We start from the raw sequence: 576,716 nt of genomic DNA on the forward strand, positions 1-576,716 counted from the left end.
AAATAAATATAGTTTCCTTTGCACTGAAGTGTTCAGACCAGAAACTGGTTGCAGGCACATGTGTGTAGATGTTGTGGGGAAACCCTAAATGGCAAAGATGTGAAGTGTTCTTCCTGCAAATCAGGTTCCAATGGTTCTGACTCAAAGGCAGTAGCTCTTTCCTGGACTATTTGGGGGTTGACAAACTTTGAAGGAAAAAAGAAGTCCTGGAATCAAAGAATGTTTTCAACTCTTTTGGATGCATTTTTAATAACACATCCCACCCATTTACGGCAACATAATAAGCTCTGCAGATTCAAGCGTCTGTAGTTTGAAAGCCAAATGGATTGTTTGAGGGAATGTGGTTTCTGCTGATAATTGGAAGAAGGATAAGAAGGTTATAAACAAACAATGGGCTGAAAACTAAACAACATTTAGAGAACAATTTTATTTGGTATCTTTACTTCTTATAATTAAGTTTCAGCTCAGTAATTTGTTTGAAACTCAACTTTCTTTTTAAAAAATATGTTTCTATTGATTTCAGAGAGAGGAAGAGAGAGTGAGAGAGATAGAAACATCAATGATGAGAAAGAATCATTGATTGGCTGCCTCCTGCACACCCTCTACTGGGGATCAAGCCCCCAACCAGGACATGTGCCCTGATGGGAAATGGAACTTTGATCTCCTGGTTCATGGGTCCACAGTCAACCACTGAGTCACATCAGCTGGGCTAAAACTCAATTTTCAATAATTTTTTGCAAGTCACAGGACACTAGATCTACAGGTATGCTAACTGTGTTAAGCTGACCTATTGAAGTTAAGGTTGAAGAAATACAGAAAGGTTGTGATGAAGTTTTAACTATTGCTTACTGTCTACATTAAAACATTTTTCATATGGAGAATAGGAGAAATAGGTGGCTTTATTTGCAGGCATTACAAAAATTCAACATTCATTCATTCACTCACTCATTCACTTAATATTTATTGAATACCTTTCATTGGCCAGCCATCATGTTAGTCTCTTAAGATTTTAGATTAGGCACATTTTGTCTTTGAAATCTAGTAAACAGTTTGCAATACTTTATAGTAGTAATCATCATGTTAGCTATCATTATTGTGTGTTTAGGCACTTTTAACTTACTGTGTTCTAGGCACTTTTCTAAGTATTAATTCATTTAATAACCTTACATGTTTTATGAGGTACTATAATAATAATGTTCCTTTTAAAACTGAGGCAACTGAAGCTCAGAGGGAGTAAAGTATTTGCAAAGGTTATACAGCCAGATATTATTCCAATGCAAGCAGCCTGACTTGGGAATCTAGACTCTTAAATACGTTGATAAATATAGTACATATCCTTTCTATCAATCAACAAAAATGTATTGAATATATCCACTTACCTGTGAACATTCTGAGTGCAGAGACCTTTTCTACATTATCTCCTTATGCTCAGCACCTCGCATGGGAACTGATAATATATACTTAATAGATGCTATTGTGCTGCCAGTGGAAATTGTGTTCTTTCACAGGATCCTGAGGAAGGCCTTCCATGGGCCCATGCATGGCAGATGGTGGTGGGGCAAGATCAGGCTTCCAATGTGCCATCTGTCTGTCCCGCCATGGAAGATTCTAAGCTTGTCTTTATCAAGGCCAAACTGGCAGGCCAGCAGAGGACATTCGGCTCAGGCGGACTAGAAAGTCCAGAAGAGGAAAGTGGCCCCAGCCTCATTTTGTGGAATAGCCTGCAGGCACCCTATCCAGCACAACAGGAGGCAGCTGCCAACCCGAAGGTGAGACAGCGGCCACTTACAGTCCACAGCCTCAACGGCCAGCACTGATCAGTCTGAAGGACAACAAAGTCCATCTACTCAGACTAAAACACCTACATCCCTCAACCTCCACCCCTTAAGGTTCTGACGCATAAAATTCAACCCCAAGAAGAGCAGAGGCTGAGCCCTAACCTTCCTCCGTTGGCTCCATTCCCCATTCCCTCTAATAAACTCCCCTCTCGCTTGCTTGCTGCAGCCGCCTAATTCCTTGAGTGACTCCAATCTTACAAAAACAAAGGCCTGTGTCCAAAGTTTCTGTTTCGTATTACAGCTTAGTCCTTGGTGGGCCCACACGGCTGCTAGACCAGCATGGTTGCATGTGCGTGTGCCAGCGAGAATGGGCTGAGCATGGGTCACCCAGTGAGAGAGGGCTCTTCTTTGTTCCCCTGGGTTATGCTCTCTCAGGCTTGGGAAAGACCAGATGTTTTCTCAAAATAACCAATCAGCTTTCCAAGCTTTCTCTGGCTTCTGATGGAACCCTGCTCTGACCAACTGTTCCCTTTCCAAGGTTATCCTGACAGACCTTCTATGGTCAAGCACCATCCTCTTGCCATTTTAATTTCTATTGTGTATGAGCTTACCTTACATGTTCCCCTGCTCCCCCGACAGTCTGGTTCCAGAGGTGGGGGGGAGAGTTGTCATTCCTGGCAAGGCAATGTTGTAATCCCTGCTTACAAACCCTGCTGGATGCTCATTAAATGCAGAGTGCTAGGCCCCTCCCTTAGAGTTGGAGTCCATAGGGCTCATGTGAAATTTCAAAGCAAGAGATCTGGGGAATCTAACAGTAACTAGTCCTCCAGGTAATACTGCTTTAGGTGATCTGAAAACCAGATTTTGAAAAGTACTGTCCTGAGGATTGGGATTCAGAGATGAGCTAGACATGCATTTATTTAATCAAAGAGTGAGGCTTTCCAGGCCTCTCTCCTTGCTCTCTTCTCCATTTGCCTGCCTGGTTCCCTGCATCAGGAGACTAGGTAGGCAGAGATGAGACTAGAGAGGCAGGAGAAAAAGAGAAGTTTCTTTGCTTAAACCACACCCCCTCCAATACACACATAAAAACAGAGAAAGGTAAGAAGTAGAAAGAAAACTAAGGCAATATATATAAAGAAAAATGCCAGAAAAGATGAAAAGAGAAAGGCTGAAAAGAGAGAGTATAAAGAAGAGAATAAATTAGGAGGGAGGATGTTTTGGGAAGAGAGATTTAAAGAAGTATTGCTGTGGGTTATGAAAGGGCCCCTCTCATAAAGAATGAGATTTCTGCCCTGGCTGGTGTGACTCAGTAGTTAGAGCATCAGCTCGGGCACCAAAGGGTCATGGGTTCGATTCCCAGTCAAGGGCATGTATTTGTGTTGCAGGTTCGCTTCTGGCTCAGGTTGGGATGTGTGTGCAGTTGGGGTGTGTGCAAGAGGCAACCATCAATGGGAGACACATTGATGTTTCTCTCTTTCTCTCTCTCTCTTTTCCCCTCCCTCTCTCCCTTCCACTCTCTCTGAAAAAAATCAAGGAAAAAAATATCTTTGGGTGAGGATTAGCAAAAAAACACCAAGAGATTTCTTTTAAATTATATTTTGCTCTTAGACTATTAAGAGTTTCTCTAATGCATTTCTGTACAGAGAGTGAGCCACACAAAGGTTCTAAAGTTACAGGAAGAAGCCGGACTGTTCTCAGGATCTTCTCTGTCAGGTTGTAGAGATAAGACATAAGTGGTTCAGGAATTGGCCTCACAGCCGGCCTTGGTGGAACTAGTCAAAAAGTCAGGGAAGAGGTCGCCAACAGCTAGTCAGTCTTACGAGCCTTTGCTGTTGTCAGGGTGAATGTTGTCAGATTCATCAAGTTGTACTGTAATTGCTATAGAGGGACCATGTCTTATTCCTATGTGCATCCCTACAGCCTAGGAGGCTGCATTGATGTCTATGCTTTCAGGAAATGTTTCCTGAATCAACATCATAATTAATGCCAAGTTGAGCTTCCCGTGAATCCTTCAGCCCTCATTTCACTCTTCTAACAAAAAGGGAAGAGCCGGACAGGCGTGGCTCAGTGGTTGAGCATCCACTCATGAACCAGGAGGTCACAGTTCAATTCCAGTCAGGGCACATGCCAGGATTGCAGGCTCGATCCCCAGTGGGGGGGGTGGGGGGGGTGGGAGTCAGCCAGTCAATGATTCTCTCTCATCATTGATGTTTCTATCTCTTTCTCCCTCTCCCTTCCTCTCTGAAATCAATAAAAATATATATTTTTTTAAAAAGGGGAAGATATGGAAGTATATTGCATACTGACAGAAAGCTTTTTAATGTCATAATAAAGAACTGAACAAAGATCCTCCTAATACCTGTTAAAATAGATCCCATGTGAATGCAGAGGAAAATATGGTAATGTCAGGTGGACTAGAGATCCCATAACAGTAATAGTTCACTCAAATGTGTGATGTTATTCTCCCATTCACATGTTTTAAATAACGGAAGCCACTGAGTAAGATAAATTTAATGACAGCTCCATCATTGCAATTACAAAAGACAATTCTTACAGGAGAGAGAGAAAGAGAGAGAGAGAGAGAGAGAGAGAGAGAGAGAGAGAGAGAGAGAGAGAGAGAGAGAGAGAGAGAGAGAGGAAAGAGAGAGAGAGAGAGAGCGAGAGAATAGGAAGAGATAAACACATTCTCCAGGACTAATTCTTACCCAGGGCACACAGTATAAGCAGCCTCTGAATCGCCTTCATTCATCTCTGTCTGTTCCTCTAATTCGGATGACAGAGTGGCTCAGTTAAATTGAAAGTGCGTTAAGTTGTCAACCAAAGAGTGGCACTGTTACTGGCTGAAAATCATTAATTTTGATTTGATCAATTCCTTTGTAATGGGGACATTTTTATTATCTCTGGTGTTTTTGTTTTGGTGACTTTTTCCAATAATGCCAATATTTCAAATAAGCCGGAGGAGAAACACAAGAGCCTAACACTTCTCTATTCAATATTATTATATTTAAAAAAACTTCTTGCCCTAGTCTGCTTAACATAAAATGAAAAATGAACAGAATCAAGAACACAACAAAATTGTGATTGTAATGTGCTGATTAATTTTGAGGTTTTATCAGCTTATACATATGGAAGCAAGTGTGAAATATTCTACATCTGGAGATTAGTGGGAAGTTTAAACCAACTGGGAATAAAACCCAGTCATCTGACAATGCTTTACTCAGCAAATGTCTACCTTTGGGAGCCTGCTGTGTAATTACTGCCTTTGTTTTCAAAGGATGCATTCTTGTTTAGGCGATGTAATGGGTCACAACCTCGGCCACCTATTGCCCTCTCTAGAACTTTAAAGAAATACTGTTGCTCCCTAGAAATTTGCATTTAATTGGCCTGTGGTGCAGCTGGGCAATGGGGTTTTTGAAATGTCCCCAGATGATTTACTATGGGGACAAATACACTCATTGAATGGGGACTTGTCTTTAGATGTGTTCAGTTGTCAACTCAGAAGGTTAGACCCAAAAGCATTAACTGAGAAATGCTTCACACCAACCGGCTGGCTGGGAGGTCTCCTCTCCATGGTAACCTGACCGATTTGAGGTGGCTGCCTGGAGTATATTTAAGAGGAAATTAAAGCCACTTGTAGCCTGGGGGGGGGGGGGGGAAGTGGTGCGATGATTCAGGAGGGACAGGAAGAGTGAGTGGTACTACAGATACCATGTATTGCCCAGCCCTCAATTTGCAAGTACAGGTGTTTAAATTATGTTTAATTCAGGTGGGATTCACATTTAATAAGTGGTCCCAATTCACCAAGGAATCAGCACATTCTTCTAATCTAGGTTTCTCCAGGCCAAGAGTCTCTCTGTGCTGATTCTTTTTTGCTTCCTCTATCTCCCTTTCTACAATTTCCGCCTCGGGGAATGGCAATAGGAAATTGTACTCTGAGCTCCTTGGAGTTGGGAGTTGTGCTTTACAACCTTTGTATCCTGAGCACCTAAATTAGGCTTTGTCCTGCGGGAGCTGATATAAACAGCCTGTGCGTGTAAATGGCTTCACTCCAACCTTTGTATCCTGAGCACCTAAATTAGGCTTTGTCCTGCGGGAGCTGATATAAACAGCCTGTGTGTGTAAATGGCTTCACTCCAGTCCTCTTTCTAAGGAAGTACATCTTCCTACCTGTAACAGCCACCTGTTTTTTAAACTGTCATTCTTCTTCTTCCCTTTGGTTTGCCTCCCTGGGCATTGTCTTGGGCCTGCTGAATGGGAGGTGTCTTTGGCCAGGAAAGCCTTTATGTTTCGGTCTGATAACCTTTCCGCACTGTCCCAGTTTCCTGTATCCTGCCACACTGCCTCCTGGGGAGTCTGACTCAACATCACAATTAATGAAGCAGGTTGTTATTCTCAAAGATGACACCACATTTCCCCCCTCTTCTCATGCTCTTCTGCACGGTGGGCTGGCCACTCCTCCACCAAGAGGCGGGTCTATTTCGCCACCTCCTTCAGTCCTGGCAGCTGCTGTGCGCTTTGACGAAAAGATATGGTGGAAGGGATGCTGTGCTTGTTTTGAGCTTAGCCCTTTGCTGTCCTGGCAGCTTTGTATTTCTCCCCCTTGGAAGCCAGCAAATCTCCGAAGACTTGTGTCTACCCTGCGGCCCCCTTGCTGTGCAGGCCCTGAGCTAGTGTGGGGATGCAACGGGGTGAGCAATAGAGAGGACAAGATGTACGAAGGTGCCACAGGTGTGAATGAAGAGACCTTGGTGGTGGGTCCTCCAGCCCAACTACCACATGGTGCAGATCCAAACTGCCCAACGGAGTCCTTCCTCAATTTCTTGCCCACTGGATTCTCTGAATAATAAAATAAAAATATTTTTAAGTCACTAAGTTTTAGGAAAGTTTGTTATGCAGTAGTAGCTAAAAGGGCCAGACTGGTCAATTCTGTCAGCCTGTGTTCCCTCCACACGCTGCGGGTTCTGCCTAGAGACCTCTGCTTGAGGACAAGTTTCAAATCTCCGACGCTGGGCTGCATGGTCATAACGACGGTATTTCTGGAATCACAGTGATCTCCTTGACTCCCAGTCCACCAAATGTGTGACTTTTGTGGACGAAAGGGGCCACACGCTGACCTGACAAGCTCAGGGAAGGCCTGTGTGGCAGCCTAGCAGACTCAGAGACATAAATTAACCACAAAGGATGGTCTGAAATTAAACTTTGACTAAAAGCAGTTATGGTGGGCAGTTATGTCCTAGGCCGGTATCTTCACTGACAAGATCAACTTTGATCCTTACTGAGCCCATTTGCCTTTTTGCCTCTAAGATAACATTCCTTTGAAGTGTCTGGGTAACTTGTAACTTCCCTTTTTCTGGAACCCCTGGGGCATAACCAAATGTTCTGGGCGCCCAGCAGATACTACAAATTCCTTCATTATCATGTTGATTGATCCTGCACCCACCTAAGTATGTGTCCATCATTTTACTTTTTATCCTATCACAGAGGTTTCCCCACTTCGCTTAATCCCACCTCCTTAAATCTGTCACCAATGAATTTCATGTATAAATACGGATGTAACCCTGCCATTCTCCGGAGCACTATCTCAATTCATTGAGGTTCTGCTTCCCGGCATATGTCGACAGTTTGGCTCAAATAAACTCACAAAAATTCTTTACAGGTTTCAATGGTTTTTTTACGTTAACACCTTGGACCTATCTTTTTCCTTTTCTGAGACGCAATTTCCTTGTTTTGTAAAGTGGAGTAAATAATAGATAAAGATAGTGTTGGGGGTTAAATAGGTAATGCATACAAAGCACTGAGTACAGTGCTCAGCTCATTTTAAATGGTCAGATAATAGGAGTTGTTACAGATGACAAAATAGTAGCAACATTTCTGCCTCTGTTTATTGTTTGTTTGTTTGTTTGTTCCTCTGACAATGCATGAGGCAACTGTGCCTCATGCATTGTCTTAACTTCATCCTAGTTACTCTGGGACACTCACATTCTCAGAATTTGGAAATATCATGTCCTCTTTAAAATCCTCAGCTTTTGGATGGTTCCTTGGTGACCACTGGGCGTGGCTCCCTGTTCCCATCATTTAGGAAAGAAGGAAGAACTCCCAAGGCAGAGTGCCCTTTGACAGGTTCTCCCTGAGGAAACATCACATTCTCTCCTCTATATTTTCTTCTTTATTATTTCATAGAATGGACCCTTCTCCCGCAGATGTGGACAAGAGAGAAAATGGTTGTGTTAAATATGAAAAAGTTATGGCTGGCATTTAAGTTTATAATTACTGTGGTGTTTAGAAGACACAGGGACAGACCAAGTATGGCTTTCAAAGGGAAGTGTTTGCTAAATTCTTTATTCTGTATTATGGGCTGTTATTTTAAGCATCTTATTTCCTCAATAGCCTGTGAGCTCTGTCAAGTTCGGGGCCATGTGGTTCATTTCTTGTGTGTGTAGATAGCCTTTTCACAATTCTGAGTAAGGACAGATGTATTTGAACAAAAGATACATTCAAAGGAATACAGAAAAAGTATCTAGTGAGACCTTCACATGTTATCTTATTAAAGGTACAGCCTCTAAAGTACCATCTTAATTTAGGCAGGCAGGACTACTGTAATAAGTAAACCCTGAAAATATATTATCAATGCTCAATCTAAGATGGCTCTTTCCATTTTGTGGCACCATCATCATCCTGGGGGTTCTGTCTACGTATCTAGTGTAACAGGAGACCTCGACCCTCTTCAAATTGCCAGCCAGTAAGCAGCACACAGCACTTCTCACTTTCTGCTTAAACACTCACCTCATAGGGCAAAATTCAAGGAGGCCAATGGGTTTGGGTAGCTCTTTGTGTAGGGCAATGCCATGTAGAAAGTTTAGATTCATTCTTGACCTCTAAACACTGACGCCAGTAGCAGCCTCCCGTCTCCTCACATAACTGTGACTCCAAAACCTGTCTCCAGATGTTGCCACATGTCCCCATGCACAGTCCTAAATTCATCCTAGTTACTCTGGGACACTCACATTCTCATCCCTGGTTGAGAACCTCTAGACGTACCCAATGTGCAGGAGTGCAACAGGGACAGGATGACCATAAAAAACTCCCATTTAAAGAGAAGGATGGTTGAGCATCGACCTATGAACCAGGAGGTCACGGTTAGATTCTGGGTCAGGGCACATGCCTGGGTTGTGGGCTCCATCCCCAGTAGGGGGTGTGCAGGAGGCAGCCGATCAATGATTCTTTCTCATCATGGGTGTTTCTATCTCTCTCCCTCTCCCTTCCTCTCTGAAATCAATAAAAAAAACTAAATAAAAAGAGAAGGATGTAAGGGAGGGGTTGAAGGGGTAGGTGAAAAAGGTGAAAGGACTAAGAAGTACAAATTCATAGTTACAACGCAGTCAGGGAATGTGGAGTACAGCACGGGGAATATAGTCAATATTATAATGACTAGATACGGTGGCAGATTGGTACTGAAAACAGGGGGAAAACTGTAAACTATGTGAGTGTCTAACCCAGCCGTGGGCAAACTACGGCCCGTGGGCCGAATCCGGCCCATTTGAAATGAATAAAACTGAAAAAAAAAAAGAAAAAAAAAAAAGACCGCACCCTTTTATGTAATGATGTTTATTTGAATTGATATTAGTTCACACAAACACTCCATCCATGCTTTTGTTCCAGCCCTCCGGTCCAGTTTAAGAACCCATTGTGGCCCTCGAGTCAAAAAGTTTGCCCACCCCTGGCTAACCACTGTGTTGTACACCTGAAGTTAATACAAAATAATATTAAATTTAAAGTGTAATTGAAAAGTAAAATTTAAATATAAAATAAAAAAGAGAAGGATGTGAAACAGTTAACAGTCTGGTCCCATGCCATGATAGGATGCTGGGAAGGTTTGTGAAGTGGACAAAGTTTCTGGACTAAAGTCATCAGACTCTCCTTCTGCTGTGTGGGAGGAGCTCTTCCTCACCTGTTTCTCCCCTGCTCACATCTGAAGTGCACACAGGTGCCCATGCTGAGCTTTTGCGGCCTGCTTGCTGCTGATGCAAGTTTTGAGCCCTTGGGATGTTTGATGACGTAAGCAGTTTAAGGCATCTTTCAGCCAGGCTTGTGGTTTCACTGGCGATATAATGCTCTCAAAGCTTTAGTAGAGTTTTGTTCTATTTGCTTCTAGGGAGTTCTAGGTAGCAGCAACCATGTCCTAAATTTTTGCCTAGATGCATCCTCCATATTCCTTACCTTCCTTGTCTCCATGCCTCATTCCCTCAAATGAATAGCACTTACCTTGAGGCTATCTGACACAAAAGACTGGGGTAGAAATATAACAACCTTAATCTATCTTTGCCCCACGGCTGAGTTCCTGTTATTTTTTAACCAAGAAGTCTTAATGGTCTTCTTCGAAATCCTCTCCTATTTTTTGCAATCTGTAAATAATTGGCTCCTAAAAAGCCTGTAAAGTTCTTTCATTTCTGCTTGCAAACCTTTGCTTGTAATCACGTGCTATAAGCAGCAAGAACAGTCAGTAAGCACTGGTATTCTAACATATTCATCTGCTGCTTCCAGAGCAACAGGCGCATGTACTTGATCTTCCTTCCCCGTGGCTGTAGAGGGCAGTTTTACCAGCCCTGTCTCCAGCTTTCTAGGCCGAGAAACCTATTTCTGTACCACCTGTTGCGGGTCCAGTGAGTCCTTCTTAGCCGCATGTTTTATCGGATTTTGGTAAAGCAGTACTACACTGGAAAATGCTAGTTCTGCACCAGGTAAGGTGGATTCACTTGCTTTCACAGGAAGTTATTATGTGGTAAGTATTAAAATATTTATATTGACATTTACTAATACTTTATTAATATTTATTAATAACTGAATTAATATATCTACCTACATATATAAATTTATATGATATATCCAAATTATATTATCTACAAAATATATATCAAATAACATAAAATGGTTCAAAAACACAAGAAGTTTATTTCTTAACACATAACTATTCAGGGCAGGCATAATTGTGGGTGGCTTTACCCTTACAAATATTGATTCTTACCATCGCGTGATTACACCATCTCTAGGGCCTCCGGAGTCACATATTTCACTCCTACTACATTGGCAAGAACTGTTACCTATTTTCTAGCGGCGGGCTGGCTGGACGCCGCGTGGTCTGGCTCTGCGACCAGTCACCTTGAGTGATAGGGATCTGGGCGGGGCAGCGGCTCCTCCACAGCCTCTGTATTCAAATGAGTCCCCATCTGAGTTTCTGACTTCATATTCAACTTGAAGGGTAGCAGAATATGATACCCTGAAATATGACTGTAGGAGTTCAGTATATGCCGCCCCAAAATATGCCCTTTTGGTATATGGACTATTGTGAGATGCAGGCACTTGAAAAATAGCAAATGCAGGCTTTCTCTGAACTCCCTTTACTTGCCTAAAGACAGATCCTCCAGAAGAAGCTCAGTTGTCCTAAATCCCCTCTCTGGGACTTCAACAGGGAAGGGACTCTTACCACAGGAGACGAGACTAGAAGTGGACGCCAAACAAAAACATTGGCACAAACTTCGAAGGGTCCGTCATCTTTCCTAAAAGTCACTTACTCCCAACTAAGAGGTTTATATCCCCTCTTTGCTTTTTCTATCAAGATGGCATTTACTCCAGAATTCTAAACCACCGTTGGAGTTGAACATTTTCCTTTGGGTCTCTCCCATGTATACATGAGGTACACATGTTAGTAAATGTCTGTTTTACTCTTGTTAATCTGTCTTCTATTACAGAGGCCTCAACTAGAACTCAGGAGAGTAGAAGGAAAATTACTTTTCCTTCTTGACAAACTCAAAATGAAATCTTGTCCTTCCACATCAGTAAATGGCATGATCACCCACTTAATGGTTCAAGCTAGAAACCTAAGAGTCCCTTCTGTCATTTTACCATCTGGTTCATTTATAATTCCTGTCTTCTGTTTGTTCATTTTAAGTACAGCTGAGCAGAATTAGATTAATCATACTCCTTGGTTCATGGCACTCTCTGTGGCTCCCCTATACTGTCTTCTTGTATCCTCCTAGTCTTCTCTTTGCTTTTCCTTATGATATTTTACCACATCTAAATGTATTCCAAAAACATGTTTAGTTGTTTTGTTTGTTTTTTAATCCTCACCCAAGGATATTTTTTCCATTGATTTTTAGAAAGAGTGAAAGGGAGGGAAGTGGAGGGGGGGGGGGGAGAGAGAGAGAGAGAGAGAGAGAGAGAGAGAGAGAGAGAGAGAGAGAAACATCGATGTATGAGAGACACATTGACTAGTTGCCTCCCAACTGGGGCCAGGGAGCGAACCTGCAATTGAGGTATGTGCCCTTGACCTGGAATTGAACCCGTGACCCTTTGGTCCACGGGCCAACGCTCGGACCACTGAGAAAAACTAGCCAGGGCTTGTTTAGTTTTTTGATGTTTATAAAAAGGAGTTAGGATGTTTGCTATCCTCTGGAACTTAACTTTTTACTCAATATTGCAATGAAAAATTAAATTTCTCCATATTATTGCACATACCTATAGTTTACTATATATATATATATATATATATATATATATATAATAAATATATATAATACATATATATGTATAATTAAATAAATATATATTTACTAAATATATACATAGTATTTGCATATATATATATATATATATATATATATATATGCTGTCATAGTATTGCAAATATACCACATTTTATTCATACTCATCTCAGTGGGCATTTGGGTTACTGTTACAAACACTATAATTTTGTACATTCTTGTGCATATTTACTGTGTGCATGTAACTGAGTCTCTCTTGGTATGCACTAGAAAAAAATTCCTTGGTTGTAGGATATGAGAAGGTTCAAATTTACATAATTATTCTAAATTGTATTTCAAAGTGATCATTCCAAGTTATCCTTCTATCGAAAAGGTTTACAAAATCTTGATGATTTATGGTCTCTCCAACATTTGGTATTGTCAGATTTCTTAAATTTTATGGATGGAGTTTGTATAAAATGATTTCTTACCATAGTTTTGGTTTGCATGCCCCAATTACTATTTAGTTGAATAGCTATTAATATGCTTGTTTTTCTGTAGAATGCTTCTCAATGATTTAAATGGAGATTCTTTTGGTTTTCCATGAATATTAATATGTAATCTGCAAATAGTAAAAATTTCTAATCCTTATGACTTAAATGTTTTTTTCCTGTCTTATTTTTCTGGCTAGGATATCCAGAACAATGCTGAATTAAATGGCGTAAATTATTTTTTAGTTATGATTTGTTATTGCTATTGTTAAATATGTCCTTTATCAGGTTAAGAACATTTTACTGTTTTAAATTTACTAGGATTTTTTTAAACCATGAATTTATTTTTAATTTTATCAAATAAATCTGCATATTTGGAGATGACATTATGGACCCCAAAACATGTAATATACATTTCAGACTATCAGAAAGATAGGAGTTAACTTGGGGAAATACACAAAAGCACATGTAAATGCACACACACAATATTCCTGTAAAACAAATGAATTCAGTAATTATTAAGCAATAAAACAATTAAAAAAACAAAACAAAACAAAATTCCGACTTCCTCACATTGCACAGGTAACTGAAAAAGGATAAAAATTAATGGAACCACAAAAAAAAAAAAAGAGAAAGTTTCTTTGAAAAATTACCTTTTAGACAGTGGCATTTAATATGGGCCTTAAAGGATGGCTGAATTTTAAAAGAAGGCTATGGGGTGGGATGAGTAGAAAGAAGGAAGATGTATTGGTTGAAATGTCTATTATAAAAAAGGGTATAGAACTGGGAAAACAAAGAAATGTTAACTAATCATTTGACCGTATCAAAGTATGCAAAGGAAATATCAGATAAACTTGTTACTATTATATTTTGGAAAGCAATACATTTCATAATGAGAATTTTAGAAAGAAATTTCACTAAATGTGCATTTTAGAAGGTATTTTAAGTAGGTAAATCGAACAAAATGTCCTGTGTTACAAGAAGAACTTGTTTCTCTCAAAAAATAGATTCTTTCATCAATAAATTTCATGAACATTGCATATGCTATCCCACAGTCTACACTATAGTGTTAAAAGCTGTAAGAATTCCTAAAGTTAAATATCTTTTTTAGGCTATATTTCTCAAACACAATTGATACTGAAAATATTTTCTTACGTAACACATATTAACATACATGGAAAATAATGACTGGTTAGGGTAGAGAGAAGTTGAATATGGGGCGATGGGGTAGAAAGCAGGTTTAATTGACCTTAGAAAATGCATTAAAGAATTTTCCTTTGAAAATAAGTAGGAATGGGCAGCAAATTGCATTATTAGGGAGGAAGGAAACACAGGAAAGGATGTAAAAAAAGATTCATATTTGATACTGGGTTTTGGAAAGTGATAATTGGGAGGGTGGGGGGAATGGAGCCATTAAGCAAAACTAGGAAAGTTGGGGTGGAAAGTTTTAGTTTGAGCTATTCCACCTTTGAGGTGCTTATGAGAATATCAGGTGATTTCAGTGGGTATGTCTATCTGTACCTCCAGGATAGACTAGGGCTTCGAAAGTCACTCCTATAAAGCTAATGATGATGAAATGAACTTGAGTACGGATTCCCAATGTGAAAATGATGAGAAATGAAACATTCAGCCATATTTAGAAAGATGAGAAGAAAAGAAGTGAGTAAAGTAGGGGGAAAAAATAACAGCAAACACACAAACAAACTAGTCAAGGAGGAAAATCTAGCATGCAGTATCCTGGAATGGCTCATGGAAGGTGACAGAAAATGATGAGGAATAGTTGAGGACAATGAATATTGTCCTTATCATTTTCTTAGAAGAATTCCACTTTAATTTTCTCTTGAAAACCTGTACTTTTCAGAATCCTCTATTTTTGTTGTGTTTGGGATTTAAAGCATGCTTTATTCTAAAGATTTCTGTTACATTTTGGGTTATGACCTAAGGATAATTATGGTTCCAAGAGCGTATCCACTTCTGTGACCCAACCATGTAAAATGTAGAGGAAGAGGGAGGAAGTGTTCATTTACAGACAAAAGCTCTTCAGTTCTTGTCACAGGAGAGTTCTGTGCCAATCTTGATATACCTGCAACTAAGCCCTGGGACCTAATTTGAATGGGGAAGTTGAACAGTAATGATCTCTTATAGCTCAGGGAACATGAAAACATTAGTTTAGTTTATCATCATCCATACCATGTCTCAGAGCTTTCCAAATGAGAGCAGGAATCACGACTGCATCTCAGGTGCAAACAGCATGTTTTATGGATAAGTGCTGGTCAGGGAAGCCTGGAAAACAGTTGAATAACTGAAAATGAACTCATTGCTGCCCAATAAACTCTCCATTCTCATTAATGATACATCTCATGAATTTCTTGCTGGCATTCAAGTTGAAGCTCATGACCTCACTGCTGTGGTGTGCATCGACACAGCCAGCCAATAAGGGATACTCTGCAATATTGTCAACACCATACGCTGTGTCAAATGATCCATTGGGACTGATTTTATGAGAATGGCTCCCAAATTCAAGCATCATCAGCTGAGCAAGTAATGCACTGTCAAAACCTTCCAGCTCCCCGGGATCTAGGTGATTTATCTCCTGGGAAACTTTTATAAATGAACATATTTTTCCTATCCAATGAAGAAAAATGAAAGGAACACTTAGACTCCTGGCTTCAGAGAATAAACAATGGTAGAGGGGCTTGAGTATGGGGAAAGATTAAAAGAGCTTAGGGACAAATGCAGCGGGAAACAATGATAGCCTGTGAATATTTGAAAGAAATAAAAACAGAAGACAGTGAAATTACAGTATTTAAAATGGCCCAGGAGGGGATAACTAAGAGTAATGGGATGAAAATAATGGAAACATTTAGGCTTATTCTCAGCGACATCTTGCTGGCAGTGTTCGATGATAGACTCATCTCCCGAGGCAAGTGACGGAATTGCTGTCACCTTGGGAATTTGAATCTGGAGTGGAAAAATACATAGATGTGGTGGCAGGCAGAGCTCTGCAGCGGCAAAGACACGGAGTCAGACTCATTTGTTCTCACTGTGTTTTCTCTTGAAATGCTAAGATTCTCAAGACAAATAACACTCAATGGCCGTCCTTGATTACCTCAGCAGCTGTGCATGCATCGTTTATAAAGCTTCACGTATGTCCTCAGAGAAGGTTTTGTCTGATTTATGCTCTGTGGAAGATGATTTTTTTTTTCTCATCAATGATGCATCTTTGCTCTAGTTACTGTATTGGTTCGATGTGTCATTTTTGACAGATGAGTCTTATGCTTTTGATCATGATAGGTATCCTCAGGCAGGTACAGAGGTACACAAGAGTGACACCACCTAAACAAAGGGGAGGGGGTGGCAAGGTACACTTTGGAAACCAAAATGCCACTACTTGCAGAGACATGTAGCACGCATAGGGGATTGGCATCTCATGCCAGAGGGTCAACTTCTAAGACCCAATGGACTCCCTCAATAGTATGATGTCCTTCATGTGAGTAAAGTCTCTTTATGGGGGGTGGGGGGTGGGGAAGAATACAGTATCTGTTGTGTACTCCAGCTTCTAAAGAGGATTCGCAAACCCCCAAATTTAAAGAATAAAAGTGAAGGTGAGCATTTGAACCAGATAATCATTGAAATTCCATTTCTATAAGTTTTGATGATGCTTGGGGAAAAAATTAAAAATATCATAGCATTTATTTCTGAGAAGAACTAAATATATTTTCATTATTGTCTAGTTCTCCTTGTAATAAATAGTCTCTGATCACAACTGTAGAAGGAAGAAATGAGTTATTTGTATGCCTCAGCTCAGGATTTGGGATACACTCTACCTGATAACATTTTTCAAATGAATTTATTTTTGTGAAACTGACACATGCTCTCATTAAGGAATTAATGAAACTTAGAAAAGCACACTGCAGAAAATTTAAAAATCGCCTAAAATGAATCCTACTCTACAGATATGACTATTATTACCATTAGGTGAATGCCATCCAAAATGTCTCTGTGTACAGAGACATACATTATTACAAACCAGAAAAACTGCAAAACTGGCATTATTATATAAATACTAATTATCAGAATGGTTCATTTAATGCAAAATTTAACAAAATAAAAGAAAGTCAAAGAAACAGAAGTGAATATCAAATGATTATTCACTATACAATGTATTGCTTTTCTCAATGATCCCTCAAAGTTAAAAAATAGTATTGTGAAAAACATTAAGAGATTGGTATCATTATTCTTTTTAAATAATATTACAATTTTATCTCTTACCTTCCTTATTAAAATATTAGAAAAATAGCATTTTCCTACTTTCTTTAAACACTACTTCCAACTTCTTAATATAGTCTTATTCTTAAATTTATTTCAGCTCTGAAATTCCTTTTTACTTATTTTTAAATTATCTTGTCTTGGAGCTCTTATTTTATTTAATTTAGTTATTTAATAAGATAATCTCTAGTACAAACATTTGTGGGGAATTTTCTTCTAATCTTTGAGTTATTTTTTTATTTCATAGTGGGTTCATCGGTTATTATTTCTATTTCTCTCTATTGGAAAATGTTATCAATCTATTACTGTGCTATTTATATTGAATTTGCTTAAGGATCTGATTGATTTAAATGGACACTATTATTCCTCATGGAAAATATTCTCTTCATCCAGACTCTCTCATATGTCACTTCCCAGCCCAGATGAGCTGCTTCTACGTCTTGTGATTCAATCATTTGTGTTCAGTGTTTAGGGTTACAGAATCAAAATGGTGATAGTTTTTGCTTAAGAGACTCCCTGGTGACTTGTCCTCTGAATATACCATGGATGAGTACTGTTAGAATGGGGTTAATGGCACAGATGAGAAATTGTCTAATATCATTGGCCTTGAAGAGGTGCAGAAAAGAGATAACCATCTCTCGTTAGCAGAAGTTTTTATTTTTGAGAAAATGACCTTGTGTTGCAACTCCCATGAGAAAGCTGTGTCTGCCCCATTCACAAAGTGATTTACAAAATATCTGGTTAATTGAATTCAGACCAATAACCAAATTTCTGTCATTAAAAAAACCACGATTCATTAAATTAAACTTTTAAGACATCCAACAACTAGCTTACATGTAGAGAAATCATAACTCATATTGTGATATAAAAATAATGAACATTATTAACTTTACTAAAGGATGATTGACAGATATAACTGTATATATATAAAGTGTACAATATGATGGTTGGATGTACACATACATATGGATACTTTTGACCACTGAAAGGCACTATGAACTGGTAAAGGCTCAGTTCGGTTAAGAGTGGAAACAATATTCTTCTGAATACTTCAGATAAGACAGAATAAAATGTGTTTTGTTTTTCATTATTAGGTTATCTAATGAATTACTCAGGAAACTCCTCTAACTCCCAAGTCTTTGTCTATACACAGAGCACGAGGGTGCTCGATATGGTAATTACCAGCCAGCTGAGTAAAACTGACACAAAACTTGTTCTTCAATCTAAAAGGAGTCATGAATCCTCAGAGCTTCAGTCTGGAAACCATCTTACTCAAATCCTTCTCATTCCGGTAAGGAAACTGAGGCTCAGAGAAGAAAGTAACTGGCTTAGGGTGCCCTGGGAGGCAGAGCCTGGCTGCTTTCACTCCCATCTAGAATCTTTCCTACTCGGCCACCCAGCTTCTAGCTCAGACCAATGTTTTCTCAAATACAGAACACCCAAGAGGCCCCTCGGCCCTTTCAGGGAAAAGAGTCTGGGAATAGGTGATTTATAGCTGCAATAATGCTTAGCCTGAAAATGCCCCAGGAAAGAAGACAGACTGTGATAGGTACTGCAGGGATGTAACCCAAGGCCTATTTATACACCTAGACATTGTGGCTCCTTCATCAGAGAGGAGAGGACAGGGGTAGAGAATAATTGAGGGACCACATAAGAGTTTACCGAGGGCATTTTGAAGTATTGGTATTGTATGTTTTTACTCTGCCTGGCACATTCAGAAAGCAAAAGAGACTCTCATGTACGCTGAAAAGACATTAATTTTAGACACAACTGGGAGCAAATATGTGGAAATTTTTTCTAGCAGGTTGAATGTACCTAAGTCAACTTAAATATTCACGGTTAAAAAAATAAATCCTTTCTAAGAGATAATAACAAATAAAATGAATAAAGAACTAATGTTAAAATATTTGTAATATCTACTGTTAGGTAAAAAGAACCACAATGCAGAATAATACGCATATGTTACATATAATAAATATACATAACAAGTATAGTATATGTCTTGGAAGCCTAAAGAAAATACTATAATAACTCCCTGTATATGTAGTTATATAAATGTTTTTAACTTTTACAAATAGATTTACCTATGACACACACATACTTATTTTTGGTTTTCTTTAAAAGTTTCGGTGAATGGTATCCCTCTGCATTATCTTTTCCTTCATTATTATATCAATCCACATGGGCACAAGCAATTCTAGTTCATACATTTGCAATGCTACATGTATCATATGCCATCATATAGATGATCAATTTTATACTTAGTATGTTTCCTTTTAAAAAACTATTCTAAATAATGTTGCAATGAACATGACTGCTCATGTAGCCTTGGCTATGTGGATGGAAATTCCTCTAAGCAAATACAGGGTGGGGAAAAAGTAGGTTCATATGGAAAATAATACAACAATTTATAAATCAGAATGCGAGAATAAACTCTGTATTTCACATACTCACAGCTATAAACCTACTTTTGCAGTGTTTCCAAAAGGGAAGCTGCTGAACATAAGATCAGCACATTCTCAGATGTTAACAGATAGTGAATAAAAACTGCTCTGCAGTTTTAGCTAATTTACAGCCTCACCCAAAGGGTATGAGTTCCTGTACCTTCATATCCTTGCAAAAACCTGGTTCTTTAAATTTTGGCAAAAATTACTCTGGTGGGTACAAAACAGTATTTCATTTTACTTTTATTTTTTCTGATTATTAGTGATTGAACAACCTTAACCATTTGTACTCCATAAGTGTCTATAGACACAAGTGGCTGACCTTTTTAAATTAAATTCAGAATATCATGGCAGTTAACTGGTTAAATCTTTTATCCAAAGTGTATATTCTGAGGACTAATCTTTTGCCTATGAAATGTGATATAAATTAACCAATTTTCCCTTTTATAGATCATTCTTTTGGCATCAAGTCTAAGAATACTTTACTCAGTTTTATTTTTTTATTTTATTTTTTCGAATTAAAGAGTCACATTTATTGCAGTCTGGGACTATGAGGGGCCATTTTGCTTTCCCAAATCTCACAGTCACTTTACTCAGTTTTAGATACCAAATATTTTGTGTTATATATTTTCTCATTATTTTTTTGTAAAAGTTTTCCAGTTTTGTGCTTTACATTTAAGTTCATGATCCATTTATAAATTAACTGTTGTATAATATGTGAGAGTAAGGCCCAAGACTCATTAAATAAAACAACAAAAACTATTGCTGTCAAATGTTGCCAACACCACTATTGAAAAGGCTATCTTTCCTCTACTTAATTTCTTTTGCAGCTTTGTCAAAAATCAACTGGGCATATTATATGAATCTATTTCTGGGTTCTCTTTTCTGTTCCATGAATCTATTTGACTATCTCACCACCTTGATTATTTCAGCTACATACTATGTCTTAAAATCAGGTACGCATATTCCTCCCAAATTACTCCTCTTTTTCTAAAGTATTTCATCTGCCCTAATTCCTTTGCCTTTTCATATAAACTATAGACTGTAGCTTATAAACTGTGAAGTTTATAATCTATAACAACAAAAAATCTCCAGGAATTTTGACATGAATTGTATTAGGCCTATATATCAATTTGGGGAGAGTTGATACCTTTATTATGAGAATCTTTTCATCTGTAAGCATGGTATGTCTCTTCATTTTTTAGAGCTTTAATTTCTTTTTAAAAAAATATATTATTAATTGATTTCATAGAGGAAAGGAAAGGAGAGAGAGATAGAGACTTCAATGATGACAGAGAATTATTGATCAGCTGCCTCCTGCATACCCCCTACTGGGGATTGAGCCTGCAACCAGGGCATCTGTCCTGACCAGGAATTCAACTGTGACCTTCTAGTTCATAAGTCAACGCTCAACCATTGAGCCACACTGGGGGGGGGGGGCGTGTATGAATCTTTAATTTCTTTTGTTAGCATTTTGTAATTTTTAGCATACAGATCTTGTACATGACTTTTAATTTTTCCTGGGAACAGTTAAAAATGGCATTGTGGTTAATTTCAGTTTCTGCATTGTTAGTATGTAGAAAAGTGATTAATAATTGCATGTTGATCTTGTATCCCATGAAGTTTCTGAACTCACTATTCTAGGATATTTTGAAGATCCTTAGGATTTTCTACATAGTCAATCTGGTCATCTGCAAATAGGGACAGTTCTATTCTTCCTTTCAGATCTATAAGTCTTCTATTCCCTTCTTCCTTGTTGTATTAGGTAAAACTTCCACCACTGTGCTGAAGTGCTGAGAGCAGATATCCTGCCTTGTTCCTGATAATTAGCGGAAACACAGTTAGCTATTGGAGCTCTTCATTAAGTTGAGGGAGTTAACCTGCATTCTTATTTTTCTGAGAGTTTTGATCATGATTGGTGTTGAATTTTGTCAAATGTTGTTCTTGCCTTGATTGATATGGTCATGTGATTTTTCTTCTGTAGTTGAGTAATATGGCAGATTACATTAATTGATTTTCAAATACTGAATTAGCCTGTATCCCTACAACAAACTCTATGTGACCAGTTTAATTATATCTATTTATTTATTTATCTATCATCTATTTATTTATTTATTTATTTATTTTTAATCCTCACCCGAGGATACTTTTCCATTGATTTTTAGAGAGAGTGGAAGAGAGAGTGAAAGACAGAGAGAAACACTGATGTGAGAGAAACACATCAATTGGTTGCCTCCTGCACGAGCCCCAACCAGGGCGCTGGCTGGGAAGAAGCCTGCAACCAAGGTATGTGCCCTTGACCGGAATTAAGCCCAGGACCCTTTGGTCCGCAGGCCGACACTATCCTCTGAGCCAAACCAGCTATGGCATAATTCTTTTTAGATATCTGAATTCTATTTTCTATTATTTGGCTAAGAATTTTTTTTCTACATTGATGAGTTATATTGTCCTGTAGGTTTTCTTTTCACTGTGTTAATTTGGTTTTGATATTAGGATAATATTAGCTTTATAAAGTAAGGTGTAAATGTGTTTTCTCTTCTATTTTCTGGAAGAGATTTTGTAGAATTTAGGCATTAATTCTTCTTTGAATATTTGGTAGAATTCTCCATTGAAACCATTTGTGCCTAGACCTCTCTTTTTTGAGAGTTTTTAATTATAAATTAAAATTTGCTAAAGTTATGGGACAATTTAAATAATATAATTTATACTAGGTGAGGTGTGCCAATTTGTGTTTTTCTAGAAATTGGTTCATTCCCTCTAAATTTTCAAATTTATATATGCAGAGTTGTTAAGAGTATTTGCTTATTATCTTTTGATATCTCCTATTTTATTCCTGATACTAATAATTTGTGTCTTTTCTCTTTTTAAACTTCTTTGTCAATCACCTTTGAGGATGATCAACTTTATTTCTTTTTAAAACCAACTCTATAAATGAATTCAGTAAAGTAGCAGGATACAAAATAAATAGCCATAAATTTGTTGCATTTTTATACACTAATAATGAATTATCAGAAAGGGAAAATAATAAAACAATCATACTTACAATTGCATTTTAAAAACACACCTGAAATAAATTTAACCAAGGATGTAAAAAACCTGTACTCAGAAAATTATAAGACACTGAAGAACGAAATTAAAGGAAGATACAAGTGGAAGCATATACCATGTTCATAGATAGGAAGAGTTAACATCATTAAAATGTCCATATTACTCAAAGTAATCTGTAAATTCAAAGCAATTCCTATCAAGATACCAAGGGCGTATTTCATAGAACTAGAACAAATATTCCAAAAATTTATACGGAACCACAAAAGATGCCGAATAGCCACAGCAATCTTGAGAAAGAAGAACAAAGTTAGAGAGATCACAATACCGGATATGAAACTATATATAAAGCCATGGTCATCAAAACAGCATGGTACTGGCATAAAAACAGACATATCGATCAATGAAACAGAATAGAGAGTTCAGAAATAAATCCCACATTTGTTAATTAATATGGGACAAAGGAGGCAAGAACATACAATGGGATAAAGACAATCTATTCAATAAATGGTGTTCGGAAAATTGAACAGATACATGCCAAAAATAAAATTACAGCACCTTCTTACACCATACCTAATAAACTCAACAAAAAGAAAAGACAACCCTCTGAATGAGAGGACATATTTGCCAATGATATGGAGTTTATACCCAAAATTTATAAAGACAAGGAGTTCATATCCAAAATGTATAAAGAACTTATACAATTCAATACCAAAAAGCCCCCAAATAATCTAATTTAAAAATAGGCAAATGACCTGAATAGATACTTCTCCCAAGAGGACATACAAATGGCTAATAGAGATACGAAAAGATGGTTCAATGTCACTAATCATCAGAAAAATGCAAATGAAAAACCACATGATATATCACCTCACACCTGTCAGAATGGCTATCATCAATAAATCAACAAACAAATGTTGGTGAGGATTTGGAGAAAAGGGAATCTGTTGATGGGAGTGCAGATTGGTGCAGCCACTGTGGAAGACAGTATGGAGTTTCCTCAGTAAGTTAAAAATGGAACTTCTTTTTGACCGACCAGGTGATTCCCCTTTTGGGAATATATCCAAAAAACCCTGAAACACTAATTTGAAAGAATATACACACCCCTATGTTCATTGCAGTGTTCTTTGCAATAGCTAAGATTTGGAACAGCCCAAGTGCCCATCCTATATAATAAAAGCCTAATATGCAAATCAACCAAATTGGCAGTGCCAGGCTGGCCAAGGCAGGTGCCATCAGGGGATCCCCTGATAGTCCCACCCATTGCCCCACAGAGAGAGATGACCAGCAGTGGTGGGGGGCAAGGCCAGTGAGTGGGCAGTGCCAGGCTGGCCAAGGCAGATGCCAGTGGGGATCCTCCCCCATGCTTGCCCCGCTGGTTGCCTCGCAGATTGGCCCTGAGTGCCAGCCAGGCCTAGGGACCTTACCCATGCATGAATTTCGTGCACTGGATCTCTAGTTAGTAGATAAGTGAATAAAAAAGCTGTAGTGCCCTAGCCAGTTTGGCTCAGTGGATAGAGTGTAGGCCCGAGGGCTGAAGGGGTCCCAGGTTAGATTCCTGTCTCTCTCACATCAATGTTTTTCTCTGTCTATCCCCCTCCTTCCACTCTCTCTAAAAATCAATGGAAAAATATCCTCGGGTGTGGATTAACAACAACAACAGAAAAGCTGTAGTACATTTACACAATGGAATACTACTCGACCATAAGAAAGAAGGAAATCTTACCTTTTGTAACAGCATGGATGGACCTGGAGAGTATTATGCTAAGTGAAATAAGCCAGTCAGAGAAAGCCAAGTACCATATGATTTCACTTATATGGAAACTAATGAACAAAACAATAAAATAGAAAAACACTCATAGATACAGAGAACAGACTGACAGTTGTTAGAGGGGAGAGGTTTGGGGGACTATGTGAAAATAGGTAAAGAGATTAAGAAAGAAAAAAAAAGACACCAAAAACTCTTAGACACAGACAACAGTATGGTAATTACCAAAGGGAAATGGGGATGGGAGAGGTAGAAATGGGTAAAGAGAGGGTAAATGGTGATGGAAGAAGACTTTGGGTGGTAAACACACAATACAATCTACAGATGATCTATTATAGAAGTGTACATCTGAAACCTATGTAATTTTATTAACCGATGTCACCTCAATAAATTTAATAAAACTAAGAAAACACAGCTCTCTGTTTCTTTTTCTCGATTGTCCTGTTTTCAATTTCATTGATTTGTCTTACCTTCATTATTTCCATACTTCTGCTTGCTTTCAGTTTATTTTTCTAGTTTCTCGAGGTAGGAACTTGTTAGAGAAATTTCTTCTTTTCCAATGTATGTAATTAGTACTACAAATTTCCTTCTCCATCTTCCTGTTTTAGCTGTATCCCACAAATTTGGATATGTTGTATTTTCATTAAGCTCAATGCATTAGGGAAAGTTTTCCTGAGACATAATCTTTGGCCCATATGTTATTTAGAGATGTATTTTTTGGTTTCCATGTGTTTGGAAATTTTGCTGTTATCTTTCTTTTATGGATTTCTCTTTGATTTTATTGTGGTCAGGGAATCTATAGGGCATCCCCCCAAAAATGTATACACACTGTAATAACTGGTAGTTCAAATTTGAAAATGAAGTGTATTTTAATAAATGCTGCTTTCTAATTATTCAAAGTGTGTGTATACATTTTGGGGGGACACTCTATATATGATTTTAATTCTTTCAAATTGGTTGAAGTTTGTTCTATGGTCAAATAAATATTCTTTTTAAAACTAAAAATTGTATATATTTCAAGTATACAATATGACGTTCGTTACACATGTACCTAATGAAATAATTGAAACAAACTAATCTACATATTCATCTCCTATTATAGTTTCCTTATTATTTTTTTTGGTGGTGAAAGCACCCCTGAAATCTCCTCTCTTAGCAAATTTCCAGCATACAATGTATTATTTTTCCAGCTTTATTGAGATACAGGGTGAAGCAAAGGTAGGTTTACAGTTGTTTGTATGGAAAATAACACAATAATCCTATACAATAATCCTATATGCAAATCGACTGAATGGCAGAACGACTGGTCGCTATGATGCGCACTGACCACCAGGGGGCAGACACTCAATGCAGGAGCTGTCCCATGGTGGTCAGTGCACTTCCACAGGGGGAGTGCCGCTCAGCCAGAAGCCGGGCTGACAGCTGGCGAGCACAGCGGTGGTGGCGGAGCCTCTCCTACCTCTGAGGCAGCACTAAGGATGTCTGAATGACGGCTTAGGCCTGCTCCCCGCACCCCCCGAGGGCTACCCAAGTGCATGAATCTCGTGCACTGGCCTCTAGTTAATAAATAATAATACAAGAATAGACTCCATGTTTCGCATACACACAACTGTAAACCTACTTTAGCCATTCCCTGTATAATTGACATACATTTTATAAATTTAAGGCGTACAATCTGATGTTTTGATACATGTATATATTGCAAAATGTTTACCATGATAAGGTTAGTTAACACATTCTTCACCTCACATAATAATTACCATTTTGTTTTATTGTTGTCATGGTGAGTACTTTAATGCTCTACTCTCATAGCAACTTTCAAGTGCATGATGATTGTGACCTATAATCATCATGCTGTAACCCCAGAACTTATTTGTCTTATATTAAAAACCTGTACCCTTTGACCAACATTTCCCCATTTCCTCACACCTCAGCCACTGGCAACCACCACTCTACTCTATTTTTCTATGAGTTTATGTTTTTAGATTTCACATGTGAGTTGATACAGTTTTTCTCTTTTTCTGTCTAACTTATTTCACTTAGCATCATGCCCTCAAGGTCCATTCACATGGTCTCAAGTGGCACGATTTCCTTCCTTTTTTATGGCTGCATATTATTCCATTGTGTGTGTGCTTGTGTGTATCACATTTTCTTTACCCATTAATCTGTCAATGGACACTTATGTTATATCCATGTCATGTATTTCCATGTCTCAGCTATTGTGAAAAGTGATGCAATGAACATGGAAAGCAGATATCTTTTTGAGATTGTTATTTTATTTCCTTTGAGTATATATCTAGAGGTGCATTGCTGGATCATATGTTAATTTTATTTTTTTCAGGAAACTACATACTATTTTCCATAGTCATTTTATCTACTGACTAGGGGCCCAGTGCACAAATTTGTGCACCTTGAAAGGAACTGTGGGCCATGAGGCTGCGGTGGGCACAGGGGTGGGTCTCAGCCCATCCTCCGTGCCCCCGCCTAGCTCCTGCCGCCACAGCCCCCCGTCCAATCTGTTGGCAGCCCTGCTCCCACTGCCTCCACTCCCATGCAATGATGGCACCAGCCCCATTCACACCTGCTGGCAGCACAGAGCAATTGGGGCAGGCGCCAGCAGCGGGTGTGAGTGGGGCTGGCGCCGTCAGTGGGTGCAAGTGATGGCTGCTGCCCCGATCGCCCCTCAGGAGCAGGGGGAGGTGGAGAAGCCCTCAAGGGTGATCAGGACCGGCAGCTGCCGCTAGCACCCACTGACACCAGGGCTGGCACTGGGCGACACCAGCGGATGCGAGTGGCAGCTCCAGCGCCAGCCGTAGGTACAAGTGGGGCTGGTGCCAGCAGCAGGTGCAAGCTCCCAGTGGGACCATGGTGCATGGGAGCAAAGAATTTTCAGTAACCACCAGAGGCTCGGCCTGATGACAGTGACTGGCGCTCCACCTTGGTCTGGCACCCCTGCTCACCTGCTCCACCATCCCGTGGCTGATGCCCACCATCTTCCACTCTGCCACCTGCTGCCGATGCCTGCCATGTTTTGCACACACACCCTGTTGGTCAGTGCATGGTATAACGACCGGTTGTTTGGCCATTTGGTGTATTTGCATATTAGGGTTTTATATATATATATAAACTAGAGGCGCAATGCATGGAATTTGTACAAGGAGCTCGGCCCCCGTCCGCCATGGTGGCCACCTCTGCCTTGGCCCCCGTCCCCCGTGGCTTTATCTGGAAGGTCATCCAGAAGGACGTCTGGTCTAATTAGCATATTATGCTTTTATTATTATAGATATTCTCAACAACACTCACCAGGCTTCTTTTGTCTACATCTTTACCAACACATTTCTTTTTTTTTATAATAGTCATCCTAACAAATATGAGGTTATATCTTACTGTGGTTTTGATTTGCATTTCCCTGATGACTAGTGATACTGAGCATCTTTTCATGCACTTGCTGGCCATTTGTGGGTCTTCTTTGGAGAGATGTCTATTCAAGTCTTCTGCCCATTTTTTAATTCTATTGTTTGCTGTAGTCTATTGAGTTACATAAGTTACTTATATATTTTGAATAATAACTCCTTATCAGAGAGATGGTTTGAGATAAGCTTAATCTATGTGTATTTGTTGAGAGTTTTTATCATAAATAGATGTTGAATTTTGTCAAATGCTTTTCCTGTATCTATGAAGATGACCATGTGGTTTCTTTTCATTATTAAGTTTAAACAATAATTTTCATATTCTAATTTCCACTGAGATTTCTTCTTTTACTGTTGAGTTATTTCAAGGTTCATTGTTGTTTTCTAAGCAGTTGGAGATTTTTAGTTATCTTTTGTATACTGTTTTCTGGCTTAATTGCATTTTGGTCAGAAAACATGTTCTAAGTGCCCCCCCCCCCCCCCTAATTTCTTGGTACTTTTTGGTTTAGCATAATGTAATGTAAATTTTTATAAATATTTGATGTGTACATCAAGAAATGCGCATTCTTTCATTGCAGAGTGTACTTTTCTATATGTGCTAGTTGATTCATATTTATTCATATACAATGTCTTCACTTTTTAATTTATTCTTACAACTATTAAAATATTAATAAACAGCTCTTCTTATTATGGATTAGTCTAATTGTAGTTTATTTTCTTTATTTTTGTTATACATAATGTTTATGATATATTTTAATATAACATTCAAATAACATTTTAATTTTCATGGTTTTATTTTATTCTCTATAGCAATATGAAATATTCTTTGTTATCTCAAGTATTACTTTATCTAAAAGTCTAATTTGTTTGATTTTAACATATTTATTTCAACTATTTTTTGGTTGGTATTTGCATGACAAGACTTTTCCTATTCTTTTACTTTTGATGTTTGTTTTCCTGTATATAAGCTGTGTCTCCTCTGAGTTAAATAGAATGTTAGCTTTATAGCCATACTGGCTATCTTTGTTTTGTTCCTCCCACCCCTCTGAAATATCTGATTTATTACATTTAACGCAATGTAATTTAAATGGATTTAAGTCTACCATTTTCCTCTTTCTATACCACATTTGTTTTTCTGTTTTATGTTAGTTCCCACACTTCTTCTATTTTGTCTTTATTATCTAATAAAACTTTAAAAATATTTTATTTTCCTTTCTCTTTATTATTTATAAAGTCTTTACACTATTGTTTTAGTAGATATTCCAAAGAGTACAAATGTCTTTCATTTAAAAGAATACAAAATATAGTAAGAATGTTACCACTTCCCAGACAATTCTTACATTTGTACTCTTTAATTTTGTTTAATTCACCTTGTTCCTTGTGTTATTTTTGTCTTTTATTTTATACACACAGATTAATTAACATGAGACATAAATCAACATTGTTTATCACAATTAGAATCCACTTAGGCTTAGCTACATTTTTATCTTGTTCAGTAATTTTCATTTCTTCCTTTGTTTCTGTGCTCTTGTCTGGGATGATTTTACTTCTGTCTGCAGTACCCTCTTTAGTATTTCTTACAGTGAGATGTTTCTGCTGACAAATAGTCAGTTTTTGCTTTCCTGGAAATATCTTTATGTTGCCTTTATTTTCAATAGATATTTCACATTCTTTAAGATTGAACTGGAAGTTTGCCATTTATTTTCTTTCAGCAAATTAAAAATGTAATTTTATTTCCTTCTGGCTTTCATAACTTCTGAGAATTCGACTATCAGTCTTGTTGCTTTGTTGAAAATGATGTTTTCTTTTCTCTGGCTGCTTTAAACATTTTTTCTTTGTCTGTAGCAAATTATGGTTGTGGACCAAATCTGGCCCCCTGCCTGTACTTTTGGAACATAAACATTCCCATTTGTTTACATATTATTAATGGCTGCTTAATGCAGAGTTGAATTGTTGTAACAGGGATAGAATGGCCCTCCACACCTAAAATATTTTCTATCTGGCCCTTTATAGAAATAGTTTGGATAACTCTTATTTATAATTTTCAGCTATCTGAAACATGCAAAACTGTGCTTATTTAACTTTTTAACCACTTGAATCTTTAACTTGCTATCTTTCGTAAGTTTGGAGACATTTTCAAATATTGTTTCTATGCCATTCTCTTTCTTCACTCCTTTTAGGATTTCTATTGCCTGTGTGTTAGACATTTTCATTATTCCCCACAGGTCTCATACTCATTTTTCTACTTTCTGTTCATTCAGAACAGATATGTTATTATTAATTCATTTTAATGAATTCTTGCTTCTGATTAATTTTTATATATTTGTTTCATTCTTAATGTATTTATGCCCTGTAATTTCCATTAATTTTTCTTTTATGAATTCTACATTTCTAGTGAAATCCTCTATCTAATTTACTAAACATATTAATTGTAATTATTTTACAGTCAATAGTATTATCTTCTAAGGATTTGTTTCTATTTTCTTTTAAAAAATTTTAATTATTTGGCCCTATCCCTTGGCGAGGCTGATAACTGTGGTTGGGTGCTTGATAGTGTATGTGGAAAAATGATTATCTGGCTGATACTATTTTCTTCCAGGGAACATTTATTCTACTTTCTGGTAGACAATTAAACTAGGGACAGAATATCTAATTCAGTTTGGGATTAAGTTTGTTTGAAATGGAATTTCAGTCTTTGTGGTAACTAATTTAATTCTTGTTCACTTTCACCCCTATGGAGTAGCCTTTTTAGAGCCCTAATTAAAAGTTTAGATCCTTAACAGACTCCTCCTTTAATGGTTGGTCCTGAATTCCAATTCTTGCTTCCCCAGCTGTGTGAAAGCTCTGGTCAACTTTTGAGACCATTACCCACTCCTCTCTAAACTGTTTCCCTAGGAACTCAGCTCTGGGTCACTTACATGGGAAATGCCTTAAAGGAAAAAAAATGTCACAGGTCTACCGATCTCTCAGAGTTTTCCTTCTCTCTGTGACACTAAGTTCTCAAGTTCTGGCTGCTTTTCTGATTCCAATATCTCAGCACATTTAAAAACTGTTTTGGGTAAATTTTCCAATTTTTAAAATAATTTAATTATTTTTAAATTTTTTATATTATTATTATTATTATTATTATTATTATTATTATTATTTGTTGTTGTTGTTGTTGTTGTTGTTGTTGTTGTTAATCTTCACCCGAGGATATTTTTCCATTGATGTGTAGAGAGTGGAAGGGAGAGGGACAGATAGAGAGAAACATCAATGTGAGAGAGACACATCGATTGGTTGTCTCCTGCACACATCCCAACCAGGGCCAGGGAACCTGCAACCAAGGTACATGCCCTTGACTGGAATCGAACCTGGGACCTTTCAGTCTGAGGGTTGATGCTTTATCCACTGAGCAAAACCAGCTAGGGCAATTTTATTATTATTTTTTAATTCTCACCCAAGGACATACTTAGGGAATTGAAAGGGAACAGAGAGAGAGGAGAGAGAGAAACCAGGGATAAAACCCACAGCCCAGGTATGTGTTCTGACTGGGAATCAAACCAGCAACCTTTCAATGCAAAGGATGATGCTCAATTAACTGAGCCACCATGACCAGGCAATTTTCTAGTTCTCACAGCACTGATCTGCAATAAGCTGCTCCACCATCAGTAGTAGTGGAATCCTTTACCTTCACTGAACTTTTCTTTAGAATTTAGGCCAAGAAACGTTGGTGTAATTATTCTGAATACACTGTAAAATTTGATTTCCAGAATCTAGGGCATGTGTTTGATTCTAATGATCATACTTTCTAAGTGATAATAACCTTTTTCTAGCTATTTAATATTTTCAATAATTTGTTACATACACAGACTTTATCCATGGTATTTTACATTAGATTGTGAAGAAGCCCATTCTATTGCTGGGCAGTACAGATTATTAGATAATGACAATTAATAAACAATCAGAATTCATGAGTGGGACAGATGATGAACATTCTAGAACTTACTTATTTAAATGAAAGTGTATTCTCTTTAATATAACACTTATTAAAGCACTTCTGTGTGATGCTTGAAACCTTTTGGGATACTATATATTTGGAATTGTACTTATAATATATTGTTGCATACATGCTTAGTGGTACAAATCCTTTTTCTTAGAGATTGTAATTAATTTGTAGAATGAAGATACAATACAATACAATACAATACAATACAATACAATACAATACAATACAATAAAGATACAATCATCCAAGCTACTTCTGGCTAGTAATACAAGTGGTCAAATTTTATAAAGTTCAGAAGTACAATCTACTAAGAGAATTGTAAAAGTGGTTTGTAATTTTTAAGGTTTAGTTCATCAACTTATCTACTGTAATAAAAGACAAAGATGCTAATTGACGGTACCTTCGCTACACCCATCAGCCAATCGGAAGAGTATGCAAATTAACCCAACAAAGATGGCCATTAAATTTGCATACTGCAGGCGGGGTGGGGCAGCGCAATCGGCCGACCGCCCTGCCGCCATCCAGGCCTGCCATCTGTGACCCAGCGCGGGATCCAGGCCTGCCATCTGCGACCCGGGGAGTGGGCCTAAGCCAGCAGGTGGTTATCTCCCGAGGGGTCCCAGACTATGAGAGGGCACAGGTCGGGCTGAGGGACACCTTCCCCCCACCGCCACCAGTGCACAAATTTTTGTGCACTGGGCCTCTAGTTTTTAAATAAAAATTTACTGAATGCCTACTATATGCCAAGTACTATGTTAGATACCAGGGAGAACAATGTTATACATAATGGATTGAATGATTAGTTATTACTTCAAACATTAATTTTTCAACATGTTAAGAGTTTACACATACGTATTATACAAACACATATAGTCCTACATATGCATGCATGTGTATATGTATATATATACATATGTATGTATATAAAGCTACCATATCAATGTATTTCTTATATTGATTTGACATGTGTGCTCTGTTGATTAGACTATCAACTTTCAACATTGTTTTGTATCTCCCGATAGTCCCATTTTGGTGTTTTACATATACTAAGACCTTGATTAATGTTGACTATCTATAAGTCAACACTTTTAAATAATAAACTCAAAATTGCCATAAGCACAAGAGTAGTTTTATTGTAATATTTCTTGCTGACAGTTTATTTCTTCTTATAATATATGAGCAAAATATTTGCTGTGAATTGTAATGCTACTTTAGAAAAGATGACAAAACTCTAATAGATGGAGACCAGGCATCATCAGGGAAAAGAAATAGCTTATGATTAATAAGAAACTGAATGAATCAAAGTACATAAGAATATTTAGTACAATGAGTACTGATTGATTTTGATCCAATGTATAGAGTCAGTTTCATATGGGCTACTTTTCTTAAAGAGAGAGTAGGTTAAAACACCCCCACATTTGGCACACCAGTCATCCATACATTCATATTTTGAAGTACTTGTGGTTTGTTTTTTTTGGCAGTTACATATAGTGAGAAAAACACACGCATTCTGCTTTTCTTAGCACTTTACTCTTTTTTTTAAAAATATGTTTTACTGATTTTTTACAGAGAGGAAAGGAGAGAGATAGAGAGTTAGAAACATCGATGAGAGAGAAACATCGATCAGCCGCCTCCTGCACACCCCCCACTGGGGATGTGACTGCAACCAAGGTACATGCCCTTGACCGGAATCGAACCTGAGACCTTTCAGTCCGCAGGCTGACGCTCTATCCACTGAGCCAAACCGGTCCCGGCAGCACTTTACTCTTAAAATAAAACAAAAAGAACAAAATGGAAATCTAAAATGATACTCAGAAACAATGAGTAGTGTTAGCTTGTTAAATTACATGCATCAGTTACAAGTAACAAAAATAATTCTGTATTTTTGCTTCCTGATCTAGTTCTATGTTCACTTTTCTAATGTTATAACTTAGTTGGTACTTATCATTGAGATATAAATGTGTGTTTGAGAAACAATTTTAATTATTACACATTAGCCAACTTTGTGACTTTGTATGTCTCTGTAGTTATGAAATAAATCTAAATCCTTAATTATTTCATTGAATATATCACCCTATCCTGTCACATACTTCCTAAACTGTGAAATACAGAAGAAAAAAATTTCAGATGATGATATAACTTCCCAAAGCAAAGTATGTGCTTCCATTTTGACAAGTTTAACTATGGACTACATACAATTGGGATAAAGTTGTTTTTGACAAGATGTAATAAGATAGAGAAAAACTATTTATAAAAGCCATTTGACACTTGATTTTTTAGAATGTATACTTGAAGCAGAACTTAATTTCATCAACGCTAGGGGTACATTATCAGGAGAAAATCAGATGGGTTGCAAATGGGGATAAAGCCTTCAAGGACCATAGAAAATTAAAAATGCTTTAGGAATAATAGATGTTTCATACATCTGTGGGAGTCAGGTGGGTCAGACTGTAATGCTCTATCCAGCTCAAATAGAGCATTATGTATCTGTCAGGACAGTCTTAAGTTTGCTTTAGTTAACAAATGACCCCCAAATCTCAGTGGCTTGTGACAATAAATCTTTATTTCTCCCTATTTTCAACACTTAATAAATAAGATATAAACATTATAAATCTCAAAGTATGCCTGGATAGTCTTTCTGGGCATTATAATATACTAGGGGCCCGGTGCATGAAGATTCGTGCATGGGGGAGGAGAGAGGGGCCCTTAGCCCGACCTGCACCCTCTCCAATCTGGGAGCCCTCAGGGGAGCCCTCTCCAATCCGGGAGTTTCTGTCTGTCTTTGCAATCATATGAGCGAATTGTCTGAGACCCCAACCCAGTTTGGTTTGTTGCTCACAGAATAATAGAGGCAATTTATTTTCTTTGCTTCATTGGTGGAGATTTCCTGGAAGTTTTAGGGTATCTTCCCTTTAGTTTTTCCTAGACACTCTGATTTTACTTATGTCTCTCACCTTTGCTTTTCTTCCATCCCCCACCACAACAGTAACGTGCTCCAGGCTCACTTTGCTCTAGAGCAGTGGTTCTCCACCTTCTGGCCCTTTAAATACAGTTCCCCATGTTGTGACCCAACCATAAAATTATTTTCGTTGCTACTTCACAACTGTAATGTTGCTACTGTTATGAATCGTAATGTAAATATCTGATATGCAGGATGGTCTTAGGCGACCCCTGTGAAAGGGTCGTTCGACCGCCAAAGGGGTCGCGACCCACAGGTTGAGAACCACTGCTCTAGTGTCTAAGAGATCTGTCTGCCACCAGAACTACCAGGATTCCCAGCATTCTTGGTGCTTCCCGCGCTTCTGCTTCCAGTCCTGGGGCTGCCATCAGAACTACTATTCCCAGAATTCCTGGTGCTCCCCGTGCTGGGAGCAAGTGAGGGAGCCACAGCCCCCCAAGCCTCCGGCTCTCCTGCTCTGCTCTCTGCCCAGCAACCGAGGGAGCCATGTCCCCCCAAGGGAGCAACCGAGGGAGCGACCAAGGGAGCCACGTCCCCCCAAGCTGCCAGCTCTCCCGCTTCTGCTCTCCACCCAGCGCCTGTGTATGCAAATTAACCCGCCATCTTTGTTGGGTTAATTTGAATATTCACTCCTGATTGGCTGGTGAGTGTAGCAAAGGGACAGTCAATTTACATGTTTCTCTTTTATTATATAGGATGCCAAGTACTTATCAATGCCAAACTTTGAGAGATATTGAGGATTTATAGTAATTTGCAGGAACCAATATATATATATATTCTATTTTTGTAATGATTTTCTTCTAGATTCAACATGGTGATTTGAGATGGAATTCCAGTTACTGGAGGACATTCAGTCAATTACAGTTTTGTTCATTTGAGATTATTTTTTTTTTTTTAGTATTTTCTTACAATGTTGAGTCTAGTATAATGATTGTGCTCAGTTATGTTTCCTACATAAATAACTGCACCTATTATGTTTAATGAAAAATTAATTAAACCCATTCCATCATATCTTAGTCTATGTAATGCATGTAATTAAAATATACAGTACTTGCAAAGGGGTTTAATCCAATTTTTTAAATTTCAGATTGTAGAAATAACCAACATCCTGCTGGAGATGAGATAATAGGTCAGTGTTAAAAAAGTAATTTTTCTAGCTCCTCTAACAGGCATCATGCCCAGTGGTGTGCTAGCTGCTAACTGCAGGTTGAGATCCCCCATCAGCAAGTGTGATAATGGGTTGGAAGAGCAAGGGGAAGAAGGGATTAATTTTCACTCTTTTTGTCTCCTTGAATAAAAATGATTCACACTCCTCATGGCTCCTGTGGATTTCAGTAGCAGCACCTTTTAAAAATAGAATTACTAAATCTCAGCAATAGAAACAATTTCAGGGGTTCAGAGCAAATGCTATCAGACTTTATAGGGATCTCTTTATGCCAGTATGGCTTTGAAACCTCTGGAAGGGGTTAATTCATAATCTTCATAGGCAGCCCATTTCATTTTATTTTGTTTCATTAAATGTTTCTATTGATTTTTAGAGGGAGAGGGAGAGGGAAAGAGAGATAGAAACATCAATAACGAGAGAAGTACTGATAGGCTGCCTCCTGCACGCCCCCTACTGAGGATTGAGCCCACAATCCAGGTATGTGCCCTGACCAGGAATGGAATCCTGACCTCCTGGCTCATAGGTCGATGCTCAACCACTGAGCAACACCGGCTGGGCCCATTTCATTTTAATTGTTTGAAATTTTTTCCTCATTTATAGCTAAAATCCGCCTTTCTGTAAATTAAAATAGTAATAATTGGAGTAACAGCTACTGATCCTTGCATTGTGGAATGTTATATTTAGTTGCATCTAACAGAATCCACCCTTGCTACTTTCAATGAAAAAAAATTTAAAAATATGTTTTTATTGATTTCAGAGAGAGGAAGGGGGAGTGAGAGGAAGATAGAAACATTATTGATAAGAAAGAATCATTGACTGGCTGCCTCCTGCATACCCCCTACTGGGGATGGAGCCTGCAATTCAGGCATGCGCCCTGACTGGAATAGAACCATGACCTCCTGGCTCATTGGTCGACAATCATTTGGCCAGGCTCAATGAAAATCTTTTTAAACAGAATTGTATACTGACAAAATAATAAAAGCAAGTGGACTAAGTTGTGGGCAAGGTTTTCAGAAATATCTCCTCGAATAGTACCGCAAAACTGGCCTACCAAGCCTGCAATTATCTCCATTCCAATCAGGAAGCGGGCAGCAAGCAGAGACTAGTTATTCCCGGATCACACCATCTCCCACTTGACCCAGACCAAAACCAACAAAGCAAAGCAAAGCAAGCCCTGCACCTGACCTCTATCTAGATCTATCTAGCTCTAGTTCCTTCCAGTGTTTTCTGTATGTCATGGTCTCCAGATTTTTTTCTGTATCTTTGTTATTGTTTTGAACTGCTGTTGTGAGAGAACTCAATGAGTCATGCTATTTTACAACTTTGGTGGGTGGAACGGAATACAGACACATCTGATACAGCAAGTTGCAGAACTATTACTTTTTGAATATCATACATAGGTTCAATCTTTGGCCAAATTTTGAATCTGTCAAAGAATCCATCAAAATAAGATTTGTTAGGGAAACACAGGAGATTTGGATAGATGAAAACAAAGGTAATGTTTGGTTTTTTACTGCATTTCCTCTAAGGAATTTAGTCTACTCTGATATCATTAATTAGTTACATTTTATAACATCTTGTTTAGTGAGTGGTGTTATATTAATTTTAATTATGAACAAAGGATCAATAAGATAAAGTGAATTCCTACAGATTACATACTCAATGACAAAACTGGGGATTAAACTGAACTCATTTTCCTCATAACCTATCTAAAAGGGTGTCCCAAAATTCACGCAAGAAGTAATTTTGATAGAAAACACAGGTTTATAATTAAAAATTGTAAATTTTTTATTGATTCATAAAGTATACAGTATAGGGTTATGTATGAAATAGCATATAGGGTAAATGGCCTCCACGGCTTTGCTGGCACATACACACTCTTTTGTTAAAATTTTCCATGACCGTTTTCATAAATGTGGCTGAATTTTGATGAGGCTCATTTTCATCTTGATGGCTTGGTTAATCAACAAAATTGTCGCAGTTGGGGTTCAGAAAATCCACGAGTGATTGTTGAGAAACAAATGCATCCACAACGTGTCACTGTTTGGTGCGGATTTGGGGCTGGAGGCATCATCAGACCATTCTTCGAAAATGCGGCTGCTCAGGCAATAACAATTAATGGTGCTCGCTATCACGACATGATAATCCACTTACCCGATATGCTATTCCATACATAATCCTATACTGTCTACTTTATGAATCAATAAAAAATTTACAATTTTAAATTATAAACCTGTGTTTTCTATGAAAAGTACTTCTTGGGTGAATTTTGGAACGCCCTTTACTCCTGCCAAGGAAGGGAAAGAATAGCCTATTTTTTCATATTGAAGAAACTGAAGATCACCACACTTTTGTTTGTGCCAGTGGTGTACTTAATGGATTAGGCAACCGAACAGATCATCTTTAAAAAATATGTCCAGCCAGCATGGCTCAATGGTTCAGCGCCGACTTATGAACCAGGACGTCATGGTTCTATTCCCGGTCAGGGCACATGACTGGTTGCAGGCTCGATCCCCAGTGTGGGGCATGCAGAAGGCAGCCTATCAATGATTCTCTGTCATCACTGATGTTTCTATCTCTCTCCCTCTCCCTCCCTCTCTGAAACCAATAAAAATATGTTAAAAAAAATATCCTCTCTCCTTGCTATGAGAAGATAAAAATCTTAAGTGAAATTAATAATGACCAGGAAAAAAAAAGCAGAATGTGAAACATTCTTTGATTGAACTTATACATAAATTATGGTTTAAAAAATACAGATTATAGGCACACAAAATAAAAGAAAAAAAGGTAAAGGATTAATACCTTTAATTACATTAGTATACCTTTCTTTTTTATTTATTTTTTAAAGAAAAAAAAAAGAGAGAGAACTCATGGACATGGACAACAATGTGATGGTTTTGGGGGTGGAGGGTTGGAGGAAGAAGAGGGCATAGAGGGGACAAATGGTGATGGAAAAATTTTTTAAAAATTAAAAACATATTACTTTTTAAAAGGGGAAACCTTATACCTCATTTTGGTTTGCACTTATGAATAATAATGTAAGTTCAGTTTTTGAAACTTCTGCACATTTATCAATGACTTTATCAAAACTAGAGACCCAGTGCATGAAATTAGTGCACGGGGGAGGCGGGGTGTCCCTCAGCCCTGCCTGTACCCTCTCCAATCCAGGACCCCTCGGGGGATGTCTGACTGCCTCTCACAATCAGGACCGCTGGCTCCTAACCACTCGCCTGCCTGCCTGATCGTCCCGAACCCCTCTGTCTGCCTGTCTGATCACCTCTATCCACCTCTGCCTGCCTGATCACCCCTAACCACCTCTGCCTTCCTGCCTGATCACCCCTAACTGCTCCCCGACCGGCCTGATTACTCCTAATCGCCTCTGCCTTCCCCCACACCTGGGACCCAGGATTCTCTCCTCTGGCCAGTTGCAGGCACACAGGACCTGGGCCAGCTTCGCCCAGGCCAGCCGCAGCCACAGGGGACCATGGGCAGGCGGCTTTGCCTAGGCAGCAGCCTGAGGCGCCCAGGACCGAGGGGTAGGCAGCTTGTCCCTCTCCCAGGCCTCAGATGCAGGCACAGCCGCTGGTGCCCGGGACTGCAGGGCATGTGGCTTGTCCCTCCCCCGGGCCACAGGTGCAGGTGCAGCTGCTAGCGCCCAGGACCATGCGGCAGGCGGCGTGTCCCTCTCCCTGGCTGGTATCATTTAGCAGCCTGGCTGGTCCCCACTCCTCTCTCGCAAGCTCATTTGTGCCTGGCTGGTCCCCACTCCTCTCTCGCAAGCTCATTTGTGCCTGGCTGGTCCCAATTCCTCTCTCCCCAGTGTTGAGTGTCTGAGCAGTTCCGGCATGAGGGTGTGAGGGCATGAGGGTGTGAGGGCGTGACGGCCATTTGCATATTAGCTCTTTATTATATAGGATAAATCTTTGCACATTCATGTTCAATAGATAATATTGTCACATTGTCACTCTACCTTTACTCTTAGTTGGTCAAAGAAAAAATTTAATAAATTTTTATTTTGAAAACTATTTTTCATATAAAGCACATATACACTAATTGGGAAAATCAATATAAAATATGTTTGTCAGAAATTCATGAAAATGTTATTTAATAATAACTTCCAGATTTTTAACAAAAATAAAATTTCAAGTGGTCCCACAGAATGAGAGAATAAAAACAATGAAGTTTCTGTTTCTTCTCTTTTTCCCCCATCACTGTGCTTTGTATGTAAAAATCTATTGTTTTAAATGCAGTAATACAGAGTTCACAGGAATAGTTGAGGAGAAAGATAGAACGAAGGAAGGAAGGAAGGGAGGAAGGAAGGGAGGAAGGAAATTTCAAGCCATTACAAATTATTGTGAACTTATTTTTGAAACAAGTTTATGTTAAGTACCTTAGTTTATGTGCATCATGGATTATATAATTATACTAATTACATAGTTAATACTTACTGGTGGTTCCCTAGCTCTCTAAATGTCCATTCTCCTCCTATTCCTTATTGAGAATTTGTCCACCTAAAACATTGCATTTCCTATCCTCCCATTCTGCTGATATGATCATGCAACTGAGCTTTATTCAATGACATGTATTCAAAAGGACACACAGTACAGTGCTCCTGGGAAAATTCTTTAAAATGGAAATAGATTACACTTTTATCCCCTTCTTTCATCCTGGAGGTGATAGTCTAATGGATATGTACTGGCATGTCTTTTTTGGTTTAATTTGCATTTCCCTGATGACTAATGTTGCAGCATCTTTCCATGTAATTATTCACTATTAATATCTCTCCCTTTCCTTGTGTCCCTATGTCTCTTGTCTCTCTTTAGTAAAGTGCCTTTTGAATTTTTTGCCTTAACATTTTTTGTTTGCCCTCTTATTTTTTAGTTGTAAGAGGATTGTATATATTCATGATATAACTCCTTTAGTGAATACATTTGTTGTGAATATTTTTGTCCAATCTGTGGCTTGTCTTCTTGTTCTTAAATACTATCTTTTGAAGGGAAACATTTTAAATTTTGATGAAGTTCCATTTCTCATTATTTTAATGCTTTTTACATTTTAAAAATGTTTTCTAGATGTACAAAATCTTTGCAAACTCTAAAGGTCGCATAGATTTTATTCTATATTTTATTACAGAAGCTTTATAGTTTTAGGTTTTACATTTAGGTCTATGATTAAATTTTAGTAAACTTTTACATGGTATAAGGCAAAGTTCTATGTTTATTTTTTAATGTATGCATATTCATTTGATTCAGCCCAATTTATTATTAAGTTTTTCCTTTTTCTATTGAGTTGCCTTGGCACATTTGCCAAAAATCAATTGATACATAAACATGAGGTCACACATATTTCTGGCTCTCTATAATTTCCTGTTAATCTGTATTTATATTGTCTCGGTTACTATAAATTTCTTTTTGGTGGAGTGTTATTGGCATACAATATCCTATTAGTTGTTGCAGGTGTACATCACAGTGATCCAATATTTATATACATTACAAAACGATCCCCATGATAAGTCTAGTTACTATTTGTCCACATACAAAGCGATTACAATATTATTGCTTATATCCCCTATGCAGTACACTACTAGTATATCCACATGTCTCATTTATTTTATAACTAAAAGTTTGTACCTCTTAATCCCTTCACCTATTTTGCCAACTCCCCTAATCCCCTTTCTTTGTTAACCACTATTTTGTTTTCTGCTTCTATGAGTCTGTTTTTGTTTTGTTTGTTTGCTTCATTTGTTTTGTTTTTAGATTCCACTTATAAGTGAAATCATACATATTTGTCTTTCCCTTCCTGACTTACTTCACTTGCATAATACCCTCTACATTTAGCCATATTGTTTGAAATAACAAGGTTCTTTTTTCTTCTTTTCCTTTTTTTGGCTGAGTAATATTTTATTGTATATGCCACACCTTCTTTATCCATTCGTCCATCGATGGAAACTTAGGGTACTTCCATATCTTGGCTATTCAAATGATGCTGCAATGAACATAGGGGTTACATATATCGCTTTGATTTAATGTTTTCATTTTCTTTGGATAAATACCCAGAAGGGGTATTACTGGCTCAAATGATATTTCTGTTTTTTATTTTTTGAGGAACCAACACACTGTTTTCCATAGTGGCTGCACCAATTTACATTCCCACCAACAGTGTACAAGTGTTTTCCCTTTGCTCCACATTCTTACCAATGCGTGTTATAATTTTTCTTCTTAAAAATATGTATCTTTATTATTAAAAGCATTACAGATGTTCCCTTTTTTCCCCCACTGACCTCTTCTATCCTGCACCTGCCACCCCCACCAGGCCTTCCCCACACTATTGCCTATTCTTTGGTTAATCTCGTCCCACCAACCCTCACCCGCGCCCTGCCTTCTTGCCTTTCTTATAATAGCCATAAGAGATATCTCACTGTGGTCTTGATTTTCATTTCCCTTACGATTAGCTTTAAAGTAAGTCTGAAATTACATAAAGTCTAGAGGACTGTTCTTTATTTTACCGTTTTAAATAACTTTGGTTATATTAGGGCCCGTGCATATCTTAATGTCATTTTATCCACTAAAAAAAAAGACTGCTAGAATTTTGATTGGAATTCCACTGAACCAAGTCATGAGTCAGTTTTAGGAGGATATTTATATTAATAATGTTAAGTCTTCCAATCCATGAACTTGGTGTATTTAAAAATTTCTCTCCGCAATGTTCCGTAGTTTTCAGTTAAGCAATTTTGGATGGCTTTTTGTTATGTTTATTCCTAGGTATTTTATGGTAATTATATCATCTGGAAATAGGGAGTTTTCTGTTTTTGCTAAAATTGTCACTGTTTTCTTGCTACTCACTTTTTTATTGAATTTATTGGGAAGGAATGCAGACTGGTGCAGGCACAATGGAAATCAGTATGGAGTTTCTTCAAAAAATTAAAAATGGAACTGCCTTTTCACCCAGCAATCCCACTTCTGGGAAAATATCTGAAGAAATCTGAAACATGAATTCAAAAGAATAAATGCACCCCTATGTTCACTGCAGTGTTATTTACAATAGCCAAGATCTGGAAACAGCCCAGGTGTCTATCAGTAGATGAGTGGGTAAAAAAGTTGTGGTACATTTACACAAGGAAATATACTACTCGGCTGTAAAAAAGAAGAAAATCTTGCCTTTTGCTACCTACTTTTATGATGGCTGCCTTATATTCCCATGTTCTGCCAAACATAAAACCATTTGCTTGTCCTGTCTCTCTTCAGATGAAACTGTTGTTCTTTTTGTTTTTTAAAATATATTTTATTGAATTTTTACAGAGAGGAAGGGAGAGAGATAGAGAGTTAGAAACATTGATGAGAGAGAAACATCGATCAGCTGCCTCCTGCACACTCCCTACTGGGGATGTGCCCGCAACCAAGATACATGCCCTTGACCAGAATCGAACCTGGGACCCTTGAGTCTGCAGGCCGACGCTCTATCCACTGAGCCAAACCAGCCAGGGTGAAACTGTTATTCTTTAGAATTTGGCTAATCTGTTTATCTTGTGACTTTGGTTCTCTGATGGTCTCAAAAAAGGCAATGCTTTTATAAGTAATCTGGCTTTTTCATTATTAGATTAAAATATTATTTGTTTTCTGTATCCAAAGGAAATAAAACTGTTCATAAATTTTGCTGTTACATTTTCATACAAAAATACATTCTAATTTTCATTGTGAATTTTTCATTGACTTGAGAGATTTTTTTAAAAGCATCACTCAATTTATTATTTGAATATTTTACACCTTGTTGTCATTGATTTTAGTTGAACTCTATTGTGTTAGCATATTTTGCCTGTTTTTAATTGATTAAAATGTAGGTAGGCTTGCTTTATGGTAAACTGTGCTGGTAAAAATTTCCTTTGCACTTGGCTAGAATTTGCTTTCTAAAGCTGCTGGCCATAGTGCCCTAAAATATAAATTAAGAAAATTCAGTTAGTAGCTTTGTGCACATCTTGTATATACTTATAAATATTTTAAATGTGTGTTATCAATTTTTCTACTTCTCTACCAGTTCTCTATGTATTTGTCTCTTGTATTTTTAGCTATGCTAGTAAATGATACATATTACATACTGTATATTCCTGATGAGTTCACCCTGCTATAATTTTGAAAAATACTCTCTCTCTGGCAATGCTCTTATTTTGAAGTCTACTTTGTCCCATCTATACTAATAAAAGAGTAATATGCAAATTGGTCACGATACCCTCACAGTCATGACCAAATATGCTAATTAGTCATGACCAGTATGCAAATTGACCATCACTCCAGCACACAAAGATGGCCGATCCCATGTGGTCAAAGATGGCTGCTCCCCTGTGGCCACAAGATGGCCAGCAGGGGAGGGTAGTGAGGGGTGACCAGTCCAGCAGGGGAGGGCAGTTGGGGGCAACCAGGCCGGCAGGGGAGGGCAGTTGGGGGCAACCAAGCCTGCAGGGGAGGGCAGTTGGGGGCAATAGGGCTAGCAGGGGAGGGCAGTTGGGGGATAGGGCTGGCAGGGGAGGGCGACTGGCTGGCAGGGGAGGGCAGTTGGGGCTGATCGGGCCAGTAGGGGAGGGCCATTGGGGGGGACAAGGCCAGCAGGGGAGGGCAGTTGGGGGCAACGAGGCCGGCAGGGGAGAGCAGTTGGGGGTGATCAGGCCGGCAGGGGAACAGTTAGGCGTCAATCAGGATGGCAGGGGAGTGATTAGGGGGTGATCAGGCTGGCAGGCAGAAGTGGTTAGGGGCAATCAAGCAGGCAGGCAGGCCAGCGGTTGGGAGCCAGCAGTCCTGCTTGCTTTCAAACTACCTGAATGTATTAGTCATTGTTCTACTAGATAAACAGAACCAGTAGGATAGATGAACAGCAATCAATCAAACACTCAAATTTTGCTGGCCTTGGGGTCCTTTCCATGTCATTATCCATCTACTCCAATATTTATTAAAGGCCAGTACGATAGCTGTCACTCAGCTACTACTTGGGAGAATATCAGTATCAATGGGAACTCCCTCCCGGTAGAGTGTTTCCCAGCATTTGGCATTACACAAAGGCCCCTTGACACAGAGACTCAAGCGTCTTACTAGTAGGTCCTCCCCAAGGTCAGCCACATTGCTGAGCTGAGGGTGCTACCTCTGTCTCCCACCTTTTCAGTAAACTTCCTTCTTAATTGAGTGCCTCATTTGACTGCGGGGAGCAGACAAGTTTCATTTTATTTCTCACAGGTTATGTCAACCAAGTGAGCTTACAAAAAAGAACTCTAAAGTTAATCAATATAATATTTGCATACACAGTTACAGGGAGCAGACATAGTTAAACTAGTCAGGGTATAATTTAGCCACAAGTCTGCAATAAAAGGGAGACATAGGCAGTCTTTTAAAAAATAAATATAGCATTACTTTAACTTCACAATTTAGGTGTAAGGTATGTAGTCATTAATTTTGGCCTTAAGAAGTGTATTTAATAAGCAGACTATAAGATCACATAATTACTATGCAGACTAAGAATATTTAATAAGCACATAGTTATTACACATAGTTATTATGGTTTTACAGTATTGAGTAGAGTTCCATTTTCATCTGAGAATTAGCTTTCCTCCCACACAAATTTAAAGAATTGGTTCCTTACTGATTCAACCATTGTTCTCTCTGTTTCTGAAACGGTAGCAGCTTACTTTTGATTATCCTCGCTTAATGGTACTGACCCAACCAATCTTCACACTGTCATATTTCTGTGTGTGTGTTAAGAATGTAGAAAGCTTCAAGCTAATTTTCCTTGAGTAATTCTTTATCGATATTTTCAATGCCACATGTGCCCTGAGACTGCTGAGGAGGTGCACTCCTCAATTGCCCCTTAGATCATGAGAAAGCTTAGGAAATCTTAAAAATGCATTGCTATCCTTCACTTAAATTTGTTGGTTGCAAATCTGAAATCGGGTGTCACTTTACATTTAATCCAGGAAAAAGTGCCATAGAGAATCCTTCAACACTGACCAACAGCAAGTATTCTGTGCAGTCTTTGTCTCTCTCTAAGCCTGAGGTGGCAAGTGTGGGAGATTACATTCAAGCCAAAGCAATTTTCTCTTTTTTATTAAAATTCCATTTAAAAAATAATTTCTCTATACCTTCTCTGTAGATACATGTGGCTTCCCGTTCTTATAGAGCTTATGTTTTGTAGAGTGAGGCAAAAATAAACAAACAATAGCATTTCAGATCATTATGATCCAAAGACCAACAAAAAGTGATTACATAGAGCAAACAGCTGGGTGGTGGACGGGAACCCAGGGAAAAATAAAAATATGGGGCCCCTTAATAAAAAGTTATTAGGAATTCCAAGACGACAATAGCAGAACATGAAGCCAGCCCTTAGAGAGTGATTAGGGATGGGTCGGTAGCAGAAAATTCATAAAGGATATTCTCTCTCTTTAGGAGAACATTAGGAATTTAGATGATAAGGAGGAGCCATTCCTACTTGCCAGATGGAGCGAACTGTAGAAGGGCACCCTCTCACCGGCTTGAGAAGCAGACAGGCCTGTGGAGCTAAAGCTTATGGGCTGAGGGAGAGAAGGATATAAGACGAAGCCCCAGAGAGTGTTGGGGTAGGGAATTCATGAAGGGCCTGTTGGGCCATGGCAAAGAATTAGAATTTGACAAGTAAGCCTGACAAAAAGCTTTGAGGGTTGATAATTCGTTCACATGTTTGAGGGCTTGCATAACTCACACTGATTCTTAAAATTGTCAATGCTCCATCTCTACAGCTTTAACATACTTTCTTCTGAGCTGCCTGGTGGTCAGGAAAAGAATATGACTGATTGTCTATGTCTTTCATCCTCCCCTCCCTTTCTTCCTCCTCAAAGTCCTGTGTATATGAAATGCAAAAAATTAAATAAATAGTTTAGGATAATTTACTCAATTGTTTGATTCTGTGAAAGATTATTCAGACTTTTGGACTAAATAGACTTATTAATTTGAGTAAAACAGAATAACCACTATCTCTCTAAAAACCACTTGAAAGAAATAAGGGAAGAATCAATGACACTATATACATATAATATATATTATATTTATATGTATAGATTATATATGTACATATATACAGACTGTATATATAAACAAATAATTTATGTATGTGCATTTAATGTAAATATATAATACATTTGGTATAATACTGTCTTTAGTTCCAATGGGGGGGGCGGGGAACAACTACCATTCTTTCACCTGGAAAACTTTTTTTCCACTGGAGAGCTAAATAAAAACTTCTTGCTTTAAAGTAAAAGTAAATCAGATTATTATTGGTTTTGTATAAATTCATTGGTCATCAATATTGATAAAATTAGATGGCTAAAGCAATTCCATTCATTTCATTAAAATGATTTTAGAATTTATTTATCCTTTCATTATTCCTTTATTTACTCATTCATTTAATATCTATTAACCACCATCAATGAACCAGATATTTGCCAAACTCTGAGGTTTCTGAAGATACAAAATTATCTACTATAGTGAATAAGAGAACCCAAATAACATTTCAAAATGAGGGATCATTGCTAACAAGACAAAAAAATGAGCTCACACAATTCTTAAGTTCCAGATTGATCACAGAACAGATCATTCTGATATTCATAATAACATGGCTGACAAAGGATTTCTTTTTTTCCTCTTGGATTTTGAATTTCCAAAAAAAAAAATCAGAACGTGTTCATGGTTTTTAGAGAGCATTTCAGAATAGATGAAATATTATAAGGTTCGGTGAAAATTTTATTTATTTTTTAAAAATATATTTTTTATTGATTTCAGAGAGGAATGGACAGGGAAAGAAAGATTGAAACATCAATGATGAGAGAGAATCATTGATTGGCTGCCTCCTGCACACCCCTATTCGGGATCAAGCCCGCAAGGCGGGCATGTGCCCTCGATCGGAATTGAACCTGGGACCCTTCAGTTCACAGGCTGACATTCTCTTCACTGAACCAAAGCAGCTAGGGCTGAACATGTTAAGTAAATGATTACTTTTTAAAAATCTCTAGTCCAGGGCTACCATGGTGACAGAATCTGTCACTGTCTATCTGTGTTTTGTCACAGGTAAGTGTGGTGAAGTCAGGAACTCACTTGTTTCCTCCCTATGGACGGTGGGGTTCTTCTTGCCAGTGGAGAATGAGCACCTGAAAGTGACATCACTCATTGTTTTTGCTTTGCCTTTGGCTGATGTGGTTATTGGCAACCCTAAACATCAGCGCTATTTTCTTTCTTTTGGTGTTTTCCTTCCCAGAACTATTAGGGGGGTGTAAGGGGCCTTTCACTGTGGTGTTGACTGATGAAGTAACATGTTTCCAGATTTTGAAGATCCAAGCTGACTGATAACATTTGAAGACAGAATACCTTACGGTGTTATGCTCTCTACTTCCGTTAAGACCCATATATGACTAGAAATTGTTTATGTGCTGCATTGTAATAGCAGTCCCTTTTCTTATGCGAGAGCAAATTCTTAGCACTACAAATAAAATTCAAATATATGTATGTATTCAAGTGTGGTTAATGCTATTATTATATTTGGGTCTTGAGGGAAATTGTAAAGCCAGAGCCCATTTCTCACCTGGTTTCAAAAATATTAGATGTTTTGTTGTAATAAAATACTAAAAAAAGATTAATTTAATATATTTTGACATGATAGGTATTCAGAATGTTAGAATAAATGCCCATTTCATATGAGTAATGAGGGAGATTATCTCTTAAGCTCTCAATCAACTTCTGATAATAACTGCCTGCTCTTATTAGCACATGTAATAATGTCTGGGCAAAATAAACAGTTTCAATAAAACACATAGACTTATGGAAATCTGAATACTTATTTTCCTGCTAATATGTCAACATAAATATTGCTTTTTATTTATATAAATTTTCTATAAATTGGTACATGAGGTAAAAAAATATGATTGCTGCACTTGCTAGAAGCTAATGACAGGTACAGCATCCTATGTACATCGCTGTGGAGGCAGTAGGAAGTCCCACCCATACAAAGTCCTCAGAAATGTCCTAGTTTATAATATTGGCTTCCAAACAAAATGATCTCAGTAAATTACCCAACTTCTTTGAGGTTCAGTTACCTTGCCTATAAAATAAGAAATAATATAAAAATATATGTTGTGATACAATGACTCATTAAAGTGACAGACCCAGCCCTGTGGTCTCCGCTTGTGAGAAGCCAAGTTTTATTAGTCAAGAGGCAACGAGATAACATATATTGTAAGTATTAGATGATTATATCTGAAAGAGCCCCATTACCGTTATTCAAGTGCTTCCCTTTCCAATTAATTTCTATCTCACCTCTTTGTTGTATAATGTTAAATTGAAAATATAAATGACTTGATATCTTTATGTGCAAACCCAAATAACTTATAATATAGATCATACATCAATGCTGGAAAGCTACCAGCTGGGTTTTGTTTTATTTTTAATGGAGATTTCCCAGGGCTATTTTAAGAGCTAGATTATAAACTATGTATGGACAGCAACTGTGTCTTATTGATCTCTCTATCTCAGCCCCAAGCACAGGGTTGGGAATATAGATGGTGCTTAGTGTATGTTTGGCCTGAAGTAGGAGCCATGAGCAACTCTAAGGGTAGACTATATCCATGATGAGTTTGTATAAAGTCAGTGCCAACTGTAGGATGTCTTTAAGGACAGAGATGCATCTCACTCTCCATAATCCCTTTGGCCAGGCATTCTGGTAGGGATAAAAAGTCAGGAAGGGGGAGAGTTCACATAATAGTAAGCATTATTGTCTGAGAAAAGCACAGATTTGGAACCAGTTTCACAGTTTCATTGATTAATCAAAGCATTTTAGTTGGAACTGACTTTCTTCTTTTCTATTTTAATACTTAATTTTCACATGAAGTGAGAAAGTCTATTTTAAAACCATTTTGAAATTTCATAACACAATCTGGAAGCTATTTTGGAGATGTGGCATTCCCAGGAGAATAAAGTAGATTGAGTAAATGTTAAATGAGTATATTAAAAAATAGATTGCTTTAAAGGCACTCAGGTGTCACCACCATTTTGAAATAATCACTTAAAATTACAACTCACTTGTTTTACAAGTCACGTTAATAAATACATAAAGAATGAATCACTAATAAGGCTCTTTTTTATGTCATTTAAAAGAGATTTGATGGCATGTGGAAATGCAGTGTCTGCTAACTAGTATGTATTTTCTAAGGGACTCAGAATGACAAATACATTGATAGGAATTAGATGCCATTTACCAAGTTCAAAGAAATAGTTATTTTTCAGTGGTCTCCCAGGACTCTTAAGGAATAAGGCCAGCTTCCTGGAAACAACACATAAAAGACCTAACCCAAAAAATCGAACCCAGGAGATGGGATTTTCTGAACTATGTATGATCTTTACCAGTGATTCTTCACGTGTTGCACCTGAGAGATACCTGGGAAGATTTACAAAGATAGTGGCATGTGGGTGCATCTAGAACAATCAAATCAGAACCTTCTAGGGTAGAGACAGGACATTGGTATTTTTAAAAGCTCCCCAGGTTAATGTGTAACTAATATGGAGAATCACTGACTTAGCTAGAATAAGGATAGCAGGTACGTGAATCCTGGCTTATCATTTTCCATGTCCCCTGATAGAAGATGATGTCAATATATCTAAACATTTATTCTTACTGAAACCAGAAACATTTTAAGTCTGTCTCCAGATAATCATGTGAACCAATCAGCATAGGCACTCCAGTGAAAAAACCTCCAATTTCTGAGAAAGGTGTATGCTAATTGCTGGGTGCACAGAAGATACGCGAATATGCGATAAAGATGTAGGGATTGATCAGATTGCCCTGAATATCTCAGTGGCACATGCCCTTTTACCCAATTTGTTTATTGGCCCAGGTTGGGCTAGTGGCTGTGAGCAGAACAAAGATGAGGCATTCCTCTTTTACTTCAAAACTTTACAGGCCCACGCCCAGAGCAATTTGGAACTACGAAGTTTATTTTTAAAATAATCTCTGAACCAAACTGGAATCCTGTTCTATATTTCTTTCTTATACAGTTAAAACCTGTAAAATAATTAAAACTTGCATTGATATTAAACAGATGCCATTATAGTTAATGTTATGTATTAAAAGGTATAGTTGACCAAAAGAAAGATATCTTGGGTTAAACTGAGGCATTTCTTCCACACTATATAACTAATCTCTACCTGAGGATCATTGAGTCAGTGGCATCCAGGGCCCTAGGTTCCCTGCCGAAGGATGACTACAGCACTTCAAAGGCACAAAAGTTAAAGAAGCAATGTCCTCCAGGCTTCATCCACTGAAGAGTAATTTGTATAAATTTGCTCCTCTTTATGTTTAAAAATCTTTACCCTCAACTTTTACAAAGTTATACTGTTTCTCTTTCTCAAAATAATAAATGCAATTCCTAATTACATCTCCTATTCAATTGTATTATGTATGTCCTTCATAATTTCTATCTCAGTTGTTCTACAGTCTCCTTAATTACCTACAAATACAGAGAAAGCTTGCAAATATTCTCATTAACTCTTGGAATAAGGAGTCCACAGTGTCCTCCTAATTGGCAGCCTTTCTCATACTATGCTGTCCAGGCTCTCCCACGTTTCCTTTTCTGTGGAGACGGCTTTGGGGAAACCGTGAGTCTGCTATAGGAGTGCTAGTTAGCGGTAATAAGAAATGTAATATGCTTTATATGCCCGATGGCATTCTTGAGAAAGACTCTCTGGCATAAATCCTGACTCTGGATCCACCTGTTTCTTTGAGACATGGCGCATCTATACAACATTCTGCAATTCACTTTAAAATGACAGATCCAAAGGAAGCAGCTATAGCACATGTTTAAATGCTCTGGAAATTAGCAGATGTTGAGGAAACTTCAAATTCATTGTAGGTATCCTGTTCAGAAACTATAAGATTTAGTCTACAGTTAAAGAGGATGATTTAGTGTGTCAACCCAAGTGAGTTAACTGACATGATATTGTTTCACTTGTTCATACTTAAAAAATAAATAGCAGGATAGTATGACAGAGAACAAAAGTACTTGACATTGTTTGTAGGTGATAAGAATGCCATAGTGAACTCATCTTCATGGAAAGAAGTTCTCTGCAGGCTGCTAGTATAGACATCCAATGGAGATTGGGTTTGTTTGTTTTTTTAGATCTAAATAGCCCAGGTTCTAAATGCTTTAATTGCTCAAAATCTGAAAATATGTGGACCAAATACCATCTAAAAATATCCGACAGATCCTGTTCTCTCCTTGCTTGTTTCTACTAAATCAGTGTTTCCGACTTTGGTCACGTGCACACAACCACAACTATTACCATTCTTGCATACCACCTCTACAATCCCAAAGGCATTTTTTTTAAAGCTGGCTAATTTTTTATGTCATATGGACTTATTTTTTTTAAGTTACAGCAATATGTATGGAATACTGTTATATATTTTTTAATCTATAATTAAAATAAGTTATTAAAACAAATATTGCTTCCCAACAATTTACATAAAACAATAGTGAATCACTGGGGATACAAATAGCACCCTTTGAAAATTACTGAAATAAAGCAAATCACTCTTTTTATTATTCTTCCATTTTTTTTCTGATTGATTTTTTTATATTACAAAATCTACTTAGAGGAAGTCACTTTTTGTTTATACAGGTAAAATGGAGCGGAAGAATAGGACACAAGTCATGGCAATTTGATCAAACCAATGAGAAAAAATGTATCTAACACTTAATATGTGTCTGGCACTACTGATCCCTCCTTTAGTAGAACACCTATCTAGCCACTAAATAAGATAATTTGCTTATTTGGATGAGAAACCAAAATGCATTTCCATCAGTGCTATTGTGCTCCCCATTTTTTCTCTCCTTTTGAAGTTCAGTATGCCCAGGCAGAAAACTTGCCCTTAACTTTGTAAGAACAAGCAAGTACCTGCATTTCTTCCTGGTAGGTGCAGGTTTCACTTCTTTCCTTCACCTTATTATTCTCTGAATGGAGCAGGATGTCATGCCCCAGAACAGACGGAGAGTGGGTTTGGCATTTGATGCACTGACATTTTCTACAGAGCTAAACATTCTAGTATGGATTTGTGAATTAGGGCAACATCCCACCTTGAACACCAGATGGCATATTCTTAAATTATCCCCTAAGCAATTATTTTTTAAGATGGTCTTAGTCTATCTAAACCAAGGAAGATGCTCACAGGGTCACTTTCTTCTTGAAGGGTAGCATCCTACAAATGACAGAAGTACTGATATTCCAAAGCATTTGGAAATCTTTTTTACTCACTCATTTGATTACTTGTGTAAAATATAAATGATATCTGCATTAGTATTACTGTGTTCTGTGTTAGAAAAATCTGATTATTAAATTTAGGACTTATAAATTCACAATTTGGTATGCACTGCCAAGAAATTTAATTTTTTTAAGATCTAATCTATAAATTTATTTATAACAAGTCCCCACATGTTTTGTTCAAAACTTGTTTTGCATACTTTTTTCAGAAAGACATAAATTGCTTAATATATTGTGGTCAAATTTTATGTCTTTAAGATTTGGGTTGGGGCCCTGACTTGTTTGGCTCAGTGGATAGAGTGTCAGTGTGCAGCTGAAGGGTCCCAGGTTTGATTCCAGCCAAGGGCATATACCCTGGTTGCGGGCACATCCCCAGTAGGGGGTGTGCAGGAGGCAGCTGATCGATGTTTCTCTCTCATAGATGTTTCTGGCCCTCTGTCCCTCTTCCTTCCTCCCTGTAAAAAAGCAATAAAATATATTTTTTAAAAAAGATTTGGGTTGGGGATAAATTAAGCAAGTGATTTAAGATACAGGTATTGGAAGATGTAGTCAATCATTTATTTCTTATGTTTTGAGTGTAAATAGCCTAAACATCCAGGAAACTATATTATTCTTTTTTTTTAAAATATATTTTATTGATTTTTTACAGAGAGGAAGGGAGAGGGATAGAGAGTCAGAAACATTGATGCGAGAGAAACATTGATCAGCTGCCTCCTGCACACCCCCCACTGGGGATGCGCCTGCAACCAAGGTACATGCCCTTGACCGGAATAGAACCTGGGACCCTTCAGTCCACAGGCCGACGCTCCATCCACTGAGCCAAACTGGTTAGGGCGAAACTATATTATTCTTGAAATAAATATTTCAACTCTAATTTTCATATTGGCTTCTTGGCTTTTTATAGTCAACAGATTCTAAAGAGCCCATTCATAGTGAAGATGATATTACACATTTCCTGACTTAAATGTCAAGGGACTTTATTTCCTCTCTATGTGATCCTGTTTTGTTTTTTTGCTTCTTCACTTCATTATGTAGTGATTTCTAATTTTCCTCTCTCATAGGACTTGGTGATTATATTGATCTCTCGCAGAAGGCAGGGACTCTATCAAAACCATGTATATATGGGAGAGAAGGGTGGAGAGAGCATGGAGGATGAGATATGGTCAGCAGAAACTCTAGCTGGTTTCCTTTAGGTAGCATACTATAGAGTCCAAGGAATTTGCCAAAGCCATGTAGGAAAATTTGCCCATTTTGCTTAAGACAAGCTAGACACAGCTTTATGTCCAGTAAAATATGTCCAATCATTTGGGTATTTTTCAATCATTTGAGTACCTTGAAGAGGATTGATCAAGATTATAGTAGATTTAAAACTTATGCTCACTGCCTATTCACTACCATGTTGCTTTGCTCTTTTTAAGGATCCACAACCAGGATGCACTTGAAGAAAATACAAGGAGTGGTTCTCGATTCTCAGACTGGTGACTGATGTAAGATTAGTGAGCTATGACATGGTTATGTCTCGCCATGGAAACAATATGGGCTGTCCTTTCTATAATGGCCCCAAAAATCCTGATTGGAATGCTGGGGATAACATTAGGCCATATATCAAAACTTCACATAATCTGACATTAGTCAATCCAACCATGTGCAGAGACATGTAAAACTGTGGGGTTTCTTTATTTAGGATCAGTGAGAATGTCATTGGTTGTACTGTTGTCAGATTTCTACATACAGCCTTTACATACTGGATGAGATATTGGTCTCAAAGTCCTTGTGTGTTTATACCACTAGATTGGACTCTCAGAACCACGTTGTCATGAACAAATCCTTCCCTTTGACACAGAACGTAACTTATAACCACTAGAGCAACAGAAAGCATCTTATTATCATGGCGATTTCCCACTATCTCATTGAAGCTGCTGGTTTTCCTCAGATATCACATCTGATCTCACTGCAGGCAGTGAGGAGAAAGTGTCTTCACCAAGTATATCATATCAATATTTTGTTTTATCTACAGCCTTTTCCTCATTGGTTGGTAAATTTCATATTCATATCTACTGTAGTTTTAAAATGTGTTCGTTTGGTCCTCTTGTCGGAGTTAAATATGAAATGCAACAGAGGGAAGATGTTCTCTATGTGCTTATTTCTCCTCCATATCATGAGTGAGAGTTGTAGGCTACCCTGGGTCAGGGGTTCTCATCCCCAGCTCCACACTAGAATCACCTAGAAAGCTTGTAGAAGACTCTGATGCCTGGGCCCCACTTCCAGAGATTTAGATTAAATGACAATGGTTGAACACTCTCCAGGTAATTCTAACAGCATCCCGGTGAAGAGCCACTGATCTTAATTAATTCTGTTAAAGGTGCAGCCAGAACACGAATAGTGCCTTCTGTATTTTGATGAGCACAAACTATAATGAAATGTTTGCTGGCGCATATGTTACTCTTCTTTTGGGGGGCAGTTCATAACCTGATTATTAAAATTTCTGTCAGAATGAAACCATCTATAAAGAAGGTGCCGAGGAACAGAAGTGTCAGCAACTAACAGTGTCAAAAGTGCAGCATTTTTTTCAGCAGGGGCACAAGGAGTTAAGGTACATTGTTCTCCAAGTCAGTGCTGAAAGCGCCAAACACCTGTGTTCCTATCTGTCTAAATGCTCAACAATATTTTTTTTAAAAATGATTTCAGAGAGGAAGGGAGAGGGAAAGAGAGATAGAAACATTAATTAATGATGAGAGAGAATCATTGATTGGCTGCCTCCTGCACGTCCCAACTAGGGATCAAGCCCACAATCTGGGCATATGCCCTGACTGAAAATCAAACCTTGACCTCCTAGTTTATAGGTCGATGTTCAACCACTGAGCCACACCGGCTGGGCCCCAACAATCTTTACTCCCTAGAGCTTTCAACCTATAACCTGTCACTTATCTATATTCAGGCTTTCACTTATTAATCAAATGTCAAATACCTTCAAAGACTGGGGAGAAGAGACATCACGTGTAATGATCTTCAAGTCATGATTACCACATTCTAGTTCTAGGACTTTGAACAAGTTACTTAAGTTCTCTAATCTCTGTTTTTTAATATGAAAATCTGACAGTACTTACTGTAGAAGGTTGTTGTAAAGATTAAATGAGACTAGGCATGCATGTAACTGCTTAAAGCAGCCCCAGGACACAAATCCCTACTTTATTTTAAGTAAGAAACGATGATTAGCTACAAAAAAGTAAGAACTATGATTATTTACTGTGGACCAAATCAGTTTAACTTCACAGATGGAGTGAGAATAATTTGGGCTTTGCAAGACACAGACAGAAAAGGTAGCCAATGAAAATCCAGGGTGAAGGAATTGTCTATGCCAGCCGTGGGCAAACTATGGCCCGCAGGCCGGATCCGGCCCGTTTGAAATGAATAAAACTATTGAAAAAAAAAAGACCGTACCCTTTTATGTAATGATGTTTACTTTGAATTTATATTAGTTCACACAAACACTCCATCCATGCTTTTGTTCCAGCCCTCTGGTCCAGTTTAAGAACCCATTGTGGCCCTAGAGTCAAAAAGTTTGCCCACCCCTGGCCTATGCAAAGGCATGTGATTTGTAGGACAGAATAGAGCATAATAGGTAACTGCTAATTAGTGAAGCACTTAATAGTGAAAATAACAGCTGGCATGAGTTAAATGCTAATTCTGTGCTGAGCACTTGACCAGTGTCATCTCAGTTATTGCAGAAACAATGCTCCCATTTTAGAGATGAGTGATAGCAGATGTTGAAAGATTAAGTAACAGCTGTGAAAGAGTTTGGATTTGCACTGAAATTCAATGGGTAGGAAAGCCTGAGATCTGATTCTAATCTGCTATGGTGCTTCTACTTTAGCCATCAGAGTGCCCTGAGCAAATGACAATCAATGGGGGAATCAGACACTGGGGGCACAGGCACAGAAAAGGAATTCTGAAGGTATCCGAATACACGTCTTTATTTTTCTTACGGCTGACCCAACAGGATTTCCTTTGCCTAGAATCCACATAAAGAATCCTAGTCTTTGATTTGTGTAGAACTTTGTTAGCAAAGCACTTGCATATGAAGACTTATTTCATTCCAATCATGCTGATGTTTTTCATCTAATTCAAGGAGATAATGCATATTCAGAGTGAGGGATCTCCAGAGAAATAGAACTAATAGGATGTGTGTGTATACACATATGCGTGTGTGTGTATGTGTATGTGTATTATGTATATATACATATATATTCATACACACATATATAGCATATTAGTTGTGTGTGAAGAGAGAGGAGGGAGGGAGGGAGGGAGAGAGAGAGAGAGAGAGAGAGAGAGAGAGAGAGAGAGAGAGAGAGAGCGCGCTACTTTAAGGGATTAGCTCATGTAATTGTGGGGACTCACAATTCTGAAGTTCATAGGGCAGGCCAGCAGGGTGGAAGTTCAGATAAGAGTGGATTTTGCAGTCTTGAGTTCAATCCCACATGGCAGGAGGCTCAAAAACCAGGCAGAGTTTCTATGTTGCAATTTTGATAAGAATTCCTTCTACAGGAAACCTCAGTCTTAACTCTTCAGGCCTCCAACTGATTGGATGAGATTCACCCACATTACAGATGGTAATATACTATACTCACAGTCTATTGGTTTAATGGTTAATTACATGTAAAAAAATAACTTTATCAGAGAATGGGGAGACAAGCCACAGACTGGGAGAAAATATTTGTAAAAGACCTACCTAATAAAGGATGGTTATACAAAATACCCAAAGAACTCTTAAAACTCAACATTAAGAAAATAAACACTTCAATTAATAAGTGGACAAAAGACCCGAACAGACATTGAACCAAAGAAGATATATAGATGGTAAATAAGCACGTGAAAACATGCTCTATATAGAACTAGGAAATAACAAATTGAAATCCACCAAGTGAAGAGACAAGAGAAAAGATTTCAAGCTAGTTAGGCAATAAGAATGGAATAAAGAAAGAAGGAAAGCAAGAGTCAAATATACAAGGGCCTTTTTGGTCATAATAAAGAGTGCAATTTTAAGCAAAATGTGTTAGCAAATGAATTTTGGCAAGGGTGGAGACCCTGAGAAAAAACAGAGGCAGAGGCAAGAGCTAGGGAGTAGAGATAAATGTTTAGGAGGGTATAAAATGTATTTTGGAGGGTTTATTTGATAAATGGGATATGTGGAGTCACAGAGAGGAAGGAGCAAAGGCTCATTTGATTATTGTTTATAAACTCAGCCCCTCCCTACAGGAATTTATTTTTTATTTTTTTTAAATATATTTTATTGATTTTTTACAGAGAGAAAGGGAGAGAGATAGTTAGAAACATCGATGGGAGAGAAACATCGATCAGATGCCTCCTGCACATCCCCCACTGGGGATGTGCCCGCAACCCAGGTACATGCCCTTGACCGGAATCGAACCCGGGACCCTTCAGTCCGCAGGCCGACGCTCTATCCACTGAGCCAAACCGGTTTTGGCATCCCTACAGGAATTTAGAGGAAGGGTAATGGGTCAGAAGTCGTGGTCCGTCAAAACCGGTTTGGCTCAGTGGATAGAGCGTCGGCCTGCGGACTGAAAGGTCCCGGGTTCGATTCCGGTCAAGGGCATGTACCTGGGTTGTGGGCACATCCCCAGTAGGAGATGTGCAGGAGGCAGCTGATCGATGTTTCTAACTCTCTATATCTCTCCCTTCCTCTCTGTAAAGAATCAATAAAATATATTTTAAAAAAAAAGAAGTCGTGGTCCAAGAATTAGTTTTGCACTGCCTATGAATATAAGCAGCGTAGGAGCATGCTTTTTTGGTAGAGTTGACAGACATCATGAGTACAAATCCAATGATTTAAATACAGCTGCATCATTTATGTAAAGGTCACTTTCTTGAAGGATTGAGCTTAGTTGGTGATAAAAATAAATCAGAGCCAAAAGGATATTAATCATTGGATCCACTAGCTCACTGGTAAGTGTGAGGCTCTGGAGCATCACATGGTGACAACATTAGCATAGGCTGATGTGTCTCAGGTCTGGAGCGTAAAGTGACTCATGTCTCTTATCATTTATATCGTGTCCACCGTGCACCAAGAGAGGTTACCATGCACACTCCCAAAGTCACGATGGGGACAAATATAGCTACCAATTTCTTCTCCTCCAGATCTTGGCTTCATGCAGTGCTTTTTTTTTCTCTTGCTCTACTTCATTCACACATAGTACACCCACTCAGCAATTAATTATCTCTGGATCCTTGAAATTACTCTCCAATCAAGTAAGTATAAAAAGACAGAGTGTTACAAAAAATAATTCCTATTTGGTCTTCTCATTAGGTACCAATTAGGTAACAAAATATGATTTGCTTCTTGGATGTGAGTTCAGCAGACATGAAGTCAGGCTGTCTCCAGGCTATTCTGATAAATGTCCTGTTGGCTTTCCGGGATTTTATTATGTCACATGATGATCTTTTAACTTCTTGTTCCCATAGCATATGGTACCACAGTCATTGTGTAGCCCAGATGCAAGATTCCACTTTAAAAAAAAAAAAGTGTCAGCCTCCAAGGTCATGTGACCTTGTAGATTAATTTGGTTCTCAGGAACATTGCAAAATCCCATAAAAATTAGCTTAATGAACCTTTAAAGCAGTATATTATTTTCAGAATTTTAAAGATACTGATAGGTAATAGAGACAAGGAATACAGCTTTATTTGTAATAGAATAAATACCTAGAAATTTAGGTGGTATACTTCATGCATTTTTATGTTGGACTTTATTTTATTAGTAACATTTTTATCATAAGACAGATGAAAGTATGAACTACTTTCTATACCTGAGAAGTGACAACCAAAGGGAGAATGAACTGGATTCTAATACTAGTATTATTAATAATACTACCATTGATATTTAACAATACAGTGGGGCCTTGACTTACGAGTTTAATTCGTTCCGAGACCGAGCTCGTTAAGGAGCTTGTTAACTCAAATTACTCTATCAACTCAATGCAAAAAATCAGCGGAGAGACAGCTGGTATCTTGAAAAACTCATTAGTCGGGACACTCGTAAGTCAAGGCCCCACTGTAGTTTATAATGCCTTTTATTCTCATATTTTTGGAATGTATGTGAAATGACTTGCCTCAGATCATATAGCTTGCACATTTGGAATCAGGACTAGAACAGAGCTTTGAATTTAGGGTTTTTCTTAATATGCCATGAGTTATGCTCAATTTAGCCATTACAACCCAAACAACTGGAAAGTTGGGCCCGCCATCCTTGGCCATTATTGTTTGTTTTTCTGTGGACATAATTATTTCCATACTGGTTAAGTTTGAAAAGAGCAGTTAGGAATGAAGTTTGTTTTCAAGCTTTACTCTGAATTACCTGGTTGCCAAAGCTGAGGCTGAGTTGAAGATGGAAAAACCTTGTTGCTCTGTAGTCATATTAACGACAGAGATTTGATCACACCCAATGTATCCACAGTAGGATCATACCCAGCAGTTAAAACTAGGGGTTGTACATAGAGGCCAACTAATCTGACCTCATCAGAGCAGACACGGCTAGAAACTGCTTTGCAAAATACACAAACATTACAATAAAACAATTCGGCCTCGTGTGAAAAAGGGGATTAATTAGCTCATATAATGGAGATGTGCAGGGAGCGGATTCGCATATACTATGTGATTGGATCCGAGGCCTCACACCCTGTTATCAGGACCCAGTATCTTTCTCTATCTCTCACCCCTACCTTCCTTAGTTCTCTGGCACCTCCAGATCTACACCTTCACAGCATCAGGTCAAACATTCACTTTGGAAAGTCAAAGGATTTGGTCTACTGTCCTTACATGCTGAGCCCTATACTACTCACTGAGTCACATGCATACTAGGGATCCAAGGTGCAGCCCCCACCCAAACCACATGAAACAAGCGTGGATGACAGGAGTGTGGGGAATTGTTTAAAAAGAAAAAAAAGGTAAAAGAAAAGTGGATGCTCGTTTGAGGAGAAGCCTGAAGTCTATGTCCAAGATTGAAGGAGCAGGAACTAACGGCCATGTAAGAACTAGAACAACACAGTTTTGCCTCCTCAACACCTCACAGCCTCTATGGGGAATAATTACAGGCTTGGAGGTCCCCAAATCACCACCTGCATGGCCTTTTTCAATTTCCCTTGAGATGTAGAAAATGAAGGAAAATTGATGGTCTACTGGACTCGCTGTGGTGAAGGAATGTGAGTGTAGCATGAATTGTGTGGGGTTGTAAATAAGCTTGAACCAGGTTTGGCTCCCAGAGAACTTTCTTCACTGACCTTCCTATAATATAAGGGTGACAGCTTTCACTTAGATGACAGATTCCTTCCCGAGGGTTGGGGATAAACATAACTTTTCTTTAAGCCTGTCTCAGCATTCTACTATCTGTCTTGAACCAATAAAATAATCATGATTGTGGAGAGAACAATAATGCCTCTTTTCTCGTCACATTCAGGATGGAGGCTCTGATGTCTGTCTTTTCCCCATCCATCGTTTCGGAGTCTCTGTTTTTTTCTGTTTCATTTGTCTGTCTCCTGTGGAAGTCACCTGCCAAAAACTACATCATGGCAGACTGAATGATAGACTTTATTACTCTTTCCTGGCAGCTGCCTGTGTTTTATTTCCTTTGGGGACCAGAGAGGAGAGACATGCTCACCCTATGTTCTTTGCTTCTGAGGTTTAAGTGGGAGAGGAGGGCAGGAGAGGAGCAGACAGGGTTTGCCATTCTATTATCAGGGGAGACAGGAGTAAAAGCAGGAGTAAATCTGCTCATAATTCTGATCACTCCCCAATCCACGCTGGTCTTGTTTTAGCACTGTGGGTGGAGTTCCCCATCAGGCATCTCCATTCGGAATTCTATCCGTGAAAAATCAGTTATGAGCCAGCTTTGCTTAGAGTTAGCAGCCAGGTTTATTCCAATGGCTTTGTTTATACGATGGATCCAAGGTTTTAATGATCTGAGCTATCTCTGAATAGAAGTGAATTGTCTGCAAGAAAGTGCAGATATTTCATATTTAGTTTGACAAGATTAAAAAACACCAAGTAGGTTTGACCTACTTGCTCAGAGGACCCAAAGCACCAGTCCTGGGGTCATTGGAGAGCCCTGGAAGTTTTACATGGAGGCAGAATATTGGCATTGCCCCTTGGAAGCTTTGATTTTATGGTGACCCAAAAGAGCATGCTGGTTTTGTGCAGACTGTACTTCATAAAGATGGTCACAGCAATAGGTCCACATGGTTTCCCCGAACTCGGGCACCTCCCCACAGAGAGATGGAATTTCTTCCCCTCCTCTTGAAACAAGGTGGGCTTTGGCGACACCTCAATGATGAGAACGGAGCAGAAGTGGACTGCATGACTTGAGGCTAGGTCATAAAATGCGATACAGGTTTCCCTTGCTTTGTGAAGATAGAATGCTGAGACAGGCTTAAAGCATTCATTAAAAAAAAAATCAAAAATGGTCCGGCCAGTGTGGCTCACAGATTGAGCATCAACCAATGAACCAAGAGGTCGCTGGTTGGATTCCCAGCCAGGGTACGTGCCCCGGGTTGCAGGCTTGATCCCCAGTAGGGGGCGTGCAGGAGGCAGCCAATCCATGATTCTTTCTCATCATCGATGTTTCTATCTCTCCCTCTCCCTTCCTCTCTCTGAAATAAAAATATATTTTAAAAAACAAACAAACAAAAAATGTTGTTAAGCCGAAATAAAACAAGGAAGTAATTACATTAATTTATATGGAAAAATTTTTGAGCATCTACAGACCTAAAAAAAACCCAACTCGCCAAATCATACTAAATATTCTTAATGACATCCTATTTTACTCTAAGCTTAATATCCTAAGGCGTTCTCGGGTTTTTCTGATGTTAGGACACACCTTGCGAACAGATGCACAAAATAAATGGCGATAAAGCACAGATGTTCCCAGACAGTTCAAAGCTATGGTGCTTGATGCTGAGATGCTATGTAGTTCCCGGGGAAGGAGCGTGGCAGGGCCACTCTTGCTGCTCGGGGTAGGGGTGCACGTGGCCACTATAATGGCTGCTGCAAAACAATTGCTCAATGCTATTTTTTATTTTATTTTCTTTTTTTTGTAAAAGCAAAAGTTATCTTCAGATTTCTTTCAGTTAGCTAAAACAGACACGAATGTAGCTCTTTTGGAAAGGAAAGTGGCATAAGGCGATCTTTTGAAAAGTGGGGGAGACCCACGCTGCCTTCTCCTGGATCTCCTTCGTAGGACACTTGCTCTTAGACCCCAGCCACCATTGGGGAAGAGGCTCAGGCAGCATGGAGAGGACATGTGTCAGTGTTCTGGCCACAGAACCACCGGAGGTCCAATGAACAGCCAGCATTAACATCAGCCATGTAAATAAATCTTTAGATGAGTCCAGCAGGTCCCCCACCCCCAGCCTTTAGTCACCCCAGCTGGTGCCAAGTGGAGCAAGGACTAGCCCCTATCAGGCCCTCTCAGATTGTGGATGATGGCAAATGTTATTGTTCTAGCCACTGTATTTGGGACGATAAGTAACTGGACTGGGTTTAGTTTTTAAAATAGTGAAATGATGTTATGTTCAGTGTCATGAATCTGGAATTGATATTTAGGAGAAAATATTAAACTCCTGTATTAATGATGTCTGGCATATTATTCTCCCTCCCTTCTTTCCTCCCTTCCATCTCTCCATTTCCCCCCTTTCTTCCCTCCCTCCCGTCCTTCCTTCTCATCTGTCAGGCTGCCCCCTTTGTTGCTGGAGATAACAGGAAGAAAATATCATCAAAGTTCCATATTCTCTTAGGTGTGAATAAGACAGCTTGGTGTGGGATCAAAGTGTCCCCAAAGAGTTAACGAAACTTCCCAAAATATATTCCACGGTAGATATATTTTATAATGCTTCACAACAAGCATAAAAATGTAATTTGGTTGTTCAAAAATAGGACATTTTTCTCCTCAGTTTATTTTTTGGGAAAGTTTACTGATATCACTTCTTCCTCTGACACATATTTTTAAACTTCAGTAACCTCCTGTGTGCATTACTGTGAAATCTCCAAAAGGACAATTTCTATTAAATCTTTTCTATTAAATCCAACCATTTATCCACCCATCCATCCAGTAATCCACCCACTTAATACATATATATTGAATGTCCATTATGTGCAAGGTACTGGGGATCCTAACATAAGAGTTAGATAACCTCCCCTTACAAATCTCATAGTCTCATTAGAGAGACAGAAAAATAGACATATAATTTAGTTGTTCAATGGAAGGGAAATATACAGCCTCTGTCCTACAGACTAGAGATTAGGACACAAAACCAAATAATAGCCGTGCAGAATGCAATCAAGAGTTCAGGGAAGTCCTCTCAAAGGAAGTGCAGTCTGATCCGAAGTGTCAGCAGGTGAAAGCAGATTTGGGGCGAGCGTGCATGTTGCAGAGGACAGCAAGAGCAGAGATGCAGAGGTGAGGGAGAAAACGGAACATATGTTAAAAAACAAAAGAAGTTCAGTGTGGGAGAACAGTGTGTGGGGAAGGCAGGAAGGTGGGAAATAAACCTGGACAGGTAGACAGGGCCCAAAGGATCTTGGTCAGAGTCGATAGTGGCTTGGATGAGGATTGCAGTAATGGGTGAATAAGAATGGACATTTTTGAAACGTTGGAGGTATAACATGCAGGACATGTTTATTGACAGGTTAGATGTCAGGGATAAGGATGAGAGAAGGGTCAGAATAAGTTCCAGGTTTCTAGACTGGACAACTGGGTAGGTTTTGGTGCCACTAAGTAAGAATGTCCTCCTCAGGAAGGACTTTGAGCCTGGAAATTAGATAATGGATACAGTTTTGGTCACACTGAACTTGAGGTTCCTCTAAGATATACAAGTCAAAATTTAAATATATATTCACCTGGCCAGTATGGCTCCATAGTTGAGTATTAACCCATGCACCAAGAGGGTTGCTGGTTAGATTCCTGGTAGGGGCACATGCTCAAGTTGCAGGCTTGATTGTCGTTGCAGCCGACTGATGTTTCCTCTCTCATTGATGTTTCTCTCTCTCTCTCTCTCTCTCTCTCTCTCTCTCTCTCTCTCTCTCTCAAATCAATAAAAAAATCTTAAAAATAAATTTCAATATATATATTCAATATAGCCAAGTAGGGATCCAATACATAGGTCTGGAATTTAGCAGGAAGAAATATACTGAAGATAAGAATCCAAAAACTATCAACATACAGAAGATAACAGAATCTCTGAGAGTGCAAGAGATGCCCCAAAGGGAATGTATAGGGTCACAGAAAAAAGGCCTAGGAAAGAATGCAAAATAACATTAACATATAGGGGGGATGTTGGATCTGGATGGAACCACTGGAGAAAAGAAACCAGGGGAATACACTACCTAAGAAACCAAATGCATTGCAAATATATTAATAAATATAGTTAGAAAATTTAAAAGTGAGTTTTAGGAGCATCATTGGCCAGAGATTTAGAGCTCTAGTCTAAACTAAAGTAGTGACATTGGTGATGGAGAGAAGAGATAGCTCTTGGGAGATAAAATGGGCAGGGATTAGAAATGGTTGGCTTATCCTATATAATAAAAGAGAAACATGTAAATTGACTGTCCCTCTACTATGCCCACCAGCCAATCAGGAGTGAGTATGCAAATTAATCTGACAAAGATGGTGGTTTAATTTGCATACACAGGTGCTGGGCAGAGAGCAGAGCAGGAGAGCCGGCTGAGAGTGGAGTGGCTTGGGGAAATTGGCTCCCCAAACAGCCAGACAGAGAGCAGAGAGGGAGAGCTGGTGGCTTGGAAGACTTGGCAGAGTGGGAGGCCATGGGACGGAGACAGAAGAGGAAGGGAAAACCAAGGCCATGGGGAGCACCAGGAATTCTGGGAATAGTAGTTTTGGTGGCAGCCCCAGGACCAGAAGCAGAAGCCCAGAGCACGGAGAGTACCAGGAATGCTGGGAATCATAGTTCTGGTGTCAAACAGATCTCCTAGACCAGCGGTTCTTAACCTGTGGGTCGCGACCATTGGAAAACACATATAGCATATCAGATATTTACATTATGATTCATAACAGTAGCAAAATTACAGTTATGAAATAGCAACAAAAATAATTTTATGGTTGGGGGTCACCACAACATGAGGAACTGTATTAAAGGGTCGTGGCATTAGAAAGGTTGAGAACCACTGTCCTAGACACTAGTGACTATAGCAAAGTGAGCCTGGAGCAAGTTACTGTTGCAGTGGGGGATGGAAGGAAAGCAAAGGTGAGAGACATAAGTAAAATCAGAGTGTCTAGGAAAAATTAAAGGGAAGATATCCCAGGAAATCTCCACCAATAAAGCAAAGAAAAAAATGACTCTATTATTCTGTTAGCAACAAACCAAACTGAGTCGGGGTCTCAGACAATTTGCAAAGACAGACAGATTGCAAAGACAGACAGAAACTCCCGGATTAGAGAGGGCTCTCCTGAGGGCTCCCAGACTGGAGAGGGTACAGGTCGGGCTAAGGGACCCCCACACCCCCCCCCAGTGCATGAATGTTGTGCAGCGGGCCTCTAGTCTATATATATAAAAGGTGAATATACAAAGTGTCCCCTAGGGAGTTTGAACGGAAGATAGGGAAGTTTGATCACTCGCTATGACATGTGCTGATCACCAGAGGGCAGTGCGGAATGAAGGAAGGCCCAGGCCGGCAGCTGGAATGCCCAAAGGATCTTGGTCAGAGTTGATAGTGGCTTGGAGGAGGATTGTAGTAATGGGTGAATAAGAATGGACATTTTTGAAACGTTGGAGGTATAATATGCAGGACATGTTTATTGACAGATTAGATGTCAGAGATACGGATGAGAGAAGGGTCAGAATAAGTTCCAGGTTTCTAGACTGGACAACTGGGTAGGTTTTGGTGCCAATAAGTAAGAATGTCCTCCTCAGGCCCTGATCTCCGGCAAGGCCTAGGGACCCTTCCTGTGCATAAATTTCGTGCACCGGGCTTCTAGTAAGGAATCAAGGAGAAGAAGAAGTAGAAAAGGAACTCTCTGTTTGTTTCAGGCTTTAAGGAAAATTATGAAGGCTTCCCCACCAGTCAGGTCTTATCAGTGTTTGTTCACGCTGAGTATTTTTAAACACACAAACAGGGTGTTTATATATATCTCTGTGGATCCTTCAGAAAGAGAGAGTCTGCTTTTAACATGGCCAGTTCTCACTGTGTGACCTTTGCAATAGTAAGAGAGTTACACAATGAGGTGCTTACAGGTGCTCTGTCGAAGGGGCCTGGCAAAACTGCAGGTCTCTAAATGCATTGTTTCCTGATAGTTTAGGTTGGCTTTGGATGTTAAACGTTGCATCCCAAACAACACAATCTGTTCTGCTGTCTTCTGACAACCAAATATAATTGTTCAAAGACAAAGGAATTGTTTGTGATTCCTCCACCAAGCTTGTCTTTCACATGCTAATTTGGACTTAATTAAAATCTTATGTGACCTTAAAAGCTAGAGAGTATTCTGAGTTTCTTACAAGTTTGGGTCTAGTTGTCACACATTCGAGACATGGGATTCCTTCCTCCTTCCCCTCTCACTCCCTCCCTCCCTCCTTTCCTCTTTCCTTCCTTCCCTCCTTCTCTCCTTCCCTCCCTCCCTCTACCCCTCTCTCCCTCTCTCTCCCTCTATTCCTCCCTTCTTCCTTCCTTTCCTTTATCCTCCTTTCTCCTCTGCTTCATCCCTACCCCCTCTCTATCTCTCAATGATCATAAATGAATGTTGTAATATCAGGGGCTTAAGTAAACAAAGAGCAGAGGAGAACATGGCCTGTGCATACAGAAAGAGGGTTTCTGGCCTGATGGGTCGGAGAGCACGGCACAGCACTGGATTTGGCTACTTCTCTTTGTTTCGGATGGAGCGTTGAGCACATTTGCAGGAACTCGAAGCTTTAAGACAGCCTCACTTACTTCAGCATTCTGTTCAGCCAATTAAGCCAGAAGATGGTTTAGCAACTAAGCACATAAAATGTTCTAACCTGTTTGTGCACAGAGGTCAACTTTATTGTCACGCAGACCTTAAAAGGAGAAGAGAATTTGCCTTACCAATCAATCACCAACATTCAGAAACCTTTGCAAACCAGAACTCTCTCCCACAAATAACAGGCGGTCCAAGATCATGCACTTTAAGAGGATTTCACTTCAGGACTGGAAATACGTTTGTATCCTTGGTCAGTGTCAATTCTTTTAATTCAGAAATTACATTAAATTTCATTAAAAATGTGCAAAAAGTAGATTTTGCACAGTATCTTTTCATATCCACAATCCACTTTATTTAATATCCTTATCATAAACACTTCATGATTTTAATGACTCACATGTACTGCCAACTAAAACGCTTTATTAGACTGGATTTTTTTATTACTGCCTAGTATTCCGATAATTTATCAGGCTTTCTTTTCTCTACTACCTGCGTCAGTCCTTGGTGTCTAACTCATCATTTCTTACAGCCTCAGTGATTTTCTAAGTGCACCATGGGCAGGATGTCATGAAATTCTACTGTGTGCAAAGCATATATTGCCCAACAACTGAACCAAGAGAACATTACCTTGAAAATGAGCAATGCTTTATGTTTAGTGGGTACAACAGAACTCCTTTCCAGAAAGTCAAACAAAATTGAAAACTGAAAAGCATGACTGTTGGAGATTAAAAAAAAGAAAAAAGAAAAAAACAAACAAAAAAATAGAAAAGAAAAAAACACAAAACATAAACCAGTTAACTGAAACTCCAGGTGATGAAGGAGAAAATTGAAATGCAAAACACCTTTAATACATTTGAGAGATTCTAAAATTTAAGTCCAGTAAATATTTGACAAAATTCATTATTTTTTCCTGATGAGGCCAATATACTGGAATAAAGTACTTCGTTAGGTTTGGATTTGATCCCATGGGGTGTATTAAAGGGGATACTTACTTTCTATTCCTGCTCTATTGAAATAACTTGTGAAAAGAACATGAGTGCCTGAAGTTCAAGTCATTCATTCATTCATTCATTCATGTAGTCAATAAGTATCTACTGAATGCTACTTTATGTCAGACTCTGTGTACTGGGGATGCTGCAATGGATAAGAGTGTCCCCTGCCTTCATGGAGTTTCCTTTGTAGAAGGAGCCAACAGATAATAATGAAGTAAAAACATAAATAAAGTATTTTAAGGAGACAATAAATAGATAAATTTAATACTTTAAGAGTGATAGAGGAATGAAGATAAAACCTTGCTCTGGCTGGGTGGCTCAGTGGGTTGCAGCGTTGTCCTATACACCAAAAAGGTGTGGGTTTGATTCCCTGTCAGGGCACATACCTAGGTTGCAGGTTCAAGATAAACCCTTAACTCCTCACAGCCTCCATTTAATCCATTAGTAAAATCTAATAGCTCACCCTTCAAAATATATCCAGAATCTGACTCCCTCTCAACTCTGATCATCTCCACTCTGGTCCGAGCCAGCATTGTCTTTCACCAGTGTTACCACAGTGGCCTCCAGTGGTCTCTGTTCCAGTCCTTGCCTTTCCTATAGTCTATTTCCATGTAGCCTGAGTAATACTTCTATCATCTACATCAGATCATGCCACTCAGTTCAATGACTTCTGACTTCGGAGTAAAAGCCAATGTCCCCTCAATGGCTTGTCTAAGGCCATTCATCTGCTCCCGTCTCTTCCTCTGCTCACCCCCTCGGTGACCTGATCACCCAATGCTCTTGTTTGCCCACATCAGTCTAGAACACTGGCTCGCTTGTAATTCTTCATCACAAAGACTTGGTCCTGCCTTAGGCTCTGCGGCAGACAAAATTCCAGGATGGCCCCCAAGTGTCCTGTGTACTGATGTACACATATCACCTGCCAGTCATATAATCAAGCACGAAATAGGTACTTATATAAAAGAATTTTACAGAAGTGAAATCCCAAATCAGTTGACTTTAAGACAGGGGGATTACCTGGGTGGGCCTGACCTGATTACATGAGACTTAAATTTGGGTCTAGAGGTCAGACACAGAGGTAGTCATAAATTCAGGGCATGAGGAAGATTTGAGGAATTCTCTTTTGCTAGTTTGAAGATGGCGGGGGCTGTGTAGCTGTGAATATGAGGCCTCTTGTTGCTGAGAGCAGTGCCCGGGACAGCCAACGTGGAAACAGGACCTGATTCTGGTCATCATCAGGAACTGAATTCTCCGAACCACCTGAATGATTGGGAGAGGACCCTGAGCCTTAGCTGACACAGTAGCCCAGCCAACACCTGGATTTCAGCAGTGTGAGACGCAGAGGAGAGAATCCAGCTGACGATGCCCAGACCTGAGCTAGGAGCTATAAAATAATACACCTATTCTGTTTTAAGGCATTATGTTTGTTTTGCTATGTAGCAACACAGAACTAATATAGCTTCTTTGCATTTGGTGTTTTTCTTAATAGTGTTTTTCCTAGCTATCCCTCTGCTTGTTTCCTCACTTCCTTTAGGTTTCTGACTAATTACCATCTTCCCAGGCTTCTGGCACTCATCTATTGGGTAATTTGAGGGCTTGAGTCAAGTGAATATTAAGGAGAAGACAAGTTTTAGAGAAACTACAGGGGAAAATGAAGTATCCTGGGATTAATGAGGAAGGGCTCAAAGGAAAGAAACAATGGCCAGAACTTGGGGCATGGCTCGGCGGTAAGGACCATCTAACAGGAGCCATGCGCTCCCATTCAGGCAGTAGCCAGCTTCTGAAAATGCCAGAGGGAGCAAGCCAGGAAAATAATGCTCCCCAGTAGCTCTCCTTCCTCCTTGTTTATTGTCCATCACTCTCAGAGAATATAGGTATCATGAGGACAAGTAGTCGGCCAAGTTAATGCCCTGCTTTATGGGCCTAGGTCAGTACTGGAACATAGTGCTCAACATTCATCAAATGAATGAATGAATGGATGGATGGATGAATGGGTGGGTGGATGGATGGATGGATGGATGGGTGGGTGGATGGGTGGATGGATGGATGAATGGATGGATGAAGAGCAGTGTTACTGTAGAATGGGAAAAAAAAAGAGATTTCAATAACTTTTGATGAGAAGGAGCTGGCCAAGAAAAGAAAAGGGAGATAAAAGTCCAGGTGGAAGAAACAGCAAATGCCCAGACCCTAAGGCAGGGATCCTCAAACTTTTTAAACAGGGGGCCAGTTCACTGTCCCTCAGACCGTTGGAGGGCCGGACTATAGTTTAAAAAAAAAACTATGAACAAATTCCTATGCACACTGCACATATCTTATTTTGAAGTAAAAAAACAAACGGGAACAAATACAATATTTGTATTTGCATGTGGCCCGCGGGCCATAGTTTGAGGACCCCTGCCCTAAGGTGTAAATGGGTTTGCTATGTTTGAGGAACAGAGTGTCAATGGCGGATGTGTTAGGAGTTGCGGAGTGTTGGAGAGGCAGACCCCTGATGTGGAAGAGGTAGGTAGGGGCTAGATCATGGCAGATCTAATAGGAAATAGTAAGGGGTTTGCATTTTATTTCAATGCAACGGAAAGATGTTGCAGAGTTTAAAGCTGAGAAGAGAAGGGACACTGAATATTTTATAATTTTAATATCCAGAGAAAAAGTTCAAAAATAAGGAAATAACTGAATTGTTATGGTTACGAATCTACTCTTTGCTTCTCTAGTCTACTTAATTCCTTTATTTGACATAACATCTTTATGAAATCTCTCAATTTTAATATGCTCTGGTCGTCAGTATTTTCCTGTAATCTACACCTAACAGGGGAGTTCATGTGGCTGGACACTGTAACTGTTTAATTAGAACCTTCTGAGTTTACCCCTCAGATTCCCCACAAGTAAGTGTTGTCCTTGGTGCTGCACAATAAAGGCAGAAATGCCTTCTTTTTATCTCAGGGTCGAGAAGGATGCCAAGATCATTGCCTGGGGCACAGAAAATTCTCAGCACTCATTTATTATGAAGGTATTTTGTTATTAGCTATTATTGGTCCAGCTGAAGTGTGATTTATCCTATATAATAAAAGCCTAATATGCAAATCGACTCAACAGCAGAACAACCAGTTGGTGGGGGGTGGGGCTGAAGAGTGGGCAGTGCTAGGCCAGCTAAGGTGGGTGCCAGCGGGCAGAGAGAGGGGACAGCAATTGGGGGGTGGCGGTGGCAGAGGGGCGATTGGGTGATGGGGCCAGCCGCTCGCAGGCTGGCGCTGTCCTCTGATCGGCCTGCTGGTCGCCTCCCACAGAGGGAGGCCAGACTGTGGCAGGCCCGCTCCCCACGAGGACATCCCCCGAGGGCTCCTGGACTGTGAAAGGGTGCAGGCCAGGCTGAAGGGGAGCCCCCGCCCCGAGTGCACGAATTTTTATGCACCAGGACTCTAGTTAGGAATAAAATAACTAGAGTCAGGGAGTCCATGATCAAATCCCAGCTCAGGATCTTCCTAGCGAGGCATCATTGGCAAGCCTTCAATTTCTCTGGGTTTCAGTTTGTAATCTGCAAAATGACATGAATAACACTAGTCCATTAATGAGCTGATGAATTAAATAAGATAATATCTGTAAAGTGCCTAGCACCTACATATAAAAGTCTAAGTGACTGTGAAGACCCGTCGACCGAATGACTGGTCAACCCGTTGCTATGATGATGCATTGACCACCAGGGGGCAGACGCTCAATGCAGGAGCTGCCCCCAGGTGGTCAGTGCACTCTCACAGCCAACCTCCTGTGGCCAGCCAACCTCCCGTGGTCCCTCCCCCTGGCTGGCTGGTCCCAATCGGCCCTGATTGCACCCTGATCACCAGCCAGGCCGAGGGACCCCACCTGTGCACAATAAACTTGAAGCCTTATTCTTGGCTGTTATTAGATAATAGAGGCCCAGTGCATAAAACTCGTGCACTTGGGGGGGGGGGGTCCCCTCAGCCTGGCCTGTGCCCTTTCGCAGTCCAGGACCCCTTGGGGGATGTCTGACTCACGGCTTAGGGAGTGGGCCTAAGCCAGCATTCAGACATCCTTCGCGCTGCTGCTCATGCATTGAGTGTCTGCCCCCTGGTGGTCAGTGCATGTCATAGCGACCGGTGGTTCCGCCGTTTGGTTGATTTGAGTATTAGTCTTTTATTATATAGGACTGTAGGAGGAACAAAATATGATTTTTATGACTTCTTCCACCAACTCACCCCCACCCACAGGAAAGGGGGCTGGCATTGGTATTCCTAGAGGCTCATTGAGAAGACAAGGGAATTCTCTTAGAAGACTTGATGGAGGAAAAGGCAAAGTTGAAGGAGATTGAAGTCACGCAAGATTCCTGAAATGCACACTTCAGTTCTGGAATGGTTTCCACTTCCACATGTCACTGCTTTAGAGATGATGTGGGGGCTTGGGGCTGCTAGGGCCTAAATCGTAAGAGCTGTGGCCTTGATGATTTTATTCAAATAGTTTTTGGGCTGCCCAGCTGGTGTGGCTCAGTGGTTGAGCACTGACCCATGAACCAAGAGTTCACTGGTTCAATTCCCAGTCAGGGCACATGCCCAGGTTGCAGGTTCAATATCCAGTAGGGGGCATGCAGGAGGCAGCCAATTGAGTTTCTATCTCTCTCTCTTTCTTTCTCTAAAAAATAATAAAAACATATTTTTTTAAAAAAGAAACAGTTCTTGGACCAATAGAAGGCCAGCCTATCTCCAATGGACCCCACTGGCAAATTCTCATATTGGTGGTTACTGGATAAGATGACAGGTCCTTCATTTATTTTCCAAATACTGCACATGTCCCTGGATCCTTATACAATGATATAAGTGTAACAGACACCTTAAAACATGAATTATTGCTTTCTTATTTTGATTAGTGGGGTCTCTAAATCAGATTTAATTTAATGTAGAGAAATAATCTATTAGAGTAAAAGCAAAAGTATTTCAATGATGATGACAACATAATAACTAGTAAATAGTCACAAGAATGACTCTGCATGACCCATTCTCTGCATGCCATTTCAAACTTTTAACCGATAACATTTGTGAGTCTCAGGACGAAAAATTTCTGGAGAAAAGGGATTCAAACAGAGCTAATGGATGGAGATGGAGGCTTTTCCTGCCTATTCTTTTTATCATAGGAACATTGAGATGGAAGGGATCTCAGAAGGCATTTTAATCTCTCTACTTGTCTCTGAGAATGGCTGAGAGCATTATTTCTTCCTGGTATTTCCCTCTGGGATTTTTCCGCTTTCTGAAATCTGCTATTTTCTTTATAGGTTTGCACAATAAAACTATTTAGATAAACCGAAGTGCAGCTCCTTTAAAATATGTGTAATTCAAGTTGGACTTTTAAATGGCTGTCTCTGAAATGCAGAGATGCATAACAAAATCAACAGTGTTTCAAAGGGCAGAAATATTGAATGTTCCTTTGTTACACTGGGCATCTTTGAAAAACTGAAATGCATTTACAGAGCTTGGCAGTCTCCCGAGAGACATGCATCAAACCGACAGTGGGCTGGTTTCATGACATAGAAGCATTCTTATGTTTGAAGCATCTCAGTAGTTTTATAAATAAAAAATGTGATTTTTCTTATAGTGAAGAAACAGTTATTGTTTTCTCCCAATGACTTCTGATCTAGTTTATGAAGTTCTTGGACTAGATTACTTGAGACTGAACTTTTCAGCTCCTCCATTATGTAGGGCAAGGATCTGCAGCCTTTAGAGGGAGGGTGACATAACAGAAATGAACACAGGCTGTGGGGCTGGATTGCTTGGATCCGGAATAGATGTTCAAGCTGTGTAGCTTGCATTCTCCTGAAAGCCGACCGGACACAGGAACCTGGATACAGGTAGTTCATCCAAAAGGGGATCACAGGAAGCACAGCTGAGAGAGTAGGGAAATGAGACAAGGCAGGGAAAATGGCCAGTGGCGGTCTGTTAATTAGCCCGGCCAGGGCCTCTCTGAGGTTCCCTGTACAATGTGCTTTGGAATCGTCCCATGGAAAATGGGGAAGCTGAACCTGTTTCTCATGAACTGAGAGCTCCGCTCCCTCCATGTGTTAAATCCCAGGTTCTGCCTGACTGCCCCGCCCAGGAACTTCATAAACTCCCAGAAAGCCCACAGCACGCAGGGAATCCGAGGCAGGCTGGCACTGGATGGACAGGGGGCTGCCACGGTGAACTGGTGAACTCAGGGATGAGTCAGGGGATGTGGGACGTGCATCCGCTTTGTGTGCTACGGGACTTAACAAGCATGAAAAAAATAACTGATTGCGATCAAATCCATCTGTGAGGAAAGTTATATACACCACATTCTACCAACTTCTGGAGAACACGCATGGGTAATACAATACTGTGTTTGCTACCTGAGGAATTCAGACCCAGTAACCGATGCCTTCCCATGAACTCAGGTAGCTGGGGAATAAAACTCAAGGAGTTAGAAGTGTGATACCACTGTGTTTTTGGACAATGTGCCCTGGGATGGTGAAGGGATGTCAGGTGCTCGAGAATGATCCTGGAAGGCTGCGAGTCTGTCTTCTCAGCAGGGAACTGGCTCTGGAAAGCAGGAGCTTGGCCTCTCCCTGCTTTCTCTCCACGTGGATCAGAGTGTTCTGTTCTGTGACTGTGATGATCACCTGCTGTGTTGATGAGCTGCTGCTTTTATGCCCCTGAGGTAGGGAGAGGCCTTTAAGATCAGAGGAGAACGGAAATGGTACCCCCTTCCCTGCAGCTTCAGACACTTGTGTATAACACCATTAACCACCCTCCCTGCAGCCTCAGCCTCGAGGAAGCAGGCGGCTGTGGCTAAGAACTGCATGTCCAACATAACGTGGGGCTGTGTCAGGAGCTATTAAGCCCGTTTACAAATGAGGCAACAGAGGACCAGACCCTGATCGGTGCCTCAGAATCCCCCGCTGGGCTCTCTAACACTGATGGCTGGGCCTACCCTCAGCATTTCTGACTCAGCAGATCTGGGGTGGCACCTGAGAATGTGCATTTCTAATTCGTTCCCAGGTAACGCTGCTGCTTCTCAGGGGACCACGCTTTGGGGAAATACTCTACACACACTGTCTGTCATTTATGTTTATCTCTGTGACTGGACAATCTAAGCCTGTGGTTCTCAACCCTGTCTGCACATTAGAATCACCTGGGAATCTTTCTAAAATCCTGATCTCTGGGCCTCATCCTCCGGAAATTCTGTTTCTTTGTTATAGGGTGAGGCTACAACATGAGTAATAAAAAAACAGAATTTCCGGAGGGTGAGTCCCAGAAATCAGGATTTTAAGAAGATTCCCAGGTGATTCTAATGTGGAGCCAAGGTTGAGAACCACTGATCTAAGCACTAGAGACCATATCTATCTTATTCACAAGTCTTTTGGTAGCTCAGGCTCTGGCACCTGGTGCCAGAACAGTTGTTGAATGAGGCGTTTGAATCAAAGATCCAGGTTAAACTATTGATTGTGAATAGGTCCTGTGTCCCCTAGAACCCCTTCTTTGAGCTCTGGTTTCCCAGACTCTAGTCTTCTCCTTACCATTGCTACCTGCTCTTCAAGCCAATTGTCCTTCCAGATGTCTATTGGCTTCCTCGTCCCTTACATGACTTATTTCCTGGGTGAGCTGAGCTCTAAGATCCACATCCTTTCTGTTGACCGACTTGCTTTTCCTTCAGACCCACTGTCTCTTGTCTTTGGTCAAAGTGTTGTCTCTCGTCTCCAGTGAACCTGTGGCTCCTAAGCAGCATAAAAGATTGGTTTCAAAAACTGCAGCCTGCCTTAGCTTGTTTGGCTCAGTGGATATCATGTTGGCCTGCGGACTGAAGGGTCCTAGGTTTGATTTGGGTCAAGGGCACATGCCTGGGTTGCGGGTTCGATTCCCAGTGTGGGGCATGCAGGAGGCAGCTGATCAATGATTCTCTCTCATCATTGATGTTTCTATCTCTCCCTCTCCCTTCCTCTCTGAAATCAATAAAAATATATTAAAAAACAGAAACAAAAAACCTGCAGCCTGGCTGGGTCTCATCTCTAAAAGCCCATCTGAATGAAACAGGAAGAAGCCAATGATTTTCTACTCCCTTTGATGAAGTGCCATTACTAAATAAATTAAAAAACAAAACAAAACCAACAACCTTGGCTTTTATTTTTGTCTTCCTAACTGCAAGTGCCCTTAAACTACCTTCCAACACAAAATGCTGTGTTAAAGAAAAATCCAAATGAACCGTATCAAGACTCTTCCTTAGAGTATTTTATGAGGAAGATACAATTTTCCTGAAGTGTGGGCTTTGGAAGACATTCATAGAAGCACCTGTTGAGGTTTTCAAATGGAGACCCCTGGACCACCTGCTGTTACTGCCAGGCTTATTGAATTAGAATCCTCTATCTGTGGAGGCCCAGGAGTGTCTGTGTGTTACAGAACCGCTGGTATCCAAGTGCTGTACAGGGTGAGAACTGCTCTTCATCCCCTTATAGGGCTACCTACCATTCCCATCATGCGAGTTTCACTTCCATGACCTCATCCAAGTCTAATCCCCTCCCAAAGGCCCTACCTCCAAACTGAGGCTTAGGCTTCAAATATGAATTTTGGGGGGTCAGGTGGGGGCACAGACATTCCGTCCACAGCAAAATTTCTCAGACAAAGCTTGGCAATTAAACTATACTGCCGATTTTGAGGCTTAGTGATGCTTTTGTTACTTTTCATCAAAATCATAGATGGTGTTGTTATGAGAAGATGCAGAATCATGGTTTTGGAACTCTCTTTCCCTACAGCTCTGATGGGATTGACTCTAAAGGCTAATCTGTGCCTGAGGTCTGTTCCCTGGGCTATGTGATTGATGTATTGGATATAACAATCCAATCAGAGCAAATGGCATGATCTTACTCAGACAATGCAGGGACAAAAGACAGGTCATCTATACTGACAAATCTGAACCTGAGAAAATGCAAGCCTGGGACTTTAGTAGCTATGTGGGTGGTTAAGGGCAAGTGTCTTTGAGAATGAAGTCAACCCAGCTCCTGGAAAGGGAGCAGGCTATGAACAGAAAGGACCATCAGACTTGACTGAAATCTTCCCTGAAGTGATTCCATTACATAAGCCAATACATGCAGCTCAACCAAACAAAGAATTCATTGACTTATGTAATGAGTAAGATTTTCTGTCAGTTACAATCCAGAGAGTCTTCATTTATATAACCCTCTTCTGGTTCAAACGTTCTAGAATTCCCTGTCCTTGGAACCAACTTTGAAAACCGGCCCACAAAGTCAGCTGTTCCCTGTCACACTGACCTGAGCAAAAGTGGCTGGAACTGAAGAAACACAACAGTAACTACTGCACTGAGAGGATTGTCCATTTCCCTATTGTAATGGCAGTTCATTATTCCTATCCAAATGGCATAAGGTGAATAAAAGGCACACAATTCTTATTTCCTATAAATGCAGGAATTGGCTGCCGTAGTAATAACACAAATGGATCCTCAAGGTCTCAATTATCGCAGGGGGAGATGTGGGGATAGGGAGGAGAATGGCATTCGTTCACTTATTTAAGTAAGGTTGTCCTGTATTATTGTCCAGGTTTTGTTTTGGGGGCGGGGGGGGGGGGATATGAGCCTGATGATTGCTTTGCACGTGTGAGCTTCTGAAAAAAATAAAACCCTATTTTTTAATTATCATTTGTAACTGTAGAGATGCTTAAGAGAGCTGATGTCTTTCAAAACCACGGAGAGAGAGCTGTGCACAACAAAAGGCAGAGTTCATCCAAACCACCCAGCTTCCCAAGGACAATGAAATCGGCACTGAGTGTGAGGTAGCATCACAGCCTGCAAGCCGTTGAGCCTCGGGCCCTGGAGCATCCAGTGTGGTAAGATGGGTGAGCACCTCTGCTGGCTGTATGGACATTGGCCGTGCATTGTATAAGGGCTGATACCCGAGGAAAGCAGTGCATCCTCCAATTCTGCTCTAGAGGGTCAGATTCCACCGAAATGGGTTTTGAAATTGAAAAATAGAGCAGGTTTTCTTCCTTAATGTTATGCTCATAGTAAATCAATTTAAATAAGGGTAACCTGGTTTTTTCTTTTTAACACAGATTCTTAATTTTTATTCTGTGTGATGGTGAAGACACCTGCAGAAGGAAGTATGTGTTCAGAGAATAGCACGACTTGAATAAATCTCAAATTCTAGTATTCTCCAGGACTGTCCTCCCTACTCGGCCCCTTTTTCCCGTCCTGGAAAACTCCTCTTGGTCCTTCAAGATGTACTTTAGAGGTAAGTTTCTCTGTAAAGTCTTCAGCAATTTTCCACCAACATAATTGTCCTCTTTTTCCAACAACATTCTGTGTACACTCACAAATGGGAGAGAGTAAATAATAGTTTTCACCTCCTATATCAAACTGTGGTCCTCTCAAGGACACCGTGTGTTATTTATTTCTAAACCTTCCCGTGTAACAGTGCTTGCTTCAGAGTAATTGCTCAGTCAATATTCGCAGTATTTGTTGGTTAAATGAATAGATTACTGGGATGCTGTCTGTAGCATTTAACAGCTTCTGTATGGTAACTGTAGAACCAAAATATAAGAATGGAAATTGAAACTTATTTTAAAAATCATTTCCATATTACTTACAAAAGCAACAAATATTTATTGCATCACTGTGTCGGAGAGTTGGGAATCCACGAGCATCTTAGTTGGATGGTTCTGTCTTAGAATCTCTCCTAAGGTTGCAGCTAAGATGCTGACCGGGACTATGGTCATCTGAAGGTTCATCTAGAATATGATCCACTTGTAAGACGATGACCTCATGTTTTGTTGGCTGTGGCCTCAGCTCCTGGCTGGTTCTTGGTGGAAGGTCTCAGTGCCTTACCGTGTAAACCTCTCCATAGAGCTGCTTGAGAGTTATCAGAACCTGACCACTGGCTTCCCCCAGAAAAATCAATTCAATATGAAGAGCGAGGCATTAGTTACAATGCCCTTTAAGACCTAGCCTCACACACAGCCTCACTTCTGCTGTATTTTGTGAGTCACAAGACCAACCCTGATACCATGGCATAAACGCCAGGAGGCAGGTGTCATTGGGTGCCATCTTCGAGGCTCGCTGCCATCCATCTAGACAGCTTTTGGTATTGTTTTTATAAAAATACAATCATGCTATCTACATTTATTTGCATGTTTTTGCTCCACATAAAAATAGTTCACTATCCTCCTCCAGATGGGTAGACATGAATCTCGGTCATTTTTACACTGTAGCTGACATTAGATTCAATTTAATCTTCCCCTATGATTCAGGTTGTTTCCAGTTTTCTATCAGTGGAAATCCTATATAATAAAAGCCTAATATGCAAATTGACCAGTGGAACAACTGGACGCTATGATGTGCACTGACCACCAGGGGGCAGACGCTCAACTCAGGAGCTGCCTGCAGCCTACAGGCCCCAGGCCAGCCAAGGCGGGTGCCAGTGGGAGAGCTCCGATCGCCCCACCAGTTACTCCACAGATCAGCCCTGATCGCCGGCCAGGCCAAGGGGACCCTACCCATGCATGAATTTGTGCACCAGGCCTCTAGTAAAATAATAAATATCTTTGTACCTATATTATTGTTTTCATTTCTATAGGGGCTACCAAAGTGGGATTGCTTGATAAAAAATAAGTATTTTAGTTTTCTATTCCCGCAGACACGCCTAGATTTCAAGAGGGACAGCATTTACTTTGCACCAGAAATGCACAAAAATACTTATTTTCCCAAATCTTCCCCAGCACAGTATTATTGTTTATGTAAATTTTGTCATTGTGATGGGCACAAAGAAATACTATTTCATTTCATTTACATTTTTTTTCCTATTAGTAATCATGAGCATCACTTCCTATGTATATTATCAGCTTCATGCCTTTCTCTTTTCTGAAAATTGCCTACTGACACCTTTTCTTGGAAATATGTCTAATTTTCTCATCAACTTATAGTGAATTTTTGGTGTTTGCATGCAACTAGAAATATAATTTGGTCATTTCTGGTTTGGGAAGTTCACAGTTTAGTATTTTCAAAAGAGTACCGGGTTTCCATTTTCTCACCTTTTTGACTTGATATTCCTAAGGCCCACCAAAGTTCATAGACATCAAACATAAACAAAATGTTGGACATCATATTTCTGAAAACCTTTAAAATTATGTGAGACACTGGCTGGAGACATTACTGAACTGATACCACTGCCCGAGAAAGTGGTAAATTACGCAGTCTGTTGACTTTAAGATTACCTTGGAGATAGGTTGTAGAATTTAAAATGCAGTCACTCAGAAAGCAAAATTGCTTGGGAATAAAACGCAGTAATTACTATCACTCTTTCTGTAACTAGTGAAATAAGGGGGAGAAAAAAACCCCTCCCACTCTAAACTTTGAAACCTCAGCAAATATCCAGAGACTACTCTTCAGATGACATGTTGAGATTAAAGCTGCAGGCCTTCGGGTAAGCAAAAACTTTAAACTTCCCTCTCTATGTGTGTTTAAACCCAAGCTACTTTGATTGCTTTTCTGTCTAAACACAATAAACACCCTTGACCTTGAATTATACTGTTAGGAGATAAAAATCTGGTATCTGAAAGAGCACTAAAAATGAATTCCTTGCTCTCTGGCATTTTAATGAACAGTGTGGCCAATAATAAATCAATAAAGATAGTATGACAAGCTATGATTGATTTTAAGCTAAAACCCCCAATACAATCAATGCTTACTATATTGGATACCTAGAAGCACATCTCTTGGATTACTGCTGCACTATTTAGAAATCAGTTTGGGCTAATTAGCACTGGGGATTATTTAGGAAAAGACAGACAACAAAAGTTTTTATATTCCCAGCAATGCTTTAAAGGATATCCTTAAATTTCAAGTTCCAACTGCCCTCTTTTGGGATAGAAAGTACCTTAGGTAGAAAGTACCTTGGTATGAATTATTTGGCAAACATGGTCTGTATTTCCCTAGAATAGTTGCATATGTTATCACTGAAGATCAGTGAGGTCTCACAGACAATCTCTTTTCTATTCTAACTGCTGTGTCATCAAAAGACAGCAGAGAAAACAATGATTGTTCACTGATTTGTTGCCTTTTCAGTGTTCCAACAGAAAACAGATGGTGCACCCAATTTAGGACAAATCCAGGTGTTGTTATTTACACAGGGATTATTTACAAAGGGTGGAATATAGTTTTAAAAATAGTCTAAAAAGTTAGGGGCACAAATGTGGAGGAGCCGTTCCTAAGCCTGCCATTAAATCACTGCCTCTCACTTTTCCAGTTAAGGCAGTTTACTGTAATAAATATCAAACTGCTTCTGAAGTATTAGAAAAGCTCTGTGAATTCAAGCAATTTCAGGATGCAGGCTGGCCCTTTTTAAAAAAAACAAACAAACCATATCTACAATTATCATATTATTTAAAACCCAAAGTCAGTTAAAAGAAAATTATTGTTTTAAAATAAAAAATTCTTTAACATACTTCAGTGGATAGGTTACTTTGAAACTGTATATTTGTAAGCTCTTTATAAGGCTAATTTCAAACTCTGAGGGTATAGCATATAACCATGAGTTGAAATACTTCTGTCTCAAGCCACTGAGGTTCTTCAGTGTCTACCTACTGGATGGGCGTTAATTTAAGAGGCACTATTCTCACCCAGCATGCGTGGGTAGAGGACTCAATTCTTGGGTGGAGAGGATTCTAGTAAACAGAGAAAGGTATCCCCGGCCTTCCTGGCAGCTCTCAGGTCTGCTTTTAAATGGCTGATTGTGGCAGTTCCATATGTGAGCTTTGGAGAACTTTTTTGGAGAAGGGCCTGGTATCCTGGCTGTTTTAATGCTGGTTTGTTTCCTTATTTATAGAATGGGAATCAATGTAATGAATGTGCATCATAGGTTAACGTGATGGTTAAGTGTGTGTGTGTGTGTGTGTGTGTGTGTGTGTATGTATTTTTTAAAGTATTTTTATTTATTTCAGAGAGGAAGGGAGGAAGGCCGGGAGGGAGGGAGGGAGGGAGGGATATATATATATATATATATATATATATATATATATATAGAGATAGAGAGAGAGAGAGAGAGAGAGAGAGAGAGAGAGAGAGAGAGACATCAATGGTGAGAATCATTGATTGGCTGCCTCCTGCATGCCCCCTACTGGGGATAGAGCCCACAATCTGGGCATCATGTGCCCTGACTGGGAATGGAACTGTGACCTCCACACTGGCCAGGCAATAAATATATATTTTAAAGCTTGGAGAACAATGCCTGGCAACTGGTAAGCTCTCAATAGATGGTAGTTATGATGCTGCCACTGCTGCTGCTCCATCGAAGGTGAGGATTCTACACAGACTCTCTGTGCGCATAGCATTGCCATTAAAGCATGCACAACAGTCTGAAAAGAAAGGCCTGCCCACTTTCTCACGCTTGAAACACACAGTCTAGAGGAGGATCATTGAAATATGGGTTACGGATCTGGTGTGACCCATTCATTCAGCTGAGTCGTTAATGTCTGCCACACTGATTCATGCTTTCCTCCTAAACATTGATTGACCATCTATCTGTCAATATCCCCAAACCTCTCAGGGGTCATCTGGAAGAAAGACAGATAAGTCACTAATTGCTGGGGGGCGGGGGTGGGGAAGACAATGCATTTGGTCCCTGTGATAAATTGGAGAGGAGTCTTACTTTTGGGAAAGTGAGTGTGTTGGGGGCTCCTGTTGGAGAGATCAGAAACAGGGTTCTAAAACAGACTCTCAGGGGCCCCTTGCGTGTTATTGGGCTTGGTTTCCAGTGGGCTCTCAGCCGGACACCTTCAAAGCATTGCCACTTACAGCACTGCGGCTCCCAAACTTCCAGTCACTGCCACGTGATAACTCTGGACACTCACCAAAGGTGAGATGCATTTCAGCAGCTCGAGCATTAGTCTTACAATGTCTTCACATATTACGTGTAGGAGGAGGACTTAGCTTATTAAAGTAACTTATCAGATCCTGAATAGACATTAAAATACACACACACACACACACACACACACACACACACACACACACAGAATTAAATACCATTCTCATAATTATTTTCAAAGAGCCTGAAACATGGCCATGTGTTCCCTGTTTCCTGCTTTGAATCTCTGATGGATTTAAAGCCACATTAAAATATTTTTCTCAGAGGAAGAATGTTTTTTTATGTTTACAGCAATAAAAAGTAGTGTTTTGAAATCAGAAAAATGGCCCTACTTCTTCCAAAGTTTTGTCCCCTGAAGACTCATTTGGTGTTTTGGAAACTTTTATTAGACCTTAACTTTTGGAGATGGTCTAGTTTGCTTTACAGTAACATAGATACCTTCTTTTGTGATTTATGTGGGAATCTGCTGGTCATAGAGGACCAGCTGTCAATTTTGTGTTGCACTAAAAGTGTGATTGGTAGGATGCAACTTCCTATGTGGTACAGAAATGGAAGGTAGATCTGTAATAGTCAGGTTAAGTTAGTCTTCTGCTGGATAACATACCAACCTTCAAAATTCAGTGGCTTGACACATAAAGGTGTGTTTCTGGTTCACACCATGTCTGCTTTGGGTCCTGCTGTTGTAGATCACTTATCACCAAAGAAGTTCACATCTGCTTCCATCTTGTGATGCCATCTTCTCAACACTTGACTTTCAAGATTGCCATTGTTTTTCATGGTCCCTGCTCTTTCCTTCCATTATCTTTCTTCGCCATATTTGAAGTTGACGTTATGCTCTATTGAAGCCACACAGATGCTCAACTTGGGGATCACACAGCTTTCTCATCCCACAAGAACTGGTGGACCAAGAACCATTTAGATTTCATGTTAAGGCATACTCTTTTTTTTTTTTTTTAACTCCAGGCTCAGGTTTCTTTGGCAACCAAATGATCTAAAAAATCTTGTAAATTTTTCAAACATCTACTTCCAGTATGTGCCACTGACGACACAGCATTTGTTCAAGACCGTCTTAAATTATTTATTTATTTATTTATTCATTTATTTATGTTTTCTCAGGCCCATGCTTCCCCATTTAACAAGATTATTGGCTTTTGGAGCACCAGTCCTGAACCTGACCTTTTTTTCCTGATGGAGATCCTCTCCAGGTGTCTCCCTTCCAAGCAGTGCTATCTAAACACACAGCTTCTGATTGCTGAGGCACAGGAAGAGAGAACCTGAAGTTTTCTTATGTGTCACTTTCACCCCGTCCTTAGAACTAGTCACATGGCTCCCACCTATCCCCATGGTAGGCTGGGAGGTCTGGTGTTCTGTGAGCAAAGAACTGCTTTAATTTCAGAGTCATGAAACGTCAAACCAAGGAGGGTGTTTATTTGTGTGTGTGTGTGTATGTGTGTGTGTGTGTGTGTTTTGAGGTAATCTAGTCCAATGGTTTTAGTTTAGAGATGAGAAACGGAGATGCTTAAATGTTTGTCTGGAATTGTAAGTGTTTAAGAAGATGATCCAGGACTAAACCCAGGTTCTCTTGAAGTTCAGGCCAAGATTATAGCTACCTGCCTTCCATTCCTAACGTTCTCATAATAATTTCTAAATCATTAGATCTAAACAACTAGATTAGCATTTCAAGGCAGCATTCAAATAAGTATATAAATGGGTATGTGGATATTAGCCATTTTTTTATCACTCACTCAGCCACTGACTCACTGACTCATTTATTCAATGTGTGACCCTGTGCTCAACAGAAAGTGGTATATATGCAAATCCCACCCTCCTTGTCTTTAAGGAAGAATAAAAATGTTGGAAAACATGGATGAGAAAACAGAAAGTAATAATACAATATGAAAGTGCTAGAATAAGCTGTACACTGACACAGGAGAAGTAGATATCTCAGAATTTGACAATTTTTGGCCATGTGCCTTTGACAAATTTCTATCTAAGCCTTACTTTTCTTAACTTTAATGGGGCTAAAAATAACTGCCCTGCAAGATTGGGGCATGGAACAAATTTATATATATGTAAAGTATTAACCAAAATTCGGCATTTAGTAGCATTCTATAGATTATAGCAATTATTGTTATTCATGATTTTACTTAATCATAGGATTCAGAACACTGAAATGTCACACTCTTTACTAATCATGGAATAGTATGTTAATACCAGATGCAACTAAAGCACATAGAAAGGCGATCAATTCTATAACTGGAAAAGATATTCTCATACCACCTCTATCACCACGACCACTACCACCACCACCACCACCACCATCATCATCAAGACATTCATAGAAATAACAACAGTTGATAGCATGGATTCAGAACTTCTATGTTATGCATAGTATGCTTTATGAGGTTGATCTCATGAACATTCACAGGAAATCTATGGGATAGATACTATTAGGCCCACTAACAGGAAACTGATATCCAGGAAGTTTGAGTAATGTACACATATTGATGGAAGAATTACTCATTTATTGTCACAAATGGTGCCTTAAATACTCCTAGTATCAAAGGTGATATATATAAATGCATGTATGAATATGACTATATGAATGAATGAATAAATGAATATAAGGTCTGGATATTATATACATGAGATAATATCATAAAATATGAAAGAAAACAAAAATAAGAATAAGGACTATGAAAAAGGAAAAAAAACTCCAAAGACTGGAAATATATTTCCACACATTTTACTAGCAGTTTAAAATGATACCAGGGCCCAAGACCTGGTAATCTGCTGGTAATCCATGGATAAGCTGGTACTTGCAATGCCTTTGCTTTCAGCTCAGAAAATGTTTATTATAAGAGTGGTAGGCCAGGTTTAATGAAGATTAGACAAGTACACTTGGAACTATAACACCAGATTATGGCAAATGAAGTTAAAAGAAACATGTGTTATAACAAAGGTTCTAAGAAAGGAAAATGTATACTTGACATATTAGTGCTCTTCTTTCAACTTCTGCTACCTCACCACTCACTGAAGGGATACAAATCCAACTCTGCACCTCCTCAAGGCTTAATGGCAGAGGTAGGCAGTGCCTTCTGCCTACTCTCCTAGCCTCATGTCCTGCCACCTTCCCCCTTTCCTTCTACTACCAAGCTGCACCGGTCATTTTCAGTTCATTAACTATACTAACTTCCACTTCTCACCAATATTTTGCACATGCTGAATTTACTATGTGGCTATACTCTTTTACCCAGCTTCCATATTCTCCCCTTCCACTAGTAAATTCTTTACATTCTTTGCATCTTAGCTCTAGAGTCCATTCACCAGTGAAGCCTTCTCTTACCTCATCTAGCTCAAGTACCTTTGCTATGGTTTGAGGGACTATGTTCACTTCTTTCAGAGCTCTCATCTCCATTTACAATTGCATGCTTGTAATCAATGTAAGAGTGGGCTGGACTCAGTAGGGTGCCAACAGATAGCCTCTTCACTGCAGACTGCCCTACAAAGCATGGAGAGACGGACATTTATTGCAAGCATTTGTGCCTGTTGGTGGAAGGGCTGTGCATTCATAGTCGATGTTTTCATCAATCTTCTTCACCTTTACCCCCACTGCACCTCCACCAGCTACATATGCCTTCTCCTCCCCACCTATGTCCCATCCACTTCTCTTTGCATCCTGCTGTGGAACAACCAGCAGGTCTTCCTCCAACTGTGGTCTCCTCTGCCTCGCCCTCTTGGATACCCTTGGCTCCTCTGTCTTGTATCACACTTTTTACTGCATCGAAAACACCTTACCCCCATCTTCACATATCAAAGCCCTACCAAATTCAGTTTCAAGTTGATGGCAACTAAAATACCAGGGAGAATCATAAAAAAAGACAAGAGTCCAGAATGGCATGAAAAACTAAGACACTCAGCTAACCTATGGCACCAATTAGGGGGCAGTATCCGCCATATAAAATGAAAGCACAGATATATGCTAATTACATAGCTCAAACATCACAATGGATTTTTGTTTTTGATGAAGCAAAAGTAATTAATATCATGCCACTGGTCTGTTTGACCAGCCACACAAATAATTATGTTAGCTTGCTATAGAGCCATTAACCTAGGGGAAGCTCAGAAAATGGCAGAAGAGAATAAAACGCTGAAAGTAAATTATCCTGAATTCAAGCTATTGATCACACACAACTTTAAAAAAATGTGCCAGGTTCAGCTGCCATTAAATTATGAAGAAGCATTCAATCTACTATATATTTCACTTGAGGCTTTCAATAATAGGGGGAAAACATAAATAAAAGCTATTAGATACATGATTTTTACTTTCACTTCTATATCCGATAACTGTACTGATTTCAGCTCTGTGGACAACAAGCTTGACATAAAATGTTTGCAGAGTTACTGAGAATTCCAGCTCCAGAGAAGTAATGCCTCAAAGAATACTTCTCTAATTAGAATTGCGGCTTTAATATCTAGAGTAATTTAAATTTCATTTTGTTAGTGGTAAATAATGAATTTTCTTCATGGCAACAGTTGGCTACATTATGGGATAATTTGAGTTCTGGATACAATAGATAGTAGAGCTAAGCTACTATGAAAGGAAAATTGCTGTTTAAGTTAAAAATACATCAGATATAGTTCTCAACAGTTCCTTAAATGCAGTATGTTAATTTAAAAACTTTGTTGCACAATATCCTCTTGCATTATTTCACATGGTAAGTATTGTGAGTGCATTACAAAATATTGAGTGAACAGTGGGTTGAATGATGGCCCATAAAAAGTTACGTCCGTGTCCTAACTCCTTCAACCTGTGAATGTGACTTTATTCAGAAAAAGGGTCTTTACAGATGAATTAAGGATGTTGAGCTCAAAAGTCATGATTTTGAGGCTTATTATCTGGGTGGGCCTTAAATCCAAAGACAACTGTTCTTTTAAGAGAAAAGCAGAGGGAGATTTGAGTCGACAAAGAGGAGACACAGAGAAAGCCAGGTGAAGGCACAGGAAATCCTCCCCCTACAGACTCTGGAGGGAGTACAGTCCTGCCAACAACTAGATATTGAACTTTGGGAACTGTGAGAAAGTAAATTACTGGTTTTTTTAAGCCATCAAATTTGTGGCAATTTGGTACAGCATCCCCAGGAAATTAACACAGTACCAATTCTGTATATTCTGATAGGTTTTGAGGTAGTGTTTTCTTATTATGAGCCATTATTATGTTTATAATATAAAATTTATATTTAATTATTAATATTACTATTTAAATATCCTATTAATTTATGTATTTCAAAATGATTTTTTCAGCTAGAGTAAATAATAGTTTAAGATATGTTCATTCAAAAGTATTTATAGAATGTCTACTGTGCACCAGGCCCTGAGTAGCCAATCATAGGCAAAGACAGTCTCAGGCCCTGCTCTCACTGAGCTTACATGTAGTTTTTACATAGTTGGAGAAACTAAGACTTACTGCTTAGTAACAAGGTAACTAAGTAACAATGAAACTAAGTAACAATGTATTGTTCAGTAGTTGGGGACATCAGTTAACCTGGTATTTTCTAGGTGGATCTCTTGCCAGATTATTGGGTTTTACTCTATGAGAACTAAAAGCAAGATTACAGATCACACACCACATTGTCACTTCAAAGGCAGTCAGTAAGCCTGCCAAAACACTGGTTATCCAACCTATATGCACGGATGTTGGTTTTTGAAGCAACTAGTTAGACTCATGTCCTAATACTTATACTCTTTCCTTTACTTGAAAACCACAACTCCTAAAGATAGTAGGGCAGGAAGGAATAGTTTCCAGATTATACAAACTATACTCTGTAAGATGTGCATCCAATAATTAAGTCACCAGCATGAGAAGCAGAGAACAGAAGTATATAAATAATGTAGGGAAGAAGTACGTTTTTAATTTTTAATTTTATACTAGAGGCTCGGTGCACAAAAATCTGTGCACTGGTGGGGGAGGAGAGGAGGGGGGGGTGTCCCTCAGCCCCACTTGTGCCCTCTCACAGTCTGGGACCCCTTGGGAGATAACCACCTGCTGGCTTAGGCCTGCTCCCTGGGTCGCAGATAGCAGGCCCGGATTGCAGCAGGGCAGGCGGGATGGCGCTGTCCCACCCTGCCTGCAGAATGCAAATTAGCCATCTTTGTTGGCGGTTAATTTGCATACCACACTGATTAGCCAATGGGAGGCGTAGTGAAGGTACGATCACTTACCATGTTTATCTATTATTAGATAGGATTGTATAATCTTTGAGCATCAGAAAAAGAAGCAGTGGGCAAGGACTCTGAGAGGTAAAAGGTACTAATTTGTACCTGAATTGGTACTAATTCAGGTTAGTTGTCTTAGATCAATATTGAATGAGGTAAGAATGCATACAAAATATTAAAATGAATTTGAAAATTCATTACTTAAGCATTTCCTCTGGGAAGGGCACTGTTCTAGGTGTGTCAGTATGAAATTATACTCATGGCTTATGAACCAGCCAGATTACATATTTTACATGACATCTTTTCTTTCTGTTTAATAACTTCCATGTCTTATTATTACAAGAATCACTTGTGACCTATGCAACTAGTCAGGCACTCCCAATCTAAATGGCAAGGCCTAGTGGCAGTCAGCAAAGAAGACAGGGAATCAGGAAATCATGGCTCAGGTTCTGGTAATGGATACATGTCTTTGCACAGCAATCCACCCTCTGGAGAACTACTACTCTCTCACTTTACATAATCTATGAGATGATCAATATAGAATCCTACCATTTTCTAGTAAATGATCTGCATGCTGAAATGTTTGCAAAAAGTCTACTGAGGTTTGCAACTGACTTTTAAAGGCTTAACCATGAGAAGGATTAATGCATGGATAGAGGTACAGATAGCTGGATAGATATGTAGAAAACAAATTTAGTAAAATATTAATGGTAGAATGTAGATAGTAGGCATTTTTATGTTCACCGGAATTCTTTCAACTTTGCTGTATGTTTGAAACATTTTTCATTTAATCCTGGAAAAATTCTACTTGTGCCTTTTTTTGTGCTGATTTGAATTGTAAGTGATATATCTTCTCAAATACCTCATTTCAAGAGCAAGAAGAACTGAAATTTGTCTCAGAGAAGTTAGGGCCCAGCTTCAATGAGCTGGCCACAAACAGAAGAATTATTTACGGAAGGTTAATTCTGAAGGGGAAGAAACCACCTGGTACTTTGTTTTTTGATCTGTGACAATAGTGGTTTTGATATTCATGCAAATGGTACAGACACTTAAATTTGTCACCACTTCCTGATACAGTACTTTTCAACACAAAATTGACTTAATTTTTGTGACTTCTTTTGAAGGTATTTTTAGTTGATTTAAATAACAGCCCTTTTGGTACCTAGTAGGGATCTCAGGAACCCATGCAAAAATAGCCATTTGCAGGACTGGGTTACCTCCAGGGAACAACTGAGAATGTGCTTACGAATGACTGTCTCTTTCAAGTTAAATGATAAAACTGTTCCCTTTGAAACACTAGCTGTATGTGCAAAGCCTCATTCTAGACACTGGGAGTTCAAAGATGAATCAGACATTGACTTTGTCCTTTAGTAGGATTCATGTAATGGTCTGACTGTGCTGCTTATAGCAGGACAGAATGTTAATTGGGCCATGAGTAAAAAATGTTGAATAAATTAATGGCAGGAACCTACATGGAAGGCACCACTTTTTCTCTCCATTTTCATCCATATCTCTAGGAATTCCTATCCATTTTACTAATATCGCCTATCCAAAGAAAGTGAGAATATTCTCCAAATCTGTAACTCTAAACCCATTTAGCTTCTTCTATGCTGGCTCTGGGTTACCATACTAAGGTTGTACCTGGAAGTGCATATAATCATACCTCTTTGTTACAGAGAAATTTCAGTGACCTAAATCAAAGTCTTGATTCTTATAAAATAAGGAAATACCCACTGAGGTAAATGATGTGCTCAGGTCATATAGGACCTTGTTTGCCTTTCAAGTTGCCGCATCCTGAGAATGACTAACCAAGCCCTTACCGTTCCAGAGTAGAATTAAAATCCACGAATGGACATTTTAAATTGCTCTAACACTTACATTTCAGATATAAATTGTAGAGCATTATATTGTTAATTTGATCCTCTAATTCAAAGGGAATCAGATCCAAAGTGGTTGGTTATTAATTTGTTCATAGATGGCATATAACCCAACAAAACCTATGCATTATAACAAAACTGGCTAGAATTTCTGAGGCCTGTCATTCTCCTGGACTATAGGACTGAGAAAGTACAAAATCTGAAAATAATGTAGCCATGCTGGTGTCTTACTTATTGGGTGCACATCTTGCAGACAGGAGGGGAGGGGATGGGAGGGAGAAATGGCTCGTGTTTTGTTTAGTAATATGCTAAGCACTGTTCTCAATAGTTTGTTTTCACGACTATGTCGATCTCTTCTATGTGGGGTGATTTTCAAAAGAAAAGTTATATATCAGAACACAAGTCATGGAAAGTCCTTTCCAAAGCACACTGTCGGTATTAAAGGTTATTATTGATGTCCTGAGGGAGGCAGGGCCATAGATGCAGTGAAAGTCCAGCCTGGCTTTTCCTAACTTACACTAATATTAAGTGTAATATCTGTAACGTATTAAATTCTTGTTGACTTTCTCTGTAACCTCATCTCATAACTGTGGTGACTTCAGAATACAGAATCTCCCATGAGTTAGTGGAGCTTTTTCTGATAAACCCACCCACTCATCCTGGCTGGGAAACAGTGTTTGAGTTCTGCTTCAGTCCCTTGCGCCATCTCAGTCTCCATGACTTGGTAACATTTAATGAGTAACCAGAGACCATTTTCCCTGACACCCGGCTACCAGGAGAACATACCTATTATACTCCATCTCCCCACTGCTTTCAGGGTATTTTCGCTGTTCCGGAAGGCATTTCCTTTCATGTCCATGCATTGTGAAGTGGAAGCTGAGTCTGACTGGCCTTTTAAGCTCTGATTCTGGAGTTATTATCTGCTGCCCTGAGGCAAGAGTGGCTAGCAGCCCCTGATGGCAGCACCTGCGCGGAGGCTCCGGGCTGCCGTAATTGGCTTTCTTGCCTCTGCTTCTGCCTTAATGAGGATACGCCACGTTGGGCTTCACCCACCTGCCACTTTTCAGTGGGGCAGGTTCCCACTCCACGTAAAGTTGATCAAGGAAAAGCTTCAGCGGCATAGGGAGGAGTTGTAAATAGAACCAGCCCATTGGAGGCTAGAGCAGGTCGCCGGTGTGCAGAAAGGAGCAGCTGCAGATCAACAGGGGGCTCATGAACACAGGGACCAACTGTTCTGCTTATGAAGACTTGACTTCCTGGATGATCTATTTGCACATCTTTCACATTTTATTCAGTGCATCGAGTCCTTGTCTGAAAATGCTACTTTGGCCACAGAGTTTTTTTATTTTTATTTTTTGGTGCTTTTAATAACAGCTAATATTGATTTAGTGTTTACTTTGTGTCAAGTATGACTCGCAGAGTTTTAGCTCTATTAGCATCTTTAGTGCGCGTAGAAACCCCAGGTGGTAGTTAGCATCATTATCCCCACCTGCAGGAGGAGTTAACCTCGGAGCCACAGAGCTAACAGAGGATGGACCTAGGCCTCACATTTAGGTAGTCTCCTTCACGGCAGCGCCTCAAAATGAAGTCTGATGCCTATTCGTTTTCCAAGCCCTGGAGCGAGGCCGCGCTAAGATGTCCCTTATTTCTTCCCTGGCCACCTCCTCTTCTCGGACTCCCCTAGGATAAGGGCACACTGCCCCTTCAGGTGCAGCTGCCTGTGCATACCTGACCCATGGATATCCCGACCCAATTCTCTCTGTCAAGAACTGGAATTAAGAAATGGACATTGAGGCAATCGGATGTGCCCACCCTGGAGCCATAAGGTCTGGTGGAGATGAGGTTTGGGACCATCGTGGCGACAGAGTGGACCCTGAACTCACTTCCTCCCATGAATGCACTGAATCTACAGCTACATAGGGAACACTTTCCTCTGAAAAATAAACTAAGAACTGGCTGAGTGACTCCTACACATCCAGCAAACGAGCGAAGGCCCGAGCGAAGGCCCACATCCAAGTGGGGGGAGAGGCTGGGACGCAATCTCACCATAAACCGCCCTGAGCAGTGACTGACAGCTGGGAGGGAACACATAACCCAGGGCTTCTCCCGAGGAGTGAAGGGCTTGACGCAACATCGGCACCCCCAGTTTTTAAGACTTGCACCTGTGAGATGAACCCCCAAAAACACCTAGGCCTGAAAATCAACGTGGCTCATGTTCACGAGCCCCACAAGGGTATACGGATCAGAGAAACACTGTGACAGGGCTCGTGTGGTCCGACTCACCCGCTTCTGGGTCCAGTGGAAGCACAGGGGCGCAGTGACAGGTCCAGGGGGTCCAGGTCCAAAGGAAGCTACGGGGTCAAGCAGAAGCTGCTGGCTGGGGGGGGGGGGGGGGCGGGGGGGTGTCCAGCGGAAGCTGCAGGGGATGCAGAGGAATCCCGAGGTGCACCGGAAGCTGCGGAGGGTCCGGCAGAACCTGCAGGGGGTGCAGCGGAAGCTGCGGAGGGTCCGGCGGAAGCTTGGGGTGCAGCGGCAGTGGGTGAGGAGCTGCGGTCTCCGTGGGAGAGGCCGCCTCACTGTCTGGAGCGAGGCCGGAGGGACAGGCCTCTCCGTGCACCTGCAGGGCCGCCGGGCTGGCTGCTCCCTGGGCAACCCGCGCGCCGCCGCTTCTCCCCGCTGTGCTCCTGCCGCCCGCGGCGTGGCCCCCCGGAGCTTTGCGCGGGTCTGGAGGGGACACGGCCAGATGGCCCGGCTGGTGGCCAGTGGTCTCAGGCTCCTGGGTCCCGCAGGGCTGTAACCTAACGGACGCCTATGGAGAATCCTCATGGACACCCCCCCAGGGTGCGGCGGGCGGCCCTGAAGAAAGCCATCAGCTTATCCCGCTGCGGGCAGAGGGCCCGAGGGCCGAGGGCATGGCCCAGGGCTGGCTGCGAGCTTCCCGAGGCCCCGGGGCAGGCGCAGTCTCAGGCCCTCCCTCGGCCCCCGGAGCACCGCGTCCATGGAGGAGTCTCAGGGACCAGAACGACCCAAGAGCCGGTTCCTGACGCTGCGCGTCCAGGGCGCTGCACGGACAGCCGGCCCGACCCAGAACAGCCCTGTCCTCCTGGGAAAGCTTGTCCAGGAGCTTCAGCCCTAGGGGCAGCTTCGGGTTTGGTTTGGGGACATCTAGGCGCCTGCGACCTGCTCTCAGGGGACCTGGGACGGCGACACCATCTTTGCTCTCCCTCCGCCTCGCTCCAGCTCGCCCATGTTTCCCATGAAGGAGCTTGTAGTCATCAGCCCCGGGTTTTTTTTTCAACTATCGCCCAAGAGACGTACCCAGATGGGCTGGCACCGGCGGCCAGCAGGGCTCACACTTGGATCCCACAGGATTCCATATATCTACACACTGTAAACCTGCTGCCTCAAGGTCTGGCTTCCAATCAGCCTGAATTTAGATGCTGACTGAGATCCTCCCCTGTGCACACTCACAGGTTTGCACACCCTCAACTACTGGGGCTATTGAATATAAAATAGGCTGCTTGGACAGTCACCACCCAGAGCTGGGCAGGGTTGAATGCTAAGGTTCATCTCCCGCACAAGGCTACTCCTTCAAGACTGGCGGTTTCATCTACGCAGAGACTCCGACACAGAGGGTCAAGCAAAACGAAGAAACAAAGGAACATGTTCCAAGTGAAAAATCACATGGAGATGGGGCTGGAGTCAGCATCTTTGTATTTCCGCAGTCACCGACAACACACATTTGGGGGGTGAGATGTCAGAAGCTTCAGAAATACCATTTCAGTAGCAAGTTACACAAAGATAGATATAAAAGGAGGTAGAAGCCCTATTTTTATCAGCAAGAGAGTGAACGTTCTGATTCCTAGGATAGAGAAGAAGTTGGCCTGCAGAGAAGAGGGTGCAGATGTAAAGACAGGAGACTATAAAACCCTAGATAAGCTCCCTGAGAAATCCCAGTTCTCGTTTGAGACTCAGCCATAGTTGCTACCCTTCTTGCCATGTGATTCCCTAAGGTTCTTCTGTGGACTTTTCAAAGTCACCTCGAACTTAAACCAGCTGAAATGACTTCTGTTCCTGGCAGACACATGATGACTGGCTGAGATACCCAGTGCAGAATTTGGTGAGTAGTTTTATGTATAGTCTTAATATTCCATGTTAAAGTTAACCCTCCAAGAATGAGATACAAAATTATGCTGTATTTTTGTTGTTGTTCAGAGGAATCTTATGTTTTCAGATTGACTTCCATCATTTTGCGTGCTTCTGAGATCTTGGTTATTTGGGGCAACCCTGTGTTTGTTTACCTTATTACTGGTACCGATCCTTTTCAGATTTTAGGTTGGGGAATCCATCTTCATTTCATTCCCTCACGTTTGGAAAGGCTGAATACCCAGTTCAAAGGGCAAAGCTCATTGGGGGATTGACACAGCCTTATCTATTGGGATTTGTTGAGGGACAAGCAGGTGGCCTATGTCAGTTCAATCTATGTGAGAGAGTGGAAGTCTAGGGAATATTGGGATAAAAGTACTCCCACTTCTGGTTGATAAAAATGAACCAGGGAAGTATCCTTGGGTCTCCAAAGGCTACTTTGTGTCTCCTTAAGGGAAAAGTCTAAGAAAAGAGTCATTGTAGAAGAAGTTAGGGGTAAAGAGTAGTTGATTGAGCCTCTATAACCATCCATACCTGAAGCTATAGTTTTCATTGGAATATTCAATGATTTGAGCCAAAATTTTTTCCTTTTTATTTTTTAATACCTTTTAATGTGGAGGAATTTTCACAGAGAAAAGGAAGATGTAGAGCAGGGATTCCCAAAGTGGGCGCTACCGCCCCCTGGTGGGTGCTGCAGCGATCCAGGGGGGCGGTGATGGCCACAGGTGCATTTGTTTTAACTTTTTTTGTATTACCTTTCTATTCTGAGTTCAATAAATAGTTTCATAATTTCAAACTTCAATGTTTCTAATTTACACCTTTCTTTACTATATTTTTACGAAAAAGGTAGAAACATTAATACATATATGTTTCTGTTTAATTGCTATTAAAATTTTAAAAAAATTCATTTCCAGGGGGCGCTGAGAAATATTTTTTCTGGAAAGGGGGCGGTAGGCCAAATAAGTTTGGGAACCACTGATGTAGAGTAATGTGTATATTATGATCCCATTATCATAACATAATTAATACCAAGAAACCACCACTCCCTTTCTCTTTCTTCCTCTCCCCCTCACCTCCCTCCTTCTCATCTATATAATCATGAAAAGCTGCACACCAAAATTTTTAAACATTGGTTATGTAGGAATATGTGTTGGTGCAGGTAGTTACTAGTAGAGGAAAAGGAGGAAGGGTGGGGAGAGTCATGATGAATCCTCCAGGGATAATATTTGGTTTATGCAAAACCATTTGTAATTGCATGTAGATAGGGATAGAGATATGTGCTAGTGTGAACAATGAAGTGTTGATTGTGGTTGTCCCAGGGCTGTGGGATTTGTGCTGATTTTTATCTCTATACTTTAATGTATTTTAGTATTTTTTAACAATAAGAAGATATTATATTAAAAATTAAGCTATACATGGGGAAAATCGGCAATGAACTATTGTTCAACATTTTCTAATTTTTAATCAACTAACCATTACCTCTTTGATTTATTAATAGCTCCTTTTGCAACACAAGTTTAATAAATGCTTTATGATGATTCCTTGGAAAATGTATTGGTCAAACACTGGGTTAAATGAAGTTGAATGCATTTCTTTACAGACTGTATTTAATATGGATGAACACTGTAAATCTCCAAGAGAAGGATTGAGTATTTAGCAGTTCTCAAATTTATTGGACCATGAAATATCCCATGGAAGTAGTATAATATGGAATACATTTTGGGAAACAAAAAGTAAAATAGAACAGCGCTTGGAGTCCCTTCCGAGACAAATGAGTTATCTTAAGTGGACTAGTCACTCTTGCCTTCTCATGCCTCCTTCCCAGGGTCATTGTGAGAGTCAACTACAATATGTGACAGCATGCTGTTTAAAAAAACACACCTGTGGACTTGCAGTTTATCTATATTCTTTTCTTTGGTTGTATATTTTACCAAAACTTACAAAATAAGAGAAATGACTTAAATGCATTTTGTATTATTTTGTACACCCTTTCCTACTGTGGCTAACATACCCTTTCCCCGTACAAACAAGACACAAACAAGTATATTCAAACTTTTTGTTCTGCTTTTAAAGAACAGGCATTGTATTTTTTTTCTGGGACATAAAGTATAATTTATTTTTACTGGGACTGAAAAAAAATGAAATCCCTTAAGGAAGCGATCAATTTTATGAATTAGCAGGGAAAAGGAAAGTGGCAAGAAAAATTGATTTGTTTATTTAATTTGGTCACACCAAACAGAAACTTAGTTAAATTGGTTTAGGCAAAAATGGGGGAAATTACTATAAGGACTTGGGTCTTTTCTACTAAACTAAGACAAGAAGTACAATTGATCCCCTTGAAGACAGAAAATGGAAGTGGGTACCTGGGAAACAGAGGCACAGGGCTGGCATTCTTTCAGGTTCTTGCAAAATATCCCTTTTATTCCTCTTCATTCTTCTCTTTCTGGAGTCCTATCCACAGTAAAATATACATTTCTTGAATTTAGGTGACCAAGACAAACATCTAACTTTGTCAGTTCTAATTAAAAATTCTCAAAGGATTGATCTTTTTATTGGTCCAGTTCCACTTCAATCCTATTAGCTATAGGAATGTGCCAGCAAATAAAGGACATTTAGCTACTATTTATGCCCACCCATGAGGTTGGGGTCGGTCAAGAGCTCAGAGAAGTGTGTTTGTGTCCTAGGCACCCACCCAAAAAGACATTTTACAACTGTCAGTACTTTCCCTAAACTTAACCTCTATCTCTCCTCTCCCTCATCTGGGCTGGGGGTGCATGTTTGTTGGTTTGTCTGTGCCCTTCCAGATCTGTGTAGTCTTGTCAGAGTGGGGACAGGGCTGTGGCAGCAATCTGGATCCTCTGCCCCTAGTTCAGATTTGTCTCAGTATCAGTATGAAATTTTCTTAACTATCAGTTCACCATAGTAGCGGGAGAGAAGCAGTGACTAATTAAAAAGGGTGGATAATACAACATCTAGTTTCTTTTGGTTTTGAATGCATTTTTTGAGTATTATACTGGCAAAAATATTGACAACCTGTACCAATTAATTTGTATTTGCTGACCTTCAAACCAAGCACATAATACCATAGGCATCTCTCTATATAAAAACCTAAGCGACTGTTAGGACCGGGACAACCGGTCAACTGGTCACTATGATGCGCACTGACCACCAGGGGGAGACGCTCAGTGCAGGAGCTGCCTCCGGGTGATCAGTGTGCTCCCACAGTGGGAGTGCAGCTCAGCCAGCAGCCGGGCTCACGGCGGGCGAGCGCAGCTGCGGCTGCACAGGCAGGAGCAGCAGGGCTGGGATGAGCAGCAGCGGAGCTGCACCTGGCCCCGGCTGTGGTTCCTCCCCGGCTGCCTGCTGCTTCGGCACTGCTACATCCCTCGGGGTCCCAGATTGCAAGAGGGCACCGGCTAGGCTGAGGGACCCCACCCATGCACGAATCCGTGCACCGGGCCTCTAGTTTGTAATAAAAGGAACACAGTCGTTATTTGTGATGAGATATGTAAAAAAAAATTGGAAAGAAATCACTAATAATGCATAAATACTGAAATAAATATATTATGTCCCGAGTGCTTAATCTATGTCGGACATGGTACGAAATGCCTTACATGAATTGTCGCATTTAACCTTCACAATAATCTTATGAGGAATGTATCACTTTTATTCCGATTTTATAGATGATGAAACTGAGGCTGAGATATTCAGTAACTTACACCAAGAGCACACACATCTAGTTATTTTTTAAATTTATTTTATTTTTCAATCATAGTTTACATTCAGTGATTTCACTTACACGTGGAATCAAAGGGCAAAATAAGCACACACAGTTCTTAATAGTTTAGAACCCAGATTGGTTTGGGTCTAGGTCTGAGCCCAGATGATTGAGAGACAGTGGGGAGCGAACCACTATGAAGGATAGTGATCTGAGACTCTGCAAAACGAGAGAACGTAGTGGGACTCAAGTGGAGCCATACACAGTACTGGTCACAAATTTATATGATGCCCCTGGACACTCTTGCTGACCCAGCTTCTGCAGAGGCTAAGCTTTGGCAGCCGTGCACATACAGGCTAAGCTCTGCTATTTGGAAAGTTGACAGTTCATTTCTCTCATTGCTACCAAGTGGGCTGGGGAAACAAAACATAACAAAAACACACTGCAATTTGCCCCAAGAAACTGCAATTCTAGATGATCCTAAATTCAGACACAAGTAAGAGTGTAAAATAAAGACAAAGAAATAAACAGCGCCCAAATTAACGGTTCTATGCCATACAGGAAAGATGACTTGGAATAAAACCAGATTCATTGGGTGAGGTTAAAGTCTAAGGAGGTAGAGCTCTGAGATGTTGCAAGTAACATTCCTAAAGAAGCACTGACATCAGTGCATTAGAATGTCGTGTTTAGTGCCATCTTAAAGCACTCACTTTGAATGTGAATCACTTTAAATACTTGGTTCCATATAAATAATTGGTCTGTTACTTTAGGAATACATAAATGTTAATAAACCTTTTAGAATGTCAAAAGTTAGCAGTATATTAAAATTGTACATTTTATAGCCTATGGCAGTGGTCGGCAAACTGCGGCTCGTGAGCCACATGCGGCTCTTTGGCCCCTTGAGTGTGGCCACGAAGTTTCAGTCGCACTGTACGTGCACGCCCACATATGGTATTTTGTGGAAAAGCCACACTCAAGGGGCCACAGTTTGCCGACCACTGGCCTATGGTATTTAGCAGACTAAATCACGTGGATTTTTATTATTTGTATTTAACTCTAATTGACTTGCTACAAATACAGAAACCCAAATTCGATTCAGATGGATATTAAATTATATATTTAAATAACTATTAATGCTCAGTATTTGCTTTTTTATTTGATGAAATCATCAGTATTTTAAATTAAAGGGACTTGGAAACATCTGACAATTACAAAATAAATTAATGGCATACTTTTACATTCCCCTAAAAATTATACTAATTTTGGTCCAGTGTCGTTTAAATTTTACCTTGTTCCTGGATACATATTAGATTTTTAAGATCCTATATTAAAATCTCCTCAGGTGCTAAATAATGTATAAAATTGCTTCCTCATTATCTATGAGTAGATTATATATTAAGTAGAAACTCCACTATTAGTTTCATATAGCAGATAAAGATCTCTCTCTCTTCCTCTTCTTCTTCTGTTTTTTGAGCTCAAGAAGTCAAAGAATTGCAAGTAACTAGGGATTTTATTTACATTAAGTAAATGCCAATCTAAATATGAATTGTCTTTATATTATCTTCTATTGGAGCCTCAGTGCCTATTATCAATATTTGACTATTTGTTTAAAAGGTAGCCAGTATTTTTTGTTTTTTAGACGCTTCTCCCACATCAGCCACTATTTTGATAAAGTTTTTACACAGATATAATTTCTCTCAAATTTATTATATTAACTAACTTGCCTTATATGTGTTTTTCTAAAATAAATGACTAGAAAAATCATATTGTTTGGACTAAAAAGGTTCTGGTACCAGTTCCAACACCTGCCCCCTCATTCCCTTCTCCCCCCCCACCCCCCCTACACAGACACAATACAAAGCAATTGTCAGACACCAGCAGGATATCCAAGAATTTAACTCCGTCTGGCACTATCTACCTGGAGATTGCATTAGGCCGGTCCCACAGATAAAGGGGCTCAATCTTGCAGTCCATCTCCCAATTCAAATACCATCCCAAATCCAGGTTATCATCTGGGCTTCTGACCAACTGGCTGCAAATTAGAGGTTCCCATGACCCCTTCCTCAGTTTGAAGAACTCATAGAACTCAAAGAGACTATGTCACCGGATTTTTGTGTGAAAGAGTATAACTCAAAAACAGCCAGATGGAAGAGATGCGGAGCACATAGGACAGGGGAAAGGGCGCACAGCTTCCTCTCCAGGTGCGCCACTCCCAGCACCTGCACATGCTGACCAAACCCAAAAGCTCTTTGGGATTTTATGGAGGCGTCACTGCATAGGCATGATGAGTAGTTAAATCTTTAGCCATTGGTGCTATAACTCAGTCTTTAGCCTCTCTCCCCTCCCCAGAGCTCAGGTCAAGGGTGGGGGCTGAAAGTTCCAACCCTCTCACCACTAGGCTGGTTCCACTAGCAACCAGCCCCTATCCTTAGGCGATTTTCAAAAGTCACCTGATTTAAATAACAAAAGACACCTTTGTTCTCTATACTTGGAAATTCCATGTATTGGAACTCTGTGTCAGAAATGGCAATGAAGACCAAATACATATTTCTTATTGTAAATCACAATAACACACACACACACACACACACAAAGTTACTGGACAAAGAGGAGGTAAATTTTAAAACCCAGAATTCATTGAATAATTCAAAGTTATGATCTTAGCCTCAAGATTTATAGACTTCCCAGGAAATGTCATCCTACCCTTTCATAATATGCTTTTGACTTAGCCATTTTAAAATGAGCAATTCCAAGTTAGTTAGAAACTAGACTCTTCTAGAATCTTGTGAATAGCACCGCAGGGAATACCCAAGGATTCTGTTCCATGACCGATAGCAAAACACATGTCTGTGTAAGAGATGGCTTTATTTTGAGAATGCATCATATAGAGAATCCAGAATCATTCCTCAGTTGTAAATAGAGGATTCTGTCACTGAGACTGTAAGCGGCTGGTGGAGCATTGCTATCTCTTTTCACAGGTGGCACTACCCTGAATGCTGGATGAAATAGGATACTTCTTATTTTCTTTCAGGAAACCTGAAGGCTAAGAATATCACCTTTTTGCTCTTCTTGTGTATGAATGTTTCCTCAGCCATGTCTGAAGTTGGAAATTGCTAGTTTATATTTCACTGTAAGTGGAACCTTCTGAGACAGAGTACTGTTTTTGGTGAAAAGTGTCACCTAAGAAACCTTGTGCCTTCTAATATGAGGGGTGAACCACAGTCTATATTTAATATCTGGAAAGCTTCTAACTGCTTTGCATCAATACATTAATTGGTCAACTGAACAATAACTTCTTGCACCCCCTTATCCATCTATACATTTGCTTTTCTGGAATTTCTTTAACATTTGGGTTTCTTACTGAGAAACTGCTACTGAAAGCAGTTAGAGCCTCGGTGAGAGAATCAAGAAAAAGGATGAGCCAGAGAATTAGCAAATTAATCAACTGATAAAGTGAAATTTGTCCTCAACTTTCACTTTGAATGCTGAGGATTTCTATTATGGAATGTAAAATCAAGGATATTGGTTCATTTATTGTGTGTGAAGCTAACCATGCGTGGTTCTCTTCTATAAGAAGACTCGGCAACTGAAAAGGTACAAATTAATGCAATGAATAAGCACTGCTTTTCTTTCAGAGATTGTACAAGGATGAGTCTTACACTTTTGACATTTCTGGAAAGTAAAGCCACCTGATTAAAATCTTTGGTAATGTTGCACCTGACAGGAAGACAAATTCCTCTTCCAAAACACGTTTTAACAGAGAAAGGATAATTAATTTTACTTCCCTTCTTCTCCTTTCCCCAGCCAATAAGTATCTGTCTGTAGCTAAGAAACCATCAATGACATGAACTTTTCCCATTGTGACACACAGAAATAATACATTTTCTTCTGCATATTTGCATAATGGTTGTTCTAATAGAAAGTAGAGGCCCTAAAAGACACAAAGGGATCCTATCTTTATATATAAAAAACCAACTACCTGAACGACCAGTTGCTATGATGCCCACTGTGGCCAGTGAACCTGCCAGATCTGGGGTGGGGGGAGGGGGAGGCGGCCGGCCAACCTCCTGGGACCTCTCTCCCTGGCCACGGAAGCATGCTAGAGAAATCTCCTGAGAGTCAGTATAACTGATAAAAGAGAAGATGACCTGGAGAACCTGAACACTTCTAGTGTGTGGCCCTGTTTTTGTAAGTGTCCATGAGGTTTCATAGCCTGGATATATATTTTAGGTCTAGCTCCCAGCCCTGAAATTATTCAGGTCCCTGTTTTTAGTCACATGACTTATTAAAAAATCATTTTAAGAAAAACTCAATTCCAAAATTTCAAATCCATTCCCACCCCAGCATACATGTCGAGCTGTCACCTATCTCCCTCTTAATTGGAACCAATCTGGGTTAGCATATACAGAATGCATATTTTGCTATTTCTTCTTTACTCCCTCAGGTGGAATTAATTACTCCTTTTCTAGGCTCTCAGTATTTTGGAAGACATATTTGTTTATTACAGTTCCAGTTAGTTTTCTCTTTGACTGAGTGATAGGCACTAAATGAATAAATAAATAAATAAATAAATAAATAATAAAGTCCCTCTTTTGCAAGCTGCCTGCAGTTGTTTCACTTCTCCAGGAATAATGCAAATTCCAGAGGAAGAGAAAAAAAGCTGTTTTTGGGGGGCAGGGGTGGGCGGTGGAGAGGAGGAGGACTTCTAGTACAATGGGTATTTGATTATGCCAAAGCTAACGCCACAGGCTGTTCTGAAAACAAAGTAGCAAAAATGAGAAGCTAAAGTGTCCTATAGTATCTCCTAAAGTGTTGTCCTCTGTTGGGGAGGAAATTGCTATAATATTAGTTGACTTTGGGTTCCTACTCAGCAGAGTGAACATAAGGGGACATGGAGAAGATAAGAGAGAAAATTTATTGATTCCCACAGAAGTAGGCTACAGAAAAATGGACATCCCTTGGGCTAGTGAGAGCAGAGGTAATATCTGGAAAAATGCTGTGGGGAGAGAAGAGATGGAGGACTTCTAAATGAAGGTATGGCTGATGGGCTAACCACAGGCAGAAACACATATGTGGTGTTCAGTCTATCTTTCTTGCATTGTAATTTTGTCATTCGGTACATTTTGGTCTCTTCTGCAACCTAGAAGTGTTCGTGATGCTCGAAGAATTAAAAGAAAAGCTTTGTCCAGAATGAGTCAAGTAAAAAATAGAATTCTATTGAGGCAGTTATGAGATGGACAGAATGATGAGAGAGCGAGCTGGAAGTAGAATTTTGTCACGAGATGAAAAACAGCTGGAGCAATGCAGATTGTTTTATGGGGCTGGTCCTAAGCACTGGATTTCAATCAGTCACATAACAGGGGAAGCAAATTGTGGTTTGTTAGAAATTAAAGAGAGGGAATGCCCCAGAATCCTGGGACACATCATGTGGTGGGTTTTACCTCCTTTCTTCTTTGCTTATGGGTCTTGAAATACTACATGTGCTCAATAATTATCTGTTAAGCAAAAGAGGGAAACATATGAATGTCAAAAATGTCAATATTGAATTTCCAGGACCATCTTCCAGTGCATAAAACATTATTTATAGTGTGCCGTTATTTTTCCTGATTAATTGGCCATCTATATAATTGATTGTTTTCAGAAAATCAATCATAATGAGAAAATAGGGAAGTATGAATAGGTATTGACATTTACTTAGCAGGTTTTCAGAACTAAGAACAAAAGGAGGAAGAACAGACTGGAAATAATGCTAAAGGCAAGAAAAAGAATAAAGAAAATCAAGGCAATTACATTCTGGGCTAAATTCTTGGTCCAATGGAAAAGTCAAAATCTTCTCAACCATATAAAAGTGCTCCCTAGGTGTGGTGAGTCAAGTGTATGTCACCCTTAAAAACAAAAAGATAAAATAACAACAACAAAAGTATGTATGCTTACCTGAAATTGGCTGATATTCTGCATCATGGATTAGGTACACTGGAAAATTATTAATTTTCTATGTTGCTAGTCTAGCAGAACCTGATAGAAGAGACCAAGCTAAGCCAATTTACATCAAGTGACTTAATAACCAGCAGCAAGTTTTTAATTACCTGACAAAATTAAGATGTCTGATACCTAGTAAACTCTATATTTTGTTTCACTAAACCTTTAGAATTTATTTTATTTTATATTATTTTTGAAGAGCTAATTTTCCTTTTCTTTTTTTAATTCTTTGTTGTTGAAAGTATTACATACATCTCCTTTTTCTCCCATTGACCTCTCCCAGCCCACTCCTGACCCCAGCATAGGCCCTTACCTCTCTATTGTCTGTGTCCAGTGGTTATGCTTATATGCATGCATACAAGTTCTTTGGTTGATCTCTTACCACCCCCTCCACAGACCACTCTGCCCTTTGATGGTCTGTTCAATGCTTCTGTGTCTCTGGATCTGTTTTTGTTCATCAGTTTATGTTCATTATATTCCACATGAGTGAGATCATGTGATACTTATCTTTCTCTGATTAGCTTATTTCACTTAGCATAATGCTCTCCAGGTCCATCCATGCTATTGCAAATGGTAAGAGTTCTTTTCTTTTTTACAGCAGGGTAGTATTCCATTGTATCCATGTACCAGTTTCCAATCCACTCATCTGCTAATGGGCCCTTAGGCTTGATGCCTATAGATATTCCCTGCTTGAACTTCATGTGGTCGCATTGGCTAGGCCCGGGGTAGGCAAACCACAGCCTACTAGTAGTCTGATTAGACAACCATTTTTATGAGTAAAGTTTTATTAGAACACAGTTGTGCCCATTAATTTACTTATTCTCTATGGCTTTTTTAATACTACAAAGGCAGAGCTGACTAGTTGGGGCAGAGATAATGTTTATGATGTGGCTCTTTATAGGATGTGTTTTCCTATTTTTGGTCTAGGTTCCTGCTACTCAAAATGTGGTTCATTGACCAGCAGCATCATCTGGACCTTGTTGAAATGTAACATCTCAGGCTCCAAGCCAGATCTATTATATCAATCTCTTTATAAAAAATTCTCAGGTGATTCACATGAAGTTTGAAAACCTGTGACCTGGAATACAGTCTGGGTCTTAGTAAATCCCAATAAATAATTGTCCAGTGAGTGAATAACTAGGTCAGTAGATGTGTATTTACTATGTATGATGTACCAGACCCTTGGCTATGTCGGGAAAAGGAACCAGAGAAATGGTTCTTGATCCTCAAGGAGTTTAAAATTTTATTTAGGACAAAAAAATGTAACAGAGGTGAAACAATTAGAGAATATTAGATCAAGGCTCACCTCCTGATTGTATGCTGCAAATGGTTAAGTGATGAAGCAGGAATCGTATTGGAATCTGAAAGGAATAGAAAGATGCATCAGATATGAATGTCTTTGGATGGACTGGCAGTGTCTCAGATGTGGTTCATAAATACAAAACTGGGGAGTAAAGTGTCCCTTAGTTTACTCAGGGGTTTTTGAATTACGAGGAAGAGATGGAATATGCTCAGACAAATGGTTCCAAAGCTCTTAGTGAAGTGGATAAATGCCTGAGCACATGTGTTTTTATGGAAAGTAAATTGGGCTATAAATCAAGGAACAAAAGATAGAGCTGAACATTCCAGCAGTTAAAATGTGACAAGAAATACCTGAACAGCCTCTGATGAGATAATTGATATGACATGGTAAATTGAATATCTACAGTAGAATTAGCTATGGCAAAACCTCATCTTTTTTCATGTTAAATGCTAGTCTTGTAAGAATAAGACAATTACAAAGTCACAATCCTCCTGCCTTTTGTTTTTGCTACTGAACTGTTTGTAAGCACTTAATTCAGTGGTTTGATGTCAGATTCGTTCCTCTTATAATAAATAGCATTTCTCAGAAAACTCAGATACATTTTAATTTTCAGAAGACTATTCTCTACTTGACATAATCATATTCAAGAAAAACAGAGCACCCAATCTTTAGATAAAGAAACCCCACCAATCTATTTGTCTTATATTTGTTTAAATAAGATTCTTAGACTACAATTTTCCATGCAGAATCTCAGAAGGCCACTAATCAATGTGGCATCTATTTGGCTTTCTGAATTGAGAAAAAAACCCTCTTTTTTTTGTAGCTTTTATAATCAGGGAGGCAGAAAAGAACCATGTACAGGTGGGAAGACAAACTTGATTCATAACTCTGTGGATTGGACAGCTCCAGAGTGCTTGAGTCACACACTTCCAAGTCCTGAAATTTAATATTTCAACAATCTCACTTCCTGTGCTTATATTCTAGTTTTATATGCTGTGAAACACAGTGGCTTCAGCAACAAGGAAATGGAGGGAGTCCATAGTTTGTAAACAGGAGTGAGTTTTCATATGGCCAGTGCTAAAATCAGCACAGGGTGTCATGATGTCATTGTGTCTCAGCTTCCCCTACTTTCCTAGGCCTGGAGTAAAGTATATGCACACGTCTAGGGGCTGAATATTGTGGCCAGAGACTCCTACTTCACTCTTATCACCTCAGCTTCCCACTCAGGGAATATAGCCCCAATCTGAAAACTAGTATTAGAAATTTAGCATCTGGAATTCAGGAATGGATTCCAAGAGATCTTGTGCCTCTCACTTCTGTATTTGTTGTCCCTCCATTTGAATTCTGGAGCATGAAGGAATCATATCTTTCAACTGTGAGTGAGTTGTCTATTCCATCAAAAGCACGGTCTGTGTGTTTAGGGTACTGACCCAGAATTTGATAGTGTGGTATCATGGGGAGAACACTTGAGTTATGATCCTGGTGACAGTAAAATGTCATCTTTTTATACAAACAAGTTTTGCCACTGGGTGCTGTTTTCTTATCTGTGAAATTAAGGAGGAAGGCAAAATGCAGAGGTTCCCAAACTAGCTCGCCAACAGAATCACCTGGGAGAATTAAAGATACAGATCCCTTGCCCTCATCCCTCTCTCCCGGACTCTCACCCCAAGATATTGATTTGCTTGTTCTAGGTAGGGCTCAGGAATCTGTATTTTTACCGTAAATGTTCCTGGAGGGTTCTGATTTTCAGAAGGATTTGGGAATCCATGGTTTAGATAATGTCAGTGGTTTCCTATACTGAAAAAAATATTTGTCATGATTTTATTTCAGTGAGCTAAGCAGGTCTGATGAGTATGGTTTCTTTATTTCTCTTACCATGTTATGTTGAGCTCTGTTTCTTACCTTTTCCCCCCTACCTAAACATAATTTCCTAGAAACTTAGTTTTTATTCAATATCATATCTGTAATTTTGACATTACATAACTTTCTTGTTTACCACTGAAGACATTATAAAAGACAAATATGAAATGATAGCTAGATTTTACTGATTTCAAAGTAGCTTGTGACTTATGTTGTCTATAAAATCCTGCATCCTTTGTTGTTCATTTAAAAGTGTTTAGTGGGTACTTATTGCCAGGCACTGTTTTAGGCACTTGGACTGTTAATAAAATAACCCCAAATTCTACCTTTATTGAGCTTATATTTTCTCTTCTCTTCTCTTCTCTTCTCTTCTCTTCTCTTCTCTTCTCTTCTCTTCTCTTCTCTTCTCTTCTCTTCTCTTCTCTTCCATTCCATCCACTCCACTCCACTCCACTCCACTCCACTCCACTCCACTCACTCCACTCCACTCCACTCCACTCCACTCCACTCCACTCCATTCCATTCCATTCCATTCCATTCCATTCCATTCCATTCCATTCCCCGCTCAGGGAGCCCATGCACAAATTATAGACAATATTATTCTGCTACCAAATACCCTTGGACCATCTTCTGCATGCTTGTTTTTACCATGATTTGATTTGAGGTTCTCTTAGTTTCTGTTCTGTTTTTTAGTGACTTTACTTTTCAATAACTGCTACTATTGACCTCTCTCCACCTTTCCTAGGCCGAACTTACTTCCTGAGGCTTATCCTAGGCTTCTGCTCCAGAGAGCTCTAGTTTCTTTAATCCAATATCTACTAAGTGACACAACTAATTAGATTTTGAAATGTTAAGAGATATTTAGCCCAGGGGTATAGCTCCGTGGTTGAGCATCAACCTATGAACCAGGAGGTCACAGTTTGATTCCAGGTCTGGGCACATGCCCAGATTAAGGGCTTGATCCCCAGTGGGGGGCATGCAGGAGGCAGCAGATCAATGATTCTCTTTCATCATTGATGTTTCTATTTCTTTTATCCTTTTCCTTCCTCTCTGAAATAAATAAAAACATCTCTCTCTCATCATTGATGTTTCTGTCTCTCTTCTCCTTCTCCCTTCCTCTCTAAAATTAATAGGAATATATTTTATAAAAAGAATAGCCCAGCTGGCATGGTTGAGCATCGACCTATTAACCAGAAGGTCAATGGTTCAATTCCTAGTCAGGGCAAATGCTGGGGTTGCGATTCCCAGTGTGGGGCTTGTGGGAGGCAGCCAATCAATGATTCTCTTATCATTGATGTTTCTATCTCTCTCTCCCTCTCCCTTCCTCTCTAAAATTAATAAAAAATATATTTAAAAAACAATAAAGATATTCTTTTTAATATAAATATTTAGATAACAAGCTGTATAAGCTGATCCTATTTATGGTTAAAGGTAAAAGAAAAACCCATTTAATCTGACTTACGCATGAAAAAGAATTTATTGGCTTGATAAGTAAAAAGCTCAGTCATTGTGTTTGGCTTCAGTTTCAGCTTGATCTGGGTGACCAGGAATTCAGTCAGGAATCTGCCCCTGCATCTCTCTCTTTTTTTTAAAGTATACATTTTATTGATTTTTTACAGAGAGGAAGGGAGAGGGATAGTTAGAAACATCGATGAGAGAGAAACATCGATCAGCTGCCTCCTGCACAGCCCCCACTGGGCATGTGTCCGCAACCAAGGTACACGCCCTTGATCAGGATCTAACCTGGGACCTTTCAGTCCGAAGGCCGACGCTCTCTCCACTGAGCCAAACCAGTCAGGGCTGCCTCAACATCTGTTGATTCTTTTCCTCTGCATTAGCTTTGATCTCAGTAAGACTCTCTGAGCCATGTGGTGGTGTATTGAGGGTCTCCCAAGACCACTCCCAGGTTCAGTGATCTGCTGAGGACTCACAGGTATCAGCATATAGTTGTCCTCATGGCTATGATATCTTACAGTAAAAAGATACAAAGCAAAATCAGCGAGGGGAAAAGCTGCCTGGGCCAAAGTCCTGAGGAAACCAGGTCCAGAATCCTCTCCCAGGGGAGTCCACAGGGTGCACACATTGCCCTTAGCACACTTGAAATATTGTCTACCAGGAAAGCTCACTATACACTCAGTGCCTGAGGTTCTTGAGGGACTGCTAGGTAGGCACCCTCTGCCTAGCACATACTTAAATCCCAGACTCGCAGAGAAAAGCAGGTGTTGAGCATAAACCACATTGTTTCTTACAAACATCCGAGGCACCAGAAGTTAATCTTATTAAGGCAGTGGGAACCTTCTGAAATCTAAGTTCTTAGATGTAGCCCAAAGGCCAAGGTCCAGCCTTGCAAGCAGGCTGTTTTGAGGATAAGCCACATCAGGACTGGCTGTTTACTCTGCACAGGTGGCAACTATAATACCATTGGCTCTGGAAGTATAGGCTCCAAGATTGGCAACTCCTCCCAAAAGATGCACCCTTTTCCCAGTATGTCTAGAATGTCTCCATGTCAGAGACTGACTAGATGTTCCTCACATCCAACTTACCTCCTTCATGGGCCCACAGGAAAGACTATATTTATGAGCCCCACTCTGAGTTGACTGTAATTAGCATTCTAGTCACTGGAATGTGAGCAGAGGTGATGCATGTTTAATCCAGGCTGGCCCACATAACCTCTCCACAGGTGATTCTCCATGTTCTTCACCTTGAAGCCAGGTGAGACTTTGGATTCCAGAACACGGATAGAGCCTGAGTCCCTGAATCACTACTTTGTGAAGAACTGCCTACCAATCAGGAATGCCGTTTTGGATTTTATTTGTATAAGATATAACCTTCAGTTTGTTACAATAATTCCATATTTTTAGATCGATTTGTAATAGCAGTTAGCATTATATTACCTAATATATTTGGAACTCACTCTTGATTGGCTTTTTGGGGTCACATGCCCCTCCTAAAACAATTGCCATTTCTCGTTTGTGAATATGTTGGGGGTGTTCTCTCATCAACTAGGCTTAGGTCATGTGCTCATCCTGAAAAAGGCTCAGTCCTTCTCATGGCATCTGCAATGAATAAGAGTGAGGAAGCAGAGGGGAAGTATTTCTTGGAAAGACCACTGAATTACATCTACACAATGGAATTCCACGCTGCTGTAAAAAAGAAGGAATTCTTACCATTTGCAACAGCGTAGATGGAACTAGAGAGCATTATGCTAATAAGCCAGTCAGATAAAGATAAATATCACATGATCTCACTCATTTGTGGGATATAATGAACAACATAAACTGATGAACAAAAATAGAACCAGAGACATAGAAGCATTGAACAGACTGTACAACCTATGGGGAAGGCGAGGGGTGAGGGAGGAAGAGATCAATCAAAGGACTTGTATGCATGCATATGAGCAAAACCAATGGACACAGACAGTAGGGGGGCGGGTGAAGGCTTGTGCTTGGGGGAGGAAGTAGTGGGGAAGAGGTCAATGGGGGAAAAAGGAGACTCATGTAATACTTTAAACGATAAAGAATTTTAAAAAGACCACTGAATTGTGTTAGGAAGAAAAAACAACACAATTTAAGGTCGCCTGAATACAACTGTCCAATATACAAATCATGTCTTTTCAAAGTCCCCTGACATCTACACTCTGTTTTACCCTGCAGCCTGAGTAATTCTGGCTTTCGGTCAATTTGTTGAATGCATGAATGCATGTAAAGAAAGAAATCAGAATATCAGCTCTAAAACCTTGTCTTTCCTTTAAGTGCAGCATTATTAAAAGAATTTTATATCTCAACTCTCTCTCTCTCTCTCTCACTTTGCCCTTGTTCAAGCAAGCATAAGCTAAACTGCACTTTAAACCCAGCATGAATTTAATGAATCAACACAAGTCCCTTTGCATTCTGCTTCTGTTTGGGCTGTGTCTATAAAGTATGCAGATCCTTTGGCATCCTTGGAACTAAGGAGTGAAGGCACAAGCATGGCAAACAACTACAGCAGCAAATGATTTATATTGGTAAACCCAATGGTGGTAAATAGAAAAACTGACTGCAGTATATGTGCTGTCAGTTTGTGTTTTAACTTAGAAAAATTATCATTAATAGTAATACTGCCTGGCTGGAGTGGCTCCGTTCCTTGAGTGGTGTCCTCTGGTTGTGGGTTTGGTCCTGGCTCGGAGCACAAGTGGAGGGTAGCCCGTCCATATTTCTCTCTCCCATTGGTGTATGTCTTCTCTCTCTCTCTCTCTCTCTCTCTCTCTCTCTCTCTCTCTCTCTCTCTCTCTTCTTCCTTCCCTCCCTCCCGCCCCCTTCTTCTCTCTAAGCATGTCCTCGGTGAGGATTAAAAGGGAAAAAATAATAATACAAGGAGGAAAATAATAGTTACTCAGAAACTCACTACCAGAGATAAGCAATATGAATATGTTGGCCTAGTTCCTTCTAGTTCTTCATCGTGTGTGTGTGTGTGTGTCCGTCCTACTTATTATGTTCCACCACATCTCGGAGTTGTTGCTGGCACAATATCTATAATAATAAAATATGCTAATTAGACCGGACAACCTTCTAGACCAGTGGTTCTTAACCTTGGCTGCACATTAGAATCACCTGGGAATCTTTTTAAAATCCTGATTTTGGGGCCTCATCCTCAGGAAATTGTTTCTTTGTTACTAATGTTGTGGCCCCACCCCATAACAAAGAAACAGAATTTCTGGAGGATGAGGCCCAGAAATCAGGATTTTAAAAAGATTCCCAGGTGATTCTAATGTGCAGCCAAGGTTGAGAACCACTGTTCTAGACGAAGCTGGGGCTGCGAGGGAAGCCCAGGTCCCAGGTGCCAAAGGGAAGCTGGTGCTGGCAGCCAGAGGAAGGAAGGCCTACTCTTGCATGAATTTCATGCATTGGGCCTCTAGTATTACCATAAAGATCCTGATCACCCTAGGAGCTGACAAGTAGCTGTCTTATAACCCAAAGTATGGTACAAAAATATTTTTTTACTCTTGTTTTATGGAAATTTTTCAATGATATTAAATCTCTTTAATTAGGTACTCAGAGACCCTTTCCCAATTGGATTTCCTTTTCTATCCCTCCATATTTCTTCTTTCCCTCCAAAATATATTCAGGTCTCCAGACCCTTCCCATACTTTCTACATCTCTTGTGTCCATGTTAACTGTTCCTAAAATGTCTCCCGCCCCAACCTAGGAGGGCAACAGCAGATACCTACAGTTTTGAGAGTGGAGCATATATAAGGTAAAAATAGGACTTATACCATAAATTTATTATAAGTAATTATATGTAAAGCACATAGAATAGTGCTTGGCACATTGTAAGAACGTTGCTATTATTGTTGCTCTTACTGTTGATTTCCTTTATAATAATTTTATTTCCTCCACTCCCTATGTGATTTCCTTTAAAAACAATGTGAATGCATTAGTGTTCTAAAGTCTCCCTCCCCATCATTTACAATGATGAGATAAGGTGATAAAGAGAACAGAAATTCTATTTTTTCATGCATTTACATTTTTATAAAGTTGAGTTCACAGTGGATATAAAAATGTATTCCATGCATTATCATTTGGGTTTTTTTCATGAGAATTTTCTCATGTAATTGCAGAATCTCCATGTGAAGTCTCAAAATCCAGCAGTAATGGTGTTTTAGGTATTCAGGTGGAACTCTGAAGTCCTATCAGCTCGAGGGTCAGAAATTGTCTATTTCCAGCAGGAAGGACACTGTTAGGAATTACTGTTTACCTCAGCTTAAATAAAAAAACCAATGCATTTGCTACATTTGTGCATTTATGTATTCAACTAATATTCATTGACCCCTATTATGTATTGGGTACCATGGTAGGTACTGAGGATACCAAAGAGAACAATTTAAATATGGCTTCTGCCTCCATGAAGCTTACATTCTGAAGAGAGAGGGAGTCATCAAATAATTACATAAATATATTGATATTAGGGGCCCAGTGCATGAAGATTCATGCACTGGGGGTGTGGTGGGAGGGGTGGGAGGGGGTCCCTCAGCCCGACCTGTACCCTCTCCAATCTGGGAGCCCTCAGGGGAGCCCTCTCCAATCCGGGAGTATCTGTCTTTGCAATCATATGAGCTAATTGTCTGAGACCCCCAACCCAGTTTGGTTTGTTGCTCACAGAATAATAGAGGCATTTTTTTTAGTTTGCTCCATTGGTGGAGATTTCCTGGAAGTTTTAGGATATCTTCCCTTTAATTTTTCCTAGACACTCTGATTTTACTTATGTCTCTCACCTTTGCTTTCCCTCCATCCCCAACCACAACAGTAACGTGCTCCAGGCTCACTTTGCTCTAGTGTCTAGGAGATCTGTCTGCCACCAGAACTATCATTCCCAGCATTCCTGGTGCTCCCTGCGCTCTGAGCTTCCGCTTCCGGTCCTGGGGCTGCCACCAAAACTACTATTCCCAGAATTCCTGGTGCTCCCCAAGCTCTGGGTTTTCCCGGATTGAGGGAGCCACGTCCCCCCAAGGGGGCGACCAAGGGAGCCATGTCCCTCCAAGCTGCCGGCTCTCCCACTCTGCTCTGTGTATGCAAATTACCCACTGTCTTTGCCAGGCTAATTTGCATATTCCTCATTGGCTTGTGGGCATGGCTTGAGCATAGCAGAGGGATGGTTAATTTGCATTTTTCTCTTTTATTATATAGGACTAGAGGCCCGGTGCACAAAAGTTTGTGCACTTGGGGGGGGGTCCCTCAGCCTGGCCTGTGCCCTCGCTCAGTCTGGGACCCCTCGGGGGATGACCACCTGCTGGCTTAGGCCTGCTCCCCGGGGGATTGGGCCTAAGACAGCAAACAGACATCCCTCTGGCAGCCCGGCAGCCCTCGGGGGATGTCCACTTGCCAGCGGGGAGCAGACCTAAGCTGCAGTCGGACATCCTTAGCGCTGCTGCAGAGGCGGGAGAGGCTCCCACCACCACTGCTGTACTGGCAGCCATCAGCCTGGCTTGTGGCTGAGCAGAGCTCCCCCATGTGGGAGTGCACTGGCCACCAGAGGGCAGCCTCTGCATTGAGCATCTGCCCCCTGGTGGTCAGTGTGTGTCATAGTGACCAGTCATTCCCAGTCTTTCTGCTGTTAGGGTCAGTTTGCATATTACCCTTTTACTATATAGAATAGAGGCCTGGTGCATGGGTGGGGGCCGGCTGGTTTGCCCTGGAGGGTGTCCCGGATCAGGGTGGGGATCCCGCTGGGGTGCCTGGCCAGCTGGGTGAGGGGCTGATGGCTGTTTGCATCTGGTCACACCCCCTTTAGGGTGGGGGTCCCCACTGGGGTGCCTAGCCAGCCTGGATGAGGGGCTGATGGCTATTTTCAGGCTGGCCACACCCCCTTTAAGGTGGGAGTCCCCACTGGGGTGCCTGGCCAGTCTGGGTGAGGGACTGAGGGCTGTTTTCAGGCTGGCTGGCGACTGAAGCTCCCAGCCTCTCCTTTTTTTCTTTTCTTTCTTTTTTTTTTTATTCTGGGATTTATTTACCTTCTATAATTGAAACTTTGTTGCTGTCACTGGAGCTAAGAGATGGCTCCAGCTCTGAGGCCGCGGCTGGCTGAAAGCAGGTATCTGGGGTTTGTTTAGCTTCTATAATTGAAACTTTGTTGCTTTCGGAGCTCAGAGCCAGGCCACGGCAGGCAGGGAACCTTGGCTTCCTCCATCACTGGAGCAAGTAAGCCTCCTGCTCACTTCAGCTGCATGGCTGCTGGCTGCCATCTTGGTTGGGTTAATTTGCATATCTCTCTGATTATCCAATGGGAGGCGTAGCAAAGGTACAGTCAATTACCATGTTTGTCTATTATTAGATAGGATAGTCTGCAGTAGAGGAAAAGCATAGAGCAATAAGAGATAATACTTTGGTGATCTTATCTAGCCCTGTAGCTGGCATGGTGGGAGTGATGATAAGGAAGGAGTCTTCAGGGAATTATCTGAAGGAAGTGATATTTGAACTGAGCATTGCACAATGAATAGGAGTAATCAAGTTACAGGGGCCAGAAGATATAGGGTAGAGGGAATATCATGTGCAAGGACCCTAGGATGGGAAGCAGAAAACCTGTTTGAAAAACTGAAAAGATAGCCAGGGTTGTTGGAATTTTTAGAGAAAGGACAGGAATAGGGATAGGTGAAGGGACTGCATGGACAGGAAAAATCCTTCTTAATTCTATAAGGGATTTTGCATCTCTTGTCAAAGCAGTGGAACTCTTTTGAATAATTGCACCCAGATAGTATACCTGTGCAAGACACTGTTAGCAGAATAAAGAGAAGAGAAATCTATATCCTTTGAGATTGTATAGATCATATTAAACAAAAAGAGGCATTTCCAATATGTAAAATGTTTCTGCAAGAAACCATAAGTATACACGTGAAATGGCCATAAAATACTGTAATTGTAAAATAATTCTGGGGGAATAGTTGGTAACTAGTGAAAATCATAAGTTTGATGGACCTCTTTATTATGTCTTTAATAGATCTAAGAAAACAAAATTGTATTGCTTAATAGATCTTGCTAGACAAAATCCTGCAATTTATGCAGTCATTTGTGGGAATAGGATAACATAATTAAATGGGTTGCTTAATGATGAACCAAGTTTGGGAGGCACCAATGTATAGTGAGAATTCAATTGGGGAAGGAAGTTGAGAGATGTTAGAGATTGGATTTTTTAAAGTTTTTAATAAAGGGAGGACAATTAATGGAAAGCAAATGGATGAGAGCTACCCATAGCCTCCAGCCATCCCCCAGTGCCTAAGGTTTTAGGATTTTACCTATAGCTGGTCACACAGTTCTTTAGGAAAAACTAATATGGCCTGACCGGTTGGGTCAGTGGATAGAGCGTTGGCCCCTCAGACTGAAGAGTCCTGGGTTCCATCTCGGTCAAGAGCACTTACCTCAGTTGCAGGCTGGATTCTTAACCCTGGTCAGTGCTTGTGCAGGAGGCAGCCAATAGATGTAGTTCCCTCACAAGTTGTTTCTCTTTTTGTCTTTCCCCCTCCCTCTCACTCTCTCTAAAAATCAATGGAAGCAACCTCAAGTGAGGATTAGCAAAAAATAAAGAAGAAACAAAAGAAAAGAAACCTAATATGATTTTATGTGTTTTTCCTTTGTGATAGGACATTCTTGGAAGAACCTAAGTTCCTAGTTCATTTCATAGATCCCTTCAGATACCTAAACACCATGAACAGTGGTCCTCATCCTTTCGTGTACATCAGTGTCACTTAGATGAGCTTTACACCAGCACACTGGTGAGCTCTATTCCCCAGAACTTCTGATTTAATAGGTCTGGGGTGAGGGCCAAGTGTTTCCATTTTTAACAAGTTCTCAAGTGATGCTGCTGGTCTGAGGACCATGCTTGCAACCATCCAGGGAAAAATTTGACTTCCAGGCAGAAGCAAGGGGACAAGAAAATGTTCTTGCTAGCCTAAATGCTCGGACGCAGGGAGGTTGTTCAGCATAGAAGTGATTCACATTCTAGTTCAAACTCATTTTATTCAAACATAATAATATTGATTTTACCAATCACATTTGCTCTAAAAGTGCTATATTTTAAAAGTGGAGATGAACTGAAGTTAATTTCATTTTGAAAATGTCATGGAACATTACAGTGGTGTTACAAACCAAAGTCTGGGAATCACTGTGACACTGACTCAGCTTCCTGTTAAAATAAAATGAAAAACATTTGTCCCACATCTCCAAATTTGGAGGGTTTCCTTTGAATTCCAGAGCAAGTGTTTTTATTTATAAGCTTTTAGATTACTTTTGTTCTGAGGCATGGGGCAGACAGCCAAATAACACAGTTTTGCTTAACTTGACATAAGATGTCTTAAGTTAAGATGTATGAAGGTAGAATTGAAATAAATTTTTTTGTGTCCAGAAACAATATTGATTTTTTTCCTCTGAAAAGCTCTATTTTAATATCAGTTTAAACTAAAGAGCAAATAAGGGAGACTAGGAAAATACCGTGGCTTTGGAACTGTAAAAATACATCACTCTGTTTTTTACTGTAGATTATAGAGTTTTCTTGTTCTGCTTTGTTTTTCTTAAGTAAGTTCAATTTTCACTATTATTTGTGTGAGCAGAGGAAACTGGGGTTAGTTTTAATTTGTACAGTGTTGAAGTTGAATAAGATTGATTTTTAAGTTTTATTCTATTCTTAACATTCCATATTTTTTCCTTCCCTTTAAAAATATTTTATTAACGTTAACTCCCAAGTATTCTATTGCTCTAACCATACTTGTAAAGAAAATTTAAACATTGTTCTTACCTTCAAAGAATTTACAACCTAGCCTGATAGTACAACAATGCTATTTCTTAATATATTTTCTATAAATTCTCAAATCCAAACTGTGTCACTATGAATGCAGATAAGTGATTTGCAAGTAAATGGTTTACAACCATCTTTCTGAAAGTAAGAGGTGATATAAACAACTAAATAAATACTGATTTGTTGATTTCTGTAGCATTTGTTGATTTCTATGGCATATATACCCCTATTGTGCCCAATTTCAAATCACTAATGTGACATTGCTGCCCACAGAGAGATGTGTGGTAGAACATCATTGTATAGGGTCTGCATCATTACAAATAAGTACTTCAAGATCATAAGTAATAGAAAAATTTAGTAAAATTAGAATATTACAAGTTTTGAATATTCGTGACTTTTATTTTTAGTGGTTTACTTAATTATAAATTTATATAATTTAATTTTTGATAATGGGATGTTTAAAAACTAGCTTGTAAAATTCCTGAAAATTTAGTTGTTGCTTCTCATGGGTTTGTATGACTCTCACCACTGGTCTTTCCTCCAAGCAGATGCCAAGACAAGATAAAACGCATAAGAAATTTTTGGGGAGTCATGCTCACAAATGAAAATGAGAAAGGAGCCAGGGGAGGCTTGGAGCATCATCAGACTATGATGCAGATTTGACCCCCAGGGAAAGCGAATGAGACTGGAGGTTGTCTGGAAGTGTCCAAGTCTGCCCTGCATCTGAGGGTAGTTCTTTGAGCCAAAGGCAACCCTCAGAGTTATTCATGCTTCCAGGATAGCTTGGTGTTCCTGCCATGCTCAGCCAGCCCCTGTGAGTAGCCAGTGGGAAGCATGGACTCTAGATGGCTGCCAGGAAGGATTTCAGAGGAAGCTGGGGCTCTTGGTCAGTTTGGTGTCCTATTCTTGGACATATGCCAGGCACAATGCTGTCACACACTCAATAGTGCTGTCTTACGTCTTCCTCACCTGGTCTATTACCATACGTTTCTTTTTATACCCATGTATGATCATGTTATTCCTCTCCTCAAATTGAGTGGCCCCCAAATACTTTCAGAAAGTCCTCAAACTTCCCAACACAATAGAGACTAAGCTTTTCTTACCATTTTCAACTCTCTTCACCTTCTAGGCTCTAACTTCACCAGACTTCCTGTTCTCCATTACACCTTTCCCACCTTGTACATCTGTCCACCCACCCATCTAAAGAGTATTTTGTGAGAATCACATATATATATAAGAACTTTGCTAATTATGGTGTTAAAGGAACATCTTAGAGACTCATGGGAGATAGACACAAGTAAGCAGATAAATTTGAGAAAGGTAGGAACATTGTTAGCTAATATCATTAGGATACATACTTAGTAATTTAAATAATTTTTTACTAATGAGTAGATTAATAGAATTTACATATATATATATATGAGACACACCACACATATATACATGTATATGCATACAAACAGATATGTACATATATGTATATATGTGTGTATGTATATATAATTTCTATTAATCCCCTCATTAATAAAAACTGCTTATATGTGCAAATATATAAAACATTTTACTTTAAGTTAAAATAAACATATGTGCAAACATTTGTTATTTTTTCAGTGTGAGCTATGGATTGGATTCCACATCATTTTTAGTTGTCTCACTTTTATTGACTTTTAAAGCATGTTGTAAGCATTCATGTTAATTTATATTCTCATGGATTTGGCACTTATTTATTTTTCAGTTTATTCATGAGTGAGTTAGGTGGAGTCTGGCTAAGAGGAAGACAGTATAGACAAGTGGCCAAGAGCACAGACATTGTAGATAATTTGTGTTTGAAACACAACTCTCTTGCTTAACTGTGTGACCTTGGGAAAGTTATTTAACTTCATTACTGCACAGTTTTCTCTTCTTTAAAATAAGAATCTATAATAATAAAGCATCATGTGCAAATTGACCAAATGGCCCATCCAGACAACCTTCTGGATGAAGCAGGGGCTGCAACTGTGGGATTGAGGCAGCCGCCGGGGCTGTGAGGGGAGGATGGAGGCAGCGCTGTGGCTGCAAAGCCCTACTCTTGCACGAATTTCATGCATCAGGCCTCTAGTGTAATAATAATAGTAGTTACCTCACAGGTTTGTAAGGATTAAATGTATTAATGTATGTAAAGTTGTTAAAAAAGATACTTGGCATATAATAAACCCTATATGAATATTAGTCATCATTATCATTGTCATTGCAAAATAAAAATATAAGTTGCTATGGAAATACTGAAGCTGGACCAATTCTAGAATGACAGGGAAATCTTATGGAAAAAGAGATGACCTAGCTCTGTGGTCGGCAAACTGCGGCTCGCGAGCCACATGCGGCTTTTTGGTCCCGTGAGTGTGGCTCTTCCACAAGATACCACGTGCGGGCACACGTACAATGCGATTGAAACTTCGTGGCCCATGCACAGAAGTCGGTTTTCGGCCTGGGCGAGTCTGTTTTGAAGAAGTACTGTTGATATTTGGCTCTGTTGACTAATGAGTTTGCCAACCACTGACCTAGCTGGTTTGGCTCAGTAGATACAGTGTCAGCCCGTGGACTGAAGGATCCCACGTTTGATTCCAGTCAAGGGCACGTACCTCTGTTGTAGGCTCAATCCCGGGCCCTGGTTGGGGCATGTGTGGGAGGTTACCAATTGTTGTGTCTCTCCCACATCAATATTTCTCTCTCTGTCTTTCTCCCACCCTTCTACTCTCTCTAAAAACAATGGGGGGCAGACAAGAGACACAAGAACTGAGGCCTTGTAACATAATAGCAAGAATATGTCTTGATTGCATTTGTAGCTGCCCTGGGGCCTACCACAGAGCATGGCACACAGCAAAAGGTGGGTAAGTGCCTTTCAGTTGTTAACTGAACAAAGTTGGAAACTCAGCAAAGGCTACTGGCTAATACAGGGCCAGAAGAAAATGCAAATCAGTTCTAACCAGGAAGACAAAAATAATGAAATAATATAAAATAATAAAGGAGTGGGAGACAAACACTGACATTAGTCTGTACTACTAAAGCATGGCATTTAACTCATTTTCAATAATTTTTCTTTCATCTGCTAGATGCATTGTTAGACATTAATTGGTGGCATACACCAATTAGAGCCAAATTGCACAAGCCACCTCCTAAGAAAACTAATTTTTCACATGGATAATTGCTATTGAGCTGGATTAGTTCTTTTTTAGGCCTATATTAACAATTCAAATAATATTCCATAATTTCTGTGCCTATGCAAGCATATGAAATTAACAGAAGAGAGTCAAGGTTTAATGCTTAATTGAAAAATATACTTTTAATGGATTTGGACTGTACTTTTATTATTTAATGGTACCTGTTTGACCAAAAACTTTATTTTACATCTCAATGCAAACCTCATAGTTAAGAGTAAAACTTACTTATTTTCTCCACTACCTTTTTTGTAGACACACCAAATGGAAAATAATTTGTCTTCTGTAAATTTAGGTAATGTACGTGTAAAAGATGATTTCCCTGTATTTCAAAATGTAATCTTTTACACAATGTTAGGTATTAATTAATTTGCATCTTAGAGTCAATCTTCCATAGCTTCATCTCTTGTGCTTAGTTCAAGTGGCTTCAGGTGGAATTAAAAGTAGAATCTACAGTAGCTGAGTAATGATCCTGAGTAGAGCTTCATTCCACCTGCTATGTTCAGGATGTATCTATAATAATAAAAGTGTAATATGCTAATTAGACCAGACATCCTTCCGGATGACCTTCGGATGAAACTGGGGCTACGAGGGAAGCCCGGGACCTGGGTGCCAGAGGGAAGCTGGTGACAGCAGCTGGGGGAAGGAAGGCCTACTCTTGCACGAATTTCGTGCATCGGGCCTCTAGTGTTAACAGAAAAATAGTTATGCCCTTGCCTTTTAAAAAAAATCTTGCATCTGAGGATGGTTCGGGTAGCCTCTTTAAGAATGAGTTCTCTAGTAAAATGTTCTGAATTTTTATCCCAATTATATTATTTCTTTGCTAGACTGGCTCTGTAAAACATTATGCACATAAAAGCTGGTATTATAAATTATCATTAACATTCTTATCGTTTTAGATCAGATACATACGTGTCTGAAAGAAAGGGAAATGACTGCATTTACAATATATTGAAGTAATTGTGGTAAAAAATATACTCAGAGTAGAGGACTTTGATTTTTACAGTGCTTGAGCAGTGCGCCTCAACCTTCGGGCCCTTTAAATACAGTTCTTCATGTTGTGACCCAACCATAAAATTATTTTCGTTGCTACTTCATCACTGTAATCTTGCTACTGTGATGAATCGTAATGTGAATATCTGATGTGCAGGATGGTCTTAGGCGACCCCTGTGAAAGGGCCGTTCGACCGCCAAAGGGGTCGCGACCCACAGGTTGAGAACCGCTGGCTTAGAGTGTGATTTCTACTTGAGCCTTCCCACCACTCTGGAGTCCAGAGTCTGGAGGACGTGTGGGGTGCTCATTGCCAATGGTGCGATGCCACAATTGAGAAGACTGGCACCAGTGAGCTTATGCATTATTGGAACTCTTGATTTCAAGTGAAAAAAATTAAGCTTACATTTTCCTAAAGGAAACCATTGGTTTATATTGCTAAGAATCATCTTGAGACAGCTCCCAGGTCAGGGAAGAGCTGTGTGCATGTGTGCCTTAAGGACTGGACCTGGGAACTCAATTCATTTTGAACTTTCTCCTGCCTCTGTGATTCTTTGCTATTGTAGAGGGGACTTTTTCACAGGGAGAGAATTTCTTCCAGTGCAATATGTAAATCTCAGGAAAGGGTGCTGACTGGCCCTGCTTGGCTCACATGACCACTGATACCAAGCATATACTGTCCTGTGATTGATCAGGCCTGGGTCAGGTGCTTCCTCTGTGGTCAGGATTGAAGATCTGGAACCACTAGAAGTGAGATGTAAAATGCTGGGCAGAGGACACCTACTGAGCGCCCCGTCCAGGATGACCAGTGTATGGGCTGTGGTGAAGCCAAGAGTGAGATACTTATCTGATCTCACATTTCCTCTTCACCTGTCCATCCTTTCTTGTCTCTTCCCCACTGTCATATTCCTAGCTCAAACTTTAGTTATTTTTCCTATGGTCTAGCTCTTAATTCAGTAGATGCTGTTTTTTTCTTTTCCACAGTCCTCTTTTGTATGCTATGCTGCTACATTGTTCTCTCTAAATAGCAATTTCCTGCTCGAAAATCTTTTAGTGGCCATGAAACTAAGAAGAGTCTTGTCACCCTTGCATTAAAAGCCCTCCAGAGTATGACTCTACTTTAACTTGCTACTTATTTTGTCTAGCAACTCCATCCTTCTCTGAAACTGCGTTAGCTATGGGGACCTAAATGTAATTTAAGCTTGTCTATCTTCAGTTTTTCCTCTGGTTGCTCTTCTTTCCCTCTAAAATATAATTTCTTTCATTAATGCTCACTTTAAATTGTTCCTTAATGCAAAAAAAGAGCACAGTTTAATACAAAATACCTTCCTGCTAGTGAAATCAAATTCTGTTAAAAGGAAATTCTTGGATTTAAGATAGTTCACAATCTGTAAGCAGTTATTGTCAAATGTATAAAATGGGTATTTATTCTATTTTGTAATTTTTAATGATTTTTCCCTGTTAGTTTTATCAAGATGTTTTGCACATTTTTTATGGTAAGTTGCGATTTACTATATATTTCTATAAAACTCATATTCCTTTCCACTGTCATATTTTTTTATCTAAAAAAGTTATTGTAGTTTATTTTAGGAACTAGAGGCCCGGTGCACAAAAATTTGTGAACTCGGAGGGGAGGGGGGTCCCTCAGCCCAGCCTGTGCCCTCTCACAGTCTGGGACCCCTCGGGAGATAACGACCTGCTGGCTTAGGCCTGCTCCCGGGTGGCAGAGGGCAGGCCTAATCCCTAGGTGCAGCCCCTGGTCGGGCTCAGAGCAGGGCCGATTGGGGAATTGGGGCGCCGCCCCCTGTCATGTACAGAGCAGGGCAGATTGGGAGGTTGCGATGCCACCCTCAGTCACACTCAGGGTAGGGCCAATTGGGGGGTTGGGGCACCGCCCCCTGTCACACTCAAGGCAGGGTCGATGGGAAGGTTGTGGCGCCACCCCCTGTTACACACAGAGCAGGGCCAATCAAGGGGTTGGGGCGCTGCCCCCTGTCACGCACAGAGCAGGGCCGATCAGGAGGTTGGGGAGCTCCCCCCTGTCACGCACAGAGCAGGGCCGATCAGGGGGTTGGGGAGCTCCCCCCTGTCATGCACAGAGCAGGGCCCATCAGGGGTTTGGGGAGCTCCCCCCTGTCATGCACAGAGCAGGCCGGATCAGGGGATTGGGGCACCACCCTCTATCACCCACAGAGCAGGGCCGATGGGGAGGTTATGGCTCTACCCCATCACACACAGAGCAGGGCCCATGGGGTGGGGGGGTTGGGGTGCCGCCCTCTATCACCCACAGAAGAGGGCCGATCAGGGGGTTGGAGTGCCACCACTCTCACACTCAGGGCAGGGCCGATGGGGAGGTTATGGCTCTACCCCGTCACACACAGAGCAGGGCCCGTGGGGTTGGGGGGTTGGGGCGCCGCACCTTGTCACACACAGAGCCGCAGGGCGATCAGGAGGTTGGGGAGCTCCCCCATATCAGGCACAGAGCAGGGCCAATCAGGGGGTTGGGGCATCTTCCCCTGTCAGGAACAGAGCAGGGCCGATAGGGAGGTTGTGGCTCCGCCCCCTGTCACACAGAGAGCTGCAGGGCGATCAGGGGGTTTGGGCGCTGCCCCCTGTCGTGCTGATCCCGGTGCCGGGAGACCTTGTGGCTCCGCTGATCCCGGTGCTGGGAGGCATATTACCCTTTTACTATATAGAATAGAGGCCTGGTGCATGAGTGGGGTCTGGCTGGTTTGCCCTGAAGGGTGTCCCGGATCAGGGTGGGGGTCCCCACTGGGGTGCCTGGCCAGTCTGGGTGAGGGGCTGAGGGCTGTTTTCAGGCTGGGACTGAAGCTCCCAACTGCTCCTTTTTTTCTTTTTTCTTTTTTATTCTGAGCCAGCTTTAGCTCTGAGGCTCCAGCTCTTAGGCCTCTGCTCCTGAAAGCAGGTATCTGGTTTGTTTTGGTTCTACAATCGAAACTCTGTATCAACTCCAGCTCTGAGATCCCCGCTAGCTGAAAGCTGGTTTCTGGGGTTTTGTTTAGCTTCTATTTTTGTAACTATGTTTCAAACTGCCAGCTTGGAGTCCTGCAGTGGCAGGCGGGGAACGTTGGAGTCCTCCGTCACTGAAGCAAGCAAGCCTCATGTTAGTTTCAAGCTACCTGGCTGCCGGCCGCCATCTTGGCTGACAGTTAATTTGCATATTGCCCTGATTAGCCAATGGGAAGGGTAGCGGTCGTATACCAATTACCATGTTTCTCTTTTATTAGATAGGATACTTTCTACTTAAGAATGTGTTGATTATGGTCAGTATAGGTGCCTGTATAGATGATTGTTGCTATTTTACTTAGAACATATTTATGCTCTTTATTTCTTCAGTGAATATTTAATTAGTGCCTTAACAGTGTCAGATTCTGTCCAAAGTACTAGGCATGAGACAGGAACAAGACAGACAAGGTGTCTACCCTCCTGGGGAGAAGATTAGAAACAAACAAATATATTATTTCCTCTGATACTTTAAACTGACCTAATAGCTTTCAGAGTTAATTTAGCTAATGAATTCTCTCAAGTTAGTGTATAGTTAAATGTGTCACTTGGAACAGAAAGCACTCTGAAAATGCATCTCTTTCCTCAGTTATGCCATGTCAAAGATGGTAGCAATGACTGCCCTACTCATCTCCAGGGATTTTGTAAAGATTGAATAGGAAATTACACCACAATGAGTGACTATGTCTTTTATTTTAACAAGATACCATCATTGCCAATAATAACAGTAGTGTCTCTTTACTGTACTATTTATTTATTATGTAGCTATAATATGAGTAAATACACCCAGCACATGCATTTTGAAAATATACAGAGGACTGCATGGTAAGTAACATTTAGAGGGTGCCTGATAAGTGAGGACAACTATCTTTCCATCTTCCAGTCCATAGTGTTTTGTTTCCTTTAACCTTCAGGATATCACAGTTAGGACAGGCCTGGGAGACTGTCAATCTCATTGTTTCATAGTCATTTTATTTTAGTTGTTATACCAAATCCAGCACCCATCCCCACACCCAAGCAGGACTTTTGGATTTGTTTCCAACTGGTTCTAGCATTCACTCTCACTATCTATATATATGCACTAGTAGCCCGGTGCATGAAATTCGTGCACGGGGGTGGAGGGTGAGGGGTGGGGCCAGACCCCTCAGCCCGACCTGCACCCTCTGTCATGTTCCGGGACTCCGGCCGCTCCGGGCCTAGGCACAGGCCTACAGGCTTGGGGTGGCCTGGCTCCCGAGGCCCCATTTTATCAAGAGAACAAAGTCAGCGTTAGTTACAGCCCTCACAGAACCCAGTACAGTGCATCTGTGAGTACAACTGCCTCGTTCATGTGCCTGCTTCGCCCTACTGAATTACTGACATCTTGAGGACATAGCTCTGTCTTATCCTGCTTCACCTTCAGTGCCTGGCCTGGTGCCAGGGACCTGAGAGGGTTTGCTGAGTGAGTGAGTGAATAATGAGTGAGTAAGTGAATGAGTGAATGAATGAGCGAGTAAGTGAATGAGCAAGCAGCTACGGGGCGGGGACTTCTGCTGTGTTGCCATGGCAATGCGGCAGAAGTTCCCGCCCCATACGGCTGCCTGATGCCCACCCCGGGAAGTTCCTGCCCCGCTCCCAGTGGCCCAGCACCCCTCTCTCGGCTGCATAGTTCCCACCCCACTCCCAGAAGCCTGGAACCCCTCTCCTGGCTGCTTAGTTCCTGCCCTGCTCCCAGTGGCCTGGCGCCCCTCTCCCAGCTGTGTAGCTCCTGCTCCCAGCGGCCCGGCACCCCTCTCCCGGCTGCTTAGTTCCCGCCCTGCTCCCGGCGACCCAGGCCCCCAGCCACTCCTTCAGCAGAGGTCAGGGCAGGCAGGAAGCTTGGCTTCCTCCATCGCGGGGGCAACCAAGCCTCCTGCTTGCTCCAGCTCAGTGACTGCCGGCTGCCATCTTGGTTGGGTTAATTTGCATATAGTTGCTCTGATTGGCTGGTGGGTGTGCTTGGGCATAGTGAAGGTATGGTCTATTTGCATGTTTGTCTTTTATTAGATAGGAAGCTTAGCGACCTTTACGGCAGAATGACTAGAATGACCGGTTGCTTTGACACGCACTGACCACCAGGGGGCAGACACTCAATGGAGAAGCTGCCTCCTGATGGTCAGTGTGCTCCCACAGCAGGAGTGCCCCTCAGCCAGAAGCCAGGCTCACGGCTGGCGAGTGCAGAAGGGGTGGTGGGACCCTCTCCCACCAGCGTGGCAGCACTAAGGAGTGGCGAGCCAAGTGGTAAGGAGTGAGCAGGCGGGCACGAAAGAGCAACATCCCCTGAGGGGTTCCGGATTGCCAGATGGTGCAGCCCAGGCTGAGGGGACACCCCGCTCCCCGCCCCCCCCCCCCCCACACACACACAAATTTCATGCATTGGGCCCTAGTGGGTGTATAAGCCTTCCATCTGAAGCAGGCCAGTCTCATCCTAGCCTCTTCACTCCCACCTGTGTGGCACCGGGCAAAGTTTAGGCTATCCAAATGCTTCAGAGACTGGATTGGGTAACTACTCATTTGTCCAGATTAACTTTCTTTTCAACTATCAACATATTGCCATTCTCTATGAGCATTTTTCTATCCCCCCATTTTGTCTTAGATGTGAGCGGTGGATAACAGGCCAAAAATGTGTAGGGAATGCTCCATCTTCCATTTGGAAATTCATGATGCACATTTACATTAAAGATTCTGAAATGCCTTGTTAATGAACAAATACCTCTTTAAAGTTGTTTAAGTCAATTACCCAGTTTATTGATCATGGAAACTTCCCTCTTTTTCCTCACTAAGTATATATGTTAACATTCTTGGAATCCCTGTTGGGGAACGTTAGATCATACAGAGACTCTGATTATTTCATGGATATTTGTTTTGTTTGTCAGTTCAGTTCCCAATCTCTAGTTAGGGAGTTTCTCTTCTGATCTTTACCAGTGGTTAGTTTACTGGCTAAATGCAGCATGTAATCAGCTGGTTATAATTGATTATTGAAAGCATGAAGAAGCATTAAGGAATGACCCTGATCCCTGATTTTGCATTGTAAATCAAACTTTACCGCTAATTAGTCATATTATTTTAGGCAAAGGACCTAATATCTCCAATAATTACTTAGTGACCTTTATAATGGGGAACCTATTTACCACTCTAGCGTTCTAAAAGAGCTATTTAGCAGAAGGCCTAGGTGCTTGATAAAAGTTGATTCTCTTTTTTGTATAAAGCTCAGTGAAAAAAAAAACATTTTTAAGTTTAGTGAGAGCAATTTACTTTGTAAACTGCATTGCTAAATTCAGTGGAGAACTTGCTCTTGTTTTAAATGACAAGATAACCTGTCTGAATCAGTGGCATACCATAAAAATAACTCAGGAATGTGTTAAATATACCAGTCCTTAGACATCACCCAGATGTTCTGAATCCCAGACTCCAGGAATCAGGCCTCTGTTTTAACAAATTTTCTAAATGGTATTTGTAGTGGTCCAAATCTTGCTTTTGGGGCTCCCCGATCTAAGTGTTGGAATGGCTAAATCTTCCTTTACCTCATTGATTCCCTATGCCTTGAATCACAGTTTTATTTCTTTAAAACTTTAGTCATTAAAATGTACAAGGCTGTCTTTGGATTAAGTATGGCACAAGAACACATGTATTTATCTCCTCTGATTACTGCTGGCACCCCAGTAAAAAAGTAAAAGCCATTAAATAAATATAGAACTACCAGGACAAGAAAGGGAGAAGAGACAATAGAGATGAGAGCTGCCAACATATATTGGATGATGGAGCAGAGACAAAGGAATGGACCCGATGAGATTGAACACAGGACAGACAGCAGAAGACTAAGTGCTTGCATAGGAGGGTCCTGAGGAAAAGGGGACAGTTCATTTTCAGAAACTCAGAAATTCTCAGTCATTGGAAGCACCAATCTGTATAAAAAAATTAAATACCAAGTTTCCAGCCTCACTTCTTGATGTAACCGACTGCCCTTTCTTCTCTCAGAGAAGCTCTGGGAGACCAGATACAGTGGATAGCATGACTGAGGCACCAGTCTGATTAAAGAGCAATTAGACACATATGCAGAGTTCTAAGATTCTCTAGTTCTCTTTCCCTAAATGCCATGACCAGACCATACTCCCTATCGATACCTCTACCCCCTCCAACTGATGCACTCACATTGCCAGGTTATTGGTGTGCATAGTCCATCGGTTGGCCTACGTGCAGCGGGGCTCTCAGTCGCTTTAGGCCTTCCTATTGAATTTACCGCCACATATTTGCGGTCAGCCTTTAATATGAAAGGGTGAGATGAAAGCTCAAAAAAGTAAACAGGAAAAGAAAAGTCAAGAAGGATAAAGGTAAAGAAAATAAATTGCATTTTAAACTGATGTTCTTGAAGAAATAAGAGAAGCTCATCTATCCATGAAATAAGATGACCTTTTGAGAGAGAAAAAAAAAAAAAAAAACCACATAAAACTCTTGGTAGTGATACTTTTAGCAACTGAAATTTAAGCAAGTAAACGGGTTAGAAGATAATGTCAGAAACATAAGGTAGGACTGCAGCAGAGAAAAGGCAAGCATTAATCTAGGAGCTCCAACATCCACCCAATAATGTTAGAGGAAAAGAGATGGAGAAAACACAGGGAGTGCCAAGGAACTAATCTCTCAGACTTGAGACTAGGAAAGATAAAGGGACAGAGAGGAAAGCAGGGCAGTGAGGCGGGCCATGTACAAAAGATCAGGCATCAGTTACATTCAGCGAACACTGAAAGGTAGAAATATAAAGAGAAATACTCTATACTTAGGGAGAATATTAAACTCTTACTTAAGAGAATGTGTTTAGTAAGGACACTTGAAGACAAAGAAAACCTCAGACATTTTTGCTTGTTGCACCCTTCTCAGGAAGCTGTAGATATGTTCTCTGTCAAAATAGGAAAACACACGAAGCAAGAAGAAAGCATGGGATTCAGGAAACAGCTTTCTCGAGGGGACGTTCCAGTTAAGAGTGATGGGAAGTCCCAGAAAAGAAGCTTTGTAGCAGACCTAGAGGAACACCAGACCATTGGGAACAGGAGGGCAGAAGGCTCTAGGGGGCGTTCTCTAGAAGGGAGAGATGGAAATCATGTGTTTGACCTCGTGGAAATCCATCTGGAGAGGCTCCTGTTTGTTGTGGGAAGAACTAGCATAGCTACACTGAAAAATATGGAGGTGTTAATGTAGGTGACCAAATTCTGATGGTTTATTTAATTGGTAATTATGATAGAAATATGTTTGTTTATAAAAGTAGATGTTTATGGGGAGGGTGGAGAGTGACCTAAGGAAAGTAAACCTTCATGTACTGTAATATAAAGTCAATAGATACTGTCTACAATGAACACATTCAGAAGTAGCAACAGGAACATATGATGATGTTCCTGTGGCAGTAAATAACAGAAGAGTTAAACATGGTTAACTGGTTGGATGAGGAGGGTGACAGAAGGGAGTTGAATGGAAATATTTATTTTTAGTATACCTTTTGTTAGTGTTTCTTAATTGCCTATTAAAATCTATGTATATTACTATGATTAAAAATAAAATTTATTTAAAATGTACAGGTCCATTAATTAGTAGCATCACATACTCTTTTATTTCCTCTTGAAAAATATAAAAAACACGAAGGAAAAAAAAGAGAATCATGACATTTTATTTTTGCTGGGAGGTTTTTAAAATCTGTGGGTGTGTTGATCTGCATGACACAGTTCACAGCTGTATTTATTTTTAACGATCATAAGATCTTGTTATAAATGAAAAAATACTTCAATAGAGGTTCTTAAGGCAATTGTACTTTGGAGATGATATCTACAAAATGTGATTATCTCTAATGGCATTATCCTAGGAGGTAATAAACCAGAGCCGGGCTCCTATTGAGAGACTTCTGAAAGGTGATTTAGAGAGGAAGATGCATATAGTTATCTCCAAAGTAATGGAGGAAGCGTTTAAAAATTGGTCATTCAAGGCACGTTTTCTGAGTTCTGGAAAGCAAGATTGAAAACTAGGTGAGGAAATGAGAATCAATGGATACAGAATGGCAAGATGATTTAAAATGTAGGTTTCATTATTATTCAGGTATGGCGAGGCTAACAGATCAGGAGACATTGCAGAGATCCTTTGTTACTCACAGTTCCCAAGAGGGGACTCATGCCACACCATGCAGGAGGGCACATGGGGATGCACCAGGGCCACTCAGGAGACAAAGGGAGCAAGGGGGAAGCATAAGCTGGAACTCTCACTGTGTTTCCATTGGAAAGGACAGGGTAAGCAGGCTTAGGATTGGCTAGTTTGAAAGACTTCAGCAAGTGGTGGCATACAGGGTCTATCTCTGGTTGTCTGGTACCTGGCCCTGGATGACTAGGGCAGAGGAATGTTGCCTCCTGAAGTGTAAGAGCCAGGTAGACGGGGTGGTTTGGAATATGGACTCTGGTTTGCTTAGTTTGCATGTGAAAGGCACACTCCCAGGGTGTATTGTTTACTATTTCTTTCTTTTTTAAAAAAATTTTATTGAGGTAACATTGTTTTATAATATTATAAATCAATATCTGTAAGTACTACATCATGTTCTGCTGGGGTCCAACCCCAGCGGGTCCAGGGGTCCCCAAAGGTGTTGACAGAGTCGGCGAAGAAGGAAAGACACGCAGACAGCGTTCAGTTGATCAGCAGCCCAGTCAGTTTCTCTAGCCAAGTTCTGGTCTGGATCTCCAGCGAAGTTCTGGTTCGGATCGCCAGCCAGGTTCTGTGTCCATGTTCTCTTGCTAGGTTCTCCAGGTTCTCCAGCCAGGTTCTGTAGCCATGTTCCCTCGCTAGGTTCTCCAGCCAGGTTCTGTCCAGGTTCTCCAGCCAGGTTCAGTCACCAGGTTCTAGTCAGGTTCTCTTGCCAATTTCTGTAGTCAGGTTCAGTCCAGGATCTTTTGCCATGTTCTCTCCAGCAAAGTTCTTCTGTCTCTAGGTTCTGTGTAGGTTCTGTCTTCTAAGTTCTGTCTTCTAAGTTCTGTGTTGTTACATCTGTATTTATACCAGTTGATTCCAATCCTATCAATCTCTATTCCAAAGGTTAGGGCGTTTCTTATCTCCATTCCAGGGAGTAAAGATTATGTAGCTTAAGCATGATTGTTCGTAGTTAAAGTGATTAATTACCTGCCTGGCACTTAGTTAAGAGGTTTTATTCCCTCCCTAACTTCAGGGGAAAATCCCTACCTGGGGAAACAACCTTTCTCAGAGACCTTGGTTAAAACACATAGTGCCAAGAAGGTGAGCAAACATTTTAAGAACAGTATGCCATATATGCCAGGTCCTTTGAAACAGCAAGGATGGACCGGCTCCCAGCAATGTTCACCAGCAAAAGTCTAGTTCCATGCATCACCATGCAATTAGAGGTCCCTTCCCATTTCACTTTCTCTCTACCCTCCTACCCCTCTTGTAACCACCAATCTGTTGTCTGGCTCTGTTGTTTGTTTTTGTTTTGTTTGTTCATTTATTTTATTTTAGTTTTTGCTTTTATATCCTACATATGAGTAAAGTCATATAATATTTATCTTTTTCCATCTGACTTATTTACTTCACATAATACACTTTGCATGATCCAGCCATGTTGTCACAAATGGCAGAGTTCACCTTTTTTATGGCTGCACAATATTCCACTGTGCTTATATACCTGATTTTCTTTTTTTCTTTAATATATTTTATTGATTTTTTACAGAGATTAAGGAAGAGGAATAGAGAGTTAGAAACATCGACGAGAGAGAAACATCGACCAGCTGCCTCCTGTACACCTCCCACTGGAGATGTGCCCGCAACCAAGGTACATGCCCTTGACTGGAATCGAACCCGGGACCCATCAGTCCGCAGGCTGACGCTCTATCCACTGAACCAAACTGGTTTGGCTACCTGATTTTCTTTATCCATTCATCCATACTCTTTGGTTGTTTCCATTTTATTGGTTATAGAAATTCCTAAAGACTCTTCTAAAAATACTATTAGAAATAATAAACAAATACAGTAAAGCTGCAGAAATAGAAACAAAAAATTCTCCCCTGAATAGCCAAAGCAGTCCTCATAAAAAAATGATACTACAAAGCTATAGTAACCAAAATATGTAGTATGGTTCTGGCAGAATAGCAAGCACTTGGATCAATGGAACAGTTATTTGCTATTTCTAAGAATTGGCTAGCCCTGGGAGGCACAGTCCCCAGTTAGTGAAGCCCCAGATGGCCCAGCATCAAGAATATAGAATATAAGAAACTATAGTTAATTGACAAGGGAATCAGGAGGATGACAAAGTTGCAGATATAGGACAAAAGGTAATTACTTAGAGTAATTATAAGTTTTACGGGTCTTTCAGAATTAATTGGACCTTCAGCCTTAGAAGACACAGGTCCAAGCAGAGCAGGATTGCATGTGGAGGTAAAATGGACCCAGTCAAGGTCTCCTGAGTAAAACCTTACTGGATCAGACATGAATCAGTCTCAGGGTGAAATAAGAAGTGAGTGTATTTAAATGAAGAGAATGTGAGATTGGGCAACCCAGACTAATTAAAAAAATATCTGGCACATATGGTATGCCAGACTCTGTGCTAGACACTTCAGGGTTACAGATTTGAGTAAAATGGAGCCTATTCCTTCATGGAATATGAAATACGTTCAAAGAGATATGAAAAAGATCAAAGTTGAACATAAAACAGCAGTTGAATAATTCAGATGTCTTGGTAATTATACAAACAGGAAAATGGGTAGAGATGACAAATAAATTCTGTCTTCCATGCTACACCCATGGCAGACATAACTAATTGATCATGATACTTTTCGTCTCTGAGTCAGATCTGATTTCTGACTTCCTCTTAACAGAGTCTCTATGAAGCCACTACCAATGAATCAAAGTTAACACACTTGCCATTCTTTAGTCGATGCTCTAAGGGGAGATTGAGCACCAGAAAAAGTTTGCCTAGGAAGGATGAATGAGTTTTCAGAGATATCTTAACTGGGAGTTGTGAGTAGAGTGGTTTTAATAGCCCAGGCAGCAGAACAAATGTATGGCAGCTGGACAGTTTGGATAACCGATGAGAAGTAATTAAGCGGTCTGGCTGGAATTTGGGTTATATGTAAGAATGGGCTGACAGATAAAGCCAGAAAAGGATGGTTGGGTCACATGAAATGCCAAATACAAAGGTTATAAAATTAAAGTAGCTAATATTTCTGTGTGCTTCCAATGTTCCAAGCAATGTAATATTCTAAGGTACACATACACACATATCTTACATACACACATATATGCATACATAAATATGTTATAGCAGATATATATAAGTGAAATATAGTATACATTATGTATTCATGTATTTATTATTTAATTATAGTTACTTGTTAATATATATTAAATATATGTATCTTGCTTATATATAATACATTTCTGTATATACTATATACATACATATATAATATACATCTTGTTTATATGTTATATAAAACATTGTTATAATTATCTACACAGGCAATAAAGGGCAGGATCTAGATTTAAAAGCAAGAAGCCTGTCCTAACTGGTTTGGCTCAGTGGATAGAATGTCAGCTCAAGGACTGAAGGGTCCTGGGTTGGATTCCTGTCAACATCACCTACCTCGGTTGCAGGCCAGGCCCTACCTCGGCTGCAGGCTCCATCCCTGGCCTGGGTCAGGGTGCATGCAGGAGGCAACCAATTGAGTGTCTCTCTGGCATCGATGTTTCTCTCTCTCTCTCTGTCACTCCCCGTCCCTTTCTCTCTAAAAATCAATGGAGAAATATCCTTGGGTGAGGATTAACATAAAAGCAAGCAGTCTGACTTCAGAAGCCACACTTTTAAGCATTATACCATACTGCATCCTAACATTTTATGGTACTATTTAATTTGTAGATACTGAGGAGCTATTGATTCCCAAGGTGGATATTGATGCCATCGAACATGAGCTTTAGGAAGATCTGCCTGGAAGTAGTGTATAAATAGTTAGGTAGTGATGGTGATGGAAGGAAATCACTGGATTTTTGCATATTATGATTTCGCCAGGCTGTAATATAGAAGTGCTTTTCCGAATTGTCTTATGAATAATTAAGAACCTCCAAATTCTATTTCCCCCGGGAATACTATCGCATGCATAAAAATAGGAGCAAGCCCTAGTAGCACATACTTGAAAATGGAATCGAAAAGCATCTGTTATATCTATGCGCAGCGTGAAGTGAATGCCTGAATCTCTGAACTTCTAATGACATGAGCAATATTTGTGGCTGCAGAGTTGGCCTATTAACATGCTTCATTCAGTCAGATGAGGGAGCCATGGGGGGGAGGGGTGGCGTTCAGCCAATCTTTAAATGACAGTGTTTCTAAATTTGTGAATGTAATAAGGAAGGACAATCACTTATCCCAATGGAAGAAAACATTATCCAGATTTTCTACTTGGAATCACACACTCAAGAACTCTTTTTCTTTGACTACCCCTTTAGCATTCTTTCTTCAGGTGAGTAAGTTTGGGTAATTGTCTTCCCCAGCAGTTTTGGAAAGCCTGAATTGATCTCCCTGAAACCATAGCTTTAATATATAATATATATTATTTTAAGTATATATGTAAAGGGATAAGCCCTTTGAGGTGTACCCCTTTTTTAAAAATATGTTTTTATTGATTTCAGAGAGAGGAAGGGAGAGGGAGAGATAAAGACATCAATGATGAGAGAGAGTCATTGATAGGTTGCCCCTACTGGGAATTGAGCCACAACCCAGGCAAGTGCCCTGACCAGGAATAGAATCATGATTCATAGGTCGATGCTCAACCACTGAGCTACACCAGCTGGGCAAGAGGCATTCTTTTATCTCCCACTCAAAAAAACTTCCTTGAGTACAAGTGAGGACCGTGTTACTACAGAAATAACTCTGAATATATTCTGATTTATTAGATGATGATAAAGCTTTCACAAACTTCAGAACTTTGACATAAAAATAGTTGGAGCACATTTCCTACTGATTGTAACTTATGGACACACTAGAGAATCATCAGTGAAGAGCTGCTATCTTCTTTGGTGTCAGGTGTAAGCACGTAGGATTCTGTCTATTCATGTCCTCTTATATCCACTTTTTCTACCATTGTGTCACTCAGTCTTTTCACATTTGTCATAGAAACTGGCTTTCCACTCCAAATTCTCCTTTATCAAGCCTACAAGCAATTATGGCCATACCCTCTAACTGAAGAAAATTATGCATTTTCAATATTCAGTATGTCTCTTCATGGAATACCCATTGCAATTTCCTAAAGGATTTACTTTTCTCCTGTGCAGGCATTAATAAAGGCACCAATATCCCTTCTTAATTTTAAAATAGGAAATTGATCAAGAATGGAGACCTTTTGACTAAGACGTTTTCAAAGCTGAATTTGTCAAAGAAAACAGGATTTTTTTTGTTTTGGTTTACTTATTCTTATTAGAGAATGAATAAAATTAGAAGGAATTTTTTTATAGCATAAATGTTGATTATACCCTGTGAGATTCAGTGAAAGTATTCCTTGAGTATTAACATGTTTTTATTCAGAGAAAAATGACCTCCAATTCAGAAAAAAGCCAGACAAGGTTTATGCTCTGCAGTTTATGTTTCACATTGTAGTAAGATTTGAATGGGGATGCAATCACTGACTATACATTTAGGAAAACATTTGGCATAAAGTTTAACATAGAACTTTTACACATAAGGGGGCAAAGAAGGCATAGTGCATGCCATCCAAATGGTGGTGTTGGTGAAGCACTTCCTAATAACCTTCCACCTCCTGGCCTGGATTCAGCTCTTTATTAAAGGGCCACATATTCATCAGCTGGCTGGGTCTTAGTTGTTTGCAGGACTTCTGTGGGGACTGGTGATTCCAAACACAGGGTTCTCTTTCTCCCATCTTCCCAGGAAATGAAAACGGGGGACTCTGTTGACCATAAATTTGGCAGTAATATTCTGAACTTTACTGGTGAAAATTGGCTCAGGAAAAAGTTGCCTAAGTCACTTAACATTTGCAAAATTTTACTTAAATTGTAAAGATTTGCAACTGATTTATGGTCCCCGCGTATTCCTCTTGGGTCCTAAATAAGGATGCTGGGAATCATAGGTCTACAACAACTACGAAGTTATTTCTTTTGTTCATGTGTTGTTGTATTATTGTTTTTATTATATTTTCATTGATTTGAGAGAGGAAGGGAGAGGAGAGAGAGATAGAAACAACTGATGAGAGGGAATCATTGATTGGCTGCCTCCTGCATGCCCCTTACAGGGAATTGAGCCCGCAATGCATGTGCCCCAGAACCGAACCTGGGACCCTTCAGTCCGCAGGCCGACGTTCTATCCACTGAGCCAAAGCAGCCAGGGCCGTGTCTTGGTTTTTATTTTCCTCCCTTGCAGACTCATTTCCAGTTTAACACTTTAGTTGTTTTTACTGCTGTGTTTACCCGGTTTCTGGACATCAAAATACTTTGCCAACGTATTTTACTGCCTATGAGTAACTACACAGTACTCTTTTGACCAAAGTAGTGATTTAGAAAGCTCTAAATGTTCAAAGAATGTACCTTGGGCATTAGAGGATATAATTGCTAGTTAAACAATATTCTGGGCAGTTATTTAACCTATACTGATAAAACTAATATGAGGGAAAAAAGCTTATCTGTTTACATGAAATGGATTTTCAAGCTTAGCTAACCCTTGTGGGAGAAATACAAGGTGGTGGTATAGACCATATAGTGTAGTGATTAGAGTCAGATGACCTAGGTTGGAATCCTATCTCTCCCTCTTTCAAATGTATGGGTCTTAGAATGTTACTTTACTCTCTAAGATTTCCTTTCTTTTTTGGTAAATAGGAAATGCTAAGAATATATGCCCATCAGCTAGGGCTGTTCTGAATATAAAGAGGTTAATCATGGAATGCCTTAGAATTCAATAAATATTTGTTATAATTCTGAAGTTCAGAAATCCACAAACATTTTTTTTCATCAAAAAACTACATTATAACTTAGAAATATATCCACTTACATTTAAGCTCCTTATATTCTAAAGTTACACAAATTTTGAATTGGACCATGTCTTAGATATTTAGAATGAAAATAACCTTATTCTTTTCATTGGCATCTGATTGTTGCTCCTCTAAAGATGCTTTCTTTTTGTTTGCCTTGAATGTTTTTCTTTATCTGGTTCTTATAAAAGTGCTAAGTGTTCCTTGCTAATCTAGACCTTCTCTGAAGTTTGTGAAAGTTAATGCTCTTAGGTAGTAGGTCTAGGGAACTGCTGGTCAAGAGAATAAGTTCTTCTGTGGATTTGAAATTAAACAAAAGCAAACAAGTAACTAAAAAATACACACTGTCATACTCCCAGTAAACACAACTTAATCACATGACCTTGACCTAACTGCACAGGTAGCTAAGTCTTCTATTGTTCCAGAGAAAGGAAAATCCAATGGGATTTGATGAACACTTAGCATTTTCTCCTCCATCTTCTTCTTTTTTTTTTTTTCCAAACTGCTGCATCTTTAGTTGTTATCCTAACTCCAAGCTTATATTTTATGTTCACGACAAGTTTTTAACATCTGTAGTTTTCTAGGTCTTGTGAAGACATTAGTTGGAATCTTTAAATTTCTGTGTGATCTTTTTTTGTTTGCTACCAGCTATCACTAAATCATGTATTCATGTATTCATGGTAGCAAGAGTTCTGTGACACTCTTTCATAAAGCATAAGTTGTTATTGGTTATGAAATATGAGGTTAAATATTATTGACTTCAATATATAACTTTGACAAAATTACATTATGGCTTTAAATTAATGATACCAAAAATACTGATAAAATCATATTAAATTACAAAAAGAGTGGAGTTGGCTTCAGATCCCAGTTCATTTATTTCTCCTTTTGTCTCTTCACAAGCACCTAAAAATTCTCACTTCATTATCCTTTAAAATCTATTAATTTCCCATTGCCTCTATTTGCCTCAGTTTGTTAATAAAGATTTTCTTTCCCTTGACCCAACCTTGATTATTTCTTCCCTTCCCTCCCATTATTTCCCTACACAAAGCCTCCCTTTAGTTATGCCTCTGTTTGAGAGATTCTACCTACTCTACTAGGAATGTCCTCTCCAAAACATGTCTATCTGGCAATGTTTTGTTCAAGATGCAACTCTGTATGTGGTCTCCCTCCAAGATTCTCAAGTCCATGTTGCTTTCTTATTTTTCAGTTTCTTGGAGATAAAATCTTGTCCATAATTTTATCCCCAGAATCAAGCACAAGTCCACATAGAATGTGTCCAATAGCTATTAATGTTGGACAAATTAATGCATTTATGTATTTGCCCATTATTTTTGTTTCACTTATTTGGGTACTGTATTATTCAGAATAGGGCAAGTTTTTCTGTGATACCAAACAATGTCAATCGCTAATAAAATAAAAGGACATACATGATCTTTGTGGATCAGCTGTGGCCCTGCTTCATGTTGTATTCATTCCAGGACCTTGGCTGGTGGAACAGCTTTTATTGGGAACATTTGATTGTTGTGTTAGCAGGTAAAGAAGCATAGTACTCATATCCAGGCTCTGGAGCTTCTGCTTGGAAAGGATAAAATTCATTTCAGCCTTTTTGAATAAACAAAATGCAACATCCTGAGTTCAACGGAGTAGATATGTAGAATTCATCCTCAGGGTAGAACATACTAAAGAGGGAATTTTGGGCAACTAGTAATATAATCTACCATATATTATATAACCCATTTCTTTAATCACTTTGGTGGCATTTATTTTGCATACCCAACTATAGTGTAAAATCACATACATGAGTGAGAAAATTTCTTTCGAAAGTTAGCAGCAGGCTTTCTACAACGAATACATAACAAGAACTTCGAGAATTATGAGTTAGGGTAGGCGACATAATTTCTCATAGCCTGGACTGTAGGTGTCAAGTCATCCCTCAGATGAAATATAGACCTAGAGGCGTTCTTGCTTGCCTTTGGTATGAATAACCTTGTTTCTGATTTCATATATTCCCAAATCTGAAGACTAGGGAGTTGAATGTATTACCTTCCTTGGTGACGACTTTCCAGTTTGGTGCATTTCTCCACAGTCTACGCCCTCCTTCGAGTCTTGCTGTTTTAGCACCAGCCATTTCAGATATCTGAACATTGAAGCAAAAATTTCCATAGTGCAGAACAATCAACAATTAAGTGCCATCATCATTTGTTTTTCCTTCTTTGATCTGTGTTAGCATCATTAGCTTTAATTTAATAACACTATCTTTTATTATTGAATACATATAGAATTCACTTTGTTGGTTTAATTTTTTCCCTTTTGCAGAACCTCCAAAATGATTTGTTAGAATCTACTGACTTTCTTTTTTGTTGTTGTTGTTGTCTAAAATTTTACATATGTCTCCTTTTTCCCCAATTGACCCCTTCTCCCAGCCATTCCCACCCCGGGGAAGCCCCCACCAGCCCGGTGTCTGTGTCCATTGGTTATGCTAATATGCATGCTACTGACTTTCTGATGCCCACTTTACTTCCTCTTTTTATTATCTCTCCTTCTCTTTTCCCCTCCATTTCTTTCCCTCTCTCCCCTCCCTTCCTCTCTGTCTCTACCTTTCTCTCTCCCTTCTGTCTTCCTTGCATGCCCTCTTTCCTCTCTCCATTCTACACTCTGTCTTAAAAATCTACTAATTTCCATTTCGTTATTCCTTTCTATCTCTTCCTTTCTCTTCCTCTCTTCTTTTCTTTTTTCCTTTTATTTTATGGCCAACAAAAAAGAAAGAGTTGGGCTTAATAGAATCTTCATTTACTGAATGTCTACTTGACACCAGGTACTTTGCTAAGTATATTGTGCCTTTTGTAACATTTGGATCAGACTAAAGATGGCACGCTTTTGTATACACAATATTGGTTCTGCCTTTAGTACAAAAGATTGTAAACTAGTGGTTGAAAGGCATTTGGTGCCTTATCTGGAGGATTCAGACATCCTTATTTCTTTTATCCATCCCCAGCAAGAATAAAAAAGGAATGGCTCTACCATTCCATGTGTACTTATTCTCAATGTACCTGAAATAACTTATCTTTAATAGGTCCAAGCAGCTCACAAATTTGCTTTTATCACTGACATTATAGCTATAGCACCACCTTGGGCCCCTTAAATAGTATAAAGTACCAGGCACTGTAGAGTTCCACCCAAGGCTCTTTTAAACCGAAGTAATAGCAGCTGTCCTCACATGGATTTCAAGCTGATTATGAATGCTCTGGTCCTCATTCCTCCTCATACTTGTAAATACAGTAGTGCTGGGGCTTATATATAATTCTTCTCCTTATCCAGATGCATGACCTTATTCTGTCTTCTCTGGAACTCAGTAAAGTTCATGTCCTAGGAAGAATTCATCCACTCACCCACTCACTCCACAGATATTACGGAGCACCTCCTACCTGTCAGGTACCTTGTTAGGTGCTAAGGCTCTGCAGTTAAAACTCAGTTCCTGGTCCTGGCTGGTGTTTCTCAGGGGTAAGAGCACCGACCCACTCACCAAAGGGTTGCGGGTTCAATTCCTGATTAAGGGCATGTACCTGGGTTGCAGGTTTGGTCCTCGGCCCTAGTCAAGGCATATGCGGGAGGCAAACAATTGTGTCTCTCTCGTATGGATGTTTCTCTCCCCCTGCTTCATAACCCGCTTCCACTCTAAAAATCAGTGGAAAAAATATCCTTGGGTGATGATTAACAACAACAACAAAAGACTCAGTTCCTGCCCTCAAGGAAATAATCACGTTGCATACAGGGGGATAGATGCTACAATCCAAATAAGCCCTGCGATAGAAGAGGGTCTGCAACTCACCCTTGGAGAAATGGTCATCAGACAAAGAGAGACCCTGCCTTGGTTCATCTATATGTATATACTACTGCCATCATTTCTCTGACTTGAGGCAGTAGCTCGTAAAATGTGCTAATGAGTCTTTTATATTTCTTCTAGGAGAAAGACACAGTTTGTAGCTAGTGTGTATGTTTGTAGAGAAGATGTTTTTAAGCAAAGATTTCTTTGACATCTAACATATATACAAGAAATGTATAATCATAATTTTAGAGCTTGATGCATTACGTACAATAACCATGCCATGTCCTGACTGGTATAAAGAAACATTAGCTTGCCAGCCCCCACAGGTCCGTTTGTGCCCATGCCTAGGAGGGACGCTGTGCTGACTTCTGCCACCACAGATTAGTTTTACCTGGTCTTGAGCTGTATCTAAGTGCCATCATATACCTGGTCCTCTTTTGTGTCTGACTTTTCTGAGCTGACTTTATGTTTGTGAGATTGATCCATGTTGTAGGGTGCAATTGTCATTTATACATTCTTTTTCATTTATAGGGTTTGATCTCATATTTTATTGTATGACTATTCCACAACTTATGTATCTATTTCATGTTGACAAATATGTGGGTTCATGGGCTTTCAATACCATTCTGATCTCTCTCTCTCTCTCTTTCTCTCTCTCTCTCTCTCTCTCTCTCTCTCTCTCTTCCACCCTCTTTCCCTCCCTCCCTTTCTTCACCCCTCCTTCTTTTCTGCCTGCCTTGTCTTGATTACATTTAAAATCTAGCTCTTCCTGAGTTCCTAGATGGCTATCTGATCTGCTAGGGTCATGTCTTTCCTTTGCACACAAAAAAAGAAAGAGAGAACACCTTTGTGCCCGCACTCTCAGCCAAAAAAACAAAACAAAAACAACCACACACACACACACACACACACACACACACACACACACACACACAGAAAAAAACAAAACAAAAAATAAGAACAGAATTTAAAAGAGAAAATAAATTCTCAGTGACTGAAACAGGTTAGATCATATGCCCACTACTGTCTAGTAAAACAAGAAGCTTATCTTTCCTAGACCATACCTCTTGCTTCTCCCTCTCTCTCTCTCTCTCTCTCTCTCTCTCTCTCTCTCTCTCTCTCTCTCTCTCTCTCTCGATTTTCTGAAACACACTGATTCCCACACATATATCAGGAGCCTTCAGAAGGAAGACCAGTTCTTGTATGACAGAGAGGCAGCCAGCCAAATGAACACCTAGAGAGAGAAGGGAGGTTTTGCCAGGGATGCAGAAGTGATACATAAGACCACAAGGCCAGTTCCTTCTCATTTAGGAAGCTAAAAACTGAAATCCATTCCATTATAATTAGTCTGTCAGACCAGCTTCGCCATGTGGTAGCTGCATTTTCTACTTGTGTGTAAGGGTACATAGGAACGTTGAATATAAACATTTTAAGGACACTTAGGTTGCTTTCACATCTTGGCTATTGTAAACAATGCTTCAATAAATATAGGGGTGCATAGATCTTTTTGAATTGGTGTTTTCAGTTTCTTTAGATAAATACCCAGAGGTGGAATTGCTGGGTCATTTGGTAGTTTTATTTTTAACTAGAGGCTGGGTGCATGAAAAATTATGCACTGGAGGGGGGGGTCCCTTGGCCCGGCCTTCCCCTTCTCATAGTCTGGGAGCCCTCAGGGGTGGGAGGCGACCCAGTGATCAGGGGAAGGCAACACCCCCATCACACCTCTGCTGCCACTGCCGGCAGCGCAAGCCTCAGCCAGTCCTGTTTGCCTGAGCCTTGGGTGGCCCAGGGCGGCTGGGCAGCCACCATCCAAGGCTTGCCTGAACCTTGGGCTGGCCCTGGGCAGGTTGGGGGGCTGAGGGGATTGGGGGACTCTGGAGGCAGGTTTCCTGGCAGGGCTGAGGAGACTGGGTGCCACCATCTTGTGGCTGTGGGTGCTGCCATCTTTGAGGGCAGGGCAGTCAATTAGCATATTCCCTCCTTATTGGCTGTGGGCGCCACCATCTTTGCAATGGCTTGAGGGTCAATTAGTGTATTCCCTCTTAATTAGATAGGATTTTTTGAGAAGCCTTCATGCTCTTGTTCATAGTAGCTGCACCAATTTACATTCCCATCAAGTGTCCATTGATAGATGAATGGATTAAGATATGATAAAAGGAATAAAATAAAAAGGAATGAAATCTTGCCCCTTGGGACAACGTGGCTGGACCTAGAGCAGAAATTTTCAACCAGCAGTCACACTGCTGTGCCACAATAATTTTTAAAACATGCAATACCTGACTATTTAGTCAAGGGCACTGACCATTTTTCCCTTAGATTGTCAAATTAAAAAATGACAACAGCCAATGCAACAATAGCCGTCTGGGGTGGATGAATCAAAATTTTACCTACTTTTTTGTCTGATGGGAAAAAATATATTTTTTGGTGTGCTGCAGTATTTTAATAATTAGTTTATATGTGCCATGAGATGACAATGACTGGCCTAGAGGGCATTATGCTAAGTGAAATAATGCAGAGAGAAATGAAATACTATATGATTTCACTCATATGTGGAATCTAAAAAACAAAATAACTAACAAAACAGAAAGAAAACGCATAGATACTGAGAATAAATTGATGGTGGCCAGATGGGAGGGGTGGGGGCGGGGGGGAAAACATGAACGGATTAAGAAGTACAAATTTGAAGCTCACAGGGAGGTGAAGTACAGCTTAGAGAAGACAGTCAATAGTATTATAAGGACTATGTATGATGTCAGGTGGGTACTATACTTATTGGGGTGATTACGTCATAAGTCATATAAATGTTTGATCACTATGTTGTACATGTGAAATTAATACAATATTGTATGTCAACTGTAATTTAAAAATAAAAATATTTTAAGAAATGGAAAAATAATACAAAAACGTTTTATGGGATCTTGATCTTTGCAATATGACACAATCAGTGAAATACTCAATGAAAGGACTATAAGATTTGTTTATAGTATTCTCTTTCTGTGTCTTTCTTTTCTTGGTCTGTTTTGTAGGGATTAAAACACTTTTTGGAAAAAATTATTTGGCAAGACTCCATATGGACAGTCAATCTTTTTTTTTTCTTCTAGCTATTATTTCTCACCCAAATGACAGATTTTTTTTTTCATATTTCCTTAGAAAACGTGGTAGTTGGAACAGTGAGAAAGTGACAGTCTTCTAGGTTATATTTCTATTTATAAGATCTTTCAAGTCCTGATTAAACTCATAGCCAAGGCAATATTAACCAGTTGCCAATAACCAACTCTATGCTGGAGTTTACATATGTTTCTCATCAAAAATAACATATGCTTGAATGAAAACTGCAGAATTGTACCCACTAAAGACATTTGTTATTAAGAGTTTCATTATGTTGCCCTGACTGGTTTGGCTAAGTGGAAGAGCATTGGCCTGTGGTCTGAAAGCTCCCAGGTTCGATATTGGTCAAGGGCATGTACCTTGGTTGTGGGCACATCCCCAGTAGAGGGTGTGCAGGAGGCAGCTGATTGATGTTGCTCTCTCATCGATGTTTCTGACTCTCTATCTCTCTCCCTTCCTCTCTGTAAGAAATCAATAAAATATATTTAAAAAAAAAGTTTCATTATGTTTGTTTTTTTTTTTTTTTTTTTTTTTTTTTTTGTCTTACCTCAACTACCATTTAATCATAAAACGTCAATTAGTAGTGGGAAGAAAAAAGATCGGTTAATGTTTGCAGTTAACGTCCTGGTTGCTCTGGTTGCTGATTCCACAGAGGAAGAAGTATGGTAATCTAGTCTCTGAATTCACACTTGGCAAAATAACTTAATAGTTAATAAGAGTATTGCTGAAGTCCTCTTAACCAAATTCAAACTGCCATTATTCCATACTAGTTGTGTGATTACAGTTAAACTCTCCAACCATATGAAATGACAACACTGATGTTAATTTTTACCTTATAGGATTGCTTAAGGTAAAAAAATGAGAAAACACATTTAAAGTATTTAGCACAGTCCTTGATATAGAGAAAGCAAGCACTGAATATAGCAAATATCATTATTGTTTTTTCATCTGACCCTCACACCGATTTTTACAGGTGAGGGAACTGAAGTTTAAAGAGGTTAAATGACTTGTACAAAGTTTTGAATCGAAGGAGTGACAGAGTCATATTAGTTTCCTAAACACTTTTTGTTTCATATTGTACACTTTTGGCATGAGTGATTTAGTTCCCAGTTTTAGCTGTATCTGTCTCCCACTGAAAGCAAGATTTATGAGGAAAGAGCTGTGACTATTTTTTGTACTGTTTTCCCAGAACTTAGCATAATTCTGGACTTATCAGAATTCTTATCTCTGATAAGAATTTATTGAAAAAATAGGAATTTTACACACGTAATTTTCCATGATTAATCCCCATAATAGTTATAAAATGATAAACATTATTTTTTGAAGTATTTCATATCTGACTTGTAGGTGCATTCTCTATTTTATGCAATTAGTCTTTAATCATTCATGGGGTATATGTTAACTGCACACACGTTTGCAATCATTGGATTCATTGTGAATTGTAGCACTAATATTAGTGGTTTGCTTCTGAACTGGGTCTGTGGAAATTTCTGCTGACAGACTATCTGAATTCTCAGTCTGGCAAAGCAGAGAGAATCATCACTGCTATGTGAAAATTTGCGATGTAACATTATATATCCAAATGAAATAAATGTTGGCAAAAATAATTATTGTTGCTTACTGGAGGATTAATAGTTACAGTCTGCCTTGTTGTCTGTTGAGGATTAATTTAATTCTGTGGTATGTATTAACTGAGGGAATTAATTTGGTTTAATTATTGTGTGTGGCTGTTAATGTGCATACTTTTGATGAATATTTAGTTACACTAAACCCAGCAGCTATGTTTATGCTAATCTATTGATAGGGAGTATTTTATGGAGGAGTTGGTTTGTACCAGATGGATTACAGTGCAGTGTCATGGGTAGTGTAGATGACTGTGATTCAAGGGGAAAGGTATTGGGCTTGGAGTTGGAAGAGCACAGGATTTGGGTACTGGCTGTGCTGTTAAGAAGCTGTGTATAGCCCTAACCGGTTTGGCTCAGTGCATAGAGTGTCACCCTGTGGACTGTGGGGTCTTGGGTTCAATTCTGGTCAGGGGCATGTACCTTGGTTGTGGGCACACCCCCAATAAGGGGTGTGCAGGAGGCAGCTGATCGATGTTTCTCTCTCATCCATGTTTTTAACTCTCCATCCCTCTCCCTTCCTCTCTGTAAAAAAAAAAAATCAATAAAATATATTTTTTAAAAAGGAGAAGCTGCGTATATCCCTAAGTTTCAACTGGAGAGTTTCTGTAGAAAACCTTTCTCTAGGGATTTGTTTTGAGAATTAAATGAATCAATGCATATGAAAACAGATTTGGGAACTGTAAACTTCTGCTTTAAATAAATGCAATGTCTATAGTAAACTTTTCATTTATCCACTTAATGACAAATTCATTAAAAAAGTAACAGATTTAAACAGTTAACTAAGAGGCACTCAAGAAAGCATTTGTTGATGAATAAAATGTACTTGATTGAGATTACAGATAAACATCCCTTCACCACAAATATTACCATAAATAAAAGATTTCATGCAGCAAGCACAATGGTCTGGAGGTTTGCTCATTTCAAGAACTAATTAACACCACAAAATTCCTGTATGGCTGTAAGTTAAAGATTAAGATACGTGCATTCTGGGACCAGGCTAACTTGGCATACCAATAGCATAGCTTGCCAGTTGGGTGATTGGCCTGTTTATTCCATGTGTCTGCGCCTCATTCTCCTTATCTGAAAACTGGGGTCATAACACTTCCAAGGGCTGTTGTGAAGATTGAATGTGGCAGTGTATGCAACGTGCACAAGTACTGGCCCATGAGAGTTTCTCCATAAAGGTTAGCTGTGCCTCCAATAGAAGAGCTTGACATTTTAATAGGGTTCTTTGCAATGGCATATCACTCGAAATGAAACAAAAGACAGCTAATATCTCCGAACGAACAACGAGGATTGTTGACTCTGAGCCTGGGTACATTTCATGTTCATACATTCAAGGCCTTTTCTCTTCTGTTCTCTCCTTTCACCAGGCCTACGGGCTTCCTTTGAGTGAGTAAAATAATATTGAGCTGTCTCATCTCGCACTGGGGTTCTGTTAGCTCCCTGGGGGCAATTGCACCTCTAATTCTCCTTTGTTTGTTCTGCTCATCTCTGTGATGTCAGGGAAGTAAATGTCTGGAAAGAGGTACATGCAAGAGGTACAATGGGAAAAGCTGACCTCAAGCTAATGGAATTGGGATTTTGAAAGAATCCATTGCTGGAGAAGCCTGCTGTATTCATTCGACAGAGAGACTTTCTTCCAGTCTTTACATGTGTGTGGTTCTCATCCTCTGGCCGCAGAGTGAAGGCCCAGCAGCACTTCCCACAAAGCAGGTCAATGGGACAGAGGTTAACCCTTCCATGCCTTTTACACCTGTCTGGCATGGAGGAGATTTGGCAGGTAGAACTTCATAGGAAAAAGCATTTTGCAACAGTATACTAGGAATAAACTCATGCAGTTAATCAGGAGATATTTATTGATTGTATGCTTTTTGCCGGCTATTGTTCAAAATGTTGGACAGTAGGGAAAACAGACAATTGATACCTAACTTTTGTTGGGTGCTCTTACACTAGTCACTGTGCTCAGGCTCAAATGGTTAATCTTCACAAACCTTATAGGGTAGCTCTCAGTAATAGTTGAGGAATCTGAGACTTAAGGAGCTTAAATAACTTTCTCAAGGACATATAGTTAGTGAGTGGTAGAGCTGGAATTTGAAACTATCAAGTCTAACTTGCATTATAAGCGTTATTCTGTAGCCTCCACAATGGGAGCTAAAAATAGCAAAGAGATGTTATAAACCTCACAGAAGACTTACGTAGTTAAGCAGATAGAAGCACATTTAAAGAATTCCTGTGATATATATATCTGTACATATATATAGACACACACACACACACACAAATACACACACATGGATTTTTTCAAGATTCAATTTCTTGTCTTTTAAAGGTTCTGTAATACTCAGTTGACACTTAGCACATCTTGCAAAATATAAACATCTCTGAGTGGCATTTTATTTATTAGTAAAAATGAAATATTTTATCCACCCACGGGATGGTTCAGAGGTGATAATATGCATCAAGTGCCCAGTGCAGCGCCCAATACATGTTTGTCAATCAAAGTTATTCCCTTCCTTGGGGTTATTATTTCCCAATGCAGATGTGCTGCTCTCCTCTGCTGTACTCAGTGCAAACTCTTTATGAAAAAGAACAACACCTAATAATTACTTAAAGCCATCCCAACATTTCTGACCTCTTTCTTCATCTTCACGCCCCCCCATGCCTATTCTAAATTTGGACTACCCTGTAAAGATTGATTCCCGCCCCCCCCACCCCCCCATGATGCAAAATACTACTTGACAGCATTTTCACTTTTACCAGATTTGGTGGAAAGAATTGTTTTCAAATTTCTAAACACCAACCTTATACCTTAAATGGGGGATTGACCTGGATGAAGAGCTCGCTTGATTATTTTGATCATTAAAGAAAATTTCTGCCCTAACCAGTTTGGCTCAGTGGATAGAGCATCAGCCTGCAGACTCAAGGGTCCCAGGTTCGATTCCGGTCAAGGGCATGTACCTTGGTTGCGGGCGTATCCCCAGTGGGGGGTGTTCAAGAGGCAGCTGATCGATGTTTCTAACTCTCTATCCCTCTTCCTTCTTCTTTGTAAAAAATCAATAAAATGTATTTTAAAAAAAAGAAAATTTCTAAAAATCTATTTTGTACTAGATCTTCTAATCTCTCATTACCCAGACAAAATTCAGTGTCATCACATTTTCTCCTCTCTCTGTTGTGGAGACAAACTTACCCTCCTACTTGAGCCTGGGAGTACAACCAAGGTTTGAGTGTGGTTTCTATGACCAGCACCACCCCCCCTCAAAAAATGTAAACCACTTTATTGAGGTTATTATTGAAATGTAAAAATAAACTGTACATATTTAATATACACAACTCCATGAGTTTGGGGCTAAGTATACACCTATGAAAGCATCATCACCATCAATGCCATTAATGTATATATCACCCCCCAGAGTTTCCTCCTGTCCTCTTTATTACTATTTGTATACATTCAGTGGTAGGAACACTTAATGTAAGAGCTAGCCTATTAGTAAATTTTAAGTATACAATGCAGTATCATTACTTCTATAGACACTGTGCTGTGTAGTAGATCTTCAGAACTTACTTACCTTGTACAACTGGAACTTCACACCCTTTAACCATTACCTCCACACTTTCACTTCCCTCCAGCCCCTGGCTACCACTCATTCTAGGAATCTGACAACTTTCAGTTTCTCCCGAGGTTGTCTTCCTGACCCTCCACGGATCTTCTTTAGGGGTTGTCAGACCAAATGCGAAATGTTACTACCTGCAGCTGGTAGGATGGATTCATGATGATACAGCGAATGCCTCTTGACTTTTCTGAGCATCTAAAGAATGATCCTCTCTCCCCTTTCCTTCTTCCAGTTAAAATGCAGACTGAGCTTGTTAAGAGAAATAGGCAGCAGCTTCAAAAGCTCAGGCCCCCTGGGCCTTCTGGAACTTGAGCTTTGCTGGCTGGGAACTTACATTGTCTTATGAATTCTAATGAGGCCTTTGTGTTTGAGAAACCTGAAAACTAAATTCCTCTTAGCTTTTCTTCTTTTTATTAACTTAAAAAATTTTTATTCCTTTAATTTTTAGAACTCTGCACTACACAGATTTCTACAGTTATTCTCTGTATCCTGCTTATATAGAGAGCACACTGAGAAATGTATTTTGAGAATTGAGACTGCATTATTAGAGATCGACTTTCTCCCATTCAGAAAAGACACAAACCCTTGACCTCAGGTCTTCTTAACCCTGTAAACAAATTACAGTTCTTAAACATTCCTTGGTTCCCACCCTTTCCTGGGTTCTTAAACATTTCTGACAATAAAAAAGAAGCAAACATAGAAACAAACAAACAAATATGGCATTTGGGTACTTAGAAAACTTAATTCAAAGGCTTGGAAATAAAAAAAAACATGATATATTGAGAAAAATCTTACAAATAAAATGACATTTACTTAATATCCTTCAATAAATTTAATACTCTCACTCATCAGGTTATTGTGAGAAGTAGATTATCACAGACCTCCTTTCCAGTTTAATTTAAAAAATATTCCAGATGGCTACTCATGCATTTTAAACTTTAAAGCACCCACATGAAAACATACAACTAATAACTTGTACTAAGATAACTGTCATCACATAAATCATATACATGATCCTTCCTCCCTCCATCCTTCCCTTTCTCCCTTCCTTCTATCCTTCCTTCCACAAGCAATTATTAAGAACATCATATGAGGACACATAATAACCCTGAGGATGTGGACAAGGCATGCTGAACCTTAATATAGGCTTTTATGGAAGATTCCAAAGTCTATGCCTCTTTAAAATAGGATAAGGGAATTAGTGCTGGGTTCCCATTTGCCACAGTTTCCTCCCTGCGGAAACATCACGTGGGTAGGAACACATCCCTTCTTTGACTAGTAGCCCAATGGCTGTAGCAGGCTAGCAGGCACTGTATTGCTGGCAGCAATCACTGTTCTGTCTTCTGCCACAAAAGTTCCAAGGGAACTCATTGATTTTAGGTAATTGAAGGCTTCAAACTTCCCATAGTAATATAGGAATAGAAAGCATGGAGAGTAATTGGTCATGGCTTGGCACTGGATACCATGAAGAATAAAGGGAAATGTAAAATATATGTGTGCATGAGAGAGAAAAAATGAAGAGAGAATGAATGAGAGGTATTTTTAACCTAGGGGAGACTAAAGCATTTGACTATGAGTACATGTGAAATAGATAATGAAAATTAAAAACTGGCTTGATATCACCCTCCTGTAGAAACATAGGAAAGGAATGAACTGCAATGGCCCTGGAGCACACTTGTGACTTAGTTGTGCTCAGTAGCTTAAAAGAATTGTACCTTGTGTTGATCATAGAACTCAGAGAAAAAGAAATATGGTAACACTGGACTTGAAGGGCTCAGGAACAGGTAAAAAAATGTAGCAGCCAAACTTGTTTATTTGGTTTGTTTCTCTGTCTGTGTGTCCTGAAATTTAATTCCATGGACTTCAATAAGTTGAAAGAAAAGTCTCGCCCAAATGGGGTTGCTATGACAAATTTTGGTAGAATTTATCTTGGAGGAGTAAATAACTAATAAATGGTTAATAATCCCTTTTTATAAGGGGAATAAATAAGTAAGTACGTAAGTAAGTAAATAAATGTGTGTGTGTTCATATGCATACTAGAGGCCTGATGCACGAAGATTCATGCAAGAATAGGCCTGCCTTCCTCTGGCTGCCGGGAATGCCTTTGAGCCACCTTTCTGCCTTCTTTCTGGCCCAGATACGCCTGTCCACCTTCCCACACTACCCAGAGGCCCAGAGCGGCTGGGGTGGGGCAGAACACCTGCATCATCGCCATGACGACGATGCAAGCATCCTGCCCCACTCTCAGCCACTCAGCATCTGCACGCGTGCACGTTGCCCACACGCCCACCATCTTTGTCGGGTTAGTTTGCATACTCATTCCTGATTGGCTGGTGGTCATCATGAAGGGACGGTCAATTTACATCTTTCTCTTTTATTAGTGTAGATATATGTACAAACATATATACAATATTTATGAAAGAGGCAAACTGAAAATATATAGTAGGTACAAATAGAAATCAGTTAGCACCAATGAAATTAGAGCTAGATTTAAAGAGAGAACCATGAAGGCTATTCCAGCTTTTTTTCCCCTCACATTTCCTAGACCTGTGGTCAGCAAACTGCGTCTCGCGAGCCACATGTGGCTCTTTGTCCCCTTGAGTGTGGCTCTTCCACAAAATACCACGTGTGGGCGCGCGTACAGTGCGATTGAAACTTCGTGGCCCCTGCGCAGAAGTCGGTTTTCGGCCTGGGCGAGTCTATTTTGAAGAAGTACCGTTGATATTTGGCTCTGTTGACTAATGAGTTTGCCGACCAGTGTCCTAGACCCTTTAGCAATAGGATATATTGGCATTGAACAATATATTGGCATTTTTCTTTTTATTTATTGACTAGAGGCCCAGTGCATGAAATTCGTGCACTTGGGGGGGGGGTCCCCCAGCCTGGCCTGTGCTCTGTCACAGTGTGGAAGCCCTGCAATCGATTGCCCCAAAGAGGTAGGCCCTGCCCACCCATCGGGGCTTCTCCATGGATTGCCCCAAAGAGGTAGCCAGAGCCGCAGACCCCCAGGCCTCCGCGCTGCACTGGGACCCGCCGGCCCCGCCTCCTCCACGCCATGCAGAACTGCAGGACCCCCAGGCTTGGCCGTGCACAGAGCTGGGAGGAGGCAGGCTCCAAGCTGTGCACGCAGCATCAAGCCCATCTCCACCCACCTGCACGTGCCTGCTGTGCGCACAGCCATCTTAGGACGGCGTGAGGGCATCACAGCGTGACAGTGTGAGGACCACCGAGGCTTTTATTAGTAAAATATTGAGAGAGAGAGAGAGATGTTCTTTTACCCATTTATACATTCATTGGTTGATTCTTTTTTTTTTTAATATATTTTATTGATTTTTTACAGAGAGGAAGGGAGAGAGATAGAGAGTTAGAAACATCGATGAGAGAGAAACATCGATCAGCTGCCTCCTGCACATCTCCTACTGGGGATATGCCTGCAACCCAAGTACATGCCCCTGACCGGAATCGAACCCGGGACCTTTCAGTCTGCAGGCCGACGCTCTATCCACTGAGCCAAACCGGTTTCGGCCATTGGTTGATTCTTTATGTGAGAAGAGAAAAGAGAAAAGCTCTGAAAGAACTCAGGGCTTTATTTGAACTCTGAGGAGAGCAAGAGTCTTGTCTGCAAAGTGAAATGGCTGGTTTTAAGCTTTTAATGAAGCTTGGAGGCAAACAGTTTATAACCCTGGAAATATTTAATTTAGGGAGGTTTATGTTAAGATAATAAAATAATTAGCTTTTCCTCATTAGAGGCATGCAGAGCAGTAGGGTTGTGTGTTCTGGAAAATTACATTCTGCTCTTTCACTGACTCACCACATGTGGATTGATGCAGATCAGATAGCTAACTGACAGGCGCTTTAACACGTTTACCTTGTTTTAACTAATTGCCTGTTCAGAGTCACTGGAGGTTCCATTTTAAATTAATGACTTCGAAGTAATAAATGCAAACATGTATCTACTGAGAAATTAGGAAAGAATAACAAACTCTGCATTGTTTTTTTTATCTGTGCTCTTAGTTCTGAGTTGCCTGATACAGTAAAGAAGCAGTAGATAGAAACCTGTGGACCCTCAATCAGATCCGGCCCACTGCCTGTTTTTGTAAATAAAGTTTTATTAGAACATGGCCACACCCATTCCTTAGTGTTATTTGTAACTGCTTTCCCATGACAAAGTCAGAGTTGAGTAGTTGCAGTAGACACCAAGCACCCACAAAGCCTAAATTCTTTATTATCTAGCCCTTCTAAAAAGGAAAAGGTTTGCAAACTCCTGCCTTAGATGATACCTACTTCACTACTGTATTCTGCAGTAGTTCTTGGACAAACATTGTTTTAGCAAGAGGCCTGTCTTCATATGCTCATTGGTTACCAATGGAAAGCACATATAGTTAGAAAATAAAATGCAAATTTATTTCAGTCCTTTAGTTCAGTCCTTTATTTTAGTCTATATGACTCCCAGCACATTTATTTGGACACAGTCTTGCATGAGTTGATGAAATTCAGGATTAATTTTGGTGACTGATGAAACATGGCTTAATTTGGCTTTGCTGTGTTTCACAATTCATGCTTTCTTTGCCAGTGGACTTTATTTAAATTATACTCTTGGTTTATAGCAGCTATAAGGAATTGATAGGAAATCTACATTGTTCATTTTTCTTATACCAAGATATTGTTAATGTGGCATGAAAAGGAGAAAATAATTTTAATTCACTTCTAAAACTAGAATCTTTGTATAAGGCCAGTTTTCTCTGAATAAAGAAGGGCACTGGCCTCGTTGGCCCCTAAGAACATAGTGTAATTTTCAGATTTTGAAATGGAGGAACGTGGCTGGCAATGGAGCCTTTCTTGGCAAAAAGCAAAACAAAACATAGAATTCCATGCTAATGAATTAGTGAAGTGTCTTATTTAGTTTTTCATAATATTTCCTGTTATTTTGAATGGACCTTTATTTTTATCTGATTTACCTACTCTTTTTAAGGTAAATATCTTATTGTTTTATTTTATATCACTGTACGCTGTACTTTCTTTGTGACACCACATGCAAACCTAATTCCAGAAAAGTTTTATTATTTTTTTTAATTTATTGGGGTGACATTGGAGGTAATATTATAAAGGTTTGAAGCATACAATTCTATAATACATCATCTATATATTGCATTGTGTGTTTACCACCCAAATTCAAATCATCTTTTGTCACCATATATTTGACCCCTGACCCTTTACTACCCCACCACCACCCTTCCTTCTGGTAACCACCATATTGTTGTGTGCGTCTGTAAGTTTTTGTTTGTTTGGTTGGTTGTGTTTTTTGTTGTTGTTGTTCACTTGGAAACATGGACAGGGTTGAAGGTTACCCAGGGCAACCTACAAGATTAGATGGAGTTAAAGTCCTCTAAAGGTACAAGTCTAACTTTTTATTCCATTATGATTAGGCATAGCAGTTGTAGGGCTTTTGTGGCAGAGAATCACCTTCATGATTCAACTGAGCTGCTTTTCATTTGAAAATACAGTTCTTGGAGGAAGATTCCACTTAAGCCAGTCATCATCTGTGTCTGCTTGTGATGTACTTCCCTAACCAAAAAATTCACAGTGTCTCTCCTATACAACATGGCGTTTCCAGGTTAACCCTATATCCTTGTATTCATATAGGTTTTGTTAAGAGATTTCCTCCCATTTTCTAGCTACAATGGAAAGTTGCTTTTTTTTTTTAACCCTCTTTAAAAAGAAATGGTGTTCAGAGTATATAGAAATTGAACAATTATATTTTAACACCCAGGAAAGGAAGGATTGTAGGCACTCTGTTTATATATACATCCCATGTGATTTATTGCATTTCTGATTTACCTCAAGCCAGAATGGAGAAATGCTGAAAAATTAGGAACAATGGAGCAATAAAGGCACTGGGATCATCTTTCATACAGAACTCTTAGGGGAAGTGGTGTGAGGGGTGTAAATTAGTCCTGCAAAGTTAGATAAATGGCAGCCATGGAGCTGTATCCTATCCTACGAAATTAAATTGGAAAAAAAGTAAGAAAAAACCCCTCAGAACTTCTTGTGCTAAAACACATTCAGCCTTCTATTCCTACATAAATGCAAACATATCCTTAAAAGCATTTTTTTTTTACATCTCTGGGTACTTTACCTTCTTATAAATGCATTAAAATCATTTTCCCCCAGGAAAGAGGCTGGTTCTTAGTTTTGGAACCTTGTGGGTGGAACAAATGGTAACCTCCACGGAGAACAGCAGGAATATAGCCCAGGGCACACACCCTCATCTGCTTGAAGCTCTCCGGAAGACAGTGATTTCTGCCCTCATTGTCTGTCTCATTTGCTGTTGTTCCTCTTTTCTTCTTAGAGCGAATGATAATGATAATTTATTTCTCTGCCTCATAGGACATTTACAAACAATGACATTGTACTTTTTTCTCATGCAGTCCAGACTGTTAGAGACTACTAGAATCTAGAAACGTACAGAAGAAGGAAGCCTGAAAATTCAACTGGTCCAGCTCGTCTCCACTTGCAAATGAGGAAACTGAGGTTCAGTGGGGCAAGGCAACTTATTCAGGGCAGCAGAACCACAGGCAGACACGGGTGTTTGTACTGTGGCATTCTCCCCAGGCAGCCCTGTTCCTCAGACCTTGGGGACAGGCTTGCCGGATATGCCCAAATAAACACACACAATCTAAAAAAAATTTTTTTAATTGTTTTTATACATTCAGATTTAGCTGAGAAACAGCCTGAGACTGTGAGAGCCTGTGCTATTAGATAATGGGAGCATTTCTATAAATATACACCAATGACTATGCCACAAACCCAGAATTTTCTCTTGATAGCTGTGTGTCTTTTTTGTTGTGGTTTGTTTTGGTTCCATGGCTTGAACACCAGGAATAGAGCAAAAGTGTTAAAAATAATTGAGGGTGCACAGGGACACATTTTCAGTTAGAAGTCTTGGATTCATTGGTGAGTCTTACCAATGAATCGCCATTGCATGAACGAACCATTCCCCAGTCCCCTGAAGGGTAGGGGGAAGTAAGCAGTGTGGTATATTCTCATATGCATTCTTAGGACATGACAAATTCTTTTGGAAATTGTGTAATTGTTATTTACTTTGCTTCATTAAAATAGTCCTAATTCTGCCTGGCTGATTGTTGAGCATCTACCTATGAACCAGAAGGTCACAATTCAGTTCCCAGTCAGGGCACATACCTGGGTTGCGGGCTTGATCCCCAGTGGGTGGTGTGCAGGAGGCGGCTGATCAGTGATTCTCTCTCATCATTGATGTTTCTATCTCTTTCTCCCTCTTCCTTCATCTCTGAAATCAATAAAAATATATTTCAAAAAAAGATTCCTAATTCTTCTACAAGGAACGTCAACAATCACTTAAGAAAATAGAAGTTTAAAAAGAAAAGTTAAACTGTAGTCATTTATAGTTTATTCATTAATGTAGTCATGTATCCTACAATCATTATTCCTTTTCAATTCCATGCTTTACCCAGGTAACATGATACTGGGCCTCTGCTATAAGAAAACTTGCCTCCTTATTGTTGCTAGAACTAGTCTAATGTGGATGTGGCTTTTGTTAATCTCCAGAGCTTCTGGACTAATCAAATGTCTTTCCAGAAATAAATGATTTACCGCCTATGTGGACAGGTTGCTACCAGTGCCCCACAAATGAAAACCTGCTTATGTTCTAATGCCTTAGGCAATCTCTCCAAGTGTAATACTACCCAACCCCTAGACATGTGGTATGAACTTGTTTGCTGTGTTTCTCTTTTGTTAGTGGCGTCATGTAGTTAAGAGCGCAGACTTAGGAGCAAGGCCGATGGATGTGATCCTGGTTACATCACTTAGTTTCTGCAACTCTATTCCTGTTTTCTCACTTGAAAATAGGGAGAATAAAAGGAGGGTAGGGGGATTGGAAGAGACTAACCAAAGAAAGTATAACTTATATACACTTATGCATAGCCCATGTACACAGACAATAGTGTGGTGAAGGCCTAGGGCAGGGTGGGGGCTGGTGCAGGGGTGCAAAGGGGAGGAAAATGGAGGACATCTGTAATGCTGTCAACAATAAAAAAAATTAAAAATGAGAAAGAAGAGAGGCCAGAGCTCTCTTTCTCTGCCATGTGAGACTACAGTGAGAAGGTAGCCATGTACAAGTCAGGAAGAGAGCCCTCCCTCACCAAGAACCAGATGCACTAGCACCTTGACCTTAGACATGACTTCTCAGGCCTCCAGAACTCTGGGAAAATAAATATCTGTTGTTTAAAAGGAAGTGCCTCCCTCATAGCCTTCTTGTGAGGTTTTTACATGAGGTGCTATGTTTAAGTTAGAAGTGAGCAAGGCCCTTAAACAACCTGATGTAATCATTAGCTATTATTCTTTTGTCTCCTTCCTTCTGTCTGCACATCATGCCACCCAGGACCTTTGAAATTATTTTTTTCTTTGCTCAGCTTCAAGGTTTTCTGTGGTCACAACATTCCCTTTGCATTGAGTGCTGACTTGGGGATATCCATGAGTCTTAACTCCATAGCCATGAGCCTAACCTTAGCCCACTTTGACACCAGGCCATACCTGATGGGACATAAGCCCTGGTCTAACTCCTAGGACTCTTGCTTACATAAGAAGGAGTTTAGTGAGGTGAACCCCTGTCTGTATTGTTTGCCACTTTGTCCCAGCTCCTAGACTTTGCATGGTTATGTTATTGGTGAGGAGTTCTCCTTGCCCCCACCAGTTGATGGTGGGAGGAGGCTACTTGCGATGTACTGAGGAACAATTTTCTGAGACTCACACAGAGACTCCCACCATCCCGCCATGGAAGAAGTATAGATATGACTTCAAAGGGCTAGAATTAAAGCTATTGCCCAGAGATTTCATTTCATGCTTGCACAGTCCAATACCGCATCAGGCTAGCTTAGCTTGTATTTCCCACTGCAGTCCACCAGTCCATTGCGTGTGGGGTCCACATAGCTGTGGATCATGTGGCTATAGGGGGACACAGACTAGTGCAAGAGAGCCACAAGAGTGCCAAGAGCCAAGAGAAACAATTCCTTTGTTTGGGGATTATGTATCCCCAAATTTTTGTGGGCTTGCAGTGGCCCTGCCACCTCTAGTCAATGATTTCAGTTTCCAAGTTTGACTACAGGCAAGTACCTTCCCTATGTTATACCAATACACTGCACATGCTTCCACCTTCTCCTTTGTCTAGTGCCTTCCCCCAGTGATCTGCAGGGAATGGGTGGGGGAGTGTGAAACTGCAGCTTCCTGGTAAAGCTGCTCAAATGACCACGCCTATAGTGTCTGGCCTCCCTTTTGCTCCTGTCCTATTATTAATAACTAACTGATTAAAATGGTACCAGTCATGATGTAATACATATTTGCTAAATGAAGTAAGAAACACTTTTAAGCACTTAAGATTGATAAAGTATTTTTTCCTAGACCAAGAGAAGCTATTATAGTTAATTGGATGCATTACCATTAAAGAGAAATCTTAGAGTAGATGATCAACTTCCTTAAGATCTTGGTGTTGCATGTACACATGGGAAGCCCCTCTGACCATTTTATTTCTCAGTTCCGTCAATTGTATGATGTCACTCAAGTGATGGGTTTTTCCAAAGTCTTTAAGATTCTCATTTCCTTTTACTAAAAGAAACACTTACGTTGAAAATAAAGTTTTCTTCTGTTGGCATTATTGCTTATTTTCTAATGGATGAAGGGATTGAGTCTTGATATTTTCCCTCTCTCACTGATGAGGCTACCGTCTAGACTTCTTTCTTGGGCAAAGAACCTTAGAACTTCTCTTTTCTGTTAGATCATTCTATTTCTCATTTACTTTTATTTATTCTCTCAATATCTTCTTAAGATTAATTTTTAAATTCTTAAGATTAATTTTTAAATCAGAATTACAGAGCTACAAAAGGTTTTCTTTGTTTAGCAGAAAAGACGAAAAGATCTATGACAGTGCACTCTGATATCCAAATGAGCTTCTTAAGTCTTAATATCAGTGGTGGTTTCAAGTTAAATTTAAAATTCATCCCTTTTTCCTTTGATCTTATATCTTCTATTAGCTCCTGAGTAAGTGGAATGCTTGTGCGTTCTAAAGGAATGCCAGTCAGGTACTTGAATTTATTGCTTAGCCATACAACTAAAGGTAGAGCATTTTATGATCTAATCCTAGCTCCATATATTTTATTCATTCTAGTTGATCCTCCTGGTATAAAGTTTGTGTTGCAACTATTATTATGCAATGGAAATACTAATAAAGAGGGTAAGAATTCATTGAACACCTGAGAGCAATTCATCTCTTCTCTATCCAGACAGGCCTATAAGTCCTCAGGTTTATAACATTATCCTTCTTAAGTCATTTGCTGGTGTTGGAACTCAAACATCTCTCTTTCTGTAACTCAGGGCAGATATTATGACTGTTTGTTGGTATTTTTTTTGAAATATTTATGAAGGCTCCTCACAAAAAGTATAGTTCTCTCCTTCCATGAACACAATGACATTAAAGTTTTCCTCCTCCTTTAAAGTTACCTGTGACCGTGTGACTTGCTTTTGATCTTTTAGCAAAAGTGATATGAAGACTGTATGAAAGTGCATACAAGCTTCCTCCAGTTCTCTTCTCCCTATTGAAGTTTGTTGGGCAATACTCCCTAAGTGGCTGTTCTGTCAACCTGGGTTCGGAAGTGACAGCAATGATGACATAGAGTTGACCTCCCAGCTGCCAATGATGGAAGATTCGTAAGAGGTAAACATTTGTTGTTTCATGCTACTGAGATTTGGGGATCATTTGTTATCACAAGAGAATATACTCTATTCTGACTAATACACTTCTGCAAAATCCATTCCCCTTTATTTCCTTATTAGCCCCTGGTTTTTATTTGTGGGTTCATGTTGTTTCCAGGAAATGGACTTCTCCTGCACTTCAAGGTTTGTGGGCTAAAACAATTGGCACATTCCATCCCCTGGAGACAAATAATTGATTCAGGATTGGGCATATGCTATAATATTGTTGAATCAAAATGTCTCTCAGGAGATTTTTTAAGATCGTTAGGATGAAGCAGCTTCTTTACTATTCAGTGTGAAAGAGGAACCATGTATTTATAGATGTTTATATTTTCTTTCTTGGGATATTGAAAGGGCAAGCTTTGGGATGAAATGGACATTGTAGGTAAAGAAGAAAGATAGAGAAAACCAGATCTTGGATACATTGGGCTTGGGAGTCAAGGCTTCTTGAAAGTCTATCAATATAATAATTTTGTGTCCCAATAAGTTGCCTTCATTATTTGACCTATTTTAGCCCATTTTTCTGATACATGGGGCTACAGTGATTTCAACTGACATGGTGTTTGAGTGTTAGCTCTCTGATATGGTATGTTTGAAAGGTGTATAACCATTACCACTGACCTGCAAAACCAAATCATGCTCTATTATGTCAACGAGGAAGAACTGATAAGTAGGGGAGGGTAAATGTGGATGAGAATGAGTGGCCAGAGGCAACCTAGTATCCCAGAAAGATGTATTGTTCAAATCCCGTATTGTCTGTTACAAATCAAGCTTTTGTTCTGCAAAAGTAACTTGGCCTCTTGGAGCCTCAGCTGCCCCATCTATAAAATAGTGATAATTTGATACCAGTTATAAATGAGATAACACACAAAGTTCTAAGTATGCAGAGTAAGCTATTTTCACTCATGAACTTCAGGAATCTTTTGGTCATTGTTAACCTCAAAAGAGCCGTTCTGCCTGTTCTATGACAATACAATGAAGAGATTTTATCACTTGTACCTCAGAGTATAGGTATGGAACCCTTCCTTATCACTTTGTATTTAGAATAAGTTATCCCACCTAAATTAAAGCCTTCTTTTAATTATTTGGTATATAGTGTGTGTGTGTGTATGTGTGTGTAAAGACAATTACAAATGCTGGAAAGACAGCTGGAGTATAGTTTAAAATACAGTCAGTATTTTAAAGCAAAAATCCTATTTATTTGCACATTTTTCCTCTTGCCATAATTTTGGTGATTTTATTCACTATTGTTTTAACTCACATATTTCAACATCTTTTTAAATTGGATTTATTGAGGTGTCATTGGTTTGCAAAACCATACAGGTTTCAAGTGTACAACTCAACGGAACATCATCTGCACACTGCATCATGCACTCATTGCCCCAAGCAAAGTCTCTTTCGGTCCCCATTTCCCCCCTTTCCCTCCTCCACCTGCCCTCCAGGCCCCTTTCCCTTTGGTTATCATCACACCGTTGTCTTTGTCTATGTGTTATGTATATAAACTTTTTGGTTAATCCCGTCATTTTCTTTCATCCAGTCCTTCATCCCTCCTCCTCTCTGACCGCTGTCAGCCTGTTCCATGTATCTATGTCTCTGTTCCTATTTTGTTCTCCAGTTTATTGTGTTTGTTAGTTTCCACATATACTAGTAAGTGAAATCATATGGTATCTGTCTTTCTCTGACTTGCCCAGTCTCTTGTACATCAAAATCAGGATGTAGTCTTTACTACTTCCTCTACTTTATCACATTGAGTGATTTATCTAAGCTTGTTCTACAGGTCTAAATATAAGGCAGAGAATTCCTATAGCACTGTGATTACAAATAGTTCATGACCATTTCTTTCTAATTCTTGTATCCCCTTGTATTTTAGGTGTTGATCTACAGCAAAAGTTAGGTTCTGTTAAATATATACCTAGAAAAGAACAAAATGTATTTCATTCAAAAGCAAGGCTGGAAAAAACAATTATCCGTTTTTCTCATTTTGACCTTTATTGTAAAGTCTTTATGGAGGAAACAAAAAAAGGAAGGGGGAGCATAATCATGGCATAATGGAGTATAGCAATCTCATGCTCATTTTAATTAGCTTTGCAGTCCCATGGGAGCCATTTAACTCCCCAGAGTCATCAGAAAATCCTATAATATTTTATTTCTGTTTCATAGTAACATGGAGATTGGTTTGCTTATCCCATGGGATCGGAGACATTATACACAAGGGATATAAAGCACCATTAAAATTAATGATTTTGAAATATCAAACATCATTGGAAGCAGCGCTAAAGATTTATTAACTTGTTGGTACATAGTCATTACGTGCAGAACCACACTGGGTTTTTATATATCATACTAAACACTTCTCATTATTTTCTCAAAGTTATTATTAGAGCATGACTAGAGCTCAATGCATGTTAAATTAAAATAATGTGATGAGGCATATTTGCTTAACAATATTGTTTTCCTAAAGATGTGTTCACTATATAAATTAAGGAATGAATACACTGGTAGGGAGACTATCGTGAAGAAAATGGTTAAGGTTTTGGACTTTGAGGTCAGAGAGATTTGAATCCCGGGTACTCAATATGGAATCATAAGCCCTTGGGCAAGCTGCTCACTTCTCTGAGCTTTGGGTTAGAATATGCTCCCCACTTGCCTTCTGTGGATAGAACTCAGTCTATGAGGAGGCTCTGGAGCTGGGGCCAGCTTTTTCTGTTAAGGGCCAGTGTTAGTCAGCTTGGGCTGCCATCACCACATATGATAGACTGGGTGGCTTAAATAGATGTTTATTCCTCACAAGCTGAGGTCTGAGGTCAGGGTGTCAACATACTTAGGTTCTTGGTGAGGGACCTCTTCCTGGCTCGCAAATGGTTGCCCTTCTTGTGTTTTCCCACAGGCGTGGGTGTCGCTCTGGTTCTCTGCCTCCTTATAAAGACACTGATCCCATCTTGATGGTCCTACCCTCATGGCCCACTTAACTGTAATTACTCTCCAGGGCCCCACCCACAGATACCATCACATTGGGTGTTAGGGCTGCAACATATGAACATTCCATTTGGGGGTGCACATTCAGTCCGCAGCAATCAGACAGTAAATAGTTTTTGGCTTTGTGAGTCAGAGACTCTCTGTGGCAGCTCCTCAGTTTTGCCATATGGAAGCAGATGAGCATCACCAAGTTTCAATAAGGCCTTATGTAGGGGACATGAGATATACATTTTATTTAATTTTTATTTCACAAAATATTCCCTTTTCGTTTCTACCACTTACAAATGTGAAACATATTCTTAGCTCATAGATTTTTAAAAAACAGCTGGCAGCCAGGGTGAGCCCACAGGTCAGAGGTTGCTACCTTGGTTGCAGGCGATTTTGGACTATCCAGATGGAAGGAGCCTTGGTTTCTGAGTCACCAAATGGAGGAAAACTGCCAATGGACTAGGAACATCTTCCTGATTTTTTTCTGTAATAAATAAATCTCTATTATGTGAAATTCTGAATGTAATTCGTGAGAGCTGCCAGAATTACCTTAACATACCATATCAAAGGAATATGTGAATTTACAATGGATAAAGGCAGCACAGGGCTAGCACGTAGTGAGGATTGTTTAATGTCATGTTCTTGCACAGGTGCAGGCAGCATGCATGTGAAGGCACTATTCCCACCAATTCTGAGATTCCACGCCAATGTTGGGAAGTTCATGCCAGGGTACTGGCAGACACCCATTAGACTTAGGACATTCTGGTTTAAAATAAAATTTCCTCAGGGGTAACTTCATATTCCTAAAAGTGTAAGATGCAAGTAGCCCACAGGTCAAGCTCTCCCTATCATAGACAGCACACTGTTTCATTTTTATAGCCAAGTTTACATTTAATATATGATATGAAAGTTCTACACTTATAGAATATCTCTTCTATGTGTAGAGGAGGAAACTAAATGAATTAAGTTGTCTTTGTCAATACAAGTCATGGCTTATTATACAGTTAAAATTAAAAATAACTTTATGTGAAAAGTATGTTGAACATTTTATCATTATTTGTTTCATACATATTCTTACAATGATTGTATTCTAACAGTTATCATAGAATGCTAATTATCATCAGCTTTCCAGTTTGATGATTTAAAAATCTCAATAAGTAATAAAGGGAATGGTGGATGGGGAAGAAATCAACCAATGAACTCATATTCATATATGCATAACCCATGGACACAGACAGTAGGGTGGTGAAGGCTTGGGGTGGGGCATGGGAGCAGGATGGAAGAGGTCAATGGAGGAAAAGGGGACATATGTAATACTTTCAACAATAAAGGTTTTGAAAAAATAATATTAAGAATATTTTTTAAAAACAGTAATATGAAAAAGAGCTCTAAACCTAGAGTCTGGAGACATGGTCTTTTGGTCCTCTTGTTAATTGATTATAATTTAAGGAAATTTATGAATGTCTTTGAGCCTCATTTAAAAAAAATCTATAATTTGGAGACATTAATACCTACATGACAGGTGCATAGTGATGATGAAATAATATTTGTGAAGTGCTTTGTAACTACAAATAATCAGCAATGTGAGCAGCTGTTTTATAGTAAAGACCTTACTAGTTTATAAGTTTATTAGGTTTTTCTTAATCAGGTACTAAATGGATGTTTTGTTGTCCAAAGACAGAGGAGTAGGTGAAGAGAGAGGAGAGAGAGAAGAGAGGAAAGAAGAGAAAGGAGAAAAAGAGAAAACATACACACACACACACACACACACACACACACACACACACACACATCTGCGCGCTGCTTTGGGAGAAACATTTTGTCCAAAGCAACTTCTGACCATATTTCCTCTTTCTCTATGGGTGGAGTGAGAAGAAATATCTGGATAGGGGTGTTGAAAAAGGAGACAACTGACTGAATGTTGACATGCATTCACTGAAATTTTATTCCTTCTGTGTAAATCTGGAGAATTTGTTTTGCTAACAGGCAAAATTGAGTTTCTCCAAGAGTTTCAGGGGTTATCAGTTTGAAACAATATATCTGTGTTGGGAGATGCAATAAGAAATAGGCAGACCATCAATTCTGGAGCTCTTTTGAGAATTAGATGTTGACAAAATGAGTATTTTGTCATATTTTCCCTACGACCCTATCTTCACAGTTCTTCCAGGCATTATCTTTACTGTAGCTCCTCTTCAAACTTTCACTGAAGAAAATGTCATTTGGTAATTTTGAAATTAGTAAACCATGTGACCTGTACTTTCTCATTGGGATTAAATAATTTTCCATGGTTATGTGTAATGTGAAGAAAATTTACTAAATTAAACCCCATGGAATTAGGGCTTTGGCCCATTTTTAGCTGTAAATCACCCACTCAAACACCTAACTGGCCCAGATAGAGAAGTGATCTGCGAGATGGCCCAGATACTGGGGTTGAATGAAGAGACAGCTCTCATTTGCTGACTTCGAAGAGGAGTCCTTTTCTTGAGAGGTCCCACTCTCTGAAGTCAAAGCTCTCACCTCAGTCAGCTCATTGAAGGAAGGACTTGCTCGAACCACTTTGGGAACTGAACGCTCCCCTGGGCCTCTGGGCAGTGGGCTCTCACTGATTCAGAAATTCAGTCCTCCTGGGACGTCACTAATAGCCTCCTTCCGCTAAGGGAGGGGAAGGAAGGTGCTCCGGCTGTTCTGGCCTGACGTCAGTAGTCTCAAGGAACTCAGTGCTTCCCTCCAGGTGCTAGTTTGGAAAAGTATGGGCGCTATTTTTCTGTTGTTACAATAATCAGGGTGGAGAAGCATTTAATGGATGGAAGCCAAGGATGCCAGGTGATTTAGAATGGAACCAGGAATAAAACACACACACACACACACACACACACACACACACCCCCAAAAAACAACAACAACCATTGTCTTCTATCTTGAATAACGTTTTAGTATCACCTGAATGACTCTGTTTATAATCATTTGAACTTGGAACCTTAGCTAATAATGCATATGAACAGAAAGCAGTTTGGCCTGATTTCAAAATATACTGAATTTTCCAAGAATGAATTATTCTGTCAACTGAGATAAGATTGCATTCTGTTTTGCTTGGGAACTTTACCAAGAGCTGTTCACTGTTACAGAAAATCATGTTACAGATGGTAATGCTGCTTATGGATTTTAAATCACTAATACAGTACTCTGGAGTCTGCCCTGACTGGTGTGGCTCAGTGAGTTAGGTGTCATCCCATGCACTGAATGTTGGCGGTTAGATTCTGCATCGGGGCACATGCCCAAGTAACAGGCTCAATCCCCAGTAGAGGGAGTGCAGGAGGCAGCCAATCAATGATTCTCATCATTGATATCTCTCTCTCTTGCTCTCTCTCTCTCTCTCTCAATAGCAAATAAACTATATCTTAAAAAATACTCTGGAATCAGTGTGCATGTGTTACTGTCACATGTATGGTGATTCTACGTGTAGGACATAAATCTGATTACTTCTGTGTGTCTTTAGTGTAGTTGCACCCATTGATTTACATATTGAAATGCAGAAGGAAGGCCCTGGCCAGCAGCTGGAAGGCCCCCATCGGCCCTGATTGCCTGCCAGGCCTAGGGGCCCTATCCATGCACGATTTCGTGCACTGGGCCTCTAGTATATATATGGTGTATTATCCATGAATCTAATTTAGGATAGTGAAAGAACATTATAAGAAATGTATTGTCAAAAGAGGCATTGAATCCAAAAGATTGAGAACCACTGGGATTCATTGTCCTGAATATAATGCTCACATTTCGGGGGAGATTCAGTGGGACCCAAAAGATGTAACCAAAACTTGAAACCAGGGATTCAGGCATTTTAAAAACTTCCAAACCAAACAATATCTTTTTTATTAATCATTGGTAAGTACAGATGGGTTTTATGCCCAGGCATCTCAGAGAAATTGTATTTTCTTTCCCTGGCAACCAATAGCTTTTACAATCTATATTAATAAAAGAATAATATGCTAATTAGACTGGACATCTTCTGGATGACCTTCCGGACATTCTTTCAGACAAAGCCACGGTAGCGGGGCCAAGGCAGAGGCAGTTAGGGGTGATCAGGCCAGCAGGGGAGAGCAGTTAGGGGGATCAGGCTGGCAGGGGAGCAGTTAGGGTGATCACACTGGCAGGGGAGCAGTTAGGGGTGATCAGGCATGCAGGCAGAGGGGTTAGGGGCAATCAGGCAGGCAGGCAGGAAGGCAGGTGAGTGGTTAGGAGCCAGCGGTCCTGGATTGTGAGAGGAATGTCCGACTGCTGGTTTAGGCCCAATCCCGGCAGTCAGACATCCCCCAAGTGGTCCCGGATTGGAGAGGGCGCAGGCCAGGCTGAGGGGACCCCCCTCCCCCCATTCATGAATTTCATGCACCGGGCCTCTAGTAAATTAATAATAGACTTTTGTCCTAGCTTCTTAGAAGTGGACAGGGCCTCAGAAGACATCAAACAACCTTTCTCACAGGAGAAGAAACTCTTATACAACATTATCTACAAGTCAAAAGCTGTTGCTTTAATGCCTCCTGGAATGGAAAACTCACTATCATACAAGACAATTTGTTTTCTGTGTTGAATGCTTCTTTTTAGAAAGGTCGAGCTAAAGTCTCTCTGCTTAAAATACTACCCTCTAGTTCAAGTGTGTTCTCATTAGTAATACAGAACCAGTTGTTTTTACTCCCTTATAGCGCAGCCCTGCATGTGTTTGAAAAGAAAGCTCATGTAGTATGGAATGAAGCCAGTGCTACAGCCAAGGTACCAGGTGAAGGTGTGAGCACTGTGCTGGTAGAGGTGAGGAGTGGGAGCTCCCCAATATGAGTCTGAGTTGAGGCCACCAGCCAAAGACAAGGAGCATTGTTCTTGAACTCCAGCGTCAATTGCTTTAGCACCATTAGAGTTGGCATAGTTAACTCCACCCCCTTAAGGGTTAGAAGGAAGTTTCCAGAAGAGATAGTTTAGGAGGAATAAGGAGCACACAGGGAAAACATTTCAGTAGAGCAGTGATGGCGAACCTATGACACGCGTGTCAGGTGACACGCGAACTCATTTTTTTGGTTGATTTTTCTTTATTAAATGGCATTTAAATATATAAAATAAATATAAAAAATATAAATCTTTGTTTTACTATGGTTGCAAATATCAAAAAATTTCTATATGTGACACAGCACCCGAATTAAGTTAGGGTTTTTCAAAATGCTGACACGCCGAGCTCAAAAGGTTCGCCATCACTGCAGTAGAGACTTTGAACTTCGTGCGGCTCTAGACTCTTGTGTATCAGTTCACTGTGCTTTCCTTGAAAGCCAGAAAGGCACAGGCTCCATCTCCTTTGGAAATCTTTGGGGGCTCATAAACTCAACTATAGAAGGAAAAAGAAAAAAATTTCCTCCTTTTCCCCCCATTTATCCTAATATCCAAGAACCCAAACCTTACCTAAGCAAATAGAACCTTTTCTAAATCATCCAACTGCTCTCCTTGTCAGCACTGTTGTACTAGCTGGGCTCCCCTGCCTGAAATGCTTTGCCCTTTCCTCCAAGCCTTGTGTGTCGGGCTGTGTTTTCTCATTCAGATGCCAGCTTAAATGTCGCCTCCTCAGCAGGACTTTCCTTGGCAACATTTATATAAAGCAGGCTCCCCCAAACCCAGTCCTTTTGTATTAGATTAGCTGTTTACATCTTTTCTAGCACTTAATGATCTATCTTATTGATTCATTTTGTTTTCTTACTAAAAGTTAGGTTCCATGAAAGTTTGGAGCCCATTTGTCTTATTCCCTGCTGTAAGCAGTGCCTGGCACATGGCACATATTCAATAAATATTTGCTGGATAAATAAGTAAGTGAAGGGAAAGAATAGAACTCTTTCTTTTGTACGCTGTGATGTCATTGAATTTTAGATTGGGGTCCATTTGTTGTTCTCGTTGTGCTGATCCTTTCTCCAGGTTGTACGCTCTCAGTTCCTTGCAGGAGACACTTTTCGTCTCCCATCTTTTTAAATGCTCTACTTTTTCTTCAGTTTTGTACTTAAAATATGACTCATAGCATTGGGGCAAAATATGCCTTCAGCTTAGAATATGGTTATGCAGATGCTATGCTTCAGACTTAGTTGTCCAAAAGGTTTAGTGAGGATGTGGAGCTTCCCAGTTTTATCCCTAAGCATACTTAAACTCTGGAAACAGCTAATTAAGTCTAGCCTTGTGCTTTGTTATGCTTTTCATATGGATAGATTTTAAATTATCTTAGTGTTTTTGGATTTCTGCATTCTGTCCCCCTTGTGTATGCAAATTATTAGCTATGAGTTTGTTTAAGTAAAATAGTAGCATTTATATAGTAGTTCTATGTGTCTTTGGCATAGAGTTCCTTGTATCCATGGTCTAATGCCTTTCATCATCACCAACAAAAACACTATATTTTGATTTTTTAGGAGAGAACAACAACAGACAGGAGACTTTTAATTTGCACTGGTATTAACGGTTGTGTTTTTGAGGTTCACATGACAGTGACAATTGTCAGACCACTCTTCATATGTTTTGTAGCCGGATTTTTGATTTGTATTGTCTATACACATATCATGTTATCTGTCATTCCCCACATGGAAAATCTTTTTGTATCTTCTGTCACTATGATCAAACAATTTTTATGAGTTTGACATTTCTTCTAACTTTATTGACCTGGAAAAATGCCATCCTTTTTTAGTTTGCCAATTTTTTCTCACCAGCCTTCCCCTAGCTGCCAGTTTAGGCACATGTAGAAAGATTTTATTTGAGAACTTAACTCAGGTCTTTCCTAAAATCAAGTCCCTATTCTAGGAGAAGTAGTTTTTATTGATTACTGTGTGCTCATCAGTATATTAAATTTTTAGAATAGATTTTTTTCTCAATTAATATCCTTAACCCTATAGAGAAGCAGAAATTGAATATGTAAGAAATATGCTTACATATCAGTGTCATACAGCTATTTCATAGCAGTCTGGGATTGAAGCCCAGGCAGTATGATTCAGTGTTCCTGACCATGTTAATCTTGGAAAACCCATCTTGTTTTATTTAAAAGGCTGCAAGTGCTCCCCCCCCCCACACACACACACAAACTTAAGTTGGATAAATACATAGAGCATGGAGTAGCCATGCGTTTGGTCATTTTTATTGAATTAAAACAGAGAACATAATGAAATACCAAACAAATTACTAGACTGCATTTTTCACTTTCCATTTGAGCATCTCAGCATTTTATTGCAAGAATCAGGAATACACTTAACATAACTTCAACACAGCTGACCTGCTTTATGTCTCTGAGCAAGTCATGTTCATTGAGTTATGTGGTATTTGGAGGAAAACTTAACAGTGTGTATGAATTTATATGAAGTCTTTCAACATAGTGGGACCTATAGATACTTTAATATAAGAAACAGGAGAAGATAGAGAATCTGACCAGGGATTAGCAAGGAAACAGGATTTTGTCCAAGATAATTGTTTCTGAAAAAAAAAAAAAAAAGATGGTAAATTCTTTTGCTATGTATTCACATATGCAACCCCAATAGAATGGAGAAAGCTTTTAATTTTTATTTTTATTTCCTTTACTTATACTGTGCACTTACCATATACCAAAAGTTAATGTCTGAAAGTGCATTATAATCTTGTTATATCCTCACAGTAAGTATATATTTATTTATTTCTGTTTAACATATGAGGGAAGTGAGGCACAGAGGTTAGGTGGCAAAAAGATTGCAGTCTCCAAGTGATTGTTCTTTAATTTAAAAAGAGAACACTCAGATCTCCAAGCCATTATTTTTTTAAAACATATTTTTACTGATTTCAGAGAAGGAGAGAGAGAGACAGAAACATCAATGATGAGAGAGAATCATTGATCTGCTGCCTCCTGCATGCCCCCTACTGGGGATCAAACCCATAACCTGGGCATGTTCCCTGATGTGTAATCGAACCGTGACCTCCTGGTTCATGGGTCAATGCTCAACCACTGAGCAACACTGGCCAGGTTCTAAGCCATTATTTTTAACCAACAGCCATCACTATATCCTGAAATGTGGATTTCTAGAGCTGCAGGTAGCATCTTCCACTTTATAAAGGCAGATTGGATTTTGAATTCTGTATCCCTGAGTTCCAGTTCCCTTAGCTGTAAAATGGGGACAATAATGCTTATTTTGAGAATAGGCATTATGGAAGAACAAATACATTTCCCAGTACCACTCACAGGATCTGAAAATACAGCATATGATTCAAAATATTTATTGACTTGAATATGATATAGAGGAACTATTTCACACCATTTTTTTTTTTTTTTTTTTAGCAAATCTCAAGGAGATGTTGAAATAAACTCATAGACATTGTGACTTCAACTTGAACATTCACATCTATGCCAAATCTGAAGTGAATGTAGTGAAACCAGGCATCAAGAATGCTATGAGCCAAAAGATAACCCACCCCATCAAACTTAATGGAATTCAGAAGGGCTGCTTGATGAGCAAGATTAAATGATGTAATGACTATGACAACCTATTAATAGGGTTAGATCTCTCTCTCTCATAACAGATATTTCTTTTATAAACTGGAGCACAGTATACTTGACTTGGTTCATAACTATGTCCCATGAGGAATGACACAAGGTATCAGTGACATTTTGCCTGGTGAAGAGAAGTCTCAGGGGACACAAGAGTTTTGTGCAGAAACATGAAACACTGTTATATTACAAAGAGAATCCAGTTCCATGAGGCCCAAGAAGTAAAACTAAACTAGGATGCCGGATGGAAGCCACAAGATGGCAGATTTTAGTTGAGTGTAAGGAGGAGTTTCTTAAAAATTTCACATGTCCAAACATGCCTCAGGAAGTAGTATATTTCCAATCTCCAATATCTGGATAGGTTTAAGTAGAAAGGATACTGGGCAGCTAAAGGGACATTGTCTCCTCAATGCTTCAGGACTTCTGAAGACCTTATGTCTAAGCCAGAAGCTGACAGAAGGCTTTCTTCTCCACTTTGCCCACTGTGAAACCACGGTGAATTTGGATTTCTAGAGCTGGTGTTTTGTCTTGGCTAATCAATCCTTTGTCCTAGAGTATAAGCCATTCACTAGCCAGACTTTTCCATCTTGTTTGGATGGCTTTCCTAATCTGTTGGATCTTTACATATTATTGTTCCTTACAATTTATCTTTGTGACTCTTTTCCCATTCTACTTTTTTACTCTCAGTGAGTTCATATACCCTTATAACTTTATATACTACTTAAACCTTAAAGACTTCACTTATATGCCTTCTGAGTTTGAAACCTATATGATCCAACTGTCGATTTAACATCGACATTTGTCTGTTTTAGAAGCATTTTAAACATTATGCACCACAGATCTAATTTCCAATTGTCCTCCAGTAATATTGTTTCTCTTCTAATTGCTTCCTGTCAGGAAATTGTACTATTCAAATACTCATGTGGAAAACATAGGGGTCCCTTTCGATAGACCCTTTTTACTCATCTTCCTCACAAAGGTTCTACTTTCCATCTCTACCTCCAACACCTTCACCGAGCCACCATTAACCCTAGCCTAGACCACTGTGATAGCCTCTTAACTGCTCCCCATGATTCCATTTTACCATGCCCCCAAACTTCAATTTATGGTTTAGTAAAAAGAATATTTTCTGTTCCTTTGTACCTCATTAAAAAAGAAAGAAAAAGTAAAGAAAAGCCTTTAACTTGAAATAATTACAAACCCACAAGAAATTGCAAAACAATTCCAGAAAGATCCCATTCAAAGTAATATTTTTAAAATGCATAACTTGTAATGTCACTGTCTTGCTTAAAGTCCTTTAGAGGTTTTTCTAATTGTCTTAGGAGCATAAATGTTGCTATCATAGCCTGTAAATCTCAGCGTGATCTTTGTTTTCTGTCTATTCCTTCAAATTCCATTTGATCTGTTTTCCCCTCTCACTCATGGGACTTCATTTATTCTGGCTTTCTTTTTTTTAAAACCCTCATCCAAGGATATATTTTTATTGATATATGTGCCTGGGGATAGAACCAGCAACCTAGGTATGTGCCCTGACCAGGAATAGAACCTGCAACTTTTTGGTGCATGGGATGATGTTCCAACCAACTGAATCACCTAGCCGGGTCTGGCTTTCTGTTTTTTGCTTATCAGAAACTTTTTGTAGGCTTATATCCTCTTTCCATGTTGTCCTTCAAGCATCAGTACAAATGTCACATAATCAACTCATTACTTACTAACTCCACGATCTGAATTAATAGGTCCCTCTGTTATGGCCTTTCATTTATGTCTAATTTTCTACATAGTACTTATTAACATTATTTGCATAATTACTTGTTTAGCATCTGTCTCTCTAACCATCTTGTTCATTGTCTTAAGATTACTACCTTGCAAATAGTAGATTCTTTACAATTTTAAAATAAATGATGTCTAGTGTATTCAAAAAGAAGAATTCTGATTGGTACTTAGAATATCTTTTTTAAATATGTTTTTATTGATTTCTTGAGTACTGAGAGTTCTGTAACACTGAGTTAGACTTGAATTTAAATATTAGTTCCATGAATTACTTAATGTATATACACTGAGTGGCCAGATTATTATGACCACCTGACGTTTGTAGGCAAATTAGCCGTACACTGCATCATATGGGATATGGAAGTCGAAGGCCTGTTCTAACACCTTTGCTGTCTGCAGTTACCAAGATAAAATGTCTCCAATTTGCACAGGAACACAAGGATTGGACAGTCGAGCATTGGAAAAAAGTCATGTGGTTCAATGAATCATGTTTCCAGTTGCATCATGCAGATGGCAGAGTGAGAATTTGGCAGAAACAGCATGAAAGCATGCACCCCACATGCATGAGTACAACCCTTCAAGCTGGTGGGGGTGGTGTTATGGTTTGGGGCATGTTTTCCTGGCATGAATTGGGCCCTTTAATTCGTGTGGAACAACGTCTGAATAGCACAGCATACCTAAGTATCGTTGCTGATCAAGTTCATCCTATCATCGAGATGGCTTCTTCCAACAAGACAATGCGCCATGCTACGGTGCTCGTATTGTGCAGGAGTGGTTTCAAGAACATGAGGGAGACTTTACCTTGCTTAGGTGGCCCCCGCAATTACCAGATCTCAGTCCAATTGAGCATTTGTGGGATGAAGTTAAAAGAGCCATCAGGCAGCCACAACCATCAAATCTCACAGTACTGGACAATGCTATTCATCTGGCATGGTTCCTCCCATCACCTATCAACATCTCGTGGAGTCATTGCCAAGAAGAATCATGGCAGTATTGAAGGCAAAAGGTGGCCCAGTGAAGTACTGATGGGGTGGTCATAATAATCTGGCCACTCAGTGTATATATTTTAAAAAATATTTTTATTGATTTCAGTGAGACAAAGGGAGAAGGAGAGAGAAAAACATCAATGATAAGAGAGAATCATTGATCAGTTGCCTCCTGCATGCCCCCTACCAAGGATCAAGCCCACTACCTGGGTATGTACCCTGACCAGGAATCGAACCCTGATCTCCTGGTTCATGGGTGGATGCTCAACCACTGAGCCAAACTGGCTAGGACTTAGTGTATATTCAGTTTAATCATTCATAATAACATTACCTTTAATTGGTTTTTAGCAAATATTAAATGAATAAAGACAGAAAATTATCTAGAATGATACCATTGGCTCTGGCAAATCTTAGACACAGTGATTCTTAAACTCTGCATATTAGGAAAACAGGCACATGCATGACAACACACACGCAGAAACTCCACGACACAGTGTCTGAATATTCCCCAGAATACAGGGTATGCTTTTCTTTACTCTCCAAATGATATTACCCAAATTTGTGAATATAGATTGTTTGTCACATTCTTTATATAATTCTTTTCTTCCACATTTTTAAAGGTTGATTTTAATATGTAAAATATAGCTTTGGGTTTTTTTTTCCTCTTGCCTTCAACTAACTATAAAATACACGATAAAAAAAAACATAAATTCTCCTGGGTAAGCTTCTTTTCTATATTTTTAACTTCAACAAGCCTGCTTCCTTTGAAGAAGCTTGGAAATTAGGACTTGTATAAATTCAGTGTTACCCCTTACAGCAAGACAATGAAACATCTTAAGAGACAGAAAATATGGCTATCATATAGAAGCCTGTTTTTACCCTTGTCACTGGATGAGAGAATTTTATTAATATTTTGGGTGATAGCAACAAAAATGTCAGAAAAATGACTTCTGAAAATTCTTTCCTCCATAAAAGCAATGAGAACACTGATTTTTTTAAAAAAAAAGTCAGAATAAACTTTTTCAGAACTTTGGAAATTAACCAAAGGCTCTCATCAATGCAAGGAGTGGAAATTCAAGAAAAATAGCATTTTTGAAAAACCACAGTAAGAAAAGAAGGGTTGTGGCATTTTAACTTTCCCTATTCTTATTTCCCCTTCTCAGTTCTAAAGGAGCCCTGGAAAACTATAACTCGCAATCATGATGGAAACTAGCATTCCGGAAGCCACAGGAGGTGGCAGGACAAAGCATTTTCTCTGACCACAGTGGAAAGAAAATTGAAATTAACAGGAGGAAGTTTGAGAAATCCACAAATATGTGGAAATTTAAATACATACCCCTTCCCACCAACAGTGCATGAGGGTTCCCTTTTCTTCACCACCTGGCCAGTACTTGTTGTTTGTTGGTTTATTGTTGACTAGAGGCCCGGTGCATGACATTCATGCATGGGGGGGAGGGTTCTCCCATCCCGGCCTGTGCCCTTTCACAGTCCAGGAGCCCTCAGGAATGTCTGACTAACAGCATAGTCCTGTTCCCCACGGAGGCGGGCTGCTGTGCTCGCCAGCCGTCAGCTCGTGTGACCACCAGGGGGCAGGTTCTGCATTGAGCATTTGCCCCCTGGTGATCAGTGCGCATCATAGCGACCGGTCATGCCACCGTTCAGTTGATTTGCATATTACCCTTTTATTATATAGGATAGCCATTCTGACAGTTGTGAGGTGATATTTCATTGTAGTTTTAATTTGCATCTCTCTGATGATTAGTGACATTGAGCACCTTTGAAGAAGTGTCTATTCAGGTCCTTTGCCCATTTTTTAATTGAACTGTTTGTTTTTTAGTGTTGCATTTTATAAGTTTTATTTTTATTTTTTTTAAAGTATATTTTATTGATTTTTTTACAGAGAGGAAGGGAGAGGGATAGAGAGTTGGAAACATCGATGAGAGAGAAACATCGATCAGCTGCCTCCTGCATACCTCCTACTGGGAATGTGCCTGCAACCAAGGTACATGCCCTTGACTGGAATCGAACCTGGGACCCTGCAGTTTGCAGGCCAACGCTCTATCCACTGAGCCAAACCTGGTCAGAACATAAGTTTTAAATAAATCTTGAATATTAACCTTTTATCAGATGTATCATTGGCAAATATGTCCTTTCATTCAGTGGGTTGTCCTTTAATTTTGAGTATTCCTCTTTTTTTTCTATTTTGCTCAATCCCTCCACACACATACTTCCAACCCAATCCCCAGCCCCCTGCCCCCAGCTGTCACCCTGCTATCTATAAGTCTGTCTCTGTTTTGCTTCTTAGTTCCTTTTGTTCATTAGATTTCACATATGAGTATGAAATCATATAGTACTTGTCTTTCTCTGACTGGCTTATTTACTTAGCATAATGCCCTCCAGGTCCATCCATGCTGTTGCAAAGGGTAAGATTTTCTTCTTCTTTATGGCCCAGTACATTGTATAAATGTAACACAGTTTTTTTATCCACTCATCTACTGATGGACACTTGGGCTGTTTCCAAATCTTGGCTATTGTAAATAACGCTGCAATGAACATAGTGGTGCATATATTCTTTCAAATTAGTGTTTCCAGATTTTTCAGAGAAATTCCAAGTAGTGGAATTGCTGAATAATAAGGCAGTTCCATTTTTTAAAATGTATCTTATTGATTCTTTACAGAGAGGAAGGGAGAGAGATAGAGAGTTAGAAACATCGATGAGAGAGAAACATCGATCAGCTGCCTCCTGCACACTCCCTACTGGGGATGTGCCCGCAACCCAGGTACATGCCCTTGACCGGAATCGAACCTGGGACACTTCAGTCCGCAGGCCGACGCTGTATCCACTGAGCAAAACCAGTTTCGGTGTCCATTTTTTATTTTTTGAAGTAACTTCATACTGCTTTCCTCAGGATGGTATAGGAGGAATAAATGGAGATGGAAGGAGACTTGACACTGAACACACAATACAGTGTGTACAGATGATGTGCTGTGGGATTGTACACCCAAAATCTGTATAATTTAATTAACCAGCATCACCCCAATACATTTAATAGAAAGGGAAAAAAAAGAAAAACACATACCCCTAATTAGGCTCATATAGAAAATCATAAGTAATTAACTAAAAACTATTAGAGCTGATGAAAAACGTCAGCAAGGTAGCAAGATATGGGACGAACATACTAACATCAATTATATTTTTTATACACTACTAATCCAAAAATAAAATTAAGAAAATAATTACATTTGGGCTCAAGAAAGCATTATGCTAAGTGAAATGTCAGAAAGAGAAAGGCAAATGCCATACGATCATTCTTATAAGTGGAATCTAAATAAAACAAACACAAAAACAGAAAACATGTTCATAAATACAGAGAACAGGTTGGTGGTTCCCAGAGAAGGAGGTGGGGAGTAGGAGAAATAAATAAATTTAAATTTATTTGCTTAAAAAATAAATAAAAAGAATAATATCTATGGTATATGAATATTATCTCAGTTTTAAAAGAATAAGCAAAAAGGATTTTTCTAACTGCATATACTCTCTTTCTTCGGTGTTAGATACTGTTACAGCTTTATTTCTTCACCTTCCCCTACACGTACTACTTAACAAATGCTGAATATGAGGCTAAGGAAGGTGAAATGAGATGACTAAAGTCAAACTAATCATTCTAATAAACCACAGAAACATCTCCAAAATACTACTTAATTTGATTCCTTAGCATGTTTAATAAACCAAGTTGATCCTTAAAGCTGATAAATATTCACTTAATAATTAATAAGTTTGGTTGAGGCGACCAAGGAAATTTGCAAATGTGGACAGCTTTACCACGAAAAGTGTATGTATTTCATAATCTTTTGTTGAGAATCTGCTCAATTCTAAGTGCCCCTGTGCATTTAACTAACATTTGTTAAGATCAGCAAGTGTCCATTGCTTTGGTTTCAGGATACGACAGTGAGTGACACACATCTATTCCCACCGTCATGGAGCCTGTAGCTATTATCAATGCCCTGTTAGATGTCAGGTGATATGCTGGGTTCTGAGACTATGAATGTGAGTATACCTTCAGCACTTCTTTTGAGGGATTGGATTTTCCACTTAAGGAAGAGGTTCCAAGAATGAAGGGGAAAAGAGTTAGTGGTTGGAGTGAAGAGAAGAGACATTCTTCTTTCCTCTCCTCAATGGTGGTTGATGTGTTAGTGGTAAAAATCTTGCAGAGTTGATCATAGCACACTGTTATTTCCCCCAGGCCTCCTTTATTTCTGTTGAATTTATCATTCATGGATAAAAACATATTGGCCTATCACTTTGTACAATCCAACAGGAATAGATTTAAACAGAAAAATGACCATATGCAGATAATAATTTTTTATCAGCCAGTGTTGACACTTTCAAGAGGAAATATGTGAGGAGGCTGTTGGTGGACTGCCTGTGAATACCAAGCCAGCATTTGGCAAAACCCCTTAGCTGATACCCAGCTCTGAAGTATTATGGCATCTTAGCTATTTCAGTTTTATCCTTTGCTTGGATGATGCTACCACAGGTGAATGAGTCCTTTGAGGGCCATTTTGGACCATTATTTATGTACTGTCTCTGAGTCACCAATTTCATTTTCATTTTGAGCTCTTTATTTCTTTATTTCCCTCACTGGAATCAGAAACTTGGAATTTGCTTGTTTGATATTTTGGCTATTTCCTTGCTCAGCTAAATTTTTTGCAATGTGTTCCCAAATACTCTTCGAAGAGTCAGACAGTGGGAAAATTCATTTGCAAGTTTCGGCGTTCTCCAAAAGGAAATAAATGATTTAGCCAATGTAATCAATGACTACATTTGCTAACACAAACTCTGGTATATGATGGATTAGTCAGAATGTTTTAGGCTGCAAGTAACAAAACATAACTGACACCAACTGACCTATTGATAAAGCAATTTATTGTTTTCCAAAACTAGGATTTTCAAAGGTAAGGCAGGTTCCAGGCATGGCACCAGTAATGGCTTCAGGACACCATCAAGGACACAGATTGTTTGGCTATCTTCAGCCACCTTCTAAGGCTGGTTCCTCTCCTGGTTGCAAGATGACTGCCAACACATTATTCCCTGCAGCCTCACTGAGCTGATTTAGGACAAATATTCCATTCCCCACCCCAGCCCCCATGTACTAATTGATTTAATCTCATCTGGCTTTATTTCTGGGCCTGAGCAACCTTTTTGTGAGTTACTAATTTTAATGCCTAAAAGAAGAGATTTGAATTGGTGATCAAAAGCCTTTGTCACATATGGTTTGATTCTTCATTTGAAAACAGGAATTTAAAGTTTGAAGTAATTGAGATATAAGGTCTAAATATGTAAGGAACTATTAAGTTTAGCCTTAACTAAATTTAAGTGTAGGCTTAATTCTGAAAATGAAGTCCGGGAGAAATCAGATTGAACTCATAGAAACATTTTATTTTATAGCTTGAGAGGCTGAACCCTGCGGTAATCTGGCTTGTTTTGAAATATTAATTTTCAGATGTGTTTGTACTCCTTACCGTCTGCATAGCTGTGGGAGAAGGTACTTCAAACCTCAGTGTTCACATCTGTAAAATGGGGAAATTGTGCCTAACTCATTAAGTTGATATTTGACAATTGTCAAGTTACTGGCACATGAAAAGTTTTCCCATTTTGCAAATCTAAGGACTGATCCAAAAATCATCTTTAGTTTTAGGAATCCTCTGTTGACAGGTAGCGAAGACTCCCTGTGCTTATGTAAATCATTTCACAGAAAAGCTGCATGGTTTCCTTCCCAGAGCGGGAACAGATGTTTGTTCTTATCACACGGACACTGTAATGTGTGAACTGCATCCCAGCTCTCCAGCATTTTCTACAGTGATGTGAGGGGATTGGGCAATGGAAGCACAGCTCCATCTGACAGGTGGCCATCATATTGACATCTCTAGAAGGCACTGTGCCTCAGCTATCAGTGGAAAGCAAAAAAGTGGCTGGGCTTCCAATTATATATTTAAAAGAAAATGCTTTGCAACATGGATTCAGGGATATGAATTACTATTTTTCTCTTTGCATTCAATTTAAAATAATAAAGAACAATATGCTTTGCTTTATGTATCTTAAAGTAAAAATTTTGTGTCTTACGAACTATGTTAATTTTAAATTTTTTTTTTTTAAAGTATATTTTATTGATTTTTTACAGAGAGGAAGGGAAAGAGATAGAGAGTTAGAAACATCGATGAGAGAGAAACATCGATCAGCTGCCTCCTGCACATCTCCCACTGGGGATATGCCCGCAACCCAGATACACGCCCTTGACCGGAATCGAACCTGGGACCCTTCAGTCCGCAGGCCGACGCTCTATCCACTGAGCCAAACCGGTTTTGGCTAAATTTTGCTCATTTAAAAAATCTGTACCCTCCAACTAGTTTGGGCGGGGGGGAGGGAGATTGGCTTTTACATGGTGGCTTGTTAGTTCTTTATTTTGAAAGCAGCTTTGTGAATGAAGTCAAATAAAACTAAGCATAAGTTAGTAATTACTTAAAGCCTCAGCGATGTAGCAGTTTAAAAGTCTGTCTGATCCGCCCCCACATCACAGCTATTTTGCATAACTGGCTTACTTGGACACACCGAAAATACTCAGTTAGAGACGAGACCCCGGGAAGAAAGCATCCTATACTTTAACGGGAGGAGAAGCTCACGCAGGTGTTAAACTTCCTGGTCCTCAAATTGAACCCTAGTCTACAGGGATCCATGTAGAACCAGAGTCATTGGTACCTGCTCTTCCTATTCCATTTTGCAGGTGTAAATTTTTGCATAGAATTGTTCTGTTATTCACCAGCACAACCTGTTATTGGTAGTGAAATGTTTATATTCTCCTGACCTTGTTCATTGCCTAATAATACATGTAAGAATATTAAAAATTGATTAATTTTTATATCTGCATAAATCAGCTAAAATAGGTCTACCATAATTGAAACATTGAAATATATTGAAATATATGTATATATTACCATTGTATATGTATGATATATATATATATATATATATATATATATATATATATATATATATACACACACACACACACATCTATTAATATATACATAAATATACTCTCGGGAAAATTTAGGGGAAGTGGAATATATAAGAGAAAATTGTAAACATATAAAAAGAGAGTGTACTACTCTATTGATACATGCTAAAACATGAGTGAACTTTGAAAACATTATGTTAATCAAATAAACCAGTCACAGAGGACTGTGTGTTGTATGAATACATTTATATAAAATAGGCAAATCTGTAGAAATAGAATGTATATTAGTGATAGCCTAGGGCTAGGGGGATGGCTAGATTGGGGGATGATGGCTAAAGAGTATGAGATTTCTTTTTGAAGTAATTAAATACTCTAAATTTGATTGTGGTACAGATTGCTCAGATCTCTGAGTATACTATAAACCATTGTATTGAACAGTATAAGAATGTAGAAAACAAATCTTCAAAATTTAATAAGTTATTAATTAGAAATTATATTGTTGAAACTTCAAAAAACTTAAATTATTTAAAAATCTTTAACTTTTGAGAAAGCAAAAGGAATCCTGTCTGCATGAGAGCAACTTCCATGGGTCAAAACTGCAACTTCTCTAAAGAGAGTCCACTTAGCTAACTAACAGAAGTTCAATCTGTGGCTTCACTGATTACTTCAGAAAATGGATACTGGTTTTGGTTATTGGGGGTCTTCAATGAGGTATCCTCAAACAACTTGGGAAATGTAAAAATCTGACTCTATTTTGCACATAAGATAGGAGAAGAGACATATTCAAAGTAACAAGAATCTAGCAGATAAAAACAATGAAGGCAATTGAATCTCAAAAAAATTCCAAAAGCAAAATACAGTCTTTGGACCAATGGTTCTGCATGAGCTTGTCCAGGCAAAGTGAGGACAGTCTAATCTAAAATTTCTAATCTATAAGTCTTGGTAATATGACACTAACAGTGGATGAAAAAGCAGAGACTTGGCTCAAGTGAGAAGAAAAGCTAGGATTTAAATCAGGGTTTTCTGACCCCAGATCTCCTTTCTTCTTATCTTAAAACCTCACATAGGATCCCTGAATATCAGCAGTGTTGGAGCAGTTCATACAGATTTGGGTTCTGCATCTGTGCTTGTGTGATCTTAATCTCTCAGAGGCTCACTCTCCTCTTTTATAAAAGCTAGACTTTTTAAACTTAATTTTTATTGTTGACACTATTGCAAAGGTCTCGCCTAGGTTTGATAAGTGAAATTTTATTCAGAATACTGATACAAAAGAGTTAAATTTCAGAATGACTAGTGCTTTCAGTCACCACTGGTTTACATTGCCTTAAGGATTTAAGAAACGCTTTCAAGTAGTACAGCCATTTAGACAGTTTAAACCTACATTTAACAGCTCTGAGCTTTTTTTTTTTTTTTTTTTTTTCTATTGAGGATGCACTTTGTGTGGGAAACTGAACACTACAAAAATTCCTGAAGGAAGATCTTATCCAAGCTTATCTGACCCAGACATGAAAGTGACATGACAAGGGAAAGCTAAATAATAATGTTTTGCTCTTGAGAAATGAACTAATGATTTGAGACAGATCTGTAATGTAAGCTACAGACGTTGTACAAAAGGAAAATTTGCCAGCTCTGTGCCTGGAGGATAAGAAATTTGCTGTATGTCTGAAACTGGTAAGGAATGGCATTGAATGCAAACTGTGGTTGAAAATGAACAACTTAATTATTTTAAAAAAGAAAACTAGTTTAATGAGTCATTAAATGATGTGCTCTTTAGGTTTGGGGAATGACTAGGTTAAACATATATCTTTAATTAAGTACTTTTCGGAGCCTTTAATATTCTCACAATCATGGTAATTTCACAAAAGGATTATTGTTATGAAGAGTTTTACAAGTTTATTTTTATGTCTAAATGCAGCTAACATTTGTTGAGTATTGAATTCATGCCTGCCACTGTTCTACGAACTACACATGTATTGTCTTATTTAATCCTTGTAATAATCCTATATGGTAAATATTATTGTTAACCATATTTCACAGTGGAAAATATAGATACAAGGAGGTAAAGGGATACATGGTTAAAGTTTAGCATAAGCTGGGTCTCACACTCAGGTGGGTTTGACTCCAGAAATAATGCTCTTAACTAGCACATGGTTTTTTGATGAGTTTCTATTAATCAGAGAACTGTTTTAGGGAATTTTTCTTGAAAGGAGTGCTCTAAAGAGAAGAATATGTTGGAAGCATTTACCAGATAGAATTTAACAAGTTTGGGTCATTATTTTCCAGAATTTTGTTTATAAAGGGAAGATTGTGTCAGTGAGAGTCTACTGGGCAAATCACCATAAGTCAGGTGTCTTCTTGGGTCTCCAACTTTTGGGTCCTCCAGTCCAGCTAAATTCCATCTTACTTAGTCCTTGCTATGTATAGGAAAGGATGATTTCTCAAATCTCCTAAAAGAATCCCAGACCCAAAGCATGCAGACCAAGAGATCCCATCCCATACATGGCTGCCTAGGGACAATTACTGGGCACATTCTGATAATGACAAAATGTGATCTCAACATCTCTAGCCTGGGGATCGATCCATTTAAATTTCCCTGGAGTCTCTCCTAGACAGATTTTCCAAAGCTTAAATTGCCCAAAGGCAATTTAGTCTTAGCTTTTTCTTTAACAAATATATGTTCTACTTTATGAATCCCCAAAAATGTGCCACTCTATCTCAGTAGTAAGGCAGCTTCAAAATTTGGGATATAGTGTGACACAGAGGTGCTATGAACTTTCATATTTCCGTGATTGGTGATAGAAGAGATGGGGGATGTTCAAATAGGAAGGCACATCTTTGTATCTCTAAGACTTTCATTCTTAATTATTTGTGAACTATAATAATGTCACTTTGGGGGTAAGTTTTTAACATATATTAATCTATTTCTGTGTCCTTTGAAAAACTATAAAATGCATTTACTTATTTTAGAAATTGAAACCAATTTAAGTTTTATTTAGAGAATTCACTAGGTGTGATTTGTGCAGTGCCTTGAGTTAGTTTAAGACAGATTTGAACTACTGATAAATTAAAGTTCTTGGCTCTAAAATATTTTTAAAAAATTACTTCTCCAAACATAAAATCCCACAGGACAAATATTTTGTTTTTGTTGTTGCAATAATACCTAAAGTATTATGAACTTATAAGTAGCTAAAAATATATGATAGCCAACATATTCAGTATGTGTGAATATGAAAAGCATAATTATTCCTTTTAGACTTATTACATTACATATTTATGAACTCATATCAGCCTCAGGAACATAGACAATTTTATTCTGGATACATTATTTATAAAATGGTATAAATAAGATTTTGTCACTCAACAGATGGTGAAATAAATATTCAATTTAAATTGATATAGGTACTAACTTAGTATGAATGGGTATGTGGGATAGATATATCTCCTTATCTTAGAAATCTACTTTATTAAAGACAAGACATTGTTATTAAATAGCATAACATAATATCCTTTAAAGAAATTTGATTTTGTAACATTAAAAATAAGCAGATTTATAATCTGTCATTGGAATTCTTCCACAGTATAGTCCCAGTATATATAAATATGTATGTATATGAACGTTTTACTGAGATTTAGTTGACATATAACATTGTGTAAGTTTAAGGTGTACAATATGCTCATTTTATACATTTACATAATGACTGCCACCTAGCTTTAATTAACACCTGTATCATCCTATATAATAAAAGCCTAATATGCTAACTGTCCAACTGTTCATTTGACCGTTTGACCAGTCGCTATGACACACACTGGCCGCCAGGGGGCAGACTCTCTGAGGGGGAAGGTTAACTTACTACTGGGGTCCGACCAATTGGGACTGGGTGAGATAGGCTGGACATGCCCTGAAGCCCTCCTGGGCCCCCTCCCCGTTCCCGATCACCTGGCCTGCACCCTCTTCCAATCCAGGACCCCTTGGGGGATGTCAGAGACCTGGTTTCAGCTTGATCCCCGCAGGCCAGGCCAAGGGACCCCACTGGTGCATGAATCAGTGCACTGGGCCTCTAGTATCATCTTTGAAGCATATAATGCAGCATTGTTGCCTGTAATCACTGGGCAGTGCATTAGATTTTCAGAATTGTCATCTAGTTGCACATTTGTACCCTTTAATAGCATCTGTCTAATTCTCCTACACCCAGCCTGTGGTAACAACCTTTCTATTCTGTTCCTACCTGTTTGGCTTCTTTTAGATCAGCGGTTCTCAACCTGTGGGTCGCGACCCTTTGGGGGTCGAACGACCCTTTCACAGGGGTCGCCTAAGACCATCAGAAAACACATATATAATTACATATTGTTTCTGTGATTAATCACTCTGCTTTAATTATGTTCAATTTGTAACAATGAAATTGGGGGTCGCCACAACATGAGGAACTGTATTAAAGGGTCGCGGCATCAGGAAGGTTGGGAACCACTGTTTTAGGTCCTACGTATAAGTGATATAATACAGTATTTGCCTTCCTCTGTCTGCTGTATCTCACTGAGCATAATGTCCTCAGGCCCATCTATGTTGTAGTAAATGGCAGGATCGCATTTTTTCCTCACGGTTAAGTCATGCTCTATTGCGCATCTGCACCACATCTTTTTTACGTTGACAGACTCGGGTTGTCTCCATGTCGTGGCTGCTGTAAATAATGCTGCGGTGACATGGGGTGCATATCTCTTCCATATCCTGTTCTCGTTTCCTTTGTTTGTGTACCAAGAAGTGGGATTGGATTGCTGGACCATATGGTATACATATTTTTTAATTTTTTCAGGAACCTCTATAGTGTTTGCATAGTGGCTGTGCCAATTTACTGGTGCATTCCCAGCAATCAGTGCACATGAGTGCCCTTTCTCCCACATCCTCACCAATAGTTGTTATCTCTTGTTCTCTTGATGATAGCCCTATCCCAGGGGATGTCTCATTGTTGTTTTGATTGGAATTTCTCTGCTGATTAGTGAGGTTGAGTATCTTTTCAGGTTGGCATTTGTATGTCTTCTTTAGAAAAATGTCTATTTGGTTCCTTTACCCATTATTTTAATCAGATTTCTTGTGTTTTTTGCTGTTGTTATAATTGAGTTGGATGATTTTTCATATGTTAAAATTTTTTTATTATTCTTCACATTAGCTAGAAAATTTTGTTCATTGTTCAGTGAAAGCCTTGGCTGAAATCTTGTGAGCATTATTTTTTCATACATTATAATTACAGCACCTTTAGGATAAAACACCAAAGAAAATAACTTTCCTTTGTTCAATCCCTATTGACCATCTAATTGTTGGTAATGGTTTGAGTTTGGCTCGAAGAGAGAAATAAAGCTATGTGTTAAAGAACATTAAGGAGCACAAAGTTCAGGGAGGGAGATAATATCTGAGCATTAATCATCATAATTCAAAGTATAAATAATGTAAATGCCACTAGAAAGTCAGAGATGAATGTTACAGGAATTTATAAAGGAGAATAATTATTTCAGACTGGAAGGAGACAAGAAGTATTTGTGCTGCTTCTAATATGAATATTCTTCAATTGTCAATTAGTAAAACCTGTTATTATAGCCAGAGTTGATGACATGAGAATTTAAATATTATATAAAAAGTGTCCCTGTTTTAAGATGCAATACTTTATTTAAAATAAAGTGAAATCTTTACGGTTCATTGTTTATCTGGGCTGAGAGTAAACTGACTTTTATATTAGCAGTATTGTCGGAGGGTCTTAGTGCAATCCTTAAAGTAGGGTCAAATCAGAAAATTTAATCCTAATGTGAAGTCAGTTGATTATTATTGCCAAGAATGAAAATAAAAAATTGATTGCTGTACCATTTATTTAGGTGACATTTGAGAGTGTACTCCCCTAAACCTCAGCACTTTGTGTACTGTTTTTTAAAAATATTGTTTTATTGATTTCAGAGAGGAAGGGAAGGGTAGAAAGAGAGACAGAAACATCAATGATGAGAGAGAATTATTGATTGGCCGCTTCCTGCATGCCCCCCACTGGGGATCAAGCCCACAACCTGTGCCCTGACTGGGAATGGATGATGCTCAACCACTGAGCAACACTGGCTGGGCTGTATACTATATTTTATTCTCAAATGTCTTTTGAAAGCATTGCAGAAGGGAATTCACTTGGCATTATGTAATGTATATATAAGTAAGATATCACTTTCAAAATAGATCCTTTTTTATATCATGTACATCTAAGCTTATTATGATAATACAGTTGAGGATAATGAAATTTTAAATTATGAGAAGGACATTACAGCAGTCATCACTAAGTCATGTTTATATTTTATTTATTACATGATTGGCATAGTTCAATACAATTTCTAATTTCCAGAGATTAAAATATTAGCTATTTTCTTTTTTCCACCTCCCCAACCCCCACACACAAAGGCATCAATTATTGAAAGTTTTCTAAGATTCCTTCAGTATCATACTTTCTGTCATCAGTCAGCTAGTCTGGAACATTACCAGTGGGTGTATTTGTCATGGAAATGATTTAATGTCGAAAATATTGGAAAAGGTTGAGCTATGGTATGAGGAGTTTCTTATATTTCAAAATTCTCTAACAAAATCTGTGTGGAAAAGGTATCATATGTTCGGAGGCCGTGAGAATAATCACTTCAAAATCGGGGAAACTGTTGTAAGTCATAACCACCACTCATCCAGTGCTTACCTGCTGCAAAGTACTTTGCTAAATTCTCTATGCATGTTTGTTTATTTATATATATATTTACTGTTACTGATTGAAATGTCACTTGTGTGATTGTCCTCCTCCTCCTACCTCTGTGGAGTTTGTTTACACATCCATGCCCTCTGATTCATTGAATCCCTAATGTGTGAGATAGTATGTGAGCATGTAATATGTGCAAAATGACCACATTTTCTGTACTCCAATTTAGAAGAGCTGAGGTAATATTTAAAATTTTGGTAAGTTTCATGCTTTCATAAGAAAAAAATACAGGCAGTCCTTATTTTTGCATAATCCATCCACCGAAGGCCATCTGTGTTATTGCCATTTTGGGCTATTATAAATGAAGCTGCTATATATATTCATAGGACTTAGGTCTCCTGTGAACCTAAGTTTTCATTTGTCTCAAATAAATGCCCAAGAGTTTAGTTGCTATGTAATGAGTATCACTGGTATTTTTTTAAAAAATATACTTAAATAGAAACATCAATGATGGGAGAGAATCATCGATTGGCTGCCTCCTGCATGCCCCACCCCCATTGGGGATTGAGCCCACAACCCAGGTACATGCCCCCGACCGGAATCAATCCTGGGACCCTTCAGTCCCCACTCCTACGCACTATCCACAGACCCAAACCAGCTTGGGCACTGGTATTGTTTTTAATTTCAGGAGTCCATGTGTTCATTCCAGTATATAGAAATGCAATTAATTTTTATATGTTTATCTTGTATACTGTGACCTTGCTGAACCTGCTTCTTAGTTCTAGGTGGCGATTTTTTGTGGATTATTTGGGATTTTCTATGTAGACAATCATATCATTTGTTAATAGGGACAGCCTTATTCCTTCACTTCTGATCTATGTGCCTTTTATTTCTGTTCATTAACCTCTTACACTAGCTAGAGCATTTTGCACTGTGTTGAATAAGAAACGTGAAAGCAGACCTCCTTGTCTTGCTCCCAGTCTTAGGTGGGAAAGCATGCAGTCTTCCACCCTTAAATACAATGCTGGCTGTAGATTTTGTGTGTGTTCTTTATCAAGTTGAGGATAATTTTGCCTATTGCTATGTTCCTCAGAGGTTCAATCATGAATGGGTATTTTGTCAAATGATTTTTATAACAATTTTTATTGTCATGGGTTTTTTTGTTAATATATGGGATAACATTGATTGATTTTTAAAAATTATTAAACCTCCCTTGCATCCCTGGAATAAACTCCACTTGGTCATAGTCTATAATTAATTTTACATACTGCATATAGCAAATTAGATTTGCTGATATTTTTAATGATTTTTGTGTCTAAATTCATAAGGGATATTGATCTGTTTGGTATCAGGTAATGCTAGCTAAATAAAACAAACTGAAATGTATTTCTCCACTCTTATTTTCTGGATGAGATTGTATAGAATTGGTGTTAATTCTTTAAGTATTTGGTAGAGTCTTCCAGTGAAATCATCTTTCGTAGTCCAGAAGCTTCTCTTGGGGGGAGTTTTAAATTAAATGTGTATTTAAATACTTTGAGATGTATTTTTAGTATTACTTATCCTTTCCATTATTCCTCTTTCTACAAACATATACTACACACTAGAAATGTTGCAGTGCATCAGGTATAGAGAGGACTAAGATAAAGGTATCATTACCTTCCTAGAGTTCATGGTCAAGTGGTAAATGTAGGCTCTTTCTGGTGGAGAAAATATTAAAGTTTTGGGATTAGTTTATTTTTTCTCTACTAGTACTGAAGTATATACAAACATAAACCATGATACAAACTGCAAATGTAGGGTTTATGTAGTGATAATACGAATGAACTCAGTGTAGCTTCAGAAATGCATAAAAATGCAAAACAGGGCCAAGGAAACAAATGAATAATAATAGTGATATTTATGACATGACATTGATTGAGCACTTGCCACATTGCCTACACACACTATCTTCTTTAATGTTCCCCCAGCAGACTATGATGCAGGTGTCATTATTAACCCTTTTGGAAGTGAGGCCATTCTTAAATTTGAAAGATAAACCCCACTCCAGAAATGTGGAGCATCTTGCCCCATAAAAAGTGTTTCCCTGTGTGCTTCTGGGGTCAGGGAAAGTCAGAATGTTTTTTGGTGAGTTGATAGGTAGGATTTACTTGCTAACTATTTATTGCTTACATGTATCACTCTGTGTCATAACTGAGATTGGCTCAGCGTGCCTCTATCCCCACAGCTGCTAATCATATACCCCCATCCCCATCCCCACCAACAGGTTATAAACTTTCAAATTTTCTCCCACCTCAAAAATCTCAAAGAGTAAGAAAGAACTCTTCTTCAGCCTGTGTTCAGTCTCATTTTATCTTTCACATCCTGGTTCAAATGTCACCACTTTCATGAACTCTCAAACTAGTCAAATCAAATTCTTCTGAGTAATGATAATAATTTGTTTTGTTATCACAGTAGAATTTATTTTATTGCTTGGGAACCAATTTGAGGTCAAAAACCTTGCATTCCCAACTTAAGCATAGCCCTTGGCACATAGTAGATACTCAACAAATGCTTGTGAAATGGAATTGAGGAATATTTTTTTCAGTGGCAGCTGGGATGCCTCTCCCAGATGTATTTTTATCATTCTATTGTTATCCTCTTTACTTTATGCCTATATGCATTTCAGTTATTGAGTACAATCCAAAGGTGACTGTTTCCTGTAACATGTTCACACGTGTTTAGCAAAGACATATTATTTTCCTTTAATAAACAAAAATTCTTTGTTGATGTAGACTTATTCTAGGATGTTTCTCATGATGTATATGGCTTTTATCAAATTAACTTCTAGAAGAATGGACAAAGAGAAACTATTAAATGGTAAATTCAGCAAGTAAGTATTAAGTGCTTTTGTAATATTTAAGATGTACATAATTCCAGCGGCAATTGAAGAAAGCAAATATTTATATGACAGAGTAACTTCAGTTTCAGAGGGTTTTTAGCACCTGTTGAACTATTACCATCAGCAGATGCCAAACATGTTGTGGAAGAAAGCCCAAGGAAAAAGGGTTGTAGGCATAACATATTTATTTTCTTATTTTGATTTTCCAAGAAAAAAATGACATTTGAGACTTATAATTACACAAGATAAATGTCATTCAAAAGCATGGGTGTCCCACTAGGAAGACTGGAGTTAAAGACATCTGAGATGACATGATGCCATCCTAATATGATTAAATGAACCTCACTTACAGCAGAACACTTGTTTATTAAAGTCTCAGTTCACAATACAGTGTGGGTGCCTTCAGTGTTGTCTTCATGAGCAAGAGCATGCACTTTCAAGGGGGAATTCCTATAAAAATTTAAACAGCACTCAAGTTTTATTTTCTTATATTCTCAATTCATCCTTTAGTAGAGCGGCTTATTATTAATAGTGAATTGGTTCTCGAGATAATAATTAGCCTCATTTGACTTAAATAGATGTTCGTAGATACTAAACACACACACACACACACACACACACACACACACATACACACTCATACACACACATACACACACACACACACTAATGGCTTAGAAGGCCTGATTTAGTACCAAAGACCCATCTCTTACTGAGGCTGGACAGTATTCCTTAAATTCTTTGAGTTCTCTTTCCCTCATCTATTTTTAAAAATATGTTTTTATTGATTTTATAGAGAGAGAAAGGGAGAGGGATAGCGATATAGAAACATCAATGAGAGAGGACCATTGACTAGCCATCTCCTGCACACCCCCCACCAGGGATCCACCCCACAACCTGGGCATGTGCCCTGACTGGGAATTGATTTGGTGACCTGTTGGATCATGGGTCAATGTTCAACCACTGAGCCACACCAGCTGGGCTATTTTCCTCATCTATTGAATGATAATAATAATGCTCTCACTGGCTATATCCCACAGTTGCTATAAGAATCAAATGAAATGACAGCTTTAATAACTTATTTAATGAGGTCATAAAAATATTTCCTGTTCACTAAGTAAGGTCTGTTTCTATATTATTATTGTTATGTAGAGGTTTTTTGCAAACTCTAAAATTGTCTATAAATTTGAGGTAGGGACCCTGGCCAGGTGGCTCACTCAGTTGGTTAGCGCATTGTCCTGATATGCCAAGGTTGTGGGTTTGATCCCTGTTCAGAGCACATACAGGAATCAACCAATGAATGCATAAATAAGTCAAACAGTAAATCCACGTTTCTCTATCTATAACTCTGTCTCTATCTATTTCTATCTCTCTTTCCCTCCCTCCCTTCCTCTTTGTTCGTAAAATCAATTTAAAAAAGCGAGGTAGCATTGTTCTCTTAGTCTTCTCAGGGAATTACTCCAATACCCTGGTCTGTCTTACAACATTGCCTGACCAGGAATTCTGCATACAGTAGATACTCAGTAAATGCTATCAGAACAAGTTGCGTCATAGGCTGTCCCATCTGTATACTAAGGATCTTCCATTCTTCACACAACTTGCATTTAAGAGCCTCCCCTTTCTTATTCCTTTTGCTTTATCATAGTGATCCTTTCCTAGAACTCTCTAGTTATTTGATCATTATATTGTATAAATGTAAGTCCTACTAGGGATGACCTTGTCTTTCTTGTTTACTACTAAGTCATTAGTGCCTTTTCAATGCTGGCACACTAGCCAGCACCAAATAAATATTGTACGGAGTCATGAAGGATGGATGGATGGATGGAAAACTTTCCCAGTAAGGCTGTGAACTCATCTAGAGTAGAGCTGGCCTTTATTAATGTCTATTTAAGTCACCCCCCTAATGAGCAAATGTTATAGTAATCCTCTCTGGTGATATATGATCATTTCTAATTAAATAAAGTAGTAACTTAACCCAAAAATAATAATTAAGAGAAAGAAACTTTAAAGCAGGTCTTGGAGCACCTGGTAGATTTTGTCATGTAAATATTTTCATTTTCTTTTTCGGCCTAGGATCGGGGGCCACTGAAATGTTTAGCCTGGAGAAGAGAGTACTCAGAGCAGTCACAGTAACCATAGCTATCTTTAAAAGTGCAGTGAGAGGTCATGAGAAAGGTCCGATTGCGCCTGTTTGGCCTTACCTGCAGCAACTATAAGGTGGAAAATTGTTTAATGTGAACCTAAACCTTGTAGTGATTATAACTCAAACAATTATCCTGAAGTTAGTGAGTTAACTACCAGGTACATCAAGTAGAAACTGCATGGCCATCTGGTGGTCTTTAGCGGTATGTTGCAAGAGGTTGGCAGAGGAAGAGACCAGTTGGTCTCCAAATGTATTCCTAGTTAGAAATAACTCGCCATAGTTAAAGCAACAGAAAAACAAAACTACAAACTGAAAGCTTTATTTTTGTCCACATGTAAGTCCAAGAAAACCTAATACTAATGAAAAAATTTTGTTTCTATGACTTTGACTACACTAAAACATTCAGTGGGATTTCTCAAATCCTACTCATATTATACATATCCCATTAGCTTCATCCCCAAATTTGGCAACTGCAGAGACACAGCCACTGATAATTATGCATTATGTAAACAGTTGAAGGGCTATGAAGAGCTGCCTTCCAAATGTGGGCATTCCTCAGAGATGTTGTCGGTTCGGATGTAGACCACTGCAATAAAGCAAGTCTCGCAATAAAGTGAATCATAATCTTTATGCTGTTGGCAGGGCTTGCCTTCAATTTGTTAAAAATGCAACATCTGTGAAGCACAATGAAGCAAAGCATAATAAAATGATGAATGCCTGCATCAGTTCTTGATTAAATTCAGGTGAAAATACTTACCATCTTGCCTTTATTCTCCTCTCACAATGTGGACAAGTTCTGTCTGCTACATAAACTCTCAAGTAAGAGGAAATACTACTCTGACTATTTCTCAGCAGGTCCTTGACAATACGGTATCATAGAAAGCTCTCTAGATCCACTCAATGGGAGCCCATAGAGGGTAGATTCTCTATCTTAGTTTTATATATGGCAGCCAAAGCAGAGTCTGGAACATAGTGGATGCCCAGTAAATGCTTGTTGTTTGAGAGCTATGAACATAATGTATCAAGTAGGCTACAGCTTTGAATAAAGAACCAGGAGGTCCTATAGGGTTTTTGTTTAAGCTACTTTCCTCCACATGACATGATGCCTTTTAAAATAGTGTTGATTATGGCAGACAAATGCATGAGGACCATCTACCTTCCTGAACACCCAGACTAGCTTCAGGCGAGTAGGAAGGCAGACCAGGAAGCCATGGTGTTGTGACTGCTTCTTGGATGGCATGTCCCTTGAACAAAGGTTCCTGCTGGCTTCAAGAGGACAGTAAGTTGGTCACCAACTGACTTAGGAGGAGATCGAGGAAGGAATTGCTCATCGGGTGAAGTCATACTCGATCCAGGCTAACAGTATCGTCAAAATGGCTGTCACAATTTGATTGGGGACGGCTTACCTTTTTATTGGCTAATTCTGCGTATCAGATTAGCCAGATGGGCAGATGGTCTTGACCCTGGGTGTAGGTCTCCCAAGAATAACCCAATAAATTCATGCATTTTATATACTATCACTACCAATATATTTCACATATTTAGTTATGTAAATCATTGTCAGAAGGGTCACCTTTTACATTGTAAATCCAATATTTTTTAGGAATTAATACACACAATTACTCTTTGCAATGAAACTCGTTATATTTGAGTAATATTCAAAAACTCCTGCTAATATATCGTTTAATTCTATTGATCAAAACAATATATTTACAATTTCAGCAGTTACTGATGATCCTTGAAAAACATCTCTGAGGAAGTGATAAAACATTTTTCTTCCAAGGAGTAAATCAGTGAGTGTGTGAATTATCTAGAATTGCCTCAATGTGAGCAAAATCCTGGCTTCTCCTCTAAGCTTTGCCTCTCACTGTTTGACTTTACATAAGCCATTTAACCTCACAAGGATTGGGCTTTCATTTTAAAAGTAGGAGATTGGAGAATATAGACCCACTAGATCCGTTTAGTTCTAAAGCCATGAGTCTGACTTAAATCACTCAAAAATGGTGAACAAATGGCAATCCGACGGGTTCAAAGTAGGATGGGCAAGTGTGAGCATTCACCAGAAGTACCCAAGAGAATATTAATAACCTGTTCCTTTGGCAGTGGAGGTTCAAATGGCTCTTGAAGACACACTCCAGTCCAACAGAGTTTCAACCTATTGTTATTTTTAACAATTACGTAAGTGGGGGGCATTAGCATAGGTTTTTCTGTGCTGTCAGGGTTATAGAGGGATTTTTTGAGCTGAGCAAAGGAAAAATGACTGACTGGTACATTTAATTTATTACCTTTATTGACTTCTGTAGCTCCAGTGCAGTTGTACTCAGAAGGCCCATACCAGCTAATAAAAGAGGACTTTAGAATTGATGTAGCAAATAAAATGCCAAATAAGAATGCCATTGTTATTAAAATGTAGTGACACTATCGATTTAAAATAAATATATTAGCCAGTTTGTTGTGCATTTAGGACTGGACCCAGCCGGTGAAGGCACCATTTGGGTTACAGGTTTACATGACAAATGAAAGGCCTCTTACCAGGAAGAGTAATGCAGTTTTATGTAACAGAATTGCCATGGAAACAGAAATAAATCCTGAAGCTAAATAGGGCTGTGAATATCCTGTCTTCTGAGTTCAGATCCCCATGCTCCATAAAAGATATTCACGTGAGGTTTACCATGGTTTCCCTTTTAAATGAAAAATTATAGACTTGGAATTGCTCAACTCATTTCATTATTGAATGTTTTCTTTTCATCGTAATTGATGTGAAGATGGCAGGCTTAGACAAAACAGATTCTGCTCTGCCTCTCACACCTCCACTCAATTTTACACACACGCACACACACACACACACACACACACACACACACCACCTCTCACTTCTGCTTTCCAACTCTAGGTAGTGTATAATAAAATATTTGTCTGTACAAGATATAATACAGGCATGATCCCGAGTGAGTCTGAGACATTCATATATGGCTTCTTAAATGCCAAAGTCATGTGTTGACCAGGGTCTATATAGCTACCAGAGACCATACACAGATGGGAGCAGTAAATTTCCCTGCAGTTCAGTGTCTTTGGTATAAATGTGCACGCTCGTGTGTGTGTGTGTGTGTGTGTGTGTGTGTGTATCATTTTCTTAATAATAAACCAATTAGTAAGTTCTTGGTATTCTACTCTTAAATTCAGACAATTAAGAAAGCCTGATAGATATGTAGTCTTTCCCCCCTTTTTTGGTTCTGAATGCTCTTGGAATGGCCTGTCTTCTATAAATAAATGCCCATCAACCTTGATAATCAGCCCAAAATGTCCTTTTACAGGCAGCCACTAGAATCTCTTAGGACAGTTTTAAAACAGCCCTGAGCATTAAAAAGTATCCCGGAAACAGTTTATTTTTCTGTCTGTTTAAAACTAACTCAGTGCAAGACATGATCAGGGTCTTGTTTGCTTCCATGAAGGCAAGAATCAAATCTATCCTGTTTGTTACTGTGGCAACAGTGCCTAAAACTCTGATTGACACATAGGTACACAATGAGTATTTCTGGCATGAATGTATTGAGTCAAACCAATAGTTTCAACAGTAGAATTGCTCTTGTAACAATTTCAATATTCATAGAAATAAAAAGGAATACTGTAGTAGTCTGGAAGCAAAGATTGGCTGGGATAGTTGCTATGGGCTGAATATTCATGTCCTCCCCTCAAATTCCTGTTTGAAACCGTAATCTCCATGTGATGGTGTTTGGAGGAGGGGACTTTGGGAGGTGCTCAGGTCATGAGGAAGGAGCCTTCAAAAGGGAGGTTAGTGCCGTTGCAAGAAGAGGCAGAGTACTAGCTAGCTCCCCTTCTGCCATGTGAGGGCACCAGAAGTGGGCAGTTGGCAGCCTTGCAGAGGGTGGGCCCTCACCAGAACCCAACTGTGCTGGCCTCCTGATCTTGGACTTCTAGCCTCCATAACTGTAAGAAATAAATGTCTGCTGTGTAAGCCACCTCGTCTTAGGTGCTTTGTTATATCAGCCTGAACTGAGTAAGATAAGTAGTCTTATTTCTCATTGCCTATCACAGTGGTTCTCAACCTTGGCTACACATTAGAATCACCTGGGAATCTTTTTAAAATCCTGATTTCTGGGCCTCATCCTCTGTAATGAAATCAGGATTTTAAAAGATTCCCAGGTGATTCTAATGTGCAGCCAAGGTTGAGAACCACTGGCCTATCAGCATGTGGCACAACTGCAGAGCTGTAGTAAGTGTGGGTCTTAACTCAGTTCCCAGCAGGAATTTCAGAGTACAAGGAATCATTTTCCTAGTCAAAAATTGTTCATGGAGACCAAGTTAAAGATTGCACCCTCCAAGTATTAAATAAAGAAACTGATACTCTAGCAGCTTCCTTATATCTTTTATCTCAGTTATTTATGTATTTTAGATGTGAGGGTTAGGAAGAACCAGAAATATCCAGCAACTTTTTCCTGTTTTCTAATTTGCTTTGAGTGACTAGACATGGCCTTGAATATGGAGAGTGTTTTGCTATTGTGTGGATCTAAAGCTTTGAGTGGTTTTAAAAATAGATGAAAATCAGATTTGCTATTCGTCCTCTACATTTCAATTTATAGCTTTTACATAAAATTGCACTGAAGTTTTACTTATGACTATATTCAGTGTCTCAAAATAATTTTTGACCTTGAGTTGATGAATTGCCTATTTCTTTTAAATAGTAGTATTTTTAAAATCCAATTCAAAATACAATTTCTGAATAGAGGCTTTAAAATTAATTAATTGACATTTGCTTATTATGTGTCAGACACCGAAGTCACTGAAATAGAGAAATGCTTATAATCTCAAGCTCACCTAAGGCATGTGAGCCCCTACTATATACCGAGCTCTATGATTTATGAGGCAAGTTTAAAGTGCAGATAAGAGCTGATAGGATAGTTAATGAGAATAAGACAAAGCAGGATGTGGTGAAATCCATGGTTTTCACTGATTAAGGGCTTGAACATCTTTCATAGGCAGAATATTTGATGTTGCTGTGGTTAGAAATTCTAGCAAGAGTGGCCCCCCTGTCCCTTCCAAAAGGGATCTCCTTTTCAAATATGTTGCAATGCAACTGAAGGTAAATTATTTCCAGCTTTAAGAAATGAAATACATTTTATAGTTGGCTGTCTTCTTGAGAAGCCAGTATCAGATGCTTTGTAAGAAGCTGTTGGCAGAAGGTTTGCATGAAAATCACGGAGCCTTGTCTAAACTCACTACGAAAAGCATAGACACTCCCGAGTTTCAGTTTTTTGAGCCAAATGGTACACATATCTGTCTTTGGGGCCTGGGATCTGAGCCCAAATATTTGTGGATCTTAACTCAGTGCCCAGGAGGAAGAGCTCTTCTGTTCAAGCCATAAACAGATTTGCAAAAATGGCAGCGTCTGCTCAGGGGATGTCAGAGAAGAGCAGCTCACCAGCTAGGGTTGCTTCTGCTTTGTGGGAAAGGCAGGGAAAGCAGTCTCAAAAGAGCTGTGGGAGATGACAAGTGAGGGGTTGGAATGGAGTAGAATGAGGTAAACACTGCACTAGGTGTCAGGTGAGCTGAGTCAAGCTGATGCTGAGGAGATAGCCAATGGAGGCATCAGATTCTCTGTTTTTGAAAAGATAATAACAGTATCTGCCTTATAAAGTTGTTGTGAGTGCTACAGAGAAAAAGGTAGGTGTGTGCATATGCATAAATAAATAAACAAACAAATAAATAAGTACACACGTCAGTTTGTTTAAATATATTTTATTGATGTCAGAGAGGAAGGGAGAGGGAGAGAGAGAAATATCAATGATGAGAATCATTGATTGGCTACCTCCTGCACAACCCCTACTGGGGATTGAGCCCAAAATCCAGGCATGTGCCCTGGCTGGGAATCGAACCACGACCTCCTGGTTCATAGTTTGATGCTCATCTACTGAGCCACACCAGCCAGGCAGCACATACCAGTTTATACACAAGCACAAACACTGCCACCTTGCCACAAATATAAGACATCAGTAAAGCTGTTGGTTGCATTTATTTAAGTTTCTGCTTTTGAATCTCTATGTCAGGGGTACTAACAACTGTAGAGGTTACAGTTCACAGCAAGATCCCTGCCCTAGAGGAGGCCAGAACCACTTGAGTAGTGGTCCCTGTATAGTGAAACAGAACCCTGAGGACAAAGTACCAATATAGGACAGTCTTATCCTTTGTATCACATCTGCAGAGTACTCCAGACCCATCACAATCTGGTCTTCAGCCTCTTGTCCAGCGTTTTCTTGACTTAAACTTGACCTGTAAGGCTGGTCCGCCAACCACACCACAGTTTTATTTCCTAAGATTATCCTGACCTTCTGGCCTTGAAGTCTTCCCTTACATCGTGCCCTCTGACTCTAACTCAGATTGTGGAAATCCTGCCCTCAAAAGAATCTAAGTTTGAATGCCGCCTTTGTCAGGGATTTTCATCTACATTCTGCATTATTTAGATATACTCTTCTTCCTTTGATTATATTTCATGACTTTATCAGTCCTGAGGGTTTCCTTTTCTATGAACTGTCTGTTTATGGCCATTACATTATTTTTCTTATTTTTGTCCTATATTGTCTGGCTATCAATTCTAGGTCCCCGAGTGACCACCAGAAAAACCTGTTGATGAAGCAAAGCTAAGTGTATTAAACCTACTTTATAAGTGAGAATACACATTGACAGAGTGTTGGTTGAGTCTCAGAAGAGGGATTTCAGGGGTTCTGGGATGTTAGGATCTGTCCTGGACAACTCTCAGACAGCTCATGCAAGGTGGAGAACTTCTCACAACTAGGCTGAGCTTATGAAATAATGGTTGTTTTGGTGCTTGAAGTGAATATTGATAAGCAAACTGCTAGTTTTGAACAGGAACCTGTTTTATTTAGTGGAACGTCTTATCATCCAGAAATGTATTTTCTGGAGCAAAGAGCTAAGTTGTTTTTGCTTGTCCTCAGTCTTGTTTTACACAGGGGCAGTGAAACTGTGTCATTAGTTTTGAATCTCAACTCCAATATCAGTGGTCTTTGTACACTTTATAAAAGTGCAACTTCTATTTTTTTTTCTCTTGTTGTTTTAAAAACCCTCCTTCCAAGATATGACTTTGGGAGAAAATAAGTGACTAGGCTGTCTGTGTTCAAGGTGATCCATTTGAGGGAGTCTGAGTCTCTAGCCAAACAGGAACCCTTACGTAAACCTGGGTGATCCTGGGAAACAGTTTTCCAACTCAGAAAAAGGCAGCAAGGGGATGAAACTGGACTGGACCCCAGGGAAGAATGGGATGTTGGGAGGGAAAGCAGATGGGAGCTGAAAACATAGAGGACTTCAGTTAGGCATACGTGGCTTTGATTGTACCCAGGAACAGGGTAGAATGTGAACAGTGTCAGTTACCTTATCTATTGGCCTCCAAGTGATTTTTCTGTTGTGGCTATAAACAGGTTATTTCTGGTGATGGCAGCTTGCAGGGTGTCAGTATTTTACAATTTAACTCTGATCTCTCAGGAATAAAATTAGTGCCTTCTTGAAACCGTGGTATTTACGAATGTATAAGAATGTAAATGAGCTCACTAGCTTGCAAATATTGTTTGGAACAAGCTAGCCATTAGTAACAGTAATTCTCACAATGTGCATCTCTGATTGAAGTTATGCTGCAGTATACCTGGGATTATCTAGACATTTCATTAACATGGATTTTTTAGTAATGAAACATGTGCAATAATCATATGGTAACTTTTAAAATACTGGAGATAACCAGTGCTTTAACTTGTGCAAGGCCTTGCAAGCTTCAAAATGAAACTGCTTCTTCCATCTGGAAGCATATTTTTGAATTTTTATTTTTAAATGTAGACATTGGAAAAATCGTAGAAACGTGTTTTGTTTTTTTAAATCTTGGTAATCTTTTTAAATCTTTTGCATATTTACTCACTTCAAAATTGCATATCCACTCATACAAAATTATATAGTTTATGGGCATTACATTCCTTAAAATGTTATGCTAAACTCAGGCCCTTTATCTGTGTTTTAGAAGTGCCTTGTCAGTACATGTCAGATTGTATTCTGTAGAGTTTCAGCACTTAATTTAATTTTTAGTGCTTTTTATATAACTTATACTTAGGAAGTGAAATGTGTTAGATATTTTTAATAGACATGTTTGAAACAATAACCCAAAATATTGCTATCCTTTCAGGCATCTAATTCAGTTAATTGAAGAATATCCTATGATTGCAAATTAGTTGTTTAAAAAAAAGTAAAAAAGACTCCATTACCATTGCCAAAGAATATAAATAGCATAGTAAATACAGAGAGTCTTATACTATACAAAAATCACAAAACACAATAACTAGAATACTGAGCCCAAAAGAGACTATAGTTTTCATCCAAACTCCCAAATTCAAAGTTTGTGTTTATTAAGATTCCCAATTTATGAATGATGCAATGGTATAATTCATAAAATGCGTTTATCCTAATAGAATATTGTTTTCTTCTGTTAAGACTTCAATGAGAAAAAAATAGTTTGCCATAGAATATTTAAAGACCACTGGCTCTGTGGATAGAGTAAGGAGATTCCTACTGACTCTGACTACCCTGTAGGGAAACAAATTCAATCAAAGGGACATGCCAGAGCTGTGAAGGAATAATATTCCAAAAGGCCTGCCTCTGGCCTGGGCTACAAGATCTATAATATTTTAAAACAGTCATTCTCAACCTCTATTGCCAACTTGAATTATTCTCTAGGGAGCTTTAAAATATATTGATATCTAGGTCTCTACCTCAGAGAACTTCATATATTTGGTTTGATGCATATAATATATATGGTGTCTTTTTAAAGCTCCCTGGTTGATTCCAACATGCAGATAAGGCCAAGAACCACTTTTTAAATGGCTCTTAATTATCAGGCCATACCACATGCCTCAGTTTATATTTGTGCTAAAATCTCTGTTGAAGCAGAATGTTGACCTTACAATAATGATAAAAAATCTATCACATAATGGTTACATTTTGAGGTTTTCCCATGTGACCTGCACAGGACTGTAGGCTGTACCTACTTTATCTCAATTCATCTTCTTAGGAACCCTATGAGGTAGTGATTAACTTCCTGTTACTGATTTTTAAAAAATATAGGCTCAGAGAGCAAGGCCACCCAGCTAATAAATAAATGGTGGTGCTTAGGTTTCAACCCAGGTCTGTTTATTCCATCGGAATTTCTAATCAGAAAACGCTATCTGGTTTAGAATCATGTACAAGATAAAACATCATTAGACAGGGCTTAACAAAAATTACAGGAAATGTTGGCAGATAAAAACAGAATCCTTATCTTTCTGAAGAGAAACTAACTTGTTTCTCATGAGAAACCATGTGCTTGAGTAAGTCCTGTTCCGCATCAACTAATGCCTAAAACACTCTCTGGGCATGGGTATCGACTTGAGTGCTGATTTAGAAGGTAACCGTGATAAGTAATCAGCACTGACTATATGGCAGCAAATATTAATCAGTGCCTTTTATAATGCTCCTAAGAGACTTTGTTACTAGTTTTCTAAATACTTCAGTAAGGGTAGGCTAATCAATATTATAAGAAAGACAACACAACCAATATATCTTTGTCTTCATGTAACAGCTAAACAGATATGCATTAAACCCTGCCTGGTGATCTGGAAAATAATGTCATTCTCATTTGCTGGGGCAGGTTCTGGAAAAGTTAGAACAAAAACAGTGTTATCCACATCGGTGTCTATGTTTTCTGCCCTATTCTTTTGCTATCTTCTCTTTCCACTGCCCCTACTCCTATTGATTTTCCCTGAAAGTCCCACTTTTACTTTAGTTGCATCTTAACCTTTTTACCTCTTTATATCTGAGCCTTAATTCAAAGAACAATGGTGTATGAGTGGGAGGTGTTTTCCTTGTTATTAGGCAACAGTGTATAAAGAAACCTGGACTCAAGTTACTCTTCATTCTGAAGATGGTATTGTAACCTTCCAACCACTACTGTGAGGTAGAGACAAAACTGAGTTTACCCTTTTAATGCCAGCGATTCTGGAGTAAAGAAAATAAGGGGATATTTTCCCTTCTGTCTGTGGTCTTTGGGTAATATTAGAGCTGCAGGGTCAGTTATTCTGACAGGACCTGGAGAGTAGGTGTGACAAATATTTAAGGAAAATCCTCTGAAGCTAAGCCCTGGATTTCAGAGTCTGTGATTGGGCAAGACACAGGTTATGACTGTCAGACTATAGATCAAACAGGCCAGGGATGATGAATTCAGAGAGGTGCACCTGATTTATACAAAAGTGGTCTGGTCGCTCTGGCGCTTAGTCATGTATGAAACGGAGGAACTTACAAGCCAATTGTGTGTTCGTATTTCTGATTAGCTGGCCTCTGACTGTCAAACTCTGCCTGAAAAGCAAACACTGTTAATATAGTAGGGGACCTTTTGGTCAAATCAAGGCACTTGTGACTTTGCAAAAGTCTTTGGATAATATAGAGAAAAAAAAAAAAACTGATTCAAGATGCATTGCCATTTTAATCTTCATAGAAAGAGCTCATGTCCTTGCTGGTAGGTAGGCATGTGAACCTGGCTGGTAATCAAAAGTTCAGTTATTTTCAGAAGCATCAGTGTGAGAGTATAAGGAACTTCATCCCAGGATTCATAGGTGCCGCTGCAAGTGCCACTGGGGATCCCAGCCAGGACACTTAACCACACTGAACTCTAGTCATCTGAATTGAATCAGTAGATTATTTTACAAAAAAAGCAAAAGATAAAAATGCTTTACGACCTCCTATAAATGTAAAGCAGTATTTTTATCATTGATAACTAATGAAACTCACTATGTGATTGCCAGGGCTGACCAGCAGCCCCTGAACGACAGATGAACAGATTATTCCAACACAATTTCTCTGTGAAAAAGAGGGCTAAGGGGCTCCTGGCTCTAGCGGCCAGAGCAGCCTCTACTGCCTGCCTCGTTAGCCTTTTATTGCTGTTGTTATCTTTAGATACAATCAGTAGGGTGAGTAATCTTGAGAGGACACATATTTACATTGTCCTCTAGGCAAGGGCATCCAGGGATTAAGCATAAGGATTCCAATAAATACCTGGGGGTCCAGTAAACACATGCACAGACTTGTTTGGAAAGGTCAAGGAATAATTAGGGGCGCCACCTTTGACACTCCCCTAAGTCTCCCCTAAGTCGGAATTCCAATAAAACAGGGCAGGCAGCCTTCCACACACTTCCCTTTTCTCAGAATGTCCTCCTCACAAACTTTCCAACCAAGTCTCATGCTCCCCAACAGTGATAATTTTTCCAAGGAGAATAACAGCAGCAATGTCGCAAGACAGGTCAGTTAGCTAATCCAAGGAAGACTTGTCTAGTCAAGGCGAGCTCTTGACCTCTGTAAAACGGGTGCCAACTTTCTTCTCCCTCCTCTCTGAGAAGTACTGTTTACACAGGGAAAAACTGACTGAGGAGGATGGAAGTTGTGGATTTCCTCTATCTCTGCCTTTAATTTACTTTGTGTCTGTGGGCCCACCTCCCATTAATAGAACCCCAAGCCTGTGCCCTTAAAGCCAAGGCGCCAGGGCAGATGACTCCCGTGGCTTGTTCCCACTTCACAAGTCGGATTGAAACCAGTACTTTCAGATGGTGAATGCACAGGGCAACACCGAATATCCCACTGCTCTTCTCACTCTAGTCTTCCAAAATATTGGTGTGAAATGCCAGGAAAATCCTGTTAGATATTTGACAAGATTCAATTCTGCCTAAACACAAGGAACGTATCATTGAATTTACAGGTTCTTATAGGTTAAAAAAGTTTCTTTGGCCCAGCTTGTGTGGCTCATTGGTTGACCATCGACCCAGGAACCAGGGGATCACAATTCGAATCTCGATCAGGGCACATGCCCAGGTTGGGGGCTGGATTCCCACTAGGGCACATGCAGGAGGCAGCCGACTGATGATGTTTCTCACCGATGTTTCTATCGCTCTATCCCTCTTCTTTCCTGTCTCTCTAAAAAATGTAATAAAAACATTTCTTAAAAAGTTTCTTTGTGTCCTAGAAATTTGATATAGAAGCAGCATTCACTAAGTATATGGAGGAAAATATTAAAATTTATGATGAACGTTTGAAGCTATTTCCTTAAACAGCTCAGGCAGTCATTCAGTCAGGAACCTGTTGCTTTGTAGCATATTAATTTGTCGTCTGCACGCCAGCTCCATGTGGATACAAAATGCTCTGCAGGAATTGGTAGTTTTAAATTACAGCATTGCTCAGGCAAATGATATATATTTTTTACTTCACCTTCTCTTGGCTCTAACATTAGACACATACAGGGAATGATAATGCCCACTTCAGGTTTCCCAAAGTATAAGCAATTTTTGTTTATGGATTTCCCTCTAATAATGTGGGAGATTTTTACACAAACATCTTCCCAGGGGCCTCTGCAGCACATGTGGCCAGAACATTTTAGTTTATAAACCTAAACACTTCAATAAAATGAGATTATTGTCACCCACAAGGAAAGGGATTATATTTCTTTGGTTTCATACAAACAGGCTACACTCAGTGTTTCTCTAAGTGAGTTCTGTGAACAAACACTCCTCTCCCTCCCCCCAGCATCTGAAATGGTAGACATGGTTCTTAAAAAGTCAGATTTCTGGACTTTATTCAGTTTCTAAATCAGAATACCTGAGAATCAGACTAGGAATAGGGTTTTAAGCAACCCCTGGTAGCTTATAGAACAGCAATGTTGCTGAGAGAACAAGGATATGCACTAATGATTATGGGTGGATTGAATATGTGAATGCAAAAAAAAAAAAAAAAGAAAAGAAAAGAAGAAGAAGAATAAACCACAAGAGAGAAAAACTTAGGGAACCTCTGACCAGCTCCTTGGCTACGTCAGTAAGGCTAGCAAACTGCCCTCACCTGCCTCTGTGTAATGTGCAGCTAGGTCTCAGACATGCAATGCTTTTTGCCTCTTACATACTGTCTGAGTGGCTATCCGGTATTTTCTAGTGTGTTCTCGCTGCTCATCGCCAAGAGTCTTAGAACTGACATGTGGAGAGGCTATTCCTCATATTCCTGTTTTATAAGCAAGAGAATAGTGGATGAGAGAAGTAAAGTGAGTTGCTTAACTTTGTAGCTATTTGTACCAGAGCAGAAACCAAACCATTGATCTATGACTTTAAATCTCATGTTGTAGAATGTAATATAACACTTTGGGATTAAATATAAGACTTACTAGAGGCGCAATGCACGGAATTCAGGCAAGAGTAGGCCTTCGCAGCCTCAGCAGCTGCCTGGATCCCTCCCTCGCAGCTGAGGGCGGCTGCCTCTATCCTGAGGCTACAGCCCCGGCTTCATCCAGAAGGATTTCTGGTCTAATTAGCATATTACTCTTTTATTATTATAGATTGCACTAGAGTTCTGGTGCCCGAAATTCATGCATGGGGGAGGCAGGTCCCTTAGCCCAGCCTGCACCCTCTCACAATCTGGGACCCCTCAGGGGATGTCCGACTGCCTGTTTAGGCCCAGCTTGTGGGATCAGGCCTAAACAGGCAGTCGGACATCCCTCTAGCAATCCAGGACTGCTTGCTCCTAACCGCTCGCCTGTCTACCTGCCTGATCACCCCTAACCACTCTGCCTGCCTTCCTGATCGCCCCTAACCCTTCTGCCTGCCTGCCTGATCACTCCAACCTCTCGCCTGCCTGCCTGATTGCTCCAACCGCTTGCTTACCTGCCTGATTGCCCCTAACTGACTCTGCCTTGGCCCCCGCCATAGTGGCTTTGTCTGGAAGGATATCTGGAATGATGTCTGGAAGGTCATTCAGCTGTCTAGCCTAATTAGCATATTATGCTTTTATTATTATAGATGTGGGGCCCTGCATATTCACATTGGCTTTTATTGCAGAATTTTAAATGTTTTGTTTATAAATTCCCCATCCCCAAACTGGAGATTTAGGTTTTCAAATTATTGCTGCTGGACATCTAATGGGAGGAGAGAATGATCCTGAGAACCCAGCCCAGAAGTCCACGTGTCCATAGTCCGGTATTTACATGCTTGGCTGCAAATGCAATGTGACTCTCTCTAAAATGTATGAGAATTGGGTAGAAAGTAAAAGCCATAGAGTGATAAAGTTCAGTGACTTCTGTACTCATTATTAATTGAAAAAAAAGGGGGGTAAGCATTTTGATATTTAGGTTTTAAGTGGTAGAACAATTCAAAGAGACATAACTAAAAAGAGGGATTTATTGGGTCACCTTACATAAATGTGTCTGAGTAAGTGACTTCAGATATGGCTGGTTCCAGGAGCTCACAGGCCTGAATCAGAAATCTATTTTATTTCTTGGTCATAGCTTCGTTTGTTTCATCTCCAGACAGGTTCTCCCTGTGATATGAGGACAGGCATGCCAACAAGTCAGACTGGTTGCCTCCCACGTGTCAAATTGAAGGAAAAGAGAATTTTCTTATTCACATTATTTTTAGGAAAATCATCAGACCTAACTTGCCAGGAGGATGGAAATATGCAAATTAACCAGGCATAGATCAGATATCCCTCCTCACTTGGCAGGGACAACCTGGACCACCCTCACTGAGAAGGAAGAGAAGGGGTGTTTGGTGTCGGAAGGGCAGACACCCAGAGGACCACGGTGAGCTGCAATAGCCTCTGGCATGGGTCAGTGCTTGTTCAGTATTAACTTACTCTCATTATCTGTAACATCATCATTGTTATGCTAAAAACAGTAACTAGCACTACTGGTTATGTCTTTCTTATATAAAAAAGTTATTTTTAATAAAATAAGGAAGAGAAAAAGGTTTGATTGCAGGGTTATAAATGAGGACTACACTTTGGTTGGACATCATAAGTTCTGTCATCAGTTAGACATGTATTACTAGATTTCAAGTCAATTTTGCCTTTTCAAGCATTGTCTGTCTGTCTAGACAGGGCTGGAGGTTGACTTGATTTTACTTTGTGACATCTGGGTTCTCTATATCCCTCCAACTCATGAAGAGGTTTTAAAAAATGTTAAAAATGTTATATAAAATAAACTCTCACCCTGGCTGGTGTGGATCAGTGGGTTGAGTGTCGACCAATGTTGAGGGTTCGATTCTCAGTCGAGGGCAGGCACCTGGGTTGCAGTTTATTTCTCTGGCCCTAGTCAGGGTGCGTGCAGGAGGCAACCAGTTGATGTGTCTCTCTCATATTGCTTATTTTTTTCTCTCTTTCCCACTTCCTCCTTCCCTTCCACTCTCTCAAAAATTCAAAGGAAAAAATATCCTTGGGTGAGGATTAAGAAAAAATAAAATGAAATAAAATAAACTCTCATAAATGAAGTGTAATGTGTATGCCATGTTGATGGAGAAATAAGAGAAAATGTAAATGCTTGAGCAACACCCGCATTTCTGGAACTTTTATTTTCTCATGTCACTGATATTAAGAAGAGAAAATAGCCCTCAAGACTTCACCTTGTGCTTAAGTTTTGAAAGCGGACACATATCAGAACAGGAAATCAAGCTCAGGACTTGTTATTAAGAAATGTAGAATTAAAAATATTTGTCATGGCCCTGACCAGTGTGACTCAACTGATTGGAGCATTATCCCCGAACATTGAAAGTTTGTTGGTTTGATTTCCGGTCAGGGCACATACATAGATTGGTGGCTCTATCCTTGGTGGGGGCATGTACTGGAGACAACTGATCAATGTTTCTCTCCCTCTCAAAAAAAATGTTTGATCATGGACACTGGTTCTCCAACTTGGTTACATGTTGGGATCATCTTGGATAAATAAATAAAAACTCATAGGTGCCTGGGTCCTAGCCCCAAATACTCAGAATGATAGCACTTGATTGTGTCTTGGGCATAGAAATTTTTAAAGGCTTACCAAGTGATTCTTTTTTTAAAAATTCTAATTCAAGCCAAGTTTGAAAACTATTGGCTTAGGTTGAGGAATAATACCAATCAATCAATCCAACACACATGAAGGGTAGGCAAAAGTAGATCTACAGTTGTTAGTATGGAAAATAACACAATTATAAATAAACAATAATACAAGAATAAACTCTGTGTTTCATGTACTGACAATTGTAAACTACTTTTGCCCCACCCTGTACACGCGCGCACACACACACACACACACACACACACACACACACACACACACACACATTGGGATCAGGAGACATGGATTTGATCTCAGCTCCATCAATGATTGGTTTGTAACTTATGACAAGTCCTTCATTCTGTGCTTCGTGAGAGAATGGTCAGTTGGTTTTAAACATTTTAGAGCCATAAAACCTTCTTCAGGTGAAAAATTCATGGAAGCCTGATGTAATAACACACATATAAGAGCAGAGTTGCTGTGGTTAAACAGAGGAAAACGCCAGAAGGTTCAACATTCTGTCTGGATGCTACAATATGATGTGGCAGCACATTTCAGAAGGTTCCATGCTCTACAGAACCCACAGGGCATTATGATTCCTAGAGGTCTATTTTGTTTCCATACTGCTATTTGATTGGCTAAAGCTACATACTTGTCAGGAGATTTGTTTGTATCTGATTCCATGTGACCTGCTTCACAAGCAAGTTCTATTTCTGTTTTCCAATACAAAGCGACTCTTGACCTGAGATCAGTTGTACTGATGAATTAGTTGTTTCCTTCTCACCAGGCAACTGCAATGCTATGATAGAATTTTCTCCAATGTTCTGTCTCACAACAGTAGGACAAATTCTTTTTAAGTGAAGGTCCATTTCACATAAATATTTTATATCACGACTGGAGCTGAAGGGTGGCCTTTGAAACTTTGAAAACTCGGGCCACAATTGGTTTGACCTGAGTAAATTCATGAGAGGCCACATCATCAAGAAACTGTTCTCCCTCATTGTTTATAAGAACACAGAAGCAGATGTGCAATTGTTCCCTGTGTAATTCTCATGCACGAAATGGAATGTACATGAAGAACACTGTCAGATGGCATAATGCACTACATTTATTTCAAAGATGGAGTCTTCTCTTTGTCATTGTGTTTAGTAAACACACTTCCATTATGGTGAGCAGATGGCCGTTGGTTCTGTTTCCTTTGCAAATATCCAATGGCTTTCAGATTGTTGCCAATGTCTTGTCTTGTTTTGTTTTCAGTAAGTTGCTCTTATATTTATTTTGGTGAACTTATCCTTGACACCAGCAAAAAAAAACCCACAAAGCTTTTCATCAGAGACTATTTCTCCTCCTCAGTTTTCTGAAATCTACCAGTCGTATAGATTCACATTGCTGTGTGTGAGCAGAAGATGCCGGTGGCTCTTCATCCCATCTCCCCAGCATTCTCTCTCATTTGAAATAAGTCCTAAAATGCTGAGTATTTACATAAACAGGTTAGTTTTGTTCCTCACAAAGTCCTTATTCTTTAAAATATGGACTCTATATCCATAGAGCCGTTTGTCCAGTCAGACAAAAGGTAAAAGTACCTGACTCACAAAACCCAATATAAATAATCCTCATTGCTCAATGTAACTTGGAAAGAGAAAGCCTTTTAATTAAATTTAAAAAAAGGTTCCCATGGATGAGGATGCTGAGACAAATTTAGAAACGTACAGATCTAGCTTCCTTTGCTGTGCATTTCCACAATTGGAGAGGCACTCTTCCCTCGTCTTTTATTTCCTCATGATGAGACTTTTCAGATAGCATTGCCTTTGTTTTTAAGAGATGTCCGGGCTGAGTCATTTATATATATATATATATATATATATATATATATATATATATATATATATATATATTATATTATATTATATTTATTATAAATAATTTATGTGGATTTTGTAATTTTTCAAGCAAAGTATATCTGTATGAAGCTTTCTGAGGATTCATGATATGATTCCTCTTGTTTCCTAAAAGTGCCCAACACAGGTCAAATATCTTTTCACTGTGCAGCTTTCTGGATTATGCTAGAAGAACAATTTGCTAACTGTACTATACTCCCATAGTATTATTTAAATGAATTTTTTAATAATTTTTTTTATTGTCTAAAGTTTTACATATGTCTCTTTTTACCCCAATTGACACCCCCCCCCCCCCGCCGCAACCATTCCCACCCCAGGCAAGCCCCCACTGCCCCAGTGTCTGTGTCCATTGGTCATGCTAATATGCATGCATACAAGGCCTTTGGTTGCTCCTAACCCCCAATCCCTGCCATTTGTCTCTGGATCTATTCTTGTTCATCAAATTATGTTGATTATTATATCCCACATATGAGTGAGATCATGTGATATTTATCTTTCTTAAAATAAATTTTTATCATTGTTTACAGTAATTTTATTTGCTATATTAAAATGTGGAAAGTATGTATCTTAATGTATTGATATAGAAACATTTTGTAATTCCTTTGTAATTTAACATGGTGTTTTTTAGTATCCCTAAACTTTTATAGAATTTATGGTCCTTATACTGTAGAATATACAAAATTTATAATGTTTGTCTTCTATAAAAACCTACTTCCTCTTTTTAATTTTTTCCCTTATTTTATCCTATATAATAAAGAGGTAATATGCAAATTGACCATCACTCCAACACACAAGAAGGCCGCCCCCATGTGGTCAAAGATGGCCACCTTCATGTGGACACAAGATGGCCAGCAGGGGAGGGCAGTTGTGAGGGACAAGGCCTGCAGGGGAGGGCAGTTAGGGATAACTGGGTGGCCGAGGAGGGCAGTTAGGGGGACCAGGTCTACAGGGGAGGACAGTGGGGGGAACCCAGGCCTTCAGGGGAGGACAGTTGGGGGGGACCAGGCCTGAAGGGGAGGACAGTTAGGGGCAATAGGACTGGCAGGGGAGGGCAGTTAGGGGCAATAGGACTGGCAAGGGAGGGAAGTTAGGGGTGACCGGGCCAGCAGGGGAGGGCAGTTAGGGACAATCAGACCGGAAGGGGAGCAGTTAGGCATCGATCAAACTGGCAAGGGAGTGGTTAGGGGGTGATCAGGCTGTCAGGAAGTAGCAGTTAGGGGCAATCAGGCCGGCAGGCAGGTGAGCATTTGGGAGCCAGCAGTCCTGGATTATGAGAGGGATGTTCTCATGGGGTTCCAGATTGGAGAGGGTGCAGGCTGGGCTGAAGGACACACCCCCCATGCATGAATTTCATGCACTGGGCCTCTAGTTAAGATATAATTGACATGTAACATTGTATTAGTCCAAAATGTACACATAATGATTTGATATATGTGTAAATGAGCCTCCTGAGGGCAAGGGCTGTTATTTCAAACTAGAGGCCCGGTGCATGATAATTCATGCACTGGAGGGGGGAGTCCCTCAGTCTGGCCTGCCTCCTCTCACAGTCTGGGAACCCTCAGGGTTGGGAGGCAACCCAGTGATCAGGGGAAGGCAACGCCCCCATCACACCTCTGCTGCTGCCACTGCCAGCAGCACAAGCCTCGACTGGCCCTGGTTCCCTGAGTCTCAGGCTGGCCCTGGGTGGCTGGGCAGTCGCCATCCGTGGCTTGCCTGTGCCTCGGGCCAGCCCTGGGCGGCTGGGCAGTCACTATTGCGGCTTGCCTGAGCCTCAGTCAGTGGGGGGTGCAGGAGGACCTGAGGCCCCCGGTGGGGCTGAGGGTATTCTGGTGGCAGGTGTGCAGAGCATCCGGCCCCTCCCCCGCCCCCTCCCTGTAGGCGCTGCCATCTTGTGACAACATGGCGGTTAATTTGCATATTACCTCTTTATTATATAGGATGTGTATATTCTTAGCATTTATTATAATTCCTGGTTATTAAGTAATTAGCAATAAATAGCTTATAGAATTATTAATGAAATGTAAACATTTGCGCAACACCTTAAATGACTCTAACAACCCTGAGAAGAAATAAATGATTAGAAGGGACTCCCTCACTTAGTTATAGCAGCATAAGAGATGCTAAGATTGTTTTCTTCTGCCCTGGGATCTTCTTTCCCCAGATGATTCTAGCGCTTCTTCTCTCAAGGTTCTATCTATCCAAATTAGTCACATGACCAAGGACAGATCTCCTGAGACTCTGTCTTCACTGACCACAGTGTCGCCTCCTTCTTAAGCAGGGGTGATCAGCATGGTTGTTTTTTTGTTTTGTTTTGTTTTTTCTCCAGAATCCATAAGGTCTATCTCTTTCTGAGGTCCAAGCTAAAAGAACTATATAATCTTGAAGCTTATGGGGAACATGTTTTCTACCACAGCAGTAAATCAAATTGGGGAAAGAGAAGCAGGGCAGTAGGGTGGGTATGAAGGTAGGGGAATGGGAAGAGGAATTGTCAGAAAGACAGAGGGCAGAGGAGAGAGAGGGAAGAGATCATTGAGAACTAACTCCTCAACACTTGGTTTGAGTACCTGGTTACAGCCTTGCAGGTAACCACTCAAACAATCCATATATAATTGTTTAATTACAATAGTGAGTAATTTATCTTTCTATTCTCTCTTCCTCCCTCCCTTCTGTCAACCTCCTTCTCTTCTTTCTTCTTTCTTTTTATCTTTCTCTCTCTCTTCTCTTTTTTTTAAAAAAGAGTATGGCTTGCATTTCAGACCCTGCAAACAAATGACACTTGATAATGATAAAATATTTAATTATGGACAAAACCTGAAGAAAGTTCATATGTTTGTTTTTTAAAATAGGTAATAGCATATAAACGAGAAAACTTACCTTTGATGATAATAATGATGACAAAAGTGGTATTTTGCAATGACACTTTTTTTCCTTTGAAAGCTATTTCAATTTTGTTTACCCAGAAATGTGAAGTCATTGGCACAAAATATTTGGGCATTATCAGAAGAGCCAAACAGCCAACCAAATGACTTTGGCCAGTAAAATGGATAGATGACTATTTTCCTTATGCGTAGAAAGTACATACATTTTTCCAGTTTGTTACTTCTTCTTACAATGATCAGTAATTATCTCTCTAACTTCAAGGGTGATTGATCTTTTGAGATAATCATTATGGAATTACAAGGAACTATTTAAAAAAATTTAATACATGTGAAGAGTGTTTCCTTAATCTCACTGTCTTTGCCATGCTACATAATCCATGAAAAACTTCATTTCTCTGGAATCAAGTATTAAATATCAGCAATATTAACTCTTGGGAAAGAAACCTGGTCAAATAAGTTAAATGATGGTGCCTTTTTGATGCATCATTGTCTTCTCTATCTTTTGCTTATACTAGCACTCTTTAACATTTCATTGTTTTTCAAGATAAAGTAATAAAAAGGGGAGTTTGCCTAATACACAGAAGGAAAGAAATGGCTGCAGATCTTCGGCCAGGTTGGGAAGTAGACGATGCAGTGTTTTGAATTCTGCTCCCATCTTCTGCACTCAGTCCCTTCTGAGGAGCATTGCCTTTTCCTTCTTGTTCACATTGAGTAAAATATTCTCACGAGTAATAATTCTCTTTAATCTCAGTCTGATGTAGCCCAGCTGAGAAACTTCATCATGGAGTTCTGCTTTTACCCGAGGGAGGCAGAATAACACAGTGGATAATACTATGGGCTGTGGCATCAGGCAGGTAGAGGTGTGCATTCAGATTACTACTTAATGTGTGATTTTAAGAAAACGACTTAATTCCTTTATCCTCAAGGCTCATTAAAGTGGTAATAACAATGTTTCCTAGCATATAAAATTATTTAGAGGTTCTTATGGCAATATTTAAACTTAATTAGGGACAGGATCTATCACATGATAAGCAATCAATATAGTAGATAATTTAAAATTCTCCCCCACTTTCTCAATTTCCCCTCCTATTTCATTATTGTCATCATGTAGTTATTGAGTTACCAGTATTAATGGAAGGTATCATCATCCTTGAGGTGAATTGAAGAAAAAAATAAGCTTATAGCCCAGTCAGCCTTGCTCAGTGGTTGAGTGTTGACCTATGAACCAGGAGGTCCTGGTTTGATTCCCTATAAGGGCATGCAGGCTCGATCCCCAGTGTGGGGCATGCAGGAGGCAGCCGATGAATGATTCTCTCGCATCATTGATGTTTCTATCTTTCTCTCCCTCTCCCTACTTCTCTGAAATCAATAAAAATATATTTAACAAAAGGAAGAAGCTTATAAACCTACCGAACCTGTCCTTAAAGCCCCCTTTTCTCTGACTTCTTAATGAGCCGAAGCAGACCAGCCTAGGCTCATTTCTTCAGCCCTTCCTTGTTTCACTGTCCCCAGCTTTAATGAACGTCCTCTAAAATTAAAAAACAACAACATTATAATAAGCTAAGCCTCATAAAGGAAAGATTTTATTGGTTAAATGTTACCACACCAGTAATTTCTATTTAACAATAGCTTTTGAAAATGGTAAAGCCTTCATGCAAAGGCAGATGGACTAGAAGGACATGCTTATTTACTAAATCATGGTCCCATTGATCCTCCAGGAAAGAATTTTTTACCCTTCAGCAGGCAAGTGTGAGTAGTTCTTCTATTTCCCCTTGAATTACCCCTTAGACAGTGATGTAGGGCATAGGAACTGACACACACTGCTAGTGCCTCAAGGAAAGCTTCAGTCCAACTCCATACATCCCACTATGCATAGACCTGTCTCCCAAAGTATTCAAAAAGTTTGGTCTAATTATTTTAAAATATATTTTATTGATTTCAAAGAGAGGGGAGAGGGACAAATATAAACATCACTGCTGAGAGAGAATCATTGATCCACTGCCCCCTGCGTGCTTCACACTGGGGATCAAGCCCACAACCCGGGCATATGCCTTGACTGGGAATCGAACCATGACCTCCTGGTTCATGGGTCGACGCTCAACCACTGAGCCATACTGGCTGGGCTAGATTAGTCTAATTCTTTGATAAAACAACTAACCAAATGGTCCTTTAAGCAGGAGCCCTCTGTAATTCACTGGAACTCTATTATATGCTTGAATGAGCCCTGGAACAATACTGTTCTACTTTATTCAGAGAGTTATGCATGATTACACTAAGAACAAGTATCAGCAATACCTTCTGCATAAAGTGTTATTGCCTTATTAAGGTATCTACTGGACATATGCAAGGCGTAAAAGGTTCAGCCTGGGTGGTCTGCTGGGGAGGCAGATGAACACTCTGCTTGGTATGCAGTCAGAATCTGACCAGAGCTCACACATTCGGCTGTAAGTAGAACATTCACAGCCTTTGAATAGATTGGAAATATTCCCTTTTCGCTCTACTTCCTTGTAATGCTCAGACACCTTTGTATTTGCCTATTGGTTTCTAGAAATAGATCTGTGTACTGTAAAAGGGTCTCTTGGGGACAGTTTGGTGTGTAGTGATAGACATTAAGAATGCAAACTGTATAGTCTGGTGTTTGAAGCTCTCCATAATATTATCCCAAGCCCCCTTTTCAGACTTATTTCCACCAGCCATTCTCTTTCCTGGACCCTGCACTCCAGCTTTCCTGGGCTCTTCAAAATCCTCTCCACTCGGGCTTCCTTCATTCCATCACCGAGGGTCCTCGGCATGATTTTCCGTTCATTGAGATGAGATCCTGCATCTTTGAGGACTCCCCCAATGTCATCTCTTTCACCTGAGGGAGAAGGATAATAGAAGCCATCGCTCTGGGTACTTGGGAAAGGGAATTGAAAACAATATTTAAAAACACACACACACACACTTCTATTCCCAGGGGAAAGGCCAGGAATATATGCAGGAGGAACTACAGTCTAGGCAGGGCTGGAGCCCTGAACAGGCCATGCCGTAATTCCAAGAACACAGTGCCTCCCCCAGACTGAAGGTAAAACACATGCTCAGGATTCTCCCTGCTCCCTGCCATCGGCCAAGGAGCATCAGTAACAAGCAGCTGTGGAATACTGTGGGCATAGTTGGAAGATATAGACTCTCACTGAGGAGAAGGGAAGGCCTGAAAGTGAAATTCAAAGAGGCATTAATTAAGTCTTTTGGGAAAACCAGCCCCTACCCTAAACACAGGACATCCCTAGATGTCTTGAAGCCTGTGGTACGCTGAGTGTAACCATAGCAACAACAAACCTTAAACCCAGACTAACTTTTGACCAAGAGTTAACAGAAAAAAACTAACACTGAAGTCCTAGCAGAAGAAAAGACATGACCCTTTTCCAGCATAAAAACTACTTTCCTCAGCCTGTACTTCCTGGCACCATCTGTCTGACCTGCAACAACAAAAAGCTGCAAGGCACAGCCCAGGCTCATGGTCCCTATCACACAGCTGCCCTTGCTGCTGCTCACCCCGAAGAGTTCAGTCCACCCCTCTGTCCCAAGTCTTCATCCAGGATTCCATCCAGGATACCTAATTATCTTTAGTCATCACACCTCATTGAGTTTGAACTGCAATGAATTTTCAAAGTCATTCCAGTCCCAGTTAGGGGAAGTAGATTATAGCCGAATTTGACAGAATAAATCCATTCCAAAATGCAAAGGAAACTCAAGTCAAGCTGCAAAGCCCTATAGATATCCTGGTTGTGGATGTGTGGAAGAAACCTACAAGCAAGAAAAGCCTTCACTGCTACCTTCTCAGTTAGCATTGCTGCAGTTGCTCTTCAAGTTTTTGTTGTTGCCTTTTCGGTGAAGCCTGATAGCATCCCTACAAGTAAGGTAGAAAGTTCTGCTTGTTGAAGTAGATAAAGAGAATTCATGCTTATCTCCATGGTATCTAAGTACTCTACAAGTTGGGGAATTGAATACATCCATGTACAAATAGGCAGTTCCCACTACGTGTCGGCGCTCTCTATTCTGTTCTCAAAAAGTAAATTGTGATAGACTTTATAAAAATAGCAAAACTGTTGCTGAGATTAGTATTTTACTGATTCTTACGAAGTAGACTGTTATCAAGCATGTCCTTCTCTGATTTTACAAGAAGAACACAAAGGAAAAACAATTCAAACTTCCCCTGTGATTACACTTAGGAAATTGGATAGTAATTAATAAGCAGCCCTTGGAGGAGGAATTTTCTGTGTTGCATTTGGATTATTTTTCTCAAACTAACAAACAATAATTCACAAAGAGAGATATACATCTTGGTGGATTATGAAACCTCAGATATGCCGATTGATAAAAACTCCCTTAATGATTCCAACATGTATTTAATTATGTATAGTTTTTCTTTTTAAAATTTGATTATGAAGATTCTTGTCCTTTAGAATCACATAATATCTTTTCATGAAAAATCCTCCTGATTACTCCACCATAATCTTTTGCCTGTTTGTAGTGGACATAGAAACTGAAGGATGTTACTTTAGCCAGAACTTTGTACCTGCCCATTTCAAGTTTACAAAGTGCGATGTTCTAGTTCAGTGGTTGGCAAACTGCGGCTTGGCAAACTGCGGCTTGCGAGCCACATGTGGCTCTTAGGCCCCTTGAGTGTGGCTCTTCCGCAAAATACCAACTTCTGCGCATGGGCCACGAAGTTTCAATCGCACTGTACGTGCCTACCCACACGTGGTATTTTGTGGAAGAGCCACACTCAAGGGGCCAAAGAGCTGCATGTGGCTCATGAGCCATGGTTTGCTGACCACTTTCTAGGTTATTTATGACTACATGACAAGTTGCCCCAAAATTTAGTGAATTAAAATAACTTTTACTTTTCTCATACTTTAGAGGGCCAGGAACCTGGAAAGCAACAATGCTTTCTCAGATGTTGCCTAAACCTGCCCTCAAGTGAAGGCTTGGTTGGACTAGAACGTTCGGGATGACTCAGTCCCACAGCTGCAGGGAATGGCTGGCTGCTGGTTGGTGCAGCTCTAAGTGACTTCTTCCTGGGTAATGGGCGTAGCACAGCAGGACAGTTTGGTTCAAAGAGAGATAGTCCCAAGGGGGAGCATCTGCAAAGCAAGTTGTTTAAGGAAGTCAAAGCAGGAGCTGCCAGGTTTCTTCTAACCTAAATTGAGAAGTCTCACTGCATGGTTCACATGCAAGGGGAGAAGGGATCGTCTCCATCCCTCAATGGGAGGAATATAAAAGGATTTAAAACCATCTTTAATGCACTACATATGGTGTGCCTTACATGACAACATGGACATTTAATATTCATCAATTTAGCTAAAGAATTATCAATGTACCATCTGTATCTTCTTACAGCACTGTCAAAAATCTTCTTTATGCTCACCTCCTTTCTAGTTTCCCAGTTCATTTTATATACCTTAACATAAATATAATTAAAATATATATCCAGACATTGGCAAAAGTAGGTTTACAGTAATTCATATGGGAAAATACACATAAATAAATAAATCTACAAGAACAAACTGTGTTTTGCATACTCACAACTGTAAGCCCACCCTTGTGTATAATCAATGACATTTATTGTAGGAAAATGTCAATAGAATACATATTTCCTCAATATTCAAGTGATAGCCATATTTTGCATTTTTGTTGTATTCACTCATTTTATATAATTTTGTAAGATTGTTTTTTAAATTTAATAGAGTTAAACATTTCACGATATTAAAATTGTCTACTTTATTTACATATTTGAACATTTATATTATTTTTTAAAATTGCATTGTCTTGCTTATTTCTTAAACAGGATAGAAAGCAAAATTTAGCTTGTCTCTCTTTAAGGCCCCCATCCATTATTGACATGATACTGATGTTATATGGAAAAAATGCAGATAAAGATGGCAGGAAACTTATGATTAAATGAATCATTTTGTCACATACATGGTACTAATAATGGTGTAGGTCCAAAATCCTTTATCAGAATTCTAAAATTTAAAAAGAATCTTAAAACTATTTTTTTTTGTTTTGTTTTTGTAACTTTCTTGTCAATTAAAACTGATCTAATCTACTGAGAGACAATAATCTTTATACATATACAGTGGGGCCTTGACTTACGAGTGTCCCGACTAATGAGTTTTTTGAGATACGAGCCGTCTCTCGGCTGATTTTTTGCTTTGAGTTGCGAGCTAAAATTCGGGTTATGAGCCAGCTTCAGATACCCCACCGCTAGTTGGCGCAGCGAACATCACAGTGAAAGCCACAACATCAGCCCAGCATCACGTGTCTCACTCGTTCACTTTAAGATTTGACATATGAGTAATTTGAGTTACAAGTAATTTGAGTTACGAGCTCCGTCACGGAACGAATTAAACTCATAAGTCAAGGCCCCACTGTATATTATATATATATATATATTCCTTCTGCTGCAGAAATACTAGTATTCAACATGGGTTGTTGCCTTAGACATCCCCCCACCCCCAATGGTGACTATAATAATTTTCTGAAATCTGAACATTTGAATTCTGAAAATACATATATGTCTTCAATGTTTTCTGGGGTGGGGGGAAGCAGCAATTAAGATTATTGGGCCAGTGTTATGCATTCTAAGCCAATAATATGCATTTTGTTTTCATTTTATCCCCTAAACAAATGGTATGGATTATTATTCATCTTTCAAATGACATTAAATAGTTATTAGCAAGTGGAAGACCTATTATTTAACTTGACCCCTAAGCCTCTGTGCTTATCTTTTACATCACTTTGCTTGAGTTATTTATTGTCAGATGTCTTCCAAACTGCAATGAAATGCCTTTTTCGGGGCAAACTGATGCCTTTAGCAGTTTTCCTCTCCTCCTCTTGAGTATTTTCTAAATTTCTGTAAATTCAAAGAATTCCAAAATAGAGTCTTACCCCACGGTTACCCTCTTAAGATTGTTTCTCCTCAATTTCTTTACTTTTTTTTTTCTCTATTGACAATTTCTTAAATTTGAATCTCCCCTACCAAAGACATTGATTAATTCTGTCTTTTATACTCCGGTTTTAGTTCAACATAAATATGGCAAGCCACCTTAACATAATGTGTCACATCCAAAAATAAATTCAAATGGGAATTCATAAGGCCTTGAAAAAAATGTGAATATTCACAAAGGCATTCTGGACAAGGTAACCAACGAGAAATTGCATCATATAGCACACAGAAGGTCTTTCTAAAAATAGTTTTCTAAAAAAAACCCAATCATTCTCCAGTTGTACTTCTCACAGGAATTGCTTACTTCTCTTTATTCATTGCTTTACCTTCCTTTGTTGTAGTCATCTGGCTCCCTCTTTTTATCAGCTTCCTAACTCTTCTTATACCTCATGTGCTCTTTTTGCATTCTGAACCTATTATTTCCTTCCCAGGTCTTTCATGTCATTTCTCATGTCAGGTGACTCAACCCCTCTTTCAAACAAAATTTTTCTTAGAGGGTTGAAGTAGATGTTGGAGGAAGTTTGCTTAGGTGATTTAGTTTCAGACAGGCATGTTTTTCTTAGGATATTGTGTATGCATTTCAGTTTATGAAATAACCAACATTTATATACTAGTACATTGAAAGCCAGTCAAAGTATTCAAGCTCTAACTCCTAATGATTTCTTTTTTTCTCAAAAACCTACTGTTTTGACATCTGGTCAGACGTATAATGCTCAGCAAAAATATTCTTTGCTTGTTTTATATATAATCTAGTTCTAATGTGATTTTAATTTCATTGAAGGCAAACAGAGAAATTTAGTTATCAACTTGGATAAGAGTAAAGCTGACTTTTATAGAGGGATAGTCCCGATTTTTTTCTTACTTTTTGAACCACTCCCATCATGTCCCTTTTGGAGTGCCCGCCATACCTTTCCCAGATGAACTGCTTAGCAAATATTTGAACAGATACCACACAGCATTAATTCTTTCTTAAAAGGACGTGGGCCCCTAAGATTTGCTTGCTAGCCAATTTCTAATCCATTCCAACTGTTCATTACCATTTCACTATTTAATATTTATACTATTTTATATTTTTCTCAATCCTTTTACGCTTAGGAGGCCGGTATGCCCCAGATTCTATAATGGACATCTCTCAACTATAGTTTATAAAAGACAGGCTGATTGAATATGATACTTGTGTCTGAAAAAATACTTATATTAATGGAAATCTGCTAAAATTCACATTCCCAAGTGTCTCAAATATTGGTGGCTACAAGTTAACCTACCAAGGTAGTCCACTCAACCTGATGCCAGGAACACTGTGTTCCTTGGCAAAGGGGAGAAACAGCAAAATGTGTATCCGGATCTGAGTTCTGACACCATTTGAAACTCACCCCAGCCCCCTGAAGTCAAATGTACCATGCTTCATTATTCTTGATTTTGAATGAATTTTTAAAGCAAGGCTGAGTTTGTAATGTATAGCGGGCTTGGAATATGATGGGGGCAAAATAATGCCAACCGACTTGTATGTGCAGTTTTGAAGGAGGAAGAAAATAATAGGAGGGTTTTTTTTCTATCAAAATCTACTTTATAGTCAATATATTCCTCTTGCATGCACAAGACACTTCCAATTATTTCTGAGAATAATGTTTTCCCAACAATGAAGAACATTTCCCTGTGTCCGGGGCCAACTATGTAATGGATGGGGATCCATATGAAATTAAAATGCAGGTCTTATTTTAAAAAGCATGTAAACGTGCCACTAAAGACACTAAAGCCCTACTGAGTTGGCTCAATGGTTGAGTATCAACCCATGAACCAAGAGGTCACGGATCGATTCTTAGGGCACATAGCCAGGTTGCGGGCTCCATCCCCAATTGGGGTGTCTGTGTGTGTGTGTGCAGGAGGCAGCCTATTGATGCTTTTATCTCGCTATCCCTCTCCCTTCCCCTCTCTCTAAAATCAATAAAAATATTTTAAAAAGAAAAGACACTAAAATATAAAGCTTTCCCCCTTCTTTTGTGATCTTATTTTGTCCTAGTTTTTGATATTTTAGTTCTATGTAAATAATAATTAAAATTTTATATAATTAACATGACTTTTACTATTCATATGTATATTGGGAAGTGCTAGTTTTAAATGAAAATATAGGAGCATTTAATCCATAGGTAGAAACATCAAAATTATCCTATTTTCTAGCTTACATAGGCATGTGTATTTCGTTCTTAATAGAGCAATAGAAGCACTGCACAAAACTAACTCAACTTTTTTACTTCTCTTCTTGACCAATGACTGTTCTACCAACACTATCTTTGGCTTAGAGTAAGTAAGGAGGGGTGAAAGGGAAAGAAACCATGGGGTGCCCTGTGTTTTCCTTTTCTGCTGTGTCATCATTTTCGTTTAAGTGGTTGGCTGATACAGGGAAGTAGCAAAAGGAAATGTCTGATAGGCGATTTTAGCTGTTCATGTTTCTAAGAATAATGTTTTCTTTCTGTCTTCAAAGCATGTTCTAATTTGAACAGAAGGGTCGTCTCTCAAGTGTCAGCACCCTGCTTACTCACTCATGAAAGGAAATGCTCGCCTTGTACTACCTTTGACTCTTGCTGAAGTCCCACATACGGTGGAAACACAGAATTTTGTGTCTATGGGTCATCAATATGGATGTGAAGGACTAGCAGCAGACATGAATATGTATGTATCTCCTCTGTCCACATGCACACTCCATTGAACCATGGAACCTCATCACAAAACACAGGTGCAAAAATCATATTATTAGTAATTTCAAGATGGCAGCAATAGGGCATTAAATCAAAAGTGAGGTCCTTCTGAGTCTGACTTCCCAGGTTGCACACCCATGAAGTCACCTCTGTCTACATCTCACTCTTGAACCCTGGAACAACTCTAACTCAAGGATGAATAATGGGGAAAAGAAAGGAAACATGACCCCAAGGCTTAGGCCTCATGCCAGGATTTTTTAATAATGTGGACACCTGAGCCCATTATTGGACTTACGTTTCATATTAAAATAAATCCTACTTTGAGAAAAATCTGTCTTATCCTGGAGAAAATAAATAAACGAAGAAAGAATGAATAAATAAATAAACAAGCAAACCTACCTGGAAAATACATGGTGCATAAGCAGGTGTTGCCGAAGTGGTAAGCTTTAAAAAATCATTAAAGAAGGACATCAGATGGTTTCTAAATCATAAACCTAAATTTAGATGATGTTTAATATTTTTTTATTTTTTTCTCTTCCCCCTAGTAATTTCAAATGCTGGAAAAATAATAATCATGTACCTGACTCTCAAAGCTCTTCCTGCCCTCGATATGAGTTATGTTTTACTTAAGGAGATGCAGCCAGTGAATGAGGGAAGGTGGCAGGGGAGATGTTTGGAGCCCCAGACATCTAACCATTGGGTCAGCTTATTTTGGGCATTTCTGATCCATGATTCTGAAGATGGATAGTAATCCAGAAATGGATTTGTACCTTTTACACCTCATTAGCTTACGTTCTCCCTGCTTGTCAGGCAGGGTGAAGATTTATGATTCAGGAATTCTCTGCCTCACTGCTTCTCTTTCCCTCCTGGGGATTCATATTTATTTTTACCTTCCGCCTTTGACCATTGCATTTGACTCAGTGAAGCACATATGACTGAATCTTGTGTAGCCCTCCATCTAAGTACGATATCTAAAGAGGGCAAAGTGGCGATACAAAAATTAAATAGCATGTCACAACCATTTCTATAAATTTGGGGATTTTTCTCTTCTTTGGGGATACATCAGTACATTTTGGAGAATTTATCTTGCCTGTGAAATCAAAGCTAGTGAAATGCAGGTGCCTGGATAGATAATGGTTAGGTCTTAAATTTCAAACATTCAAGCAATTTTCACATATTTCTTTTCAGGGAAGTCAGTTTTCTTAGGTTACTGAAAATGATAAGCTATTCTGAATACCTTTACTTCTTCAATTTTCAAGTGAAACTTGAGGTGGGTGAATTTCTATCAAATTTTTGATATGAAATATTTATTAGCTGTGGTAAAATTCTGTTGCATTTGCAGTAGTTCAATAGTCAAAGGAGCTTGACCCTGTTTATTATCAAATGCAATTTTTAGCTGCAGTGTAATGGGCAAAGGAATAGGGTGTGAAGTTAGAGACATTGTCTGAGATCCAGAGAGTCATTATACTGCGTCAGTCTTACAGAGCCTCAGTGGCCTTGACTGTAAAATTTTCATAATCAGATATTGTTTGTGAACACTGAAAGAAAGATTGTTGGACATTGAACATTGAAAGAGACAGAGCACCCTGACCGGTGGATAGAGCATTGGCCTGCGGACTGAGGGGTCCTGAGTTCTATTCCAGTCAAGGGCATGTACCTCGGTTGCAGGCTCAATGCCAGCCCTGGTTGGGGTGTGTGCGGGAGGCAACCAATCAATCTCTTTCACAATGATGTTTCTCTCTCTGTCTCTCCCCCTCCCTAAAAATCTCTCTAAAAAATCAATGGGAAAACTATCCTCAGGTGAGGATTAACAAGAAAGAAAGAAACAAAAAAAGGAAGGAGGGCAGGAGGAAGGAAGGGAAGGAGGCTTTGGCATATGCATTGGCTATCATCATGGACTAGGGATGGTATATGCAGAAACACACTTGACCTTCACAACCATCCCATGAGTTTGATTCAATTCAGTGTGTATTACTCCATTTTAAAAGGAGACTACAGAGAAGTTCAGTTAATTTTCCCAAGTTCACACAAACAGGAAGTGGTGAGATTAGGATATTTTGTTGGAATCCAGAATCTGTAATCATGTCTTTCATATTACAACAAATTAAATGCTGAATTTTGTCTTTAAACCTTCATAAGTAATTTTGTGCTTATTCTAAATAAATAAAAGTTCTGTGTTTCATGGGCATTTACTAGTAATTTCCCTCAATAAAACATGACCACAAAATAATTTATTTTTTGAATAAACACAAGGGAGAGGTCAGAATAATGCAATAAGTTATGATTCCAAATATAGCAGATTACTAACTGCGAATAAATTGGTAGTTGTTTATTTATACATATTTATGATTCAATGTAATTTCAAGAACACAATTTTTGGTCTGTTCATAGATGTGGTGACATTTTAAATTGACTTTCTCACTTGTAAAAACAGCCCTGAAAATAGGCAAGCGCAATATTTCAAAGTGCATTTTTCAAATTTAAGTCATTTATTCACACAGGTGCAAAGTCCTTTGAAGACCACATGAAATATATGTTGGCTATTTTTTAGAGCTGGAGTGAAATGGTTAGGAAGGACTTATTTGATGTGAATACATTTTAAACTTAAATAAAGAGTGGTAATATGTCATATACCCCAAACTAATGTCAAATTTCATGATATAAGAGATGATCTGCCTAAGAGACTAAAATCAAAACCTCCAGGAGAAATGTTTCCATGACAGTAAAAGTGTTTACTCCTGTTTTGGTATAATACTTATTTTAGCATAGCAGTACGGTAGGCACTGAGAGAGGCTTTAGAAACAACAAAGGTTACTTGATTTCTGCTACTTTTCTCCACCACTGTCAAGGGCAGATCATTCACTTAGCACATTGATAAATACTTACTGGACAGTGGTGTGCCAGATACTATACCCAAAAATGGACTAATGGCTTGAACCAAGTGGACAAGTGGATGTGGTGTCAGTAAGTGGCATTTTAAGACTGGACATGATATGCAGTGGGAACAGCTCACCCTGGTGCAGACTGTAAATGGATGCAGTGCATGTAGAGAATTTCAAAATAAGAATAAAACTCAAGATAATCAGTCTGCTTTTCATCATTGTATTTTAACAATTCTATACAATGTCAGTGTTAAAATAGCCCTTCCTATTGGGGACAGACTTTCCTATGCACTTTTGCTCCCCTTTTTGTAAAATATCGTTGGGTGCTTTATTTAAAAAAAAAATTGGAACACCCCAAGTATCAAATAACAGATAAATAGGTAAACAAACTATAGTATGTACATATATTAAAACACTACTTAGCCATAAAAAGGAACAAATTACGTTCACATACAATAATATGGATAAACCTGAAAATATTATTAACTAGAAGAAACCCTACCTTCTGTATGATTACATCTATATAAAGATCAAGATTGGGAAAACTAGTGTACCATTATGATGGGAAATGGTGAGAAAAGTGGTTGCCTCTGGAGTAGCATGGGTGGAATTTGGGAAGAGATCTGAAAAATCTTTCTTGGATGGAATGTTCAACATCTTTTTTTAAAAAAATATATATTTTATTGATTTTTTACAGAGAGAAAGGGGAAGGGATAGAGAGTTAGAAACATCAATCAGCTGCCTCCTGCACACTCCCTACTGGGGGTGTGTCCACAACCAAGGTACATGCCCTTGACCGGAATCGAACCTGGGACCCTTGAGTCCGCAGGCTGACGCTCTATCCACTGAGCCAAACCGGTTAGGGCCATGTTCAACATCTTGATAAGGTCTTGTGTTACAGAGATATATGCATTTGTCAAAGTGCAACAAATATATTAAGATTTGTGCATTTCATTGCCTCTAAATTTTATATTAAAAGAAGAAAATAAATTAATTACATAAATGTGTATTAATTATGGTAAAATTCATTGATCTCTGAAATTTCTTTTGAAATCACCAAAAATAAGATGGGTTAATGGATAGATAGAAGAATGGATAGATGGTAAAGTAAAAGATATTAGTGGTAGAATGTAGGTAGTAGGGATACAAGTTTAGTGTAAAATTCTTGCAATGGTTTTCTATGTTTGATAATTTTCATAAGATGACGCTTGGAAAAAATAGATAGATAGATAGATAGATAGATAGATAGATAGATAGATAGATAGATAAAAAATACCTGCAGTTCTGGTAATTATTGAAACTACGGTGAATCCTAGGTACTGATTGTTTAATGATCTGAACAAGACACTGTTTCCATAGGGGATGACTTACTGTTCCAATGTACACCGTAAGTTGTCCTAGGCCAATTGTCATTCACTCCAGAAACTGAGGGTAATATTCTTCCAATGCTCACTGCAGTCCATTTTATTTCTAAAAATCTTTTTCCTTCTCTGTAGCACATTTTGCCTGCCTTTAGCATTCAACTCCAAACCCAGGAGACAGAAGGATGGTGAGCTTGGTTATCATCATTTGCAAGCAGAGGGATCCAAAGGTCTTCAGGTCAGAACCATGCAATGAGCTGAATGGGTCCTCTAAAGTGAATGGTTCTCTGATTTGTCTTTCAACTCTCTGAGTCAAGCAGCCTCTGGGGGGCGGGGGGGGATGGTGAAAGAAGACTTTTCCATTTTTATCCCTGAGTTCTGAGAGTGCCTTTACAAAGTTACCAGTCAATGATTCTTGATCTTTGCATCTTTCCTTTTCAGCATTTGTTGTATGTGGTTCAAGGTCTGAAATAGAAACTCAGCAATCTCCAACTCCCTAATGACCCCTTCATGGCTTTTGTTAGTTCATAGAAATAAGCCCCATCATTCAGCAAATCACATCTTGCTGGCTGGACCAGGCAGGCTTCAGGATAAATAGATCTATTTGTTTCCTCGAGTTGTCCTTTTGGTAGCAAAGACTCTAAAATATATGCCCCAGTATGTTTCCAGCACCTGAAACCCTGAACTGCCTTTGGCTGGTTCACGGCAATATTTTAGAGTCTGCATGACATCTTTGTTCCACGTTTGAAAGCGTTAACTTTACTAAATATAAAATACTTACTGACAATATACTTTTACTTAGAGAAGAGCTCTGGGAAGTTTTTAAAAATAAACAAAAATCTAGCTCTGCCATCTGCTTTTTCTTTTTCTTTTTTCTTTTTATTGATTTCAGAGAAGAAGGGAGAAGGGGAGAGAGATACATCAATGATGAGAGAGAATCATCTATCGGCTGCCTCCTGCACAGCCCACACTGGGAATCGAGCCTGCAACCCGGGCATATGCCCTGACCAGGAACCGAACTATGACCTGCTGGTTCATAGGTCAATGCTCAACCACTGAGCACACTGTCCAGGCTATCTCTTTCTTAACAAGAAAATTTTTTCTTATATTAGAAGATTAGTTTCTTAATATAAAATATAGAAGGTATAATTTGCCCAATCTTTTTAATGGACTGTGTATTTTTGTATGTACTCTAAGATTCAATATTCAGTCAAATCCTCTAGTGGGCAGAAATGTGGAAATAAGAACACTGCTGTTCCGCTTATTGCACCTAAAGAATTTTTGGGCTCAGAGTTTCATTTTCATTCATTGTTTAAATATGTAAATCTGATGGACATTTTTCAGTTAACAGACCAGTCTGTACTAGACTCCATGGGACAGAGGTTAGGAATAGTCAGGTGCAATAGCCTATAATAACAAAGGCTTTGACACTTAGCAGAAGAATCATCTGGACAGTTTATTAAAAATACAAAATTTTAGGCCTCAAAACTGCTTTAGTAGGCAGAGGTGAGTCCCGAATCTGAATTTTTAACAAGTAGCAGAGGTGATTTCAAGGACTCTACTTAAGGAATACTGCTTAGAGTCCAGTTCAAAGTCAGTAACTCAAGAATTTATTCCAACCTAGGGCAGTAGTTAGAGAGAGAACTAAGTTTGCATTCTAACTTTTTCACTTATGTTTTGAGAGACAATAGCCCAATTACTAGCCCTTCTGAGCCTTGGCTTCTATAGCTTTATCAAAGGAAGAATGCTGTTATCTGCCCTACAGTATCCTGAGATGCTTAACTGTGATTAAACACATAAAACGCAATGCCAGTAAATGTGTACTATTTTTTATACACAAATTTGTTTAAACCAGAATCATCGATCTTCAATTTGTGGTGACCTACCTCTCCAGAATTTAACCTGAGAAAATTTCTAACAGTACTGGCTTGTGAATTGGCATGAAAAAGAAAGAGAAAGAAATCTATTGCTCATTGGGCACATCATTATATTCTAGACATAGTGCTGGATACTCTAGAATAGTTACCTAATTTTATCATTGCAGTATTATCACTATGTGAGGGATACAAGACACAGAGAAGTTAAGAATCATGCTAAATGGTGCAGTCTTTTTTACTCTACAGCTATTTGATTCCCAAATTCTTCAAATAATGGGAAGCGTTTCCTTTTCCAGTCATGTTAGCAATCTTGGAGGGTTTATCCTAAGAATAGAAGCCCCATGAACTTGAGGCGGTGATGCAGTGTAGAATAGAGAAGCCCCAGGATATAGAAAGAAGGGTGAAATAATTCTAATGAAGCTCTCTGTGATACTATAAAGTGTCATTTCTTCCCTGAGCGATGTCTATTTTGTTTATGCTCAGGTAGAGAGAGCTGGTATACCAGGAGTCTCAACCTCCCAATGAGGAACAATGTGCTTCAAATGGGCCCTTACCATCTTCCACAAGCCAGTCTGATTCTAGGTTGGAAACCAGGAGGCTCTGTCAGACTTATGTGGAGTAGAGTGCCCTATTATTAAGTATTTATTAAAGTCATTCCCAATCTACTAGTACATTCCTATGGTTTACCATTGGAGGAGGCAGCTGAGCAGGAATAACGTGGGGTGTAATTATGATTCATTTAGGAGATAGAAAGTTCAAAATTGTCACGTTTCTGTATTTGCCTCTTGGGCCAATATCAGTTGTTATTTCACGGTTATTTCTAAGAGTAAGCCCAGGTTGTCTGTGCTAATTTATTCTTGGCTGGAGTAGATTAAATTGGGAAAAAGACCTGGTTGACTATAGTCTGATCATTCACTTAATAAGTTCTTTTGTAATATGATTTTTTTTTTAAATCAGGAGAAAACTGATTTTTTGCCAAAATTGTATTTCCATCCGAATTTTCATGTCTTAACTTTCAGGATTGAGCACACAGATTGGTCCATGGGACAATCATAATTCTTTCTGAAATGTTAGTTTTGCTTGAATATTTTAGAAGAAATTTACTTTTATGATCAAACAAATAGAGATGTATTATGGAGTTGAATATAAAAATTACTTGGACATAGGGCTGTGTACTCAAATGCTTAATGTTTGTTTTATTTTTTTATAGCTGAGGCTCACCAAGAACTACTCTGTGCCAGGCAATGTAGCCAGTGCTCTGTCTGCCCCATTTCCTTTTGCCTTCATAAGATAATTAGGTAAATATTATTGTTATTATTTTACAAGTAATGAAAAAGGCTGACAGGCTAAAATAATTTTCTCACAGTTGTGTAATAAATATCACTACTGAGTCATAGTGAATGTTGATGTTATCAGTTACCCTGCACTTGTAATTTAAGAATTACTAACTTAAGAATGAAGGAATAGCCAGTTACACAAGTAGTTTCACTTCTGGAAAGCCTGTGTGAAGCTGATTTTTTAATTCCCAGAGTCTCAATTGATACATTTCTTTGTTTAGGCTTTAAAAGGCTTATTGGGAGAATCAAAGAGAAACGGCATATTTTCTACTCCACCTTAAAAATCAACCACCTATTTTTAAAAGAAAGACAAATAGTGGTAATTCTATAGGGTACTGTCTTTTCTTTCAGAAACTGAGATACACAATGATGTCTGGTTCATAATCAATGCATTACCTGTGCAAAGAGAATTTTATGTTTTTTCTCACAATGGGGGATTTCAGAGTTAAAACATATTTATTCTTGTCAGCAGATCTTTTCTCCATTTCCTCCCCCAAAGCAATTCTTTGTGCCCATCGGGTTTCAAATTTCATCAACAATCCATGAAAGTCAAAGACAAATAGTTAGCTCCTTTGTTTCAGAACTAACAATACACTATAATTTTCCAAATTATACATATGAGATCACGGTGAGAAACCTCGCAGTTGCAGGGCACAGAAGTGTGAGTTTGGCTTTGAGGAAGTTAGATTGTCTTCCCTGGAGAATCAGTGATTTTCAGTGTGGATTTCATGTCACTGAAGTGTTACTTCAGTAGTGACCTCTCCTATCTGGGCTGGATTGAGTCCATAGGTAACAAAAAAACTTTGTGGCAGCAAAAATTAAACCAATAGAGAACTGAAGAGATACATCTTAAAAGATTTTCTAGAATGATGTTGAAGCCCAATCGATCCCTTCCCCATACATAGTACAAAGCCTATTGGGGATGGTGTAATTTAAAAAGAGAGAAACTCCAAAATGGGATATATTATACTGATAAACCACTGATATCATATGGAGAATTGTGATTACTTAAGATTAATAAAATAATATGATTGGTTTTTCTAGAAAACAATTTGTGAAGTGGTTCAAACAAGTTAGATTTGAGGTCAACTCCATAAATTATTTCTCAGTGTCAATTACCTTTATCTTGGTGGTGGATGACTTCTACCAGGGAAGATAGTAACTGGTCTGGGAGGAGGTGAAGTAGGTGATAACATCTTCTAACTTAATATTTTATAAGGGACGAATTACATTTCTTTTTCCATAAATTGGCCCTCTGAACGCCTGGCATGTATCATGTAGTTAAAACTACGAAAAGGGCCTAAGGTGTAGCGAACACCTAATCAACCAATTATGATCTATTGCAATTACTTTTAAATGTTAATTCTTATATAAGTGGCTCTGACTAGAGATATTCATCTCTGCCATTAACCCTCCTAATGTGCAGTAATGAGAAGAAATATGCTGTGGCATATTTCGTTTTCTGACAGGCATTATTTGATTGCCTCATTTCTCTTTCATTGGTTTAGGGCATTTGGTTTCAAGATGAATGAAAATGTGCAGTGCCCAAGGGTCTAGGGTAAGAGTTGGACTTGTAATAGGTAGAAAGGAATTTAGGGCGTCATCATTCATAAGAAACATAAAATGTGCTTTGTGGCTGGATTTTTTTGGATTCACAGAAGGAAAACTTTAAACAAAACAATACAAAAACTCCTTATCCTATTCTGAACAAACTGAATGTGTAATTAGTTATCGTCTCAATCTGAGTGTTTCAGACGAATTTGTCCTAGTATATGGCATTGCGTAGTAAAGACCTGTGAAAGCAGCAGCCTCTGAGCTGATTACCTCTACTTGAGGAAGCTTGAAATAATTCCACCTGATTCAGAAGGGCTCATAAATAGCATGACAAATGTGTTAAGTGTACAGATTTTTGCTGTTTTTCCCTCCGTCTTAATCATTAATGAAACTTCTTGCTTTGCTAGTGCATTTTCTTCCTGACACCCGTTCTTCACAGATGGCCCTTTCCGGACTGATTTGTTCTTTGGGTGTAATGGAAAATTGAGGATTGTGGGTGGAACACAGGACCAGATAGGTAATAGAAAAAGGGCAGGACTTCACAAAATAAGTTTTCAATCTATTTGTTTAGAGTGGGTGAAAGATTATTAAAAATGTGGGAAAGAGATAAGGAGGAGTTAAAAGCAGGAGGCCTGGAAATAGATAAGGGATTTTTCGCGAATTTGAAAATAGAGGAGTGATAAAGCATTGCAATGTGAATACAAAGTAAAGGGAGAACTATCAAGAATTTGCTGTGATATAAACCTTCCTGTTATAGTATTAAAAATTCAAGTTAAGGACTTATTATTTTAAATTTATTTTTTGGTTTCTGACCTTTCTCATCCATTGCAACTTACCTCTAGGTCAGGACCAGGTATGTGATGCTTCTAAAAGTTTACATATAATTATCTTCCTAGGGGTTGTTTAATTAAGGAAAGGGGTCTGCAAACTGTAGGGCCTGAGCCAAATCCAGACTACTGTCTGTTTTGGTGAATAAAGTTTTATTGAAACACAGCCATGTTCATTCATTTGCTTATTGTATACATTGCTTTCACACTGCATGGCCAGAGGTCAGTGGTTATAACAGAGACCTACAAAGCCAAAAATATTTACAGCTTTTTTTTTCTTTTAAATTAAACTTTTTAGTTTGAGATAATTTTCAGTTCACATGCTGTTATAAGGAACAATACAAAGATATCTCAGGTAGCCTGCACAACCATAGCATCTTTCTCCACTCATAGCATCTTTCAACACCATCGCACAATGTCACGACCACGACAGGGGCAATATCACAACAAAGAAAAGTTCCATCACCAAAGAGACCTCTCATGCTGCCCTTTAATAGCCAACTCTACATTCTCAGTTCCCACCCCTGTCTGCACCTCTGATAACTGCCAATCTCTTCTCCACTTATATAATTTTATCTTTTTAAGAATGTTATACATATATGGAAACTTACAGAAAGTTAACTTTTGAGAATGGCTTATTTCACCTAGTAAAATTCCCTGAAGAGTCAGCAGGTGTATTATATGTATAAAAATTTTATTCCTTTTTTTATTGCAGAGTAGTACACCATTGTAGTATACATACTGCAGCTTGTTTAACCATTTTCCCATTGAAGTACATCTGGGTTATCCCCAACTTTTGGGTATTACAAATAGAGCTGCTTTGAACTTTTGTGTACGGGTTTTTGTGTGACATTTGTCTTTATTTATCTGGGATAAATGTGCAATTGCTGGGTCATAAGGCTGTTGCATGTTTATGTTTTTAAGAAACTGCCAAACTGCCTTTCAGAGCTGCTATACCATTCTGCAATACTATAAGCAATATATGAATGATTTCATTTTTCTGCATTCTTAATAGCATTTGTTGTCATGTCACTAGTTTTTATTTTAGCCATTCTGATAGGTAATAGTGCTGTCTCATTATGGTTTTAATTTGCATTTCTGTAATGGTGAAATATGTTTGATTTCTTTTCATGTGCTTTTTTTTTTTTTACATCAGTATATTCTCTTTGGTGAAATAATTATTTAATGTCTTTTGCATATTTTTAATTCAATTGTCTTTTTTGCTATTGAGTTTTGACAGTTCTTTTTTCCTAGATACTGTTGCATTGTCAGATATGTTGTTTGAAAATATTTTCTCCCACTCTGTAGCTTTTCATCCTCTTCACAGGGTGTTTTTCAGAGCCAAGGTTTAGATTATTGACGAGGTCTATTTCTTCTGTGGAACAGGCTTTTGCTGTCAAGTCTAAGACCTCTTCATCTAGCCCTAAATCCCCAAATTTTTCTTAAGATTTTTTACTAAAAGTTGTATATTTTTACATTTTACATTTGAGTCTTTGATCTGTTTTGAGTTAATTTTTGTACAAGGTGAGAGTTTTGTCTAGTTTCTTTTTGTTTTATGTCTATGGATGTCTAATTCCTCCAGAACCATTTGTTGAAAAATACTGCCAGACACTTTATAGAAAAGGTTTGCTGACCCTTGAACTAGATACTATAAAATGTGTTTTAGAAAATACACTTTTGAAAGAGAACCCAATCTAATTTGCTAAATATCACTATAAGCATAAATATACTCAACAAACCTTAAAATGATATGAAGTTTTTGTAAAAATGACTGTTCCTTTTTCACTAATAAATGAGCAAAAAGATACAAGATACATAAAAGTCAATAGAATAGAGCCTAGTTTTATTCCATTATTCTCTACCAGTATTGTTCGAGTGTAGTTGAACAACTTCTGAGGACTCCATGGGCATTCTCTTTTATATTGTGCAGGACTTTGTTTATTTTTGTATCAGGATCATTTTCAAGATTTGCAAACAGTTTTTTAAAAAATGTCTTTACTTGTTTGTGTTCAAAGTTCAGTTTGACCTCTGGGTTTTAGTCACCGAATGTTTAACTGAGTGCATGAAGCTCTGAAAATGCAGTGTGCCTGCTTCTCTCATTTTCCAGGATGGCTTCACCCTTTTCTAGTCTGAGTATTCCAACAGCTTGCATTCGAATCCCCCTTGCTGCATTGCTGTGAAGGAGAGGCATTTAAAGCTCCCTGATAAAATGGATAGCCCTTCAATAAAAACATGGGCACCCTGACACTGTGAGTAAACATTATTAGGAAGTAAGTTCTTCCCGTCTCAGCAATAACCCTCCAAATGATATTCCACAGCAACGGTTTAATAACTAATGTTATGAAGGTCACAGTCTTATTAGCAAGTGTTTTCTTTATCCCAGGAAAGTGGGCTTTTATAAGTGAATTTTACAGATAGCCACCACAACCTGCTCTCACAGTACACCTTGATATGAACATCTTTCCTGAAGGAATGACTCCTTTCTGTCTTCAACAGGCAAGGCTGCATGGAGTCTAATCTTCCCTTGAGAATCAGAAATAGTGTGCCAGTATATCAGTTATTCTGCTAGATGCCAACACAGTGGTTTTCTCATCAGCCATAGAAGTATAAACAGGGTGTTAACCTCTCCGCTAATTAATCCCACAGGGCTGGAATTTTGAGATCTTAGAACTGGTTGCAATCGTTTTATAGCTCCTCTTTCATTGGCACCTTGTTGCTGTCTTTGCCCTGGCCATCCAATGCATTGTTTCTACACTACTGTGTGGTTGGGGGCGAGGATAGCTTGGAAAAATTACAACAAAAAATAAAATTTTTCCTGTAAAGTCGTATTTAAAAAATCTTGCTGCCATCTTTTGGAGCTGCCAAATGAAAAAAGAGAAGGAGAAATGCACATTATTAAATATCATGGTTATATGAAACACAGAGTGCCTACTCCTAGAGAACTTCTAATAAGAGAGAGAAGTATGACCTACCACTAGTTTTCCTCTTTTCCTTCTTTCTCTGCATAAATGTATTAGACTCTCCTCTGGGAGCGTGCCCAGCATTCTGTGCTAGTGGGAGTAGAATTCAAGGAGAGGTGCACCAGTCCCTTCACAATTCAAAAGAAGCTCCTATCGCTTCCTTTTATTGAGACAGATAATATTTTTTAAGTTATTAAATGTCAAAACATTGCTATCCAAGCTGACATAACTTAAATGTTTATATTTAACATAAACAATTTTAACATAAGATAGAATACATTATGATGACTGTGCAATTCACAGGATAATTACATAATTATTACAAATTAGTACTAGTAGAGTGGTGGGGTCAGGTAATGGAACACAAGTTTAAAGATGTATGATGAACACATCATTCACTTCTGCAAGTGTATCAGTCCTGAACATTTATCTCCAGTTTTGGAGATAATGTCAAAATTTTAAAGTTGAAACCCTTCATGAGTGTGAGGTCCAAGCTGGTGCTCTCCCTTGACCTGATATTTGGGATACAGTTCAGCCTCTGCAGAGCTGAGGGCCCAAGCTAGACAGTAAAATCTGCAAGCAAGCAAGTCCCAAGAGACACGAGGGTAATCCAGCCCTGTCATAGGTAAGTACAAAAACATGTTCAGAATCCCCCGGAGAATAGCCCTGGGCCTTTGGAATATATGAACAGGAAGAAGACACCTAAGCAGGTGGAGAGATGGGATGCCTCAGATAGAATTCTCCCTGGTGCTGTGTGTGGTTCTGGGGACAAGTTGATACCTCTAGGCCAGTGGTCGGCAAACTGCGGCCCCTTGAGTGTGGCTCTTCCACAAAATACCACATGCGGGCCCGCACGTACAGTGAGATTGAAACTTCGTGGCCACACTCAAGGGGCCAAAGAGCCACATGTGGCTCACGAGCCGCAGTTTGCCGACCACTGCTCTAGGGACAATTTAGGCTTTTTGGAGTTGGTACTTAACTAAAGTGACTCCTGGAAGATAAATCCTGACAGGCACCTCTATACCACACCAGTTTACTCAGTAAGTAAATATTCAGATTGAGATAGTACAGCTTACCCATTTAGACTGTTACATAGTAGATAGAGATAGACCTGGGTTCATATCCTAGTTGTGAACTAAGTCACAATGGATTTAACATTTTTGAGCAAACACGTTTCATCATCTGTCAAATGGACATATTAATATTACAACCTACCTTATAATTTTTGTGTGCATTAAATGTGATTCTTCATATAGAGCATTTAGCACTATGCCTGGCACAAAACATTGTAAGGTATAAATTATTTATGATTATTATTTACATTACGTTTTAGCGTTTAACATTTTTATAAAAGGGATCTTTGCTAAGGTATGAATAGGCATTACAATGACTAGTTATAATTTGGTAGAATTTTGCAATTCATAGATTGATGGTTAGATTTATTCAATAATTAGTCGTTTAACATTTATTATATTCAGAAACTGTACACATGTAAAAGATTAAGTTTTTAAAACGTAGTTCTTTTGTTTTTTCTAGTTTTTTTTGCTTTATTCTATGATGTTTATCTCTATATAAATGTCTACCTTTGCATTTATATTGGATTAGAAAAAGCTCAACATTTTATAATTGTTCAAATTTCTCAAAAATGAGAAAGACCTTATTTTTAGTGGTTATCAAAATTATCAGTTAAAAGTCATAAGCCATTTCCCATATTTTATGCTGTAATTATGATAGTACAACCTTGATAAAGGTGTCCAAATAAGATTGTGCCTACCACATCTTGGGCATTGAGCCAAGCCACAGGTTTGTTTTAAAGGCATGTTTTTGCCCATTTGGAAGTTCTGATGATGCCTTCCAAATCATTCTCATTCTGGTCTAACAGTCCCATGCAGATTGCAGCTTGGCTCTCAGTGGAGGAGGTGGAAATCAGTGGCGAAATGTCTTTCCCTAATGGGGCCTAAAGGAACGGAAATGCAGGGATGCACCTGCTCCCACAATGACAGAACCACAGAGCTGACAATTTCTAAGATGTGGTGCTGCAGAAGAGCAGGATGCCTGGAGTTCCCAGTGACTCGTGTAACACACATTTACATGGCAAATTACTTTTCTCAGAGCAACTATGCAAATAGAAGCAAATAATCCCCCCAAAGGAACAGGAATTTAAGTTTATTTTCTTAGTAGAAAATATCAAGATGCAAAATAAATCTCTCAAAATTGGCGAACTATCGCATTTTAATGACAAGAAAGCTGGTCAGTATTTTAACAGTTTGAACACCACTTTTGACAAGCTATTGCGGGAAGACAATGCTTAAAAGAGGCCTTTTAAAAAAGAAACTAAATGGAAAAGTAGGAGGAGGAAAAGCAAGAGGTAGTATAGATATAAACACAATGGGCATATTCTTAAATTTGACAAGGACATACAACTAAGGCTGGTCTTTAGTAAATTAGCAAAATTAGCAGGATTTTGCAACCTTAGCACCACCGAGGGCTGCCCTGAGTAATGTAGGATATTGACCAGCATCCCCAGGCCCTACGTACTAGGTGCCAGTAGCAACCCTGAACCTTGAATGTTGACAACCAAAAATGTCTGCAGACATTGTCACGTTCCTCTGGGGGGAGAGCAAAATTATCCTCAGAATGATAAAGACATCTAAAAATATTAACAGAAGGCCCTCTGTCAACACAAACAGCATAGTATTAAATAACTTGAGGTTTACTTAGGTTCAAGGCCTAGCTTGGCCTCTCTACAAGCTCAGAAACTTAAGTTACTTAAATTTTCTGAGATGTACTATCCTTATATGTATAAGAGGATTATAATGCATGCTTAGTACATGATTTTGATAAATTGATGAATGAAATGATACAATATACTATATAAAAGCATTTCATATTCCATATAGCCTGGCATATTCATGTTCTCTTTTGCCCTCTCTTTATGTACATATGTACATTTTTCATAAATATATATACACTGTATACACATTTCCTTGCATGTCAATACATTTATTTGCTTTGGAGTGCTAGTATTTAAGAATGCCATTTTCTTTTTTGGGGGGGCACTCAAAATCTGCCACCCTATAAAGTTCACCCATTGACTCCTAGTCTCACTTTTAGAGCTGCTTAGAATGTCTACTCATTCTTCAGTGAGATAGTTGGTATAATTCTAGAAGGCAGCTTTTCTGTGTTGACTTAATTGTTGCTTTTATTGCACATGTCACATAACTTTTAATTGCCAAAAATTTATACTTAATTTCATGTAAATGTATAGTTAGATTATTCTCTTTCTGAATAAGACCCTGATGGAATGACATGGGCATGGCTTCTATTATTATTAATATTATTAATAGTAGTAGAAATAATAACCAGTGACTATTTCAGTCACTAAGGAGAGCACTTTTCATGTATGAGCTTGTCTTTCTTCATTGCAGTCTTATGATGTAGGTACTCATTATCCTCATTTTGTATTGCATTAGGAAACTGAAGCACAGATGGTTATAAAACTCTTCCAAAACAATGCCTAAAGTAGCCAAAGCCGGTAATGAAACCAGTTCTATCTGGTGCTGACACTTGTCTTGTTAACCACCCTTGCTATTTTGTCCTGTCTGGTCATTCTCTTTTTTTTTGTTTGTTTGTTTGTTTTATTAAATCGTTATTGTTCAGATTATTACATTTGTTCCTATTTTTTTCCCCCCATAGCTCCCCTCCACCCAGTTCCCACCCCACCCTCTGCCCTTACCCCCACACTGTCCTCATCCCTAGGTGCACAATTTTTGTCCAGTCTCTTCCCGCATCTCCCACTCCTCTTTACCCCCCAAGAATAGTGAGTCCATTCCCTTTCTATGTCCCTGATTCTATTATAATCCCCAGTTCATTCTGTTCATCAGATTATTTATTCACTTGATTCTTAGATTCACTTGTTGATAGATGCATATTTGTTGTTCATAATTTGTATCTTTACCTTTTTCTTCTTCTTCCTCTTCTTAAAGGATACCTTTCAGCATTTCATATAATACTGGTTTGGTGGTGATGAACTCCTTTAGCTTTTCCTTATCTGTGAAGGCCTTTATCTGACCTTCAATTCTGAATGATAGCTTTGCTGGATAAAGTAATCTTGGTTGTAGGTTCTTGGCATTCATCACTTTGAATATTTCTTGCCACTCCCTTCTGGCCTGCAAAGTTTCTGTTGAGAAATCAGCTGATAGTCGTATGGGTATTCCCTTGTAGGTAACTGAGTTTCTTTCTCTTGCTGCTTTTAAGATTCTCTCTTTGTATTTTGCTCTTGGCTTTTTAATTATGATGTGTCTTGGTGTGGTCCTCTTTGGATTCCTTTTGTTTGGGGTTCTCTGCGCTTCCTGGACCTGTAAGTCTATTTCTTTCACCAGGTAGGGGAAGTTTTCTGTCATTATTTCTTCAAATAGGTTTTCAATATCTTGCTCTCTCTCATCTTCTGGCACCCCTATAATTCTGATGTTGGTACGCTTGAAGCTGTCCCAGAGGCTCCTTACACTATCCTCGCATTTTTGGATTCTTTTTTCATTTTGCTTTTCCTGATGGGTGTTTTTTGCTTCCTCGCATTTCAAATCATTGACTTGATTCTTGCGCTCCTCTGGTCTGCTGTCGGGAGTCTGTATAATATTCGTTATTTCAGTCCGTGTATGCTTAATTTCTAGTTGGTTCCCCAATATAACATCGAGGGTCTCATTAGATTTCTTGTAGATCTCAATAACTTTATCGGCGGCTTCTAGACAATTCTTGAGAGACCTTAAAAGTGTGGTTCTGAACTCAATATCCTCCACTGACAGTTTTGTCCTGTTTCTTTGTCTCCGCATTTTTTATGCTTTCTTGGTGCACCCCCTAGTGGTCGTTGTGGGCAGTCTTGTTGTAGTTAAGCCTTGATTGTTGTAGTTAATACTAGGGGGATTTGACCTCCAGGCCAACGGGCTGTGAGAATCAGCTGTGTCTGCAGTGGGAAAACTTCTGTCCTCTAGGGAGGTGCTAATCTAGCCTTTGCCTGAGGCTATCTGGCAAATGGCTCTGCGCAGGGCTTGGGCGGGGCAGGTCGCAGGGGATCAAACAGGGCGGGCAGAGGGAGCAGTTATGGCTGCTCTCAGTCCAGTCCCCAGAGGCTCTGCCTCTCAGAGTCCCAGCAACCACTGCAAACCTCGGAGAGAAAGCTGCCCTCTCGTTCCGACCGATGCAGGCAGTCCCGCTTCTCCCGTTTGAGTCTGGGTCCCTAGAGACTCGCCCAGAACTGGAGCTCAGAATCTGAGACTCCCTCCCGATTGAAAACGACAACCGCGCCCTCAGCTACCAGCCTGCTCTGTGCGCACCTATGCACCTTTGTATTTTCCACACTGCGCCTCCTCTGAGTCTCGTATGCTGTTCTCTTTCCTTCTAGTTGAAGAATTTCCCCTCAGCCAGCTTTCCTGTGGTTCTGGGTGATGTCCGTTCCGTCTTTTAGTTGTATTTTTGAAGTGGTTGTTTGAGGCAGCTAACTCTGGTGTTTACCTATGCTGCCATCTTGGTTTCTCCTGTCTGGTCATTCTCATTAAAGAAGTGGGCGGGCGCTAAAGCCAGAACCAGAATGGCATTATCTCAAGATCTGAAGCAAGAGCTTTGTTGTACCAGTCACAAATCAGGATGCATTGTGGAAGAGAAATCCCACACAGACAGTGCCAGTGTCCCAAAGGGATTTTGTCTCCGAAGTAGACCTCAGGGTGGCTTTTCATGTTCGTTGATTATTTCTCTTTGAGGATAACTTTGTTCTCTCTTACTCATTAGTAAAGGTTATTTTTGAGTTAAATACCAAGATAATTTCTGTTGAGATCATAGATAAAGTTTAGGGTTTGGGGATTTTTTTTTTTTTTCTGTTCATAGGGTTGCTTGGGTTTTGTCCTTTACTGTCCTAGATCTAAGAATGAGCACTGAGAAACAACAGCCCCTTCCTGAACTCAAAGGTGGTTGTGCATGCCCAAGAATGCACACATAAACACACACACACACATACCACAAAGTGAATGAATGGTTCCTTCTGTTTTTCTGACCCCAAGAGCACTGCTTCTCAATCTCTGTTGAAACTCTATTTTTCTTATTTAAAAATTTCTTACAGACTGATACTTTTATAAGATATAAAGAGCATAAAGCACCCTAACCGGTTTGGCTCAGTGGATAGAGCGTCAGCCTGCGGACTCAAGGGTCCAGGTTTGATTCCGGTCAAGGGCATGTACATTGGTTGCAGGCACATCTGCAGTAGGGGGTGTGCAGGAGGCAGCTGATGGATGTTTCTCTCTCATTGATGTTTTTAACTCTCTATTCCTCTCCCTTCCTCTCTGTAAAAAAATCAATAAAATATATTTTAAAAAAATAAAATAAATAAAAAGCATAACGCAATAAAACAATGGAATTAAAACTTGGTACATAAAACACAAACCAGTGTTTTAATTGTTATGTTGAAAATAAATTAATTTAAGCTTTCGAATTGCTGTCCAACGTTCTAAACCCAGCTCGCGTTCTGTCCTTATCTATAGCAGATACTTGCGTAGCACTTCCTCAGAGGATTTTTGTCTCAGAGAGTGGCAGGTGACTATGTTTGTGTATAAGGTAGGTGGTAAAATAGCTTGATTTTTACTCTGTTTCTTATTTCTAAGTCCTGTAAAAGAGGAGGCAAATGAAAGAAAACTATGCAAGAAGGAGAAGAAATTAGATCAGCATTCCCACCTAATTTTTTAGATATCCTTTTAATATTTTTATTTTCCTCTTTATGTTTTTCCTCATTTCTATTTCTTATTTCCTAGTCATAATTCTACTTCTCTTAACTACTTGCTTTATTTTATACTATTACACTTACCTTTTTTCCTCTCATTTCCTTTCCCCTTCCCTGTTTTGTTGACACATGAAAAAATATCTGGAGAAATACAGAACGACATCAATGGGCCAATCCTAGTTTTAAAATATTAATAGTTTAAGAAACATTGTAATGATATTTTGTGGAAATAAAATATTTGTTCATAGAGCAAACTGGTTTAAGTTCTTTTTCATACCTTTACTGGTAATGACTATGCTGAAGTTGAACTTTTCTTCTTGTCTGGGTCTTAGATCTTTCTCCATAGGGGCCTTTCGGAGACCAAAAGATAATACTGTTTTATTTCCTTTGTCCAAAAACTGGTGACATGGTATAAATATCATTATGACAACTCCCTTTTTAAAATTTTAACATTGTGCATGTGGATCATTCAAGCAGACACACGTAGATTGAGTTCTTTCATGGTTTTTCCTACAGAGTAAGTATTTGATTGCATGGATATAACACAATTTGGGTATTTGGTTAGCTTTTCCTCTTAGATGGATGATAATATTGTTTAAATTTCTACTATGATAAAAATTGTTGCAAACAGTATCTTTTTACACATCTCTACATGGACTTTTGGAAGTTTTCTGAGCACAGATAACATAGAGTGAGACTAGATAGTGGCAAGATATTCTCTCAAGAATTTGTGGAAATGTATATAACCTACATGATCACTATTCCTTCATTTTATTCATCCCTTAGTGGTGTGAGTTTCCTTACATTTTTTCTAATAATGGAAGATAAATGTTTCTTTTTAAAACTTTTGCATTTTCCTAATTACCACTGAGATTAATATTCTTTGTAAATGTATTGCCCAAACAGGAGGATTCTTCATCTAAAAATTGTTCATTCATTGTTTGCTCATTTTCCTATTAAATCATCAGTCATTTAAAATTAATTTGTATGAGTTCTTCAAACATGGCAGTCATTAATTGTTTGTCTATGATATGGGTTACAAATATCTTCCCCCAGACTTGATGCTCACTTAGGGGCTTGATAAATTTTGTCCTTTGTTCTCACAATAAATATTTAATTTTTATAGTCAAATTCATCATTAATTTTCTTTGTGTTTGTGTTTTTTATGAATGTTTTAGAAAATATTTCCCTATTAGTGATGTCTTAAGCATATTTTCCTATATTTTTTCTAGAGCTTTACATGAGGTTATTAAATATTTAAATGTATAATCCATCCAGAATTAATTTTTGTCTCTTTACTTTTCAGTTTTTTATTTTATTTGCTGTCTTTTGCGTTTTCTCAGTTCTCTCATTTCTTCTCTTCTTATTTCTTTATATCCATCAAAACCTTCTACCCACCTATTAGGATATTTGTTAAATAATGAAATTCTGCCATGTTTAACTTTTTAAAAACTTTCTAGAATGTTGTTTATGTCTTCTACCTCTAATATTTTTGCTTTCAACATTATATTTATTGTGCATATTTTTTCTTGGCATTACTAGGCTTGTCAATGATGTGAAAGTAGAAATATGAAAGGTGGATAATTGAATGCAGCTAATACTGAGAAAAAATTTATTCTTGCTTTTTTTAAATATTAGATAAGGATACGTTAGATAGTATTCGTCCATTGGCAGATGAATTAATGAAGTCTTAAACATACATTTATTACCCTCTTTCTAAGTACTAGGAACTTTAATATAACTTGCCCAGTTCAATTCTTACAACAACCCTGTGAGAGAACTGCTTCAGTTCTCTTAGTTTGACACACAAACTTTCACCCCAATTCCCTGCATTTGGAGTTAATGCTTCCTTTTCTGTCCCACTCAAGAAAGCAAAATCATGAATAAGAGATATATGAAATGCAGTGGACTATATTCAAGTGTGTTAGAAAAGAGAAACCTACCTTACTTACCATTCATAAAATTTGGGACTTTTTTTTACAATGCATGACATTTAAAATCTAAATTCAAAAGAAAATCACTTCCCTCATATTTTACAAAAATATTTCAAAGGCTGGTTTTGAAACATAAGCAACACAAAATGCTTTAATCCTTAGAAGATGGTTAGAAGTTGATGAATCTGAAATTTGGTAAATGGTTCCTCAGTAAATTGACTACATGACAGGTCTTTGAAGAAGTGGTCATTCTGTTCATTGGTATTTTCATGAATTGACTTTGGCTAATTGCTTTCAATGCACTGATTATTTGGTGTACTGATTGGGTTTTCTCTCTATGAATATATTTTACTCCCACTTAATCCCAGCCTCCATTGAGCTATTTACTTGTCTTACCTGTCTTTTCCCTGTCAGCACTGGGCTTGCAGTCTTTGGCTTACATTATTTTAAACATGATCAACTGATTTAGATTTTTAAAATATACTTCCTTATTGTTCAAGAGCTGACTACATCATTATAATTTCCAAGATTTCTATGGTTGAAAGGCAGTCAGAGAGCTTTCTCTAGTTAAACTCATTTTATAGTATTAACCAATCTAAAATTTAGCAACACTTTTCTTTGAGATGAAAGATGATATTTTATTGATTCTAAGAAAACATTTTATTATTGAACAATTTTGAATCCGTGGTTAATTAAACCCAGGTGTTTTGTCTGTCTTCTTCAAATAGATTGCTACCAAACCATGAGGTCTCCTTTGTCCTGCACTTACTAAATTTTTTATGTTATAGGATGAAATAATTTGTCCTACCTCCTTCTAACTTAAATTATTTTTTAAACTATATTTTATTGATTTTTTTACAGAGAGGAAGGGAGAGGGATAGAAACATCAATGAGAGAGAAACATCCATCAGCCGCCTCCTGCACACCCCCTACTGCGGATGTGCCTGCAACCAAGGTACATGCCTTTGACCGGAATCGAACCTGGGACCTTTCAGTCTGCAGGCTGATGCTCTATCCACTGAGCCAAACCAGTTAGGGAATAACTTATTTATCTGGTTTAGATTTTGTCCAATTATGTACATTGTGTATGATTCAGTGGAATACAGTATTGGCCATTTATAATGTATAAATACTTTATTCATGTATTCACAATATATAGAACATTAGGGTTTGAACGAATCTTTTGAGACCATTTTATTCAAATTCCTCTTACATAAATATTACTTGTAAATCCCTTACAAGTGATCAATATCATCTCACCTTATTTAATTCTAGCATCTAAGAAAGCCAAGTTTTTGAGAAAAATAACATATGTTTAGAAAATAGCTATACCTGGGTTGAACTCCATTTTCCATTACTAGTTCCATTGCTGGTTCCATTTACCTCTTGGACTAGTTTCTTTATATTTGCAAATGGCCATAGTTAAACCATTTGAGTATAACTGTAAAAGTTACAACAGATAAGGATGCACATGCTATACATTTCCTTAGAAGTCAATAAATATTAGTCCCTATTTTATTTCTTGACATATGCAGTGTAATGCAAAAGATCAATACATGTGGGATTTTGTGAACTCATTCAGATGAAATTATTTCCCTTAAAAACAGTACAAGAGTGGGACCTAGCAATTCCAGATGTTAAATAGCACAGCAACTGAACTGCATATGAGTTAGATTCTGGGAATATATACTAAGAAACCCAAAACACTAAAGAAAGACTATATGCAATATATTCTTGAAAGAATATATGCACCCTATGCCAATTGGAGCATTATTTATAATAGTCCAGATCTGGAAACAACCCAAATGCCCATCAGCAGATGAGCAGATAAAAAAAACTCTGTTTTACAATGGAACAATAAGTGGCCGTAAAAAAGATCTTGTCTTTTTCAACAGCATGAATGTACCTGAAGAGTATTATGCTAAGTGAAATATAAGCCAGGCAGAGAAAGACAACACAAATACCATATGATTTCATTTAGGTCTGGAATCTAAAGAACAAAATAAACTGACAAAGAGAGACAGATACATGGAACAGACTGACAGTTGTCGGAGTGGAAGGGGGTTGGGGACTGGATGAAAGAAGGTGAAGGGGTTAAACAAAAAACATATATGCATAACACACAGACAACAGTGTGGTGATAGCCAGGGGGAAGGGGGTGGGGACTATGTGAAGGTGGGCAAAGGGGGGGAAATGGGGGTGGAAAGAGGCTTTGCTTGGGGTAGTGGGCGCACGATGCAGTGTACAGATGACGTTTTATTGAGTTGTACACTTGGAACCGTATGGTTTTGCAAACCAATGTCACCCCAATAAATTCAATGTAAGAAAAGAACAAATGTGAAAATTACAGATACCTCTTGCCATCCCTAGCCATGTAGACATGGGAGGCTGTCTGTTTAAAGAGTGAATTTACTTTGAGGTAGGGTAATCGATGCTGAGAAGCTGAGCATCACTGTTGCGAAGCTGGGTGTTGTTGTTTTCCATCAGTATCTACAGAGACATATTGACAGTTTGTTCTTCTTTGCTGTGATAGGAAGAAAGGTAGTACAGGCAGTGCCCCGTGAAGACTGCACAGGAAATAAATTGGGCATCAAATAGCCCACAGGTAGAGGATGCCTTGCCGAACCTCTATCTTGATGTCTGAAGAAGATAAATTGAATAGGCATTTTCAGATTGTGAAAATGATCATATTGTTTTCTGAACCCTATCTAATGGGCCCTACCTAGTAAAGGAAGCATTCTCCACTCTGTATTATTTCTCAGGCCTTCAGTGATGAGCCCATTAGCTTTGAAATTAAACTGGCAGGAGAAGTCTGCCGAAGGCAGCACGACAATACTAGATCGTACAGTGGTGTGCAAACTTTTGTACCTTGTCCTCCAAGGGTAGTGCGTGGGCCAGCAGCATGGGCATCACCTGGAGCTTGGAGAAAGGCATCCTCTCATGGCCTACCCCAGACATTGTGCATTGCAATCTGCATTTTAAACAAGTCCTATGCATGTCAAACCTTATAAAGTCTATGGGGACACACACACACGATTTTGATTCTTGCATAGGACTCAGGAATCTGCACTTTTTACAATGCAAGTTTTCTTCTGATTACATTATGAAGGAATCAGTTCACTCTACCCTTACAATGTGGGCAAATCTTTGAGAAAATCTGGAAGACTGAAAACTTAAGATGTCTATACTGTCAGACCAACAGCACCTTTATGTCAATGAGTATATGGGCTTTAATGTCTAGCTTTGAGAGTAACACTGATATCCTATATAATAAAAGCCTAATATGCAAATCAACCAGAGGGGGCAGGGCCAGGGAGCAGGCGGCGCCAGGCCAGCCAAGGTGGGTGCCAGTGGGCAGAGGGAGGGGATGGTAATCAGGGGGCAGCGGCAGGGTGATCCGGGAGTGGGGCCGGCCACCCGCCAGCCAGCACTGCCCCCCAATTGGGCCACAGGTTGCCTCCTGCAGAGGTAGGCCAGACTGTGGCTTAGGCCTGCTCCCTGCTAAGCTGTCAGTCAGACATCCCTAGAGGGCTCCTGAACTGTGAGAGGGTACAGGCTGAGCTGAGGGACCCCCCCTCCCCCGCGAAATGTACAAATTTTTGGGCACCAGACCTCTAGTATCCATATTCTATATATATAAAGAGGTAATATGCTAATTGGTCCTAACGGTGTCACAGTCACTACCACTAAGGAGGAGGCTGCCTGCGCGTGCTCCTGGAGACAGGGCGGAAGCGAGAGGCGCCCGGAGGATGCCTGTGCCCTAGAGGGCGGGGGTGAGAGCCCATAGCGCCCCCCTCACCAGTCCTTCACCACCCACCGCTCGCACTCAGAGCACCCCGCCGCTCACCTGCCTGGGGAAGGAGCACAGCACAGCAAGCAGGAGGTTTCCATGCTCTCCTCCAGCGCCAGGACAGGGCAGAGCCACTAAGTTGCTCTGGAGACAAGGCGGAAGCTGGGAGGCACCCGGAGAAGGTGGGACCAGCCCGAGGCAACGCCAGGGACTGAGGGCGGGGCTTGAAGCAGCTAGAGAAGGCCAAGGGGGTCTGGGGCTGGGCCAGGCACCCTGGAACTCTGTGTGGAGAGATTAGGGTGTCACGGCAGGGCAGCGGGTGGGTGGGCAGGCCACACGATTTCATGTGCTGGGCTCCTAGTGTGTGTGTGTGTGTGTGTGTGTGTGTGTGTGTGTGTGTGTGTATATATTTGTTTATGTGTGTGTGCGTGCACGCACAGGCACATACATTCACTTTGGTTTGGTTTTTTAAATTCTCTAGATACCTGTAAAGATTACTCTATAGTAACTGAAACAAACAGAAACATGATCTTTTGTAGAAAATAAAGCTCTGTTAAATAAATGGAAACACTTCTTTAAATGTTGGAAGCTCCCTTGGAGTCTGTGAATGCCAGTAGAAGCAGCACTTGTCTCTGCAAAGTAAATTGAATGTGTTTAATCAGTTACTCCAGGGAGATTCCCCAGCTAGAATGCAGGGAGGTGACCTTATGACAGGGCTTCCGTTTGCTTGCTAATGCTTGCCGTGTGTGTGTGTGTGTGTGTGTGTGTGTGTGTGTGTGTGTGTGTGTGTGTGTTTTGAGAAGGGTGGTGAGAAACGATTGATTTTGGAATATCTATGCCAATCTTCATTTGCAAGTCTTAAAGGGAAAAGGAGCAGAATATGAATTAAAGGGGAAGAAGGAGAAATGCATTACCGCAGGGAGAAACCCAAAGGAATTACACTGAGAAAATGTGCAGAAGGGTAAGTTTACTTATTGAGAGATATATTTAATTTTTTAAAAGACAAATGTGTGTGAAAGGGTGCATCCCAATATGCATATGCAGCAACAGAAATGCAATTTAGAATGTAGAATGTCAAAGGTGGCAGGGTGCTTAGACCATTCTAGGTCCATTTTTTTCTTTTACTTTTTAAATATATTTTATTGATATCAGAGAGGAAGGGAGATGGGGAGAGAGAGATAGAAACATCAATGATGAGAGAGAATCATTGATCAGCTGCCTTCTGCATACTCCCTATTGGGGATCGAGCCCCTAACGTGGGCATGTGCCCTGACCAGGAATCAAACTGTGACCTCCTGGTTTATGGGTCAATGCTGAACCACTGAGCCACACCAGCTGGGCTGGGTCCATCTTTTTTCAACAGATAAAAGATAGGGGCCCAGAAAAGTGATCTCACTAAAGATATTTAAGAACTTAAAACTAGAGTTAGAAATTAAATCCTTATCTTCTGGGTTTGTGCTAGAAACTTGAGAGGCATCCCTGTCTCCTTCCTCTCCCTCACAACTATTTAATCCGTCCGTAAGTCCTGCCACTTGGATTTTCAAATTTACCTGTGCCTCCCATTCTCTATGCTAGGACCTCCAAGTCCAAGCTACCTTCCCTGTCTCCACTGTAAGTTCCAGACACATAGAATGATCTTCATTTCCTCAAACCTGCCAGTTTATAACCACAGGCCTTTGCATAAACTATTTGCTCTGCCTCCTTGTCTGCTGGCCACACTTACACTTTAACTTAAATGTCACTTTTGCATGGAGGCCAGCACTAGAACATCTTATTAAGTGTCTTCCCTGTTATTTTCTGTCAATGCATGCCTGCCATTTGTTGCAGCTTATGATACATAATTTTCAGTCTGTTCTGCAACAACAGATTGGTAACTAGGAAATAACTAGAGTGATCATGAAATTTATTGTTTAAATTCAGATACTTTTGAGAATAAAAAGGATGCTATTAATACTTATGCCAAGACAGTAGGCTTAAGCCAGAGCCAACTGGGAAAATCAGACAGGAGGAGAGTCTTTTCTTTTAATGGTATTCTAATGTGTAAGTAGTGTTTGTTCATAAGTGAGTTTTTCCCCAGGCAGTGAAAGCCAGAATAACTGAGGACCACAGCTTAATACTTCACCAGTAATGAGAAGAAGCTCTAAGCTTGTCCACGGCACAGAAATGGTTCAGCTCTGCTAAGGCCAAAGGCTTTTCAGTTGATGGGCTTTAAGGAAGATAAGAATATTTAAAAACATATTTGTCCCTCCCCACAGAGGCGCAGCCCCCAACCTTGCATGGCTTCTGCAAAGGCGCGTTCCACCTCCTCCAGCTTTCACCTGCCCAGCGGCCCTGCTCACGCCACGCTCACCTCTCTCTGCTGTGGTTCAGCACCTGCCAGCCGCCTCCCAAGACTCCTGTTTGTGTGTACCTTTAAAATTCTCCAAAGTAGCTTGTCTTGTGGAGACTATCTGAGCTATCAATAAGGTTATACATGATTGTTTGGGGTATTGATCTGGTTACAAAATTCTATAGGCTTTGAGGGATCTGGTCTGATTTTTATTTTTTCTGTAAGCCACTCTTTTGTGCTCATATATTCCATTGGTTTTCAAATATTTTTTTTTACCACACTTGTAAAATATTATTTTGTACACTGTCTCATTACACATGTATATATATTCAAATGTCATATATAAACATATACATATTTATGCATATACAGGGGTGGGCAAAAGTAGGTTTACAGTTGTTTGCATGGAAAAAGAAATGCAGGTTTTGATTATTAGAGTAGCTTTATTAACTCCGTATTTCATGTACTTACAACTGTAATCCTACTTTTGCCCACTTTTGTATATATATACATGAACAGATACATACGTTTACTAGTATATAGACACACACACACTGCACATACATAAACAGAAATGGTTTTACCCTGAAATTTTCCCTTGCTATGTATGAGGGCACTCATGGGAAGAAGAGAGAAGCTTTTATTACAAAGTAGAGGCCCGGTGCACACGTTTGTGCATGGCCGGGGTGGGGGAGACTCGGAAGGTTGGCCAGCCAGCCCACCCCCTGGTGGAACTCCCGGTTAAGGGGACAATTTGCATATTAGCCTTTTATTACATAGAATGTTGAGTGTGAAGTTTGGGATGGATATCCAAATGGAATTATATAGCAGGCAATTGGTGAAAGGTTTGAGTTGGGACAATTTGGGGTACAGTTCAACGTGTAAGATTTGATGAGATATCCATGGGTGGGAGCAGAGACAAGACAACTGAAACTTGGGAAATATTTATGTCTGGGTGGAGGCAGAAATAGGAGCCAACAAAGGAACTGAGAGACGTTACTGAGAGGTAGAGAGAGAAAGGAGAATGTGGGCTATCAGGTAATCACTTTCGAGGAAAGGAGAATGGGCAGTATTGCATGTTTATTCGTTCAATAGCTACTGAGCACAAGCTCCCTGAAAGCAGAGTGTTTGTTTTGCTCCCTTTTAATCACTGATAGGGAGTACTCAGCACACCAAAGGAACTCCCTCCCTGTCTGTCTGTGAGCTTCTGTCTTTTTACAAACGCACACAGACTTTTTTCCCCCTTTTTTGAGTGGGAGAAAAAATTGAGTGCCACTTTGAATTTGGCACCAGGCTAAATACCTAGGAAGCAGGAGTCAATAAGAAATGTTACTGCCTTGAAGTCTTCTGGATCAAGTGGAAACCGAAAACATCAAGGAGGGTGTCCAAGTTATTAAACCACAGACACTCCAGATTCATTCTACTGCATACCCGTGGCTTCGTGATGCTAGAGCTGCAAGTTTGACAACCTCCTTCCTGCCTTTCCACCTGGCTCTCTGTTGGGCTCTGACTACTAGGGATGCGAGAGGGGAAGAAGGGACTTATTCCTTCTTTTCTTCTTCTTCTTGGCTTCCAGCAGGCTTCATGTCCGCTCCTGCCCCTGAAACATGCTCCTGTCAGCATCACTCAGGCTTCAACCAGCAATGCACATCCATTCCTAGAGCAGTAGCCGGGCCCAACTCACACTTGTTTTCAACATGAGCAGGTTCAGCCTCCTTGTGCATGTCTCACAGGCATCAGCGTCAGTCATTATCCCACCCTCACGTGGGTCCCAGCCCCATGGGGCTCATTCTCTGAGCTCAGAGGCAACAGCACGCACTGAGTGGTGCCTCCTTCTGGAAGCTCTGTCTTCTTTGTTTCTCCAGTTTGAAGGATGACAGCTGTTTCCTACGGGTGTTACCTCCATGATATTTTGGTGTTTTCATTTTGCCTTCTCAGTAACCTAGAAAACAACCGCATCCTTAGTTCTAATGTGTCGTCATAAATTAGCTCTGTCAAAATAACTGATGTGCTTTCTGTGCCATGATTGGACCTAGACTACTATAGAGATTAGTAATAAGAGTAGTCCTAGGAAATAAGACACTCACAGATGGGCCCAAAGAGAGGTTCCTGGAGAGATAGGAAGTTAGTAGTTTCCAAAATCAAGTGTACTATTTATACCAAGGAGAAGGGCAGCGAGTTTTGAATTTCTGGATACATCTCTTTAATGTATGTGTCTGCAAAGACAGTGTTAATGTGCAGGGCTCTAGAGGATACAGTGAATACAAATTAATCCCAAGACAATCAAAGCGACATGATTGCATTATTAGTGATAAGTAATACCTATCAGATGATTTTTTTGACTAATGAATACATGCTACAATTTCTAGTGCCTAAGTAGAGTCTAATTGTTGGGTTTAATTAAAATGCAACAACAATTCCACTTATGTAATATATTTATAACACTGTCTAATTATTTTCATCATTATTTGCAGAATCATCATTTTAGAATAAGGACTGTACAATTATGTTCTCAGTTGAGCTGTGTGTGTGACACAAAATGATCTGATGTAGATAGTGATTAGAGACCGCCGCAGGAAGAGGAAATTGCAATTTATCCTTTTGCCTAAATGCCCACCCCTTTCAACTATCTCTCTCCACTTATCAACTTGCTTAATGAGAGTTTCTGTATCTTCTCAGTTATATAGAAAGGGAATGCATGTTTTTATTACCTGGATTTCACCCATAGTTTCAGCTGCTCATCAATTCTTTACAGTATCTGTGTGTGGCATTTTATTTTGGCTTTTGCTACAGCCCAGTAAGCATGATTGGTGTATGTTTGGTTACTTTTTTACTTTCTCTAATGATAAAATAGTAATGTTCCAGTGGTAGATTTTAGAGGCAAGTACTATATTTTATAATCAGAAAATTTTGTTCTGTTTTGCTTCTGCCACTGAATGGCTTGGTATTACATGATCTTGGATATAATTTAAGCTGCAATTTTCAATATTGTAATTATTATAATGTAAATATTAATATTACCTCATAGTTTTCTGTTTTTACTAATTTATTGTCCAGTTATCATTTACATACAATATTTTATTCGCTTAAGGTGTGCTTCACAGTGATTAGACATTTATATGTATACCTTACGAGGTGATCACTCAGGTAAGTCTAGTACCCATCTGACACCATACATAGTTATTACAATATTATTGACGATATTCCCTGTGCTGTACTTTACATCCTCATGACTATTTTTATAACTGTAATTTGTATTACATAATCCTTTTCACCTTTTTTCTGAAGGATTCATTCAGAAGATTCATGTGAATACTATGCATAAAGCCTGACATGGAATTATTATGAAATAATATTACATTATTTTGGCACTAAAATCCTGAGGAGTTTATTTTCTTATAACAACCAAGATCAATCATTAACTTATGGCTTAGCTCATCTGACAGAAAACCACTGAATTCCATGTATTCACATATTTATTTTTATATTCCACATTTCTTAACAGTGGAGAATCTTAATATGTACTGAGATTAATATACCCAATGATATAATATAAGGAAGTTAATAGTCTATAAGCTCTAAGACATCAGAGGAAGTGTAGTTCTACAGAGGTGATCAATAAATTTTTAATGAAAGAAGAAGCATGTGAGTTTAATCTTAAAATACAGATACGATAAATCACAAGGAATTATTTGATCAAAGCAAATATATAGGAAGAGGCATATACATTGCTTTTTTTGTAATTTGAGGGGCACTATAAGAAGTGGTAGAAGATCCTGAACACCTTTTTTCTGGAATATTTTATATTCTGGTTTCATGCCTATCTGTTAAAAATTCAAGCAGTCCTGGCCGGGTGGCTCAGTTGATTGGAACATCCTCTTGTACATCAAGGGGTTGCAGGTTTGATCCCATTTAGGGTGTATGCCTGGGTTTTGGGTTTGATCCTGTTCAGGGTGTGTATGGGAGGCAACCAGTGGATGTTTCTGATCTCTCTCTCTCTCTCTCTCTCTCTCTCTCTCTCTCTCTCTCTCTTTCTCTTCCTTCCTCTCTCTCTAACAGTATCCTCAGATGAGGACTGAAGGTGAAAAAAAGAGAAAAAACAACCAACCAACCAGATAGGACAGTGACCATGTGAGCTCTGAAATAAACATAACAGTATCAAAAGTAAACATCAGTTTCTATCTCAATATTAACATCTTTTCAATAAGAATACTTATTTAATAACTATTTCACCTCTGAGCAACTTCCTTGGATTAGTAGGAACTAGACATGGAGCTGTGTTGAGATAGGTACTGGAGAGCAGTAGGAAAGAGTATAAAAAAGGGAACATTTGTCTTTATAAATCCAGAAAATTGAGTCCAGATCTAGCTCCACTAAAATCAATGGAGTGATAGTTACATTAGTTGAGCTACTAAACATTGGAGTGATGTTGGTGGAATTCTTTACCCCCCATATCCACATCACGTGGATCAGAGACAAGCCATGCCCACTGTTCCCTGTCTGAATTCCTGACCCACAAATCATGAGTAAATAAAATTAGGCTAGTATATTTTAGGGGTAGTTACTTTTACAACAACATAAAACTGAAATGGAAATTAGAACCATCTAGTAGGGTACTGTGGTAACAAGCTAAAGCATGTGGTGTTGGCTTATGACTGGGTAGCAGGCAGAGTCTGGTGGAATTGGAAAGGCAGCATGGTTACTGCCATAGGAATTATAAGAAGGCCTAGGTGATGTGCTGGAAGAACAAGTAGTTAACCAGAATTAGCAGTCAGTGTCAACAACTGTCCCTTAGCTGCCTATGAATTCTGCGTATTTCCTTTAGAATAATTTTCATTAGACTTCCATTCAACCCATGAAGAGGTAATTGCTATGAGAGTTGTCTGTCCACCATAAACAAGTAAACATAAAACAAATTACATGAAGCAATGGTTTTCAGAAATTGGACAAAAGAAGTACAATACTGTGATCCCTGAGAGAAGGGAAGCATGACTCACCGAGCCTATACCTGGAGTCAGTTTCCAGGCTGCAGTGCAGGGACGTGAACCAAAGCAGACTCAGCTGTGATTCCAACATGTATGTGTAACATACCACCATCCACCTGGATTTAACAATGTGCTGGGTCTCATAAATATTTTAATTCCTATTTCCCCATCTTATGTGCTATTGTTTTAACATGCTCCCATTTACATACATTATGTATACCATGATGTTTAAATTGTTTAACTTCAGTAGTCACTTGATTTCTAAAGGAATTGAGACAAATACATTCTTTTATATTTGCTATTTATCATTTCTGATGCTTTTCTTTTTATTTTTCTTCCCTATACAGTTTTCATTTTGTATTATTCCCCTTCATCGTGAAGAAGCATTTTTTAGACTTCTGGTCAGCTGGTGATGGGTTCTCTCAAGTTTAGTTTTTCTAAAACTCTTTATTTTACTCTTATTTTTAACTGTGTGGTTGTGTTTTTTTTTTCTCTTCTGCACACAGACTCCTGGATTGATGACTTCAGATTTAAAATATCCTGTTTCATTGTCTTCTAGCTTTCACTTTTTCTGATGAGGTCAGCTAACATTCAAATTGTTGTTCCCTGTATGTAATAACTCCTTCTTTCTGGAAACTTTCAGTAATTTTCTTTGTCTTTGGCTCTCAAGTTTCACTGTGATATACTGAAGTGTGCCTTTCTTTGTACTTATTCTGCTTGAAATTTGATAAGTTTCTTGGTTTTAAAGTTGGTGTTTTTTCACTAATTTTTTCCATTAATTCAAATACTTTTCCTCTACCTACTCTCATTTGTGTCTTTTTGGGGGATTAAACATGTATTAGACCATTTAAAATTGTCTTAAAGGTCACTGACTCCTTGTTCATTTTTTTTTCATTCTTTTCTCTCTGTGACACATTACTTTATCTTTGTTAAAATTCACTATTCTGTCTTTTTAATCTCAAAAATGCTTCTAAGCCTATCTAAATTATTTTAATTTTAAAATAACATATATTTTCCATTCTAGACTTACATTTTATTTTTTATAATTTCCATTTTTTACTAAAATGTGATTTCCTACCTGTCCCTGATACTTTTAAAATCCTGAGCATACTTCTAATAATAGCATTTTAAAGTTCTTTCCTGCTAATTATAGAATCTGAAGCATCTTAGGGTTTATATTCTTAAATTTCACCCTCACCCCCTGAATGTATCAGACTTTTTGCTTCTTTACAGGTCTAGTAGTTTTTTAAATATATTCTAGATATTGAGAATGTTGTGAAGACTGGATTATCTTTGTATAAATGGGTATGTGTGTGTGTGTGTGTGTTTGTTTTTCCTTTCCAGAATTTAATTTACTAGATAATCACCTTGAACTAAGTTTAGTTATTTTTGTTTTGTTTTGTTTTTGTTGTTAGGTAACAAAATTTAAGTGTTGTTTACCAAAACAATATAATTTGGCAGAATTCAAACTCTATACTGAGCAGCAACTGAAATCTCTGTAGTTTATTCTGCCTTCCTTCTACTGTTTCCCTGTGAGCATTTTGGAGTATCTCCTACACATGAACAGTTCAAGGGTCAATCAAGATTTTGAGGGGAGATCATACTTGAATTATGGGCTCCTCTCAACTATATTTCTTTCTTTTCAGGCTTTCTTCCTTTCAATGTCCCGTCACTTTGGCAGCAGAGATTCTATGCTCTGGTATCCCAAGTAAACCAAGACTATTTTTTCCTTAAGATTAAGCTGTTTTTGCTGTGAGCACTGGAGGTTCTTGCAGGGAGGAAACCCTACACAGGCAGATCTCTCCCAGTGGCCTTCACTTCTTTTGAAACCCTCCAGTTCCTGCCTCCTTTTGTTCGCTCTTTAGTCACTTCAAAGAGTTATATTTCCTATTTTGTGCAGAGTTTATAATTATTATCTGTAGTGCAAGAATTCTAACATAAAATGCATTGCCATTAGCAGGAGTTGAGTTTTCTTCATCTCCAAATCTCCAGTGCTAGCAAGGTACTTCATGATTAATGAATTGTCAACAACTGTATATTGAGCAAATTGATATGTATTTGTACAAAAAATGACCTCCTCTGGGAGGAAAGGCTGGGGTGGAAGACATAATGTGATTCCTTTTCACTGCCAGGTCCCCAGGCCCCCTTGCAACTCTTACAGGCCTAATGATGCCATTATAGACCACTGATACCCTTGATGCCTTTGGATCTCCCAGTAGTTCCCTCTTGGACAATTTCTCCCATGCAGGCTTTTCTGTTAGTTTTATAAACTTGGAAACCATCACTCTCTTCCACTTTTCTATCTGTGAATTTGAAGAGACATTCCAATTTTCAAATGAACCTTAGAGACAGACAGAAAACCTGTTCTTCTCACTTGAATAACACTGAGTTTCTCCAGGGAGAGAGGAGTAGAAATATCAGTGGTAAATGTTTAAAAATAATTTGTCCATCACTTTGCCTAAGGTTTTGTTCAATGGAAAGGCTTTGTATCATTTTGCTTGATTTAAATGAATCAGAAGTTTGGGGTGAATTATGCTTTTGAGTTTTGTCAAAATCTGCCTTGTTTAGAAATCCAATTTCGATTTCCTACTTTGCTTCCTCTAATTCTACCCCTTAAACTCTATTTTTACTACCTGTGAGCCTATGTTATTATATTTTACCCTGTGCTTGTCAACAATCCAAATTTATATCATTGGTTCCTATATTTATTTGTTTACCTGTGTTTCTTGCCAGTTTTGTCTATAATAGATTTATAATTCCCAGAGATCACAGAACATGTTAATCAACTTGCCTTGTGGGTTGCCTTACAATTGGATTATGCATTGAACTTCATGAAAATTTTAGTAATGGCTTCTGGGATGTAAAAAACATAGTTAACTTAAAATTAACCTTTTCCTTTCACTGCTCTCCCCTTTGAACTACCTGTATCCTGCCAATGGATTAACGTTTTTAAACCAACTCTTTCATAATTTATTATTTTATTAGTTATTCAATATGCTTTCAATAAGTATTCATGAGGACTTGTTCTCTATTAGTCATCATTCTGGGTACAGGAGGCTCATTGATGAAAGATACTGAATTCAGTATTGTGATTCAGTGAAAAATGGCAGAGAATATTGAGGCCTTCATGCCTGAAGGGAGGAAGAAATTTGGAATAGCAAAGCATAAAGAAATAAACATGAATTTTAAGATCCTGGCAAGAAAGGACCTCAACTATGACCAATTCTAAGAAGACTCCAAGAAGAGACCCTTATTGAGTTACAATTTAAATATAGCTAATTTTTTAGCTAAGGCCAAACCAGGTTGATTTTCAGTCAGTAAATCTAGTAACATATATTTCCATGGTGGTTCTCCTTGGCATATTTGTTTAATGTCTGAACTAGGAGTGAAATGGGGAAGGGGAGTGAGGATGCTCTTTGGAGAGTGTTATTGTTCTTGGTGGATGATAAATCGTGTGGCAAGACATTTGTTTTCCCTTTTCTCTCTGAGACTGTTGGGTTACTTCTGATTGATTTATTTGGAAAAGGCATTTAGGGTCTACAGAAGAAGGAAATTGTAAGACAAAAGGCTTTGAGAGACCCTGGGCACAAGGGTGTTGCTTTGAAGCAGTAGTAAACAGCTATTATTTCTGACTCCTAACATCCATTTACTAATTTTTTGATGACATGTTCCCAGTTGTCCTTTTATTTTTTTATTGAGAAGTAACTGTCTTCTAGTCTTCAATCCAAATGATTCATCTACCCCTAGATGCTTGGGTGGAACATGATATAGACCTATTCAACCAATACATTCAATCTCTACTATCCTTGGTGACACAAAGCGGGTAAAATAGAGACCATCTAGGTACATTTCTGGAGTGCCTGTGGTGAAGGCACTCTTCTGCAGCCAGTGATGTCAGCTATACCTATACTTGAACCTGAAGCAGACTAAACAAAAGCCAAGACATGGAATGAATGAACAAGATTCAGTTCTGATGACATCATGCAGGCTATGGGACCCAGCCATGTCTGAATGAACTCTTCAGATGTGAAAGCCAGGGAATTATTGACAATGGCTTAATAATTTTGAGTTAGGGTTTTCAAAGAAGACTGAAGTGAGAAAGTTTAATGCAGAATCAGCAAAATTACCTGTCATTCCATATCACTCCTTCCTCAACCCACTATTTCTAGTTCGTGATCCACTGCAGAGCTCTGACCTTTTGAAAACTTAGCATGGCCACTACTGAACAATTGCAAATGATAGCTCACTGCAGCAGTGGGCGATCAGTTGTCCTGTGGGCAACAGATCAAAGAAATTTGCATATAAACATGTCTCTTGAAAAGCCCTTGGATATCTCTGAAAAGACATTGAGAGGGAGCTGCTATTAATGGTCACATAGATGGGATAAGTTCTCTGGTACTTCGAGCATTGATGTTACACATTATATTGATGTTACCCAATGACAGGTTGGCTGGAATATTTGAATTACATAAAATATCTGGTGAACTCAGCAGGCTACAGAGTTGGAAAGGCATTCCAAGTAGTGAGAATTGTCTTGACAGATAAAGCCTGAGAGAACATGGTGCATGTGGGTAATAGTAAATAGTTGGGTGTGAGTGAAGCCATGGGTTTATGGTTTTAGGGGAAGAGGGTGTAGCATTACAGATATGTGAGGCTAACTAGCTCACTTTGCCTTTTCCCAAAATATACAAATGCCTAAATTGTACTCTTTTTAAAAAAATAGATATTTTATTGATTTTTCTACAGAGAGGAAGGGAGAGGGATAGAGAGTTAGAAACATCAATCAGCTGCCTCCTGCACACTCCCCACTGGGGATGTGCCTGCAACCAAGGCATATTCCCCTGTCCGGAATTGAACCTGGGACCCTTCACTTTGCAGGCCAATACTCCATCCCCGGCTAGGGTCTAAATTGTACTCTTTAGCCTGGCATCCAAAATTCTTTATTTTCATATTGAACCTCCCTCTCAAATTTCTCTTCAGCCAAACTCTCCTCCCTTTTTCACTGGCTGGTGAATTTTATTTTCTGATTTTTTTGCTCAAAGCATTTCTCCTCACTTAGATTGCCATCCTGCAGCAAGTGCAACCTATTCCATTCACCTGATGCTAATTATAAATTACTATGTATGGTAACTCATCTTTGTAAAGTGCATCTGTGTTATCAAATTAATTTGTAACCTCATTGAGGGACAATGGAGAGAGCATTATGTTTCTCATCTTTCCATCTCCTAAAGGGCTTAGTATAGTCCCCAGAATGTCATGTCCAATGAGCAAATATGTGATGATTTGTGGATAAGATCAGAGATTATCAGTGGGTAGCTTTCTGTCAGCTTTTCATATTCCAGGGGGATCCCAGAACCAGGCCATATGTCTGGATATCATTATCTTCTTAAAGGGGATTTGGAAGGTATCACACTGATTACCCTCCAGAGACAGGCACGTTGATCTCCCTTCCTAGTGTACCAGGCAAGGCCTCAGAGGCTCCCTGTCAGTGTTTAGTGGATCATCTGTAGAGCTTGCAGAGTCTGGCAGCTATGGAGAGAGGTCCCATGGTGGGAAGCTTGTAGCCGACCTGCTGGTGACTGTACTAAGCCATAGAGTTTCCCAGGAGTGGTTGTTTTGTTTTGTTGTTTTGTTTTCCCCAACCTGCAAAGGCCAACCAGCAGCTTTGCAGTTGACTCTGGCTGCATGCCCTACTAGCAATCCCCAGAGTCATTTTCCCTCCTGGGTCCACTTCACAGCACACAACTGAACATACGGGGAAAGGGCAATTAGATAGATTCAAGTGTTGCTGCCTGGATATCCATGAGCTGTCATTCCAGAGGGTAGGGGTCTTGCTTTTGTGCAGTGGTTCTCAACCTTCTGGCCCTTTAAATACAGTTCCTCATGTTGTGACCCCAACCATAAAATTATTTTCGTTGCTACTTCATAACTGTAATGTTGCTACTGTTATGAATCATAATGTAAATATCTGATATGCAGGATGGTCTTAGGCGACCCCTGTGAAAGGGTCGTTCAACTGCCAAAGGAGTCGCGACCCACAGGTTGAGAACCGCTGCTTTTGTGGCTTCTGGGGTTTAAAAATCCATTTCAGGAATTGTGTTTTTTTCTTTTATGAAAGATCTTAACTACTCCCTTATATTTCAAATAATAAAAAGAATATTTATCCGCTTAATCACGTGAAGTATCAAAGGGGACCTGGCTGATCCCTTGATGGATAAGAATAATGTAGAAAATTGTTTCCCAAATCATGTGCCTTAGATGACTAGCTCTGTCTGAGGCTAATGGCTGTTATGGGACAAAGGGCTTCGGTGATCAAGTAGCTCAGGGAATATCTGGGCTTTCTTACCAGAGCCTGTAAATGCCTCTATGCCTGATGAATCTCTAAGAGGTGGTTATAGAGTAAAGTATTTGCCACATTTACTTGAGTACACAAACCTTTTCATAAAAAAATACCAACTCACATCTTATTGGTATTAACGTAGAGTTTACAACAAGACTTTCCCCCTCTGGTTGTGTTCTCCTCATGTCACAGAAAAAGATCTCTCGTAGAGCTATAAGCCACCCTTAAATGACAAAATTTCATTTGTATTTTTATGATCTGTTGGTTGAGAAACTATATAATAACAGGACATTGTGGATTTATTAAAATCTTGCATTTGTGTTTATTCTAAACAGCATGCTAAAATTCTATTTCATATCTTTATGAGGTACAGTGACACTTTGGTTTACAGATAGTACTTACTGCACATGTAGATTAAAGAATCTTTTTAAATAACTCCAGTATCTTTAAAATCTTTCTAACATACAGAATGGAAAACAGTGCTCTAGAGTAGTTTTCTGAATCAGAGAGAAGTAAGTTTGAATCTGAACTCAACCGCTGATAAATGGTTTGACTGAATATGTTAAGTAATTTCTCTCAGCCTCATTTATTAGGCTGATTTGAGGGTTGGATAAGTTAACAAATAGACACACTGCCTATGGATGGTAGATCTCTTAGCCTTCTCTTTCATTGAAAGCAGACATAAAACAAAATTGTCATTAGAAAACACGTTTTGAAGCCAAGATGTCATTATTATTCTACTTGTTTTTACTTTTTTTGTAGTTCCAAAGCAAGCAAAGAAAGAGATAAGCCTCATAATTTTGGGGGCTTTAAATAAATAGACCAGATGAAATAAAATGATATTGGGCACTGTGTGCCAGATTATATTACAGCATTTGATCCTCACAAAAGTCTTATAAGACCCTTTTGTTATCCCCAATTTTAAGATGAGAAAAATAAGGAAAATGATTGATATAATTTGCCCAAGATTCCACATCTAGAAATTGATAGTTCTCGCTTTCAAAGAATATTTTTCCAGCAGCTTGTTCTTGTTTTCTCAGATGTACATCATGTGGAGGTCTAATATGCAACATTTTACTAACTCATTGTTTTTAAGGATCTCGTGTCATTTGATCATTGATAGGCCCTGCTATTTGCCCAGGATCATAATCCTATTGTTCGGAAATTAGTGTATGTATTTAATTTTTCAAGCCCATTGCTATACCTAAATCCAGAAACTGCTATGCATCACGCTAATAAAAGGTCATTCTTCAGCGATTTTAAAGCTAGATAATAAACATTCCTAAAAGATTGAACTGCATTACTCCCGTAGGCGTTCCAGTGACTTAAATAGCTACCAGGAGGAGTAAGTTCTCAGTGAAGACCCATGTCGAGGAACAATGAAGTGGGAGGCACGCAAAAGGTCATCTTGTTTATTTTCCTGAGGATTAGCTACAAAGTTTATTCAACTGTCAGTGCTTCTAAGACTATGCTTCCAAGACTGTGCTCAAGCTACAGGCACGAGAAGAATAAAGAGCTATCCCTGTCCTCAGAGAGCTCAAGCTCTAGGAACAGGAACAGGTAGGTAAGTAAATCCTGACCTTGCCTCGCTTTTGGAAGCAGGTGGGAGAAGCCTGTCAACCTAGAGGAAGACAGGAATATCAAAAACAATTCAGACTATAAGAGAGTGGACTTCACAATGTCATTTGATAACTGGTAATGCCATATAATGAAGGGTCTAATTGGAAGAAGTTTATTTTTGAGCACAGTCATACTCATTCTAGATTTTATCATTGGTGTTTTCAGATCTCTGTTCTCATGAACATAATACTGTAGTAATTAATCATAGCTGCTCTAGAGTTGGGTGGCATGGGTTTGAATCCAGTCAAGCCAGTTAATGACTCTCTGGCCTTGGGAAGTTTCTCAGTCCCCTGTGAGCCTTGGTTTCATCATCTACAAAATGGGAATAATAGATGAGTTTAACCTTGGAAACATTCAATACATATGACTTGCAGCTGTTACTCTTGTCAAGAGTAAAATGATGAGGTATGAGATTAACTATAATATATTTGCACATTTAGTTTAAAGTTTTTTTCAATAGATAATAGAAAAGGAACAGATTTTATATATATATATATACACACACACACACACACACACACACACACACACACACACACTAGAGGCCCTGTACATGAATTCGTGCACTGGTGGGGTCTCTCTCAGCCTGGCTGGTGATCAGGGCCATCAGGGCTGTCTCGCCAGGGGAGGAACCACAGGAGATTGGCCAGCCCAGGCTATGGGAGCCTGGCTGTGGGAACGCACTGACCACCAGGTTGAGTGTTGAGCGTCTGCCCCCTGGTGGTCAGTGTGCATCATAGCGACGGATTGACCGATAGTTTGGTCAACCAGTCGTAACAGTCGCTTAGGCTTTTATACATATGGACTAGAGGCCCGGTGCACCAAATTTGTGCATGGGGGAGAGGAGTCCTCAGCCCAGCCTGCACCCTTGGGGCTTGTCCGACTCTTGGTCCGGGCCTAAACCGGCAGTCGGATATCCCTCTTGCAATCCGGATGCTGCATGTACCAGTGACCAGACTTTTCATAAAGGTGAAAGGCATCTTGCTGTTGTATGGGCAGCTACATTTTTTGCCCTGATTATAAAAAGTAGTACATAACATGACCCTTCTGAGGCAGTAGTACCATTGTCCCCATCTTATGGGTAGAAAAACTGAAGCAGAGAGAAGTTAAGTAATTGGCTTTGTCACACAGCTATAAGTGTCAGAATCAGGGCTGACCACAAAATGTGCAAGCCAGAGTCCATGCATGTCATTGCTGCATCATCCTGTTTTTTCAGTGGTTAGAGTAGCCTCGCCAGGTTTTAATTTTTAAATCTAAGAGGCTGTTTCCAATATATAGGGTAGGTCCCTAGGCCTGGTTGGCAATCAGGGCCCATCTGTGGGGCAACCGGCAGGTGGGGTGATTGGGGGGGTCTCCACTGGCACCCACCTTGGCTGGCGGCCTGGCACCACCTGCTGGCCAGCCTCACCCCCCGATTGCCACCACCAGTCACCTCCCTCTCGGGGCAGATGCTCAATGCAGGTCGGGGATAAGTGCAGGTCTTTCACACCTTCATGGCTTCAGGAAGAAAGCAAAAATACAACAACAACAACAACAACACTCCTGCATTGAGCTCCTCCCCCTGGTGGTCAGTGCGCATCATAGTGACCCGTCGTTGTGCAGTTCATTCCGCCGTCCGGTCAATTTGCATATTAGGGTTTTATTATATAGGATAAATTCAAGCATTTGTGTGAGAAAATCTGGGGTACTTCTCCCATTAATGCTAATCATATCCTGTTGGTTAATAATTTGCAGAGTTGCCTCTGTACGTTGTTCACTGTTCACTAGTCAGAATCAGCGTGTGAGGCAAACCATAGTCTCACTAAGGAAAAGGCTCGTGCTTCTGGAGTGGTGGATGAGTTGATCTGGAAGTAAAACATTCGTGAAATTCGTGAAAGCCTGTTACTTGGTTTGCTCTCTCTGCCCTTGCCATGGCTCAGTCCATCCACAATAGAGACCAGAAGAGAGTCAGTGGTTTTCAGCATCATAGTTGCTTGCCCTGGTGGCTTTGTTTTAGTTTTATGTACACAGAGTTGGGGTACTACCTAGATGTTTGGACTTGAATATTGATGCTAGTGGTAGGTTAACCAAACATTCTCACCACAAGAGAAAAGGGAGTAATTCAAGCCATTTAGAAACTGGGGGCTAGGTGCAATGATCCAAGTGTGGTTATTGGTTTTCTTTAAAATAAAAGTGGCAGCTTAAGTAATAATCTCAATGACATTGACCAGATGTTTTGGACTTGGTGAAATACATCCTAATTAGTCAATCAGTACAAACAACTGATTAAAGCATTTGCCAAAAAATTTTCATTAAACAAACAATGAAACTGTTCACCCAAAGTATTTTGTTGTTGTTGCATTTTTGCTTTATTCCTGAGGTCATGAAGGTGTGAAAGAAAATTACAGATGAATATCCAACCAGATGACCTAAAACGTTACCCTCGAATAACTTTAAAATTTTGACGAAAAATGAAAGTTTCAAATGGATGGACCCTGGTATTCAGAAAACTTTGATAATGAATTTGTGTGCACTTTATTGCCTTGTGCACTACAGCTTAGACTTGTATAGAATGGGCATATGTATATGATCATATATAATATCCCAGTTCAGTAATATACTGTGATAAATAATATCCTATATTTAACGCATTCAGATAAACTCTGCACTTAATCTCCATAACACCCTTGGGTATTGAAAGACAGTAATTACTAACTCTCTGTTACAAATGCCAGATATCTGTCATCGAAATTGAATGACGTGCTCAGTGTCATTCAGCCTGGGAAATCTGGTACTAACAGGTCTCTTCGATCTTAGCCAGTAATTCTTCCCACTTGTCAGCTAGATAAAACAATAGAACCAATGTAACATGTTTATTCATTTGGACCATAATTAGAGGCAGGACTCATCCAGAATATTCTTTAATTTCACAAAGTTCATTCATAAATAGTATGTTCCTTATGTCGCTCAATAGCTAACATCAACCTTGGTATAACATTTGAGTCATACAAGAATCCTTTAATGCTTCCTTTGCCCAACCTTTGTACCTTTGCAGACATAGGCCCACCAATAGCAATTTTAGGCAGGCAAATGTATGCCTAAGATATCAGCTCTGTTTGGAATGTACATTTCTGCCTAATTATTTTTTAAACCCCAAAATAATTCTTGCTAAGTGTTAATGTAGACAAAAATTAAATTAAATCACAATGGAAAATAATGCCATGATTATATGATGAGAGATAATAGGCCTCCTGCCAGAATTCCAGAATTACTAGGTAAATCTATTGTAATCATGAATGCCAAACTTGGAGTCTGGTGTATGAGAGTTTTCATCTTGAGAATATATATAATGAAGCATTTTCACATGATAAGGAAATAATTATAAAAAACACATTACATGTACATAATAAGAATGTTATCTTTTGGTGGTGGGATATATGGATTTTGTTTAACTCCTTTGTAGTTTCCTGTATTGTCCACATTTCTATAACAGTTGCCTATTATTAAATATTCAGTGACGTTTATTTTTACTGAATAAGCATTTTATGTGTTAGCCATCAAGTGTACATGATTGTAAGGTATATACAGTATTTATTCTTGCCTAAAAGCCTTCGTAGAAGAACTAACTGATCCTCAGGAATAACCTTTCCCAATAGCCTTTCATGGTTAACTCCTCACAATTTAGTCTTGTCTTGTCATTAAATGTCATCCTCATGAGTCCTCACTGTCCAATCTATAGTAAGTAGTTCTCCAATTTCTATCACATCACCACATTTTAGGTACATCATAATTTTAATCACTACCTGATATTTATCTTTCTGTTCCTGTTAGATTTTTATCTAATAGAATTTAAGCCTTGCAATGATATTGGCCATATATAGTTTTATTTATCACCATGTATATGGCAGTGCATGGTACATAGTAGATACATAATAAATATTTGTTGAAGAATTGAGTCAAAATTAACTTAATGAGTAAATGAATTCATTGAGCTAAAATTGTAATCTACTAACCTCTTGGGCTGTATCTCCTATTCAAACCTGCAACCTCTACTCAGAGTTGATTAGGTTATTTTAATGGACACCTTCATACTTCAGAGTGACAGATAATTATTGTCAGGTATCATGATGCCCCTTTCTGTTACAATGAGGGCTTTATTAGCATGGTGTGTGTGTGTGTGTGTGTGTGTGTGTGTGTGTGTGTGTGTGTGTGTGTAAGAAGAGACCATCCCAAGCAGATATATGATTGATAATCTATTTTACCTGGGAAAAATGGAACATTTCATAGCTTATAAAGCTGCTGGATTGGGACTAGTGAATAGGAAATAAAAGGCTGGAGACTAGACTGTAAGCTGTCATTCTGATAGAACATATTTAGCGTAATCATTAGGGATTTTTTCCCAAACTCAATTCACAAGATGGAAAATATGCAATGCAGCTAATTTTCCACTTCAGGTGCCATAACAAAAACTTTCAGAGCTGACAGCTTATACTTTAATAAACAGATACAAAGAAATACACACACACACGATCTTGTGACTAATTGTATTATTTACTAGCATTTCAACGTCAGACAAGAGAGAATGTCTCTATAAGAAAACCTCCTGATTCTCTTCCTTTAATTTTTATGTCTGCTTATCTTTACATTCTTTAAAGAATGTTAATCCATTTTAAATTCAAGAAATATGTATTAAAAACCTACTGTAAGCCAGGAACTATTCCAATGCTGGGGTAGTGCACTAAAGAAAAATATATATAAATTTCTGTTTAATGGCTCTTCCAGTGGGTGGCAGGAGACAAATATATAATAAAAAAATAAGTATATCAGATAGTGCTAAATACTAGGGAGAAAAAAAAAGCAGAGAGTTATAAATTGTCCACAGGGGATAGGGAGGAGGTATATCTGCAATGGCCCTGAGGTAGAATCATTTTTAGAAGTTCAAACCATGAGCTTTATAGCTGGAACTCTTCAAGCGAGGAAAAGAGCAGTCCATGGTGAGTCACAGCACATTGTAAACCAGGTCAGAGAGAGCATTCCTGGCCATTGCAAAGACTCAGTTTCTGAGATAAGAAGGTATGAGAGAAAGAGGATCAAGATGAATTAAACATTTTTTGGCTAAAGCCACCAGATGAAGAGAGTTTCCAATTTCTGGGATGGGGAATATTACTGGGAGGATCAGGTTTGGGTGGAGGATGAGTGTCAAGAGTTTGATTTTAGACATATAATATTATGAGACTAGGGGATCATAGGATAGAGATAGTATTGAAAGTAATGAAAGTGAATGAGTGACCGATGACCGAGAGAGTGTTGAGTTCCATAAAGTAAGCCCCAGGCACAATAAAGTATGCCGACCAGGGAGAGGACAAGTAGTAGCTGGTAAACTAGGAAGAAAATCAGCAAAGAATATGATGTCCTATGAACCTGCCAAAGAGTTTAGAGAATGGAAGGATTCACTCTAAGTGCTGCTATTAGGTCAGGTATGAAAAAAAAAATTAAAAAAGCTGAAAATTTACCATTGAATTTCCAGGATGGAGTTTCTTGGTGACTCTGACAAGAGAAATTTCAGTTGAGTGTTGGGAATAAAAGTCCAATTCGAGTGAGTTCAGGAGAGAACGTAGAGATGGTGACAACTCTTTTGAGAAGCTTTTCTGTAAAGGAAAACTAAAAAGGGCATCAGTAGCTAAAAGGAAATGTGGGTGTCAGAGGAAGAAATTCCGAAGATGAAAGAATTTATAACTTGTCTGTATGCCAAGCGGAATGATCCAGTAGAGAGGGGAAAATGGACAACTTAGTAAAAAAAAAAAATGTGACAGTTGCTGAAGTGACACCCTGGAGTAGAGGAGAGAAAAGAGGACATAGAGCAAATGTGCAAATACATATTTACCTGTAGTAACAAAAGGAAATTGTCAGTCAGCACTGAAATTGTTAAGTATATTGGTGTAGACAGTAGAAAGAGCAGTGGTAATGTGTGGGTCTTCCATGCTTGCTGATTCTTTTTTCTAAGTAAAATAGGAAACATGGGCTTCATCTGTAAGTGAGGATAGGGAGGTACTGTTGGAAAGTTGAAAAGGAGAAGATTTAAAATTGTCTCCTAGAAGAATGGGAGAGGGAATGAATGAGAGAAGAGATTGGCAATCTTTTTCTGTGAAGGGTCAGGTAGTCAATGTTTTAGGCTCTGGGCCATCAGGACTCGCATGATTTCTCAACTCTGGTTTATAGTGAAAGCAGCCATAGACAATATGTAAACAAATGGGTGTGGCTGTGTTCCAGTGAAACTTTATTTGTAATATAGACATTGGATTGGATTTGACTGTGGGGCCCATAGTGTGCTAACTTTGGGAAAGCACTAAGAGACCATCTACAGTTAGTGGTCATGAAAAAGTAAGCCCATTTAATACATTGTGAATATTTTCAACTAATTTTTCAGTGTTAAGTAAATGGAAAATCTGGCATAACCAATGTTGAGCTTTTGCAAGATAAGAGTAACAAATAGAGTGAAGTAAAAGGAAATTTTACTGCAAAGAAACTATTATAATAATTAATAGTGGGATCTAAGTAGGTTCATTAAAGAGGAAAGGACAGCAGGGTGCAAAGCATAAAAAATGGTAGGCTGAAAGGAGTGTGATTGTAGTTGTAGGAATGTTGGAGTGAGCATATTAGAAGGAGTATATTTAGAAAGACAGGAAATGTTCTCACCACCAAAAAATGGTCATTATGTGATGAAATGGTGTTGTTAGCTAACTCTATGGTGGTAATCATTTTACAATATATAAGTATATCAACACACTACTATATGTCAATTGTCTACACTAATAAAAGAGAAACATGCAAATTGGTGTCACTTCGCTACACCCACCAACCAACCAGAGCGACTATGCAAAATAACCCAACAAAGCTGGCAGTTAATTTGCATATGTAGGCGTGGAGCAAAGACTGAAGGCTCTGGCCGGAGTGAAGACTGAAGAGGCTTGGCTTCTCCGCTGCGGCAGGACCAAAGGCCTGGGTCCCAGGTGCCAGAGGAAAACTGGTGCCAGCAGCCAGGGGAAGGAAGGCCTATTGTGCAAATCTTTGTGCAACAGGCTTCTAGTATTTCAATAAAACTGGAAAAATAAAAAATACATGTTGGTAAATGAGGTGGCTAAATTGATATTATCAAGGGAATGCGATTGCTAAAAATAACCAGAAACACCAGTGAGAGTGAGGAACTGTGTTTAAGAAGGACAAGGTCTCTGCAATAAAGGAAGTAAAGGAATTGAGAAGCCAGGGAATTAAAGGAATCATGCACAGGCATATTTAATTCACAGTAAAATGAGACAGTTAATTTTAGATAGTGAAGGAAACCAGGTGATAAAATCTCCAAAGGAATAATATTGTGGAATGACCAGAAAAGGATGGGTAATGAGTGGTGTCGCCTGATGGATGGAGCTTCAAATCTGAAAAGGTATTTAAGGAAACGGGAAGGACATGTCTGAAAGCAACAAGGAGGGCCCTCACGCATCTTCAGGTAGAAATAGGGATGTGGAAGTGATACCTTTTAATAACCTGGTTATTAAATAACAGGAAAGGAGTAAGGGAAGACTGGGTAATATAGGCATGCCATTTATACAGCTTTGCTGGGAAGCTGCAGTTAACCTTCTTCAAGTCTATTTCCCGCAGACCACTGCAGGAAACTGGACAATAGACACATGCCCAGCAAGGTCTAGGTGACATATGAAGATGCTTAACTGTCAGTCACACCTGGAAACAGATGGTTGGCCAGGATAGGTGTGACCACAGCAAGGGCTTGGAATCTGAGATAATCCCTGAAAAAGAAGTTCGTTCTTTCTCTCTCTCTCTCTCTCTCTCTCTCTCTCTCTCTCTCTCTCTCTCTCTTTTGGCTCTCTCTTGCTGGTGGTGGCTGATTCCTGTTGCAGGGCGTGCGCTCCCCTGCATTCACCCACGTGGCCCTCAGTCATGTAGACTCCACACAATGGACTAATGGACTTTAACTAGCCTGATGCTACATCGGACCCAGCTCCATCATGGGGTGGACACTGGACACTGACCCTGCTGTTAGCTCAGCTGAAGCCCCAGCTGTGCCTTCTTCAGGACTGGGTTAAGGAACATGGAACTTTGCAACCTGAGCAATATAATTCCATGTCAATAAAAACCATTCACTCTGCTGTGCAAGTCTTAGGAAATTCATTTTCTGAAAATATCACAAGAGCTACCCCCCTCCCACTAGTGTTGGGGAAATTGGACCCACTGATATCTCCTGCAACAGAGGGAAGAAAAATGTCACCACTGAGAGTACTGTAGGGAAACACTATCCTCATAGGAGAATAAGGTTATAGAGCAAGAATGTGAAGCTAATATTCAATGAGAGGTTGGGAATATAGAAGGTTTTGTCCTTTTCTGGCTCTCAGTTCCAGGACACACTGGAAAAAGATTTGGGGCATTTGAGACAGGCAGAGAATGACATAGAAAAGTAGATGAATAGAATGAAATTGGAAGTAAAACTGAGAGATTATGACTAAAACAAGAATGAAGGCACAATGAGATTAGTCCTGATGTACAGGCAGATGGCAGTGAGGTGGTGCTTGCTGGAGAGGAAGGAGGAGTGTTGGTGTTGCCCAGACATCTCTAAACAAGGGCAGGACTACGTTCCTCAATGTCATCCAACATTCGATTCCCAGTTCTGGTTTGCAGCTTTACATCATAGGACTTTTGCCTTCTGTTCAAGACTTTTGAGAAATTTTAAAATGTAAAGAATGATTTGCTTTCATTCTTAAAGGGATCTAATACTTAAAAGTCCTCCTCTCCTCCAAGACCAGGGCTGGTGTCCTCCCTCACTCTTTTTGGTTAACTCCTGGCCATGACTTTCTATCCCTATGGAGATGTTGGCTTTTCTTGTTTTTTGATAGGCAGATGATCTTAAGTTAAAAGCCACTGCAACTCTGCGATGACAATAGAATTCTGAAAGCCATGGTTTTCAAGAATAAGGATTGTGCTGAGCTGCTTTTTTTTTGTCCTTTGCCTTCATCTTCAAAGGCTTTGTGGAGTGTGTCCTGTTTCACTTCAAAACATAAAAAAGCATCAGTCTCTGCCCTTCAGGTTGTTCAAAGGTGAGAATACTTTTTATAACAAACAGTGTGGGTGGATGATAATGCTTATTGAGGTAAAATATTTTTTGAGATGGGAGAATGAGCTCACGATACAGTAATAACCTCTTGTATGTGTAGCGCTCCGGGGACTGTATCATTTATCATCCGGTCCAGGACCTTTTTTAAAGGGGGTGCTATGAATAATTAATCTGGAACAGCAGACACTGCTAAGCTGCTTTAACAAAGACATCCCAAAATACAGCGGCTTCAATAACACAGAAGTTTATTTCTCTCACATCATGCTCCAAAGGTGAGAGTTTGAAGGTTTCAGACTATCCTGTGTTCTTTTATCTCTCTGTAAGTCTAAGGACTGATCCATTTGTAATAATTTTGCAGAAAATAGGTGGCGAAAAGAGAGAGTAGATGCGAGGCAAGCCACAGCATTTTAAGAACCCGGTTAAAAAATTACACTCCACTTCACGTATGATGGCTGGCATGTGCCATTGGGCAGAAGGTAGCCAGCCCTATGGCGTACTTAGCTGCATATTTAGACGCTGGTGGACTTTTATCCTAAGAGAAGGTGGTCCATTCACATAGGTGGGAGGGAACTGTTGTCCTGGGATACCAGTGCGAGAAGCGTGACGATCTTGGCCAGATAAAAGGTCAGAGAATAAATACCTGAATGGTGACAATTGTCTCTGTCACAACTGCTGCAGTCTGCTGTTGTACTTGGAAAGCAGCCATACATAATGCATAAGTGAACGGATGTTGCTGTGCTCCACTAAACCTTTACAGAAACAGGCAGCGTCTGTGCGCCACAGTCTACCAGCGCCTGACATAGTCAGGTCTCCTCCATTTATTTGTCATGCCTTCAAAGGAAAACTTTTATTTTATTCACACAGCCCCTAACTTTTCACTTTACCTTCTGTCCAGACCTCTACATGGCATAGAATGCCTCTATTTACTGTTGTCCCCTCACCCAAACGTTAGGTAACTGTGGTGGGATGTAGTGTAGAAATCAGTCCCCTGACAGCAAGTGTGCTACCAGCTAAAGCAAAAAACTTAAGTTCTACCGTGTACCCACTTGATCAGTATACATCTGTATCTGTCTAAAGTACCCAATTTGCTTTCAAAATTAAAGTTAACATTATGTTCACACATATTTTTACTCACGGGAACGTCATAAGGGCACACTGAGGTTAGTAGGACCCATGGAGTTATTCCCATTTGACCTATGAAAACACTGCCTTTTGAAAAACTGATCTTAATCACTTTACCCAGGGCCACGCAGTTGCTCCAGGGCACAAGAGTATCCTATCTCATAAAAATCTCTTCCTTCCAAACTTGGAATTAAAGTTCACCATATTTGATTGATTGTTTTGTTTCCTGGAAAATAGAAACAGATCATAGACTCAGGATTGTAAGGGTAGAAGGGGATTTGGAGATCACTTGGTCAGTCTCCCTCATTTTATAATTGGAGAAACAAAAGCACCGACATGTTAACATCTGACCAAAATTTTTGAGCTAATTAGCACTAGATGCAGAACAGAAATCTATCACACAAGATTCCCTAATCCTTTTTGCTTAGTTCTTTCTGAAGTCAAAACACTGAATGACAACATCATAGTGACTTCCAAGTACTGGCTCTGTTGTTCTGTTTTGTACTCATAGCTTCTCAAATTGGCTTTGTCAGTGAGACCAATAAATACTTGAAGCATTACCCCCCCCAAAAAAAAACACACCCAAAAAACAAAACAAAAACAAAACAAAAAACCAAGTGCCTTATATCATGTTTTGCAGACCTAAATAGTACACTATGTCAACCCTTTAAAAATTGAGATAATTATACTGCCTATCTTTAACTTGAGATTTCTATCATAAACTTTTCAATGAAAGACCAGTGGCTTAACAGGTATTTTACATGTTGTAAAGTAAATACATGTACGCAAACATAAACACATACATATCAATAGCCTTTATGGGCTTTTGGAATAAATAAATGAGGTTGTGGGTTTTTTTTTACTTAATGTTTTGGACAGCACATAAGTTTTCTATCTGATTTTACGTTATTTCTTTCTTCCATGAGTTATAAAACGCATACCATTTAAACCTGTGGATTGTACAAACTAATCAATATCATCATTCTTTGAGTCAGAAAGTTCATGCAGGGAACCAGTATGGGCCCTTTAAGGAAAAGTGCTGTTCAAAGACCCAAGAACAGACAACTTACCAAGATAATGCGGAGCTTAATCTTAGGCAGGAGTGAAAAATCACTTACAGTGAGACATATTCACCCTCAAGTGGAGGCCATGTTTCTACAGTCACAGCTAAGCTGAATATTGAGAGTGAAATGAGGGTTCCATGAGGACTGTTTCTACTCTAGTGGCGTGCTAGCAGAACGGCATCATGGGCAATTGACTGGAATTGGCTTTGAGACAAAGTTCCTCTGCTTATTGTGGGAAACAGGCTCAGAAAAGTGAAAGAACCTATCTTTCTGGACGAGATAAAAGCTTATGTTGCCTTTTAAAGACTGGGTCAAAGAGGTGAAAAGGAAGAAGAAGAGAAATAGAGCTGATGACAAAAAGCATATTGTTAGAGAAGAGAGGCAGGATGGAGGCATAGTGAGGCATGGATACGGAGGAAACAAGAAGCAGGTCAACATCAAGTGCTAAAGATGTTAAAGAATCTAAAGCCTAAAATGTGTTGTTGGGTGAAAGTACACATGATTATTATTTTCTTTTGCAGGGAGTTTGTCTGTATTTTCTATGTTTTCTACAATGGAAATGACTGTTTCCTTAATATGAAAAATACAATAAAGTTTACTATAGAAAAGGGAAAAACATATGCTGTGGAATGTAAGAATTTTCCTTGAAATTGGAAATTTCACTAACATGAGAGGTTCTTACAGTGATTATACCTTTTAAACCAACATTTAGAATGTGTAATTTAAAATACACACACATACAATTTTTCTCTAATTTTTCAGAATTTACTTGAAAGAGCTTCAGATGTTATAAAAATTATATCTAATTTAGTTCTATAGTCAGAGAATTGTATGGGTTCTGTATAATTTGTACAAATGTAGCTTTATAAGCCTGAAATCGCACTGATTTCAATGAACGTAAAGTTTATGGTCCAATAACACTGAAGATGTGTGGTATACCTTAAGAAGTATTGTATTAGGATTATAATATTCAGAAGACTAAAGAAAGTTTAGGACCTTGCTGAAATGATAATACAATGCACATTTTAAATGTTGCTAATAGGCCCATTAATAGTTTTTAAAAATTCATTAGTACTCCCTCAAACATACTGATTTTTAAAACTTTTATATTTTATATATTTTTTCAGTTTCACTGAGATATAATTGACATATATCACTGTGTGAATTTTAGGTGTACAGCATAATGTCTTCACTCACATATATTATGAAATGATTACTGCTATAAATTGGCATCCATCATTTCATATAGATATCTATAATAATAAAAGCATAATATGCTAATTAGACTGGACAGCCAAACGACCTTCCGGATGTCCTTCTGGACAACCTTCTGGATGAAGCCTGGGCTGTGAGGGCCAAGGCAAGCCACCATGGCTGCGAGGGCCAAACCCCTTGGACGAATTTCATGCATTGAGACTCTAGTCCTATATAATAAGGAGGTAATATGCAAATTAACCATCATGCCCTCACAAGATGGCTGCCTACAACCGGGCCAGCAGGAGTGTTAGTGAGGGGTGACCAAATGTCTGAACAAGCAGGCTGCATGGGGTGATCAGGACAGCAGGGGGGTTGGTGAGGGATGAACAAATGACTGAATGGCAGGCTGCGTGGGGTGATCAAGTGGCAGGGGAGCCGTGAAGAGTGACCAGGCTGCCGGGTGGGGGGGGGGCAGTTGGGGGCAACCAGGCCAGCGGGGTGGGGGGCAGTTGGGGGTGACCAGGCTGGCAGGGGGGCAGTTAGGGGCGATCATACTGGCAGAGAGGGGCAGTCAGAGGCGACCAGGCCAGCAGGGAAGGCAGTAAGAGGCGACCAAGCCGGCAGGGTGGGGCAGTTAGGGGCAACGAGGCTAGCAGGGGGGTGCAGTTTGGGGCGACCAGGCCAGCAGTGGGTGCATTGGGGGGCAATTAGGCTGGTAGTGGGGCAGTGAGGAATGACTAGGCTGGTGGGGGGGTATTTGGGGGTGACCAGGCTGGCAGGGGATGGCAGTTAGGGGTGACCAAGCCAACAGAGTGGGGCAGTTAGGGGTGACCAGGCCAGCGGGGGGGCAGTTAGGAGCGACCAGGCTGGCTTGGAAGGGGCAGTTGGGGGCGACCTGGCTGGCAGCAGTGGGAAGTTAGGGGCGACCAGGCTGGCGGGTGGGGCAGTTAAGGGCAATTAGGCAGGCAGGCAGGTGAGCGATTAGGAGCCAGCGGTTCAGGATTGTGAGAGGGATCCTGGATTGGAGAGGGAGCAGGCTGGGTTAAGGGGACCCCCTCGTGCATGAATTTCGAGCACCGGGTCTCTAGTAGATACAACAAGAAGAGAAAGCAAAAAAAGTTTCCTTGTGATGAGAATGCTTAGGATTTACTCTCAACAACTTTCACACAAATCATACATCGGTGCTACCTACAGGCATCATGCTGCATATTACATGCCTAGTACTCATTTATTTTGTAACTGGAAGTGTGTACCTTTTGACTACCTTTCTCTTATTCTCCCTGCCCTCAACCGCTGCCTCTAGGTAAACACTAATCTGATCCCTTTTCCTAGGCTTGGTTTTGTTTTTGGTTTTATAGTCTACACATAAGTGACATTATATGTTATTTGTATTTCTCTGTCTGACTTATTTAGCTTAGCATAATACATTCTAGATCTATCCATATTGTCACAAATGGCAAGATTTAATTCATTTTAATGTGGAATAATCTACATTTAATGTTTATAAACTTTAATGTAATTACATTACAATGTAAATTAATAAAGAAGCTTATTTTTTAATATTTTTTTACTGATTTTGGAAGGAGGAAGGCAGAGGAAGAGAGAATAGAAACATTGATGAGAGAGACATCTGAACTTAAGTAGAGAATTCTAGGATGCAATTTCATCCTTTTTTTTTTTTTTTGCTTTTAACCTTTCCTTATATGATTTGTACACCTAAAAATAGCTGTTAATTCCTTTTTGTATGCTTTTTTCATTAAATCATATATTTGTATGTGTTCCAAGCTATCAAAATGATGCCTTTTTTAATGAAGGAAGGAAAAAGCTATCTTTTATAAAGTAGAATGAAACTCCCTTTTTTATACTGGAAATATACATACATTTTTCTCTTAAGTTAAGGGCTTAACAGGAGAAAGTTATGTTTTTACCATTGTCCTCTATTTGAAGACACTGAAATTTTTGCATGTAGACTGACATCATAAATGCTTTTTTTTCAGTGTCTTTTGATTTTATTGCCTTTTAAAACCGTAGCTAAGTCTCTAGAAAGAGTAATAAGAGGGGAGTTAGAAAGCTAACTTACTGTACAGTACTTGGTAATATTAGACAAGTAAGAGACTATCAGGTAAAAGGTGTTTTATTTTTTAAGAGTAATTTTTGGCTAAAAGGAAGACTACTAAGCCAGTTTCTTTTTTCTCCTCCACCAATGCTTTCTTATTACTGTTTGTTGTTTTATGGGTGATATATAAATTCTTTTTCCCTGATCAATTCCATGGAATTTTCTTCACCGTACTTCTCTATAGGTGTTCCTAGCTGGCAATGCTGACCATACACATACAAGATGCCCCTGGGATGTAGATACCTTTAGTCTTCATCTTGGCTACGATTTGTTCAAGAAATTCTGTTTTCAAGGCTGGTTTCTTATATAATAAAATTGCACAAAATTACTCTCTCCAAGAAATATTCTTTAACTGAGCACAAGAACATCTTTGCACACATTTTTGATATTTTCATGCAGTTTTTTCAAGGGAAACTAATATTGATGACTTCCAGTGTTTTAGCATTTGACTATTTCTGTTGCTTTGGGAATTGTAGTTGTTTGATTTTTTTTTAAGAATTTATTATGTTACTTTTAACTAGGCTATTGCATATACTTCCTACAAGTTGAACCAGTTTTTTCCATTTGATTTGTAAGGCTGCAGACAATGCATGACTTTTTTGCATGGTGGTTGGAAAAACTATTTGTAAGGCCTGGAGAAAGATGTACAATTCTAATGTATTTCCTTTGTTCCTTTCTTAGTCAGTTAGTATTTAATCATTCGCACATCCTAGCTGCTGAAGATCATGAAAGGGATGCAGAAGATAGTCCATTTCCTTAAAGAAATGCATAATTCAACTGAGAAAATAAGGTGCCACCTTGTGTAAAGAAATTTTTGGCAGAAAATTAGACTTCCTTTTTCTTGCCATGCTCCATATCCAATATAACCTTAGATGAGTCACTGGGTGGTAGTTAAGAGTGCTGGAACATTCAGCAGGGATTTCCAGAATTTTTTTGGCAAATCACTCAATAATCAGATATTATTCTTTATTGGTGAGATCTCTCTTTTTGTCTCTCTTCTTCAAGTGCTTAAGAATATTGGTATATTCCTAAGAAGGGATCCTTTCCACTACTCCTCTAGAAACAAAGAAAGAAATAGTTTATGAGCCTTCTTCTGTTTTATTTACATGTAGGTATGATGACTGCTTTTATGTGTCATTGTGACTACAACATGGGGTACCCAGATATTTGGTTAAATACTATTGCTGGATGGGTCTGTGAGAGTGTTTCCAGGTGACATTAGTATTTGAATTGGTAACTGAGTAAAACCAGCTGCCCTCCCCAGTGTGAGTGGGCCTCAGCCTACCTGGTGTGAGCTTGAATAGAACAGAAAAGCAGGGAAAGGGGGGATTTGCTGTCTCCCTGCTTGACTACTTCAGCTGAGACATTGATCTTCTGCCATTGGACTGAAAGCTACACCACCAGCTCCCCTGGTTCTCAGGCCTTTGGACTCAGACTGGAACTATACCGCTGGCTTTCCTGAGTCTCCAGGTTATAGAAGGAAGATTGTGGCACTTCTCAGCCTCCATAATCATGAGGCAGTTTCTTATTTTAAAAAATCTCTTTTAATCTCTCTCTCAATTGATGTTTCTTTCTTTTCAGATTTAACCCATAGGAATTAATAATTATTCAAAGTGTGTATACATTTTTGGGGAATATATGTATATATACATATATATATATATGTATATATATATATATATATATATTATTGGTTGTGTGGTTGTGTTTCTCTGGAGACCCCCTAATACAGTAGAAATATAAGATATATCATTTTTACATTTATGTGGAGAATATACATACATGTTTTTACATGTTTTTATTTTATGTACATTTATAAAATTGTATGTACATATAAAACTTATATAATATGTAGAATATATGAATGTTCCATATTTACATATATTTAATTATGAATATTCTCTATTTATGTTTACAGGCTATAGAAATATTCTAATTTTGTTTGTAGACTTTACAAATGTCATATAGAGAAAAATCATATAATATATAATGCATATACATGTTTTAAACCCAAAGATTTTGAATTTTTAATATATTTTTATTGATTTTTAGAAAGAGAGGAGGGGAAAGGGATAGAGAGAGAGAGAAATATCCATAAGAAAGAATCATCGGTGCACACCCCCTCCTGGAGAATGAGCCTGGAACCCAGGAAGTACCCTCACCAGGAAACAAACTGGCTACCTCTTGGTTCATGGATCGATGCTCAATCACTGAGCCATACCGGTCAGGCTTGAATTTTTTCTGAAGACAAAATGACCTAAAACAATTGTTTAAAAAAACACAACAACAACCCTGACCAGTTTGGCTCAGATAGAGCATTGGCCTGTGGACTCAAGGGTCCTAGGTTCGATTCTGGTCAAGGGCGTGTACCTTGGTTGTGGGCACATCCCCTGTGGGGAGTGTGCAGGAGGCAGCTGGTCGATGTTTCTCTCTCATCAATGTTTCTAACTCTCTATCCCTCTCCCTTCCTCTCTGTAAAAAATCAATAAAATATATTTAAAACAAACAAACAAAAAAACCCCACAACACAGCAACAAAAACACAATCCCAAGCTCCAGTCCAGACCTACTGAATCACAATTTCAGGAACAAATTTTGGGTTATCTGCATATTTAATAATTACCCCCAATGACTTTTATTAGGAAGATTGACAGCCAACTCTAGTCCAGTGGTCGGCAAACTGCGGCTCAGCAAACCGCGGCTCACGAGCCACATGCGGCTCTTTGGCCCTTTGAATGTGGCTCTTCCACAAAATACTGGCTCTTCCACAAAATACCCACTTCTGTGTATGGGCCATGAAGTTTCAATCGCACTGTACGTGCGCACCCCCACGTGGTATTTTGTGGAAGAGCCACACTCAAGGGGCCAAAGAGCCGCATGTGGCTCGTGAGCCGCGGTTTGCCGACCACGGCATATAATTTATTCACGGGCTTTGCAAGATGGCTACCACTCAGTTTTCCAAACTTTTCTCCTTTGCCTCCCCTCATCTATGTTCTAACACATAGCACAAGACTCCCATGGTGTTCACACTTTCAAGTCTTTGCACTTGATAATTCCTCCTCTTAGAATAGCCTCCCCTTTCTCCTTCTTTAGTAACCAAATTCCTTGCAATCTATAAACTCCACCAAAATATCAGGCCCTCTGGTAGACGTCCCTAAGCCCACAACACAGAGTTCATATTAATACTGATAGCCAATAACTTTGTAAGTTGTTGTCATGGACCATATACCTTGCTAACTACTTTACTCACATTTCCTCAATAAGCTCTTCATCGTGACCCTCTATGCTTAGGTATTGGCATTATCTACATTTTGCAAAGATCGATACTGAGGCTTAGAGCAGTTTACCAAGTTCACAGAGCTGTATGATAGACAAAGACCTTAAACTCAGGGCTACCAGACTCTAGATTTTGTGCTTTCAACACTGCACTTTGAAATATTGTAAAAGAGCACCTTACATTTGGAAGAATGAGAGACACTTGTGTTGATGTCATTATTGACCAAGACTCCCTTGCTAAATATTTGATAAAACTTGGGGAATGGGACAAATGCTGTTCTCTCTGATATCAATATACTGTTCTAAATACCTGGAAAGGAATTGAGTGTCTTTGTTGTGTTCCTGCTCTGAAACTATACTATGACATGACAGTGAAAAGTCTGAGTTGGAAACTGCCTCATAGTTTATCTGTTAAGCATATGATGTTCCCCTTACTGCTGTGGTATTAAGATTGTTCATTCTGAAACTAGTGAGATTTAGGTCTAAATTCTACTTCTATCACACAGTGTTTATATTTGACTTTGGCTAAGACATTTAAAGTTTACCAAATTCAATTTTTATCAGTATAATTAGATTAATAATTTTAAAATAAGTTTGCTTATTTTGTGTCATTTATTTCTTTAATTTTGGAAAATTTTAAACATATAAAATTAAATAGAAAGGTATAAGTTTACTTGTCTATCATCAAGTTTAAACAACAATTAACTTGACAATTATCTTCCTCCACCTCCTCAAAATGTGAGTTGTTTGAAGATTAGATTAATTATCGTAAAGGTATTTAAATTAGTGTCTGACAGATTATAGGTACTCAATTCAGATTGAATTAATACTATTTTGCAGGAATGAAATGAGCATTGCACAATATTTCATGGGCCATTTTTCGAACTGATTTTCTGTTTCTATTCAAAAAATTTTACTTTGAAAATTGGAGAGAAAGTAGAAAGTAAATGGGTGTCTTCTGTATGTTTTTTAGAAATACATTTTTATTGATTTCAAAGATGCAGGGAGGGGGAAAGAGAGATAGAAGCATCAATGATGGGAGAGAATCATTGATTGGTTGTCTACTGCATGCCCCACACTGGGGATCCAGCACATAACCTGGGCATGTGCCCTGGCCAGGAATTGAACCGGGACCTCCTGGTTCATAAGTCGATGCTCAACCACTGAGCCACTCTGGCCAGGCCTGTGTTGTTGTTGTTGTTTCCTCCCTTTTAGTTGGAGGCCAGAGTCAAAAACAAGCTCAGGCACCCCACGTAAAACTGGCTTAAAGTAAACAAAGACCATCCATCAGAACTACAAGATTTTCTTGTGGGTTTCCCAGATCTCCTTTTAACATGTGTTTCTGATCTCCACCCTCAGTTTCTCTGCCAGGACTCTCAGCTTTCCATATTTGGCTATTGCCTTCTCTTCACACCCCTGGCACTCCTAGCTCTTCCTACTACTCCTCGGGACCTCTCTATGCTGCTGGTCTCTCTTTTTTTCTGCACCTGCAATGTGCTGTGGACTATAATGCCCTTGCAACCTATGGTGTGTTTGCTTACTTTCTCATTAGGAGTTGGGCCCAACTCTCCAACAAAAACTCTCCAGCTATTTTTCATTTTCTCCTCTGCTTTCTTGGCAATAGTACTAAGAGCCCTACATGAAAAACACTGTCTCTTCTCTTTAACAAAAGTTTCTTTTCTCTCCTAAATATACTATTCATGTTCATAATACACCAAATGTTATAAAGAACCAAACAGACAGGAGAGGGCTGTTTCATGACTAGATTCCAGAAACATTTTGCTTGCATATGCATAATGGATGTCCAAACCAGGAGTTACTGAATCAGGACATGAAATTACAAAAAGAGAAGAAAGATATTTGACTGCACTTACCCTTCTATCCTGCATTATAATTTTGCTCTAGTTCATAAAGCTTGACACACATTGTGTATATCCGCTGTGAGTACTGAAAAAGTCTCAAGGCAGTGTTTCACACAAAGCATGATAATGTTCTGTACTTTTTATACTCATTTTCCTTATGTAATAGTGTCCATTTCAACTGTTCATGTAATGACCACAAATCTGAATGAACCCTAAGCTAAATTTTGCAGAAAGCTTTTATTCTTAGCATCTAACCACTCCTAATTCATCCACATCCCTATTTTTACTCCATTTGAGACTCCATTTACTCCATATATTTATTTCAGTTCTCTACTTCCTTACCCACAATCCATCAAAATACAAAATCAGAATGGAATTGATATCAGAACATTAGCTTTGGAATCAGTTCTGGTTTCAACACCAAGTCCTGGCAATTAGTAAGTATGATCCATAGTAAGTTACTTAGTTCATTATTTAACTTATTTACTATCCCTTATCATTTTATTTTTCTCCTCTACAAATGGAGACAATAATAGTACCTAGTTCTCAAGAGCCATTTTGAGGATTGCATGAGATATTGCATGCAAAGTGCCAGATACTTCTGTGATTGGGTGGTGATGGGGAAGGTTTGAGACTAAGCCATAGTCTTTTCTTCTCTCAAATATATATGCCTAGAGTATCTATAGTATTTGTAACATGCAGCCAAGAAATCAAGGGAAGGCTGAGTCTTAGAAGCACAGCAACGGAAAAATTAGGGAAGAACCAAGAGCAAAGATGTGTCATAAGAGACCAAGGCTAAGATTATACACACCCTCATATTCCTAGTTTCTATGTACGGAGGCAAAAGTTGGACAGTGAAGAAGGTTAACAGGAAAAGAGTGGTTCATGTGAAATATGGGTTTGAGGAGAGCTCTACGAATATCCTGGAACAGCAAAAGACAAACAAGTGGGCCCCAGAGCAAATTAAGCCTGAAACATCGCTGGAGACAAAAATGACAGAACGGAAGCTGTCCTACTTCAGGCTCATCTTGAGAAGGCAGTGTTTTTTTGAAAATTCAGTAATGCTTGGAAAAATAGAGAGCAGCAGGAGATGAGGGAGAACAAATATGAGATGGATTGACTCCATAAAAGAAGCCATAGGCATGAGTCTATCGGAGCTGAGCCGGGCTATCATGGACAAGACATTGTGGACATCACTCATTCATAGGGTTGCTAGGCGTCAGAGCCAACTCAGCAGCATGTAAAACACACATAATATGTATATAGTATATGGTATGTGTAAATAATTACATATTTGCATGTATGTGTATATATCTGTACATATGCATAGGCATATGTGAGTGTGTATATTATGTGTATAAAACATAGTATATAGTATGTATTATATATACACCTATGCATACTCATATACATACATGTACAAGTGAGTGTATATATATGAGTGTGTGTATATATATTTATGTATATGAGTTTGTGTATATACATACCCGTATACACATATATGCCTACTTTTGTTAGAATAAAACGGTTTGGCATCTTCCCTCTTAAAGATAATGATGGGTGGAACTTTTTTTTCATATTGTTGTTGGAAGAAATTAGTCCTGTTTTCTCTATCCCTAAAGCATGCTTTATAATGCTTTACACATTTCTTCTATAAAAGAAGCTTATTTCTAATGTATTTTTATGACACTTAATTTGCATCTTCAAAGTAAAAATGGACTTAACAGTGAGTGAGAAAAATTACTAACTTTAAAAGGAAAGTCATGGAATGGAAAAAAATTAAAAACAAATGTTTGGGAATATTTTCATCATTGTATGAGTTTGTTTTTAAAAACATTAAGCGTATCACCTATAACACCTGTCACATCTGGGTGTTTTATTATTTTATTCATTACTATTTTTACTTTATAATAATATAATAAATTATAGTATATTGGCCATTTATTTACTGTATACATAGATGAATATAAATAAAAGGCAGGTGTCTACTGAAACATTTTTATGATGATCAGTTTAGAAGACCTAAATTCTTTGAAACAACCTATTGACAAAGGCACTTCTGATATTGTTGTCAAGGCAACCCTGAGACACCGAGGGCGGGTTGGGCTAGAGCAGGTCCTAGAAGGGTTATGTGGTATGATTTAGGGGTCACACTTTGCTCATTCATCCTCTGCAGTTCTTTGAGCTCTAGGACCTGAGTGACAACAATTGAATGTCTCTTCTCTTATTCCATTGTGGCTACCCCCAAAAGGACCTGAAATGATGCCATAGCACACAACACTGACTAGATATGAGACACTTGAAATTCAGCACCAAAGGCGAACCAGTCATTCTCTCCGGTTCCATACAGAGGGGAGTTGGATTGACTGCATCAGCCACAGTCACAGGCAGCCTTTAATCTCAGTGTCTTGGGAAGCCTGCCACCCTCCCCAGCTAGTTGCTATAGAAGCGTTCCCACTTTTCCTGGTTGTCTGGAGACATTTTTTCCATTTATCAGCATTTCCATGCACTTTTGTCTTCCAATACTTATTGTGCAATCACAAGTACAGGCTAGATATACATACTGCACAAAAATATGTGTCGTAATTAGTATGCTTAAGTGATGAGTTTTATTTTTTCAACGTCCATAGTCCTCTGCTATATTCTTTAACTTTCCCATTTTCTTCTCTATTATGACTAGGTTCCTGATACTCATTCTGGCAATATAGCAGATCTCCCTGTTTCATAATTGCCTTCCTCTCTATCACACAGTAGTCCCCCCACCCCTGCTTTCTCTCTCATCTCTCTGATTCATGTCTTTCCCTTATGTGGGATCTGTCTAGCTTAGTACCATTGTCAGTTTATCTCATTTATTTATTTTTTCTCCTTTGATGCCTAGTCATTCCATGTTTTATGTTTTGTTTCCATTGATACATTAGACGTGAACATTTCAGTAATGCCACATTCACTTGTATATTATCTTTCCATTGTAGGCCCAGGGGAAATTGCTTCTTTGTCCTACTTATCTTTGAGACTACCTCACTATTAATGATAGTCTTCATAACTGAGCCTACTGGTCCAAAGAGATAATTTGAAAGAACCAATAGGTGGCAGACATTTGGTTTTATGAAAGGCCGAAATTGTTTCCCAGGGAGAACACAGGGTTCTTTCATTAGAAATGGGATGCAATTTTACTTTTCAAATGCTAAAGGACATGTATGTTATTCAGACCAGGTGTCATTCATGCTGTGACAGATTCTTACTTGTATACTGTAGTAATAGTTGAGTTTTTCACAATGCCATTGCTCCTTCACACGTTAATTCCCCCCATTTTTATGAGAGAGGCAAAAGCAGGGTTACAGTTGTGAGTATGAGAAACATAGTTTATTCTTGTATTATTATTTTTAATTATTACATTATTTTCTATATGAACAATTGTAAACCTACCCACCTTCCATAGTTTTTAAGGTTAGTATGCATAAGATAAATTTCTTAGAGGCCTCTTAAATATCTTTATATTTTCAACCTTTGAACCAGAAGCAAAAATAATAATTATAACTTACTTTGCAAGCCTCCACCTTCTTTACTATTTGCCTACTTGCTGCACAAAAGGGCTAGTACCTCTTTCTCCTGAAAAGTCCCAATTCCCTATTTCAGCTTTCCTTCTTCTAAGAAATGATCTGGTAGCTGAAATACTTACTTTTGCAACTATTCCTGGTGTCTTATTCTCCAGCTTACTTATTGCTCATAGCCCTCTACTGCTTTCTCCACTTTCCTCTATAATCTTCATAGTTTTTCTGTCTCCCTCTTTTACACTTGGCATCTTTCTTCAGAGTGCAAGGAAAAAGAGTGGTAGAGTGTGATTTGTTTTTGTTTAAATCACTGCTCTATTGGCTCCATGCAGTCATTCTTTTCATGACTTTCATGTAGCAAATCTCTGCAAAAGCTGTACAGTTGGAGTTCAGCAGCAGGGATATTTTTCAGCACCTGGTGTTTCCCAAGTGCTCATGTAGTTGAACAACTCTGTCTCAAGGACCTTGCTATTTCCCTAGTCCTCAAAATGGCCTGCCATGAGCTTGCTTAAACACTACAGCTTCTGTATGCTGTATGGTGGTCAGCACATTTTTTTCAGTGCTCCTGCCTTGCCTTAAAAGCCTGATTATTTTTTTTTCTTTTCTCCAAAAGGTCTGATTTCTTATATTTGTTGTTTCCACCGGTCGATGGCATTATAACAATAAGGACATGGGGAACTGAGATCTGTGGAGTCTGACACATCTGCATGTGGAACCTGCCTAGCTTTGCCACTGATGAGTTGGGACACCATCAGGATTAATTAACTACGCTTATCCTTAGATTTTCCATCGGTGAAGTGTGAATAATTACAGTGTCTCAATCCCAGGGTTAGCTGAAGAACTTTATGTGACTGTGTACGTGATTATGTTGGACACATGGGGAGTATTCAAGAAATGTGCCTAGTATTTTTTTAAATAATATCAGGCACATTTCTTGGATGTGCCTAATATGAATCTAGAGTTTTTCCCAATGTCTCACAGTTTCTATTTCTCTAAGCAAATAAGCAAATGAAATACATGCTAATATTATATCAATGTTTTATTTTCCCTATCATAACTTATCCATTTAGACTTGGTAGTTTGTTCTCTTTTTTTTTTTCTTTTTTCTTTTGGAGGGGGCACCCGGATATTTGGTAGTTTGTTCTTATCTAAGTATATGTGTCTCTCAACTCTTTATAGGTAGATCTTTAACATTTCTTACGTTTTAATAAAATACTTGAAAAATACAACAATTAAAATTATCTGTAATTTAATCATTCATCTATATCTATATATGGTTTATATACATATCTAAGTGTGTATTTGGCATATGTGTATGTACATATTTGAGTGTGTATACATAATTATAGTTAAACTAGAGGCCTGTTGCACGAAAAGATTCATGTAATAGGCTTTCCCTTCCCCTGGCTGCTGGCACCAGTTTTCCTCTGGCACCCGGGACCCAGACCTTCACTCTGGCCACCGCCTTCCATCTTCGCTCTGGACACAGTCTTTGCTGTGGCTGGAGCCTTCAGTCTTTGTTCCTCGCTCCAGTGGAAGTCTTCAGTCTCCGGCCAGAGCTGCTCCTGTAGCTCCTTCTGTCCCCCACCCTCCCCCTCATAGCTTGATAGCTGCTTTGCCTGCAGACCTCGCCGACAGGCTCCTGGGTCCCGGGATGCTGCCTTGCCTCTGGCCCGCCTTTCCGATCAAGATCACGGCTGCAGGCAAGGCGGCTCCTGGGTCCTGGGGGTGCCACCTTGCCTGCGGCCTGGCTTTAGGATCGAGATCAGGATCAGGAGCCTCAGGCAAGGCGGCTCCTGGGTTCCAGGGGTGCCGGCTTGCCTGCGGCCCAGCTTTCCGATCACGATCACCGGCTGGGGGGCGGGCAAGGGTTGCCCAGGTTCTCCAATCTAGGGCCGCCTTTGCCCTGCCAACCGGCTCTTGCCTGCCGCCTGGGTTTCCCGTCACCATTCTTCTGTCCTTCCCCTTTCGCCTCCCATCATTGCGCCTACGTATGCAAATTAACTGCCATCTTTGTTGGTGGTTAACCTCCATCTTTCTTGGCAGTTAATTTGCATATTGCCCTGATTAGCCAATGGGAAGTGTAGCAAAGGTACGGTCAATTACCCTGTTTGTCTTTTATTAGATTGGATTTTATTTAAATTTATGTTCCTCCAATGTCATCACCAAGAGAAAACTTTTTTTTTCATAAATTTAAAGTGAATCTAGCTAGTCAGTATGCTATGCTTATAGGTATATATTATTTGCACCTATATTTTTGTTTTTAGAATATACTTATAATATTCTTCATTTATGTGAATAATTTATGCCTGTTACTTAGGCCATTTTCCCTTTATTTTTGCTTCATATTTACACAACTTTCCTGCAGGTTTTAAATAATTAATTACTAATAGTAAAATTAAACATACAAGGTATATATGTTTTCACTTAGAATTTCCAAAATATTTTTCACGTAAATTATCTCATGCAGTTCCCACTGCCATGCTGTGATATGGGCAAAAATGTCACTGTTTAACAAGTCAAGCTACTGTTAGTCAAGGGTTAAAACTGTGGCTCCCAAGCTGACCGGGGCCTTTGGATCTCAAATCCCAGGCACATCCTGAGGCAAGTCCATAGCGGTACCAAATTGCTGGTTGTGTGTTTTCCCACCATCTCCTACAGCCTGCCATGAGATTGACACTCCATCTTTAGATCACCTGTATCACTTTATATCTAAAAATGTGCTCAGTTAATTTTCAAGGTCATTCCAAAACTTCTGTCTTCTCAAAATTAACTTCTACCATACCAAGAAGGGATCTAAAATGAGTACATTACCTCATTTTCTTAAACCCCACAGTAGCTGTATTTTCTCTAAACATTGTTTGCATTTTTCGAATGTGAACACTAGGAGGACTCTGGGAGTAGGCAGTAAAATAATGTATCAGTTACAGTTACGAGCTCTGCTGCTTGAGTTCAACCCAGATTCTGAGACTGCTTAGCTGTGTCGCTTTTGTCCCGCCCTCAATTTCCCTGTCTGTGAAATGATAATAATACAGCCTATGATTATAGAAATAATCAATACTCAAGATTGTAAAACATTTAACAGTTTTAAACATTAATATTTAAACATTAATAGGATTTGGCTCATAATGTGTGCTAAGAACATGATAACCAAAATTACTGTTGTGCCCTGACCGGTTTGGCTCAGTGGATAGAGCATCGGCCTGCGGACTCAAGGGTCCCAGGTTCGATTCCGGTCAAGGGCATGTACCTTGGTTGCGGGCACATCCCCAGTGGGGAGTGTGCAGGAAGCAGCTGATCGATGTTTCTCTCTCATCGATGTTTCTAACTTTCTATCCGTCTCCCTTCCTCTCTGTAAAAAAATCAATAAAATATATTTTTTAAAAAAAAGAAACAAAATTACTATTGTGATGAAAATAGGACACAAGGAAGTCAGATAGCTTTCCCAGGTAGTATTACAGATGACCATAAAGATCATTTTCTGTCCAAGCCAATGTGCTTTGCACTGAACAGTTTTGTATTAGCTGTCAAATAGTGACAAATGATACTTCTGCATAGAGTGAATGTCAGAATTACTGTTCTTTTAGTGTTCCTATGATTGTAAATAAATTTGTAAGTCTGCATGCAGATATTTGAACATAATGAATCACAGTTACACTGATACTAGTATAGTCAATGCATAGCCTAATATATATCCTCTTTATTACTTATGCATTAACACATTTATTTTTGTAATTGTTACACTCTTTAGAATGTCTGCTAAAGCAAATTTTGATAGATGAGTGCTACTATAATGTTGTAACGTGGGCTTCTTAGAATAATGAAAATATAGAGAGAGGTAGTGTGGATTTGTAGAAAGAGATAGAGGCTGGTAGTTGCTGGGGTTCCAGTTCTATCTGTCCCTAAATGTGTGATATATTTGATACACAGATTAATATATTTAGATCTGTCCTTTGCCTCTTAACATGGGAGGTCTTGTGTAGATCATATCCAAAATTACTGTCAGCTATGACATCTTGGATTCTGCCTGAATAATTTAGAGCTTCATCATTACCATTATTGATAAGTGTGAAGTGAACAGGGAAAGTGTTGTTTTAAAATTCTGACCCTGAATGGCAGAAGGTCTAGAAGAGGCCCACTTCTTGGGAAGACATCTGTCTACTTGATTGGACACACTAGCATCTAGAAATTACCAGCGCTCACACTCCGTTTAAGACTCCACTGTCCCAGGAATAAAACCCAAGTCTTAAAACAGCTGCCAGGCAGCATAAGTTGGACTCAGCTAGACCTCTAGTCTTATCTCTGCTAATGAATCTCATTGTACCCTCAAGAGCATAGAGCCCCTCTTCTACGCTGGGCTCTCACTAATGCTGTTCAAATTTCTCCTCTCCTCCTCTGATCCACTCCTGCCCTTAACTAAACTTACCCTTTAAGTATCAGCTTAAATATAGGTTACAAACTTCTGTGTTCAACCACGTTTTTCTATGTAGTCAAGACAAGATTACGCTAGAATCTAGTTTCAAACATCTCTTTTAAAGTGAGGACTTGGAAATATTTTGGTCCAAGTTTATACATGGCAGCTGGACTCATTAGCTGATGAGTAAATAACCTTTTAGGTGGGTGTGAAAGCTTTAAAACTCATTCAAATATATTCACATGCACTTGGAACCCTGATTCACTCAGGTACATCACTTGTTTCTTAGCATAGGGTGACCTGGTGTCAATCTCTAGCTGAAATTTTGCTTCCTCAAAAGTGTCTTTGAACCCTTGACATAGGTACTTCCTGAAAGTATTCCTCAGCACCCTATAAACATCTTTCAGCATATTTAGTATAATTTCAAAAGAGTCATTTTTTCCAGGGATATAGTTGTTATAATGTATATGTACTCCCACTAGATTGTACATTTTACGAGGGCCAAGATTTTTATCTGACCCAGCATTCTATACTTACATCAAACACTCTGCTGGGTCCGTGCCGCATTGCCAACAGCGTTTGAGAGTCCAGTATATACATGCCAGACACTGATCTAGTGTCTCAGTGGGGAGGTGATGAATGATTGAATGAATTGACACCCCAACATAGAATCCCTAGACGGAAGCCCTAAGAGTAAAGAGGCAAGTTTAGGTAAATCATTGGTTTCAAAGTATGCCACATCACAGAAGGAATGATCAATTTCATTAATAAGTTCAGTTTAGCCATTGAAAGGCACATTTCCTTGCTTTCTGCTCCTGTTAGAGACTGTTTTCATGGTTGTAATGTTGAACCGTGTTTCTTTCATTCATGTCAGGAAAATAAAGGATTTATAAGAAACTAGTCACCTATGCAATCTGGCACTAATCACAAATGTTCTTCTAGTCCGAACTTAGAGCATCTGTCCTCAGGAGCATATACATATGTTAGCAGAGATTCCAGAGAAGCAAACCCACCTCTCTAATGTGATATTGTTGTTTGTAACAGCCTACACACCTAACTCATTCCTTCCAGAGGACAAAGACAACCTAATGGAATAACTAGAGAAATACTAGAGAGTAATCAGGTAAAATACACACAGGGCTGGTTCCTCAGTCCCATCTTTTGGAATAAAATAAAAGAAAGAAAAAAAAGGAAGTGATGATCAGATGTATGTGGTAAATATTCACTATGCCTTGGGGATTTTGGAAGATGCAGCATAATCACAGGGTTTAGGTTACTTGTAAAATACATGTTAGCTATTCATTTTCTTATATTTCACACTTGTTTCTGAAGACACTAAAATAACTTTTTGAGTGGCATTGGCTTTCTCGCTTTAATGATCATTAGTTTCACTTACTGGATGTTTTCAAAATGCCAGACAGCACTTAGTGTAGTACATGCATTATCAGTTTTTAATTGTAGAACCATGTAAAAGTGCACAAAACCTGCCCATTTTACAGATGATGCAATGAAGGCCCAGGTGAGGTCCACCAATAGAGGAAATGAGGTTTGATCGCAGATCTTTCTCAACACTCCTAGCCACTATCTGAGACAGCCTCCAAAATCCATGTTAGTGGAGGACCTGTAATTACAAAGAAAAGGAAAGCATATGTTTAATTTCTTTCCTGTGTGATTTATTCACTTAGCATGGTATTCTTTTTTTTTTAAATATATTTTATTGATTTTTTACAGAGAGGAAGGGAGAGGGATAGAGAGTCAGAAACATCGATGAGAGAGAAACATCGACCAGCTGCCTCCTGCACACTCCCTACTACTGGGGATGTGCCCGCAACCAAGGTACATGCCCTTGACCGGAATCGAACCTGGGACCTTTCAGTCCGCAGGTTGGCGCTCTATCCACTGAGCCAAACTGGCTAGGGCTTAGCATGGTATTCTTAAGATTCACCCATGTTGTTGCAACTGGCAGCATTTCATCTCTGCTTCTGGCTCAGTAGTGTTCCACTGTGTACATGTACCACAACGTCTTTATCCAGTCATCCTGGGAGGGACACTTCAGTTGTTTCCGTGTCTCGGCCACTGTGAATAAAGATGCAATAAATGTAATTTAAAAAGAAAAAAAAAGAGAAAGAAGCCCTAACTGGTTTGGCTCAGTGGATAGAGCGTCACCCTGCAGACTGAAGGGTCCCAGGTTCGATTCCAGTCAAGGGCATGTACCTTGGTAGTGGGTACATCCCCAGCATGGGGTGTGCAGGAGGCAGCTGATCTATGTTTCTCTCTCATCGATGTTTCTAACTCTCTATCCCTCTCCCTTCCTCTCTGTAAAAAATCAATAAAATATATTTTTAAAAAAAGAGAAAGAATAAGATAAATCCATGATTTACATTTCACCCAGTGCCAAATTGTCCCTACATCATTCCTGTTTAGTCTGAGAATATAAAGTTAATATATATTACCACTGGTTTAAACAATATTGAAGCTTCTAAGTTTATCAAGTACACTAATTGTACTTCTGTTTTGGTAGCAATAATACCATTTTCATGCAGGAACATTTTTAAATTGAACACAGATAATTGTGGCAGCAAAGCTTGAATTTTGTAAAAAGCCTGATAGCTTTTTCTTGTAGAGAAAGGAATCATATTTTGGAACATGGGATCCCTTACAGTTTCGATGTTCATATGCACATAAATTTTGAGTCTGTTTTAGAAATTTGAAGCAAATGGAAATGTTTAAAATAATGATGGAACAAAAATTTAGAATGCAATATATTGAACATGTACTGTCTGCAAAGGAAATAAAATAATTATCCTGAATTTATTTGTAATGAACCTTAGTGGAGCTAAGTAGCATATGTGATGTGACCACATGTTGTGCTAACCATAAATCAGAACACTATCAACCAGAGCTGCCTAACCTGGGGCCATGATATTTAATGGGGAATCCATGCATTTGAGAAATATCATTCACTCTCTTTGGATAAGGGAAAAGAGGAAAAGAGTTGATGATAATTTTTTTTTCTTACCTGTTTAGCCAGGCATTTTGCTAGGCATCAAGGTCATCCTAAGTTCTTACTGAATTTTTTAAATTAACTTATTTTTAAATAATTTCAAATCTAAAGAAAAGTTGCAAAAACAGTAAAAAGAGCTCCCAAATTCCCTTCAACCAATTAATTCTTTCTCCTTGAACTATTATTGCAACTTTGAACATTTTTTTAAAAAAAATAAGACTACTTTTTTAAAGCACTTTAGGTTTACAGCAAGGTTGAGGAGAAGGTACAGAGATTTCCCATCACACTGACTCCCCTACACACACAAAGGAAATATCATTCACTTTTTATGTACTTTTGCTTTATTCTGGGGGGAAGGTCCTTCTTTTTCAAAGATGGTCAAAGAGATCTGTGATTCTCTCCAAACTAAGCACTAAAGATGAAGGAATAAAATTATGTATGACACTAACATTGTGGGAATATGTAATGTAGGGGAATGTTTTTGAACTAATATTGATTTTTAAAACTCAGGAAAAATATATAGTAAGAAATTTTACCTACAATAAATAGAATTTATAGAAGATTAAAGATGTACCATAATACTAATAGTGGTCATCTGTTTGTTACTGATTATTCTCTTCTACTTATTTCATAAAGTTTTTAAAATATAATTTTTAAAGTTTTCTAAAATAATATTTTCACATTATATCAGAAAAATCAATATCATAATTTAAAGATAATTTAAAATAAATTATCTCCAATATAATCCTCACCATCACCAGATTCTCCTGAGGAAAATGGACTATTTATTTATCCAGGAAATTTGGTTCAAATAAAAAAAATCTCTTCTGATACATCTAATCTGAGCATATATTCTTATCCTGCTGGTACTGTTGGGAATGCAAATATTCATCATTAATGTATGAATTAGACTCAATTCCCCAATACTTTACAGTTAGAAAAACTGGTCTTTATGTCCTCAAAGTTCGTTGATGAAAGGGGATGTTTATTGTATGTTTTGTATTGACAACCTGATTTGTAATATCCAAATTAGATTTTGAAAAGCTTTCTTATTCCAAATTGGCAGTCATTTAAGGACTAGAGGCCCAGTGCACAAAATCCGTGCACTGGTAGGGTCCCTAGGTCTGGCCAGCGATCAGGTCCAATCGGGGCCTTCTGGTTGACTACCGGAGCCTCCCTTCCCCAGCTCCTGGCTACCAGCCGGGGCCTTCCTTTGTTCCATGCCCCCCCTGGTGGTCAGTGCACGTCATAGCAAGCTATCAGACTCCTGGTCTTTGGTCAAACTCCTGAGGGGACACTTTGCATATTAGCCTTTTATATATATATACTAGAGGCCCGGTGCACAAAAATTTGTGCACTCGGGGGGGGAGGGGGGTCCCTCAGCCCAGCCTGTGCCCTCTCACAGTCTGGGACCCCTCAGGAGATAATGACCTGCTGGCTTAGGCCTGCTCCCGGGTGGCAGAGGGCAGGCCCAATCCCTAGGTGCAGCCCCTGGTCGGGCTCAGAGCAGGGCCGATTGGGGAGTTGGGGCGCCGCCCCCTGTCATGCACAGAGCAGGGCGATCGGGAGGTTGTGATGCCACCCTCAGTCACGCTCAGGGTAGGGCCGATTGGGGGGTTGGGGCACCGTCCCCTGTCACACTCAAGGCAGGGTGGACGGGGAGGTTGCAGTGCCACCCCCTTTCACGCACAGAGCAGGGCCAATCAGGGGGTTTGGGTGCTGCCCCCTGTCACGCTGATCCTGGTGCCAGGAGGCCTCGCTGCTCCGCTGATCCCAGTGCTGGGAGGCATATTACCCGTTTACTATATAGGATAGAGGCCTGGTGCACGGGTGGGGGCCGGCTGGTTTGCCCTGAAGCGTGTCCTGGATCAGGGTGGGGGTCCCCACTCGGGTGCCTGGCCAGCCTGGATGAGGGGATGATGGCTGTTTGCAGCTGGTCACACACCCTTCAGGGTGGGGGTCCCCACTGGGGTGCCTGGCCAGTCTTGGTGAGGGGCTGAGGGCTCTTTTCAGGCTGGCGGGTGACTGAAGCTCCCAACCTCTCCTTTTTTTCTTATTTTTTTTTTTATTCTGGGCCAGCTTTAGCTCTGAGGCTTGGCTCCAGCTCTTAGACCTTGACTGCTGAAAGCAGGTATCTGGTTTGTTTGGGTTCTATAATCGAAACACTGTTTCAACTCCAGCTCTGAGATCCCGGCGGGCTGAAAGCAGGTTTCTGGGGTTTTGTTTAGCTTCTATATTTGTAACAATGTTTCAAACTGCAAACTCAGAGGCCGGCAGCGGCAGGTGGGGAACGTTGGAATCCTCCGTCACTGAAGCAAGCAAGCCTCATGTTTGCTTCAAGGTGCCTGGCTGCCAGCCGCCATCTTGGCTGGCAGTTAATTTGCATGTCACCCTGATTAGCCAATGGGAAGGGTAGCGGACGTATGGCTAATTACCATGTTTCTCTTTTATTAGATAGGATAGATACTAGGAACACAAAATGCTGGCATCACCAAATGTATCATCTCCTGTGAGATCCTATACCTTCTTACAAGGCTTCATTTTATTTAAACCTATGGAAATTTTTTAGAATAAATTTGCATTCTACAATACATCTTCTAAATGCAACAGAAATTGCTTAAACTATGATTATGTTTATTTTTTATAACATCGAGCTTTTACATTCACTTTATTTTAGAGGGACATTTTAAAGCCATATTACAGAATGGCTATTTGACTGACTATATAGTAAACAATCTTTTTTTAATGGCTGGATAATTGTTTGATCATTATATTGTTAATTGCAATCACATATCTTTAGAACTGGATGGGACCTCAGAGGTTATCTGTATTTCCCCGTATGATGCCTAAGGCATCTTCAAGTTCCTCTAACATCTCCTTGAATATCTTGAGTGACGTAGAATGTATTATCTTCTTTGACAGAATTTTCTGAATCATATAACTTGAATTTTAGATAAAATTCTCTAGTGTACTAAATCCTGATGTTTTATAGATGTTTGTGATTAATTTTTGTCCTGTCTCTTAGGGTAATATGAAATGAGTCTCTTCATTCTTTCACATCCTAGATGGAAAGGAATCATTGTAAGCTACAGTAAACGGGTATAAATTAGCTTAGCAAAAAAGCAATTTGTTGACTCGAGTTTTGTCCTAAAGTGTGTGGCATAATTAGGGGCTGGGATTTCTATCTGGAAAATTCTCCCAGTGCAGAATAATAGTCTTGTTCATAAAAAGAATAGTTACACTTAAAAATAATTTTCTCTGTTTTATACACTGTTTAACTGTATTGAATTAACAGTAAATTAAAACCCTTATGTTAATATGTTTCTTTATGTTTTCTTCTTACTTATATTGATCTTATCTGTTGTGAATTTCCTTTTAGAACTAAATTGTGAGATTTATAATTATTATATTTTATCTTGTATATTATAGAGTATGATGATAACTAATAAATATCTTCTGGGATTTTCATGCTGCCATTCAATACATTAGTTATTCTTCTCAGGATTGAATCATTATAAATTTTATGTATAAACAATTCTGTCATTAGATGTTATAATGCATATAGCTCACTTGACATTATACTTGATGCATTTATGCTTGAAGAGTATTTGAAGCAAACTGCTATTTTATTCAAAACATTATTAAAAGGGTTGAATGGGATAGAGCACAAGATAAGACTTTGTCACATAACTTTACTCTTTTATAATATTGATCTGACATTCAACTAATCATTGCGACCATCAACTTTAAGTCTCATCCAGGCTTTGTTTTGCCAGCTTGGGAAGAAGAAAAAGACTTATCAAGCTTGGCATGTGCACACGTGTGCGGGCACACACACACACACACACACACACACACACATTTGCTTTTCCATTATTATTTTACTTTACTTTTCAAGTGAAAAATATTTTATCTTGCATTTAGTATTGTTTGTAATCAGAAGTTTCTTATTTGGCACACTTTAAGCTATTATATTCGGAGAAAACAGAAATGCGTTAATATGGCATTATAGTTTTCAGTTACCATTTCCATTTTAGGTGCTTAAGAAATGTCTACTTAATAATTTATTTGCTAGGAAGCTCTATTGATTTCCGCGTCTGTGGATTACAGATTCTACCTTCAAGGCATCTGACTAATCCTTCTAGTATCTATTTGACTTTCCATGATGACATGGAGGTTACACTGGGAAGCTGTGATGTACTACCCACGTCCCCCTTCAGGACTGATGAACTTACTCCTCACAACTTGCTGCTGGCAAACAGTCCCTACCTGTCAGCACTGACAAGAAATGTCCCTCAGCTAAGAGAGATGCCTCACCCAAAGCCATGCCCTTTTTCTGGAGCGGCATTCATCTCTAGACTCCTCCATATTGCCGTACAAAGACACAGCCCTTGTGACAAGCAGATAGAGCTGAGGGGCATCCTAGCACAAAGCTCTCCATGGGGTTTGCTGAGGTCTTTGTTGTGACTACTTGGCAGCCAACTCCTCTTTGTCCAAGCCTGCCTCCTTTCTTTCTGTTTTACTAGTACCTGTGCTGATCCCAAGAACACTCCTAATAAACTGTGTTCCTGTTACTCTCCATCTCGCAGTCTGCTTCCCAGGACACTCAACTTGGACCAGTTTCCCAAACCAAGTCCGATTTCTCATCTCTAAATGCTCAGAACAATGACAAACCATTTTCACCCTTTAACTCTCTCTAGTCTTACTGGATATTTACTTCTTTCTTAAATGTTTTTGTTCCATTTTTTTAGTCATATCTGAGCAACACAAAAAGCATTTTTAGATCACTAGAGGTTATTGTTACTGGATAGCTAAAGAGGAATGTTACCCAAAGTTTTATTATCTTAACCTTTTGAATGTTAGTGCAATGTTGATATGATAGCATGGATGAAGATAATGAGTCAAAAAATGGGGAGGGTATGATTTCTAGAATGTTCTGGTTTTTAGTGATGTTATTCACAGTTAGCATCAGGCTTTTTTCTCTCAAAATCAATGCCATGTATTTATTAAGTGGTTTTCAAACTATTAGAATTAATTAAAACTCCAATAACTAACTGCTTATAAATAGAGTAATATATAATTTTCTTAGATAGCAACAATAGCTAGTTTTAAAATAAAATGGTAGTAAAAGATCTTAGCTAAAGTAAAATCCAAATTAAAAATATCTAAAAATAAATGTAACAAAAAGGCCCCATAGGAAGAAAACTATAAAATTTTATGAGATGCATGAAGAAAGATATGAATATATAAGGAGACAAAGTTATGATTCACAGAATTTTATTTTGGGGGAAAAATCAGTGCTTTAAAAATTAATCTATATTTACACTAGAGTCCCGGTGCATGAAATTTGTGCACTTGAGGGGGGGTTCCCTCAGCCCAGCCTGCACCCTCTCGCAGTCCGGGAGCCTCATGAGATGTCCAACTGACAGATGTCCCTGAGGGGGAGCAGGCCAAAGCCATCAGTCAGACATCCTTAGCGTTGCTGCAGAGGCAGGAAAGGCTCCCACTACTGCCACTGCAAGTGCTCCCCCTGTGGGAGTGCACTGACCACCAGGAGACAGCTCTTGCATTCAGCGTCTACCCCGTGGTGGTCAGTGCGTGTCATAGTGACCGGTCGTTCCACTGTCAAGCCGAAACCAGCTCTCCAACATCCCCCGAGGGGCCCCAGATTGTGAGAGGGTGCAGGCCAGACCGGGAGACCCCACCAGTACATGATCAGGGCCAGGGAGGGACACGGGAGATTGGCCAGCTGGGGAGAGGCCGTAGGGGAGGGCTCTAGGGCATGTCTGGCATGTCTCGTTCAGTCCCTATCAGCCGGACCCCAGTAGCAAGCTAACCTACCGGTCAGAGTGTCTGCTCCTGGTGAATGCCATAGCAAGCAGTTGAGTGGCCTTAGCATATCAGTAGCATATTACCCTTTGATTGTTTTGAATTTCGTGAACTGGGGGGGAGTGTCCCTCAGCCCAGCCTTTACCCTCTCCAATCTGGGACCCCTTGGGGGATGTCCGACTAAACTGGCAGTCGAACATCCCTCTCACAATCTGGGACTGCTGGCTCCCAACCACTTGCCTCCCTGCCTGCTTGATTACCCCTAACCACTCCCCTGCCAGCCTAATTGACACCTAACTGCTCCCCTGCCAGCCCTGTTGCCCCCAACTGCCCTCCCCTGCTAGCCCGGTTGCCCCCAACTGCCCTCCCCTGCTGGCCCAGTCGCCCCTAACTGTCCTCTCCTGTTGGCCCGGACGCCCACAACTGCCCTCCCCTGCCAGCCATCTTGTGGCTGTGAGAGCCACCACCTTTGAGGGTGGGGCAGTCATTAGCATATTCCCTCCTTGTTGGCTGTGGGTGCTGCCATCTTTGAGGGTGGGGTAGTCAATTAGCACATTCCCTCCTTATTGGCTGTGGGTGCTGCTATCTTTGAGGGTGGGGTAGTCAATTAGCATATTCCCTCCTTATTGGCTGTGGGCACTGCCATCTTTGCCATGGTGTGAAGGTCAATTAACATAGTCCCTCTTTATTAGATAGGGTTATCAGATAGTGATAAAAATATTCATGCATATTTTTTGACAAATTTCAGTTAGATTAATACCTGTGCAAGAACGCAGACATTTCCAGGAAAAAGAGAGTCATAAATGGAGATTTACCAAAACATATATTAAAATATCTTTTTATCCTATATAATTAAAGCCTAATATGCAAATTGACCAAACAGCAGTACAGCCAGTTGCTATGACGCGCACTGACCATCAGGGGGCCGATACTCAAAGCAGGAGCTGCCCCCAGCCCACAGGCCCCAGGCTAGCCAAGGCAAGTGCTAGTGGGATGGGGCCAGCTGGTGAGCAGGAGGTAACCACAGAGGGAGGCAACCATAGAGGGAGGCAATTAGCGGTGGCAGCATGGGGTGGGGCTGGCCAGCGGGCAGCGCCAGGCTGGCCAAGGCGGGTGTCGGTGGGGGCCCTCTGATCACCTTGCCGGTCACCCCACAGATAAGCACTGATCACTGGCCAGGCCTAGGGACCCTACCCATGTATGAATTTCATGCACTGGGCCTCTAGTATATTATAATGTTTTTAAGTTGATTAATAAGTGCAGATTGATACTAGAAATATACATTTAAAATGATAGCTACTGAAAGGATAATAACTGACACATATAGCATTTCAAATTGGTAAGGTCAGAAAAAATTGGTAAGGCAAAAGGTTTGGGGACAACTAACTTGTCATTTGTGGAAACCTAGAGTTGGTTATTTAATCTTATTTCTTAAATCACTTCTATTCAATGTCCCCATTTACCAGTGAAAGAGGCTGGACATAGTAACTGGAAGTGTGCAGAAAAGGGACTTTGGGTACCAGGAAAGTTCTGTGTCTTAATCTGAATGCTGGTTATATGTGTGTTCATTTAAAAAAATAATACCTTAGGCAGTATCATTATGAATTATCTATATATGTCATATATAGATAATTATATCTCTATATGCTCTTGTATCTATATGTTAAAATTAGTAAAAAATTAAGTTTAAAAAGTTAATTAAAAATAATTTGAATACCCAGTTCTGGGAATCTGAGCACAAAATCATAAAGATTTTGACACTGAGAATATAGTAGCACAAAAGCAGACAAATTCAAGGCTAACATTTCCTTTCCTTCCCACATAGATATACTCTGCATAAGGTTAGGTAATTTGTTTTTCCTCACACCCTTATCTGATATCAAACTAAATAGTATTTTATTACTGAGAAAAATCTGATTTATATTGCATTCTTAAAGAATTAGTCCCATAATCTACATGATACAAAGCAGTTTACATATTATAGTCATGTCATTTTCATAATTTAAAGTGATATACAAGGAAGAAAAATAGCTTGTAAGAAGTAGAATTTCAGTTGAAACATTTATAATATGTGCACTATATGGTATATGGTAACAAATTTTTTATGTATAAATGATATACATATTACAGCATATTAGCTGTAATATGATAAAAATAGTCATGTTTATAAAGTTTGAATTTAACACGTAAACTTAAATACATTAGTATTTATATTCTGCTTTTAAAATTGTGATATTCTGAAAAGGAAAATTAAAGTCTATAACTCCAAATTATAGGAAGAAATTTGTGTATAAATATTCACTCATACCTTATATTTAGAAAAGATTTGTTGAACCTAACATTTCAGTTTTTGACCTCTCATACGTTTACTAGTGGCCTAGTGCATGGATTCGTGCACATTGAAAGGAAATTACTGGTAATCAGAAGAAAGATTCGTGAGGTAATTATGTTACAACAAAAAAATTACATGTCAAAATAGTATATATAATATAGTATTATAAAATTAAAATGCAAAATATTTTAATATCGCTATTCACCCTTTCTCTATAATAGAAGTGTCAGGGATGAAAGAAAATTAGTAAAATGTGTGTGAAAATAATATATAAATTGATTAATAAATAAACAATAACAACATGATATAAAAACAACAAAGACATGATATAAAGATAACAAAAACATGATATAAAAACTGATAAAAACAATGATTGATCAATTGATTAATAAATAAACAACATAACAACAATAAAGACAATATAAAAATAACAAAAACATGATATAAAAACATTGATAAAAATAATGACTGATAAATTGATTAAACTTATTCTAATATCACCCTGTACACCACATTAAGAGTAAAAACACTTTCAGAGTGCTTGACTAATTTCCCTTGTGATGAAGTATTTACAATTTTAACTTTAACGACACACACTCTTAGAACTTGAGAGAAAGCAACATTTAACTGACCATGTTCAAAAACGGATTCACGTAGGATTATTCCTACTCTGTCTAGAGGTTGTCCTTGTGATTTATTAATAGTCAAATGCTGGCATCACGGGAAACTGTCTTCTAATTTAAATGGGAGGCCAGTGTCAGATGGGGACAAATCAATTTTTAGAATCAGAACAACTCTCCTTCCACAGATACTGTTAATACTTCAGCTTCAATTATGTTAGGTCACAATCTTTTGATAATAAATCTGGTACCATTACAAAGACCCCATTTACTTCTAAGATTTCTCAGTAGCATGATGATTGTACCTACTTTCAATTTTAATATATGACACAGCATTCCTGAAAGAGTAATACTATTAAGAAATTTGATGGGAAAATTTTTCTTTTCAGCATCATCCATTGAATAGATGGAATCATCACTTAAATAAGGGTGAAAATCCCTTTGAACATTTTCCATACATGGACTATTTAGATTTTGTATTTTACATGGTCCATGTACCATATTTAATTTTACAATTTGAAAAAGTCGAGGACAATGGTATTCATCCAGAATTTCTGTCTTAACTGTATGGTCCGTGTCATCTTCCGTTCGTAATTTGAATTCACTGTCTAATATCAATAATACTAGAGACCCAGTGCATGAAATTCATGCCTGGGTGTGGTCCCTAGGCCTGGCCGGCGATCCAACTGTGAGCATCTGGTGTGGAAGGGCAGGTCCCAGCTGACCTCTGGGCCCTGGACAGCACCTGGGCCCTCAGGCCCCCGTGAACCCCCCTTCGCTTGAGTCACAGCACCCAAGTCCACAGGCGGAGATGCGGTGAGTGCGGCCTGATGCCAAGGCCAGGGCGCAGCATGGGCCTCGGCCTCCCAGTGGCGCTGCACGGAAGCCAGGTGGGCAGCATGCTTTCTCTTGGCCAGGCTCACAGACCAGCTCCTGCGCAAACCCACAGGGAGCCCGACCAGCCCCTGCAGTCCCAGTGGGTGTGGCCCAGCTCACCCAGAAGATGCCCTGTGGGTGCAGGGTGGGCTCCTTGTGGGCGCCTGGCACCTGAGCATGGAGGCTTCCCCGGTGCATGAGCCCAGGCATCCCAGGGTAGGGTAGCAGAGGGAGTGAGAGTGAGCTCGGCGGACACCCCACGTTCTCACTGGACCTCTGTCCCCATCACCCCTGTCCCCAGGTAGCTGGTGAGAGGTCGCAATGCATTGCCGATGCCCGCCACATTCCACGGCACCCCTGATGGTCAGCGCATGTCATAGCAAGCTGTCGAACTCCTGGTCTCCTGGTCGAACTCATGGTCAAACAACTGCCTGAGGGGACAATTTGCATATTAGACTTTTATTATATAGGATGTGAATGTGGGGCAATCTGGGTTTCTGAAATTTGATGACATGAATTTTAGCTATTACTTTGCCAAATAAATCGAATTTACATATGTCATTTAAAAGAGCACTCAGCTTAATATTAGAAACCCTGGTACATTGTGCCAATAGTTGGTCTTCAGATACATTCTGGGTTCACGTGCAATTGGTGTCAGCGAGAGCTTTATATATATCGTGCATGGGCGAGTCAACATTTATTTTTAAATTGCCAGTGTGTGTCATATGTACCTGGCAGTCGGATGGTTGGACAGACATATGGTCAGTCTCTTAGCCTTTTATATATATAGATTCTCATAATATAAATATAGTATCAGGCAAAGTAATTGTGGACTTTTTCTACCTTAATCAGTTGGCTATAGGTTTTTTGGTACACCATCAGACTGAATCTAATTTACCATGATAAATTCTGATGGAATTTACAGACCATTTGTTGATATATATGTCTGTTTTTTGCATATGATTATGACATTCTTGAAGTCCAGAAGCATATCGTATATGTGTAATTTTCAGTTTAGCAAAATTCTAGGCACATGTTAATTTGTGAATACTAGATTTTGTTTAGTATGGTAGGAATTCTATGTTATAGCTTTAGCCAAATTAAATAATAGCTTCCTGTATGTCAAAATTTTTTGCTGAGTCATATCTCTCTTCCTGGCTTTATAATATCCAGAAACATCCCCGTGCAGTTATGTAGTTGGATGTCTGTTGTTATCCAGCTAGTCCTTATCTCACTTTGCTTCCCCTAATCTTCCTGCCTAAATTGGTTACAGATAATTCCCTGTCCTAGACTTAACACTCAAGGTCATTTCTCTGACACTACTTTGCTCACACTGACATTTAGCTTCCTAAATTCTGTTTTATCACTTATTTTCTTAGTTAGTCACTAATTATTTGCTTTTGAATTTTTATTACTCTGTAAATACTATATTGCTATGGCTAACCTGTGGGGGAAAGGGGACAGATATAGCAGATAGAGTATTTGGCTCCTATACTGTATCTTGTTTACAACACAAATATTAATAAAATCTTAACATATGAACATATAATTGAAGTATAAATTATTCTCTAAATTAATAGTATAGAGTTATAAAAGAGGAAAGAATAAGTCTTAACTGTATAAGAATGCATACTTTCTCTAGAGCATATGTACTAGAAGGGAGGTCTAATGGAATTGGTGGTTTAACTGTGACAATTTGATAGCTCCTGTTCCTCACTTCGTTATCAGCTGTTAAGGACATATGTCATACAGTCTTTACCAATAACCAAAGGAAAGGGGCAGAGAAAAATGCCTAGGCATAGGGAAGGCATCTGAAGCAAAAACCATTTCAAGCATTAGCTCTATTGTCATTCTCAACAACTTATTTTTTTAAAATAATTCTTTGTTGTTGAAAGTATTACATACATCTGCTTTTCCCCCCCACTAACCCTCCAGCCTGCCCTACCCTCTGCCCTATTCCTTCACCGCCCTATTGTCTGTGTCCATGGGTTATGCATATATGCATACCAAGTCTTTGGTTGATTATGTCCCATCTACCCACCTCCCCCACCTTCCCTCTGAGATTCCGCACTCTGTTCCATGCTTCTATGTCTCTGGATCCACTCTATTCATCAGTTTGTTTTGTTACTTAGATTCCACATATGAGTGAGATCATGTGATACTTGTCTTTCTCTGACTGACATACTTCACTTAGCATAATGCTCTCCAGGTCCCTCCATGCTGCCTCAAAGGGTAAGGAATTCTTATTCTTACTGCTGCATAGTATTCCATGGTGCAAATGTACCACAGCTTTTTTATCCACTGTCTACTGATGGGCACTTGGCCTGTTTAAAGGTTTTTTTCTATTGTAAATTGTGCTGCTATGAATATAGTGGTGCATATATTCTTTCTGATTGGTGTTTTGTGTTTCTTAGGATATCTTCCTAGAAATGGGATTGCTGGGTCAAATGGCAGTTCCATATTTAATTTTTTGATGTAGAAAACAGTATGGAGTTTCCTCAAAAACAACTTTTGTTTTAATAAAAGACGAAAAGTGTAGAATATCACTGTAGAGTGGCAATTTGAGGAATAAATTACATATTATAAGATTATTTACTAAATATTTTTAAAATTTATAAAATTTGTTTATATTATCCCAAAATTAAAGTAGAATTAAAATTTGTTAATTTAGAAAAGTAGTAATTCTTTCACAAGGTAAAAAATCAGCAGAGTCTTTTTTCAAGCTGAACAGCCCACTTAAAAAAAACAACAAACACACCCATTTGTAGAAATATGGGACTCAGAGTTAGAAAGTTAAAGGTCACCTTGCACAAATTTTCTTCTTACATTGGAATCACAGTTCTTCTTTCGTGACAACTGCCCATCATTTGCAACCATCAGCCTTATTGAAGAGAATAGGCTCTGGAGCCAGTATTTTTTAGTTTAAATCCTGGCATCACCACTTCCTAGCTGAGTGACCTTGAGCCAATTACATAATCTCTTTGTGTCTGGATTTCTCATCTACCACATGTTGTAATAACAGCATGTACATCAGAGAGCATTTGGATTAAATAAGTTAATATATGCATAGTGTTTACAATAATGCTTAATACAAAGAGAATGCTCATCAAAAGTTTGTTATAATTTACAGTTATACATAAGTCACCCCATGTAAATAGATTGATATAATTCCTTCTGATATTCTGTGCTCAATAGAGAAGGCTAAGACCCACAAATAGGACTGGAATAAATTATTTAGGTGTTAATAATTTGTTAATATTTAGGCGTTAATAATGCAAGTGGCATCTGTTACCTATTATTAGGAGTAAGAGTCTGAAGACTTCTGCCCACCACATTTTAGTATTGAAACTAGAGGCCTGGTGCAGCACAGGTAGGGTCCCTCCACCTGGCCGGCTATCAGGGGCCTTCTGGCTGCCGGCCAGGGTCTTCCTTCATTCCTCTCTGCCCCCTGGTGGTCAGCGCACATCATAGTGAGCAATGGAACTCCCATGGAGATAATTTGCATATTAGGCTTATATAGATATAGATATAGATATAGATATAGACATAGATATAGATACAGATATAGATACAGATATAGATAGATAGATATGTAGATATATATATATATATATATATATAGAGAGAGAGAGAGAGAGAGAGAGAGAGAGATAATCAAGGAAAACACAACATAGTCAGTCCAGCACTGAATGAAACAACCTTTTGCTCACACAAAGACACAGAGCAAGATCAGCTTAGTAGTGGGTGATGGTCCCCCCATAGCCAGCAGGTCCTCCCAGCAATCAATGCAGGGTCATCAGTCTGCAAACATCCCTTTTGTGTCAGAGAACAAAGGACAATGTCCTTCCCCACAGGAGACAGATATAGCAGTCGGCGTGTCCGGGTATCAGATCATACATAGGCTAAAGCAGAACAAAGATACACATTGAGTCTGAAACAGAGAAATATATTCCCATGCGAGGCGACAAGCCAGCACAGGCGGGGAGGGCTCTTTCTCCTGTGAAGGAGGTGTTCCAGGCCCAAGGCCATTCTCATGGAGGTCAGAAGGCTGCATGCAGGAGGCTTTCCCCTGCAATAGGCCTTTCATACTTGCTATTTATTAAGCCTGGAAGTAGTATCTATCTATATGCATGGAGTTTATAAGAGTTACTGGTATATGCTAGATAATCAATGGATATAGAGTGGGTGAATGGATTATTCCTAACCCCTATTCTTGATGATAAGGTCTATAACATAAAAATACCTGCTGGTCTTTCTCTGGAAATATATAACCCCCCTCTGTATTGGTTTTCCTGAATGAGTCATATGTTTTTTAAAAATATGTTTTATTGACTTTAGAGAGAGAGAAAAGGAGAGGGATAGTGAGAGAGAAACATTGATGAGAGAGAAACATCAATTAGTTGCCCCTGCATGCCCCCTACTGGGGATCGAGCCTGCAACCCTGATAGGAAATCCAGTTGGTGACCTCTGGGTTCATGGGTCAATGCTCAATCATTGAACCACACTTGCTGGGCCATATCTTTTATTTAATTGACACATTTAGCAAAATGCTTTTTCATTTTTCAAGTGAAAAGAATAAGGCTCTGGAGGAATGTAATTTTTTATTTATTCTTTATTCCCACCACATAGGATCTCTTTAATGTTAGACAAAGTCACTTAATGCCTCAATTTTTCATCTGTTAATCTGCTAAATGAGTATAATAATCTGCCACTTAAGTTATTTGCATATACACAATAGATATCAATATGTTACTGCTATTTTATAACTTAATATTCACGAATTTGTTAGTTCTTATTTCAGTTCTACACAGAAGGAAACTGAGGCTCACAGATAAAAAGAAACTTAACCCAGGTCTCCTATATTGTAGATAATACATATAAATGTCCCTGTTCTTTTTCAAATTTAGTACTATTTCTATAGGATATTTGTTCCCACTTGTGTGGTTCACTTATTCTAGCAATACCACCTACAAAATATTTGATTACCACTTGGCACCAGCTCCCACTAGCAAACAGCATATTGACCTGCATTCTCATGTGTGGCTGTAGAAAAAGACTCCTGACCAGGGGTCCTCAAGGTCAGCTTAAAATGTGGCAAACCTTATGATTTCTATATTGAGTATAAAGTCCCATTTCCCTTAAAAGAAATTATTCTTGGGGCACTTGACTCAATGTTAAAGACTTTTAAAAAAGCAATGTTAGAAGACTTCTGTGCCCAGGAAGATGGAATAGATTACTTTTGCGTATTTTTCCCAATAAAGTGTGTGGCTATTAAAAAGCAGCACCAGAGAGCCTCATGATGATAGAAACCTTCTGTATCTTGACTGTATCAATGGGAACATGCTGCTCGTAACATTTTACCGTAGTTTTGCAAGATGTCACTAGGGAAGACTGGGTAAAAGATATATGAGATCTCTCTAAATTATTTCTTATAAGGTCATGTGAATCTATAATTATCTCAAATTTTAAAAAATGTTTAATTAAACAATCACTATGTGTATACAATAATATACACAATGAATTAAGCTGTCTAATATGCAGACAACACCAATAAATCCATGAGGAAATTATCAGCACTCCACTATAAAAGTAGAGCATTGACGTCTAGGTAATGTAGCCCACTTCACTACTTATTAACTTTCAATATCTATAAGCCCTGGTCCCCTGTATCGAATGGAAACCGTAATGTCTGCTTTATGGAGTGAACATAAGAGACAATGCATCCTCTAACAGGGGTCCTCAAACTACGGCCCGCGGGCCACATGCAAATACAAATATTGTATTTGTTCCCGTTTTGTTTTTTTACTTCAAAATAAGATGTGTGCAGTGTGCATAGGAATTTGCTCATAGTTGTTTTTTTTAAACTATAGTCCGGCCCTCCAACGGTCTGAGGGACAGTGAACTGGCCCCCTGTTTAAAAAGTTTGAGGACCCCTGCAAAACATACTGCCTGGTTTCCTCCATTAATAATGTCTGTACTTCATCTTCTAAAAAGATATATATATCAAGGCACCACATTTAACTGATAAAACTGGCAAATTTTAAAGGCTTTGGATCACAACATTATCTTATAAATAAAAAAGTTTATAAATGCTTGACAAATAAGAGAATTATGGGTTTTTACATGTTGGCCATTTCATGACATTATTTTAAATGATTTTATAATGTTGTAGAAAAACATTTCATGATATGAAAAATACTCACTGTATATTGACCAATATGTTTATAAAAATTATACTGTCTGAAGTATGATTTTAGATATGGATGCCAAAACTGGAAGAAAGTGCAGACAAAAAAAGAAATATATCCTAATCTATTTAGCACAGTAGTAAATTAGGCTCACAGACCTGCAAAACTGTAAGAAGAATAATGGATATTTTGTGTTTGAAGGGATAAAAATGCAAATTCTAGTGAACAGCAGCTGTGTAAAAATACAACTACTATGCTATAATAGGCAAAGAAAAAACCATAGGTATGTTAAAGAGGGTTACAACAGGAAATCGTGTTTGAATTTGAAGTGGAACCATGTTGGAAATAATGCCACTGGGAAATATTCCTGGCACTTGTATGGTATATTAAGCAAACTTATGTTACCCCATTTTCTGGGAATCTCTGGGTACTCTATTCATTCACTGTGAATTATAAATACTGTTTTTACTTCCAAGTATTTATGTCCCTCCCTGGAAGGTTTTGTTGGTTGGTTGTTTTTTAATACAACTGTGTAAAGGGTAAATATTATAGAACATTACTGATATAACATTGTCAAGAACAGTGGCAAAGAGATCTCTGTTAGAGAAAAAAACAATAATTTTACCCAAGTCCAATGATACTTGGTGAAATCATTTGTATAATTATGATTATTGGTTCAATAAGTGTTTTCTTTTATTTGTAGAAAAAGATCTTTGTTCCAGATTGTGAAAATAATGTAGGGAATTATGCATTTCTTCCTCAGGTAGGTTTAAGTTATTTAAACACACACACACACACACACACACACACACACACACACACACGTAATCAAGTAAATAAAGTGGAAGAAAAGTAAGTCCCCATAAAATAAGTTTGAAGACAGAGAAATGTTTAACCATTAACTAGCAGAAAATACATTAACTAGCAAAACATTAACCAGCACAATTAACATTACTAGCAGAAAAATGCCTGTCTCTGAATGTAACATATCCACCATACAATCATTTTAGTGACATGCTTTACAATGGGATATTCAATGGAAATAAAGTTATCAAATGTTTTTAGGAGAGGAACATCATTCATCTACTAAAATGTCTATTATATGTAAAAGTCCCTCCTCTTCAATTCAATGGAGTCAATTCAATGCCTTGAATCTGTTTTCTTCAGTCGCATGTATGTATACGAAGAACTATTTTGCAAACCCATGTTATGAGAACCAGACATCCCCTTTATAATTATACTTGTCCACCATTTGAAGAAATTGGTAAGGCATGTTATAGAATCATGTATATCTTCAATCCAGATTCTAACTTCCCTAGAGATTACTTAAATCAGTTTGCCCCAATAAAATTACTTCCTAGTGAGAGAGAAATGGAGAAAAAGGAGAGTAGATGGAGTGGGAAATGGCCCTAATCAACGCTTAGCAGGAAAAAGGAGTGAAATTCCGTGAGCCAGTCACTTCCTCCTGCCATCTCCCAGGACAAGCGCTTCCGTAATATCTGAATTTATACCTTGGGGAATGGATGAAAACTCCATTTCCATAAACTCTGATATAATCATCAAGATTAAACAGGAAGTAACCTACACACAGCAAAGTGGTTTTCTCCCCCAATGAAGTGTGCATACTTTTACATACAAAAATTTCCTTTTCTCTTAGAAAAGGGCAGAGGTGAATTCATTTTCAATACATATTAAGTAGCAAAATTTTTAAGTCAGTGCTTTGTTTGATCCCTATCCTTGGGCCTCCATTCACATTTTAGGGTGTATATCAGTGTGTATCACTGTGAGGCACAGTGGTATCCAGCTCTTTTCCTGTGCTAGCTTGACTTTTTCTTTGTTTGCACCAACTGCACAAGACAGACTTCTTTCCATGGTCTGAAAGTTGTTTCTTTCAGAGAAACAAAGAACATAACTTAGATTACACTGGACCTTTCCATCAAAATGAAACAAAAAGGATTTCTTTTGTGTTCATGTATATGTGAAAGTAAAGAATAAATGAAACCAAAATGTTTAGGGCAAACCAATTATCTCTTTTGTCTCAAGCATACTCAAACTGTCTTCAAAATCACAGAATTTACATTGTTTGACTCAATAAATTACTCAGTACAAGTGCCTTGCTCTGCTCCTCACAAAACATAATTAACAAACTAAACAGGGTATGCAGTGGCGCCAGGTGTAGAGATGATGTTTAATTAAAAACGGGACTACTTCCAGCGACTTGCTTTGTTTTGAGCTGTAATTTGAGCCTTTGCACTGTTGAACACTAATCTGGATTTTCCAGCGGAATCATTTTAGGAGGGGTTAACTTTGCTGCTCTGAGAGTGAATCCCTTTAGTCTTGGTCCCAATGAATGGTCTGTATTTTCTTGTTAATATACTTTTGGTCTGAATAGCACGCTTTGCTGTAACACTTCCATATTATTTGGATATGTGTAATGTTTCTATAGATCATTCCTCGCTTACATAATTATTACTTTATGCCAAGCATGGGCTAGATGTGCGAGACACAGTGATAAGGAGGATATATGTGGCATCGCTCCTTATGAAGCTTATGTTGAAGTAAGGGTGGCAGAAATGACAAGTAAATGTATAACTAAATACAAAAACAATCTGTGACAATGATTGGAGGCAGTCACTTTAAATAGAGTCATTAGAAAAACCCCTTTGGGGGGCATTAGGTTGATCCTAGGTTGGTGACTATAAATGCAAAAGTAGGTGTGGGAAGTTTTATTAGGACAAGAGTGAATGCTTTGAATCAGGAAAAAGTTTGGCATTTTCTGTCAATTTCCAAAGGACGTGGTGGATAGAGGATAGTGAACATAAACAGAATGGTACTGTTTTAAGTTGGTGATGTAGATATTTAGTCACATAGTTAAAATTTTGGATTTTATTCTAAGAGCAATGAGAGGCATGATGAAGTATTATTTTAACTGCGGAGGGACATGCATTGGGTTATGGCAATTCCTGGAAAATGCACCAGGAATCATTCAGGTAACATATAGAAGTGGTTATAAAATATGAAGAGAACTGAGATTCACATTTGAGCTGTGCTATCAAAGAAATAGCTTTAACTAATCTTGATCCTATTTGAAGATAGGGTATCCAGCATACGGTTATTATTCTATAGCAGCGTTTCTTAGCAGCACACTATTGACATTTTGAATCTGGCACTTCATTGGTAGGGAGTTGTTTTGTACATTGTGGCATTCTTGACCTGTAATCACTAGATACCAGAAAAACACTCACACACACAGTCCTAGCAGGTTTGGCTCCGTGAATAGAGTGTCGGCCTGCAGACCGAAGGGTCCCAAGTTCAATTCTGGCCAAGGGCACATGCCCGGGTTGCGGGCAGCCAATCAATGATTCTCTCTCATCATTGATGTTTCTCTCTCTCTCCCTCCCCCTTCCTCTCTGAAATCAATAAAAATATATTTAAAACACACACACACACACACACACACACACACACACACACACACACACCTATCTATATATTTAAAAGGCTAATATGCTAAGTGTCCAACTGTCCGGGTAATGACGTCACATAGCAATGCCCGGCTTCCTCTACCTAGCGATGACTAGCCTCCTTGCAGTTTCTTTGTCCAGGAACACGACTTGCTTCATAGCCAGGTGGAAACATTTCACACTGTAACCAAATGTCTGTGAAGCTTTTTCATATGCCTCATCTTATTTGATCCTCACAGAAGTCCTGGGGTAGGTAGATAGGAGACTTGGGGGAATCCTATTTTCTTTTCATTAGCCAGAAACGGAGATTTAGAAAGCTTAGAAACTTGACCCAACTGAAAAGAAGTAAGAAATGGTGGACCTTGAAAATGACTTCAGGTTTTCTCACTGCACAGAATATAGTCAAACACTGCTGCAGTCGAATATTTTACCCTTTGTTCTCCCTGTGTGATCTACAATATTAATCTGCTTCGTGTTGATATTTAATGCTGTGTTGCTGACAATTACCTGAAAGAGAAGTTGGCGTGCTTCACTGGGCTGGAAAAATGTTTAGCTAAATCAGAAAGCAGGTCTAATTAAGCAAGTTTATTCTATATCTATAAAAGGCTAAGTTGACTCACACATGCACGATACATATAAAGCTCTCGCTGGCACCAATCGCACGCGTGTGTTTCAATCTGTCATTGTCAATCATGAATTTGGTTGACACTTCGATTATAGAGAAAGGGTGAATAGCAATATTAAAATATTTCTTCTAATTAATTTCCTTTCAATGTGCATGAATTCATGCACCGAGCCACTAGTTTTGACATAAAAATTAGTTCAGGCATTGCCAGATGTCCTTTTAGAGACAAAATCTCCACCGGTTGAGAATCACCTCCATAGAGATAGGTTTAGTATCTGGCGTATTGAAGAGCAACAAGCTGGGAACACAACAAGAATAAATGTTAAATTCCACTCCAGAGAAGGGACAGAGAAAACAGTTTAAGAACCAGAGAGGTCCATTGATACCACAGGCTGAGAAACAGGATAGGGATGTTTTTCTGCCTCCATGACTTCTGTTATGGGATGAGACACACTCTGCTGGTGCTAAAACACCTCCCTCCCTCCCTCTACCTCTCCCCCCCCCCCGCTTCCTCTCCCTCATTGCCCCCCTCCCTCTCTCTCTTTCTCTCCCTCTTTCCTTCTCTCTCTCTCTCTCTCTCTTTTCCTCTTCCTCTCTCTCCTTTTCTCTTTCTCTCTCATTTTCTCTCTCTCTCTCCCCCCTCTCCATCTACATAAATCTATGTCTGTGTGGCAGTGTCTTCCATTTAGATTGAAGTGTCAATAGGATTGAGCTGTCGCTTCCAAATGGTGCACAACAGAATCTCATTATGATCTTGGCAGTTTCTTTCATTCAACAAATATTTATCAAGCTGCTCATTCTGTGCCACGCATGTTTTAGACATTGAAGAAACAGTAGAAATAAACGAAATTAAAATATCTGCTCCTCTGGAATTTATCTGTAGTGGAGAAAGCTTGATAAAATTGTAAATGTTCCAGCCTCAGTTAGATATTCTCATTTAGTGAGACTGGGGTGTAGCACAGGAATTTGAATTTATATAATACATCTAAGCCTTAAATTCAGAAATCATTTATTCAAGTATATATGCACACATATACATATACATGTGTACACACATATACATACATCTATACATCTTTATTCTATGTATACCTATAATGCATATAGTAAGTTCAAGCAATTTGCTAGGTATTTTGGTATAAAAGTTCATAAGATAATTTTTTTGATCTTCATAATGTAATATTTAGTTGATAGAAACATATGAGTGAATTGATATGTGTACATCATATCATATGTGATATTGATATATATATATATATATATATATATATATATATATCTACATATACCACTGTATAAAACAGTTTTGTTTAAGTCCCTAATCATTAGTTTAAAAACTGGAGGAGATTTTCACCAAAATGGTCTGAATTGTTGTAACACATACGATATAAGAAATTAAATTTGGAGACTCTCAGGCAGCCACCTTCTAGCACAGTTTCAGAAACTGGAACCAAGAATAGGTCCTAAGATTGGCACAGGTAGTGCTTTGGAGAGACAAAAACAAAAACATGGACCTCGTTCAAACACGGACCTCCCATCAGTGACCTCCACAGCCGGTATCTCTATGTCAGGCGTCTTGGTTGTAAGTGGTTTCTTTTACAGGAGATTCTCGGGGCTGTGGCCGTGCTTCTCAAACATGATGTGTCAGAACCACCTGAGGAGCTCAGAAGGCTCAGGTGTGTGGGAGTGACCTGGCTTTGGTAATTTAACCAGTTCCTCCCGTGACTCTCAGACACACCAATACTTAAGTCCATTTGAACTACAGGCATAAGAAATTATTTGTTTATGATTAGGGATACTTCCAAGTCACATAATAGCCTACTAAAAAATACAGTTTCAAGCACAATGTGGCTATTTAATAAATCATTTTGGAATCTATTTGCCTGAAATAAAGTTGAATCCTGGATAGTTGTCTTATTCTTATTTATGTCCTTAAAGAATAATTCTACATAAACACCTAAAGAATCCCAAACTGCAGGCTTCAATAAAATACCCAGCTGGTAAAAGCCAGATTTTGGACTGAAATCCTCAGTATTTTGTGTTCAGTGCTTCATTTTATTATGACTTTAGAACCTAAGTTAGGAGGTGACTGATGATCTTCCATTAGCAATGGGTTATGTGTGGATCTGCCGAAGTCCCTTGTGGATACCTGTGATTCTCTGAAGGTTGCTGTCTAATGACCTGGAAAATTAGAAAGAGATGGATATGCTGGTATCTTGGGACTGAAAGAGCTGCAGGCCAGGAAAGCAGAGAAACTTTAGCTCTGATGGATCCATTGAGAACACCGAGACTGGACTGGCATCCTGGGGCCATTTCCTAGACCTTCCAACAAGACACAAAATTAACAAATAAAAACTAAAAAGCCCTTCTGGCTTTCTTATTATATAATATTACCTTCCATTTTAGCTCTGAAACTTCAAAACAACAAATACTTAAAATAGAGGTGTTAGAATGAAAGGAATCAGAGGTTAGAAATTGTCACCAAAAATCTCACTCTGTCTAGCAAATGCCACTAGTCCATGAGTTGCAAATCAAGCTACGTGCTGATCACACAATTTAGCTTGTCCCTAACTGGAAAAGTGTGTCTGGTTCGTCTTTATAAGAAAACTAGTGGCCCAGTGCATGGATTCATGCACACTGAAAGGAAATTAATTTAGAAGGTGACCGGCGGGGCGGGACCTGGGGCAACGCCACGGCACAAAAGGCATCTGCGAAGTGAACGGGGGTCCCTCCAGCAGGTGGGGTCCCTCAGCCTGGCCTTCGGGGATCAGGCTGAAACCGCTCTCTGACATCCCTTGAGGGGTCCTGGAGTGTGAGAGGGCACTCTGCAAAGTTGCTGTCGTACAGGGTGTGGAACACAAACGCAAGTGTGCAGTAAACCAGATTCGGAGATGACAGTGTTCCAGCAACAACCTAACACACGGCGGAAGGTGGAATTGCGTGGCCCCACGAGGAATTGGGCTCCCTCCTCTCTGGTTTTGGTGTATGTAACCCGGTTTTGGTGTATGTAACCCGAGAACTGCTGCTGCCAAGTCACTGCAGCTCAGCAGCTCCTGCGTTGAACATCTGCCCCCTGGTGGACAGTGCACATCATACCTACTGGACAGTTGGATGGTCGGTATATATAGCCTTTTATATATATAGATGTATTTAGTGGTCACTCATTGGGACTTGCCTGTTCTTAGCAGTGTGTTAATGCTATGGTAGTCAAGGGTGGTGGCTAGAGGATGCAGATACCACAACACATAATGCATAAGCTGACAGTTAATGATGGGAGCTAAGAAATAGTTTGCTTTACAGGTGCTCAAAATATAGAGTCAAATTCTAAAATTCAGCTAATAGGAAACTGAAAGACCTACTTTGGTTTTACTCCACCCAGAGGCTGGCAAAGCTGAAGAGTATAGAAACAACTAGAAACAAGGATGGAGAGCAGTAGTTACCATTGTCAGCTATGCCGAGGAGTGACCACAGCTCCTGGGACCTGCTCTGCAGATACCCCAGCAGCTTTAGCCACTGACTAAACCAATGGCCAGCACAGCCACCAAGGACCCACTGTATTTTTACTGTTTTTTTGCCACACAGTTGTTCGCATTTGAGGATGTCAAACACCCGAGTCTCCCCTCAATCACTCTCCACCCTTGCACTTGCCAAGTGCGAGATTCACAAGCAGCCATCTCAGAACTCTTGTAAATGCAAGGCATCAACATAGACTCCCCGAGCCATCACCCATTACTGTGCACACTCCTGGGGCTACCTCCTCCAGCTGTGCACTTGCACGCTGCCAGTCTGACTCTTATCACCATCCTCTGCAGCCATGTGCATGCCATGGCAGGACCCTGCAGCCAAGGCCCGACCCCCTCTCCCCTGCTCCCCCCCACTGTTTGTGGGCCTAGAATCAGCTGTATCTCCAGCCACTGGCTGCACCACCAGGCTCACTTACAGATAGACTCCACTAGCTTTACACATGCACACCCCAAGCCAAATCTAGTCATTGGCCACCAGTTCTGTGCACACATTAGTGGGTTGATCCTGCAGCCACAGGAGTGCACACTGACGGCAGGATCCCAACAGCTGCTAATGGGCCTGGATCTGGACTTGTCTTTGACACTGGTCTGCACCACAGGGCTCATCTGCAGCTAATCTCCCCAGCTGTGCACCAGAACACCCCTAGCCTGCTCCCTGCCACCAGCAAAAACTGCCATGCATTCATGGAGTGACCTGGAGTCACAGGAGTGCACACCAATAGCCAGGCCCCTGCAAGAGGTGACTGTTTCATATGTGCAGACACCTAAACAAGGCCAGAGGGATCAGGGAAACGTGATACCACAAATAGGACACAGGAGATGTCCAGTAAAAAGTATAAGAACATATGAGAAGTTGAACAAAAAGATAGAAAATTTTAAAAAATCAAGCAGAAATTTTAGAGTTGAAGAATACAATTACCAAACCGGAAAAAAAAAAGAAGAAGAAAGAGTTAAATTAACAGCCTGGACTAAGCAGAAAGAAAAAACAGTGACCTCAAGGGCAGCTCATTTGAAATTATCCAGTCAGAGGAGCAAAAAGAAAAACAAATGAAAACGAATTTTAAAAGCTTATGGGAGTCATGGCACATCATGAAGAGAAATGAGCTATGCATACTTGGAGTCCCAGAAAAAGAAGAAGGAGAAAGAGGAAGGAAAGCTTATTTAAAGAAATAATGGTAGGTCTAGCCCATGTGGCTCAGTGGTTGGGCTTTGACTTATGAACTGGGAGGTCACGGTTCCATTCCTGGTCAGGGTTAGGGGTAGGATGTGTGCAGGAGGCAGCAGATCAGTGATTCTCTCTCATCATTGATGTTTTTATCTCTCTCTTCCTCTCCCTTCTTCTCTGAAATAAAACACACACACACACACACACACACACACACACACACACACATATTTTTTTTTTTTAAAAAGAAAAGAAATAATGGCAGAGAACTTTCCAAACTTGGGCAGAGATTTGGACATCCACATTCATGAAGCTAATAGGTCATGTCAAAAATTTTACCCGAAATAATCTCCTCCTCCAATATATATTATAATAAAACTGTCTAAAATTTTTAAAAGATAATTTTAGAAGCATCAAGAGAAAAAAATTCATACAAGAGAACTGACATAAGGCTATCAGCAAATTTCTTAGCAGAAACTTGCAAGTTAAGAGGGAGTGAGACAATATATTTAAAGTACTGAAATGAAAACAAACTACGAATTGAAAATATTTTATCCAGCAAAGTTGTCCTTCAGAAATAAAAGTGAGATAAACACTTTGCTAATTAAACAAAAGCTAAAGAAGTTTATCAGCACTAGACATGCCTTACAGAAAATTCTGAAAGTTCTTCAAGCTTAAACAAAAGGGCATTTACTGGAAACATGTGAAATATGTTACAATGTGAAAATGTACAATACACTCATAAAGTTTAAGTATATAGTCAGGTTTAGCATACTCTAAAACTGTAATGTGGTGGTGTGTTAACCACCTTAGTAAAAATGTTGAAGGACAAATTATTAAACTGGATATAGCTAAAATAATTAATGTATACAAAATATAAAAAGATGAAATTGTAACATCAAAAACATAAAATGGGGGGATAAAAGGGTACAGTTTGTATGCAATGGAAGTAAGTTGTCATTAGCATAAAATAGAAATACCAATAAGCTGTTTAAAGTAAACCTCAGAGTAACCATAAAACATAAACATTTAACAGATACACACAAGATAAAAGAAGAGAATCAAAATATACTACTGTGAAAAATCATCTACTCACAAAGGAAGACAGCAGAGAGGAATGAAGGAACAAAGGAAATACAAAATAGCCAGACACAATTAACTAGATGGCAAGTGTAAGGTGTTTTGTTTTTACCTATTGATGATTACTTAAAATGTAAATGGATTAAATTCTCCAATCAAAAGACATAGATTGATTGTGAATGAACAAATACAAACCCAACTATATGTTGCCTATAAGATACTTCAGCCTTAAGGACACACATAAGCTCAAAGTGAAGGGGTGTAAAAATATATTTCTTGCAAATGGAAACCAAGAGAGAGCAAGGGTATCTGTACCTATATCATACAAAACAAACTTTAAGTCAAAAACTAGATTAAACCTTGGAAGTTATATTTGTATGCATAGCCCATGGACACAGACAATAGTGTGCTGAAGGCCTGAGAGGGGCAGGTGTCAAGGGAAGGAGTCAATGGAGAAAGTATTACATCTGTAAAAAACCTGTCACTCATTTCATAATATAATTAAAGGGTCAATTGATAAAGATAATATAACAATTATAAATATATATGCACCCAATATCATGATACCTAAATATACAAAGCAAAAACTAACATATCTGAAGGGAGTAAGAGACAACAATACAATAATAATAGGGAAATGCAAAACCCCATTCATTAATGGTTATATCATGTAGAAACAAAACCAAGTAGCTGGACAATAGTTTATTATCCCAAATTGCCCCAGTGAAAATATATCACCACTTATTTGGACTTTACATGGAAGTTTAGTGACCTTTTACAATTTCTACTTAGAAGCTATGTTCCTTGGGAAGAAATAAAAAGTAAAGTTGCAATGTTTTTCCTTGAGATAATGTTAATAGCACTTTCAGTGTCTAAAACTGCAAAATTATTTATTACTTTACATTATTATTGATTAGTTTATTAGCTATTTCTTTTCACTAAAATATAAGTGTAAAGAAGATCTTATTTCTAACTGTCCCAGACCTAACAAAAAATGGCCCTTGGACACAATAAGTATTTGCTCAATAAAAAACCAAATAAAACTAAATTAGTGAACCTGATGGTTGAAATATATGTGTGTGTGTGTGTGTGTGTGTGTGTATATATATATATATATATATATATATATATATATATATATATATATATATATATATTTCTTTTTTAAAAAATATATTTTATTGATTTTTTACAGAGAGGAAGGGAGGGGGATAGAGAGTTAGAAACATCGATAAGAGAGAAACATCAATCAACTGCCTCCTGCACACCTCCTACTGGGGATGTGCCCGCAACCAAGGTACATGCCCTTGACCGGAATCGAACCTGGGACCTTTCAGTCCACAGGTCAAACCAGTTAGGGCTATACATGGATTTCTTTCTGTGTGCTTAATATACTTTAGAATAACAGATATTGGAAATGTTTATTCTAATAACTGCAAAAATATCTCTAATCTTTTCTAAGATAAAGGGGGTTTTACCTAGTGTCAGTTTAATACTCATCAATCCCCACCCAAAAAGTAAAAGTTTGAATTGAAAGAACACATCAGAGCAACAAATTATTATATCTGGCTGTCAGGTTTGTTAATGCTAAAGTCACATCAAACTCCAGGAAGAATTCGAGAATGAAAGTCCCATTAAGAAATGTGTGACAGAGAGTTGAAAAGGAAACAGAAACCATAATGGGGCTTTTGTTCTCTCCTAATCCACACCCCAGTCTATGCAGCTCAAGCTTCGGCCTCATTACCAGGTGCCTTAATTCACAGTCTGACATCAGTCATCATATGTTTTCAAGAAAATATCTTTTATTCTGTCCTTTGCCAAAGGTTCATGGGGGCTTTGGGTAGGAGAGTGCACCTGGAGGAGGCCGACTGCTCCGAAAGCTATGCTGTTGCCCATGCCTGTCTCCTTTGCACAGGTCCCCTGCCCCTGCTTCTGGGCCCTGGCTTTCCGTGGGGACTATGATGTCCCTTTGTTAGCCGTGGGATGGCAGCTTAAACAAATGCCTCCCATTACTCTTACCAACAAAACCCAATTTCCTTCACATTCAGATTTTTAAACACCTAGAGGGGGAAAAATCTTATAAAAGAAGACGTTGCTCATTTGTTATATGTGGCTTTCTTTCCATGAATTCATGCTTTGTTGATAACTATCATTTTCTGCCACTCTGGGGGCTTAAAATATTGAGGACTGGGACAGCCACAATCTGACTCTGAGCTTTCCAGCTCAGAGACCCGTGGAATGGGGGGAGGAACAGGGTTTTATCACCATGACCATTTCCACGGGTAGTGTGTGGTAGAGGAATGTCCTGCCACTGAACCAATCTACTGACACCTTCCCCAGACTGGCTTCTTCAATCAATTCTTTCCTCCATGTCTTGGACTGGAAAAAATCATGGTTTTGAAAGTAATCTGTTTTTCTTTGATTCAAGTCTCTTTTTATTTATTAAGTCCTCTTCATTTGTAATCTCCCCTAACCTTTTTTTATACCTAATAAATACATGTTTTTAGTAATTTGATTACAAGACCTAATGAGACTACCAAATATGGTTAAATTACCTACTTCTGACTTAATAAGGAATTAAAGTTTGGATATTTTCACACTGCATTTTACTGAAGAATTTCTCCAGACACAGCTGGAAAAAGAAGCTCTTCTTTGAATCAGCAGTCCTTGACTTTATTTCCAGGTCTTAGTTTTGTTCCTATCATTAGTAGAATTGACATCTGGAAAATAAGAAAAATAATGGGTGGATGGAAATGGGCCTTATTCAGCAGAAAGGCCACTAAACTGAGAGCCAGGGAGTCTAGATTTTTGTCTTAATGGCACAATAATACCAGTTAACATTTGAGTGTAAACAGCGGCCAGGGATCATTATCTTATTTAACTGAAGCCATTGACTCTAAGTAATTCCTCAGGACATGACACTGGAGGAACCACCTAACTGCCCCAACTTCCAACTTTATGTCATGAAATCAGGTCAAACAATGTCTATAGAATGACTCCTCTAATGATTAAGAGAGCTATTGTATGTAAACTTCTCTAAAAGCTGCCATGGTCATTGTTAACACTCAGTAAGTACGCCTTTGTGCCAAGCACAATGTTGTTTCCCTTCATTTTATTTAATCCTCTCCCCAACCCAGTGATGTAATTATATCATTACTATCATTTCATAGATGAGGAACCAGATTTAAAAGAGTATGTGACTACTAGCCCATGGCTAAGGGCTGGAACCACAATGGAGCAAGCGAGGAGATTCAGATGTGTCTGACTTGATCCAAACTCGTTTTTTAAAAAAATAAGACACTGAGGGCTAGGAGAGGCCAGGGGGTTGTCAAGGGTGGGGGGAAAAAGGAGACATATGTAATACCCTTTGTAATACTTTAAGCAATAAAAAAAGAAGAAAAAAAATATTTTGTTTTATATTTTCTGTTACCATTTATCTCCTGTAACCTCTCCCACCTCCACTCATCCTACTCCACCCTGCAGTCACCACACTGTTTCCATTCTATGTCCATGACTTCTTTCTCTTTTCTCTTTTTTATTTTTTGCTCAATTCATCCATGGAGGAATTGATCCAAACTCTTAACTCCTCCTCCTTACTGTCTCTTAAAGCTGATAACACTCTAGAAAAGTTATTTGTATATCCAGCTAATCCTTTCAGGATAGATCATGTATTTAATGAGATTGCAGAAAAGAGAATCTATCTCCTTAAATATTTTAAGTGCTTATTAGGTTCCAGGAACTCTGCATTATGGCTCCTAACATACCTCATCCTTTCAGTCTAAAGAGGAAAGATAGACCTATAAGTAAAAAAATAATAAAAATAATCAGTCACATTTATATCATATATTTATATATAATTATTTATGTAATTATATATACATACATTTTATAAACTCTGCTTTTGGTAAATAGCTTTAGGTACTGATATATATATATATATATGTATATATATATATATATATATATATATACACATATACATATACATATATATATATATGGTCAGTTATACACCTATGCACAGCAGTTAACCCAAAATTTGGAGTCAAGAATCCAGGTGTGGCTTAACTGGGTACTCTGGCTCCAGGTCTCTCACAAAGTGGCAATAAAGGTGTGGGAGGGACTGTGGTCCTCTCTGAGCTCCACTAGGGTGGAGTGGACCTGTTTCAAGGTTCACTCACATGGTTATATAACGTGGGGTTTGGTGAGCAGACTCTCCTGGATTTTTGTCTCACAAAGTTTGAAGAATAAAATTCTCGGACTAACTGTACTTGTTAGTAAAAGTGTGGAACTTTATTGGAAGCAAATACAAACTCCCATGTAGGGAGAGGTTCCCAAAGGGGTAACCAACCAAGCCCCTTTGTCTAAGGTTTTTTTGTGTGTGTGTTTTTTTAAATATATTTTATTGATTTTTTACAGAGAGGAAGGGAGAGGAATAGAAAGTTAGAAATATCGATGAGAGAGAAACATCGATCAGCTGCCTCCTGCACAACCCCTGCTGGGGATGTGCCCTCAACCAAGGCACATGCCCTTGACCGGAATCGAACCTGGGACCCTTCAGTCCGCAGGCCGACGCTCTATCCACTGAGCCAAACCAGCTAGGGCTTGTCTAAGGTTTTTAAAGACTGGGAGTTCTTTGTCTATCTAACGCCCTTCTAATTGGACCTCTTCCCCATTTTATGATCCCATGCTTTCCTAATTGGTCACTCTTTTACAGGGTATCAGTTCCAAAGTTCAAAGCCCACCTGGTGATCCCTTTTCCTTTTCCCCTTATCTTGTAACATTTCTCTATCCCCTGTGAATGTATGTTTCCCTCTCCCATTATCTTGTGACATTTCTCTATCTCCTGTGAATGTATGTTTGCCTCTTCCCTTATCTTGTGACATTTCTCTATCCTTTATAAAAGTAAGATAAGCATTTTGGCGGCTCCAAGCCCTTACCTATAGTATATTCCTCTCCCATGGACCGCCCCCCCTCCACCCCTTACTCCCTAACTACCTATCCTCTCTCTAAAATTCATTTCAGTTGTTGGCAGATTCAGTTCCTAAGAGGCAGTGGTCCCTAAGTTCCTTACCACATGAGCCTCTCCGTGTGACAACTCATAGCATGGCAGCTGGATTCCATAAAAGTGGGCAAATGAGAGAGCTGGAGTGGGTGAGCAGTTCAGAAGACACAGTCTTTTGCAACCTAATCTCAGAAGTAGCTAACATCTTGTCACTTTCCTAAATTGAGATATAATTGACATATAGTATTGTGAAAGTTTAAGGGGTATAACACATTGAGTTGATACATTTATATTGTGGTTGCCATTGAAGTGTTAGCTAACTGTACATACTTGCAACGGGTAATGGAGATCTAATACACAGTATGGTGATTATCAGCATCTTGTCACTTTTGCTACATTCTATTCATTAGGAGTGAATCACTAGGTCCAGCCCACACTCAAGCAGAGGCATGAAAACCTACAGCTGGGGAATCATGCAGGACAAGCTTAGAAAGCAGCCCACACAAAGTTTCACTCATGCTTTTGTTGTTGGATTGTTGGGAGAGATGGGTGGGAGAGGTCTTCAGTGGGTGGGTGAGCGCTGAGTATTACTAGCACGGCTCTCAGCTTGCTGCTACATCTAGATAAGATTCTGGAAGGATCCATCCCCAAGATAAATAACTTGAATACCTGTTCAGGTTGGCAGCATCTCAGCCCCTTAATTTCTCACGTGACTTGTGTAATTTGTATCTGGTATCCTGAGGGATCTGACAACGGTTCTGAGAATTAGCTTAGTATGTGGAGATCCATGATGGGTCCTTAAATATATTCACTCTGGTTTCTTATAGAAATGACCAAACTTAAAAGAAAGAATCTCAATTCCCTTTAAATAAATATGTATGCAATGGAAGGATGAATGGTTGACATAATAAAACAGTGAAATGAAAGGACAAAGAACAAAAGTTCCAAATTCACCAAATGTCACTCAAGCTTCAATATCTCACAGGTTGAAACTTCAATATACTAAATTGATTGAATGACAAATAATAAATAACAATAATATATAGGGTGTCCCAAAATTCACGCAAGATTTGAATTTTGCGTGAGCATTAACAACAACAACAAAAAAAAATAAAAGCCTAATTTTACTTGGTTTATTGAATCAGATTCTAGTAGCTGTTGCCCTTTGATTTCAATCCCTTCAATTTGATAAGTATTACCAAGTACCAATTATGGCCCAGAGCAGGGACAATGAAGACCAATGAAGACCACGGCTTTGGTATGTGCCAGCAAAGCCGTGGAGGCCATTTACTGGATGTGCTATTCCATACATAACCCTATACTGTACACTTTATTAAAAAATTTGCAATTTTTAATTATAAGCCTGTATTTTCTATCAAAATTACTTTTTGCGTGAATTTTGGGACACCCTATATATGTTTATATGATAACTAGAGGCCTGATACACGAAATTTGTGCAAGGGGCTCAACCCTCTCAGCCAGGCTGCCTCAGCCAGCCCTTGCAGCCCCAGCTGGCCCTCGCAGCCCTGCTCGTCTGGAAGGTCATCCGGAAGGACATCTGGAAGGTCATTTGGCTGTTCAGTCTAATTAGCATATTAGCTTTTTATTATATAGGATGTATGTCTCTCCAATGACTACTGAAATAGGACTAAGTTTTATGGTGAAAACTTTGGGTGTATAATAAGGAAATACGAATTAGTGCAAGTTTTGTTCTGAGAACATTTGATCCTCAACTGAAGCAATTGGGAGTGAAGGAATATACTCATATACTATTTTTAGAAATGAAACGGAATGGATTTAAGATTGAATTATTGGCATCCATTATTTAGAAACACTTGGGAAAAAAATGAAGTTCAGAATTTTAAGAACACCCAATACAAAAATAACCTATCAGTTGAAAATGGCTGTTCTCTCTCTCTGTCTCTCTCTCTCCCCCTTCCTTCTTCCCTCCCTCCCTGTTTCTCTGCCTTTCCCTCTCCCTATTTCCCTTCCTCCCTCTGTCCTTTTTCTCCCTCCCTTGTTCTCTATCTTTCAGGAGTGCTAGTAGAGAGAGTTGTAGAAGATATGTTACGGGCGGGGAGGAAGCAGTCTCTGATGCCTCCTTGTTCCCTTTCCCTGCTCTCTCTTCCTTGGCTAATTTCTCCACCATCACAGCCCTAACTATTGTGTTGGATTTCACATCTATGCAGAGCTCCCTCACCCTTACTAAGCTGAGGGCTATGGCACCCACAGGAGAAATTGCTGGCAGAGGAAAGGACATTTTTCTGGCAGACTGTGTGTGGGAAGGGTGAGCCAGAGGGATGCTCTCACATTACAATAGGCACCATATGTGTTGATCACTGTGTTGATGCAAACTATTGATGCCTTTGATTTTTAATGGTTTAAATAATTGTTTTTACAAATACGCCTCTTTTTTTTGAAAACCACTATTAGTTCTCAAAACAATAGGACTCCCAGAAATGAAGATTTCTTGACTTCATAACATTAGAACTAAGGAAAGGTAGCACATTCTGAGACAGCATTTACAATGCACAAGTCAAGTATCAGATAATGTGTGTGAATCCTTCCCTTTGGTGCTCAAGTTTGTACCTTCAATCTCACCTCTCCAGGAGTGTTCAAACAACACAATCAGACATTGGTTTAAAATTTAAACAACAGTTTCTCTCCCATGCCAAGTGTAATGCTAGACCAGTGATGGCGAACCTTTTGAGCTCGGCGTGTCAGCATTTTGAAAACCCCTAACTTAACTCTGGTGCCGTGTCACATATGGAAATTTTTTGATATTTTCAACCATAGTAAAACAAGGATTTATATTTTTGATATTTATTTTATATATTTAAATGCCATTTAACAAAGAAAAGTCAACCAAAAAATGAGTTCGCGTGTCACCTCTGACACGCGTGTCATAGGTTCGCCATCACTGTGCTAGACTCTCTTTCTTCAGTAAAGATACAATGCCCAATGTTTGATGTTTTATCCACATTCATGCAAGAAGGGAAACATAGTAGATTTCAAAAATGTTACTTGCCTGATTAATCAGCTAAAATTAACTTTTTCAAATAAATAAATACTATACATTCAAATAAAATGCAGGCTATTTTGTTTGATAAAAATAAGGAAAAATACTAGGAAGGTGGTGCACAGAGCAAGGCTTAGAACTCAGAAGTTTTTATCATCCTAGTTTCCAAAGGAAATCCCATGGAACGTGTTCAAGATGTTTTAGCATATTTCATTTGGGATGTTTTTTAAAACACTTAATAAAAAATAAAGTGTATCATTTTGCATAATGAGATATGATGGTAGGTGTCATATGCTACAGATGCTGGTGCTACTTCTTTGCCATCCTTTTGGTATAGATGTTCTCCCCAGGCTGACCCCTTCTGTGGTGCAAGCTGGCTACAACAGCTCAAGGCATCACATCAAAATGAGACAAAGTCCATAGGAATAAAGAGCTCAATTCATATTTGTAATTATTTGCAATATTTAAGAAAATATCCCAGATACCCTAGCCAACATCCACTGACATCTCATTGGATGGAAATGCATCACATGTCCATGATTATCTTAGTCAAGTAGGACATATTCCCAGGCCTAGGATGAAGTTAGCTGCGCCTGAACAAGGTCATGAGGAAGATGGACCAGATTAGAGTTAGGAAGAAGGATAATGGGGGTTAGACATACACCTAACAGTGCTACCATAAGAGCAGTCGTATAAACATATACAAAGTCAAGTAACTTTAGAAAATTCTGGGCCTAATTTCATTCCAAGTTTTCTTCACTGTGGGAACTTCAGGGTGCTCTTTATGCTCGTGTGCATTGTGCATCTCTAAGGTGGACATAATGTGCACCATTTCCTTACCTTGCTTTTTTATTTGTTAATGTCCATTTGCTTTGCTGTTTCATTATCACCATGTGTAAATTCATTACATTGTTATAAACTTACATAACAGCATTCCTCAATCTGTAAAATAATACTATAGAGTTGTAGGATGCAAATGGTATTCATTTAGGAATCCAGGATTTGAACTCTCTTCCATATATGAGAAATTCTTCTAATTATGAGGCTTGATGAGGGGTAAAGTATAGTTACAAAGAAAGTGATGAGAAAGCATCACTCCTTTTTCCTCTCTCTCTCTCCCTCTCTCTCTCTCTCTCTCTCTCTCTCTTTCTCTCCCTTCCTTCCTCCCTCTCATCAGTTATGATCTAAAGTATGATCTGGGGTATTTTTTAATGGCCACTTAACCATAACCATAGTTCTCTTGCCTTCCTAATATTTCTGTGAGCTACCCAACCACTTTATGAAAAATGACTTTTCAGATTATTTAGGCAGAACCACCTTCTGTTGATTGCAACTGAGAACCAGAACTAATGCAAGGTTTGAAGCAGAGAATTGTGGCCAATAAACAGTAAAAATAACATTTCAAAAGAAGAATGAAGTATTTCAATAAATGTGACATATGAGAGTGTATCACCATAGAAGGTGATAATTTATTCCAAATAATTGGGCTAGTAGGGGATATATATGAAAGTGTTCATGCTTTCTAGTCAGTTTATATATTTGCATAAAGCAGCTTAACCAAACATTGCCACTGAATAACAAAATACAGAGGAGACATATTTTCAACCAAAATACTAAAGATAGGTAATTTCAAATGAAACTAAAATAATTTTAAAATGATTACATAGGTCACTGGGAAAATAAGATTTGATTAATAGAAATATATTTAGGAATATGTAAATTTTATAAACCAAAGAAATTGAAATGATTAAATTTGAAGGGATATACCCAGGAGTTTCAGAATTATATTGAATCTCTAACCTGGCTGGCATGGTTTAGAGTTAATACTTCCTATACTTTTCCCCATGTTTAAGCATTCATTAAAAGTGATTATAGTCTGGGGGGTGTCATTCAGTGATTGATCGTTGACCTATGAACCAGGAGGTCACAGTATGATTATTGGTCAAGGCATATGCCTGGGTTGTAGGTTTGATCCCCAGTAGGGGAGTGCAGCAGGCAGCTGATAAATGATTTTATGTCATCATTGATGTTTCTATCTATCTCTCCCTCTCCCTTCTTCTTTGAAATCAGTCAAAAAAATCTTCAATGCAATAATTTGTATACTCTTTCAAGAGGTTTATATAATTTGACCATGCTATTGTATTTGGAAAGTTAAAAATTACTCTTCCCTTTATAGAAGGTATCATTAGCTGTCATCACACCTGTTTAAACTCAGAGTTTTATTTTTTGTTGTTGTTATTAATCCTAACCATGGGTATTTTTCCATTGATTTTCAGAGAGAGTGGAGGGAGAGATAGAGAGAGAGAAACATCGATGTGTCAATTGGTTGCCTCTTGCGTGCACCCAGACCATGACCGGGGATCAAGCCTGCAACCAAGGTATATGCCCTTGCTTGGAATCAAACCAGGGCCTCTTCAGTCCACGGGCTGATGCTCTATCCACTGAGAAAAACTGGCTAGTTTTTTATGACAAAATTATTTTGGAGAGAACTAAAAGAAAATGTACTCAAGTTTCATTATCTTTACCTCCTTGCTAAAAATTTACCATGCATGAGCCTGTACATCAGAATAACAAACACTTAATAAGTTTGTAGAAAATGGTAAATAATTCTTAGCAGGGAGCCTAATCTGTCATGGTTTGGTTAATTTCTAATGTTGCAACGACACTAAATCAAATACACAATTTTCTTTCTATTTTACTAAGATTACCCTTATAAAAACAAAGTTATGATGTTTCTCTAAGCAATTTTCATTGGACAAAAATGAATTTCCTCTCTGCTTCCTCATTAGGCAAAGTAAAAAATATTCATCTAAAACATGGGGTTATGTGTGTTTATCCAACCAAATAAAATTATTACAGTCCGGCAGGAAATAATGACTTAGAGATAATGTACTGAGTCAGATGACTTATGCAAATCTTTTCTCATTGGTAACCATTTAAGTTCTTTTCTGATTCTTTTTCATTTCCAGCATTACATTAATAAAAGAAACTCATTTTTCACAGGCCAGTTTAGGTTTTTATTTACAAAGCTTGAAGTCCTAATCTTAACTGATTACTTAGAAACATATATCAAGAAATCATGTTGCTACATCAGAGCCAGACACAAAAATAAAATCAATTTCAATTGGAGTCTTTCTGTTGTTTTATTGATTTTCTATCAACAGTCATAGATTTTTAAAACTGAGTTCTTTAGTATGTATATATGCATGTTCTCAGTTGGGAGTAATTGCTCTCTCCCTCGGTACGTTTCTTATGTCATTTTTCAGTTTCCACTTTGTAGTATTCAGTGAAATCTACATTTTTCATTTATCAGTGCAACCTCCTGTTAACACATAATTGGCTATAAATACAACATGCTGCCTGGCACATAGTAGGAATTAAATAAATGTGCATTGGACAAATAGCTAATAAGTAACCAAATAAAATACCATGCTGGTTTATGTTTTCTTTTGTATCCCAAAGAAATAATCCTATAACAAAAGTATTTCCATGGGTTTTTCCTTATTGCATTAAACCTTGCATTTACATGGTAAAATGTTTCAGTAATTCCAATTAAAAATATCTATAATAATAAAAGTGTAATATGCTAATTAGACTGGACAGCCAAATGTTCTTCCAGATGACCTTCCAGACGAAGCTGGGGCCGCAAGGGCCAAGGCAGCCACTGTGGCTGCAACGGCCGAGCCCCTTGCACAAATTTCATGCATAAGGCCTCTAATTAATGTGTATTGCTCATTTGAGCTCAGCATCAAATATTGGATTCATTTTGCTTCTCAAGTGTGGTCTACGGGAGCAGGGATTAACCTTTTATTCCCATCTGTCTGCTTTTGAGTCTGGGTTATTGTTGAAGGTTGAATGGGCCCCACTTCTTCCACCTCCCCACTCTCATTGATCTGCTTTGCCATATAACTTTTTATTCCTTCCCACAGAAGGCAGAGCTATACTTGCTTCCCTGTCCCATGTCATTAGATAGGCCATATGGCTTTCTTTAGCCAGTGGTAGTCATGCCGCAAGTGGGCCTTTGAGATATGTTTGCATAGTTAGGCATACTCTCTTTTCTGTTTTCTCCGTTGCCATGAGAAGAACAGCTGGCCCACTGACCTGGAGGGAGGACAAGAGATCTCTGGAGCTGAGTCATGGTAGCCAACTGGATTATAAACCACAGCCATCCCAGCAACTGGATTATAAATCACAGGCATCCCAGCTCCCGAGGTATGTAGCAGAAACACCCCATCCAGCCTACCTTTGTGAGCAACAAAGACATGACGATAGTTATATGCCCAGGAGATCTTGTAGTTGCTTATTATGCAACAACAATGACTAATAGAGAAATGATTGAAGAGTACTGAGTCACAACTTTACTAGATCCAACTGCTCCTGAAAAAAATTGCTAATAAAGACAAGAGTAATAATAATTACCACTTATTGGTACCTATCAAATGCCAGCAATAACTAGATGCTTTGCACATTGTAATCCCATTTCACGCTTGGAAGACAACATCTCTATGAAGTGGGAAATATTATTCCTATTTCTTTCCCAGGAAATTAGGACTCAGAAATGATCTACAAGTTGCCAGACGTCAAAGGTAAGAAGTGGCAATTTCAAGCTTACAAGTCAGTGACTTGAGACTAAAACATTTCTACCTTTTACTTGGTGCCAAGGTGGTAAATTTCACCTACAGTTCTACCTTTTACTTGGTGCCAAGGTGGTAAATTTCACCTACAGTGTTCTCAACCTCCCCTTTCCATTTCCATCTGCCATTTCTCAGCCCTTACATTTCCTACTGAGATCAGTATCTTCATGCTATTTAACTCTAGACTTCAGGTTACCTTGCAAGGTCTCCTAATTTAGGTAGTGGAGAATGTGTTCAGATAGATGAGGTAAGAAAATTTTTTCATATATTTGTGGAATGCACATAGTCACACAAAACAAAACAAAAATAACACAACAAAGTTATTATCCGAATAGATAATTCATTCTGTCAAATAAAAGTTTAAGTGAATCACCCAGATTTATTGGATTGGATATGTACGCAAAATAATTGAGAATAAAATCAAGTTTTGCTTAATAAACACAAACTTAAGAATGTTATATTGTAAATCAGTGAACCGACATGAGATGCTTTAATAAGCCAAATTTTGGAGTCCTTATTACACCGGTGGGCTTAGAGGAATATTGTTTCCAAAGTCTAAGCAAAAAAGAGAGAGAGGAAGCTCTCTCTATTTATACTTTTTTCAGTCCTTTGTCTTCCAAATTTGGAATGAGACTTCCAGACCTTCTGAGAAAGAAGCCTTGCGTGCTGGGAAGGGGCAATGAGACCATATCTCAAGGCCTGGCCTGGCACCAGCACCGACAACTCCATCTGGGACATGGTTTATGGTCTCTCTGGAATGGGAGTAGTCTTACAGATTATTTAAGCAAGCAAATGTTTACAGAAGCCAAAATATCAGGGTTAAAATTTCAAACAGCAGTTTTTACACAAGGTGGAAGTCACTATGCTTCAAGAACAATGGGGATGTCTGTTTTGAACCCCAACATTCTAGAATTCTAATGTCACCTGATCAAGAGCAGGAAGAACAGTCCAGGCAATTATTTAAAAATACAAATCTGATGGTGTAACTTACATTCTAGTAAGTACAGACAGACAGTAATCCAAAAAAGAAAAACAAAAGTGTTTTAGAAAGGGATATATGTTATAGGGAGGGCATAATGACGTATAGCAAGGTAAGGTAGATCAAATGTTCTGCTTACAATCTTTGGACAGGCTCAGGTTAGGACATATGGAGAAAGTGCCATTGAAAGGGAATAAGCTGTGTAGATAGCTGGGAGAAGAGCATTCCAGGTATAAGGAACACCCAGTGCAAAGGTCTGTAAGGCAAGAGTGCATATAATATGTTCCAGGAACATTGAGAAGGTCAATATTCGGGAAGAGGACAGTAGGAGATGAGATTAGAAAGGTAAGACGCATCAGATCACTAAGACCTTATAGGTTATTGTCAGGACTTTGGCTTTACTCTGGGTACAATGGGGAGCTTTTGAAGATTTATGAATGAGAATAAACTGGGGGAGGGGAACACAAGTAGAAGTAATGAAACAAGTTACAAGAGTCTTGTAAGATACCAGATAAGAGATGCTGATGGCTCGGACCAGAGATTTGGCAGAGGAAGTGTTAAGAGGTAGTTGGAGTTTTGAAATATTTTGAAGAGAGTACCTGCATGATTTCTAGATAAATTAACAGTGGGAATAAGGAAAGGAAAGTTGAGAATAACAGTAAAGTTTTCAGCCTGGACAATTGGAAAGATGGAGTTACCCTTAACTATGATGGGGAAGGATGCATGTGGATCAGGTTTTGAGGGGGGAATATTAAAATATCAGTTTTGGATATGCTTATTTTACATTATAAGTAAAGGTTCAAGGAAGGAGATTAATAATTTGGAGTTAGAGGGGAGATTAGGGCAAGATATAGATGTGGGAGTCATTTGAATACTGGTATTTTAAGCTTGGAGACACCTAAAGGAGTGTGTGTAGAGCTCAAAAAAAGGATATCCACAGAATAAGGCCCAGGTTTTCTCCAAGAGTAGTAACATATATGGAAGACCAGATTAGACTGAGAAGAAATAGGAAAACCAAACTTTTATGCCCTTAACCCGTGTGAAGAGTGTACAAAAAGAAGGGAGTGATGAACACTGTGTTGATAGGTTGAGTGAGATGAGGCTTGATAATTGGCCATTAGATTTAGGAACGGGGCGGGGCGGGGGGGGGGGTCATCAGTGCCATTGTTAATATAGGTTGTGGTGGAATGAAAGCCTGATGGGAAGAGAGGAATTAGAGACTGTAGGTTGACCTAACTCTTGCAGGAGATCTGCTATGCAAGACAGCAAATAAATGAAGCAATAACTAATGGAGAAGTAGGATCAAGAAAATAAATAATAGGTAAATTAATAGTCCATTGTATGCAGATGGGAATAATCTGTAAGAAGGAAAACAAATGATGATAAGAGAGAGAAAGTGACTTCATCAAATGGAGAGTTACTAGTGTTGTCCTTACTTAAGGAAGCTCATGCACAAGTAGAGAATTTGGCTCTTAGAAAGTGTATGGTAACTAAGCTTGTTGTTGGTTGTTTAACATGTGTCCTACCCACAAGCTATAAAGCCCTTGTGGGCAAAAACCATGTCTCTATCTCTCTCTCTTATCAAGCATTGTATGACCATTCCCTGCACAGTACTCAGCCAACATGTAGCTCTTGAAAAGAAATGGGCAGCCCAGCTGGTGTGGCTCAGTGGATTGAGCCTTGTCCCATGGACCAAGGGTGGGTGATTCAAATCCTGGTCAGGGTATATGCCCTGACTATAGCCAATGATAGAGAAAAGCAACAGTCTGGCCCCATGCTCTCAGTTCTACAAAAGACAATATTGAAGTAGATCATGTCATCCTAGATGACAGTCATCATTTCTGGGTTTTAGTAAAGAATATCCCTGACTGTTGTGTGTATTTGTTAAATAGTCCCAAGGAGTGGAGTCCCTTCAGAAGCAAGCTAACTATGAAGCAGAACCTTCTTGTATCCTCAAATCATTCACTTGTTATTTTAACACTACTAAACACTTAACTGCTTTTGTATCTTTCAGTGCAACTAGCATTCTTTGAGCATGGTTATCTTAAAAATAAGTAAAATGCTCATAAATCTATTGAAAATCACAAAAAAAAATGTGATTTGGTCATGAATAAGATTAGAAAAGCATGAAGCTCTATTGAAATACCAATAATTTTCTCTTAGGAACAAGATGAACAAAGATAAAGAAAAAATGCACAATGAGGAAAAAATTTGACCCTGGTTACATTTTCATTAAAAACCATTTTTGTGGCATTTTGTTAGACATTGACTGAAATTGCAATTAAAACATTTATATAAACACACATACACACACCCAAGCAAACATGTGCCCATATACATGCATGATTAATTTTATCTAAAGCTTTTATAAATGTCTGTGAACAGAGTTTAGCACAGTTGAGTAAAAATGGAAACTGAGAAAAGTAGCATATCAAGTTGGTCAACATAGAGAACCCCCCAGCCTTCTTCTTATTTTGTTAAGAAAAAAGTGAAGTTCTCTGCTGGTAATAGAATTATATGGTTAACTGCTCACCCAAGTCTCCACTTCAATTTACTTTTTTAGATACAGTTTGATTTCTATACTTCTGGAAATATAAATGTAAAACCAGCACAAAGGTTGCAATATATACTCTTTCCTTCTGAAACCCGTCATGATTTTTCACATGAGCTGCTGAAAATCATATATCATTGTACAAATAAGGGTTTACAAATTGGCTCATAGGATTTCAAACTAGAGAAGACAGCATTTATTAAAGACAGAGATTTATTGTGCTGTAAAGCTTGTATTACACTAAACTCAATTAGACTCTTTCACAGTAAGGTTTTCCATGTTATTCATCAGGCATACTATAAATTGGTCAATAGCACTCATGCTGGGTTTTTGGGATGGTGTTTTGTTTTGTTTTTTTTTTATCGGGTAAACATTTGTGAATGCCTATAAGGGAGAAAAAAAGGTTTTTTCCAAATGTTTTCTCTAATTATTTTCTTAAATAAATGTGGTACTGTTGCAAGAAGGTCCATTGTAAGGGAAACATATCTTGTTTACAATAAAAAAGAATATTTTTAGGGCTTGTCAAACGTCAGCTTGAAAGTGAAAATTTTTACTGAGTTCATTAGGTTGTGCATTGGTCTGACAATTCATATTTTCCCAGTTCCACATCATTTTGGATAATCAATGATTGGCTTAAATTTTCTTAATAAATTTTGTTTTCAAATGGCTCAATCTAGGCAACCATGTCCTCAGTACTAACATTTTAACAGTGGCCAGCAGGCTGAAGTGCCGATTTATGCCTTTTGCTGATAATGAACAGGCAAAGAAATGAAGGAAATGTGTCTAACATGATATCTTTTGTATGACAAAAATAATCTACTGACTCCATGGTTTCAGAGGTGAACAGTGCTGGGAAGCTCTCTGAAGCCTCTGCAACCCAGCTCCAGTCTACAAAGGTTTCTTTCAATCAATTTCAAATATTTCCATAAAATTATAAATAAAATATTATGGGATAATGTACTATGCTGTTATTGAAATCCAAGACAAGTCCTATATAAAAAGAGTGGTTCTGCATTTTGTCTCAAATATCCTATATAATAAAAGAGTAATTGACCAAATGGTGGAATGACGGGTCACTGACCCCCCGGGGCCAGACACTCAATGCAGGAGCTGACCCCTGGTAGTCAGTGTGCTCCCACAGCGGGAATGCCACTCAGCCAGAAATCAGGCTCATGGCTGGCGAGCGCAGCAGGAGGGGAGCCTCTCCCATCTCTGCAGCAGCACTAAGCTGTCAGTCAGACATCCCCCAAGGGCTCTTGGACTGTGAGAGGGCGCAGGCCGGGCTGAGGGACTCCCCCCCCCCCCCCCAGTGCATGATCTTTGTGCACCAGGCCTCTAGTGCTATTTATATTTCTGTTAATTTTGAAACCAGATTTTTGGTCAAAAGCAAAATCTACTCCTATCCTAAATAGGATTGGATATAAGTAAATAGTAGTCGTTTTTTTGGATTCTAATGTCTAAATTTTAAAAATAGGACCCAAAATAAAGGAAATACAGGAAATTCTACTTAAAGAATTCAATCAGAACTTGGGTATCACACAGGGCATTTATTGGTCTCTTAAAGTCATAAGTATGTAACGTTTAGAAATATTATAATTCTATTAATTCTGAAGATATAAAGACGCCAAAGAGAGGCTTATAATTAGGCTTGTAATTTTCTTCTAGTTCCTGTCTTTCATCACCAACTGATAATATTGGGAAACATCAATGATGTGAGCCTTTTAGATTTTTGAAGGATATTAAGCTAAGAAGAATATGCTGATTGGATTTTGCCCAATCTGTGTGACTGCCTAGGTTGCACTCCTGGTCACATGTTACATGTGACATGGATGACACCTATCAAAAGAAATTGCTCATTTTCTTAACTTTATTTTCTTTGCTTCATTGACTGTGGTGAGTATCCAGCTGAGACAGAACAACCTAAAAAATAGTATAAGAAGCAGCACCTCTATCATGATCTACAGCAATGTCCCTCACTTTTTTGTGCCTTTGGCAAATTGTGATTGCTGTTCTGCTCAAAAAAATGCAGGTCACTGGCCTTTTGGCAAACTCTCTTCATCCCCAGTCTGAATGCTGCCTTTTGAACAAAAATGAAAAGCAAGAGACGATGTGTAAGTTTGGTTTATAAACTGGCAATTGTGGAAAAGGAAATTTTGATAAGAAAACAGTTTAAAGAAAAAGGGAGTCGCTTGAGGGTGCAAACCTATGTGTAGTAAGTTAATGATGAGGTCAGAAACTGTATTGAAAGGGCAGTGAGTGTCAGATAATTTTGTGTCTTCACACAATGGGGACTTGAGATGCTCACTGGGAAGTACAGCTCATGCTGATAGAGCTCAGCCCATGTCTTACTTTCTCCCAAAACCTTCTTTTGTAAACCAATAGAGACATCTTCTATATCTGTTCTCCATCAGCCCCTACCACAGAAACACACACACACACACACACACACACACACACACACACACACCATTACATGGACTCTTGAATGATGCTCACCTAATGCAAAGTAATGCAGAAGGCTGGACTGTCACATAAGGATCATGTGATTCAACTTGGATTCTTGCATTTTCTACATTAGTGCTCATGGATTAATTATTAAAAACCCGCTGAGACTTAATTTCTTCTCATGTGTAAATAAGAATTATAATTTCCACTTCATGTTATGTAAGGCCTATTTGTATGTGAAATGAGCAAATGCCAGACTACCTGATGGACTCCTAGCACACCATAGTGCAAACTGAAAGTGCTCAATAAATTGATTTTGTTGTTGATGTTGGAGAGACGGCATACTCTCACCTTCCATATTGATGCTAATTCTTGAAGTAATTAATTAATTTATTCTTCTATCTTTTTTCTCCTGGGAAAGACACTCCTGGCAAAGGAAATGCAACTTTTTATCCATTCTCTCTGACATTTCCTAGTGTAAGATGATTTTTCTGCCTAAGAATTTGGTGAGAGTCTGGCATCAACTACAATTAATATTTTTCTATTGGGTGAGGTTAGTGTATGAATGGCTAATACTTACATATGTCCTGACTTAACCTATGGCTGTCTGTTTAAGATTGCCTACCTATGGGCTATAAAAATTGCATTCCTAATTATGTCTTCCTTCCTTGTGATAAACTCTGGATACTCTCTGCCCTTTTAATAATCGGATAGGAGAAGGGGAACTCTACTAGTTGCTAGTAGTATTACAGCTTCTCTGACTAGGATTGGGGATAAGCTTAATTCAGAGGAAAGCATAGTTTATTAGCTATGCTACATGGAAAAACTGCCCCCAAATTTAAGCATCTTAAAATAACAACCACTTACTAGCTGGTTGCCTCAAGTTTGATTCTGCCCCACTGGACAAAGTAGGTCACATGTCCAAGCCCAGTGTCATTGTGGGACTACAACCTAAGGACAGAGGTTCAGAGAGAAAAGAAAATAATTGGGTGCATTAAGTTAAAAGGCATCGTGTTTATTGATTAGCAGGAATTACATTTTGGGCATAGGTGCAAGCCATGTTTTCCCAACTAACTTCACATGCATCAAAGCCAACATATCTGTCTAGTATCAGTTTTCCTAACTGATTGAAACCCCCCATTCTAACACATGATAAGCATAAGGGAAATTTGCATAACAAGCTGAAGAAATGCTTTATGTTTTTGTTGTTGCTGTTTGGTTGGGTTTTTTGTTTGTTTGTGAATTATCTGGTGAAGCTAGTTGTGCTGGCACAATTTACAGAAACAGATATCTATCCAGACCATTTTTATTATATTGATTAAAATCCAGGAAACGTAAAGATTTCAAAAAGTTATAAAAGAACAGAAGTTTCCAGGCACATCTTTTTACTAGTTTGAAATTCTGAGTAGAGAAAATGTGTAAATTATGAAGTTAATTATTTAAACCAACAGAAAAAAAACATGAAGAAAGATACTACTTGTTGAAACCTGACTGGGCTACATTCTCACATTGTGTAAGTTCCCTAGTCTCTCTCACCTCCACTTTCTAATTTGTAAAATTGCAGCAAAAACAAAAACAAAAACACCTTTCTATTTTAGAGGTATCTCTAGAGGAACTCTGTTCCTGAAGATGCTTTGTAAATGTAAAAAATGTTGTAAAACAAAGCAGCATGTTCTCCCAATTTTATTAGTGCCTTAGAACTTTAGAGTGTTTCAGTAATTAGCACTGTGCATGGGACACAGGTTCTAGAGCAGTTAATCCCTAATTTGGCTAATTAATGTATATATGATCTGTCAGTCCCTTTTTCAAGGTAACTATTATTTTTATTTCCCTGAAAACATATTAGAATATAAGATGATTTGGTTAAGAGCCAGAGTCTTTTCTGAATATGAAAGTCATATTCTGAAGAGGAAAAAAAGAACAAGTTATTAGTAAACTACTTTCCACTGGTCAGTGATAGTAAATAAAGTTCCATTTGGACCTTTGAGCCGAGCTAACCAAACCCCGACTTTAATTAGAACTGGTAGATGCAAAGTGGGACAGACAAGAGGGATTGCGTGAGAAGCCAGGGAGTAAAGTTTAAGGAGGGGCTTATTCTCAGGGGCACCCTGGGAGTGTCTACTTAAATTCTGTACCCTAAGGGCTTTGCTTCTCTTGCCCTAGTCCAGCCCCTGGTTAGGGCACATAAGAAATGCTGGGCACTGTTCCACCGCAGGACAGGACTTTAAATCAAGGAGCAGGTAAGCACAGGAGATGTTGCCCAAACAGGAGTGATATTTACTTGTTTGTTTGTTTGTTTATTTTTTTAGTATTATAGGAGTGATTTTTTTTATACATTTACATTCAAAGATTTCCAATCTAGGCTTCAGTAGGGTTCTTGGTCATGCATATTTTTAGAGCCATCTAAGGTATTTGAAAAATAAAAGAGAATGCTAGCAATCTCCCTGAGGGCACTCAGTAGGAGACCCTTCCCAGGTTGGCCTTGGTTAAGAGCAGTTTTAGAATTTGTAAACATGGTTTTGAATCTCCACCCTGTTGGCTCTGTGACCTTGGGGTGAGATATTTAGTTTCCGCATCTGACAAATGAGGATGATTTTAATAGCACTTCTCTCCTGTTTTATGTGTGTGTGAGAGAGAGAACGAAATGTAATAATTAATGTACATAAAATTTTTAACATAGTACTGATTCATAGAAAGAACTCAATAAATAATAAACATTATTATTGATATTGTTTTTACTATTATTGTTATTCTGGGGCAAAGACTTGCCAAATAATCTGCCTTTGGCACTGTAAGTACATTCATAGCATTCAAAGACATTCTTATGTGTCCTGAAATGATCTGAAAGTTGTCTCCCTTCTCCTATATCACGTCTGATGATTCTTATGAGGAGAAGTCAAATGGAAGTTTTGGGAAAATGAAAGAAAAGAATTGGGGGGCAGAGAATACAAGAATCAGAAGAATTATAAGGATTAGGATGAACTTTAACACGTTTGGATTTTGCAACCTCTTGAAGAGAAGGTTTACAGTGATTAGTAATTATTTATTTGTTAGTATAGACTTTAGCAAGCTATTTCTTTTATTGTCGTAATTACCTAGTTATTAATATTAATAAAGGAACAGAGCAAAGGGAAGTCAGACATTTAAGCATGGTCACCTGGACAGCTTCACCAGGAAGCTACAGCTTCGTGCTCCCAGTGAACCACCTGTCCATTCCCTGCAAATCCCTGGGGGAAGGGACGGAATGAAGGGGGAGATGGGTGCATGCACAGTAGACTCAGTGTATTGTCGGAAAGGTGCTTCCCTGTCAGTCTAGCCTGGAAACAATGGACTGGCTAGGAGGTGATCCCATCAGACGTCTGTGAGATCTTGGAAGATTAATTGGTTAATTTGAAGAAACTCCTGTTTAAAAGCCCCAGACAGAGAGCTCCCTCTCTCCTTGTTCCCGCTCCCTCTCTTGCTCTGTGACCCACACTTGCCCTTGTGCTCGCCTGTTCTCTCGTCATAGCCACATGGCCTTAAGCAGCCACATGGTCCATGGCCGTGTGGAACCCACATACAATGGGCTGCAGATGGGAACACAAGTTAAGCTAGCCAGATGCTGGACTGGACTGGACTTTAATATGGAACAGAAATTCTGGGCTGTGGCCTTACTTCTGCTGAAGACAAGATTGGACTTCTTTTATGGTGAGATGGACAGAGATGGGACTTTGGAGGGGAACCACCTTAATTTTACATCATCAGTGGAGCTTTCCACGAGACCCTAAACTCCTGTGGGGCCTCAGGAAATTCTTTTACTCCAGGCACCCCAAGAACTCTACTACCACCGATAACATCTAAAAATCTCATTCTTTCAAAATTCATAAACAGAACACAGACCTCTCTACACTAGGAAAGCTTTCCTTTAAACCTTAAAAAAATGTTTAGGATGTGGCTTTTCTATTTACCACCAGAAGTTCATAAATTATCTTACCTAAGTCAGTATTTTTGGAATGATATGGGTTTTCCTTCTAATTGATAGGTTTAAAAAATTAAATATAGATTCATAGAATAGATATAACCTCTAAGCCATAAGTTAATATTTTTGAATACATGTTTAGAAGATCTAACAATTACTATAGGAAATTATAAAAATAGTACAGAGCTATAGTGGTAATCACTATGAAAATAGATGGTAATAAAAAATATAATGGGCCTGGGGAAAATAAATGAATTAAAGACATGTATAAAAGATGAGACAGAAATTTTTACTTGAGGATTTATACGTGGTCATCTTCTGAAAAAAAATTATTTATTTATTTGTTCATTCACTTATAGTACAGTTTGGACAAATCAACTGTTAAGGAGCCACATTATCCTAATTCCTTGACACAAAACATACAAAAATAAACAGTACATCTTCCTATTGTATTTCTTGAAATTTTGTCAAAATGTGGGGCTAAAATGTTTCCACATGAATAATTTATAAAATTATTAATAGGATTAATCACATAGTATTTGAACGCTGCAAAGAAATGGGTAGCAATGTAAATAGCAAGAAGGACTTCTTACGGCATGTCTTTGGTGCCTCACACTTAGTCAAAATTGCCCATCTACACTGCCATTTTGATATATTTCCTTAGGTCTTCAACCTCACCCCTTGCCTGATTCTCAGTTGGATCAATGGAGTTCAAAGTGAATTTCTTTAAATTTATGCATACCAATATTTGAAAGGAAATATAACACAGTCTAAAAGTGTAGAATTCTGTGTCCTACAGACATGAGTTTAGTCCAGTTTCACCAGTATTATTTATAGTGCTGGGGAAATTTTAAATTCTCTGAACTTGAGTTTTCCCATCTACAGGACAAAGGGTAATATTTAATTCATAAAACTACTTTGAAGATGGATTTAGAAAATGAATATAAGCTCTACCTGGTTTGGCTCAGTGGATAGAGCGTTGGCCTGTGGACTGAAGGGTCCCGGGTTTGATTCCAGTCAAGAGCACATGCCCAAGTTGCGGGCTCTATCCCCAGTTAGGGGCATGCAGGAGGCAGCCAATCAATGATTCTCTCTCATCATTGATGTTTTTATATCTCTCTCCCTCTCCCTTCCTCTCTGAAATCAATAAAAATATATTTTTTTAAAAAAATTTAAAGAAAATGAATATAAAAGTTAGGCAAAGTAACTGTTACAATTAACCGAATGTTATTATTTAGTTAATAGTAAAAATTCTGTTCTCTGTCAGGCATTAAGGTAAATCCTCCAACCACAAAGATAAATAAGACAGAATTCCTTTCCCACCTATCCTCGGGGGGCTCTCAGGGAAATAGTGAGAAGGCAGAAGAAATGGCTGAGTACACATTGAGGAGTGTCCGGGGAGCACATAGAAGTTTCAGCAGGCTAGACCCTGGGTTTTCAGGGAAGCGTCCATCGAAGCCGAATCCCAGTGAATTGAGTAAATATACTCTGTGGAAGGAAATGGCAAACACAGTGATGCTGGCAGAGGAAACGGCCTGTGTAATGTACCTGCTGATTGGAGAGCAGGTTGGCTGGAGCAGAAGGTGAGAAATGGAGGAGAAGCAGGGAAGAGACTAGAAAGATAAAGAGGCCAGTTCTCAAGAAGGGTTTTAAAGTCAGGCCAGGGAGTTTGAACTACAGTGGAATCTCGCTTCTCGAATTTAATTAGTTTCTGAATGCTGTTTGAAAAGCCATTTGTTTGAAAACCAAATCATTTTTTCCCATCAGAATAAAGTAAATTGAATTAATTTATTCCAGATCCCCAAATTATTCCATGTGTTAACCTTTCTTGTATACAGCACATGTCTAATGTACTGTTTAACCTATAAACAAACACTTCTTTTCTTATTTATGGAGGGCATACTTTATAAAGATATATAAAGGATACAAAGCTGGGAAAAACAAATTTGGCTATGACCATGTGGAGTTAAAAGTATAGTCAAGAAGACTAATATTAATACACACACACATACTTGCGAAGATAAATGTTTGCATATATCTGGAGGATATACAGGAAGAAGTAGAAAAGCATTGCCCCGGGGTAAAGGAAATTCTGTTGGGGTGACAGAGCTAAAAAGAAGACTTTTGAAGAAGAAATTTCCTTTAGAATTGTTTAAATATGTACCAGATGCCAATAGTTCCAGAATCAATTAATTAAATTTCTGAAAAATGTAGTAAGCACTGTGAAGGACTAGTAGTGCATGGTGCCATTAGAGAAGATACCAGGAGAACTTAATTTAATTTTGGGAATTAATGGGAGCCTTCTCTGAAAGAGTGATCGACTATCCTGGATGCTCAATAGAGAATGTATTAGAGACAGAGCCAACTGTAAATTAGGGAGACTTTCAAGACTATTGGAACAATGTGGTGTTAGTACAATGAGATGAGCCAGGGGTTTGACTATGGTAGAAAATGGCATAGGGAAGAGATTCCTGGCAGGACATGTAATGCATTTAATGTGGATGGTGATGGAGAGAGAGAGCTAAGTATGCTTTGAGAGGTTCTTTACCCAGCACTTTGGAGGAGAGTGAATCTGCTTACTCAAGGAGGGATTATTCAGAAAAGGCTACGTACTCTATGATTCCAACTAGATGCCTTTCTGGAAAAGGCATAACAATGGAGCACTGGAGAATAACAGCAGCTTGCTTGTTATACACATGTAAGCCAGAAGACAATGGAGCAGCATCTTTCATTTACTCAAAGAAAACATCAACAACAACAAAAACCCTAGATTTCTATATTCGGCAAAATATATTTTAAAAATAAAAGTGAAATAAACTTTTTCAGGAACTCAAAAGTGGAAAGAATTCATCAAAATTTCTGCACTTTTATAAAAATTAAAAGGAGTCCTTTAGGCAGAAGGAAAATGATACCCACAGGAAATGTGCATCTACACACAGAGATGAAGAGCACCAGGAATGATGAATGCACAAATACACATAGAAGGATTTTTTCTCATTATTTATATTTCCTCATAATTGACTCTTTTAAATAAAAAGGATAACATTGTATTGTAACACATGTAGAAGTAAAATACAAAAACAACAACAAAAAGGTTAGGAGGGAAGAAATGGAATTATGCTGTTGTAAGGTGTTTATAGAAAGTGATATAACATTAATCAATTAGAAGCAGACTGTGAGGGCATTTTTAGTGTAGTGATACATGATATGCATTTTGAAGTGTATGTATATGTGTGTATTTGTGGGTTTTGTGTGTATGAAAGGTGTGTGTGTGAGAGAGAGAGAGAGAGAAAGAAAGAGAGGGAGGTGTGAAAGACATCTGAGTTAAAATATAGACTAGGTAATTCACTGCAAATAAACATGTGATTTGTGGCCTGGCTACTAAGCAAACTCTTTGTTAATGGCTCAAAATCAGGTAAATATAAAAAGTTAGAGTAATTTTTCAGAAATATTCATAGCAATGTGTCATTATTGCAACACTTAAGTACATACTTAATTGACTAAAATCACTGAAAAGAGTGTTTAGATCAGTTTGCATGAGTCATATGTGATATGAGCTGGGTTGTTGTCAGATACAGCAGACCACATATTGGTCTGTGTCAGGTTGAAAATAAGAAAAAGTGAGCCTTGATCATAGATGGTGTGAGAAACACTGATATAAGTTATAAAATTCATCTTGTGGAGTCCTGCGGATAGGAGTATTGAAAGAATACATAGTCATCTCCATGGAAACTGAAGCTCAGATACAGCTGAAGGTCTATGCGACTGTTAAAAAGGATCAGTAGCAGCACATGAACATGTTACAAACAGAATAAAGCAATCAGTAGTTTCAATTATCAGCCTCAAATTAAAATTACAGAGGTAAACACTTGAATTCTAGGTGCTGAGTTCTTGGTGAGCTGATTCATACGTGGGCAGCTAGGCAGCAAGTTCCAGCATGAGCGGAGCATCGGGCGCTGTTACTGCAGCAGATGTCAGTGCAGAGGTGTCTCTTCTTCGTTTCCTCTCTCGTATATTCACTTGCCACGATCATCCTTGGTCTCCATTGCAGGACTAGACTTGTGTTTTGTTTTATAAATGTCCCTGGTTTGGCAACATCAACGAGTTTAGGGCTATGTGCTCCTGTCATTATTCTAAAAACGAAATCAGCATTTTATATATTGCTGCTTACTCTTTTTTCCCCCAAAAATAAACACAGAAATTCTGTTAAAAAGAAATAGGAAGAAGAAGAAGAAATTGAGTGCCTCCTCTGCCACTGACCACGATAATGGGTTACTGAAGGTAGAGAGGCAGAATGGTGGCTGGCTAGTCCTGTCAGCTTTGTTTTTCATTCTCTTCCACGGTTACATGTTTTCTCAGTAGAAGAGAAAGCTCTCCCCTGCTGAGACCTCTGCAGATACCACAATGCGCACCGCTCTGTGATTATGCCAGGTCAACCGAATGCAGTGGGAGAAGGAGGAAGGTGGCGATGAAATCACCAGTGCTGGGTTACTCCTCGTTGGCCAGTGAAATAATGCTATCATTTTGTTAAAAGGAGAGTTATTGTCTTTTACCCCAAATCAGTTGAAATGCAATTGGAATGCAGATTGTATGTTTTCCTTAGACACCAACTTAAACCAGCTGGAATTGTTGCACTCTCTTGAGAATGGGCACAGACCAGCACTTTTATCCTATTATCCACTTGCTTTTGAAATCAATGCAAGAGGCTTAATGGCTTCTTCATTTAAGGAGTTGCACTCTTAACTTCTATTTCTTTTGTTTCTTCTGCTTTTATTGGATTATCAGAAGTACTCCAATGGACAAAATTTATCTTATAATATGGCAGTGTGAAATACACCAGATAATTTGGTGATGCCCTCAGTGGTACCTGCCCTTTTGAAGAAACAGGAATTTTGATACAAAATACTTCATATTACCCACCCTTCATTATTGATGAATAGATGGTTTACTATCAGATTTGTTTTCTGCAACAATTAAGCAGTGTAAACAAATAAGATTTGGGTTTTTTATTTCCATATGTCTTCAAAAGAAAGATTGGAGAGTCAGGGAGGTGAGCAGGGACTCCGTGTGAGTTAAAACAGGGACTTTTAAAAATACTTATAAAGGGAATGTACTAATCTAATCCTTTTTTAGAACTATAATGAAAATATATTTGATCAACTGGAAAATGTTTTTTCTACATTCTATACTTAGCTGATTGGTCTGCCTCTGAAAATCTCTATGAAATACATTTGTAAGAAATTCCCAGCAAGCATTGAATAGTCAAATAGACGTCTGTACATGAAGACAGGCTCTTCCCTCAGAGGTGAAATTTTTGAGGAGAATAACCTTCAGTGTTCTAGGTGACCTGGTAAAGTGAGGCTAGACAGAACAAATCATGCAGTAATTATCTCTGTATCTGGAGAAATACTTCTGTAAGTGACATCACCTTAAATTTCGTAGTCACTGCTTTCTAAAGATAATTGGCTCTCCACTGAAGGGTATAACTGGGTATTAAATTTATGTTAAGAGTAAACATTAATTACCGAGACAATATCTAGGAAAGCCAATGCATTTAAAAGGTTTGAAAGAGAACAAAAAGTGCTAATGTGAAACAAACAGGATTCTTAGGCACTTCAAGCCTAGGCGGGTTCCTGCCAATAATTTGGGTTCATTTAGGCCTTCAACCATCAGGAGTCCATTCAGGGCTTCTCAGCTGCTTATAAGTGGTGAAGGTGTTTCATTAAGCAGTAGCCCCATTACTTGAGAAAATAGGAACATAAGTTAAAATTGTAGGTTTTCTAATGCGATGTTACTTTCCCCTTATAAGAAGTATCCCAAAGACTTAATAAAAAAATGTTGTCAGTGAACACAGTTTTGTTAGAGGGGCTGGGTTGATGAGCCACTACTGAGACTACGTGGTGAGTCACATGAATGTTGAAACCTACACAGTCAGATACAGTTTTCTTAGAATTCACTTTTTTCATTTTTAGGTATTGAAAGGTTAGCTGTTGGAAGTATTGTTTTCTTATTAATGATTAACTTGTATTTACCTTCCTTCAAAAGGAGGAAGTCAATTCTAGAGTAATTCAAATTGGCAGATTTTGTAGTACTTAAAAATTTTACTCACAGAGCAGTAATTTGTCTATCCTGACCATGATCTGTCTGAAATACTGGGAGATCAAAAATTATGTGAATTTAAAATAAATGATGTCTAAATGCCCCCTCCTGGCCCTCTGTGTAAGAATCTCCCTCCTCATAAGCCACTTCCATCTCATGTAGGGAACGAATGGCCCATTCATTATAGATCATCAAGAGCTGGCAGAGTTTGCCAACTAAGATCGTATCTCTGTGATTTAATGTGGGCCTCTGACCATCAAAGCACCCCGGGTATTCCAGGAACCTGAAATATTTCTTCCCATTTATCAGTGTTTCAAAATGAAAAGTCCCTTTAGCTAAAGGCACACACACATTTTCTTCTTAGTTGGTAAGCAGTAGCAGGGAGCATCCTACACTGATGGAATTAGTGCTGGGTAAAAGAAAACATGGTTTATAGCAGTGAGAAGTATCCCAAAGATTTAAAAACAAAAACAAAAACATGGTAAGTAGGGCCTCGCGACCTTGGCACTACTGACATTTGGGGTGAGATAATTCTTTGTGAGCCTACCCTGTGTTGAGGATATTTAGCCACATCCCTGGCCTCTGGCCAGTAGCTAGGTTCCCTCTATTTGTAACAACCAACAGTTTCTCCAGACATTGACTAATGTTCTCTCCAGGGACACAGTTGTCCCCCACCCCATCCTATTGTGAACCACTGAAGTAAATAAGAACCAACAGGAGTAATAAAAATGTCCCCCTAAAGAACATCAGTTTTAAATGAGAGTAGACCACCTACTTATGGGTGAGTTTAACACATTTAGTCTAATATATTTTCCCATGCTCTGCTCTCTTAGACACTTCCATACTTTCCCAGGTGTATTGCAGCTTGTTTAGCACATACAGAAGAAATATATTCGTGTAAACCTGTGCTATGGAATGGACTCATATTAAGTTTATGGGTTGGTATTGTAAAATTCTTAGTACTTCACTAAGAGAGGTTTACTATAATGGTTTGGATAGCTCACAGAATGCTGCATAGCTTACATCTTGACAGAAAATCTGATCTACTAAATACGTAGGAGAAGCATCCATGTGTCTGGGATGATCCTGGGATGGTCAGTACCACATAGAAAAAATTCCAGTAGTATCACCCTCTACCCTCTGTTTTACTTACTTGTTGGGAAGGGAGGCAGGAGCCTCAGAATAAAGAGGATGGAAGCCTACAATTTAAAATCTGGAGGAGTTCTTAAAGATAGTTGAGGATTGCAGCTTCTTTTGCCTCCTCAGATTCCCTTCTTATAGACAAAGACCACTGTTCTTCCTTGAATAAATCATCCCATGAATTTCATTCAGTATGTTGATAGCAAATCCTTGCCCCTCCCGTTGCCAAGGATATACAGAGCAAAGGCCATTGGAATATATGCTTTCTGTCTAAGGAGATTGGTGCAGATATGGGCTCACGACTCAAGGAACGTTGAATGAGAAACATGTCTTTTGTTGACCATTTGGAGGCAGAAGCTATACTTTCGTGGCATTGGGAAGACAGAAGGACTATATTAGCAGGTACTACAAATCAAAGAGAGGGATGAAGCAGATTCTTTATGAAATTATTCAAAGTTCTAGAGGCAACTGAATCTGAAAGTAGTTGGATCCTTTTCTGTTTATAAGTAACTAGTGGCCCAGTATACGAAATTCATGCACAGGTGGGGGTGTCCCTCAGCCCGACCTGTACCCTCTCCAATCTGGGGCCCAACAGGGATAAGGCCTAAACCAGCAGTCCGACATCCCTCTTGCAATCTGGGACTGCTGGCTCCTAACCACTCACCTGCCTGCTTGCCTGATCACCCCTAACCACTCTGCCTGCCGGCATTCTCACCCCCAACTGCCCCTCCTTGCCAGCCTGATCACCCCTAACTGCCCCCCATTGCTGGCCTGCTCACCCCCAGCTGCCCCCAATGCCAGCCTGATTGCCTCCAACTCCCCCCCCCCCCCCGCCAGCCTGCTCACCCCCAACTGCCCTTCCCTCCTGGCCTGATCACCCCTAACCACCTCTGCCTTGGCCCCACCACCATGGCTTTGTCCAGAAGGACATCTGGAAGGTTTCCCAATCTAATTAGCATATTACCCTTTTATTAGTATAGATACAGGCCTGGTGCACGGGTGGGGGCTGGCTGGTCTTCCCTGAAGGGGGTTACGGATCAGGGTGGGGGTCCCTGCTGGGGGGGGGGGCGTGGCCAGCCTGGGCGAGGGGCTGAGGACCTTTTGGGGGTAGTTTGCAGGCCGACCAAGCCCCTGGCTTTGTCTGGAAGGTCTCTGGAAGATCTCCCAGTCTAATTAGCATATTACTCTTTTATTAGTATAGATTGGTTCCTTTCTGTAACTCAAGAAATTTAAGTTTGGTTTATTATGTCACCCGTGTCTTCACTATTAAAAATATATCTATGTTCATCCCCATGAACCCATTTTACAAATGGTTTGAATGAGTCTAATGAGTATTTGATTTTCCCAAGATCATATTTCTCTAATCACAATCTTCTGTAACCTCAATTGAATCTATGCTTTAATTTGGTTTGTTTCTTCAATGCCCACCTATAAAGTAAACCAGCTTATTCTTTAGTTTACATAACACCCAATAGATGGTGTTGATTATTTTTATTTACTGATTACCTAAATTGATTAGATGTATAAACCCTCTTTAAGCTTTCACCTGCATTATTTGTCCATCTTGTCATTCAGAATTAAATTTTTATGTTTCCACATAAATATGTAAAATAGAGACACATTTAAAATATAAATAATCCTAAGTCTTCTTATTGACACCTGATCTTAAATTGAATGCTGATTATCCAATTTGTTGAACTATTTAAATGGCCATTGTAGTTCTAAAACTTTTGTCAAGAGGATAAAGGTACAGCCACATTTTTTTCTTGAATAATTCACATGCAAATCTGTGATTTAAAATTTTTAAGGTAATTACCTTTTTCTTTATATTGTTCCATGAGTACTATAAATCATAGAATTTATAAGACACTTGCATCATTTGCCTTGTAACAAATGCAAAGCACGATTATAATCAGAATATAATAGCATCAATATGTTTATACAGATGTTAAAGTAAATTCATCAACATTTATTCCATATGCCTGCAATCTAGCTTTCTCTTCTGTTGTCAAACCGAAGAATTTTAAATTAGGATATTTTTACCAGTATCTTTCTTACCTTTATAGGCTGATATGTAAGGCAGTGATGTATCTTATCATTGAAGTTGATGGTTATAAAGTTAGAGTTTTGGTTTCTGTGGGTTACTAGGGATGACAGAAATGTAAGACACAATCTGAATTTTTTTTTTTTTTTGCTTTAGAAATTGTCATAGGCAAAAGTCGCAGTGACCAATAGTGGGAATGATTTTATGTGATTACACTGGGTTTATGTAAACTTCTAATTCAATATATTCATCACCAAAGATAGCTAAATTTTTCAGGAAACGCTGAAACCTCAAACCAAGTGAGAGTGTGCATGCCCAAGTCTTACACTGTTCTGATGGCCCTAAAAACATTGAGTAAATTAAAGGAAAAATAATAGCTTACTGCAGTGAGGGGCATGGGGTAGAAAGACTTTGGAGAACTTCAAGGTTTGACTTTACACTGATACTAGCCTTTTTGGAGATTCCCAAAGTGAATGGCGCTATGAATTATTGGGTCCCCGATGGCAAGACAAGTTGAGTTTCACACCATGACAAAGAAGCATCTTCTGGCCTTTGGAAATAGCAAACAGAATCAGAAATCCTGAATATCTTCCCACATTCAGTTAGTTAACTTTGTTCTTCAAGATTTCCTTTGCTATCCTTGCTATTCTTGGTATACTTTGAATTTCTCTATAAATTTCAAAATCATCTGTCAATTTATTAAAAAATCTCATTATCCAAAACTTAGTCACTAGAAGCTCTTCTTTCAGTTAGGGTGGAGAAGCTTGATTAGAGATCTTTACTCTTCCCGAGACACAAAATTACTGGATGATGCAAAAACTACTAGTATACTTTTATTTAAAGAAGTTAAAGAGCTGTGCGCTCAAATAAACCTAAAAGAATTAAAATCTAGGAAGACAAAGCATTCCTAAGTGAGCAAGAGAAGGAGGAAGCTTTGGTACCTGCAGACTGTGGGTAGCGTATACAGAAGAGGAAGCCTATCCGAGAAGGACCAACTTTGCTGTATGCAGGCAAAACCAGTGAAGCTTCTGATGAACCTATGGCTGGCCTGTTAATTTAACATGAATGTGATACCACTGAAATGAGCTAATTATTAATCGGAAAGGAGCAAAGATATTATGGGCATGTCATTTGGGCAGCTTCAACAGGAAGCTGCAACTTTACACTTCCCAGGGAACCACTGGCCTATTCCCTGCAAAACACTTGGGAAAGAGGTGCCACAAAGGGAAGGTAGATGCATGCCCCAGTAAAGTTGGGTGACTTGGGGAAGGTACTTGCCTGTCAGTCAAACCTGGGGACAGAGATCATTGGCCAGAATGGACATGGCCACTGCAAGCATGTGAAAATTTGGGAATACATAATCTCCTAAAGAAAGGAGTTCTCTCTCCCTGGTTGCTCTTGGCATGCTTTCTTTGCTCTCTGTCATTTGCCCATGTCGCCCATGGTCATGTGGAGCCCCCATGTGCAATGAACTGACGGAAAACAGCTAGCCTGATGCAGTATTGGACTGGGTTCATATGGAACCAAAACTCTGGACACTGGCTCTGATTTTTAGGTCTACTGAAGTCCAGCTACACTTCTATGACTGGACTAAGGGAAATGGGACTTTGAAAACCAAGAGGTGTAATTTCTTGGAAATAAAGCTTTCTTTCATCCTCAGGTGTGAGTCTCAGAAAATTCCCTTTCTTGGGATATTTCATGGGCTCTGCTTCCAATAGCATCCAGGGGAGTTGAGACATTTTTTTCTGGTAGCTATCCTATATAATAAAAGCCTAATATGCTAAGTGTCCAGTCATCTGGTCGGCCATTCAACCAATCAAAGTGTAATATGCTAATGATATGCTAAGGCCCCTCAATCGCTCACTATGATGTGCACTGACCACCAGGGGGCAGACACTACAACCAGTAGGTTAGTTTGCTGCTAGGGTCCAACCGATCTAGACTGAGCAAGATGGGCCAGACCTGCCCTAGATCCCTCCTGCATTCCCTCTCCAGCCCCAATCATGCACCAGTGGGGTCCCTTGGCCTGGCCTATGCCCTCTCACAATCCAGGACCCCTTGGGGGATGTCAGAGAACCGGTTTCAGCCCAATCCCACAGGCCAGGCCAAGGGACCCCACTAGTACACGAATTCATGCACTGAGCCTCTAGTATCATATATGCTGAGTAATGTTCCTTCTATACCCAATTTGTTGAGAATTTTTTTCATAAAAGAATGTTGAATTTAGTCAAATGCTTTTTCTGCATGTATTAAGATGGTCATATGATTTTGTCTTTTATTCTGTTAATATGGTGTATTACAATTATCGATTTGCATATGTTGAACTATACTTGTACCCTGAAGGGTAGGCTTCCTGGTCATATAAACCACTGTTCAGACTTTGGTTTTGCAGGGCCAGAGGCTAAAGCTGCTGGTTTGGCTCCCTGTCTAGGCCAAAGCTGTTGGTTTGGCTCCCTGTCTAGGCAGGAAGAAAGATGTGCTTCATGGCTGCCTGGCATCTGTAGCTGCACGTAGAAGGTGGGACTGGCCCTGGCCGGGTGGCTCAGTTGGTTGGAGCATCATCCCATATACCAAAGGTTGTGGATTTAATTCCCAGCCAGGGCACATACCTAGGTTGTGGGTTGGATCCCCAGCTGGGGAGTGTCTGGGAGGCAACCAATCAATGCTTCTCTTGCCCTCTCTCTCCTTCCTCTTTCTCTCTAAACACACACACACACACACACACACACACACACACACACACACACACACACACGTGGGGCTGGAGGCTATGCTCAGTAATTGGGTTGGACTATGAATTTGCTCACCTGCTTAGTGAGGCCACAGTAGAGCTCCCTGGCCAGATGGAAGCTCAGCTCAGCACTACAGATGGGCAGCTTTACTGGTTAGGATCTCTTCTCAGGCTGTACTGCAAACAGGAACAGATCTATTAAGATCCAATGGTTGTTGTAAATCCTGTCCCCTTTCTCATCTCTATCTGAATCCCAGTGGTAGATCTCTGCAGATTAGTCCAGTGATTCCTGTGAGGTGACATCTAGGTGGGCTTCCTGCAGTTCTTGGGAAGTTAAAAGTCCACCTTGGGTTCTCTTATTAACCACTGAGGAAACTGTAGACTTTGGGAGGACATCTTGGTGCAGCAATATGCCAGCCTAGAGGAATGGCAATGCAGTCAAAATGGTACCCCTTCTCTTACCCTTCAATGAAGTCCTTCTCAGTCCCTTTTGTTCAGTGCAGCTCTTCAGTCTCATCCACAGGTTCTGGGAATTTTGCAATGGTGTTTTTTCTATGGAGAGTTGCTACAGGGCCTTTTTGTGAGGGGACTGCTAGTAAAGGCAGGAATGACCTATGTTGCCATCCTGATGACAACCAAGTTCTTCATTTGAGAGATGAATAAACTGAGACCAAGAAACCTGTTTTATTGAAATCCAGGCTATGATTCCATGATAAATTAAGACCAAATTCCGAAGATAATCTCAAAATTTATGATTATGAAAATCTAAAGTTATTACTATCCTTGGGAATATCAGCTGTCTCCAATTTTGTCAGCTTTAGTGGAATAGAGCTGCAAGGACTTTTCAGTCATTTGGGATTGGTCTGGCCTGAGAGGCAACACAAGGTCACAGAGTGAGAGATGTGTGTTTTCAGTTATTGGCTCTTATACTCCTTGGTCATGTACTTGAGTTTCTTAGACACAGAGCCTTAGTTTACACATATTCATAATAGGGTTTACACATGTCTATATTGGTGTTTGATCAACACCTGGGCGCCATAACCTACCCCATTTGACACTTACAAAATTAGCCATCATAGGGGTGATGATATTAACCTCACCATATTCATGAGGAGTAGATGAAATCATGACATTTAAAAAATTACCCTAGTGTTTGGGATATAGTAGCTACTCAGTAAATGACAGTTATAAATATTATGATTGTTACCACTGTTAGTTATTTCCATGAAATCTATGAGTTTATGGTCAACCTAATGTGTAAGTTTCAAGAGTAGTTCTTAGTTTGTGATGGTATTTGAACAGATGCTAACTTTTGCTTCAATAAAAGTCCTATCTGTTTTATAGCTTTATAAAATCTTTTGACAAACATGTCAAGAAAAATTTGCTTATATGTGCTTAGAGAATATTACATTTCTAAAGTCTGGAAAAATATGAGTGATACTGGAAAACATTGAATGCCCAATAAAATTTTAAAGGGAGAAAGACACATTTCTGTTCTGTAACTGAAGCAGATTTCATGAGAAAATTGCCAAGTTTTGACTATTAAAAACTATATAAGTGAAAAGTGCTTTTGAAAATGAGTGTAAAATATTAAGAAATTTCATTATCCCTGAGGTCATACATTAAAGTTTCAAGATACCACTGGGATAATGTGGTAAGTAGCAAGTTCCTACTGCTCCTTTGCTGGGAGGGGAGGTGGAAACAAATCTTTGCTGAAAAAGTAGAGTGAAATATAAGTGAAGAATACAATGATTTGGTTATGAAATATAGAACAAGCAATTGGGTACATATGTGCTTGGCCACAATTTAACAGTGAACCCATCTGTGGCAAACATGAAAGCAAATTCGAGAGAGAGAGACCCCAGAAAGCATGTCTTTTACTTTTTAGAAAGCAAAGCCTTTCAAATCATGAAATTAAGGGTAAGAAGTAATGACTTTAGATGAGGCGCTGACATTTCAGATGAGGATTTAAGCTTTTTCTTTCCCGCTCTCCTCTGCCTTCCTTTGGTTAATAGATTGTGCACTTTAAAAACATGTCAGTTTAAAGAACATTTTAAAAATATGTCTTGCTTTTCTATCCTGAATTCAGTGAAAAAGATGGCATTTAGAAACATAAGCATCACTTTGTCTTTTATACAAATTCATATAAATTATGTAATTTTGCAGAAAGTAGAAAAAAGAAAAAGCAGGACAAAACCAAAATAAAACTTCACATTGTTGCTTTCCTCATTTTTAACATATTGCCAGAAAAAAATTAAGAATCAGAGTAACTCATATCTTGGATTTCATGGTGCTCTTTAGTATTGGCTATTGAGTGTGTGTGTGTGTGTGTGTGTGTGTGTGTGTGTGTGTGTGTTGTCCTCAAAAATGCATACATGCTTTAACAGCTGAGAGCTAAACTTTGAAAATGAAATGTATTTTGATAAACACTGCCTTTGTAATTATTCAAAGTGTGTGAATACAATTTTTTGGGTCTCTCTCTCTCTCTCTCTCTCTCTCTCTCTCTCTCTCTCTCTATATATATATATATATATATATATATATATATATATATATAACTTGTCAAATTATTGAACTTAACCTCATTTTCCCCCATAATACATATGTGAAAGTTAACTGGCTAAAGCTTGAAGATATAAAATTGAATAAGGTTTATGTCATATACCATGTGATATAGAGCATGTCTCAAAGTCTCTAAACATCCGTTTCCTCATCTGTAAAATGGTAATAAAGTCTTCCATTGCTATCTCACATTGAGAGAGTTAAATTATAAAATACTTTGTTAGCTATAAAGCCCTGTAAAAGCCTAAGTTATTCTTGGCATTCTAATTGTGGTAAAGACATGCAAAGTGCTCTGAGATGCAAAGATACATAAAGCCTTGTTCTTAACCATCTGGACGTTTACAGTTCAGTAAGAGAGGAACATAAACAACCACAGCCCTGAGCTGTATGTCATGCAAGTCATATGACCAGTAGAGGTGATTGTGGGAAGGAAGGACTTTGAAGGAAGAGATCACTTTTGTTTAGAAAGCTTGTGACAGCCTCTATGGAAGATGGTGATGCTAAACCACACTCGAGCTATGGACAGGTATTTATTGAGTGCTTACAATGGACTCATGGTGCTTGGCCCAGCACTTACTAAGAGCTTTACATTGACTGCCTCTTTTAATCATTAAAAATTTAATGAGTATAGCACTGTTGTTATCTCTACCTTACAAATAGGAAACATGTTCTGAGAGGTGAAGTGACTTCCCAATGTCACATAGGAAGTTGCTGGATTGGGACTTGAAGCCACATGTACCAGTCATGATTCCAGTCACCATGCACGGACAGTAGGAAACTGGAATTCGTGCTTGGACAGAGCCCATAAAAATGGTGGTCCCCATCACAATCTTCTCTCCCTCATGGCATAAGCTATGTGTCTTGCTATGTGTCTTTACACTTTCTCCCACATAAAAAGCAGGCATACAGCTCTAAACTTGACTCTGATTTCAGCCACGTGCTTGCGTGGGTCAACAGCATGAGATGAACACTGTGCACTTCTGAGGCTAGGCTTCAAAAAGCCTGCGTTTTCTGTTTGCTCCCTGGTGCTCCTGCATTGCCATGAGGACTGCTTGAGCTATCTCAGGCTCCCAGAGGAGAGTGAGAGAAGTGTGGAGCAGAGATGCCTACAACCACACCAACCCTCAGCCAACTCACAGATGCGTGAGTGAACCTAGCTAAGATCAACCAACTGGTACATCCATGGTTTTTGGGTTTTGTTTTAAGTCCCTTAATTCTGGGGTGTGTTAGTAATAGCTAACTGAAACAGCTTAAAAAACATGTTAATATGTGATTTTTCATATTATAAAAGTAATATTTTTTTATAGAATTAGAAGGAACAAATGATGTGTCTAAACAAGAGAAACAACTGCCAAATCCCATCACCCCAAAGTAAACATCTATATAATAAAAGCCCAGCGACTGTTATGGCAGAACGACCAGAATGACCAGGATGACCGGTGGCTATGACGCCCACTGCAGCAGCCAGCTGGCCTGATCTGGGCCCCAGTCAAACCCGCTAACCACCTGCGGCCCCTCTCCCTGACCAGCCCCGCCCCTGATGGCTGCCCCCCCAACCCTGGTTGGAGCGGGGTGGCTAGCCAACTGCCTTGGCTGGCAGAAATTTGGGGTCTTGGGCAGCTGTGCTGGACCTGGATCAGGACACCCGAGTCAGAGATGGGGTGGGGAGGCTTTCCTGGTGGCCGCTGAATTCCCCACAGGCCGTGCATAGCAGCCGGGTGTCTGGCCCTGGTCAGAGCAGTGGGGTGGCAGCACCCAGGAGCCAGGAGCCAGGAGGCGTGAGGCCTGACCTGGGTGCTTACCCTGCCCACATGGGCCCAGCAGCACCAGCAGGCAGGGCATGGTGCGCTGCGAGTCGCTGGGGTTACATAGCCAACCAAAGGGGAAGCAAGCTGGGAGGGTGAGGCCCTGGGTGAGCTGGAGTCCCGAGCAGTGTGGGTGGGGCTGAAATGCACACACGCCCTCATCGGCCACGCCCACTGACCCAAAAGGATTTCAGAACTCATGTGGGGTGGGCAGGGTTGGAGCTGGAAACCCTGGCGGAGTGGGCAGGGCTGCAGACCCCTGCGTTTTCGGCCTTGGCCTTGGAATTCTGCGGGCGACCAGTGTACTGGCTACCAGCACGTCAGAGGTCAGCTCCGCTTCAAGAGAGAGGACCTGGCAGAAAGTGGCAAGGTCACAGGAGAGATGGGAAATGTTGTGGCCATCTTTGGGAAACACAGCTGCCACGGTATTCAGTAACTATGAACAGATAATAATCTTTAGTCTCCGTTCTACAGAAGAGGAAGCTGAGACTCAAGGAAGGGAGCTTCTGCAACACCTCATCCACTTCTAGACCTGACCCTGTGCGGCATTGTTTTCATTGAAAGTAGAGGATCCAAAATGTTTTTAGATCTTTGCTTTTTAGGCAGGAAAGACTTTAGCACAGGGAATTGGTGCTTGGGAAATCATTGGAAAGCTGGAGGAGTGGGTATTAGGCTGGGCCCTCAGGAAAGACTCTCTGTCCAGTGGGAAGAGCTGCCCCCTCAGCCACAATTGAATTCCAGGACACTCTGGAACAGCTGCTGCCCCGCAAGTGCCCTCCAGCTCCCACAAAACAGGTCACTGGGCACTGCCTCTGCCACAACCGCCTGTGCACAGCCTGGATTCTGCTGCAGAAAACCTCCACGTCTCTGCAAACATGGTCACCAGCAGCAAACAGCCCAAACTGCGGGAAGATGCCCCTGCCCCACTTCTGCCTTTAAAATATTGTGCCAGCGCATCCAATCGGCAGAAACGAATTCATATCCAGAAACCTAGCTGCAAAGGAGTTTGGGCAGTTGTATAGTTTAATGCAACATTATTAAACAAAAACCGATGTGCAGCCAGAGTCTTATTCTATTCCAAATGCAAGTGATAGGCCATTAGAACCATCTGCAGATGTTTTGAAATACATGCAAATATTCTTAAAGGGGATGTGTATATCTGGTGCTGCTGATTTATAAAGGAGGCATTAGACCATTGGCCCCAGGGCCGATCGGGGCCGGCCCGGGGGAGGTTGGCCGTGGGAGCACACTGACCACCTGGCTGGTGAGGGGGGAGGGACCCCACTTGTGCACAAATTCGTGCACCAGGCCTCTAGTTATGATATAAAAAGATTAATGTATGTATACCATTTTCTATGTATCAGGCATTCTCCAAAAAACTTTACATGTACTAAAGCCTTTAATACTCGTACAGCCCTGTATAGATTATAGGCTAGATTTTAAATATGGGGAAATGGAATAATAAAACATTTAAGTAACTTGGATTTAAACCCAGAAAGCATGGTTTCGGCAGTGCTTTCAGAACTCTGTTGCATGAGCCTCTCTGACAAGCTCAAGCACTGTATTTCTTTCTGGTCTATATTCTTGTCCCTTGACCTCCATTTATCACTATACCACAGTGGTTCTCAACCTTCCTAATGCCGCGACCCTTTAATACAGTTCCTCATGTTGTGTTGACCCCCAATTTCATTGTTACAAATTGAACTTAATTAAAGCATAGTGATTAATCACAAAAACAATATGTAATTATATATATGTTTTCCGATGATCTTAGGCGACTCCTGTGAAAGGGTTGTTCGACCCCCAAAAGGGTCGCGACCCACAGGTTGAGAACCGCTGCTGTACCACATAGAATGTGGGTGGAGGGAGATGGAGGGATTGCATTCAACAGAATGAGCAAAGGACTGACATGGGGACGGAGAGTCTTGTGTAAAGAAGAATGGGTTTACTAGTGTGCCAGGAGCCAAGGTGGTGAGCTCATTCAGTTACCTCTGGGAAAGGTTTGTCTCACCGTTAAAAATACACATCATTTTGAGGTTTAATTGTCATTTCCTTTTGCTCAGTATGCCAGCTTCTTTAAGCCCAGGGATTTGAAAACTCAGCTTCTTTTCAAAAATAAGCTGTCTCTAGTGGCCTAGTCAAATTCAGCTTGGAATGACAACCGTGGAACTGGAGGTACTTGTATACTCAAGTGTTTATGCATTTCTGCACACAGCCTGCTCCGAGATTTGTTCCTGTCCATTGAGCACTGCTCAGCAACAGCCTAGTGTGCAGGGGGCATAATCACAAATTAGATGGCATCGCATTCCTTGACACCTGTGAGGATGGGTGGTACCAACACCGTGTCCTGTACGACCTGGCTGTGAGCAAGGAAAAGGCAAGCCGCAAGGCTCTAGCTTTTTTGGATGATTATCATTTGCAGTGTAGAATAATTCACCGACACTCACAGGTATTTCTAATGGCTCTATTTTCCTTGGCTGCTCTGTGCTGTGGACTACAATTTCATGCTTTCATTCGAAAAGGAGCTGACTCCTTATGCGTAAAATCCAAGCCTTGCTCTTTGGAGCTACACAAGGATGATCATGGGCATCCTAATGTAAAATAGCCTTTCATTGTCCCTCCTGGGCCTCATGCCTTCAAACATAACAATTAAAATGTTTTAACATTAGCTCCTGCCGAGTGAGAAGAGACAGCTGTGTGCATCCAGCTTTGGTTTAAACGGCTACCTCTCACTCAGTCACTTCTGACAACTTACCTTCTAAGCCAGCGGTTCTCAACCTGTGGGTCGCGAACAATGAAAATACATCCTGCCTATCAGGTATTTACATTAGGGTTCATAACAGTCGCAAAATTACAGTGATGACGTAGCAACGAAACTAATTTTATGGTTTGGGGTCACCACAACATGAGGAACTGTATTAAAGGGTCGCGGCATTAGGAAGGTTGAGAACCACTGTCTGAGATTTGTATGTGAAAACTTCAGCTGGCCTTGCAAATAACATCAGTCTCTGAACTTAACCAATTGCCCCCCACCAACAACGGATCACAGGCAGTCAAATGGAATCAGCCATATGGCTATTCTAGAATTTCTCATCTGTGAGCCTCATAGTTACATTCTCTGATGCGGTCCACCTGTCATACACTACCCCTCAGGAACAGGCTTTCTGTAATTTTCAACAATGCGACTTCAATGAAGAGTTATGAAATACGTATTCTGGGCAGTTTTCTAGTTCTTTGTAAGAAGCTCAGGGCCAGTTGAAAAGTCAGCCACACGTTTGCCAAATTGCCTACACTATTGCTGTGATGGGACCCTGGGCTACAGGAACTCGTGGTATTATGACCTTGCAATGCAAAGTATGGTCCATAGATCTGCAATATTTGCATCATCAAGATATGGTTTAAAATGCTACTAACTGAATCAATCTGCAGGCAATGAACCAGATCCTCAGGCGATTTTGTGCACATTACTAGTAAAGTTTGAGAAGTCTGCTTTAGACTTCAGAGCAATACTTCTCCAACTTCGCTCATATTGGAATAACCTGGACGCTTTTAAAAATCCAGGCTGTGCTCAAGTACTATTGAATCATAATCTCAGCAAGATGGTCCCAGTCTTAGTGTTTGTTTGTAACCTCCTGCCCTACCCAGGTGATTACACTGTTGGTGCTGTCATTTCTGAAAGCCAGTCATCTTGTAAGGAATAGTTGCGTTAGCCTCTATACCCATTTTCTAGGAATACATGCTATTCAATTGAAGACACTGTTGCCTACCCAGCAACCAAACTTCCCATTTCCTTGCTAATGCCTGAAAGGCTTTCTAATACCTGTTTTCCATGAATTAGAAGCTGAGCGGCTGAATCTTCATTCACAATCCTGGTAATTCCATTTCCTTACCAGTGGTTAGTTTAAAAATAGACATATGCTATCCTCCTGACCAAACGAAAGGGGAGACAGGGGTTCAGGGCCTCACTGCTCAAGAGGAGAGTCAGGAAGAGATGCATCCTGTGTGTCCTTTCCAGCCTTTAAATGTTTCTATGTGATACCCACAACCACTGCAGGTGGCTCATGGCCACAGGACTGAGGCACACTTGGGGGAGGGGGATTCCGGGCAGAAAGTAGGAAAGACACTGTTACGGTCGACCTACTGAATTATCCAACTCTGGCCTCATCAGAAATAGTAATTTTTCTTTTATTGGTTATGACATGTTTAGCTATCTTCTCTTACTTTTGGCTGAAAGCTTCCTAATAGATCATATTTATGAAATAGGTGGGGAATAATAATACAATGACTAATAAATAATGGTACAATATTAACCTGTTCTGTGTACTCACAGCTGTGAACCTACTTTTGCCTGACCTGTATGTAATATGAAAAATCCTAGAACCACAACACGAATCACACTTTCAATATAGAAAGGGACCCCAAACATCCATCTATTCCAACTGCTTAGGCAGTCTCTGGACAGTGCTGTGATAGGTCTTGCCTCTGGCAGAAGAGTAACAGAAAATTTAGAAAACTTGCTGATTTTGTTTCTTTGCAAGACTTCTTACTTTCTGTCTCCAACTTGACAGATGAGGAACATGCAGAGAAATAAATTGTTTCTGTCTGGAGGGGCACAAAGGGCACTGCTCACAGACACATGTTCTTATGTACAAGCATGTATGATCCGTGAAGAGCATTGCTTATTTGAAAATGGAAGAGCAAGGAGTGGCCTGTGAAATGTGGAGTCCACATCTAGAATTATTTTTAGGAAAGACTAGTAAATTTAAATGTCATAATATTGTTATACTTTCCAATTGGTGGTAAATTAAATTAACAAATAAATCTGGTTCTAAGTTACTTGTGATCATGTCTCATGAGGGTAGATATTTTGGTCTGTTCCATTCACTGCAATATCCCCAGTGCCTAAAATAGTACCTGACACTTGGTACCTGACACAGTTACAAATATTGGTTAGAAATATGAATGAATATATTTTCTAGTCACTATTGTATCTCAACTTCTAGCTTAGTTATTACCTGAAGAAGAGCACATGTTTAATAATTGTTAAATAATTTAATGAACAAATTTTTGCTAATGTATTTTGCTTGGTTATTTTTATTGGCTTCATACTGAGCACTATAATCTGGGTTTAGTCTGGTTTACCATAGGAAATAAAAACTTCCTGTGAAAATAATGTAAATGGAGCCACTTCAAAATAGAGTTGGATTTGCCATCCCAGAAGAATTGTCTTGGACATCTCACTCCTTAAACCTTTGGGATGTCTGAACTAGGGAAAAACAACCTTTGAACTGGGGCACAGCAGCAGCTTCCAAACAACTTTTTGTAAAGGCAATAGGAGAGCAGACCTCCTGACTCCAGTTCTGGAAATAAAGGACATTCTTTAGAATTAATTCCACCATGTCTAGCTAAAGAATAAATTAGTTCCTTCCTGGACTTATTAACACCAATAGGGATTTCTTCCTTTTATTCATGTAATTATTCTCCTTCCCTTTTTCATAAAAACCCCTTACCTTCACCCCATAATCAAAACACTCTTTGGGTTTCTGCCTGGATCAGTTCTTCCAGCACTGAAATTCTTTTAGCTCTCAAATAAACACTTATTGCCTTTCGCTTTGGCCTTTTATTTTTAGGTTATCATTCCTGGCAACTTCTGTCATTAGGCTGTTATTTGAAGATTGACTTTTCCAAAGGTTACCCATGTACCAGATGGACAATCACCACTTTTTGTCCTTTTGTCAACTCATGATCAACGCATTTACTCCTTGATTTCTTCTGAGGCTTTCAGATTTCTAATCCCAGGAGTGGAGAGAAGAAGCTGCTGATGCCAGACAAGGGAAGGAAAATGAGAAACAGGCTATCACAGCATTCACCTGAGTCTACCAGGAAAATAGTGTCTTTGAGGGGTTCATCTGAGAGGATATAGAAAAGGGAATGTAACCATATCTAAGCTTGTACAACTAACCACACAGTAGCCAAACGATTGAGTGGACAGGGTGTTGGGGCAAGGAAAGCAACTGCATTTGGAAAGCCAGTAAGCCAAGAAGATGGCAGACAAGTGTCCTAAAGAAAGTACAGAATTCAGGCTTCTTTTATGTCAAGGGCAGGGGGGTGGGGGATTGGAGAGGCAAGAGGAGATTGACAATACATCTGGGTGCCAGCAGGGGTCCGAGGAAGATTGTGAAACTTCTTTATTATTAGTCTGTTGACCGTAATTTACTGTAATTGGTCAGGGGACTCCTGCAATTTTTTGATAATCATTACTTTTGTACATACTTTCCTTATTGCCTCAAAGAGGCATTTACTGGTAAGAGGCTGTGTTTGTAAAACTCAAACCACAAGCAGAATTCCTCTAATGATTAGTATGTCTATATGCAAGACTAAGCAGAAGCTATTAACCTGAAGGCCATGGGAACAAAGCAGGCTTGAACAAGATGGAGTCAGAGGGGCCAAGCATTTCACTCTGTTAAAAGAAGGAAGATTTCCATCTGCCCTAATTAATCATAAGCCCACAGGATCAGCTTCTTGGGCTTTTTCTGAACTTGGTGAGTAATTGCTGGTCCATTCCTCCATGACTTGCATCATGACCTGCATTCACCATGTCTCCTGTCTTGTTCCTCAAGTCAGTCCAGAGGCTGCATTGGGTGGGATTTAGGCAAATTGCCTCTGGCCCAAAGAGTCTTTCAAGCCTACTCTGTCCCTTTCAAGTGCAAATGGATTTTGTTGAGTGTTCACTGGCTGAGTATCACATAACATTTAAACTCAAAGATAATTTCATTTTTCCCTCAAGAAATTTAACCTAAATTTATAAAAATTGATGAAACAACCATATTTTTAAAAAAATGAAGATCAATTGGGTTTTATTAAGTAATTCATGAATTGGGCAGCATCCAATCTAGCAACTAGAAGGATTTGAGGCATTATACAAAATGGAAGGATTTTATAGGGCAAAGGATGGGGCAAGGGAGATATTAACAAAAGAAAAGACAGGATTATTTTTAGATCAGAATATCATCTTTTAGGGGGGAAGAAAAAGGGCAAAGTTTGTTTGTTTTTTATCATGCAGACTGCCTCTTTTTTCTATGGAGGATAGAAACAGAAATTAGGTCAGGTGTTAAATTGTGGTTTGGTATCATTCATAGCCTTTAGCACAAGAGCCCTATTTAGGGCCTGTGGTTTTCTCAACACAATTTAAGTTTCTTCAGTCTTTTCTAGTGTACTGTTTGCATGTGTGTGTGTGTGTCTGTGCATGCGCACATGTGTATGGTTTCCTCCTCTGTTCATTCTTTGACTTTCAATGAGTTACTCATTTTTCTATTTTCTTTATTGTTATTAGTTGCCCTCTTTTTTAAAATTAATACTAAACCATATTTCTTGAGCTGTCATAGTATTTTATTTTGAAGATTCTTCTCTCCTAGAATTTATGATATAGAGCAGGGCATTTATAAACATTTATTTAATGGGCCAGATAGATAATATTTTAGAGTGTGTAGGCCAAGATGTAAAATGAAGGCTATTGTTATATATGTAACTTTTAAGATTCTAAAGACCATTTCTAGTTCATTGGCCAATAAATACACTGCAGGCAGGATTTGGCTCATGGACCTATAATTTGCTAACTTGATATATAGAAAGAGCAATGAACTTGAACAAGGTAATGAATAAATGTAATCTGCACAGTTGCCTATGATGGTGTGTTACGGTTCCCCCTTTCATAAAACAAGATGGTGTGTGTGTGTGTGTGTGTGTGTGTGTGTGTGTATGTGTGTGTGTATAAAATAGTCTGCTTACATCATAGAATTGATGGAAAGTACCTTACAAACTCTGAAGTACACACATAGAAGTAAAGGGTGTGTAACAGCAAAAACAAAGTCTTAATGAGGGCTTAAACCTAGTGGAACTCAGAAGAAAGAAAGAGGCCTATTGCTTGGGGCAGATGGTAAATTATAACAGGAAATGGAAAGAAAGCAGAGTGGTTCAACTTGATTTGTGTTAACTTTCTCTGTTCAGAAGACTGTTGCATGGGAAATAAGAGACTGGACTTTGATAAGAAAGAATTGATATTGAAAATAGAATTATGAGAGTCCTCCCCCTTGATTCATAAAATTAATTTGCCTAAATCTCTCTCATTATCTTTTGGGACAAGGTTAAAGAAATTCAGGCTAAGTGAAATATATTTAGATCTTTCTAAAAACTTCCTGAATGAACAAATCCAAAAAGAAAAATAAATCCACCTTATCAAGGGAAGAGGTCTCTAGAGACATGCCTCAGAGCTCTGCCTTCAGCCTAGTCCTTGTCAAAATATTTATTTGAAATTTAAAATGTTCAGTTACAGGCTTCAGTCACAAGCTTTTTATTGTTAAAGAGAAAACCACAGGCCCCAAATGGAGTCTCTTGGTCTAAACCCATGACTCCTAACCTAAACTGACCTATTTCCAGCTTCAACCTTCTCAGGAATGTAATCTTCATTGGTCAGTCTGAAATTTTCTGTTCAGTACCAATGAGGTAATCTGTTACTGGGGCGCTCTCTATCCCCCCAAAATGAGCTGAGGAAATCTGCCTTATGGGATCCTTCTCCCACCACTACCACTTCCCCTAAGAGAAGGAATGCTGCCTGAAAAAAATCCTTTCCTTTCTTTTGCTAATAACATTTTTTTCTCACTCAGTTTCTTCCTATGAAAGCCTTTCCTATTGTTTAGCTTCTCAGGACTTCTCTCTACTTGCTAGAGGGGATGCTATCCCATTAGGAATCACTCTATTAAGCCAACTAAATCTTCAAATTTTCTCAACTGAAGTTTTGTTTTTAACCCTATCTTACAGATACCCTGTAAGTTGGAGTGACTGAGTGACCTATGAGTCTTTCAGCTCTAAAATTCAATAGTTTAATATTGTTAAGAGCCCTAACCGGTTTGGCTCAATGGATAGAGCATTGGCCTCTGGACTGAGGGGTCCCAGGTTCGATTCTGGTCAAGGGCATGTACCTTGGTTGCGGGCACATCCCCAGTATGGGGCATGCAGGAGGCAGCTGATCGATGTTTCTCTCTCATCGATTTTTCTGACTCTCTATCCCTCTCCCTTCTTCTCTGTAAAAAATCAATAAAATACGTTAAAAATATATTGTTAAGAATAAAACCAACTTATTTGTTTCTGAGCTAATATCTATTCTGCAATAGATGTTCAAGTATTTGAAAGTAGCTATGACCTACTATGCCATTTATTGTCTATAATAAATGAATACTCATAAGGAAAATTTAAGGTGTGTTTTCTGTCCTAAACATGAACAGACTTTGTTTGCAGTGCTCAATCTTTAGAATTTAGATTGTTCCTACTTAAATTGCATCTCCTTCATTTCTGGCATTATGTAGGCAGACCTGTCAAGATTGTTTTGAATAACAATTCTGTTGCTAATAGAGAGATCCAGAGAAGTGAATGATTATCTAAGGTAAGAAATGACTTAATGATAGAGGACCATATACACAGTACTGGAACTTACTTTCAAAGGAATTAGATTATTTATGGCTAATTGTGGAGCTCAAATATAGATCGGCAGGCATTGAGGTAGTTGGGAATCAGTTTTAACGCAGTACAAGAAAGTTGTTCTTGTTTTTTTGTTTTGTTTTGCTTTGATCAATGAGTATTTTCCAAGAAAAGATAAAATACTGTATATTGTTCTTTTCTAATGTAATAAAAATAGCCTTGGTTATGACTTAGGGCACTTTGCTTCTAATGTCAGCTCTAAAAGATCAAGGTCACCTTTGTTTGATATCTAGAATAAAAGTAAATAGAGACTGAGCATCTCCTAAATTACAGAATACTCGTTCAATCTTTTTTTTTTTCCTGGAGAGTTCTAACAGACAGTAGACACCCATGGAAGGCCTGGTCAATTGCCTTGCCCAAAGAGCTTCTTGTTAGGGTTTGAAATTACCTTCTTGGTCAAGGAGCAAGACTCTGCTCTTTCCACAAACCCATTCTACAATTGCAGTTTAAAGGCTGGTGACTGTTAACTAAAAACCTTGCCCAAAGGAGAAAAATTTCCCTAAGGAAGAAAGGAAAAAAAGTGAATGACAATCTAGGAGCATTTGATTGAATGAAAAATTTGCTCTTCTATCCCTAATTAAGAAAAGGCAAGGTAAGCCAGCATTATATTTGCATGACAAAGATAGCAATGCAAACAGAAGTTGGCTCCAAATTAATCTTCTTTTGAGATTCCTAGTTAAAGGAGAATATAAAACAGGACTTTTTTATTTTAGTCCCTGAGAAATTTGTGGTTTTCAAGGTTTAATCCTCCAGGGAAAAGAGGTCTGTTTGTCATTCAGACCTGCAGAATCTTCTAGGGCAACACCACTCATTTATCTTTGCTCTCATATGTGTAAACCCTATTCCTTTTCTACTCTGACTTTATAGTTTCAAACTAACAAATTTTTATGTTGCTGCTGATACATAACGTAAATTTTACTTATCATAGGCTTCCAAAGTGGCTATCTGTGCCAGTATTGAAGTTCAAAGACAGTATAAGATGCTAGTCTATTGACTTAGTTTCTGCTGCAGATGGAGGTTAATGTCAATAACTGATCATTTTTTATTAAGGAACAGCAGTCTCTTATCATCTGGTGAATTTTACATAATTTCCCCCTGAAGGGTAGTCTTTGAATCAGTGTGAGTCCCCAAGCTATTGGTCTATAGCAAAAGAAATTAAGAAATTATGAGCAAATATTTATAGGTGTATAGCTAACTCTCCATGGTTTTATTTCTAATCAATATAATTTTTAAATGAAGCATGTATTTGCATATCTTTGTTTTCATTTCATTTTTCTAGTAACTTATCTTTATTACCTATATAATAAAAGGGTAATATGCAAATTGACCCTAATAGCAGAATGACCAGGAACAACCAGTGCTATGACGCACACTGACCACCAGGGGGCAGACACTCAATGCAGGAGCTGCCCCCAGGTGGTCAGTGTGCTCCCACAGGGGGAGCTCTGCTCAGTCACAAGCTGGGCTGATGACTGCAAGCGCAGTGGCAATGGCAGCAGCCTCTCCCACCTCTTCAGCAGCGCTAAGGATGTCTAACTGATGGCTTCGGATATTCCCCAATGGCTCCCAGGCTGCCAGAGGGATGTCTGATTGCCAGCTGAGGCCTCATTCCCCAGAGAGCAGGCCTAAACTGGCAGGTGGACATCCCCTGAGGCATCTCAGACTGCAAGAGGGCACAGGCCAGGCTAAGGGACCCCCCTGAGTGCATGAATTTTCATGTACTGGGCCTCTAGTATTTTATAAAATTGCCAAGCATGGAGTACAATTTTTTAAATTATCTTTTACTATAGAGCTCTTGAAACGCCCTCCCTTAACTATCATAGAATTTAAGTTCAATCTCTTCTTGTTTACCCAACCAATTCTTAGCAAATAATGTATTCATTAAAACTAGAAATATAACATTGTTGATAGATTGGTTCATAATTTGCACTGGAAATTTTTTTTTAAAATATATTTTATTGATTTTTTACAGAGAGGAAGGGAGAGAGATAGAGAGTCAGAAACATCGATGAGAGAGAAACATCGACCAGCCGCCTTCTGCACATCCCCCGCCGGGGATGTGCCCGCAACCCAGGTACATGCCCTTGACCGGAATCGAACCTGGGACCTTTCAGTCCGCAGGCCGACGCTCTATCCACTGAGCCAAACCGGTTTCGGCTGGAAATTTTTTAAAAAAGTATTAGAAACAACTACAACCACAATTATAATTATTGCTGTTAATTTTCTAAATTGTATTGTATTAAAACTAATGGACACCTACAATGGGATAGGGGTTTCTCTTATTTAATAATCCCAGACCATTTAGGTAAGCTATTATTCCAACTTTACAAATGAGGAAAATGAGACTCAGAGAGCTACATAATGTCAATATATAATTTTCAAAAAGTTAAAATGCATGTCTCTCATACAGATAGGAGCAGTTGTTCAAGAATTTTTAAAAACCTCATTAATAAGGGAAGCAGTAGAATGATAAAGCTAGTTCAAAAGAGGAACCAAGAGACCAAAGTGAATAAAATCAATGCAAGACAGAGTGTTGAAATAAGATTGAAAGATAGATACAAAAGTGGTTAATGTCCTACAAGACTTCAGGACAAGGCTGCAATATTTAGGAATTATTTTCTACTAAACAAAAAATACTTTATTTTCTTTGGATAAAAATTATTTTAATATGTTGACCTTCTACAAATTTAAATTTACTTTTCAGAGTATGAGCTGAACTTGACAGTAATTGGAAACCAAAAGAATAGCTAACCCTCAAGCAGGTCTGCTGGGTGTGGGTACAGAAAACTTTTCTTCTAGGTTCTTTGGGTTGTCTAACAATTAAATGGACATAAACCAGATTAACAGGGGGGAAAAAAAACAAATTTAATTTCATATGTACAGGAGCCCAATAAAAATATAAGACTCAAAAAAGTGACCAAAGCAGGCAGCTTTTATACTTTAAAAAACAACAAAAACAATAAATGTGTAAAACAAGACAGAGGAGCTTGGCCTTAGAGTAGTAAATTAGTGAAGAAGTAGAAGGTTTGTTTATATAGATTTTTTAGCCCTGTTTCTGGTCATAAGGATGGTTTCTACTCTCTTAATGTTTTCTGAGAATTGCACAGGTGGAATTTCTCCATTGCTAGTGGGAGTGGGCTTCTTGGGACACCACTGAAATAAAAATTTTCGGAGGCCCATGGGAGGATGAGATGTGGTAGAAAGCTTTATTTGTGTGGACTTATATCCTCAGCTTCCAACGTCCCATTTCACTTAAACTAGTCCTGGAGAATGTGCAGCTGGGGATTCAGCAGAGCTAAAAGCAAAGCCAGTGTCCAAAGTTTCCATTCCATGATGAAGCTGGTTCGGCCACAGCATCAGACTAATTCCAGTCCATCAGTCCATTGTGTGCAGAGCCCACATGGGCCATATGGGCAAGTGCAGAATGTGAGAGCCCCACAAGCCAGGAGTCAGGTGTGAGTAGCAAGAGAGTGAGAAGGGAAGGGGCCCCTTCCTTTAGGAGCTAATGTGTCTCAGATGTTCCACCCTTGCAGTGGCCAATGACTTGCTCCCAGGCGTGACCGACAAGTAATCGCCTTTCCTATGTCATTTAGACTTTACTGGGCATGCCCCTGCTCTTTCTTTGTCCAGTCCCTCCCCCAGGACCTGTGGGTAACAGACTTGGAGAGTGTTCAGCTGTAGTTTCCTGGCACAAATGGCATGCTCATATCATCCAGCTTTCCCTTTGCTCCTTTCCTATTAATTGTTTTATTACCGGGTTAATTATAATGATATTACTGGTACAGGGAGGGTACATTTCATAAGGAAGATTTATCTTCTCTTATCATGGGCACAAAGGCAGGTTACAGTATCCTTCTTGCACTGGCTGTTTCTTAAAAAAAAATTTAATTCAAAATAATCAGTATGCCAAAGTGGCATATTTAGGGTGACGTATCCGATTCTCCTTAATGGGCAGTGCTCCAGTATGGCATTAAAAAGCTTCACAGTCAAGCTTTCCCTTTATTTACAAGTTTGGATATTTTACTGAAACAAAAACTTTTATTTAAAAATCCTTTAGTTAGCCAAAACCGGTTTGGCTCAGTGGATAGAGCGTCGGCCTGCGGACTGAAAGGTCCCAGGTTCGATTCCGGTCAAGGGCATGTACCTGGGTTGCAGGCACATCCCCAGTAGGAGATGTGCAGGAGGCAGCTGATCGATGTTTCTCTCTCATCGATGTTTCTAGCTCTCTATCTCTCTCCCTCCCTCTCTGTAAAAAATCAATAAAAATATATTTAAAAAAAAAGTTTTAAAATGTTAAAAAAAAAAAAATCCTTTAGTTAGAGGCAGATTTGAAACCATGTTCCTTCAGCTCCATCTGACCTTTTTAAATTGTCTGCCAACTCCCTGATAGAGTGACTGTGCAGCTGGCCGGAGGGCCTGCTGTTGCTTTTCTGTGGGCTGGTACATGTAGTACAACACTGCGCTGCTGGGGATCCCCACAGCAAATGCTAGTGCCCAGCCATGACTATTCAAATATGGGAGGATTATTCTCATACCCATCTCCACAGGCTCTGTAGGGATGAGTACCTACAGAAGGCAGTTCTGTGGATGGATGGATGCCTCCCCGGAGGCCGCTTACTGTCATCCCTTAAATCCTCAGTCTTTAGATGCTACTTTGGATGCCAAATTGAAAGTCCAGCTTCATTATTTACCAGAAGTCTGCCGGGGAGCCGGTGATTGAACCTCTCTAAATTGTATTTTTCTAATTTATAAACGAGCTATGAGGAGTACCTCAGGGAGCTTTGGTGAGGGCTGTATAGGAGGGTGATTGTAAAAGCTTTGCACAGTGCCTGCAACACTTCTTTCTCATTCCTGTTGTTTCCTTCCTATGACATGACCCATGAGTGTAAAACTCCGGGCCTTGCTTTGCCTTCTCACATAGTACACCCTAGAGCAGTGATGGCGAACCTATGACACGCGTGTCAGAGGTGACATGCGAACTCATTTTTTTGGTTGATTTTTCTCTGTTAAATGGCATTTAAATCTATAAAATAAATATCAAAAATATAAGTCTTTGTTTTACTATAGTTGCAAATATAAAAAAATTTATATATGTGACATGGCACCAGAGTTAAGTTAGGGTTTTTCAAAATGCTGACACGCCAAGCTCAAAAGGTTCGCCATCACTGCCCTAGAGCCTGGGAAGATGTGTTTCTAAATGGGGACTTTGAAAGGAGAAACCAGGCATACATGTGCTGTGCTAACCTCTTCCTTCCTTCCATGCTGCCTGCAGGTGACTCATAAGCTTATCTTTTAGGAGGAGGCCATTTGCCTTCGAATACACCAGCTTCTCTAGCAGTCATTTCATTAATATCGATATTGATAAATCCTTACTTTTTAAAGGATTTAAAATCTGGGCAAAGAAGAGTATTATTCACCCTTGAACCTTGTCATGGCCTACAGAAAATGCTATGAAAGTGAACTCTCACTGCTTTTTATTTTTTAATAGTTTACTTACTATATTTTCCCTGAGCTTTACTTTTAGATAGTATAACACTATCAAACCTCCTCTATGTGTTATTGTAAGCCTGCAAAAATATTTTGCATGTAAATGGTCTGACCCCTAGCCAATATTTTATTTTGTGGCCAGAATTCGTGTTCCAAGTTTTGTTCCTGATACTATAGTTATTGTATATATAGGACCATGTAAGCATAATAGCTAAATGGCCATTTTATATGAGAAATAGTATCTCTTGGAGAGACAAGAAAGGAAGCAAAAAGAAAACCTTCCCTGCCTTTGAATAATTAGGATAGTAATTGCCAGTCGCTGCATTGACTTTGTAAGAAATTTGAATAGTACATTTGGATTCAGAGAGTTCTTTCCCGATGTCTAATATTAGTTGAGATGCATTTTACTAAATCAAATATTCAAATTTAAAATTCTGTGCTAACATTAGAGATGTGAAAAACAAATTGTTCCTTAAAGTCCTAAAAAAGAGCATTGGAAAAGTACTGGAAAAAGTTGTCATAAATCTAAAAAGACTTTCGAAATAGGACTTCAATCAAAATGCTGCACTTTATCCTTATTATGGATGTATACTCCACCATAAAAAAAATCAATGACTTTAAAAATATATAAGTATCTTTCATTATGGAAAAAATTAAGTAATTCATAGATAATTTCAGTTCAGTGTGTTGTTGATTTCCAATTAAATCCAATTAGAATAAAATCATTTTCATTTTATTACATGCATTTTTTTCTGTACCGTGTTTATTTCAAAGCATTATCATATAATTCTAAACTCTGTAGTCCACAAGATATATATTTTTTAAAACCTGTAAGGCTGGTATTTAGATTGTTTTGGTGATAGAAAAGAGCAAGGCAAAAGGATGTGGTTTTTTTTGGTCTGAGCTGATGAGTTTTATATTTGAAGAAGGGACATGTAGTAATGGTCCTGTCAGTAATTCTATAGTTATGTCTTTGAAACAGGTACCATTTCTTTGCATTTCTGGAAAGCTTCATTTTATGTTTGCTTCCTTTTGACAACGGTTTTATTATAACTGGGTTGCTAATAACTCCCTAAAGCAAGCTAGTGGGCTGAGCAATCCAGTTTGACAAATGCTTATTAGTAAAAGCTATACTCATAAGACTACTTGACTGAACTATCCCATTGATTGTCATTAATTATCATGTTTATTCACAAACAAGTTTCTATGCTCACTTGTCACTTCAGCAATTTAGATATTGGATCCATTTGGACGTGTAATGCCCAAATTGAGGCTCTCTGGAAAAATTGTCAAAAGGTACAATAGATTATACTGTCAGTCAACAGAACAGAACACAACAGCATTATATTTAAGTAGTTAATTATTTCTGGAGAAGAAAATGCACGGGTTTCCAAAAGGAATGAGCCAGAAGAATACAAGACAGTAGCCAGTGGAAGGCATTAAGATGCATTTTTGAGATTTAAAATGGCACACTGGTAGCCAGTTAATAGCATTTCTTTTTTAGTAAAACCATCTCACCTAAAACCTCAAAGAACGGAACATATACTTATATTTGTTAGGCCTCAGGCATGGGGTTGCGGACCTTGTATCGTAATGCCCTGCCAGCAATAGCTTTTAGCAAGGCACGAAGCGTTTATGCTCACCACAGTGGCGATGGAAGAAGCACTGGATGAAAGTAGCAAATCCCCTGTCATGCCCCAGGCTCTGTCACTTCGCTGTGTTCTTATTAGGACCTTGGGCAAGATACCTAGTGAATTTTATCTCACTGCAGAACTCTGACAGACCATGGCACACCATTGCAAGGTGAAATTTCTTAGATGCCAAAGGTATAAAAAAGGTGTCTCATTAATCAAAAGAAATATGTCTATTCCTTTGAGCCTTATTTACTTATTTATCTATAAATGGAAAAGATTGGATTAGATCAGTAACCATTTAACAGAAATTCCTTGGGATATTAATAGGTATAGTGTTAACCATAAAGTTTTGGCACAAATAAGATATATCTAAAAAATACCAGTGGTGCATTTTATGTACAATTACTCTATAAAAATAATGAAAGCAAGATGAAATTAAATCTATGATATCACGTTTACTCTTTTTTGGGTGCCTTTGAGGACTTGTTCATAAATTAATGGTACAGTCTTTACTCTCCCCAAACCCCACTCTCCCACTTTCATCTGCCATCAGAAGGGTGGCGATATAACCCAGGCTGCCAGGGTCCCCCTATCTTTGTCCATAGCGATGACCAGAGGCGAGCTCATAAACTAAAAAGTCTAAGTAGATCCTTCCCTGAGAATTCTAAGGCAGAGAAAGCCACTTGATGGTCGGGTTTCTCAGAGTGCTAACAGCCGCTCTCCACAGAAGTTGGGAAAAGCCTAATGGGGAAAGGAAGCCAATTGGGATTAAGAAGTGTGAAGAGGAAGTGATTGCTTTGAAAACATTGTTTGAATCCTGCTTTAACTAAGGCTAAACCGACACTGGCCAATGGATTGTATGAGCCAATACATTTCCTTTGTGTGTAAACATGTTTGACTTTGTATCTTTTATTTACAATTAATGTGCTCTGACTAATGCAGGAGTCAGATATATTAGTAAAAGTGCATCGGCAAGCCTCACATGGAGAAAGTCAATTACACTTTCAAAGAGACTGGTTTTCAAACTAAATTGTCTTTCATACATGGATATTGCCTGCTAAATTTTGAGTTTATTCAGAGTAGTGGTAACTAGTTATCCATTTTTGTATGCACTGCTGAGCATACAGCGAGCCTGGCATATGGTTATTACCCCATAAAAATTTGATGAACAAATTAATTGCATGAGTTTGAATGTTTGAGTAGAAAAGAGAGAGATCGATGAAGAGGGTATAAGATAGTGTGATTCACTTTATTCGCATAAATTAGGATGTATCCCAAGCATAATATGTTAGCCAGCATTTTCCAAAGTGCAATTCCAGATTTACAAATTAATTTGGAGGTAATAGGTGCTTTTCCAAAATAAATGATGCAAGCATATTGCTTAGCATAGTATCCAGCATGCAGTAAATGGTCGGAATATAATTCCTATGCTTGTGCTCCTCCTGGCACGTTTTTTTCTTTCATTGCTTTATTGAGAGTGAAAAAAGGTAAATGGTTCGACTTGTTTTATCTCATACTGTTTGGTTTGCACCATCCTTGAAATCTTCATTAACTACAATGGGAAATATTGTTCCTCAGTCTACTTTGCTTTCTTCTCTGACTTCTAAGTTATCTAGTGCTTTGTTATACAAAGTGCTGGTCCCCCCAGTGCCACAGGTCCACCGCCAGATAAAGAACTTGTGCCAAAATATAAACTAGTGCACTTCTTCCTTCATCGGGGAAAATGCCAGTTGAACTAAGTAAGCAAGGTGCTTCTCAGCCAGAGCTTCTCCTTGCCAAAGATCAGTAAGGAGTGATTCGTGGACCTGTACTTAACATAGCATTGGTTTATAGAACAATGTCAAGGTGTTATCAGAACAGCCTGGAATAGCCTGAAGACCTGAGGCGAAGACCCTTCGAGATCTCTTTATTGCAAAGCCCCTTCTCAGTGCTCACGACCTCCAGAGACACCCATACAGTATGCTTGTGAGGGTGGCCGTTAAATGCCCTCTCAAAGCTCCAGCTCACAGTGGCCTGGAATCTAGGGTCCTCAGTACAATTGTCATCCTTTTATTTCCTCAAGTGATTCTGTCCCTGTTGTTCCCACATGTACGTGACCGTTTCATCCTGAGTCATCTCTCAGTCACATACAATGAAAGTTACATTGTCTAAAACAGCTTTTAAAAGGGCATGTTCATTCCTATGGGTTTTTTAAACCGCATATCGACGTTGGATTCATTTATGCTGTTTGTTCAACGTGGATTAATTTTTCCAAAAACAGCATTACTTGTGGGTCTTCTTTTCCCTGAAACTAAGCAGGATCTTTAGAAATAAATGCTCTCTGAGTCTCTCATAGCTCTCACAGTAGAGAAATGGTCATTTCTTTAAGAGATAAAAGGTTTTCTTTAGCTGGAATAAGAGGAAATGCCCATATGCGCTTAGCCCTCTGTGCTTAGGAGAAAGTTCTGAACAAAAGCAGTAAGCCTTTTTATCGCACACTAGTAGGTTTGTCCTGTACAAATTGCCCTTATACCAATTCTGGATGTGATTTCTCAATCCCATTATGTACAAGGGGAACAGTCTGTCCTTCTGTCTGCACTCCCCTCCCACATTCAGTCTTTCAAATCTCTTACTATCCATTCATGTGCTTAATTTATTTTTTAATTTTTTTACACTAACCTAAAGGCAGTTATTCAATTCTTATAGGTAGTGGTAATGTATATAATGTGTTATGAGATAGTCGAGGAGAAAAACAGTACTACATTTTTTTTATAAATTCCAAATTTAAAAAGTGCCAAGCAAAAGGAAAAATATTTTCTTTGGCAAGAGGTAAAAAGAATTATAATGATCATGTATTAAGTGGTTTCTCTATGCCAGTACCATGCTGAACATAGATAAACTGATATTCACAAAAACCATATAAATGTGGGTTTTATTATCCTCATTTTACAGATGAGAAAACTGAGATTCAGAGGTTGAATGCTTGCCTAGATTTACTCCGTTAGTACAAGGCAAACCTGAGGTTTTAGTTCATATCCTGTAAAGTTCCAGGCCAATGTTCTTAAATATTAATCTATAATATCTACCAATGGCATCAAATGAGCAAATGAGAGCTGCATTTTCTTGGCCTTTTTCATTAATTTCTAATTTGCTCTGAATTTCCAGCCTGGTGTTTCCTGAAGAAGCCAGTACTTAGGAATAGTATGTGTGTGCTTCTATATGTGTCTCCATCCAAATTGAATGTTCCAAGCCATTCCCATGGACCTAAGGTAGAAGCCCTAATGTACAGTTCAATCATTGTACTACAGAAAATGAGAACAAATCTGTATTCAATCCAAAGAATACTCATTAAATAGTACACTTATTGGTAGCATAATGGGAAAATAATCAACATGTCACCTTGGTGGGCTTTCTCACAGCTGGATTATTCCTAAAATACAACTTTATAAGGATTACGCTTTTCCTGTGTACTGCTAGTTAGCTATTTACAATTGATGCCAACTTTGAGAGGGTGGAGGGATTTCACGGCGGACATCTGCTATCAAGAATATACAGGGCTTTCTTTTCCTCGTCTTCCTTCCAGGCCTTGCTGCCATATTGAGAACTTATAATTAGGTCCTTGCGCCAAGCCTGCCAAGAACTTATTTTCAATTTCTGTGCTTTGCTATCTCAGCTGTTTCAAACTACATATATCCACCCTGTAGGAAACATGTTATCCTAAAGGTTCCGGGGATTGATTTTTCCGAGGATTTCCAACCGTTTGCTTTTAGGCATCATAAAAGTTAACTGAAATCAACGAGAGAGCTTACCTTGGAGAATCCCATCAGTGATTATGGACATTCAAGCTTTTATTATAAGGTGACACTATCCTGGGCATGTTTAATATTCATTTCATCAAATCTTCACAATAATTCAGCAACTCGGGTACTAATGAACAACTTTTAAGGTTGAAGAAACTAACCTAGGGCTGTTAACATATTAATTACTTAGTTATTCTGCCTTATGATGTAGTTTGTCTGACTGCTCTTAAGTACTATAGTATGCTTCTGCAAAATACATTCAGACTTCTGGTTTGTCATTCCTTCTTTTATTTCTGGAGTGAATTAGTATTATCTCTGTTTTGTGAATGTAGCATCTAAAATTTTGCACTATTATGCGACCCACTCAAGATCATGTATCGAGACATGAGAGAGTTGGAACTTAATTACTTTCTACTTTTAAAACACTTATCTATGATATAGTAGCTTGTTGATTATTAGGTTCCTTGCAGAAGAAATTAGTCTAAATATATTTTTTATTGATTTCAGAGAATAAGGGAGAGGGAGAGAGAGAGAGATAGAAACATCAATGATGAGAGATAATCATTGATCAGCTGCCTCCTACACGCCGCACACGGGGGATCAAGCCCACAACCTCGCAACCTGGGCATGTGCCCTGACCGAGTGGGGGATGCTCACCCACAGAGCCACACATTACTCTGTATTTGACCCTTTCTTTCCCTTTCTCTCTCTCTACAAATAGGAGTATATATTTTAAAAAATGTAACATGACTGGTTTATTTTGAAAACCAAGTGAGTTTGCTTATCTCCCTGGAAAGAGACATGGATCCTGTTGACCTGGGTTCCCAGTGGTATAAGTTGGTGTGCAAACCCAGCCCACTGTGCAAGTGCAACAACAACCCTCCTTCCTCAGCACCCAATGGCCGCCTCTCCCCAGGCCCATGGTTGGCAAACTGCGGCTCGCGAGCCACATGCGGCTCTTTGGCCCCTTGAGTGTGGCTCTTCCTAAGCCTTAGGAGTACCCTAATTAAGTTAATAACAATGGACCTACCTATATAGTTTAAGTTTAAAAAATTTGGCTCTCAAAAGAAATTTCAATTGTTGTACTGTTGATATTTGGCTCTGTTGACTAATGAGTTTGCCGGTCACTGCCCCAGGCTATTAGAGAGTTCCTGGGATTTGGGCATCAAGACTATGTACCTGCCAGGTGACTAGGGGCATGTGGGCTGCGTGCAAAGTCCAGAATGCAGGGGCTTTGGGAGTCCCTGTCTACATCCATGGATGGCCACTGGTTCCCTTGATCATTCCTCCTCCTCCTCACTTTTTTTTCTATCTCCCCTTCTCTCTTTTAACCTTCTTACAAAGGACAACAGAAAATGAGAGAATGTGTGAAAACCAGAAACACCTTTGTTAGCAACTTAGGGTAAAATGTTGCTTTTTCTCTCTTGCTAAAGCTCTTCCCAATCATCACTTTACACTGAAACTCTTTGCAATGTTTCACTTGCTCACCTATGACTTCTTTTTCTTAATTCCCTCCCTCCTGCCTACAGTAAAGGGCATCCTGAAACATATCAAAACGTGAGGAGGCTATTTAGTGTTCCTTCTCAGCCCTCTGTTGTTTCTTTTTCTCTTCAAGCTGACAAATGAAAGCCAGCCAACTAAATTGCTTTGTACTTTATCAATTATGTCTGTTAGGATTCTGTCAGCTGTAACTAAAAACACTACTTCGATGGTTTAAACATGAGTACAAATACTGTTCCCCACGTGCAGAGGAAGAGCGAACTGCAATTTCAGAACCATCAGGGAACATGCTCCATTTCTCTCTGTTTTCCTCAGTTCTTCTCTCTTTCACGAATAGCTTTGACTTTAGCATGACTTCTATCGGGAGTCAGGAAGATTACTGAGTAGCAACTGAGGCAGCCCTCTGTATTTGTATATCGCACCTCTAATTCTACAGTTCTAGCCCTATGTACATGGATGTGTATATGAATAGATACTGTGGTTGTAGAAATAATTAGACCATAGATAGATCATAGAGAATTGGATATATAGAGACATCAGTACATAGATGATGGATAAATGGTAGATAGATAATTGATAAGGAGAGTTCTTTTGTTACATCTGTGTTCCACTCTGTATCGTAAGGTGTCACACGTAATGAGCCTCAGTATATTTTTACTGCATGAATGGACAGAGAGAATTACAGTAGAGTCTTAATAATGGAGGGCCAGTTTTTATTTAATGCTCTCTGAATAAAATTTGACCCCAAACTTGAAGTCAACACCATTCCAAGTTACTGAAACATACCTGGCTCTGATGATTCCGACTTATGTTTACCAATTTCAAAGAGCTCATTGATCTACTGTGTGTGTGTGTGTTAGGATCAAAGAGAGGAATATATAGTTTAATACTGAATGCAAACAATCTTCTATTGGAAAGGCTACAAGAGACATGGATCCTTTACAGCTCCCCACAAGTGAATATTGACTCAGTATGGGATTACCCCTAACAAAGACAAATTACCAGCTCTTGTATTATCTTTGAGAATATCTGAACATTGGAAAGTTCTTCCACATATTGAGTTCACAACTACCTCGCTATAACTCTACCCATTTATTCTGCTTTTATACTGAATCAGCACTTCTCTGTAGTAGAAAGAGATAAATGCTAATTGAAGGAGTATTATCCCCACTGAATAGCAGAAGTTTCTATCTTTGGATCCCCATTAGAGTACCTTTACAATCCTTCATTAACCTGCAAGGATGATCCCTGGGGTATAGAACATTTTAAAATCAGGAACTCTAAAACAGAAATTGCCCAAAATAGTCTACCATGGGGACTTTCATTATTTTATTTTGAAGAACTGCTTTTAACTCCATTTTCATTCCCCTTCTTGCTGGGTAAGATTTAATGAGACCTCAGTAATGCCCTGCGTATAATGGCATTTCCAAACGTTCCTCAGAAGGAAATCTATAACCTGTGCCCTAAATTTCTGACCTGGTGTAATGGGGAAAGTGCTGTTTCTGTCTTTCTCTTTGTGTCTGGTTTCTGCCAGGGTGGGGGACATGGCAAGGAGGCTGTAATCAAAACCTTGTAACAGAGACACAAGATGAACACGATTAATGACGTTTGCTGCATGCTCGTGGACTGTCAGAGCAGCTTCATAAACATTTATTTCCCCAAACATAAGAGAATCATAAAGTTTCTGCTCACTAAACTGAACAGCACTGATCTAATTTCATTACTTGCCATGGAACAGTGGGGCTAAGAGGCTATTAAGGTTGTCCAAGTGTGATAATTTCTCCTGATAAATAACCAGGGGGAAAAAAAAGAATGCTGCTCAGGGACCTGGGAATGGGAGACAAGGGCCACCACGATCATGGGGCTGTCACAACCCGTAAGTGGTCATCTTAGATCAACTCACTCACTTCCTCGTGCACTACAGAAGGGCTGCATGCAAGAACTCCAAGGCCTGTGCTTGCTTCTGAGCCTCATTTATTTTTATTAGGAGCAGATGGAGGCAGAAGTCCGCTGAGCACTTTATTAGTGCACTGCCGTTCACTGAACAGCAGCCAGCGGAGCACGGAATAGAGATTCTGTCCATCTGTTCATTTGCCTCCAGTCTCCCATGGCAGAGCAAGTGACTGAGCGTCGGTGTCAATGAGCACAATTGAAGGTGCTTTGTAGTATTGTACTTTCCTGTAGACTGCATAGTGCCATTGAGAGTCATTTCTGTCATATCTAAATGTATTTAGCATATAAATATATTATTGTCTTGATGTACAGGATACTGATAATTTGTTTATCACCTGCAACTAAGGGCCTATATCTGAAAACATTTCTCTTGTTTTTGTGCTGTGTCATTTTCTATATATATTTCAAACAGGTACTTTCTTTCCTTGATCATTTATTTATTTTTAAAACATTTGTTGAAAATATTACATATGTCCTCTTTTTCCCCTTCTAGCCCTCCCCCGCCCCCACCTTAGGCCTTCACTTCCCTATTGTCTGTGTCCATGGGTTATGCATATATGCATCCAAGTTCTTTGGTTGATCTCTTCCCACCAACCCCTGCCTTCTCTCTGAGATTCCACAGTCTGTTTCATGTTTTATGTCTCTGTATCTATTTTGTTCATCAGTTTATTTTGTTCATTAGATTCCACATATGAGTGAGATCATGTGATATTTGTCTTTCTCTGACTGGCTTATTTCACTTAGCATAATACTCTCCAGGTCCCTCCTTGGCCATTTTATAGGCTTGGTATGTTTTGTTTATTTAACTAAATACAAAGGTAGGTGGGCAGAATATATTTTTCATCTTCAGCAGATTTTCTTTTATTTTTCAGGTATGTTACTGTGATAAAAAAAAAAAGTGTACATTTATTTGTCTAAGGAAGTTTATAAAGTTCACTTAAACATTTAATTTTTTCCAGGGTAGAGATTATCTTATTTTCATATACTTAATTACTGGGCTACACATCATAAAATAGTTTAATGCCCAAAGAAACAATATTAACACTAGGATTTGTGTTTCTGACCAAAAACTTAACACCATATATATTATAAACCAGCCAAAAGTATATCTGAAAAAGGCATAAAATATAAGATTATTTGATCACCTAGGATAATTAAATGATACTTGGCTGTTTAAAATATAAATTCAGACATGTTACAAAGGTCTGTGTTGCATAATAGTGTGTACAGTTTATAAAAACCTGGCTTCTCAATTTCATAATGAACATGTCAACACATCATTCTCACTTTGATGAGATGAGTAGCAATGAAAACTCATACTCTGAAATGATTTTCCTTGCTGTGCTACCTCTTCTGAGGTTAAGTGGCTAAAATAGTATAGGGGTGTGTGTGTGCGTGTGTGTGTGTGTGTGTGTGTGTGTGTGTGTGTGTGTGTTGTTTTTGGTTTTGTTTTTTGCCTCAGGCATGATCCTTACTCATTTAAAATCCTGGATGGATTAATCCCTGACCTAAGGTGCCTTTATGCAAGCAGCCATGACTTCAAGAGGGAATTCCACATTCTCTTTTAGGTGGCCATAAATACTCACGGTTATCAAATAATCTTAAAAATTCTCACTGAGGATGTTGGGAGCAGGAAAGTGTGTAAATTTTACATGAGTCATGAAAAATCTTTTCAGGTAGACTGTGGGCTATGAAATATATTTTGGAAGGTAATTCCCTTTACTTGGGATGCATTTTTCAAGTTTAAGAAGTAAAGATCTTAAACTTATACAATAACTGGTAATGTGTACTGCAAGCCAGCCAGTCTTCCAGGCATCTGACACTCTGCCTTGAATCCTGAGAGGTCAGCCACTGAAGACAGATATCACACTATCTATATATAAAAAAGCCTAAGTGACCATTACGACCGAACAACCAGAATGACTGGAACGACCGGTTGACCAGTCGCTATAATGTGCACTGACCACCAGGGGGCAGACCTTCAACGCAGGACAGCTCTCACAGCTAACCTCCCGCGGCCAGGCCCAGCTGGTCCACCCATTGGCCACGATTGGGGGATGGCCGGCCTACCTCCCGCGGCCCTCCCCTCAGGTGGCCAACCTCCTGTGGTCCCTCTCCCCTGTCAGCCAGCCCCCCTAGTAGGCCCTGATCAGGGGGCCAGCTGGCCAACCTCCCGAGGTCCTTCCCCCCCAGCCGCTGGCTCCCTGATACATCTTGATCGCCAGCCAGGTCGAGGGAGCCCCACCTGTGCACGAATTTGTGCACTGGGCCTCTAGTATAAAATAAAGGGCTGAAGGACTATTGAAATTGTGTAATTTGGATGCTTAGTTTCTGGTGTAATGCTTACTTGGATGAAACAATGAGCATGTGCAGTGAGAAAGGGGAATAGTGTCCAACACTGTAATCCCAGCAACATACAATTTTCTTTTTTTGTTTTGTTAATCCTCGCCTGACAAGTTTTGTCCCATTAATTTTTTAGAGTGGAAAGAAGGAGAGACAGAGAGAAAAACATCAATGTGAGAAAGACACATTGATTGGTTGCCTCCCCCAAGCACCCTGACATGGGCCCAGAACTGTGCCTGCAACAGAGGTAGTGCCCTTGACCAGAATGGAACCAATATCTTGCAGTCTGTAGGCCAACCCTCTACCCACTGAGCAACCAGCTAGGGCTACCACTTTCAATATTAGTATCATTCCATTGTGTTGTCACAGTCCAGGACCCCTCGGGGCGATGTCTGATTTCCAGCTTAGAAGGAGCACTGTGGTCCTAAGCTGTCAGTCTAACATCCCCCCCAAGGGGTCCTTAGCGCTGCTGCAGGAGAGGCTCCTGCCACCGCCACTGTGCTTGCCAGCCATGAGCCCGGCTTCTGGCTGAGCGGCACTCCCCCTGTGGGAGCTCACTGACCACCAGGGGGCAGATCCTGAGTTGAGCACCTGCCCCCGGTGGTCAGTGTGCATCATAGCAACTGGTTGTTCCGCTGTTTGGTCAATTTGCATATTAGGATTTTATTACATAGGATTTTGTGTGTGTGTGTGTGTGTGTGTGTGTGTGCGCGCGCGCGCATGTGTGCTATGGGTACTAATTACCAACCTTTAGCCCCTGGATGCCTGCCTCACCAATAAACAGACATAAAGGTGTGATAAAATTATATATGAACACAACATATAAAAAAATAAAATGATACTCTTTGAAAATATAAAAATTTGCACATTTGACCTATAGCCTTAAACGGTTATACTAGACTTATGCTTCTGACCTATCCATCTACTTGATGCCTCATAAAGCTTTATGAGGCTTTTTGAGAAATGGAGTTTAGAATTCTCAGTGGTGAAACTGTCTGTGGATTAACGCTTTGAATAGTGACATTCCTTCCTGTATCACCCTCATGAGCTACCAGATAAAGGGAATTATATACCAAGAACTGCTTTCTGGGGGAAGCACTGCATCTGTGCAGAAGAAATGATTAATGAAGTTCCTGGGGGGAAGGAGGGGGATGAGATAGTCAGGGAACCAGAGAGTGTTCTAACTTTTCTGGGTGAGACAAAGCAATCCACAATCAGTGGCCCTTGACCTGCGATCTGCTCTTGGCTTCACTTCCAGAATAGAGGAAGAGCAAGAAAGGCAGGGAGAGGGGATGGGCCAGAATCTTGGGGAAGATGGTGGACTCTGACATCTATTCTGAAGCCACTTAATTGATTATGAGTTTGCAATGAGTGAAGGGTGTTGCTGAAATAAAGTCTAAGAACTAAGGTGGTGTATGCATATGCTATTGCAAAACAAAGAAGAGACTAAGGAAATTAGCACTGGGACTTTCAAGCCAAATGAAACTGAATGTGCATCTGGACCCCTTTATGCTCATCAAGTTAGTAGAGTGCTGGCAATCTATTATTTCTCTTTTCCTACCCCAAAAGATGCTTTTCTCATGGCATTCAGGCCAGATTAAAGTCCAGTAGTCCACATGTGGAGCCCAACGTAGCCATGCGGGTGTAGAAAAGTGCAGCCTCAGGAGTCCAAGAGGGCCAGGTGCCCTGGAGCCAAGAGCAATGGCTCCTTTGTCTAGAAGTTTATATATTTAGATGTTGTGCACTTGCAGTGGCCACACCCACCCTGGCCAATTACCTGTTTCCAGGTGTGATGGACAGGCAAGCATTTTCCCCACATCACTCAGACCTTACTGAGCATGGGTCTAAACTGCCTTTGTCTAGTCCCTTACCCCATTAATCAGCAGAGAATAGACTTGGAGAATGTTAACTGCAGCTTTTTGGCAAAGCTGTGTACATGGCGTGCCTATATTATTTGCCCTTTCACTCCTTTCCTGTTAAATAATAGCCAGGTTATTACAAGGACATCACATCCTCCCTTGAATTGGTCACTCCCTCCTTCATGCTAGCATGACACTTTGTGTATCCCTCTCTGTCCGCCAAAGACTTGGCAGTTTAATGTGTTGTCACTGTGGTAGTTGTTCCAGAAGACAAATTTTTGCTCCTTGAATGCAAGTTTTTGGGCTTATTCTTGCTGATAACTCCAGAGCCTATCACAGTGCCTGGCACACTGCAAATACTTAGTTGGTTCATAGATGCGTTGAATACATAAAGAGATGAATGGTGCATGTCAGAAAAGGATGGAGAAAGGTTGTGATTAAAAACAGAAGTCCCATTCTAAATTACTTAATTTGCCAGACTATATCACCACATTTCAAGTGCCAAAATGTAGAAATTTTCCATTATTCCTTCCTAGGCTTGAGAAAGGTAGTTTTTCTGTTGTTTAATGAGTTCACCAGTTACTACCTTTGAGACACAGCATTAACAAACAGTGAATGATTGAATTCTAATGGCAAATCACCCCTGAAATTCTGTTCTTCCAGTAATTTTTAACACCTTTGAAGACTGGAGCAACGTGCTATGCAATTTTCACTAACTTCCTATCTTGTCATGTCTCCCAGCAAAAACTTGGAAAACAGTAAGAGTTCCATAAACAAATGATTAGTTGTCATTAGAATGGATTCTATTCCACTGATGTAGGGTAGGGTGAGATTTGGCATTACTTTCTTGGCCTACTTTTTGGCCTTATACTGTTACCCCGAATGGCAGGCTGGAATTCTACTTGTGCTTGTCTCATGAAGATTGAATAATAAAAATTTTCGAACTAAATGATTTTAAGCAAGAGTGTGGAAATTTATTGCAAGTGTATACAAACTCCTGTGTAGGGAGGGGTTCTCAAATAGGTAACCCCCTGGGGAGGGGTCCCCAAAATGAGAGATCCCATGAGTCTCTTTGTTTAAGGGTTATAAATGCTAGCAGCTTCTTTGTCTGTATATGCTGTCCTCTAATTGGACCCTTCCCCATTTTTAAAAAAATATATTTTATTGATTTTTTACAGAGAGGAAGGGAGAGGGATAGAGAGTTAGAAACATCGATGAGAGAGAAACATCGATCAGCTGCCTCCTGCACTTCTCCTACTGGGGATGTGCCCCCCACCAAGGTACATGCCCTTGACCGGAATCGAACCTGGGACCTTTCAGTCTGCAGGCCAATGTTCTATCCACTGAGCCAAACCGGTTAGGGCCCCTTCCCCATTTTTTGTCCCCCGTGTCTTTCCTAATTGGCCACTTTCCCCCTTTTCCCTGCATGATATCAGTTTCAAAGCTTACCTCCTGCCCCCCTCTTCTTCTTCCCCTTTTATTGTAACATTCTTGTAAACAATCTGGCCAAGCTCTGCCTGTCACATATGCTTTCCTCTCCCATGGACCCCCTTTTCCCTAACCGCCTCTCCTGTCTCTAAAATCCTTTCAATACCAGGTAGTGCCAGCATGTCGACAGCGATGTTTTTCAGACACAGATTACATAGTCTGTGTTTTGCAGGCTTGTAGCAAAGTTGTAAGCAGCCTATCTCACGGGGAGAAGCTATTTGACTTAATTTGGATTCAAATGCAAGAAGCAATCGAAAGACCTCTTTCAGCAAGGATAACCTATTGACGTATAAGAAGGATGATAAATCAGTTCCCAAAAGGCCAGGGATTGTTTTTCCTGTGAAGAATCTTAAATGAGAAAGTGGGGGAAGAACCAAAACGGCCACATTAGTTCAAGTGTCACTGTCATTATCATGCAGCATGTAGAAAACATCATGTAAATGTATTTACGGAGCTGTGCAGTGAAAAGGAGCAAGCCAGAGGGAACACATGTCCACAGCCATAATGCGTATATTTTATGTGATATTTGGAGGTTGTCGTGTTAAGCATTTCTGCTCATTGTGATCTATAATGTTGGAGAAGCCTGTTACTTAATTTATTTAATTTGCACAATTTAATCTGCAATTGGCAATTATTCTTTTATTCAACCAAAATTTACTGAGTGCCATAGATATTAGCCACTATTTTTAAGAATGCAGTCTCATCAAAATACATGACATTATATTATATTGAAAAATGACCCATTGAAGTAATGTTTAGTGTAAGTAGGAAATATAACAATTGGAACTCTTTCAATTGCAAAATAAAAAACCCAACTCAAATGAGAATTTATTGTTTCATATAACTATAGCCAGTGGTTCTCAACCTTCTGGCCCTTTAAATACAGTTCCTCATGTTGTGACCCAACCATAAAATTATTTTCGTTGCTACTTCGTAACTGTAATGTTGCTACTGTTATGAATCGTAATGTAAATATCTGATATGCAGGATGGCCTTAGGCGACCCCTGTGAAAGGGTCGTTTGACCGCCAAAGGGGTCGCGACTCACAGGTTGAGAACCGCTGCTATAGCCAGTTCAAAAAATAACTCCCGTTCAGGCAATGACAAACCTAGGATCTGCATTATCTTTAGCTCTTGCCTCTGCTTTCCATCCTGTTGGCTTTATTCCCAGGAAACCTCTCTAGACATATAGACCAACTCCAGGAAAAAGAGAACGGTGTTCCCCCAAACTTCTACTAAAGCTCATGGAATGAAAGCTGATTAGATCTTTCTTGGATCTTATATGATTTTATGATATTATTACCAAATTCTGGAGGACGGAGTAGTCTGATGGGGCAGGCTGGATTACATGTCTAACCCTTAAACCCAGGAGTAAGATCAGCTCCATCTAAACCACATGGGTTGGGAGTGGGGGAGAGATGCTGGATAAAAGGAATAAAAACCAACTCTACTCTATGGAAGGTAGTGTGGACGAAAAGGGGCCACATACTAAACCTGACATGCTCAGGAGAGGCCTGCATGGTAGCTTTGCAAACTCGGAGACCTAACGTAACCAAAAAGGAGGGTCTGAAATGAAACTTTTAAAGCTAAAAGCAGCCGAAACCGGTTTGGCTCAGTGGATAGAGCGTCGGCCTGCGGACTGAAAGGTCCCAGGTTCGATTCCGGCCAAGGGCATGTACCTGGGTTGCAGGCACTTCCCCAGTGGGGGATGTGCAGGAGGCAGCTGATCGATGTTTCTCTCTCATCGATGTTTCTAGCTCTCTATCTCTCTCCCTTCCTCTCTGTAAAAAATCAATAAAATATATTTAAAAAAAAAAAAAAAAGCTAAAAGCAGTTTATTGCGGGTAGTCATGTCCTAGGCCTGTCTATATATAGTCTTTTTGCATCTATGATAACTTATGGTTGGAATGTCAAAGTAATTGTCCTTTTTCCAGACCCCTCAAAGCAGAGGCACCAGTCTACAGAGACCACAAATCCCCTCATTGTTATTGAGTTAATTGTTGACTCTTAACTATCCTGCACCCACCTACGAAAAAGAAGTATCAGTCTATCATTTTACTTTTTATTCAATCCCAGAGGTTTCCCAACTTTGCTTTCTCTGGCTTCTTTAATATGGCATCAATGGATTTCATGTAACACACTTAAGTCTCCTCTTTTGATTGTAATATATAATATAAGGTACCATTTTCAGGAGCATTACCTCAATCCATTGAGATTTTGCTTCCCAGAAATTGTAGACAGTTTGGGCTCAAATACACCCATAGAAAGTCTTCACAGGTTTGAATGTTTCTTATGGTGACAACTCAGAGACAAAAAGTAACCACATAGAATGGTCTAAAATGAAAACCTTCTATGAGCAAGTCATGGCAGGTAGCCATGTCCTAGTGTGGCATCTTCCCTGACAAAGGTCAATCTTTACCTTAACTAAGTCTGTCAATTGTCTTTCTGAGTCTACAATAACGTACCTTTGGAATTCAGGGTCATTTCCTTTTCCCAGACCACTCAGGGCACTAGTTCCTACCAGAACACAAGACCACAGAACCCTTCATTATTACGTGTTAATTGTTCACTATTAACTATCCTGTACCTACCAATATAAAAGAAATGTGTCTATTAATTTTACTTTTTATCCAATCCCAGAGACCCCCCTTTGCTTTCTCCCACCTTCCTACCCATTACCAATGGATTTCATGTAACCATCTTTACACCTCCTTCTTTTATTCTGATGTTTAAAATAAGTGGTAAAACTGCCATTTGCCAGAGCATTTTCCCAATCCATTGAGATATTGCTTCCCGGCAATTATCAGTTTGGCTCAAGTAAACTAATAAAAATGTTTATAGGTTTTGATGTCTATTATAGCAACAGTAGATAGATAGATGATAGATAGATAGATAGATAGATAGATAGATAGATAGATAGATAGATCTGTTATCTCTGTATAACATATATCTATATATAGATACCTTCTTCAAATATAATCCACTGCTACTTAATTTGTAAATTGTCCTCCAGTACCAGAAAAACAGAATACATTTAAGTCACACAAACTATTTATAGTTAGCACATTTCATGTTTTGAAATAGCCTTTAATTTATTATTTTAGATTAGAAATGGAAAAAGATTCAAAGGCATTTTCCACGCAAAGTGTGTATTTCGAACAGCCTCAAACCAAACAAGGAAAAGGGAGCATGATCATTTTGCAACTCAGTGACATAGAATTCTCCAAAGGCTCTGTGAAGTTGTACTAGTCATTTCCTCTTTTGCCCTAACTAGATGTCAGTTTTTCTACCTTTGAACTCTCTCCGCACTTTGATTGAAGATCTCATGTGGCACTTTCCACACTATACCTTGAATTGTAAATACCTGTATACTTATTCTTACGCCCTAGGAAATGATATGCTACTTGAAGACTCAAGATGTATTTTCTTCATCTATTGTATGCATTCTCAATTCATATTTAATACTGAGCTTTAGGTAACATTAGATTTCAAAACATTATTGTAAATATAATTCTTTTCCTTTCCTATAAATCACTAACACTATAAAATGCTAGGTGTATTTCTTTATTATCAGAAGACATAGAAGTTTTAGCAAATTCTTATTGAGTATGCACTGTATGCCAGGCATGTACTGGACATGTATGTTTTTTTGTTGTGGTTGTTTTAAATTTTATTTTTCAATTACAATTGACATTCAATATTATTGTATATTAGTTTCAGATCTAAAGCATAGTTGTTTGACAATTAGATAATTTATAAAGTGATCCCCTGGATAATTCTAGTACCCACCTGGCACCATGAATAGTTATTACAATATTATTGACTGTATTTCCTATTTTGTACTTTACTGGCATCTGGTGGGTAGAGGCCAGGGATGTTGTTAATCATCCTATAATGCCCAGGTCAGCTCCCCAGCCAAGATTTATCTGCCCTGAAGTGCCAATGGTGCCAAGGATGAAAACTCCTGTTTTAAACTAAGCATATTTTCACGGCATCTATATGATAAAACTAATGCTCAGAAGGGATATAAATTCTCTTCAACTCATATTTGTAATAAATTGCAAAACATAAATTTTAACCAAATTTTTCTTATTTCCTGCTGCAGAATTAGATGTCAGTTTGCATAATTATATGTAAATTGAGCCAGTATTTCTCAACATGATTTAGAAAACTAAACAGGATGTCATCTAGTTAATTACCACCAGTTTATTAAGGTTACATACTGTTTTGTGTTACTCTATGATAAACCAGTTAGTATGTTTTAAAGTCAAACTAGTGGACAGGTTTATGGAAAGGGTTTTACACTAAAAGTCTGTTGGAGTTTTATGCTTAATCTGAAAGCCAAATAGGCCTAGAAATGCAGTATCCCTTTTGAGAGTTTAATCAGACTTCTTCCTTTGAGGACTGAATTTATGGAGTCAGACTGCACTATTATATCAAAGTTCCAATCAGATTTCCTCAAAGGTTTATGATGCTGAGGATAAACTCCTAAAATTCTTTACCAATATGTTAAAGGGACCATTTCTCACCTCTCCAAAAGAGGTTAGTTACATCATAGATCATATTGGGCACATTCATAGTTTTAGGGGAAGACATACCATGGAGATAAGAATTATTCATTAAAGAAATCGCGTATTTAGAACAGTCCATCATAGTCATTACTACCTAGAAAGAAAAGAGGTCCACATCTCTTTTTAATAAGTGTCCTTTCCACTTTCTTCAGAGGTTTTGATATCTAAAAGTTAATTCAGATACTGGGAATTCAGAAACAGTTATATTAAACACTACAATAGGGGAAATAGCTAGAAAAATATTTAGAGATTATTGTCATTATTAAAATGTGGATAGTGTCATTGTTCACTGGTCTTTACTTTGTAGATTTTAAACTCACTGCATAAAATTGCAGAACTTGAGAACTTGATGTACTGGCGTCAATCTCCGGACATTCATAGTCTTTGGAGGGAGTTCTCAAGGACTATGTGGAGCTATGGAAAGTTTTTAAGAAGTAGAAAGAAGTGCCCAGATCTGTGTTTCATATAGGTCCGTCCTTTCAGCAACCTTTGGAAGAAACAAAGAAGGGTACACCAAACTAAATTAATGTGAGTGGCACCTGTACTTCTGATGGTACTCTTTGATGTGTGCATATATAGGTTTAATCCTTAATTAGCTTTGGTTATTATCTATATACACACACCAGTGCCAGACTTCTCTGGTCTATTCTAAAAAAGTGTTTTTCATGGTTCATGCACATTGAATGATTACTTCTATAGGTCTTTATTGCAGAATTAATGTGGGCTAACATGTATTAATAGTAATTAGCTACTAGCATGTGTATCATTTATAATGTTTCTGTTGATGTATCTGTATATAGAAATATAATATGTACTTAAGAATTTTTTGACAAGAGATAAACACCTGATAAATATCATGAAGCATAAACTCAGAGCACTATAAGAATGAATGAATAACAAGGTAATCTGACCTGGATTAGGAAAGAAAGGGGACAAAGGAGAGAAAATGGGAGACATCGTAATACTGTCAGCAATGAATTTAAAAAAGAAGTTCCCTTCTATTCCTAGTTTTTAAGTATTTTTATCACAAAAGAGTTAAATATTATGAATTTTTTCTGTATCATTATGATTTATTATGTTAATTGATTTGTTTTAAAATTTTATTGAAGTATAATTGACATGATAGTATATTAATTTAAGTTATACTAAATAACGATTTGATAATTTTATGTATTGTGAAATGATCACTACAATTTGTCTAGTTAACATCTGTCACCACATACAGTTAGAAACATTTTTCTTGTGATGAAGACTTCTAAGATTTACTCTCAGCAACTTTCAAATATGCAATGCAGTATTATTAACCGCAGTCACCATGCTGTACATAATATCCCCATGACTTCATTATGTTATAACCGGAAGTCTGTACCTTTTGATCCCCTTCACCCGTTTCTCCAGTTTCTCCATCCCACCTCTGGCAACCACCAATCTGTTATTTTCATCTATACGCTTGGTTTCTTCTTGTTGTTTAAATTCCACATACAAGTGAGATTATATGGTATTTGTCTTTCTCTTAGTTAATCTACTTAGCATAATGCCCTCAGGTTCATCCTTGTTGTCTCAAATGGCAATATTTTATTATTTTTTATGGATAAATAGTATTTTATTGTCTATATACCACATATTCTCTCTCCATTCATCCATCTATGGGCGCTTAGGTTGTTTCCATGTAATTGATTTTTGGAAATTAAATTAACCTTGCATTTTGGGATAAATTCCACTTGTTATGGTATATAATTTTTAAATATATTGTTGGTTTGCTAGTATTATTTTTGAGGGTTTTTGCACCATAATTCATAAAATATTAGGGTATATATAGGTGTTTTTTTTTCTATAATGTCTTTTTCTGGTTTTGGTTTTGAGGTAACATTGGACTCATGAAATGAGTTGATAAGTATTTCCTCCTGTTGTTGGGTGAGTTTGTGATAATCGGTATTTATTTTTCTTTAAATGTTTGGCAGAATTCATTAATGAAGCCATCTAGGCCTGAGCTTTGCATTGTGGGTAGTTTTTTGATTGCTAATTAAATCTCTTCACTTATTATAATTATATTCAAAGTTTCTATTTCTTCTGTGTCAGTGTCAATAATTTGTATCTGTTTAGGAATTTATCCATTTAATTTAGGTTGCTTAATTTGTTGGAGTATAATTTTTCATAGTATTCCTTTATAATCCTATTTTATATTTGTAAGCTTGGTAATAATGCTTCCCCATTTATTTTTATTCTATTTTTTAAAAATCTGTATTGTTGAAATTATTACATATGTCCCCTTTTTTTCCTCCCATTGACCCCTTATTGTCCACTCCACGCCCCAGGTTTCTACCACCTTATTGTCTGTATCCATCCATGTGTTATGCATATATGCACACAAGTTCTTTGGTTGATCTCTTCCCACCTATTCCTACCTTCCCTCTGAGATTTGACAATCTGTTCCATGCTTCTATGTCTCTGGATCTATTTTATTCAATTGTTTATTTTAGCGATTTCATCTTGGCTTTTTTTCTTAGTCATTCTAGCTAAAGGTTTCTCAATTTTTTTTTAAATATATTTTATTGATTTTTTACAGAGAGGAAGGGAGAGAGATAGAGAGTTAGAAACATCGATGAGAGAGAATCATCGATCAGCTGCCCCCTGCACATCTCCCACTGGGGATATGCCCGCAACCCAGGTACATGCCCTTGACCGGAATCGAACCTGGGACCTCTCAGTCCGCAGGCCGACGCTCTATCCACTGAGCCAAACCGGTTTCGGCAGGTTTCTCAATTTTGTTGAACTTTTCAAATCACCAGCTTTTGGTTTTATGTTTTTCACTAGTTTTATTCTACATTTTTAAATCTTTAATCTTTATTAGTTCCTGTCCTATACTTGCTTTAGGGTTAGTTTGCTATTCTTTTTTTTCCAGGGTCTAAAGGTAACAGGTAAATTTATTAATTTGAAATCTTTTTTTTCTTTCTTTATAAAGGCATTACTAAATGCCCCACTAAATACTGATTTAGGGGCATCCCACAAGTTTTGGTATCTTGCACCTTCATTTTCATTCACCTCAAAGAATTTTCTTATTTTTATTTTTATCTATTCTTTGCCACATTAGCTACATAGAAGGTTATATACTTTTCTTATATTTGTTAGTTTCCCCATTTTTCCTATTATCAATTTCCAAATTAATTCTATTATTGTTGGAGAACATACTTTGTATTATTCCTATTCTTTTAAATTTATTGACAAATGTTTTAAACTGGAGATTTTCAATAACATATAGTAGCAACTTTGGATGCCAGTCTCCCTCATCCAAAGTTATTATTATTTACTTGTTTATTTATTTAGTGACTGGCTGAATTATCTCAGCAAGGTTGATTCCCCACCTAACCCCCACATTGTTAGTTAAGTCTGTATGTTGCTTCTCAGGGAGGTGTGGCTTACAGAATGCCCATAGTCACCAACAGCAGTATTGGTGAATCTCTGTTTCTGCCTTCTCTGAAAACTAATTGTTAAACTCCACTAGTTGCCTGAGATTGCTGTTATCTTCAACAATAATAAATTGTTGGATCATAAATTCTCTCTGAATGAACTAATCCAATTGTGACTCAGTCAAAGGGATGGTTTTAGACTTCAGTGTTATATGTTCTGATGCCAGGAAAAGTCCTCCAATCTGTCTTCTTGGCTCTCTTATAAACTAGCCAGTCTACAGTGTAGGCTATAAATTCATTAGATCCAAATATGTCTTTCCATTTCCCTTTCACCACAACCTCCACTGTTCTTTAGTGTAGTTTAAAATTAACACCATTTTTTTTATTTTTATGTTTTGGAAATCAAGTCGGTTCCTTTAGGAAGAGATTGGGAGCTATTTATTTTGAGGCTCATGCAAAATATCTGAGCCAGGGCTCTGAAGCTGTGTGTGGGGACAATAGCAAGCTCTGTGGGAGTGAAACTCCCATTAAGATCTGATTGATGCTGGGGGGAGTGGTGGGCAGAAACATGAGGCCCTCCAACTTGCCTCTCCTGGTATTGAATCACTTGCTCAGGAGTCAGAGGAAGAGGTGTCAGGGCCTCCATTCCATCCATGGGGGGTTAGGCAGGAGAAGGGAGTCCTTACATCCTGTTTGGAATCACTTGAGACTTAGCATCAGGCACCTGGAGCAGGATGAGCAGTGCTGAAGTTCTGCGCCTGGCCGGAGGGAAGTCCTCTGGCTGAGATCTTAGGGGAGCGGGGTCCTGTGCTTTCACTGCAGCAGTCTGGAGCGCAGTTGGACAGGGAGCAGAGTAGAGGAAGGGAGCAGTTTTGGTTCCAATACCACAGACTCAAGCCTTTCTTACCAAATTTTCATAGGTTTTTTGCATAATCTCTTCTCCCGCTGTTTGCTGTTAGGACCAGTTCCAAAGCCTTTTAATGATTGCTTTTTGTTGCCATTCCTAGCTTTGTAATTTTCTCCATTTCACGGGGAGCAGGTAAGAGGATCTCCTCACAGTGTCACGCCAAAGTGGACCCTCTCCTTCGGCATTGGAAACTAAAATGGATTTTTGTATGAACCTAATTGCATATTCCTTCAGTTGTCAGGGTGATAATATCATATGTTATGAATCCTCTGTATGTTCTCTTCCTGTACTCACAACCCCCAGAAGGAGGGTGTGCTTGTGAACGAGAGTGAAGGAAGTAAATAACTCCTTAGTTCCATCCTACACATAACCTTGACTTTCCAGTCCCCTGTGTCTTGGGGGCTCCTACCAACAGCTGAATCACAGTTTGAAAAAACTGGTGTAGATTTTTCTTCTTTGAAATGCATAACTTTTAATGCGAAATAAACCCAGAATCCTACCAATTAAGGCTGATACCCAGGTTTTCTGACACTATTTCTGGAACCATTTCACCGATATATTCTGTAGCACACTTTGGACATTGATTCCTTTCATTAGCACAGTTTTGAGCTGAGCACAGAAAATCAAACTGAAGCCATTTTTTCCAAGAGTGCACTAAAGTCAGTTCATATGTGAAAAACACCGAAGAATAAGAAAATACTAGTAAAATTTTCAGCAAGATGACATATATAAATACATGTGTGTGTGTGTGTGTGTGCGCGCGCGTGCGTGTGTGTGTGTTTAAAAATGGCTTAATACCCCCAGAACATTACCAAAACATTAACCGTAGTTTGTTGTTAAGGGAATCACTAGATCAGTCTTTCATTGGCACATCAGTGAAGAAAAAAATGGATTTGAACTTAGCATGTGGAATAACCTTGACAGTCAAAAATGAGACCCAGTCATGGAAACCTACTTTAATTTTCAATGAAGACATAAAGAGAATTATTTAAGTAGAAAAACTAGGGCAAAAGGACATTTGGATACTGAATTTATATTTGCCAAGACGAATCCAGCAGCTGCCCTTCACACCAATTTGTATGCAGAGCATGAGTTCACCAAGGAGAAAGCTCTTGGATCCAGGATATATTATTTAATGGCCAAACACTTTGGATCTACAAAAACTTGAGAGATGAGGAATTAGCAACTCAGGGGACCCTGCAGCTAAGAGAATGCTAATTCACAGCTCTGGAAAAAGAACCAGCAAGGACAGGAAAGCATGAAGTGACACAATCAGCTTAGATTCCAACTCATCAGAAAACTGGCAGAGAGAGGAGTCGCCAGTTATTCCCTTTACTTCCTAGAAATGCAGGCAGAATGCACTGTATTACTCCAGTTAGAAAGCATTAGACCACAGTTAATAGGCTGAAAAAATGGCAATGTTTGCTGAAGAGAAGACAGAAGGCTGCATTGTTAACTGAAATAGAAAGAGCTACTCAGCCAGACAGGAATCCAGTGTTCTAACAGCAAAGCTCGGGTGCTAATTTTTGAGTGTGAGAGAGAGTTCACATGCAAAAGCTATAAATATAAAGACATATTTGAGAGCTATAAGGTTTAAGAGACACTTGTAAAATCATAAATATTTAACATCTTTAAAATTGTTGTTGATGGTAAACAAAAGAAATTTAGATCAAGATCCCTGAGAATTTAGTGATCTAGAGAAAACAACTGAGAAGTAAAAGTAAAGAATAAAATCCTTATTATCACTCAATATCAAGTAATTTTATTTATTACTTTGATGTTTTTTTGTCTTATTATCAATATTTAATCACTATTTATTATTATTATTATTATTTTTATTATTTTTTTAAATTGCTTAAAGTATTTCAAAGAGTATTACATACATATGTAATACTTTGATGTTTAGTGCGAGTTCAGTGATGTTTTAATTCATTTAGTTTTCTACCTGTGAATTTCACCATGAAACACAATGGCCATGTAAAGCAATTATTTGGGCTGATAAATACTTTATGCTTATTAACAAGGCTGTGTTACAGAACACATTATGAAAATATGGCAAGAGAATGTGTACAATTTATATCAAGTTATTGTAGCATTTTCATTAAAGACCCAAAGTAGATGTTTATAATTACTATATTCGTGCTCTTTCTTAAAAATACTCATGAATATTCACCAAAGCAGGTTTATAGTAGGGGTCAAATTTCATTTTATGGGAAGATGTCCCATTTGTAGATGACGAAAATGTCTAGTGCAGTAGCTTCTTTTATGGAAAATATAAGGGAAATGCTAATGAAATATGTTAGGTGTCTTTTCATTTTCCTTACCCCATCTACAGGAACGGAAACTATAGGAATAGGTATTCTGGATCCACAGTATGACAGAATGTAGGATTGATTATAAACACAGTTGGTATCCTATGTCCTCTGACTTCTCATTTGTTTCTCTGTTCATTCCTTCTGTGATTCTTTAACTCAGTAGACAGCCAAGCATTGAGGAATGAAGAAATGGGGGGAAATAGCCCCTATCCTTTTCTCATTTGTGGAGATGATCAACAAATATTGGTATAGGATTCTCTGGACACAGATAAAAAAGTGACTAATTTCCTTCAATGGGACTATAATATCTGAGACTGTGGTATAGAAGAGGGTACATCTTCACTATCATTTAAGAAATGAGAAGAATTTACATGTTGTGGAAGGAGAACAATCCTCAAAACAAAGAGCAAAAGAATATTAAGATAACCCTTGCCTGTGTGGCTCAGTGAGTTGGAGCATCATTACAGTCCTTTGCACCTAAAGATTGTGGGTTCGATTTCTGGTCAGGGCACATACCTAGGTTACAGGTTTGATTCCCAGTTGGGGCGTGTACAGGAGGCAACCTATAGATGTTTCTCTCTCACATTAATGTTTCTCTCTCTCTCTCTCTCTCTCTCTCTCTCTCTCTCTCTCTCTCTCTCTCTCTCTCTTCCCTCTCTAAAATTAATAAACATATCCTGGAGTGAGGATTAAAAAAATTAAGATAAACTCACTTGCCTTTCTCAGGGAATGCAAGCTTGGATGTAGATTCTCTTGAAGTGGTGCATACAGTTGTAGGCATTAATCAATCAGCATTCAAAGCTCTCTGGAAACTTACATTTCCTATCTCAACATTTCAGCTAAATTGTACACAGAACACTTGTACACAGCAGCATCTCTTTCCGTTTTCTTCAAATTTGTCTTGATTCTTGTGTCTTTTAACATCTTCTTCACAACTTTTCCAATACAGAGGATCTGGGCTTGGATGATGAAATAGACTTCATGAAAAGAGATTTTACTTTGGGAAGTAGAAATTTCTTGAATTATAGCCAATTTTGACTCATTTTACTATATATAACTTGTAAAGTTCCATTTATTCTTTTGTTCTTATCAAATTTTATCTAAACATGAAACAAAATTTCAGGTGTAGACTATTTTTAAAGATGTTTCTTTCCTTTGGCACCTTTGTCTTCTCAAATAAGAATGTGTTGTTTGAGCCATTCTGATCATGTCTATTATTGCAAATTATCAATAGTTAACACAATATTATCCTGTAGTATTTTTGAGTAGGATTATTAATTTGGAGAGTAGTATTTACTGAAATGTTCTGAGGGCTTCCCATGTGCCAAATAGGTAATATACATGGATTCATCCAATTTTCACAACAACCCAATAAGAGTGGTCCATTTAGTAAATGGAAGAGCAAGGCTTAGAGAGTTTAAGGAGCTTGTCCAAGGCCACACAATGTGTCAGTGTTGGAACTGATTTCAATCTAAGACCATCTGACTTCAGACATTATACTTTTATTATATTCTCTTTTGCTACTCTGCATATTTTTCATTTGCTAGTAAGAAAGAGGGATGGAAGAAGAGAGGAACGAAGAAGAAAGGGAAGGGGAAGGGAAAAAGGAGGAAGGAAGAAAGAAAGGAAGGAAAAGGGAGGAATGGAAAGAAGGAGGGAAAATAATAAAGGAACAGAGGTAGGCAGGAAAAGAAGAGGGAAAGCAAGGGAGGGGATGAAAGAGGGCAGAAGGCAAAGAGGAGGAAAGATAAAAGAAAGAGAAAGGAAGGAAGAAAGGAAAGGAGGGTGGGAGGGAGGGAGGGATGACCAGGCTGCATTAGCTTAAGGACTAATATGTTTTATATAGGAATTTTTATTTTCATTCTCCTTTCAAAATACCCATAAAATATAAAAGTACTTGTTTTTCAATATAAGGACGTGAATGCTTCAGTAAGAAAGCTACATTCCTACTTGACTTTCCCTGTTTGTGATGCAAGGAAGCTTGCTGATGGACTGATACATCAGTCATTCACAGCTCACTGATTATGCTGCATGAGAAAATGGAAACTTTAAAACATCATTTGCCACTTTGATTTTTTTAATGCATTGAATTTCTTTATTATTCTCTAAACCACAGTGGCTTGCCCGAAATTCCCACTGACTTGTATTATTACAAACCATTCCCTTGAGAAGGTGTTTTCTTTTTTTCCCCCTCAGAATTTTGCAACTCTAGTGTTTAGCACTGGTGAATAGAAGACTGGTTGTGAAGAAATGGATAGCAAGGTGTTTTAACCTTAGATGATAATTTTTTAAAAATTTCCAACATACTACTCTTTTCTTGGAATAAGGAAGTCAACTGCTTTACAGCTCAGTAAGTATCGAGGTGTCAGAATAGAACATGAATAAACTGATTTTATTTGTCTCATATCATTGGGAAAAAAGTCTTTTAAACTGGAGATAGTTTCTTACAGAAGCAGTGCTAGGCACATGTGACTATCTGTATTCACATGTGATAAGTGCATGTACCTGTACACAGAAGCACATGAGTGTGTGTTTATGTGTATATGCCTATCACCATGGAGAACAGTGCTGACTCTGACTTAAGGGACTTCCAGGCCAAAGGATCACAGAGTCAGATTCATAGCCAGCATGTGGCTCTCATAACCCAAGGCCCAGCAATCTTCCCCCCAACCCCCTTTTTAAAAAGCGTCAATAGCAACACACTCTCTTCCAAGCACTTGGAACGTAAAGGAAAATCTGAGAAAACAAACCCATGAAATACAAAAGTAGGGGATGTTTGGATAAATGGCACACTGGCAGGCTGTCCCCTGGAGCCCTCCATCATATGCATGTCTCTTCTCTACTGCTCTTCTGTTGTCTTCCTCCCAAGGCCAGACACAAGACCCAGAGCCAACCATAACCTGTCTCTGTAATCTAAATTATTTTTTAATATATTTTATTGATTTTTTACAGAGAGGAAAGGAGAGTGATAGAGAGTTAAAAACAGATGAGAGAAACATCGATGAGCTGCCTCCTGCACACTCCCTACTGGGGATGTGCACGCAACCAAGGTACATGCCCTTGACAGGAATCGAACCTGGGAACTTTCAGTCCACAGGCCGATGCTCTATCCACTGAGCCAAACCAGTTAGGGTTGTAATCTAAATTATTAAAGACTACCTCTGCAATATCTGATGACTGAGCTCATTACTACTTAATCATGATGTTTCCCAATTAGATATCCCTTCAACCAGAGCAGAAAAATAAGTGAAAAAGGTTAGTTAAACTAGAATCCAACAAAACAAAAGAAGCAATGAATCAGACCATCCGTACTAAAAATCTAGTGCCACTCTAATCCTAAATAAATGATCAAGTTGGCTTTTCTAGAGCACCCATCTGAAAGTTAATTGTCAAACTTCTTTATCGTTTATCAAAGGGATTATTGGATTTGTGCAGACATGAAACAGTATAATCACTTTCATTTTCATTACTAGCAGCATATAGCAAAATGAGTAATAATAACTAACATTTATTGGTAGAAGAACTTATATCAGATAATATTCTATGTGTTTAACATCACACTTCATTTCATAATTATTTGCACCGATTACAGTCCATGTAAAGATGACAGGTGAGAAAATTGAGGCACTGGGAGTTTAAACAACTGGCCTCATCGCTTGTATGTGGTGAAAGCAGAGGATGCATGAGACAGAACAGCCCTAGAAGTTGCCAGAGTCCAACCCCAGCAGGTCCAGGGGTCCCCAAAGGTGTGGATGGAGTCGGCGAAGAAGGAATGACACAGAGACAGCGTTCAGTTGATCAGCAGCCTAGCCAGGATCTCTAGCCAGGATCTCCAGCCAAGTTCTGGTCTGGATCTCCAGCGAAGTTCTGCTGTTTATTGTTTTGTTACATCCGTATTTATCCCAGTTGATTTTAATCCTGTCAATTTCTATTACAAAGGTTAGGGCGTTTCTTATCTCCATTCCAGGGAGTAAAGATTATGTAGCTTAAGCATGATTGTTTGTAGTGATTAACTACCCGCCTGGCACTTAGTTAAGGAGTTTCATCCCCTCCCTGACTTCAGGGAAAAATTCCTACCTGGGGAAACAACCTTTCTAGGAGAGGCATCCCCTCCCTGACTTCAGGGAAAAATTCCTACCTGGGGAAACAACCTTTCTCGGAGAGGTGACCTTGGTTAAAACACACAGCGCTAAGGGGAGCAAACATATTAAGAACAGTATGCTATATACGCCAGGTCCCTTGAAACATATGCTGTGCAGATGTTTCTTTCCTGCAGCGACTGTGTCAAGCAGCAAGGATGGACTGGCTTCCGGCAGAAGTCACCCTCTGGACTGCTACACCATATTCCTACACTTTACATCTGTGATATGCCCTGCAGTTCATAAGTATCTTACTTTTATATTGTTTCACATGAACCTACGCTGTCTCACAATAGAAGCAATCATGAATAGCCTCACAATTTGTAGGCTCTGGATTGAGTATTCAAACCCAGGTTTACTTGCCCGAGGTTCAGGACTTTTCTATTACACTAGCATTCCTTTACACTTCTAGTTGGACCCCTATGAAGAGAACCTTATAAGTTCTTTTGTAAAACTCTTTCATTATTTCTGGTAGGTCATCATTTTTATCACTTTTCCTGATACTTATTTCCTTAGGCCTTCGTTCATAGTTCCCATTCGGTCCCAAAATATTTTCTAAAACTATTACGACAAATGTTCTGATGCTCTCATTTCTACATACTCTGTATTCTACAGGTGTGCATTTACATATGGCACTCACAAACTAACATTTGTCCACAGTAAATGAAAATAATCACGTTTTTACATACTCAAATAAGTTTCCCTGTCTCTACTTCATACATTTGATGTCAACACCACAGTTTAAAATGAAAAACAAAAAATTAGCTAAAATCCTTTTGTTCGTTTTTCTATGGACTTCTAATGACCAAAAAATGAAGGCGATTGCATTTCTCATGTGTCTGTACAAATCCAATCATCTGTCTGACAAACAGCGAAGAAGTTCAACAATTAACTTTCATATGGGTGCTCTACAGCAAAGCCAGCCTGGTGATTTAGCTGAGATTAGAATTGGGGACATTTAGAAAGAGCGATGCTGGATTTTGAATATAAGCCATCGAAGTCATTGTGTTTGCTTTTTATCTTCTTTGAGCTTTCTTTGACTAATCTTCCAAATTACTTGCAGTTTTTCTGTGGTCATCTACTTGGCCCTCTTTCCTCTACTTGCTCCCTTTCTCTCTTGTTTATAGTATCCCACTGAACGGGTGCATATCCATGCGTGTATTTTAGATTAGAGATTAGCATTTCAGAGAAGAAACACTGATCTCTCAAGCAGCGATTCATCACATCCCACATTGAAGGCAATGAGGCCGCCACAGAAATCAGCGCTTGGGCTGCTTTAATGCTGTGGGTCATTTCACAGCCTGACAACTAAATCCTACAATAATCTGTCTTGCTGTGACAAGGCGGTTCAGCTTCTTATATTTTAATAATATTCCAAGAAAATGCACCCCTACAACTCAGTGAAAGTGCAAAATCACTTCCCATTAACCCAGAGCATTAATTTGCATCATGTGTTATAGTTCCCCGTGAATGACAGATTCTTTCATATTTATTTTCGGAGCATAATTTTAATCAATGTTAACAAGCAAAATAGTGACAGATCCATGGACAGAGAGCAGGCTGACAGCTGAGAGAGAGAGAGAGAGAGAGAGCGCGCTGGACAGGAGAGTGGAGGGATGGAGAAAAAAAAGGAAAACTCATGGACAGGGACAACAGTTTGAGGATTGCCAGGGGGAGCGGGGGAGAAGGTGGAAGAGGGTATAGGGGGGATAAATGGTGATGGAATGAGACTTGACTTGGGATGGTGAACACACAATACAGTGTGCAGATGATGTGTTGTGGAATTGTGCACCTGAATCCTGTATAATTTTATTAACCGAGTAAATTCAATAAAAAGTTTCCCTTGGTAGGGAGGGAAATATATATACAGGGTATCCCTCAAAAACGTATACACTCTTTGAATAATTAATTCCAATGGGATAAATCTGAAAGGAAAGAAACATTGGAATTAATAGTTATTCAAAGTGTATATACTTTTGGGGGGACACCCTATATATTGGGTTCTTTCTCTGGGTTAAGCACCCTGCTTTCTGCCTACTTGAAACTTGTCATTAAATCTGTCCTTTAATCTCTCATGTAATTAATATCTTTTTAAAGGTTTAATTGTTTGTCAGAACTGCTTGAAGTGCTGGAACTTAGAAAAGGAACACTATATTATCTTTTTCCTTTTGGTCCCTGCTATCTTGTATAGAAGATGTGTTAACTCATACATTAAGAAGCTTTTCCAGAACGTGGGTAAAGGGCTGTGAGAACAGAGAGCAGAAGAAATACTCTAAGGAAATGTAATTCACAAATACACATTTCATCAAATAAAACAAATCAATGTTCATATTTCTTATCTCTATGGAAAGTTGCTTAAAAACACTTGTAACTGTAAGCATTAACCTTTTCTTTCACTTTTTCTCAAAAGTATAATAAAAGTATAATTTTTTTCTAGATCACGCCTCATGTTACCACTAGTTCTGTTGGAGGGGAAAAAATGTGTATGGTCTGCTTCACATGGTAGTATCTTGTTTTTGTTATTTTGCTTTGTTATCTTTTATTTGCTTCGTGACAGTAGGTGTCAGCATTAAATTTGCAGGTGAAAGGTGCGGTTTCTAAGATGAAAATGTTAGAGGGTGACCAAATTCATCCGTCCACCTTCAGCTACTTTATCTGTATTTCTGTGATGGCAAGCATTGAATGACTTTATGTGTTTGTGACAGCCCTCCCATTTGCTCTGACAAAGAAAAAGCTTTATCTTATCCACCTAAGCTGAGTTGTTTGGTGTGTTGTGGAACTGCGTAGTAATTACGGACGCCACCTCAAACAGGGTGGCAAGACCTGTAGATAGGCTTATCTCTTCTGCTCACGCTCATGTTCCGTCGCCCAGCAGATTTCAAATAAAAACACACATTCAAAAAATATTTTCCCTATTATCCCTTGTGTTTAATCAATTAGTCCAGTTAGCATCCATTATAATGTCGGCATTCACAAAATCCATATTTATATCAACTTCTATATGATAAATGTTTCTTCTCTCCAGGGTGGGGGGTGGATTATACAAAAAAGGGGGGGGGAGCAATTAATCACACTAGGTGAACTTGTAAACTTGCATTTACCTAACGACTGACCAAGTGGCCTCATCTCACTATGAAATTCTCATCCATTAATGGTGCTCGCCCAAGTTGCAAAATACCATAAAGCCAAGCGGTACTCTGTAAGAACGTGCCTGGGTTAGTTAGGATCGGCCAACGTGAACATGAGACATCGTGTCGGCATGAATGCCAAAAATGTGACCTGCCTGTTCTCATTCTTCAAGGATTATTTCATTATGAAGAGTAACTGATTGACTAAGAAGTATTGTTTTACGTTTTAAGTCCCTTGGAATAAGACTAACAGAAATTGTTGTTCATTCTGAGATAAATATTTGCTATAATGTCTTACCTAGTTCTATTTTTAATTTTCTAAAAAAAATTGTTTTTCTCAAAAATAAACTCACCCCAAATTAATCTAGTCCTTTTAATTATTTTTCTTTCTACTGTCATAGTTTAAGGAAAAAGAACAACAGGATTATAAAATAATTTTATTTGAATTGACTTACAGTCATAAGAAAATTAATTTTTAGAACATTTTAGCTTGAGATAGAGCATTATTTTCTAATCTGTTTCATATATGAGAGAGAGAGAGAGAGAGAGAGAGAGAGAGAGAGAGAGAGAGAGAGAGAGAGATCTCCTATACTGCTAAGGTTTGGAATGAATGCCAGTGGGACCATGGAAATGAACACACTTTGGAATATATAAAAATCTAAGATCTTTTATTATTTATTTGACTACCATTGATTGAGGTGAGATGAAGAATTTCTCAGATAACTGTTTCTGAAGACACCATATGTTTGATGAGTGGACAACCAATATCAGATTCATCTTGCCAGACTTATATTGGACACATTCACTGATTGTCAAGTAAATGTATGTAGTGCCATGCTATAAGATTGTAACACATATGGTGTTCTTATGAGCTACATCTATGGTAAATGAAGGGAAGGTTTGTTAAGGTCCAAAGGACACCTTGACATATTCAACACAAAGAAGAAAGTCATTCCTCAGCTACCACCTACCAGGAAGATTCAGGCCTTCTCTCCTTCCGATCAGTCAGACACACAGCATCCCAATTTAAAAAGCATTGCAGTCTGCCTACAAATTACACCTTTTCCAAGTTGGTCGGCATTTGTACTTTCCCTAACTCTTCTAAAGCCAACCAAACAAAAGCAACAAAAATAACAAAAGAAAAAAATTAGCAAGATGGCTCTAATTTTCCAAATTTCTAAGGTAGAAAATAAAGTTCAGGATTACTCCTGAATCTCATTGTCATTTCTCTAAAATTGTATGTAATTTTTTTGATAGCAATTAGCAGGTCACCATATGGGGGCATAGGATGTTTTAAACTCTACTGAGATAAATGAGGTAAGAGGCCCAAAATGTAGGAGAGGATTGGGAGGACATGGTGGTTTTATCACCTCAATATTGGGAATGCACCATTCTCTTCTTTGTATTTTTTTAATTGAACTTTCCAAGGTCATTCATATCCATCATTGATTTTCTAATACTCTTTTCTGTTGGATTAAGCCAGACTGATTCTGTTCATTAACCAGATGTTATAAAGCAAATGTGCAATTCAAGAGAAACAGAGTATTTTTATATAAAGCAATAATCTGAACTACATGTTTGTATCTAAAAGATGCTAAAGGAGACCAAGATAAACATTTCTTTTCAGAATAGTTACAGGTCATGTGTTTTTAATCTGAAGTCCATAGGTAAACTAAAGAGATTTCATGAAATAATAAGCAGAATTATATGTAAATATATTAAAGTTTTCTCTGTGGTAACAGTGCCTAGAGTATTTATTAAATTCTCAAAGGAGTGAACAAAAAAATTCAGAACCACAAATTTATATTCAAACTGTAAAATTGCATTTCTTCTATCATCTATGTTGCAAAACAAATAGAACTCTCTATGTTGTTTTACTTTTAAGATTTGATTTAATCTTTCAGGCCATGAGCTATATTGGAAGCTGTAATATGGTGCAGATGATGGGAAATAAGGATAACACTTACAGGTGATATCATGGGAATGATACAGGCTGAGGAATGCCTCAGCTTTAATTATAACTGTAATTATAATTGTTGGATGCTTTTTCTAAGCTGATTCCAAAAATTCAAGTAAATTAACAGTCTTGAGTGCATTATTATTTTATGACTATTATTCAAATCAGGAAGTTTGATAGCACCTGCAAAATTTGCAAAGCAATCCTAAATCACAAAACCTGTGTGAATTTTTGTTTCATCATACTCTCTCATACTATAGTTTTTGCATCTTGGGATCATGAATTTACTGGAGTTTTCTGTTTTGTTTTGGCATTTAGGTTGTTGTTATGTTTTGTCTTTAACAGATTGTTTTTAGTGAACTTTCTTTTATGTTGTTGTTGAAGAAATAACTACCTAATTATATCTATGACCTGCGGGGACATTTATCTTTTTGTTATGTGATGAAACCCTTTTCCTGGAATCCTTGTTTTATTTGAACTGGTTGGTTCCTAGGTCTGCTATAAAACAGGCAACCTGGAAATATAAAGACATACCTTTAATGCATGTCTTTTTATTCCCTTACTCTTTCTAGGATTCCTCCTAGAAAATAGTTGGAAGCTCAACTATTATTTTTTAAAAGTCAAATTTTCTGAATCATTGAATTCCTGAAATTACATTTATCTTGTCCTTATTTGATTGCCAATGCTTGTGAATTTTGGGTTAATAATGCTATTTTTAAAAATATTTTTACAGGCATTCAATCTGAATAGATATATTTTCCTTTGTAGGAAATTTGATTTTGTTCTTCCCAGTATTCCAGTTCTTTAATGTGGGCGTTTTCTATTAATTCATCTTGCCTTATATTCAGTTGGCATTTTTCCTTTGTGAAGATTTTGGACTTACTTTAGCACAGATAAATTTAAAATGTTTAGATAAACTTTCATAAGTGAGTTTGTCTATATTTTCTCTTCTTGACTTTGTCCAACATTGCTTTCAAAGTATTTCTTGACTTACAAAATAAATGTATTTCTTGACTTACAAAATAAATGTGAGAAAAGTTGACTTTTCTTTCTTTTCCTATTCTTTGAAACAGTTACCAAATTTGGGGGATTTGCTCAAGTTTAGCTGTCAAATAGCCTGATGACTTTTGTGTCTGTGTGGGTGAGGGGAACACACAGGACTTGATACCAGTCCAATTTTGTAGAATGTTTTCTCTCTCTTTTAGGGGGCAAGTTGGTATTCTTTTAGGAATTTCCTTTTCATTTAATCTTTCAAGTTTAAAAGTATGTATAAGTTTACAGAATCAATCAAGACATTTGAAAATAATTAAATAATTATAAATATGTTACCTTTTTCAATTGAGTTATTTACTATTTTTATTATTTAATTGTATTGTTTTACATAATAATTTTATTGAAGCATAGCATACATACAGAAAACTGTAAAAAATATTGTCTAGTTACAGGGGTGGGCAAACTTTTTTTTTTAAATATATTTTATTGATTTTCTACAGAGAGGAAGAGAGAGGGATAGAGAGTTAGAAACATCGATCAGCTGCCTCCTGCACAACCCCTATTGGGGATGTGCCCGCAACCAAGGTACATGCCCTTGACTGAAATCGAACCTGGGACCCTTCAGTCTGTAGGCCGATGCTCTGTTCACTGAGCCAAACCGACCAGGCCCGCAGGGGTGGGCAAACTTTTTGACTCAAGAGCCACAATGGGTTCTTAAACTGGACCGGAGGGCTGGAACAAAAGCATGGATGGAGTGTTTGTGTGAACTAATATAAATTCAAAATAAACATCATTACATAAAAAGGTACAGTCTTTTTTTTTTTTTTAGTTTTATTCATTTTAAACGGGCCGGATTCGGCCCGCAGGCCGTAGTTTGCCCACGGCTGGCTAGTACAATGAATTTTTAACAAATCAATGCACCTGTGAATCTATTACTGAATTCAGGACAGAGAATATAATTAGACTCATCTTTGGGACATCTCTCAGTTGCTATACCCTTAATTTACAACACAATTATATTTTATGATTTTTTGCAGGTATATATTTTAAATATTTTCTTGGACATTTGTACTAGCAGTTTATAGAGATTATTAATTTCTGTGAGAAAGCTTTTGTGTGCATTAATATTGTTTATAGTATAACTTTTTATTTTATGAATTTGAGCTCTTACCATTATTATCTTCCTAATATTTTATAGGGATTGATTTGCTGTTCTTTTATAATCTCTTGAGATAGAAATTGTTATAATTGATTTCCAGCCTTTTCTCCATAATGTATACATTCAAGTTAATAAATATTCCTCGGAGGAGAATTATCTATATCCCATATGCTTTGCTAGAATGTATTTACAATATGATTCAAGTCCAAAATATTTTCTCACCTCCATTTTTATTTCTTCTGTGATCCCATTTGTTATTTAGGTATGTGTTACTCCCAAGCATTTGGGAATTTTTTTTCTACTCCTCTCTCCTTCTGCCTCCTTGCCAAATTCCCTCCTCCTCCTCCTCTTCCTCCTCCTCCTCCTCCTCCTCCTCCTTCTTCGTTTTACTGACTTACACCTTAATTCAACTCTACACTGAGACAATACTATAGATATTTTCAATGGTTTTATATTTTTTGAGAATTATTTCACAAGCCAAAGTGAGTCTAATTTTAAAAAATTCATATCCTTTTTTTTTTTAAAAAAATACATATTTTGTTATTGAATTCTGCTAACAACCTAAATGAGCAGATTCTTCCCTAGCCAGAGATTAATGGCTCTGTGACAGTTAATTTTATCTGTCAACTTAACTGGGTTAGGGGTGCCAAGACAGCTGGTAAAATATTAGTTCTGGTTGTCTGTGAGGGAAGAAATTAGCATGGGAAGCAGTATACCCAGTAAGATTGCCTTCGCCCATGGAAGGTAGGCATCATCCAATCTATTGAGGGCCCTAAGCAGACAAAAAGGTGGGAGAAGGGTGAATTGGCTCCCTTTCTGCTTGAGCTGCAGCATCATTCATCTTCTCCTGCCCTTGGACAGCAGCATTCCTGGTTCTTGGGTGTTCAGACCTAGAGTGGGAATTACATGAAAGGCCCTCCATTTCTCAGGCTTTCAGACTCAGATGGAGTCACAGCACTGGCTTTCCTCATTCTCTACCTTGTAGATGGCATTCAGGGACTTGCCACCCTCCATAATCATGTGAGCCAATTTCTATAATAAATCTCCTATCTATCTATCTATCTATCTATCTATCTATCTATCTATCTATCATCTATCTGTCAATCTATCTATCTATCTATCTATCTATCTATCTATCTATCTATCATCTATCTATCTATCATCATCTATTTATCTATCTGTCATCTATCTGTCTGTCTGTCTATCCATCATCTATTTACCTATCATCTGTCTATCTATCTATCTATCTATCTATCTATCTATCTATCTATCTATCTATCTAATTGATTCTGTTTCTCTGGCAAACAGTAACACAAGGCACTTTTATTGGAAAGAAAATGCCTGTCAACACAGAAACCCATATTCAGTGAAATAATGTTTCCAAACAAACACTAAGATTTTTTCTCTCTCTCATCAATCTTGATGTGGTGAGAATGAAGCCCAGCCAACATCTTAATAGCAGCCTGGTGGGAACCTAGAGCAGAAAATTCAGGGAAGCCATTCCTAAATTCTTGAGCCATGAAGACTGTGAGATAAATAAATGTGTGTTGTTTTAAACTGCTGCATTTGTGGTAATTGGTTATTCAGTAATAGAAAAGCAGTATAAACTGCATTACATGAAATGCGCTTCTTTATTTCTAGTAATGGTTTTGACCTTAGTGTTAACTGGATTGATGTTAATATAGCTACATCATCTCCTTATTGTTGTTCTTAGTATTTGTTGCATGATATACCATTTTAGATTCTTTTACTTTCAACCTCTGTGCCTCATATTTTAAGTGTATCTTTTTTAAGAAATATGTAGCTTGTTTTTTGTAACTGTTTTGTTGCTACTGTTTTATTCAGTAAGACAATTTCATCTTTATTTAGAGTATTGAGTCTACTTACAGGCACATACTATTCCATTTTAAATCTTTCTAAAATATTTTATATTCATTTTTTCCTTTTTTGGCCTTCTTTAATATGAAGCTTTTTTCAATTATTATCTATTCTGTTGTTACGTATACATTTTTACTCTTCTTTCATTGGCTTCATAGATATTAAAACATTCATTCTTGAAAAATTATACTTTAACACAAATTAGTACTCAATCCAAGACAATTCCATTTATCATTCTCCTGCTGTTTCCGTCATTGTCACACATTTTAATTTTACATGCAATTTAAAATGCACTAGACATTATTAGCATTTTGTACAGTCAATTTTCATTTTAGATTTACTCACATAACATAATCTTTTCAATCACTATTTATTTCCTCCTCTGCTTTTCTGTGTGGAATAATTCCCTTTTGCCTGAAATGCTTTATTTATTTTTTTCCTTTAGAATAAAATTGATGAAGAAAAGCTGCCAGTATTTTTCTTTGCCTGGAAATATTGTTATTTTACTGAATATGGGTTTTTGGTTGAAAAATATTTTTCTTGCAATTTAATTGTCTTCTGGCTTCTTCGTGTGTTGAGAATCAACTCTTAGTTTTAGTGTTGATTCTTAAAAGGTAATAGGTATTGTTTTCTTTTCCTCTGTTGAAGAATGTTTCTTTATTTTGAATTTTAAACGGTGTTAAACTATTAGTATTGCATGCTGCATTGTTATTTTACTTTCTCTTTATCCTGCTTGGGCGTCAGTATTTTTTAAATCTGTGGTTGGCATATTACATCAATGGTGGGAAATCAGCGCCATACTTTTATTAAATGTCAGTTTTGCCATTTTTCCCCTCTGCTTCCTCTGAGACTCCGGTTACATATTTGTTAGATGTGGTCACCATGTATCATAAGCCTTTCACATGCTGTTATGTCTCTTCCATCTTTTTGGCTTTCCATCCCACGTCTGGATGCTTTCAGTCCACTTATTCCTTCTGCTGCAGGTAAAATCATTTATTAAGCTCTTACTTTCAGTTATTTTACTTTTCATTTCTGCAGTTTCCTTTGGATCGTTTTAAAAAATATATTTTTATTGATTTTAGAGAGGAAGGGAGAGAGAAAGAGAAACATCTATGATGAGAGAGAATCATTGATTGGCTGCCTCCTGCATGCCCCTCATTGGGGAGTGAGCCCACAACCTGGGCATGTGCACTTACCAGGAATCTAACCATGACCTCCTGCTTCATAGGTTGATGCCCAACCACTGAGCCACACCAGCAGGGCTGGATCTTATTCTATAGAGTCTGATTCTAAGTGAATTTCTTTATGTTATCATCTATATTCTTGAAATAATGACAGTTATTTTGATTAAAGTCTAGTAACCACAAAGTCTATATCACTGGAATTTCTATTTGTGTTCATTCTCTTCCCCCTACTGCATTTATTTATTCCTGCAAGCATTTATTCACTCATTTATCCACCCATGTATGTATGCATACATAGATGTATCTGTATGTATTCACCTAGTTAGTTAGTAAGCCTGGAAATTTGTGATTAAATGCCAGATACTGGATATAACAATTATAGAGTCCATGGATTATTATTTTTTCTTTCTCTAAAGAGAATTCACTCTATTATCTGGCAGGTAGCAAGCAGATGGATAGATTATCTGAGTCCAGTCAAGAACTAGAAAGTTTGTACACCAACTGCCAATGTTCACAGTTTATTTCTAATCTGAGGGTATAATCCTCTAGGTGTTTCAAATGTAAAATATTTGTTTGCTAGAATTCTCCTTTTTGATGGATCATGGATTTTAATTTTTGTGTCTGTGGCTGCCAAAAAGTCCACTATGTTTGTTAGCCACTTTATGTATAAGTTCTTAACATCTTGCCCCGTGCAGCTTAGAATAAGCAAATGCCTCCGCATGGAATTGTATGACAAGCATCGGGCTAATTTCTGTGTGCCCTCTCCTCTGTGAGAAAGCCTGGCCACCTTAACATCTCTGGATTCCGTTTTTTGTCTCCTTGTCCTAAAGCACTTGACAACATTTTTAATGGTTTCTTGCCCCTTAGTAGCTGTGTGTTTCTCTATTTATCAGCCATGGCCCAGAAAATGGTCCACCAGCTTTCTTTCTCTCCAGGGTCTGGCCTCTCATGTCCTGGCTCCTTCAACAGCTCCTCTGCGCTCACAGAAAGATTCACTTCTGTATTTCATACCACTTCCCTGACAGCTTCCGTTGGGAGAATTCATACGCTACACGCTATACTATCACTGCTGGAAGTAGAAATCACCTACAAAAATATTTTTACTTTCAACAGCTATTTCTAGTTCTCTGAATTCTTCAGTTTTATCATAGTCTGCTCTCTATTTGGGTAGACAAGATCATCTTAATCTTGCTGAAGGTACTAATTTGAATTTTAAGCCTCTTTTGCTTCTTGTATTTGTTCTGTCGTATATTGACTATCCTCTGTATTCATCACTATCTTTCAACTTCATGCTTCAAATATTTATTTTGGCTTCATCATTTATGTATGTTTTTATGGATAACTAGTGAGGTTTGTTTGAACAGTGGTGTATATCTACTTGCCTGAAGTACTTCACTGAATGGAAAGGTTGCTGTGGTCTCTGCATAAGTGGACAGTCTGATCCATTGGGGAATTTTATGGCGGTTGAGTATGAATAGGAAGGTTTTCTTAGGACTCCTGTAATGGCCCAAGTCAGAGGTATTTCTCTGTGAGTAAAGTGCCTTCATATGTTCTGCTCCGATTAAAGGTCCTTTTGAAGGTTTGGGCCACTTTCCTCTCCACAGCTCCATTACTCACACAGCAGATCCTTCCTGGGGAAATAACTGACTTCATGGAGAGCATTCTGCTTAAATCGCCAACGAGGGGCAAATTCTCTGGGCAGAGGAGAGGATTGTCTCCCCAGGTGTGCAGCGCAGTCTATTAGAATAACACGCAGTCCTTCCCCAGGGGACCAGCCTGAGACGTTTCCATCAGTCCTCCGTTTATCGATGCTCATTTTTATTTGGCTGCTTCTTGGGAATCCACCTGGCAGAATCATCTCTCAGGCATATATTCTCCTCTGTTGTTGTTTGCCCATCCTTTTAAGCCAATCTGCTGTTATTCTCCCAAGTTACATCAGTGAGTTCAATTCAATTTGGTCTGACAAGTTGCACTCTTTGTTTTATGGTTACTTCTAATATTAAGAATCTATCATTTGTGGCATCTAGATATAAATTAGGGAAAATAAAATACTATGCATTTTCAATGTTGGCTTTTAAATAATGTATTATATGTTTGACAATAAATTTGTGTCAATATGTTTCTGCTGTGTTATGATTCAACCTGGCAAGTGTATCATTTAGGGTGAGAGGGATTGACAGTAAACCTGGATCTCAGTCCTGACTGAATCTTTCTTACCATATGGCTGTGGCTGCGTCTCTTCTCCTCTTTGAGTCTTCTCTCGTGTGTCTGTGAAATATGGACAGCCCCCCCATTCCTTCTCCCTGTGGGGCTAGTTTGAGGATTTTGCTTAAAACTTCTGAACATAATATCTGGCAAATCATAAGTGCTCCACAAATGTTATAGTTCAGCACTCAGATTGGAATGTTATTTCAGCAGATGACCTTGCTTCTGACCTTATTAAATTGAATTACTTCAAATTGTTCCTCTCTACTGCAAAGGTCTCCTAATTCTTATAACTACCAACCATCTCATGAAAAAAGTTCCTCTTTCTTTCTAAAGGAAACTATTCCTTTTGTTTTCTAAGTTTCATTTCTCTACCTTTTTTATTTTGCTGATTTATTCTACAAATGTTAAATTTATTTCTTATGTAGTAGTTCTGAACAAGTTACTCTGAGATGTGCCTCTGATGTGCAGATTATTTTTAGCTAAAGGCAACTGAGACCCTGAGAGCTCAAAAGAAAATTCTGACACCCCTCCATGCCCACCCCTGCCAACTACCTAGAAGAATTTAAATTAGAGGCCTTTCTCATAAGAGTTATCACCAGAAATAACTTTTTATGGCCTATCTACAGGGCAGGGAAAACTTCTAATTACTGACTCTCTGCTCTTTTTAAAAAAATTTATCTTTTTTATTGATTTCCAAGAGAGGACGGGACAGGGAAAGAGAGACAGAAATATCAATGATGAGAATCATCAATGGGCTGCCTCCTGCACGCCCTCTATGGGGACCAAGCAGACTAGGCAAGTAGCTGCTCTTTTTATTGTCCCACTAGTGACCTTCCTCCACTCCGAAGCCTTAAGGTGCTCTATCTCATCCTTAGCTCAGACAGTTATATATATTGCCCCTTTCTGTTTCTTAACGTCTCTTGTATGTGGGGTTTCTGACTCTCTCACGTACATAATTAAATTTGGTTACTTTCTCTTATTAATCTGTTTCATGTCTATTTGATTATTAGACCAGCCATTAGAACCATGAAAAATAGATAAAAATTACTTCCTCCTCCACACTTATTATAATGCCAAGTAGGAAAATTGCATTGTTGTATGGAGTAGATTTTCCCAATTGAAACTTAGAGATAACCAACAAGAAATCAGGATGTTTTCCTATTTTGATAAGTTCTATCGAGAAAATAAACAGCATGTGGTGGCAGGTCTGATTAATAGGCAGACTGCTTCAGTGAGTGTTATCTGAAAAGATCTTTTAAAGAAAAAAAATTGAAATGAGAACTGAGACCTGAAGATTATCCAGACTGAGAGCAGAATGCAAATATGTCCTGAGTCTCATACTGACTTGGGCATTTTAGGAGCATGAATGACACTTCAAATATGGGAAAAATGGCATGAGGCAAGGTTGCAGGTGAGAGGGGACCAACCCATGTTTTGTAAGCATGACTCGTTCTATCAGTTATCTTTCTTCCTACTAGTGTTTTCAACTTCTGTCTTTCCACTGGATATTTCACTTCATTTTATAATTATGCTGCAGTCTTTCATTCCAATTCAGTAATTAAAGTCCTTCATCCTGCTGCTCCTTTAAACTACTACCCTAGCTCTCCTATTCCCTTCAAGGCCAAACTCTTCAAAAGAAGTTAACAGCTATTACTTCCTTCTACTTATTGCTTAACCTGGGGAGTCTGAGCACATTAACTTCATTGATCTACTGAAAGGGCTTTCTCAAAATGACCACTCACTTGCTAAATCCAATGGGATTTCCTTGATTGGCTTTCCTTTACATTTTAGCGTTTGGGCTCCACTGTGGTTTCTCTGCCACATCACAATTCTAGTTCTCTTAGCGTTCTAGGCACCGCCGTTCCATCTCCTTCCAATGAGCTTCTTGCTCTTATTCCATAAGTATAGAAATTTCCCCAAGCCTCCATTCTTCCTGATTACTCTTTTCATATATCCTTAATTATCTGTATTCTCTAATCTTTTGGCTGGATATCCACAAATCTGAATTTTTAGTCCTGATAACTTCCTTGCATAGTCATATTTCATTTCTAAGAACTTGCTGGCTAGCTCTACCTGGATGTCATTTAGGCACTGCCAACTAAATACACCAAAAGATAGATCATTATCTTTTCTTCAAGAATCTGAGTTCTCTATTTATACTTATGGTGATTTTACCATTTGAAGGTGTATAATTATCTTTAACTCCCTTGTTCTTCCTCCTCCCCACTCCTCACCCTTAGCTTATCAGCTTTCCTTATATGCTTTGAGGGGAGAAAAATATTGAATTGCCTTTTATATCTTCCCACTAAGTCCCCAAGGGTTCCCATCCTGTGCTCACTTTTTCTTTTTGTACCTGTTACAGCCTCCTCAAAGGCTTATATATTCTCAGCTTACATATTCTCTTTTCTGAATCTTCCTTCTCTACCAGATCATTCCCATTAAAATACAAAATGGCTTTTACCTCCTCCATCTAAACAAAGGCAATAATAAATGACAAACATCAACAGAAACAAAATAAATCCTTCCCCTAAACCTATATCCACCTTCTGCATCTTCCCTATTTCTCAAACTACATTTAAAACTGAACTTCCAAAAATAGTTCTTTCTATAAAAATGACTCCAATTCTTCAGTTCCATTCATCCCTCATCTTGCTAAAGTCTGGATTTGCCAAATGCATTTGCATGTTTTTCTCCTTGTAGCATTCATTCTCTTCTCTTTGCTTCTGGCACTCATTTGACTTCTTGTTTTTCCTACTATCACTTTTACTGGTGCTCTTTAGACTTTGGTAGTTATTACTATTATTTTTTAAAATAATTTAGAAGTTTAGCATTCAACCACGCACCAACTAAAAACCAATACTTTCATCAAAGATTAACATACATTTTCTGAGTCTATAATGAGTTCCCCCCCATATAGCAGATATTTGAATAATAAGTCTTTTCTGCATTAATATTTAGTCAGGGCAACAGAGTGAGGGCTAAACATGGGGTATTGGGGTATTCATCAGCCTTGTAGTAGAATGGAAGAGTTGTGTATAGCACATGTAGTACATAAAAAGTCCTGGATGCTTTCAAAATATAAACAAAGGTATAAATAAGAAGAAATTCTTAATGTTCTCTAGACAGTATGCTGGAATTCAATACTCAGCAGTTTTATTGTGCCTATTTTTTTCCTTATGGTAGCTTCTCATCCTGTTTTATTAGCTCATGCATTGAAAATATTTCTGAGCTCCTTATTTGATAACAGCCTCAAAGAAAATAACCAAGCTCTGTTAGACATAAACTTGGCAGAAGTTCATTTTCCATTTCCCTCTACCTAAGCCTTTCCAGTTTAGAGTTTAGAACTTTTGTGAGTGCTGAACTAGGTTTCTTTTTGACTTGCTATAATTATTCTATCTCCCCATTAATTTCTGGTATGTAATGCTCAATTTAATGATACAAATTTGCTTCATTGTGTTCCAACTTGAAAGTATATAATGGAAGCAGCCGATGGGGATAGCATTGGCAGAATTATTGTTTAAGGTCTCATGTTGACAAACAATTGTTTGATTCTTCCAAATCTCCCATTTTTCATTTTTTTTATCCCTTTTTATCCCATTAAAATTATTTGATTTATTACTTCTGGACATAAGATAAATTATTTTGCCTGGTGTACCTTTAAATCAAAGTCAAATAAGAAAAACTGATTTAATATTTTATTCTAGACTTACTTATCTTCATAACCTTTGACTTAGCCCTGTCAAGAGTGATATGTCAATGAAATTTTTGTGCAGTATTTATTCCCTATAATATCCTATTTTTTAAAAAATTTTCAGAGTGTGGCAGATAGTGCTAAAAAGAACATCTAATGAACAAGACTGTGATTCAATCTTCCAGTTGCTATTTCACTCATTTTCTTTAATTCACCTTTTATTATAGTATCCATCTGCTTCCTTACTAGTAAATGTGGGACAAAAATCTCACCTTCTTTACCTGACATTCAATGCTTTCTAAAATTCAATGCCAGTAGTGAATATTCATTTGCTTTTCTACACAGCATCTTTCCTCCTCCCCTCTCCCCCCATAATAGTAAAAAGAATGCCCTTTGGGGAACCAATTTCCTTAGCGTTCAGCTGATGTAGCTTTTATTCTCATGGTTGACTCTGACACCAGTGACTAGTTATATGCAGGCCTGGTCCCTTGGGCATCATTTCCCCAAGTTTCAATATTTTTTAAAAAGGGATGAGTAAAGGACCCAGTCAGAGCTTACCAAAGCCAATTATGAAACTTTAAAAAGAGAGATCACTCGCTTTATCCTTGAACTTGGGTTTGTGAATATATAAACTTGGAGCTCTTTAATTCACTTTGTCCTCTTACCTTCATGAGAAAAAGAAAGTATATCTGAGAATGGAACCAACAGAGAAGAAAACAGATCATAGAGATGGATAGAAATAAGGTTTGGTTTTGATGACATTTATTTAATGTCTTGATGAAACCATGCTTGAAAGTGGAAACCTTTGAATTTTTTATTTATATGAGTTAATAAATTATCTGTCTCTAATATATATATATATATATATATATATATATATATATATATATATATATGTGTGTGTGTGTGTGTGTGTGTGTGTGTGTATTATATAATTTTACTTGTTATATATAATATATACATACATAATAAATAACTTTATTTCTATTCCTTGCTCTCTCATTTTATTATGCTAGTTTGTACTGAATTTTTAATCACTTGCTACTAAAAGTATTTAACTATCACATGTTCAAGCATTCATATCTGAATACTCTACATTTAGCATTCATGCTTTCACACATACATGGTGTCCTGGCAAGCCATGTCTCAGAAGGCCTTGACAGCCTTGTTGAGATTGACATTTGGATTTTACGTGTGGCTAATCATTGAATCTAGCTGACCTCCCACTATTTATAGCTTCTTCCTGCCATGATTTATTGTATTTCATAAGAAAAGTGAGGTGCTTTGGGGCATTATTGAGTGTGCCAAGGTTTCAGGATATACCCATCACAGGTGTCAGGGGTTTTCTCTACAGAGATTTAGTGAGTACTTTAAGTACTTTAAGGTTTCTGACTTTTAGGGATTTATATAGTGTTATGAAGTGTTAATGCTTCTCTCTCCTCCCAGTCCCATCTATCCATCTCCTGCATTCTGTTTGTTTTCATCTAAAGTTCAAGAAGTTTTTCCCATTGTTTTAGTTTTTCTGTTGGTCTGTTTTTAATAATTTGGAGGATGGGGCTTTAGAATCCTGCTGTTTCATGTGGTTTATATTTGAAGAAGGGGCTAGCCAAGGGTGGGCAAACTTTTTGACTCGAGGACCACAATGGGTTCTTAAACTGGACCGGAGGGCCGGAACAAAAGCATGGATGGAGTGTTTGTGTGAACTAATATAAATTCAAAGTAAACATCATTACATAAAAGGATACGGTCTTTTTTTTTTTTTTTTTTTTTTTTTAGTTTTATTCATTTCAAACAGGCTGGATCCGGCCCGCGGGCTGTAGTTTGCCCACGGCTGGCGCTAGCCCTAGTGTAGGCTTACACAGGTATGCATAATTGTGTGATTGTTTAGAGTACATATGGACAAATAAAAGAAATCTTTATGTAAGGGGAAATCTTCACTGTGACCATTTCAGTGATGGTGGGTGGAGACAGATTTCTAGGAAAGCATTACTGGAAAATTTCAAGTTCAAGTCAAGCTCCAGGAGCATATCAATTGAATTCCTGGCATGTGTCATGGACAATGAAAGAGTTAGTGTGATTTATACCTAAGACAGTCACACTCCACAAAGACCAAATGCGCAGGGCTCTCCACAAAGCCATGCACCATGTGATTCCTTTTAGGTAGGGAATTATTTTTACATATTTTCCTCAAGGGTTTGACAAATTTCTTAGTACATGTAGCTTGAGGGATAGGAGTGTGGAATTAAAATTTAGTTTTTAATCTCATCTCTGTTGCTTTTTAGCCATTACTTAACCTCAGTGACTCTATGTTCTTACCTTTAAAATAACAGTAGGCATAACCAGTATCATAGAATAAAGTTGTAATAATTACACTATATGCTGAAATTAAAAGGACTAATAAAGTACCTGGCACTTAGTAGGGGAAATGAATTGATTTCGCCTTTTCTCTCTCTCTGACAGTCATGTTAAAAACACTAAACAGGCTCAGCTGGTATGGTTCAGTGATTTCAGTGACTGACCTATGAACCAGGAGGTCATGGTTTGATTTCTGGTCAGGGCACATGCCTGGGTGCGGGCTCAGTTCCCAGCCTGTGGCGTGCAGGAGGCAACCGATCAATGACTCTCTCATCATTGATGTTTCTCCTGCTCTCCCTTTCCCTTCCTCTCTGAAATCAATAAAAATATTATTTTAAAAAATCCGCTAACCTGTCAAAATGATGCGATATAGCAAAGATACTTGATGGAGTGTAATATTTTCCACTCTTAGCCAACATAAAAACAATTTTAATTCCAAATATCACATATATTTAAATCATTTACTATATTTAACCATTTAACCTTTGTACCTGCTACTTGATCATTCTGTTCAGTGCGAGTTCCTCAACCCTTTGTTTTACCTGGGTGGATGCTATCTGTTTTGGTTCAATACTTTTTCTGCCTTTATTGGTAAAATGCCATGCATGGTACTGTTTGTAGATGAGAACTTAATTACCTCAAAAACTGTATATTTATTTTAGTTACTCCCTGTGAGCTCCCATAGCACATTTTTCATAGCTCTAATGCATTCTGCACACTGTATTTCTTAAAATAACAATAATTGGTATTTCTAAATAAATCACATAAAGCCACTATAAAAATAAGATGTGGAGAACACAAGAACATAAATATGTATGTCAAAATTGGAAATATACATGAATAAAAATGATTGACTAAATCGTGGCTCATTCATGCAGTGAGATGGGAAGGACCCTCACAGCGGGGACTGGCTTCCTTTGTTGATGCTAGAGCCCTGAAAGCTGCAGAGTTCAGGCCTTTGGAAGGCACTCAATAAATATTTTTGTGATTTTTAACTTTTATGAGTTAAATCTATATCTTTTGACCTGGGATAATGTCCACAAAAAGTGTGAACTGTGAGCTGCATGAAAACAAGGCAAGAACAAATGTTGGTACATACCTATACTAGGAGACTGACAGGTGGGGAAGGGTGCATAACAGAGTGTTAAGTTGGTTGGATGGGACTGGGTGGAAATAGAGATGGTAGGAAGGGGATTAAAATAAAAAGCACGTTTCATGTTAAATAAAAGTGGAAAATGTAAATCCATTTTTATTTATTTTTTCATATGAAAAAGGATAAAAGATGAAAAACAAACTACTGATTTTATTTGGTTAAAAGACTATAAGTAACCTTTGTCTAGAATTTATTATTTAATTTATAATAATGTTGTGCATTCTTTGTAGATTATAAAGTATAGAGAACACATAAAAATATATATACTTCATTCTTCAGTTATAACCGAGGCTAACGTTGCTCATTTCCTTCCAGATGCTTGCTTTCTTCTCTTTCCCTTCCTTCTCTTTTTCCTCTTTTTTTCTTTCCTGTCCCTCCCTTTTTTCTCCATCTAACCACTTGTCTATCTAATAGAGTTGGGATCACACTGAGCTGTGTAGCTTTGTATTTCTATATTGGTATTATAAGGTGAGTGCCTGATTTGTCTTTATGTTTCATGCTTCCAGGATAGTAACTGTACACAGTGCTCAATATTCATTTTTCTGAATACACAAATAAGTTGGCATGTTTTTCTGCCCTGAATGTTAACTATGTCAAACATGAGATCAGTTGTGGAATTTATAAATTAGGACTGTGTTTACATGTCTGTCAAAGAACAGTGCTTCTTTGGATGAAAGTAATATTCTTCTGTTTTGATTAAAGCTCTGCATGTTCTTAGTAAAAAACACCTTTTCATTCCTTCATTTATGATTTAATTTTACATGTCCCAATATTTCACCAGGAAGCCCTGGTTTGTAGCAACAGTGAATGTTCTATCGTCTATAAGCAATATACAGTCTGTCAAAATTGCAATATATCATTTCCTTCTCTGTAGATAAATAAGTTTCTGATTTTTGAATGTGTTTATGCTGTCTACATGAGCTCACGTCTTGTCTTTTATCTGTGTATATAAGTACGGGTATAATATTAGTTTCATCATCTTTACTGAGTGGCTAGTGGCAGCTATTATTTGCCTAGAAGAGCTGACAAAACCTAAAGAAATGTTTTTGCATTGTAACCAAGGATATAAAAAAGTGTTTCAATTCCAACATGTGGGGGTGAGTCGTCCCCCCACCAACCAACAATTCTTGGGATGCCAGCCGGGTGTCTGTGAAGTCAACGCAATTCTGGCACTATTTACCTGGAGACAACATCAGATTCCAAAGATAAAGGCTCAGTCTCATAAGATCACCCTTCACCTCAGACATCAGTCACAAGCCCAGGTGCTTCTGACCCACCTCTTACAAATCAGAGATTTCTACACCTCCCCCCTGGGTTCCATTAATTTGCTACAATGGCACATAGAACTCAAGAAATTGCTAAATTACCCACTCGATTGCTAATTTATTACAAAGGATATTATTAAAGGATATGGATCTGTTGACAGATGGAGAGATGCATAGGGTGAGCTCCCCTGTGAAGATGCTTTTGTCTTCTGGGCTCAGCATGGTGGCACCTGTAAGTGTTCTGGTTCCTCAATGTGTAAGTTCTCTGAAAAAAAGGACCAAGGAGCCATCCTCCTGGGTTTTTATGGAGCTTCATTACATAGTCATGGTTGATTCAGTCATTGGCCATTGGCCATTAAACTCAGTCTTCAGCCCCTCTCCCCTGACTGGGGTTCTATGGGTTGAAACTAAAAGTTCTAACCCTCTATCACTTGGTTGGATCTCCTGGCAACCAGCCCCCATCCTAGGTAGGTCCAAAATTCTACCGCTTTAATCTAACCAAAGACACCTTTATCACTCCCAACACTTGGGGAATTACAAGGGTTTTGGAGCCTGTGAACCAGGAACTGTGGATGCAAACCAAAATATCTTATAAATCACAATATCACTGGAGAAAACTTACATGGACAGAAAATCACTAAGTGAAGAGAGAATTGTGTTACAATAAGTGTATTACTTGAGCCATGCTTTTAAAAGTGAAGAGTTAAAAATAATTATTTATAAACCTTCAAGACAAATAAAACATTTATACATATAGTCAGGGATTTGAGGCCTAAATTATTCAGAGCATTTATCTATACAGTACTTATTTTCTGGATACGGGCTTAACACTACTTTGCCTGATAAAGATCTCATTCTCAGCTTGACTACCTTGGACTGGATACTCAGCATTCGAAAGGTCATTACATTTCTATTTCTGCTGAAAGAGAATGAAATAATGGAAACTGTATTCAAATACCTAAGAGGTTCATACCAGAGAATGTATAAGCATTATTATGTAAGAATTTAGTATCCGGAGGGAAATGAGAACTGGGTACACATCCTCAAGGCAATGAACCAGTAAACATGTACCCAGCTCTGTGATACTTAGCTGCACCTGGGCAAAATTTGTTTTTATTTGCATTGCCAGTTGTAGTTAAAGTTGTCATTGAAATGAATTAGTTATGTAGGTTTCTCAGTTACTCAAAACGTTTTAATATACATTCATTTCTATTCTTTCTTGTTTTGTATATTTCTGTAGGTTAGTTAGTAGCAATGTTTACATTTGCAACACTGGTCTGACTGAAGTGGAATAATGCTGTATTAAAATATAAAGTGTTGTAAACATTCAGGTATTGTAACTTCTCCCCCCGCTCATGCCCTCACCCCCCCCCCCCGTTGTCCATGTCCATTGATTAGGCCTATATGGTTGCATATAAGTCATTTGGTTGATCTTTCCCCCTTACCCCCACCCTCCCCTACCTTCCCTCCAAGTCCCGACAGTCCAATCAATGCCTCTCTGTCTCTGGATCAGTCCTTGTTCATCAGTTTATGTTGTTCATTATATTCCACAAATGAGTGAGATCATGTGGTATTTATCCGCTCTCCAGTTCCATCCATGCTGTGGCAAATGGTAAGAGTTCCTTTTTCTTCTTCCTCTTCTTAAAGAATACCTTTCAGCATTTCATATAATGCTGGTTTGGGGGTGATGAACTCCTTTAGCTTTTTCTTATCCGTGAAGCTCTTTATCTGACCTTCTATTCTGAATGATAGCTTTGCTGGATAAAGTAATCTTGGTTGCAGGTTCTTGCTATTCATCACTTTGAATATTTCTTGCCACTCTCTTCTGGCCTGCATGGTTTCTGTTGAGAAATCAGCTGACAGTCATATGGGTACTCCCTTGTAGGTAACTGACTGTCTTTCTCTTGCTGCTTTTAAGATTCTCTCTTTATCTTTTGCTCTTGGCATTTTAATTATGATGTGTCTTGGTGTGGTCCTCTTTGGATTCCTTTTGTTTGGGGTTCTCTGCGCTTCCTGGACTTGTAAGTCCATTTCTTTCACCAGGTAGGGGAAGTTTTCTGTCATTATTTCTTCAAAAAGGTTTTCAATATCTTGCCCTCTCTCTCCTTCTGGTACCCCTATAATTCTGATGTTGGTACGCTTGAAGTTGTCCCAGAGGTTCCTTACACTATCTTCATATTTTTGGAATCTCTTTTCTTTTTTCTTTTTCGGTTGGGTATTTTTTGTTTCTTTGTATTTCAAATCTTTGACTTGATTCTTGGGATCCTCTTGTCTGCTGCTGGATCTCTGTAAATTATTCTTTATTTCAGTCAGTGTATGCTTAATTTCTAGTTGGTCCTTTTTCATGTCCTCCATGGTCTCACTATACTTATTGAGGGATTCATTAAATTTATCGGCGGTTTCCATAAAATTCTTGAAAAACCTTATAAACGTGGCCTTGAACTCTATATCCAATCGTTGGCTTTCCTCCATTTCTGCCATTTGTGACCTGTTTCTTTGTCTCCGCATTTTGGCAGCTTCCCTGTGTTGATAGAGTGGCCCTGCGCGCCAGGTGTCCTGTAGGGCCCAGTAGCTCAGCCTCCCCAGTTACCTGGGGTGGACACTCTTGGTGCACTCTTGGTGCCTTGGTTGTTGTAGGATCACTGGGAGGAATTGACCTCCAGGCCAATTGGCAGCGAGAATCAGCTGTGTCTGCAGTGGGAGAACTTCTGTGCTGAAGACACCCTTCTGGGGCAAGACTTGCTTCAGTGGGGCTTTGGTGCTCACTGAGTCTGCTCCCTGAGTGTGTCCCTTATGGATCTGAGGAGTTGCAGTCTGGATGGTCCCCCTCTGACCACTGGGTACAGTGGCTCCTGGATCTAAGGAGGTGCTAATTCAGCCTCTGCCTGAGGCCACACAGCAGGAGCCACGAAGAGGCTCAGCTGTGAAGCAATGCAAGCCGCTGCGGGGCCTTGGGCCTTCTCTTGGAAGTTCCGGGTCTGCCTGGCTCAGCTGCAGTTAGGTACATTCACATGCAAAAGCCTCTGCCGCAGCCTGGGTGGGGCGGGGTCTCAGGGAATCAAAGGGCGGATCAAGGAGCTATGGCTGATTCTCCGCCCGGAGTCGCGGGTCTCAGCGACCCGCTAATTGCTGCAAGCACCTCTGAGGGAAAGCCGCCTTCAAGTTCGCCCGCTGCCGGACAGACCAGCTTCTCCCCGTATGAGTCCTGGGTCCCCAGAGACTTCCCGGAACCGGAGTTCAGAGCAGTCGGGAGCTTGTGATTCAAAAAGACAGCCGCGTCCTCAGGTGCCACCCCCTTTACTCGCGCGCGCGAGCCGGCCGTACCTCTGCACTTGTACCTCTGCACTTCACCTCTGCAGCTCCTCTGGCTCTCAGCGTGCTTTTCTTTCCTTCTAGTTGTAGAATTTACACTCAGCCAGCCTTTCTGTTGTTCTGGATGATGTTTGCTCTGTCCTTTGCGGTAATTTTCAATTGTTGTGTGAGGCGACAATTTCCCGGTGTTTACCTATGCCGCCATCTTAGTTTCTCCATCGTAACTTCTTTTTCTTGTTTGTTTTTATTAATCCTCACCCAAGAATATTTTTTCCATTGATTTTTTTTTTAGAGAGAATGGAAAGGACAGGGAGTGACAGAGAGAAACACTGATGTGACTGGGGCTGGAGATCAAGCCTGCAACTAAGATGCATGCCCTTGACCAGAATTGAACTGGTGGCCTTTCAGTCTGTAGGCAGACGCTCTAACCACTGAACTAACTGGCTAGGGCTACTTCTTATCATTGTGTGTACGTTCCAAGCACTTGTATAATTCAGATATTGTAGACAATCCCTAGCCAACATCTGTAATCATTTTAAATGTTGTATAGAAATGAGTGACACTTCCGAATATAATATGCTGTCTATGAGGTTCAGATCAATGGGAAAAACAAATAACGGTGTGTTTGTTTAAATTGTAATGGATTCATAAAATATATAGACAAGCAGAATAATTATTCAAGAATTTAAACGATTTCATTTCTGTGAACATTAACCACATTCAGATTTAGCCGACAAGCTTGCCCCAATTTGGGCCATCTCTCATTAAGTCTCCCACTACATTTCTTGGCATGAGGATCATATGAGTCTTCTACGCTTACTGACTAACATGGATCAGCTACAGTTTTTAACATTTACACATTTTAAAATCTAAATTTGATGTGAAGGACAGAAATAAGGCTTTCTATATTTACATTCATGTAAACATGGAACTTGTCAGTTTGGGAAAACGTGAAGATCCATTTAGAAACAAATGGTCAGCTATTTGTGTGAACACTAAGCTTCTCAAAATGAAACTTACTTTTAAAAGAAAATAAATGCTTAAGAAACTAAATCAGATACATATATAGAGTTTATTTTCATGAATTTTAGCTATGTGATGATTCCTCTACAATAGCATATCTTTTTCGTGCATTTTCCTTGGAAAACTGACTTAAAGTACATGAAATTAAGATGAATAGTTGGTACTATTTGTCTTTAGTGAACACCATGATATTTTGTCTCAGGCTCGCAGACTGATGAAGAAAGCAGATAATTCTGGGTTGATTTACAGAGCAACAGCTATCTTTGCTACCAGAGGGCTAGAAGTAAAAACTTTGTCTTATCTTAAATAATAAAAATTCCTACACATTTGTAGAATAAATAAAAACAAAATATCTGCAGAGAGGACCTAAATTTCCAGCCACAATATCCATATTTTTTGGCCAATATTCCCATTGTTGATTCTATCTGGAGTCTTTCCGTGCTTGTCTGGCAGGCCATCAATTTTCTTCACTCGTTTGAAATCTGCTTCAGACACAGACGGATACCAGTGGAGGAGAGATGACGGAATTGCAGGATTTTGAATCCTGGAGACGCCACACAGCACCAAGGCAGAAACAAACAAACACACATGCTCTTTACTGTCACAAATCAGGGGGCTAGTGCCCAATGAGCAAAGGTCATTAGTTAGTGTAGTACCAGATTTCTGGATGTATGTTGTATTTCTTTTCAAGGCTGGTAAGGAAAGAAGAGAAACAGGTAATTTTCTTCTTTTTCCAGGCTAATCTTTAATCCAGTTTGACTGCTTTTCTGCCATTATGACACTTGGGGGAAGGAAGACTCAAGATGAAGCAAAGGAGAAAGGAAGGGAACAGTGTTCAAGTTGAAGGCCCTGAAGAGATTTCCCTTGCTCAGCATCCCAAGGGGGTTGGAGAGATTCTTGTGTGCCTTGCCTACCTTCAGGTGGCCAGCAAAGCCAACAGTGGAATGAATTTAAGATGCTCACAAGCCTGGAAGTCAAGCTGCTGTCCAATATGGGGTGGGTTTAGATATGAAACAGAATTTATTTTTAGGAAAAAACTAAAGGCAGAAAAACATGACACAAGTCCCCCTGGGGTCTCCTTATTTCCCACAAAGGTGCTTAGACTGGGCATGGTTGAGCTGGATGCAACACAGAAAGGGCTCCAGTCGATGGATCCTACCCCATTGTGACCTCAAGTCGATAAGGGAGTAGGGCAGTAGGCCACATCTATTCAGCTCTGTAACAACAGGAATTTCCTGGCTAAGGAAAGTATCCTCAGTAGAAAGGAGAAATCTCAGGAACTCTGGCTGGTACCAGTCGGATCTTCTGTTGATCTAGCTCAGCGATGCTGACCCCACTCTTCTCTTGCCCACCAAAATGAGAAAATGAGCTTCCAATACTATCTCGATTTGTCTTTCCTCACTGGCCCAACTCCTTGGCACATTCTAGTACAATGAAAAAAGTTTTAATTTAGAGCACATCTCAGTCAACAAGGCAGCTGTGACAACAGGCCCTGCTCAAAAGGAGGCTGTCCATCTTCTGTCCACAAAGCACTCGGCAGCCCCAAAGCAGCAACAGAAAGCTACCCTATCCCGTTTGGAAGAAAGCTGTTGAAAGCCCATCTGTATGTCACCGCGATTCATCACCGTATCTCAAGGATGCGGCTCTGCCAGGACAACCAGTTGCCGAGAGGAAAAGCTCATCATCTGAAGGGCGGGGTGAAGGCACATTTTATTTCCCCCAGGAGAAAATGTCACCACCACCACTGCTAAGCACAGAGTTAGAGTGAAATTTGGCTATATCTTCAACATAAAGTTGCTTCTGAAAGAGAAAGACATGATTTATGACCAAAGAGCCAACATTTTCCCCCTAGGGGTTTTATTTCACTTATGAAGTAAAAGGGAAGATATTTAAACAGAAAATTTGCTCGTTTTGTTGATCAGAAGAACTCCCCTGCCATTTTGGCTGTAATAAAAATAAATAAATAAACTGAATTACAAAACAACTTGAGATTTTCATGCCAGAGACTGAGAGGTAGGTGATTAGTATCTCCCCAAACAAGACCCACTAATGATGCTTTCCTCCTCAAAAAAAGGAAACAGTGCTGGTTTCTAAACACCAGATTTTTTTTTTCATTTCTAAATATACATTGAGTTTCAGGTGAATGCATGCACACAGACACACAGACACATACATACACACACACAGACACACAAGTTTACATAAGATTAGAATTACTAAGTGCCCTTAAATCAAGGAGCACTCCTTTTTAAACTTTTATTTGGAAACATCAAAAATAGGTTATTTTATGAAGGGAATGCTTTATTATACTAGATGCGTTAGAACCAAACAAGTTCAACAAAGCAAACAAAAAATAAATAAGAATACCATTTTTCCATTCATAATGATTTGATTTGCAGTTACAGTGTTTTATCATGATCCTTTGACTGTGTATGCTCTTAATTTGATAATCATGTAAGCTTTGCTTCGATCAGGAAAATATTTTTCTTCATGTCAGTTCCTACAGATATGCAGTCAGCATGCATGCATCAAATATAGAAATGTAAACCCTATAGCTACCTCACTGTGTTGTTACAAGAATTAATACATTTGTATTTATATAGTTGCTAGTAGTTGCTAGTATTACTACTACTCTTATAGATGTTTAATGTATTGTCCCTCAATTAAATGTCATCTTACGTATTTATCTTATTCAACTCAGTCTGCCCAATCTGTTTTTTAAGTCTTGCATCCAACTTGTTTGTATCTCTGCTAGATTTACCCTGTTTTCCCATTCAGTGAGCACTGCAGAAGGGCATGTTGGACAAAACAGGCTTGATGACAGTGCTCTGTTAGTTATGGTTAGAAACCACCTTTATCCTTATCTGAGTAATCAGCATTACTTCGATATATTCATTAAAAATGTCACTCACCTGCCTGCCTACTTCTTCTCCTTGCCATAGTACCTCACCATGTCAATAATAAAACCATGAAAATGCCATTAAATTTAGATAACTGGGACTATGCCATCCTTCTAATCTACTACTCTAAAACTCTACACAAAGAAAAGAAACTGAACTTAAAACAGGAAAATGAAAGGTAGGGAAGAATTTGCTTAAAGCAAGATGTAAAAAACCCAGTTAAACATAATTCAGTGCAGGAATTTTAATTCAGTTTAACAAATAATCTGTTGCATCCTAGAAGGTGGTGAGCCTCAGAAAAAGAAGGGGAACCCCCCCACACACAAGAGTCTTAATCCTTCTGACACTTGCTGAGGCAGCTCTGTCTGTTGTACTTTCTAGACAGTCTCTGACACCACTTTTGTTTCAACCATGTTACTTTCCATTTGTCTCCTGTCCATGTCAGTTCTTCATGTTATTCAGTAGCACTGGAGGACAAAAGTCTTGGAAGCCCCACTGTATTTCCTCAGCACCCCCTCCCCCGCCTATATACTCATGTCCTTAATAGACATGGGAAGCAACCATTTCAGAATGTACTGTCTTAAGTAGTGTGTGTGTGGGGGGTGGGGGAGAGGGGGTGGCTATCTATATATTTCTGCTTTTAAATCTTGCTGAAACCATTTTCAACAGAAAGATAATATTTTATTATTCAGACTGGTACAATCAAGCCATGACAATAATGGAAACACTTACAAATGGGTAACAGGTAAATTTAGCAATAGGCTCAGTTACCAGTATATTTTACACAGATAATAAGTGGCCCTTTTTTAAATAGGGCAAAACTGATCATTATTTGATTCGATTGTTCTATTGAAACCAAGTTGATCAGTTAATTCTCTACTCATTCGCAAAACGCATTTGGAAAATCAAACTAGGATGCAAAGAATAGAAACCAAACAACACTTGTCTATCTTATACATACAGTGATAATTGACTGTCTCCTATTATATGAAAGGTAATTAAGGAAGATAATTGTATCTTTAAAAACTTCAGACCAGCTAGAGAAAGGAACAGAACAGATGGAGAGAAAGGTATATTTTGTCTTGAAAAAAGTCAAGTTATATCATTTGTGAATAATCCTCCTTCTATCATCCTGAGAGTGGGAGGTAACTTTTACAAATACAGTGACATACAAGGCATATTATATAGGCTGTAGGAAGTTCCAATTTCTTACTTTCTGGTATATCCATGGTCCCCATTCGTTTATTTCAAAGAGAAGCATGGTAACTTCTGATGCAGAATATTTCTGAGGGTCAAACTACATATTCTTCTGAATTGAGGCCACGGCAGGCAAATCCTTCCATTTGTACGAGAAAAATGATAGATGTTTCCTTTAGGAGCTGTTGAATTTACCTCACACACCTCAGCAGGCTTGATTCCTGAACATTCAGAACCAGCATAACACATGATTTCAGAGCGCGGTGAACTGAATCCCACTGACAGAAACTATTCACATATTCCTTTGTGTCTAATCTTGAAGCAGGAAAGTGACTCCAGTCGCTGTGGGCTGTCAGAAAGAGGGTGTCTTTCTCTCCTAGGAATGTGTAGTCAGTCTTTCCTGGCTCCAGGGAAGTGCAATGCTCTGTCCTGCTTCCATTCTTTCTGGGAAATACCAACTTGGGGAGCTTAGAAAATGTGTGTTGTATATTCATTGAGTGGATGGAGATGTTGAGCTCAAGAGTTGTATGAGTGTAAGGAAGGAGGTTTGACAGGACTGTTCAAAAGATGGGGTGTCAGGAAGAGAATGCCTGGGGGATGGTGAGGGATCTGCTGAAATACAAGCAAGAAGTTTGCCATTAGACATTCCAGTAATAAGACACCAGCACTGACTGCGTTCTTAGATCCCTTTTCCTTTATACATCACTGGAGGAATCTTCTGCTGGAGAAATATGGCCCCCAGGATGCTAGGGATAAGAGAGAAAGGGCCTTTATAAAACCTTTTAAATTTGGAAATCAAATTTTCAAAGTAAGAGCACAGTTTTGAGAAGAGGTAACCCTTGTTTTGCCAGGTACTGAATGTGGGACTTAGCTAGGCTGCCAACTCTCTCTGTTACTCAGTTTCTCCATCTGATAAAGGGGCTGATAATAAAGTGTATTATTAGTGCATTTTTCAATGTATTGAACTATTTGCATTTTAAATATTAGTTGTTACAGTTTTTAAACTTATTAAAATATTAAAATGATATTATAAATACATTTTGAGAAATGCATAAAATGCATTGGATTTTTTAACCATTTCAGCTGATAATTATGAAGCATCTAACATTTACTAAGCACAGCTATCTGCTGGAGATGCAAAGAAAAATAGGTAATGGCCCCTGTTCTCAAGGAAGGCACAACTGAGTAACACACACCGTTAGCTTTTGTTATTTCCTTCTCCTCCGCCCCTTCCCACAGATGTTTTAATATGGTAGTGAATACTCTGCACATATATTTCTTTGCCTTTGTAACATCTTATTTCTCCTTTACTCCTACCTATTCTTCTTGGAGCAAAGTCAGTCCCTTCCTCCCTGCTAACCATTTGACTTGATCCTCAAAGCCCACATGTTCTGGGAATTAACAACAACAAAATCTACAATCAATTTAAAATATCAACAGATGTCAAAAAAAGTAATAAGGGTTAAATTAAATGATTATGTTTTTGGAGATAGAAGAATTCCATTTCCTCAGGATTAAATTAGTTCAAGATTAGTTGCAAAACAGCAAGAATGATAAAGGAAATGGTTTTACCTTGTTTGTCCTCTCACATATTAAGGTAGCATCAATGGACCCAAACATGAGAATTATTTTTTAAAAAATTTAGAATAGTTCCAGATTTACAAGAAAGCATGCAGTAAAAATTAAATAAGTTTTTGTTTTGGCATGTCAAATTCCAAGAGTTGAGTAATTTCATCAATGGTTTAAAACCTATAATCACTTTACAAATTAATATGTATAATAAACTTTCTGAAATTGCCTGATTTCTTCACATGGTAAACTTATAGATGAGCCTTAGTCTGTAATTATGGACAAATAATTTCTACTGTAAATTTTCATTAAAAGTTAATCATCATGCTAATTGACATACGGTCACCTCCTAATCAGTCTTCACCAGATTAATTTATTCAACAGCCAAACACAGAATAAGGAATTTTATTAAAATATTCCAATTACCATCTTTAGTTCTGCTATAATAGTAATTCTTTTGTATCATTTCTGCCTATTCTCTTTGGGAAATATCACGATGATTACATCACTACTTATATAATCACAGTAAGAAATTTTCATCTGGAACAATTTATGGCGCTCAATTCTGGTCCCCAGCCACCATGTACATGGGGTCTCTGATAAACTGTGTGAGCTTAATGCTGGTTCTAATTCCATGATGTGGTCTCCCAAATATGGATTAACTCAGTGTTAAGAAACTGGGATCTTTTCTACATTTTGCCTTCAGAGTTAGGTAGGACACTCTTGACTCCTGTCATTATTGTGCCTGATGGCCAGGAGGGTCCTTATTTTCTATTGAGTGTAGCCTTATGATTGAGAAAGCTAGCTGAGAGTCCAGGAAAAGTCCCCACTCTCCCATCACCCACCTCATGATATTTAGCTCATGAAGTTGTTGGAAGGGTTACATGAGATACCACAGCATAATTCTTAGCTAATGTTTCTGGCATATCCTTGGAAAGATAGGCATATGCACAGAAAAAAATGGAATTCAGAAAAACAATTCAATTTTAGAAAAGGGAAACAGAGGATCAATTATATAATTGTGTCTAAAAAATTTTGTTTAACGGAAAGAGAAAAATCCATTCTGTCTAATCAACCGGTTCCTCCAATATTGTACAACATAGGGTGACCTCTTTGAGTTAGAGTTTCCTGAACAGGGAAGTGCAACTAATGATGTCTACCTCACAGGGCTTTTACTACTATTGCTGACATGATGTGTATACTGGGTAATATGGTATCTGTGTCTATATGCACAAACTGTAATCTTTTGAAGGGCTGTGGCATAGTACCATGAATGTGAAGACTGGAACTAAGACAAAGAGACCCTGCTTGAAGACATAAATTTGGAAATCTAAAATGAGGAAAACATTTATTTAAAAACAAAACAAAACTGTAATAACCTCTAAGATTGTAAGGAAAAAGAAAGTGGTCTCTAATCTTTATAAATTAAGATTTCTATGTTTTTACTCAAACCTCACTCATTTCTTTCTTTCTTTCTTTCTTTCTTTCTTTCTTTCTTTCTTTCTTTCTTTCTTTTTTTCTTTCTTTCTTTCTTTTTCTTTCTTTCTCTCTTTCTTTAATCCTCACCCGAGGATAGTTTTCCATTAATTTAAAAAGAGAGAGTGGAAGAGAGAGGGAAAGACAGAAATATTTATGTGAGAGAAACACATGGATTCGTTGCTTCCTGCAGGAGCTGAGAAGGAGCCTGCAACCAAATCCGGGAATCGAATCCAGCACCCTTTACTCCACAGGCCAACGCTCTATCCACTGAGCCAAACCAGCTAGAGCTCAAATCTTACTTATTCTGATTTAGAGTCTTCAGGGTGAGAGTCACTGGAGATGCTTATATAGTCAGTTTTGCATTCGGGCATTAAGGGAGAATTTAAGGAATGATCTCTAAATTCAGAAAGAGTCCTAAGAAGAATGCCTAAGAGGCCCAAGAATTCAGATGTTTGTGAGACAGAGGCCAAAGGAGAGGAAAGTTTCAGTAAATAGTTGTACAATAAATTCATATTTTATTTTTAAAAAGGGGGTTAAAGAATTATTAAAATGAAGCAGAAGCCTTAACTAGATTTTATGGCACACCACTTTAATAAACATAGCGTAAATAAAACAAATATATGTAAGTTTCCCTTGCTAACACAAGAAGGAAAAAGTTAATAGAAGAAAATGTATTTGCCAAAAAGATGCTTCTTCCCTTTTTAGATTTGGGCCACAAAAACCATTTGATAAAAAAAACAAAAACAAAAAAACGATGGGATATGCAGTGACCCTTAAATGCATCTGAATCATGAATTTATATATCAAAAAGGAAACTATCAGAAAGCCCATATAACTGTGTCACATCACTGCTACGCAGTGACTGTTGATAAAGTATGGAAGAAACAGAACTATAGTTTTATACTCCTTATAGCGCCACCCAAGATATTTATTCTCCTGGCCATTTGAAACATACAGGGTTAGAATTTCCTTGTTTTGTTATTTGCATGTTCAAAGAGTGTTGAATGAAATGCCCCACTCAAAATGCAAGAATCAGAAGTGTACCTTATAGTTTCACTTTAAGAACATAATTTAAAGAATGAGATGTTACATGTGAAACCTCCTGTAGGAGGGAGATTAAAAATGATAGGCTTCCTTTACTGTTGCTCTGCTTTTCCAGATGGATACGTATACACTCACATTCTATCACTGATTCATCCACCTGGGAGGAACACTATGCTGACTTAGTAAAGGCCTGTCTGTGACCAGAATGCTCAACAAGCAGTACATGTTTAGGGATGCATCATTCTTAGACCCTTGGGGAAAATGTTTAACATCTCCTTAAAATTGGCATGCATTTTTACTAGAGCTATTGTCATACCAGCCAAGAGACATCACATAGAGAACCAGTCTGCATAAAAAGCAAACCCCTTTAAAAATTTTTCATTTTATTAATCTTAGAGAAAAAGGGAGGGAGGGTGACAGAGAGACAAAGAGAGCGAGTGAGAGAAACATCAGTCAGGTTGCCTCCTGCATGTGTGAACCCACAACCTCCGTATGTGCCCTGACCGGGAATCAGACCCCCCACGTTTGGTATACAGGATAATGCTCCAACCAACTGAGCCACACCAGCAGGGAAAGAGTAAACTCCTTTTAATCTGTCCTGTTCTGATAGGCTAATCAGTGTACAGACTGCAAGACAATCAAGTGTTATCAATTGGCAATGCTTCCTAGAATTTGAGTTCTAAAGTGTCTCTGGAGTATAGATTTTTAAAGCTAAACTGGGTCTGGATGGAGCTCATAACCATCATTTGATTGGTCAAGTTGTATGTTATCTAATTTATGAAATACACTTCCTGTGTTATGTTTGAATCATTTTGAAGTAAGTATCGTCACGGGCACTCTGAAGCTATGGATTTCCTTGAGGTTTGACCAACCAGCTATACTTTTCCCTCTTTTCAAGAAGATGACATAATATTATCTGCCCAGATGGAACCTCTTCTTTCCTGACAGCCCTCATGTCTATTCTATTCTATAACCTGGTTGAACCTAAAAATAAAAATATGCACTAATCTATGTTAGCCCAGACCAAGAGCCTTCTAAGCTCTAAGTCCTCATCTTATATGTTTAGATACAACTAACTCTTTAAGAGACTGAGGGCTTCTGCTGACATATGTATCAATAAAAATTGGGATTGAGTGTCAAAGCAATTTATATGAGAAAAGACGTAAGAATTAAACAATTAAGCACTATAGGTTCATTATGATCATGTCTTCTGTGAACTCCTTGTCTATCTACCTACTAGAACATTCCAAATCATGTTTCAACTTTTCCCTGTGGCCACAAGCACTGGCATAAGCACTTCCCCATAATCCAATAGTGCTTTGTATGAAGTAGGTACTTGATGATGTTTGATAAATTTATCAACTTGTTATTCAACTCATTCTCATTTAAAAATATTTGGCGCATCCTTTCTCTATTCCTATTGATAATCTAGCAACAGAATATATAGCCATGATGTAATCTGATAATGTCTTCTGGAACCTTCCATTGTGTAGAGGTAGGATAGGAGTAGAAGACACAGAGTGCAAAAAAAATAAATAATTGCAGATAGGGGTAACAGAAAGAAAATATGAATTAATGTGAATAAAATGAATATATGCAAGAATAAGTAGCCTAAAATTGCCTGATGGGCACCTTTCATATAAGCTATCTTCTTTAGTGAGGGGGGAAAAAAGACTGAGCTTAAGTTAGAATACATTTTTTGATTTATTTTATTTTATTAAATTATTCCTCTTCTTATTTTTATTATTATTTTGGATTATGTCAAGACTAGATATATGAATAGCTTGGTAAACACTAAAGTGGGTTAGCAGAGTGAGGTTACATAATGCTGCTTCTTGAGCTGTTTAAAAATAGACAGTACCTTTGTACCCTTGTGAGTTGCTTGGGTTAGGTGCTAATCTGCCCAGAGGCAGGAAGACAGACAGGGTGACCTCAGAAGGCCTCCTTCAGCCAAGGTTTCTTGTTTCTACATCCAGCATTTAGACCAATTGCAAACTTAGATGAGCTAGAACTACCAGGTAGCCAAAGAGGTAAATAAAGGGCACATAACCAGGTAGAAGGAGTGAAATTCTCTGATATAGGTGTGTGTGAAAAAGGACGCCCTTTTTCTCTCCACATCCTGCAACATCAATTCATGTGAGGACAAATTCTCCTTTCTCCCCAATATACATTTAAATTAGAAGAAGATTCAAACAATACTCCTGTGAGCTGTGAGATTAGTAGAAGAGGACTGTCAAGTTGCCAGACTCCAACCTTCATCTGTCTTGATAAACCATCACTGACAGTGAAGTCCAAAGGCCATAAACTGTGAAGGTATGATCTCTGGGCAAGGATTGCTTACCCTGGCTGCACATAGACCAGAGGGCTCCTCATTCTTTCAAGATCTTTGACTATGCATCATGATCATCTATAAGCAGGAAAATATGGCCAAAGCAATGATAGTCTATGAACTCAGATGTTCAAGAAATTCCATTTATTTTTGTTTAGTTGAAAGTCATTCTGACTCCAACCTTCCCTACCATCATCTGGTAGGAAAAGTAATATTAAGTATTATTGAATTTGACTTGCCCAGAGCTGTGTAGTAGTCCTATAGACTTTTCAGTGTCATGGCATTGGGCACATTTATAGATCATTGGTTATTGGCCCTCCATTCATGATACCAATTACCTGCCCATGGTACCAATGACATACCCATGGTACCTGTCTTCATGGGATCATGGGACATGACTTGACCACTTGGGTGCACCGGTTGGGAAAAAAACAACAAACAAACAAACAAAAAACAGAAAATCCTTATGCCTGGGTTTCAACCTTCTTACAGACACCATCAAACCATGTCTTTTCAGTTGTTGCTGAGGCCTAAAGGGACCCATATTCTTTGACTTATTTTCTTATTTCCTCCATCTCTGGTGTCTTTTTAGCCTTAGAAAAAAAAATATCTGTATCTTTCATTTTCCTGCCCTCGAAAGGACTCACTAGTATAACTGTCTTGAAGTTCTTATAAAATATCGGAAAAGAAATTTTGACTTTAAGTAGCTTCTCTTTTTCCCCCGTAAACATCTGTGACTAAGCGCCTGCCTTCTAGCTTGCAATGAGGGAATGGAAAAAGAGAGGAAGAACATCTCGCAGTGAATTGTTCTTGCACAAAAACATCGTAAGTGCAAAGAGAGGAGAAGAAAGAGAAAGAATATGATTTAGTCAAGTTTAAAAGGATTAGGAGAATGTAATAAGAGCATCTTACTTAATAGTTCATATTTCCCTTTTTGATTATTTTCAACTATATTGTTTATCCATATCTGAACTGTACACATATCCTCTTTTCTCTTCCATTATTTCCTTAAGATGTACTAGAACAGGAAAAACCTAATGTAGGTTTTATGGAAGTAAATCATCCAAAAATATCTGTTTGCAGTAGAGTGAAAACAAGCATGTTTCCAGCTAGCCTTCTTCAGCCGCAGTGCATTGGGCCCTCTCTCCAGTGTTCTGTACCAAAATGTTGCAGCAGGCCAATAGGGTTTGGCTGCTGAGACAGAACAACCCGTGGCTGGGTCCCCACCTGTTAGCCACAGAAGCAGCCGGGGAAGGCTTGGTAGTGGCCAGAATTCCGAGCCTGAGGAGCTCTATCTGTAACTGAGAAAAGAACCTTCAAGCAGGTTAGTTTGAAAAGGAAGTTCATCTCACAGCACTGAGGTTGGCACTGTAGTCTCCTAGGCTGACTCGGAATCTAAGGCATGGGCCATAGAATTCCTTTAATTTCATTTCTCAAAGGGGTGAGAGTAAGAAATTGCAAGCAGCCTACTGCTTTCTGCTGATTCTGAGTCTTAGATCCAACCAGAGGTAGCCAAGGTTGAATCAAGGTCAAAAAAGGAATCTGAATAATGTCTTGTTCTAGAAGTGAGGTTATTGGAGCCAAGACTCTCCAAAATCAAGACTGCAACCTGACAGGGTTTCTGAAAGCCTATGAACAGTCAGTCTAACTGTTAAAATGTAAGGGTGCTAGTTTTAAGACACCCTAAAACTTGTTCTTGGTCAGAGAAAGACTGAAAATTATAACACATTTCTCTAAAAATAAGTGAACCTCTCTGGACTAGGGATTGGCACACGTCTTCTATAAAGGTCTAGGTAGTAAATATTTTAGGATTTGCAAGCCACATATAAATTTACCAGCTGTACTCCCTCTGTTCTATATTTTCTGTTGTTTGTTCTGTTTTAGTTACAACACTTTAAATATGCGAAAACAATTCTTGCTTTGGAAAACAGGCCCTGGACCAGATTTGACCCACTGGCAGTAATTTGCCAGCCCCTAATATAGAGCATTTCAAACCCAAACTGGAGCCTTGAAAACGCATGGTTAGCAGGATGCAATGGTGAGTGAGAGTGGAAGGAGCTCCTGAAATAGTCTGGAAGGTCACACTTTAGGGGCACGTAGAGCAAACCCACAGTGTGCCAGGTGCTTTTAAATGCACACAGTGTCTTGGTTTTCAGGACCACGTGTCAGAAGCAGCACAGAGACAATTGCCTCAAACTGAGGAGCGAGCACCAGGCCCATTGCTCAAAGGAAGGTTGGTCTTTGCAATGGGCATATGACAGCAGGTTGGTTATCGATCTCTTACTCATGGTGTAGTCTAGTTAATTCCAAGTCGGGCATTTTCTTTTAGTTTTTTGTTGTTGTTGTTTTGTTTTGTTTTTTTTTTTTGTTTTTTTGTCAGACACATAGAAACCTGACTCTGGCGGACCCTAGTTTCCTACTACAAAATGAGCACCCCAACACAGGCAATGCACATATTTATTTATCTGAATTTAATCCATTTCCCTCCCCCTTTGAAACCCAAATAACATCTATTCCCACTGACTTTTAAAGGCCCAGTGAAATACCATCTTACTTTTTCTTCTCCAGACAATCCAATTGTTTATGTGAGTTTGAAGATGACCCCTCTCCTCTTGATGTCTTTTCTTGTCGTCAAATGCAAGCCACATAATTTGTGGGGCCTTTATTCAAACATTATGAAGAATTTTGAGACAGCAACATTAGAGCATTAAAAACCATGACTGGGGCCATTCGGAGCCTGTGTCTGGTGCTACTATACAGTACCATGTCCACACAGCCAGCCCTCATAAGATACATGCCTGCTCTCATAAGATTCAAATGGCCAAGAGACATATGAAAACATGCTCAAAGTCACTAATCATCCGAGAGATGCAAATCAAAACAACAATGAGGTACCATCTCACACCTGTCAGACTGGCTATCATCAACAAATCAACAAACGACAAGTGCTGCAGAGGATGTGGAGAAAAAGGAACACTCATGCACTGCTGGTGGGAATGCAGACTGGTGCAGCCACTATGGAAGACAGTATGGAGTTTCCTAAAAAAACTAAAAATGGAACTCCCATTTGACCCTGTGATCCCACTTCTAGGAATATATCCCAAGAAACCAGAAACACCAATCAGAGAGGATATATGCACCCATATGTTCATAGCAGCACAATTCACCATAGCTAAGATCTGGAAGCAGCCTAAATGCCCATTAGTAGATGAATGGATTAGAAAACTGTGGTACATCTACACGATAGAATATTATGCTGCTGTAAAAAAGAAGGAACTCTTACCATTTGCAATGGCATGGATGGAACTGGAGAGCATTATGCTAAGTGAAATAAGCCAGTCAATGAAGGAAAAATACCACATGATCTCACTCATTCATGGATAATAGAGACCATTATAAACTTTTGAACAATAATAGATACAGAGGCAGAGCTGCCTCAATCAGATTGTCAAACTGCAGCGGGAAGACCGGGGAGGGTTGGGGTGGCAGGAGGGAGGGGGGGTAAGAGATCAACCGAAGGACTTGTATGCATGCATATAAGCAAAACCAATGGACACAAGACACTGGGGGGTAGGGGAGGCCAGGGGATTGTCAAGGGCGGAAAAAAAAAAAGGACACATATGTAATAGCCTTTATAATACTTTAAGCAATAAAAAGGAAAAAAAAAAAGATTCAAATGGGAAGATGCATGTGAACATTTTTAGTAAAAAAGCACAATGTGAAAAACTAATTTACCAGGATTTATTAAATCTCATAATAAATAATTTGTTGTTATAAGCTCTGAAATTTATTTATTTATTTTGCTACTAGAGGCCTGGTGCACGGATTCATGCACCGGTGGGGTTGCTCACCCTGGCCTGTGGGGATTGGGCCAAAACTGGCTCTCTGATATCCCCCCAGGGGTCCCAGATTTTGAGAGGGTGCAGGCCAGGCAAAGGGACCCCACTGGTGCACAGTAGGGGCCAGGGAGGGACTGCGGGAGGGCTCCAGGGTGTGTCCAGCCCATCTTGCCCAGTCCCAATCAGCTGGACCCCAGCAGCAAGCTAACCTACCTGTCAGAGGGGAGCGTCTGCCCTCTGCGGATCAGTGCGCATCATAGTGACTGGTCAAACGGTCTAATGAAAGGTCAGACACTTAGTATATTAGGCTTTTATTATATAGAATTTTCCATCTCTCTGTTTTGTAAATAAACTAAAAACTACAAAGTGGCTTTTCATTTCTTCTTTAATCCTTTCTGCTAAGGGCACAGGTCCAGAATGCTGTTGGACTTGACTAATAAATGGGCCAACCCATACAGAAGTGGTCAGAGAAAAACTGTGATGTGTTTAGATTCATGTGACATAGAAGTGCTCTCAGCTTCTCATGTTTGCTTTGATTATAAACATTTTATAAGTTTCTAAAGAATGAAAATGCACATCTCTATTCATATTTATTTAATTTTTAAAAGCTTGTGCTGATATTAAACAGAAATTTCTTTTTTGCCAATTTCTTGTAGTTCAATCACTGTGTTATTGAAATGAAATAAAACTCAAGGACTCATTGAATTACTGGCCATCTCAAAGCAGATATGTGGTATGAGTTCATGTGAAAGTGACTCATACCAAACACTTCAGGTCTGTTTGAGGGGTTAAGGCACTAAATAGATCAGGAGGAATTTCAGTTAATTTAAACTATGTATTTGTGCAAGTAAGAATGTAGTTAGTGTCAAAGGTCTATGTTTTTCAGGAGAAAACTGCTTTTTCTCTTTTATGGTTATAGGCAGAACTGCTGACACATACAATAACCACTCAAAGTCTAGTGTGCTATTAAAGAAAATGAGCTATAAACATAGAGTTGGAATTCCTTTTCAATAATGCTATTGGCCCTCCCGATTCTCATATTACTGTCTTTGTTATTATTACTATTACTATTATAGGGTTAGTCTACAAACACTGTATTTTTAGTACAGTGCAGAATACTTGCAGGGAATGTTAAAAGCAAGTAGTGGTGATAATATTCATATTGTAAACTAAAGCTTTGAGGAAATACGGTGGCAGTAACCCTGTGTGCTTCAGAGAACCTCTGGATTTATAGACACTTAGAATATTCAGATTGTTAAATTAATAAAACTCCTTGTGAGGCTGATTTTTTATATGTGTACACTTTCCATCGTTAAAAATTAATATTGATACCTTTCTTTCTGTCTCAGAATGTGGAAAACTCCTTAATTCAAAAATAAATTCAAAAACTAGACTTCACCCAAAAGTTTTTGTCATCTTGTTCCCCAGAACTCAAGGGAAATAAAGGTGGTGAAGGTGGTTTCCTCCCAATCTACCTATTGAGTTCAGTTACGGAACTCATGGTGCCTTCCCAGATAGCACAGAAGGAAAGGAATGGCACCCGTTTTCAGTTTAAAATCTCACTGGGGAGACCATACAGGTCAAATAAAAGTTAAACAAAGCTTTTAAAGAGTGGGGAAATGTAAATGACAAATACGTGGGCAGCCATATGTGTAAGAATTCTGAAAAAGGAGACACTTGCTAATTGACTTTAAGCAGATAGAAAGGTGGCTTATTGAATGCAAATTCATTTCTTTTCAAGAAGATTTTTTGTAATCCATTCTTAGACATTCGTATATTACTTCCTGGACATATGGGTAATTTATTTCTTTAAAAAATAATTATGTGTCCATTATTCTAGCTTTCCTTTGTAGATTGTCTCTCTGTATCATTATTACCCAAGTTAGGTATTAAGTTTACAGGAAGTGAGGGCCATATTTGTAGAGTTTCTTTTCTGTAAAACCTAGCTTAGAGACTTTTGAGTTCTGGATACATATTTTGTTTCCTTTATTTTTTTAAATAACCGTTTTCTGCTTTATTTTATTCATGATATTAACCGTACAGAACTGTTAAAATAATTCAACTACCCCTCGAAATGCCCACTGGTTCATAACTCAGCTTTTACAGTTGTGCTAATTTTGCATTCTGTAACTACAACTTACATATACACAGAACAGCGTCCGAGGGCAGCTGACTTTTCAGTTTAGTATTGTCAAGTGACAAAACGAAAAGGATTGCGTAATGAGCGTGGTGTCCTGTATTCCAGGGGAAATGACCCCTGGGCGGGGCTCACCGCGCCTCTCCCGCCGGCAGCGCTCGTCTCGCGGGATTTGGGGCTCAGTGAGCGGAAGTGGGCCTCGGAACGTGGCCTCGGAACGTGGCCTGGTGCCTGGGGCTGCCTATCTGACCTTAGCGAATGCGAGGAGCCGGGAGCAAGAGTGGAGCCAGGAGCTGGCCTGGCGTCCGGGGTGGGCTGGCAGGAGACCCTGCAGGTGCAGGTGCAGGTGCAGGTGCAGGTGCGGGGCATGTAAAGCAACGAGAACCCGATTTGCGCACGTGGCAGAGGGGCCCGCGCGGGCCTGGGAATGCGCGTCCACAGGCCCGCCGATTGGCATGGACGTATTCAAAGCGCATCCGGGGAGACGCGCTGCCCGGTCCGTTCCGAGCAGATGACCCCGAGCTGTGTGGGGTGCGGACGCCGAGCCTGTCACTCAGGGCGCGCACACCCTTGGAGGAGGCCACCCTTGACCAGTGGCCGGGAACACTCAGGTAAGTCCACGAGGCGGCGAGGACGGGCCTGGAGGCCCCATGCCTCACGGAGAGGGCAGCGAAGTCATTACGGGGCGGTGACGCTCGCAGTAGGGCTGGAAGCGAGGAGTTTCACCCCGCAGAGATGGATGGCGTCCCGGTCAGAGTGAATCCTGTGAGCAAAGGCAAGGGGACCTGAAACGTCGCGGTGTTTTTCTTGATTTTATCGCTGGCAGTTTCCTTTCCTTCGTCATCTGAGCTGCGTGCCCATGAGAAAGGGCTGTGAGAAGTGCTGAGGGGCTGGTCGGAGGTGTGTCTTCCCCTCCTCTCCACGGTCCACTGGGACGCTCCCATCCGGTCCTGGGGGGAGGGGGGGTCCACTCAGAACTGTCAGTCCAGGCCTTGACCTCGGGGAGGAGAGGGGCCAGAACCAACGAGGGAACCAGGTGCTCTCTCCCAGAGCCCAGCTCCCGAGCGCATGGGGCGCAGAAGGAAGCGGGGATGGAACCCTTCAAGCTGGCGTGACCCCAGAAAGGCTCTCTGTTTGGCTTTTCTCCCTGGAAGGCTAAACAGCCAGCCTCTGCTCTTTCGGAAACCAGTTTCATCCTTCCCTAACAAGGAACTGTTTGCTGGCCTTGGCTAGCGTTGCCTTTTGTTGTTTACAGTCCTGATCTTGTGAGAAAGGAGATGACTTCTTCACCCAAGTGAGGTTGAGGAATGAGGTTATGGCTGAGCACCTTGGAAGCTTAGAAGGAATGAGGTTATGGCCAAGTCAAGGTTAAGGTAAAGGCCTGAAGTAAAAACACCAACCAAGGTGTGGAGATTGACCTGAATTTTCATTTGTCTATGATAACGTGGCTAGAACCAGAGCTATGAAGCTATACATGAGATGAGGCACCATAGCTCCGTACCAAACAGTATGGAGACTCAATGAATATTGACTCAGTTTTTATATTTTGGGGATTCTGTAAGTTTTGCTGCATTTCAACATATCTCACTGCGATGACTTCAAAGGAAAGCTAGAGATTATGAATTCAATATACAGTTTCTCTCCCTATTTCACCACTTACTGGTATTCATTCTCCTTCAGCTCTTCTAGACAAAGTCTACATTCTTTCATTTTTGTTAATTTGTCTTAAATCAATTTTTTATTGAATCATTAGTTATTATTGTCACTGAAATGTTCTTCTATAGGAATTCCAATTTGGCACAAAAAGCTCTATTTTATGTTTGCTTTAAATGGAGCATTTCGTTGAATAAATGCATGTATGCAAGAAGAATGAGCTTTTAAACAAGTACAAATAAGTATCCAAAACAAGCTAGTTATTTGAAAAGAATCTGCTAATTTGTATGTGGTTCACGTTTAGGGAATAATTTACCTTAGTTTATACAAATGATGGTTTTTCTTTCAGAACAAAATTCACTAAAAGGGTATTTTTCTGTTAGGCTAATGTGTACCTTCTACAGTTACTTGTTTTTCACTTAAAGACACTGATTGTTTTATCACATACATTTTGGGGAAACTTTTTAAGATGTGTCAAATATTTTGTTGAATGCCTACAGTAAGAAAATATAACTCAATTATTTTTAACACATGAGTGAGTCAGGGAAGGCTAACTAGTTTTATAGTTTTGGACTGAAGTCATCAAAAATACCTTCTTGAAGGGAATTGCATTTTAAATGGTTCTTAAAGGCGTTTTCGAGTTTCTCTGTAGATATTCAGAAGAGGGGTTGCTGGGTCATATGGTAACTCTCTTCTTAATTTTTTTAGGACCTCATACTGTTTTCTGTAGTGGCTGTACCAGTTTATTCCCACCATCAGTAAATGAGGGTTCCTTCTTTTACACAGCCTCTCCAGCATTTGTTATTACCTGTCTTGTTGATAATGGCCATTCTAACAGGTGTGAGGTGGTATCTCATTGTAGCTTTCATTTGCATTTCTAATAGCTAGTGAAGTTGAACATCTTTTCATATATTTGTTGGCCATTTGTATATTTTGGGGGGAGAGGTGTCTGTTCAGGTCCTGTGCCCACTTTTTAATTGGATCATTTGGTTTTGAGTTGTATGAGTTATTTATATATTTCAGATACTAACCCCTTGTTGGAGTTGTTGTTTGCCAATATCATCTGCCATTTGGTTGGCTGCCTTCTTTTGTTTGCAGTTTCTTCTGCTATGGAGAAACTTTTTATGTAACCAATCCCCTGGGACCACATTCAGGGTTTTTATAATAGCCTTTGGCTAATATAATTAACTAGAGGCCCAGGGCACTAATTCATGCATGGGTGGGGTCCCTAGGCCTACCCAGCGATCATGGTTGATTGGGGCTGTCTTGCCCAGTCCTGATCAGGGACGGGCCCATCAGGGCCAGGCCAGTTCGGGGCCTGCTGGCTGGGGGAGGGATTGGGGGAGGATTGTGGGAGATTGGCCGGCTGGCCAGGGGGAGGGACTGGCAAGGGGAGGGAGGGACTTGAGGAGGTTGGCCGGCTGTGGGAGGTTGGCTGTGGGAGCCCACTGACCACCAGGGGGCAGCTTCTGCATTGAGTGTCTGCCCCCTGGTGGTCAGTATGTGTCATAGCGACTGGTCGACTGGTCGTTCCGGTTGTTTAGTTGTAATGGTCGCTTAAGCTTTTATATATATATATAGATGCTGAAATTAATATTTATTCACAATGTCATTTTTGCACTTGAACTAATCTATGTGCTGGGGAAAATTATTTTTAAAATCCAAGTTCAGCACACCCCTTTAATTGATCCCTTTCAGCTAAGTTAATTAGTAGCCCATTTTTTTTTCTGTATTTTATTAGGCAATAAATATATGACCAGCAAAATATTTTAGCTTAAAAGTGCAATTTTTCTCATCTTCTGTATGCAATCAGTAAGTTCTGTGTTCAGTTTGAAGGGTAAGTCTGTAATGTTTATCACATGATTACCTTGGTCATCTTAGCTTCTTTTTGCAAGGGATAGGAAGTATATTAATTCACATTTATCAAATTTTAATGTATAAAGGAATCATGTAGAGATGTTGTTCAAATGCAAGTTCTGGCATGGGGCCTGAGAGTCCATATTTCTACCAAGTCTTAAATGTGGCCAAAACTACTGGCCTACCATGCATTGAGCAAAAAAATCTAAGGATGAATTGAGGAAGGGGATGGTAGGAGGGTGTAGTGGGACTGTCAATGGGCCAGAAACGAAAGGAGTTTTAAATTTAACTTTTCCATTCATTTGAACTATAGCTTCTCCAATTAGCCACTGAAGTCTCAAAGTGCCCATCTGTTCAATTGGTATAAAAATTCCAGTTTGCCCGGCATGCATCAGAGAATAGAGTGGAAACAATGGAGAATACATGCATTTGATATGTAACATGTTGGAGAGTTAAACAAATTATCAGAGGCAATAATACTTATTTTACACAGCACCTTGCTTCTGGAAAAAAAAATGATGTGAGCAGTATGAAACTCCTAAATCTTAACCTGCTTTAATTGATATGAAGAAATATAGCAGCATACAAATGTGTGCATACGAGAGCTCAGCTATGCAGATATGATTGCAGAGGAAAAAAAACTGGAAGAAAAGATTTTGTATTGCTGTTGTCTCTGGAAGAAAGAATTATGGTTATAGGTGTTTTTTTTTATAGTTCTTCATCGTTTCATGAATTTGATAAATGAGTATGTATCACTTTTATGATAATGAAAAGTTAAATAGATCTAAAAGGTGGTCAGTATCCTCTGTATAGATTTAGGATACATTGTAGTCTTGCATCATCCTAACAAAAATAGATAATAATGAACTAATATTGATTAAATTTCTCCTATATAGTAAACATTGGGTCTAGGCCTTTACAAATGTGAGCTTCTCAGCATGGCACTATACATTAGCCCCATAATAGCTTCCCTATGCAGCAGGGAGAAGTCTTTTTAATACAAAAATACATTTTTACTTCTCCCCTGTGTGATATGCCAATTATTTCCCATATGTTCATAGTCTACAAGGTCTTCTGGAAGCCAGCCCCTGACTGTCTCCTACATATCCTTTCCCACTGGCTCTGTTCTGGCTACAATGGCTTGGTGCTGTTCCTAAAGCTCATCAGCTTTATTTTCACTACGGAGCCTTTGAACCAGTTACTAAATCTGCCAAAATATCTACCTCCCCAGTGGGTACAATTTAGATCCCTGTTCCATTGTGACCTTCTCAAAAATAGACTCTGGAGGGGTTCAGAACACCTTATACTGAGAAGAAAGGAGCATCCTTAGCCCCAAAGATGGAGTGATGTGGGGAAGAAAAATAGTTTTTCTAAGTTCTCCTGGATGGACTAATAATCAAAATTACATAAGGCAGATTAACAGAGAAAAAAATCAAGTTTTTTCATACACACAGGGAATTCACATAAACATGAAAATTCCAAAGACAGAAGGCAAAATGAGGCATACATGTCATTCTGGACTAGGGAGGGAGAAGAAGAGTTCTAGGACTTCAATTTACAAGGAGATGAAAAGAGTTTTGTTGGGCCATTTTAAAAGAATAGGGCACAGACAGGACTTTGATCAAAGGGCCCTTTCTAGGTTCCTTCCTGCCTATCACACTGAGTTCATATTAACTGTAGTTATCTATGATGATAACTCCCTTCCTAGAGCAGGTCTTCTATCCTAAATTCTTTTAGGCGGGGGAAGACCAAAGTTTTTCATGAGTCTTTTGTTTTTTAAAAATAGCCAGCTTAAGATAATCAATATCCAAAGAGGTATATTTTGGAGTAGCCAACTCTGCCTCCCTTCAATGCCAAGAGAAATCCGAGCAAACAGGCCTAGCTGATTTCCCCAGTTCACTCTCCTTAGCTCACACCCTGTGTCCTCTCACATTTTTCCATGACTTGTCACTCTTCATCAAATCTATAAAAATGCTCAGGCGGGTTTAACCATTTCTCCAGGTCTTTACTGGTATTTCCTTTTGTGATGCAAAATTTGTATTAAATACATTTGTATGCTTTTCTCTTGTGAATCTTTCTCTGAGATCAGACAGCCTAGAGGGATGATAGGAAAAATATCCTCCCTCAAGGCCTTACTTTTTAAGATAACATCATTAAAAATGTTCTTAACTTTTCTTATTAGAGTTAGAACTATTCAAATGAAGTCATTTATTCGTTTATTTGTTTGACATCTTTATCCTCCACTAGAATAGGAGTTCATCTGCCCAACTAATGGTCTGACACAGAGGACCTGGTAGACTTGCTGGACTCAGAGTCCATGCAAATCCTTGCTTATCATGGATTCCAGTCAGTTCAGGACCCAGGCTTACATGCATATATGGGTGTGCATTTCAAACAGTCCTTGGAAGAGCTCAAATGTGCCAGGTTTACAATGGGAGCACAGACCTCTGCGTGAGGAGGTGTATGATAGAGAAGGGGAATTTATTTGATCATCACAAATGCTTTATGACAATGTCACTGGCGCGTAGAGAAAGAAAAATGGTGGGAAAAAGAGTAAACAGTGTTAACGCCTGTAGGACCTCCTTGCAGCACCTTGCCATGCTGGTGTCAGGAATAGTTGTGTTTGACCTACTTCCATGGGTAAAAAAAATTATTTAATAGTTTATTCTTTACATTTGAAATTCTTTCAGGTGGAATTAGTAAATCCAGTTGCCTTTATTTTTGGAATGTTCTCCTCTAATCGTTTTTTTATGTATTCTGAATACCTTGTAACATAAAAGTGTGTGGCTGATTATAAAAATTCTATTTTGGTTGTTTTTAGAATTAACAAAACACTTCCTTGGGAAAGAGCTATCATCACTGTGACTCTTCTGTTCAAGGAAAGAACACATTGCTTATTGGCCTTTCTGGGCCTCCTGGGATGCTCTGGAATGGAACGAATTCCTTCTAAATCTTTGGTGCATAAACCCAGGATAGTGCTGAAATTTTAATGTCCAAAGAGATTTTCAGATATAGTTAGATGCTGATTCTTTTAGCAGAGGAGGACCAGTCTGAGGATAGCTTCTTATGGTGTCACAGGAAAAGCATTTCAGGAACACTTGTGAAGGAGGATGTGAGCAATAGTGGCAAGATTTATTAGAAGGGGACCCAGGGCCTAGATGTCCTTGAAAAGCCTGCGACAAGATGCAGCACTTCCCTGGTAGGTTCAGCAGCAGAAGCTGGCCCATGTTGTCAGTCGGCCCCGGTTACACCACACCCGATGCTCCACCATGACCAGGTTTCTCAGCTCCATCTTGCTGTGAAGGAAGTCCAGCTTCTGGGACTGCAGGCCCACACTTGTCCCTGCCAAGCCCAGGAAGAGGGCCAGCGCCCCAAGTTGCTGTGCCATTACCCTGGCATCCGAGGCTCCAGTAGTCTAGCTCAGTCTCTGCTCCCAGCTACACTCCAGCCCACGTGGCTGCCAAAAAGAGATTGGGGCCGTTGTGAAGCTTCCCTGTATTTATTTCCTTGGGCTTGGGAGAGAGCAGGCTTTCTTTCAAACGACCCAGTCTCTTTGCAGGCTTTTCCTGGGCTGGTATCCTTATCCTATCCGATCATTTTTTCTGGATTTTCTCAGGCTTGTATCTTCCCCTTTATAGTTTCTATTTTGGCTTCTACTGTGTGTGCACCCAGTGAAAGGACTTCCCCCTGTGCTATCTTCTCCCTCCTCCTGTTAAAGGGGCAGACTCCCCAGGGCGACCATAAAGTTTAATCAGGCTTAATCCGGTATCTGCTGCTGATTGCTCCCTCCCTCCCTTTTGGTAAAATCTGACTACCTACCTACTGTAACAATTCTATCCTGTATGGGTCTTAAAGTGAGTTGATTAGGGAAGGACTTCTGTACTTATATTTAAGTCTATGCTTTGGAGTAGGATATTGAGGAAGGAAACTTTCTGGAGAAGAACTAGAGAAAAAATTATTGCTAAAGGGCTATAGCCTTGAAACTCAGCAAGCTTCCAACCAAAAGGCTTCAAGCAATAGAATAGCCTTTGCATTCCTTTTAGCATCTTCTGCAATGAGAATCACTTAGAATTTTATTCTAGAATAAATTTCAACTGGCATGTTTTATTATATTTACTTAGCAGCATAAGGGAGATGAAAACTGCTAACATATTAATTTAACAAGAGGAGATAGACCAGCTATCCAAAGCATACCAGAAAATGAACTCCACATTCCAGGACTAAATGGTAAATATTTTGAGTATCTATCACACTGTCAAAGTTTCCTTTGGTTTATTAAATTGCCTGAACAATTATGGATTACCTTTATCATGATGGGATGAATCTTCTAGACATTTCATAAAGTCTTCACAATCTATACGCCACAATAAAGCTCTTATTTATCTTCTTGCAAATCCTCCATTAATTTAAAGACTTTTCTTATAGTCATTTAAACGTTTAATAAGACACTGGTGGTTGTAATAGCCCTGAAGATAAGTCATTTGTATTAGCCTACCTCAATTTGCTGCTGGTACAGTTTCTGTTGAAGGGTTTACACACTGGAATGCAAGATAATCAACTTCTAACCTATTCAGCAAAATAAAGTTTTAAACCTTAATGAAAGTTGTAGATAGACTCAATCTTTATAGCTCCTTTCAAAAACAAGGCTTTTAAAGGATGTATTTACTATAAGTGTCAAACAGATAATAATCTTGCCTCCTTTTTATTGTTTTTACAACTTTAAATGAAATAGAATAAGTATATCAGTTGGGATTGTTTTCAGTAGCCAGTAATAGAAAACCAGATTAACTGTGGTTTAAACACATACGGGCTCACTTGCCTCATATAACAAGAAATGTAGCAGGCTGACTATTAAGTGTTCAATGGTGCCATCAGGGACCCAACTCTTATATTGATCTCTTTTGACATCCAAAACACTATGGCATTTGACTTCACATTCTCAAGGTGCCTCCTTCTCCTCCTATGATGCGTCTGTGTTTCAGATGGAAAGAATGACTAAAGATGAAAGCAGTGATGCCAACCCCATCTGTCCTGTTCAAAAGCTTTGCTAGATGCTCCGCCAGTTGATAGTCACTGACTTCTTACAGCAACGTGTATGTTACTTAGCCCTCTCTTGCTGCAGATTAGCTAGCTTTCAAGTCTCTGTAACAGAGGAATGAAAGGGAGAAGGGGCTTGCAAATGGCTTTCAGATGCCAAATTAGCCTACAGCCTGGCACACTGTTTACACTAACCTCTCAGATGCCTATTATGACAGGCACATCAACAACAATGCTGTTTGTAACTCTGCTGTGTAATTGTCACTAGAATGATTCTGATTTGGATCCCATAGCAAGTAAAATATAATGATGGTTTTAAATAAGAAAGTTAATAAACAATTATAATGTAAAAATATATATTGAATGCTTATTAGTAGTAGTCATTTTTTCTGCATTTTATTTGCATTAACTGAATAAATCATCACAGCAACCCTATGAAATAGGTGATGTAATTGCACTATCTCCATTTTATGGATGAACTAGAGGCCCAATGCACAAAATTCGTGCAAGAATAGGCCTTTTTTCCCTTTTCTTCTGATACTGGCTTCCCTCTGGCACCCGGGACCCAGGCTTCCCTCACAGTCCTGGCTTCGTCCGGAAGGACGTCAGGTCTAATTAGCATGTTATGCTTTTATTATTATAGATGGGCTGAGGCTTAGAGAGGAATGGCAATAGCAGAGTGGGGGTTTCACATCAAAGCAGTCTGGATCCCCGAGTTTCTGCTCTTAACCACTACACTAAACTGTGTGTACAAGACTATTTCCTGTTACTTAAAAATTCATAGAACTTTGGGTCTAAGGTGAGAAATATGTTACTCAAAACTTATGTTTTCATCAGAAAAACTGAGGCCCCATGAAGGAACTGTGGTAGCCAAGATCACCCAGATTTTTTAGTTAAAAATAGTTTGAGCATGGAAGTGAAGCTCTTCACATACAGTTCACAGTCCCTTTTGCTACAGGATGCAGAAATTCTGGGTTAATTCACAGGTTAGTTGTGAAAAGAGTGGTCATACCTATTATCAGAATGATTAATCATTATTTCTTAGATACCTAAAAAACTGTTTTTATCAAGTTGTTATTATGAGATTATTTTAGCAAGCACCTTATTAGAAGAATTGGTAGTTGAGTCTAAAGACTTAAATAGATTCAGGTAAAAAATGTGAGGCAAGACCTTAAAACACATACGGGCATTTGACTTCACATTCTCAAGGTGACATTGTGTTACATCAAAAGCATATAAAATCAGGTTGCCTCACTCTTAGTGGTGCTAACATTGATCATATAAGTTACAGTGGTGCCAACAGATTTTTCTATTCTATAGCTGTATTTTCTCTTTGTAATGGATAAGTACAAAGGAAGGGAGTGGGAGAATTCTTTGATTCTGGCCTAACATTTGGTTCTGCAATCTTTCATCTTATTTTTTGGCATCTGTTGGGGGTCCTTTCCTCAATCAATGATTCCTTTGGTATTATAGAATGGTGATTTTATAATTCTTTATTTTCTTCTACATTTACTGACTACAAATTTCCTATAAATAAGCACTTTTACTCATAATGGGATAAAATACAATTTCACCTAAGACACACACACACACACACACACACACACACACACACACACACGAAGAGAGACTGAATGAACACTTATTTCTCTTTGGTTAGAATTTTTTTAAGTAAAATATTAACTTTTATATTGGATTTTGTTTATTTGCTTTTTGCTTTTGCTTTTGCTGTCTCTCTCTCTCTTGTCTTTTTTCTTAAGAGTGTTACTGCAGTCTCAAGAGATTTTATTTATCCAATGTATTACAATCAATTAAGCTTCCAGGGACTACAAGAAAGAATGAATACACAATGAAACAATTCCAGACATAGAATATTTCTCAAAATAACTTTCTTGGTCTGTCCAGAAAGTAAGTAATGAAAAAATGAAATGGATACTGTCATAGAATACTAAAGATCATAAATTAATCCAATGCATGAGTTTGGGAGTTGTAGCAGTTCAAATGGGTAAAATTTGAATGTAGACTATATGTTAGGTATTAGAAAAAATTATTGCTAATTATTTATTGTGATGTGATAGTATTATTTTGGTTATGTAGGAGAATGTCTTTATTTTAAGAGAAGCATACTAAAGAATTTGAGGATAAAGGATCACAATGCCTGCAGTTTGTATAGAATTAATTATGTAAAAATCATTTGTAAACACACACATACATAGTCACACAGTTTAGACAAAGCAAATATGGCAAAATGTTATCTTGAATTTACTTGTAGAGTTTATAGGTGATCGTTATTTTATTCAACTTTTTTGCGTGAAAATTTTTATTAAAAGTTTTAAGAAAAAATAAATGGCTATAGCTGCTCTGGAAATGTAGGGTACTTAGAAAGTTTAGAAACTTGACCCGGCTGAAAAGAACTAAGAAATGGTGGACCTTGAAAATGACTTCAGGTTTTCTCACTGCACAGAATATAGTCAAACACTGCTGCAGTTAAATATTTTACCCTTTGTTCTTCCTGTGTGATCTACAATAATAATCTGTTTTTTGTTGATATTTACTGCTGTGTTGCTGACAGTTACCTGAAAGAGAGGTTGGGGTGCTTCACTAGGCTGGAAAAAGTTTAGCTAAATCAGAAAGCAGGTCTAATTAAGCATGTTTATTCTATATATATATAAAAGGCTAAGTTGACTCGTGCATGTGCGATACATATAAAGCTCTTGCTGGTGCCAATTGCATGTGTGTGTTTTGATCTGTCATTGTTGATTGTGAATTTGGTTGACACTTCTATTACAGAGAAAGGGTGAATAGCAATATTAAAATTTTTCTCCTAATTAATTCCCTTTCGATGTGCATGAATTCGTGTACTGGGCCACTAGTTGTTAAAGAAAAAGCGGAGCCTGCTGGTAGTTGAAGAGGTAAAAGCAGATTTTAATCAGGAACTGTAACACATGGACAGTGAGGATCTATCAACAAGAAGCAGGGTGATAGTGAGTGGATGAAAATTTACTAAGAAGAAACATGAGGGATAAGAGAGGATTCTGGTGAACCAACCTAACAGGATTTGTTGAAGGCAAGCCAGGGTGATGAGACTTGCCTGGAGGATGGTGGAGAATGAGGAATTTGATTAAATATCGAAGTGGAGCCCAGCTGGTGTTGCTCAGTGGTTGAGTGCCAGTAGTTCATGGTTTAATTTCCAGTCAGGGCACATGCCTGGGTTATAAATTTGATCCCCAGTAATGGTCATGCGGTAGACAGTTGATCAATGATTCTCTCTCATCTTTGATGTTTCTATCTCTCTCCCCCCTTCTCCCTTCCTCTCTGAAATAAATATGTATATATAGTAAGTGGAGGATTCTCTTGAAGTTGACTGTTGGGGACTTGCCCTAGGATGGGTCCTAGTTGCTGAGGGGAACCTAGCTAGAATTTGGTCTAGGAGAGTCTTTACCAACATACCACTTTCTTTCTGTGAAAATTTATCTTCCTTTTTCTCACTTAGTTAATTATTTGTTTTTCTCTTTTTAAAACTTCTCCACTTAAGCAACACATTCCCAAGAAAGATTCCTTGATTAAGTGAGTTCTTGAACTGGATGATTTATTTCTTATTCACAGCATTCAGTAATTATATATTTATATGATTAGTTGATTAATTCTCACAATTATTGATTAATGATTATCTGTAAGACATAAGTCATTGAAGAAAGGAACAATGTCTGTTTATTGTGTTATTATTTGTTAGTTAATCACTTTTGTTTTTGCCTTTTTTCATCAGCATTTTATCTCCAATCTGCCAAGGCACCTGGCACTTAGTAGGCCCTAAACTATTTATTGATTGGATTAACTAGTACCTTTCCAACTAATTATTATGATGTAAACATAAAGAATAAGCTATTTTGAAAATAGCTTTAAAGCTTAGGTAATGAAGTAGCCAGGTAAGTCTTAGGGACTGGCATGTGACTTAAAGTCATTTGAATCCCTTTTTCTGAGAATTCTGGGTGATTTCTTGTGTTATTTAGGACAAAGTCTAAATTCTATAAAATGATGTATCCGGCCCCCTAATATCTGGTTCGAATTATTAAAACCATTTATTTTGTTATTCTATGCAAATCTGCTTTTGTGAAACTGATTTATTTGGTTTTTTAATCTCATCTTTGGGTTTTTCTGACTGTGATTTTTTACACTCTGAAATTTTAAGTGAGTTTTTAATCTCAATTTTCTTGCATTTTCTAATAAAACTCCTTTTTCATGCCACTATTTTCTTGCTAAACATAAATTAATTTCACAAAATTATTTTATTTTGCACAATCTCTTATGCAGTATAGGTTTATATAGGATGCAATGTCAAGAACCGAAACACTAGATCAAGGAAGAAATAAGAATATGACATGGCAACCAAAAGAGGAAAAAGCTTTTCAAGAGACACTAAAGTTGTCTCCCAAGTTTATTTTTCCAATTGATCACATTTATGAAAACAACAGTTTTAATGCAAGTAAGATGTTTACAATACAATGTAAAGAATTCTCTCCATATACGGCTCTCGACAACTTTATTTCCACTACAGACTGGTGTTATGGTGCACATAAGTTATTCTGCGGCACAATATTACTGGTGTATTATGTGACTGTATGTGATTTGTTACAAGAATAACAATAATGTTGCAGTGTGTTTATTGAAATAACCTTAGGACTGGGAAAAATGACTTTCTCTGCTAGGACAGCTACATGTTTCATGTTCATCTTGACCATTTCTTTTCATTGCTAGGTTTCTGGGAAGATTATTCCTCTGCTGACAGGCTTTCAGAACTGTAATTGGGAGGAATAAAACTAGAGAACAAGTGACTCCATTTAAATGTAGTATAGATTTCATTCTCTTCATTTCACATGGCAAATGTTCTCTTCCAATAAGAAGGATTCCCCTGAACTTGAATTCTTTGTTCCCAATATATCGGATACCTTCAGATGTTAGATACTTAAATTTCATGATGTAAATAACGACTGCTTGATAATGTTGAAAACTGAGTTTTTAAATTTTTATTACATCCACTTTTGTGTATGTTTTAATTTATTTTTAATAACAACCAGATGAGCAGAGGCTTATAGACTTACCCACAATCTAAGTGAGTGATATCTGAGCCCAATATATCTAAATTCAAATATCTTCCATTGAGCCACTACCATTCTTTTTAAAAAAATATATTGATTTTTTTACAGAGAGGAAGGGAGAGGGATAGAGAGTTAGAAACATCGATGAGAGAGAAACATCGATCAGCTGCCTTCTGCATACCTCCTACTGGGGATGTGCCTGCAACCAAGGTGCATGCTCTTGGCTGGAATCAAACCTGGAACCCTGCAGTCCACAGGCTGATGCTCTATCCACTGAGCCAAACCAGTTAGGGCAAACCACTACCATTCTCACTGGTTAGTCCAAATGGTTAGGAGTATCCTCTGCACAAGTTTATCTATCAGAAGATGCTAAGCCTGCCATCTCTTTATTCTGAGAACTTTGCCTGTTCCTTGAAAGAGAGGACTTAAAGCTGTGATGGCCACAAATGACATGGCATTGGAAGTGTTAATCTGTGTGCAGAGTGTGCCACCAGGATTTCTTCCAGTAATGGCACTTCATATCGGCATTCCATGGCATGGTCCATCCATGTTCATCAGCTGACATGGTTATGGAAGTCAGTAAGGAGCCAACCAAATCTACAGGACATGCAAGAGCAGGTACCCATCGACATTTTATGCCAGTCATGTGTCATGCCAATTTTATATTTAGTTCTGATGTTCAGCAGCCTCATCTTTACTGGAAAGTTGAATCCTGATGCCCATTAACACTTTACAGTCTAGTAGTCTGAACCTTTCAGTCCCTGTTTTTCATATCCAATCTATTTACTTTCTGGATAAGTCTATGCATTTTACAAAAACATATTATTACATATTATCAAAGATTAGTGATGCTGTACAACAACATTGCATGTGGTGATAATCTACACACATGTGACAGGAATCTGGAAGCTGAAGTTCTAAAAAGTGCTTTGAGAAAAATGTACCATTACCATTTGTATTCTTAAGCTGTAGGCGTCATGCAGATTCTTACCAATACTTTCCGTACTTTGGAAAAAACATTGTAGAAATGAGGACACAGGAAAATAAAATGGAAGCCAAAGAAGAGAAGGAACACTTACTGGATAAGAAAATTCTGTCTTATTTTGGTGAAGTGTTTTGAAGTCTTAAGGAAACTTTCCCCCCTAACCTCCTGTGTTATATTTATCCCCTGTGCTTCTGAGGTAACCAAGAAAGGAAAATAAGAGGAGAGAACAGAGACATGTTTTCTTTTCTCCTTGAAGTCTGTTTCTTGGACACATGTAAATGCAGCACAGTGACCAAAAGAAACTTCACATTTTAAGGGCAAGTGGATTTAAAAAGATAAATAGTTTCTTTCCCAAGCTCTGTATCCAGCTCACCAGTATTATAGTATGTTTTTATAATAAGATATATTAAAAATGAAAATTATTAAAACAGTGCAATGGGAACTTTTGTGATTGCATACTATTATGTTCTGAGACCTTATAATACTTAAAATGTGCCTTCATGATTTTTCTGCTTTGAGAGTGTAGCTTACAACAATATTATATTATATAATTAAAAGCATTTCATTTTTCATGATAAAAATAGCATTCATTTTGTTTATCTGAATTCTATTGCAAGTTAATTAACATTTTAAATGATGTGTATTTAATGTACCACTGCCATATTTAGCAAGCCCCCCCATCACTTGTTTATCCATTCAGCAATCGTTTGGTAAATCTCTTTTAGGAACCTGACGTTTTGCTCAATCCTGGGAATGCAACACTGATTAATGTTTTCCATCCTCTTAAAGTTTATGGCTTAATAAGAGGTGCTTGTTAGGGTTGGGAAAGTGTAGAGTTTGTCTTCCAGCTTATAGGATTTACACATCTGTGAAGAGCAATCACTTCCTTTGACAATTAAATCTAGACCCAACCCAGCCTTTCTAAAGTCTTTTCTTCCTGGCTTATTTGAGATTAATATGATTGCCCTGGTTTTTGTGGGCTGCAATAAAGAATATTCAAGTCTCATTCGCCTGTACCTGCATTTTCTTAGCATAAATTCACCTCAAGCTTTATTTCAAAACCCAATTTATCATTAGATTGTTGAAATGAAATTAGCAAATGATACAGCTAATACTAATATGTTAATCCTCCAATTTTAATTTCTGTACTTAAAATTTGGCATGATTTTTCTTAAGATATAGTTGGAATATTATTTTCTTTCTGGTGCTCTGTTATTCCATTTTTCTCAAAATAAATTTAGATTTAAATGAGAAACTTGGCAAGTCTTCAGCAAGAAAGCGTTTACCAAGTTTGAAAATTATTCTTTAGGGAAAAAAAAATTTCAAGCAGGCCAAAAACACTTGTTCAGCCATCTAAGATTGATATGTAAAACACTTTTAGAAATATTTATGTCTGTGTATATAAATAAAATCTTACAGTTCTTTGAGAAAGTAGTAAATATAAACTTAATAGTTAAAGAGAAAGTGTTCTAGTTTAAGAGTTTAATGAATTTTGTTCTGCTATGTGGTCTTAACTCTCCAGCATTATGGCAGTTTGAAAAATTTGAAGTTCTTAATATTGTTTAAACATCTGCTTTTGAGGAAATGTATTCTATCTTTTTCCAGCTATAACACCTATAAAATATCCCATCTGGGCTGAATGCCAGGGACGCACCATGCTTAAGTAATAAGCCCAATTATCTTGCTAATAAACAGCAGCTAGAAATTGAACTCCTGTTGGCAGATATATAGGATACTTAAACACTAAGTGGGATTAATTAAAATCCAAAATGAGTTACATTACAAACACATATAATAATAAATCACATACAAATATTAAGTAGAGCAATTATCTCATTTTCTTCTCTTTTTAGTTAATAAAGTTTATATTTTTGAACTATCCTAAGAAGAGGGTTTCAGAATTAGTGGAGAGCTTACTTGGAAGTAACTTTTGAGATAGGAATGTCAGATTCCAAACTGATAAAAATGAATGTGATGATAAGAAATATTTTACCCCCAATGCCAAGGGATATGAGTAAGATATTCTCAAAATTGGTGTAGGCTTTAGGTACATATTTGCACTATAATGTGTTGAGTAAAATTTTGGGGGAATGTAGTAGAGAGAAGTTGTTACAGTTCAGATCAAGCATATATAAGAGTGAATTTGTAATCAGTACTAGAGGCCCAACGCATGAAATTCGTGCAAGAGTAGGCCTTCCTTCCCTTGGCTGCCAACTGGCTTCCCTCTGGCACCTGGGACCATGGTTTCCCTCTGGCTGCCGGCAGACACCTGGGACCCGGGCTTCCCTTGCAGCCCTGGCTTCCTCCGGAAGGTCATCCAGAAAGACGTCCGGAAGGACGTCCAGTCTAATTAGTATATTATACTTTTATTATTATAGATAATATATTTACTCAGAAATATATTGCTGACTTTTCTACATTTCCTCTTCTAATTATTTTAAAACAAACAGTTACAGAAGTGCAAATGTGTCCATATGAAAAAAAGTAAGATTTTTTTTCCTTATAAATGAAAACCAATTTTGTTTGAGGTCATATAGAATGTTGTCTAAGATTGTTTATTGAAAAGGGAATCTTAATTTCTAAGAACAAATGAAATACAGAATTTGGATCTCCGCTCTTTTCCCCCCTCAATAATATACTGTAATGAAATGGAATTATAAACAAACCAACACAAATGAACAGATACAAAGAATAACAACAATCAAGCAAGAAGTAAGCCATGACCTTATATCATACATTTCTTAAAAGGTGAGGCTTTCGGTCCATTTGGGTGGCTATAACACAATACCACAGACTGGGTGGCTTATCTACACAGACATTTATTTCTCACAGTCCTGGAAGCTGGAAGTCAGAAGTCAGGTGCCAGCATGGTCAGGTGAGGGCCATCCTCTGGCTACACATTTCTTATTGCGGCTCATGCAGGAGGGAGGAGGGTGTTCTAGGGGATCTCTTTCATAGGAACACTAATCCCATGCACGAGGGCTCCATCGGCATGACCTAAGGCTTAGGTCCTAAGCAATTCCCAAAGGTCCTGCCACCTACTACCATCACACTGGGCATTAGGATTTCGACTTATAAATTTTTTTTTGGTGGGGGGAGGATAGGAGGAGGCAGAAACATTTAGACCATAGCAGTGACCAAGGAGATAAAGGAAATTTCTTGACCCCATTGTGCTGTAGTCAGTCATACTATCCTATTTGCATCTGCATTGATGAGTTGACAAAAGTCCTGGAAATTCTAATAACCTTAAATCTCAAGAGAAGGAAGAATTATTTCCCTTCTTTTTACTATATAGAGTGTTGGGGGTTAGTGCAAACTGCCGATGGGGAAAGAAATATGAAAATAGGCATTAACAACGGGCTCTGGATGTTTCTGGTAAAGGCCTAAGCTCTTGAGTCCACTTTAGTGGTGCTAGTGGTTACTAGAGGTGGAAACAATATTTTTTTTTCTCTCAAAGGCAGAGCTGCATTTAGTTGAAGCAAATGTTATCAGAATGTATCTGAGTCATCAAAAAAGAGAACAGAGATCTAGCCTTCCCACAAAGAAAACCCAGGAGCCATCTCAGCTCTTAACTCTCCCCTTCCCCCTAGTCACCCATGTGCTATAGAAGAGTGAAATGTCTGCAACACCCATCTAGCAAATTATAACTCAGAAAAGACAACTAAATGCCAGGTCGATTAAAAAAGTAGTAATCTCAACTACCAGAAGACATAGAAAGTCTGTACAAAGTTACACACGTTAGGCAAGAAGAAAAATCACGAAAGGAAGTAGACATGATATGAAATAGGGGCAGGGGAGGAAAATCAGAACATAGTATGCTAAAAACTTCCAAAGACTTCAGTCTAGAATAAAATGTAACACAACAAACTAAAAATATTTTCGTGAGTGCTTTTTACTTGGATGGAACTAAACTAGAAAGTATTTTCAGTAAAAGAATAGTCAAAGATGAGATGACATAATAACTAACACAGCGGTTACTATGTCTCTCTTCTGAGCAGTGTAGGTATGTTAAAATAGTTTTCCCTCACAACAGCCCTATTAGGATGTAGGCTTTATCTCCATTTTATAGATGTGGAAACTGAGTCACAAAAAGTTTTAGTATAAAGCACCAAGTCTTATAATGATTAAGTGGTGGACCTAGAATTTAAATTTATGTAGTCTGATCCCAGAGTCTTTGCTTTAAAATGCTCTGATACAGTGCCAATTAACACACAAAATTACACAAGAAATATAAGAAAATAAGAGATGAATAAAAAGAAATAATACACAAAGTTGAAACAGCAAGTAGAAGCTAATCATCTCAAAGCTGAGGAATAAATGATAAAGATTAAGGCAAATAACAATTGAAATAGTTTTTTATCTCTTCCTGCATAACAAACCACTCCAAGGTTTAGCCATGGAAAACAACAGTCATTTTATTGCTTGTAATGACATGGGACAATAGTTCAGGCATGATTCAGTAATTATGGCTCCTCTCTGCTCTGCATGGTATCAGCTGGGAAAAATTCTCAGTATCATTAATAATTAGGGAATTGAAATAAAAATCACAATTAGGGTGGTCATTATGAAAAGAACAGACAATTAGAAGTACTAGTGAGGGTATGGAGAAGTTGGAATCCTTGTGCATTGTTGGTAGGAATGTAAAGTGGTGTAGCCATTATAGAAAATACATGGAAGTTCCTCAACAAATTGAAAATTGTTGCCATAAGATCCAGCAAATCCAATTCTGGCTGTATATCCAAAAGAAAACTAAGGACAGTTCTTGAAGATATTTTGGCACAATGTTTATGGCAGCATTTTTCACAATAGCCATAAGATAAAAGCAAATGCCCATTGACAGATGAACGGATAAAGAAAATACGGTATTCACAAAAAAATACTGTGCAGCCTTTAAAAGGTAAGGAAGTTCTGTCACATGCTACAACATTGGTAGATGTCAATGATATTCAATGCAGAATAATCCAGTCACAAAAGTGTGAGTAGTGTATGAAGTATCTAGTCAAACTCATAGAAACAAAAAGTAGAAAGGTGATTGCCAAGAGCCGGGGGCAGGACCTAGGGGGAATTAGGGTTTGGTGGATCTAGAGTTATAGGGTTTCAAGATGGAAAACTTCTAGAGACCTGTTGCAAAGTTGTGTAAATATACTAGCACTACTCAACTGTACACTTAAAAATAGTTAAGACTGGAAGTAAAATGTTTTATATAATTTTTTACCATACACACAAAAAACATAGCCAGACCAAGGGTTTTCTAATATGTGGTGACAAACGGAAGTTATCAAACATCAGGGAACACTGCGGATGCTACACCTATGTTTTATTTTTCTCCCTGCCTAGGGAAAAATAAGAGAGAGAAACTTGGTAAGGAAAACCAGCCATAAAGAACAAATCAAAAGAGACCTCAGGGAATGGAGAACATGAAGATTTTGTGTTCAAATGAAAAACACAAGATGAATATACACTCTGTAGAAATATAACAAAACTAGAGGCCCAGTGCACGAATTCTTGCACTGGTGGGGTCTGGCCGGCCCAGCCCCAATTGGGGCGGATCGGGGCCAGGCCTGTCGGGAGGAAGAGATGGTGGGAGGTTAGCTGGCCAGCTCGCCTCCATCAGGGCCCGATCAGGGCCAGGCCAGCTGGGGAGAGGGGCTGAGGGCGATTGGCTGGCTGGCTTCGCCCCTGATTGGGGTGGGGGGGCTGATAGGAGGTGGGACTGGCCATGGGGAGGGGCTGTGGGAGGTTGGCTGGCCAGCTCCACCCCCAGTTGGTGGGGGGGGAGGGCTGATTGAGGGCAGAGCTGGCTGGGGGCAGGGGCTGTGGGTGGTGGGCCAGCTGGCCTCCATTCCCGAATGGAGTTGGGGGGCCAATCAGGGCCAGCGGCCTGGGGGAGGGGCTGCAGGTGATTGGACAGTTGGCCCTGCCCCTAATTGGGGTGGGGATCTGATCTTGGGTGGGGCCGGCCGTGGGGGAGGGGCTTCAGGAGGTTGGCCAGCCCCACCCCCTTTTGGGATAGGCAGAGGGCAATCAGGGGCGGGTCTGGTCAACCTCCTGAAGCCCCTCCCCCTGGTCAGCCCTGCCCCCTATTGAGGTGGGGGGTGATCTGTGGTGGGGCTGGCCAAGGTGAGGGGCCACAGGAGGTTGGCCAGCCAGCCCCACCCCCCTATCAGGCCAGTTCACTAGCCACAGTGGGCGTTGTAGCAACCAGTCGTTCTAGTCGTTACGGTGTTCTGGTCTCTGGCTTTTTATATATGTAGATAATTCTTTTTACAGAAATTTATGATGGTAAATGTTAAGTAAAAAGTATTAGCTATGTTAACTGATCTTACTGTGATAATCATTTCACAACAAATAAGTATCTAAAAATAAAGTAAAATAAAATAACATAGTAAGCATTAACTTTGGATGTGGAAAATAAGAGGTGGAGATTGATAACATGAGAGGGAGAATATTTGTTTTGGGGTTATAGGAATCTCTCCAAGCCAGTGTGCCAACATAGGTTTTGTTTGATTTGTTTTCCAATGGCTGTGGCAAAGGTTAATTTATTTTGAGAGAATTACCTCCTGGGAAAATCATAAGAATGCAGAAGTGACTTGTGAAAGAGAAGTAACAAGCATTTTTTTTATCATTTGCAGATTATGTTTTAAACTTTCTAAAACTTTACATTATTTCATATAATTTTCAAATAGTCCTTCAAGGTAAATAATAATATTCCAAGTAATCATGTAATTTCTTTAATGGAATGTTATAGTTTTCTTTCATATTTTTATGGCTTTATATATTTTTTTACTTTTCAAGCATTATTTCATCTGAATTTCATAAGTTTTATGGCATGAAGAAAGAATTTATGTGTAAGTGTTTGTGTGCAAACTTTTTTTTTTAAAGGAATAATCAGCCCTGGCTGATTAGCTCAGTTGGTTAGAGCATCATTTCCATACCCCAGGGTTATAAGTTCCATCCCAGCAGGGTGGTCAGAGTACATACAAGAATTAACCAATGAATGCATAAACAAGTGGAACAACAAATCAGCATCTCTCTCTCTTTTTCTTTCTCTCCCCCTTTCTCTCTCAAAATCAATAAATTTTTAAAAAGGACAATCAATGATTCATTTAGTATATATTGAGTAGTTATTCTTTGTAATTCTATGGGGTTTTTTGTTACTTTATTGCATGTAACTTTTTCTCAGGAGTCTTTGCTATTCTTGCATATGCATTTTTAGAGATCAACTTTAAATTAGATTTGTCCAATTTTCTTCATATAATCTCATTGAGCATTTGATCAAAAGATCATTAAGCTTTATAAATAATTTTGAGAAGAAACTACATTTCTGCAATATTAATAGTCCAGTTTCGGATTATGGTATTTCTATCAAAAGGCACTTATTCTTTGCCTTATATTGATTTGAGTATTTGGGGGTTAATTTTAATTCTGTGTATTTTTAATTTTTGTATGCTATTTGAATTATGTTTTTTCTAGTATATCAATTTTCACTTTTTTATTGCTGTTCTATAGAAAGGGTATTGCTTTTGTGAATGGCTTTTGAAATAACTTACTATATTCTTATGGAAATTAATGCATTTTAAATTATTTGCATGGACCTAATCTGAAAATATTTGTGTGTTCTTATTTATCCTATTTCTTACTGTTTGGTATTGCATTTGCTAAACAAGTCAGAATAGTATTGAATAAAAAATAATACGAGCTTTCTCTTTTTCATCATATTTAGTTTAATACAATTCTCTATTAAAATTCATATATTCTGTTAGTTTTGCATGAATACTTTTAATTATACACAGTTTTATTCAGTTTTTAGTCAAATCAGTAATAAATGCTAAATTTTATAAGTTATTTTACTCTTTAAAAAATGGTCAGATGTTTTCCTCCTTTAGTTTATAAACATAATTGACTGTATTATTAATTTCCTAATGTGGACTCATTATTGCATTCCTGGAACAAATATTTTTTTTCATGGTATGCTATTTTATAGTTTAGTGTTCAATTTATTTACTATATTTCTATGTAATTTTCATCCATACTTCTATACTAAATCAATATATTGCTTATATTAATTTTTGTCATATTATGATACTGAAGTTTTCTAAGTCTTAGAGTATGATTTGAGATACTTTCTATCTTTTAATATGATTTTAATCACAATGCTTACCATTTATGAGTCTTAATAATTTGAATAAACATTCATACAAAAGGCAAAATAAATTCAAGACAGAAGGTATCATCTATATACAAAAAAGTCACTATTATATTTAAAAATAAAAAGCATATCCAATTTCTGGTTTTATCTCTGACATTAAAAGATCTTAGAAGTTTCTATTTCCATCCTCACAAGAAGAAAAGAAGCTGAAAATCAATGATTTTCCTTAGATCCATCAGAGGATCGATGTCAGGGCAGACTGCCACCCCGAAATCTGGAGAGACAGGCAAATGCTGAATATCAGTGCCAAGATTATTTTACACAGAACAGGAATCACGGGACACTTAAACAGTTACTGACAAAGTGATGAAGGCTGAGCCTCGGCTAGGTAGAGAGTTAAAAACACATGGGGACCCAGAAATAAAGGGGAGGGCTTTTACCTTCAGTCACCCCACCCACTTCTTATGGTGAAGAAATGAGGAAAATACCCTTCCATTTTAGGAACAAGGGGAAACGAGTAACCGTTTTGATACCTCCCCAGGGAAAATTTTATCATTTTGAAATATGGACAGAACATTCTCCTTAACAAAGGCCTGCCCTCTGAGGGAAACTAAGTCTCCAGAGCTCCTTCTGACTTGGGAGGAGAGCACTGTATCAGTAACATAAAGGGGAGGGGGGTGTTGCTTAAACACATAATTTTTAATATGCCAATGGAGTTTAGTTGGTAGCCATTAAAACATATTGTTATAACTTTAGAATATTATATGTAGCCTCCATGATGAGCACAAAGAAAAAAAATCTACAGAATATATACAGAAGAAAATGTGAAATAAAGCAAAATATCATTACAAAAAAATTAAACACAGAGGAAGGTAGTAATGGAGCAAATGAGGTTACAAAAACTATGAGACATAGAAAACATGGCAAATATAAGCCCCCTCCCCCATCAGCAAATACTTCAAATAGAATAAACTTCCCTAAGATTCAGATTAGCAGAATAATTTTTTTAAAAAGATCCAACTATGTGCCGTCTACAAGAGACTTGCTTTCCCCCCATTTTATTATCTTAAAAAAACCTTTATTGTTAAAAGTATTACATATATCCCCTCTTTGCCCCCATTGACCCCTTCTAACCAACCCCCACCCACCACCCCAGGAATTTTGATCTAAGGACATACATAGCTTATAAGTGAAAGAATGAAAAAGATATGCTATGCAACTAGTAGAAAGAAAACAAGGATGACTATACCAATATCTTAAACAATAGACCTTAAGTAAAAAAAACAAAGGCCATCCTTATTGATATAAATAATGTCAATTTACTAAGAAAATAAAACCAATTTACCTAGAAAACACATTCTATGCATGTAGTAGACAAAGGAGAACAAGGATGGCTATACCAGTATCTGACAAAATTGATTTTAAGTCACAAACACTTCCAAGAAACCAAGAAGGGCATTTATATATTGATAAAATAGGTCAAATTATAACAAGGCATAAACGTGTATGCAGCAAACATCAGATCTTCTAAATACATGAAGCAAACATAGACAGAATTAAAGGCAGAAATACACACTTCTACAATAATAGTAGAGAACATCAATACCACACTTACACTAGTGGGTCAGAAAACTGAGACAGAAAATCAATAAAGAAACGGAGGAATGAACAACATTGTGGCCAATTGGACCTAACAGACGTATAAGAAACACTCCGACTATAAATATTTCACAAGTGTACACAGAATGTTATTCAGGATGGATCATCTGTTAGGCCACAAACCAGTCAATAAATTTAAAAAAATGGAAATCAAACAAAGTATCATTTTTATCATAGTAGAATGGAACTAGAAATCATTAGCAGAACAAGAACAGTACACCTCACACCTGCCAGAATGGCTACTGTCAGTAAGTCAACAAACAATAAGTGCTGGCGAGGATGTAGAAAAAAAGCAACCCTAGTACACTGCTGGTGGGAATACAGCCACCATGGAAAACAGTGTAGGATTTCCTCAAAAAATTAAAAATAGACCTGCCATTTGACCCAGTGATCCCACTTCTAGGAATATATCCTTAGAAACCTGAAACAACAATCAGAATATATGGAAAACAGTCTTAAACAACAACCAGTGGTTCAAACTAGAAATCACAAGGGAACTTGAAAAATATTTTTAGTCAAATGAAAATAAATAAAAACACAAACACATGATACCAGAACTTACGGGATGCCACAGAGCAGTGTTTAGAGGTAGCAATTGTTGTTTAATGGGTGCAAAGTTTCTGTTGGGGAAGATGAAAGCTTTCTGGTGTTGAATGGTAGTGATGGTTGTATAATAAAGTGAGTATACTTAATGCCATTGAATTATACATGTAACAGTGGTTAAAATGGTATATATTATTATGTTTTACTATAATTAACATTTGTTTTCTGAATTACAAAAAAGACAGAAAGAAAGACAGACTTGTGAAGATTATAGCCCAGGATAAAGCCCATTAAGAAACTGGGGTTAATTCATTGATTATAAAGGGATTTCCTTCCTCCATAGCTTACCCCCACATCAACAGAGCTCAATAAAGTAACAGTAAATATTAACAAAGAGAACAGCAAGATACAGACTGTACTTAAGAAGGATTTCTTAGGGAAACCCAAAGAAAACAAGGGGAAAAACCTGAAACTAGAATAAACAATTCTCTTGTATTTACCATTAAGCTAACACAAAACATGGGCAACACCTATTCAGATTAGCATAAATCCTCACACTAAAAGACTATCTCAGTTCTTTTTATCTAGTACATCATACTGGGCTTCTGGCAAAAAGTTATAAGGCATGCTAAAAAGGAAGGAAGGAAAAACCATAGACTGGAGAAACAAAGAAGACATCAGATTCAGATATGGGACAGTTTGTGGAATTATCAGGTAGTGAATTGAAAGTAACATGATTAATATGTTAAGGTCTGTAATAGAAAAAGCAGATAGCATGAAAAACATGGACAATATAAGCAGAGAAATGAAAACTCCAAGAGACATAAAGAAATCCTATATAATGAAAGCCTAATATGCTAAGTGTCCCTGCGCCCGGTCGTCCGTTCAACCAATTGAAGCGTAATATGCTAATGATATGCTAAGGCTGCTCAACCGCTTGCTATGACGTGCACTGACCACCAGGGGGGCAGACGCTCCTACTGGTAGGTTAGCTTGCTGCTGGGGTCTGGCTGATTAGGACTGAGCAATACAGTCAGGTCACGCCCTGGAGCCCTCCCGCAGTCCCTCCCCAGCTGGCCAACCTCCCGCGTCCCTCCCTGGCACCTATCGTGCACTGGTGGGGTCCCTCGGCCTGGCCTGTGCCCTCTCGCAATCCAGGACCCCTTGGGGGATATAGGAGAGCTGGTTTTAGCCTGATCCCTCAGGCCAGGCCAAGGGACCCCACTGGTGCATGAATTCTTGCACTGGGCCCTAGTGTTCATAATAAAAACATAACATAATGGAGAATTATTTTAATGGTCTAAGCAGTATACAGGACAGAGCTGAGAAAAGAAGCAGTGAACTTGAAGATATGTCAATAAGAACTTTCTGAATTGTAATAAGAGAAGACAGAAAAAATAAAACTAAATATCCATGAACTGTGAGATCATTGGAAAAGTTGCAACACAGGCATAATGAAATAAAAGAAGATAGAAAGAAGCAGAACAAATATCTGAACTAAAAATAACCAAGAATTTTCCAAGCTTAATAACAGACATCAATTTATAATCCTGGGAGCTAGAGAGAATCAAACAATCTAATTTAAAAACAAAACAAAACTAGGTATTTCAAATTCGTACTGCAAAAGCCAAAGAAAATATTGAAAGAGCCAAAGGTGTGAAAAAAAGAGCATCTTACCTATAAGAGAAGAGAAATTATATCAGGTGTTTGTTGTTGTGTTTTGTTTTTTTGTCAGAAATCATTCAAGCAAGAAGAGAGTGTAGGGCAATATTTAAAGTATTAAAAGGAATTAAAAAGAAAACACAAAAAAGAAAGAAAAACACAACTGGAATTCTCTTCAGTGAAATTATCCTTCAGTAGTATATGAGAAATAACAATGCTGAGCACATAGGTATCTCTTTTTCATTAGTTTTATTTAATTTAACTTAGCAAATGTTTTCAGTTTTCTGTGTAGAGATCTGGCAAATATTTTAAGATTATCCCTAAGAATGCAAACCAAAACCACAATGAAATATTATCACACACTTGCCAGGATGGCTGTCATCAAAAAGATAAGATAGTATGTATTTTGTTTATCCTTGTGTTTTTAATTTACCAATTCTTATTTGTATCACCATTTTAACTGCCTTGTACCTATTTTCATAGGTTATTAAATTGGAGATTTAAATAATCAAATTTAACCTTTTGTATTTCTAATATAATATTAAAATTATAAATTCTTTTGTAAGCACAACTTTAGCTACATTCCACAAGTGTTGATAACTTGTGTTACTATTTACATTAAGTTCAAACATTTTTCTAATTTCCAGGATAATATCTTTTGACATATTTGTAGCTTTTGATCTACCAGTATTGGTTATTTAAAATGTTTTGTTTTCAAAGTTTCGATATGTTTGGTACTTTTCAAAGAATATCTCATTTGTATTGATTCTTAATTTGATATGTTGTGGCAGAAAACATACTCTCTGTAAGATTTCAATATTTTTGGAATTTATTAAGATCTATATTATGTCATAGCATATGAAATCCCATGTGCACCTGAAGAGACAGAGTAAATTTTGCCACTGTTGAGTGCAGTGTCTTAGATATATAAATTAGCTCAATTTTGTTGATATTGTTCAAGTATTCTTGTATTTATTTTCTGTTTACTTATCTATTTGATGATGTTTAAGTTTTTTAAGCACTCTCTTATTTTTTCTCTATTTTTTTAAAGAGAACACCAACATTGGTGTTTATTTTTATTTTTTAATATATTTTATTGATTTTTTACAGAGAGGAAGGGAGAGGGATAGAGAGTTAGAAACACCGATGAGAGAGAGACATCGATCAGCTGCCTCCTGCACACCCCCCACTGGGGATGTGCCGGCAACCAAGGTATATGCCTTTGACCGGAATCGAACCTGGGACCCTTCAGTCTGCAGGCCAACACTCTATTCACTGAGCCAAACTGGTCAGACTCTCTACGTTTTTATCAGTTACGGAGAGGAGGTGTTGAAAGATCTTACTATACTTGCATATTTGTCTATTGCTTCTTTTAGTTATATCAAGTTTTGCTTAATATATTTTAAAACCCTGTCAGTAGGTGTACATGTATTTAGAATGTCATGTCTTGTTGATACTATGAAATACCCCTTTTTATCTCTGGTAATAATTTTAGTCCTAAACTCTATTTTGTTTCATGTTTACATATCCCTTAATTACATCATGTCTCTTTTTTCTACTTGTTTACTCTGTTTTTATATATAAAGTTCCTTTTTTTGTAGAGTTCATTCTAATGGTTTTATCTAGTCTGATACTCTGGCTTTTATTTGGAAATTACTGTATAAACTAAAATAAGTGTAATTATTGATGTGGGTGGTTTTAAAATCTCACACAATGTTCAATAATGAACTCAAATAGATTTCAGATATGTTTAAGAGCTCTAAGTAGAATATTTCTGAAAGAAAACATAGGAGCAAATCAAAGTGACCTTGCATTTGGCAAAGATTTCTTATTATAAATAGTGAGAAAGACTATAGAGAAAAAAAACCAACTTGCACTTTAACAGAATTTAAAATTTTAGTGTTTCAAAAGTCATTGTTATAAAAGTGAAAAAGCAAGCCACATACTGGGAGAAACAAGTAATGTCAGATATCGTGAAAACAATGATCTCACAAAGTACTTTCATGTAGATTATATAAAGAGTCTGAAACTTCAGTGTACAATGTAAGACTAGTAAGCCAAAAAAAATGGGTAAAGCATATAAATATGCACTGCACCGAAGATAATATATGAATGGCACATAAGCAAATAAAAAGATGCTGAACATCATTAGGAAGATACTAATTAAAACCCAATTAGTACTGTAAGCCATTTTGTGTAATGTTTTTAAAAGACCAGAACAAGTTGGGAAAGATGCTGGTGGTCTTATAGGAAACCATTTAGCATAAATAAATTTAAAAAGTTACACTTATATTTACTATATGGTTTATCCACAAGAAAAGAAAGCATACATTCATATGAAGGCATGCACACAAATGTTTGTCATAGTTTTATTTTTATTTATAATGGCATAAGTTGGAAATGACCCAAATGCCAATCAACATAGAAATGGATAAACCTATTTTGATATAGCCATATGTAATGGAATACTCATCAGCAATTATAAAACCATGACTACTGTTGTAGGCAGCAACATAAAAAAGTACATATATGGCTACATTTTTTGCAGTGCCTCCTAGCCTACCTGTAAGTGACTGCAGACATATGAGTAGTCCCAGCAAAGCTGAGAAGAACCACTAGCAGTGCCCAGACTAAAAAATACATATTTTATCCTCATCTGAGGATATGTTTATTGGTTTTAGAGAGAGGAAAAGAGAGAGGGAGAGAAAAACATCGATCAGTTGCCTCACTTATGCATCCTGGCCAGGAATTGAACCCCAACCTAGGTATGTGCCCTGATTGGGAAAGGAACCTGCAACCTTTTGGTGCATGGGACCATGCTCCAACCAACTGAGTCACCGGACCAGGGCAGCAAAATATGTATTTTTAAGCTACTAAGTTTTAGGGTGTTTTGTTTTACAAGAATAGCTAACTCACAGTAACATGCTAAAATATAGAGCAATCATTTATTCCCTCTGAGCAAAATTTTCCTAATTTGTAAAATGGATATGGGGAAAATTGTACTACTCATACATGCCAAATAACTCAGGCTTTTGGTAAGGATCAAATGAAGTAATGTGAATGTCCTCTAAATTATAAGATTAAAAAATTACTATGTGGATCTATGTTATTTTTCTAGTATAAAATCTCTCAGGAATACTTATCAAGCATGTTAGAAATATATTATAGACCAGGATCTGAAATTTGGGAATCACATATTTTTGTCTTTACCTGGAGCCTTTCATGTAAATGATGCCGCTGTGCTGGCAGCCATCAGCCTGGCTTGTGGCTGAGCAGAGCTCCCCCTGTGGGAGGACACTGACCACCAGGGGGCATCTCCTGCATTGAGTGTCTGCCCCCTGGTGGTCAGTGTGTGTAATAGTGACCAGTCATTCCCAGTCATTCTGCTGTTAGGGTCAATTTGCATATTACCCTTTTATTATATAGGATAGAGGCCTGGTGTACAGGTGGGGGCCGGCTGGTTTGACCTGAAGGGTGTCCCAGATCAGGGTGGAGGTCCTGCTGGGGTGCCTGGCCAGCCTGGGTGAGGGACTGAGGGCCGTTTTCAGACTGGCCGCAGCCCCTTCAGGGTTGGGGGGTCCTGCTGGGCTGCCTGGCCAGCCTGGGTGAGGGGCTGATGGGTGTCTGCGGGCTTGTCACACCCCCTTCAGGGTGGGGGTCCCCACTAGGGTGCCTGGCCAGCCTGGGTGAAGGGCTGAGGGCCGTCTTCAGGCTGGCCACGCCCCCCCGGCGACCCAAGCTCCCAGACTGTCCTTTTTTTCTTTTCTTATTTTTCTGGGATTTATTTACCTTCTGTAACTGAAACTTTGTAGCCTTGAGCGGAGCCCAGTGCCGGCCAGGGCAGGTGGGAAGCTTGGCTTCCTGCATCACCAGGGGCAACCCAAACCTCCTGCTTGCTCCAGCACTGTGGTCACCGTCATCTTTGTGACAGAGTGATGGAGTGATGGCTAATTTGCATATCATTCTTTCATTAGATAGGCTATCTGAAATGCTAATAAGAATAAATCAGGAGAACCAAGATGGCGGCATAGGTTAACGCCAGAGTTTGCTGCCTTGAACAACTACTTCAAAAGTGAAACTAAAAAATGGAAGGGACATCACCCAGAACCACAGGAATGCTGGCTGAGTGGAAGTCCTACAACTAGGAGGAAAGAGAAACGCATACGGACACTCAGAGGAGGCACAGTGCTGAAGTCAAATTCTGAGGTGCGGAGTGCGCGGAGAGGGCTGGCGGCGGAGGGCGCGGTTGGCGTTTTCAATCGGGAGGGAGTCGCAGACTCTGAGCTCCAGATACAGGCGAGTCTTTAGGGACCCAGACTCAAACGGGAGAAGCGGGACTGTCTGGCTTCGGTCAGAGCGAGTGCAGCTTTCTCTCTGAGGTTTGCAGCGGGTGCTGGGACTCAGAGAGGCAGAGCCCCTGGGGACAGGACTGAGAGCCGCCATAACTGCTCTCTCCAGCCCACCCTGTTGATCCTGTGCGACCCGCCCTGCCCAAGCCCTGCACAGAGGCATTTGCCGGATAGCCTCAGGCGAAGGCTATATTATAGCACCTCCCTAGAGGACAGAAGTTCTCTCACTGCAGACACAGCTGATTCTCATAGCCACTTGGCCTGGAGGTCAAACCCTCCCTGGTATTAGCTACAACAATCAAGGTTTAAATATAAGACTGTGAACAAAGAACACTAGGTGGTGCACCAAGGAAGCATAACAAAATGCGGAGACAAAGAAACAGGACAAAATTGTCAATGGAAGATATAGAGTTCAGAACCACACTTTTAAGGTCTCTCAAGAACTGTTTAGAAGCCGCCGATAAACTTAATGAGATCTACAAGAAAACTAATGAGACCCTCGATGTTATATTGGGGAACCAACTAGAAATTAAGCATACACGGACTGAAATAACGAATATTATACAGACTCCCGACAGCAGACCAGAGGAGCGCAAGAATCAAGTCAATGATTTGAAATGCGAGGAAGCAAAAAACACCCATCAGGAAAAGCAAAATGAAAAAAGAATCCAAAAATGCGAGGATAGTGTAAGGAGCCTCTGGGACAGCTTCAAGCGTAACAACATCAGAATTATAGGGGTGCCAGAAGATGAGAGAGAGCAAGATATTGAAAACCTATTTGAAGAAATAATGACAGAAAACTTCCCCCACCTGGTGAAAGAAATGGACTTACAGGTCCAAGAAGCGTGGAGAACCCCAAACAAAAGGAATCCAAAGAGGACCACACCAAGACACATCATAATTAAAATGCCAAGAGCAAAAGATAAAGAGAGAATCTTAAAAACATCAAGAGAAAGAAACTCAGTTATCTACAAGGGAATACCCATACGACTGTCAGCTGATTTCTCAACAGAAACTTTGCAGGCCATAAGGGAATGGCAAGAAATATTCAAAGTGATGAATACCAAGAACCTACAACCAAGATTACTTTATCCAGCAAAGCTATCATTCAGAATTGAAGGTCAGATAAAGGCCTTCACAGATAAGGAAAAGCTAAAGGAGTTCATCACCACCAAACCAGGATTATATGAAATGCTGAAAGGTATCCTTTAAGAAGAGGAAGAGGAAGAAAAAGGTAAAGATACAAATTATGAACAACAAATATGCATCTATCAACAAGTGAATCTAAGAATCAAGTGAATAAATAATCTGATGAACAGAATGAACTGGTGATTATAATAGAATCAGGGACATAGAAAGGGAATGGACTGACTATTCTTGGGGGGGAAAGGGGTGTGGGAGATGTGGGAAGAGACTGGACAAAAATCGTGCACCTATGGATGAGGACAGTGGGTAGGGAGTGAGGGTGGAGGGTGGGGCGGGAACTGGGAGGAGGGGAGTTATGGGGGGGAAAAAGAGGAACAAATGTAATAATCTGAACAATAAAGATTTAATTAAAAAAAAAGAATAAATCAATTAAGCAATGTTGTTTTAATAGAAAATAATTTAATTCAGTATTTAGAACCCTTCTCAGACTAAAAGGTAGAGTATGAACACTGTCATTGTTTTTGGGAAAGGAACGGGGAGAACTTCCATCAAATTTATTTTAAATGAAGCAAAACTTGCCTTAAAAAAATTTTTATATAGAATTTCAGTGTTAAAACACATGTTTAATTTTATATTTGAGTTATTTATTTTGTTTCTAATACACCCTTATGCAAAGTTGAATCACTATTGTTTTGTGTAAATAATGGACATTTTATAAAAATAGTTTTTCAGCTTTTATTCCAGGGATACTTTGGAATTGCATAGTCTGGAATACTTAAAAACATGCTTTAAGTCATTGGAGTCCATTAATTTGTTGAGGAATACCACTAATATAAGAACCCTTCAGTAGGAAAGAAAATGAGGTTCAGGCTCGGGCAAATTTACTTCCTCAGTGTTACATAGCAAGCAGAATTTATTAAAGGAAGTAATTTAGACCCAAGTATATTGATTATTCCATATTTTTTATCTTTGTCAGAAAGCTGAGTACATATTCACTCTTGTTATAGTCATTTGGTTAATTAATCAACAGAACATACTAGGTTTATAATAGAAGCATTGTGCACGTTTGGCCTAAGTTGTAAGCAGAGGACAGGAGCAGGGCCCCTTATATCATGGAGATCTACATCTTGATGGAGCTAGAGGATGCAAACCTGAGCAGTCACGTGGCCATGTTACTGAGCAGGAGGAGACTGACTGGATGCTCAGCAAAGCTGTGGTCTTTCCGTGGACATAGGGCTGAGTGATCTCTCCATACCCCCTGTTTGAAGCTATGTGACTGGTTTGGCTGTTAGAATGTGATCATAAGTGACACATGCCACTTCTGCTTGGAGAATCAAAGAGACTATCTCTCTTTCTCTCTCCCTCTTTACCTCTCTCCCCCCCTTCCCCAATCTGCCAGTTGGGTGGCATTTCCTAAAGATGATAGAGTCTCTATAATCCATACTGACCTTCTTTGGATTGTTATGTGAACCATGAATAAATCTATGTTTGTGTTAAGCCCTTAAGCCACTGAAATTTGGGAATAGTTTCTATAGCTCTTGGTCTACCTTGACTAATTCTTATACACACTTATTTCATTGACTCAACAAATAAATATTCACTAAGCACCTACTAGGTGACAGGCACTGTGCTCTAAGAAGTCATGAGGGCAAGAGAGAAAAATACAGACAGAATTCTGTATTCACCATGTGTACATTCTACTGTGGGAGACACACACATACATTCAAATAATGACATGTTACTGAGTATGACTTGAATCATGAATTAAGTAAACCGGATTATGTAACTGAGAGTAAGGGAGGGCTGTTTCAGATGGAGTGGTCAGGGAATGCTTGTAGAAGGAGGTAATAATGAAGCTTAGAACAATGAACCTTTTGAGCTCGGCGTGTCAGCATTTTGAAAAACCCTAACTTAACTCTGGTGCCGTGTCACATATAGAAATTTTTTGATATTTGCAACCATAGTAAAACAAGGATGTATATTTTTGATATTTATTTTATATATTTAAAGGCCATTTAACAAAGAAAAATCAACCAAAAAAAATGAGTTCGCGTGTCACCTCTGACACGTGGTTCGCCATCACTGAGCTGGACTAAGAAAATGAAAGAAAACAGCAAGAAAAAGCATCTGGAGAATAAGACTCCTGACAGAGGAAACACTGGGCACAAAGAAGCTGCCTCTGGAAGAACTCAACATTTTCTGGAAATTGAGAAACTTGCATGACTTGAGATTAGCAAGAGGGAGGTTGAGGAGTTTAGATTGGAAAAGCATACAGTGGCTTATTCACGTAGGATTTTACTTTTATATTTATCCTAAATGCCATAGAAGTGCATGACAGAGTTATAAGCAAGGGAATGATATGGCTTAGCCTAATCAAAATGAGATAACATGTGGAAAGTGTGTGGATCTATTAAGTCATATGTATGTGTTAGTGGTGGTGGTAGTGGCTATTGTTATCTCTTAAAATATAGCACTGGATATTGCATATAGGTGAAGTATGGAGACAAGAATGAAACTAGAGAGACCAGTTAAGCGATTATGGTGTCCCAGGTGAGGACATTGGTTTGACCTCATGTGGTAGAAGAAGAGATGGGGAGATAGGATGAACCCAGTTATAGCTCGGCAGTGAATGTGAGAGTGAGGAAAGGGGAGCAGCAAGGACTGTCTCCCAGATTTCTGGAATTATTGGTAAGAAGATGGTGGCATTCTTTTTTTTTAGAATGGTACTCAAAGATTCCATTTTAGACATATTCAACCTGGGTGTTAGTGGTACCTGCAAATGGAGAGATCAAATAGGCAGGGGGATATTTGAATCTGGAGCTCAGAAGAGAGGGTAGGGGTGGAACCATATATTTGCAAAGTCTTAGTGAAAAGGTAAGCTTTAAAACCCGAGACAAAATTAAATCACTAAGAAAATATGATGAATAGAAAAGAAAAGTAAGCCAAGAACAAGTCCTTAAGAAAACCAAGACTGAGAGGCCTTAAATAAAAGGAGAAACACATATTAGAACTAAACTCTGTCCTTTAGTTCATGCCTGCATTGAGCTGAAACTACTGCTCTAAATCTCTAAAGTAAGTTTCTGAAACAGGCTAAGCAGCTCCATAACTTGAATGTACTTTTCTAGCTGTCCACAGTTCCTTACCCATCAATGCCTGTTCATTCCGTCAGTCCCTGTGGGTGTGCACATCTCTTTTTCTCCTTTCTCTTGTTTCTTGGTATCTTCTCTCCTCTTCTTCTCCTGACTGTCCAGTTTCTCTATTCTCTAAATCAAAATCCCAGCGGAAACCAGTCTGTTAATTGTCCAAGCTAATTACCATTGTTCCGGTAATTGGAGAGAGCTCTTCCTCACAGTCTACCTCCTGAGCCACCAGCCAGTGAATGGACGCTAACCATCCTGCTATTACAGTGCTCCTTGCTTCATGTAGTAGCCCCATATCTTTTGCCTGAGCAAACAGATCCTTTAACGACAAGGGGACTTTGAACAAAAGCATGTAAGTGAGAAGTCTAGGAAAACAAATACTAATTAGATGGAAATTATTTAATCCCACCATTCCATATGAACTAAATTACAGCTCTCAGACTTTTTCTATCCTTCCTTTTCTACCTTGAATACCTTTCTGAGAAGTGATTAGTGAGCATCATTCAGAAGTCCTTCAGAGACATAGAAAGAAATGACAGGTAAAATGTAAGTGTCCAGATACAGCATATAGGAACTAGCTAGAAAAAATATCAAAGCTTGGGTGTTTTTTACCAAATTTACCCAGTTTTACACATATTCCTATTTATTGCCCCAGGGGCTTGGCTGAAAATGGAGAAAGGAAGATGATATATATATATATATATATATATGTATATGTATATATATATATATATGTGTGTATATGTATATATGTATATGTTTACTGACAGGAAAAATAAATGTGGCCCTATTTGTGATGTGGGAGAGTTGCCCTCGCTTTATTTTTAACTATGGATTTTTTTGTTTTTGTTTATCCTAATTTAATTTTTGTTTGTTTACTTGTTTGTTTTTTACCACTTATACCCTGTTGCTTGGGAGACTTTTATATGAAATGTTTGAGACCACAAGAGATGCATTGGACATAAGATTTTGTTTCCCTGATTTTGGATGGACTGTGACCTAAAATTGTATTTTATGTTTGGACGATCATGTTTGCAAGCCATGACTCTGGCATTTAAATACAAGTTTCATTTTAGTGCTATTTTGTGGAAACAATAAAAAACACATTATGCATTGCTGGTTAGAGTTTATGATTCTTCCTTCAAAATATTTTACTAGTTTCTCCTGCAAAAAAAATTATATTACTAGTTAACACAAAACCAAATCTTTGCTCTTGCTGACAGCAAATAATATACTCTTTTCAACATTCAATTTTTATCATTTTAAAAATTTGTCTAAAATGTTATGTTAATATTACTTTTAAAAAGTTGTTTTTTAAATTAGCTTATATCCTTGTAATAATGAGATAAATATTGCAGCCCCCCTCCCCCCAACTATGAATATCACCTCCCTTGACTAATGCATTTTGTTTTTCTGGTAGTTTATGGATATTTATTCATAAATATTTGATATTCATGTATTTTGAACACTTATTAAGAATTCATGTATTATGCATTCATCGTGCAGTAAATGTAATACAGGTACCTGTTCAAATCAATACAACTTTCAGTTGAAATAAACTACCTGCAGGTCGCATCCAGGAGCTTTGGTTTTATAGATTGCCAACTTAAGAGGAAAAATCTCAGACTGACTATAGATTCATGAATGTCATAAATTTCACCAGGAAGAACTTCTCATTGCCTCTGCCTGTGGAGTGAGTGGTTGGCCTTCTCTGAGTTCTTTTACCTAATTGTGTCAGTCATTTCTGTAGCTTTGCCCTAGCTCCAGGGAGGTCATCTGTAGGCCCTCAATATTTCCTGCCCAGTCAGAGTTTCACACAGTAATTTAGGGTGGTACTTAGAGTCATACCAGGCAGTCTAGCAGTGTGATTTATGATGGAAACTTGGGGTCACAAGGTATCAGCTAGACTTCTGGAGGGGCTGAAGTCCGAGGTCAGCATTGAGGTCAGACTATAATTAAGCCCCAGTAAAACTTTAGAAGCCAAGACTTGGGTGAGCTTTCCTAATGGTAACACTGTGTATTGCCTCACATCTCTGATGGGAGAAGTCAACACCGTCCACAGCTTCACTACAAGATGACAGCCGGGATCTTCATGTTTGGAACCTTCCTAAACTCTATCGCTTTCAATCCTTGGCTGATTTTAATCTGTCTCCTTTCACTGTAATAAACTGTAACCATGAGTATAACAGCTTTCAGTAATTTCCATGAGTTTTTCTAGCAAATTACCAAATTTGAGGGTGGTCTTAGGGACCCCTGTACTTAAAAGTGGTTTCAGAAGTGAGAGTGATTTGGGAGATTCCTGGGCTCTGTAGGTGGTTGGAAGAAGCATCTATTGTGGACTATTACCTAACTTCCAGTATTAAATGTTATATCCATACATTATCACAGGCTTCTGGGGCCAGCATATTACTACATTGAGTGAAGTATAGAAACCTTAGTTCCCTTTATGATCCTTCACCATTCTTTATTTATAATTACCTTAGATATTTCCTCTGCATACGCTTAGAGCCCCATTAGACAGTTCTTTAAAAAATCTTTGTTGTTGAAAGTATTACATATGTCCTCTTCCCCAACACTTGACCCATTCTACCCCCCTCCCCGCCCCAGACCTTCATCACCCTATTGTCTGTGTCTATGGGTTATGCCTGTATGAATACAAGTTCTTTGATTTCTTCCCACTCAACCACCCATTCCCACCTTCCCTCTGAGATTAGACGGTGTTAATTTTGCTTCAGCCATAAAACATAATTTAGAAACTCAATAGGAAAAGGAAACCCTATTTTATTTACTTGTATTTTTTTGCTTCCAATGTTTTCATCTTTTCTTGAGTTTTGAGCTTTATTTTTTTTTAATGTTTGTAGAACTTCCTATAGCAGTTTTTGTAGGGTAGGTTTGCTAGCAACAAATTCTCTTAATCTTCCTTCATCTGAGGATGACTTGGTTTTCTTTTCTATTCCTAAGGCTGTTTTCACAAATACAATTCTGGGTTCAAATTTTCAGCATTTGAAAAATATGCCACTTTCTTCTGGCCTCCATGTTTTCTGATGAGAAATCTAAGGTGATTTAAATTGTTTTCCCCCCTAGAAGTATGGTGATGTTTTGTTGTTGTTTTGTTGTTTAATGGATGATTTTAAGGTATTCTTTCCTTGTACTTAGCTTTCAAAAGTTTAATTATGAAGTGTTGTGTGTGTATTTATCAGGTTTATCCTGTTTGGATTTGCTCAGCTTTTCAATTCTCTAGTTTTATGTCTCTTGCCAAATTTAGGAAGTTGTTAGCCATTTTTTAAAACTCCAACCTTTTTTTCCCCTATTTCTTAGGATTCTAATGAAATAAATATGATCTTTTATAATGGTTCAGAATTCCCTAATAATCTGTACATTACATTTTTCAATCATTTTTTCTCTGTTGTTTAAATTGAATTGTTTTGTTTTATCTTTCAGTTTGCTGATTCCTTCCTCTGTCCCTTTCATTCTGATATTGAGCCCACACTCCAAGCCTTTACTTCATTATTGTTTTTCTCAGTTTTAATATTTCTGTTTTGCTTTTCTTAATACTGTCTTTTTTGTATGGTGAGATTTTTATGTTTATTTTTTTCCACTTGTTTCAGGTGTGCCTGTATTTGCTCATTAAAGCAGTTTTTTTTTTCATGGCAGCTTTAAAATCTTAGTCAGATAATTCTAACATCTCTGTTATCTCAGTGTTTGCATCTGTTGATGCTCTTCATTAAAGTTTAGATTTTCCTGTTCTGGGTATGATGAGTGATTTTTTAAAAACTTGGACTTCCTTTTTGCTGTTGTTGTTAATCCTCACCTGAGGATATTTTTTCCCATTGATTTTTAGACAGAGTGGAAGGGAGAGGGAGAGACACACAGAGAGAAGCATTGATGTGAGAGAGACAAATCAATTGGTTGCCTCTTCATCCACCCCAACCAGGCTGAGGATGGAGCCTGCAACCTAGGTATGTGCCCTTTGACTAAAGTTGAACCCAGGACCATTCAGCCTGTGGGCCAACGCTCTGTCCATTAAGCCAAACTGTCTAGGGCAAAAAGATGGGCATTTTTGTATTATGTTATGAGTCTCTGGATCTTATTTACAACTTTTGCTTCCATTGGATTTTTTTGCATAGCTCCAGAGTGAAAGGAGAGAGGACACTGTTTCATTAGTGTTATGTCAAGATGGAAGTCCAGGCTTCTCACTCAGTCTCTGTTGATACATTACTGCTAGGGTGGAGGTTGAAGCGCAGTACTCTTACGGTCTCTACTGACATTGTGCTAGCGGTGACTTTGTTACTGCTGGGTGATGGTGAAAGTTCTGACTCTATTGCGGTCCTCCTCTGACAGCACCACAATGGGGAGAGAGGGCAGAAGTCCAGACTCCCCAGGGGTTCTTCACTCATACTACAAGGGGTGATCTTTACTAGCCACCCATCCTACTTGACCTTTTCAGTTACTCCCCTTATAGGAGTATTGGGGTATCTCTTAGCAGCTTCATGCAAAAGTCTACACTCTCCTTTCTTCCTTTGATCTTGTGGGTGTGGATAGGGCCACCATTTTTACTGTGGTGTTTGACTAAAGTAAAGAATTCTTGTCTAAAAGTTTTCTATATTTCTAGGCTTTTATTGGTTTAGTCCTTTGGCTACAGGGACTGGCTCTATTAGGCTTCTTTGTCTGTGCTTGTTGATGTTTCAGGATTGCTCCCTTCTTTGATGCCAAGTCAAGAGTATATAGCAAAAAAAAAAAAAAAGAAATCCAGGGAAAGTATAACCATGGTTTTCCTCGAGCCCCCAAGTCCATAGCTGGTCTGTGTTCTTTCTCCACCTTTCAGAATTAATTTTTTTGTTTTATAAACATTGTCCAGAATTTTATTTGTATTTATCAGGATTAATAGGGAAAATATGTCTATTACATTTGCCAGTAAGTTGAGTATCTAAATGAATTGTTTTTCAAACTCCTTCACAAGGTTTCCTTCTCTGTTGGGTCTAATTATGACCATACAGTAGAGATTTCTTAAGTGGCCTTGGGCTTTCTTATAGATATTGGCCTTCTCTTAGATAAAAAGGGAATGGATAGATAGCAGGGCATGGTGTGTTCAGGTGCTTTGTGTTTGCTGTTAAGTTTCAAGACAGGAGAAACTTGTGTTTCCGCTAGATTTTCAGCTTCTAGTGTGGTTTTTGACATGTGTTAGAAACTCGATAAATGTTTTGAAGGAATTATTTTTCTTGGAAATAGCAGGAACAGAGAAATGCAATTCCTAACTGGTTTTTAACTTGATGCTCAGAAATAGATATTGGTCTGTGGACCCCAAATATCTTTGAAAGATCTTAAGCTTATTTATTTTTCATACTGAAGTCACCTTTATTGGGTGCATTATATAATTAAATTAATTATTTTAATCTCAAAAGAAAGAGTACTCTCAGAATAAGAGCCTGTTCTGAGGATATTTTAATAGTTGTATCCAAAATATATGAAAATATGCATATATGATCTCCTCTAGTAGGTATTTTAACAGCAGTTTTGAGGGGATAAATTTGGGAGGTACAGCTCTTATTACCGCATTGCTGATGCCTTCCTGACTTTCTGTGGTAGTGGAAGGTAAAGAAGAGCAATTGGATACATAAGACATGCTGTGTTCAAACCAATTTCTACCCCCAAACCCACACTTTAAGACTTTCATGAACTAAGGTAGGGAGTACATGAGTAATAGTTAATACTTTTCCATAGTGAATCTTGCTAGTGAGGGAAGGAAATAATACTGAAGAATAAAAAACAAAATAGCAAACTGAAAAAATGACTCTAACGAATGTGCTATTAGAAGCATGCAATTAAAAAAATTAAGGTGGTGAGTAAAGATATGATGCTTTATTTCTTACAATTCCACCTTTGAACATACATATTTGGAGACTCATAAAAAGGATAAATGAGTTTTCTTTCTACTTTATTAAATCTGTAAGTCATTGGAAAGGATGCAAACCCACATTTCTTTGCTCATATCCCATTCATCTGTAAAAGGGCGTGGAAATAATGTTTTCCATCTTTGTCATAGTCTTTTATCCTGTTGATAGCTTGTTTCCGCCAAGTGGTTGATGAGCCATAAACTCTGAAGCCCTTCATGCCCTCTCTCCGCATCACTTTCTTTTAACTACCAAATGAATGGTAGGTCCATTCTGTCTGCTGTTCGTGTTTGTTTGTTTTTGTTGTTTTTTTGTTTTGTTTTGTTTTTTAAAAAACAACATTAGTTTGTCACCTTCACAGCATCCACTTAACTCTCCCAAGGGTTTTTTTTTTTTTTTTTTGGTGGGAAAAAAAATGAACATTTTGCATTTTTAAAATACATTTAATAATTTAGAACCACATATGGGTTTCTGTTCTTAGAAACTGCAACCAAATCCCATATCAGTAGATTTGATTATTGACAACACAGGCTAAAAGTTGCTTTGTAATGTATAAAAATGCTGATGAAGAGCAATGGAATACTGTGTGGTACAGCTTTGATTTACAGATCAACTTGGGTGAATTATTAATACCCTTAGATCAATCAAATGTTTCTTTTCAGCTTGGCTCAGTTTGCACTTTCTTCAAAGAATTCAAGTTTTATTGGTAGATCCTTTGTTATTTCACCTCTCTTAAACCTAATAGTTAGAAATTTACATTAAAAGGGGATCCTAGCCATTTTTGGTTTAGGAAAATTTTAAAAAGTCACCTTGGAAGGACAGCCTTTCCCTTTAGTGAAGAAGAATTGCCCCTTTGTATCAGAGTCTTGTAGAATCCTGGTTCTTTTAATAAGAATTAGCCTTAACTATGTACCTGCCTTTTCCACTTTCCTTGACCATTTGATATTAGAGCTCTTTGGGTAAGGTCATGTCCTTTCTTTCTTTTTTTCTTTCTGATATGACCCAGGTGTTGGTTGACAGTTAAAACCATCCATTTTTCACCCAAATAAAAAACTTGAAATTACTTTTGAGTATACCCTCCTTCTTACTTCTCACGTACAATCAATTATCAAATTGTGTTGATAGTCTTCCTATAATATCTCATCGATCTGTTTCCACTGATTCTGATCGTGGCTGACATAATTAAGCACTTGGAATAATTGCTGACTCCAACCTTGGCTCTCTGTAATTCAAGTGCTCTTCATTTATAAACATTAAGGGTTTTAGCCACTGAAGTCAATGCAAAATGGCACAATGGTATACATCTAGAAAAATTAAAATAAAAACAAATTTAAAAATTATCTAGGCTTTTAATGACTTTGCTTGGATTGAGCACCCAGATTAATCAACCTGGGTGTGGCGATGTGACTGGTCAGGCCTGAGTCACATGACTACCTATGAGCTATGGGCAGGGGCAGGCTTTGGGGGCCAATCACATATAAACCACATGACTGAGAGGTAAAAGAAGAGTATTCCCAAAAGGCAATAAGGAGTTCTGTTATTATATAAAAATAGGCAAACAATAAGTAAAAACAAGAAAACCCCATGATCATCATCCAGACTCTAAGATCCCTTTCCCCTATAACATCTTTCCTCAGAGCGGTGTTTTTTTGTCCAGTCTGAGGAAGAGCCTTGTGTTACAAGGCTGCCCACAGCAAGAGTGCAAGGCCTACTTCCATGTTCCATAAAGACTCACTCTGGGAACGCAGTAGCCTGGGGGCTGCGGGGGCAAGCACTGCAGGGGCTGAGGAGCAGACCAACCATTCCCTCCACAGGCAGTGGCACTTGAGAAGTTCTTCCTGGTGAAATTTATGACATTCATGAATCTATAATCAGTCTGAGATTTTTCCTCTTAAATTAGCAAGCTATAAAACCAAAGCTCCTGGATGCGACCTGCAGGTAGTTTATTTCAATTGAAAGTTGTATTGATTTGAAAAGGTACCTGTATAAAATACATCACAATGCATAAAATAAATATTTTATGAGCATTCAAGATACATTGAAACTATCAAATATTTATGAATAAATGTTCATACGCTACCAGAAAAAGTAGAATGCATTTGCCAAGAGAGGTGATATTCTTAATTGGGTGGACTATGATGTTTATCTCAATATTGCAAGGATATAAACTGATTTTAAAACAACAACAACCAATTTTTAACTTAATTTTAATATAACACTTTTGCCAGACAAGAAATTATGAATTCTTATTGAATGTGTTATTTTCTGACAGCAATGCCAAAGATTTGGTTCTGTGCTAACAAGTAAAATTATTTTCTGAAAGAAGAAATACAAACTCTACCAGTGATGCAATAATGTGTTTCCTATTCTTTCCACAAAATGGCTCTAAAATACAACCAGACTCCAATTGCTGGAGTTATACCATGGTAGTCCCTGGCTTTACCAACATTGTCCACATATAAGATAATGTTTTAGGTCACTATTCATCCAGAATCAGGATAACAAAATCATTCCCATCTCCAAGGAAAATCTCTTTGGCCCCAGACCTTTCATGTGAAAGTCCCCCAGGCAGCAGGGTATAATTGGTAAATCAAACAAACATAAAATCAATAAACATAAAATTTTATAGTTAAAAATAAAGTGAGGGCAAACTATCCTACCTCACAAGTATGGCCACATTTATTTTTTTCTCTTTTTTAACCACAAAATTATATATACAGGAGTGGGAAAAAGTGGGTTTATAGTTGTTCAAAAAAGACATGCAGGTTATGGCTATTACAATAGTTTCATTATCAAAAGAATAAATTCTGTGTTCTGTGTACTCACAACTATAAACCTACTTTTGCCAATCCTTATATAGCTTACTTTCTCCATTTTAGCCAAGCCCTGGGGACAATAAACAGGAATATTTGTAGAACTGGGAGAGATAGGTAAAAATGATCGAGCTTTGATAGGTTTCCAGTGGTTCCCATATCTGGTTACTTATATTTTACCTACCATTTCTTTCTATGTCTCTGAATGACATTTTTAAATTAAATTTTATTGGGGTGACATTGGTCTACATGAACATATAGGTTACATCTGTGGGTTTCTAAGTTAAAAAATCTATAAATAGCATCATGTGTCCACCACCTAAAGTCAAGTCTTTCCCTGAAACCTCATATTAGCACTCCCTTCTCCCCCTACTCCCCCCTCGCAAGCTCAGTAATCACTTCTCAGACAGGTGGTCAGGTGAAAAGGGAAGGATAGAAAAAGTGTGAGAGCTGTAATTTGGTACACATGGAATAGTGGGATTAAATAATTTTAATAATTACCTGTTTTCCTAGACTTGTCACTTACAAAGTCCCCTTGTAGTTAAAGGAACTGTTTGCTCAGGCAAAATATATTGGGTTACTTCATGCAGAAAGGAACACTGATTATAATAAGGTGGTTAGCATCCATACACTGGCTGGTGACACGTGAGTTGGACTGTGAGGAAGAGCTCTCTCCAATAATTACAACAATGGTAATTAGCTTGGCCAAAGACTGGTTTCTTCTGGGATCTTGATTGGGAAGCAGAGAATACTGGGCAGTCAAGAGTAGCAAGAAGAGGAGAGAGGATATCAAGAAACAAGAGGAAGGCTAAAAAGAAATTTGCAAGCCCACAAGAACTGACAGAATGAACAGGCATGGGTGGGGTGGGTGAGGAATTGTGGATGGATGGAAAGGTGTATTCAAGTTATGGAGCTGCTTATCCTGTTTCAGAAACTTACACTTGTTAGGACTTGTGCAGCTATGAACTGAACAACGGAGTTTAGTTTCAGTATTTGCTTCTTTTATTCAAACTGGTATGGTTTTTGAGGAATAAAGTACACAGATTTAGACCTGATTTTCAGAGGAAATCTATAATTTAGAAAAAGCATTCGTATTGTAAACCATCTTCTGGCACAAAACTTTCCAAATGTTTAGGTTATTATACACAAGTATGTATGGAGGTCCCGAGGAGATAGCTCATCGATGCAAAAGAATATTTTATCCTAGAGCAGAGAATAATTACTACTCTTGATATGTGATATATTTTAACAGTATTTCCTTTAAAATTTTTGATTTTGCCTATCCATCCAATGTCTTCAGTGAATCAAATCCCAATCAGCAAGGGACCAGTTGAATCAATAATGATCTACCTGAAAAGTAGAATGTGTAACTATTAAAGTCAATAAATCTACTTGGCTTCACACTGAAAATGACCAAGATTGATTGTTAAGTAAAAAATAAACTTATAGAAAGGGTTTAGAGTATACATACAATTGTGTTGAAAATATAAGTATATGTATACATATGTACATGTATTTATATAAAAATGTCTGGAAGGCTGTATCCCAAATTTTTAAAGTAGTTACCTCTTAGAAGTAACTACTTCTAAAATATTTTTAAAAATATTTATACATTTTCTTAATGAATGAAATGCTCATTAAGAATATGCCTTACTTTTACATGCAAAACTGAAATTTTATAAAATGACGTCTATAAAAAGTCTATAAACTATTAAAGCAACTCTAAAATTAATATTCAAGGCTTCTCACGATTTGGCTCCTGCCTTATATCCATCTAAGTTCTCACTTTTTTAGGGTGAGGGTGGGACAATATGGCCTCCAGGGTTATTTGCAACTTGCTTCTAGGGTTTACTAATTCTATTTTGACCTTTTTCCTGGATGTACCTCATGGGAATGTGTGGTGATCTCTCTGAACCCCTCCACTCACAGGGGTGAACCTGGCCTCCTTTAAATACCAGCAGGTGTCCTTCATCCCCCATCGTGTTTTCACATATCTAACACTTATAGCCATCAATACTGAAAGCAGAATTTTCAGAACATCAGGAATTGTGTGCCACTGTCATAGTTTTTGCCAAATCCATGTGCAACTTGTAATATTATATAATTTACTTAGATTGCTTCATGTTTTCTTTAGTGTTTTTATAAGGACAACTTTATGCAATTATAAGCAGTCTCAAGTCTAGGGGTTGGGCTTTATTACACTTGGAGAGATTGCCTAAGGCATTAGAACATAAGCAGGTTTTCATTTTTGGGGTACTGGTAGCAACTTGTCTACATAGGAGGTAAATCATTTATTTCTGGAAAGATATTTGATTAGTCCAGAAGCTCTGGAGATTAACAAAAGCCACATCCACATTAGACTAGTTCTAGCAACATTAAGGAGGCAAGTTTTCTTATAGCAGAGGCCCAGTATCATGTTACCTGGGTAAAGCATGGAATTGAAAAGGAATAATGATTGTAGGATACATGACTACATTAATGAATAAACTATAAATGACTACAGTTTAACTAATTTTTCTTTTCAAACTTCTATTTTCTTAAGTGATCATGGGTGTTCTTTGTAGAAGAATTAGGAATCTTTATTTTAAAATATAATTTGATTGATTTCAGAGAGGAAGGGAGGAGGAGAGAGAGGGATAGAAACATCAATGATGAGAGAGAATTACTGATCAGCTGCCTCCTGCATGCCCCCTACGGGGGATCGAGCCCGGAACCTAGGCATATGCCCTGACTGGGAATAGAACCGTGACCTCCTGGTTCATAGGTTGACGATCAACCACTAAGCATACTGGCTGGGCAGAAATTGGGTGCTTTCATAGGTTAAGTTTGTTCATATCAAACTGAGATATGAGCCAGAAGGACATTTTAATATTTAATAATCAGCTCCACGTCCATCATTTGTCCTCTTATAGCCACTCACTGGAAGAAATGTGAATGGTTTTATACTAATTTTCATTCAAGGATGAGTCTTAGAAAGTTCTGGAAACATAAACAGTGTAAATTCTACTGAGAATAGTACAGAACAAACACACCCTGAATAGTAAACTAGAAGTAATTGGAAAGAGTGAATTGTGCTCCTTTTGAACTAAAATTTTTAAACCCCATAATGGACAGTAGAATAGCAAATGAAACATCATTTAGTCACCATAGACTCCCTAATGGAGCATAAACCTTAGCTTTGTTACAAGGATTCGTGTAAGACTATTCTCCCTTAATGGGAGCAGCCAACCAGTAGTGTTTAATCATCTCTTCCAAGGGTAAAATCACTGATGGTAAAATCACCTCATCATCCTTATGGAGGTTAGGATCATTTACACAAACTTAAAGTCACCCTTGACAAACAGGCTCTTTTTTATTTCATTAAATTCCAGACTCTGCTCATCCAGTTCCCCTCTGGGTACACCCATTCATTTCCATGAGTATTCTGGGAGACCAGTCCCTGTCATTTGCCCACATCCCAGTCAACATCCACATAATAAAATGCAATCACCATGTAACTTGGGCTGAAAAACAACCCAGCCTGTGTTTAATGAGTAACATTAGCATGCCCTAAAAACACTAATAACAAGTATAATTACTATTCATTTTAGTGTGGATGGCAGTTATCCAAAAGCTAACTTCTTACTAAGTTCATTTTAGTAAAAGCAGAAAATGGTGATTGTAATTGCGAGCTACTTCCAGAAGTCAGACTTAATATTATAACAGTAAATAAAAAAAACAAACACCCTTTTTTCAGATTATAATTAGAGAACTTCTCTTCTCTTACTGTGACTTTCAAACTGATATTGTCCTCAACTTAATTTTCATTGTTTTATTTTAATAGTGAATAAATGTTCTGGACCCAATTCCAACGTGTGTGTGTGTGTTCCCCACACCACTAAACAATTCTCAGGCACCGGCTGGGTGTCTACAATTCAGCTCTGCTCTGACATTCTCTACCTAAAGATAATATCAGATCCCCCAAGTTAAGGATTATCAATTTAAGAATGCCCAAACATATAGAAAAATGTTATAAGAATTTATTTGAGCCCTGGCCAGTGTGCCTCAGTTGGTTGAAGTATCATCCTGTGCACTGAAAGGTTGCTGGTTCGATTCCTGGTCAGGGCACATACGTAGGTTATTGGTTTGATCTCTGATCGGAGTGCACGAGGGAGGCATTAATCTCTCTCTCTCTCTCTCTCTCTCTCTCTCTCTCTCTCTCTCTCTCTCTCTCTCTCTCTCTTCCTCTCTCTCTCTCCCTTCCTCTCTCTGTAAAATTAATGAAAAATATTCTTGGGTGAAGATTTTTAAAAAAGTTTATTTGAGCCAAACTAAGAAGGTGCTTGGAAAGCAAGATCTTAAAAATGTTCGACAGAATGATAGGTTTGCAATTCTTTTCATATCTATATATACAAACCCTAATAAGCAAAGAGATCAAACGACAAAACAACAGAGCAACTAAACAACCGGTCGCTATGACATGCGCTGACCACCAGGGGCCATGTGTGGAACATGGTGGGCGTCGACAGCAGGCGGTAAAGCAGGGAACATGACGGGCGTTGGCCATGGTGGGATGATGGAACAGCTGAGCGGGGGCACCAGACCAAGGTGGGATGTGGGTTGCTGTCATCAGGGCAAGCCTCTGGTGGTTAGTGAAAATTCTTTGCTCCTGTGCACCACGTTCCCGCCCAGCGCTTGCACCTGCTGCCGGCACCGGCCCCACTCACACCCGCTCCTGGCACCTGGCTCCAGCCCTGATTGCACAGCACCATCAGTGGGTGTGAGTGGTGGCTGCCGGCCCCAATTGCCCCTCAGGGCTTCTCCACCTCCCCTTGCTCCTGAGGGGCCATTGGGGCTGGCAATGGCCCCACTCGCACCTGCTGCCGGCGCCCACCACTGGTCCCGATTGCTCGGTGCCGTCAATGGGTGAAAGCGGGGCCTGGCACTGTCAGCATGTGGGAGTGACAGCAGCGAGAGCAGGGCTGCCGGCAGACAGGGGACCAGGGGCCAAGGCTGGAGGGGTCGGGCAGAGGTGCAGAGGATGGGCTGAGACCTGACCCTGTGCCCTCCACAACCTCGTGGCCCACAGTTTCTTTCAAGGTTAATGAATTCGTGCACTGGGCCCCTAGTATTTGGAATAAAAGGAGGGAAGGTAAGGAAGATTACATGAAATCCATGGGTGATAGATTTAAAAAGTGTGAAAAAGCAAGGCAGGAAAATCCTTATGATTGGATTATTTTTATAAGTTCCATTTCCTTCCCAGAGACCCATCATATTATACTAGAGGTCCCGTGCATGAAAGCATAGGTCCCTAGGCCTAGCCTGGGATCAGGGCCATCTTCCCTGGCTGCCAGCAGCCGGCCTCACCCCTGCCGCCACACACCGGGGTTCCCCAGTTGCCATCAGGCAATGGGAGCCTGCAGAATGGGGGGAGGGACCAAGAGGTGGTCAGTGAACCTCGTAGTGACTGGTCAAGCGATCATTCTGGTCGTTCTGCTGTTATGGTCACTGGGCTTTTATTATATAGGATATTTTCATATTATCTATCCACACAGAAATGATACATCCATCAGGCCCCAAATCATAAAACAGATCCAAATGTACATAGTTCATGATAATGGGGATAGAGTCCACATTGTGCTATATGGAGAAGGCAATGAAAATATCTGTGGAATCCGTGTACAAAATATTGAACCTGAATTGATAAATGTATATGGCATCTCTCAGTTTGCTTTCTTGGAAAGATTTATAACTCAAAAACTGAAGATGGTAGCATGTACTTTCTCATTGTTACCGTCGGGACAGATTGCATGTGAAAGCTTATCACAAAGCAAATATTTCAGAGTGTGGCTTTTGCAAACCACAACTTCACTGTGGAGGTAGTTCCAATGGAGTGTCAGTTTTTCAACACCAGCTGCTAACTGTCTGTCATATTTAGGACATTTATGCTTTCAATATACTCAGCTTAGGCAGCTGGATCAACTGAAACCAATTTGAAAAACGTATTTAGGAAAGTAAAGGAAATGACCTGTAGCATTGTAAAGGTACCATATTGGCCTTGAGATTCTCACCAGTCCAGCTTTATCAAGTCAGGTTATATAGGAGGGAATGAATGTCCAAGCCACCTCTCAGGCTGAGGATGTCTGTTTCAGGACTTAGTGATGGCTTCTATTTCCAATCTGCCTGGTGAGGACTGTTTTTAAACTAGCCTCCTCAGAGCACAGACTTTTGCCAGTCTTAGGCTTCATATTTCTTAGTCCAGTCCAAATGAGTATGAACCAGCAAGGCATCAGCTTTTATGCAGGAATCATAAAACATCTTTAGAATACAAATAAAATATAAGTACCTCAATACTTGATGACTTTTTATTGATGACAAAACCGCAACTGGGTCTTCTATCATACACGTTTCATAAGGTGATATGATTTGATAATATTGGTTTTGACATTCAGTTCTCCTATTTATAAGAACTCTTACATTTTATGAGCTCTGAGAAAAAGGGAAAAAAATCAAATGACATACCAGGGTGGGCAAAGTATATTTATAGTTGTGAATATGTGAGTATGCGAAACACAGTTTGTTCTTGAATATTTATTTATGAATTCTTGTATTATTTATTTGTATTTCAACTGTGGAGCTACTTTTGCCGACTCCCATATTAGATTAATCTGTGTTTCCTGTTCCTTAGGTGTTCTGGGGGTCCATGAGCCTTAATTCCAGGAACTGATGTTACGCAGGAGAGGGTCAGGGGACCTGTTTTACAAGGAGTGAGGAGGAGTTCCCTCCACAGTTCCTACTATAGCTGTAATGGAACTAGTGTGTGTCATTCTCACACAAACTGCTGAGTATTTTCCCCTGAGGATATAGTAATTAAAAAGAATGATGAGCTGGAATCAAAACACTCTACTGTTTGATACTGTTTTTTGGGAAATACTTGCTGATTCTCGCCCTGCTTTCCCTTGTGATATGATTAGGCAGAAGAGAGCCACTGTCCTGAGGAGAAAGCTATAAGGGTGTCCTCTTATAAAGCTCATGAGGTATGTGAAAGAGCCCCAACCATGGATTTGGAAAGGATCATCTCAGACTTGTTAAAAGAAAGATTTCCACAAACAATTTACTGATCCAATAGGCTTTTAGTCAGCGATTCCTGAATCAGGCAGTATACAGTTTAGCGAATGGAAAGGTGAGCAAGAACCAGGAATTTACACCTGGCATTTGCTAATTGGTTAAAGCAAGGTTCCTTTTCTTATATGGAGCAAAGGGAAATCTTGGAGCCAAATGAGGGGTAGGGTAGGCAAGCACTGATTGGTTGACCTAGGCCAGTGATGGCGAACCTTTTGAGCTCGGCGTGTCAGCATTTTGAAAAACCCTAACTTAACTCTGGTGCCGTGTCACATATAGAAATTTTTTGATATTTGCAACCATAGTAAAACAAAGATTTATATTTTTGATATTTATTTTATATATTTAAATGCCATTTAACAAAGAATATCAACCAAAAAAATGAGTTCACGTGTCAGAGGTTTGCCATCACTGACCTAGGCCTTCCTTTTTTTGGGAGAGCAGAGCATAGGAACTTAGTTTTGGTTTTGCTGCTGTGGCGCTTAGCGTGAGTGACTCCATCTTTGGCCCAATCTGGGTACTGTAATATAGATTTTGGTCTTTCAAGTAGTCTTTTACTATGCCACTAGGGCAAGTCACTTTAGCATTTTAAGTCTTAATCTCTATAGTCAAGGCAATACCTACTTTTTAGCATTGCAACACTTCCAAGTGCTTTGACCCCAGCTTCACTTCTTACAGTTCTGTGAATGCTGTTATGTTCTGGAATATTATTGTGCCTCAGCTTTCTCATTTGTAAATTGGGGAAGATTATATTTGCCTCACATAGTTTTTGTTTTTTGGTTTTTTGGGTTTTTTTTAGAAGTAAATGAGCTAATGCCTTGTAATAGCACCTCTCACAAATGTTAGCTATAATTATTAATGCATGTTGAGTTTTTAGCACATTTCTTGACACCTGGCAATCACTCAATCTGTGATAACTATTTTTAGACAAAGTTGGGTATTATTGCTGGAAACAAAGAAAGATAAGGATTTATGATGAGGTAGAATTCAATAAATGAGCTATGAAGGTTGACTGTTGCCTGAACCAACCTATGGTTTGTGATAATGGTTAGGATAGCTGGGGAGCCATCAATCTAGCAGGATGGATGAAGCAAAGAAATCTTTTCAGTAGACACGTGAATGATACTAGTAAATTTATGACATTTCAGTTGGAGACATAACTTGACAATAATTGAGCAGTCTCCAAATATCATATGTAAAGTAAATCCACCTTATTACTGTTAATTGGAAGCATAAATCCCTGTTCACTGGATGTTGTGCACATTTGTGGATTTTATCGCAGGGTTAAAGCAAACCAAAAGAATCCTTACATCCCATTCAATTATAATGCAACCTGTATTGCTGCCACAGTGGCAAAATTAATTCTTTTCATGTGCCTTTTACTCACAAAGCATGGAGAGGGGTATTTTGAAACAGATTTTTTAAAATGGGGAAAAGGAGATCGAGAGGTTATGTGGTGAGTTTGATGATAATGATGTCACATACTGGCTTAGGATTTCATTTTTCAAAGTGCATCCTCATAAATCATCTCCTTGTATCTACACAAATAAATAGAATATAAGTAGGAATATGAGATATTATCTCCAGATTACATATCAGAGAGTTGATGTTTCTCTATTAGCTGTGCATTAAGCCTAAACTGTAGTCAAAGAAATCAGCTCTCACTAGGACGTGTGGTGGCTTCTTTTATATCAGTGTTAAACGTAGAGCATTCCCCCACTGTGGATTTTAATCTATTTTTCTAACCCCTTTTAAAATGAACTCCTGCTGGTCTTTCTTGAATTAGATGCTGTTAGACCTAAGAAAATAATTATACTTATTCTTCTTCATCAGCCCTAAAACTAGCAGCACTTGCAGCTCCTCGGAGTTACTTTTTTTCCCTAAATCAAACTTTCCCTCAATAGATTTGAATCTATCTAGCATGAATTCTAGAACTTTCAGCTCATCATCCTCCAGAAACATGTAGTTTATTTACTTCCTTGAGGAAAAAAAATACTGTTGATTCATTTATTCAACGAATATCAACACCTGGCAATCATTCTCACCTGGGGTAAGAAGGAGCCAATTAAAAGTGTGTTTATGGGCAGCTATGAACAACAACAACAAAATTAAGCTTACTTAGGTAATTTGCATATTAGGGAAGGTGAGATAGGTGATGGTCAAGAAATTAAATAATTTTAAATTTTATTCAGCAATAAGTTTTTATAAAAAGATTGCAAAAAAAAAAGGAAGAGTTCCCTGGAGCATTATGTTATAGTGCAGTGATGGCGAATCTTTTGAGCTCAGCATGCCAGCATTTTGAAAAACCCTAACTTAACTCTGGTGCCGTGTCACATATAGAAATTTTTTGATATTTACAACCATAGTAAAACAAAGACTTATATTTTTGATATTTATTTTATATATTTAAATGCCATTTACCAAAGAAAAATCAACCAAAAAAATGAGTTTGCATGTCACCTCTGACACGCGTGTCATAGGTTCACCATCACTGTTATAGTGAATGGATCAGGGAGTTTTCCCTGAGGAAGTTGCCTTTGAACGACAAAAAAAGAGTCATTAAAAGAAATTTTAAAATCTGGGGTAAGAAGGAGCCAATTAAAAGAAAAAGCTATTGTAAAGGTAGAAACCAGAGTGGTGTGTTCAAAAGATAATGGGAATTTCAATAAATATGGACTAAGTTTAACAAGGGGCAAATGGAAAGAATAAAGTTAGAGACATAGGCAGGGATCAATTTATGGGTCCTTGTAGTGCAGGATTTGGATTTTGTTGTAAATCTGAAGGGCAGGTATTGGTTTTAAACATGGCGGGGGGGGGGCTTGATATGATAATACAGTTTTTAAAACATTAAATTGGCTTGGTTTCTGGACAGTGGATTTTAGGGAAGTAAGCGTGGACAGTGCAAACTAGTGAGGGGTTATCCAGTAAACCAAAACGTACAATTTTCAAGTTAGGTTGATATAGTAGAAGTTGAAAATAGATCAATTCAGGATAAGTTAGTCAACTGCCAGGACTTGACACTGCATTGTCCTATCTCAGAGTTGAGGTGGATGGTGATTAAAAGAGAAGAATTAGATGATTCCTATTTGGAAATTTGAGTAGCTGGGTGGACACTGTTGTCTGTATATAAAAAAATAGGAAATACTTGTGGAGACAGAGAAGGTTTAGAGCAAGGATGGGCAACCTTTTTGTGAGTGCGTGCCAAAATCAGCAAAATCTTTGACTCAAAGTTCTTCTGCGTGCCAATCCTAATTTTTTGAGAACATGTTACGCCTACTTGATATTTCTTAAGGTGTACGTATGTGAAGAACCTTGAAAAAATAATAAAATTCATTCGAGTGACAAAAACACAGTATATGATGATGAAAAATACATTTATTTTTTAATGTATACATGTACGCTGGTAGTCCGACAGAAAACTTTATGACTCCATTTGATACTATCAGTGGGACTTTTGCTGCTGCATCACTGATGACAGAGATTTTACATCAGGTTTATATTTCGTGACCTTCAGAGATATGCACGAGCTACTACTTTCATCCGTCAGGCTACTCCTATTATGAGACTTAACAAAAGTCATCACTGAGAACAAAGATTCACAAGCGTATGTGGATGAAACCAAAACACTGGTCGGATCTAGGAAGGCAGGGAGAGTTAAGGCAGAGGCATAGAAATTGCTCTTCCCCTCTCTCGTCAATCCATGTCTATGGTCTTTAAGATAACTTGTTATGTAAAATTATTTATCTAAGATGCACCTACACTGAATTTATCTGAAAAACAAAAAAGTTGATATTAAGAAAAAAATTGTAAATGGAAGATTATAAGAGAGGGTTTCGCGTACCAGCAAAAGTTACTGGCGTGCCATATTTGGCACGTGTGCCAGGGGTTACCCACCCCTGGTTTAGAGTCTGGTTTTTCTTTTTGTATTAGCCTACTTTTAGAATTTGCATTTTGTTTTAGGTTGTTTGTGCTCACATGCAGTACAGTGCAACTCTAGTCTCTCTTGCACTGGAGCCTTTATTTCTATTATATCAGCCTCAGGCTGTACTTGTTTGTTTAGTAATCTGTAGAAAATATTGCATTCAGTGAAAAACTATGCATTTTCCTCAGGTTACCCTTGTTAATTATTAGAGTCTAGCTCTGTTCATTGTTTTTGGGCTACTCTGCAACTCTTTGGAAGTTGTAGGTAACTGGTTTATAAATTTTTCTCTATCCAGTAGTGATTTTAATAAACTTTCTCTTGTGCAAAATCCAGTTTTGTCCTCATTTGCAATTCATCTCAAACATTCTTTTACTCCATGTGATTTTTTGCTCTTTTGACTTATTTTTTTTTAATATATATCTTTATTAATTTCAAAGAGGAAGGGAGAAGGATAGAGAGTTAGAAACATCGATGATGAGAGAGAAACATCGATCAGCTGCCTCCTGCACACCCCCTCCTGGGGATGTGCCCACAACTGAGGTACATGCCCTTTACCAGAATCGAACCTGGGACCCTTCAGTCTGCAGGCTGATGCTCTATCCACTGAGCCAAACTGGTTAGGGCTATTTTGACTTCTTTGAATCTGTTAGAACATCTGTCTGGTTCACTCAGATCATGTGAGTAAAATAAAATTTTTTAACAAGTGTTCATTTTTATATCTGTGTGAGAGTCATGGTTTTATCTTGTCCTGCAAATTATTTTTTTAACACACTTCTCACCAATGGCTCATACTGAACCCCTTACCTTTTTCACAGTAACTTCAGTCAAGTTTTGTTTCCCATATTCTGTATTTGATAATGTGACTGTAACATATTTCATTTCATATGATGCCAGTGTTCCTGGAAAATTATGGATTCTCCTGTGAAACAGCTAGAATCAATTTTGCCAATACAATTATGACTTCAAAACTCAAAAGATTAATATTATACCTCAGCACCAAGAACATTACATCTTCCAGGTGCAAGTGAATGTTTCTTTACTGTTCTAATCATCAATCTTAGAGCTTCTGCAAGCCTTTTAGTAAAATTTCAGATGCTGATGCACAACAGAATTAGTTTGTCAATAATGAAAAATATGCAGACGTATTTCCAAGCAAATTTACATGTTGCCTCTATTCTCAGAAGGGTATATTTTAGTGCCTAAGGTTCTGAGAGATTATAACTCATTATTTTTTAGAGGAAACCTACATAAAGCTTCATTCTAAACCTATCTTTTAGAATGATTAGCTTCTGACTCATAAATTGGAGTGTTTCATTTTTGTCTTGTCAAAGAGGAAGAAAACAAACTTCACTGACAATGAAGAACAAACATTATATCTTTGGCAAAGTGCAGTTTAAATATTTAGAAAATTGTGATTCATAACAAAAAAGGTAATGTTCTAATATTTCCAGACCAGTACCACAGCAAACACTTTTCCTAATCATATAACAGTAATTGATTATAGAGTATCATTTAGTGTATAAGTTATTAACATTAAATCATGAACATTAAATAATGCACAATTAATTTATAAAAACTAAATTATTCTACCCTTTATTTTATAATACCTTTTAAAAATATGCCAAGAGAAACCAAGATGGCGGCATAGGTTAATGCCGGAGTTTGCTGCCTCGAACAACCACTTCAAAAATACAACTAAAAGACGGAACGTACATCATTCAGACCACAGGAAGGCTGGCTGAGTGGAAGTTCTACAGCTAGGAGGAAAGAGAAAAGCATACCGAGACTCAGAGGAGGCGCAGTGCTGGAGTAAAATACTAAGGTGCGGAGTGCATGCTAAGCGGGCTGGCGGCTGAGGGTGCGGTTGTCTGTTTCAATCGGGAGGGAGTCTCAGACTCTGAGCTCCAGATCCGGGAGAGTCTCTAGGAACCCAGACTCAAACGGGAGAAGCGGGACTGTCTGGCATCGGTCGGAACTCGAGGGCAGCTTTCTCTCCGAGGTTTGCAGCGGTTGCTGGGACTCTGAGAGGCAGAGGCCCTGGGGACAGGACTGAGAGAAGCCATAACTGCTCGCTCTGCCCACCCTGTAGATCCCCTGGGACCCGCCCCGCCCAAGCCCTGCACAGAGGCATTTGCCGGATAGCCTCAGGCAAAGGCTAGATTAGCACCTCCCTAGAGGACAGAAGTTCTCCCACTGCAGACACAGCTGATTCTCACAGCCAATTGGGCTGGAGGTCAAATCCCCCTCATTATTACCTATAACAATCAAGGCTTAACTACAACAAGACTTCGCACAAAGACCACTAGGGGGTGCACCAAGAAAGCATAAAAAATGTGGAGACAAAGAAACAGGACACAAACGTCAGAATTGGAGGATATAGAGCTCAAAACCCACTTTTAAGGTCTTTCAATAATTTTCTAGAAACTGCCGATAAACTTAATGAGATCTACAAGAAATCTAATGAGACCCTTGATGTTGTGATAAAGAACCAACTAGAAATTAAGCATACACTGACTGAAATAAAGAATATTATACAGACACCCAACAGCAGACCAGAGGAGTGCAAGAATCAAGTCAAAGATTTGAAATGTGAAGAAGCAAAAAAACACCCAACCGGAAAAGCAAAATGAAAAAAGAATCCGAAAATACGATGATAGTGTAAGGAGCCTCTGGGACAGCTTCAAGCGTACCAACATCAGAATTATAGGGGTGCCAGAAGGTGAGAGAGAGCAAGATACTGAAAACCTATTTGAAGAAATAATGACCGAAAACTTCCCCCACCTGGTGAAAGAAATAGACTTACAGGTCCAGGAAGCGCAGAGAACCCCAAACAAAAGGAATCCAAAGAGGACCACACCAAGACACATCATAATTAAAATGCCAAGAGCAAAAGACAAAGAGAGAATCTTAAAAACAGCAAGAGAAAGAAACTCAGTTACCTACAAGGGAGTACCCATACGACTGTCAGCTGATTTCTCAACAGAAACTTTGCAGGCCAGAAGGGAGTGGTAAGAAATATTCAAAGTGATGAATGCCAAGAACCTACAACCAAGATTACTTTATCCAGCAAAGCTATCATTCAGAATTGAAGGTCAGATAAAGAGCTTCACAGATAAGGAAAAGCTAAAGGAGTTCATCACCACCAAACCAGTATTATATGAAATGCTGAAAGGTATTCTTTAAGAAGAGGAAGAGGAAGAAAAAGGTAAAGATACAAATTATGAACAACAAATACGCATCTATCAACAAGTGAATCTAAGAATCAAGTGAATAAATAATCTGATGAACAGAATGAACTGGTGATTATAATAGAATCAGGGACATAGAAAGGGAATCGACTGACTATTCTTGGGGGGGAAAAGGGTGTGGGAGATGTGGGAAGAGACTGGACAAAAATCGTGCACCTATGGATGAGGACAGTGGGTGAGGGGTGAGGGCGGAGGGTGGGGTGGGAACTGGGAGGAGAGGAGTTATGGGGGGGGGGGGAAAGAGGAACAAATGTAATAATATGAACAATAAAGATTTAAATTAAAAAAAGAATATGCCAAGCCTGGCATTTAAAAATGGGTGTTTTAATATCTTATAAGTTAATTTTTAATGTGACTTGTGACTATTTTAAAGGAATTATAGATGAAAGAATTTTTACTGCAAAATAAAAATCTTAAAGATCATAGATTTGGTAATAATATACCTAATATACTATGGCATCTATGAGAACCATTTGCATAAGTAGACTTGTAAGATGAATTAATGATCACTGATTTTGTTCTGACATTATGATAATACAAATTCAAGTCTTACACAAAACGTATTCTTAGAGTTGGGGTGAATATGGATGGTGATTAAAAGAGGAGAATTAGATGCTTCCTAGTGTAGGGATTTGAAACCCCATGATGATAAAGGGTCACAACTGTCTTATCACATTTGGTATCCTAGGAGGCAGAATTTTCTTTAATCTGTATAAGAAACATTTTAAAAGGAAGCAAACATTTCTAATCAAGGGAAATCCACAAAACTTATGTGTTGTTTTCCTTGGGAACAATACATGAGATCTATCTCTGGAAAGGTGCATCCATATCAAACACTGTGATTCTTCCTTCAGAGAAAAATGTCATGTTTGGGGAATCCTATTTGCTTCCCATGAGGATAAATTGTCACTGCTTACTAGCAGCGGTTCTCAACCTGTGGGTCGCAACCATCGGAAGACACATATAGCATATCAGATATTTACATTATGATTCATAACAGTAGCAAAATTACAGTTGTGAAGTAGCAACGAAAATAATTTTATGGTTGGGGATCACCACAACATGAGGGACTATATTAAAGGGTCATGGCATTAGGAAGGTTGAGAACCACTGGGTGTCCCAAATGTCTCAAATCCCATAATGAATGTTTTATGGGAAATATCTCATAATGGAAGATTGCACTGGGTGATGTCTAGTTTATGATTATGTTTTAATTATCTCTTCCATATTTATTTTAATCTATCCCCAAAATAGGAGTGACATGAGGTGACTGAAGTAACATAGCAGAGTGTTTCTATTTGAAGGATATGGCGAAAGGGAGAACTACGAAGTTGTTTCACTCTCACATTCCCAGTCCTCACTTTCTTTCTTGTTCCCAGCTCTCACATTCCAGGGCAGTCCATGGATGGTGAAGAGGTGAGGAAAGAAAAGCACACTGTATCTCTGTAGGTCTCAGAGCCTTTTGCTCCTTAGAAGAAAAGTAGCTTATTATAGCCTAATTTTTAGACTAATAATATGGAGGAAAATTCGTGCAAGGTTTCTGCAAGATAAACCCCTTGGTGCTACTCTTGGAACAGAGTAAATGTCTATCCTATGATGTTAGATGTCTCTTATGTTCATATGCCTTTTGCGAGGAAAGGATAAATTGTAGCTCACCTGGTTCCCTGCAAATGACCATAGGTCAATGACTGCTGATCTAAACTAATATTTTTAAAGCATTTTTTTCCATTGGCATTATTTAGGGCATAAGTGGTTACTTTGATAATGAGAGCCAAGATATACTTAAAGACAGTTTGTACTAAAAAATCTATGATTTTTACTGTGTTTCCTAAATTTAGAGAATTAATGAGGAATATATTCAGAAGTAATCTCACTCTTCATAGCAATGAAGTTGCCCGGAGTTAAATTTAGCAATGAGAAAATCAGACAAAGAGTTGTATCCAAAGAGTACTGAAGGCATCATAGAATATCAGTTTTCCTTCTAGATGGATGTAGGTGTCATCAGTTTGCATTAGCAGAAGAGATAGAGACCAAGAAAACCAAATAGTATTATCAAAGTATATCTACCTCATCTTTAAATTTCAACTGGATTAATAACTATGTTCCTCTTAAAATTTTCCCCAATAGCAACTCTAGAAGATATTGGAATAATCCAATGCAGATTTTCAACCTTTTTCATCACATGGCACACATACACTAATTACTAAAATTCTGTGATCTGACAAAAAAAAAAAAATAGGTCTAATTTTGATTCATTCACACCAGATGGCAGTTGTTGTGTTGGCTGTTGTCATTCTTTATTTGAAAGGAGATCAGTGCCTCTGACTAGATAGTCAGGTATTACATGTTTTAAAAATCCTTGCAGCACACTGGTTGAAAATCAGTAATCCAATGTATTATAAGCACACTTCCTTCACAGAGTAACCTAAATCCAGAAACCTTTCCTTATCAACCAAGACTTTTCAGGTCCTTTATTTTAATATTTTACTAATTTTTTGGACATTTTACTAAATTTTTGAATAAGAGAAGTAGAAAGTCTCTTGTACCAAGATTTGCCATACTCTCCTCTCCAGATGAACTGATACTGAAAACAAAATGATGCATTTTCAAAGCATTTTTGAAATATTTAAAAAAGAGTATAAATAGAACTGTGCTATTATCTGAAGAAGAAAAGGCAAATATGATTTTTGGCATCACTTTTAAATTTGAATTTAGAGAACTGGTTAGCAACATTCTGAAACAATTTTTTCTATATTTTTTTGAAAAATATGTTTATAATAACTTAACTAAAATTTCTGGCTGGGATTTGTTGCTGTAATTCCACAAATGGACATCAGTTGTTCATGTTTTTCTACTTAGGTTTGGGGACGTTAATCTCTTCTACTTTCCATTTCTGTGATAGGGGCAATTAATATTTAACTACCCTCAAACTGTGCTGGCATATTACAGGTTGCAAGATACAAGAGGAAAATGAATGTTCAAATATATGTATATTTTTCAAAAGCAATATTTATTAAAAGTAATAATAATTAATAATATAAGGCATAATTAGAAATAGGTGGTCAAATGCAAGTGTGACAACCATGGAGCAATCACAAAATGAAATTTCAGTAAATAAAAAGCTTGGGAAATGATGCTTGAAGTATGAGAAGTGGTATGTATTGAAACACAAAATTCTGTAGGCATTCATTGATAATGACAGCCTTCCTTATAACTTGGTAATTTAAAAAAATATATTATTTTAAAATACTTACATGCACCCAAAAGATCATTTTTGTATTTTATCGCTAGTTTTAAAAAAGCCTTCCTACTAGTTTTCCTTTGGGTTGTCATTTTTCCAGGGGCAGAAACTGTGACAAATTATCCAATTCCACATAACCAAAGCTAGCCCACCATTCTCTATTCAATCGAAGGCACAATTCATCTACAAAGTGTTCTCATTGTGTGTTTCATGTAGAGAAAGAAACTAATATGTCCTAAATGTGCTGCAGTTATTTTCCATTTCTTCTTGTTTCTGCAGCAATAAAAGGAGAGAAAGAGAGTTAAACATTTATTTACTTGTCAGACTGGACAAAATTCTTCAAAAAGAAAAATTATATGCTACCTAGACCACTTTAGCAATTCCAGCAATCTAAAAGAAAAAGAAAAGATTGATTTCTGTTTAGACACTTTATTTTTTTATTCTGTTGGTAATGCTATGTATTTTTTTTTCTAGACATTTCCCTCCCTCAAAATTGAGGGGTTATTTTAGAACTGTTTTGCAATGTTTGTTGAAAAACTAAAGTTCTTTACTCATAAGTTTTTTGCTGCCTATTCTGTACTTGAAATATACAAGTGCTGGCTGTGTCTGGAGATATTAAGATAATAAGTACATTCTGTTTAAGTGCTTTTTCATGAGTTGCTGTCCGTGGCCTGTAAGATGTATCAACAAAGAATATGTAAATGGATAATTCACTCAGTAAGCCTGAAAGAGGAAAGAGAATATTATTTTTTTGGCATTTATAACATTGTGTTCACTTGAAAAACATCTATTAATTTACATCATTTGGAGAATAACACACTAATTCTAGAGGTAGATCAAAGAAAAGGCACATCACCTCCCTTTTAAAGTGTTCATTTATCTGATGTGAAGAATAGCTAAATCAAAAGAAAAACAGCATTTGGACATGGGGTATGATATTCTTCATAGCCAGCAGTAATGATGAAACTTTCTAAAGGATTCTTCTAGGTCAGTGAGGCTCCTTGCCCCTATAGGAAAGTGTCCTTTTGTGTAATTTGAAGTTTTAGATATTTTCCGTGTTCTATGAAGTGTGGGTTCCTGGTGTAATCAAATGTCAGGCCTCGTTAATCAGACCATTTCTTATAGATTGGCATCTTTGAACGTAACACATCTGTAACTGGGTCAGTGTTGTTCTGATTTGATTATCTTGACTACTTTCCTTTTTAAACATGGAAGGTGAAAACTCAAGTTTATAGGAGTATCTGAGTTTTAGATCAACATTATCCAAAATAGCATTTCCAAACTGACTCTACAATAGAATTGGCCATTGCTTTCTAATGTCGAATTTCAAATGCAAAACCGGTTTATCTCTATGGGCCAATTTTCATATTTCAGGCAAAGAATAACAAAGCACTTAAGTGTTCACATGAATAGTATTTATCCTCTATATAAGAAATGGGAAAAGTATGATCTGTGAACCAAATCAAGGCTGTAGCCTATTTCATATAACCTATGAGCTATGAATGGTAGCTCAACACAAACAAACAGAAAAACCACCTGGAAACAAAAGGAATATGTGATGGAGACAGTGTGGCCTGCAATACCTCAACTATATATACTATCTGGTCATTTAAGAGAAAGTTTGGCAGACCCTACATTATCAGAAGGTATTTATATGCACAAACATACAAAGTATTCTTCTTTTGTAAGTCTCTAATTTTCGGCTCTTACATTTTTTGCCTTAGGTCTGCAACCTATTACCCTTTCTTATTTTTTAGTTCTTTCCTTTGAGTTCATGCACATAATTACATTCTTCTCTAGTACAAATTAAATGAGCTCTAAAATGACATGTGCCATGGGCACTAGAGAGGGGCATGCTGTTGGTTCTGTATATAATCAAATGAATTTAAATGAATCTGCCCTTCCTTTTGCACTTCTCTATGGTTGTTAACTTAGTGATCTTTGTGATTTATTTTATTCATTCTAGCCAGCATGTATTACTAAACTATTTATGTGTACAGTGAATAAGATGCAGCCTCTGACCTCTATGCTTATAGTTTGTGAAGAAGACAGAAAATTAAAAAGGCATTACAATAAGGATCAGACCTACTCCATAATGCTACATAATCCTATCTAATAAAAGAGAAATGGTAATTAGCCGTACATCAGCTACCCTTCCTATTGGCTAATCAGGGCGATATGCAAATTAACTGCCAGCCAAGATGGCGGCTGGCAGCCAGGCAGCTTGAAGCGAACATGAGGCTTGCTTGCTTCAGTGACAGAGGATTCCAACGTTCCCTGCCTGCTGCTGCAGGCCTCTGAGCTGGCAGTTTGAAACATAGTTACAAAAATAGAAGCTAAACAAAACCCCAGAAACCAGCTTTCAGCTAGCTGGGATCTCAGACCTGGAGTTGATACAGAGTTTCGATTGTAGAACCTAAACAAACCAGATACCTGCTTTCAGGAGCAGAGGCCTAAGAGCTAGAGCCTCAGAGCTAAAGCTGGGTCAGAATGAAAAAAAAAAAAAAGAACAAAAGGAGCAGTTTGGAGCTTCAGTCCCAGCCTGAAAACAGCCCTCAGCCCCTCACCCAGACTGGCCAGGCACCCCAGTGGCGACCCCCACCCTGAAGGGTGTGTGACCAGCTGCAAACAGCCATCATCCCCTCACACAGGCTGGCCAGGCACCCCAGAGGGGACCCCCACCCTGATCCAGGACACCCTTCAGGGCAAAACAGCCGGCCACACCCATGCACCAGGCCTCTATCCTATATAGTAAAAGGGTACTATGCCTCCCAGCACCAGGATCAGCGGAGTCACGAGGCCACCCAGCACCTGGATCAGCGGAGCCGAGAGGCCTCCCGGCACTGGGATCAGCATGACAAGGGGCAGCGCCCAAAACCCCTGATCGCCCTGAGGCTCTGTGTGTGACAGGGGGCGGGGCCACAACCTTTTTATCCACCCTGCTCTGTTCCTGACAGGGGAAGGTGCCCCAACCCCCTGATCAGCCCTGCTTTATGCCTGATAGTGGGAAGCTCCCCGACCCCTTAATCACCCTGCAGCTTTGTGTGTGACAGGGTGCGGTGCCCCAACCCCCTGATTGGCCCTGCTCTGTGTATGACAGGGTGCGGTGCCCCAACCCCGCCCCCCCCCATGGGCCCTGCTCTGTGTGTGACCGGGTAGAGCCATAACCTCCCCATTGGCCCTGCCCTGAGTGTGAGAGTGGTGGCACCCCAACCCCCTGATTGGCCCTGCTCTGTGGGTGATAGAGGGCGGTGCCCCACCCCCCTGATCTGCCCTGCTCTGTGTGTGACAGGGGGTGGTGCCCCAACTCCCCTATAGGCCGTACTCTGTGAGTGACGGGGGAGCTCCTCAACCCCCTGATCGGCCCTGCTCTGTGCGTGACAGGGGGTGGTGCCTCCACCTCCCCATCGACCCTGCTTTGAGTGTGACAGGGGGCAGTGCCCCAACCCCCCAATCGGCCCTACCCTGAGCGTGACTGAGGGTGGCATCACAACCTCCCGACCCGCCCTGCTCTGTGCATGACAGGGGGCGGCGCCCCAACTCCCCAATCAGACCTGCTCTGAGCCCGAGCAGGGTCTGCACCTAGGGATTGGGCCTGCCCTCTGCCACCCGGGAGCAGGCCTAAGCCAGCAGGTCGTATCTCCCAAGGGGTCCCAGACTGCGAGAGGGCACAGGCCAGGCTGAGGGGCCCCCCTTCCCCCTGAGTGCACAAATTTTTGTGCACCAGGCCTTTAGTCCTATATAATAAAAGGGCATTATGCAAATTGACCCTAATGGCGGAATGATCGGGAATGACTGTTCGCTATGATGTGCACTGACCACCAGGGGGAAGACGGGGAGCGCTGCTCAGCCAGAAGCAGGCTCATGGCTGGCCAGTGCAGTGGCAGTGGTGGGATCCTGCCTCTGTGGCAGCACTAAGGATGTCCAACTAACAGCTTAGGCCCGCTCCTCTAAGCCGTTAGTCAGACATCCCCCAAGAGCTCCCGGATTGTGGACTGTGAGAGGGCACAGGCCGGGCTGAGGAACACACCCCCGCCCACCCCGAGTGCATGAATTTTTCTGCACCAGGCCTTCTAGTATAGAATAGGTCATATAGTAGGGAGACAAAATCAAATGGTGAATATTATGGAAGGCATTTGGGAGGCTTACATTCTGCATTCTGGAGACCTATGTGAAATTGTCCAAATGTCAGAGAAGTGCAGGGTGGGAAGCACCTTATGTAAGTCACCAAGGTAAGAGAGAAATGGTCCATTCTAGAGTAAAAGCAATATAGAAACTGATTGGAAAGCTGGCCATTTATGCCCAAATTTCTAGCTTTATGGACCCTTAAAGGAACACTGTGATTATCACTTCAATGTTTTCAAGAAAAAATAAATAATTTTCTAGTAGTTGTAGCCTGTTATTGCTTTAAAAAGAAAGAGAGAAAGATGCTGGCAAAAACATACATTTTCATGGCAGCAAATCTTTAGACTTTCCGAGAGGCCCCTTTACTTAGAAAGCAATTGTTCCATTTGAAAGTAAAGCTCACTACCAGTGTCATTTTGAACTTATAAGCAAAGTCAGTTTTCTTCCCTCAGGGAGTCAGTGGTCAGTCTTGCAGGTCTTAACAGCAGTAACGAGACACTTCAGATTGGGGCACCTGGAGACCAAGAGTTGAATTTTATTTTATATTTTTGGTAGGTATAACTTTATTAACTCGCAAATTAAAGCTAAATATTTGGCTTTAGTTTACTTACTCTAGCTGTGCTATCCATTCAGAAGACACTTGCCACATAGGACTTTAAGTTAAATTAAATGGGAAGCTCGGTTTTCTAATCACACTAGAGGTAGTTCAAATGCCCAATAGCCAAATATGGGTAGTGGCTACACTACTGGATAATGGAGATACAGGATATTTTCATCAAGACAGGATGCTCTATTGCAAAGGACCTATGATTATATTAATCATAGTAAAAATCATATCTGTTAAGTTCTCTAAATAGAGTTATTTGTTGTATACCCATTCAGACCACTTCTTTCTATAATCCTATCTAATAAAAGAGAAACATGGTAATTGGCGTACGACCGCTACCCTTCCCATTGGCTAATCAGGGCGATATGCAAATTAACTGCCAGCCAGGATGGCCGCCGGCAGCCAGGCAGCTTGAAGCGAACATGAGACTTGCTTGCTTCAGTGACGGAGGACTCCAACGTTCCCCGCCTGCCTTGCCAGCCTCTGAGCTGCAACTCTAAGCAACTATGTAACAAATATAGAAGCTAAACAAAACCCTGGGCTTCAGCCAGCAGGATCGCAACATTGTAAGCAAAGGCCAGAAACCTACTCTCAGCAGCGGAGGCCTAAGAGCTGGAGCCAAGACTCAAAGCTAAAGCTGGCCCAGAATAAAAAAAAGAAAAGAAAAAAAGGAGCGGTTGGGAGCTTCAGTCACCCCCAGCCTGAAAACAGCTCTCAGCCCCTCACCCAGGCTGGCCAGACACCCCAGTGGGGACCCCCACCTTGAAGGGTGTGTGACCAGCTGCAAACAGCCATCATCCCCTCACCCAGGCTGGCCAGGCACCCCAGTGGGGACCCCCCAGCCTGATCCAGGACACCCTTGAGGGCAAACCAGGCGGCCCCCACCCATGCACCAGGCCTCTACCCTATATAGTAAAAGGGTAATATGCCTCCCAGCACCGAGATCAGTGGAGCCGAGAGGCCTCCCGGCACCGGGATCAGCGTGACAGGGGGCAGCGCACAATCCCCCTGATCGCACTGCGGCTCTGTGTGTGACAGGGGGCGGGGCCACAACCTCCCTATCCACCCTGCTCTGTTTGTGACAGGGGAAGGTGCCCCAACCCCCTGATCAGCCCTGCTCTGTGCCTGATAGGGGGGAGCTCCCCAACCCCCTGATCACACTGCGGCTCTGTGTGTACAGGGTGCGGCGCCCCAACCCCCTGATCGGCCCTGCTCTGTGTGTGACAGGGTGCGGCACCCCAACCCCTCTCCCCCAACGGGCCCTGCTCTGTGTGACGGGGTAGAGCCATAACCTCCCCATCAGCCCTGCCCTGAGTGTGACAGTGGCAGCACCCCAACCCCCTGATCGGCCCTGCTCTGTGGGTGATAGAGGGCGGAGCCCCAACCCCCTGATGAGCCCTGCTCTGGGCGTGACAGGGGGCAGCACCCCAACTCCCTGATTGGCCCTGGTCTGTGCGTGACAGGGTACAGAGCCCCAACCCCCCTGATCGGCCCTGCTCTGTGAGTGACAGGGGGCAGTGCCCCAACCCCCTGATTGGCCCTGCTCTGTGCATGACAGGGGGTGATGCCTCCACCTCCCCATCGACCCTGCCTTGAGTGTGACGGGACGGTGCCCCGACCCCCCAATCAGCCCTTCCCTGAGCATGACTGAAGGTGGCATCACAACCTCCCGATCCACCCTGCTCTGTGCATGACAGGGGGCGGCGCCCCAACTCCCCAATCGGCCCTGCTCTGAGCCCAACCAGGGGCTGCACCTAGGGATTGGGCCTGCCCTCTGCCACCGGGGAGCAGGCCTAAGCCAGCAGGTCGTTATCTCCTGAGGGGTCCCAGACTGCGAGAGGGCATAGGCCGGGCTGAAGGACTCCCCTCCCCCCCCAAGTGCACAAATTTTTGTGCACCAGGCCTCTAGTTGTACTTTAAGAATAAGTCTTTGAATTTGAGTTCTTATCTTAGCTAGGTTTGAACTCTTCCAAAGCTTTGTTCTTCAAATGGGATCACATTTTTACTTCTCAGTATTTAAATTTGAAGTGTTTGTATGGTAATTTACATAAATACAGAAAAGTGCATGTAGTTCAGTAAATTATCTCAAAATGAACACACTCAGGGATCCTAACCAAGGTAAAGAAATAGAACATCCTTTATTATAATCTTAATTACTGAGTGATTAATGTTTTTCAAAGAGTAGATGTTTAGGTTCTATATTCACATGATTAAATTATTAACTTTATTTTTTTTTCTCATTTTCCTTTATCGTGCTAATAATTTTGGCCTCTTTTGTTAATTGTATTAATTTTCCTCTTTCTCAAACCATGGTTTGGGAATGTGGATGGAGTTGATGGGTAAATAGCCAAGGACAAAATAATAAAAAAATTGAAGTAACCAAAATTGATGTTTTGTCAGTACTTGCCTCCCCTACACTGAAAATCTAAACCACACATCTAAGTGATAAACTGGAACCATACATAAGTGATAGTGGTCCTATTATTATTTTTTAGAGTAACCTTTTTATTGAAATGTAATAGTCATGTGGAAATGTATACAATTAGAAGTTGGTGACTTTTCATATCTTTGAATATTCTTCCACATGAATTATAAAGGCTGTAGGTGTTATCCCAGTAGATGTACCATCATGTAGATAAGTAACCCCCCATGTAGGATTTCTAGCTTTTCCCCTAGTTTTTATTTTACCTGTCCCCCCATAGCGCTGCAAAGATAAATTTACCTGTATTTAATGTTTTTGTGCCCATTTCTAATTTTTGCTTAGAATAAAATTCCTAGAAGCAGAGTTTCTGGGTTAAAAGGCTTCTGCACTTCTAAAAAGAAACTTATTTTGTTTTAGAATAGTTTTAGATTTACAAGAAATTACAAAGGTGCTACTGACAGTTCCTATATACTCCACACTAAGTTACCCCATTAACATTTCAGGTAATATAGCACTTTTGTCGCAATTCATGAACCAATATTGAGATATTATTATTAACTAAAGTCTGTACTTTACCCAGATTTCTTTAGTTTTTACCTAATGTCCTTTTTCCTGTCCCAGTTTTCTATCCAAGATAGTTGTCGTGTCCCATTGGGTTCCCCTGGACTGTGACAATTTCTCAGACTTCCCTTGTCTTAATGAGCTTCACAGTTTTGAGGAATACTGGTCAGTCATCCTGTAGAATGTCTCATAATTGGATGTGCCTGATTTTTCTCTTCTTTTTCTAAAATGAGATACAATTTACATATAACATTGCATTAATTTTAGGTGTACAATATAATTATTTTATATATGCACTTATAAAAATTATTACCATAGTAAGTTTAGTTAACATTTATCATCATACATAGTTATAATTTTTTTCTTGTGTTGAGAGCTTTTAAGATCTAACCTTTTGTCCTGTCGGTGTGGCTCTGTGGTTGAGCGTTGAAACATGAACCAGGAGATCATGTTTCAGTTCCAGGTCAGGGCACATGCCTGGCTTACAGGCTCGATCCCCAGTTTGGGGTGTACAGGAGGCAGCTAATCAATGATTCTCTCTCTCTCTTTGATGTTTCTATCTTTCTATCATTGATGCTTCCCTCATTGATGTTTCTATCTTTCTCTCTTACTTCCTCTCTCTAAAATCATTAAAAGAATAAAAAATATATAAAAATAAGATATAACCTTTTAGCCACTTTTAAATATACTATATAGTATTATTAACTTTAGTCCTCATGATGTACATTATATTCCCAGGATTTAATTAGACTGCAAGTGGAAAATTGTACCTTTTCACCCCTTTCACCCATTTGGCCCAACCTCCCAATTCCTGCCTCTGACAACCACCTATCAGTCCTTTAATTTTTAGATTCCACATATAAGCGATATCATATTGTATTTGTTTTTCTCTGCCTGACTTATTTCACTGAGCAGAGTAATCTCAAGCTACACTCATGTTGTTGTAAATGGTGGATTTCCTTCTCCTCTATGACTGAATAAATGCATGTATTATCCATTCATCTGCCGATGGGCCCTTATGGTATTTTCATATCTTGACTATTGTGAATAATGATGCAATAAACATGGGAGTGCATATACCTCTTTGTTACTCTGTTTTCATTTCTTTGGGGTATATACCCAGAAGTGGACTTGCTGGGTTCTATGGTAGTTTTATTTTTAATATTTTGAGGATCCTTCATACCAGTTTCCATAGTGGATGTACCAATTTATATTCCCATTAACAGTGCATAAGTCTTCCTTTATTTTCATGCCCTTGCCCATATTATTATTTTTTCTTTGAAATCTGTGGATTTGCTATTTAAAAATAAAAAGTTTGGTTAATATGGCTTTGAAGATATTTTCCAAATTTGATATAATAACATTTGCAAATAGATTTTTGTGACATGGAAAACAAATGTATTTCATAGAGTTGACACCAATTATTCGTAATTTAAAATGCCTCTATCTGCCAACTCAGATACATAGTGTTCTATAGCAAGTCCTGAATTAACTCGATGTTAAAGATGCATCACTGAGTAGATGGCCTTGTTCAAATTCATTTATCTTTTTCATGTATCAGTTATGTGTTTAGGAATGGCAAACTGCTGTGTACCTTGGAGAGATGACACAATAAGTGGTAGCTATTTTTCTTAATAAGTAAAGGAGTATACTTTCAGTTTCTAAGACTCTAAAGTAAAATAGAGTCAGTTTGATAGTAGGCCAGTCTTAATTATTAGGTGCTTAAGTACTCATCACATTCTAATTTTTTACAGCGACAGGGTCCTTAATTGAGTATTCATAGACAATTATGATGAGCTGTAGAATATTTGAGCTCCCTGAAATGGTATGCAAAGCCTTGTGATTTTTTATATATTGGGATGATTCATATCTTTAATCATACAGATTAATCTAATTATTTTTTCATTTTTCCTTTTTGCTCACTCTCTGCTACCACTGCCCTCTTTGAAGGTACACTTCAAATATGGTGAAATATTTTGTCAGCATCCCTTACACAAACTGGTCTGATGGATCATGGCTTATAGCACTAAAGCCATTTCTTTTTAAATAAAATATATTTTTATTGATTTCAGAGAGGAAGGGAAGAAGGATGGAAAGAAACATCAATAGCGAGAGAGAATAATTGATTGGCTACCTCCTGCACACCCCCTACTAGGGATGAACCCAAAACACAGGCTTGTGCCTTGTCCAGGAATCAAACCATGACCTCCTGGTTCGTAGGTTGGCACTCAACCACTGAGCCACTCAGGCTGGGAGAAAATCTATTTCTTGTATAACCATTAGAGAGGATTAGCAGCTATTGAAAATACAAGGTCAAGGTAATAGAAAAATGTCGTATGATTATCTTGTCAATTCCTTCTAGTAGCTCACATCTGAATTTTCTAGCTGGTGAAATTCATCTCTAGTCTTTTTGCACTTGAATTCAGAGTGTCCCTGTTCTTTGGAATGTTGGGTTTGTTTGTTTTTTACCTGTTCACATAGATAAGTCTATTTATATTATGTTATTTGATTAAGGCGTTCCTTTCCCTTCTGCAAGAATCCTTCATAAGCTGGATATGTTACTTTTTGTATGTTTCTCTAATATCTGGACATACCACTCTCAATGTAATTACCACAGCAGTTGTGTGAAATATTAGTGTCTGTGTGTGTGTGTGTGTGTGTGTGTGTGTGTGTGTGTGGTTTCTCTTGAGGGTGATCTTCTAGCAAGTTGAGCCTATGTTATTAATTATGTCCCTAGCATCAAGGGTATAATGGGCCTGGTAAACCAAAGGTGCAGTATGAACAAGTGGCAAGTGAGTGAATGAATGTCTAAAGGAAAGAAGTATTTTCATGGCAGCTTCCTAATTAAAAATAATTTATTTCAAGTAGAACTTGTTTATATATATACTAGAGGCCCGGTGCACAAAAATTTGTGCACTCAGGGGGGAGGGAGGGTCCCTCAGCCCGGCCTGTGCCCTCTCGCAGTCTGGGACCCCTTGGGAGATAACGACCTGCTGGCTTAGGCCTGCTCCCGGGTGGCAGAGGGCAGGCCTAATCCCTAGGTGCAGCCCCTGGTCGGACTCCGAGCAGGGCCGATTGGGGAATTGGGGCGCTGCCCCCTATCATGCACAGAGCAGGGCGGATTGGGAGGTTGCGATGCCACTCTCAGTCACGCTCAGGGTAGGGCCGATTGGGGGGTTGGGGCACCGCCCCCTGTCACACTCAAGGCAGGGTAGATGGGGAGGTTGCAACGCCACCCCCTGTCACGCACAGAGCAGGGCCAATCAGGGGGTTGGGGCGCTGCCCCCTGTCACGCACAGAGGAGGGCCGATCAGGGGGTTGGGGAGCTCCCCCCTGTCACGCACAGAGCAGGGCCGATCAGGGGGTTGGGGCACCTTCTCCTGTCAGGCACAGAGCAGGGCTGATAGGGAGGTTGTGGCCCCGCCCCCTGTCACACACAGAGCCACAGGGAGATCATGGGGTTTAGGCGCTGCCCCCTGTCATGCTGATCCCGGTGCCGGGAGACCTCACGGCTCTGCTGATCCCGGTGCTGGGAGGCATATTACCCTTTTATTATATAGAATAGAGGCCTGGTGCACGGGTTGGGGCCGGCTGGTTTGCCCTGAAGGGTGTCCTGGATCAGGGTGGGGGTCCCCACTGGGGTGCCTGGCCAGCCTGGGGGAGGGGAAGATGGCTGTTTGCAGCTGGTCACACACCCTTCATGGTGGGGGTCGCCACTGGGGTGCCTGGCCAGTCTGGGTGAGGGGCTGAGGGCTGTTTTCAGGCTGGGACTGAAGCTCCAAACTGCTCCTTTTTTTCTTTTTTTTTTTTTAATTCTGACCCAGCTTTAGCTCTGAGGCTCCAGCTCTTAGGCCTCCGCTCCTGAAAGCAGGTATCTGGTTTGTTTAGGTTCTACAATCGAAACTCTGTATCAACTCCAGGTCTGAGATCCCAGCTAGCTGAAAGCTGGTTTCTGGGGTTTTGTTTAGCTTCTATTTTTGTAACTATGTTTCAGACTGCTAGCTCAGAGGCCAGCAAGGCAGGCGGGGAACGTTGGAGTCCTCCGTCACTGAAGCATGCAAGTCTCATGTTCGCTTCAAGCTGCCTGGCTGCGGGCCGCCATCTTGGCTGGCAGTTAATTTGCATATCGCCCTGATTAGCCAATGGGAAGGGTAGCGGTCATACACCAATTACCATGTTTCTCTTTTATTAGATAGGATACACACACATTAAGTACCCACTAATTTTAATTACAATAACATGACTTCTGAACTATAATACCTTTATTAACTTGCTCAGCAAACTTTTTTATCCTAAGAACATGAAAATCATGCAGTCATATCAGGCTGGGCTCCTTTACACCAGCACTTGAAGAGAACAAAGATCAATTTGACACTTGGGGAATGGGGGAATTGAATTCAGTGGCAGCTGTGAAGCAGCCTGGTGCCAGTCATCCAGATTGACCTGCATCTGATACCTGGGGAAAGCCAGTGGACCTCTATGATGCTCAGTTCTCACCACTTCAAAGTAAAATAATGAGCAATGAGCAGTTTACAGAAAACCACTCTTTTTTGGTATATTATCTATAAGCTTTCTCCAAGGTAGTTTTTTAGTTTGAATTCCTGGGGAAAAAAAGGAAAGGAAAGGAAAAGGAAAGAAGGCAGAGAATGAGAATGAGAAAACTACAAAAAATTATAAAAACTATAGAACATAATATTTACTGTTTTCTATTTCATTATTTTCACTTTTTAAGTATGATATTAAGTGACTGAATAGTATTCTTTAACATGGCTATACCATGTTTATTTAACATTTTTGGACAATAGAGGGAATGAAAACTGCCTCATCAACCTCCATACATTAGCTGGACCTTCTTCTGGTGCTCATAGAGAGTTTTTGAAAATTGACCATCTATCAATTTCCTCCTGAAGGAAGTCCAGTTATTGTTGGTGGCATTTTGCTATTCCAGGAGAAACAGTTATATTTGAAATGATGGAGCTAATAGCTGAGACGGATGCTTTTAGGAAATATTTTGTCAGAACTCAAGCAGTGGCAGTCATATACTGGTACAGGAGACAAGTTTATGTCTGTGTGTAAATTGACATGTGATTATCTTTCCCATTCCCACAAAACCTTATTTATGTTTACAACATTATACATGTGCTGCTATCTGCAGGGTGCAGAGAGGATGCTATGTACTATGTCAACCTCATTGCTTTCTTCCATAGAATTTCCACCCTGAGAGAATCATTAACTCTTTCAGGGTAACAGCATGCCAGTTGCGAAGTCACATTTTTAGTCAACTAAAATTGTAAATCCGAAGAGGAAGATGGATGTTCTGTATTGCATCACCTTTTCTTTGTACAGGATCATCTTGATAAGGAATAGCTAAGAGTGTGAATGCTAGGGAGTAATTCCTAGATTCACATTTTTTCTCCAAAAGGTATAAAACTGTTTTGTGCCTCGTTTTCCTCATATGTAAATAATATCTACCACATAGGTTTATTGTGAGAATTAAAGTAATTTATACATATTAAGTACTTAGAACCTAAATACTAATAAGAACTCAATAAGTGCTAGCTCTGATATTATTAGTGTTGTTATTATTGTCATTATATACCTAAAAGCCTAAGTGACTGTCCGACCGGTAGCTAATACGTGCAATGACCACCAGGGGTCAGATGCTCCAACTGGTAGTTATGATGCGCTCTGACCACCGGGGGTCAGATGCTCAATGCAGGAGCTGCCAAGCTGCAGTGACTTGACAGCTGTGGTTCCCAGGTGACACACCCTAAACTAGAGAGGAGGGAGCCCGATTCCAGGGTGTGTCACCTGAGAACTGCCCTCTCGCAATCCGGGTCCCTGCGGGGAGTGTTAGAGATCTGGTTTTGGCCCAAAATCCACAGGCCAGACCAAGGGACCCCACCAGTGCATGAGTCTGTGCACTGGGCCTCTAGTTAATTTAATAAGCTTCAGCAAAAAATGTACAACTGCATTACTTGAGGTTGAGATCTGTGTCTCCCACTAAAGCCTAGTACTCTCTGAAGTAGCCACTGACTCTGGGAAAATGCAGTTAGTGGTTAAGAATTGGGGCTATTAATTTTACAAAAAGACAAATGCAGATAATCCCACTTACACAGTTTTTTTTTCTTATGTCATTCAATTTGAGTTCCTAGGAACATAAAGTCATAGCTCTCTAGTCTTCTAAAGTAATAAGTTATTTAAGCAAGAATATAGCTGCAATTGATAGGATCCTAATTAGATTATTGCCTTTTGGCTTTATTGGTGCAAATGCTGAGCTGAGATTTAGGAAAGCTGTGTTCAAGACAAGTTCTGCCTCTTAGCAGAGTGACCTTGGTCTACTCAATGCCTCTACTTTTCAGATCCTTAACCATATTGTGGGACTAGTAGTCTCTGAGATGCCTACGAGAGAGCTGAAATCCTGTGACTGATTCTGGAAGGAATCATGCTCTAAAGATTGGGGAATGCATGTGTTCTCAGTTCTTCAGGTAAACAAATCATTATGGTGTAATACATTGCCAGGAAAATTATTTTAGTTACTAGTGGCCCAGTGCATAGATTCATGCACATTGAAAGGAAATTAATTAGAAGAAATATTTTAATGTAGGGAGCGGCTCTAGAGTTAAGCTTCGGATTGACCTGTGGCAGAGCCACAAACAAGTCCCAGAGCCCTCTTAGCATAATTAAGCTTGACCTTATGACCGCCCCCTAGATCCTTCCTGGGTAGCTAATGGGCTGTGGGAGGTGCAGCAGGTGCTGCCACAACAAGTGAAACTCACAAGAACATTGTAGCTATGTTGACAACTACCTTGTTTTTCTCTGATTATAAAATAAAGCCTCAGCTTGCTGGTTGGATCCTTCTCTGTGGCCTCATCAGGAACAGGAGATCCACCAAGCCCCAGCTATGTTCTCTTTGTCTGTCTTTTTTTTAATCCTTTGCCGCCCCCACTCAGGCTCTCCAAACTGTTGGCTTTGTTGGCACTGCACATTTTAATATCACTATTTGCCCTTTCTCTGTAATAGAAGTGTCAGTCAAATTCATGATAGACAATGACTGATCGAAACACACATGTTCATTTGGCACCAGCGAGAGCTTTATATGGATTGCACATGCATGAGTCAACTTAGCCTTTTATATATAGAGAATAAACTTGCTTAATTAGATCTTCTTTCTGATTTAGCTAAACTTTTTCCAGCCCAGTGAAGAACCCCATCTTCTCTTTCAGGTAATTGTCAGCAACACAGCAGATTATTATTGTAGATCAAGCAGGGAGAACAAAGAGTAAAATATTTAACTGCATCAGTGTTTGACTATACTCTGTGCAGTGATAAAATCTGAAGTAATTTTCAAGGTCCACCATTTCTTACTTCTTTTCAGTTGGGTCAAGTTTCTAAACTTTCTAAATCTCAGTTTTCCAACTAATGAAAAGAATAGGATTCCACCGAGTCTCCTATCTACCTACTACAGGACTTCTGTGCGGATCAAATGAGATAAGGCATAGGAAAATGCTTCACAGACATTTGGTTGAATGTAAAATGTTTGCACCTGGCTATAAAGCAAGTCATATTCCTCGGCTGAAGAAACTCCAAGAAGGCTAGTTGCTAGAGAGAGGAATCTGGGTGTGGCTATGTGATGTCTTTACCCAGCGCCCACAGCAACCTTTTCCGGGCTGGACTGGGCTGTAGGCTGCATTTTGTGCCATGGGGTCTTGGCAGCTTTGGCTGCAATTTGGTGGGGTGTAGCTCCGGGGTGGTGGTGGGGCCTGTATCCCCCTTGGGGGAAGCTGAGTGTTGCTTTTTCAGCGCCAGGTCCGTGGTGCCATTTCTCTGTAATGGCCAGTGCACGTCACAGAGCTCCTGCGTTGAGGATCTGCTCCCTGGTGGTCAATGCATGTGATGACAGGTCAGACAGTCGGAGGGACACTTAGCATATTAGCCTTTTATATATATACTAGAGGCCCGGTGCACAAAAATTTGTGCACTCGGGGGGGAGGAGGGGTCCCTCAGCCCGGCCTGTGCCCTCTTGCAGTCTGGGACCCCTCGGGAGATAACGACCTGCTGGCTTAGGCCTGCTCCCAGGTGGCAGAGGGCAGGCCCAATCCCTAGGTGCAGCCCCTGGTCGGGCTCAGAGCAGGGCCGATTGGGGAGTTAGGGCGCCGTCCCCTGTCATGCACAGAGCAGGGTGAATTGGGAGGTTGTGATGCCACCCTCAGTCACGCTCAGGGTAGGGCCGATTGGGGGGTTGGGGCACCGCCCCCTGTCACACTCAAGGCAGGGTCGATGGGGAGGTTGCGGTGCCACCCCGTCATGCACAGAGCAGGGCCGATCAGGGGGTTGAGAAGCTCCCCCCTGTCACTCACAGAGTAGGGCCAATGGGGAGGTTATGGCTTTACCCCATCACACACAGAGCAGGGCCCGTGGGGTGGGGGTTGGGGCGCCGCCTTCTATCACCCACAGAGCAGGGCCAATCAGGGGGTTGGGGCGCCGCCACTCTCACACTCAGGGCAGGGCCGATGGGGAGGTTATGGCTCTACCCCATCACACACAGAGCAGGGCTGATCATGGGGTTGGGGAGCTCCCCCTATCAGGCACAGAGCAGGGCTGATCAGGGGGTTGGGGCACCTTCCCCTGTCACGAACAGAGCAGGGTGGATAGGGAGGTTGTGGCCCCACCCCCTGTCACACACAGAGCCACAGAGTGATCAGGGAGTTTGGCCGGTGCCCCTGTCACACTGATCCCGGTGCCGGGAGGCATATTACCCTTTTACTATATAGGGTAGAGGTTTGGTGCACGGGTTGGGGCCGGCTGGTTTGCCCTGAAGGGTGTCCTGGATCAGGGTGGCGGTCCCCACTGGGGTTCCTGGCCAGCCTGGGTGAGGGGATGATGGCTGTTTGCAGCTGGTCACACACCCTTCAAGGTGGGGGTCCCCACTGGGGTGCCTGGCCAGTCTGGGTGAGGGGCTGAGGGCTGTTTTCAGGCTGGGGGTGACTGAAGCTCCCAACTGCTCCTTTTTTTCCTTTTTTTTTTTTTTTTTTTAATTCTGGGCCAGCTTTAGCTTTGAGGCTTGGCTCTAGCTCTTAGGCCTCCGCTGCTGAGAGTAGGTTTCTTGCCTTTGCTTACAGTGTTGCGATCCTGCTGGCTGAAGCCCGGCAGACTAAAGCAGGTTTCTGGGGGTTTGTTTAGCTTCTATATTTGTTACATAGTTGCTTAGAGTTGCATCTCAGAGGCTGGCAAGGCAGGCGGGGAATGTTGGAGTCCTCCGTCACTGAAGCATGCAAGCCTCATGTTAGTTTCAAGCTGCCTGGCTGCCGGCGGCCATCTTGGCTGGCAGTTAATTTGCATATTGCCCTGATTAGCCAATGGGAAGGGTAGCGGTCGTACGCTAATTACCATGTTTCTCTTTTATTAGATAGGACTAGAGCCCCGGTGCACAAAAATTTGTGCACTCCGGGGCGGAGGGGGGTCCCTCAGCCTGGCCTGTGCCCTCTCGCAGTCTGGGACCCCTCAGGGGATGACCACCTGCTAGCTTAGGCCCGCTCCCCGGGGAATTGGGCCTTGATGGCAATCAGACATCCCTCTGGCAGCCCAGCAGCCCTCGGGGGATGTCCACTTGCCAGCGGGGAACAGACCTAAGTTGCAGTCGGACATACTTAGTGCTGCTGAGGAGGCAAGAGAGGCTCCCACCACCACTGCTGTACTGGCAGCCATCAGCCTGGCTTGTGGCTGAGCAGAGCTCCCTGCTGTGAGAGCGCCCTGACAACCAGAGGGCAGCTCCTGCATTGAGCGTCTGCCCCCTGGCAGTCAGTGTGTGTCATAGTGACCAGTCATTCCCAATCTTTCTGCTGTTAGGGTCAGTTTGCATATTACCCTTTTATTATATAGGATAGAGGCCTGGTGCATGGGTGGGGGCCAGTTGGTTTGCCCTGAAGGGTGTCCCGGATCAGGGTGGGGGTCCTGCTTGGGTGCCTGGCCAGCCTGGATGACGGGATGATGGCTGTTTGCAACTGGTCACACCTCCTTCAGGGTGGGGGTCCCCACTGGGGTGCCTGGCCAGTATGGGTGAGGGGCTGAGGGCCGTTTTCAGGCTGGTGGGTGACTGAAGCTCCCAACCTCTCCTTTTTTTCTTTTTTTTTTCTAATTCTGGGATTTATTTACCTTCTATGGCTGCCACTGAAACTGAGAGCTGGCTTTAGCTCTGAGGCTCAGCTCCAGCTCTGAGACCTTGGCTTCTATAATTGAAACACTGTTGCAGCTCCAGCTCTGGAGCTCGGCTGGCTGAAAGCAGGTTTCTTGGTTTGTTTAGGTTCTATAATTGCAACATTGTTTCTTAGAGTGCAGCTCAGAGGCCGGTAGCGGCAGGCGGGGAACCTTGGCTTCCTCCATCACTGGAGCAAGCAAGCCTTCTGTTCACTTCAGCTGCCTGGCTGCTGGCCGCCATCTTGGTTGGCAGTTAATTTGCATATCTCCCTGATTAGCCAATGGGAAGTGTGTCGGAGGTACGGTTAATTATCATGTTTGTCTATTATTAGATAGGATATATAGATACTTGCCATTGAAGAGATAAGCCGTTGAAGTCTTTCAGATGGGGCATGGATTGTCTTGACAACACCAAAAACCCATTGGTCGGCTAGATGAAGTTCTGGTACAATAAGCTAATAATGCAGAACATTTATCAGAAGTGAGTTAGCCACACAGAGAATTGGCAGATGCAGCAAATGTCAGCTAAAGTTTGCTTGGTAAGCAGTGTCCCTAAAGGGATCACCCACTTGGCAATGCCATTTTCCCAGGAAAGTCGGTCTTTCTAGCTTTTAGAAACTCACTTCTTTGTGCCTCTGCTTTCAGCCCTTAGTTTCCTGGTACGGGCTGTTTACCATGGGAACCACGTCATGCTGGTATCCCTGCCTCTCTTGCTTCAACATTACTGATGAGTAGAGGCAGAAAGCTGCTGTTCATCTGAACCTCTTGTTTAAAGTAGAACAGTATTTTGATAGTCCATTGGCACATTGATTACAGAGGAGGCCTGTCTGATTCAGCAGTGAGTGTTTAAAGTCAGCAGAAAACCATATCTAGTAAAAATTGCCCTTAGCAATTCATTAAGTTGGACATACAGTACAGATTTATGTACACCTCTATGCAGAAAAATATGTATATGAAAAATGCATGTTTTTACTCCAGAATCACACTCTGCACACCCTACATGGTAATCTCATGGAGAGAGGTTCCTAGGACTGACAGAGTTCATTTGTGTTTGCCTGTTTATAAATCTCGAAGTAATACTCATTTCATGGAAGGGCAGGCAGAGTCACCCAAGCTACTTTGGTTCATATTTTTCCCCTTCTCTCTTTGTCTCTCCAAATTATGCACTTAGAATATTGTACATTAAGTACACAAGTGATGTGGCTCCTCTATTAGTAATGTTAGCTCCATATTCATAGAAGGAAGAGATAAATTGAAAGATGTTTCAATGATAACTTGCTTTAGCTAATGTTTGGATATTTAAATGACTTTTAGATACATTAAAAAAATTTACTGAGCACTTGTTACAGACTGAATGTTTGTGCCCCCTTCCAAATCCTCATGTTGAAACCCTAACTGCAGTGTGATGGTATTTAGAGCTGGGGTGGGGGTGTGGGGTCAGTGGAAAGTAATTAGGTTTAAATGAGGTCATGAGTGTGGGGCCTTTGTGATGGGATTAGTGCCCTTATAGGAAGAAAAAGAGATAGAAGTTTGTGTAAGCACATAGCTAGAAGGTGGCCAGATGCAAGCCAGGAAAACCTCACGCCAGGCACTGAATCTGTTGGCACCTTGATCTTGTTCTTCCCAGCCCTCAGAACTGTGAGAAATAAATGTCTGTTTTTAAGGCCACTGGTCTATGACAAAAAGTTATAATATATCATTCAGGGAAAATGTTTTTGTAAAAGAACAACAATGGAAACGGTAAGCATAACATTCAGGAGAGTGGGTATCCAGGAAAGGGATGTTGAGGGGAGGAAGATAATTGAGTAGCAGTTCACAGAAAGCTTCAGCTACATCTGTAAAGTAGTCCTTAAAAAGGTTTTAAGGCAAATTTGGCAAAGTGAGGCTACTGTATGGTGAATACGTAGATGTACATTACATTTTCCCCTAGCTAACTTTTGTTATTTTTGGAATATTTCAAATGTTTAGAAATTTAAAAATTGCCATTGCCGTTATTTTTGTGATGCAGTAACTTAGCAGCTCTGTGGAATGTACTGCAACAACAGGGTAAATTGCCTTATATTTAATATTGTCAATGATAGCAATGCACAACTTAAAAATTTCACCCAGAATTCACCTCCATAAACTCTTTTTTATTTTTATTTTTTTAAATTTTTTTTTTTAATATATTTTATTGAGTTTTTACAGAGAGGAAAGGAGAGAGATAGAGAGTTAGAAACATCGATGAGAGAGAAACATCAACCAGCTGCCTCCTGCACACTCCCCACTGGGGATGTGCCCGCAACCAAGGTACATGCCCTTGACTGGAATCGAACCTGGGACCCTTCAGTCCACAGGCCGACGCTCTATCCGCTGAGCCAAACCGGTTTTGGCCACCTCCATAAACTCTTAAGTAGCAACAGAGTTAAGCTCAGGACTTCTATATTTATCAGCATTGGCTTGAATATAATTGAAAGGTTAGAGCTAGGAAAATACATATCTGTGGGAAGGCTAAGTAAACTCAGAGAACTCAGATCATTTATGGATTTACCGCATATTTACATTTTTATGTTTACAGTAAAAAAGTTAAGCTGCATAATAAAAGCATTAAGAAATATGTTTAAAACTTCCAATTCAACAAAAAAGTGCTATAAACAAACTTAGTCAAATCCCACATTGATTTTTTTAAAATCAATAAAGCTAAAGACATGATTTCCATTTTCTTGAGTTTAGGCAGGATAGTTTGAGCTACTTGATATGAGTTTTAAGATTTAACTTGGAATAGAGAGAATCAATGGAGAGCATGTACAAAAATTTAATAGATACTTTTTATTTTTCGCTTGCATTTAGGTTCCATATTATAAAAACTACAGCATATACTTAGAATGCAAAACAATGATTCTTATAAATGAGAGAATTTATAACTTAATTATTAAATAAGCAATGGTTTATTTTTTATTTTTATTTTTTAAATATATCTTATTGATTTTTACAGAGAAGAAAGGAGGGGGATAGAGAGTTAGAAACATCGATGAGAGAGAAACATCGATCAGCTGCCTCCTGCACACCCGCTACTGGGGATGTGCCCACAACCAAGGTACATGCCCTTGACCGGAATTGAACCTGGGACCCTTGAGTCCACAGGCCGACGCTCTATCCAGTGAGCCAAACCTGTTAGGGCAATAAGCAATGGTTTATTAATTGAGTATCTGCTCTGTGCCAGGTATAATTCGAAATGCTAAGGAAGGAGCAGTGAACAAAATAGACAAGAAACCCCTGCTCTCATAGAAATTCTGTTCTGTGGGAGAAGGGAGGAACTTACCTAGGATCCAGTGCCCATGTGCCAGGTGATTTGGAATCTGGTTTTAGGAAGAAAGGGTTGGGGTGATCTACTGAATGGGCTTTCTTGCATAACCTCAGTATAAGGTAAGAATTACAGAAAGAAACCCACAAACTGGCTCTTCAAGTTATATAAGGAAAATGTTTATGGTAATCTAATGAGGAGTGGCAGCCTCAAATGTTTTAAATGCAGAAGAAAAATCAATGATCACTTGTGCTTTTCAGCTGTGCTAAAACTACCTGCTTAACTATTTTCCTTCGCAACTCCACTGAGCTTATCACTTGATTGATGGGTTTACTTTTTCTGTCTATTTTTTATCCAAAAGAGAAAATTATTAATGTCTTTCTCCTGTAAGGAATCCAAATAAAACTTAAAGCTCTCATTATTCAACTGATGCTTTACTTTTCTTATTAAAACCTTCTGTGTGTGTCAGGCATGTCCCAGGACCTGCGTGCTCAGAACTGCACAGCCCCTTGTGCAGGGAGTATAGGGTGCTACAGGGCCAACTGCCTAGGCCAGTGGTCGGCAAACTGCGGCTCGCGGGCCACAGGCAGCTCTTTGGCCCCTTCAGTGTGGCTCTTCCACAAAATACCGACTTCTGCGCATGGGCTACGAAGTTTCACTTGCACTGTACATGCACGCCCGCACGTGGTATTTTGTGGAAGAGCCACACTCAAGGGGCCAAAGAGCTGCATGTGGCTCGCAAGATGCAATTTGCCAACCACTGGCCCTGGGCCAGTTGTTATGCAGTGGGGTAGATGCTCTCACAGAAATGCAGACACAGCTCTGAGTAAGCACTTCTTTTCTACCTGGGGTTAAAGAAGCTTTTAAGTTGAAAACTAGGTTTTTGTTGGTCCTTCAAAAACGAGTAGGAGTTTTCCAGATAATGAAGTGAGCAGGCAAGCACCTTAAGCAACTGTTAACAACCAATGATACATATTATCACCCAGTGCGTTCATTGCCTCCAGGAACCTTAACCTCTGCACGCCATTCGTGCATTTGGTCATTCATTCACCCATTAATTTATGCCATCAAAATTAGTCTATTTAAAAGACACTCTGTGTTGGTTTTTTGCTAGGCAAAGATGAAAAGGATAAGCAAGATAGATTCCTTTTAGATGTCAGCACCAATGGCTAGAGCTATATACTCGCATACGTATTCTAATCCAAAGGTTTTGGAATTGCAAAATATTATCGTTAGATAGATAACGTGGCTTGGTTTTGAGCAAAAGTACTCAGTCATACCCTGTCCCGTGTGGTGTAGTGATTGAGTGTCCACCAATGAGCCAGGAGACCACAGTTTGATTCCTGGTCAGGACTCATGGGATTATGGGCTCAATCCCCAGTAAGGGGTGTGCAGGAGGCAGCTGATCAGTGATTCTCATCATTGATGTTTCTATCTCTCTTTCCCTCTCCCTACTGCTCTGAAATCATTAAAAATATATTTAAAAAAGAAAGTACTCAGTCATATTCTAAACTGAATAAGAGCATTCTGGGGTTATATAATGAATGGAATTATAGCATAGAACCTGATCAGAAAACCAACTAAATAGAATTCTTCTGAAGCTTGATTTATATACTTATTTACACAGCATCCAAATAATTCCCACAAACTATGATTTTAGGAGAACACAGCACTACACAAAACACCTTTAGATATGGTATCCTGTTTGGTCCTGACAGCATTCTTACGAATTACAAAAAACCTTGGGATAGTATGTGGCAGAACTCTAAGTAGAAGCCAGTGTCATTCTGTTTGCCCTGGTGCACCTGGAGACAGCTCTGAAATTTCTGGAGGCCTCTCACACTTCTTTTTTCTCCTTTTGATACATCTTTTTGTTATTTTAAAAGGTTTTTTTTCTTAATTTAGCTTTTCTTTTAACTAGAAGACCAGATTTTTCCTTTTTCCAGTAAAATAAACAAAACAGAGAGGTAATGTAGCTACCAGTATAAAAATGCATGCTCCTATAATATGGTTAATTTGGGCAAATATAAACATAGCCATTGTGTGTGTGTCTCTCTGTGTGTGTAAACATAGCCTCAGTAAATTGTACTTAGTCACAAATGCAAAATTATATTTTTACATATATTGATATTTCACTTCCTCAAATGATATAACCAAGAGCTGAAAAAGAAAATAAATTTTGAATTTCAAAGACACACCAAAAATGTAATCTATTAGTGGTCCTAATTCTCCCTTGTTGGTGAATCCCTCCCTTTCAGGATATTGACTGTGTTGAAATAACTAGACTTAAGGCATGATAAGAAGTGAATAATGTAGAGAAAACTACTTTCTCCAGTGCAATATTGGGACTAGAGACATAAACGGAGTCAGGCATTGACAAAAGTTAGGTGGAGGTGGGGAGGGGCTTACTGTAACTTGGGAGAGAGAGGCTTTCAAGAAAGCTCTCAAATCTGGTGAGTGGAAACAAGAAAGTTATTGAGAACTGCAAGGAGGACTTCACAATCATTTATTAAACATGTGTTTCTACGAGACCCAGTGCTTGGTGTTGTGGAATCAATAGAGTTATCAAGATCCTTGAAGTCTGAAAAAGCATCTTATTGAATGAGGCGATAACAAGAGCCAAAAAAAGAAATTGAGTTTGAGAGGTAGAGTAGAAATTGAAATTTAGGATGTTATTGATGACAGATTATGAGCAACTTTTTGAAGGATTATTGAGGCAAAAAATATACCTTTTGACTCTAAGAAAAACCACTATACAGAAAGAAATAACTAATCATAAACTCAGACCTAAGAGTAACTCTTGGCATGCTATCCCCTCATCAGAACAATAATAAATTGCAGGGAAGGAAGAACAAAGTTGCTAATCTTGTCTCCCTCAGAATGCCCCAGCCACTGACAAACAATGATAGCATGCATATCAATATTTTAAGCAAACTTCTTGACTGTCTTAATGTCAAGATCTTCACTTTAAGTCAATATTAGTTATTTGCCCTAAGAGAGTATTACACAAAGCATTTGTTTCCTTGTGACTGAAGAACAGTTGATTCGTTTCAGCTCACTTTTGCTGAGCGTATACTATGTGCAAAAAAACCAATATCTGGTCCATAAATCCTGGAGCTTTCCACAGTCATAACTACTAGAGGCTGCTGATGTTTCAACTCACCAACCAAGCAAGGCAGTGAATCTTTAGAAGCAACGGATTAGTAAAAGGTTTCTGGGACTACATTTTTGTATTGATATGTAATTTATCTCCCATGAACTACACAGTTGAGCGCTCTTCTGTATGATTTTTTACCCTTGAATTCTATGCAACTGGATTGCCTGGTCTTTCTCCTACATCACTGGCTATTCCTCCTCTATCTGTATTATGGGTACCATAGTGCCACTCTCAGTAACCATTTGTATGCTCATTAGCACTCATCTACATACTAGTATCTGGACTCTATCTCCCAGCTGCCTCATTTTTACATATCCAACAAGCAATGGGAAATCTTCATTTAGTGGTCCCATAAGAACTTTAAATGTGTCACGTGTAAAACTGAACCCATTGCATCTTACTACAAACATGCATTTCATTATATTTTCCTTATTAGTATTGATATACACTATTCAAAACAATTCAAGCAATTGAGTACCATTTTTGTGACAAGGGATTAGACAAACATTACAGATTAGATGACCCTGTATTGGGGGAATTAATAGGTTAGCCATGTATTCAAGGCAAACCTAGACATCATCTGTTAGTCTGCCTCATCTTCATTGAACCCATCCAAAATCCCCCTGAAATCGTACCCACCTCCCTCTGATGTCATCTTGGCTCCTTGATTCTTCCCCTGGAATTCATCAAATCTGTCCCTTTCTTCAATCACTATTTCTGTCAAAATTCTCATGTCTTTTCTCCCAGAATTCCCACATGGAAAGTAGTCTTATAACAGTTTCAGACTGTGCCTTGAGCATAGGGGTAAAGGGAAGATGAATTCTGATTGGAGACTTTACTCATAGACCATGTATCAAGTTTCTATTAGGCATTAAATAAATATATAAAGTAAAAACAAATATAATTGAAGAATAAAATAGATAACTCAGAAGAAAATATTCTAAATAATATCGATGCCATAAATGTTCCTTTTGTCAATGAATTCTATGCTAATCTCAATAGATTGTTATTTTATTTTATTGTTTCAATCCTCACCCGAGGATATTTTTCCATTGATTTTTTGGAGACAGTGGAAGGGAGGAGGAGGAGAGAGAGAGAAGGAAACATTGATTGGTTGCCTCCTGAATGAACCAGGGATCAAACCTGCAACCAAGGTATGTGCCCTTGACCTGAATCGAACCTGGTACCCTTCAGTCCAAGGACCAATGCTCTACCCATTGAGCCAAATCAGCCAGGGTTAGATTGCTACTTTGATATTCACTTCTGATTCCCCTGAGTTCTGTTTCAGGCTTAGACTCCCCTGAGACTGTTGTTTCCTTGGTTTTTAGGCTATGTTGGCAGAGACATCCTCTAGGATGCCTTTTCCAGCCGCCTTTGTCTTATCTTTGCTTTTCTCTCCTGGAGCCTGCCTGCCCACAGACCCAAATTGTTGCACTTGAAAATCTGTTCATCCTACTTAGTATAAATTAGAGGCATTGCTGTATTTGGCTTTTCAAGCTCACTGCATCACAAAAATCTTAGTGAACAGGAAGTTTTGAGGACATCTGGTTAAAATTCCCCACCAGTACTGAGATTGCTCTGAACTCTGAGATGCTATCTTTTTGTTAGCTCACATGACAAAAGAGGCAAAAATAACTAAACGACATAGCTGGGAAACATGTGCAGATCACCTAGCTATAAAAGGCACTTTAAATAAGCCATATGCTTTCTCTGTTGTTCTCTTTCCACATTTGTTCATTTCTGACGTTTCTCATATCACTGTGGGAAGTGGTAAACTTAGCACCTCCCTTCCCTCATTCCCATGGGGGGACAGGATTTTTGATCCTTTCCCTTGGAGTCGAGGCAGCTGACCCCCTTGTACATTCTACCCCTCACATGCTTTCCACTGTTAGAAGAGGAATGAATAATCCTGGTGAGAATCATTTGGTGGTCCCTCTAAAGTTACTTTCACCGGCGCCCTCCCTCTCTTATTGCCCCCCCCCTTCATGCTATCAAAGTACCTTTAGGTGGACTTGATTCAGACTCATGTCCTTTGCTGCTGACAGGGGCCAAAGTGCTCCAGGAGCCTTCAGATTCACTCTTCCAGAGGAATCTAGGATTTTGGATTGAAGGGTAAAGAAAAGTAGCAAGCCTAATTTTGGCCATGCTCCAAGGTGCATTCTCAAACCAGTTTTATAAATAATGAAGTTTCTAGTTTGACAATGGGGCACCCTCTCCCTGTCACTCCTTGTTTCATTTGGGTTGGATTCCAGGGGAGCCTAAGCATCATTCTTCCCCTCCAGATCCTGAATCTGTTTGGCTTAAGGGCTGGAAGACAATGGGAGAGAGTCATAGAGTGATAGACAGGTAGAAAGATAGTCATATAGTGATAGATAGATAGATAGATAGATAGATAGATAGATAGATAGATAGTCATATAGTGATAGATAGATAGATAGATAGATAGATAGATAGATAGATAGATAGATAGATAAGTAGATAGAAAAATGATCAACCAAGGTGCAAATCTCTACATGCAACATTACATCAAACACATTAACCCATTCTCAGTTGGGACCTGTAGATGCCATGGCCTCAGAGGTTTATACTTGTTTCATATGCATTTACCTGAACAGTAACTCCATGACAGGCATTGTTCTAGGCACCAGAGATTCAACAGTGAACACAGGAATACATTCTCTAGTTTCATGAGGCCTATATGTTTATACTATAAAAGGAAGGATAAATAAGTAATGTAGAATGAGCTTTGCAATCAGCCAGACCTGAAATCAAATTCTGATTCCATAAATTCTTAACTGCAGTAAAATACATTTGGTTGGTTATTTTCTTAATTAACAGGTAGCCATAGTTTGAGTATCATTTCTTGGTACAGAGTCAGAGCTGTGCAGTAAGAAAAGCTCTGGGTTAGGAGTTAAAAGACTTAAGTGCTAATTCAGTTCCATGAGCAACTTGTCTTTTGCCTCTGCACAAGCCATTAGTTTCTCTGAAGCTCTCTTTCCTTTTCTGTATTTTGGAGAAATTAATGGTACTTTGGTGAAGGTTACAGGACATCATAAAGCCTTGCTACACTCTAGCTGTGTGGCCAATGCCAGTTCCCTTTTCTTCCCTCCACTGGCCCATTGTGCTGTTTAGTTTTCTCCATTTTTATCACAACCAGCATCTCATACCTCTGAACTTTTCAGGAAGTGGGATGGAGCATAGCGATGTGATGCCACAAAGCCTGTCTTTAAAAGGGTTACTAGTGGAGGAGATGGGGAGGGAAATAAAACCATTTTTTTTTCAAAGGGAAAAGGATCTTGTGACATTTTTCACTTTTGTTCAAAAGCCTGACAATGCTATTACATCCACAAATTCTAACATCAGAAAACATAAGCTATGCCTAGCTATTTCAGGTACTTTTCAAATTGTAACTCATATTTAAACTAAATATGCCAAGCCTTTGCAGAATAATTTCTGGGCAGGATAATTTCTTAACCAAACTATTTGATAATCTAAATGAAGGAAAATATTTCTCACGTGCAAATTGCTGACATTTGCCAATATATTTGCAAAATGCCCATGTACCCAGAGGGGATCCTATCTAATAAAAGAGAAACATGGTAATTGGCGTATGACCACTACCCTTCCCATTGGCTAATCAGGGCGATATGCAAATTAACTGCCAGCCAAGATGGTGGCCAGTAGCCAGGCAGCTTGAAACTAACATGAGGCTTGCTTGATTCAGTGATGGAGGACTCCAATGTTCCCCGCCAAACCTTGCCGGCCTCTGAGCCTGCAGTTTAAGAAACATTGTACCAAATATAGAAGCTAAACAAAACCCCAGAAACCTGCTTTCAGCGAGCCTGGGATCTCAGAGCTGGAGTTATACATTGTTTCGATTATAGAACCGAAACAAACCAGATACCTGCTTTCAGCAGCAGAGGCTTCAGAGCTGGATCCAGAGCTAAAGCTGGCCCAGAATTTTAAAAAAAGAAAAAAAAGGAGCAGTTGGGAGCTTCAGCCCTCAGCCCCTCACCCAGACTGGCCAGGCACCCCAGTGGGGACCCCCACCCTGAAGGGTGTGTGACCAGCTGCAAACAGCCATCATACACTCACCCAGGCTGGCCAGGCACCCCAGTGGGGACCCCCACCCTGATCCAGGACACCCTTCAGGGCAAACCAGCCAGCCTCACCCATGCACCAGGCCTCTATCCTATATAGTAAAAGAGTAATATGCCTCTCAGCACCGGGATCAGCGGAGCCGCGAGGCCTCCCGGCACCATGATCAGCGTGACAGGGGGCATCGCCCAAACACCCTGATCACACTGCTGCTCTGTGTGTGACAGGGGGTGGGGCCACAACCTCCCTATCCGCCCTACTCTGTTCGTGACAGGGGAAGGCACCCCAACCCCCTGATCAGCCCTGCTCTGTGCCTGATGGGGGGAGCTCCCCAACCCCCTGATCGCCCTGCGGCTCTGCGTGTGACAGGGTGTGGCGCCCCAACCGCCCCCCCCCCCCACGGGCCCTGCTCTGTGTGTGACGGAGTAGAGCCATAACCTCCCCATCGGCCCTGCCCTGAGTGTGACAGTGGCGGCACCCCAACCCCCTGATCGGCCCTGCTCTGAGGGTGATAGAGGGTGGCGCCCCAACCGCCTCCCACGGGCCCTGCTCTGTGTGTGACGGGGTAGAGCCATAACCTCCCCATCGGCCCTGCCCTGAGTGTGGCAGAGCAGTGCCCCAACTCCCCTATCGGCCCTACTCTGTGAGTGTCAGTGGGGAGCTCCTCAACCCCCTGATCGGCCCTGCTCTGTGCATGACAGGGGGTGGTGCCGCAACCTCCCCATCAACCCTGCCTTGAGTGTGACAGGGGGCAGTGCCCCAACCCCCCAATCGGCCCTACCCTGAGCGTGACTGAGGGTGGCATCGCCACCTCCCAGTCCGCCCTGCTCTGTGCATGACAGGGGGCGGTGCCCCAACTCCCCAATCGGCCCTGCTCTGAGCCCGACCAGGGGCTGCACCTAGGGATTGGGCCTACCCTCTGCCACCCGGGAGCAGGCCTAAGCCAGCAGGTCATTATCTCCCAAGGGGTCCCAGACTGCGAGAGGGCACAGGCCGGGCTGAGGGACCCCCCCTTCCCCCCCCCCCATGTGCACAAATTTTTGTGCACCGGGCCTCTAGTTTGTCTATAATGTTCAAATAATTCCTTGTATTAAGCAACTCTAAAACATAGTTCCTTGTAGGATCATTAGGTTTCACCTACCTGTTTTAACAAATACTTCTTAATCCCTAATGTAGAGGGAGAAATGAATCTATTTCAATTGTAATTATTCACCCAATTCATTATTCAGAAGGCCTATTGAGAAGCCTACACTTTCTGATATAAGCGAACTTTATCTTAAGATATTTCATAGATTCAGTTATAAAGATATTTATTCAGGTCAGCCCTAGCACTCTTTTAAAATGATAGTTATTGAGAATTACTTATATTCCAGAGTTTGTTCTAGGGTCTATGCTAATATAATTTATTCCTTAATGATCCTCATTTTGAAGTTGTGGGAATTTTCACTTAATGAGTTCAGTGGATTGCCCCAAACTCCCATGTGTATAAAATAGCAGGAAAAAAATTCCTAATTTTTAAACTATTTCTGCCCTCCCTATCAAGTTGGTAACTACTTACAACAATGAACCCCTAAGATAAGTCAGTGTTAGAGGTCAATTTAAGTGTAAAAATAAAATTAATTCAACAAAAGTATGTACAGTTTACAATAGTCTCTTCTCTCCACAATCCAGAAGCTCCTGTATTCAGTCTAAGAACCAGCACCGACTCTGTGCCAAGGGACGAAGCGCACACTTGGGACACAGGTAAGCGATGCTGTTTGACCTTCGGCATTCGCCATTCCTGCCCAGCTCACTGGGTGAACAGGTATGAATTATATGTTACAAATAAAAATGAAGAGGCTCTACCTCTTGCTGTTTTAAATCACATTTTTGTTAACTTTAGAGGGTTATTTTAAGAAAAGTTATGTCTTATGAGGGAGAATATTTACAATTCAGCGATTACTGCATCCTCTCTTCAATATTGTCTTCATCTGTCAAATTTAAGCACAACTAAATTTTGTCTGAAATATCTGGCAAATTCAAGCAAAACTACATTTATTCAGAAATCATTGTGGAATGACCCAACTTTCACCTGTTTGACTGTCTCTTTGTGTCTTTTTTTTGTACCTGTCCACCACTTATCCATCCATTCACATGTGACATATAAATAACTGTATTTATTTTTGTATTTTCATAAGCAAGACCTGAACTGTTATAAACAATATTAATAATTTTTAAAGTGAAAGGATTTTTTATTTTTTATTTTATGGTTATGATTATTTTATTTTAGTATTTTTATCAGAAAAAAGCTATTTTTAAAAATGTAATAGGTCCATACTATATTAATAAATACTTTAAAAAATTTTTCTGAATTAATGGAATGTACATAATGTACATTCCAATGTGATACAGAATCTCTCAAGACCTGAATAGATTATAAATTGGGATAGATGTAGGTGGCATGTGTAAAATAACATATGTAAAGAGAACATATACAGTATAACCACTCCAAGTAACATTATAGTTTTAACATTTCTCTGTTGAAATATTTATGTTGTCATAAGCAAATAGGTACCACTAGTGGATTGAAATGAGGTTTTACTAAATTAGAAGCCTGGCTAGTACTCTACTAATGACCAAGACTTTTGTTTAAAAGTTAAATCCTAAATAATTCCAGAGCACTTTCCCCCTATTCACAGTGATGCTGATTGTATAGATGTCAAAATAGTTCTTTCAAGTTGAAAGGAAGGTCTACATATTGGTTCTTAATAATCCCTACCATTTATTGAGCATTTACTAAGTGCTAGGCACAATGCTTTACACTTTAAAAAAACTTTCTCATGTAATCTGTTCATCAACTGTACATAGTGCATTCCCATTTTCAGATGAGGTAGCAGGATTTAATATTTTTAAGCAATTGATTCAAGGTTATACAAACTTGAAAATTGGACAAGAGCTGTCTGAAGTCAATGTTTGACCTAGCTCTAATCTATTCTCCTTTCAAAAATGGATAATATTCTCCTAAGAGTCTATGATGGTTGAATTTTGTGTCAACTTGACTAGGCTGGGGTGCCCAGTTGTTTGGTTAAATGAGAGTCTAGCCGTTGGTGTCAAGGTATTTTGTAGATGTGATTAACGCCTACAATTAGTTGCCTTTAAATAGAGTAGATTAACCTTTAAATTGTGATTAAGCCTCTTTCAATCAGTTGAAGGCCTTAAAGATAAACACTGAGGTTTTCCAAAGAGGAAGCAATTCTGCTTTAAGATTATAACAGAAATCCTTGGTGAATTTTCAGTCTGCTAACCAGCCCTACAAACTTCTAACTCAAGACTAAATATCAATTGAGTTTACAGCCTGCTGGCCTGCCCTATGGATTTCAGACTTGCCAGTTCTTAACAATTACATGAGCCAGTCCCTTAAAATAACTTTCTTAGGAAACACACACACACACACACACACGCACACACAGCCTATTGGTTCTGTTTCTCTGGAGAACCCCAACTGTCATAGAGTGTACACAATATTTTTTATTAAGCTTAGCTTATTTTCACTTTCTCAAGGTGTCATTTTACTAATTGGTTAAAAAAAACTAATGTGGTTTTGTTTATGTATGATATTTGTACAAAGTGTTAATAAGCATATATAATCATTTTAATGAATGGTTTAAACATATATAATTGTTATAATAAATTTATATAATCACTTGTAATGAATGATTAACAATGGGGAAAAGTATAGGAAGTATTACCCTCCCTAATTCAAACTATATATATTTTGTACAATTTGGTTATATACTTGAACCTAGCTTCTATTTTGTTGCTAATTGAATTGTGTTACATATGCATTTAAGTTGTAAATTTTTAAGGACTGGGACCAATAGAAATATCTTTCTCTCTCTCTCTCTCTCTCTCTCTCTCTCTCTCTCTCACACACACACACACACACACACACACACATCTTTAGCATAATAAACTTCATTTTGAGCTATACAATTTTAGAAATAAACTAAATTCATTTAAATTCTAGTTGACCATTTCTCAAACTTTACTATTTAAATACTACTTTATATTTTTTTTGCCATAACCATTGCCACCTATACTCTTATTGACTTAATATTTTATAAAAAACAAACTTACTAAAAACTTACCTTGCTGTCATAAAAGAACATTTAGAATGGTTTTCCATAAATAAAAGGTAAGGATGAAAATGAATATGAAGATAAAACAATGTAATTATATTCTTGTGAATTATGATTATCCATTATCCTGGTTATAAAGATGAATATAGAGTGTTCATTAAAGTCATACTAGCCCAAAACTGAGTCTTTCTCTCAATGGGACTCAGAAAGAGTGAAGAGAACTCTGCTTTTAAAGTTATTTAACACTACTAAGTAAACAAAAAATCTCACACTTTAGTAACAAATAATTTAATCCAATTTTCTTTTCCATTCTTGACTTTCACTCAAACATACTTGATAAATGGCTACCTAGCCTCTTCCTGTTATCTCCAGAGACAAATACTTCCTAAGAAATCACATTCTCTTTTATTGAATTGCTTCAGTTATAAGAATGCTCTCCAAGTGATCTAACACCTATTTCAGATCAGCCATCTCTATCCAGACCAAAAAGTCTAATCTCTTATTTCTTCTTGAACACCTCCGTCTCTTCTACTTCACACTTTCTCACATGCCATGGCACCCACCCTATTGAATTCGTGTTAAAATGCAATACAGCCCTTATAATGGATAACTAAGAAGCCAAGAAGAGCAACATCCTTGGCAAAGAAAAATATTTTAGGAGCCAAAAGCTTTAAAAGTTTTGTTTTTCCCCTAGAAGAAAATCCATTTTTGCTGCTTTGGTAGCATATTTTTTTAAAGATTATTTTAAGAAGAAGCAAAATAGTAAACACAAACAGGTAAAAAATGTATTTATGATAGGAGTGGGCCAGAAGATGACATGATGGCATTCGCTACTCTGGAGTATATATATCTTTGCTGTGATGGGTGAATTTGGCAAAATTTAGTGCTCAGCTCTTGCCAAATAGCCCAATGCAGAAAAAGTTCTCAATAAAATGTTGTTGAATGAACACATAAGCCCTAAAGGAATCATCAGATGAGTTTTATTTAATAACTAGTGGCCTGGTGCACGAAATTCGTGCACGGGAGGAGGTGTCCCTCAGCCCAACCTGCACCCTCTCCAATCTCGGACCCTTTGGGGGATGTCGACTGCTGGTTTAGGCCTGATCCCAGGATGTCCGACTGCCGGGATCAGGCCTAAACCGGCAGTTGGACATCCCTTTCACAATCCTGGACCGCTGTCTCCTAACCACTCACCTGCGTGCCTGCCTGATTGCCCCTAACTGCTTCAGCCTGCCAGCCTGATCGCCCCCTAACAGCTCCCCTGCCGGCCTGATTGATGCCTAACTACTCCCCTGCCAGCCTGATCATTCCCAACTGCCCTCCCCTGCTGGCCAGATCACCCCCAAGGCTTTTATTAGTATATATATGACCCTTCACAGAAAATTTCACTAACCCTGCTTTACAATAAGGGATTGACGATTGAATCATTGGGGCCAGGCACCAAGATTTCCTTTCTTTGAATAGTGGAGGGAATAATTATCTTGTCTTTAAATTGCCCTGAACATCAAATGAGATAATGACTTAGAAAAGCATAAAAGCACCATATAAAGACAACTGTATTTTTCATATACTGAAAAGACAATAAAGTGGTAAAATGAAAAACACTATTTTTATTCTCCCCCTTCCTTCCTTTACAGCCTTTATTTAAACTTTGAAATTTAGAAAAATTTCACGTCTATTTTCATTTCTTTACATTCAATATTATTTTGTATTAGTTTCAGGTTTATTAGTTACAGAATAGTGGTTAGGCAAATCATATACTGTACAAAGTGTTCCCCAATATTTCCAGTGCCCACCTGGCTTCATACAGTCATTACAACACTATTGACTCTATTCTTTATTTAAGTGACAATAGGTTTGCAGGTTCCTTCCAATCTTTCTTTTGTGTTGCCCGCCCTTTTTTTTCTTTCTCATGTCTTCCCTCATTTTCTTTATATCGTATCTCAATTGGCCCTCAAAGCTCAGTGAAGGCACTGGGACACGCTTAACACATTTTACAGAGCAGGAAACTGAGGCCAATTCCAATTGGCTATGGAACTGGACTCCTCTCGCAGGAGCCCTCACAGCCGGCTCTCTGCCTTTCCTAAGGGACAGCCGCAGGGCAAACAGAACAAACCTCCCCGTGAGGCTTCCAAGCCTCATCCTCCAGCACCTCTTCATCATGGATGCTCCACTTTCTTTCCTCTCCCCCACCCCACCCCATTCTTTACTGCCCCTCTTCTGGGGAGCAGGTGGTAGGCTTGCACTCACTGTGCAGGTGTGCACCCCCATGGGGTGGGCGAGAACTGGGGGCGGGGCAGGTGCGGACTTGTTTTTGGGCCAACGCTGGAGCAGGAGTCCTGGCCTCTCAAGTGTGCAGGCCGCGGCAAGGCCCGGTCAGCGCCGGGAGCTTCACCAAACCGCCGCAGTGGGGTACCCAGCAGTGGGGCGCTCCTCCACTGAGGTGGCGCTGTCCCTCCACCCCCACCTCAGGGCTGAGAGTCTGCGCCCCTCCGCCCAGGTGTCCTTCCAAGCCTGCAGTCATCGCCTCTTGTTTCCCGCCTATTGGGGCCAATACAGAACCTCACTCTCTGCAGGCGAGGCAGATCCCCACCCACCAGCACCCTGCCCAGGCCTGAGCCCCCTCCAGTGCACCCCACCTTGGCGCCGCTCTGCGCCCCTTAGGCCGCTGGCCTCCTGGCCAGCCGCTTCCCCGAAGCCATGGCGCTTGCCCAGGATCGCCCATCAGGCGGAGGCCTGTCTGCACGCCTGCAGACCCCGTGGCCGCGGCTCCTGGCAGCCGCTTTGCCAAAGGTTCCTCTACCTTCAGGCTCTCTCCTCAGACCCCCGGGAGCTTGGATCCCTGCAGCCCAGCTCTACTCAGCTCTCCTGCCGCCCACCTGTCAGGAAGCTGCCAGGAGCCTTGCTGCGGGCAGTGTGGTTCTGGGGCAGGGGCTGGGGTGTGGGGAGCAGCTCCAGTAAAGTTTAGTAAACCCCAGGCCCCCAGCCTTTCCTTGAGCGGAGCCCAGGGCAGGCTGGGGGTCTGGGTCCGAACAATGCAGCTGCGGAGGCCCCGCCTGCCCAGGGCCTCACACAGGGGTCCTGGCCACACACAGGGGTCCCGGCTGGGGGCGTGGCTTAGGTGGCTTGTTCCAGCCCCCAAGCCCCCGGCTGCTCAGGGCCCCACACAGGGGTCCCGGCTGGGGGCGTGGTTTAGGCGGCTGTTGCACTTCCAAGTCCCCTGCCACCCAGGGCCCCACACAGGGCGGCTGGGGGCGTGGTTTAGGCGGCTGATCGAGCCGCCAAGCCCCCCACCACTCAGGGCCGCACACTGGGGTCCCGGCTGGCATTGGGGCTTAGGTGCCACACAGGCCAGAGGGCAGCTGGAGCTGGCCCTCCCTGCCCGCAGTATGCAAATTAGCCGCCATCTTGGTTGGCCGTTAATTTGCATATCTCACTGATTAGCCAATGGGAAGGGTAGCAGATGCACACTAATTACCATGTTTCTCTTTTATTAGATAGGATGAATTTTATAATTTCCCAGTATGAAATGAAATATTCTTACACAAATATTTCTTTTAATTGAAGTATGTGTTTGTGGTGTTTCATGATGGGAAACTAATTAAAACAAAATTTATAACATAATAGTTTACCATTGGCAATCCCAGCAAGATGAGAGTCCTGAAGTGAGCCTGCCCACATGAACAATCTAATGTCCCAAATAGGAGAACTACTTACCCAGATGAGCAAACTGTTGTTCAGATATATTGGTTTGTAGGAATTTACTGAAGCAAACAGGGAAGCTATCTGTTGGTTTACAATTTATTTCCTCTGGACATCATTGCCGTGGAACAAAGGGTTAAGTGACATTGACAGAAGTCTTCTCAGTTCTCAATCCTTTTAGTTTTGTGGATACAGATGTCTCTGATTGTGATACCTTATAATTCCTTCTCCAACCCTTATTGCTCCCCAATCAAATAAAAACATTTCCTTTTTCTGGTGGGAGATGACTCTTTTCTTTTTAACAGTGTTTTGTTTTTAATATTCTCTTCTGTGGTTATATTTTAATTATTTGTCAAGTATAACTACATTTAGATTTTGTCTTCTTACAGGATAGGGATAATGATTCATTTTTCTTTTATCTCCACCTTTTAAACTTAAGCTCAACCTTATGCATCAAAGGTTCTTCAAAAAAGTATTATTGCATTTAACCTTCATTACTTGTCTTGCTTTTCTGTGAGCCCCTTATCCTGTGTATATCTCATATTCTTAATCTGGTCTTCTCTTAATACAGGGGTGGGGAACATCCAGTGTGTGGGCCATGTAAGGTTCATGCAGTCATTTGGTCTGGCTCTGCCAAGGCATTCGGGGTGAGTTAATTAAATGTTTGACCAAATATAGCAGGCTAATTTTTAAGTTGATAATTTTGTACAGTCAGTGAATGATGTTATAAATACCCAAATGGCCCTTGGCAGAAAAAAGGTTCACCACCTGTACCTTAATTCAACAAATGCTTCTTGAGCATCTATTTTATACCAAATATTATGTGAGCTCCAGATGTTCTTAAACCTGAATGCCATTTGAATTACCTTGAGAGCTTTAAAAATAAAATTTCAAAGAGCTTTATGAAAATACTGATAGCCAGATCACTGCCCAGAATTTTTTGATGTAATTAACCTGGAGCATGGCCTAGGCATCAAGGTTTTTTAAATCTACCTGGTTATTTTAATTTTCAGCTAAAATTGAATACCATGTGATTAAAAACACAAATTTGGTTTCAGGGACCTTAGTAGAGGAAGAAACACATTACACAAATACTCAAATAGTAATTGTTGGATTAGAATTGAAAGTCCTACAAACAAAAACTCCAGGTTTCTGTGGGAGCTTACAACATGGTTACCTACATTTACTTTTAGGGAAAAAAGAAAAGGATGCCCTGGGGAGGAGACATTTAAGGAAAGAGACATTGAGACTTGAAAGATAATGAAAGCTAACTGGATGATAAAGGAAAGGAAGAACAGGCCTTGAAACTGAAAATATCTTGAGTTAAAGGATCAGAGAGCAGGCCAGTGTGGGTGGAGTTAAGTGAATAAAGAGCTGGTTGTAGTATAAAGATTGTGTATAAGTAAGCAGGGGCTAAATAACTCAGGGTCTTGCAGGGCTGTGAATGATATTTTTTACTTCATTCTCAGGGTAATGGGAAGCCACTGAAGGTAGGTACTTGACCCAAAATGTGATTTAGAATGCTCTCACTCTCAGCAAACCATAAAGGGATAAGTGTTGGGAAGGCTAGATGGACTGGGAGAGGCTGTGCAAGCTAGGATGGAGGCTATTGCAGGCAAGTGGGAAATGCCAAATTTGGACAGCAGCCATAGGAATTATAATGAAGATAGATGGAAAGATCTAGCTATTCTTTGGTGACATAATCAGTAGGACTTTTCAGTGGCTTGGATATGGCTCTTAATAATTGGACTGATTAGGTGAGCACCACTAATTCTATTACCACTCCCCTCTACAATTACATCACTGTTATTTATTCAAAAACTCTTGAGTCACCTTAAAGCATGACCTAGGATTACTTAAAGTTCTTGAGTATTCCAAATATTCCAGGCAGTTGATCAAGTCTTTAAAAATTTGTTGGATGTTTTAGGGGTGAAAGGAACTCGAGAAATTAAAATTCCCTATAAATATCTGGTAACATTTTAACCTGCTTTATTTTTAATGCTAGTACCAAGAAAGTTTTCTTTTTTCTACATTTATATACTCAAATTGAGCTGACCAGTGTGAGAGAGATTGCTTTGCCTAAGTGATTGAGCACAAGAGATTTTAGATTAATTAAGATCATTTTGCTGCAAATTAACTTCCTTGGTTGAATCATTTGACTTTTAAGAAGAAAGCATAATGGAAAGGTCATCATTCCATTTGTAGCAAATAAAAAATTCAGTCTATATCCTGCTACATTAATGTTCACAGGTCTATAGTGAAAAAAGATAGTATTTACTAAAACAAATTAATATTTAGTATAGAAACAATTTAGACTTACACTGACTCCCATGAAAAACTCATTGTTTGTATGTTTAACTGTGTTTACTTGATATTGGAACATCATATACATTTTCTGAAGCAAATTTTAAAATATTTAGAAACCTCCTGGAGGTTGTCAAAGGTCCTGATTGCTTTCATGGATTTTTATGAATTCCTCCTCAAAAATTTTATTAATTCTATTGTGGCCTAAGATTTCTGATAGCATGTAAAGATGTTCTATCTTCTAAGACAAATTCTAGTCAGATTTACAATCACTAACTCAGAAATAGTGTTTAAATGCAGGCAATAACTATAATGATGGGTATATGTCATTGTACATTTGTCAAATCCCACAGAATGTACACTGAGAATGAACCCTAATGTAAACTCTGGACTTTGGGTGATAATGATGTGTCAGTGTAGATTCATCAATCATAACAAAAATACCACTCTGGTGGGCGAAAGTAGGGACCTCCGTGGAGCTGACAGTGGGGAGGGGTGGTAATATGGGAAATCTCTGTACTCTCTACTCTGTTTTTTATGAACCAAAATATGCTCTGAAAGGTAAAGTGTATTAAAAATGAGGGCTATATTAATATTCAAGTGCTGTATTGAAAACTTTGCTAATGCAGTGGAAGTCAGAACTAGGAAAAGCATAACAGTACATGTGTCCCAATTAAAAAGTCCCAGGCTAACCTTGACATTGTCTCTGGAACTGAAGCCTGGTACACCTTTGTGGGAATGATACTCCTAGCCCATCTCAAGTTGTTTTTGTCTAGGCAGTGCATTCGTGTTAAGAAATCCACAATACTGTTGACCCCTTCAGAGTTACATTATGCAATAGAACTAGGTTATACTCATGGAGAGGTTGGCATGATGGCTGTACATGTTTGTACATGTATGGTGCGTGTCATGCTATGTGCACATAAACACACATGGTGCATTAGGGTGTGTACATGTGTGTGCATGCATGTATAATGTGTGTTAAGGTGTGTGCAGTGTGTGTGTGTGTGTGTGTGTAAGAGAGAGAGAGAGATTTTATGAGGGTTAACAGAAAATGGCCTCAGGATGCAGGCAGTTTTCATTTCAAATCTCAGCTCTGCTATTTTCGGTCCTGAAGCAAAATTAGTTAACTTTGCGGATACTCCTTTCTCACATATACAATAGTGATTATCTCACTACCTCTCAGGATTGTGGTAAAGATCAAGTGACAAAATGTTTACATTTACTTAGCACTGTGGGTGTCATAGAATCAGTACCCCTCACTGTGTGACCTTTGATAAGTCCCCTAACCGCCTGGGGTTTCCAGTTCTCCATCTGAAAAGAAGGTCATAGCATGAAATTATGGTTTGATCCCTTCCAGCTGTAAAATGTCATGATTCTTTCTTTTCAATGCTAACTGGACCTCAAGGGAAACAATACCGTGACCTATTTTTTATTAATACCATTTGGTGAATAACAGGACTACATATTCTACTAGGCTGAAAAAGTTAAAACATCGTTATTTTACAAGTAGGTTTTCATTCTCCCCCTGGAAGTCTGGCCGATATTGGGATACTAGGAATACAGAGAAGGCAATTTCCATTACATTTCCTGTGTGACAGCAGAGGGAGAGCTTATTCTATCCTTACTTAGATAATTGTTCAGGTGAAGCTGCCCACATTCTAAACCCAGACCTGGCCCAGGTACTGAGACTTCCAGATAAAATTCAGTATTCTTATGTATATTTGAATTTCAGGTAAACAAGTAGTTTTTCAATGGAAATATTTTCTAAATATTGCATGGGACATACAGTAAAAATGATTATTTGTTTATCTGAAATGCAAACATAGCTGGGAATTCTGTGTCTTTATTTGCTAAATATGACAACTTTATAATCACATGGCTGTTATTTAAAGCTCCCACCAGAAATTAAAAAAATCACAACTAACTTCAAATCTGACCCTTCCTCTATATCCCTAGTGCCATTTGGTTAAGGTTGTGTTACAGACTGAACGTTTGTCCCCTCACCTCAAATTCATATGTTGGAGGTCTAACCCCCAAGGTAATAGTATTTGGAGATGGGGCTTCAGAAGGTAAACAGGGTTAGATTAGGTCATAAATTTGTGTTCTTTATGATGGGATTAGTGTCTCATGAGAAGGGACCAAAGAGAGGTGTCTCTCTCTCTCTCTCTCTCTCTCTCTCTCTCTCTCTCTCTCTCTCTCTCTCTCTCTCTCTCTCTCTCTCCTCTATATGAAAATTGAACAAAAAGGAGGCCCTCTTCCAAGCAGGCAGAGGGTCCTCCCCAGGAAGCCAATCAGCTGACACCTGATTTTAGACTCCTGCCTTCAGAACTGTGAGAAAGGAATATCTGCTGTTTAAGCCATCCAGTTATGGTATTTTGTTATAGCAGCCCAAGCAGACCAAAACGTGCTGTATCATATCTAAGGCTAAAATCCTCAATAGTTTCCCAGTCTCTTTACTTTTATTTCTGCCTCCATTTAGTTTCATGAGAGTTTCTAATAAAAAGTGCTGCAGGAATGATTTTTTTTCAAACCTACATAGAAGCATACTACTATGCTGCATAATATCCTTCAACCTTTCCACATTCATTAAGATAGCATTAAGATGGTAAGTGGTCAGAGAGACCATCGCATGTCATGGGTCTGCCATATCCTACCTGTGGGATCTTTGTTTATTTTTCTGTGACTTGGTTTTCTCATTTGTAAAATGAAAACAATAACACTGCCTAGCATATGTGCCTGTTACGGTGGTTGAATGAATAAAATACGTTGGTAGGTTGAAAACACTGAACACAGGATTTCAAACAAAGTAAAGCCTTAAAAATATTAGCTATAATGTCATTTTCATAATGTAGTCATATAATGTAATGCCATTTTCATAATGACCTGGCCCCGGCCTCCCCTCCCACATCACCACTGGAATTTCTAAGTATATGTACTGTCTTACCTCTCCACTCCAGGAACAAATATGCTTTTGCTATGCCTCTCATCCATTGCAGATGCTGCTATCTCTACCTGGCATGCCCTTCCACCTAGAATTCATTCATTTTTTTCAGTCAGTTCAAATATCATTTATTTGTGAAATCTGACCTTGACCTTTCATAAATATTAGTCCCTGTCCAGAACTGCATGGCCCAAAATGTCTTATTGATCTCTAAACCTATATATGAGAGAAATAATCTAAGTTCTTTCTCTAAAGTGTTCATTCTGGCAAACCATCAGCAAGGTATAGAGTATTTTTTTATTTAAGTTTCTTAGAGGCAGAGCCCCTGAGGTAGGGATTTAGGTGCATTATGATTATTGAAGTAGTGCTTTTCAGGAAAACCCTTAAAGGAAATGAGGAAAGCAGAATAGAGAAGTAAATCCAATACACTATATGGTCTTACATAAAATTTGCTTTAGTTTGATGCCTTGGGGTAAGGAGCTATCCTGGAGAATAATTTGTACTGGCGTTGTCCCACCTTGAGGCAGGAGATTGGATTTTTGTGTCCAGTAATCATTGGCTGCCTAGAGGGGTGGAGAGACTTATAAACCTCTCAAGGGGCATCTCCCCTCCTTGGCCAAGAGAAGGTCTCAGACTTGAGCCTTACTTACAGGTCATCTGGAGGATGGGTATACTGGTCTGAAAAGAGGATCCAGGCAGGACACCAGACATCTACTTTAACTAGAGAGTACGTAAGACCCTCCAATTTACTACCTTTATTTTACTGCCAGAGAAATGGAAATCTAGAATGATTGCGTAATTTGTCCAGATGCAGTTATTAACTAATATCCCAGCTTGGACTAGAACCTGGGTCTTTTATTTTCTAAGCCCCAGTCTTTCTATTACAGAAAAAAAAAAGCATTTTCTTCTATTTTTTCATAAAGAATATAATAAATGCATATCCATTTATTCATTGCTATGCCTTTACCCAGGCTCTGGGTTTCCAAGGCATACTGGCTGACCTACTTGGAAGGTACAGCCTGTGACCATAGCAAGGAAACTCAACTACCTCACTTAAAAGAAAGTCAAGCTCACAATGCACATGGAGGGTAGTTTCAACTTGTTATTATTCCAAGGTTAACACCAACCAGGTTAATGAGGTCAAAATTGCATTGGTTGGGTCAGAGAATGAAGTGGTGTTTAGAAGAAAAAGAAATTGTTGAAGCTGACAGATGATAATGAGGTGTTTAATGGTGTGATGGAAGAGAGACAGCTGTCGCACTCTCTTAATGGGAGTTCAAATTATTTCTGCTGAACTTTCTCCTAACTCCTTCTCTCTTGCATTATGTATGATTTATCACAACTAAAACTCTCTGCACAGTGGATAAGTCAGGATTGTGAGATATGCCTTCAGATTAGTTATGTATAAGCTCCCTTTCCTCTTGAAAGTAAACAGGTAGTATTTATCAGAAGCCATAGAAATGTTATCCTTCGAGAAATGGAGTTTCCTCGAATGAAAACCTAGACCCAGATTGCTCCCAGATTGGGTTCTAGAAACTGTTTCCTTAATCTCAGTTGATTATTTATGATCTTTCTTCCTCACAGAGTAGCATAAATGGGGAGAGGGTTCAGCTTAAACACTGGTCAAATATCATATATTATTTTAAAAGCATTTATATCATTTTAACTTTTACTTTTTTTCAGTTGATCATCCCATTTCAGATCTGCATTGACATTAATACTAAAGCATGCCTGTCCCTTAAAATACTCATATGCTATCTTTGTCCATAAGATCTAACACTGCTTTTCACCTGATCTTGTGGGATTTTGGTTGTCCAGATACCAAAGGTGGCAGTGAATAAGAAATCTGGTTACTAAAAAGTAATTAGTATCAGCATGTTAAATCTTCAATAGGGTACTTAACAGAGAACAGAGAAGAAACATTTATTAACCAACTATTTAATAAACATTGTTAGGCAATATATATATATATATATAGAGAGAGAGATATAGATATATATATATATATACATATATATATATATATATGTATAGAAAACCTTTTGAAACATATTTTTTGTCCAATTTCCAGGTTTAAAATGTAGAGATTAATTTGTTTATTAATAGAAATAAAATATTTATTGAGTTCCTATTATGTACTAGGCATTCTTCTAGTTGAAGGGAATGCATCAGAGAACCAAACAGATAAAAGTTTCCTACTTCTGTAGAGTTCATAATCTGGTGGGGAGAAGTACAGTAAACATAATATTTACATGTATATTAATATGTATATTGTGTGAAGAGGATATATGCTAAGAAAGAAAAGAACACTTAGAACAGCATGAGGGTTGCAGTGTTAAATGTGGTTATCAGGGGAGGTCTTAATGAAGATATAAGATTTAAGCAAACACTTGACGAAGGTGAAGAAGTAAGTCCTGTTTTTCTGGGTAAGATTGCTACAGAGAGAGCCCATTAGGGAAGACTATGCTAGCACATTTGGGCATGGCTAGAGAGGCATGGCAACGGGAGGATTTTTAGAATAGACTGTGGAGTGAGGGCCAGGGTGAAAGCATGGACAACGGAAATCAATTAGGTAAACTCTCCATGTCACATGGCCAAAAGGGAGCAGAGCTGAAATGCAGATCAAGATTGTCCTGACTCCCAAACTCCCACGCTTTCCATGTTGAATCATAAATACATTGCTGCTCTTTTGTGCCAAGGATTTTTTGGACTCATGGCTTGTAGTGTCTGAGATGAGGAATGGATGAAAATATTTCCCCACCAGATTGAACTGGCTTTCTGACCCTTTTCCTCTTATCTTCCTGCTTCCCTCACCTTTCGCTGGTTTGATTCAGAGTCAGGGCCATAGAAATCTCTGGGGCTACTTCTTAATAGTTATAAAATGATACCACAAGTAAGATCTTGAGTTAAATTATCTTAGCCTTTTCCACTTCGATCTGTATTTGAGATGCCCATCAAAAATTTCCCCACCTTGCCCTGTGTAACTACGTTTTTATATTCAAATATTGAACTTTATATATAAAATCAATCCAATTGATTTTGTGCAGGCAAGTGCAAAGATTTTTCCCTTGAGAGAACAACAGTCTGACTGGTACCTGGGTCACTTCCTGTATTGTTATCCTTAGTGTTATGAAATAATTTAAAGAGATATATAAATGAAGTTCAGAAGGAAAGAAAGGATTACTTGACTTTAGCAAAACACCTCTAAGTATGGTATTAACTGTAATGGAGCTTTGTCTGAATTGTAAGATAGCTTAGTTGTGGGAGTTTCCTGATAGAATATATTCAATAGAATAATTCTTATAGCTCTGTGGTGCTTAAGCTAGTATGTGGTTCTTAACCTGTTTGGCAACTCCTGGTCCATGGCCCAAAAGTTAGGAACTATTCCTAGAAGATTAGTTCTGGAGAGATAAAAAGTGCCCCGTGTAGTTTGTTTTTAAACTCTCTGAAATTATATGGAAACTAGTGGCCCAGTGCATGAATTCATGCACATTGAAAGAGAATTAATTAGAAGAAATATTTTAATATCACTATTTGCCCTTTCTTTATAATAGAAGTGTCAGAGATTAAAGAGTATTAGAAAAATGTATATGAAAGTAATATATAAATTTATTAATAAATAAACAATAACAACTTGTCTGGGTTCTGGGTGTAGGTGAATGGGATTCCTGGCTTTCAGGCCGCTGACAGCAAGCTGACCAACGGCCGATTCCACGAGGGATGGGGCTCCCGCTGCCCTGTTCTCTGGGTCCTGGGTGCAGGTGAATGGGATTCCTGGGCTTGGGGTGCTGGTGGTTTGCAGTCCGGCCACGCCTTTGATTGGGGTGCAGGTCCCCACTGGGGGGCGAGGCTGGCCTGGGCTTGGGGCGTTGGCAGTTTGAAGGCAGGCCACATCCCCAATCGGGATACATGTCCCTGCTGTGGCTGTGGTTGTGTTCTGGTGTCTGGACCTCCTAGTGACCGGTTGTTTGGTCGTTCTGCATTATGGCGTCACGGCCACAGGACTTTTATTAGTAGAGATTGCTTTTATGTATATACTTATATAAGGTAGGGCAAAAGTAGGTTTACAGTTGTTTAAGTGGGGAATAATACAATAAATAAATAATAATACAAGAATAAACTTTGTGCTTTGCATCCTCACAACAGTAAACCTATTTTTCCCCACCCATAGTTTAGGTCAGGGGTCCTCAAACTTTTTAAACAGGGGGCTGGTTCACTGTCCCTCAGACCGTTGGAGGGCCAGACTATAGTTTAAAAAAAACCTATGAGCAAATTCCTATGCACACTGCACATATCTTATTTTGAAGTAAAAAAACAAAACGGGAACAAATACAATATTTGTATTTGCATGTGGCCTGCGGGCTGTAGTTTGAGGACCCCTGGTTTAGGGGATAAGTGCCACAGACTTCATTAGTTTCCTAACTCCCAGTAAGGTAAGGATCACTAATCAAATAGTTTCCTTATGACTCACTACTTTGTGAGAAGTAATATTTTATATTTTTATAGTAATTCTCAATTTACAAAACACTGATATGTATTTTACCTCAGTGTTGAAAGAACCCTGTTCAGATATCAGATTATAAGTCTTTGAAATGGGGCAAATCACATGGAATTTAAGGAGACTGTAACAACTTGGCTACTTATAGGCTTTGCTGAGACCAAAATATTTATGTTTATATGATTGGGTTTCCTGAAATAAAAATCCTTCCTCAAACTAGTTTAACCAATGACTCAGGTAGCAGAAAAGTATAGAGATAGGTTGCATTTAGGTGTACCTTAGTCCAGAAGTTTATAGTGTCACCAGCTCAAGCAGTTCAGCTTTGTTCTCAAGCTGGCAAATCTGGAAGCAAATAGCCATAGCAGTTTCACATATCAAGCTGTTCCAACACAGTGAAGAGGACGAGAACTTCTTGATCAGCATTCTCTGGGCAGCCCGAGATTCACTCTGTTGGGCTAGCATGTTCATTCACATGTTGACTACTGAACTCAGTCATCATGGCCAGAGGGCCGTGTGTATGCTCATTGGGTTGGAGTGGTCACATTCTCTTCTGGAGGAGCTGAGGGTGGAGTCATCTTGCCAGGGGCCTCATGTTCACCAACAAGAACATTGGTGATCTTAGAAAGGGGAACAAATGTGTGAATGCTGGGGAAGTGGGAAGGTGATTATTCCTCTGAGGGGAAGGGCACATGGAAAAGACAGAGTGTCAACAGCAAGGACAACTTTAAAAAGTATTGTGATGTAGTAATATTAAGGCCATTTAAAATGAGGAAACAGAAACCTAGAGAGTTGGAATAACAGCCTAAATGAGCACAACTGGTAAGTGGAGAAATTGGGACTCAAACCCAGAACTTCTAACCCCAAATCAATCGCTCTTTCTGCTACATACTATTACTGCCACCAAATCAAGTTTTTAGAGTAGTTGATCTGCAAAGCAGCTATTGCTGGGCCCGTGGGAATTAACTGTGAAGTAGTGCATGGCATAGACCAGTGGTCGGCAAACTGCGGCCCGCGAGCCACATGCGGCTCTTTGGCCCCTTGAGCGTGGCCAGGAAGTTTCAATCGCACTGTACGTGCGCGCCCGCATGTGGTATTTCGTGGAAGAGCCACGCTCAAGGGGCCGCAGTTTGCCGACCACTGGCATAGACCAATGACAGCTGCTAATTTATTTTAGTTTCAGTTCTATATAGTGAGAGAATGGTGTAGTTTTCACTTGTAGGCTTGTAATGCTTTACTTCGAGGTGTTTCAGCTGAGAGTGTAAAGGTCTCCATAGAAATGAATCATCTCCTACTGATAATTGAGGAGCCAGAGGCAAAAGGTGGTGAATTAGCCAAGCTGCCCCTCCAGCTACACAGAGAGCTTTGGTTTTCAATGACCAGTTAATGGCTGTTTCGGCTATAAATAAGTACACACATGCACATTCACACACAGAAGCCTGAGAGTCCAAAGACTGCAAGTTGCCAAGGCAAACTTTGATTAATTTTGTTGTGTCTGGAAAGAGAAAATAGAAAAGTCCAGTAGCAGAATACGTTTTTGCTAACGTGATATTGTTGAAAAGCACCAATGACTCTAGCCAGCAGATTGAATTCTGCTCCTGGCTCAGGAAGAATATGATCTTGGGCAGAATGCTCTTCCTCTGACTTTAAGATGAGGTGTCTGGACTACATGACCAGAGAGGCCCCTGACAGGTTTAAAAACTTGTACTCTTTGTTTTTAAGCTCCTATCTCAGCAACTGGGGTGTTGAACAAATGATGATTCCAAGCCAATGGGGCAATTAAATGGCATCAGAATAGTGCTCCTCATAGCCCAGATGCAAAGGGATTACTTGGGAATCTTGTCAAGTGGGGAGTCTGATTCAGTGGCATTGGGGGGAGCCCAAGAAACTGAAATTCTAACAATAGATACCAGTGTTGTCCATTTCCATCTCGTATTTTGCACATTTGGAGTAGAAAGGATTTAGAGTTCAGTATGTTTCTATCAAAATTAATCCAGAGAAGATGAAGAAGGGGATGGGAAAAGTGGCAACTCTGTCAATAAAAAATTACAGCATTTGCAAATCAAGTTTGGAGAATAAGAGGTGAGTTTGAAAGGTTCCCTGGGGGGTAGAGGTTTATTTTGTAAGTGGCCTATGGTTGTGCGTCCAACTAGAGATACAGGGTGGGGCAAACCTAGGTTTACAGTTGTTTATATGGAAAATGTAATCTATAATAATAAAAGCATAATGTGCTAATTAGACTGGACAGCTGAACAACCTTCCGGATGTCATTCCGGACATCCTTCTGGATTATCTTCCTGACAAAGCCACGGTATTGGGGGCTGAGGCAGAGGTGGTTAGGGGTGATCAGGCAGGCAGGCAGAGGCGGTTAGGTGCAATCAGGCAGGCAGGCGAGCAGTTAGGGGCGACCAGGCAGGCAAGTGAGTATTAGGCAGGCAGGCAGTATGGTTAGGGATAATCAGGCAGGCAGGCGAGCAGTTAGGAGCCAGCAGTCCCAGATTGCGAGAGGGATGTCTGACTGACAGTTTAGGCCCGATCCCACATGTCAGTCAGACATCCCCTAAGGGGTCCTGGATTGTGAGAGGGTGCAGGCCGGGCTGAGGGACCCCCCTCCCCCTGTGCATGAATTTCATGCACCAGGCCTCTAGTTAATCTATATATATATATATAAAAGCCTAAGCGACCGTTAGAACCAAACTACTAGAATTATGGGAACGACTAGTCAAGCAGTTGCTATGATGCACACTGACCACCAGGGGGCAGATGCTCAATTCAGGAGCTGCCCCCTGGTGGTAAGTGCGCTCCCACAGCCAACTTCCCGCAGTCGTCCAAACTCCTGTGGTCACAGCTGGCCAACCTCCCACAGTCCCTCCTCCTGACTGGCCGTGGGGTGATCGGGGGATCCCACTCATGCACAAATTTGTGCACTGGGCCTCTAGTAAATAATAATACAAGAATTAACCTATGCTTGCCTCACCCTGTATATTAGAACTTCTCCCTAGATTTCTAATTTCTGGCCCAGGATCATTTCTATTACATTTATTCTTTTCAAACTAAGTCATTTTTTTTTCTGTGACCTATATGTGTGTGTTTTTTTATGTTAATGGAATCATTATATTGCTACACTGAAATGCACATCATTTCCTTTTAAGTAAACCATGGTGATCCTGAAGCTCTTTGTGTGGTACCATTCATTTATTTTTCACTATAATTTCAGTAATGAGCATAAAAGGATCTGGAAAAAATTGTACATGGAATACCAACATAAGATTGAGCAGTGCCTCATTTCACAAACTATCTTTTATTTCCCCCTTCTTGTTCCCATAGTCATTGATGTTTTCACAATGAACCAAGTTATAAACCTTGCTTCATATGTTCCTTTTTACATGGGTTTTGATAATAATAATAATTAGAGCTTAACATAAATGCATATCCCAGAATGTATGCTCTGTCCTTTATTCACCAGACTGAAGTATGACTCAAGATTCTCAATTTCTTTATGGCCATTATTATTCTGCACATCCTCTTTGTTCTCTGCAATGCTTTATCGACTCCTGTCAAGTTGAAAAGAAGCATATAAGACAGGCAGCCAATCAGGAGCCAGTAAGCATGTGCTGTGTGAATGCCACCTGGCCCTGGCGGGGCACTGGGCTGCAAGCCCAGGCATTGCTTTTGCTCTTCTTTCAGTATATTGTACAAATACATTAGGTTACATATTGACTTATAACAAAGTCGCCCTCACCCCCTTAATTTAGAAGGGCATTGGGAGTAAAAATCATTCTGTTGGCCATTTATCGGTATTCTCATTACCTATTCCAAGTCAGTTCAATTCCAGGAGAATATTGTTTTGGTCATGAGACATTATCTTTGTGAGTCATAGGAAAATTCTTGGTAGTTCCAAGCACACGTGTATTATTTAGCCTAACCCCTAGAAACAACAGTAATATTAATGGTAACGGTAGCATTTATTGAGATTTTATAATATCCAGTTATATAGTAAAAAATATTATCTCAATTAGTCTTCTCAGTGAAACTATAAAGCAGTTGTTATTTTTCATCACCATTATCATTATCATATTATTATCTCCTGTCTGTCCATGAAAGCTGCTTAGCCTCAGGGAGATTAAGTAATTTATGAAAGATCAGGCGCTTATTAGTTATGCAGCCAAGCTTGAAACTAGGCTCCAGAAATCTTGCTCTTAACTCTCAAATGTGGGCTTCTTTGGCTTAAGGTTAGCACCTCTCGTTCTATTAAATATACTTCATTACAAAGACACTCTGAGAGCAATGGCCCTGACTTTTCTATTCCCGATACTGGCACCAGCTCTTAGAATAGTGCCTACCATATCGCAGAGAGAGAAGGGGGTAGAGTTAAAGGGGCAGAAAGGAAACAAGAAAATATGGGAAGCCTTGAATGGCAGATTAAATTGGTTTTTGTTTGCTCTAAATATCTCAGGAAACCACTTAAAGGGAGGCAGAAAGAGGACGTGATAATGATAATGTTCAAGGAAATTCAAAATCAATTTGGCAGTACAATAGACAGAACCTTGAGCTTGTAGGTTCAATTAAAAATAACATTCTATGAAAAACTTGTTTAAAATCTGTCTCCTTAGTTGGGAAGATAGGTCAGAATGCTTTATGTGTGATATTGTTTATACAGTGGGGCCTTGACTTATGAGTGTCCCAACTAACGAGTTTTTTGAGATACCAGCTGTCTCAGCCGATTTTTTGCATTGAGTTGATAGAGTGATTTGAGTTAACGAGCTCCTTAACAAGCTCCTTAATGAGCTTGATCTTGGAACAAATTAAATTCGTAAGTCAAGGCCCCACTGTATATGTATATCATGATATTTTCATTGATTTATTTTTCAGAGTAGATAAATTAGTTTATATCTTTGGTAGTTGCAATCATTCTTTAAAAAAATATAACAGGATGAAAACTAAAGTTATTTTATATGACATAAAAGTACTTTATCATTTGGCCATAATCCTATCTAATAAGGAGGAAATATGCTAATTGATCCTTATGCTGTCGCAAATATGGTGGCACCCACAGCCAATAAGGAGGGAATATGCTAATTGACTGCCACATCCTCAAAGTGGGCGGCACCCACAGCCACAAGATGGCCTGCAGGGGAGGGCAGTTGTGGGCAACCAGGCCAGTAGGGGAGGGCAGTTGGGAACAACCAGGCCTGCAGGGGAGGGCAGTTGGGAGCTACCGGGCTGGCAGGAGAGGGCAGTTGGGGATGATCAGACCAGCAGGGGAGGGAAGTTGGGGGCGATTGGACCAGCAGGGGAGCATTTAGGCATTGATCAGGCTGGCAGGGGAGTGGTTAGGGGATGATCAGGCTGGCACACAGAAGCAGTTTGGGGCAATCTGGCAGGCAGGCAGGTGAGCAGTTGGGAGCCAGTAATCCTGGATTGTGAGAGGGATATCCAACTGGCAGTCAGACATCCACCGAGGGGTCCCAGATTGGAGAGGGTGCAGGCTGGGCTGAGGGACACCACCCCCCAGTTCACAAATTTCATGCATCAGGCCTCTAATAGTCCATAATAGTCTCTACAAGCAAACTATCTTTCTTCTCTCCTCTTTCTCTCTCTCTCTCTCTCTCTCTCTCTCTCTCTCTCTCTCTTTCTCTCTCTCTCTCTCTCTCTCTCTCTCTCTCTCTCTCTCTCTCTCTCTCTCTCTCCCTTTCTCACTCTCTCTCTCTTGTAAATGCTTCCAGTGCCGATATCAGTAATGTTGAAGAAAATACTACTAAATGTAAATATTAAATATGGTATTTAACTGTACATATTGCATTTCATTAAGTTATAATTGCTTCTCGACTCTCTGTTCCTCTTTCCCTTTACCCTGAAATTATAAGAGACTGACTAGAAAGAAAAAGTTTAAATTCATCATCATCCAAAGCCTGCCTAAAATGCTCCAGAATGGGTAATGCTTAGGATTGGGAAAGGGGATAAAGAATGCATATATATGAACACTTTCCTTGCTTATACCATTAAAGATAATCTTTTCTGTTTGTAAATTTGCCAGAGAGGGTGATATTAGCTTAACTTCTCTCCATCTAGGAATATGATTTCAACATTGTTTTCATGACAAACTTACATCCCAGCAAACATTCCAGATGTCTTAAAAATTTACACATAATGGGATTTGATCTATATCAATTTTTCCTAATATATTTAATATTGAATTTTTAATCCCTCCCTCCTAAAACACATTCCGATATACTTCATATTTATCTCCTTCCTGAGCCACTGTTTTAACACATTATAGAAAAAGTTACTCCTCATTTTTTTATTAACACGGATCTATTCTCTGTTTTGATTACTACAACCAAGGAAAAGTTGTCAGTAACAAGAATATACCTAATTTAAAATTGTAAAAGCCCTCAAAGCCATACACATTAGACAGTAATTCTGAGTTAAGGTTTTCAGTTACAGTTTCATACAAAGACAGCCTGAGATCCTGAGGTGTGTGTATTTACATATAACAATAGAGAAATTTTTGCACTCATTTGTATATATGCTCACACAGACACACCAGTCTCTTTGATTTAAAAGTCTCTCCTGTGTCTTAAGGGGAGTTTTGAAGTACTATTCTTTATAGAAGTACTAGAGGCCTGGTGCATGAAAATTCATGCACTGGATGGGGGTTCCCTCAGCCCAGCCTGCCCCCTCTCACAGTTTGGGAGCCCTCAGGGGCTGGAGGCGACCTGGCGATCAGGAGAAGGCGACACCCCATCACACCTCCGCTGCTGCCACTGCCGACAGCGAAAGCCTCAGCTGGCCCTGGTTACCTGAGCCTCGGGCGGCTCTGGGCGGCTCTGGGGCTGAGGAAATTGGGAGTCTTCAGAGGCAGGCACACGGAGCGGCCGGGCCCACCTGGGGGCAAGCCCAGCCTTGCCACACGCCTGCTGCCCTGGCAGGGCTGAGGGGACTGGGCGCCGCCATCTTGTGGCTGTGGGTGCCACCATCTTTTAGGGCATGACAGTCAATTAGCATATTCCCTCCTTATTGGCTGTGGGCGCTGCCATCTTTGTGATGGCATGAGGGTCAATTACATATTCCCTCTTTATTAGATAGGATGGTTTCAAAAACTAACTCCAGAAAAACAGATTTTTCTTTTCTCTAACTTGGGCAAAAGAGCAACAAGGTCATTAGAAAGGGACTGGAAAAGGATGAAACTGTACATGTGAATATGATTTAAGGAAAACTTACTTGAAAGCTTTATTAGTTTTTTATTGCTGCTGTAACAAATTTCCACAAATTCTGTGGCTTGAAACAAGATAAATCCATTCTCTTACAATTCCAGGGGACAGAAGTTTAAAATCAAAGTGTCAGCAAGTCTACAGGCCTCTGGAGACTAGGGGAGAATCAAGTTCCTTGCCTTTTCAGCTTCTAGAAGCCACCTGCTTTCCTTGGCTTGTGGTCTCTTCCTCATGTCATACCAACCTCTGCTTCTGTGATCATGTCTTCTGTGACGTTGACCTCCTGTTTACCTCCTATAAAGTCCTCATGATAACATTTGGGTGATCTTGAGTAATCTCTTCATTTCAAGATGCTATCATAATTTAACATGTGCAAAGTCTTCAACCCTCCCCCCTTCCTTTTTTTTTTTAAATGAATTGTATGTTCTTTATTCAATAGAAAACAATCCATGGTTTGGGAGAGTGCGGTGCCTCATAAGCAGCTGAGCATTCCTCCCAAGGGATTTTGGGCAAAAGCAAGTTTAAAGACTGTTATAGTCAGCATTGTGGAAGCAGGGCATGATTGGCTAACAGGTCATACAGGAAATGAGAAAAGAGTGTTTGGTTTAAATTATTTGACTGGGGTTGCATATCCGTCTTTACTTAGAACAAGGATAACTCATGAGAACATGGCCCAGCCCTAGAATCTAGAGTAATCTGATAATTTCAAGGTCCTCAACGTAATCGCACATGTGCAAAGTCCCTTTTGTCAAGCAAGGTAACATTTTCACAGGTGTTGGAATTAGGACATGGGCATCTTTCAGAATCCATTATTCAGTGTAGCACAGAGTCTAGCACAGAGTAATGGATCTACTGAGAGCATTTGCAAGAGAGACCACAACAAGCTATATATTGGTTTGAGAAGCCTCCTTGTTACCATGAGTCTGAGCAACCCACTCCCAGAAAACATCAGGGAAAGTGGAGGGCACATCCCACCATCTGGTCACATCTCATAGGCAGGCGTATCCTGCCACAGCAGACTCTCAACAGAGATGGCCCTGAAGACCTGGGAAGCAGACCCACAACCTCTCTGGTATGTGGGATAATCTCCAGCCAGCTGAGCCGTCTGGCCAGGGCTGAGTAAAATGTTTGTTTACAATAATATGAATCTGATCTGTGATATGAGTAATGCTGATTTGAGTTGTCTTGAAGCATGAAACCAAGATGGAAAGACAATGAAGAGTGGGGAGAAATGTCTCCCCTTGTTTGATAAGACTTATGATAATATCTAACCTTTTTTTTTTTTTGAAGGAAATACTTTTTTATTGTTGGAATTTGTATAGCTTCCTTTCTACACTTCCTATCTAGTACAGTAAGCACAGTAGTAAAATGAGGGGTCTGGGGTTCAAGTGCCTCAATTGATATTCCAGCATCACTCAAAGGCTATGAAATCTTTGGCAAATGCCAGGCTTTTTCATTGTAAATTAGAAATAATAGGGCTGTTGAAACAATTATTTCTGAGAACATAGTTTTGGAACACAGTTCTGTGTATTTTCCTAAATTCTCCAAGGCCCCTTAACCATTCCTTTTCCTCTAGCCACTCATCTTCCAAAATGTATCTATCCCTGCAGTAAAAGGCATTCAAAAGGGCTCTCAACAATCCTGCCTCCTGGTAGTCATGCCTTTTATAACCCCTGCCTTAGAGTGGGCACTGGAGTTAGTGACTTGCTTTTATTGAATTGAAAATGGCAAAATAATGGATCATTACATCAAATAGTAGGTTTTTAAAAGTCTGGTGTTTGAATTTGGGGTGCCCTCTCTCTGGCTCTTCTCACCTGCTTGCACTGATCAATCAAAGTACCATGATATGAGCTGCCCCGTGGGGAGGCCAAGAAGCATAGAATTGAGAGCATTGTCCACTGAGAGAGCAGATGCCCCCAAATACTTTTTCTTCTCTGCTGTTGTTGACTCAGCATATATCACTCAACAAGGTTTCTGAAAACACAAATGCCCACCAGTGTTGCTAATATATTGGAAAAAGAGAAGCCAGTGAACACCTGAAACCCTCAGTCCAAAAGTCCACAAGGAAACGAATCCTACCAAAATCAGGCCAGCGAGCACTGGAGGGGGTTCTTCCCCACTGAGCCCTCGGATGAGACAATGGCATGGCCAGCTCCTGGCCTGTAGACTGGCAAGAGGTCCTCAGTCTGAAGACCCACTTGAGCCACATGGAGATCCCAGACCAACAGGAACTATAAGGTAATACATGTTGCTGTTTTAAGTTATGACATTTTGGGGGTAATTTGTTATGCAGCAATAGATAAATAATAAGATCTCTATCTTTATAGTATTCATAGGCATTAAAGAGGAAAATGGCCAAATCAAACAGTTCTTTTCTTCACCCAGTAGAGAGAAGAAAAGTGGTCTGAATGAGTCACTTCTCATCCTGTCTAGAAGCTGGAAGTATCAAAAGTCTAAATAAACATGTATGGTAAGTGGCATGAATATGTGAAAACGTGATAAAACTGTCAGAAGTGTTTTTGTAAGAAACTTCTTAATTAACTGAGATTAATCTATCGTTGGTGGAATTTCAATCATAGTAACAAAATAAAATAGAATATTTTAGGTAAGGTTGGTGATTTGGAGGAATTTGGTGACTAAATGGGAAGACTACTATATATTTGCAGTACTGTCCAGACCAGACCAAGCCTCTTTTAAGTCAGCTTTGTTTACATTATCTGCTTTTAAAAAAATTCTGAAACCACAGGTTTTTCAGAAGATAAATGATTTTTGCCGGTGTGTGGTAATGTCGTTTGTGTTGGGTGTGGGGTGTGAGATGGTCCCGAAGCAAGAACAATGGCGGCCAAGTTTGTGTAATGAGTCCTGAAGTGATGTATTTTCCTATTGATACAAAAATAGGCATTCTTTTACCTGTTTTGTTCTATCTCAGGACTTGCCATTGCAACACCTCTCGGCATTTGCTAGAGGTATGTACTTTTTCAGATAAGGTGACTTTTTTAGATGTCTAAATTATTGTGAGTCTGAATCCTGACAGGTCATTCTTTTCTCCCAGTGACCCCAAAGCCTTAAGCATGAAAACTACACAAGGACTCATGCCATTCAGTGGAGTTTATGTTGTTAACTACTTCCTTCCTAAAAAAAATTACAGAAAGGAAAGTAGGGTTATTCCACCAAAGAACCTTTGTTCTTCTCTACTGTTCATGTAGCATGGATGTCTCTCAACAAGGTCTCCTTTGAAAATAACAATGCTTACAGTGCAGCAAAAGTTCCTGACTCCCGAGACAGATGGAGATTCTGAAACAGTCAAATCTAGTCATAATTTGAGTTGCCATCTAAATGTGGCTCCGTGTCAATGGCAAGAAATGTGCAAGCAATCAAAGACAGCCATTCATTGGTCCTCTTCTCACATCCATTCTCAGTGTTGTTGTTTTTAAAAAGTCTTTTAAAAATATATTTTTATTGATTTGAGAGAGAGAGAGAGGAAAGGGGAGGGAGAGAGAGAAACATTGATGTGAAAGAGAAACATCGATTGGCTGCCTCCCACATGCCTCCTACCAGAGATCCAGCCGACAACCCAGTCATGTACCATGACCAGGAATGGAAATGGCAGCCTTTTGGTACATTGGATGGCACTCAACCAACCGAGCCACACCAGCCAGGATAGTTCTCAGTGTTTCTTTGCAGTACAGGCAAGTCCAGCCTCTGGCCTCTTCCCTCCTTGTTGTAATGCATTTGTGGCCTGTGTCATTGGTTGCTATTTGAATTTTTGTGGCTGAAAGAAAAGAATGTCTAAGGGAGGACAGGCTATTTCTTAGCATTTGTAAGATTATCCAAAACAGATATATACCAGCAACATGAAACAGCAAACTGGGTAATTGCTAAATGAACTTAATGAAAGACCTCTGTAAAATAGCTCCTGTGGCAGAGGCATAGAACGGACACATTGTCTTTCTTGCCCATAACCATTGGCTAAAGCAGATCACAGGGAGACAGCAGTGTGCACAATGAATTTAGAGAACATTAGCAAAAACCCACTTTTGGTGGTTGGGTTTATGGGAATCTGAACTATTTATACAAATATATAAACTGTTCACTCCCTACTTGTAGGAACCATAAAGAAAGGAGAAAATTGAAGTAGTCAAAATGACATTTGACATTATCTACCAATTTCATTTACACATTGTCACAGATAAGCCAGACTGCATCCTCAAACTCCCAAATTTGATATCAGCCTAATTTGATAGAGAAAAAATTTTAATTTGCTTGATTTACTTCCAGTGTATAGTCTATACACAGGAGGACCTGAGGTCTTGTTTAACAGTACATTCATTAAAGGTATTACATTATTCAAATAAAATGGTATATCAATGTTATTATGAAGTTTGCTGCAATTTAAAGCCAGTTAACTTTGTTGTAGGCATTTTGTCAATAAAATTAAACTAATGAAAATGAAAACAGAGTCGATGTAAGTTAATTGAAAATTGTTTTAAAAAACAGTGTTAGCTTCTCCTAATTCAATGTTACCACTATCATAATATTTGCCTTAATGACTTAATTATACATAAAGTGTTTGGAGAATCCCATGAGCTCTCTGCAATGTGTATTATGATGCAATAAAAAGTATTTATCCATTCAGACAGTGGACAAGTGAAACATATTCAACATAATACTCTCTATAAAATATTTTGTAAATTGACTTTTGTCACCATCTTAATACTGTATTAATATGATATAATTTGCATTAATGTCATGTACCACATCAATTTTTAGTGTATTAGGTACATTCTTTTCCTATTACAAAATCTTAGAACCATAAATTTCTCCTCTGTGCATACAGATCAAGTTAATATGACACAATGTAAAAATCAGCCTTCTATGTCACCATGGAGGGAGAAAAGTGAGGCAATAGTTATCCCAGGTTCTCCTCCATTCTCTTCTTCTTCCAGTCTCATTTCATACCATATGAAAGGAATCCAAATAACACCTGTCTAAAGAATAAGTGCAATGGTTGCTTTTTACTTTCTAACTTATTTGACTACTATGTATCATTTAATCCTACTGACCATTTTTAATGATGAGGTTTTGTAAACTTATTGAAAAAAAATAAAGACCATGAATCAATCTCTCTCCCTCTGTTTTTATTTTAAATTGAATTTATTTGGATGGCATTGATTATTAAAATTATATAGGTCTCAGGAGTACAATTCTGTAATACATCATCTGTGTGTTGTATTGTGTGCTCACCACCCCAACCTACTGACCATCTTAGCAGACACTCTTGATTCCTACCTAAAACCTTTACTTGTTTCAAACCTAGTTTTTGGTTTCAGAATCTCAATTTGGTTCATTTCTTCTAGACCTTGTGCCCAGGAAAAGATGATGGATCTTTATCAAGTTTAAGTGATTCATAGATGAAATCTATTCTTAGCACTGATTGGTTTGGGTAATAACATTTGACTATGTTATGGCCAGTGAGCAGTGGAACAAACTGAAGGTGAGCAGCAAGGGGTATTGTGTCTGGGGAAGATTTTCTGTCCATGAAAGGAGACATAAATGAAACATGCCTTTTTCCCACTGGGCATCATCATGTAAACATGTTACATCTGGAGCATCTGAGATGCATTCTCACATGCTGACAATGGCAGAGCAGAAATTTTGCAAAACTCAAGCCATTGCCATTTTAAAGCCATTTAAAGAATCAATTGTAGAACTGACCCATGTACAAGTCCTATAAAATGTCTTATGATTAAAGTTGAATTTCCACTTTCTCATAGTCTGATGTATAACTTTTCTAAAGCTTTTGTTTTCACATTTATATGACATCGAGTTTGCTTGGTTCTTCTAAATCTTTAGTTGCTGCTTTTCTCTGTGCATATCTGTGGATTATTGTAGGCTTTCCCCCAGTTTTTTCTTCTTGGTCTCCTTCTTTTCTGCTGGGTTTTCTGGATGCCTTCATTTATCTCACAGTTCTAACTAAATCTTTTCTAAGTCTTTGCCTTATCAACTTAGCTTCATGCTCAAATTTATACTTCTTATAAAACATTTTTATTTGGGGTTTTCATAGATTTCCTCAAACACATCAGTTCCTGCAAGTACTCAAGAGCTTTCCCCCCTCACACTGTTTCTCCTCCTGTCTCAGAGAACAGACTCCTGCATATGTGGGCTCAAAACTTTGTAATTGTTTTCTCTTCTAGTAATGAGCCACAAAATTCTGATATTTTACCCAAAAATGTTTTCTGAATTGATTTTTTAATTTGTATTGCTACTGATGTTATCAGTAGAAGTGGGTATCTCTTTCCCCACTGAGTGCTGGGGGTGGTGTCATTACAATATCATGAGAAAAAGAATTTTATGAGACTTCATGGGAGGATGAGTGGTTTTTATGTGTATGGAATTACATCCCAGGGTTTCCAAAGTCCCATTTCCCTTAATCCAGTCCTGGAAGAAGTGTAGCTGTGGATTCAGTAAAGCCCAAAGCAAAACCAATGTCCAGAGCTCCCATTCCATGTTGCAGCTGGGTCCAGTTCAGCATCAGATTAGTTACAGTCTGTTAGTCCATTGTGTGGGGTCAGATGCAGGGGCGTCAAGAGAATGTGCCCCCTGCAACAAGAATAATAAAAAAAAAAAAGCCAGCAGAACTAAGAGGGTCAAGAGCCAAGAGGAAATAGGAGAGAGAATCCCTTTGTTTATGGGATTAAATATCTCAAATCTTCCCTTGCTTGCAGTGGCCACGCCTACTCTGGTCAGACCTGTTCCCAGGTTTAAATGACATAAAGTACCTTCAGGAGCACCCCTAACTTTACTGGGAATGTGTCTATCTCCCCCCAACACCTCCCTTCCCCCAGTGATCTGCAGGGAATAGACCGGTGGCTCCCCTGAGAGTAGAAAGCTTTAGCTTCCTGGTGAATCTGCCCAAATGACATGCCTTTCATATTTGGTCTTCCCTTTGCTCCTTTTCTGTTGTCAATAACTATGATAGCCTGGCTGGTGTGGTTCAGTGGTCGAGTGTCGACCTACGAATCAGGAGGTCATGGTTTGGTTCCTGATCAGGGCACATGCCCAGGCTTAGGTATTAATCCCCAGTGGGTGGGGGAGGGGGCGTGCAGGAGGCAACCTGTCAAACGATTCTTTCTCATCATTGATGTTTCTATTGCTCTCTCACTCTCTGTTCCTCTCTGACATCAATAAAAATATATTTAAAATGATGAGGTTAATTGCAATGCCATCGCTGTTACCATTAAATGAGTGTTGCAGATTCACATAGAGTCTGGGGTAGAGGTATAATGTAGTCTGAGATGAGTTTAGTGTTCTTGCCTTTGAAGTTCAACTTGATATTTTTCTGATTTATTTTTTTTAAGATCCATGAGGTATTCTGAATGTTCTCTAATTGACTAGATTTGAATTATTTTTTTTGTTTGTTTTTCATGCTTGGAATGTGTTTTACATCCTGAATCATAAACTGCATATCTTTTCATCAATTCCATATCATTGTTTAATATTTGCCCTTCAGATTCTGAACTGCTTTTATTATTTTCTCTTTCAGAACAAGATAGCACTTGACATTTTTCCATTTCTCCATATCACTGTGTGAGTGTCCACTTAACAGTTTTTCTCACAATAATTGTATTTTATGTAACTGAAATAAATTCATGAAAACCTACCACAAATAGAGATGTGGTGGCAGGAGTCACAAGAACAGTAGCTGCACCTGGTAGTGCTCAATGCACTTGCTTGTTAACACATTGCATCATCACAGCAGCCCTCTTGCCCGTTATTCTCATCCCTGCTTTGCAAGAAAAACAGATGGGGCACAGAGAAGCGGAGTAACTTGTCTCTACTCACAGAGCTAGCTCTGAAGTGGTAGAATCAGCATTCGATAAGAGGCTACGGAATTTATTTTTTAAAGAACTACATTCAGCAGTCACACATGTTTCCCTTTCAGATATTTCTTTATGAACTAAAAGAAATAATTTAAGAACCAGAATTCAATTTTATTTAGTTCAAAACAGTAAAAAAAAAAAAAAAAAAGAATGCATAGCTAATGAAGAGGTTTGTGGAGAAATTGGCTCAATAAAAACCAATAAAATTAAAAATCTGCTTCTAAAACGAGTAAAAGAGATGCCTCCAGTTAATATATACTTTTATCTTTCACAGTATTTTAGGAAGTCTTGTGTTATGATTCAACTAGATCAAGTAAGGAACCCACTTTGGTATATTTATATCTAAACAGTAAATATCATTGTGAAGCACAGTTGAGTGCTGTTCGCATGACGCAATGTCCTGCTTGCAAAACGCAAGGTTATTTTTCTCCTTGGAGAAGGTTGAATGGGAGCCCCGGGGAACCTTTACATAATTTTTAGAAGAGGGGGCACTTTCACTTCTTCCATTCATGATACGAAAGGTGGTGAACTGACAGAAACAATTTCTTTTTATTTACTGGCCATTACAGGTGTAAAATACGCAGACATGCGCCTAGCATAAATCAGTTCCTCTCAGACGAACGTGCCTTCAGAGAGGCTTTCTGCCAAGGTTTCTTCGCCTCGGCCATCTCTCTCTGGAGTGCTCTTGCTCTCTCTTTGGCAGCCCTTCTGAATTTATTTTGTTCTTAATTCTGAATAGTCCTCAATCAGAAGATAAATAGACAGAGGCTCAGAACTTTAGAGTTGAAAGGGACTCTGGTGGTTATATCAGATAGATCATCTATATCAGGATCCTTTCCACAGCAAGCAACAGAAAACATGACTCAAACTCATGCAAAAAAAGGGAATTAATGATTCCTGTAAATTAATAGTCTGAATATAAGCAGCTTCAGGTAGGGCTTGATCTAGTGGTTTGAAAATCTCATTAAGGACTGCATTACTTTCCATTACCCCACTCTTTATTTGCAATATGTGCTTCATGCCAGGTTCTTTATGTTCCCCATCACAAGGAGATGGAATGCACTGATCTACTTTATGTCTTTCGTTCATCAGCGTCCACCCCTTTATTTGGCAGAATAGCCAATCCCACCCAAACTATATGGGTCTCTACAAATGGAGACTCTCAATGCTGAAAAAAGTGGGGAACATGGATGCTGGGAAAGAAGCCAAAGATCTAAAATAATAAAAGCATAATATGCAAATCAACCAAACGACCGAACAGCAGAACAACCATCCAGATGACCGCGCCATGACATGCACTGGCGCCAGGTCAGCCAAGGCGGGTGTGATGCGATTGGTCGGGGGGCCCCTGCCATCGCCCCATGATCATCACCAGCCTGTGGCACTGTGGCAGGTGGGCAGGGCCTCCCTCTGCGGGATGATCTATCTGGGGGCCTTATGATCAGTCCACAGAGGGAGGCCCAGGGCCACTGGCCAAGGATGCTGTGGTGGGTGTGCGGGCCTGGCCAGTGATAACCCTGCAGAGGGAGGCCCAGGCCAGCCGAGCTATCGCACCCCACACCTGTTGCCCCACAGAGGGAGGCGAGAGGTGGTGGGGGAAGGGAGGGACAGTGCCGCACAGATGGCGGGGGCAGGGCCAGCTGCTGGCAGCCAGGGGAAAGGAAAGCCCTGATAGGCCCTGATCACCAGCCAGGCCTAGGCAACCCTACCCGAGGGGTCCAGGATTACAAGAGGGCACAGGCCAGGCTGAGGAACACCCCCCCCCCCATGCATGAATTTCGTGTACTGGGCCTCTAGTATCTATATAACCAACCTCATTATCTTACACCTGAGAAAGAGAGATTTCTGAGCTGCGAGATGGAAGGAAACCATCATTCCACAATTAAATTGATGTGACCAGAAATAAATGTTAATTTTATTAAGCTAGTGAGATGTCGAGGTTTGTCCCTAACAGTGAGAAAATTCAGATTTTGTCCTTCAGTTATCTTTTTAGTGTTCCTTTTGAGTTTCAGTCGTTGAGCTAGGTTCTAGGGATGAACATTCTCTCTATTGCTCACTCTTAGAGAACATATGCTTTGACTCTTAAATTCCTGATTGAGGTTTCTGCTCAATAAAATGGGCACATGGCAAACACATGCGATAGTGATTAATTTGATAGTACTTGCTGAGGTAGAGCTACAGTTGCAAGCCCTGGGTTGGGCACAATACTTCTCACCTACTTCTTGAGGTGGTACAGGAAGGTTTTTTGCTTGTTCGTTTTTATTTGCTTTAACAGGTCATCAGTACACTGTCATGCCTTTTCAGACTGTGAACTCACCCTCAAGGGAGATGTTCAGATAGTACCTGAAGTGGCCAGCTTTTTTTGAATGGACTTCATTTACTCAGTCTTTTGTGCTTAGGCACTTCAGCTCCAGAGTTTTCTAACACTCGGACCTCCTGGACAGCCATGGGAACAAGAGTACTGAAGGGTGTTGTCTTTACTTTTCATATCCTGGACTTGGCACACTCAGTCTTGGGGCAAAATACATCATAGTTAACTCGGAACTTTTGGCCTCAACTTTGGGTCTTCTAAAACTCTGTGTCAAAAGAGACCCAACAGGATGTTTTGACTCAATGAATACTTTTATCGAGAAAAACTATCTGGAAGGAAATTCCAGCTCAGAATACTTTTATAAAATTACTAGAGGCCCGGTGCACAAAAATTTGTGCACTTGGGGGGGGGGGGTCGTCCACAGACCAGCCTGTGCCCTCTCGCAGTCTGGGACCCCTCAGGAGATAACGACCTGCTGGCTTAGGCCTGCTCCCCGGTGGCAGAGGGCAGGCCTAATCCCTAGGTGCAGCCCCTGGTCGGGCTCAGAGCAGGGCCAATTGGGGAGTTGGGGCGCTGCCCCCTATCATGCACAGAGCAGGGCGGATTGGGAGGTTGCAATGCCACCCTCAGTCACACTCAGGGTAGGGCCTATTGGGGGGTTGGGGCACTGCCCCCTGTCACACTCAAGGCAGGGTCAATGGGGAGGTTGTGGCGCCACCCCCTGTCACGCACAGAGCAAGGCCAATCGGGGGATTGGGGAGCTCCCCCCTGTCACGCACAGAGCAGGGTCGATCAGGGGGTTGGGGAGCTCCCCCCTGTCACTCACAGAGTAGGGCGGATAGGGGAGTTGGGGCGCCGCCACTGTCACACTCAGGGCAGGGCCGATGGGGAGGTTATGGCTCTACCCCGTCACACACAGAGCAGGGCCCATGGGGTGGGGGGTGGGGGGCACCGCACCCTGTCACACACAGAGCTGCAGGGTGATCAGGGGGTTGGGGAGCTCCCCCCTATCAGGCACAGAGCAGGGCCAATCAGGGGGTTGGGGTGCCTTCCCCTGTCAGGAACGGAGCAGGGCCGATAGGGAGGTTGTGGCCCCGCCCCCTGTCACACACAGAGCCACAGGGTGATCAGGGGGTTTGGGTGCTGCCCCCTGTCACGCTGATCCTGGTGCCAGAAGGCCTCACAGCTCCGCTGATCCCGGTGCTGGGAGGCATATTACCCTTTTACTATATAGAATAGAGGCCTGGTGCATGGGTGGGAGCTGGCTGGTTTGTCCTGAAGGGTGTTCTGAATCAGGGTGGGGGTCCCCACTGGGGTGCCTGGCCAGCCTGGGTGAGGGAATGATGGCTGTTTGCAGCTGGTCACACACCCTTCTGGGTGGAGGTCCCCACTGGGGTGCCTGGCCAGTCTGGGTGAGGGGCTGAGGGCTGTTTTTAGGCTAGGACTGAAGCTCCCAACTGCTCCTTTTTTTCTTTTTTTTTTCTTTTTATTCTAGGCCAGCTTTAGCTCTGGCTGCAGCTCTGAGGCTTCAGCTGCTGAAAGCAGGTATCTGGTTTGTTTGGGTTCTATAATCGAAACAATGTATAACTCCAGCTCTGAGATCCTGGCCGGCTGAAAGCTGGTTTCTGGGGTTTTGTTTAGCTTCTATATTTGTTACAATGTTTCTTAAACTGCAAGCTCAGAGGCCGGCAAGGCAGGGGGGGAATGTTGGTTTCCTCAGTCACTGAAGCAAGCAAGCCTCATGTTCAGTTTAAGCTGCCTGGCTGCCGGCCGCCATCTTGGCTGGCAGTTAGTTTGCATATCGTCCTGATTAGCCAATGGGAAGGGTAGCATTCAGACACTAATTACCATGTTTCTCTTTTATTAGATAGGATTTTAAGAAGGAATTATCTATATCTATGTATCATCTACCTATTTATCACCATCATCTATCTACCTATAGCTGTAGATATTAAGCTGGGTTATTACTTGATGAGGGGAGTTGGTACTTGGGCATTCATCTTTCTCAGAGGCAGAAAAGAGATAATTTATTGAGGGACAAGTACCTGTTGGTAGGGGGAAAAAACACAAGTGAATATGGGATTCTTTCTCCATAGAAGAAAATGGGAACTTTAAAAAGAAAGATAAAGATGATCCAGGTGATGAGGAGGTTAGTGAAATTGAGTTATAATGAGATTACGGTACAGAACCAAGAGAAATTCCATAATTGAGAGAGAGAGAAGAATATCTGAAACAGTTCTCTGACTAACATTTAGAAGATGAAAGGAAAATGCCAGAAAGATAAAGAAAAATCTAATCACCATGATTGTGTTGGAAGGATTTAATAATGATAAAAAACAACAAAACTGGATGCCAGTTTGGAAAACACCACCTCCGCTGGGAGATTATCACACTGCGGAGCTCCAATACTAATGTGCTGAACCAGAGATCAAAGCACGGACTTCCCATCTGTTTTACTGGGGATGTGGGTCCATTTGGACACCCCTGGATATACCAATGCCACACATTTGCAAGATGGGAGCTGGTGGCTCCTGTCTGTTTCCTTGGCTCAAGCCAATACAGGACGCATTTGCACTAGCTGGTTTCACCAGTAAGAGACAATGCACCATGTAATAAAGATGATGGCATTTTAGAAAGGACTTAGCCATTAAGGATACATGGTGGATCTTGGAACATAAAGGAAGTATCTTTAAGAAGTGGCTTTAAGTGTGTAGACAGAAAACTGGAAACACTGACTTTCTCATTTTATTTTCTGTGTGAGTTGAAGCCAATGGTTCCCAATGAATGGAGCTTTTTTTGTCCCACAGAAGTCATTTGCCAATGATTGGAGATATTTTGGTTTTTGCAGCTTAGTTAAGGGAGTTGGTACTGGCATATAGTATGTAGAGGCCAGGGGTACTGTGAACCATCCTACGATGCACAGTTCAGTTCCCCACAATTAAAAATTATCTGGCTCAAAATATCAATGGTGTCAGGGTTGAGAATCCTGGTTCAGACTAGTATTTTATTTCTTGAGTCTTTTGCCCAATCCTCTCTTTATACAAGGGTACTTCTTTTTTACAGGGTTAATATAAAGTATTAATGAGATGACATATATACAAAGGTCTGAAGAGTGATAGGGGTTTATTAAGTTTTGAACATGAAAATTTGAACTGCTTTTCTAATTATAAGGTGTTGTAAAACCTCTAAAGTATGTTGGAATAGGTTGTGGGTTTGTTTGTTTTGTTTTGTTTTTAGTGTAAAAAGCTGGGCCCTATCCAGCCTGGCTTAGAGGCCAGAGCATTGGCTCTGGCAGTGAAGGGCCAAGGATTCGATTC

This window comes from Myotis myotis, unplaced genomic scaffold (assembly GCF_014108235.1).
Source record: "Myotis myotis isolate mMyoMyo1 unplaced genomic scaffold, mMyoMyo1.p scaffold_m19_p_13, whole genome shotgun sequence".
Lineage (NCBI taxonomy): Eukaryota > Metazoa > Chordata > Mammalia > Chiroptera > Vespertilionidae > Myotis > Myotis myotis.